Below are 576716 nucleotides of genomic sequence, written 5' to 3'. Positions count from 1 at the left end.
TGACCTTAGCTCCTGTGCAGTCGTACACATTTGGATCTTTTGCCTGCATGGCTCTGATGCAGAATTTTGTAAAGATCTGACAGCCCCGTGCTGCCTCAAACATGTCTCTGGATAGGCATCATACATATTTTCTAAATAAACAAATAATAAAATAAAGCATTGCTTTGTATTCTGGATGAGAGCTTGACGAATGGGCGAGCTCTTTCTGGCTTGGTTTATGTTTGCTGCTGTGGATAAGAGGTCCTGCTAAACTGGCTGATGCAAAACCAAGATTTTTTCCCTTTGTGAGTTTCTTATTAGTAAAACCTAGTCAATGGGATGATATATTGAGCTTTAAACCTTGATCACCTCTTCGGTAGTGGGATTTCTCTTTGTAGCAAAATATCCTTTCGGTGCAAGAAGTTCTTAAAAATTGTAAAGCCAGAGAGGAGGAAGGCCTGTTCCATTGACCTGCGATTCAGAAGTCGCATTTCTTTTTGCCAAAGAAATTGAATTTCCATGCAGCTTATGAGGCTCGTCTGCAGTCCGTTGACAGCTGTTCCTAGCTTGTTTTTGCAGCTCAGCACAGCAGATAAAATACTGCAGCCAAAACTCCATGTCACCTTCAAATCTGACATACTCAAATCTTAATCACCAATGGGATTGCAAACCTTTTATTGTTATATAATCTTTCTAAACGTGTAATTCCTTTAACTCACAACTTATCATTATATTAATAACATGTTTCAGCCATATAGTGTAGAGAGCTGATATGGTACATTGTAGCTGCAAAGAGTGTGAGCTAGAGGATAATCTTGTCTTGGCCATGAATATACTTAGTGACTGCTGGTTCACGGTTTTGTGGATTATAGAATTTAGTTTGTTCCAGAGGCCCCGACCTTCTTGATCCTGTGGACACTTTTGGAATTCTGACACAGGGTGGTTAGTACAGCTACAAAATGGCTGCCGCAAAATGGCTGTAACTCTAATGGTACATCTTCAACATTTCAGGCAGAAGCCCTGTTTATCAGGATAACTTTTAAAATGAACATATTGTTTAAAAATGTTTTCTTGCCTAACCACAGCTTACCTTCAGTCATGCAGTGAAAACCATTGTGCTGTGGTGGCAGATGTTGCCAAATCAACATTTAAAAAAAGAATCTCCACAACCAAAACAGATCTCCAGTGGCCACTTTGTTCAGCCCTGCTAAACTAAAGCTCCATCTGGTCATTTTCTAAAAACACATGATAGGTGCCAGGAAAGGTGTTGGCAGGTACAATGGCACGTGCAGGCACCATGTTGAGGACCCCTGGTCTATTCCTACCAGCCAAGATGGTTTCCCTCCTAGCATTCCTGCAATTTGGGCTCAAGGTAGCAAGAAGTTTATCATTAAAGAGGACAAACCTTAAAACCCTGCTTCTAATCCCATTAACCCTCTGCCCAAGGTTAGGCTGAGAAATGAAAGCATGGATGAGTTTGAAAGGGAGAGAGGTGGAGGAGAAGCTTGTAGCAGCAGGCAGGTAATCCCAATGAAGTAGGATTGGGCCAAGCGTTCTGTTCCTGCTTTGTGATGAGAATTTTTAATTGCCTCTAGAATGGCGGCTTGCCTGCTTTCTCCTTTCTGTCTGTAATTTGGAAGACATGATTGCATGGGTAGAATCTCTGAAGAGGTCATCTCAGTTGGATTGGGAACCGTTACTGTCAGATAATGTGTTTCCTGTTGAAAGCAATGAACAGAATAAAGAAAATGAGTATGCAATTCCAAGAGAAATCATAAAGAACAAAATGAACCAAAAACATACATAAATGTAATTTTGATGCATTCCCCGTTGGGGGGAAATGCTAGCGTATCTCAGATATATTGAGCAATCAGAATTGGGGCATGAAAGGTTCCTTAGTGGCTTATTCTGAATTTTTTGTTTAGTTCTGTCACTTCATGTATTGTTGAAATGTTTTGTCACTGTTTCCTTTATTTATTTAGTTCCTTTATTTACAGCTGTAGATCTCTGAATGGGAGCATAAAATCCCTGGTGTATAATTTAAATTATCCACTCACACATTCTGCACACTGATTTATTATTGAACTGAACTATTGCAATAGTCTTTTTAAAAAGTGCATTTTTAAAAAGGTTGAAGAGACTCTCCCAGAGGGGAGTAACTTTATTCATACTTTGAAATAAAAATTGAGTGTAGACCCACCTCATTCAGCTGCCTCAAGTCACAGCCCTCAAGCAAGCATAACCTACTGTCCAATCAAAGAAGAAAAACTCTCAAAATATCAGTGTTTCCGTTAAAATTTAAACAAATGTGTCATGAAACTTCTGCTTAAATCTTCCATAAGTCCATGAGCAATCATTGGTATTGTAAAAAAAAATGAGGAAAACCTGGGAAGCTTTACAATACTATAGCTGTGAAATTCTGCAGCTTAAGGGAATATCTTCCTCACTTGATATGACAGTACCAGCCATGGATTTATAGGAAAGATGACCTTCCAACCATGCAGGAAATGTACAGAAGCCTTGGCACTTCATAAATACACCTGTTTCTACCACACACAAGGATACAGGGCAAAAAATGTATACCACATTTTTAGTAATGGCAGATAACCAGTCAGGCAGGTGGTGGAAAGATGCTACCATTCGATAAGTTGATGGTCTGTTTGGGCTCAGTTCCTGTGGTGTATCTATACAGAGTTCAAATGTATACGAAATAAGTGCCATGACCAATGAAAGGCACATCTACAAAAGCTTGTTCCACAATAAATCTGTTCATCTTTTTTGGATTTGCTGTGAACAGACTCAGGTTCTGATCTGGAATAAATCCAGTGCAGTCTGAACCAGCCTTACTACTACCTGTGTATTTAATTTATTTATTTACTTTGGATTTCTATTCCGCCCTTCCCATGAAGGGCTCAGTACTTTGTGTCATGTAATCTGCCACAGTGTGAATCGGCCGTGATGATATTGTTTCATAATAAAATAATAATAATAACGTAATAACATTCAATTTATATACCGCCCTTCAGGACAACTTAATGCTCACTCAGAGCGGTTTGCAAAGTATGTTATTATTATCCCTACAACAGAACACCCTGTGAGGTGGGTGGGGCTGAGAGAGCTCCGAGAAGCTGTGACTGGCCCAAAGTCACCCCGCTGGCTTCAAGCGGAGAAGTGGGGAATCAAACCCGGCTCTCCAGATTAGAGTCCCTCACTCTTAACCACTACACCAAACTGCAGTGCAATCCTAAGAAGAGTTACTCCAGTCTAAGCCCATTGACTTCAGAGGGCTTAGACTGGAGTAACTCTGCATAGGATTGCACTGTTAGTATAACAGTTTGGGGTGTTTGAAGTTTCTCACAATGGACTCTTCTCAGTCAGGTCAGTATTATCCTCAGATTTTAAAGTCCTGCTTTGAATATATTTCTCTTGATCTGAAAGAGAAAACATTTTATTATTTATTTCCCCTCCACACATTTCCCTTTGGGAACTTGCAGAGGTTAAAGAGTGCAGGGAAAGGGAAGCTCCCCAAAGTTTCCATTTTTTCCCTTCCCCAAACCAGGACACACCCCAAACCATTTGTCTGGGAGCCAGACTATGTGACAGCAGCTGCGAGTCCATCCCGTGGCTGCCAGCACCATTTTAGAAGCATTTGTCGTTCTTTTTAAAATTGCTGTGACCACAGTCCAGGGAGCGCCTGTGGCAGGAGCTCTTATTTCCCACCTTCCTGCATCTTTTGGGGCGCCAGAGCAGCATGGGGGGGGGGGGCTGTTTCGGCACCTGAAAAGGCACAGGAGGGGAGAGCTACTTGGGCCTTGCAGCAATTTTAAAAGGACTACAAATACTTCTAAAATGGCATCAATATGGGATGGACCCACAACTGCTGTCCCTTGTAAGTTGGCTCGTGTCATGCCTCTCCGATTCCTGTTACTCTGAAGTGCAGTCTAACTGTACTAGCCTGACCTTTAATCTCCAGGAGGCCCTAGAAATGCCCTCCCCAAATTTAGAACACAAGACAAGAATTAAGTTTAGGAATATCATCTCTATAGAGAGTGGAATTCTTGATTTCCTAATGTTCTTGGGGACATGAGGGCTGGGGAGGGGGGGAAGAGCTAACACCTGCCAAGATGCCAATCCCAAACTGTGGCTTAGATCCAGTGGTGCGCATATAGAAACATGAATGGATATATAGCTATTCTCAGTGCTTTTCTCTGTATAGATTTCAAGACCCAGAAGTTAGTTGGGCAAGAAATTTTGTGAGCAGAAACACAAGTGGAGCTATAATAGGTTTGATTTAGTGCAAGTGGCTAGCGTGCTCTTTTCCTTGCATTTCCATTTGTTCAAGAGCTCGAATGCAACCAGAAATTTTGCCCCAGACGCAACCTTTATGTTTCCTCTCCTCCATTTTGGCCACAATTAATCCAAGCTCTCTGTCTTCTCCTCTTGCCCCATGCCTTGCTTAACCTTTCTGCTTACTGCCATACTAGCCTTCCTTCTAGGCTTGGATGTTTCTAGTCCACACCCTCCAAGCCACTTCAATGTCTTCAAAGATTTGAATGCAGTGGGACTAAGAGGTAAATATGTGCCCAGTGATTTTATACGATGTTGTCGAACACTCATGTACCAATGGTTTCCTAATTACAAGGGATTTTCTGGTGCTTCTCCATGGTAATTTATAAAAGATCTCTTTTGAGAGATCTTGTTTCCTTGAACAGATCACTGGAGAGGCAGCCTATACATTTTCTACTCAAATAGGTGGGTAGCATGTTAAAATATAGTTGGTGTGCACACAGATGCAATAAAGAGTTGCACTTCTTAAATATTAGACTCAAAGGATATGACCTTGTGTACATGAATCTTTCCCACCTTTCCAATGCATCTTGTGGCGCCTCTCCTTTTTCTACTTTCCCTCCAGCCTTCTTGTCCTTTCGGAATGCATATCTTGCATCCAGAGTTCACAGGCACCCTTGGTGGCCTCACTGCTCTGGATGTGAGGAATGGTGGGTGTGCTTGAGCGACATGAATACTATTACTTGAGTCATTCCTTATGGAATCTCATGATTCTATCTTAATGTGGCCTTTTCTAGCTGAGAAATCCATGCCAAGAAAAGCCTCAGCTCTTCTGCCGCTTGTGCAGTTGCAGAATGTTTTTACATGCACAAACCATACTTCACAGAGGCCTCATTGGGAAAAAGAGACTTGCATTTTTAGTAGAGGTTATAATTAAATCTGGAAATAAACTTAATATTTTTATTAAAGACTCAAAATTCTAACATGCTTACGTCTTATCTAATTAAAGCAGTGACGTTATAAGAATATATGCTTATTAAGTGAAATGGAAGTGTTGTCTGTTAGATGACACACACACTACTTTGCCCTTTCCCCACAATTGGTATTTCTGGTTCCACTGCTGGTGGGTATTGCTGCTATCTTCCTGCAAACATCCACATGTCTCTGGGGAATATTGTAACCCAGTATCTGGGCACAGGATGATGCTAGTAGAATGTGCCACACCAAAGAGAAACAAGGTTAACAAATGTTTTGTGCAGGTATACAGTCTTTGCAACCAGCTACTTCAAAAGCGTATCATAATTTAAGCTTTAGCATTTCTGCAAGAAAGATTCGTTTTACCTGTGGGATTCAAGAAACTGGATTTTCAGTGAGAAATGAATGATCTTATACTGAATTGCTGTTGGTTAGTCTATCATAAAAGAACAACAATGCATTGGGCACATGGGAATTCATATTTGAAATTTTCCATTGATTTCCTCTTTTGTTATGCAATGACCTGTTCAAAAGAACTATTTTATCACTGCTTTGATAACTGTCTTGTTAATTTATGTTTCCCTGGAAGCTAAGCGAAGCCAGTCTATCAGCAACTGTGCACATCTCTGTGAGGCTTTGCCTGCCACTAAAAGTGTCCCTCTTCTCCTTCATACTGTGAGCTCTCTCTTACCTGGTCTCTCTTACGCTTCTTATTCTCACACACTTTCAGGTATGATATTTAAAGCAGTCTTGTTTCTAAATATTCTGTTTTGTACTGTCTCTTACCTGCACAATTCTGAACAGCAACCTGTGTTTATAGCTCTATATTTTGGATGAAAATAGCAATGCTACACTCTCTAAGGAAGCATTTGATCTAAAATTCCAAATGCTGGAATCCCTCAAAGTTAGCTTTTCCAGAGGCTGTTTAGCTCAGCTGTACTTGTACCTTCCACACAGCATCAGTTCTCTTACTACTTTTAGGGTAGTTCATAACAGTACCTCTCCTCTCCCCCGCCCCATTGTAATGACTTGGGAATTGATTTTGTGGGCATTTTCCCCACAATACATTGGTAACTAGAAGAGTTCATGTGGCCTGATGACTGATGGACATTGCTAAAGGTGTTGCCACTGCAAGCCTAAAACAAAATAAGACTTGTCAGAAATGTGGCAACTGCTGAGTCTTGCATTCCTGGCCTGATGCAAATGTACTTCCATTGTATCCTTCACGTGTACCCACAGTGTTCTTGCAACATTTTTGCTATAGTTTGTTCAATAACTAGTTTTTAGTGTTACTTTGATATTATTCTCGAATATTGTGCTTACCAAAGCATAGTACAGTTCACAAAGTTCACTTATTTTGTGAGTGGCCTTAGAATCCCACAAAGCAAGCACCAGACTGTCCAGCAGCTGCTAGATCCAGGTATGTGGAGGTGGTTAGGAACATGGTCTGCATCTGCTCCTTTTTATTAGGCCACCTTTGCTGGTGAGGTGGAAAAAGAATTCTATTAGATTTTAACTCCACATCTTTAATTCCTGTAGATCGGATCAACACTTCAGTTCACAGGATGGTCACAAATCAACACAAGACTATTGCAGTAGGGATAACATCTCAAGGCTCTATTAGAGCCTACACTATTATAAAACAGCAAACTTAAAGGTAGACAGTAGGGGTGTGCACTGAAAAAAATCTGGCTGATTTGGGTTCGGTAATACTGAAGTGGGAAAAAAATTGGTATTCCCCAAATACCGAATTCATTCTCCAGTTCAGCTCAACAATAGAGAGCAGATTCTGTAAAATTTGGCCGTTATTTCCAATGAAACACGATTCGGGGCTCTCCAAGGGCCTGGGGGGGCATTTTTGGACCAAACTTTACCAGATTTGCTGGGGACTTACTGCTAACTGTCCTATAATGACCCCCAAGTTTCACAAAGATTGGACTTCATTTTATGTCCCCCCAAAGTAGGTGCCAAAGCCACCTCCAATCTCCATTATTCCCTATGGGGAAAACTATGGGGACTATTTTCTGGGGACATACTACTGTCCTCTAAAGACCTTCCAAGTTTCATGAAAATTTTATGGCCTCACCAAAGAAGGTGCCGTCAGCCCCCAGTCCCCTGCAAATTTGGGGGATTTTGCTTGCAAAATGCCACCCCACCCCACTAGATAACTCTCCTAGATAACTCCTCTAGTTTTCCCCGTAGGGAATAATGGAGATTGGAGGTAGCTGGGGGCAAACAAGTGGTAAGCAGTGATTCTTGCGGAATAAATTCGTTAAGCTTCAGAATTATCGAATCGCATCAGCAATACCAAATTGAGTTCAATAATACCGAATTTTACCAAATCTGATAAAATTCTGTATTTTTTTACTGAACCCCAAATCTGAATCACATGTCCCAAGTAGACAGTAGTTGCAAGTAATAGACCAAGCTAGAAAATGGAGATTACTCAGCGAAATCAAGAGAAGAGACCATCGCTTGCTTAACTTAAGAAGGACAAAGAAAAAGGATAGGGAGGGAAAAAAGACTTCACACTCAACCAGCATAATGACAGGAAACAGTGACCTTTATCAAGGTAGTGTGAAATAAAAGACCCATCTTCTTCAGGAAGTATTTGAAAGGGTGAAAGGAATTATTTGTTCTAATGTAAATTTTTCTGATCTTTCGATTTGTACTGGTCATAGACCAAATAAATCTGAATCTGAAATCTATTTGCTAAGTACTCTAAAATCTTAAGCACTTTCTTTATCCTCCAAAAATTCTTATGTTGCTCCATCTCCAAAAATACATGTCCTAGAGAGACAACAGAATTGCACTGATATTCAAAAATTAAAATATGGTCTGATCCAAACATCACTATGTGCCTTGCTCACCATGACCCCATGTCCCAGCAAAAATATAATTTCTCCTGTTGGGGGTCTTTACTGCTAAAATAGTGGATGCCTTCTCAGAGTACTGGGGCTGTAACTCTGGGAGGCTCTGGCACTGCAAACCACTAGATGTGACCTCAAGCTAAAAACACTGGGGGGTGAAGTTACGGGGGGAAAGAATCAGTCAAGATTCTTGATATTTCTTTGCAAGCATAATTATTAGGGGAGGGTTGTGTGTGAATAATATTAATGTGACTATTAAGCCAAAAGTAACGGCTTGGAAGAACAAATTGTCTTAAATGCTTTATAAATAACATAACTGTCTCCAAAATTTCGGTTGTGTTCTGCCCATCAGTGCTCTGTCTAGATTCTTGCCCTTCTCTCCTGTTGACCAGCACATGCTGATATACCAAAAAAATTGTTTTTTAAATGCGATTATAATTATACAGACTAAAGGAATAGATGTACTTCACAGCAGCTATTAAGCTACAATTTTGTATATATACAATTCCAAACTCCCCAATTTTTAGAAGAGTCAAACAGGATATTATGTTCAGGGCCGGATCTAGAGTTGCCAGCGCCCAGGGCAACCCAAGTCTGGCCCTTGCGCACATGTGCTCCTGGCGCTGCGTGATGACGTCACTTCCGTGATGTCATCTCACAGGGCGGAGCGTGCTGCCCGCGCAGCAAGCCGGGTGTCCTGGTGCACCACGGAGTTGGTGGAGGCAGTGTGGGGGGCTGGGAAGGCGCCTGCGCCATTCACCTGCCCCACAGGATAGGCAAATGACGTGGGCAGCCTCCCAGCCCCTTGCGCTGCCTTTTTCCTGCCCCGCAGGACAGGGGCCGCGCGGCAAGCCGGCCCCCCCCTGTCCTGCGGGGCAGGTGAAAGGCAGCGCGGGGGGCTGGGAGGCTGCCCATGCGCTCCCAGCGGCTAGCAGCTGCACCCAGCACCCCCTCCTTGGCGGTGCCGGGGGAAGACTACCCCCCTACCCCCCCTCAATCCGGCCCTGATTATGTTTAGTGGTCAGGTTGTGACGTTTTTGTCCAGTGGAGGTGGGGAGTATAACTTGCCAGGCAGGCATAGTGGCTTGGATGGAGTGTTACCCTTTCCCAGCATGCCACATTTCACAACAAATCATATCCCCTTCCTATCTCTTTGAGAAAGCAGGGGTTTCCTAGACTCAGATTTGCCTTCAGAAATATCTATTGGTTCAGAATGAAAGTTAATATTTGCTCTGTTTTCTCTGTTGATCAGTAAGAGGTGTACAGTGTGTTAATGATGTACATACGTTATGCCTTTATTAGTACTTAATGTGACCCTTTGTGGAGATTGTATATTGTTCTAAAATACTCTTGTGCTGATACCTGCAGAAGTAGAAGAGTATCAGCAGCCAGAATATGGAGCAGAAACTGAGTACCAGCAGCCAGAAGATTATGCAGGAACGGAATGCAACGGTCAATTTTTAGACCAGGAACAGTACTTAACTCGAAGCAGCAGCACCTCTGATGTTAGAGACCAGTACAATCCTGATATTTTCCAAGGTAACTTAGAAATAACAGGCACTGCTTTCCTGTGCATCCTATTTAAGTGCCTTTCAGAGGGAGAAACTTTTGTGCAATATGCAGATGTTCCCTGCTACAGTACTTACCACCAGGGCTTTTTTTCTGCCGGAACGCTCCAGAACGGCATTCCAGCAGTTCTCAAAACTGCCCCCCCTGCTCCTTGCCATTTTGGGCCTGAAACAGCCAGGATGGGGCCTGAATTGGCCTGGAACAGGCCACTGCTGGGCGGGGGGCCCGCCCAGCAGTGGCACAATCCTGGCTGTTTCAGGCCTGAATTGGGCTGAAACGGACGCAAAACGGCCAGGATCAGGCCTGAAATGGCCAGGATTGGGCCTGCCACGTTGGAGAGTGCTCTCCTGTGGGGCAGCAGCCTGTTCCAAGCCTTTTGGGGCCTGATCCTGGCCATTTTGGCCCAAATTGGGCTGTAATCGGCCTAGATAAGGCCCAAAATGGCCAGGATTGGGTTGTTGCCGGGTGGGGGAGTGCTTTTATGTGTGGCAGTAGTTCGTCCCAGACCGATTCGGGCCCGATCTTGGCCATTTCAGGCCCGTTTCAGCCCAATTTGGCCCCTAAATGGCCACCATCGGGCCTGAAACAGCCAGGATCAGGCTTCTGCCAGGCATGGGAGTGCTCTCCCATGCAGCTGCAGGCTGATTCAGGCCTGATTCGGGCTGCTTTAGCCCAGGATCAGGCCCGAAACAGCCAAGTTCGGGCTGCTGTCAGGCTGTTCCACATGTCAGCGACTGTTCCAGGCCAATTTGGGCCCAATCCGGGCATTTTTGGGCCCGATTCAGCCCAATTTGGGCCCAAAACGGCCTAGATTGGGCCGCTGCCAGGCGGGAGAGTGCTCTCTTGTGCCGCAGTGGCCCGTTCCGGGCCGATTTAGGCCCAATCTGGGCCAAATTCATCCTGATCCAGGCCGAATTGGGCCTCCTGTGGAGCATGGGAGCGCTCCCGGGGCAGCCACCACCTGCGTGATGATGTCACTCCCGGAAGTGATGTCATCGCACAGTCCCAGGAGTGCACGTGTGCTGTGCACGCATGCATGTAGTAACAGGGGTGCCACCTCCTCCCAGGAGTTGCCCCGGGTGAGAGTTTTCCCACCTCTTTCCCCACAAAGAAAGTCCTGCTTTCTAGTTGCTGTGTTTTTATTCATTTATCAATTTTTTCACTATGTGATAGAAGTTCTGTTGTGTTGTATGGTCTACAGTGCCATCCTAGTGGTAGATTTTTAATAGAGTAGAGATAAAGTGGGACTTGATGAGAGTTAATTTTAGGGCTCACCAAGATTGAGAAAAGTGCTTTTAGTGCTGTCAGTTCTTTATTTGTTAAAGATCTTTATATCTCGCTTTCCTCAAAGCAGCTTACATGGGTAAAAGGCATCACACTGTAACCTCTGCTCACAGAACACTCAAAGCACAATGGAAGAGCTCTGCTTTATGGAGCCTCCGACATTTAATTGTGGTTGGGACCTTCCACGCATTCATGGGAAACCACTAGAAAACACAAACTCAAGTAAAAACAGTTCTTGCTGACCTGTAGGGAGGTACTATTAATTCCTGATCCAAAGATCAGAGCTGCCTTGTGCACATATGGATGGATATAGTCCCATAGATATAAAGGTCTCAGGTCACGAAAGGTTTTAAAGATTAATACCAGCACCTTAAATTTGAGGTGCCTACATTGGGAAAAAGACTTGCATTTTACAACTTTACAAGATTCAGCAAAAAAATGTCCTAGAATCTAAGAGAGTGATTCTAAACAAATCTACTCCAAATCCTGCTCAGCCTTAATATGGGGGCTCTCTCCCAAAAAGTGTGCTTAGGAGTACGCTTTTTATTTAGCCTTGTTCTAAAACTGGGCATGTCATTTTAGGTGGCTCATATTTCAATAAATGGATACAGTTGTAGTAAAGTTAACATATTCCTGAAGCATTGAATCTTCGTTAAATAGATATATGGTACCTCAAATTATTATGCTAAACGTTTATCACATAAAAATATAATTCTATCATCAGTGTTTTACATAAGCCTGTCAGTAACAAAATACTAGATTGTCTTGTAAAATTTTTGCAAGGCCAATGAGATTTAATTCATTCTTCCACCACCATCAAATTAAGAAATGTAGTTACGTCTGGACTCAGCTTTTATACCAGTTTAAAGGCTTGCCACATAGTAGAGTTCCCTCTGTAAAATGAGTTCATAATTTACCAAATAATGTGATTGCTATGCATATTTGAGAAAGACAGGATGCATTTTAACAATTTTTCACTTTTCAAATTTCACTTTCATCTTCACAGTTAGAAAAACAGAAAGTTCCCAGAATTTAACTTCAGATTCCAAGTGTGTTCAAGAGGTTAAGGGGACAACGAATAAGGGCAGTCCCATCCAACAAGTAAGTGAAATTAATATACACTGTAATCATGATACCTTCAAAGAATATGTTATTTGTGCTTCATTGCATTTAAAAATTGCCTCGAATATGCTTAGAAAATTAAGTACTGTATACTGTGTGCCCTCAGATCCTTTTTATTGAGGAATTTTCTCCAATCTCTTCTACGATTCAAGGAATTTCCCTGTGCAACAAAGAAATTCCTCTGTGCATGTAGAGTGCGATCAGTTCTGATTATGGGAAAAAATGATACAGCTATTTCAGAGCTTTAATGCATGTCTGTCCATTGGAGTCTTATAACATTCTAGATTGTACTTAGAGGTTAAGGCCAAGATCCCAGGAACTACTTCAGGTAAGCCCAGGAGCCTGTAGGCACCTACTGGGATTTTACATCTTTAAACAACAGATCCCAGATTCTGTATCAAAATAAGCAATTCGCCATGCAGCGCTGGTGACTGGTGTTGAAGAAGCAGGATTTCAAAGCCTCTTCAGATTGCAAACTTGGATTCGGATTTAGAAAAAAAAAATAAAGATATGAATTCAGTGCTCATATCCACCATTGCAGATGTCTTAGTGCAGACTTGGAAACAGTCAAAGTGAGGCCTGGAGAGTGAGGGAAGGGTAATTTAAATAATAATAACAACATTCGATTTATATACCGCCCTTCAGGACAACTTAATGCCCACTCAGAGCAGTTTACAAAGTATGTCATTATTATCCCCACAACAACAAAACACCCTGTGAGGTAGGTGGGGCTGAGAGAGCTCCAGAGAGCTGTAACTGGCCCAAGGTCACCCAGCTGGCTTCAAGCGGAGGAGTGTGGAATCAAACCCGGCTCTCCAGATTAGAGTCCCGTGCTCTTAACCACTACACCAAACTGGCTGTATAAGGAGGATCCTCTAAGGAGGATCTATAGGCAGATTCCTTTTGTCTGCTATGTCTTTAGCTTCATCCTGGGTGGCCTGGGCTTTCTTCTTCAGAAAGCAAGTGCTTTCAGTTGTATGGGACAGAGACTGTCCCTCACCCCTTCTCTGACAGGGGAACATTCACAGAAGGGGTAATGGCCATTGTTATGAAATTAGCATTACCCCCTCTGGTGTCCAGATACATAATTTTCTGTTCCATAAATGGCAATTGTTTTGAACACGAAAACTCGTTACTTGAAGTAATGTACTTCCATTAATCTTGCAGCCTGCCATGTGCCAAACTTACTTTTTTTCTCTCCAGTGTTTTTAACTGAGAGATTCCATATTTTTAGCTGTTTTTTTAAAAAAAAACATTTAATTTTAATTATGAAAGTAGGACAGTACAGTAGGTATGGTAACACTATATTCAAAAGGAAGGCAACCTTGAATGTAAGACAACCTCATTAAAACTGTTATATGTGAACAGTGGACATAACTATAACTTGTATGCAAATGTAAGATGACCCCATCATTTTTATTTTTGGTGCCATACTTACGAAAAAACCTAGTCTTGCAATTGAATAAATACTAAGTATTATTTTTGCAGCTTAATTGTGCAGATAATTCATGGGTACGTTGTAGGCATGCTGCTGTACAGTAACATCTAGAAAAAAGTTTGTAAGACATTTCTCTGATACGGAGATGGAATGGAGTAAAGGCTGGATTTGCCGGATACGTGACCATTCTTTAGTTACATAGATTTGTGATCATCTTCTTGTCTGAGGACACACTTGTGAATATCATTTTAAGCAGCTTATTGTTGGTTTTATGCCATTTTCAGTGACTTTTTTGTTATTATATTATAGTTTTGGGCTGTCTTTGAAGAGGTGGCATATAAATTTTCTAAATAAATAAATTGGTAATAACATTGCAAATCATGCAGTAAGAGGAGATTTTCTGTCTTGAAATTTTGCACACAGGCAGGGGATGGTCCAGCTGAATTAGATCCCAAAGCTGACCTGCAGCATTTGCATGGAAGTCATAAGGAAAGAGAAAAGAGTGAGTGTCAATAAATCAGATATTATTTGTATCTGTGCTGGAGTAGATTGTAGAATGCAAAACTGTCATTAATTGTATCTTTTATTAGAACGCCAGTTTCTGTTTGAATAACTTCTGTCATGTTCTGAAGAATTACTTTTTCACAGGGTTATTTTCTCGTTACTTAATAACGGGTCATTTCATAGAAAAAGAGGAGGAGGAACTCATTAGCACAACTCATTAGCATATGCCACGCCCCTTGACAGCACCAGAAGTGTGTCATTAGCATAACTGATTTGCATATGCCACACACCCCTGACATCACCTATCCTGGCTGTTTTGAACCCAATCCTGGCCATTCAGGGCCAAAATTGGGCCCAAAATGGCAAAAAAAGGGTCTGAAAATGGTTGAAAAAGAGGCCCAAAATGGTCAGGATCGGGTCGCTGCTGAGCGGGAGAGTGATCCAGCACCCGTCAGAGGCCCTATCCGGGTTGTTTCGGCCCCAATCCAGGCCGAAACGGGCCCAAAATGGCTGAGAGTCCGGTGGACGGGGCCACCTGGCATGTGACCTCTTTGGGGAACTGCCAGAACTCCGTTCCTGTGCGTCCCCCCTCAAACAAGCCCTGCTTAATAATAATATATTTGGTTACATAGCTGAAAGCGTGAGCAGTGACACATCCATTGGATGCAACTGTGACGTAGACATCACTCTGGCTCCTTGGCAAGCTTGTGAAGAGGACCATGATGCCAACATACCAGCGGATATATCTGTTGATCCAGACGCGCGCCACTGGTTGCCCTTGAGTCCTTCGGATGGCACAAATTTAACAGGTATTTTTCTATTCAAGGAAGCACAGTATCTATGTAAGCATATAGAATGAGTTTGTGTGTGTGTGTATAAATAGTCAATGGGTTGTGTATGTGTGTACTAGTTCTAGATCTATCTTTTGTTGCACAAGAGTAGAATATAATCTAAACTTTGTAAAATGCATATTTGTTGTCAGACTCTTGAAGTAGGGATTTGTGCGCTTTGAGGCAATTTATACATTTTAATAGATAAATTATGTACTAAAGAAAGATAGCGCTCTGTAGTGAAATTTATGTAGAGAATGGACTAGTGAAAACGAAGCAGGCAGCTGAGACATTTTGGCTTTTGAGTTGGGAGGATGTGGGGGTTTGACAGTTAGGAAAGGGGTGGTTGATGAGTAGGTGGAGAGGAAAGAACATGACAGGTAAGAGGAACCCCTCAAATGAGCGGCGAAAGGACCAAAAAGAGATCAGACTTGGCACCATGCCCAGGAGAGTAGAGTGATTAACCAAGAGCTGTGTAAGGCAAAAGACAAATGGAAAGACTGTGCCAGAAGGGAGCCAGTCTGAGGTCAGCCGCTTGGGGCATGCAACTCCAGTGCTGCATCAATTGCACAGGTTGCCTATTTGGTTGGGGGCCCAGTTTAAAGTGCTAGTTTAAAGACCTTCGTAGCCTGGGGCCCTCATACATATCTAACCACATCAACTGGTGTACGTACTCCTTTGGTCAGCAACACTCTTCCGGCAGCCTTCTCCTAGTGATACCTTCTCCTGGAGTTATCCGTAGGGTGATAGGTCTGTTCCTCTGGATTGGCCTGCCAGAGTGGATGTGGAAGGCTGCCTTCACTTGCAGCACTTGGAAGGCGTTTAAGGTAGCTTTATTTCAGAGGGCATTTGGTGGATAAAAAAGTGCTTTGGCTCGGTCTTTTGAACTTGTGCCTTTGGGCTTTTGAACTACGTTGATGGACGGCTGCATTTTTGCATCATCGCAACTTTTGTTGCCTTCAATCTAAAAAGACAAGGTGGGATATAAATAGTTTAAATGAATAAATCTGGTCAAGAGTGATCAGTAGTGTGGGAGATTTCAGGAAATAAAGAATAACAGACAGAAGAATGTAAGTGCCAGAAGAACCAACTTGAAGTGAAGGTGCATTAATAATGCTCAATTCCACGTTCTTTATAAATCTATTTAAAACATTTCTGTGCCTCCTTTCCACCCAAATAGGGTCCCCATGGCAGTGAACTTTAAAACATTTCAACATTTCAACAGCATCTTGGAGAGATGTTTCTTCTGTAGCACTAGAGGGTGCTCAATGCTTATGAATCAGTCTCTGCATTTGAACAATTCTTTGACAAGCAGATTCATCAGTAGAGATGTGTGCAATTTAGAGCCTGCTGGCTTTCATGTTTTTCATCATTTCAGCAATTTTGTTTACCAGTGGTGAAATTTATTTTCATGCCCTTTTGATCTCTGTGGTACACATTCGTAATATGTGCCATGAGGCAACATAATTTGTTCTTGAGTCATATTCAGGGAGTTCATCCAAATTCCCAGATGTGAATTTAAGTGTTGGTAAGACTGGAGGAAATAGGTTCCTATTGAGACATCTTGAGAACTAATTATATAACGTTGTCTTTTATTAATGCTTTATTTTTGAATTGGGAACTGCTAAACACACTGAACAGGAAAAAACAGAAGAGAGTGAAGTTGGCTGTGCAAAACCTGCAAATACTGAATTGATTGTCAGTGCTAGATTTTCAGAAGAAAATGTCTCTAAATGAGGCAATTTGGGTAATTGTAACAAAATCCAATCACTATTTAAATAATAGAAAACTGTAAGTGGTGTTCTGTAAAGACTGTTTGCTTCATTTATAACATGCTGGAGTCTGAAAATATTTTTCTTACCTACCCCTCTACACACACAACCTTTCCTCCATTTGCACGAGCTACTCTCTTCTACTCCCATGAGAGGTTTGTGGAAATCTGTTGAGGAGGTTGCCCTGGGCTGGTATCTAATTCTTAATGTTTCAGTCTGGACAGTGTATTGAACATACGGGCGGCCACATGCATCCCTTTCCCCTGGGGCCATCCAATCACTGTATCGTATGGAGTGATTGAAACCTGCTGGTCTAAACTGCCTCTTAATTAGTTATGATGAAAACGATTCCCTGAAACCTGGTCTCAAGGCCTTCAGTCTGGGAGTCCTCTGCTCTTCTCATAGGAATTGTTCTAATAAAATGTACTATGGTTACTCTGCAGAATATTTTGTAACATTTTTTCTTTTGTATCCCCAGCTGTTGATCTTTTCATAAATAGATCAACATCTGTGTGGATTTAAATTCCAGTTCCCAACATTCTGTCCCAGTTCAGTGTGACCAAGAAACTGAACACAGGATGGGGCTGTGCCCATGCACGGTTCAGGCTTGATTCATAATGGCCTGCACCACCAGGGGCGACAACAGGTGTCCTTCCAAACCAGTTGTGTCTTCCTATGGGGCAGACTAAAAACACTGCACTGGAGAAACTGTAGTGAAAGCCTATCCTGCCCTCTATGTTTGACGCTGGGTGGCCAGCCCTCAGAGATGGGGAGACATCTGTGTACAGAGCAGACGTATGTACTTATGTGCCGTCAAGTTGCAACCAACTTATGGCAACTCCAGCAAGAGGCTTTCCAGGCAAGTGGTTTGCCATTGCCTTCCTCTACAGAGTATTTCTTGGTGGTCCCCCATCCAAGTTTTAACCCTGCTTAGCTTCCAAGATCTGATGAGATTGGGTTATAACATGCTGCCTCTCCTCCCTCAGAGTATGCTCAGATGCCCGTCCATGAACATCTTGTTAGTAATTAATAACAAATTGGTTTCTATCCTAGACAGCAGTGAATTCCTTGCTGATGACTGCAGTATAATTGCTGGTGGGAATCTCATCGGGTGGCATCCCGATTCTGCTGCCGTATTGTGGCGACGAATATTGGGAATTCTCGGAGACGTGAACAATGTTCAGTCTCCTAAAATACACGCCAGGATTTTTGAGTATCTTTATGTGCTGTGGTACAAATTGGCAAAGGTAAGGTGGAATAGAGTTTTATCAGATATAAAGCTAGTATAATCATGTTAGCAGCTCAAACAATAAATCAAGCAGCCCTGTTAACCATCTTTTCTACCCAAAAACCAATGAGTAACAACTTTTTAAGCTTTTGGTAAGTTACCTATTGGAGCTATCATTAAGATTTGATTGATTGATTGATTGATTGATTGATTGATTGATTGATTGATTGATTGATTGATTGATTGATTGATTGATTGAAACATTTGTACCTTGCCTTTCTTCTTGGCTCATGATGGCTAATCCTAAGGTAAACAAAGTGTTAGAGTGAAGTGTGTTTTAAATATATGAAATAAATTGATTATCTGCCTCCCTACTCTCATTTTTGAACGTGTTTTTTCAAAATTTCGTGATAACTGCAGTTATTCCTGTGTATCTAAGAGGGGGAAGAACAGTGCAATAGTGATCTCAAAATAATTGGATTACAGGTTTTTTTAAAGAATCCTACAAATGACCCATGGAAATAAGCAAAGAGGTGCTCCGTTCCATTGTATTCCATTGCAGATTGGTCATCTATTGGGATGCAGTCCATAAGAAAGAAGGAGCTTTTTAACACCATTTCAGTTACATGACCATATTCATCCCATGACAGCATTGAGAAAAAGGAGAATAATATGCAGCGAGTAGAAAATTTAACTGGCCTTACATTGATAACCTGTGTAGTGAAGGATGATGTGACAGGAAACTGGCTTGGATTCCACCCAGAATAAGGAGGGAATGACATTTGCTGATTTCCCCTCACGTCTCGTGTAGGAGACCTCTGATTTGCACCCAAGCTATTCCTAGGGGGTCACCCAGGAGCAGCCTTGAGGAAGGGCATTTGGTGCTACCATGGGAGAGAGGCATTGGTAAAAAGTGCCCCCCCTCCTTGTGCCAATGTAAATTATAGGTTATATCTAAGCCAGTGACTAGTACGGTCTACCTTGTGTCTCAGGTTCCAGCTCCTTTCCCTTTAATTTAAGAGCCCTGTTGAGCTTGGAATTTTCCAAAGTGGCAGTCCTAAACCAAAAACAAGGAAGCTATACTTTATATGTAAAAGGTAAGGAAGAAACATTGTATTTATTTTCTCTTGTTACGATTTTGAAAGCTTGACTAATTACTTGGGATTTATTTTATTTAGATAAGAGACAATCTCGCTATCAGTCTGGATAACCAATCAACTCCATCACCTCCCACTTTAATTCCACCACTCAGAATATTTGCATCATGGTTGTTTAAGGTAAGTTTGAAAAGTTTGAGATATATCAGGATGGTTAACAAAACATTTCATGCATATTGTTCTGGATTGAATTTATTTTTGTTTTTTCTATCTTTGTGTTGGCCTTATTAAAATCCCAAAACTGCAAAGTCTTACTATGCAAATTCTGCAGCTTCCTTGGTTGTCAGTAAACATAGCCATATTGGTTGTCCAAACCTGCATATATGTAATAACTGGACCTTTCAGATTCCTGTTCCATCCTAACTTCTCATTATGCATCAGTAAAATAAATACTGATACTCAGAGGTTGAGTTTATTAAAGAAAATCTCTGAGGGGTGGCAGCAGAAAGAAGAATAGGTGGTAGGGTGTATGAGAGAAGTGCAGCTGGCGTGTTCTGCCAAAGCAATACATGAAAAATGCTGGTTCTTTGCTACCTCTGTCTTCTTTTGGACAAATCCACAATGTTTTATTTACTTCATTTCTACATCAGTTCTTCCCATTGGGAACCCAAAGCAGCTTACGTTATTCTCCTTTCCTCTGTTTTCTTGAGTGTGTGACTGGCCCCAGGTCACCCAGTGGGCTTCCATGGCAGAGAGGGGATTCAAACCTGGATCTCACAGATCCTAATCCAGCACTCTAACCTCGTTCTACCACACCCACTTATACAACCACAGGGTCTAATCACATTGATATCATTTGAAAATATATTTAATGTTTAAAACGGTTTTCCATTAGTTTGCTGTCTTTGGACTAACCAACCAGATTGGAAGAAAATCTACTGTCTCTTCAAGTTACTGACCCCTTATTATTAAAATAGCCTGGTAGATTACTGTTAGCTTGAACTACAAACTACTTCCTTGGATAATTCCTGTGGTAGTGACAGTTTTATCAACAGTCTTCTTCCCTTGGTGAAGAAGGAATTGGCGCCATTTACATTCCAGCTGTCTTAACAACCTCTTAGCCTCTCTTAGCTCCTCCTTATACCATGGAGCCACTGAGGGTGAAGAAGGCATCAGGGAATAACTCTGTCAATGGCTGTCTGAAGACCCTCAGTAAGCTCAAGCAAGCTGCCAGCAGATCCAGAGAAATCCTGCAAAGCATTCTGGAATCCATTAGGATCCAGAAGTCTCCATGGCTGAGAACAAATCCGCTCGTTGCCCAAGCAGGAGGGAGTAGCTAACTTCAATCCCACCCTTATGAGGAAAAGATCTGACCATGGCACCGGTTCACAGACAGTCATGGACTCCAGAGCAACCCTTGAACAAAAGATGAAATCTAGCATGTGGCCAGCTTCATGCTTGGGAACCAACACAGCCTGGGAGAGACCCAGTGTTGCCATGGCAGCCATGGCAGCCTCTGCATGGATGTTCAAGCCTCCCAGGACCACTGGCCTGGGGAACCGCAGCACCCAATCAGTAACAGACTCAGCAGGGTGTCAGCGAGCTAGGCGGTTGGTACACCAGCAGAACACCCATTCTCTTCCCAGATTCCCACACCAGGCCCACACATTCAGTGCCAGAAGTCGTTGGTGCAGGGACACCTCAGAAGGGAAAAATAACTCAGAGAGGTATTCCTACCCCACACCGCCGCCTGACCTTCTGTTCGAGGTTGATGAAGGACCGAATAATCTGATGGTGTTAATTGTGTGAGTGGGACCACGCCCTCCTCACTCAGCCAGGTCTTGGTCACACAAACCAGGTCACAATTGTTCCTCCTAATAAGCTCCCAGAGGGTATCAATTTTGTTCTTCGCTGACCTGGTATTACACAACATTGAACTGGAAGAGAAGGGAACACACTGGCCTGACCACCATAATTCCGAGAGATGGGGACGGAGGTTAGAAGGGAACCGTGCATATCCATATCTCCTCCCACCGCCATACCTCCAAATTGCTGTGATACTCCGATCCCGGGGGCACATTCCAAGCCAGCAGGTCTGAGGTGTATACCGCTAGAACTAAAATCCAGCTGAGCAGCAAAATAAGCTAGTACCATGCAAAGCAGCTGATCTCTCTCAGCATATGCAGGAGTTCTCCCCCTCTCTCTGGCAGCATAGGCCCCTGGTGGCAGGCTTTCTTGTAGTGTCTCAAGCACAGAGGAGGGCAGAACCGTTGGCTTCTCTCTGCACAGGCAGGGGTTTGTTTGTTCTCCTCTCTGTCTCCCCTCCTTCTCACACAGCTTGGAGGCCTTCTGATTGATTGATTGATAGAATTGGATTAGTTCTAAACAAAGTGCCTGCTTTGTTTTAGCATATATTTCACATGTTGTGTTATGCCCCATCTTAGAAGAGGGATTCCGTCCTTGCGTGTGGGAGAGAAGGCAGAATGCCTCTTCTAAGACAGCACCTGCAGTGCCATCCAGGTTTCTCTTACGTTGCTTTAAATTGTTCCTAATACAAGGTTATTTTAAAAAATTCTGCTACTTGGTTCAAATTTGGAATTCTTTTATCAATTAAAATGTTTTATTGAATTGTATCTGATTAATTGACTGACAGCACAATTCTAAACTGGGTTCCAGCCTCCTAAGCCTGCTGTCATCAACAGACTTGGAAAGGTATAGCTCATCAGGATCGGACTGTAACTTTGGCCCTGGTTTCTATGAATTTGTGTTTGTTTTTAATAAATAGTCCATCAGAGTGTGTTGTTTTGCCCTGGGTTGGTCAAGTTTTATCAAACTACAAAGCCCTAAAGCAGCCTTTCATAACATGCTACTTTTCATACAGTATACATGTATGTATGTATTTTTGCAAGATTTTTACGCTGCCTGTCTGCCCTCATAGGGCCACCAAGGTGGCTAACAAATTTAAAGCATGCAAACTAAAACCTCATCTTAAAAGCTATTAAAACCAGCACAGAGTTAAGAGAAATAGGTTAGAAACCAGTTGAATAAATGAAGAAAAGACGGACTTTCGCTTTTCTCTCGACCTTTCCATGAAACTCGGCTCACTTGCATGTAAAGAAAAGAAAGGAGCAGAAAAGAAAGGCAGCAGCAACTCCCTGTGAGAGACTCCGCTGTGAAATCTGAGACTGTTTCCTGATCATTAAGCACCCTAACAAAGCAGCAGAGTGTGGTGTTGAAAATGTAATTTGAAATAACACCTCAGTGAAGTTAAATTGAACTTGCTACAGCTCCATGTGTTTTAATGTATATTAATATTCTGATTACTTATCAGTGAGACCATATTTATTGACTAAATAAACCCTTTTCTTTTTCAGGCTACAACTTTACCAGATGAATATAAGGAAGGGAAGCTACATGCATACAAGTTGGTATGTGCCATGATGACCAGGCGCCAAGATGTTGTGCCAAATCCTGACTTCCTGGTACATTTTTATCTGGTCATGCACATTGGCTTAACCAGTAAAGACCAGGTATGAGTACAGTCTTTCTGGTTTCTATTAATTTTCTGCACTTTCTAAATAATATAATTCAGGTTTTTCAAATGTATTGATTTTGGCTGGATTAAGACTGATCTGTACTTTGTCCTTTTTTCCTTCTCATGTGAACAAAATCCATTTGCCATTTGAAAATGGGTTCTGAGTACTTTTACCATTATCATTGTTGTTTTAACTTTTGTTTAGTCCCAACTGTGATGTTCTGGGAGAAGAGCAAGGGCCCTGACTCGGTAGGTGAAGGGAAAGGTGAGGGCTTCATAAGGTGAGAGCCAGTTTGGCGTGGTGGTTAATAGCAGCGGAACTCTAATCTGGAGAACCAGGTTTGATTCCCCCTTACCCCACTTGATGCCAGCTGGGTGACCTTGGGTCAGTCACAGCTTCTAGGAGCTCTCTCAGCCCTACTCACTTCACAAGATGATTGTTGTGGGTGTCATGTCTGACTGTGCCCATTCATTCATGCCAGTGATTTTGCTGTCAAGTATATGCTTCATTCTGTCAGGGGTAACTCCATTTTGTATGCCTGGAAGTATTCTTGTTGCTGACATTCCAACAAGCTCTCACCAGCTCCCAGGTGGCCGGGTGCTTACCAGTTTGAAGCTTTTTCCTGCTTGTGATATGTTTGTTCTCTCTGTAGCTTGATAACCCAAATATGCATACTGTTCCCACACAGATCAAACAGCCTTAAGTTGTTTGGGAGTTGGGAGGGGGGATGGAACGGAGGGTGGTAGAGGGATGTAATCTTCCTGTGTAGCCATTCTGGGTCAACTTTCTACTAGAACTGCTTATGTGCTTACCTTGCTCTTAAGTAGACCTTTGGCTCTGATTATGGAAAGAACTGATTTCTGAATAAAAGTCGTTTAATCAAGAACCAGTGTCTTGTTGCAATGGACCAGGGATCTGTCTGCTGTAATCTATCACCCAGAGTCTGACAGTGGGGATAATAATAACATACTTTGTAAACCACTCTGAGTGGGCGATATAAATTGAATGTAGTTGTTGTCGTTGTCATCGTCGTCGTAATGAGTACCAATAATTAGAACAGGGAGAAAATGATGTAGGAAAGGTGAAGAAATTGGGAACAGTGTTTATGGAGAAAGGTTTTTGAGAGATTTAAAGGAGTGGCAGGTAGTGCCATCTTGGATAGAGATAGTGGAACCAATCCTAGTATTGCCAAAGTCTGAAGTGGGAATGAAAGCAGGAAACCAAAGGCAAACTAAAACCTGAAGTAGAAAGAAGGCCTAACAACGTTAAAAGGGGGGCAGAGGGGGAAATGGCGGTGAATGGGTGTGAAAAGGGGCAAGAAGGTTGGGATGGGAGCTCTGAAGAGCTTGTCTGGGGTGCTGTAGAGAAAGAAAACGCAATTAACAACAGATGAGAAAAAGGGTCAGTGCAGAGAAGCAGGCAGATAATAGGCTAGTGATACAGAAGGTGAAGTTCTAACCAGTTCTAATTATGAGTAGAATATCGTCTTTCTTCATTCACTCTATCCCTGAATAATAAAAACAGTTCAGTATTTGTTCTTGTTGTTCTTGGGCAAAACTTTCTTTTTATGTTTTTCTCGGTTATGACACTTGGTGGCAGACCTGCTACAAGTTCTTTAGTGTGTTGATGCTGGATTCTGACAGAGCTTGGGGAGGTGGTTTTGTTAGCTTTTGAATGTACATGCAACATGGCCAATATAGCACATGTGCTTCATCTTCCTGAGCCAGAGAAATGAAGGGATAGGTGCTAGATCTCCCAGTTTAAAAACTGGTTATGGGATGGTTCTGAAATAATAGAATAAAACGTTTGATTCTACATGAATTTAATTTTTTTAATGCAATGGCAAACCTTTGTTCAAGTGGATTTGTTCAGACTGGGGCTGCTGAAATGGGGGGGGGATTTTTTACAAACTCTTTGATCAATGATGAAGTGTGCTTCTCACTTTCAGTAATCTTTATGGGTTGCTTCAAGAAGAATAAAAATGTTCATTTCTTAAGGAAATGTTGCTTGAAATAGGCTTTGTTTTTTATTGAGCAGCATGGGAAGTGTAACCTCACTCTAAATTGGCTTCATTTGCTCTTAGTGATGTTGGTGCATAGCAAGATGTAAATGTCTACGTAATGTTGCGATGTAATCACATCTAGCACATGATTCTCACTGACTAGTATTAGACTGAAATAAAAAGAAGGCCCAACAATGTTAAAAAGGGGGCTGCGGGGGAAATGGCAGTGAATAGGTGTGAAAAAGGAGGGCAAGAACGTTGGGATGGGGGCTCTGAAAGCCTTGCCTCAAAATAAGCAAACGCTCAGCACAGGTCTTCTTCAGACAAGCTTCTAGTCATTTTGAGGCTACCGACTCTGTATGAGCAAGATTGGGCCTCACCCTGTCCATTGTATCCCATCTCCGGATGGCCATGCATGGACATAACTTTTGCATGAAAAAATCTCAACACAAGTGATCAGAAAGTCTCACGTTGTATGTAAGATTTCAGTTGCTATGTTTGGGCCCACATAGGGTGCTGCTAATGCAATGTTACTACTCTCCGTGGCTGTCATTAAGCCCAGAGGCTGTTGAGGCCAAGTTGGTGGTTGGGGTGGGATGGTACAAACCTGTGTCTCTGACGTATGTAGTCTTGAGACTTTTAGGATTAACTAACAGTCCCCTAAGTTCTCAAAACTGTATTGCTGAACTATCGATCTCTATATAGGGTTGCCAGGTCCCCTTTCCCTCCTGGTGGGAGGGGTGACCCAGCAGTCATCTTGTTGTTCAGCCTCGTGCAAGCCCAAAGCGTGTGTGTGTGCTCTTGAGCTGGCGCAATGACGTCACTCCTGGGAGTGACATCATCGCACAGGGCTCATGAGCACTCTCCATTTGGGGCCCAAATCAGCCTGCTGCAAAATGCAAGAGTGCATCTGGGCCCTGCGCAATGACGTCATTCCTGGGAGTGATGTCGTCACGCCCCCTTGGGAGTGCACCTGGGAGGCCTGTTCCCCCTCCTTTCCCCCCACTAGTCAGGTGAGTAGTGGCGGGGGGTGGAGGGTGGGAGCAGGGGATCCCCTGCCCCACCAGGGGACCTAGGATCACTGTCTCTATAGTATAATAAAGAATAATTCCTTATAAAGTTGCTGTAAAGGAGACATGACATTGTGGTATTGTGTGGTCCAACTACAAAATCCAAATTCCCTCATTGTTCCCCTCCTTCAAACCATGGCCTCCCCACACACATAGACACATTCTTTATGGGCAAAAGTAATTGTGGACAATTACTCAGTTATAATCTATCAAATTTGAACTGTGTAAAATAAAACTTTGTCTTAAGGGTCAATACTATAAGATCTCCCTTTCTAAGATCCAAACTACAAGTGATGCCTGACACGAGGCTGACGGGAATGCGGGATGCTGGCGGGCGCCCAGCTGCTGCTCCGGACTTGCAACCAGGTTGACTGCGAGGGTGCCAACGCCTGTTGCTAGGCCAACCAGTGGCCTCCGGAGCTGATGAAGAAGCGGCGGTGGCAGTGGTGGAGAACACCGGTAGCTGCTGCAAAGCCATGGCTGAGCTGCCTCCTTTCGCTTCCTGACCTGCCCCACGCTTCACCCATCCCCATGCCTGCCCTCTTCCTTTAAGCGGGGGGCAAGAGCTCCAGGGCTGGGCAAAGCAGGTGCAGGGGTGGCTGAGGCGCAGGGCAGCTCAGGAAGCGAAAGAGGCAGCTTGGCCGCAGCTCCACAGCAGCTACCCGTGTTCTCCGCCACTGCTGCCGCCGCCTCCACCAGCTCCAAATGTTGCTGGCAGGCCCAACAGCAGGTGCGTCCGCCGCCGCCAGCACCTCTTCACCAGCTCCAGAAGCCACCACCGGGCCCAGCAGCAGGCGCTGGGCGCCCTTGCAGACGCCCTGGTTGCAAGTGCGGAGCAGCAGCTGGACGCCCGCCAGCACCCCACATTCCCCTCTCGGCAGCCCTTGGCTAGGCCCCAGCTGGGACTAGCCCCACTGCGCTCTGCCCGCTGGAGGGGGGGGTGGCCAAAGCGCCGATGCCTCCAGATTCCTGCACGGGCATCGGCAGGAGGAGGCTGGCAGGGGATCCCAGGGAAGCTCTCCTTCTCCACCGAGCAAGCACCCCATGCCTTCATGTTTCCCAAAATGGAGCAAATTGCAACTCTATGGAGCTTTTTTAAGACTGGGGAAATTATGCAGGGCTGAGCAGTCAAACCAGACGCCTACACTTCCCGTCAAAACTTGCGGGAAACTGACATTTGTCAGCCTCGTGTCAGGCGTCACTTGTAGCTTGGCTCTTAGGATAAAAGTTGATGTTGATGTGAATGAAAGAGACCATCCAGATGAATATTCCCATGGGAGTTAGTAGTACTGCATCCAATTTAATGTGACTGAGCAAATTTTCAATAGGGGAGAACCAGTTTTACTGGATCTCTTGAATTTATTTGAAATAACCTAAGAGTTTTGTTGCATCTTAAAATGAACTGATATGTCATGACAGAAGCACTAGTGAACCATGGCCCACTGTGTGACATCCAAGTGGGCTCCAGCTCCCAAATGTTTAAATTACAACAAATGTGTTTGTCTTCATGGAGCATCAAGACTCCTTCCTGCATAGCTACCTCTCCAAATTTCATTTGAATGGAATTTATGTTGGAATTTATGTTGTAGGTTGACCTTTGGATTAATTCTCAGTTTTGTGGAATTTTATTTTATTTAGTGTCTCTATAAACTACTTCATTACGAAATCTGTTCTGAGTGCTTTCTGTTCTTACTGAATTACCTTTTAAATTGGGACCAAAGGGTGGTGGGTGTGCACATGAGCTAGTGCACAGCATAGTGGAAATTTAAGGCTTTGTTAAATTGGACTACATAATTTTTGCATTTGTCCTTTGCAGTGTGACAGTGGAGTACTCATAAACCCCATGCTCCATAATTCTGATCAGAGTTGCCTCTTGCTAGTAAATTGTCTCTTAAGTCCTTTACAGACAACAGGCTTTTTTTAAAACACAGAAAGTCTGATGGCTGCTGCTGCTGCAGTCTTGCAAGTGATTCAGAGCCATTCAGACCCAATGTCCTTGCTTTCTTGCCTGCTTCCTTTTATTATTTTCCCCCTCTTACATGAGTTACTGGTGTTTTCTTCTTGCTAGCTCCTCTCTGAAAAGCCTTGTGTTTCACAGTTCAGAAAGTAAGACTATGCAATTGTTGCATCATTTCATTTTTTTTTAACTTGAGAAATTGCGTCATACAACTGATGTGAAAATTAATCAGAATTAGAGGCTCTGGGATGAATTCTGGGTTTCAAATGGCCAAATTCAGACATACTGAAAGCCACTGCAATTTGCAGGTTTCTTGCTATTTGCACAACTTGTTTGGTGAGGGAGTTTGTGCTTTTTAGTGTAGGAGGTTAAGGTCTTTTGACACACGGAAGAGGGAAATCAAATTATTGGGAGGGCCCCCAAAGCCATGACTACCCCTTCCTGCAAATTCTGTTTGCCTACTCACTACTATACCAAAGTGTATAGACAAAGTGTAAAAAGCTTACAGCTCAGGTGATCTGTACAAACACCCATACTGCACACTGAAGTGAAAAAAAAGAGGGATAGGAAGCCCAGCAGATATAACTTGGAGAAATGCCACACAAATAAATACGTTAGACAATCCATCCATTTTAATATTGCTTTGTAACAAATATTTCAAATATATATTTTAATATCTTAATTGCATGTGAGGGGTGTCCTATATTTTGACAAATGAGATTTCTTAATAATCTGAGATGTTGACCTACTTTGGCTACTCCTTTGTTCATTAAAGATTTTAATGCTTTACAAAGAACAACAAAACTTTTTTTGCTGTCTGGCTGTATTTTAAGTTGGTAAAGGTACTGTGGAAAGGAATACTAAAAATCCCACCCCAAAACCACAGCTGCCACTGAATTTAAATGTCCGTTTCCTTTTTAAAAGATGGTAAGCTCTTCAGTCACTGAAATGTTGTCCTGTTCTCCGTAATTAAGGGCAGGAATTAATCTGTGAAAATACCAGCTTGTTCTTAGCAGGAACAACCAAGAGTCTTTCGAAAGACAGATGGTAAGCTATCATGTTACATCAATAAATGGCTATAGTTTGAACAGTGATTGGAAAGGGGCATTTTTATAACTGGCCTCTCTGTGAACTTGAAGCAAGTATTTTTAAGTGCTGCAGTTTTTAATGCCAATACTTTTGACAGTGACAGAGACTATAACACGATAGAGTTAATCCTTTTTATTGTGGCAGAAGCTTGAGCTTTCCCCCTTCTGTTCTCCCATTTATAGCACCACAGTGCACAATTTTGAATTGCAGTAGTTTGTAATGGTTCTTTCTGCCCTTTTCCATAACAACATCAACACTAAATTATACTCCTGCAATTATGTAAACAATGGAAATGCTTCCAGAACAAATCCCTCATTTTAAATTTTCATTTTCTGTAATTGTTAAATGATTTGGAGCCCTAATCAACCAAAATTATTTTACACATTTATAGGTCAATTATGAAAGAAGGAAAGAAATACTGAATAAAAAAGTAAATCAATTTCTGTTGCCATCTCCACATGCTTTTCTTACGGCTTATGCTTTTTTCCAGTTGCTGTGTACCTAGCATTCAATTAAAATGATTGATTTACTAGGCTTTAAGCCACTGAATGCCGTTTACATTTATAGAGCTGCACATGGAAGGGATGGAAACAACCTGGTATATTTGAACTACCTGATTTTTTTTTTGCAAGATCACTGATATAAACCAGATGGTACTCTGCTGTTGCTTTCTCAGGAGGCAAAATTTCTTCCATAAATTGCCAGTTCATTTCATGACAGGTAGATTTTTATCATTAGGTATTTAATATTTTGCAAAAATAGTTTGTCAAAAATACTTGACAACCTTGATTCAATTCAAATTGATCACGATATAAAAACTGAGTCACAAGCTATTATCTTTGAAAAGGGTAAAAGAGAAGGTGAGATGAACATAACACACCTGCAGCCCTTGGAAGGAGTTAAGAACAAATCTGTAAACAGTCAGTGATCCAAAAGAAAGTGGAGGCATAGATGCTGAGGTTGCCAACTTTCAGGTAGGGCCTGGATATCTCCCTCAATTACAACTGAACTTCAGATTACAGTGATCAGTTCCCTTGTAGAAAATGGTTGCTTTATGACATTATACCTTGCCTTCCCCATGACCCCCCCCCCCCAAATCTCCAGAAATTTCCCAACCCACAGTTGGCAATCTGAGTAGCTGTCCCAAGGGCTTACCAAAATTCTGCTAAACACAGGCTGGTTTGGTACTGGCTTTCTCTCAGCCAGAGCATATTTGCAAGTCACTTTATCATCTAGATTGAGGTGAAAATGGATAAATCCAACATTGCCCCAAGATGTGTGTTTTGTGTAGCTTTAGTGAAATAAATATGATTGGGGTGGGTGGGTGAGTGTATTGACCTTTTAAAGGAATGTAAATTCTGCTTACCACCTTATTGTGTGTTTCTCTTCACCAGTGGTCCTGTGGGCGTGGGGCAGTCCGTATGTTTGTGACATTACCACCTCCTCTCTGAGGCAGGGTCAGTTGACTTGATTGATCCCAGAAGGGCAGGGGCTCATCCCATCGCACGCCAGTTTTTTCTGGCCCTGCCTCAGAGCAGGACGTCGACCATTTGCTCTGTTAGAGCAACAATCCCAGACTACAGATCAATACAACAGAAATCCTCTTCAGCTCACTGGGGGTAGAAAGGCATTGCTCCTTCCCTTCCCCCTTCACTGACTACGCAAAAGCGAGCAGCAGAGCCGACAGCCCTAGGTTTTTACCTAGATCCAGGGCATCTGCAGAGACTCCCGCGAGGCCTCTCATGCCCTTGGGCAAAGAGAGAACCCCACCCCACCTCCACTGGCTGACAATCGACAGGGGCGCAGTTGAGTCTAGAGGAGCTAGCATTCGCTACACTGGAGCCAGTGGGCTTTCAGTCAGCACGACCTGGCCACATACGGAGCTTCAAAGGGCAAACCAGCTGGATCGTGGTAAGCAAATCTGCCCAATAATTAACCCTTGAAGCACCCGATTAGAAGGATGGTTACGGGGAGAGTTTTCTTTTTCACCACTTGCTTTCACTTTCCCTAAGCTGACTGTGCGTATATTTGGCAGGAAAGGAGTTTTGGCGGGATGGCAGCCAAAGTGGGACTTAGCACAGCAGTGGGCACAGGGGGTGCTATATGTGATTTAGATCTACCTAGCTCCCCTACCTCCCCCCATGCCCAACCACCTTACCATAATAAAGGGAAAACTAATGATCTGGATCTCTCAGACCCAGAAGCCAAGTCTAACCTTTTAGCATGGCTAAGAACAGAGATTAGCAGAGAATTAAAAGAGGTTTTAAAAAAACACTGCCCCCAAAAGCCTCATGCTTAGCCGATAGACAAGGAAGGCAGTATGGCAGGGGTTCTAGCTGCAAAAGACCCAAACAGGCAGAATCCTCCCCCTATCCTCCCAAATTTTAAAAAAAAGCAAAGGGAGGACAATACTGTCAGCCAAAGTGATTATGAACCCCAGGGAGGTATGCACTCTAGACTGTTCTTCAAGTAACGAAGAGGGGGAACTATCAGAGGAAGAGGGGGAAGTTTCAACTCCATTACAAACAAAGTTGTTCCCTCAAGATGTTTATGCTAGACTTCTAACGAAGGTTCTCAGAGTACTGGAAATTTCTCAGACTCCCTTGGGAAAAGAGGAGACAGACCCAGCCTTTTCACTAGGCTCAGAGAGAACATTACCTAAGACGGGGCATTCAATCTGGAGTCCCCTTGCCCGCAGTCTTTTATGACTTAATGAGAGGTGAATGGGAGAATCCAGCAAGACCAAAGACTAACCAGTCCTTTTTTAACAAGTTTTAGTCACTGGTTCCTGAAGCAGCGAGAAAGATTAAGTTATCAGGGGAGGACGATCCAGTCTCCAGTCCAGCAACCAACTCGGTACTGCCCATGGATGCTGAAGGTCTACCCAAGGACCCCTGCGACAGGAAAATAGAACAGACATTGCGTAGGAATTTTGAAGCCTCATCAGCCTCTCCGAGCACCTCAGCAACAGGCTCATTATTTGCAAGAGCGGCGTTCTCCTGGGCTTTGGACCTGGTTGCAGCAGACAGCAGCATTCCTAAGGAGGACGAGGTGAAGTAGATAGCGCTGGCTACAGCCCTTGCTGCTGGTGCTTTTCTAGATGCTCTTCAAATGTCATCAAGGGCTATGTGCCTTAATGTTTCAGCCAGAAGGTACACCTGGCTAAGAAACTGGGATGTGGGCCCTGCGGCATGAGCTAAATTGGCAAGTATCCCCTTTACAGGGGGGAAACTGTTGGAGAAGCTCTAGAAAAATATTTGGTGGAGGATAAGGAAAAGAAAAAAAGTTTTTTACCATCAAAGAGGAAGAACACCAATATACCTCACGTTTGGAAATCAACAGAACCTCCCAAGGACGCTGGCAGACCAGGACCCAAACAGAGAACAGATCAACATCCTTCCCTAAGTCCATTCAGATAGGAGGACGAGTTCAAATTTTGCACCCTTATGGCAATAATCAATATCAGACAGATGGGTAATAGACACAGTGACTACGGGATACTCTCTAGAGTTCTTTTCTCTGCCACTAAGAAGATTTATACCATTGCCAAAGAATTCATCATAACAGAAACACCGGCAAATATCAAAAGCCATCCAACATCTGAGAGAAATAAGGGCAATAGAACCTGTGCCTGCAATATATAGACCTCAAGGAGTTTACTCAGTACTCTTTACTGTACCAAAAGAAAAGTGGAGGTGGTATCAGAGAAGAGACAAGGTGGAGGTGATGCTCCTAGAACATCTCCTAGGAATGATGGTGTCCTGTTAAGACACTTTACAGTGGACGAGATTCCACACACGGCCACTGTAGAGGTTTCTTCTGCAGTTCCAGGACATTATTGCACACACGTATCACAAAGTAACATGAATACCAGCATCCCTAAGACAAGAGATGAACTGGTGGATCAAACCTGCATGGTTCCAAGAGAGAGTACCACTCAGAGAACCAAAGAGAGTCATTATGATGGCAGGTGCCAGTTTCAGGGCCTGGGGTGCACACATGCAGGACAGGACGGCCCAAGGAACCTGGTCCAAAAAGAAGACAGAGCTAAACAGCATGAGCTTACTGGAGCTCAGGGCCATAAAAATGAGCCTACTCAGGTTCCAAGATGTGCGGGCAGGACAGCATGTAATGGTAAAATCCAACAACATGATGGCTAAAGCCTATGTAATAAAGCAAGGGGGGACCAAGTTCAAGACTCTGTACAAGGGAGCCAGTACAAATCTTCAATTGGGCAAAGAGCAATCTAAGGTCCTTGAAGGCAGTGCATGTGGCAGGAAGAGAAAATGTAATTGCAAACTTCCTAAGCAGGAAAACTGTGGACCAGACGGAATGAATGTTGAACAGAGAAGTCTTCCAACAGGTACGTGAGAGGTTTGGCAAGGCAGAAGTAGATCTGTTTGCAAACGGACAGAACCACCAAGCCCCAAAGTTCATGTCAAGAAGGAAGGAATCTCAGTCCATAGGGACAGATGCCCTGAACACTGAGTGGCCTCAACAACTGTTATACGCGTTCCCTCCATTTCAGTTAATTCACAGGGTGATTCAGAAGGTGATGGAACAAAAAGCGGAATTGATAATAATAGCACCCTTTTTTGGCCAAAAAGGCTGTGGTTCCAAGACCTGGTGAGTTTATCAGTTACACAACCATGGCATCTACCACTGAGAGGATTTACTGACACAAGGGGCATTAAAACATTAACAGCCAGCACTCCATCCTAAACCTTACAGCGTGTAGGTGAGTGGAACCAATAACAAAAGCTAGGTTATGCAGAGGGGGTAATTCATACCATACTAACATCTAGAAAAGATTCTACTAATAAAAGTTATAACAACACATGGCAGATCTTCCATAACTGGTGCAAGGACAGGGGGATTGATCCTCTAACAGCTAGGGTAAAGGAAATTCTCCTGTTCTTACAGGAAGGTTTAGACAAGGGGCTCGGTACTAGCACCCTCAAATGCCAAGTGTCAGCTATTTCCTCCATAAGGGGAGTTACCAAAGGAAAATCTTTCACACAACACCCACATGTGAAAGGTTCCTGAGAGGAACTATATTATTAAGTCCACCTCCAATTCACAGCTTCCCTACATGGAATCTTAATGTAGTTTTAAAGGCACTAACCAGAGAACCCTTCGAACCAATGCAGTCATGTCCTTTGAAGGAATTATTCTTTATAGCTATTTTTCTAGCAGGAGTAACATCAGCAAGAAGGGTATCAGAATTGAGAACATTATCTGTGGATAAGGAACTGTGCATCTTCCACAATGATAAGGTGGTATTGAGGCCTGACCCAGCATTTAGTCCAAACGTAAACTCCACTTTCCATAGAAGTGAGGAAATAATCTTGCCTTGGTTTGGTCAAAATCCAAAATATGAGAAAGAAGGAGAGTGGCACAGGCTACACGTATATAGAGCTCTGAGCTATTATATGGATAGGACAAAATTAATACGTAAGTCAAATAGTATGTTTGTGTCCTTTAGAAGAGTTACATTGGAATAAAGAGTATCTACCTCCACCCTAAGTAGGTGGATCAGGGGATGTATCATTGTAGCATACAGAAGGGACTTCAAGTTCCAAAAGGTACTACAGCCCACTCTCTTATGGGGGCAGCTACTTCAGCTGCACATAGAGGTTCCCTTCAATAGAAACAATAGGTTAAGCGGCAACAGGGAAATCTTCATACTCCTTTACAAGACATTATAGAGTAGCCAGGATAGTGTATGCCAAGGCTGCTTTTTTGGCAGAAGGGTTCTACATCATACCCTCTAATTCTAGGTAGCAGGTAAGCCTTCCAAGGAGCAAACTGCTTATATATATCCCAAACGTATGGACTGCCCCACTCCTATAGGACCACTGGAGAATGGAAGATTTGAATCTCACTTACCGTGAAACTTCCTTTCTTGGTGGTCCAGGAGTGGGGCAGTCCAACCCACCCTATTTGAGTCAGAGAAGAGGGTGTGCTGGTAGAACGCAGTGTAAAAGATCCAAAAGATTAACAACAGAGTTAGGAATTTGGATGTAAATAGTTGACCAAGTTCTGTTAATAATGTTATCATGTTAGTGTTTTAGATCAGTTTTTTGATAGGTGCACGAAATGATAGGGAGGGGAAAGAACTTCTTGTTCTAATGTGGTCACTCGCAAAGAGATGCATGGCTTGAAAACGAACTGACACGTGACGGGACGAGCCCCTCCCCTTCCGGAATCAATCAAGTCTGCCTCAGAGAGGAGGAGCTAACGTCCCAAATGTATGGACTGCCCCACTCCTGGACCACCGAGAAAGGAAACTTCACAGTAAGTGAGCTTCAAATCTTCCATTTTGTAGTCAGAAAAAGAACAGAGTGATTCTAATGTTGACTTCCTGTCTCGTATTGGAGAGCCAATGTGATGTAGTGGTTAGAATGTTGGGCTGGGATCTCAAAGATCCAAGATTGAATCTCCATTCTGCCATGAAATTTCACTGGGTGACCTTAGGTCAGTTCACTCTCGGCCTAACCTACCACACAGGGTTGTCATGAGAATAAAATGGAGGTGTGGTGAATGATGTATTTTATTTATTTATTTATTTATAGTCTGCCTTTCTCACTGAAACTCAAGGCGGATTACATAGTGTAAGTCAATATGATCAACAGCTGGGACATTCCATAAATACAATTTAGTTGTGCCGTTATATATTCTGAATATCTTACTATATAATTGAGAAAGCGTGTTTCAGACAACTCACTTTATACCCTGGTGCACCACCAGAGGGCGCTGCCACAGAGCAAAGCCCAGGTAACTCACCATATCGCTCCAGAAAACATGCTCCAGTGGGAAGCCCAAGCAGGGAACAGGAGCAGAGCCTTAACCCATGCCTTAACCCAGCTGATATTAGGAGCTGAGCAGGTAGCAATGCCCGCCCCCCCTTCAGCCAGCTGGTATTAGAAGTGGAACAGGTGGCAATGGCCACCACCACCTTAATCCAGATGGTATTAGGAGCGTAACAGGTGGCAATGCCCACCCCCACCTTAACCTAGCCAGTATTATAAGTGGAGAAGGTGGCAATGCCCATCCCGCACCTTAACACAGCGGATATTAGGAACGTAACAGGTGGCAATGCCCACCCCCACCCTAACCCAGCTGGTATTAGGAGTGGAGGAGGTGGCAATGTCCATCCTCACGTTAACCCAGGTGGTATTAGGAGTGAAGCAGGTGGCAATGCCCACCCCGCCTTATCATAACTGGCAGTAGGAGCGGAGCAGGTAGCAATGCCCACCCCTCTTCACCCAGCTGGGATCAGGAGTGGAGCAGGTGGCTGTGCCCACTCTCTGCCTTAACCCAGTTGGTGTTAGGAGTGGAGAAGGTGGCAATGCCCACCCCCCTTCTCCCAGGTGGGATCAGGAGCAGAGCAGATGGCAATGCCCACGTCCTTCCCCCAACTCAGATCAGGCATTGGCAGGTGCCAGTGCCTGCCCAGCACCTTCACCTGGGTGGGATCAGGCACAGAGCAGGAGGCAATTCCCTTCTTCCTTTCCCCCAGCTGGGACAAGAATTGGAGCAGTTCACAATGCCCGCCTCCTTCAACCTTCTGGAATAAGGCACAGAGCAGGCAGCAATGCCCACCCCATCTTCACCTTGTTGGAATCAGGCACCAAGCAGGCAGCAATCTCCACCCCCTTCAACCTGCTGGAATCAAGAGCAACTGGGATCAGGAGCAGGCAGCAATTCGTGCCCCCTCACCCAGCCATAATCAGGTGCAGAGCAGAAGGCAATGCCCGTTTTCCCTTCACCCGGCTGGGATCAGGAGTGGAGCAGGTGGCAAAGCCTGCCCTCCTTTACCCAGCCTGTATCAGATGTGCAGCAGGTAGCAAAGCCCACCACACCTTCATGTTGCTGAGATCAGGTCTGGATCAGGTGGCAATGCCCACCCCCCTCCTTCACCACCCGGGATCAGTGATGGAGGAGGAGGGAATGCCTGCATGCCCACTCTCCCCTTTCTAGAGCCCGTTGTATTTTTTCCCACAGTGGGCTTTGTTTCTAGTATATTTCTATTAGTTTAAATTAAATTCAAATGTAGTGCCTGTATAAGTTCCTATGCACTTTTTATTGTTATATCTTTTCTTTTTAAATAAAATCTTTACTTTAAAAAACAGTGCAAAGGGTATACATTGCAGAAATTTGAAAAGAAGCATAAATTTGAATACAAGAATGCAGAGGAGAAACAATGCTGAACAAAACACAAGTAATTTGATGTGACATATTAAACAATGTAGAAATTACCCAGTAGGAACACATCTACGTCAGTAAGTGTACCCAGTAGTATAATTTATCGTCTGTGTCCCTTTACCAGAGCATCTCTCTGAACCATTTACTTATAGCCTGAATAACTCAGTTTTGCATAGCTGCTTTGGGTCCCCATTAGGGAGAATGACAGGGCAAAATGAAGGATATAAATAAATTTCCTTCTTTGGAGGTTTTCAAGCAGAGGCTAGTTTGGCTTATGACAGCACTGCTGATTCTGTGAACCCAGGCAGCTCATGAGAGGGGGAGGGCAGGAAGGGTTACATCAGCACCTAGTTCCTGTGTCCCTTTCTTACATGACCGAAGTAATGCCAATCACCACTTTGGGGTCAAGAAGCAATTTTCTCCAAGCCAGCTTGACCAGGGATCGTGGAGGATTTTTGCCATCTTCTGGGCATGGAGCAGGGGGTCACTGGGGTTGTGGGGAGATGCTAGTTGTGAATTTTCTGCATTGTACAGGGGGTTGGACTAGATGACCCTGGAGGTCCCTTCCAACTCTGTGATTCTATGAAATCTCAGATTAGGCTCACGTGACTTAATGCCTCCCCCCAAATTGCCTTCACACAGAAAAACTAGTTGAGACAAAAAGGCCCTAGCCTAGAATTCTCCCTAACATGCTTGTTTTCTGTGTGTGAAAATATTATGTCAGTCCTTACTTGATGAAGTTGCAAGGTCACAGTCGAGTCAGTGTGGCCTAGTGGTTAGGGTTTTGACCTAGGATCTGGGAGGCCCAGGTATGAATGCTTACTCTGCCATGAAAGCTTGCTGGGTGAACTTGTGCCAGTTACACACACTCTGCCTAACTCTCCCTCACAGGATTGCTGTGAGAATAATATGGAGGAGAGATTGTTGTAAGCCGTTTGGGATTTCATTGAGGAGAAAAATAGGGTATAAATGAAGTAAGTAAGGCTAAGTTAAGTGACTAACAATACTGTCTTGGAATATAGCTAGATGGAAGTGAGTAATACAAAATAAAAACAGTAACACAAAATAGTCATCCATTTCAAATTAAGAGAAGGTAACAAGTGGCATTCCAGAGATGTCAACTGTAGCCACAGTTGATATGTTCACCATTTTCATTGATAATTTCAGGTATCTCTCCTCAGTTTTTGCCAATGGTAATAGGAGTAATTTCTTTTATGAGTATTATGGATTGCTAATTAGAGGATTCTCCATAGAAGGCCAAGAATGTTTGGGATGAGGAAAGTATTTTCCCTTTCCAGGTTTGATTTGCTTGCTTGCTTGCTTGGCCATTGTTTGAACAATTGGAGACTAGTTGTTTGCTGGTGCACTTGCTGACTGCTTAGACTCCTTCTGAGGGTGTGCAGGGTGTCCCTTGTGCTAAACTGATGAATGTAGAAATTTTATTTTCAGCTTAAAGCTGTCATCTGACCCTCGGATTTGCTTTGATCTTCTGTTTCCACAGAATGATATAAAATTTTCAAAAATCCACACCAACTCTGAGATCTTCCATTTTTTTTGTAGTAGTGGTTACAGAGTTGATAAAAAGAATGCCGTTCTGAGCACATGCTGCCACAGACAGGTGGGATGGACTTGTTAAAAAGGAGCAAAAGGAATAGAAGTGTCCTCTTCTGTCGAATGATAACAGAGTTGCACAACAAGAGCTCATACAGCCTGCTCTCCTTGTCATATTTAACTGGGATATTTTGTCCAGTTTAAGACACCAGATGTTACCCAGCAGGCAGGCAAACTGAAGAGGATTCAAAACCGTCAGCAAAGATGAGCCTGCACTTGGGAAGAGTATCATGTTTATCCTCGAGAAAAGATTAATGGTGACACTGGGCATTAAGGTACTTTCCAAACAGTTAAGTGATGTCAGAAACAAGCAGGGAATTTTTCTAGTTGTTCAAGGAAGATCCAGATCAAGGGCTTCTGGTAGCAACAGAACAGACAGGAACTGAAGGAAACAGCCCTGGTAGAACGGTAGAACAGATTGTCCAGAGACACTGCAGAGTCTTACGTTCTGGAAAGTATTTTTAAAGCTAGGTCAGCATATGTTTTGTACAATGTACATCAAAGGGAGTTGTGCAGTGCCAAACAATAAGATTATGCAGAGTTCCTTAATCTCTTTTACAGCCAGATCATATGAATCTGTTTACTCAGAATAAAGGACCACTGAGATCAGTCGGGATTATTCCCAGATAAGTGCGTATTGGCTTGCAAACTTAATCTTCTGTTTTGTGTGTATATATAAGAAGGGGTAAAAATACAAAATGGTGTGTATTCATGCTCCCCGACTTCACAAGATGGTAGACCTAGAAGTCTTCTACACAAGGAAAAGATTTTGTGGGTTTTGCTGCCACCACCCACCTCTCTCCCAGGCCATCTGGGCTATTGCAATTTTTTTAAAATCAGCATTAGTGTATAATTATATCAAATTAGCACCAAAATATTGTCATATTGATGTACCATTGTTACAATAAGTGTAGCAGATTCTCTTAAATTCCTAGCTTTCTATTTTAAAAAGTCTTTAGCCCCTTCCCTCACAGAAATCACTGCATGGAAAGAGGCTAGAGACTTACTTTTTAAAATGAAAGCCGGGAATTCAGAGAACCTGCTACGCCTATTGTAACAATGGTACATCAACATGACAATATGACAATATTGATGTGCTGTTTTTTTTTTAAAAAAATAAAAAGCCCTTTGATGGTGGGGGAAGGAAATGGCTGCTGTGAGGACAGAGTCAGGGAAAATGGCTGCCAGATGAGCTGAAAAGTCCAGATTTTCCCAGACACACAGAGTAGTCATGTCAGCTTTACTGCAATCTTCCCCACAACCCCAGAGCAAAGCAGGTTTGAGAAATATTGCAGAAACGCCAGGGAAATCCCCAGAGGTGCACCAAAGCTCTGCTTCCCAAGAGCATTAAACCTGTGGCAGATAACCCATATGAAAGGCACCATAGAATATAATTCTCATCATTCTGGAGTATGCGAAGTAATAGAATGTTTTCATTTATATTCCATCTTCTAAATTCTTACAATCCCATATATGCTGCTTTAAGAAATAGGGCTTTCATGTCAGAGGGAGCAGGTTCCAGGGAAGTGCATGTCTACTTATTTTATCTGTATCTCCTTTTTTTGAAATTTGCAGCCTTCCAAAATACGATTTTTAACTTCTTCTTACCCCCCCCCCCCCCCATCTCCATTCCCAGTACTTTGCTACTGGTCATGGTTGTGCTATGAAATCAAACATGGAACCATTCTTACACTTCTGTCCGTGCACTGTTTGGAATTAAAGAGCCTCTCCCCCTCCCGCCCCGCCCCTGCCCCTGCCATGTCTTGTGTTTCGACATCTCAGGTTACACTATAGATTGGATAATTTATCTGAAGATACACAGCAATAAATGTGTATCTAAGAGTGAAACTAGACAAGTTACCGGGAGTTCTGGATTCAGAGTGAATAGCAACTACATGAGGGGGCCTCATTTAGACTGGAATCATGAGGCAAGAGAGATTTTAACTTGAATACATCCCACACCATTCTTCTGATCTGAATCCATCTGGCAGAGTTGTTGTTCGCCTGATTGGGAAAAGATGCAGGCGATATCAGTGCCATCCTAAGATGAGTTTCAGTGGACAAATACTCTCAAATGCAGACTAGTTTTTTCCCCCAGATGTGCCATCCAAAAAAGAGGAGGAGTTATCTTGCATTCCCATAGAAGTTACAGTTATGTCCAGTAATAAATTTATTTTTGTGTTTGTTTATAATACTTTTAGGGGGGACAACTTACAGTCAGGTTCATCTTCCTTTTGAGTAAATATGGTAAAAGGGTGTAACTGCTTAGGGTAGCACTGTTAGAGTACTTCTTTTTTCGCCCCAGTGGTCACATAGTAACAGACTAGAGATGGGCACAAACTGGGGGGGGGGGGAAACGAACCGTGTGGTTTGTGGTTCGTTGCGTTTCACAAACCACAAACTTTCACAAACTGGTTCATTTGGCTTGCAAAAACGCCACTTCCGGTTCAGCAGAAGGTCACTTCTGGGTCAGCAGAAGGTCTGCAGAAAGCTAATCCCCTGTTGCCTAGGAAACTGATCAGTGCCAGGCTGTCTGCAGAGACGAACCCAAAAATGAAACAAATGAACCAGCCTAAAGTTCGTGGCAGTTCGTCAGAAATGGGCTCTGCCGGACCGCCAGTTCACGAACCACAAACCGACCCAGTTTGTGCCGAACTTTGGTTCATATTTCAGTTCGTTCCCATCTCTATAACAGACCATTGTAGGCAAGGGAAACAGTATGTGGGAGAGAAAGAGTTAAAGCCATCTTCCTCCATGCCACTGTAAAGACCCAAATTGGGTTCCTGTCTAGCTATTTACTAAGAAAAAATGTTGGGCTGCTTCATGCATGGAACTCCCAGCATCTCATCTTGCTTGATCCATACTATTTAGTGGCCCGGATGTTAGACACTTTTACAGTCTTGATTCTTAACATTAGGATTTTAAAAGAAAAGCTACAAAAGAAAAGATGTAAATAACTTAATACAAAGATTCTATCTTTTGAAATATACTTTGTGTTTGCAAATGTGCTCAGTATTATAATTGATGGGCACATATGGTGGCTATAGTCATATTTTTTCAGACATAGAATCACATTAACAAATTTCTTTTTTTGTCAAGTAACAACAGTATAGTCAGTCAGTGTGGTATAGTGGTGAGTGTTGGCCTAGAAGCTGGAATATCCCGACTCTTCTATGGAACTTGCCAGGTGTCCTTTAGCCAGTCATATTCTCTTGGCCTAACCTACCTCACAGGGTTGTTGTGAGGATAAAATGGGAAAGTGGAGAACTGTGTATGTCCCTTTGAGCCCTCGGAGGAATGATCGGAGGAAAATGTACTAAAAAGATAGATACAGATGGTGCATAGATATAGATGGTGCAGGCCTTTACCATGTTATTCATACCAGAGTTCAGTGTAGGGTACCCCTGGGAGCAATTAGGGAGGCAGAAACTTTTTAAAATGGCACAATGAGCTGCTATGACATCATTTCCCAATTTTAGACCTGGAAATGACCTTGTGATATAAGTGACACTCCCGAGTCTCTCTAGTTTTTACCATAGAGATTTGAGAAATTCTTAGTGTGTCATGTGACAGAATGGATGTCATGGCATCACGTTATTCTGTCTCTCCTCCCCCCATTTTGCTCCCACAGCTCCATCAAGTGGCAACAGGAGCACAAACCCTGAGGGAGGCGGCCCTAGTTTGGCCATCTTATTTATTGGCTTAACTTATATACCCCCTCTCCGCCATATTTATTGCTCGAGTGAGATTGCAGCATACCATTAAGATAATAGTGTGTGATTTGCAGTCCCATTTCCCATTCACTTCACAGGAACTTACACAGGAAAACTTCCTGGAGAACTTCCTTTGTGCCTTTGTCTCCTGGCTAAATAACCTTAGAAAACAAAGGCATCTGGGACGGGAAAACGGGTAGAGAGTTTGAGCCCAGCCCTTTCTCATTTTAGAGATGAAGCGCTAAGGTTTTTGAGCTTTCTGATACGTAAGTTCCACTTGTTCCTTTTCAATAATATTCCAGCATTATTTTTTTATTAGGATTCCAAAAGCAGTTAAGCATGCAGTTTTTCCTTGTGTGGGCCCATGGAATTGATACAAATGCAGCAAGGTTAATGGTTAGTACTTATTAATCTTTAAAAACACTTCTCTCTGCTGCCTTTCATGCCAGGATTCATGTGTCTTTTTATTGCAGCATATGTCAACAGAGATGCAGTCCCATCTGCTGCAGGAGAGCTTGTTCAGACACTGGGCGCGCAGCACAATGCTTACCTCTTTTATAATTACAGGTGTGTCATGAGGAGCCCAATGCATTAATCAGCCCCTTAATTATGGGAAAGGTGGATCTTTTGTTCTGTCTTCTGAGCAGGAGTTTACCAGCCACTTTATGAGCGCCTGCATCCATCTGCTCGTTCTTTCAGAATGTTTGCATTGACTGATACAGCCTTTAAAACGTATCATGGGAAGTGATTAAAACCCGTTTGAACATTAACCTGAGTGGTGTTTCAGAGGTGAAAAGGATGGCTGCTGCGATGCTAAAGCTTATTTGCCTTTTAAACCATATTTGTGTAAAAACATCCATCATGTTGGCTTGTGATAGGAAAAGATGAATGTTTGGAACTTTTGTGTCTCAGCAGTTTTCTGAAACTTCTGAAGATTAAAACTCCTATTTTGTTTTTAAAGCAAAACAACCAAACGCTCATAGATACACAATGGAAAATTTAATTTTTGTGAAAGAGACTTGAAGGTAGAAAGCTAAAATTTCCAGTCAGTTGACATGGAAGATACAATTTTGCTTGCAAAAGTGTGGTTTTCATGTGAGGTTTTGACTTTTATTTCCCTCTTTTATTAACACTTTCTCATATTGTTTTTTCCCCTCTTCCCCCCCTCCCTTGAAATGTATTGTTATGGCCCTTTAGCATAAAAAAAAATAAAATTGATTTTTTTAATCAAGGGAGGTCAAGTCATATAGGTTTATTCATTCTCCCATAAGTAAGAGTTCCTGTGGTTATTCCTAGACAACAAGAAGCAGAGTAAAATCAAAACTAATGCTTCTAAATTCCCCTTCAGTTTAATAGTATTGAGTCAGTTTCATGCTATTCCTGAGAGAATAATCCTGTAGAATATGCCTTGGAGTTCTTCTAGACCTAGAGAAAGTAACTTTTCTATTGATTATGCTTTCAAGTGAGCTTGTTTTTCTCAGCAAAGCCAATGGTTGCCTTGAGGATGGTCTAGGCAGAAAAGAGAAAAATAAATAGTGTCCACAGCTGCCCCATTCTCATACTCCCCCGGTGGAGACAGTCTTTCACATCCTCTTCCCTACCAACTGTAATACAAGAAACCAAAAATAGGCTTTGAAGGCAGAGTGGACAAAGTCCGTAGCCGGGCCAGGACAGTCCCCTGAAGGGATCCAAGCAGCAGTCTTTCCATCTGTTTCAGAGGTGAAGAGAAAAGGCAGGAGCTGGAAACACTGGTGGAACAGTCCATCTTATTGAGACTTCTCACATCTTTCTTTGAAGAGGGGGGACATGGGCCTGCCCCCTGGGGTGACACTGCAGAAATCCTTCCATCTCCCTTTCCAAAGATACATAGCTGGGCTAAAATTACTGTCGAAACCGAAATAATTCTGAGAGCTCACAGACTACACTCTCAGGCAAGAGTACATCTTTTCTCTGGTGGAGTAATCCCATTTCATTTTCATTCTTTGGATGAACTCATTGGGACCTAAGCAACAAGGGTGGATGAAGGACCTCGGGAAGATAGATTGCAGCCCTCCATGCTCTTCTCTCATTTCACACAAGCATTATGTCATGTATGCCTGCCTGCACTACATGCCATGTGTATGTTATATGCCACTTATTGATCCTCTGACACTAAGAAAAGTTCTGATTGTCTCTCCTTGCCTGTTCTTGGGAAATTAAGGGTGTTATCTCTACTTTGAACATAAACATTCTCCTGAAGAAGCAGAATATTTTTGCTTTTGAAGCAAGCAGCCTTGAGACCGGCTGCACCCAACACAAACGAGGCTTCTCCTGGGAACAGGGATGATTTCATGCTTACTCTGTAGATGTAGCCTAAACTGTGATAATTTTTGTCTCTGGCGTTCACGCCAGAATTTCAACGGACTTCTAACCTGGGGGTGGGGCATTACACTATATCTGACCCTGCTTTCCCTTAACACGTCACTTCTGCCAATTCCACTGTCTGAGCACCTTGAACTCTAATAAAAGTTACTTCAACCAATTCACCTGTATGATTGCTGTGGAGAACTTAGGGATTTACCTGCCAAGGACTGACACATTAGTCCATTGTAGGAGGTGATCCATGCATTGGGTTGGATCCTGTGGTTTTGTTCCATTGGCACTGATGCCAATGCCCCTCCAGTGCCTTCAGCACTAGGGGCCTGATGTATGATGCTGTTGCATTGGCGGAAGAGTGCTGTTTGTTGGCAGAGAGCTCCTTGGGACAAAGGAACACAATGGCTACAGTTGAATGAAATAGTAGGATCTAACCCACTTTTTTTTTTTAATCATCAGCAATAGATGGCAATTTGTTTGGCAATGGAGTAGCACAGAGTCAGGGCAGAGCAAAGGCTCCAGGTGAGCCCGCAAGACCAAGGTACATTCAGAAAAATGCATTGTGGCTTGGGTATTGAAGGGATCTGAACGTCTTTCTCCAGCTAACGCATCTGTTGTAGTTCAGCCTGTGTGTGCGGAATATGGTGAAATGAGTGTTATAGGGTGTATCGTAGCTCTCTCTGTGATGCCAGTGGTGATGAGTAAATCCCCTTCCTTCCTGCTTGCCATTTCCAAAGCATTATTTTATTTTATGTGCATTTTCTAACATCATATTGGAGTACCCTTGGTGGAATCACTGTGGCATGGGAGTTTTTATGTACCTTTTACAAAGAGACAAAAGTTCTGTCAAACACCATCAAATATGACTCCTGACATTTTGTGGATTTTTTCCCTCTTAAAAGAAGAAGGAGATTTTAGGCTGTGTGCTTCCTCTGCCCAGTGCAGGTATGCACACGTCCCCTTGTTTAGCAGGGCAAAAACCAACAAACAGGTGAGTTGTCTGCAACATATTTATCCCCCATATAACAAAGCTCCATCTCTCAGACTATAGCGTGGACAGAAGGGCACTGATGCTGCAGTCCTCTGGGAAACTTCTTGACATGTACAACTTATAGCCTCTTAACCAGATTAACACACTATAAAACTAAAAGCCTGCTTTTTTTCACGTTCCAGGATGTTTTAAATACTGTCATCAGGCACTGCCCGCCCTGCTTTTTCTTCTTGGGCTTACCTGGCTTCACATTGCTGATAGGAGACTTCATAACAGCTGCAACCAGAGTGCTGAGTACAAACATGTTGGAAGTAAGTATGGCAATGCTCACTGTCCATGTTCCCATGAGACCACACAGTTGTTAGTGAGGTTCAGATTTCTCTACTCTAACAGGTGTCAGCTCATTAGTGCAACGTGAAACTGGGCTCCGGGGGCAGACACCATGGCAGCTGAGGTGTGAAATTGTAGTATAAGATGACACGCTAGGACTGCAAAGGTGTTTCATCAAAAGGACAAAGTGTGAGAAATCATATCCTTGCTAATACTGCGGCACCATTTGCACAGTAGAAGCAAGACTTGAGTTTCAGAATATCGTTAGGGTTTTTTAAAAACGATATGAATATTGTAAATGAGTAGTGGCTGGCCACACAATTTTTCCTGCTACATTTGGAAGGCTTTGAGTGGAACAATGGCAAACAAGAAATCATATTTAAAAATCCGTAATTGTTACTGATTGTGCTGAATATATTATTGATCCAACTATAACACCTTGTGCAGCCGTCTAAACAAGGATGTGTTTATATCATTCATTTATGTCCAAGATGCACATAGAAGCTTGTTGGTGCAGACCGAGGAGGTTAATATGCAGGAATGTAAATTTAATAGCAATTTTGAGATAACTGGCCTTTATTTCTAAATTTATAAGTAGCATTCCTTGTTCTTTTTCCTATTGCCTTTGCCATTCCATGAATAGTATTGTGTTTCTTGAGCCTGATATCAGAAATTGAAAGGGAAACCAAGACAGAATAGCAAGATTTGAGTCCAGTAGCACCTTAAAGACCAACAAAATTTACAGGGTATAAGCTTTCGAGAATGAAAGTTGCCTTCATCAGACAACTTACGTAATATTTGGAGATTGGAGCTTTATACCCTGGAAATATTTTTGGTTTTTAAGACGCTAGTGGACTTAAATCTTGCCGTTCTCCTGTAGATCGACATGGCTGCCCACCTGAAAACCATCTTCAAGATAGGATATTTGAGACCTACATGAGTATGTTAGCCTTATTTGGGCAATATTTCATGCTCTCCTTACCGTGCTGTATAAAGGAAATCTCATGTTGACTGTAACCATGCGCCATTCATTCTGCCTCTGAATAGACTTGTGCATGAGCATCTTCATGTCACCTTTATTCCAGTGCTCCACAAGGGCACCTTTATACACTGCCTTACTAATATAGGTGATACTCTTCAGCATTGCAACCAGCTTGTCACATGAATGTCTGTGCTGTGTGCTTTAAAAATAACAGAATATAATCAAAATCATTAGAATTGGCGGGTGCAGGTCACATGAAGCAGTTCTCCATCTAGAAAACTCACATGACTAATATGGATTGCAGCGGTGGTTTTTCTTTTTCCAGCTTCTCTGTATTGACTTTGCTTGTTACCTCTCGTTTCCAGTTTAGATAGTCAGGGCCAGTAGTAATGAACCAAGGGAGACTTTTATTAGGCCGATTTAAACTGGACTTCCTTGGCCGCCTGACACTAGATAATTGCAAGTGACTGCTTAGTGCTACTTCACACAGTACAGGAAAAAGTCAGCTCTGCAATGCCATAGGGCATCAGTTGCATCTTTTCAACAGTCTGAAGGAGAATATATGCAAATAAATGGAAACCACATGGAAGAAGCATTACCAGTCACAGTTCCCAGGCCTGTGGTATCCAATACATTTGCATAGATGTGACTTCTGACTGCAGAGAAAAGTCCAGGCTGGTGTGCTGCAGAACCATGAACCTTCCTCTCTTCCCGTAATGTGTAAATAGTCCTCACATCTGTGCCCCTATGGCCCAGCATATGATGGATCGTGGGGAGAAACTGAGGTTGTCCCTGCAGAGCTAATCGTAGGAGCGCTGAACTGAAGGACGTTCTGAAACACTTGGGCCTGTTGTGAAATGAATCTTCTTTAGGGCAGTTTCTCATACTCCTTTGTGAAAGGGTGCAAAGCTGTTCGGGAGGAAGCAGTTGTCAGAGGAGAGATGTGTGGTAGACTGGCATGGTAGTACTAGAATTCTCGTAGAATGGAACTGGAAGGGCATCTTTATAATGGAACAGGATTATAGTCCTCTGCCGTGATGGTTGTGGGTATCTCCTGTTTCGACTGCCTTGTCCTATACTTTGTAATCCGCAATCTGTATTGTCTATAATATACATTGCTTTAGTTTGCATCGTTCTTTAATTCTGTAAACCTAGATCTGTTTACATTGTTCATTGGTTGTTGCAGACTTTCTGATTGCACTGTTTTTTATATCCTGTAACCACCTTCCGTCCCAGTGAGAAAGGCGAATTGCGAACAAAGAAAAAAATTTTTAAAAAAGGAACTCCATCTCTGTTACAGAGGCAATTAAATGCAGGTTGCATTGAAAGTAACAGAGTGCAGACAAACATCAGCAGCAATGCATGCTCTGTTGTGCATCAAAACATGTATACTACGGCCCCCCAGACTTACTGGGGGGAGCGGGTTGCAGCTACAGGGCAGCGGAGGGGCATTAGGCATGGCAGCCACCATGTTTGTGGGCTCGCCCAGGTTCCTGGGGCAAGCCCGCAGCCAATCATTTCAAACTTTCCGGCCATCCAATCAGGGATGGCCATGGGGTTGCAGGCAGGGCGGGGCCTGACGTCAGACCAGAGGGACACAGTTTTCTCTCTGGTCCGGCGACCGGGTACTTAATTTGCTGCCAGCCCTACCTCCCTGCACTTCACTTTCTGCCGGTGAAGTTGCTGGTTCCTCCAAAAAGCATTTATCCTGAACTTGGCATTGCTCAGTGCTCATAAGAAATTCATACACCGTACACACAGCCTCAGTCTGGATAATGTTTTGATATTTCTGTACCTCCGTAGCTGCCTTGACCCCAGTACCAGTTGCTGCCACAATGAATGCGCCCAGTATTATCTGTGAATACAGTGCGGATGGAGACATTGCTGGCCTTTGAGAATAACCAAAAACAATCCTAGAACACCAGTGTCAGATCAGCCCAACTAATTAAGAAATATTGTTCTAAGAAGGGGTTACGCCTTGTCATCATTATTTAAATGTTTCTGTTTATTGACAAGACTTAGGGTTTTTTTCCTGGTATGTTCCATTTACAGGCTCCACGCTTAGAAGCTCATACCATTCTTGGTTCTCTGGTTTGCTTTCCAAATCTCTATCGAGAAATCTCACTGTTGCAACCTGTTGCTGAAGCAGAAATCATCACAGGAACTGTTGATGTCAAAGTAAGCACTGGGTGATCCGTATCTTAACAATTTGAAAACTTGTGTTCATATTGAGTTCCCTCCCCACCCTGCAGCCACTAATTCAGGTGCTGATCCAGTCTCTAGTAGAGGCTTCCTTCTTCCTTCTCCTGTGGTCAGCAACAGGGAGCGGTACATAACTAGCACCAGTTCAAGAGCATCCTTTGGTGCTGAGAATACAGCCACTCTGAAAATCTGCAGAGCGTTACGGTGTTCAGACCTGGCTGGGATGTGATAAGATGATTGTCAGTTGCAGTTGAGAATTCCATGTGGTCATCTGGAACTCTGTTATTGGGGTTATGAATGAATTTGGTTGAGGTAGTAATTTCTGTCCCTCAAATTACTGTTATTATATTGAATTGCTACTGGATGTTGTATTGGGTTATTGTGTATTAACCAGTAGTATTATTAATTGCAGATTTGAAGTTGTGTTATGTATTATGCTGCAAATTAACTGGGGCAGTATTGGTATTTTTGCCTGATAAATTGAGGGTGGGGGGAAAGGAATTGATAGTATTTTAATAATCATAGTTATGGTTGATTGTGAGCTTTTTAGATTGCTGATACTGCCGTGTGTTAGATCATAGAGTGGAGAACGGGGAGGTCCATGAGTGTGACATTGGAGACCAGGGTGGAGCTGGGGATCCCAGTGCTCCAGGGTCAGGGGAGGTACAGTGGTGGGGTATGGGGCTGGAAAGGGAGACCACAGAAATGCGCTAGGGCTCGATGTCCTTCCAACCTACGCTCCATCCCAAAGTATGCTGGTTGTGGGGCTAGGAGGGTGAATTCCTCCAGCACTGCTGTTGTGCAATGCCTGGTCCATTAATAATAAGATCAAGACGCTGCAAGATTTATTTTGCAGGAAATAGTGTGGACCTGTTATGCATGGATGGCGAAATGGTTACCTTGAAAGAACTGCCCCCCTCCAGGGTTCTCAGTCCTTCATCAGTCCCAGACAGATGGTCGGGGGGTGGGGGGAGATCTCATATGAGAGTCTTTCTCCTTCAGGCCACTCCCCACACCAAAAATCACTGACATTGATTGTCTTGGCCTGACATGGGATACTGAGGAGAGGAGAGTTTGGCTGTCTGTCTTGTGCACTGAACGCCTAACGGGCCAGCAGTTACCCTGTCGAGCCTGTTGAAGGTGATGGCGGGGTGGGCCTTGGAGCATCCCAGGCTGTTAGTCCTGGGAGACTTCAGTGTCCACATCGATGATGCCACCTCTTTACAGGCTTCAGACCTGGTATCATCCATGTCAGCATTGGGACTCTCCCAATTTGTTTAGGTCCTCAAGCATCAAGCAGGCCACATGCTAGATTTGTTTTGGGGGATGGGGATTCAGGTGGGCCTTGATGCCGTTGAAGCAGCGCCATGGTCAGACTACTTTGTCCTGAAGGCTAGTTTGGAGTGCCAGCCCCCTCCTGCATAGGCGGCGAGCTAATTTATGCTCGCCCATGGAGATTAATGGATCCAATTGGTTTCCAGGATGCTCTGTGGGATCTGATTCCCCCTGGCAGTTCGTTAGATGAGCTGGTGGGGGACTGGCATGACCATCCCTCTGAAGCCATCAAAAAAAACCCTCCCCTCGTTGCCCTCTCCACTCCTGTACCAGACTGGTCTCCTGGTATACAAAGGAGCTACATTGGATGAAGCGGGAGCTGAAACGGCTTGAGCGAGCGTAGCAGCAGAGCCAGGACAAAGAGGCAAGATCATTTTATAGAGCATTTATGAAAACCTATGAGATGGCTGTGAAGGAGGCAAAGAAGAGTTTCTATGCAAATAAGGGTTTCTCGCGCCCAGCAAAATTGTTTCATATAGTTCAGTCCTTTGTCTCCCTCTCTCAGGGAGACCGCCAAAGTAGAAATTCGGCTATCAGCTGTGAGGCTTTTGGGAGGTTTTTTGCAGATAAAATCTTCTCTCTCCTTTGTGACATGCTGGCCACAGTTGATATAGTCAGGGAACTGGAGACCCCTTGGCCATCTTCTGGTCCTGTTTTAGATCACTTAGCTCGGTTTCCCAGGAGGAAGTTGACAGGATCTTGTGGCTGGTGAGACCCACCACGTGCTCCCTGGACCCCTGCCCTTCATGGCTGGTTAAGGCCAGTATGAATGGTTTGGAGGCCCAACTGGAGGCCATTATTAATCTGTCTTTGAGCTCCAGCGTTTTTCCTGGAGCGCTTAAGGAATCCGTGGTGAGGCCTCTTATGAAAAAGCTATTTCTGGACCCCATCGATCCGTCCAATTGCTGACCAGTCTCAAACCTCCTGTTCACTGTCCGTCTTCTGTGCAGCCCCACATGGGGACTGCGCCTGCGCAGGCCTGCCGACCGGATTTTTCTTTCTAGCAAACGTCCACTAGGGGGCGTCCGTCCGACCCAATGCGCATGCGCGGCCGTTTCCCGCCCGAGCGACATTGGGCGACGTCGCCCCCTTTCCCCTCAGTTTCTTCTTTGCCGCCGACCGGTAAAGATCTAGCTGTCCGCTTTTCTGAGGAAACTTTTCTGAGGAAATTTTTTTCTGATCGTGAAGATGTCTGAGAAGTCGCTTTTTAAGTGCTGTTCCACCTGCTCCACGAAGATGACGAGGACGGACGGTCACTCCGTGTGCCTCGAGTGCCTGGGAGAAGGGCACATCGTCGGGAAATGTGAGCACTGCCAACGGTTCACCCCGAAGGCGAGGGCTGAGAGGGTGAATAGGCTGAACGCCCTGCTGTGGAGAAGGGCGATGCGGGCGTCGGGGGCCCCGGGTACCCCGGGGGAACCGCCACCGGCTGGTGGGACGGCTGACAACCCCCCCTGAGATGGGATCTGTCCGAAGGGCCGCTTCCACTTCGCGTTCCCGCTCGCCGACACCCGACCCCGGATCCGAAGGAGGCTGCGAGTTCCGCGTCGGGTCGCAAGCACTCCACTCCGCAGTTGGATCCGACTCGGAAGCGGCACCGTTCCAGGTCCCCGTCGAGGTCGGAACCGACCGCCACACCGGCTCCGAAGGTGCCGAGGACTTCATCGGATCCGAACATCCCGGCTGGGTCGGTTCCCAAACCGTCGGATCCGACTCCGACTCCGACGGCATCGGCTCCGAAGCCCACTGAATCGGCTCGCGCTGGTCTTGGTTCGAGGACGAGCTCTCGATCGGAACCGAAGGCTTCGGATCCGTTACCCAAGTCACCGACCCCAGTTGACCGGAACCGAAGCTCCGATCCGACTTCAGCCTCCAAGGGCGAAAAGAAGTCGAAAAAGAAATCTAAACACCGACAGTCGATGTCGGTCCAGACGGATGAGGTCCTCTGGGAGAAGCCCTCGACCCCGTCACCGCACCTGTCCTCTCCGCTGCACCACTCCACTGATGACGATGGTGGTCTGCCCGACGCTCCACCTAGGGCTGCCGAGACGTGGCATGCCGATGACTATATGGGAAGGGAGGACCGGCCTTATTGCCTTCCTCGGAGTGGCTATGATAGAGAGGGCTCCCTGTATGCCAGTTCTCCTTCATTTGGCAGGGAGTATTGGGGTGACGCTCGCAGTGAGTTCTCCCACTATGGTTCCCCCAGGCATGTCTCGCCTTATCACCGTGTGGAACCTTCTCAGGGCCCAAGTCCCAGCCCACCATCTGACCCGTCGCCAGATGACATCATCATTGGGACTGGTCGTGTGTCACCCTCGGAGGACTACAGGCTCTACTCTGAGCAGATGGTCAGAATGGCCCATTCTCTCGACATTGAGATATCTGCTGTGGATCCTAAGCCAAAGGACAAGATTTTACAATATGTCCACTCCGGGAATCCTCCAACTATTGCTTTCCCATTCACCGAGGGCCTGGTGGAGATCGTTCACGACATCTGTGAGAAGCCGGCCTCTGTGTACCCAACATCCCGCAAACTGGAGGCCCTGTACAAGACACGGGATGACGGTTGTGCATACCTCTTTGCACACCCACCTCCTTCTTCCCTCATTACGGAGGAAATGCAGACCCGTCAACGCCAGGGGTCTTATGCGGTGCCCATTGACAAGGAAAGCAGGAAGCTCGATTCGTTGGGCAAGAAATTGTACTCCTCTGCTGCCTTGACGCTGAAGATCTCCAACTATTCAGCCATCATGTGAGCATATCAAATTTTCCTTTGGAACCGCATGGCGGCCTTTATGGAAAAGCTCCCTGCAGACCAGAGGGTGTTGGCAAAGGTGGTTCTTGATGAAGCCTTGCGCCTTTCTTGTCAACAGATAAATGCTGGCCGTGACACCGTTGACACCTCTGCCAGAACATTGGCCTCTTCCATCGTCCTCCGCAGGCATTCGTGGCTCCGCACGACTGCTCTACCCATCGAGACGCGGAATAAGGTGGAGAATCTGCCCTTTGAGGGTCAATCCCTGTTCTCATCCAAGACGGATGACTACCTCTCCCAAAAACGCAAAGATCGGTTGACAGCCCGTTCCTACGGCATTCTCCCGACCAGGCCATCCACTGAGAATCGTTTCCAGTATCGCTCGTCGCAGGGCTACCGTGGACGACAACAGCGGTACCAGCCGTATCCGCGTTATGGGTCCTACAGGCAATTCCAGCTGCCTGCAAGTTCCTTTCAGCGCCGGAGGCCTAGCTACCGCCCTCGTCGCGGTCAACAAGCCCACGATGCCAAAGAGTCAGCAACTCAGCCAAAGCAGTTCTGACTAGAATGCGAACAGTCTGTTGTGTTTGGGAACAGATTGGTTCAGTTTGCCTCTGCATGGGCAGAAATTACATCTGATAGTTGGGTTCTTAATATCGTTAAAGTTGGCTATAAAATTCAGTTTGATGTTTACCCAGTGTTGTCTCTTCCTGACCTCTCAGTGCAATCCTCTTCTGATAACTTACAGGCTGAGGTTGTGGCACTACTAGAGAAGGGGGCTGTGCGGGAGGTGCTCCCTCAGGACCCCCTCTTAGGTTTTTACTCCTGGTGGACAAAAGGGATGGAGGAGTGAGACCCATTTTGGACCTCCGGGAACTGAATAAATTCGTTCTTGTCAAGCGGTTCAGGATGCTTACCTTGAACACAGTCCTCCAGTTAATGCCCGAGGACATGTGGTTCGCTGTCCTGGACCTCAAGGACGCGTATTTCCATATTGCCATCCATCCTGACCATAGGAAGTACCTTCGGTTTCTGTGTAACAATAAAGCCTACCATTACCAGGTGCTTCCTTTTGGCCTCTCAACAGCCCCACGAGTTTTTTCCAAATGTATGGCTGTTGTAGTGGCTTATTTGAGGGAACAGGGTTGTACCATCTACCCCTATCTTGACGATTGGCTCCTAGCAGCACCCTCTGCTGCTGCGCTCCTGGCCCAGATCCATATGGTTATGTTCACCTGCTCCAAGTTAGGGCTGTTGGTTAACCTACAAAAGTCTGCCCTTACCCCGTCCAGACGAATACTGTTTATCGGTATGGAATTGGATGGTGATGTAAATAAAGGGTTTTTGCCCAGGGAACGTGCGTTAAGAATTGGCAGGATGGTGAACCTTTTTTCCAAGTGCAGGTTCCAATCCGTGACTGCGATCCAGAGGCTCCTGGGCCTCATGGCCTCTTCTACGGCTATCACCCCTATGGCCCGGTTGCACATGCGACCTCTCCAGCTGTGGTTCCTGTCGGTTCATGATTTTGAACACGAGTCCCAGAATAAACGTTATTCCATCCCCAGGGGGATTATCCGGGCCTTACGATGGTGGCTTGATGAGACTAACCTCCTTGGGGGTGTTGCGTTTGGATCCATCCAGACCGAGATCACAATCTCGACTGATGCCTCCACAGTAGGGTGGGGAGCCCAGTGTGGTGCCCTGAGGGCACATGGGGTTTGGTCAGAGCAGGAAAGGACAGATCATATTAACCTGCTAGAATTGAGAGCGGTCCGTTATGCCCTTATCGCGTTCGCAGACACGCTGCAGCAGAAAGCAGTTCAGGTGCTCACGGACAATTGCACCACGATGTTCTACCTGAACAAGCAGGGGGGCACTACTTTCAAGGCCCTCTGCGACGAGGCCGTTCGGATCTGGGAGTGGGCCGTGGACAGAGGCGTGTTCATTCAGGCGGTCCATATTCCCAGCACCACCAATGTCATCGCAGACAAACTGCGTCGGATGCGATTCGACAGCTACGAATGGACCGTAGCAGACAATTACCTGAACGCCATCTTTTTGGACTGGGGGTTCCCGGACGTAGACCTCTTTGCGGCAGAGGCCAACAAGAAGGCTCCGCAATTCTGTTCCAGGGGAGGGCTAGGTCACCGCTCCCTGGGGGACGCGTTCCAGATACGCTGGACAGGGCACCTGTTTTATGCCTTCCCTCCGTTCCCACTGCTGTCTCGGGTCGTCAGCAAAATCCAGAGGGATGGGCCGCACTTAATTCTGGTGGCCCCCTTCTGGCCCAGACAAGCATGGTTCCAACATGTCATGCAGCTTTCGCAGGGGTCATATTATCGGTTCGCACTGAACCCGGACCTTCTGTCCGACAAAGGGGTTTGGTATCACGACCTACCCAAACTCAACCTCACTGCTTGGCACATTCGGGGACGGAGGGGATGTCTGACAGGGTAGCTGAAATTTTGCTGAATGCCCGTAGGGACACCACTCGCAGGTCATACGCAGCTAAATGGAAGCGTTTTGAGGCCTGGGCTGCTGACACCGCAGTTAATGTTTGGGATTGCCAGTTGTCTTTCATTTTTGAGTTCCTCCTGTCCCTAAAGGATGGGGGACTCTCTAATTCCTCTATTAAAGTCTATTTGGCTGACATTTCAGCCTTCCACCCTAAAATAGATGGGAAGACAGTGTTCTCCCACAGTTTGTCGAAGTCTTTTTTGAAGGGATTGTATAATATGTTTCCACAAGTCAAGGAAATTGTTCCCCAATGGTCACTGCAAGTAGTGTTGGCGGGGCTCATGAAATCACCCTTCGAACCACTGGCTACCTGTGATTTAAAATGGTTATCCTGTAAAGTGGCCTTCCTGATTGCCATTACATCTGCCCGCAGGGTTAGCGAGCTTGCTGCCCTGAGGTGGGATGCTCCTTTTTTGAAGGTCCATCAAAATAAGGTGGTGCTGAGACCTGACCTTCGTTTTAGGCCCAAAGTGTCCACTCAATTTCACACCTCACAGGACATCGTCCTGCCTATCTTTTTTCCTGACCCTTCTGATAACTCTGAAAGGGCTTTACATTCCTTGGATGTGAGAAGGGCTATTTTATTTTACCTCCAACGTACGTCACAGTTTAGGAGTGCCAAACAACTGTTTGTGTGCTATTATGGGTCCAGGAAGGGAAAGGCTGCCACAGCCCAGTCAATTTCCCGTTGGGTCACTCAAACTATTAGAGCCTGCTACTCGCATGCTAAGTTACCTTGCCCTTTGGAAGTAAAAGCTCATTCCACCAGAGCGCAAGCTGCCTCTGCGGCCTTCCTTAGGGGCGTGCCCTTGCAAGACATCTGCAGGGCTGCGACGTGGTCGTCTTCTGACACGTTCGCTAAACATTACGCACTAGATGTGTGGGAAAGGAAAGAGGCTGCTGTTGGTAGTGCAGTGCTTCAGTCTCTTTTTCGGTGAGAACACATGCCCGCCTCCTGGGTAAGTGGCTTGTGAGTCTCCCATGTGGGGCTGCACAGAAGACGGACAGTGAAAACAGAGTTGCGCTTACCGTAACTACTGTTCATTGACGTCTTCTGTGCAGACACACAACCCTCCCTCCTACCCCGCTGTGTTCTTCCAGATAATGTGAAGGCATTCGGCGGCAAAGGAGAAACTGAGGGGAAAGGGGGCGACGTCGCCCAATGTCGCTTGGGCGGGAAACGGCCGCGCATGCGCATTGGGTCGGACGGACGCCCCCTAGTGGACGTTTGCTAGAAAGAAAAATCCGGTCGGCAGGCCTGCGCAGGCGCAGTCCCCATGTGTGTCTGCACAGAAGACGTCAATGAACAGTAGTTACGGTAAGCGCAACTCTGTTTTTCTGGGCAAGGTGATTGAGTGGGCGGTGTTAGAACAACTACAGGTTTTCCTGAAGGATTCCTGTATCCTGGACCCATTCCAGTCCAGCTTCCATTCAGGCCACGGGACAGAGACAGTCCTGGTCACCCTCATAGACGAACTTCGTAGGCACATGGACCAGGGCAGGTTGGTGCTGCTGATCTTCTAGGATCTTTCAGCAGTGTTCAACACAGCCGACTATGAACTGTTGACCCACCACCTCACTGATGTGGGGATCCGAGGGACTACCTTGCAGTGGCTGGTCTCTTTTCTCCACGGTCAGCAACAGAGGGTGGTGCTTGGGGAGAAGTTGTCCAGATGCCAAACATTGATGTGCAGTGTCCCACAAGGGGTGATACTCTCCCTGCTGTTATTCAATCTTTTCATGCGCCCCCTTGCTCAGTTGGTACGAAGTTTTAGACTGGGTTGTCACCAATATGTGGATGACACCCAGTTGTATCTGCTGATGGATGAATGGCCTGACTCTGCATCGAATGTCCTAGTGAGAGCTTTGGAGGCCATGTCTGGATGAGCAAAGCAAAGTGAGTGAAGATGAATCCAGCAAAGACGGAAGTCCTATACTGCTAGATTTGGAAATCCAGCTCTCGACCTTTGATGGGGCACCATTTGTGCCCGTTCTCCGATGGTCCTAGGAGTGGGGCAGTCCTTACTTTTGGGATATAGCTCCTCCTCTCCGAAGGCAGGGTCAGTCAGATGATTTTGATCCTGGAGGGGAGGGGCTTGTCCCTAGAATCACCAGTCTTTCTGACCCTGCCATCCGAGCAGGACATCTTCAGCAATGCTCTGCAGAGCACAGCGATCCCGGTGAAGAAGAAACTGCCAGAGATGAGCTAGGCATGGCGATGCGCGCCTGTAATCCCAGTAGTCAGGGAGGGCGAGGCCACAGGCAGTGCAGAGCTTGCAGGGGAAAGGTGGGCCCTACCGCCTACCCCACCTCCATTTCGCTCAGAGCGACAGCGAGCATTAGAGCCGACGGCCCTAGGTTGCTCCTAGGTTCCACGGCCACCACTGCAAAACTCCACCGAGGTTCCCCACCTTCGGGTTGGGAGGAAACCGCCCCTCCCAGATGGCCAGAGGGTGCGGTGTTTGAGTCCGTAGTAGCCTGTTGTAGAGACCAATATTATCGGGAACTCCTTCAGGCTTGAAAGGAGCAGCCTCCAGCAGCAGCAGAGGACCTGCTCCAACCCCGGCAGCCCCAACTGAACCCCAGTAAGACTGATCCTGCGGGTAACGGGGGCAGCGAAAGGAAGGAGGGAGGAGAAAAGAGTAGCAGAAGCCTCAAAGCCAGCTCGCCCTAAATAAAAAGGAGCCCTCCTTTGTTTCTCTTTCCTTTCAGCCAGGACTTGTGAGGTGCACTTTCATTTCTCCTTTTGGCGGGAAAATTTCTGTTGGTAGAATGTCAGCAAAGGCAGGCCTAGCCACCTTCCAGGCCTCAAAGAGCATATGCCTGCGACCTAGATTTTCCAAACTCACAGGCCTCAACCCCTTCTGGGCCTCTCAACAGGCCAGTGAAAGAGAAATGCCCAGGGTCTGGATGGCAGAATGTCAGGAAAGGCAGGCCTAGCCATCTCCCAGGCCTCTAAAAGTGCAGGCCTGCAGCCTAGACTTTCCAAACTCCCAGGCCTCAGCCTCTTCTAGGCCTCTCAATAAGCCAGTAAAAGAAAAAAAAGGCCAAGGGCCTGGACCCGTCAGGCAAGAATGCCTGGAAAATTTTCTGCTGGTGGTAGGTCAGCAAAGGCAGGCCTAGCCTCCTTCCAGGCCTCAGAGGGTGCAAGCCTGCGGCCTAGACTTGCCGAACTGCCAGGCCTTGGCCTACTCCCAGGCATCTCAAAAGAAGGTCTGGGGTTTGCATCCACCAGGCAAGGAAGCCTGAAATGAATTACTGTGATGTTGTGGTTAAGTGCTGGGCCATGAATCATTACCCTGCTGGTTCGAGTCCCATAATTACTTGAACTTGGTGGCTGACCTTGGGTAAACCAGTCTCAATTACCTAGCGGTTCTGGGGGGAAATGATGATTCTGACCTTATCACACCCCCTGATTGTGATATCACAGTCCAGATAAGTCAGATCTCATCAGATCTCAGTACTGCAGCAGGGTTGGCCTTGGTTAGCAATTGGATGGGAGACCTCCAAAAAAGACCAGTGTTGCAGAGGCAACTATGACTGGATGACATTTTCCACCAGTAACGGGAAAGAAATTACATGTCCCTTATTTACATAGTCACAGCCATAGTTACTATTTAACAAACGAACTGGCATGGCCCAGGATGGAAATAAGGAATTCAAAGAGGTCCTGAAGGCACACCAATAAATAGTCTAGCGGCTAGACTCTCAGATGGGCAAGAGAGGCATTCCAATGTGGGGGTCTGACTCCAGATAGGTAAAGGAGTGCCCACTCCCCAAATTAAAGAGGAGACAAGGGCCATTAAGAACGCATATCTCGGTTAAGCCTTCAACCTGAAGACCCTGAGCTATCAGTTTTCTCCCTCAGCCAAGAAGAAAGGGGAGCTGTTAAAAGAAGGGAAAATTCCCTAGCAGGTCTTCCTCAGGAGCCATATCCTAGAAAGCTCCCTAAGGTGATGAGGATCCTGGAGTCTTCTCCCTTAAGGACGAAGGGGCTGGAGAAAATCCTCCCTAGAATCAGGAATAACCACATCAGGGATTCCCTTCCAGTAGTCTCTCAAACTTGTAGAAGTCTAAGCGGGAAACTTTGGCAAAAATAACTACTCTTATTTCCTCCCCCCACCCCCCAAGTCTTATACATTAGTTCTAGGGGTTACTGAGAGCATCAAGCTGCCATTGGTGGATGATCTGGTAACCAGCCTGCCCGTTGACAAGGACGGAGTACCTAGGATTCCAGCATCAAGTGGTCTGAACTGGCTATGTGCAGAAAATTGCAAGTTTCCACTACATCTTTCAGAGCATTGGTGACACTCCTTCCTAGAGTCACATTCTCTCGGGTCTCAGACCTGGCTGCAGTGAGCAGTAAACTCCTGCCAAAGAGCAAAACTAAGAAAATAGCCCCAGCAATATGCTATGCTGTGGTCAACAAGGACCATGGTTTTCAGGCAACTAGGCACAACACAGCTTAGAAATTGGAACATGGACCATTTGCCCCAAAGCCAAAGTAACCGCGGTTCCTTTCAAAGATATCAACCTGTCTGGAGAAACTCTAAATAAAGGAAAGCAGACCAAACATCGAGAGGAGGGTAGTACCTTCTCCCTCAACAAATCCGATCAGAATACTAAAGGGCCAAAGAAGGGAACTCAATGTGTCTACACCAAGGCAGCAGGCGCGATGTTTGGCAAACCCTTGGCAGCTAATAATAAACAGGGTGGGTGTTGGATACTGTGATCAGTGGAGTTCAATTCTGTGCCACCTGGTCCCTTTTCCCCTAGATCCAAAGGAATTTGGTCAAATAAAATAGAAGCCTAGGAACAAGGTCGGAATGGAAAGGCTAAAATTTGTCATGACTGCCATTCAGAAGGGAGATTCTCTGGCTTCTATCCATCTCTCAGAGGCACTTACAACATTGGGCCCTTTCTGTCATGTCTGAGCCCCATCCAAGCCAATGATCCTTTTGTTCTGAACCAACGTATCCCTCTGTAACTCGATGTCATTTTACCAATGCCATAACTATTTCATCGTCTTCGTCCTTCTGTGCAGCCCCACATTGGGACTGCGCAGGCGCAGGCCAGCCGCGGAAAAGATTTTTCTAGCTTTTAGAGATGTGAAGGGGACGTTCGGATCCACCGCGCATGCGCGCCGGTGTTCCCCGCCAATTTTGAATGCATATATATCCGAACGTCCCCGGCATTCCCTCAGTTCCTTTTTCGCCGCCGTCGAAAAGGTTCTTCTTCTCTAGCGTTATTTGTCTCTCAGCGTCTCTTCGGAGTTTCTTGGTCTTTTTCCTGTGCTGTTCGGTATTTTCTTGTGTCCATCTGTCGGGGAATACCGTTCAAAATGTCTCAGACGTCCTTATTTAAAAAGTGTCTGAAGTGCGGAACGAAAATGACACACTCGGATGGCCATGAGCTCTGTCTCATCTGCCTGGGCGAGGGGCACGTCGTGGAGCGTTGTGCGGTGTGCATGTCTTTCACCCCGAAAGCGAGGAGCGATAGGAAGGCCAGGCTCCGTGCCTTCTTGTGGGATGCCAACCTTCTCCCCCCCAAGCCATCGGGCTCTTCGGGAGATAGGCCCCGCTCCGCCGCTCCGTCACCGGCGCCGTCTCGTAAGTCGCCAGAGCCACTTCCATCGGAACCGACGGGGCAACCCGTTCCGGAGGCCCGATCTGACTCCGGTTCCGGGGATCGTCCTTCGAGTCGGAAGGCCAAGAAACGTCCGTCATCCAAATCGAAGCCCTCGTCCAAAACTTCGGCCACAGAGGCTTCTTCGGAGCCCCCGCCTAAAAAGGCCAAGGCCAAGTCAAAGGCCAAGGGCCGCGCTCCGTCCCCGGCTCCAACTGTGCTTCCCGGTACTCCGCCCAGACCGGTCCTGATAGCTGACGATGTGGTGAGTCTCCACACCCCGTCACCTCCTTGCACGCCTCCTCCGTCGGTTCCGGAGGAATTCCTGTCCCCGCCTTTTTCGGAACCATATCAGCCATTCGAGCGTTCCCTGCCGTCTGCCCCGGCGCCTTCGGAATCCTCCGTTCCGATGCCGTCCGCCTCGTCGGTTCCGGCAACATTCCGCTGGCCTGCCCCGGTACCTGCTCCTCTACCTCCTTGCCAGTCTGTCCCAGGAGTGGGGAATATGGCCTCCTGGCAGGATTTTGTGGCCTGGTTCCAGCAGTCCGTGCCCTTCCTGCAGCATCCTTCGGTTCCGCAGCCTTCCGTTCTGGCTCAGCCGATTGTGCACCCTGCGCCTGCTCCTCCTGCGGCTAGCGTGCTGGTCCATTCCTCGGTTCCTATGCCTCGTCCTTCAGCCCCAGTTGATCGCCGGACTTCGGTTCCGACGCAAACGCCGGCAGAATTTTCAGATTCCGAGGATGAGGAGGGCCTGGCTTCCCCGTCAGAATACTCTTCGGATGCGGCTTCTGACCCTTCCCCGGATGACACCGTAGGTGGGTCCCGTTCGTCGTCCCCGAATGACGACTACAGGCTGTTCTCCGAGCAAATGATGCGGATGGCCGCCGCGCTGGAGATAGACGTCTCCTCCACGACCTCCAAGCCCAAGAGTAAGCTGCTGGAGGCACTGTATTCCGGGTCCCCCGCGTCGGTGGCGTTTCCCCCTGTGGAGGATTTCGTTGACAGCGCTCTCGCGCTCTGGCAAACACCGGCGTCCGTGTCCGCAACGGCAAAGAAGGTAGAGAGGTACTACCGTTTAAAGCAGGATGATTGCCCGTACCTCTTCAGTCATCCGAAACCCTCGTCCATCGTGGCTGAGGAAGGTCAGGCTCGGTTCCGTTCCGGTTCCTCGTCGGCCCCGGCGGACCGAGAAGGCAGAAAGCTGGATGGCATGGGCAGGAAAGTCTACTCGTCCGCGTCTTTGGGATTCCGTATTGCCAACTTCCAGGCCATAATGGGGTCCTACAATCTGTTCCTCTGGAAGCGGCTGTCCTCTTACCTTTCCGATCTCCCCGAGGATCGTCGCCACTTGGTGAAGGCCCTTCAGGCAGAAGCCATACGGCTGTCAAAACAGCAGATGACAGCGGGCAAGGATGCTGCCGATTCCGCGGCGCGCTCGATGGCGACTTCGGTGGTCCTGCGTCGACACGCCTGGCTCCGGTCCACTGCCCTGCCGCCAGAGAAGAAGGCGAAAGTGGAGGATTTCCCATTCGAGGGGCCCCAGCTCTTCTCGGAGAAGACGGATGAGTCCCTCTCCCTGATGAAAAAGAATCAGCAGACGGCCAAGTCCCTCGGAGTCGCCCCCTCAGCTCAGTCGTCGGGTCCGAGGTATCGTTATGGTCGGTTCCGGTCCTACCAGACCCCTTACCAGCCTTACCAGCAGCGTCAAGGGCGCTTCTTTTCGGGCCAGTCCTACGGTCACCGATCCTATTCAGCCCAGCAGCGTCACTCTTCCAGGCGCTCCGGCCGGTCCAAGGGCAGGCAACAGCCCTCTTCACCCAAGCCTTCGACCTCGGTGCAGAAGCCCTCGGTCTTCTGACTAAGCCTGAACGCTCCCCTGTTGGCCTCTGAGGACACTCCCTCCACTGCCCGATTCTTGGACAGGCTTCGGCCTTTTTTGCCCTGTTGGCAACTTGTTACATCTGACACTTGGGTCCTGTCTATTGTGGCCCATGGTTACAAATTGTTATTCGTTGATGCACCTCCCCTTTCTCTCCCTCCCCGTTGTTCTCCATGTTGTGATATTGTGTTACACAATAATGTTATAGAGTTGGTGAACAAAGGTGCTGTCCGACTGGTCAATGTCGCTACTTCCCCTTGGGGATTTTACTCGAGGTATTTCCTGGTGGATAAGAAGGATGGAGGTTCCCGGCCCATTTTGGACCTTAGGGGCCTCAACAGTTATTTGAGGGTTGAGAAATTTCGGATGTTGACCCTGGCACGGGTTATAGAGCTCCTGGAGGTTGGCGTTTGGTTAGCTATTCTAGACTTGAAAGACGCCTACTTCCACATCTCCATTTTCGAGGGCCACAGGAAGTACCTGCGGTTTGTCTATGGGGATTCTGTGTATGAATATACGGTGTTGCCCTTTGGGCTGGCCTCTGCACCCAGGGTCTTCACGAAGTGCATGGCCACCGTGGTGGCATACCTACGGTCCAGGGGATGCTTTATCTACCCATACCTGGATGACTGGCTCCTGGTGGGACCCTCAGCTGACTCTCTCCAGGCCCATATTGCCCTCACTTTGTCTGTACTGGCTAGGTTGGGCTTGGTGGTTAATGGGGATAAGTCCGTCCTTACTCCAGGCACGGCCATTAGGTTTATTGGGGTTCATCTCGACTCTCCCCGGGGCAGAGCCTTCCTGCCCCCCGATCGCCTGACCAGGCTTTCCTCCTTAGCCCGTCACTTCCTGCATAACCGTTTCCAGACTGCCCTTTTGATCCAAACGTTGTTGGGCCTTATGGCCTCCTCCACAGGGGTAGTTTTTTTTCGCATGCCTGCATATGAGGCCTCTGCAAAACTGGTTCGTCCGGAGGTACAACCCCCTCACTATGGGCCAGCATCAGAAATTCTCCATCCCCAGGGTGGTGCAGCGCTCCCTGGCCTGGTGGACTGTCCCTGAGAACCTGTCCGAAGGTTGTCCCTTTGGCCCTTTCCTGGCAGAGGTCACCGTCTTTACTGACGCCTCCAACTTGGGATGGGGAGGGCGCTGTGGGCAGCTCTCAGCCCAAGGTGTCTGGTCCCCAACTGAGGCATCCATGCACATAAACCTTTTGGAGCTTAGAGCGATCCATTACTCCCTTGCTTGTTTTGCAGATATCATTCGGAACAGGAGGGTTCAGGTCCTGTCGGACAATACCACAGCCTGCTATTACCTCAACAAGCAGGGAGGAACGGTCTCGCTCAAGCTCTGCAGGGAAGCAACGACTCTCTGGACGTGGGCCATGGTCAACAACGTCCTTCCCAGGGCCGTTCACATTGCCGGGGAGCTCAACACCGCAGCAGACACACTGAGCAGGGTGTTTCTACCTCAGCACGAGTGGTCCCTCAACAGGGTTTACCTCCACCAGGTCTTCCAATCATGGGGCACACCACTCATCGACCTCTTCGCCACGGCCCACAACAAGCAGGCCCCGCTGTTCTGCTCCCGGGCCGGAGTTGGCCGTCACTCCCTGGGGGATGCTTTTCAGATACCCTGGTCCCCGGGGCTCTTTTATGCCTTCCCGCCCTTTCCACTCCTGCACAAGGTCCTCTCCAGGATAAGGGCCTTCAACACCCACTGTATCCTGATTGCCCCACGGTGGCCCCGCCAGGATTGGTTCCCGCTCTTACTCTCCCTTTCACGGGGACGTTGCCTAGCACTTCCGCCGGCCCCGGACCTATTGACCAGGGACGGGGTCAGACACCACAATGTGGCAGTTCTGAGCCTGGCTGCCTGGCTCCTGTGCGCTCCGGAGTAGGCCTCTCCTCGGAGGTTCTTAAAGTCATTCTGAATGCCCGGAAGCCATCCACCAGGCTATCCTACCAGAGGAAGTGGTCACGTTTTTCCCAATGGCTGGCCTCAAAAGGGGTCTCTCCCTTTGATTGCCCTTTGCCTGTGATTCTCGACTACCTCCTATATTTGTGCTCACAGGGTCTTGCCTTCTCCAGCATTAAGGTCCACATGGCTGCGATCTCTGCTTTTCATGAGCAGATTGATGGAAAGACCGTTTTCACTCACTGGCTTTCCAAGCAGTTCCTAAAGGGCCTGTTTAAGACCTTCCCTCCTAGGGCCCCGCCGATTCCTCAGTGGAGTCTGTCCCTGGTACTCTCCCAACTGATGCTCCGGCCCTTCGAGCCCCTATCCACCTGTCCCCTGCCCTTGCTCACACAAAAGGTGGCCTTTCTGGTGGCGGTCACGTCCTCTAGGCGTGTTGGGGAGTTGTCTGCTCTGAGGTGTGACCCTCCCTTCCTGCAGTTTTTCCCTGGTACGGTCATGCTCCACACTAGCATGGAATTTCTGCCCAAAGTGGTCTCCAAATTTCACCTACAGCAAAAGGTGGTCCTCCCTTCCTTTTTTCCAACGCCCTCATCCCCAGGGGAACGAGCACTACACACATTGGATGTAAAGCGTGCTTTATTGTTTTATTTACATCGCACCAAATGCTTCAGGAAGTCTCCTGCCCTGTTTTTATGTTACTCTGGCCCTCGCAAGGGCTCACCTGCTTCTGCCCAGTCCATCTCTCGCTGGATTGTGTCTACGATTAAACTTTGCTATCAGCATGCTGGAGTCCAGTGTCCCTTGTTGGTTACCGCTCATTCCACTCGAGCGCAAGCTGCTTCTGCTGCCTTCCTGCGAGGAGTGCCGCTCCGGGACGTCTGCCAAGCTGCGACATGGTCCACTGCAGACACTTTCATCAAACACTATTCTGTGGACGTGAATGCACGGCGTGAATCAGCTGTTGGCACGGCTGTCCTGCATTCTTTGTTCCAGTAGACACTCACACCCGCCCCCATTGGTGAGATGCTAATTATTCTCCCAATGTGGGGCTGCACAGAAGGACGAAGACGATAAACAGGGTTTCTCACCTGTAACTGTTGATCGTCGAGTCTCTTCTGTGCAGACACACATTCCCTCCCACCTACCCCGCTGTGAGTGCTTGGTTTCTGAGTTTCTCCGGCGGCTCAGGTGAACTGAGGGAATGCCGGGGACGTTCGGATATATATGCATTCAAAATTGGCGGGAACACCGGCGCGCATGCGCGGTGGATCCGAACGTCCCCTTCACATCTCTAAAAGCTAGAAAAATCTTTTCCGCGGCTGGCCTGCGCCTGCGCAGTCCCAATGTGTGTCTGCACAGAAGAGACTCGACGATCAACAGTTACAGGTGAGAAACCCTGTTTTTTTACAGGCTTTCACACGTGTTTATCAGCTTCCAGGGTTTCTGACCATGTATGCTACTTCCTCTCAGACTTTGCTATGTCTTGTTTTCTAGAGACTCAACTTGATATTACAAATATGTGAAACGTTCTCACACAAGAAGACCACCAAAATCTTGTTTATGATTGGGAGGGGGGAAAGGAACAGACTTGAATGTTAAAAGAGAGGTCTCTCTCACATTATGTCATTCCTGTCAACTTTTACTCTTGCTACTTAGATGCTTACCTTGCTTCTGAGTAGTTCTGTGGACATATATATGGAAATGATCTGATTTCTGAATAAAAACCATTTAACCAAGAACCGTTGTCTTGCTGCAATGGTCCAGGGATCTGTCTACCATATCCTGTCATCCATAGCCTGACACTTTCCTTTGAGCTGAAAACACCACCTATGGTGTTCATCAGAATCCTAGTATCACTGATAGCATGGCTAGGCCACGAAGAGTGGCTCCTTTCCCATATCCAAACGACATCTTGATTTGTGCACTTCAGAAATGCCTGTTGCCATACCATGGGGAGTTAGATCACAAGAGGTCAAAGATAGTTGAATTGCCAGAGATCCTCTAACAGGAAAACAGCCAGTGGCTGTACCTCATTCAGTCCCACAATGGTGTCCCACTCAAGGAACCAGAGAGAACAGTGATGACCATGGACATGTCTTTGGGGATGGGGATTCCACACCCAAGGAAGAATGGCATAGGTCATCTGGCTGAAGGACAAATGATCAACAGGGTAAACCTTTTGGAACTCAGAGCCATCAGGCATGGTATGGTGAACTTCATCAGGAGAGCTTTAAACTGATGCCACAAGAGGAAGGGGGTGATCAATATGGCGATTTCAATGACGAGGGGAAAACAGTGGGGACCCACCTGGGTAGGACAGGTCAAACAAAGGTACAAGGCTACAAGTGTCTGTATACCAATGCCCAAAGTACGGGTAATAAGAAAGAAGAGCTTGAGCTTCTATTGCAAACAGAGGGCTACGATATAGTAGGAATTACTGAGACTTGGTGGGATGACTGCCATGACTGGAATGTGCTAGTGGATGGGTATGAGTTATTCAAGAAAAACCGGAAGGGTAGAAGAGGAGGTGAAGTGGCATTATATGTGAGGAGAGGGCTTGATTGTCAAGAAGTTATGGAGAATGGGGCGGACAGCCCGGTGGAAAGCATGGGTAGAAATAAGGGGAGGAAGGACAAAGGGTATTCTTGTTGGAGTCTGCTACAACCCACCTGACCAACAAGAAGAAACGGATGCTGCCCTCTTTGAACAGATTGGTAGAGTATCCGGACATCAGAACCTTGTAATTATGGGTGACTTCAACTTCCCCGATGTGTGCTGGGAGACAGGCTCAGCAAAGCGTCATGAATCACACAATTTCCTGACCTGCGTGGCCGATAACTTCCTTTTTCAAAAGGTGGAGGAAGCTACAAGGGGCTCGGCCATACTAGACTTAATATTAACCAACAGGGAAGAATTGGTAGATGAGATGAAGATGGTGAGGACCTTAGGGGGAAGTGACCATGTCCTCCTTGAATTCCAGTTGCTGTGGGGAGCCAAGGAAGTTCGTAGCCAGACTCGTAGGTTAGATTTTCGTAGGGCCAACTTTGATGAACTCAGAGGCTTGATGAGAGTCATTCCGTGGGGGAGTGTGCTGGAAGGGAAAGGAGTGAGTGGTGGGCCCTTCTCAAACACGAGCTTTTGCAAACTTAAGCTCTCCCTATCCCAGCAAGACGGAAACATGGTAATGTCTCCAAGAAACTGATGTGGATGTACAGAGAGCTCCAGAATAAGCTGAGAAAAAGGAAATGTTCAGGAAATGGAGAGAAGGACAGACCTCTAAAGAGGAGTATATGAGGGTTACTAGGTACTGCAGATCAGCCATCAGAGAGGCCAAAGCTCAGTACGAGCTGGGTCTGGCCAGGAGGGCTCGGTACAATAAGAAAAACTTCTACAGATATGTGAGAAGCAAACACAAGGTAAAAGAGGCAATTGGACCACTGTTGGGAGTAGATGGGAGAAACTCTGATGCAGGACAGAGAAAAAGCAGACAGGCTTAATGACTTTTTTGCCTCTGTTTTCTCCCTGAAGAACTCAGGCACATCTAGAGATAGTAGAAAATGTGGCAGGACACCTGAGTGGCTAATTGACATTGACAGAGAGGTAGTGGAGAGGCATCTGGCTGCACTGGATGAATACAAATCCCCTGAGCCGGATGGGGTGCACCCGAGTGCTGAAAGAACTTTCTAGAGAATTTGCAGAACACCTGTCCATCATCTTCAAGGCCTCCTGGAGGACTGGGGATGTGCCACAAGATTGAAGAAGAGCGAATGTTATCCCAATCTTTAAGAAAGGGAGGAAGGATGACCCGGGAAACTACAGGCCGGTCAGTCTGACTTCTGTCAGACTGAGTGTATAGAATTAATGCTAAATATGCCAAAACGAGGAAGGTCCTAAGGGATGTACTGATTTATTTTGTAAGAAGAATTATGCAGGAACAAATTTTACAACAACATTATATCACAAAATTAACAATTGGTGGTTCCCAGATTATTGTTTTGAAAGAAATTCCTACATGATTTTTGTGTAAATGCACGGATTATAGCTTCCTGGTGGGAAAACTAAAACAGAAGAACATTCGATGGGATACCCCAGAGGGTGTGATTTTTACAATGGACAAAGATTTAGGCTAACTTGGTACATAAAGCCAGAGACTTTCTGGAAAAACAGAGAAATTTGGATGGCATTTTGACAAAAAGTTTAACAGAAGTATCAACAGGGCAACAACTGGACCAGAGCAAGGAAGAGGAGGAAGTGGGGGTTCATATTTAATTATGTTTTTTCTACCATCCCATATATATTCCTCTGAATTTTTTTCTCCCATTTTATTAACTTTAAAAATCTTATGGCATGATGGATTACAAAACTTTAACATGGAACATTAATGGGGCAAATTCAGCCCCCAAAAGGAAGAAAATATTTCACTGTTTGAAGAACCTAAATCATGATTTGTTTGCAAGAAACTCATATTAGGAAAAAAGATATAAAATTTCTGACTTAGTTCTGGGTGAAAAATTTATAGCAGCAGATACGAAAAGGAAGAATGGAATGGCTTTGTATATTAAATCACACTTAAAGCCAAAATTGATATTGAGTGATGAGCATAGAAGACATACAGGGGTCAAAAATATTGGTGGTGGGACTCTATGCTCCAACTGAGAATAAAACTGGATTTTTTTAAAAAAAAAATGGGGAATGTTTAACAGCATATGAAAATTATTGCTTGATGGGGGATTGGAACGGAGTGATTGACCTGAAGATAGATAGATGTTCTGAGAAACATATTAAGACACTCCAGGGTAAATTGCCCAAAGCTTTCTTTGATTTAATGGACAATTTGGGTTTGATTGATTTGTGGAGACAGAAAAATGGCAATGCAAGAGTATACCTTTTTTCTGAAAGACATAGATCTTTCTCAAGGATATGATTTCAACATCAAGGGACATTGCCACTAGGGTGGTTAAAATAGAGGTCCTACCCAAGACCTTCTCAGATCATAATCCTGTATCTAGACTTATAGGGGGAAATGGGGTACCTTTAGATGGAGATTAAATGAAACTGTGTTACAAAATGGATTATTAAAGACTGTAAAAATAAACCAAAAGAATTTTTAAAGTAAATCTAAATAAAGGCACAGACATGAGAATGGTCTGAGATGCAAGTAAGGCATTTATTAGAGGTTATTTAATCCAACATAATGCTCAACTGAAGAAAAATCAAGAGAAAAAGCAACGTATTTTGGAGGAGATAAAGAGCAAAGAGGAAGAACTAAAGAGAGCTCCTAGAAATACAGACATATTGCGACATATCTTACAACAACAACTATCGATGTTAATGTCAAGAGAAATCAAAATAAAATTGAATTATGCCAAACAAAGAACGTTTGAATATGCAAATAAACCAGGGAAATGGTTGGCATATAAACTGAGAAAGGAGAAAGAAAAGAGAACGATATTGAAAATACAAGAGGTGGACGATTCGGTTTCATTTTCCCGGCCATGTTGGACGCTCCTCTCCGCAGGTCCGGGAGGAAGCGCCCGAGCAGCCTGACTGGGCGGTTGACCTGCGAGGGTTAACCCCCAGGACTCCCAGTGAGGGGGTCAGGGTCTGGAGCACGCCAGGAAGAGCCCCCTGAAGTCGATGCAGGGGGTAAATTGCCCGTTTGTTCCTACGGAGGCTAGCAGATTTGTGCAGCACATCGCGTGCTGCCGGGCCATGGAGAATGGCAAAAAGCAGATTTAAGGTGAAAACCTGTAAGTAGCGAATCCCTTCTGTCATTTCAAGCGTATGCGAAGGATTGGTGGGAGTTGAAGCTAAGAAGGTTCGGATATACAACAAGATATACAAAAGACATTCTATCAATATTATGCAAATCTTTATAAGAGTTGTGACGTATCAGTGGAAAAAATAGATGAATGTATTAATAAGCAGAAATCACCTAAGATCACAGAACAACAAAGACAAATTATGAATGGACCTATAACAGTAAGAGAAGTGGGAGACGCTATAAAAAAGAATAAATTGGGGAAAGCGCTTGGACCAGATGGACTCCCAAGTAGTTATCATAAGTGTTTTGAGGATGAACTCCTCCAGCCTTTACAAAAGACGATGAACTTTATCTCAGAAGGATGTAAAATGCCGGAGATGTGGAAGGAAGCCAACATAACACTTATACCAAAAAAAAGTCAAGACCAGACATTGACAAGAAATTACAGGCCAATATCATTATTAAACAATTACTATGAGCTGTTTGCCATGATTTTGGCGGGAAGACTTAAAAGTATCCTACAGGACATTATTTATGACGACCAAAGTAGATTTTTACCTAAGAGGCAACTGAAGGACAATTGGATATTTTGGAGTGGATAAGGGTAGGTTGGTTGGTAGACAGGAAGGAAGGAAAGAAGGAAGCAGGGACGGTAAGAGAAAATATTGTGGGAAAGGGGGATACAGGGGAGAAATTAGATAATTAACACAACAGTAACTGCAATTATATACCGCTCTTCTAGACGGATTAACTGTTCTGCCCCACTCAGAGTGCTGAACAAAGTCAACGTTGTTATTATCCCCACAATACAGCTGGGGAGCTGCTGGGGCTGAGAAGTGTGGCTTGCCCAAGGCCACTTGCAGAGTTTATAGCAATAGCGGTAGTCAAACCAACAGAGTGCTGATTTGCAACCCAACCACTTAACCATTCTGTGGGTTCCTCCATTTGTTTTCTGTAATTTTCATCTCCATGTCTCATCTTAGAGGAGTGGGGCAAATGAATAAAGGGAATATGGGGGAAGTATTCTAGTATTGGATATTTTGGAGTACTTGGAAAAACATAATGAAAGACAGTTGCTTTGATCTTCCTAGATGCCAAGAAGGCCTTTGAGAATTTAAATTGGACATTTTTGTTTAAGATCTTGGAAGATACGGGTTTTGGAGACAATTTTATAAAATGGACTAAGTCCCAGACAGCATGGATAGTCATTAATGGATAGTTATCCAAACTATGTGGAATACAAAGAAATACAAGACAAGGCTGCCCATTGTCACCGTTGTTATTTATACTGGTACTTGGAGTTCTGAACAGGGGCATAAGACAAAATGAAAGAATTCAAGGTTTAAAGGTGAAACAGGAGAATTGTAAGTTAAGAGCCTTTGCGGATGATTTAGTGTTGGTTTTGGAGGACGCTTTAAAGAGAATTGAACCCTTAATGACAAGATTAAAAGAATTTGGTGTAGTGGCGGGTTTCAAGGTTAATAAACAGAAGACCGAAGTGTTAACTAAAAATAAGAAAATACAGAGCAAAACAGGGTTTAAAATTGAGAAAAAGGTAAAATACTTGGGTATTACTCTGTCAAATATGAATTGTATGTTATTCCAAAATAATTATATTAAGACTTGGAATGAAATTAAAAGGGATATGTTAAGATGGGATAAGATTCAATTATCATTGTTGGGAAGAATAGCTACAGTTAAAATGAATGTTTTACCTAGAATGTTATTCCTATTTCAGACAAAATTCCAGTATTGAAAACTGAGACACGATTTAAGCAATGTGTCAGTTCTTGGCATGGTAGTTCCCTCAACCCCTCTCCAGTGAACACGCATTAATTCCAGTAGAAAAGCTTTTATTAGGATTATTAGTAAAAGAATGTATGATTAAATGGGCACAAAATTGTGGACTTGACATATTAATGGAGCAATGGGAAAATATGTGGACAAGGGGGTTGACATTTACATTAAGCTCTAGTATTAAAGAAAAATTTTATAACATGATGTATCGTTGGTATATGACTCCTAAAAAATGGCTAGAATGTATAAGGGTGCTTCAAATGTATGTTGGAAATGTGCTAAACAAGAAGGGACATTTTTTCATATGTGGCGGACATGTAAGAAAGCAAAGAGTTTCTGGTTACAGATACAATTATCGATTCAGAAGATTTTGAAGATTAAAATCCAGTTGAAACCAGAGACTTTTTTGTTGGGAATAATGGACAGCCAGTTGGAAAAAAGCTTTGGAACTTTGTTTTTATATTTGATTACGGTAGCAAGAGTACTGTATGCACAAAAGTAGAAAACTCCAACATTGCCTACAGTGGAAGAATGGTGGATAAAAGTATTGTAGTTTGCGTCAATGGCAAAACTTCCTTCACTGATTAGGGAAAAAGTTACATTTTTGACTGAATGGAAACAGTTTATAGACTTTTTTACATGAAATGGATAATAAGGATTTGATGACATCTAGATTTATGGATTATCCATGAACAATAGAAAAAAGAGGGCTTTTATGTTTAATTTAGAATAAGTGAGATTCTGAAAATGATCTATATTTGTCGCGGAGAGAATCAGAACTCAATCTGTAGTTTAGTTTAAGGGTTTCTTTTTCTTTTTTCTTCTTTCACTTGTCTGTATTATTAGTGTGTCTTCTTTTTAGAATGTATTTTATCCTTTATTTTTGTTGTCTACAGTTTTTATGTTATTGTTTATAGTTTAAATAAAGAAAAATTATAACTGTCATTTTAAAAAATCATCCCCTAAAGCCTTTAATATTTGGCACAAATGAAGTGGTTCATTTAAAGTGGGGCAGAGCTGAATGGCATGCATCACTGCATGTTCTAATGGAGATCAGCATGGAGCATCCGAGTAGTAAACTACCTGCCCCACCTGGTGATTGTTCGGGGGGGGAGGGGCTAATAAATAATGTGAAAATGTTCTCCTGGTCCTCCCCACCCTCATTCTGATTGGCCAGATCATGTAGCCAGTGAAATGAACTCTTAAAAAAAATGAGCATCCAAGATGATACTAAGCCAACAGTAGCAAACAAGTACAGAAAAGATAAAGTTTGGGGTGATCCATTAAGAACATTCCTGGGAAGAGAAACTGCTCTTTTCACACACTAACAGGTTGCTCATAAACATTCAGTCCAGCCATACATTATTTTCATAAGGTACGTTGCTGATCTTGTCCAATGTCTTTCAGCTCTTGGCTGTTTTAGTTTCCCTACTGGAAACTGAACCACGTCTGAAGGAAACAGAAGGGTTTTTAAATTAAAGTCAGACCTTTAATTCCAGTAGAAAGAATTGTATATGGATAGGAAAGAATGTTAGAAATTATGAATTTATCATATGAGGTGAGGTTCCCTTTTAGAATTGGGTGGGGGTTATTATGTATTAGAATTTAAATATTAAACATTTAATATAATGTTAGAACAACTGACAATTAATGAAGTTCCTAATAAGATTACTGAGAAATCCAAATAGCCCATCTTCTCCATATTAATTTGCACCTCTGGGTGGTGTGGAATTTTTCTACAATACGGTTATGAAGGAAAATGTTTATTTGTAATGATTTTTGTTGTTCTAGAGCTACCTCATAAATATTATTTTGAAGAACGCCACAGAGGAACCAAGTGAAGCTGCGAGGTAAAATGTTCACAGAAATTATCGGGAAATATACATATAAAATTTTTGTTTGGAAAGATAGTCTTTGGGGATAAACAGCATAATAATGGTCTGCGCTGTTTTCAGCAGAATGCAGCCTCTGACCTGGGAAGAATGGTACAGCCAGAAAGACCTCTTGGTTGCCACACAATGGAGAGAGTTCTTTATATCTGTATTTATACCCTGCTTGTTCTCCCCAGTGAGGATACACAGCTGCTTATAATCGTGTTCTGTCCCTCTCCATTTGATCCTCACAACAGCCCTGATCTCTTTTATAAAGAGAGCATATAAGATTTCTTTTATAAAAGACCCAGCAAACTTCCATGGCACAGCGAAGGTTTGAACTGGATCTCCCCAATCCTAGTCTGACATTCTGACCACTACACCACCCTGGGCAGACCCAGGGCCTTTTTTCGGCAGGAACGCGGTAGAAAGGAGTTCTGGAACCTCTTGAAAATGGTCACATGATCTCGAGACAGAGGGGAATTTAGATTGCCCTCTGCGCCGCCAAGCAGCGCAGAGGGCAATCTAAACTCCCCTCTGTCTTGAGATCAGGGGGCGGGGCCACCAGCCATGTGACCATTTTCTCCAAGGGCAACCCACTGGGTTCCACCACCTCTTTTCCCAGAAAAAAGCTCTGGGCAGACCTAATGGGAAGTATTGGCGCCGCACTGTCAAATGCAATTGTTACACCAGAATTATATCTGAGGTTAAAATTTAACACTGGCAAGAGAGTACAGACTGGAGAAAGCTTTTCATGGATCTGAGATGGTGTGGCTGACTAAATGATATTTTTCTTGTTTTTAAAGGTGCTTAGCTCTTTGCTGTCTTGGGCTTTGGATATGTGAAGAATTAATGCAATGTACAAATCACCCTCAAGTGAAGGATGCAATAAATGTTTTAGGTGTGACACTGAAGGTACTCTTATAGCATGAATCTGTGTAGTTTGACTACATGAAAAGAGTGTTTCAGATGCTTAGAATATTAGGAAGATGCTCAAGTATATATTGAGTGAATTTTAAGGCATTTATATTGGAACACTCAGTATTTACTGAAAGCAAAAAGAGAATTAAATTACCTAGTATTAGATAAATAATTTGTTTACATTATTCCTCAGTCTCCTTTTATGTTTTCTGGGTGCTTACTTGTAAAAGAATAATAGAAAAATCATATGTATTAAATATTTCCAATAATGTCTTTGCTGCTGATATGGAAGTTATTGCCTTGAGTTTTATACATAACTGATGCATGTCTTCACCCTTGCAGTTTTTTAACAAGCAGATTGCTCAGATAGCTTGTGATGTCTTTCAACTGCTGACATCTTACTGGGAAAAACTTCACAAATATGAACCTTCTCTGCCAAGAAAAATGATTGAAGTATGTTTATCTCGTAAAATATTTTTGTATTGTAATCAGTAACCCAAAATGTTGTATTTACTTATTCACTGAAATTTTATATATTATCCAAAATATATATTCTGCACTCTGTTTTTAAACGAGTGAAATAAGAATATCCTTTGAATAAGCTTGCAAACACAGCTAATATGCTTTATCAGCATTTAGGGGAACTAGTAGCTTCTTACATAGGGAGATTGTATACTTGCACTTAACTCATGAATGCTGCCACTGTACGTAAAATTCTGTTACAGTTAATGTGAGTAGATTTGCATAATATGTTTTCAACTTCAGTATTTTCCCTTTGGTTGTAAAATTTGGGACATTCTGGCAACTTTCGTTTTTTTTTTTCTCAGGGACTAGAGAGGTGGATGAGAAAGAAAATAAGACAGGTTGTTTGGAGAGTTGGTGGACTTATTGTTTATTACCAAACAGCTTAGAGACCTCTGGACTGCATTTCTTAGTTGATTTGGGGGCATAAAACATATTCCTGTAAATTTCTCATTCAGAAATGTTTTTTGTGCAGATCATTGTTGCCACGATTGCATTTCTGTTGCCTAGTGCAGAGTATTCCTCTGTGGAAAGTGATAAGAAGGTATGTGAAAAGAAACTACCATTGGTTTAGTCATGCCATTGGAGTGGGAATTTGTCTTATTGTAAAATGTGGAGTTAATGTTGAAATAGTTTAATCCCAGCAAAGTCTGTTAGGGAGGGTTTGGGAACATGCCTGCTGACATGATATCTGTGCATGTCTGGATCTGGACTTGGCCAACCAGAGCTTTAGACAAATTGTTTTTAATAGCTGCTGAACACAAGCCCTATTCACGTGTTCCAGTGAATGCACATATGTCCTGCATATATGTGCATATGTATGGTTTAAATTACAGGTCACATGTTCAGCTGTGTATGTGTTGAATATAACATGAGAATTACTCAACACACATATAAAGAAAGAAAGAAAAAAAGTGTATACTGTACACAGATTGTAGTTCATTCATTGTAACTTGTGGACAGGACTTCTGAGAAGTGAGGGGGCATTGAATTTGTTCCTTCAACCCCTAAAGAAAGTCTCAGTGGCTCTTAATCGATCATACTCGCAGCCCAGCTTCTGAATCAGGCTTTGCAGCCGAAAAAAATATGTGTACAGAAATATGTGTATGAACATCTGTCCCCTTTTGGATCAGAGTTTGGGCATTTTTCTCAGTAGACCTAATGTATGCATCTTTCTGTTTTTAGTTTATAGTTTCATTATTACTTTGCTTATTGGATTGGTGCATGACATTGCCACTCAAAATGCTGTTGGAGCCTGTATTTACATCTGGTCTTGAAGATCAAAACTTTTCTAATGCTCCACTGCTTGATTACATCTATAGGGTAAGTGTGAAGGATCGTCTCTAAATGGGAAAGTATTTTCATAGAATCATAGAGTTGGAAGGGGCCATACAGACCATCTAGTCCAACCCCCTGCCCAGTGCAGGATCAGCCTAAAGCATCTCTGACAAGTATTCATCCAGCCTCTTCTTGAAAACTGCCAGTGAAAGAGAGCTCACCACCTCCCTAGGCAGCTGATTCCACTTTTGAACTACTCTGACCGTGAAAAAGTTTTTCCTAATATCCAGTCGGTACCTTTGTGCATGTAGTTTTAGCCCATTGCTTCGCGTCCTACCCTCTGCTGCCAACTGGAACAGCTCTTTGCCCTCCTCCAAATGACAGCCTTTCAAATATTTAAAGAGAGCAATCATGTCCCCCCTCAATCTCCTCTTCTCCAAACTAAACATTCCCAAGGCCCTCAGCCTTTCCTCGTAGGGCTCAGTCTCCAGACCCCTGATCATTCTTGTCGCTCTCCTCTGCACCCTCTCGATTGTGTCTTTTGTGTCGATTGTGATTTTATCTTGCTTCAGTGAGTATGTAAGTAAGACTTTTTTAAAAAAGGTGTTCCAAATGTCAGAGGGCATAGCTCCCTCTCAAAACTTAATGAAAAATGTTAACTTTATGGACTGCGATTCAATAGTTCCAGTGACTCAAACAAGATGTTATTGTTGGAATGGAGGTGACTCAGCGTGCCTGGACTCTGGGATAGTGGGAACGTGGGTGACATTAGCCCATCCCACACTCTGGTCCTGAACCTGCCCAGTCAACAGTGCTACAGCTGGATCCGCTGAGGCAGGGCCAGAGCAGGGGAGAACCTCGAACCATGTTTCTTTCATCTAGATATGACCTGTCCAAGGGGAAATGGCTCCCTCACTGCTGGGTAACATGTTATATAAATGACATTTTCAAGCATGTCAGTGCCAGGCCTGACTCTTTCACCTTCACCTCATGACATTACTCTGCACTTGACCGCAAAGGTCAAAGACCATTTCATACATTACAGAGTGTCACGGACTCTCCTTTTTCAATTGGAAACTCCATGGCCTGAGGCTGGAATCCCATCAAATAAGCTACATCGGGGTATGCACATTGGCCACTGTGATTGGCAGAATGAAGTCTTTGGATTAGCCAGGCACGATATGAACGCTAGAAGCCCTGGACTCCACAACACACCAATGCTTCTGGCTTGCTTCAGTTCAGGCCCAGCTTCCAATTCCAGCTCCAGAAGCCAGCTCTAGTCCCAGTGGCTGACTTTGTGCTTTCTAGGCTGGAGAACACATCTCTCTTGTCCAGCCCAGCCCTGACAACAGGGGATTAAGTGTCCCAGAGAGCTGTAGTCAGTCACTAATAAGTATACCTGTCTAATGCATGTGTTTATGAACATATAGACCCTGACTGGGATAGCCCAGGTGAGCCTGATCAGCCTTGGTTAATAATTGAATGAGAGACCTCCAGTGAAGACCAGGCAGGCAATGGCAAACCGCCAATGTTAGTTTCTTGCCATGAAAACCCCACCAGGGGTCGCCATAATCAGCTGTGACTTGAGGGCAGTCTTCTCTCCATGGACATATATTTGTCATGTTCATACTTTACATTTTTTGTAATACACCTCAAAATGTGATGTTGGGTCAAACTAGTATTCCATCTCACTCAGTGTTCTGCTGGGCTTGATGATAGCCAATCTGCCCATGTCCATTATTTTTTAAAAAATGAAAAAGTGGCTGTAAATAAATACCAGAGTGAGAACCAGGGCAGCATCCAGACATAACCTCTGAAGACAGCCTGGAGATGTTCATGATGGTTCAAGACTTAGGGGCCAAAAGAAAGAGCTGTGACAGCCTTGGTTTGGCTGGTCACTCACCTGATGAAGGACAGTGTCTTTGTGGTATTTTCTGTTATGTAGCATTTGTTTCTAATATAACTTTCTGTTTTTCTTTCAGGTTCTCCACAGTTGTGTTCATGGCTCAAGCACATATACCCAGCAAAGCCATTATCTGTTAAGCCTCGCCGACCTTTCCAGTGACAATTATGATCCATTTTTGCCACTAGGAAATGTCAGGAATTCGGAACCCCTGCAGTTTCAGTCTTCTGCAGATTTGAGTAATTTGCTCACTGTTGCTGAAGGTAAGAAAGTATTTGGAAAGCAGCAATTAACTTTAACTTTGAATCTACTTGGAGCAGTGACACTTTTAGAGCTTTTCATATGTGCAAAACCCTCTTCAATAAAGTTACTCCCTTCTAAATCCATTGAAGTCGATGGACTTTAGAAGCACTCTTAAGATAGTACTTTTATTCAACTAAACAGTTGCTGTATTTATTCAATAGCCATAGCTAATTAAGCTGTCAATGTAAGTTTTAGAAATGACACCAAAGTAGTGATAGCTCAGAGTATCTTCAAGTAGGATGATACAAATGGCTAGGTTTCGGGTTCTCCGGTCTTTATGCATTGTATCTGTGCAAGCTCTCACCTCTGAAAGTAGCATAGAATGAGGGTATGTGAATTTATCCCCACGCTTCTGAATAAACTAAGGTGCAAAATGTAAGAGTATTCAAAGCAAGAAAAGGTTTGTTTAGGGCAAACAGAAGAAAACAACATAAAATCAGACAATATGAGAAGAAAATTAAGCTACAGAAAATACATTTTCACATTTTATGTACTGATTCCTCTCAAATTGACTCCTCAGCCAAGGAATATTTTAATCATAAAATTCAACATAAAATACAATAATAATTGTATTTGGTAATAAAATTGGTGAACAAATACCCTGAGCAAAACTGGTCTCAGTATAAACAGATATTTGGTCAGTTGAGCTGCTCTGAGCAAGGAATTCCATAACTAGGGCCCTATCTGATATACTAATAGCCAAGTGGCAAAAATCTGAGAATACTTAAATTTGGAGATTGGAGCCAGATCTTCCTACAGACCTAAAAAAATGCTCCAGGTTTGCAGAAAAATCTGAAATCTAAACCAAAAAAATACATTTTTTTTTAAATGATAAAATGAGTGCCTGCAGTCTTAACTAGATGCGCTCAGTAGCTGTTACTAAGCAACCATAGCAATTCAACCGGTATTCCAGACTAGATTTATGTCAGTAAAAGGCAGGAAGAGTGACCAAGGCACTTTCCAGGGCTGTTTTGGCCTTTAAGGGAGGACTCGTTTAGGCCAGGCCTAGAAGCAACCACTGGGCGACTTGATACCACCTGACTTGCATGAGTCATCCAGGCCTGGCTGTTTGCTACTGTTCGACAGCAGCCCCTCACCACAAAAGCCAGTGTAATGTAATAGTTAGAGTTTCAGAGCAGCATCTGGGAGAACCAGATTCAAATCACCACTCTGCTGTGGAAGCTCACTATGTGACTTTGATCCAATCGCACACTCTCAGCCTAACCAGCTTCACAGGGTTGTTGTGAAGATAATATGGAGGTAAGGACAATGATGTACACTGCTTTTGAGTTCCCACTGTGGAGAAAGGCAGTATATAAATGAAGTAAATTAAGAAATATAGGTGAAGATGGGAGGTAGATAAAAGGTAAGTTGTTTAGTGGGTTTGAAGGCAAGAAGGACATAGGGAAAGGTGAGCATATGGAGGCTGCCAGGAGGAGGGAAAGAGGAAATAGCATGGGAAGGGATACAGGGAAAAGTGAAGTACCCCCTACAAGTGCTTGGAGGTTCCTCACCATGCAACTGGACCAGCTTCACTGACACCATGCAACTGGGCCATAGGGGAGAGGCTGCCGGGGAGGAGAGGAGAAGGTGGGTGTAGACAAAAATGGGTGGGAAGGAGTGAAGGAAGCAGAAAAAGGGGAAGACACTATGAGAGGTAGGGAAGGGAAAGAAAAGAAAACATGATGGGGGAGTAGAAAATGAGATCCTTCCCACAAGTCCTTGTGGGTTCCTACTTGTCATATCTAATTCAAATCTACACAATGGGGCCAGGCACAGACAAGGTGATTTTTCTACAAACTGGAGGGAAGATCCAGTTTGCAGAAAAATCTGAAATCTAAAAAGACCCATGTTTTTTTCATTTTTAAAAAACCCAAATCATAGAAGAAATGTCTGTAGCTTTAAGAGATGAATGCCATCTGAGATCTCATTAGATTGTGTTCTGAGATTTCGGTGGCCGTTGCTAGGCAACCACAACAATATTGCCAAGCTTTCCAAGCGTTGGTTTCTGTCAGTCAAAGGCTGGCAGGAAGGGAAGTTGAAGAGGGAGTAAGGGAAAAGAAGAAGAAGCAGAAGAGTCAGAGAACAGGAAATGGGGAGAAATTTATGGGGGAGGGAAGAAGACAAAGATGAAGACTGGAGTGGATAAAGGTAGATTAGTTGGTAGACAGGAAGGAAGGAAACAAGGAAGCAGGGAAGATAAGATAAAATAGTGTGGGAAAGGGGGATACAGGGGAGAAATTAGATAATTAACACAACAATAACTGCAATTATATACCGCTCTTCGAGACAGATTAGCTCTTCTGCCCCACTCAGAGCGCTGAACAAAGTCAACGTTGTTATTATCCCCACAATACAGCTGGGGAGCTGCTGGGGCTGAGAAGTGCGGCTTGCCCAAGGCCACTTGCACAGTTCATATCAGTAGTGGGAGTCGAACCAACAGAGTGCTGATTTGCAACCCAACCACTTAATCATTATGTGGGTTCCTCCATTTGTTTTCCGTAATTTGTCTCCTCTTAGAGGAGTGGGGCAAATAAATAAAGGGAATATGGGGGAAGTATTCATTTGGGGAATTAGACCTTTTAGGGCCCCACATAGAGTGGATTGCAGTAGTCTAAGGAGTAATTTATACGAGGTAAACATTAGGGCAAGTATCTTAGAATCAAAGAATCATAGGATTGGAAGGGTCCTCCAGGGTCATCTAATGCAACCCCCTGCACAATGCAGGAAATCTACATACATACCACACACCCAGTGATCCTTGCTCCATGCACAGAACATGGCAAAACACCGTCAGGATCCCAAGCCAAACTGGGCCTGGGGAAAATTGCTTCCTGAACCCACAGTGGCAATCAGCGTTACCCTGGACATGTAAGAAGGAGCCACAAGAACTAAGCACTGATGTAACCCTTCCTGCCCTCCCTCTCACGATCTGCCTAAGTTCACAGAATAAGCATTGCTGGCAGATGGCCATCTAGCCTCTGCTTAAAAACCTCCAAAGAAGGAGATCCCACCACCTCCTGAGGAAGCCTGTTCCACTGAGGGATCGCTCTAACTGTCAGGAAGTTCATCCTAATGTTTAATCGAAAACTCTTGATTTAATTTCAACCCGTTGGTTCTCGTCCGACCTTCTGGGGAAATGGAAAACAGTTCCGTGCCATCCTCTATATGACAGCTCTTCAGATACTTGAAGATGGTTATCATATCACCTCTCAGTCGTCTCCTCCCCAGGCTAAACATACCAAGCCCCTTCAACCTTTCCTCATAGGACTTGGTCTCCAGACCCCTTGCCATCTTCGTTGCCCTCCTCTGGACGTTTTCCAGCTTGTCTATATTCTTTTTAAATTGTGGTGTCCAAAACTAAATACTGTACTCTAGGGCCTATTCCAGATGGCCCTCCGCATCCCGAAACGTCGCGCATCATCGCACGGAAAATGCGAAATATCGCGTTTTCTCACGCGAGTTTTGCACGAGGTTGCGCAAAACTCGCGTGAGAAAACGCGATATTTCGCATTTTCCGCGCGATGATGCGTGACGACGCGCGATGTTTCAGGATGCGGAAGGCCGTCTGGAATCGGCCTAGGTGAGGTCTAATCAGAGCAGAGTGATAGCATCACTTCAAGTGATCTGGACACTGTACTTCTGTTGATACAGCCAAAATCTTATTTAATAACTCCAAAGAAAGCATTCACCCATTTTTAAGCAGACATTATTATTTCCCTGAAAAGCTGGAGAATTTGGCCAATCTATTCCAACCAGGTGTCTCCCTAATGGCTGCTTTGTCAAGATCAAACCACACCTTTCATGTAGTGATCGCAGGAAGCAAAGTGGTGTCACACCACTTTTTCTCTCATTACCTTGCTGGCTCAACCATGTCATTTAGTGCATGTCTTGAAGTAAGTGGACAAGCCCTTTCAAATCTTGTTTGACCACATGAACATGGAAGACAATCACAATATAATCTTGGTTTTTGTTTATTGATGTCCTAACTATTGTTAAGCATACAAAACAGTACAATAATTGTCCATTTTTAGAAGATAACAGTCTAGTTCAAAATGCATATCATTAAACAGGGCTTCACCTTTTTTGAAATGGAGAGTTACAATTTCAAAAGAATAAAACTCCATACAAAGATTACCAGACACAGTGTGTTGAATATGTTTGGTGCATGTTTCAGTGAACTTACTTTGCTGATACTTGGTTTTGTTGGTCACTTTCAGAAAGGAGGCGGAGAAGTTTGGAGTTAATACCTTTAACTGCACGGATGATTATGGCACATCTAGTAAACCATTTGGGGCATTATCCCCTCAGTGGAGGACCTGCTGTTCTTCATAGCCTTCTCAGTGAAAATCACAACAACTCTTATGTGGAATCTTCTGAATTGTCTTCGGAAGTCTTCAGAAGCCCAAACTTGCAGCTCTTTGTATTTAATGATAGTACTCTTATATCTTACCTTCAGATTCCTTCAGAAAGGGTGGTAGATGACGAAACAGCAAGAATCTTCTCAGAAGTAAGAGTAATTGTTAGGGATATTTCAGGGAAGTACTCATGGGATGGAAGGCTAATGCATGGACCATTACCTGGTTATCTTCCATGTCAAAGTAAACAAAACTCCGCTACTGCTTGGCACAATCATAAACAGAAGTTTGAGTCTCCAACAGACTTCATTCAAATATATGAAGGAGAAGATGCACTTGATAAGTTACTGACAAGGATTGGTAACAGTAGCCCTGAGTGCCTTTTACATCCTCAGCTCAGACTAAATGAGCCTTCGCCGTCACCCTGCATCATGAGCCGTGACCAAGAGAATGAGATCTTAGAAGCAATAATGCAACAGAGTTGCATAGAAAGTGAACATGGGTGCACTTTGAATCTCAGGATGAAAGTGGAAAGTCAGGCGGCACCATGGCCTGCTCAGCCCCGAGCACCCTTTCACTTGTGTAGGCTCTTGCTAAATGATTTAGGAATGAACTCCTGGGATAAAAGGTAAGCTCTCTTGGTTGATCTCTCTGACTGCTCCTATTGGGGCATCACCCTCAGAAATGATGCTATTTTTATATTTGAGAAGGAAGGTCCCTAGCAGTGGCTAGAATCATGGCCACCTAAAGACCTATTTCATTCATTCATTCTTTTCATTCATTCACCTTTCTACATCGTTCAAGGCATAAAAATGATTTTTAAAACTCCAAATTAAAACCAAGATAAAAAATCTCTACCCCCGCCCTTAAAAGATGCCTGCCCTTCACACCCCTCAAAAGATCTGGCAAACAAGCCTAGCAGTACCTCCTGAGTATCTCCAAGGAGGGGGCTCCCCTCACCTCCTCCACAAGCCCATTGCACAGAGGAGGAGCCATGACGGAAAAGACCCGGGCTCTGGTGGATGCCAGATGAACAACCCAAATTGATGGGGTAGCCAATAAACGGCTGCCTGAGAATCGTAGTTGATGCACCAGGACGTAGTTGATGCACCAGCCTTTCAAATTGACTTCAGAAGTCCAGTTGACAAGAATGGGTTGGATCCTGCATTGCCCGAGCCCTTCCTGACCCCGGAAAAGTTTATGGCTGGGATTGCAGGGCTTGTGTGCACTAAGAGCAATGCAGGTTAGGCAGTTGCAGTGGGAAGGAGGAAGACTGAATTCCTTCCTTTCTTCCACGAGTGGGCACAGCTCCACTTATGCAAGAGGCAGAAAAGGTGAGGTGGTTCCTTTCCCCCTCCCCATTGCAGCCCCTGCTGGTGCAACTGCATGTGCAAGTCCCTTGACTCTGGGAAAACATTTTCCTGGCATCAGAAAGGGCTGGGAGGAAAAGTGAGGAAGACCACACACTGGCAATTCGAGGATCCAAGCCAATATACTTTAAATACATTTTTTGTCTTTTCTTCCAGTATCAATTAAGCTAAAAGAATTCTTTGCATAAAGACGTTATTTGTAGTGTGTGTGCATTTGCATGTGTTGTTAGGAAAACTCACTTCAGCTTTAGAACTTTTTCCTAATAAGAATTGCATGGGTTTGGATAAGTATCCTTGCTGGAAAAGTAAATATTTATATGGTTGTCTTGCCTAGGAGTGTGAGAGAGAATAAAAACTCACCAAAGTGCCCCCTCTCTCCCATGGTGCTCTTCCAGTTACTGCTAGATCAGATCAGTATGAATTTCATGAGCAATCCTATATAGTTATACTCAAAACAAGTCCTGTTGAATTCAGTTGGCTTACTCCCAAGTAAGAGTGCATTGGCTTGCAGAATGAGGAACGTTTTGGAAATACGGATATTTTCTGCTGCAGGAGATGGTGCATGAGTGCTAAATAGGCATTGTCATGCTGGGAATGGCCACAAAACAGTGCAGAGTAACCTGATACCCTATGAGTGTTTAAACTGAGTTCTCTGGAGCTTACTTCTAACAAAGCAGCTCTGTCACAAATCCTGATCCCCCAAGATATCTCCCTACATGATTCTCTCGGAGGCTTGAATAAATGGTTTCTCCCCTCCTTCCTTCTCAGCCGTGGTCAACATTCTGTGCTTCTAGAGCATACTAAGATCTCATCAAACTGATCTGATGTGTCCAAGGGAGGTGTCTTTCTCTTTAGGTTAATTTACAAGATCTTACATTTCTATGTACTTGGGGGGTCCCCTGCTTGGGCTGTTGGCAACATGATTTTGCTGCTTTTGTCCATAGCAGGGGGCGGGCGGTGGGGTGGGGGGGAGCTCACTATTAGATAACAGCAGTGGCTGAGTAGATGTAGATGCAACTGGTGGAAGTTGACATACTGAGCTTTCCAAAAATGGTATTATCAAAGTTACAAGAAGTAGTATGAAAAAATTGTGATTAAAAAATGTTTAATCATTTGAGAGATTTAAAGTTGAGGCTTTTCTGCTATAACTTCTGTGTTTTCTGTATGTATCTGTAGAAAAAGTTTTCATCTATTGAAGAAAAACTCAAAACTGTTGAGAGAGCTGAAAAATTTAGACTCCAGGCAATGGTGAGTTCAGTTTACTAACTCTTTAAATGGATCTGTTTACAGAAGAAGACACTATTATTAGTTTAATACCTAGGAAAAAGAAAATACTGTACTTTTCTAAAAAAAAATTAAATGCATGTGTTTCTGTGATTAAGGAAGGTTCATATTGAACTTGGTACAGTTTGGTACCTTTCACACTCGAGGATTAACGCGCCATTTCCAAGGAGTTGTCACGATTGCAACAGATTCAGCTCGGCACATGTGCATTTCACACTATCCAAGAAGTTTCAAATTGGCATCCTGCATTTTGTTTCACACTCACTTCGAAGCCCCGGTTTTGTTGCGGGCTATGTGATCTTTGGAATTCACGTCACTCTTTTTTAAAAAAGTTTGTGCATGCATTGTTCAAATGGTAACGTGACGTTACCATTTGAAACCCCACCCCTCCCTATGCACATTAGTACTGCATCTCTCTGCTGCCATTTTTGCACCCTAACTTTTCACGTTTGAAAATAGCGCCAAAGAGTGTTGAGAGCAAATTTTCTGGCCACCATTGGTCTTACGCAGTCACGTGAACCCTGAATGAGTGGGGTGAGGTGATCTTTTTGGAGAAAATACAGACTACCCATGCTTGTTTGAATGCCATTTTAAAGCCATCATTATCATTTATATTGAGTATTAAAAATCAAAAGGGAAACGTGTCCAATGTTCAAATGTACAGAAATGCTTCTTTGTGGAACCAGAAAGCATATCTACTGGTGGTGATTTCCCGCGGCACCTTTTTCCCAAACAGCAGTAATATAAGAGCGTTGCTTCCTATCCATTGATAAAAAAGATGCACAATGCTGAAATATTTTTGTCCTTTAGAAATAAAAAAAAAATTACAGAAAAAGTGGACAGGGTGCTGAGGAAGGTGGGTTTTATTAGATCCACACAGAATAATCAGCTCAAGGGAAAGGAGAGGGCAGTGTAGAGAAGCAAACAGCTCAAATGTGATGAAGAAGCTTAAAAGGAAGCCGTGACAGCAAGATGCAGGAGCGGGGGGGGGGGGCAAGGATGAGAGCCAGAAGAGAAGAGAGGCTGAGCAGAGGCCTTGCCAGAAGGAGAGTCCCCTGTACCCTTTGCTCATTCCTAGCCTTCTGCCCTCCTTCACTCCAGGCCACAGATCATCCTCAGTTCACAAACTTGCTGGGATTTGGCAAGAGCAGCTAAGCGAAGATCAAACTCGGCTCAGCCCCATACCTCGCATTGAGCACCTCGCACACTGCAAAGCCAAAGCGCCCCCCCCCCCAGGCTGGGGCTGCCCACTAAGCCAAGCCCGCGTTCTTTGGGGACGTCGCTCAGATGGAGGCACCGGGGCACAGAGGGCGAGCGCGCGCACTTGCACCCTGCAACCCCAGCCCTGCCCGCCTCCCTCCCGCCCTGTGCTCTGCTTTCTCTGCTCGGGCCAGGCCAGGCGGGTGCCCGGTTCCCTGCTGCCAGCCAACTGGGCGGGCTGGAGACGCTTTGTGGCACTACCACCAAATACTGAAACGTTAAAAAAAGGGGGCAGACAATGCGGTCAGGGAACTGAGGAGAGTGGGAGTGGTCAGATCTGCACAGCCTAATCAGCTCTCGAGGAAAAGGAGAAGGGGGAGAGAGAAGCAAAAAGGGGACCAAAGTGTTCATACTGGCATTAATCAGGTCAGCTGTGAGTCAGCAGCAGCTTCCAAATTAAAATTGCGGTATGTTCACGGGGGAAATTGGGGATACCGCGGACTAAGAGTGGCACTGTGTCCCATGACTAGCTTGCAAGTGTGAAACCTCTGCAAACATGGTTACCCGAAACAGGTATGGATATGCTTTAAAGTACGAGTGTGAAAGGTACCTTAGTTGAGATTTGGGTAAAAGCATAAACTGTGCGATCTGGGGTAATAAGTGTGGACTTAGAGGCCTATTTATCTAATAAATAGCATTGTAAACCTGTGCCCCCATTAACCAGCCATGGAAGAAGATCTATTATTTCCTCTACCCTACCAAACTGTCAGTCATTGGTTTCTTTTTTTCCCACCACAATCCAAATCTAAAACTCTGCTTTCCCTCTCTTGCCTCTTCCCTCTCACCCCCCACACATTCAAACACTGATTTCCACTTGTTCCACCTCCTTCTACATTTCTCCATCTCCGTCTCTCTTACATATTCTTTCCTATTCCCTGATGCTTGTGCTGTTGGAAACACATGGCAAGCACAATAGAAGATTCAGATAATGTCCTTGTGGTGGTATGAACCCACACATCCATTTCTACCATAAGGGATATGGATCTGAGCCAGACCCTCAATGAGTTCACCACTATAACCATGTCCCCCTAGCCTCCAACCAAAATGCAACTCTAGAGATGGTCATGAACTTGGAAAACAGCTGTTTGTTGCGGTTTGTGGATCATCGCATTTCACGAATCACAAACCGGCATGAAACTGCCCAGTTCACAACCCAGGTTCGTTTGGTTCATGAATACGTCACTTCTGGGGAAGCAGAAGGTCTGCAGAGAGCCCATCTCCCTCCCGTTGCCTAAGAAACTGATTGATTGGCACCAGGCTGTCTGCAGTGACGAACCGAAAAACAAACTTGTCAGGTCTTGCCAAATAAATCCCCCAAGCACTTCACTGCAGACACTCAGGTGTCAGAGTTAAAGTTATTTTATTCAAGAGATGTATCAGTATCAAGGTACTCAGACAGGGTCATTGGCAGAAGTGACGCAAGTTGGGTGAGCAGTGTTAATTATAGGGGAATGTTCCTGCCCCTGGGAAAGGGAGACCGTTAGAGTTTTGCCGCAAAGGGCCCAGGCCTGGGAGAGAAGGGAGCAGGGAGGAATGAGTTCATCAGAGTTCTCAGGGAGGACTTGCTCCGGCCGGCACTCCAAGGCCACGTTCTCAAGCCAGCCAGGAAAGTGAAAGCAAAACACCTGCAAGATAAGCAATTAACAGCCAAGTAGCAACTAAGTTCCCTTTACACATTCTCAGAGGATCAGAGTATTATGCATAGAAACAATCATGGCAGATATCCTGGGGTGTATCTGACATACTGCCCCCTCAAAGGTGCCTCCCCATAGCAAAACAGCCCTGGTTTCCCCAGGTAGGCTTTATGAAATCTGCGCACAAGCTTTGGGGCATTGACATCAGAGGCTTTCAATCACTCCACATTACTTTTATCAAAATGCACCCATTGAATCAAATAAAACAATTCTCCACGTTTCAGTTCAGAGTCCAAAATATCTTCAACTTCGTAGTGGGGCTGTCCATCCACCAGGAGAGGGGGGAATCCCCCAGTCCAGATGCCACTTGTCAGGGGTGGGGAACTTTCTTCAGGAGGCTGAAATGAAATACAGGATGAACATTTCTCAGATTTTTAGGGAGTTTCACTTCCACCGTCACCTCATTGATCACCCTTACCACTTTGAAAGGCCCTAAAATTCCCACCTGTTTTTTGCTCGGCTGCTCCCCTGCCCCTGGCAGGTTCTTGGTAGAGATGTACACATAATCTCCCACTTGCAATTTCCAGGGAGTGGAGTGCTTTTTATCAGTCTGCTTTTTATAATCCTCTTTAGCCTTGTCCTGGGTCTTCCTGATTACTTCCCACTGGTTCGTTAATTTGGACCACCACTCAAACCCCCTTTTTTGCTAATCTCTGAGTCTGAACAAACGGCTTTGCCTCCAAACCTCTGTGCCACCATGAATGGGGAAGCAGCAGTGGAACCGTGTACCGAGTTATTATAACAGTACTCTGCAAAAACCAAAAAATCCATCCAGTTGTCTTGTGGATAGTTAATGTAGCATCTTAAAAATTGCTCCAACACCTGATTAACTCTTTTGGTTTGTCCGTCGGTCTCAGGGTGATGGGCGGAGCTTAGCCCCTGTTCTATCCCCGCTACTTGAAGCAGCTCCTTCCAGAATTTAGCTACAAACTGTATCCCCCTGTCGGATATTACCTTCTCTGGGAAGGAGTTCAATCTGACCACGTGTTGTATGAATAACGTTGCCAATTTCTTAGCGGTCGGGATTTTAGAACAAGGAATGAAGTGAGCCTGCTTCGAAAACAGATCCACCACCACTAAAATCACAGTCTTTCCCTTGGAGGGGGGAAGGTCTGTAATAAAATCCATAGACACTGTGGCCCAGGGCTGGGAGGGATTTTCCAACAGTTGGAAAAGTCCGGGGGTTCCCCCCCCCCCTTTTCTTTCCCATCAAGCACACTTGGCAACTAGAGACGTACTGCGAAACGTCCCGTCTCATAGCTGGCCACCAAAATTGTCTCTGTGCTAGGTGCAGGGTTTTCAAATACCCAAAATATCCTGCCAGGTTTGTGTCATGGCAGCTTTTCAGCACTTCCCCTCTCAGGCTGGCCGGAATGTATAATTTCCCTTGTCGATACCAGCCACCATGCTCTCCTGGTTCTAGTTCATCCCTGTGCAGAGCATCTCCTTCCTTCCCCGCCTCCCCCTTTACTCTTACCTCCCATTCAGTGAGCTGAGGAGGTGGGACTGCCTGTTTTGCTTGTTGCCAGGTGACGACTGCCCCCCCATCTGAGTAGGTGAGAACATAGTGTTCGCCACCTCCTGTCTCTAGCTGTCATGTTGGGGGAGGTGCAAGAGGGCGGTTGCTAGGAAATTAGAATTACCCGAGAGATGTTTCAACATAAAATTGAATTTAGAGAAAAACTCCACCCACCGCAGTTGCTTGGCACCTAATTTGTGCGGGGTGTGTAATGCCTCCAAGTTCTTATGGTCTGCCCACACCTCAAATGGCATTTTAGCCCCCTCCAACCAATGTCTCCAGGTGCTTAAAGCCAGTTTGACTGTGGCCGCCTCCTTATCCCACACTGCCCAGTGGTGCTCCAAGTCTGAAAAAAAAATTGACACATAAACACAGGGGTGCAACTCCCCCTCATCGTCCTCCTGTAAAATCACCCCCTCCCATCGCCATGTCACTCTCATTCACTTGCACAATAAACTTGCAATTCTCATCAGGGTGTTGCAGGACCAGCTCTGAGGTGAATAACTGTTTTAGGTTTCAAAAGCTTCCTGGCACTCCCCAATCCACACTAGTTTAGCACTGGGTTTGACCCCTTGTGGCCTCTTACCCTTAGTTTTCAGCAAGTAAGTTAATGGCAAGGAGATTTGGGCAAAGTTCGTTATGAAGGGCCGATAAAAATTAGCAAATCCCAAGAACAATTGCAGCTGTCGTCTAGTTTTGGGAGCGTCCCATCCCACCACTGCTTGTACTTTAGCGGGGTACATTTTCAGCCCCTGACCTGAGATTCAATACCCCAGAAAATCCAACTCCTCTTGGTGAAACTCACATTTAGACAGGTTTACCAACAGCTGGTGGTCCCACAGGGATTTTAGTACCTCCCATACTAATTTCACATGTGACTCATAATTTTGAGAATACAATAAAACGTCATCAAGGTAATTCACCACCCCCTTGTACAGGTGTTTGTGTAGAACTTCATTAATTAGATTCATAAAAAACCCTGGAGCCCCTTGTAATTCGAAAGGCATGACCCGATACTCAAATAGCCCCACTAGGGTGTTGAAAGCAGTCTTCCATTCATCTCCTTTCTTTATTTTCTCTCGGAAGTACGCGTCCCTTAAGTCCAATTTAGAGAAAATCTTCCCTTGGGCCACCACACCCAACAGATTTCTGATGAGTGGGAGGGGATATGCATTGGGACATTGAAACCACATTAATCCCCCGATAATCCATACACAGTCTCAAACCCCCATCCTTTTTCTTCCGAAATAACACTGGTGCTACGTGGGGGGAGCTAGTGGGTCAGATGAAACCCTGGGCCAAATTTTTGTCCATAAACATCTGCAACTCTTCTTTCTCCTCCAAGCTCATACAGTATAATTTCCCCTTTGGCAGTTTCTGACCCAGGATCAGCTCAGTAGCACAGTCAGTAGCCCTGTGGGGGGGAAGCTCGTCAGCTTCCTTTTCGACAAACACCTGACTCAGGTCTCAATACTCGGGGGGGATCAGTTCTTTCCCCTTGTCCATTAGTAGCATAGTCTCTGGGAGGGAAGGGGCAGCAGTTCCCCACTCCCTGTTCCATACATGCTCTTGGCAATCCCCCCCAGTGAAACACAGCTCTCCCACTTTCCACCGCACATACGAGTCGTGGTCCCACAGCCACTGTATCCCCAGCACCAAGGAAATTTGGTGGCTGCACTAATTATGAAAGTTCTGGCTTCCCATTCCCATGGGGGTGAGTTCAGTCTCATAACTAGGAGGCGTCCCTCTCATTCGGGATCCGTCCATTTGCTCGAATACAATGGGATGGGCTATTTTGCACACGTTCAGTCCCAATTCCGTCACTAATGCGGGAGCAATTATATCTCTGGGGCAGCCAGAGTCAATTAAGTCTTGCACTCAGATGTGCGTCCCCCTCCTGGGGTTCATTAAGGTGACTGGCCCATATAACAGGGCCCCTTTTGGTCTCACCTCTTCAGGTGTTGGTTCCTTGGCGACCTGCTGGCAGGGCTTCCTTACTACAGGTCATCGTTACCCGCTGGCTGGTTGGGGTCCCCTTCCTCTCCTGATGGGTCTCTGCTGGATGGCTCCATCTCTTCCCCCAACTTTAGGCTAGTTGTGACCTTGGTCCTCGCCCATACTGGCTTTCGGGTCATCTTGGAGGATCCCGTGGCAGTTTTTTAAGCCTTACACCCTTTTCTTGGGGCTTCTCCCTTTGACCCGGGACAATCAGCAGTGAAGTGGCCTGATCCCCCACACTGCAGACAAAGGGCCTGTTTTAAGAGAAGGGCCCGTTCAGTCTCAGGGGAACGGACCTTGGGAGGTTTCCTGTCCCTCGCACTGGTTTCTGAGTGAGGTTTGCTGGGCCCCACTTGGTGCTGCATCTGCAGGAGCTTAACTCCCTGTTCTTGTTTTTCGACCTCGCAGGTTAGTTTTATCCACTCTAGTAGGGTTCTCGGGTCGTCTTGCACCAGCATCTTCACCACCAGGTCCAGGTTTAAGCTTGCCTGGAAGAACTCAATTTTTATCCCTTCAGTCCAGTCTCTCACTTTGGCCCTATATTTCCTGAACTCGGTGGCGTACTTGTGCACCATGTGGTTGCCTTGTCACATCCGTTTCAGTTTGGTTCTCGTCCACTCTTCCTCAAGTGGGTCTTCGAACTGCACTCTCAGGGCTCTCACAAATGCCTCTAGGTTTCTTAGTTCTGGGGCTCGAGCCCCATATGGGGTGACATATCACTTTGCTGCGGGTATCCCCAGATGCGAACATAGGTAGCTCACTTGTCTCTGCTCGTTGGGGAAAGTGTGACCTCACTCCTGGAAGAACTGCATTGCCTGAACCAAGAAAAAGCCCAGGTCTTTAGGGTCCTCCTCAAAACGGGCATCCAGCTTGTGCCATCCCTGGGGATGTAGTGCTGCAGGTTCATCTCAGGGTCCAGGGCTTGGTCCCAGTGCACCCATGTTGGGCGCTGGCCCAATAGGCTGTCCAGGCTGTGGTAGGCATTGCATCAGCTTCTGGACACTCCCCAATAGGTGTTACATTCCTTCTTTGATATTGTCCAATTCCCCCCAGATCGCTCGCACCTCTTCTTGAATCTCTTGGAGGGGTTTGGTCTTGTCATGTTCATCTGGCTCACCCTTGATCAAGTCCCCATCATCTCCTCCTGTCTCACCGCCTCCAGGGTTGGTCAGCATCTTCTCAGGAACTTCCACAGGATTGCTTAGGTTGGGGTCAAACAGCTTGCCCTTCCACCTCATCTTCTCCTCTTGGCTTCGGCGGCCATCCGGCCTCAGGAGTGCCCATTCGTGAGGGGTGGTAGTCAGCCAATTCAAGTGGATTGCCCCCAACTTGGGACAGGTCCCAAGTCCTTTTGGCCCCTCTCCCCAAGGGCCCTGCCGATGGCCAGGGCTGGTTGGTGGTCCCTCCGGTGTCTCATGAGATCTCTTCTCCATTTCGTCTGGCATGGTGCAGGTCACAAAGTTCGAGACTCTGGTTCTAGAGGGGTTCGGCAAGACTTCTGCCAAAATGGCAGGTCTTGCCAGATAAATCCCCCAAGCACTTCACTGCAGACACTCAGGTGTCAGAGTTAAAGTTACTTTATTAAAAAGATATATCAGAAACAAGGTACTCAGACAGGGTCATTGGCAGAAGTGACACAAGTTGGGTGAGCAGTGTTAATTATAGGGGAATGATCCCACCCCTGGGAAAGGGAGACCGTTAGAGTTTTGCCACAAAGAGCCCAGGCCTGGGAGAGAAGGGAACAGGGAGGAATGAGTTCATCACAGTTCTCAGGGAGGACTGGCTCCGGCTGGCACTCCAAGGCCACATTCTCAAGCCGGCCAGGAAAGTGAAAGAAAAACACCTGCAAGATAAGCAATTAACAGCCAAGTAGCAACTAAGTTCCCTTTACACATTCTCAGAGGATCAGAGTATTATGCATAGAAACAATCATGGCAGATATCCTGGGGTATATCTGAAATAACTAAAAAAACTGGCCTAAAAATCATCGCAGTTTGTCAGAAATGCCCTCTGACAGACTTCCAGTTCGCGAACCAAAAAACGACCCAATTCATGACAAACTTTGGTTCGACAATGTGTTTTTTTCAATAAACCTGTAACATGACATATAAGGAGAGATGGTTCCATTTTGGAAATATCCTTAGCGCTCAATATCTGTCAGTATAATCCTTTTGCACTCTCACTAGGTTTTAACATGACTATCACTATACTAGTAAGTTGTGCATGAATTTAGAGAGTGATGGTGGCAAAGATAGTATATCAGGATGCTCTTCTAATACTATATTTTACGGTATGAAAAAATGATCAGGTTTGAATTAAAAAAGCAACGACTGCCACCAGGCATGGCTTTTGATGGTCAAATATAGAGAATCATCCATACTGTGTTCATAGTTAGCTAATTAAGCAGTGCATAGCTTCTTACTACCTGTATTTTTTCCAGAGTAGCTTCTCATGCTGATATACAATCTAGTCTGATATTTTCATTTAAGATTAATTTGATTTTCCTTTCTTTTTTTCCTTGTTATATCCAATTGCAGCCGTGAAACTCACAAGATTGCAGTATTTTACATTGCTGAAGGACAAGAAGACAAATGTTCCATTTTGTCCAATCCAAGAGGAAGCCAAGCTTATGAAGATTTTGTTGCTGGGCTAGGTTGGGAGGTAACGTGTTATCCGAACATTAAGTTTAATAGCAGTAAGGTCAGCATATGTTTGTGGTTTAACTGATTGCCGTATTCTTGGGTGAAGGAGTAATTTCCTGCCAGTTCAGATAGACTATTTCTTTGTCTAATTCATTTATACCTCACCATTTTCCCCACTGGGGATCCAAAACAGCTTTACATCATTCTCCTCTCCTCCATTTTATCCTCACAATAACCCTGTGAGGTAGGCTAGACTGAAAGTTATGTGACTGACCCAAGACCACCCTGCAAGCTTCCTTGGCAGTGAACATTCAAACCTGGGTCTCTCAGATTCTAGTTCAGCATTCCAACTACTAAACCACACAGGCGTGCTGAGCAAGGCATGGAGGGAAGAGTATCTGCCCCTATACTGCATGGTTTGAATCCAATGAAGTATTTTTCGGTCTTCACATTCTTTGCTTGGGCTGTTTAGAGGGGGGGGGGCGATATGTGAGGGATCATGCTGTGTGCCTTGGGAAATACAGTTTTTAAAAATGTTCCTTAAAGTTTTGATTGCTGCATCCATATAGATTACTGTGCAGTGCAGCATAATCAACAGTACAGGTTCCTGACCTGAAGAGCTTTAAACTGAAGGTATAACTGTAGAGTAAGAGCTACTTGCCACATACTGTTTTACAGAAGGTTAGCCAGCTTTATTAACACAAATTATAAGATCTTAGCACAGGCAAATGCTTAACAAATGTTGTGGCATCATTTTTTTTATACAGCTCCGTGAAATATTAAGAAATTTTGGGGTGTTTGTTAAATGAAGGGACGCTAATTAAAATTTAAGGTTAAGAAGATGCAGCACTTCATTTTTAGTATTCCAACCATTATAAAATGTGAATTATATACCTGTTTGCATGGAAATAAGGCTCAGTAGTTTTAGTGGAACTTACTCCTGGGTAAATGTGCTCAGGATCACAGCTGGGAAGTAAATTTAATTCTCTCTCTCTCTCTCTCTCTCTCTCTCTCTCTCGCTCGCTCGCTCGCTTAATTAAGGTTGAACTTTCAACTCACTGTGGATTTATGGGTGGCCTTCAGCGCAACGGCAGCACGGGACAAACGGCACCTTATTACGCTAGTTCAACTGTGGAAGTGATTTTCCACGTGTGTACACGCATGCCCTCCGATTCTGATGATTCATTGACCAAAAAGGTAACGAGAAACAGAGAAGTCAAACTGTGCAATGGATATTGTTCCCCCTTAAATACATTTGTTCTTGAATGCCCAGCCGTTAAAAAAAAATCAGGAGGGGTTGGCTCTTGGATCACAGGGATTTAGTTTAAGGCTAAAATAAAACAGTGTACTCTGAAATGTGCAGAAAAATAAGAGGACAAAAGCTTCCTTTACAATCCACCAGTGACTCCCCTGAAAGAGTCACACTAAGGCTGGGATCCAAAACACTCCTTGGTTGCCTTCCAAAGACCTCCAAGGGACTTATAGTGCAATCCTATGCAGAGTTACTCCAGCCTAAGTCCATTGACTTCAATGGGCTAAGACCAGAGTAACGCTGCATAGGATTGCATTGTTAGATATGGACTCCAGCTGGTTTCCTGTCCAGGCAGCTTACAAGATCTGTTTAGCTTTGTAATGGCTCTTTTTAAATTCAGAATATACCACATGCAGTATGATATTTTTTACCCAAGTATATTTGAAAACTGAAGCCTATTTAGACAATTTCATTAAGCTTTTTAGCAATGTCTGCTTCTAACTGTCAGGTGTTTTAAGGTCTCCAACCAGTTCTGGGGCCCAGTTCTTTTCCTTTGCCAGTTTCCAAGCATGACAGGCAGAATGCTGAACTCCTTGCTCAGCTGACAAGCTTAATAGCGTGACAGAAGGTCATACCACCTGCTGGTCAGAAAAGCTGCCTCTAAATGTGACCATTCGGCAGCAGGCTGTGACCCACAGAATCAGACAGATGTCGTAGGAATACCTAATTATTAAATTCTATTTTAGTATGAAAATAGTTGAGCTCTCACATGCCTTATCTAAAATAACTAATAATAACTGTTGAGGAATGGTTGTATAATGTTACTATAGAATAAAGTAGTCAGAAACATTATTTCTTAATTATTCTGAGCAGCGTCTATATGGCTAAATGGAAATCACACTTTTTGTGATCGTTTAGCACTTTAAAATATGGATCACAATGAAGGTTTTCCTTAATGAAAGATTTTTCTTTTGGAATAGTAAGGTGCAGGGTGATACCTTTTGGAGCTCAAGGGTTTACCGCTGTGTAGTGTATTTGGGGAGCGGGGTCCCCCATCCAGACATTTTGCGGCCGTAATGGACATGAATAGAAGTAGCAACAACCTTAATAGTCCCTTGTCCAAATTGTGTGTAGCTTTTTTCAGCAAAAAATTACGGGCAAAGAGCTTCTTGGTTTGTAAATCCGGCTCCCACCCCCTACTGAACTCTTGTTCCTTTACTCAAGAAATTCATTAGTTCTAGCTAGATTAGATTTTTAGCAGCTAATCTTAACTGCTGTAGGGGTTTGCAAACTGGAGACAGGGGCTGTGCTATTGGATTTGTTCAATTCATTTGACTCCAGGACTATAATTGCACTTATGTCTTACAAGGCTTTTTATAGCCTCAGGCTGGCTGGCAGCAGAAAACAAATTGGCAGTGAATACAGTAAGAGTGAAAGGGAATGAAAGGCACACATTATCAGTCTCTAGGCAGCACTGTTCTGGCAGGAAGTTTCTTGGTTAATTTACAAATAAAACTTCGATTTTAGGATGCGCACTCTGTCAGGCAGACAATGGGGATGTCAGGGCTGGTCATTACTCAGGGAAAGTAGCAACCAGGCCTGCCCAAAAGCAGAAGTTCTTCAATCACACAGACAACTCCTTTCTGGAGCCAGCTGGCTCCATAATGCAATTAATAGGAAAAGGAGGTCAGGCTATTAGGTGTGTGTCCCAGGACCACTGTCAGCCATGGTGTGTTGCCTGGCAGGCAGGGAGCAGAATAGCCAATGCCAAGTGCCTTGAACACTATTGAATCAAGTGGCATATGCAGAATGACACACGACCAGGCCCGGAACACGCAATTGTTTTTGTACAGCTTGAAAAATAATAAATTGTCCTGTAACTGACAAATAGCTTCTGATGCACAGATTGCAGATGAGGAAATTAAGTCTGGGCATGATGGATAATAATGAAATTCAAATTCGACTCCATGTTGACCTTTGTCATGTGAACACGCTCTTTAATCTAACACTGATGCATTAAAAGCCTGCGGTTGTTTACATTTGGGGTTAAATATGTAAGTAGATGTCATTTGTGCTCTTAAATTCTGAACTGTGGATATTATTAATATTGTTCTATGAACAGACTGTAAAAATTATCAAATGGCAAAGGGCAATTACTGGCTAATTACTGCAATTTACACATCTACTGCTTTTGTTTTAAACACTGGTATCTCAGGTGTTTTGTTAATAATGACAATGGGTTTTTTTTAAATCAAAGGCCCAGTATTAAACATTAAAATAGGTTTGTGCTATGCTTAATCCTTAACAATTTTCTCATGAATTTCATTTATGATCTGATAGGGATAAAGATTCAACAATTTCCTGGGGCTAATTGCTCCTTTCCCTGCTATTTTTACATTTTGTAAAGTTTCCTTTCTGACATTGCCCCCTCAATCTTCTCTGCATAAGATTGAACTTGTTGGCTGTCCTAATCAACAGTTGCTCTCTTTTGTTTGGAAGACATCCATTTTGATATTTGTGAACCATCATGTACCTTTTAATGCTAAGCTCTAGCTCTACCATCCTATCCTCCATATGTTATCTTAAAAAGCATTTTTGTCCCTGTTTCCTAACCATTCCCATTTTTCTTTGTGCATTCCTTTAAATGTGGTAAATAAAGTGGGCGTTACACAATAGTTGTCATCAAGCATGAGAGTTACTGCAAATTCACAGGGCGTAGGGGCTTGGTCCCTCTGAGTCTGTTCCACTGGTGGAGGTTCTCTTGTCCATTGAAAGAAGACTTCCCCTGATACAAGATGCTCAGAAGAGCAGCGTAGATCAAGGAGAGGCTTCTTCTGCCAGAGGCAAGCTCCTCCACTAATAGAACATACCTGTCCTAACCTGACCTCTTACCACCTCCCCTATCTTTCAAAACCAGTGGATAATAATAAAATTCAAATTATTATAAGTCTTTGGACTTATAATAAGCCCAGCAGATGACCCATGTCAACAAGGACATGAATCGGGTTAGGTTGGAAGGCAGAGAGTTGCCTGAGACCTCAATGCAATCCTAAGCAGAGTTACACCTTTCTAAGCTCATTGGCTTCAGTGGCCTTAGAAGGGTGTAATTCTGCTCAGGGTTGCACTGCAAGTGAGCGGTTGGAGGATTTGAGCCAGGGCGACTGCCCTCTTCAAATTCAATTGCTTGTCCACTGCAGCGTTTTCACTCCGCTTAGACTGCTAGAAGACGTTGCAGTTATTCTGGCCAGGATCCCACAAATATCATGAAGGAAAAATAGGCTATTTCCTGCCAGCGTTACAATCCCATTTGCCAACCATCACTTCTCAAACTGTTTTGGTCATTCTGATTAATTGTGAGCCTGTTTGTCATTGCAGCTTCGTCACTTGGGAAATGATGAAGTTCACGTCATCTGGTCTGAACACACCAGGAATTATCGCAGAGGCATCATACCAACAAATTTTGGAGACGTTTTAATTGTTATTTATCCAATGAAGAATCACATGTTTTTCATAGAGATCATGAAGAAACCAGAGGTATGTTTTTGGTAACATCATTAGGTCTATCATAGCCAGTAGTTATAAGATAGTGAAGACGTGAAGGCACTCTGTTAATCGTGAACCATGAATTTTTTTTTTAGATCTTAATAAAAATTGGCCTCAATAGCCCAGGCAATAGGGTTGGCCTTGGTTAGTAATTGGATGGGAGACCTCCAACAAAGGCCAGGGTTGCAGAGGGAGGCCATGGCAAACCACCTCTGTTAGTTGTTTGCCATGAAAACCTCACCAGGGGTCGCTGTAAGTCAGCTATGACTTGACAGTACTCTTCACCATCATAGTAACAGTTGATATTGAACATTTATTTAAACCACTTTTATCCCACCCCTCAAAGTGTTCTCAGGGCAGCTTACAAAAATAGATCACAAAGCAGATCAATGTTATTCAAACCAATAAAACAGTGTTAAAACACTGTAATCTCTTCTTAATGGAAGAGAAGCAGTATAAAAATCTAATAAATAAAAGGCAAGCAACAAAAAACAACAACCCCCCCACCCCCGAAAACCAACGAAATAATAAAAGAGCAGCACACATACATCAACACTGATATACATATATACAGAAGCAAGAATACAGAAAGAGAGTCAGCAAATAATATAAAATCTGAAATCAACATGGCTTATAAAATCCAAACACTATATGCTCAGGACGAGGGGGAATGGAGGTCAACTAGAACCCGGGCCTGGACCAACAATATGTCTTCAGTTGGTGCTAATAGGACAGTGTTCCATATTTGGGTGCCACAACCAAGAAAGCTGTGTTCTTCACACCAATTAGTTGAAACTGTGATAAATCCAAGGCTGTACTGTAGAACTAGCATAGTCCAAGTTGTGGTAGATGCAAGCAGTGTTGTCCAGAAAATGCCTTCCAGAAATGTCACAGCAAACAACGGAATGCTTGGTCCTAAATCACCAGGAGCAGATGGAAAAAAAAACCCTTACCACCCAGAATGGCTCTGCCGCTTAGCTTACCACCACTGCATGAAGATGACTTCTGACTTGTTTTCAGTCATGCAGCTGATGAGATTTCCCCCCCCCCATTTGTACTCAAGCTGTCTCATTGCCTTTAACTCCTCAGTAAACTAGTGAAACTGAATTCTGCAGGAAAATTGTGTGAACTTCTCTGCCCATGTCCAAATTACAGGATTCAACAGGAATCTCACAGTTTAATTTTTCATTTTTCATCGTACTTGGATACTGATGTTTGTAACATTCTTTATAGTAATTAGATATTAGAGGAGGCTGTGCTTCCAGATCCTCAGTTTTCCTGTAGCTTGCAAAAGGAGAATTCATGGATGTTACTCCTGCTCAAACACCCACCTGTCGGCGGGTTCACCAGTTGCAAACAGGGACCTGTTTTTCAGTAACCTCTTCAGTAGTTCATCGGTCTGTTCATTAGTGTTTGACAGATTGTTTCGCTGTATTCCTTTCTAACCATATAGTACAGTCTAATTTGCTTTTTGCATATGTGCATTCTCTCACACCCCAATCTTCTACTACCCCCCATTCCTGCTGAGTAACTGCTCCAGTCAGCAGGCAGGTGTTTAAATAGAAAATTAAACCAGTCACAAATCATATAGATCATACTGACACAGGATGATAGTTGAAGCCTCAAATTTAACCATCTCTCTTGTAATGTGGGCAGACCAGACCTTTCCTTGCATCACCCCTTCCTTAGTCCTGGGTGCCTTTGATCATCCCCCACAATGCAAAGGGTGATGTGACATGCCCAGGTGAGCCTACTTTCCACTTGTTTAGCTGTTGTGGATTTTTTTTTAAAAAATGCAAGTTTTTGAGATGTCTTTATCACCATAGCCCTGTGCCCCTATTCTGGCAGGAGGCAGCTGCCGCTTGTGGTTGTAGATGATGGCAGACAGGCAAATCTCAGACAGACTCCAGTTCTTGCCATTGCCCTGAGGCAGAAGGACCCCATGAAAAAAGCAAATGTGAGATGGATTCAGAAGCAAATGACTTAGAGCTGACCAAAGGCAAACATAGAACAATGACAGCACTAAAAGTGTGAAATCTTCACACTTTGGTAGATTCAATTTTGCTTTCTGCATAGTTTCGTTAAAAGTAGTGTTTAGATTTACAAAGGTTCTTGCAGAGTGGATGACTTGAGAGGAGGAAAGCTTTTTTTTTCCCACTGATGCCACTATATTTTAAAACTATCCAAGCTGCAGAAAGAAAAATATCAAACTGGAAAATGTATCGTTAATCTTCCATTTAAAATGCAACCTTTTCAATGTAATAAAATTAATCTGGACATTTCCAGGGCAAAATGTGGCTGACCTTTCGTTCACCAGCTACTGACCTCCAAGTGAATGAAAGAGGCTTGTAGAGAGAAATGGCTGTTTGGCTTCAGTCCCTGGTATTTAAATCGCATTCCCTAATCAAATGAAAAAGCTGTCCCTTCTCTGTCAGGTTTCAGGATCCATGGTAACATTTGGCCTTTTATGTTCATGTTAGCCTTTTTTGTTTGCATCTGAGTAGAGACACCTGGAGCAATGTTAACATTAACCGATTTAGTATTAATAGCTTCATTATGTAAGAATCTCTGATCAGATAACTGTTACTTTTGTTATATTGCTACAGCTTGTATTGTGTTCAATTTTTTTTTATCCTTCTGCTTGGCAACGAGGCAACGATTTGCAAACTTTTTTGTCTTGATTAATTAACCAATATAATTATCGGGAACTGCAATGCAGTCTTTTGCTCAACAAAGCCGCCAAGAGGAAAACAATAGTAAGTCTGTTAGTCTGAATGCATTCCACGCGTCACAGATGCATTAAGATATTCCGAACAATGAGACAGAAAGCTGCCTGCAAAAGCGGACAAAGAGTGCCTTGCAGACTCGACACGCTGCACATACCGCCAGGGACATGCGGAGACTTCCCTGGGACCCAGATGCCTCGTTAGATTGCAGCTAGTCAGTGGAGATTTAATTCTCAACCATTTGGTACAATAATTTACTAATTCACCAGCTTTTAAAACTATATTGCTTAGTGGGGAAGATAAGTCTTTGTGCTCAAATGGCTTATTTAAATTTAACTGTAGCTTTTTTATTAAGTACAATGGCATTTTTTTTTTGCTTAATAATTGAAGTAGAGAGGAAGTGACAGTGTGAGGAATATTAATTGTTTCATGATAATGTTAGAATTTTTGAAGATCACTGGGGAGGCTTTGTCATTCCCTATATGTAGCTTTTATCAAGCAAATTTTTTTCTTAGATTGGTGTGTTTAATCTGACCACCTATTTTTCAAAAAGAAATCCCTTTTTGATCAAACAAAACCATATGTAATACTTTTAGGGCCCGGGACAGCGATGAAAGAGGCACTCTCCATCTGGAGTGGGGAGGGGGGAGTCTATCCAGGGAGGAGTTCTTCTGGAGCTGGATGGGGAATCGTTCTCCTGGGGATGGGGTGAACCTCCTGTGTTGTCCTCGCTGGCCCTCAGGCACAATCTGTTCTATTTAGATGTATAATCTAGGCTATCCAAAATTATTTCTGTGTACCGTATATGTCAAGGGAGGGGTGGGATCCGGCCAGTCAGTTTAAAACAGAGAGGCTTTTCTCAGTGTGTAATTCTAAATCTGGATATGAAATTGTCTTAATGGACAGTTACGGAGTTATTGTTTTATAAATGCTGAAACCCCAGCATAAATGCTTATAGTTTCAGCCTGGTCATACATGCTGCCACCTGCCGCCCTGGGCCCGTGATGATTCTGTGTGGGACTGTAATATAAGCGCAGCTGAAGGAGGGTTGTGGAGTCACAACTGCGCTGTTGCTGCTACCAGTTTTTAATTGTTTATATTGTATATAATGTTATAAATTTTTAATTGTTATTGTATATTGTATCGTTTTAATCTATATGTTATCCCCTCTGAGCCTGTTTCGCAGGGAGAGCAGACTACAAATCCAATAAATGAAAATGAATGGAATGAAATGCTGCAGGGCTACAGCAGAGCATAGGTGCTCGAGACCTTGCACTGTCCAGCGGGTCATCTTGTATTGTTGCTCTCACACTGGGGATTAGCCCTCGCCCTGCCGCACACAGGCAACAGCCGTAGCCTTCAGCGTTTCTCTGACAGCCTTGGAAAAAACCTGATTAATGGCTGTGGGTTTTTAGAGGCTTGGTGGGTGCCTGGGAAATGTAGGCTTGCAAGAAAAGTGAGACCAAAGTTCTTTTTGTGGAGGAAAGGCTGTGGCTGTGTGGGCCAGCAGGCAGCAGCGGTGGGCAAGAGCTGCTTCCCTCCTCCCCAGCCAAAGGCAAGGCTTCTGAGGACTGATCCATGATGGCACAGCAAAATGACAGTTGCACCGGAAAGATGAGATGGAAGGGCCAGTTCACACACACGTTCATCACTTGATGATTCAATTGTGTGAATGAGCTATCACAGATCAAGCAGCACAGATGTAGTGTTAATATTATCTCCCATCCCCACAGATTAAATGCTTTCCAGTGAAGGCAATTCACCCAATCATTTGAGAAGTCAGGCTGCTTTTTGTAAACCATTCCCCTGTGCACCCTCCCTTTTCAGCGGGGCTTCAGAAGAGAAGGAAGAGAACTGCTGTCTCTCTTGGTCCTTCTACTTCAGCCTATTCTGGCTGGCCCAACCACAGTTGACCACATCTGCCATCTGTTGCTGTATTTACTAAGCTGCTGGAGAAGCACTGGGGCTAGTACAAAATAGTAAAGAGTCCAGTAGCACGTTTAAGACTAACCAACTTTATTGTAACATAAGCTTTCGAGAAAGCTTATTCTACATATAAAAGTCTAAGCGTATCAAGACAACTAACTTCCTACCCTGATGCACCTCCAGAGGGCACTGCTCTGGAGGGAAGCCCAGATGAGGCAGCCAGACCTCCAGAGAGCATGCTACGGTGGGAAGCCCAAGCTGAGTTCAGGCACAGAGAAGGTGGCCAATGCCCATCTCCAGCCTTCACTCAACTGGGATCCAGAGCGAAACAGGTAGCAATGCCCACCCTCTGCCTTCATCCAGCTGGGATCAGGAGTGATACAGGTGGCAATTCCCGCCTGCCCTTCACACAGCTGGGATCAGGAGGGGAGCAGGTGGCAATGCCTGCTGCCCACCTTCTCCCAGCTGGGATCAGGAGTGAAGCAGGTGGCAATGCCCGCCCCCCGCCTTCACCCAGCTGGGATCAGGAGCAGAGCAGGTGGCACTTCCCACCTTCACTCAACTGGGATCAGAAGCAGAGCAGGTGGCAATGCCTACCCTCCCTTCACCCACCCCAGATCAGGTAGAGAGCAGCTGGCAGTACTCCACTACAATCAGGAGCGGAGCTGGTGGCAATGCGCACTGCCCACCTTCACCCAGCTGGGATGAGGCACGAAGCAGGAGGTAATGCCTGCCCCTCCCCTTCACCTGACTGGGATCAGGCGCAGAGCAGACGGCAATGCCCACCCTCCGTTCACTTGCCTAGGATCAGGCGTGGAGCAGGTGATATTGTTTGCACCCCCTCACCCAGCTGGAGTCGGCATGGAGCAGGTTGCAATGCCTGCCTCCCTCTTCACCTGGCCAGGATCAGACGCGGAGCAGGCGGCAATGCCAACCCCCGCATTCACCCAGCTAGGATCAGGAGCGGAGCAGGTGGTAATGCCTGCTCCCCTGCCTTCACCCAGCCGGGATCAGTCACGGAGGAGGCAATGCCCACCTGCCCAGCCTCTCCTTTCTAGAACCTGTTGTATTTTTCCCCACAATGGGCTTTACTAGTGCTACAATAAAGTTAGTTAGTCTTAAAGTTGCTACTGGACTCTACTATTTTGCAACTACAGACTGATGCGACTAACTCCTCTGGGACTAGTACGGAAGCCTTAAATATGTCTGGGAAAGCTGCACCAATTGGATTTCAACCTGGACATGTCCTTACAGATCACTGTTGAGCTGAAAGATCAAGGCAAAATGTGGGTGTGTGGAGTCTGATTTGGGAGCAACTGCAATGTATGGCATGGGCAAGGCAGGCATATGTGGAGTGGATTGGCCCATGCAGGAAACAGCTTCTGCAGCCAGCAACACTAGAGCTAAGCACGTTTGGAGCATCTGCCTCCACAATGCCATGTCTGCCCCCATACAGTAATGGGAACGTGCACAGAAAGGTTGCTCTGACTTGAATTAATATCGAATACACCTCATTCTCTCTCTCTCTCCTCTCATTGGCTCAGTTAATATTGTGTACTGCGATGTAGATGTGCCAGGTGATAGCCTGGGTGGATGGCGGGGGGAGGGGGACAGGCACACTAGCATCATTCAGGCACGTGATGTCAAGGACAACACTCTAGGATTCACTAAAACTCTATGGCTAAACTATAGAGGCTTGGGCAGTTCTTAAAGAGTCACCCCTGATGTCAAGACATCACTTTGCTGGAAGTGACATCACACATCACCAGTCTTTGAGGTACCCGCGGGTAACATTGGGACTTGCCAGGAGGTCTCCTGCCGTACTGGCACCCCTAAGCATAATTCTTGGACGTATCCCTCTGATTAAGCATTCACTCAAAAGCTTGGATAAAGGTGACTGTAAATTCATGCCATTTCTATTCATATTCCAGATGCTAGACGTAAGGGACCTTCATGGTAAATCCAAAAAGGAGGAGAGGAGAACTATGTAAGCTTCTTTGGAGTCCCCGTTGTAGAGAAAGGCAGGGTATAAATTAAGTAAATAAAAATAAATAAATAATCTGTTCAATAAGCCATTTCTTTTGTACTTATTTTGAATTCCTAGTTTGCCCCCTATTTCGAAGCATTTAGTACCGGTAAAGACTCTGTTTATGGTACCCTGAATGCAGTTTGTACAACTTTTATATTAAAAATAATACTCAAAATTGTTTACAAAAATTAAAATACAACTATAGCAATCAAACATAACATGCAGAAAAATAGCCTAAAACCATATTAAAACAACCTATAAAAGTCAAATCTTTTGAATTAAAATCAATCTGTGAAAACAAGTCAGTATGTAATATTGACAGGGTTTTTAATCCTTTAAGGACTCTTAAAGTGATGTTAAAAGTCTGGTGGAAAATGTAACCTCCAACTCGTCTTCTAGAAGATAGGCCTCTACAAGGAAGAGCCCAGTTTTCTTGATGATAATCTATTTGTAAATGTAAAAGTTGAGCCAGCCTTTGGGGGTCACAGAAAAATACATTGGGACTTGGGGCAGTCTGGGAAACCATGCGCATACGCCTGATGTTTAAAAGTGTGTGCATGTATATTTTATTTCAGTGCTTTACATGTTTGGTGCAGAAAACTCCCGTATCCTACTGATAGCTTCTTACAACAGTCAACATCTAGCACTTGACCTTAGGTCCTTCATTCAGTGATGTATATTTATCTCAGTTTGTAATTTTTGTTTTGACAGGTGCCATTTTTTGGTCCTTTATTTGATGGAGCTATAGTAACTGCAGAGTTGCTGCCAAATCTTATACGTGCCACTTGCATCAATGCCAGCAGAGCCGTGAAGTCTCTTATAACTCTCTTTCAGAGCTTGTATCCTTTTCTGATCGTTGTCCCAGTTGCTTAGAGTTCAGGATTGCCAATGTCATTTTTTCTTCTCTTTGAGGTAAGTGTCAGCAAGAACGCTGGGTTTTGTAAAAAATTGTCTGCGGTAGAAAGCATGAGATGGTTTCAGTTTTCCAGCATGTCATTGCTTAATTTTAAACTGATTGATTTTTATGTAAAGAACAACAGGGTGGATCCAGATTAGAGGTTTCCTCAGGTGCAAGGATTTCTGCCCATAGAGCATGGTTTTCTTGCCTCCTTGCACCTGGGGCAGCCCAAATACCCCCCCCCCCATCCAGTTGTTGGGGGAGAGCCAGGACCAGGATTTCAAGGGGCATTTTGGCATGCCATGGTGGGGGGTGTCGTGCTCCATGGGGGAAGCCCTTGCACCCATAGAAACATATAGTCTAGATCCAAACCAAGGTGTGTAATGATGCATTTAGGCATTGCATGATTTCTCTTTAAACGGCCGCTCGTGTGTGAACACTAGAAAAGGACAGCTTTCAAATTCTTCAAAACACAGATGTGGTTTAGTTTTGCAGTGGAGGGTGCAGTTGTTAGTATTAGGTTTTATTTAAGTTAAATTTGTCACTATTTGCTTCCTTGATGTACATGACTCTGATTAAGAGATCATAGCTCCAAACACATCTGGGACTGTTCAGTCAATGTTGTCTGCATCTCCTTGCATGTTATTTGGTGCAAGAAGCTGATTTCAGGAGCTTCCCTCTGGCCGTGCCAAATTTGATTCATATAGCCTTGTTTCCAAGGATTGCAGAGAGCAGAATAAACAGACTAGGGCATACTCTTGCACCCCCAGCTAGTGAAGAAAGAAGCTACTATTGGGTGTTATTGTCCTGAAATGGAGTACCTGTCAAGGTTCTGAGTAGAGTGACCAGGGTGGCACCACCATGTTTATTCCCCCCTCTCCCCCCGCCACCGGTCTTTGGTCATAATGCTCCCTTTTTGTGCAAAATGCCTTTTCTGTTGGTGCGTCCCTGTGTGTGTTCTGTGTGTGTCTAATATGGAGCTGAGGAGAAAGCCCTATGCTGCTTACCCTATCATTTGAGGTATTGTGGTGGAGAGTTCCCCCAAGTGATAACTGACTTACGGTGACCCCTGGTGGAGTTTTTATGGCAAGAGATTAGCAGAGGTGGTTTGTCATTGTCTGCCCCTATAACCTTCATCTTCATTGGATGTCTCCCATCCATTACTAACCAAGGCTGACCCTTCTTAGCTTCTGAGATCTGATGAGATCAGGCTCACCTGGGCTATCCAAGTTAGGGTCATTTGAGCTGTGAGTTTATATTGTAGTTCAAAGGGCTATGATTGACTGCAAACTCAGAGTCAAGCTACAAGTGGTGCCTGACACGAGTTGGACACATGTCAGTTTCCCCCAAGTTTTGATGGGAAATGTAGGTGTCCTGGTCTTGCAGCTTGGCTCTCTGTGAAGTTTGCAGAGCAGTCAAACACATTAGAGCTTTGCTCTAATGTGGTCCAGTTGGAATGAGAGGGAGGACATGCAGTCTGATGGGGAGTGCAGGCGTCGGGCTCTCACCAGGGGACCCTCCTTGCCCTCCGCTGAGTGTGAGGGGAGGGATTTCAGGGCCCCTCTCCTGCCCCCCAAACCACGGCCACATTCCTGGTGCTGCTGATGGTAGGGGGGTGAGTGCTTCCCCTTCCCCACTGCCTGCCTGAGCATGCGTGCCTGGCTGTTCCACGGCAGTATGGCAGCCAGCCAGATCGTTTGCCCCTTGCTCCCCCCTCCCTCCCCGCACTGTGGCTCTGGGCCCAGCTCGGCATGGCTGAGCAGGTGCACCTGACCACTCCGGGCTGCGCTGCGGCAGACAGGGCGGGCTGGAGCGTCGCTGCCTCCCCCCACCCAGCCTGGACCCCACAAAGCGACACGGCTTCAGGCCATGGCCCGGCCTGGCCGCATGTGCACCCGGGTCACTCCAGGCCTCGCTGCGGAGAACAGGGCGGGCTGGGGTGTCACCGCCTCCCCCTTCCCTGCCCAGCCTCTGCAGAGCAACGCAACTTCAGGCCGTGGCATGGCAGCACTCCCGGCGTCTCTTGGCCCAGCACGGCAAGGTGGCCACTGGGCTGTGGCCTGAAGCCGCACCATGCTGCGGAGACCAGATGTGGCCTATGCACGCAGCAGCCGGGCCAGGCCGCAGCACAGAGCTGGGCGAGCGGGGGAGGGATGAGGCAGCGACACTCCAGCCAGGCCGAACTGGGCTGGAACCACGGTGTGGGGAGGGAGGGATGGGAGCAAGGGGCAAATGCTCTAGCCAGCTGCTGCACTGCTCTGGCTCGGGGGCGGGGAGTGAATCCACACATGCATGCACACACCCGGTGGAGGGGAAGACAGGCACCCAGTGAGAGCCTGACGCCTGCACTCTCCTCCAGACCGCATATTCTCCCTCCCATTTTAGTTGGTCCACATTAGAGCAAAGCCACGATGCTTGCTGACATTGGGAGTGTGACCAGGGCTGGAGAGGCATGGGATGCCCTTCAGAGACAGGGTTTAGGATTAAAGTGTTAAATACATTTGTGACCTACAGTTCATATTGATTCAGAGATGGGAATGATATGGTGCACCAGGCAAGCCCAGTCTTGGAGCTAAGCAAGGTCTGTCTTGATTAGTAATTGGATGGGAGACTTCCAACGAAGACCAGGGTTGCAGAGGCAGGCTCCTCTGTTCATCTCTTGCATTGACAACCCCAGCAGGGGTTGCCATAAGTCAACTATGACATTATGGCACTTTCCATCATCATTGTTGGTTTACATTTTTAAAGTATACCAGTGAAGCTTAGGTATTTATACTTCTGTGTGAAATCAGTTATTTATACTTCGTTGAGAAATCTTTTTTTTTTTGGCAAGTTTTTCAAAAAATTTACATAACAGTACACAATAAATAGTAAACTATGTACAAACTGTAGAGTTTAGATACGTCTTAGAAGGAATAACAGAACATAAACTTGAAGTGTAACTATGACTATACAATATGTAAAAAAAAAACCCTACTTAGTCAAGTTATACTTAAAAAGCTATAAACAAATGGGTTAGTAGAATACAATTGTTTGGTATTGCTTATATGATTTTAAAAAGGCAGCCACTGTTCGAAAAATGTTGATTGGTATTGTGAGTGGTCAATAGATTGCAAACCTGTGAGAAATCTTCATGTAGTGATGACATTTCATGATCACTTTTTCCTGCACAATTTGTTTGACATGACATCTACTTTTTTGCCTACTCCAAAGATCACTTCAGACTTTGGCAAGAGGTGAAGGATATAACTTGTCGCCTATAGTTTCCAGCCATCCTGTTGTAGCCAGAAACTACTCATAATGTTGGGGTGTGAAACATTTTTTCTGCACATCCACACCAATCATTGCAGTGTCCTGATGAACATTACAGTAGCTCTAATAGATGGTGTGAAGGAGTCCTGACCTTCTTTTTGAAGTGTATTTTCCTTGCTGGAGTAGATCAATAGCTGGGCTGTCTGTCACTGCAGCTTGCCTTTCGTTCTCACACTAAGAACATTCTCCAGGCAGAAATCAATAGCTATAATCTGCTCCAGCCGGTAAGGACATGTGAGGCTTTTAGGGTGGGATTAATGTTGGATTTTTCTGTGTGCCATATATTTCCTAAAAATTATTACATTTCATACTGTAAAGGCCTGAATGTACACCTCAGGAGTGGACAGGCAATTCTGTGCTGCGCAAGTTCCTTGCTCCTGGTTTATATGCCATCCACTACAGCCTTTGGGATTTCATTTATTAATTGTACTAGCAACAAAGCCCGTTGTGGGGAAAAATACAGTGGGTTCTAGAAAGGTGAGGGCAGGCAGGCGGGAATTTACTCCTCCTCCGTCACTGATCCCGGCCAGATGAAGACGGGGGCGAGCATGGCCACCTTCTCCACACCTGATCCTGGCCAAGTGAAGGGGTGTGGGCATTGCCACCTACTCTGCGCCTGATCCCAGCTGGGTGAGGATGGTGGGCAGACATTGCCATCTGCTCCGCTCCTGATCCCAGCTGGGAGAAGGGGAGCCAGGCATTGCCACCTGCTCTCCTCCTGATCCCAGCTGGGTGAAGGCGGGAGGCGGGGATTGCCACCTGCTCTGCTCTGGATCCCAGCTGAGTTGAAGGCAGGGGTGGGCATTTCTGCTTGCTCCGTGCCTGATCCCAGCCTGGACTTTCAGCCATGGAGGTCTGGCGGCCTCATCTCGTCTTCCCTCCACAGTAGCACCCTCTGGAGGCGCACCAGGGTAGGAAGTGAGTGGTCTTGAATATGCTTAGTCTTTTATATAGTAGGATATATTGGGTTTAAAGCACACACTTCTCTGCCTTTACAGAATTTCATTTAAGATTTTTCCACTCACTTCTGTTGGCTTTGATCATCACACATGGTTTAGTGCTGCCTTCTTTCCAGATCATGCATATATTTTCTAAATTTTAAAATTCATGAAGCAAATATAATGGAAAGCAAAAACTTACCTACTAGATAAGATTGCTCTAATGCTCTTGGTCATGTGTATTTCTCTGTTGTTATTTCAACTTGTCTGCCCCACACCACTAAAGGTAACTTTAACTTGATGTTCAAATCTGTCTCCTGGTGGACCAATCTGTTATTTTCTTTAAACCTCCTTCTGCAGTTTAAGAAGTGGCTATTTATTTTGAAGCTTAGTAACCCATTAACACTGCAATGCTAAAAAGAGCTACAGCATTCTGAACCCACTGATTAAAAGGATATAACTGTTAGTCATTTTTCTAATTACATGCCTCAGTAATTCAAAAATATATTTAGGATTTGGATAAACAGACAGTTCAAAAGTAAAAATGCCTCAAAAAACGATTTTGAAAAAGAAAAGTGGGATTGTGGTGGTTGTATTACAATTTTGTTAGTTAAAACTTAGAGGAACTCATTCTGGGGCCATCCAAAAATTGGTCACATGTTCACCAGCAAGATTTTTCTGTTGATACATCAGTGTCTGCTGTGCTGTTTTGTTGTCTGGACCTTGTAATAATTCTTACTTCTGTGACAAACCATCGTATATATACTAGAGACAAAGCCTGTTGTGGGAAAAAGTACAACGGGCTCTAGAAAGGGGAAGGCGGGCAGGCAGGGATTCCCTCCTGCTCTGTCACTGATCCCGGCCAGTGAGTGGGGGGCATTGCCACCTTTCCATGCCTGATCTCAGCCACTTGAAGGCGTGGTGGGCTTTGCTACCTGCTCCCACACCTGATACAGTCTGGGAGAGGGGGGGAAAGCATTGCCGCCTTCTCTGCTCCTGATCCCAGCCAAGTGAAGGGGAAACGGGTCTTACCTCCTGCTCCGTGCCTAATTACAGCTGGGAGAAGGGGGGAAGTCATTGCCGCCTGCTCTGAGCCTGATCCCAGCTGGGTAAAGGGGGGTGGGCATTGCCACTTGCTCCCTGCTGGGTGAAGGGAGGAGCAGCATTGCTTCCTGCTCCGCGCCTGATCCCAACAAGTGAAGGTGGGCGGCAGGCTTTGCTACCTCCTCTGCTCCTTATCCCAGCTGGATGAAGGGGGTGTGGACAATGCCACCTGCTCTGCTTCTGATTCCAGCAACAGGCATTGCTAACTGTTTGGTGCCTGATTCTGGCAGGGTGAAAATGGGATGGGCATTGCCGCTTGCTCAGTGCCTTATTCCAGTAGGTTGAAGGGGGCAGGCATTGCCACGTGCACCACTCCTTGTCCTGGCTACATGAAGGGAAGAAGGGCATTGCCTCCTGCTCTGTGCCTGATCCTAGCCACGTGAAGGCATGCGGCAGGCATTGCGACCTGCTCCACTCCTGATCCCAGCTGGGTGAAGAGTGTAGGCATTATGACCTGCTCTGCTCCTAATAGCAGCTGGGTTAAGGCAGGAGGTGGGCATTGCCACCTTCTCCGCTCCAGATCCCACCTGTGTGAAGGCGCGGGTGGGCACCACCATCTGCTCAGTTCCTGATCCCAGCTGGGTGAACAGGTGGCAGGCATTGCCACCTCCTCCACTCTTAATACCATCTGTGTTAAGGCATGGGTGGGCATTGCCACCTGCTCAGCTCCTAATACCAGCTGGTTTAAGGCAAGGGGTGGGTATTGCCACCTGCTCCACTCCTAATACCAGCTGTGTTAAGGCAGGGCGGTGGCATAGCCACCTACTCCACTTCTAATACCAGCTGGGTTCAGGCAGGGGGTGGCCATTGCCACCTGCTCCACTCCTGATCCCAGCTGGCTGAAGGAGGGGCAGGCATTGCCACCTGCTCCGCTCCTAATACCAGCTGGGTTAAGGCAGGGTGTGGGCATTGCCACCTACTCCGCTTCTAATACCAGCTGGGTTAAGGCAAGTGGCGGGCATTGCCACCTGCTCTGCTCCTAATACCAGCTGGGTGAAGGCGGGGGTGGGTGGGCATTGCCACCTGCTCCGCTCCTAATACCAGCTGGGTGAAGATGTGGGGTGGGCATTGCCTCCTGCTCCTCTTCTAATACCAGCTGGGTGAAGGCAGGGGGCGGGCATTGCCACTTGCTCCCATCCTAAACATTCCCAAGGCCCTCAGCCTTTCCTTGTAGGGCTGTCTTCAGACCCCTGATCATTCTGGTCGCTCTCTTCTGCACCCTCTCAATGTTACCTTTTGTGCTGAATGTTAATGTTATCTTACTTGCTGAATTTTCAAGCATGCTGGTATGAGCAAAATGTCTGATATTGTTGGTCCCAAATTGCACTGTGTGTTCATGTTTATTCTCTCCACCTAGAGAGGCAGTTCCTAATGTGACAAAAATGCAGGAAACTGAAGCCAGTGAGGAACTGCTAGTTCCTCTCTGGCTTCAGTTTCCTGCATGTTTATTCCCTCAGCAGTCAGAAGGTGGAATTCCGCAGATCAGATTCAGACAGGACCTGATGATTGGCATTAATTCAGGAAGCCATGTTTTGACATAATGTTATTCCTTTGTTTTGTGAGCTTCTGTTCATCTTCAGTATTCAACTGAAAATTCTTTCTCATTTTTCAATCAAGATGGGTAGCTGTGTTTGTCTGTAGCAGTAGAAAAGAGCAAGAGTCTAGTAACACCTATGAGACAATAGCCGGTGAATGACAATAGCCGGTGAATGACAAAGGCAGGCATGATTGAATAGGGTGGGGTATGCTGAGGGGTAGCGGGTGTGGCTATTACCTTTTGGCTTCTGTAATCACTCCACTCTCTAAGATATAAGGACAGATGGACTCACGTTCAAGCTGTATCTGAAGAAGTGAGCTGTAACTCATGAAAGCTCATACCCTACCACAAATTTTGTTAGTCTTATAGGTGCTACTGGACTCTTGCATTTTTCAATTAGTTTATTCACTTGCACTTCCTCCTTTGTCTTTTGTCTTATGCTGCTGCTTCTGTCCCTTCTTCTGCTACTTGTCTCCTTGCTAAGCCACACCTCACCCTTCTGCTAGGGTTGCTAGCTCCAGGTTGGAAAATTCCAGGAGGTTTTAGGGGGTGAAGCCTCGAGATGGTGGAGTTTGGGGAAGGGAGGGACCTTAGCAGGATATAATACCACAGAGTCCACCCTCCAAAGCAGCCATTTTCTCCAGGGGAGCTGATCTCTATGGCCTGGAAATCAGTTGTAATTCTGGGAGATCTCCAGCTACCACCTGGAGGCTGGCAATCCTACCCTCTGCCTTTTTTCACTTTGTCACGTGCATACACATACGTGTCTCCTTTCTTTGTTTTGAATCCTTATATTTGGAACTCTCTTGCTACTGATACCTTTGGGCTGTTCTTGCATTCTTATGTTCTTATGATTTAGGAGGTTTTTTCCTCAACCTGTCTGGAATTGATCTTCTCTGGTTACCATATACTTTCCATTGTGCTTTTTAATGCCTTCTCCCTCTCTTTCCCTTTCTTTACTATAGAGTTTCAGGCAGGGCTTTTAATTTTTTTTTCAGTTGTAAAATGTTGAGAGCATTGTATGCATGTGTGTTATGTGCTGTCAAGTCACCTCCGACCTATGACGACCTCCAAAACATCCTATCATTAACAGTCTTGATGACATTTTGCGAACTGGAGGACGTGGCTTCCTTTATTGAGTCCAGCCATCTTGTTTTAGGTCTTCCTCTTTTCCTACTACCTTCCAGTTTTCCTAGCATTACTGACCTTTCCAGAGAATCTTGTCTTCTCATGATGTGACCAAAGTATGATGGCCTCAGTTTTGTCATTTTAGCTTCTATGGAGAATTCAGACTTGATTTGATCTAGTACCCACTTATTTGTCTTTTATTGTATGTGTATTACATATGTATTTATTGACATAAACACAAATGTCAGCATTTTAAATGCTGATTTTGATTCTTACATAGTATTTACTGTTGTTTATTTATATGGTGCCATTGATATGTGTGGCATTTTAAAGATTACATGGGGGCATATTCCCATGTATTGGGGCATATCCCGAGGAGTATACCATCTAAAATTTTACAGAAGGGAGATGATAGGTCATTCATTTGCCCATACTTAGGCTTAGTTTCAAGGCTGTATTCATGGAAAAGATGGGCTTTGAAGAGCAATCTGAGAAGTGGCATCAGGCAAGTGCCTCCCGATGTAGTTCCGAGCATAAGGAGCCGCATGAGAGAAAGGATGAGTTGTGTATGTTAGCAGAAAACCTTTGGATGGTTGAGGGCAGTGAGATGAGAAGAGCAAAGGTCAGGAGCAGGAGTGCATTGGGTTATAAGAAGAGAGAGATTTGAATGTTGGATGCGGAAGCAGGCAGGCACCAATGTAGGGATTTAAGGAGGATGTCTGTTCTATAAGACAGATGTTCTCAGTGTTTATAGAGAGGGGCGTGGTGAGGCCAAGGTCTGAAGTTTGGATTGTTGGGTTTGACGTGGTGATGAACCATCCAAGAAGAAATATGAGATGGGCAAGTGGAGATGCAGGATTAGAGGGAGGGTGTTCTCAGTTTATAGGTGGTACCAAAAACCATGGGATTTGATAAAGTCACCCAAAGACAAGGTCAAGGAAAGATCTCTGGCAGACCCAGCACATAGAGAGAAAGCAGAAAAGCTTCTCCCTGTGGCAGCATTGAATGAACAATTAGACAGGTATGAAATTAAATCAAAAGAGTTTTCGGCTAAACATTAGGAAGAACTTCCTGACAGAGTGGTCCCTCAGTGGAACAGGATTCCTCGGGAGGTGGTGGGCTCTCCGTCTTTGAAGGTTTTTAAGCAGAGGCTAGATGGCCATATGACAGCAATGCTGATTCTATGAACTTGGGCAGATTGTGAAGGGGAGGACAGAAAGGGTTACATCAGTGCTTAGTTCTCATGGCCCCTTCTTATATGCCCAAGATAATGCCAATCGCTGTCAGGCTATGGATGACAGGCTATGGCAGATAGACCCCTGTACCATCACAGCAAGAATCCAGGCTCTTGGTTAGAAGGTTTTATTCAGGAATCAGATCATTTCCACAGATATGTCCATAGGATTACTCAGAAGCAAGCTAAGCAACTAAGCAGTAAGAACAGGTTGACAGGAATGGCAACACGTGGGGAAACCCTTCCTCTTAACTCACACATTTACTCCTTCCCCCTCCCATCAGCAAAACAGGACTTTTGGTGCGAACCCCGTCCTGAGAACGTCTCACATATTTGCACTGTCAAGTCTAGACACTGAGAAAACAGGAGATCAAAGTTGAAACATAGCAGTGCATGGGAGTGAGCAGTGTACAAGGTCAAAAGTACTGAGTGCTTCTACAGTCCATTAGATAAGACACCTGCAATTTCAATAGGCCTGTGAAAGCAAAACAGTTATGGCATTGGCAATATAACATCAAGTTATAGCATGAAACATTGGTTCAGAATAACAGGTCAACATCAAGCATGGCATGGATGAGGCCCAGACATGACATTCTGCCTCCCCAAAGATGGCCCCTCCCTTCAAGGGCCAGGTTTATCAGGATAACGTTTGTGGAATTTTGAAACAAGTCTAGGAGCATTCGTATGGGATTGTTCCACCCATTCTCTAAAGTCCTTCCACCTGACTAGGTAGAAAAGCTTGTTGTGTTTCACTTTAGAATCTAGGATTTCCTCTACTTCATAATGAATATGTCCATCTACCAGCATTGGGTGTGGGCCCCCCCACCCCGTTCTGGATGCCACTGGTCAGGTGGGGGAGCCTTTTTCAGAAGGCTGAAGTGAAATACTGGGTGGATTTGTCTTAAATTCTTGGGGAGCTCAATTTCTACAGTTACTTTGTTGATTAATTTCTTTATAGGAAAAGGTCCTAAATATCTCCACCCAAATTTTTTGCTAGGTTGCTCTCTTTTAATGTTTTTGGTGAAAATATATACAAAGTCTCCTGGTTGCAGTTTCCATTGTTCAGAGCATTTTCTGTCAGCAAATTTCTTATAGTCCTCTTTTGCTTTGTCCAAAGTCTTTTGTATGATTCCCCATTGGGAAGTAAAATTACTCCACCATTCTTCTACATCTCCTGGCTGTTGGGATCCAGGGGTTGTAGCAAAAGGCAAGGTGTTTCCCTCATATCCATGTACTATTTTAAAAGGAGTAGCTCCTGTAGAGCTGTGTATTGAGCTGTTATATGCATATTTGGCAAAATCAAGAAAATCAATCCAATCATCTTGCTGATAGTTAATGTAGCATCTTAAAAACTGTTCCAGCACTTGATTTGTGCGTTCCGATTGCCTGTCGCTCTCAGGATGATAGGCGGAGCTAAGTCCTTGTTCAATTCCAGCAATTTTAAGAAGCTCCCGCCAGAAGTTGGTAATGAACTGTGGACCTCTGTTGGATATTAACTTATTAGGAAATTAGTGCAGTTTCACCACGTGTTTTATGAACAGGCTGTAGAGATTGTAGTACATGGAATAAAATGAGCCTATTTTGAAAACAAATCCACCATTACTAAAATGACTGTATATCCTTTTGAGGGGGGAAAGTCTGTGATAAAGTCCATTGAAATCACTGCCCATGATCTAGGAGGGGTTTCTAAGGTTGCAACAGTCCAGGGGGTTTCCCCCTCCTAGATTTTCCCATTATGCACACTGGGCATGAAGATACATATTGAGAAACATCTTTTCTCATAGCTGGCCACCAAAACTGTCTTTGTACTAAGTATAGGGTTTTTAAGTACCCAAAATGTCCAGCAGTTTTGGCATCATGGCATTGTTGCAAAATTTCTTTTCTTAGGCTGGCTGGAATGTATAATTTGCCCATTCATTACAAGTGGCCATCTCCCTCCTGTTTCAGATCGGCTTTGGGCACATTTTCCTCCTCCTTTTCCATTTCAGTTTTTATTCTCTCTTCCCATTCTGAGAGATCAGGTTTCGTGCTGCTTTGTGTTTTCGCAGCTTGGCTACGTGTCATCACCGCTTCTCTCAACTGAGCTGGTGAGAAAACTATATCAATTATCTCTTTCTTCTGGCTGTCATGTTGGGGCATGCGTGAAAGTGTGTCCACTAGGAAATTTGATCAGCCAAGGAGGTACTTCAACGTGAAGTTGAACTTACACTTCACTGTCCGTCTTCTGTGCAGCCCCACATGGGGACTGCGCCTGCGCAGGCCTGCCGACCGGATTTTTCTTTTCTAGCAAACGTCCACTAGGGGGCGCACGTTCGACCCAATGCGCATGCGCGGCCGTTTCCCGCCCGAGCGACATTGGGCGACGTCGCCCCCTTTCCCCTCAGTTTCTTCTTTGCCGCCGACCGGTAAAGAGCTAGCTGTCCGCTTTGTGAGGAGACCTTGTGAGGAAACTTCTTTGATCGTGGGAGAAATGTCGGAGAAGTCGCTGTTTAAGCGTTGCTCTACCTGCTCGACGAAGATGACGAGAACGGACGGTCATTCCGTTTGCCTCGAGTGCCTGGGCGAGGGGCACATCGTCGGGAAATGTGAGCACTGCCAACGGTTCACCCCGAAGGCTAGGGCTGAGAGGGCGAATAGGCTGAACGCCCTGCTGTGGAGAAGGGCGATGCGGGCGTCGGGGGCCCCGGGTACCCCGGGGGGGCCGCCACCGGCTGGTGGGACGGCTGACACCCCCCCTGAGATGGGATCTGTCCGGAGGACCGCTTCCACTTCGCGTTCCCGCTCTCCGGATCGCCGACAAGCCCAACACCCGACCCCGGATCCGAAGGAGGCTGCGAGTTCCGCGTCGGGTCGCAAGCACTCAACTCCGAAGCCGGATCCGACTCGGAAGCGGCACCGTTCCAGATCTCCGTCGAGGTCGGAACCGACCACCACACCGGCTCCGAAGGTGTCGAGGACCTCATCGGATCTGAACATCCCGGCTGGGTCGGTTCCCAAACCGTCGGATCCGACTCCGACGGCGTCGGCTCCGAAGCCCACTGGATCGGCTCGCACTGGTCTGGTTCCGAAGACGGGCTCTCGATCGGATCCGAAGATTTCAGATCCGTTGTCCATGTCACCGGCTCCGATTGATCGGAACCGAAGCTCCGATCCGACTTCAGCCTCCAAAGGCGTAAAGAAGTCGAAGAAAAAATCTAAGCACCAACAGTCGACGTCGGTCCAGACGGATGAGGTCCTCTGGGAGAAGCCCTCGACCCCGTCACCACACCTGTCACCTCCGTTACGCCACTCCACTGATGACGATGGTGATCTGCCCGACGCTCCACCTCGGGCTGCCGAGACGTGGCATGCCGATGATTATATGGGAAGGGAGGACCGGCCTTATCGCCTTCCTCGGAGTGGCTATGACAGAGAGGGCTCCCTGTATGCCAGCTCTCCATCGTTTGGAAGGGAGTATTGGGGTGACACTCGTAGTGAGTTCTCCCACTATGGTTCTCCCAGGCGCGTCTCACCTTACCAACATGCGGAGACTTATCAGTGCCCGAGTCCCAGCCCACCATCTGACCCGTCGCCAGATGACATCATTATTGGGACTGGTCGTGTGTCACCCTCTGAGGACTACCGGCTCTACTCTGAGCAGATGGTCAGAATGGCCCGTTCTCTCGACATCGAGATATCGGCTGTCGATCCTAAGCCGAAGGACAAAATTCTACAATATGTCCAGTCCGGTAACCCTCCAACTATCGCGTTCCCGTTCACCGAGGGCTTGGTGGAAATCATTCACGACATCTGTGAGAAGCCGGCCTCTGTGTACCCAACGTCCCGCAAGCTGGAGGCCCTGTACAAGACACGAGATGACGTTTGTGCATACCTCTTTGCACATCCGCCTCCGTCTTCCCTCATTACAGAGGAAATGCAGACCCGCCAACGCCAGGGGTCTTATGCGGTGCCCATTGACAAGGAGAGCAGGAAGCTGGATTCCTTGGGCAAGAAATTATATTCCTCTGTTGCCCTTACGCTGAAGATCTCTAACTATTCAGCCATCATGGGGGCGTACCAGATATTCCTTTGGAACCGCATGGCGGCCTTCATGGAAAAACTCCCGGCAGAGCAGAGAGTGTTGGCGAAGGTGATCCTCGATGAGGCCTTGCGGCTGTCTCGGCAACAAATAAATGCGGGCCGTGACACGGTGGATACCTCGGCGAGGGCATTAGCGTCCTCCGTCGTCCTCCGCAGGCACTCGTGGCTCCGCACAACTGCGTTGCCGGTCGAGACACGTAATAAAGTTGAAAATCTGCCCTTTGAGGGTCAATCCCTGTTTTCTGCCAAAACGGATGACTACTTGTCGCAGAAGCGCAAAGATCGGATGACAGCCCGTTCCTACGGCATTCTTCCGACCAGGCCATCCACCGAGAATCGGTTCCAGTATCGCCCTTCGCAGGGCTATCGTGGACGGCAACAGCGATACCAGCCGTATCCACGTTATGGGTCCTACAGGCAATTCCAGCCGCCTGCAAGTTCCTTTCAGCGCCGGAGGCCTAGCTACCGCCCTCGTCGCGGCCCACAAGCCCACGATGCCAAAGAGTCAGCAACGCAGCCTAAGCAGTTCTGACTAGGATTCGAACAGTCTGTCGTGTTTGGAAACAGATTGGTTCAGTTTGCCTCTGCATGGGCAGAAATTACTTCCGATACTTGGGTTCTTAAGATCGTTAATGTTGGATATAAAGTTCAGTTTGATGTTTACCCAGTGTTGTCTCTTCCTGACCACTCATTACATTCCTCTTCTGCTAACTTACAGGCTGAGGTTATGAGGCTACTGGAGAAGGGGGCTGTGAAGGAGGTACTCCCTCAGGACCCCCTCTTAGGTTTTTACTCCAGGATGTTTCTGGTAGACAAAAAGGATGGAGGTGTGCGACCCATCTTAGACCTACGGGAACTGAATAAATTCGTTCTCGTCAAGAGGTTCAGGATGCTTACCTTGCACACGGTCCTCCAGTTAATGCCCGAGGACATGTGGTTCGCTGTCCTGGACCTCAAGGATGCATATTTTCATATTGCCATCCATCCTGATCATAGGAAGTACCTTAGGTTTCTATGTAACAATAGAGTTTACCATTACCAGGTGCTTCCCTTTGGTCTCTCAACAGCCCCACGAGTTTTTTCTAAATGTATGGCTGTTGTAGTGGCTTATTTGAGGGAACAGGGTTGTACTATCTATCCCTACCTTGACGATTGGCTTCTAGCAGCACCCTCTGCTGACGCACTCCTGGCCCAGATTCATACGGTGATGCTCACCTGCTCCAGATTAGGACTTTTGGTTAACTTACAAAAGTCTAACCTTACCCCGTCCAGGAGAATACTGTTTATCGGTATGGAACTGGATGGTGACGTGAACAGAGGTTTTCTGCCCAGGGAGCGTGCTTTAAAGATTGGCAGGATGGTGAACCTTTTTTCTAAATGCAGGTTCCAGTCCGTAACAGCTATCCAGAGGCTATTGGGCCTCATGGCCTCTTCTACAGCTGTCACCCCTATGGCCCGGTTGCACATGCGACCTCTCCAGCTGTGGTTCCTGTCGGTTCATGATTTTGAACACGACTCCCAGAATAAACGATATTCCATCCCCAGAGGGATTATCCGGGCCTTACGGTGGTGGCTTGATGAGGCTAACCTTCTTGGGGGTATTGCTTTTGGGTCCATCCAAACCGAGATCACAATCTCGACTGATGCCTCCACGGTAGGATGGGGAGCCCAGTGTGGTGCCCTGAGGGCACATGGGGTTTGGTCGGAGCAGGAAAGAAAAGATCATATTAACCTGCTAGAATTGAGAGCGGTCCGTTATGCCCTTATCGCGTTCGCAGACACGCTGCAGCAGAAAGCAGTTCAGGTGCTCACGGACAATTGCACCGCGATGTTCTACCTGAACAAGCAAGGGGGCACTACGTCCAAGGCCCTCTGCGACGAGGCCGTTAGGATCTGGAACTGGGCCATGGACAGAGGCGTGTTCATTCAGGCGGTCCATATTCCTGGCACCACCAATGTCATCGCGGACACGCTGAGTCGGATGCGATTCGACAGCTACGAATGGACCGTAGCAGACAATTACCTGAACTCCATCTTTTCGGACTGGGGGTTTCCAGACGTAGACCTCTTTGCGTCGGAGACCAACAAGAAGGCCCCACGATTCTGCTCCAGGGGAGGGCTAGGTCGCCATTCCCTAGGGGACGCGTTCCAGATACGCTGGACAGGGCACCTGTTTTATGCCTTCCCTCCGTTCCCACTGCTGTCTCGGGTCGTCAGCAAAATCCAGAGGGATGGGCCGCACTTAATTCTGGTGGCCCCCTTCTGGCCCAGACAGGCATGGTTCCAACATGTCATGCAGCTTTCGCAGGGGTCATATTGTCGGTTCGCTCTGAACCCGGACCTTCTGTCCGACAAAGGGGTTTGGTATCACGACCTACCCAAACTCAACCTCACTGCTTGGCGCATTCGGGGACGGAGGGGATGTCTGACAGGGTAGCTGAAATTTTGTTGAATGCCCGTAGGGACACCACTCGCAGGTCATACGCAGCTAAATGGAAGCGTTTTGAGGCCTGGGCTGCTGACAACGAAGTTAATGTTTGGGATTGCCAGTTGTCTTCTGTGTTTGAGTTCCTCCTGTCCCTCAAGGATGGGGGACTCTCTAATTCTTCTATTAAAGTCTATTTGGCTGCCATCTCAGCCTTTCACCCTAAAATAGATGGGAAGACGGTGTTCTCCCACAGTTTGTCAAAGTCTTTTTTGAAAGGGTTGTATAATATGTTTCCACAAGTGAAGGAAATTGTTCCCCAATGGTCACTGCAGGTAGTGTTAGCAGGACTTATGAAATCACCCTTCGAACCACTGGCTACCTGTGATTTCAAATGGTTATCCTGTAAAGTGGCCTTCCTGATTGCCATTACATCTGCCCGCAGAGTTAGCGAGCTTGCTGCCCTGAGGTGGGATGCTCCCTTTTTGAAGGTCCATCAAAATAAGGTGGTGCTGAGACCTGACCTTCGTTTTAGACCCAAAGTGTCCACTCAATTTCACACCTCACAGGACATTGTCCTGCCTATCTTTTTTCCTGACCCTTCCAGTGGCCCTGACAGGGCCTTACATTCCTTGGATGTGAGAAGGGCTATTTTATTTTACCTCCAACGTACGTCACAGTTTAGGAGTGCCAAACAACTGTTTGTGTGCTACTATGGGCCCAGGAAGGGTAAGGCTGCTACAGCCCAGTCGATTTCTCGCTGGGTTACCCAGACTGTTAGGGCCTGCTACTCGCATGCTCAGTTACCTTGCCCTTTGGAAGTGAAGGCTCATTCTACCAGGGCACAGGCTGCTTCTGCAGCCTTCCTTAGGGGCGTACCCTTGCAAGACATCTGCAGGGCTGCAACGTGGTCGTCTTCTGACACGTTCGCTAAACATTACGCACTAGATGTGTGGGAAAGGAAAGAGGCTGCTGTTGGTAATGCTGTGCTTCAGTCTCTTTTTCGGTGAGAACACATGCCCGCCTCCTGGGTAAGTGGCTTGTGAGTCTCCCATGTGGGGCTGCACAGAAGACGGACAGTGAAAACAGAGTTGCGCTTACCGTAACTACTGTTCATTGACGTCTTCTGTGCAGACACACAACCCTCCCTCCTACCCTGCTGTGTTCTTCCAGATAATGTGAAGGCATTCGGCGGCAAAGGAGAAACTGAGGGGAAAGGGGGCGACGTCGCCCAATGTCGCTCGGGCGGGAAACGGCCGCGCATGCGCATTGGGTTGAACGTGCGCCCCCTAGTGGACGTTTGCTAGAAAAGAAAAATCCGGTCGGCAGGCCTGCGCAGGCGCAGTCCCCATGTGTGTCTGCACAGAAGACGTCAATGAACAGTAGTTACGGTAAGCGCAACTCTGTTTTCTAAGTTTTTATGATCAGTCCATACTTCAAAAGGAATGTTAGCCCCCTCTAACCAGTGTCACCAGGTGGTAAGTGCAGATTTCACCACAAAATCTTCTTTCTCCCATGCGCTCCAATTGCGTTCAGTTTCAGAATTTTTTTTAGAAACGTATGCACAGGGATACAATTTCCCCTCTTCATTCAGTTGTAGGAGGACCCCCCACTACAGCAGTGTCACTTGCATCGACCTGGATCACAAATTACTGGACTGTGCTATTATCTCCCTTATCTCCATTAGAAACAAATATCCCCAATCTAGAAAAAATTCCATGGCTTGTACTATAAAAAATCCCAAGTCCTCAGGTTTTCCATCAAATCTGGCTTCTAATTTGAACCATCCTTGCAGCAGTCCCGCCCTGGGAGCTCCTACTCCCTGGTACCCTGCCGGCTGCTGGATTGGGGCTGCTCTAGGGGATGGCTGGACATGTCTCTGTGCCATGAAGGATATTTGGTGTGCTCCATTTGCTCCATACACAACATGAGGAGCTTGAGTCACCACTCTGTGCTGTGGTTGAAAGTTTTGTGCTGGACTCCCCGATACTCTTTGAGGGGGGTATACTGTGGGACCTCCAGGCTACAGGTGGCTCATTTGTAATCTTGTCCCCATTGGGACAATGCTAAGAGCGCCCTGTGGTTGGCCAGTTCGGGGCCCCGTCATCCCTGTGGCAGCAACCGATGCCCCTGCGCTTGTTGCAGCAGGCAGAACACTCACTGGCTGTGTTCCCCCCTGTTGGGGCCCCACTCTTCCGTGGGGTGGTAAAGTGGGAACTGGCACTACTGTTGAGGGAGCTTGAACTTGTAGGTTCCTTGACACTCTCATCCCCGTTGTGGCAGTTGGCACCCCTGCACCACTCACGACCAGGGGAACGATCAAAGGTTGTGCTCCCCTAGATGGACCAACCTCTACTCCCCGGGATGGTATATTAGAGGCAGTCATTGTGGTGGGAGGTGGAACAGATCTCCCTCTCCCCACTCCTGTTACTGTTGGAAACTGTGTAGTCGGGAGAAGCACTTGGGCTCCCATGGACTGTGTAGGAGTGGAGCAGGTGGCAATGCCCATCCCCAGCCTTCATCCTGCTGGGATCAGGAGCGGACCAGGTGGCAATGCCAGTCCTCTGCCTTCGCCCAGCTGGGATCAGGAGTGGAGCAGGTGACAATGCCCATCCCCTGCCTTCACTCAGCTGGGATCCAGAGCAGGTGGCAATGCCTATCCTCTGCCTTCACCCAGCTGGGATCAAGAGTGGAGCAGGTGGCAATTCCCGGGCCCCACCTTCACCCAGCTGGAATCAGGAGTGGAGCAGGTGGCAATGCCCAACCTCTGCCTTCACCCAGCTGGGATCAGAAGTGGAGCAGGTGGCAATGCTCATCCCCAGCCTTCATCCAGCTGGGATCAGAAGCAGACCAGGTGGCAATGCCTGTCCTCTGCCTTCACCCAGCTGGGATCAGGAGTGGAGCAGGTGGCAATGCCCATCCCCTGCCTTCATCCAGCTGGGATGGTTTCATCCAGCGTGAGGTTTATTTGATCTGCGTCACCCTCCGGGTTCAGTGAAATAATGAGACTAGACATGGTGGTCCTTTACAGCCCCTGATGAAGTCCAAGTGATGAAATCTGCCGTTCAGCCGGCCTCAGCTAGGGCTACCACCTTGAAGGATCTCCAATTTGAAAAATAGGAAGATTCCTACAACAACAAGGAAGAGAAATATATTTGGAACATTTACATTATAGACTTACCTCATTTGAACTCGGAGCTATTTTCCCTGTTCCTAGAGTTGTCAGAACAGGGCTGTTAGAACTCTGGTACAGTTTTGAGAGACATTATTGTATGAACTACATTTTTGTAAATTGTATTTAATGTATTTATTGTGAGCATAACTGAATATGTTTACATAGAGCACTGTCACTTTAAACACCATTTAGTATCTTCAGTGAATACTCATATTGTTCTGTTAACCCCGAGTGGTCTTTCCATTCTGTCTTCCAGCCTTTACCAGGGATTGCCTTTGCTTCTTACATTCAGTTGGGATCAGGAGTGGAGTAGGTGGCAATGCCTGCCTGCCCTTCACCCAGCTGGGATCAGGAGCGGAGGAGGTGTAATGCCCACTCTCCATCTTCACCCAGCTGGGATCAGGAGCGGACCAGGTGGCAATGTCTGCTCCCCGCCTTCACCCAGCTGGGATCAGGAGCAGAGAAGGTGGCAATACCCACCCCTTGCCTTCACCCAGGTGGGATCAGGAGCAGAGCAGGTGGCAATGCCTGGCCCCGCTTCACCCAGCTGGGATCAGGCACAGAGCAGGTGGCAATGCCCACCCACCCTTTACCCAGCGGGGATCAGCCACAGAGCATGGGGCAATACTCACCCTCTACCTTCACCCAGCTGGGATCAGGCGCAGAGTAGGTGGCAATGCCCACACCCCTTCACTTGGCCAGGATCAGGTGTGGAGAAGGTGGCCATGCCCGCCCCCCACCTTCATCCAGCCAGGATCAGTGACGGAGAAGGGAATGCCCGCCTACCCACCTCCCCTTTCTAGAGCCTGTTGTATTTTTTCCCACAAAGGGCTGTGTTGCTGGTGTTAAATAATAGCTGCATTTGCTGATTCAGAAAAGTTATCCACAGGCTAATTTGCTGCTCAGCTAAGTAATAAATGGGGCACTGTGCAGAGTTTGATAAGTATATAGGTTGGTCCTGTAATGTGTTTGTGCTAACCAAAGCCTAAGGTTTTGTTAAAATGATACAGCTTGAGCAGTGCAAATTCTTGCTCCAGTCTTCTTTTCAGCAGCCATGGTTTTTGCCCCTTGGGAGCCAAAGCAAAACAGATTTCTCAGGTTTAATAATAAAGTGACAGCCTAGCAAATGTAATAAAAAGGTTTCCAATGAGGTTGTGTCAAATAAAACGTCTTCACATTTGGTCACAGATGTGTAGATTTAGGATGGAATTGAATGAATACCAAACGTCTCTGACTTTGTTTAAGCCTTGTCAGCAAATACAGCATTTTCTAGTTTGTTGCTGAAAAATTGATTGTGCTGCTCCTTTGTGTGTGTGTGTGGGGGGGGAGTTCTACAGTCATATTGGTCCACACAGAATCCAAAAACAAGAACAAAATCTGTGTAATACCCTTTTCACTAGGACCAACCACACAACTTTGTGCACAATGGTTTGTGTCAGTTTGATTGGTCCTAATCAAAGATATTACACAGGAATTTTATGCTGATTCTGCCATGCTAAAATGCAAATCGAATAATACATTGTTGGTTTGTTTACATCTATGAGTGTGTTTTGTAGCAACTTTCTTAGTTTTCATTTGCTTTTGCAGAAAAAAGAATGTTTCTCTTTTGATAGCAGCTCATATAGTCTTGAAACAAGCACGGAAGACGTCTGCTCCAGCCTAAATTTTGCTTAAGTATTCACTGGCTCAGGAATGTACCACTTTTAATAAAAAAGGAGAGTTAGAAGAAAGAAAGATGTCTCACAAGTAGGACTAGGGGGACAAAGCCTGAGTTCCTCAATCAATATTTACCAGTTCCTTAGTCATGTAAACTAATGCTGTGTCTTAATATTTCAAAAAGGAAAACACAAAATCTAAATGCTGAGCTTCATGCACAGGTAAAAATAAAGCGAATTTGATCTTTTCCCACTTGCCTTGTGATTTAGCTCACACATCCTCATTAACATTCTAGCTCTGTATTGCTCCTGCTTCTTGGTAGCTTACCAGCTGTTCCTGCTGCTAGTTACAATGTCTGATGTGTTCAGATCACTGGGTTCCTGTACTCACCACAGAGAAGAGACGGTCTTTCCATTGGGGATATCCACGTGTCTGCCTGTCAGCAATGGCACCGAATAAAGTAATAGGTCCTCGCATGGCATATGGTGTCTGGGTTCATACAAGATGCAAAACTATTCTGCCACTAATGCACAATGACTCATAGCATTGCTAATTTTTCTAACAAAAGCTCACTTCCACACCCACACTTTTAACCCCTCAGGCTAAAAAAGGCTTCTGCTTCAGTCACAGATCTTTGGAAATGTAAGTAGAGAGCTTCTTGGCTAAAATACGAATTAAACTGTGTACTTTTTGGCTATAAATCTGGCTGTGGCAATTTACTCCAAAGGAAAGTAATTACTTTCTGTTCTAAATCATATTCACATTTTAGCGATTTATTGTTGACATTCTGTTGTATCCAGATGAAGTCTGTCCAGGCCATTTATAGCACTTTTGAAATGAATTTTCCATAAAGGATCTTTAATAGTTGCATTGAAGAGGGAATTCAGGCGCATTAAGCTTTCAGCTGGCCACTATCTTCAGCAGCCTTTTAGATGGGCAGTTTGGGCTGCAATAGTAGAGACAAAGGTCATTTTTCTTGCAGCTAAGATGGTATAAAATGTCCAGGCTGGGAATGGAGAGGAGGTGCCCAGAGGCCTAGTCATTTAGTTTAATTTAATCTCAGAGATGGAAGGGACCACCAGGGTCATCTCGTCCAATTGCCTGCCAACGCAGGAACTACAACTGTAGTATCTCTGACAAATAGTTATCCAACTGATCCTTAAAAACCTCTGATGAAGAATCCACTACCTAACAAGGGAGACTGTTCCAGTGCCAAACACATCGCACCCTCAGGAAATCTTTCCTCAGATTTTACTGAAACGTCCTTTGCTGTAATTTATATCCATTAGTCCCAGTCCTGTCATCCAGCCCAACTGAGAACCTATCCACCCACATAGCAACCCTTTAGATATTGGAAGGTGGCAGTCATATCACTTCTCAAGCATCTCTTCTCCAATGTAAAGGTTCCCAGCTTCAGCTTCTCCTCATAGGACATAGTCTCTAAAACCCTCACCAGCTTTGTTGTCTTACCCTGGACTCGTTCAACATCCTGCCTAAACTGTGATATTTGGGTCCAGTAGCACCTTAAAGACCAGCTAGATTTATCTTTAAGGTTTTACCAGACCCAAATCTTGCTCTTCTACTACAGACCAACACACCTGAAAATTTCTTTCAAAACTGTTGTGCCCCAAGCTGAACACAGTACTCCAGGTAAGGCCTAACCGAGTCAGTGTACAGTGGCACCATTACCTTGTGTGACCTTGACACTACTACACTTCTGCTAACACAGTCTAAAATCATATGAGCTGATACTAAGCTTATGGTCTACTAGAATCCCCAAATCCTTTTCGCAGGTGGTACTATCCAGCCAGGTTTCACCCATCCGATATTTATACAACTTATTTTTACTACCTAAGCGCAACACTTTACGCTTGTCCCTATTAAACTTCATTTTATTTGCCTGGGTCCAATCCTTCATCGGTCCAAGTCCAGCTGCATCCTATTTTTGTTGACTGCCCCAGCCAGTTTAGTATCATCCGCAAACGTCATGAGCACATTCTATACGCCCTCATCTAAGTCATTTATAAAGCCATGAGGGTTGCCAGCCTTCAGGTGCAGCCTGACATTCTCCTGAAATTACAGTTGATCTCCAGATAACAGAGATCGGTTCTCCTGGAAGACACGGCACCTTCCAGTGGTGGACTCTGTGGGATCGCATCCCTACGGAGCCTCCTTCCCTCCCCAAACTTCACTCTCCCCAGGATCCAACACGGAGTTGCCACAAAAATAGGACTGGTGCCACTGTGATGGCAAAGATCCTGGGATTCCTGCCTCAGCTATGTGAGGATCATGAGGGGAAGAATCACTTCCTGATTTTTGGAGGAGACTCACAGGAGCACGTCAGAGCCAGGTGACACTCCCTGCAATCTGGGGGTGCAGATGAGAGCCACCTGGGTGCACAGACACATTTGTTAAAGAGGAAGAAGTACAGGCAATTATTCAAGACTTTTAAATTAAAAGAACATCCCCATCAAATTTGGATTAATGAGAACTTTTTATACTGCTCATGTTTTTTATCTAATTCCCTCAAATTCTGCCATGCAGCCTAGGGGGAGCACCGACGTGCCACGGTGTTGCACTGTTCTCAAGTCCAGAGCTAGATATGCAGATTCTCAATAGAATCTCAATAGGCTCTCAGTAGTCGGGGCAAGTAAATCTCTAGCCTCTTTCATTGAAGAGATATAGAAGGAAAGGCTTATATCTGGAACAGAATGGGTTAGAGACCTTTTTAAAAAATGAAGGAAGGGAATTTCAAAGGAACTGATACACAGATGGTTAATCATTCTAATGATATTCAATTGTTGATTTTTAAAAAATTAAAAGCCTTGACGGCAGGGAGGCATGGCTGTTGGTGGGGTATTGAGCCATAGAAACTACAGGAAAACTGCCCTGTGGAAGCCCTATTGCTGCTGTGCTGTATTGCCAGCCCCAGCAGCCACAGGGAAACTATGCAAGCCGGTGTCTGCATGGAAAACAGTTCAGAGATAGATGAATATGAAGCGACTAATCGTTGTTGTTTTTTTGGAGAAGCTGAAATGACAAAACTGAGGCTATCGTACTTGGATCGCATCATGAGAAGACAAGATTCTCTGGAAAAGTCAATAATGCTAGGGAAAGTGGAAGGCAGTAGGAAAAGAGGAAGACCTAAAATGAGATGGCTTAACTCAATAAAAGAAGCCACGTCCTCCAGTTTGCAAGATCTGAGTAAGTCTGTTTATGATAGGAAATTTTGGAGGTCTTTCATTCATAGGTTTGCCATAGGTCAGAGGTGACTTGACGGCACATAACACACATACACAGAAATAAAGATTTCAAAAATATTTATTTTAATTTGACAATATATTTTTTAGATAGAATAGTTTTAAATATCATATATACCCACATTACAGGCATACTTTTTAAATTTTAATAGCTAAATTGGAAGAGGTAAAACCTTTAGCAACCCAAGTAGCATAGACACTTTTAGCAGCCATTGCTCCTGTGGATCAGAGTGACCACTGTGTGCAAAAGCCCACCCCACTTGTCTGGAAAAAAAACCAAGTTCAAGACTTCATTAAAGATAGGCATCCAGGGCTGCTCTACTGGTGCTTTGAATGTGGAGTAAAAGACCATGCTTGGCACTAGAGGGAATGCACTTTCTGACAGTTAGATTTGTAACATTGCTTTCATGGCTGTACCCTGTACAACATATTTTAGAAGCCCAGTGCAAATGAGAGGAATTCCATTGTAATTTGTGTGCATCAGTATAACACCGAGCCTTCAAGCTTATCTTCAAATACCATTCAGTGTGTCCATAATTTTGATATAAACAAATCCCTTGTTTATTTGCAGGAGGATGCTGTGTGAGACAAGTTATGATTGTAGGAGTTTAGATGTCTTTTTCAAAACTAAAATAGTTGCAAACTGCCAAGTAGCCTGTGTGTGTAAACTTCAAATATCTGTTCTGTTTAAATCCTGATGCTTAAGCAGGAGATCCTTCTTGCAATATCTGATAAGAATTGTCTAGCCAAGGATGTGTTTTTAAATGTGGGAAGAGAAAGAGCTTGTTGCCCTCTTTCTCAAACCCATATGTTTTCACCTCACTATTTGGTGATTGTTAGGGTACCCAAAGTTCTTGTTCAGGGTGTGGTCTGGAGAGAGGGGAGGAGCCATGGCTGAGCAGTAGAACATCTGCTTTGTGTGCAGAAGTTCCCAAGTTCAATCCCTGGAATTTCCAGTTAAAAGGAGGTAATGTGAAAGACCTCCGCCAGAGACCCAGAGAGCCACTGCTAGCCTGAGCAGGCAATACTGGCCTTGATAGATGAAATATCTGATCATGGATGTTCATGCGTAAAATCTGATCATGGGTGTTCATGTGTTCATTCGACCAGGGGTCGAATTCAGTGGAAGGCAGATTCCTGTTTTCTTTGGAAGTAACCACCAGTAGGGTCCAGCTTTATGAGTGCAAAAAGTAACACCAGAGCCAAGCAGTGGTGTATGAATTTTGTCAGGCTCGATTCTGAGACCTAGTACCTTGCAAAGTCAGGTGGCAGGATTAGCCCCGTGTCTTGTTCATAGGGCTGGGCTTCAAAAAACCAAGAACATAGTCAATGTAGTAGAAAAGAGCAAGAGTCCAGTAGCACCTATAAGACTCACAAAATTCGTGGTAGGGTATGGGCTCAGCTGTGGCTCACGAAAGCTCAATACCCTACCACAAATTTTGTGAGTCTTATAGGTGCTACTGGACTCTTGCTCTTTTCTGCTGTTACAGACAGACTAACATGGCTGCCCATCTTGATCTATAGTCAATGTACTAATATAATATGGGAAGAAGAAAAGGCTGCCTTTTCTTGTCGCTCCTGCATCCAGTGACTTTCAGAGGCGCTTTGCTGAAATTGATCTGTTTGACATGAAGTGTAAGAAATTGTGTTAATACCTCAAACTGTGTGTGTTTGTGTGCGCTTTCTGGGATGAATTGTTTTATTCATAATTAGGTTATGAACTGCCTGTTGTTTTTTGTGTTGTCATGCTTGACATGTTACCCTGATTATGCAGCCCGTCTTATAGGTATCTCTAATTGTGATTGATGTGTAATCATTCATTTTATTGAGCTCATTAAGGTCTGCAAACCTATGTACATCTTACAATAATTAGAACCCAGATAGCCTTTCCATCTGTTCCACAAGCACTGTTTAATTAATGAACTCTTAATGTGTTCTGGGCCCTATAAACGCCATGTAGTGTTTTCCAATTGTTGAATAGGACTTGCATACCATCATTTGTACAGTTTTTAAAAAAAATATATTCCTGCTGTGGTAATTCCCTCCTGCTTTCCACTTCCCCTTCCATGCACAAAGCAATCTTTTTCAGGCAAGGAATGTCACATTATGTATTTACAGTAATAATTTGTTATAAACCATATGGCATTAGGTTGGCCATTTAAATGTCATTTCGGATGCTTTCATTTTTCTAATCTTTCTTATCATGTCTGCTAGTGAAAGTAAGTGAATGGAATTTTGAATTTGGGTTGCCACCCTCCAGGTGGGGACTAGAGAGCTCCTGGAATGACAACTGCTCTCCGGATTAGAGGCATCAGTTGCCCAGGAGACCCTGGTTGCTTTGGAGGGTGGACTCTGTGGCATTACACCCTGCTGAGGTCCTTCTCCTCCCCAAACCGCACCCTCTTCAGGCTCCACCCCCCAAAATCTCCAGGAGTTTCCCAGTCCAAATCAGTCCACCTTCTTTCGAATGCAGGTGGAATTCATTGAGAGTGACTCTGAATGGAGTCCCTGCTTCCAGTAGGTCAGTGTGCATTGGAGTGGGGGGGGGGGAACCCTACACGCAGCGACTGCCGTCCACATACACAGACCTGCCCTGTTAATGCAGAAGCACCTCTAAAACAGAGGGGAGGGGAGGGGACGACGGCCCCCTGTAGATCTCCTGAGTCCCTGGATCATGGCCATTAAATCTCAAGAACATGGCAGCTTCACACATTGTACATAACTAGCAATTATTTGGTTAGGTTTTTAGGATGAAAACTGAAATTTCCAATACTGTCGATTATAGTTTTAAAAAAATCAATTGCCAGTCTGGGTGAGTAGTTGAAAGATTGCAGAGCCATACCTCTCTGTGTGCTTGTTTTATTGTTGGCAAAGATGTCCTTGCGCTGTGCGTTACTCATTTGTGTGGAAAATAGAATTCAGCACAGTCCATGAATAGATTGTCTGAAAGATTAAAGTGTGCGCCGTGCTATTTTTTTTTTACACAAGAGTGCCTTTGATGTGCTAATGTTCATTTTCCCTCTTTTCATTCAAAAGTGCTGGTCATTGTTTTGCTCTGAAGATTGTCTATTCGTATAGGCTCATTCTACCAGCTTTGTAGTCAAATCTTGCTGGAGGAATATAAATAAGCAAGCCTAGTTAATCTTGGAATATGGTGACACCAAATAATGGCCAGCCCAAGAAGATACATATCAAAGAACATCTGAAGCTTTTGTTAAAGGTTGGAGCATTGCAGAGGCATCAAAATGTCAAGGAATCTAAAAATGTTATAAGCTGCAATGTAACATTCCTTTAATGCAATGCGAGGTAGTTACAGCAAATAATGGAATTCCGTTTGAAAAGGGGCTTCAAATTGTCTTTGATGCTAATAGCTGTACAAGAACTAAATTGTATTGCAGAGGAACTGAGCCGCTTTAATAGGCTATGGCTGATGATTTCCAAAACTGTGATGTCAAAGCGTTTTATTCCACAGAAATTCATTTCGAGAGAACGACTAGTCTCCATTTCAGCCATCACTAGCATGGGTTACAGCTTATGCTCTGCCCTTAAGCATCTGTTAAGAGTGAGAAGCTTTTCTGCCCTCCAGAGCTATAGGGATGGGGAGGCAGCTTAGGTATTTTGGAGCACCAGCTGAAATGGGTGTCTAGGAAAGTAGATGTCGTTGAGCTCATGTAAGCAGCACCCGGCACCTATGCAGGGCTGCAGCACACAAGAACGTTTTGCTTGTCACACAAGCCTGTTCCCTGCCCAAGGCAAGCCCCTAGGGCACAGGCAGCATAGGAGAAAGCAACACGCATGCTCCTCACCACCACCTAGATGCCCAGCCAGCTGGGAGCATCAATGGCCTTGTCTTATCTCAGTCACCCCCACGCACACGCACACCTGGCACATGAGCCTTTTTACAGGTTGTTATGGTTTTCAGCATTTTGGACAAAACCTTATTACAGAATGAGTTCTGATATTGCTATAACAGGCTTGTGAACGGAGCCAACTCCAGCCACATGAGCCAGACCACACTGGCTCAAATTGTTCTTGAACCTTTAGTGGGGCCTGGCATTCCAAGACCTGTGATCAGCTGGAATCGCGCAGGTGGTAAACAGTTCTCTCCCTTTCCACAAGTTTATTATCAGTCTTTCAGAAGATGGCCTCCAAAGTGTTGCGGACCATTTGATAGCTGATGAACACTATTCTCTTTTTCAAAGTGCCATTTCAAATCATGGACTTCCTTTTTATTTAATGTTTTTATTTGAAATTTCCTTAGACTCAAAGCAGCTCTTCTTTGCTATTAAATGTGTAGCTGCTTTTTTAAACCTACTACTAGTAGCAGGCTACTATCTGCCCGTGGTATGTAGCAAAACTTGGAGATGTCCTTTTACCATTTAATTTTGATTAAAATGTTAAACCTGCTTTTCACTATATCATATAATAAAAGCAGTCTGGACTGGAAACTCAACTGGGGTTTTTAATTCCCTTTGGGAAAATTTAAACAGTTCAGCATATGCAATCGATTGAGAAATTACTAAAGAACTAGGTCAGTTCTAAAACAGTGGCTGCTTGAAAACCTGTTGGATCAAAATAATTGTGGAACCAATATTAATAATGACTTATAAACAGAGGACAGTTGTCACTTCTGTCTGCACTTACCCTTGCAACAGCCTTCATGCTTGCAAGGAATATTTTAATTTAATGGATTAAATGTGAGCAAAAGTGTACAGCAATTAACAAAAGTCATACTGTGTTTAATGAATAAAAGATTTTTGTTGGGTACTTGTTAACTTTAGAATGACTAGCTAATGTAATTGAAGTGCAACCACCTGGTAGGGTGGTTTTACAGTCAGCTGCCAAAGAAGGCACAGAATCAAGAGGACCAGGTGTTCTGTTATGCCTTTCTGATTGTTTCAGTGGAGTAAACAGCATGGGGTCACAGTATGGCTATGAGGCTAGAAACTGGAAATTTAGCCCCAAAAGTAATTCTTCTCCAGTCTTTTGAATTTTTTTAGTGGACCCGAATCTTGCTCTTTTAGTATAAAAGTAATCCTGCTGTACTGTTCTTACAGCTTGTGGCCTTGAAAATATAGGTAAGGGAAGAGCAACACTGGGAAAGAAAACATATCAACAGAGCCAGTCACTCCAAATTATTCAAACAAGAGCCAGGTGTTCTAAGATAGCAGTAGGCAAACTTCTGTATTCTTGGAGGCTGTTTTTCCAGGCAATACTCTGGAGCTCATAGGTATATATAATTCTTACTTGTTTTTGAAAACTACATAAAGAAGAACTAAAGTTAGTGATCTTTCCTTTGTGCTGATGTCTGATAGTATTGCTTCCAAGACTGGATCTGACTTTCCCTGACCTGGTGCTTTAGGGTAATGGCCTTCATGCTTTCCAGACCTAGGACTGACATGTAGAGTCATGTGACAGGAAAAGGTGGGGCCAGAGTTGTGAGCTCAATGGTGTCAATACCGTGACCGGAAGAGCTAGGGACAGGGAAACAGAATACTAACATAGGGCTGCCATTTTCCCACTGAGGGTAGGGGATGCCAACACTTTGCAACTGGTGGGAGAAAAATAATCGTCAGGCAACGGTGTGATGTCATTTCAGAGAAAAAACAAAAGTGATGTCAGTCCACTCTAAGAATTGCTGGAGAGTCTGTGGGTTTATCATAGAATTTATGGCAATTCCTAGAGAAGTATGACATCACTTCTGGCTTTTCCTGGAAGTGATGTCACACTATCTCCAGCAGCCACCCCCATGTCCCCACTGTCACCTTAGTCTCCCACTGGTTGCCAGGCTATGCTATGCCTGGAAACCCTAATCTGTCCCTAACCCCCCCCCCCCAACTTTCAGCCTGAAGTTCCTTCATGATTTTGAGAGATGCCTCCCAACCGCACTTCACCTAACAGGCTGTGATAAATCACTGCTGATTCATGCCTGGCTCAGCCATGCCTCAGATATTTCCTAGACCTGTGGGGGATGGGGAAGGAGGAAGAGGGGCTCTGGTCACTTGGTGGTGGCTGCTGAGGCCCAACATGTTGCTACTGTTAAGCCATGTTGATGGTGGGTTCTGGCTGCAGGCCAAGCATTTCCAGAGCGGCCGCTCAGCAGCATCAGTTGGAGCTGAGAGAGACCTTGGCATGCCCCACAGCAAAGTAGCTCTCCCTCGTGTGGTGAAGAAGGAAAGAGCCGGCATTGTCCTTCACCTTATCCTAACGGTCACTGTTGGAATAGAATTTGCCCGTGCCGATTCTCCTCTTGCTGCCAGGATTATTTGGAAGTACACAGGGACGGTCATACTTCTGCTGTTCCTGTTGGTTCATTTCATTTGAAAGCACTGGCTTTCTCTGAATGCATGGGTTTCCCTCCAGTCTACCTCATGGTTGTGGCTGGCCCAGTCGGGTTGCCATCCTCCTGATGGAGCCCAAATTTCTCCCAGCATTATAACTGATCTCCAGACAACAGAGAGGAAATAGCCGCTTTGGAGGGTAGGCTCTGTGGATTCACATCCTTGCTGAGCTCCCTTCCCCTCCCTGCACTCACATTTCCAGGAATTTCCGAAGCCGAAGTTGGCAACCCTAATCACACTACTTTGGTTATCCACACAATGGGTTGTTTGACTAAGCATTCAATGCAGTGGTATTGGCTATAGACTGTTTAAAGGCACTTAAAGCTGAAAAGAAGCATAGTAACAAGATGGATCTCTTCCCTGTTGTATTTGTTGCGTGCCACAGCACTCTCCAAAGAATACATCTTTTCCATGAAAACATTTTCAGCTAACCTATGTCTCTGTTTAAAAAATGGCAATATTCCATGGTTTAGTATAAAGATGTGTGTATTGGCGGCGGTGGGGTGTGTGTGCGCGTGTGTGTGTGCATTCAGTTATTTCTGATCTAAAACTAAACAGGAGGTCTCGGGCACTGTTCTGTATCAGAAATGCACATCCCTAATGTGTTTTTTTCCTTCGGGATTCTCTTCATGAAAAATACCTTGATAGCATTCCAAGTTGCAACAGAACAGTTGTGCTAAATTCTGTTCTCTTTGCCCAACACTGCTATATGGTTAGTGATTTTCAGAATGAATACCTTTCCCCAAGATTTTGAACAATTCTAGCATGTTATCCAAGTTCAGGATTTTTTAAAATTCCACAGTGAGTGTGCTTGCCTTTGTAGGTCTTCCTCCTCTGTTTAACTGTCTTTCCGTGGTCACCTCGTTGTGTTGTAAGTTTTTTTTTAAAAATACCCTCTCTAATTGCAGAACATGACCCGCAGCAGCTGTACATGCTCTGATTTATCTCCAGTCTGCTTTCATTCTGGATCCTTGCAATGAAGTCGTGCAGCCTCTTTATGACAATAGGACCCTTTTCAGCCATGCTTGAGAATCAACACCTGCTATGCATTCTGGCAAAGATTACAGGTGCCCCAGCTCTCTTAGTCATTGTAAATCTGTGAAGTTACCATGGGAGGGGGGAACAGCAAACTTGCTACCTTGCTGAGAAACACCCTAAAGTCTGTGGCCGCTCTGTATGCTCATTCATTCCCTTTGCATCTTAGCAAAGTTTCATTTAACAAGCTGCCTGTTACAAGCTATCAGTGCAGACCAGATAAATCTCTACTGTGAAACTCAATGGGTGATCTTAGGCTGGTCACTCTCAGTTTAACCTACCTCACAGGGTTGTTGTGAGCATAAAAGAGGAGAGAATTGTGCATACAATCCTAAGCATGGGGCGGGGGGCAGGGGACCTCCGAATGACTTGAGTGTTTTGCTAGACAGCTTATGAAGATAAACTGGCAGGAATGATTTGCAGCAATTTGGAAGTTTGGGTGGTGACCGTAGGCCAGTAACACACTACTCCAAGCCTACCTCACAGGGTGGTGAAGATAAAATGAAGGAGGGAAGGCGGTAAGCCACTTTGGGTTCCTATTGTGGAGAAAATGAAGTGAATAAACAATTTTTTCCTTAATATATATCCTTACAAGCCAGAGGTGTAGTCTAAGCTTCTAATGCTCACATTTCTGGCAAATCAAGCCATGGACGCCTGTTTTCACTGTGATGATTAAGGAAGGCCTAACTGAGTTCAGGAAAGACCCTATATGTCCACCACATTTCATTGGGTTGTTTGATCCTCTGTTGGGAAATTTTCCATTCAAGAAAGCTGGCATCTCCTATTGTAACTATGTGTCTGTTTCCTTAGAAAAATACTAAGTCACAAAACTAGGTGGCAACAATTCTAAACATATTTGTAATACAATATGATTTTTCTTTCATACCTTTAGAATGTTAAATGGTTATATAGTACCCCTTGTTGTTCCCCTTGTCCTACTAGTAAGATATGGTTATTTGATGCACTGATCCACACTCTTGCAGAATTCCCCCAAAACTTTTCTGATGAAATTACACTGCAGCAGTATCTACTGGACCATAACCATTAATTAGCATACTTCCCATTTGCAGTTTCACATCTAAAACATCCATGCGAAGGTTTATCTTTAAGACTCTGACATCGCATGTTGGTTTGTAGTGCTTACTGTAACCTTTTAATAGCTATATAACATCATATTTCCACAGATAGTCCATTATCTTTTTGTTAAACGTTTGAAATGTTCAGTCATACTAAATTTTACAGGTTAATGCAATCCCTGCTGAGCATTTTACTATCCACAAGGCCAAGTGGATCTTTTGAAAGAAACATGTGATCAGCTTATATGTTTGTTAATGCCAGTATTCAGTATGCCAGAACTGTCACTGCCCATATTTCTGGACACAGTTCGGAGTGCTGATTCTTACCTTTAAACATCTCCTCCCATACTGTCCAGCCCACCAGTTAAGTTCTGCCTCACGAGCCCTGCTCTCTGTGCCCCCTGACATCAGAAGTGAAGCAGGTAGCAACCAGAGACAGGGCTTTTTTAGCTTGCTGGTGACCCTGACCTAAATAGCCCAGGAGAGCCCAATCTTGTCAGATCTCAGAAGCTGAGCAGGATCATCCTTGGTTAGTAATCAGAAGGGAGACCTCCAACAAAGACCAGGGTTGCAGAGGCAGGCAATGGCAACCACCTTTTGTTAGTCCCTTACCATGAAAACCCCACCAGGGGTCGCCACAAGCCAGCTATGACTTGAGGGCACTCTCCACCATCATCTTGCTTATGACATGCTGCTTGCATGACACCTACATTGTTCTCTTTTAGGCTAGGCCAAAACATTTTTATGAGGAGGCATAAATTGTGTCCAAATAAATACAGTCTGATACCTATATATGGAGTGTTCAGATTGTCCCACACTGCGTAACTCCCTTCTATTCCCTTCTTCCCATATTTCAAAAAAACCATAATTTTTTCTTCATGACACAAATACCCTTAAAGTATCATGCACTTCAGTGTAAAAATAACCAGTTCCAGTTCTTACAATTATTCCAGCTTTCACAGCCACCTGAAGCAAGTAGTGTTGGGAGTAGCATCAGCATTGTCCCTTTGAGGATTAACTGCTTTCCAGAAAATAGCAAAAAGTGACAATAGTGGAGCTTTGTAGATTCCTGTTTTGAGCATTATTATTATTGGCCTAACTTAATTCCCTAACCATGAATGACAAGGATGTGTTTGGATCTATTAGAGCAGGTGTAGCCATTTTTGTGGATGATATTTTAACTGATGCAAAAATAATGTTGAAAATGCTTTTAAAAATCATGTGACCAGGGTAGCAAACTAGCCAGGAGATTTAAAAGAGAGAAAAGCAGAAAGGAAATGTGCAGAATAGGAAAACAGCACAACAATTTAAATTGGAAGACCATTAAGGGTTTCCAGACTGATAAACCTACTATGTGATAAAACCAAGAAGCTCATCATGGAAAAATTCAGATCTAGGTGTGAAAAGTTGTGCCAATTAGAAATTCCTACAAAAGAGGCTCTTATAAGATAAAAGCCCCAGGTACCTCTCTCCCCTAAGAGAAAAATAAATGTTAGAACCTGCCAGGAACTAAAAATACACAACCCCTTAAAGCAAGATCCTGCAAAAAAAGTTCCCAAAATATTGGTTCCACACTGGCACCTGAATTCATAGAATCATAGAGTTGGAAGGGGCCATACAGACCATCTAGTCCAACCCCCTGCCCAGTGCAGGATCACCCTAGAGAATCTCTGACAAATATTCATCCAGCCTCTTCTTGAAAACTGTCAGTGAAGGGGAGCTCACCACCTCCCTAGGCAGCTGATTCCACTTTTGAACTACTCTGACTGTGAAAAAGTTTTTCCTAATATCCAGTCGGTACCTTTGTGCATGTAATTTAAGCCTGTTGCTTCGCGTCCTACCCTCTGCTGCCAACTGGAACAGCTCCTTGCCCTTCTCCAAATGACAGCCTTTCAAATATTTAAAGAGAGCAATCATGTCCTTCTCTTCTCCAAACTAAACATTCCCAAGGCCCTCAGCCTTTCCTCGTAGGGCTCAGTCTCCAGACTCCTGATCATCCTCGTCGCTCTCCTCTGCACCCTCTCGATTTTGGCCACATCCTTTTTGTAGTGAGGTCACCAGAACTGCACACAATACTCCAGGTGCGGCCTGACCAAGGCAGTATAGAGAGGGGCTATGACCTCCTGCGATTTCGACGCTGTGGCCCCTTTGATTCAAGTCCATCTGTGAACCATACCCCTCTTTTTCTTGTTGCTAAAAATGTTTGAAGGATCTGCAGCCATTAAAGGGTTACTGTCCTTACGTGAGCTATGGCTGGGCACACTCTATTGACAATGGAACCACCTCCGTGAGCCAATGGCAGCATGTCTATTGGAACCCCACACTTATTCACCAGTTTGACCTCACAAAATGGCTTCTAGTTGCTCCTTAAAATGGAGGGCATGTTTGGAGCCAGGCTTCCCCCATTCCTCCTGGGAACAAACTCATCCTTCTGCAATGATTTGCACTCCCTTGCTTCTTTAAAATTCACCAAGGCATCCCCGCGCCACTTCCTGCTCCTCCACTGCTTCATTTGTTGCTGCCACCACCGCTATTGCAAGCTCATCAGCACCAGCGCTCTTACTACGGTAGCTCTCATCTCTGCATTGCCTGAAAACACAGCCCCAAATGGTGCCGGGATCTGGCTAGCTGTCTCCTGATATCCTGGTGAGGTGGCTTAGAGAGAATACTGCTGAATTATCTCTGGTCTACATCTCCAGCCCCTCCCACAGTAGCAGGTGGCAAAAGAAGGTGAGGATGCCTCTCAGTGGAGGTGACCAAGTTTACAGCCACTGGGATACCCTTCTCTGCCTTGTTCTTCCCTGTCCATTTGGGACAATGGTGTCTGTTCATTTTGGCAAGTATGAAAGGAACAACTTTCTGGGAAAACCTTCAGAGAATCCAGGGCCGATTCCAGACGGCCCTCCCCATGCCGAATTGTCACGCGGAAAACGCGAAATACCGCGTTTTCCACGCGACGACGCGCAACGTTTCGGCATGGGGAGGGCCGTCTGGAATCGGCCCTGGTCTAAATTCTAGACTTCAGGTTACAATACCAAGCATCTCTGATCAACCAAGAGTTCTTTTGTTTGCTTTTCCACCCAACTACTTTGTACCACTTTTGTATATCTACTTTTTGCAGACTCAGGAGCCATCTGCACACTTGGGCATTTGCTTAGATGTCCAATCAGCTATCTGTGGCCCAGTCTTGCAACTTACCCTGCCGTCTCCTCTAACCATTCCCAAGAACTCTGCTTCAGATCTGGAGGCCCGTCATGGATGCAGCTGTAATCTTTATTATTTTTTTAAGGATACTTTTTCCTTGTGACCTGACCTGGATAGCCCAGGCAAGCCCAGTCTCATCAGATCTCAGAAGCTAAGTAGGGTTAGCCTTGGCTAGTGATTGGATGGGAGACCTCCAGCGAAGGCCGGCACTGTCCTCAGCAAAGTTACACTTTTAAGCCAGTTGACTTCAGTGGTTTTAGAAGGGTGTTACTCTGCTCAGAATGGCAGTGTGATACGTGGAGACCTTTGACCTGACCAGTAAAAGAAAAATATGCATTATAATTATACACAGAGCTGGATCTGTGATCATTGGTGGACTTCTTTTTCCTTGGACTCTGCCACAGGATTGATTTCAGGTATCCAAAATAATTTTCCTCTTTTTCTTTTTTATTATTTTAAGATCTTTCGATTATAAAACAATTTATTTCCTCCAACTGCCCCTATAAATACTTCAACAGATTTTAAATTCAGAGAGCCATGAATTCTTTCTCCCAGGGCTTTTTTTCAGGGGGAACGGAGTTCCGGCACCTCTTGAAAATACTTGGACTAGTGCATGAAAATAATATTATTTCAAAGAATCCCATGTGTTTCTTCCTCATTTCCCTCTTGAGAGTTCCGCCACCTCTTTTCCCAGAAAAAAAACCCTGCTTTCTCCTCTCTTCATTTTACCACTTCTTGACTTGAATTCTTTATCCTTTTTCATTTTACCACTTTTTGACTTGCATTTCAAATTAAAATGGGTTGATTCACCTCACTTTCATCAGCATTTCTAGGCTAGAATAGCCCAAACAAAAACTTTTTAAAGCAAGCCAAGAAAAAATTGGGGGGTGGGGTGAAAAGCTCTTGGTATTGCCATTCTTGCAACTTCCTACCTTTTGAGTATGCAGGACTCTTATGTTTAAATTATTCGTGTAACTGGAAAATCTCCCTATTTATATTTAAAGACTCTAATAAATACGTTAGATCTCCAGGTGTTAGCTGGTTTGCGTCTCCTGATTTCTGAATGTCCTTGGGAATGGACAGACGCCCCTCATCAATATTACGTGAACGTTGCCTCCATCTGAATGAGTAATACTCATTTCATCCTGAATTAACTTGCCAATCTGCCTAACTTAACATGCAGTGCTGAATGTGATGCGTACGAGTGCCTCCTCAGTTCATTAGGCTGTATACATGTGTTGGATGCTTTTTTCTATAGGATGTTATTAAGCACAGCATGAAAAGAATTTCCAGTTTATCTGCCTCGTTTGCACAGAGCTCCCAAACAGACTGCAGGCTGCGAGGGTGAGAGGGATTGAGAGTGGATGGCAGGCCCACAGAGGTCCACAGGCTCAGGTGGTTTTCAGCCATAAGTTTAGCTGAGCTCTTCCCGTAATTTGTCACGCCTTGGTCTGCTCCTGCTGCGCCCGCACGTGCCAGCTTAGTGTCAGAAAGTCTGTGCACCAGACGGCCACTCAGGCCTAACGTCCTGCTGTTCAGAACCAGCGGCTTGCTTTGTCAGTGTGGAACAGAGAGCCCTAGCAACGGCCGAGTGCTGTGCGGAATAAGCATGTTCATAATGAGATGTGAATGGCATCAGTCAGTCCCTTTAGAATAGGGCCGAGGCGTGTGCCTCCTCTCTTAGGAAGTTTGGCAGCCTGTTCATTAAACAAGAGTCGTCAGGAGTTCAGCCTCTGACAGGAAAGCGGCCTCAGACGCACTCGGCCTGTGCTTGTACCGTCAGAACCGGGTTTGGGGAGCGAAAGGGAAATAGAAACATCAGCAGGGATACTGTGTGAAATGCGGGGCTTTTAAAAAATTACTTCACTGTAATGAAAAAAGGAGATTTGTATTGGGAAGTTTTTTCACATTTGTCAGATTTGTCGGTGTGGTGAACTTGGAGTATTACTGTGGAAAAGGCCCAAAATAATCCACAACAAAGATGGCATTTAGCGCTTCATTGTGTAGCCTGCTCTGTGAAACATACTATGGTAGTATTGCTCAGAGGTGGCATTTTCTCCCATTTTCTATAGTTCCATGGAGCTAAACTGCCCTGCCGCATTTCAAAAACGCAAGGGAAACCTGCAAAACAGTGACAGGAAATGACATGTCACACTCACTGTTTGAGTGTTTAATTCACAATGTCGTATGTGAAATACTTTAATCCATTGTATATTTGTTCAAATGTTATCCTGTTATTTGAAGTGCATGATTCACCTTCAAAGAAAACAGAAGCTGCGCACAAAGAGGGAGATTTGCTCTCTCCACTGTGAAAAGCTGCCACAAGCAGGGGTCCTATTAAGACAGCTGGGAAGTTGCTTCAACTTGTTCCGCTTGTAAGTTTTATTGGCGACTGGTTTTTGATTATGCATTTGAATGGCGTGTGTTCCAGGTTGCCGGGTTTTAATTAAAAGGCAATACTGTTGGTTTTAGAAGCTTTGTCGTCTGCATAATTAAGACCAAAATATACACACATTCCATTTTTTGTTTTTTAATTGGGAAGCATCAAGAAATGAGACATTTCTAATTATATCAAGCAAATCTTCCAAAATCGATGTTAAACGTAAGCTTATCATACTTAGGACTTCGAAACAATGATTACATTTTCTTATTTTAAATAATTACTTTCATGTCTTCTTTTTGTTCCCACAGCCAGTATCTTTATTAACATTTTGAAAAAGTTACCATAATATGCATTCTTTGATATTCTGTGATACTTCTATCGAGTTCATTAGCTATAACGTAGTTACATCGTTATTTACATTTATTTCTTTCAGAGCTCTCTCAAGCATTTTTGGCAGTTAGCTGTTGGTTGACTTCACACAAACTATTTTCTGTGTAGCTCTCAGTGTACTAACAACAACGGAACAACCACACCGCAGTTTTCTACACTCTTTCCTTCCTCACCCCCCCCCCCAGATGACATGTCCCCCCACCACCACTGGAGGGCTTTTTAAAAAGGAATCCGTAATTGGTATATTGATATAGCATTATCTTCTTTCCTTTTCACAGCTTCTGTGATCAAATGATCTTGAGCAATGACTAATAGAATAATAAATTAATTTCTAAACGAAAATATGCTAGGCAGAAATTTAGCAACCAACAAGGTTATATTTGGATCACACTCTAGCATCAGATAGGGAAAAATCTCCTCATGAGAATTAACCAGAGTACAAGTTAAAAGAAGTAAAATCCAATGATTCCTAAAAACTAAAAAGCGGACATTCCAGTATGTTATGAGACAAACAGTGTGATCCTAAGTAGAATTACACCAGTCTAAACCCATTAAAATCATGTTCCATTGAATTCAATGGGCTTAGACTGGAGTCTAATTGGGCTTAGACTGGAATAACATTTTACCCTGACCACAAGAACAAAGTTGTTCTGAGTATAGAACATGATAAAATCTGCCATTCAGTACTTCAATGGGGTTAGCATTCAATCAAGCATGGGCAAATGCCTGAACAGAATGAAAAGCAGTTAAATTTCTCATGTAGGATGGTAAGGACATTGAGGTAAGATACCAAGAAATTGGGTCAAGCAAACTCTGCAAGCCCATATCACCGCATTATTTAGTCAAGGTCGATAAGACAATGCTTAACAGTGGATAGGACCTGGGCCTTACCCAGGATAAGAATGTCTTCAGCGGTGAGCCCCAGGTGTAACTTGTAACCTGGCGTCAACCATCTTCATCCAAGCAGAATAGTAAACCTCTTGTTTGAGAAAAAACAGCAAACCTACTGTTTCTAATGTCAAAGATGGTCTTTATTCTTAACTTAAAAGCACTGGGCCATACTCTAGCTTCCAGAGACTTTTGGCCTAATTCAGCCCTGAGAGGTACATTTGGGACTCATTGAGGAATCTCTAGTATCCTACTTATACACTGGCAAAAGGGATAATCAAAAGATTCTATAATCACCAAGATCCAAAAATGCCATAGAGTAACTGTTGGGTTTTTTTTTTTAATTAAACACCTGAATTGCACCTAGAATGTATCTTTTTCCCCTCCTCAAAAAAGAAGTGAGATATTGTTCCATAGGCTTAATCTTATTCAGTACAAACTTCTGCCAGGGAGAGCCAAGACAAGTTTGAGGAGAAAACGGTTCCCAAATAACAAAACCTTTCAACTTGCTCAATATCAGAACTTGCTACAGTCCATTTGGAGAGATCTAAGTTGCTATTTTTGGAGAAAACCATGATTTTAGATTAGTTGTAATTTACTTGCAAGGCCCCATCTAGGCAATAATTTGAAGAAATCTCCATAGTCTCTTCAGGCCGATCTTAGTTCAGGATATAAGGACTGAATCATCAGCATAGAGCAACATTGGTAATTCCTTTGATGCCAGTCTGCGGGCATGAAACTCTGCAGATGAAAGTTGCAACATCAGATCATTTAGATGTAGGTTGAAAAGAAACGGGGCAAGCAAACCACCTTGCCTAACTCCCCCTGTCAAAGCTAAAGCTTTCTGAAAGTTTCCCTTCTCCACTGCAGTGAACCTGTATGGTGGTATTACCTGGGCTTTTTTTCAGCAGGAACGCGGGGGAACAGAGTTCCAGAACCTCTTGAAAATGGTCACATGGCTGGTGGCCCCGCCCCCTGATCTCCAGACAGAGGGGAGTTTAGATTGCCCTCCGTGCCGCAATATTTTTAACCTCTAAAAAAAGGTGTGGTGGAGAAAATGATGGCCATGGGGCATATGGGCAAGACCTTTAAGAATGCATATCTTCCTTTCCATACATCATGCGAACATACTTAAATTATGAGCTTTATGGAAAAGTTATATCAAACCAACGCTTTCCTACACACTCAGCTTATTTCTGATTTTCTTAACAGTTAATCCCCAAACATTGGAATCGGATTGGGTATTGTTCTTCCGCATATCTGCCCTCCCTTTTCATTTTTGCAGTTGTGAAGCCAGTTAGTTTTGTTCTGCATGTGCCTTAAATAATCAGGGTTTTCAAGGGAGGGCACTGTCATTGGTGACATCACTGGTGACATCACAACACCCCCTTTTATTTTTTGTGTATGCTTATAACATTATGTCGCTATAAGGGCTGGATTTTTTTAAAGATCAAAAATGAACACATGGGGAAGTCTTTGTGTGGGGAACCCTAAAGGGGAGCAGCTCTGCCACCCACACCTAAGCCTCCCTCCCATGGTCCAAACCAGAGAGCCCTGCCCAGTCCGACCCAGAGGTCAGCACCAGCAAGGCAAACCAAACTCTCTTGGGATGGAGCCTGGCACAGCAGCAGCTTTGTGACTTTTAAATTGTGCTGTTTTTTCTGGCCCCAGAAGTGGCCCCCGTCCCCCATCCCCAAGCTTCCAGGGCTTTTTCCATTTTTTTTTTTTTTTAAAATCAGTATTTTAATAGCATATCGACCTGCCATTGTAATAGTACATGCAGGAGATTCTCTGAATTCCCAGCTTTCATTTTTTTAAAAAAGTCTCTAGCTCCTTCGGTTGCAGAGATATAAGGGAAAGGGCATATCTCCACAATGGACCAGGCTAGAGATTTTTTTTTAATGAAAGCTGAGAATTCAGAGAATCTGCTACATGTATTGTTATAACGATAGGTCAATGTAACGCTATGAAAATGACATTTAAAAAAGAAACAGGAGGGGGGAAAGGAAGTTGGGGGGAGGAGTGGCTCAATGATAATGATGATCATCCAGTCATCAAAAAGTGGGCTGGAGGTGGGTGGTAATGGGTGGGACAAACAAAACAAGAAAAAACAGTATAGATGAAGGGGGGGGGGGAATCCACTCAACATTGGCTTCCAGAAAAAGATTGGGATAAAACTGGCATCAGAAGAACTGGGGGTAGAAAACGGAAAACCAACAAACCCAAGGTGAAAACTAAAGGCAAAAAAAGTGTGTGGAAATCAAAGGGATAAGACAAAAGCAGTATGGGGCCAGAACCAACGGGGGAAAAACATGCAGAAAAACCCAAGTTTGAGTAAAATCGCAGCAAAACAGATGAAAACCTGGCAAGTGGATGACTAGAAAATATCGTGTGGAAGCTTCCAATGACAGCTCTCCAGTTTTGAAGTTAAGGCAGAGCAAAACATCCATGTGGACGCAGCCTTTCAAAGGGGGGAAAAAAAAGACTTTGCTGGAAAATGCTGCGTTCAGGTTCCTAATATCTCTGTTGAGTTACGTTGAATCTTGTGATTTTATGACTATGTTTTTTACAAAGTGATGGTTATCTTTGTAACTTTTATGGGCTGCATATGCTTCTGTGGTTGGGGGGTTCTGTAATGGTGTCCACGTCTGCATTTTTCTTAACCTGCATCCTGCAGTTATGAAGAAAGAGCTCTGTATCTTGAAGCAATAATCCAGAATCACAAAGAAGTAATGACGTTTGAGGATTTTGCTGCTCAGGTCTTCTCTCCCACTCCTACTTACTCCCTCAGCGGATGTGGTGAGTCTCTGCGTGCCTCCCCCCCCCCTTTCTGAACATATTAACCACTGAGAAGCTCTCTTGAGCAGCAGATGTACACCTGTTTTCCACTGATAAATGGTTGCAAATTTAAGAAGAGCATTCTTCCTCTGAATTAGCTAATGAATATCAAAAGGAACGATGACATTCATTTTAATTTGTTTTGCATCAGAGCTGTTCGCTCAGCTCCTTTCTTCAGCTATCCTGTTAACCCCTGAATCTAGCAAGGTTAATGAACTTTCTCTCACTAATGTGCTCTGGTTCATTCAGGAGTGTGGGCTTCTTGCTGAGCCGGGAATATGTTGTGCAAAAGCTGTTGTGAAGCAGTGCATACTTATAAAAAATACATATATAGTTCCTCACAGCAGAGGCCATTGCGGCTAATGCCAAATGGGGATTATGTTTCTGTGAAAATTAGGGCCTGGGATTAGCACAGGTCATGCGGTGATAGAGGAATATAAGGATGGTGCTTCATCAAAAAATTAACATGGCAGTGTGTCCGCAGACATTCTATATGTTAAAAGGGTTTTATTTTAACCATATAAATACCTGTATTTCTAAAAGAAATGTTTGTTATAAAATGCATCTTCGTGACTTAGCAAAGTCTCTTACAAGTATAACACAAAGCAACCCTGACAGATTTCTCAGCATAAGATTCCTTTATCCCCAGTTATGCCCAGTTTGTGAAACTGACTCTTCCTAATTATATTAGGGTGCTGTGTTGGATTGTTTGATAGATTATCTCAAACCCTGGTGAATATTTTGCAGCATCTGTTTTCTTTCTTTTACTCTGACCAAACTATCTGTATATCGGAGCTTTAAAAAAATAACAAATTAAATTTAGTGAAATGAATCACTTTACAAATAAAATCAGACAGACATCACTGTTTAACATGACTGGCTTAGGTCCTTGAGCTTTCTGAGCTTTGTTAAAAGATAAGAGGTATGTGCATGTACTTGTATTGGTCGCCAATAGCAGCAGGCAGGAGGCTTTGGAGATAAGCAAGCTGGCAGAAGTAAAGAGGAGCCTATGCTATTTACATAATCGCACCTCTGCTTCCTGGAGAGGCGTCAAGAGACAGAAATGGCCTCTATTGATCTTTGTTGAACTGGAATACTAAACAACATTAGAGAAGCTTATAACTAAAGCTTTGATTAATGTTTTCTCTATTAAAAACGTGGAACAGCTGTGAATTAAATTCTTTACATACTCTGCCAAAACTGTGAGAAAAAGATATTACCTATTTTATGAAAGTATATTTTTATACATTGGAAATAATGATAATGATAATAATATGATAAGTTATAGAACTGGCTACTTAATAGAAAATAATAACAGTGAGAACTTACAAAAATTTAAAGTGTTCTCTAATCTCATGTAATTATTTTACCTACTTTTGTTGCTTGTATATTTACCATATATATATATAGTAAATATATATACCATATATGTTAAAAAGTACCACTTATAAATACTGTATATATTAAATACGGTGTGTGTGTGTGTGTGTGTTTGTGTGTGTATACACACCATATATATTAAATTGTTGGAATAGATTGAACCTCTCACACCCACTGTTGGAAATGTGAGATTAAAATGTAGGATTGCTACAAGAGCACAGCTGTGTGTTCTGCACAATTCCTTTTCACCAACTTGAGGTTTGAGCAGAAGTTCTGGAAAGCGGGACCCAAATACCTCAATTATTCAGCAAATAAATTACCTAGATCTGTTGGGGGCCATGTTTGTTTTAGAGCCATAGAGTTTTTGCCAAGAGTTATTCAAATGCAGTTGGACCCTTCCAACATTTGGCTGTATTTAGATTGAAGGACAGTGGAGGCTACTGAATATTTAAGTGCAGTCCTTCATATTTTGCTGAACACATGTTGTCAAGGTGCAACAGTGAACTTCAGTTGCCCAGTTAAATATATAACCCTTCAAAATGTATTCCTAATAAAATGCCAGTCAAAGTGTGTATTTTTATCCATCTTCAGTATTTTCAGGATGTTCAAGTCATAAGTTTAGTCTACTAATTGCATTGCGGAGCCCATGTATGTCAAAAATGGGGACAGCATGAATGCATATGCAAAATGGGGGCTTTTGCATAGAGGCCTAAAAGTTTCCAGGGGACAGTTGCCAGCTTTTATACTTGATGCATTCTTTTCCACCCAACAGATTTCTATAAGAATAATCTGTATTTCCATTTTAAGTCATTGTTCTTGGATTGCCCTCTTCCAGCCCCGTTCCCAAACAAAAACACACACAATCAAGCAGCCAAAAAGCAAGATGAAAAGAGGAATCTCTGTTGATGATGCTGCCATCACCAGCACAGGAGAAGGTGCAAAATAGTATAGAGTCCAGTAGCACCTTTAAGACTAACCAACTTTACTGTAGCATAAGCTTTTCTCGAAAGCTTATACTACAGTAAAGTTGGTTAGTCTTAAAGGTGCTACTGGACTCTGCTGTTTTGCAACTACAGACTAACCCGGCTAACTCCTCTGGATCTATGAACAGGAGAAGGTGGCAAGTCAGACTACATCCTGTAGCCAGGTCCCAGACAAAGGGCTCCTGTGGTAGTAGCATTGTCACTGGGGCTCAGCAGAGTTTGGTCTGGCCACCAGCATTCCTCTAGAGTTGTAGTCCATCAGGAATTTCCCCTGGAAGTGAAAGGGCCCATGCACTCCCGGCACACTCTTTCCCCTTCATGGTTTACTTTTCTGTACATACGTGCTTTTTGTATATGGAGAACTACTGATCCGGTATGATGACCATTGAGTAATTAGATACAGGATCACAATCAGTAGCAGGTAAACAAATCAACAGGTAATGTAAATTTTACTCATATTTTCCCCATGTGAACTGAACACGTTATACTTCAGTTCTCAAGTGAACACCAGCCAAACCAGTTACCAAGTTTTTTATTGGCTGAGACCGGGGGGGGGGGGGGGGCAGAATAAGCTCCATCTATAACTTAATTTTATCAAAAAATTGGTGATTTCATTCCTTGGATGTTGGGGGAAGGTGTCATCCTTGCATTATGGCATAGACTTTCACAGCTAAAAAAACCCAAAACATGATAGAGTAGATATGGTACTCCACAGAGAGACTTCTACTAGCTTTATTATTACTCTTAGGACTATCAGATTGAAGAAATCTGAGTCACTTAGTCATATGAATGTTCATAAACTGATGAAATCTACGTAATTTGCAAGTTAATGAAACAGTTTCCAGGGGAGGGGAAATCATACTTTTTTTAGCACTGAGGGCGGGCACCATCTTAGGAGAGGCGCGTCCTGCAGTGTGGGAATTGTTGTGGAAAGCTTCCTCTTAAATGATGCCTGGTAACTGCAGTAATGACTCACTAATTGAAGTACTGATGGGAAAACAATGAACTTTTTTTTAAGTGTTGCCTGAAGAGTCGATCCAAAGGTTTTAATCAATTAAACTAATCATTTATCCTACTATATAAAAGACGAGCCGTGTTTCCGACAACTCATAGGCACAGGTGCAGTGCAGGCGGAAAGACGGCTGGCCTCCCAGCCCTTCCCTGCCATGATCCACTGGCTCCTCTACCCTCCCCAGCTCATCGCCGGGGAATTGGACAGCCTCCCTCCCCAGATGAACAGCTGGGGGAAGTGGTGACAGACAAGCCCACTGCCTCCCTCCCCAGCTCATCAGCCGCCCTGTGCTCCTCCCGCCCAGACGGGGCACAGGGGAGAGGGCCATGCCAGGCCTAGCCACCTTGCACCCCTCCCCTGCCCAGACGGGGTGTGGGGGAAGGTGGGCATGCCAGGCCTGGGTGCCCTGCATGGCTTCCACCCAGATCTGGACCCTGCGGAGGGGGCAATGCCTGCTCGGCTGCCCAGTCCTTCCCCTGCCCCAATCGGGCACTGTGGAGGGGACAATGCCTGGCCAGCCTGCCCTGCCCTTTCTAGAGCCTGTTGTGGTTTTTTTTCCTCATTGAGCTTTGTTGCTAGTTATTTATAAAACCCTAAATGCTTCAAAAATTTGAATATACTTTCCCTGCTCACAAACTTACAATCTAAAGTATTTGAGAATTGGGTAGCACTGGATATTGATAGCCTTTCTTGGCTATTGGTATACTGAAGAGTCTGCGCTACTTAGGAAAGTGCTGGAGAAACATTTCACTGTCCCCCAAGATTGCCTTTACTTTGATTGAAGTAGCAGGGTTCCAGGACCACTTTTTCTCGCTACTTGACTTTAAACGGCCCCGAGGATGCCATGGGGCAGGAATATTGCTGAAGGGATGCTGTGGCTCTTGATACTGGGCAGTTGGAAGAATTTTTATTGGATGGGTTTACAAACTTAAACATAATAATCATTATCATTTTCCACCCCATTGCATTTTCCCCATCCTTTCCCCCCTTACTTATGTAATGACTCCCAACAGTTTTCCATACCCAACTTAACCTAAAGAATATATACTATAAATTCTTAAAATCTATAATAATATATATAATATATATCTATATAATACATACTAATCTAGTCTATTTAGTTGTATTAACTATCTTAATATAATACTTAAATTAAGAGTATAAAATATATAAGTATATAATAGGTACATATACTAACAAATATATATATATATAATATACTAATCCTTAAATACCTATTATCTATATTATAAATCTATTGCTTCTATTACATCACTAAAATATTGTATATACTCCCTATTACCTATACAACCTTATTGTTCAACCTTATTACTTCCCATATGAATACGCTGTCTTACTCTTAACTTTATAATACTATAATACTATAACTCTATACTAATCCAATAAAATATAATAAAATATACCCCCTTTTAACCTTAAGTAAGTTTCTATCTCCCCCTTAACAACTATCCAAAGACCACAATTTCCCCTTCATGTCCCATTTTTTCTCCACATATTTCTTGAATTTTTCCCAGCTTAATGTATATTCCAATACTTCCTGATACTGGGCAGTTGGGCTCAAGACATGTGCTCAGTCTTATCAGGTGTATTTCCTGATTCCGGCCCTTGACATACCTTTTGCCTGCCATTATCATCCATATATCTGAATACCTAGGCGTAAAGATGCTTAGCTATGATTAAAAGGATTAGAAGTATGTGAGCCAGGAACCTGGGCCAAGAACTTGGAAAGGTTAAGCAGAACCAATGCAAGACTCTTACGCATGGCATATTATGGGTCTTCTTGGAGTAGAGAAGGGCAGTCTGCATTGCACATGTAGGGCCACCATTTCAGCAGCAAGCTTTTATGGAGTCCCTGCCCCACTTGTTCAGAGCTAAGTACTGATTTAGTTCCCTTGGTACAATGTTCTGTTTGTGCGGTAGGAGCTAATACATGCTGATAGAACTGGACTGGCAAAACCTATATTCTTGCTTAGTTGACAGAAGGGTAAAAACGTTCTGGAAAAGCAGACCAGTGTTTGGTCTTCAAGCCTGATGTATCTTGACATTGGGGTATAACCTTCGTCTAGGACATCCTCACCAGCTGTATCAGAAAGCACTCTTTTAATACTGAAGTAGGAGTTGGTCCTTCAATGGGTTAATCAAAATGGGCAGGCTTGACTGCGGAGAGGACTGAGCTAATCACAGCCATGGCCAAGTACATCTGTTCACCATGAGGTCATTCACAGGCATACAAATGAATTGGAAAAGAAAGAAGGATGCTCGGAAAAGAAAAAGTCAATGCAACGCCTTTTTCTGCTTGCACAAAAATAGATACATGCAAGTCACAGCATTTGAAATCCTTCACACTGTCACAGAGCTAAGAAGACACTATGAAATCTGCCGTACTGAAGAAAAATGGACAGCATATTATAGCATACTCAAGTGGTAGAGTTGTTACAGATTTATGGATGCCATTCTTAAGGACGCACAGCACATTCATCCACATTTTAAATTGGATTCCCAAGTTGTGCTTCGGATGTGTTCATAAATCTTTCACTACAACAATAATAAACCAAAGACAGAACAACCAATGTATCTGATCTTTTGAGACTTAAAAGTCAGTTACACGGCTTTTTAAAATACTAGAGCAGGTTTTGAATTTGATTTTTGTTTTCAATTAATTGTTTAAACTCTTCAAAGTTCTTTTGTTTACTTAGTGCTGTTCTTACCCCATTAGACAAATGTTAATTTAGCCGATGCAGATTCTCCAGTTGATTGGATGCTGCGCTCTTTTATTGACATTACTCTAGATTCTTAAGCCAGTTTTCTTAAATAGCATAAAGGCAACATGATAATGTCTAGTTTAGATGTAATATAAGCTTCCTTCTTTGTAGATCAGTAAGCTGATAATTTGTGATTTTGCTACAAAATACTTAATTGTGTGAATATACCAATGAACACAATATTACATGGAAACAATTATGTAGTACTACAATGCATAGGCTTGAATCCCACCTAGAATTTCCCCAAGGTCAAGGAGGGGGCGCCATTTTCGGCAGCTCTCTCCTTCTACAGGAGACCTCTGGTCCCCGCTGCAGCTATTCGTGAAGGTTCCCTGTCCCCCAAGAGTGGAAATTTGGAGGGTGATTTTTTGCATAGGAGAGCAGAATCAGATAACACACACACACCCTTCCTGGCCTTGCAGAAATTCTAGGTGGGATCCAAGCCGCAATGTATGCACAAGGTCATGTGCTTGTTCTAGATTTTAAAAAATTGTTTTCCTTCCAAGCAGCCTATGTGCTGGTTCATACTGTAAGCGGTCGACACTGGCCTTTGCCATATTTGATATACCTTTAATACAGGCCTGTGATATAAAAAGTCACAGGGCCCCTAGATTAATGTAGCACGGTCTGCATCAGGGGAAATTCCAAGCTGGCTAGGCAGAATGTTGCTGGACCCAGCCCAAGAGATTGAGGTATGCCTAGAATGTGCATGCAAATGCAAAGGACTAGGGTGATTGCGTTTACTATCTCCTCAGCAACTGGCTTGAGACCACGACATTAGCAGGCTGCGCTATGTCACCCCATTAGCACATTCCAATGCCCTCTTCCCGTAATTACATTTCCTACCCCAAGCTTGGGAGCAATCAATCAGCATCAATAAGTTAATTTCTATCTCTGGGAACCTATATTTTCTCATATCTAAATGCATCAACTCAGCTCTAGTAGATTCATTAGCACTGCACTGCTCCTTTTGTGCAGTTCCAAGAGAGACTTTGCATTTCCTTTTACACACCTCAGCAGCAAGTAATCAAGGTAATCAAACCTTTGTAATTCCCAGAGACTGACCGTTTTGGTCTTTGTCCCAATGGCTGAAGGGGCTCCCACAGCCTCAGGGCATGTTTTGCCCTATAAGAACCAGGGCTCTAGCCCCATTCAAGTGTGCGTGCTGTGCCTCCAGATCTGAGCGTCATACCCTTGGGTACTTCCCTGAGCCTCTCTCTCTCCTGGCCAAGAACACGGGACATTTGAAGCTACTCATTTCCTACATGAACCATGCTGCACCTCATTCTATTCCACCTTTTGCCTAGCTTCCTAGGATTTTGTGTGTGCACAACCATTTTATTATTTACTCCTGTGTGTGTGTTTTCCTCTTTTAATAAAAGATTGCTCTTTGAACTTAAAGCACTAGCCTCTTCTGCTATCTTGGGGAAAGGACCCCATAAACACTGGTGGAGATTTCCCACCATTACCCCTCTTGCATAGCCTTACTCCTTGCTGCTAATACCCCCACAATTCTCTTACTTGCAAGGAGACCAATTCAGGTAACAATATGTGCAGTTTATGATGTAGTACAATCCTCCTGTGCAATAGGACCATCTCAGAATGGGGGGGGGGGCAGATTTGGTTCTCCATCAGGATCTTTTTGGGGTTTTGAGCATGGAATGAATAACTATGGACCTTTGGCCAACAAAAAGCTGGCTCCCTTCCCCACAAACACTGGCCAGGTCCCATGGGCCATGTTTAGATACAACAATACCTACTGTACTCCCTTCCCAAGCCATTAGTATCATTATGGTATAAAGTATATTGCACTGGCTATAAAGACCTCTTTTCATACTAAGGCACAGTTGTGGCTCTGATGCTGAGCTTTCAGGGCAGGGATTGGCCCATGAGATATTTTTTAAAATATATATATATATATTTTGCCCTGTTCTAATCTTAGACTCTGTAAGTTTTGTCCATACTTTGAATTTGAAGTAAACAGATTTCACTAACTGAAGTGTATCTTTGCAAAACGACACAAACATAAATCCTTTATCCTAAATTTTATTTGGAATAGTAATGAGTAGGGTCAAAAACAGTAAAGTAACAAGGAGAATATTTTTAAAGGCTTCTCAGAAGAGGAGAGGTGATCAGTGGCACAGATGTGATTCCAATTCAATGGTCAACTGGATTGATAATTTAGGGATGTGCAACCCCAAAAGATTTGGGTTTCCTGCTTCTGGTTTACTCAGAGCAGGAAAAAAATTCGGGTAAACCCAAAACCCGAAGCGGCAAGCTACTTCAGGTGCAGGTATTTAAGCTGATTCGGGATTATTAGGGAAGATTTGGCCATTGTTTCCAATGGGAAATGCTGCTCCAGGCTATCCGGGGGCTGGGGGGCATTTTCTTCCCTAATATTTGCAGGGGACCCTCTCCCAACCCTCCTCTCATGGCCACCCAAGTTTCAGGGAGACTGGACTTCAGGAGGGCATGCTATGGCCCCCCAAAGAAGGCCCCCCCCCAGCCACCTATCTCCATTGTTTCCTATGGGAAAAATCGAGGGGAAGGTTCCCAGGAGGCTGGGGGTGGCATTTTAAAAGCAAAATGCACCAAACTTGCAAGCGACCCTCTCCCAACTCTCCTCCCACGGCCACCCAAGTTTCAGGGAGATTGGACTTCGGGGGGCAATATTATGCCCCCCCAAAGAAGGTCCCCCAGCCGCATTATTCCCTATGAGGACTAACTTCACATCAGAGAATCACAAGAAAAATTGATTAAAAATACACAACAAAACCATATGAAGCAAGTGAGTGAGCAACTAGAAGTGAACTAATGAACAACCTGGTGCCTATGAAGGGTGAGAACACAAGGGCTGTGGGCTCCTGGCCTGTGGCTCACAGCAGGATGTTTGATGAATGGGCTATTTCAGTGCACATGGGAGAGACGGGGGTGAGATTTTTCAAAGATGCCCAGTATCTGGCAAGAATTCTCTCTGCCTTTCTAATTTCTGTAGCATCTGGAGAGGTGACAATGCAAGGCCCCTCTTTCCCTCACCTTTTCTATACCAGATCAGTGAGGCACAAAACTGCATGACTCTCCAGGATGTTACAGAAAGAGGAAATTGATCTGGCTTACATAACAGAGAAACGGTTAGAAGAAAATGATGTAGTGTGTCTGTCCCAACTAACTCTGCCTGGTTATGCAGTCCTCCACCAACCCCACACAGGTGGCTGGGCAGGAAGGGCTGTCATTATCCTCCTTGAGTCCTTCAACTTCTGCAGACTCCTGGTACAAACTGTAGGTGGCATTGACTGTATGCTTCTTTTGTTGGGGGCTAATCGCTTCGGGTTGCTCTGCTTCGGGTTTCCCGAATCTGGCCAGCTCTGCTTGGGCCAATTCGGGAATCACAGATCAACCCGAATCGGGGTTGATTTGGGTTTGCTTCGGGTTTCTAAAACCCGAAGTGCACATCCCTAACTTAGATTACTTAGACCTGTCTGAACCCTGTAGCCAAACTAGAGTCTCCCCTGGCATGAGAGGCCCATGGGAACAAATTGTAACAAGTGGCAGGCCATTTTTTTTTAAAAAAAAATCTATCATGCTATAGAAGAGAGGTCACCCCAAAATATTTTGAGTCTCTTCTAATGGCTTCTGTCACAAACCCATGTCCAACTCTGGCTTGGGCTGACCTTCCCCTACCCTGAGGTAAAACGTCTCCTCTTTAAGCCTATGAAGCTGTATACTGGGTTGGTAAGCCTCTGGTAACGTGGTTGATGTGTAGCTTCAACTTTCTTTCTTGCCCCACCCTTATGGAATATTAAAAATGGTTACCCAGCCAAGTCTTAGTAGGGGACAGATCAGGGGTTTGCACTTCCCTTTAGCAGAAACTGGCACACAAGAATTGGGGAGGTTCAAAATATAACAGAAGGTTTATTTATAGTAGGTGAAGTCAGAAGGCAGGTAGGCAGGGGTTTGAACTTAAGTAACAGAAAGGTTTTTGTACAGCAACTTCACTGGTGTGAGGCACAAAACACTTGGTTTCTTTGAGAGGTTGGCACTGCTTCACAAATGTTTCACTTTTTACACACAAATACAGCATGACTTACCCTCCTCTCCAGACCTTAGGGTGCTCCACTGAGTCAAACCCTTGCTAGATTCTGGGCAGGCATTATAGTTGTAACAAAATGGTTGCCAAGGGTGAGATGAGTGCTGGTTGCAGTAAATCTGTTTTAAAAAGGAAAAAAAATGTTCCCCGTGAGGGTTAATGGGCTGAAGGGCCAGGGAGGGGCCTGCAGGAGTCTTGGTGTGGGACGCCCTTCTTCCTGGACTACAACTCCCAGCTGCCCCGGGGCCAAGAAAGTGCGGGAAAAAATATGGGGTGGAGCCTGAATAGATATACCCAGCCTATCCTGAGGGAAAGGTTAGTTGCCTTCTTGGTTGAAGGAGAGGCTCCTGCTGCTGGGTGAATCCTGGTTGCCTAGGCCCTAAGTGTGGAGGGCCTGGGAGGCAGCAGAAAGGGAATAAAGGGGGAACCTTCCCTGAGACCCCCACCACCCCCTTAAGGTAGAGTAGGGAACAGTGTGGTAGGGAAAGCAGACGGCGGTTCTCTTCTGTTTAATTTTCTGCCCTATGAGTTCTGAACGGTGGAGGGGGGGTCTACCCCTATGTGTTGTGCCTTTACCTGCTTGTATATAGTGCTCTGTATATAGTTAATAAATTATACTTTTTTAATATAAGGAACCTTGTGGTGCTCTGACTACGTAACCTCCCCCACTTGGCACGCTACAGGGAGGGAGGGAGCCCAGGAGAACTGATCAGGCCAGACCTTGGTGGGTTGCCAATTCTCCAGGGCCCAACCAAAGATTGGGTAATTCATTTCCCAGTAAGGAAATTCAGCCAGAGGGGTCTCACTGCCCCTCAGTCAGGCGGTGTACAAATCAGTGAGTGGTGGCAGCGATGAAAAGTGTGAACCACGCCCACCAGAGACAGTGGGAAGCGGATAGTGGGGCTAGCAGGCCATTGACGGCGGCTCAGTTGCCTGGACTGAGAGCCAGCACCCGTTCTGCCACAATAGTTATGAGCTATAACCCTTTTCCTGGTGCTGAAGAGGAGACTCCTTTCTACCCACTTCCTTGGCCCGCTATAATTCCCAGATCTCTCAAGTCTAACCAGGAGTTAGTGCTGGTTTTCCCCACTTCAGTCCAAAGACTAAAAGTGCTTCATAAACATTACTTCCTCTCACAGAGGAGTCTCTGGCTGACCCTCTCTGGTCAAAAGCCAGGCTCCAACTCCCTTTCACTCTGCAGTTTTCTTTCCAGCTGTCAGCCCCCTCAACATTCCATCCCCCAACTGCCATTTCCAGCTAGCCACATGTGGGGGGAACATGTCAATCATACTCTTACTGTCTAGCAATCTCAGCATCTGAAGCTGAGTCCGTCACAGCTTCAAATGGGAGCACTTGTCCCATTCTGTAACTTACTACTGTAGAACATTAATGTGTATATCCAACCTGAAGCAGACCACTTGTGATATTTGTGGGGTACCATCCCACAAACAGATTTTCCTCCTTCGGAGTTTTCTACTTTTCCCCCCTTGATTGGTGATGTGCTCTTTCCAACCTGCATTCGCGTTGCCCCTCCATAGAGTTGCACATTTTAGGTCAAATATATGTTCTTATTAAAGACTGCTTTTTAAAAAGCGGTTTTCAGAACCTGTGCAGGCCAGGAAGAAAGGGACTCTCATAGATCCATTGCACAAGGGGAAGTGCACCTTCCCCCAGAGAAAATCCACTACTAGTGCAAGGGAGCCAAGGAGCCCAGCTGGGAGAAAATGTGATCCAGCAAATTCTGACTGTTGGAGTTTCAGTGGCAAAAATAGTTCTAATATTCTTCTATCTTGTCCATTGTAGAGTCTAACATAGATGAATTAGATCAGCTCCTTAGCCTCCAAGGACAAGTGTTTCAAATGTTGAGCCCAATTCACTTGGAAACTGTCTTACACGATCCCTAATCAAATCTTCGGGTGCTGGACAAATCTAGTGGATTTTGTGCCTTCTTATATATACTTAAATTCCTGGTGTATTGAAACTTTCTGTTCCCAGGACTGGCACAAGGTATTATGGTGCCTGGGATAGAAAATTCAAATGTATCCCCACCATTTCAGCTGTTTCAAGTGGTGCTTACGGAGGAAAACCTCCTTGTAGATTAGGTGCATGGGTCATATCATATCTTTCGGTTTCTACCATCTATAATGGCACCCAAGATTTACCACCTGAGGTAGTCTGCCTGTACTCCTTATTTCCAGACCTTGTGTATAGATTGAACCAAATTCTCTCCATATGTTCTGCCATGTTTTATGCTCACAGGCAGGTAGGTCTTTATGGATTATATGGGTGTTCTTATTCCATGCATCAAATGTGAGAAAAGATATAAACCTGTTAACTATCCTTCAGGGAATCATCAGTCTTTTTTTAGATTACCACACTAAGCCAATATTAGTCCTGTGACCACTTTGTCATTCTAGCCTCAAGTTGCTTCAGTGCCACTGCGGTGCTTCCTGGAGCTGTCATAGTTCCAGATGCATTCGCAGAAGCAACGGTGGGTCTGCGTGGCATTTTTCCCACGTTGCTTCATTCAGCCCCTTCCTGCCACCACCATTCTTCCCCCCACCACCACCACCACATCCCATAGCACTGGAGGGCTTTGAGGGTCTTTTAAGAAAAAAACAGTAATTGACATACAGCTATAGCAGTAGGTGAATTGCTTTTGGTAATTAACATCGTCACTGCAGCTAATTTTGGTAATTGACTTCATATAGCTCAAAATCGGTAATGGATATATCACTGTCACCTAAAGTGGTATATCAATTACCATTTTTTTAAAGACTAAAAAAAATGTCCAGCAGGGGGGCAGGGGGGAGCTAGCTCAAGGGAAATGATACTGATATGGGCAAGACTTGCAAAAATAAGCACCATCTTGTCCACAGCCTACAAAGATGCTTTGGTCTTGTTATCAGACTAGGTTTGGGAAAGATCATGGCAAAGCAACGAAAAACAAGGTAGTGGAAGATTAGGGGACATCACTGGATAGAAGCTAAAAAAATCAACCCTGCTCCAGTTTGAATGCCTCACCAAAGCAAACCCTCCATGTGAAAGCAACCTGACTTTTTCATAACGATGTAACAAACCCAGCATATTATTAGCCTGTGTCAGTTGCTGTCCCACAAGTCTTCTACAAACACATAACCAGTCTTTCCAGCTACTGTATGAACATTTTGCTGAAGAAAATATTTTTACTGGATCAGATAGAAGATAACCCTGCCCCCCCCCCATGTTTTTTCTATTTGAATTGATTCTTTAGGATCTCTAAGTCAGATGCCATCACACACATATATATATACACACACAGAGCAATTCTTATTCCTCTCTCTTCTGGATCCTTAATGGTGAATGTATATTCTTTTCTATGGCAACAGACTAATAGAAACAGAATTGTGACTTCTCTAAAGGACTAAGCGACAGCAGCACAGAAGAGAAGAAAAATGCCTTGGGGCCTTTCCAGATGGAAAGCTCCGCAAGCTAAATGCTGAGTGAGGTGGGAGCCGCCCGTGCCAAGGGCCCTTTAAGACATGTTGCTGGACCTGAGAGGAACCTGCGCCTCCCAGATCCAGCGTCTGGCCCCACCCCCAGCCCAGCCAGCTCAGCAGGCCCTGTTTGGCTACCCAGGATTCAAATTTCCAGGGCGCAGGGCCAGCGCACAGGGGCCGTCAAGAGGAGACAACATGGCAGTTGCCATGCCTCCGCAACCCCCCCCCCCCCCGTGGCCTGCAACTTGGCCACCAGGTTAGTCTGGGGGCCTACATTTCTCTAAAGGACTAAGCAACAACAGCACAGAAGAGAAGAAAAATGCCTTGGGGCCTTTCCAAGTGATCCAAAACTAAGCAAAAGGACTGCAAAATGGCTTAAAGTCACAATTTATTGTGACTTTTGTGGACTGTATTGAACCTGAAGTCATAGTTTCCATCATATATAGGTACAAATGAAAAGGCAGAGGAAGGGGGAGTGAGAAGTAGTGACAAGTGTGTTTCCTTCCTGGCATTCAGCCTTCCCCCCTCATGCACATCTTTCTTACGTGCAGCTGCACACACCCCAAGGTTGCTGAATGTGCTTCGAGTGGCTGAGCAGTTCCACATCAGATACTTTTCTATGCATTTGCCAGCAGGCAAATTACAGGAAGCAGTTGCCATGATCAGTGTGCCTATATTGGAAGATATTCTTGTGCCCAGGGCTTTTTGTCTGGGAAAAGAGGTGGTGGAACTCAGTGGGTTGCCCTCGGAGAAAATGGTCACATGGCTGGTTGGCCCCGCCCCCTGATCTCCAGACAGAGGGGAGTTGAGATTGCCCTCTGCGTTGCCCTGTGGCACAGAGGGCAATCTCAACTCCCCTCTGTCTGGAGATCAGGGGGCGGGGCCACCAGCCATGTGACCATTTTCAAGAGGTTCTGGAACTCCGTTCCTCCGCGTTCCTGCTGAAAAAAAGCCCTGCCTGTGCCATTCTTTGTATAACATTAGCTGCATACTTCTGGTCCTCTTTCAAGGATAATTGTGTGTTTTCCCTTGGGCCTGATTTATAACTCATTTTAACAAGACTTTTTATGTTGCTTCCAGTTAAGTTGCATATACTAAATTAAAACCAAGGTTACAAATCAATTATAAGTTGGCTTATGCATTTATTTGTTTTTACCCATTGATCTGTGTTAAAAAGCAAAAAAATGTTTGTCCTTTGTGGTAGGGGAATTGCATCTTTTTCCTGTTTGGGGAACAAAAGTTTTTATAGCCTGGGAATCAATGTTTAGAACAAAAGCAATATATGATTTTTTTTATGAACTTTTACTTCTCCTAACTTTATTGCCTGCCCCTTTGTTTGTTTACTACATTAATGGTTGTCCTGGATTCAATCACATCAACGAGAATTTGCTATTTACTTAACCAGCATCTCTCCAACATTTTTAATCTGCTAAAGACACAAAATGGATGACTACATCACAGCTGCCACAGTGTTGTACAAAAAGTTATGTATGCAGGAATGTTCAGTACTTTTTCACCATCTTTTAGAAATTGCTTGCAAGAGAAGAGATAAAGTTCCTCATTTAGCTTTCCTTTAAATATAAAATTTCTGTGGATCTGTGCCAAAGTGGGGTGCAATATTAAAAAGATTAAAAACAAGTAAATAAATATTTACTTGTGGTCCCCGGCCCTAAGGAAGCCCGCCTCGCTTCAACCAGGGCCAGGGCTTTTTCAGTCCTGGCCCCAGCCTGGTGGAACGCTCTGTCAATGGAAACCCGGGCCCAGCGGGACATATTATCGTTCCGCCGGGCCTGTAAGACAGAGCTGTTCCGCCAGGCGTTTGGTGATTGAAGGGGGCGGTGCCATGTCGGCCTCCCACCTTTGGGGTGGGGAAGGTTCTCCCCACCACTGCACCTTGTTAATTTGTTTTATTATTTGTATATTGATTTTAGTTTCTGTTTTTATCAATTTTAACTGTTCACCGCCCAGAGCCCCTGGGATGGGCGGTATATAAATTGAATAAATAAAATAAATAAAAAGAAGTCTGGAGCTGGTTGAACGAGGTGGCCCTGGGCCGATTCCAGACGGCCGATTCCAGACGGCCCTCCCCATGCCGAAACGTTGCGCGTCATCGCGCGGAAAACACGAAATATCGCGTTTTCTCGCGCGAGTTTTGCGTGACGTTTCGGCATGGGGAGGGCCGTCTGGAATCAGCCCTTGTTGTGCATGTATGAAGATGTTGCTGCATGCTTCTAAAACGTAGACCAGACAAGTGAAAAGCATTGTGTTGATGGAGGGTATGATGTTAAGAGACCTTGGAGCTAGGGAGGAGTTTCTTGGTGTGATGTAAATGTTGTGGTAATATTTGCCATGGCAATATACAGGCCATACATATATGGATTGTGGGGGAAAGAACAGTTTTCCTCTCACGGTTTTCCACATCTGTGGCTAAGGGGGAGGGCATGTAATTTGCCACCAACATCCCACTTGGTAATGGTGCTGATCTTCATTAGTTCTGTTTCCAAATGATAGGTACTGGAGGTTTCGTTCACATTAACTCACACAACTTGTGTGAGAGTGGTTTGCCCCCCAGTAATAACTCTGTGTAAGCAATGTGTACAAGGCTGTCATTAAAGCAGCAGGTGCGTGATTCCCATATTTACATGATTTTATGTTCTTTCCCTTTAGATTAAAATATGTAAAGGTCTCATTACAGTAATTGAGAAAGGTAAGAGGTTGTTCACGCAGCGTCATGCTCCATTTACTAACCAGATTCCTTCTGTCGCTTGCACAAAGCTGGAATGGCGCACACTTAATCTGGGCTGCTCTCTTCCTTATGGGCCGGGTGCTGAGCTAGAAACAAGTGGCCCCTTGCTATGCCCACCCCATTCTGCAGCAAATTCTAAGAATCCTGCTGCTAGCATCTCTTTGCCCATGCATGTCTAAACTTCACTGGAAAGCATTTTTTTTTCTTTCTTCGGCTCCTGTTTGCTTCAGGCGGAATCTGACACCAACACCTGCCACAGTGGAAAATGTCTTTGTTGCTTTGCACTTTTGTTTGAATTGCTGCAGGAGAACCAATGAGCATTAAGTCTGCTTTTTTTTTTTTTTGCCTAAGCACCTCAGAATAGGATCTTGAGATGGTGCCGATAAGGAGTGGCACGTGCTGTGCTGGCCCTTTGCGTTAGCTCAGCTTAATAAGGGGCTCTTTTTCTGGGGAGGGCAGATTGCTGAGCTTGGGTGTATGAATGGAACAGCTGGGGGAGGAAAAAAAGAAACAAAAGAGGGAAAACACAGGCTGCCCTGAACCTGGCAATTGGGGCTATCGTTTCAGAGCCAGAGAGCAGGCTGGCCACACGCCAGGTGTGACCTTTGCAGTCTGCTTGGTTCTGCTTGTTTGGCTAATTTCCAGAGCAGGGCTGCAAAGGAAGGAAGGAAGCTGCCCAGCAGCAGAGCCGAGCTCAGGATCCATGACTGGATGGGTTGCTGAAGCACCAAATTAACTCTTACAAAGCTGCCTCCCAAAGAAGTGGAACCAAGGAGGCTTAAAGAATAACCTGTCAAGCGGCCAGCTCACCAGGTTGATGAATGATTCTCTGCTGCACCATACATCAACCGAATATTGCCCCAGCTTTGTAGGTGGTGTGTCAGGGTTAGATGATCTTTTCTTAAGCCTTTATGGCTAAGCGATATCCCGAAGGAGAGCAAAACATTTGTGTTTCAACAGCTAATATGCATTCATTAGCAATAGGTTTTAACCCTTTCGTACTCTAATCGTAAGCTCATTACTGTGAAATAGTTCCATTGCAATTGGTGGAATTTCCTTCCTAAGTGATAGGGTTTCTTTTCCTAAGACAGTAAGAGTCTCTCTACATGAGATCTTACACAAGAACGCTCAAGTGTAGAGAGATGCAGTGTTAGCCGGGAAGTGTAGATTAAAAAGACACAGCCAAAGGCAAAGATTGCTCCTCAAAGAGTTTGTTAATTTCCTTCCAGAGGCAAAGAGGAAACCCTCTGAGGAGTGATGTTTGCCTGCTCTGTAGAAAGGTGAAATTGACTGAACCTTTGGCTCTATATTTTTAAAATACGCTTCCCGGCTCACGTTGCTTCTCACTTACACTTGAGTGTCCTTGTGTAGAGAGACCCACGTGGAGAGACTCTAAGCCATGTTGTGATTTGAATGACCTGCAAGCCAAAGTATTCCTTTGAGAGCAGACGCTCAGGCATAAAAATCACCCATTTTATACTGGACGGAGAGCCCTTGCACTAACTCTGGTATATTCATGAGCTCTTCTTTGAAAGTGGGAGTGGGTGTTGCCCTTTTTCTATAATGGACTGGAATATGATGAAAGTTCCATGTTCCACAGCACAGAGAAACTCCAGTCTAGTAGGATCAGTGCCAGGCGGCTTGTCAGTGAAACTCTTTAGAGCATCTGTATTGGACTTTTATCTTTTAACAGTTCTTATTGGCTCTTTCTGCAGCTGATGCCTTCCCATCAATCAAGACCTGGTTAGAGGGAGGCGGGTTTTGTAGTTAAGCTCTTGGCAGGGGAAAGTTTTGACTGATGGAATGTGCAGCCTTGAAAGGCCTACTGGAATGTTGCCCTTACAAAAGGCCAGGTGTGGCTGGCTGCCCTTTGCTTGCATGTTTGCGCTGCACAGCTTTTTCATAGGCACCAGAGTGCTCTTGTCAGGGGCTTGCATGGGCAGAGTTGCTTGAGCCTTGCTCGTTTGTGGGAAATGGCATTATTTCGGCCATCTGTCAGTCCCTTCAGTTGCAGGAATGTAAAACGCAGAACCCTCCCTTTCTTTCTCTTAGGGGAAAGTGTAGCACCTTTCTAGTTCAAAGATCTACATATTTCACACAGACAATCGTCATGTTTGCTTGCTTTAATTTTTTTCCCTTCCAATAGTTCACTGAACACTGGTAAGTAAGTCTGAATCCCCACTTATTCAACAAATTCCTAAATGAGCAATTAACGAAACCCATTTTTTCATGAGATATTAACAGTACAAACCTGAACAGATAAACAACCTTCAAAGCCCATTGACTTCAATTTGCTTAAGAGGATGTGACTTTGCTTATGGGACTGCAATGTAGAGCTTTCTAAAATATTCATCGCTGGATGAATATTTGTCAGGGATGCTTTAGGCTGATCCCGCACTGGGCAGGGGGTTGGACTAGATGGTCTGTATGGCCCCTTCCAACTCTGTGATTCTATGATTCTACTGTGGCATAGTTGCCTGACTGACTTTATATGAGCTTCTCAGGAGCAACTCACATCCAGTGCATTTAAAATAAATATTTCTAATTCTCGGCATGGCCAAATCTGTGGATGCTTAAATCCAGAGACCAGAGCCATGGATAGACAAGACACATCTTCCTACAAACCTGAAAAATAGCCCAGGTTTGCAGAAAAATCTGAAGTCTAAATCAATCAGTCTGTACATACATACATTAGGGGTTTAAAAAACTATAATAATAGAAACAGTGCCTGTAGTTTTAAGAAACTAATGCCCTCAGTGGCCATTGCTGGGCAGCCACAAAAGTATTGCCAGCCCTCAAGCCTTGGTTTGTATGAGTAAAAGAGCAGGGAGCAGGGCCCTTTCCAGGGTTGTGTTGGTCTTTAAGGGAGGACTTACTGGGGTTGGGCCCAGCAGCAGTCACAGGGTGACTTGCCACCAAGCACCTTGCATGACTCACCCAAGAATGGCTGCTTGCAATTGTTCAACAGCTTCTATCCCCAGAGAGTGTTGTAGCACAGTGGTTAAGTGGTTCGGCTGCGAATCAGCACTCTGCTAGTTCAACTCCCCCTACGTCCGTGAACTCAGCAGGTGGCCTTGGGTGAGCCCCTCTTCTCAGCCCCAGCTCCCCAGCTGTATTGTGGGGATAATAATAACATTGACTTTGTTCACTGCTCTCAGAATGGCACTAATCTATTCAGAAGGGTGGTATGTTAGCGCACTGTTGTTGTTGTTATGAAAGCCAGTGTGGTTAGAGTTTCAGACTAGGCTCTGAGAGACCAGGTTTGAATCACTACTCTGCTGTGGAAGCTCACTGGTGACTTTAAACCAGTTGACATTCTCAAACTAACCTACTTCACAGGGTTGTTGAGAGGAAAAAATGGAGAATGATGTCAACTGCTTTGGGTCCCCATTGAGGAAAAATGCAGGGTATAAATTAAATAAATAATATGTATAGCTGAAGTTGGGGGTAGATAAAAGGTGTGTTGATTGATGGGTGGTGAAAAGTGAAGGAAGCAGGGAAAGGTGATGCTATAGGGGTCGGCAGGAGGTGAGAAAGAGGGAAGTTGGGAGAGGGTGATACAGGAGAAAGTGTGGTACCTCTTTGCTTTTCCCTACTGCACAACTGGGCCTGGCCTAATGGCTACACAGTTTCCCAGGAAAAGGCTGCCGGGGAAAGGAAAAAAAGAGCTAAAAACAGGAGCGGGGGGGGGGCAGATAAAAGGAGATTGACTGATGGGTGGGAAGGAAAGAAGGAAGCAGGAAATGGGAAGAGGCTATGCGGTCTGCCAGGGAAGGGAAAGAAGACCTGGTGAGGGAGGGGAAGAGGAGATGTGCTGCTCCCCACAAGTCCTTGTGGGTGCTTGTCAGAATAGCATTCCAAACCTGATTTCCGTGGAATTGGATCAGGACAGATTTCTAGCACAGCCTCGGGATTAGATTTGTAGGAGGACTTTGCAATATTGCTTCAACTGATCTGTCTGCCTTTTAAATTTACAGTTCGGTTGATGATTAAGTAACTTCCTTGTGAGGACTAAATTGCCTTTTTTTAGCTAAGTCCACAAGGAACAATAACGTCGCATGTTGCACTTGCTGCGCCTTAGGCAAAGCAGCACCAGTGAAGACTGTGACGGGGGCCCCTAAGCCCTGGGCATCCATTGGGTAACCTGCATGAGCGAGCCTTTTATTTTCTGAACATCGAAAAACCTGACACAGAACCCTCTGAGCAGCAGGCTGTTCCCTGAAAAACAAGATGGGGAGCAACCACTTAGAGTTAGGCCACAAAGGTACCTGTTCTCTTCCAAAGTGCTGGTTTGGAGCCCTTCTAGCCCACATGTATCTTAATAGTGCTTTGTCACAAAGAGTTGCTCAAGCCAAAGAACCCTTACTAACTAAAACGGCCTACGTGATCACAATATCAGACATTATGGAGAAATGGTGATCCTCTTTTAAATGGAACTCACCTTCCCCACAGCCCAACCCAGAACTGTGCCGACACGTTATTCAGGATCTATTACAAATGGCACTGTTCTTCCCAGAAAAAGAGCATGCCTTAAATCTCCCTGTTCATCAGCCTCAGAGAGCACTGAGGTTTATTCAAAGAATGAGACCACCTGTTTTAGAGTGGCCCTTTTCCGTTCCTGTTGTGCAAGCAGGGCTAGCTAATCCTAGCCGTGTGTCCAAAGAGCAGTGGTCCTAACGAACGTGGCACCCCAGAAAGTGGGCAGGGACATTGTAATCTGGGCTTGTTATTAGCTTCCCTCTTTCAGATCAATGAGTTTTCCATTCCCTCTTCAGGATATCCTTCTTTCCAGGAGGGTGAGGAGATATGTATTCCACCAGGCTCTGTCTCCTGAGGCAGCCAACACAAAGTGTGCTTCCATACTTTGTATGGAGCCAGTTCAGCCCATTTGGGGCCAAAATTGGACCCAGTGAAGTGCAGAAGCATGCCTGTGGCTGACATGATGGTGTCACTTCCCGGAAGTGACATCATCACGCCTTGTCGGGAGCACACATGCGTGAGAAGACAACTCCCATTCAGTCCCAGCCCCCCTTCCACTGAAGGGTGTATTGGCCTGGGAACCCTATTGAACCTGTAGGCACCTTTGGAAGCATGCCCGTGGCTGGTGCAATGACATCACTTTGGGAAGTGCCATCGTCATGCCCCTCCAAGAAGCGTGCCTTCTGTACACTTTTCCAGGTTGCCTGCCAGTGGCGCCGGGAATTGGCGGACAATGGGGGAAAGCCTCGGGAGATTGCCTGCCACCGGTGGGCAGCTAGGAAGCACGAAGGTTCAAAAACCGTTGCAGGCTGTGACATGAAGCAGAATTTTCTCCAAGGAGGGACAGAAAGGACTTTCCTTGTCCCAGAATGGGCTCAGTATTGCAGGAAGCTGAGGCAAGGAAGGGAGAACTAATTAGGCTGGGAATCCTAGTGTGAAAGTCCTGAGAGTTAAAATATGATATTCGGCCTTTTCATATATGAAAATACAAGAGGCAAACTTTCTGTATGTTTCCTCTCCGCCGAGGTAGAGCTCACCCAGCTTCACCCTCAATCTCAGCCCAACCTGCACCTCAGAGTAAGCTGGCATCATCATCACACAAGTGGGTAGTGTGCTGGTCCACAGATTGTGTAATTGTAGCATTTATTCAAGCTGTATGTAACACTGAAAAAAAATGTTTTGTAAATGGGGGAAGGCCATTGGCAACCTTTATTCGAGAGGTTTTATTTATTTTAGCATCCTGCTGTTGACAAGTTCCCTACAATCCTCATCCATTCTCAGAGGAGTTAGTATGAAGGACTTTGGTTCAGTAATAATAACAATATTGATATATGAAAGAGTTGCAGACAGATTGGCAGCATTGTTTAAAAGCTCTTTACTGGGAGTAAGCTGATGAAATGGCATTTGCATGTGCAGAGTTCTCCTGGGACCCCGAAGCCACAGTAGCAACAACTGCGTTCGATTGCAACATGCATTTTTCAATTCTTCGGAGCACTGATTATAATTGCACTAGGGGAAGGCAAGAGGTGCACACTCACTCTCTTGCGGATATACATCCTTACACTCTTTAAATGTGCTCTTTATCTTTTAAATAACCGGTTCCTCATCTCCTCTCATTGATGAGAGAGAGAGAGAGATTTAGCTCTGAATGTTAGACATAATTGCCTTTAGGGAAATGACTGATTGGGAACTTAGGTAAAATGGCAATATGTAAACAGACGCTGCCTTCATTATGTATTTCAGAGAATCAGAGCATAACATGAAGTTCTGAAAGGAGATGTGGGGAAGAGATTTATGCCCTCTCTTAGTGATGCTCTGTAAACAACCATGAGCCCCTGAATCCAAGACTGCATGATCATTTGCCCACAGGACAACAAGTTTCACCCCATCTGTCTCCCAACCTGAATTTATTTATATGAATGGAGGGGGAGGGCAGTCATCACTTAAGAAGAGAAAGGAAGCGCTTGTTTTGTCTTGAGATGAATGATTGTGTGAACCATACAACCGAAATCTTGGTCAATGTCATTGTAACAATAAAAATGAATGCCAGGAGCTTTCAGTGTTCTGCTTTATCTTGCATTCTGGCCATCTTCAGAGATGGGGGTGGAAAGCAGAGCACTCCCAGCATGGTTTTTGGAAACATTACTCCCTCCTTCCCCTCCCACCCAGTTTCCGCATGCCAAAGCACCTGTTTCACAGGGACCAGTGTCAGCTTACTGCTGTAAACTTGAAGGCAGACTTTGGGTGGTTTATGCAGAAGGAAAGAGGGATATCTGTATGGCTAACCATTCCACGGGATTAATTTCCTTGGTGAAGGTGGCGCATGCTGCTCTTCTAGGAATTGCATCATGTGGCAGAAGTTGAAGTTCCTCCCTGCTGAATTTTCTACAAGGCAACATGCAGTAATATCTGCTAACCACCCCGCTGCCACATCTACTTGCCAAGAATATCTTGAATACTAAGGGTTGTGCTCATGTTTGAGGGAGTATAGGAAAAAGACATAGTTGGTATATTCATTCCTCCTTCTTGGAGCAGTGCCCAAGACTGCATCCAGCCATTATGAGCAAACTGCAGTTTTTTTGGTGACATGAACAAGCCTCAGATCCTTGGGCCAGCAGGCACTCTCCCACAGATGGAAGTCAACAGCTTCTGGGTTAGTGACAACGTCTAGATCTGGCCGCCAGAATAAATAAGGGGTGAGAAGCCCAGTTACCAGGAAAGAAACTCCAGTTTGTTGAAACATCCCAGTTTGGATGGTGCAGCAAATTGGAGGTAGACCAAAGGCTAGGAAGCCTTCTTCGGCAGTCCCATGTGAAAAGTAATGGAATGTGCTTGCCTGACCAATGGAGGATTGTTGATGCTATGAACACATCGTGGTTTGTTTGTGACACCCAAATAGAGCCCAGGTTCCTCTAATAGATGGCTCAGAAGCCACCTCCTGAGGCCATGGCAGGAGCTGGCTGGAGGCAACTCACCCTCTCTGTTTTTTTAGACCAGGAGATTCTCTTTTCAGGTTCTCTTTCAGGAGCTTGAAAACAGAAGGAAGAGCCAGGGCAACAAAGGGCAGCATGTAAGCAAAGGGACCCAACACTACTCATAGAGAGGCCAAATCCTGGGCTTTTCTTGCAGTGATTCTGAGTCAAGGGCCCTCAGGAAAGGACCCCCTTCCCTCAGGACCCAAAGCTGCTGGACTTGGCTGGCCATGCTCTTTGTGACTGGCTTAGCAGAGAAGGCAGAAATGGGAGCCTGCCAAGACTTCTCAGGAAGACGCAAGGGATGGATGCCTGTTCTCATTCTGTCCCGCTTGTGACCACTCCCCCTTAATGCACCGAGGCTTCTCTTCCGGCATTCCGGCCTCCCTCTGCCTCTTCCCTCTCGGCTGGAGCTGCCTTCAAGCAAGCCAGTGAGTTGGCTTTTCACACACGCATACCCTCAGGCTGGGCAGTGGCTAAAATGGGTCTTTCAGAAGGTAGAGAATCTGCAGGTTGAGGCACACCGTGACCCCTGATCTGGTGACCAGATTAAAATCTGGCCTCGAGATTGGGGGATGTTGCGGTTGCAAGCCAGCGTCTCTCTGCTGCTGTTTAGCCTGAGACAAAAGATCTTCCCTGAGATCTGGGCTGCACTCCAGAGTGCTGCTGTCTGGGATCAAGCTGACTCCTTGAAGGGCGTTGGTGCCCTCCTCATTCTGCCCCAGACGTGCACCTGGGGACAGGCCCTGGCGACAGTGCCGGGAGGAACCATGCAAACAAGCTGAGTTGCACTTGGATCCCGTGGACTCACCCCAAATTACACGCCTTGTACAACTGTTAACCCGTGGCTATGTAAATGCAAATCCTTTTTTTCATTAAAAAGTCTTTTCTTTCCAACGATATTTTTGATTTTTCAGGCTGTCTCACTACAAGCTTGAGTGCTGATCTCACACCGGTGGTGGGGACGGAGCTGGCAGAGCCAATGTCGCCAACGCTACCAAGTGCTACAAAAAGCAGGCTGCCTGGGAAGTTGCGCCGCTCTGCCAGTGCGCTCAGCAAATCTGCAACTTAAAGCACTTTCAAGGCGGAAGACCATTTCCTTTCCAAGTCTCCCTTTATATTAACTCTATTAGTGTATGGATAGAACTGGTAACTGCATAATGAAGTACTTTTTGCTGTCAAATCATCATTCCTTAAATTTTCATGTTGATTTCCTGAAGAACGCAACATGTATTTAACTGGGAACTTCTGGTACAGAGACAATGAAGGCAAACTTAAGATTGTGATCAGCAAGTTCACTATTTAATTGTGATAAATTACTTTCCTTCTTGAGTTACTGTACTTGCAATTGCACATCACAGGAAAAGGATGTAGACTGAGACCCCACTTTCTAATTTCCTGACACTGATATTTATAATGCCATTATAATTAAAATGTAGTATCTGATGTTAGGTGAAAGCTTCACTTAAGAAAGGGAGGGCTCAATTTAGCAAAGTGAAACACTTTCCAAGTCCCACTAATGTCAGTGGGAGAGATAAGGGCATGCTTAATTTTCTTCTATTGAAATAAATGCAGTGTAAAAGTGCTTCACTTTGGGCAGATGCTGTCCCTGTTTTTTTTAAAGTACGAATGAAAAACGTACTCTTTTCAGTTCCTCGTCAAACATGTTATTTTTTCCCCATTCTTGTGTACGTAACTAATGCTTAAACATATGGGAACATGCAAATAGTTCCATTACACAACAAGAATTAGATTTGCTTGGTTAATTTTATTTTCTGTACAAAACATGCCTTACTATGTCAGGAAGAATGTCTCTCCATTTAAAATAAATATAGCCCATGCCGGCATATTAGAGGCCCAGCCTTGGAGCAACTCTTTGTCATTTGTTATGTTGTAAAAGCAAGTTTCTACCTAGTTAGCTGCTACAATCTGGTTTAATCATGCCTCTCAAGCACTTGTCACTTTTAATACATTTAGCATGACTACTCCGTTGAAACATGAAAAATATGAAACACATTAAAGCATTCAAAGAGCACTCAGGGATTATGACGAAAAGGCACAGATGCCCCTTCTTTTTTTAAGAGGAAGCATTGCACCAGTAAGAAGAGAAAATACACACACGCACGTGCTTCAGTTTCTCCACGCCCACAAGGGTGGGGAGGAGGCATGGGTGCAGGAGGCTGTCTTCCATGTGCAATTTGCTCCTGGAGCCATTTGAAAATCCGCCCCATGCATAACAGGGGCTGATTCAGTGACATCTGAAAGCGTGTTTTGTCTGTCTGCAACGGTGTGCCCAAAATTGCAGCCTCTTAGGAGTTTCTGAGCCCCCTCGCATGTTACCATAGCAGACTGGAATCTGCTTCGCTACAGCTTCTTCCTTCACTGCAGCGTTAATGTTCGAAAAGACTGAAATTATGGAGGTGGGATCCCTGTCACTTTGGTCATTCTCGGCTGACCGCTGGACAACTGAAAGGATCCATGCAGCTGACTCCACCACCCACAAGGCGTTCCAGGCTTCCAAGCACTCTTGCAGTGGCTTAGAAAGAAGCTAAGAAGAGCATCCCCCCCCCTTTTTTTTTTTGCAGATGTTTATACCAAGCTTGTCTGCTGTAGGTTGTGGTTTTCAGCCCAATTTCTAAAGCAATAAATTACGTTTTGTAACTGTTTTATAGTTGGAAACACTGTACCGTAGAAAGTACTTCCAAGTTAACAGAGGTTTGTTTGTTTGTTTGTTTTTGTAATTTGGAGTACTTGTTGGGAAAATCTAACAAGTACTGTGGTTTGATGAACAGCTGTAGCATGATTCCAATGACTACTTTTAACTATGTAGACACAGTATCCTTTGTGTGTATATATATTGAAGCCCTTGGGAAGTGTATTTATTATTGTTACCCTTTCGCAACATAAACATTACCCAAGTATTTTGCACACCCAAAACCACTCCAAAGGGGAAGATGGGTTTTATTTTTTTTTACAAACCACTGCCCAACAAAGATGCAAATATGGGTTGAAATTTGGCTTAAATGAGTAGCTTCCCCCCAGATCCTCCCCAGATGCCCAGAGGTGCATTATAATTTGATGCAATAAAAGCAACAATATTTCGGAACAACTATGTCAGGAAGTGGCAGTGTGAGAAATGTTTTTTTTAAGCCAAGGGTGGCTCCAGTGCCACCTACAGTAAACTCCCTAACACAGAACTGCATGCAACAGTTCTAATTCATGCTGCTAGGATACGCTCACGGCAAACTCACAGTCAGGGTCCCGTCTCATCATTAGCTATCCTCAGTCAACTGCTGCCAGTTCAACAGCTATGTCCTATCGAGTTATGTGTGGTGTCCTACTCCTGGGGCTAAACCTAAATTATGTGTTAAAAGTTTTGAGGCTTGAGCTGTAAGATTGATTTTCTTGGCAATTAACCGGGAAAGGGTAAAAATTTGCATCTTATTCCTGTGAAGTTTCTTTGGTCTCTCAGGTCTACTTAAAACAGCCACTGTGTCTGAAGTAGAATTTGTTGATTTTTTTCCTCATGATTTCTTTTTGAAAATGCAGTCTTAAATGGTAGTATGTGACGTTCATATGTGTATCCTAATTTGTAAGGATTCCTTTTCCTATATGCCCCAGTGGCAGCAACTGGTTTTTTAAAAAAATCTTAAACCCTGTGAATATAGTTAGTGACTATCTGTTTTCGTGTATGCAATTATTTATTTTTTGAAAGCTACTGATGGTAACATTTCTGAGTAGTTAATACACCAAATGGGTTGGGGGGGGGACGCACAGAACTGCAGGAGAGAGGAATAATTTGGGAATCTCCACTCCTCAAAATCCACCCCTTCTGGAATCTCTCTCGGCCCTGAATGAGCCCCCACCCCACCCGTTCCCCCCTTTTGACGGACTCTCAAGTGCTCTCAACATTCCGTGCTCCTAGATTGAGGGATTTCTTCGTCTTTTTCTTTTGGTGAACTTAATTTACAACGGTATATTTCCACACACCAAAATGCACAGAGACCCCTGTCAGGTCTGTGGGTGGCCAGTTTTTGCTTTTTTTGCACTTGGCACATAAGCCACCTGCTTCATTTATTAGACATAGCAATTAGTAATAAAATTAGCTTGCAACTAGAAAAAAGCAAATGTTTTGCCACCAAGGAATTTACTTTGTGAGCCATTGTCTGTCTAAATTAGAAACTCAGCCTTGGTCTGATCAGATGAAATTCATGTTTTTCCAGTGAGATGCAGGCAACCTGTGGCTGCTTGCCATTAGCCCTCTGATTTCTGTGTTCATTGTGACTTTCTGGTTGTGCCTTTATAGTGAATTAGGAAAGTAAACCATGTGTTCTGCATACCTTGTTGATGTGTATGATTTTTTTGTTCATTGCCTGGAAGGAGGAAGACTGGATTTAATGAGTAATAAAATCTGTCATTTATATGTTACAACGAAATGGCTCAGATTATTTGTCTCAATCATTTCTTTCCCTGTTTGTGTCTAATATGAAGATTTGGAATCGCTAAAGTGAAATTCATTTTATGCATTACAAGCAAATAGTACTTAAATTTGCTGATTTCAGTGGAACTGAAGGTTCACATGAGAATTTTCTTATTTACTGTTAGAAGGCAGTCATTGAGGAGGTAAAGCAGGAAAGGACATGTGGATTTAAAAAAAATTAATCCAGAGCAGCTGGAGTGTGTTCAGGGTAATTTGTCACCCCAAGCCAGGTACACCCATTTCTACCTGCGCTGCTGCTGCCTGGGCCTAAGCCAAGACCAGGGAGGGAGCATGGCTCAGTGACAGAGCTCCCGCTTGGCACGCAGAAGTCAATCTCTAGTGTCCCTAGATAAAAGCATCAAGTAGGCGAAGTTTAGATGTATACCCTGGAGAGCAGCTGCCAGTCTGAGCAGACAATACTGACCTTGATGAACCAATAGTCTGATTCCGCATAAGGCAGCGTCATGTGCTGAAGACCCTGTGGCATCAGTCACCGCCCTTGGTGCTGATGGTGATGGCTGGGCATGAACCCCAGAGCTGTGCCACCATCTTCTTCACTGGGCCACCCCAACCAGTTCTAACTTGGAGAGTTGGAGAAAACAGTTCTTGAGTCTGTTGCTCTTTTCATCTTTTCTAGAACTCTGAAAACTGCTTGGCCTGCTACATACCATTCTTCCCTGCTCTAGAAGACATTTGTCAAGAAATACTAGATTTAGGGAGGTGATGTCTTGGTAAGCAGAAATCAGCATGCACAGAATTTCAGCTCCAAAACAAGTTCTTCAAATAATAGATCAGAATTTTCCTTATAACTGACATTGTTTCAGCTCTCCTCTAACTGAGCTGATCATTGTAAAAGAATTTATAACTTTCTGTTGTTCAGCTTCACAACAGGCATGTATCATTTAGCCAGCAAACTACAGTTCAAGAGGTCCTCAACATGGTGCCCAGGGGCACCATTGCACGCACCAAGTATTTTTAGGAAGTGGGCAGGGCCAGGTGGGTCTTTTGCCCTGCAGGGCTTCTGCTTTGCCATTGGAGATCTGATAGGCTGGGCAGATTTTTTAAAAGTTGCTTCTGCAACAGCTGCCACCACAGCTCAAGTATATTTGCTGCATTACTGTGTGTATGAAGAAAATACTTTTAAACAATGTGTTCATTTAAAAAGGCATCCCATTAGCTTCTGTTTGAAATGTTGGAGAGTTAAGCATAATCTCACTCCCTGCATGTTGCGGTTGACCCACCTCCTGCAGCAGCCATTTTGTGGTTGCACGCACCTGTGTCAGAATTCCAAAGGTGTCCACACACAAAATAAAGGTTGGGGACCCCTGCAATGGTGCAATTCAGATGTATCCAACAGTTAATATGATCATAAACAGGACTATGGCGACCCACCTTTACACACCGCCACCCAATGTAAACCTCCCCTCTGTCTGGAGATCAGGGAGTGTGGCAAGGCCACCAGCCATGTGACCATTTTCAAGAGGTTCCAGAACTCCGTTCCACCTCATTCCAGCTGAAAAAAGCCCTGAGTGTATGTATAGAAGGTAATGAAAATTCTATACTCTTTATATATTCAATATACACCTTCACTTTGACTTTGTTTTTTTATTTATTTTTGCCATCCTACACGTGTGGTTTTCCACCTTGGAATAGGTTGTATTGGTTAGTAGGAGCCTCTCTGTATTTTTGTCTTAACCTCTATTTCTGGGCAAAGAACCCTGACCCAAATCAGGGGATTGGACTAGATGGTCTGTATGGCCCCTTCCAACTTTATGATTCTATGAAATCCTCTCAGGGTCCCATTTCTCCCAGAGGCTCCACTAGACAGGCAGCCCATTCCCTCTATTTATGTCTCCTCACCCAGCTACCCAACAGAGCTACTGGGGAAAGGGAACTTTGTGTTTAATTTCCCTATAGATGCTACCACCATTTACTTAAACTTGGCCCATTGAATGTGACCAGAGCATATGAGCTTCAGCAGAGTTCTTCCCCAAAACTTAGGCAAGAAACTAATTTATCCGGCTTTTGTAATAACAAAGAGCCACAGAGGGAAAAGCCTCTCTCGCTCAACCTAAAAATGCCAAACACTTTTTTTTTGTTTGGGGCTGTGGCAGAACGGGCGCTGGCTCTCAGTCTGGGCAACTGAGCCACCATCAATGGCCTGCTAGTCCCGCTATCCGCCTCCCACCGTCCCTGGTGGGCGTGGCTCACCTTCTTCGTCGCTGCCATCACTCACTGAATTGTACACCGCCTGACTGAGGGGCAGTGAGACCCCTCTGGCTGAATTTCCCCACTGGGAAGTGAATTCCCTGATCTTTGGGTGCACCCTGGAGAATTGGCAACCCACCCAGGTCTGGCCTGATCAGTTCTCCTGGGCCCCCTCCCTCCCTGTAGCGTGCCAAGTGGGGGAGTTTACGTAGTCAGAGCACCACAAGGTCCTTTATATTCCAAAAAAGTGTAATTTAATAACTATATACAGAGCACTACATACAAAGCAGGTAAAGGCACCACACATAGGGGTAGACCCCCCCCCCCCGTTCAGAACTCATAGGGCAGAAAATCAAACTGAAGAGAACCGCCGTCTGCTTTCCCTACCACACGGTTCCCTGCTCTACCTTAAGGGGGTGGTGGGGGTCTGAGGGAAGGGTCACCTTTTACTCCCTTTCTGCTGCCTCCCAGGCCCTCCACATTTAGGGCCCAGGCAACCGGGTCTCACCCAGCAGCAGGAGCCTCTCCTTCTTCAACCAAGAAGGCAACTGACTTCCCCTCAGGATGGGCTGGGTATTTCTTTTTATAGAGGCTGCTCCACCCCTTATTTTTCCCGCACTTTCTTGGCCCTGGGGCAGCTGGGAGTTGTAGTCCAGGAAGAAGGGCATCCCACACCAAGACTCCTGCAGGCCCCTCCCTGGCCCTACAGCCCATTAAACCTCATGGGGAACATTTTTTTTCTTTAAGACAGATTAACTGCTAGCAGCACTCATTTCACCCTTGATAACCATTTCGTTACAGGGACTCTCCAAGCTAAATTCATTGGGTGCCACCATCAAGCCTTCCCTCCTATATAATGTAGCTGCTAGATGCTAACTCCTAGAGTCTAGACCACAGGTGCCTAACACAGCACAGGAATGGGACTGGTACTATAGCTGGACAGGAGAGTCCATTAGCCTGGCTATTATAGTATGGCCTGCACTGTTGCCTCCTCATCCCTAAGAACAGAAATCTATACCAAAACATGAGGAGGGCAAGACAATTGTTTGGGCAGCTACTTAACTATTTTTAGGGTGTACTACAGTGGCACACCCTAAATGGAGAGACATACAGAGTCAACCTTGAGCCAGCTGTGTGAACCTGGCTTCCGCCAGGATCGAACTCTGGTCATGAGCAGAGGTTGGACTGCAGTACTGCAGCTCACCACTCTGTGCCACGGGGCTCTTACTACACATGGCTAATCAACTTTTTTTTTTTAACTTGTAACAGGAACTGCTCCTATGGGTCTCCTTCCTTTAATCTCCACCTTCTGGGTCCGTCACTAAACTTCTGTTGTACCAGTCCCTCCCCCCCCCGCCCAAAGTAACAGACCTTCAAAGATGACATCAACTCCTTCTCTAGCACCATGCTGATTTACCACATGCACGTAGATTCCATTACCAATAAAGACAAATTCTCAACTGACCTAAGTTCTACCAAGAACAGTTGAAATCCGTGTCTGTCTCCCTCCCTTAACTCCTCCTACTCCACAAATATGATTGCTAATTTCCAGAACAAGATATGTCTACCAAAAACAGTGCCTTATATTGAATATTGCTATTGGCCCATATGAAAAAAATGAAATTCTGCCCTCAAGTCATAGTTGACTTATGGCAACCACAGTGGGCAAGAGACTAACAGAGGCGGTTTGCCATTGCCTGCCTCTGCAACCCTGGTCTTCGTTGGAGGTTCCCCCATCCAATTACTAACCCAGGCTGACCCTACTTAGTTTCTGAGGTCTGATGAAATCAGGCTCACCAGGTCTGGGCGTTGGCCCATATACCCATTCAGTATTGTCTGTTCTAATTATCAGAAACTCTCCTAGGTCTAGAAATGCTTGGTAGAATATGTGCTTTATTGCACAGCTCCCTCGTGGTCAATCCATTCTAGCTCTTTCCTTAGAAACAAATGCATACGTTTCCACAGACATTTATCATCATATTGCTTATAAGGAAGCATGGGGATCTCTGTGCTGATAAGGGAGGGAGGAAAGCCAAAACAACGGGGGGAGGGCTAGAACAAGGCAGCATGCACCTTATTAATAATAGAATTTTACATAGCATTTTAGTGTGTTCAAAAGTGCTTCACGTATACCACAGGACAGTTGTTCTCCACTGCTATAATGCTTCGGTCACTCTGTTATTGCTCACAATCTAGATCAGAGATCACAGTGAGCTCCCCAACAAAATGGTTTCCAGGAGGGAGGGCCTGACCACAGAATGTTGGGTAGTTTTGAACGACCCCGTAATGATTATTTTTGTTTTTAAACCTTTTTTTCTTTGTAACATTTTTAAACCTTTGCCTTTAAACCTTTAATCCAGCTCCTCCTTACTTTACCTTAAACTTTTGTCTCAGGAGGGCTCTGGCCTCAACCGACACCCTTTTTATTTCCACTCACAGCTTCAGGTGTTCTCTATCTAGGGTTTTACCTCAAGAACACCTTCCTTTTCTTTGAGTGTATGAACTATTTATTGCTGCCTTCCTGACTCCCTCAAAAGGTTTTTGCTGCCACCAAAACTGCCTTAGACCTCCAGTTTATCTGGTAATACAGGAAGGCTTTTTATAGATGGTAGTTTGACTGAATGGTCAGCATGTGAGGGTTGTTGTGAGAGGAAAAGGAATCTTTCTTGCTTAAACAAAAGTAGAATTTATTTATAAGTACATAAGCTTGATGGTTACAGAGTTTTCATAAGTGTATTGGTTTCAGAATAGTTCTTAAGTTTGATAGTTTCAAAAATAATTATACCTTCTTTAACGTATATTCACAGACTCAGTCACATCTAATTTTCCACACAGATCTTCAGAAGCGGACTAAATTCTCTTCTCATCCAGACAGGCAGATTCTTTCAGGCTTTTGCACACAGCTTGCCTGACCTAGATAAGATATTCTCTTTCTCAGATATTTTCAGACTGACCTGGGCGCACACCCAGTTTGCCTGATTTGGCCAGAATCCTTTCTCTGAGACACTCAAAGACTGACTTAACCAGAATCTTCTGGCTGGTTAACTCTCAGAAAAATAGGGAGAGACTCTCTCAGGCTCCACGTAACTTGCCTGTTTTGACCAGAATGAATGTTTTTGTCTCTGCTGTCTCTCAAAACTGGTGTACAGCTACCATCCGATCAGAGCAGAATCCATTCCCCCATCGAGCCCCCTCCTCCTTTCCTCAGAGGCCTGCATATAAACTAACAGCAACAACTTTAAAAACTCCACATTAATAAGCAGAAACCAAATAAACTTAATAATATGCAAACATTACAGGGACCATATCACACCAGTCTTCTTCCATCTGCACTGGCTTCCAAACTGCTCCCAGGCCCAAGTCAAGGGGCTGGTATTGACTTTTAAAGCCCTGTACAGTCAGGGATCTGCATACGTTAGGGACGGTCTTTTCCCACGTAGCCTACCAGTCCATTGTCTTCAAGAGCCCTCATCCTCTGAGGCTAGATGAGTGGTAAACCCAGGAGGGGCCTTCTTTGATGTGACACCAAAATTCTAGAATTCCCTCCTTACAGAGATTCATCTAGCCCTCTTGATCACTCTTTTCCAACCACAGTAAAGACTTTTCTATATTGACCTGCCCACAGGTACTGCCCATCCATATTGCATTACAGGCTTTGCTTAGACAGGCTGTTGATAGGGGGATAAAGCAAGCTATCCCCTATAGTGTGGAACTATCTTGGTGGCCGACCTTCACTTGGAAGCAGAAAGGTAGCCTCTCAGAAGCACAAATAGGCCCTCATATAGATTGTCCCTATCATTTCAAAATCGAAGAGTCCAGTAGCACCTTTAAGACTAACCAACTTTACTGTAGCATAAGCTTTCAAGAATCACAGTTCTCTTCGTCAGATGCGTCAAGAGAACTGTGATTCTCGAAAGCTTATGCTACAGTAAAGTTGGTTAGTCTTAAAGGTACTACTGGACTCTTCGATTTTGCTACTACAGACTAACACCTATCATTTCAGTGAACCTATCATTTCAGTAATGGTTGCATCAGCCCTAGAAGAGTGACCACCATTATTGCCCCTACAATACAAAGCAAAGGGCAAATGCTGAGGTTGGCTTGTGGAGCCCTACCTGGTGGTTCATGGGACCCTCTAGAGCAGCCCCTTTCTGTTGCCATTGTGCATGCATGGACAGCAAGGGTGCCTCCATTTCCATGCACTTTGGAAGGAACAGCAACAGCACTAAAGTGAGCAGAGATCAACACACTGGTGGAGAGGATTCCTTTGTGCCTCTGACCCTCGGCTTGTTCTTTGCTACCAAACATCACCTGGTATTTGATTTGTGCTTCCCGTCTCTGGTTCTGTTTGTCTGTTGCCCACAATCTTGGCCTTGACAGTGGCAAAGTCATCACTCCAGCGCCCCTTTCTTTCTAGCACGTAAATCTAACGTCACATGACTTCTTAGCGCTTTTTGCAGCTCAGGATGTCCCCCCTTTGTGGGTGCCTATTCTGGAAAAGCTGAAGACCCACGACACTAACTACATTATCTTGGCATCTGCTTTGTGTCTGCTACATCAGTATATTTTTCATTCTCACAATAAATGTGCTAGTTATTGTCGCTTCCTTTATATTGATACCATCATTAATGTCATTTCAGCAATGTGATAAAGCTAAGTTTTCAAGAGAACAATCTAATATCTAAAACATAATTTGGTTTTATATACTTTGGTACTATATGTTCTAGCCATCATAGACATGTAGGTATTGCTGTGACTTGGGACTGTGGGTGAAGTGAATGGCAGAGCAGCCTGAGAGGGAATTAAACAAACATCACAAAACAGGGCAGAGTGCAGTACAGTCTTGGAAGCAAGACCCAGCATGATAATAGTATAATAATAATAATAATAACGTTCAATTTATATACCACCCATCAGGACAACTTAATGCCCACTCAGAGCAGTTTATGAAATGTAGTATTATTATCCTCACAACAATCACCCTGTGAGGTGGAGTGGGGCTGAGAGAGCGCCTAGAAGCTGTGACTGACCCAAGATCACCCAGCAGGCTTCAGGTGGAGGCGTGGGGAATCAAACCCGGTTCTCCAGATTAGAGTCCTGCCACTCATAATCACTACATTTGGAAATTAACTGGTCCTTTTTGACGCATTCTCAGAAGTTTTCAGCAAGACTTCCTGTACTCAGGTACCAATGACACAGCTTCTTGCCTTTTTCTCCCACAACTTGCTGTCCCTTATCCCTCTTCCATGAATCTCAGTGTCCACGTGTGAGTTATGTGCCATCAAGTCACTCCTGACTTACGGTGACCCTATGAATTAATGACCTCCAGAATGTCCTGTCATTGAAAACTTCTTTAATTGACTCAAGTCATCTCTTTTACCGCTGCCTTCCACCTTTCCAAGCATTATTGTCTTTTCCAAAGAGTCTTGTCTTCTCATGATGTGACCAAAGTACAATAGCCTCAGATGAGCTGTTTTAGCTTCTAGGGAGAATTCAGGCTTGAGCTACCCCCAGGCAAAAAAAAAAAAATTGAGATCATTTTTGGTCTCAGCTTTTTGTATTGGAACTTTCCACCATCACCAATGTGACACAAATGCATGAAGCTGCCCTCAAGGTCTGCCCTCAAGGCCTGCTCAGACTGACAGCGTCTCTCTGGGGTCTCAGGCCGAGGTCTTCCACATCACCTGCTGCCTGGTCCTTTCCACTGGAGATGCCGGGGACTGAACCTGGGGCCTTCTGCATGTCAGATGCTAGCACCTGTCACCCAAAGCAGCCTCATGACACTTCAATCTTTATGTGAAATCAGCCGTCTGTTTACTGAAGATTAATGGCCACCTGGCAAGCCTATTAGTATCTCCTGTTCCCACTATTATTCTAATTGTTCTTGCTTTAATCATCACATTAACTCATAAAGGAGATCAGTAATCAGGCCATAATAACTTTGTTTGGGTTTGTGGCGGAACGGGCGCTGGATCTCAGTCAGGGCAACTGAGCTGCCGTCAATGGCCTGCTAGCCCCGCTATCCACCTCCCACCGTCCCTGGTGGGCGTAGCTCACACTCTTCGCCGCTGCCACCACTCACTGAATTGTACACCGCCTGACTGAGGGGCAGTGAGACCCCTCTGGCTGAGGTTCCTTACTGGGAAGTGAATTCCCCAACCTTTGGGTGGGCCCTGGAGAATTGGCAACCCACCAAGGTCTGGCCTGATCAGTTCTCCTGGGCTCCCTCCCTCCCTGTAGCATGCCAAGTGGGGGAGCTTACGTAGTCAGAGCACCACAAGGTCCTTTATATTCCAAAAAAGTATAATTTAATAACTATATACAGAGCACTATATACAAAGCAGGTAAAGGTACAACACATAGGGGTAAACCCCCCCCCCCCCGTTCAGAACTCATAGGGCAGAAAATCAAACTGAGGAGAACCGCCGTCTGCTTTCCCTACCACACTGTTTCCTACTCTACCTTAAGGGGGTGGTGGGGGTCTCAGGGAAGGGTCACCTTTTATTTCCTTTCTGCTGCCTCCCAGGCCCTCCACATTTAGGGCCCAGGCACCCGGGTTTCACCCAGCAGCAGGAGCCTCCCCTTCTGCAACCAAGAAGGAAACTCCCTTTTATTTCCTTTCTGCTGCCTCCCAGGTCCTCCACATTTAGGGCCCAGGCACGCGGGTTTCACCCAGCAGCAGGAGCCTCTCCTTCTGCAACCAAGAAGGAGACTCCCTTTTATTCCCTTTCCGCTGCCTCCCAGGCCCTCCACATTTAGGGCCCAGGCACGCGGGTTTCACCCAGCAGCAGGAGCCTCCCCTTCTGCAACCAAGAAGGAGACTCCCTTTTATTTCCTTTTTGCTGCCTCCCAGGCCCTCCACATTTAAGGCCTAGGCACCCGGGTCTCACCCAGCAGCAGGAGCCTCCCCTTCTGCAACCAAGAAGGAGACTCCCTTTTATTTCCTTTTTGCTGCCTCCCAGGCCCTCCACATTTAAGGCCTAGGCACCCGGGTCTCACCCAGCAGCAGGAGCCTCCCCTTCTGCAACCAAGAAGGAAACTCCCTTTTATTTCCTTTCTGCTGCCTCCCAGGTCCTCCACATTTAGGGCCTAGGCACCCGGGTCTCACCCAGCAGCAGGAGCCTCTCCTTCTGCAACCAAGAAGGAGACTCCCTTTTATTCCCTTTCCGCTGCCTCCCAGGCCCTCCACATTTAGGGCCTAGGCACGCGGGTCTCACCCAGCAGCAGGAGCCTCCCCTTCTGCAACCAAGAAGGAGACTCCCTTTTATTTCCTTTTTGCTGCCTCCCAGGCCCTCCACATTTAAGGCCTAGGCACCCGGGTCTCACCCAGCAGCAGGAGCCTCCCCTTCTGCAACCAAGAAGGAGACTCCCTTTTATTCCCTTTCCGCTGCCTCCCAGGCCCTCCACATTTAGGGCCCAGGCACGCGGGTTTCACCCAGCAGCAGGAGCCTCCCCTTCTGCAACCAAGAAGGAGACTCCCTTTTATTTCCTTTTTGCTGCCTCCCAGGCCCTCCACATTTAAGGCCTAGGCACCCGGGTCTCACCCAGCAGCAGGAGCCTCCCCTTCTGCAACCAAGAAGGTGACTCCCTTTTATTTCCTTTTTGCTGCCTCCCAGGCCCTCCACATTTAAGGCCTAGGCACCCGGGTCTCACCCAGCAGCAGGAGCCTCCCCTTCTGCAACCAAGAAGGTGACTCCCTTTTATTTCCTTTTTGCTGCCTCCCAGGCCCTCCACATTTAGGGCCCAGGCACGCGGGTTTCACCCAGCAGCAGGAGCCTCCCCTTCTGCAACCAAGAAGGAGACTAACTGACTTTTTCCCCTCAGGATCGGCTGAGTCTCTCTATTCAGGCTCCACCCCTTTTTTTCCCCGCCCTTTCTTGGCCCAGGGCAGCTGGGAGTTGTAGTCCAGGGAGAAGGGCGTCCCACACCAAGACTCCTGCAGGCCTCTTCCTGGCCCCACAGCCCATCAGACCTCAGGGGGAACATTTCCTCCCCTTTCTTTAAAGACAGAATAACAGCAACTGGCACTCATTTCACCCCTGGTAACCATTTCGTTACAGGGTTTATTCTTGCAAAGTAATTTCTGATGCATATCCTCCCCTGTTCTTTCCCCCCTTTGGCCTACTAGTTCTTCTGCCCTGACCTGGATAGCCCAGGTAAGCCTGATCTTGTCAGATCTCAGAAACTAAGTAGGGTCTACTTTGGTTAGTAAGGGAAATGAAGACCAGGGTTGAAGAGGCAGGCAAAGCACCTCTGTTTGTCTCTTACCATGAAAATCCCACCAGGACTTGCCATAAGTCAGCTATGACTTGAGGTCACTCTCCACCACCACTAATTCCACTGCAGTAAAATTACTCATAAAATTTGTGGTTTAAAAACTCCACGGATTCATTTGAAGTCCACTTATGCATTTCTCCAGATGTTGCCCCATCCCTTTGGAATGGACTGTCAGAGGATTTAAGGAGAGAACTCTCCTTGCTAACTCTTCAGAGGATGCAAAACTGTGAGGGAGGGGCCACGATTCAGTGGTAAAACATCTGGAGAAGGCTCCAGGTTCAATCCCTGACATTTCACATGAACACACATGAAGCTGCCTTCTCCTGAATTAGAACCTTGAGGAACCTCAAGGTCAGTCTTGTCTACTCAGACTGGCAGTGGCTCTCCAGGATTTCAGGCAGAGAGCTACTGGAGATGTCGGGGTTCGGTCTTGGGACCTTCTGCATGCCAAGCAGATACTCTTGCACTGAGCCACAGCCCTGCCCTCTCCAGTTAAAAAGAGTGTCAGGTATTAGGTGATTGAAAGCCTCTGCCTGAGCCCTGGTCAGCTAAGACCAATCAGTGTAGACAATACTGACCTTGGTAGACCAAGAGTAAGGTAGCTTCATGTGTTCAAAACCATATTATTTCAGAGAGCTTCCTGCTGCTACACTCTACAGGTAGATGGTACAATCCAAGAACTTGATGTGCTGATGTTTCTCTTGTTGTGTGGTTGTGCTAGTAGTCAGCCCGACCTCCGCAATCTTTAATAGCTACTTATGATATAAAAATCGTAACCCCCTTGAATCTGATTCACCTTAATTCACATTAGAGAGCCAGCTGGCTGAGCAAAGCATTTCCAGATCCCACCCAGGAGAATGAATCATGAATGGCATGTGAATGCATGCTGAGTGATTGGGCATGATTGGCTCTTGCCTCCCCACACTGAGGAATGTGCTATCTTGACAATAAAGGTGCTCATGCATCACCACCCGAACATTCCAATCTCACCTCTTTCCATTGATTAAATTCTATCCTATGATCTAGGGCCATCAATCAGCTCTGATAAGTTTGTAACTCCTTCCTGGGAACATCTAATCAAAACTCTAAATTCATTAGCCAAGCTCTGGGAACATTCAATTAACGCCATTTCTTTGTGAAGCACTGGGAGTAACCAATCTGATTTGTTACACACTGGTAGCACCAATCAAAGGTACTCAAACCTTTGTCATTCCCAGGAGGTGACCTTTAGGGTCTTTGTCCTAATGGCCAAGGCACCTTCCCGTCCCAGGGCCTGATTTGCCCTATAAGAACCCAGGCTTTGCCCTCCTCAAATTGTACATGCTTCTCTGGATCCAAGTGCTGTGCCCTCAGAGTCTCCTTCTCGGACCCTCTCCTGGTCAAGAACACTGGCCGTTTGAAGCCCTGTCCCCCCGTGGACTACTCTGCTCTACAGAGAGTAAGTTATTATTGCCTGAAAAACCCTCAAATCTATTCCAATTTCACCACTGCTTTCCTAGAAGCCTTGTGTGTTTGTGAGTTACTTCTTGAATGTGTGAATTTTCCCCTTTAAATAGCAATTACTTCCATTTTTGAAGAACTCAACTCGTCAGTTTCCTTGGGGAGGGGACCCCCTCAGTTTCCTTGGGGAGGGGACCCCCTCTCTCATAGCCTTCTCCTTGCTGCTAATCCCCCCTACTCACAAGGAGACCCATCCTGGTTACAGTTGGATGTAGATTTTAAGTTTTCTGTTTCTTTCCTTTTCCAAACATTTTGTAAGTCACCCTGGGGCCCCAGTTTATTTATTTCCTTCATTTATACCCTCTTTTTCTCTCCAGTGTGGACCCAGAACAGTTTACAACATTCTCCCCTTCTCCATTTTATCCTCGCAACAACGGTGTGAGTTAGGCTGATCGTGTGTCCCTGGCCCCGGGTCACCCAGCCAGCTTCCACAGTCTCCCAGAACCCAGTCTGACACCCTAACCACTACACTGTTCTGGCTCCTGTGGACAGGAGATCTGGGAATTTCACTGGTGGGTGATTAGTTTTCACATCCAAACCAAGATGTTGCTGCTTACCTTTAACCACATACTCACCTCGTGCCCACCTACTTGAAAGACCTCCATGTTCCTGGGCAAAAACTTTGCTCTTTCCAGCAAGGTCTACTGTCCCTCCACTCTAAAACACATTTAGCAACAGTCACAAAGCCCACCATTCAGGGAGGCTCACAGTTTCTCTGTCTTCTAGTCCCTGTAGTGGCAGCTGCCAATCGCAAACCCTACTGGGCAATGGCTTTGCTCATTCTCCTGGAACATGGAGTATGTACTACATTGGGGAACAGTGTTTAGAAGAGGTACAAATGGTTCTCGAGTCACTCAGGACTGCTGATTTAAGCACCAGTTTGTCCATTTGCAGCATGTGAAAAAGGGACCATGTTATAACGCACAGATTTTACTATATCCAAAGATGGATGGCTGCAAAGGGTATTGTTGTTGGAGTCTGCTACAGACCACCTGACCAAGGAGAGGAAATGGATGCTGCCCTCCTTGAACAGATTGGTAGAGTATCCAGACATCAGAACCTTATAATTATGGGTGATTTCAACTTCCCCGATGTGTGCGGGGAGACGAGCTCAGCAAAGCAACAAGACTCACGCAACTTCCTGACCTGCCTGGACGATAACTTCCTTTTTCAAATGGGGGAGGAAGCTACAAGGGGCTCGGCCATACTAGACTTGATATTAACCAACAGGGGAGAATTGGTAGATGAGGTGAAGGGGTGGGGACCTTAGGGGGAAGTGAACATGTCCTCCTTGAATTCTAGTTGCTGTGGAGGGCCAAGGAAATTCATAGCCAGACTCGTAGGTTAGATGTTCGTAGGGCCAACTTCGATGAACTCAGGGGCTTGATGAGAGTCATTCCGTGGGGGAGTGTGCTGGAAGGGAAAGGAGCGAGTGAAGGGTGGGCTCTTCTCAAACATGAGCTTTTGCAAGCTCAAGCCCTCACTATCCCAGCAAGACGGAAACATGGTAAAGTCTCCAAGAAACTGATGTGGATGAACAGAGAGCTCCAGCATAAGCTAAGGGAGAAAAAGGAAATGTTCCAGAAATGGATAGAAGGACAGACCTCTAAAGAGGAGTATATGAGGGTTACTGGGTGTAACGAAATGGTTTCCAGGGGTGAAATGAGTGCCAGTTGCTGTTGATCTGTCTTCCCAGTAAGGAACCTCAGCCAGAGGGGTCTCACTGCCCCTCAGTCAGGCATGTACAATTCAGTGAGTAGTGGCAGCAACGAAGAGGGTGAGCCATGCCCACCAGGGACGGTGGGAGGCGGATAGCGGGGCTAGCAGGCCATTGACGGCGGCTCAGTTGCCCGGACTGAGAGCCAGCGCCCGTTCCGCCACACTGGGTACTGCAGATCAGCCATCAGAGAAGCCAAAGCTCAGTAGGAGCTGGGTCTGGCCAGGGGGGCTCACTACACTTCTGGGTAATAGTGTAAGGTCAAGGGGCTTCTACGCTCCTGGCTTTCCAGAGAGGCTGCAAAACAGACCTGGGCCGTTTCCAGATGGCTTACCTGAAGCCGCTCCATGCCGCAATGTTGTGGATACTGCCGGGGAAAACACGAAATATTTCGCGAGAAAACGCGCTCTGAAGAGCTTATGTGACAGAGGGAGCCTGGGCCAAGGGGAACTATCCTGCCGGTGAGGGCACAGGATGTTTTTAGAGTTTTTAAATATGTGCTTATATCTCTTGTGTTGATTTATCAAATTAGTTTTATCCTGTTGTTATCCATCTTGGGTTCTGAGATGTTCATGAGAAAAACAGGCATAAGAAACGTTTTAAATAAATAAACTAGGTTTTGAGTTTCTCAGGACTTCCTCAGACTCAGTGTTAAACAGAAGGAGGGAAAGTGGGGAGGAAGAATACTGTCAGTGTGGGGCATGGTAGAAGACTCACCAGCAGTCTGTTACCGTCATGATTTAGAGAGATCTTTTCAGACTAATCAGGTTAAAAAGATCTCAGGTTGCAGCAAAGCTTATTTCAACAAAGAAGGGGCCTTCTTTCCCTTTGAAAATCTAAATGCTGTAAGTTATTTAAGTGTCTCCAGCACTAACAGGAACTCATGGATCACTTGTGAGGCAGAGAGCAAAACTAAAGAGCATGGCCCGTTATATCAGCAAAGCCAGAAGTGAATGTTATGAGCCAAAGTCCCTCCACTCACACACATTACAGTACAAATGGCACTCAGAACAGTATATGAATGTCTATTCATAGATAAGTCTGAAAAAACAATAAAGGGATCATAAAGGGTCAAATAAGTCACTAGCAAAACAAGGATTAAATTACTGAAAATACTGTACTATACAGTATAATAATAGCAGAGCATGGGGAAATAGTCTGAAAAATGTCTGAGATAGAATGGCAATATAGGGTTCCTTTGATTGCTTTTTTTCCTATTGGGACAGCTAATTGGAGTTTATCATTTATGGTTGGGGGATTTTTTTTTTTTTTTGCTTTATAATTAAGCAACAGCTGTGTTGCTGTCTATTCGCTGGTCAGCAATACCAGCAGAAAGTGGATGGAAGAAAGTGGCATTATCATTACAAAAGCTCAATGAAGATGCGCTGCATTACATTCGACTGCAGGGAACAGTCAGTACAGGGAAAAAATTAAGGAGTAATTGTAGCCCCCTCAAATTCTTAGACTTTGGCTTGTCACATTCTTGGAACTGCTGGAAAAGGAACTAAGGACAATCCAATTCTGCTCATGTACTGTGAGATTTTGTCTGTAAGTCTACGTCCTGGGAAGAAATGTCTCAACAAATTAATTTGGTCATTGCCACTAAACCAGTATAGTACATCTTCTATACACCTGCCGGTAGGGGACCAGTGCAAAGGAAAAGGATGAGCAGGCAGAGTTGCATGGCTTGTGAAATAAATGGTCTTACCCAGCTAAGCCTTCACCTGTCAGAAGTTCCCAGACAGAGGAAATTTTGTTCCTTGAAAACCCTGAAAGAGTTGACTTCAGTTGACTAAAATGTCTAGAAAATGTCAAGCCACATCTTTTCTCTAAATCTTGAAATTTAAAAGGTTTTAAAGATGAAAAGATTATGGAGTGACTACAGATTTGGCTGTTTTTCTCGCCATACAATAGTAGCAACGTGTGCTGCTCTAGTTTGCGTGCCATGGTGGCCGCCTAGTTTCTCGTAATGTTTGGCAAGGTCCTGTTGCCAGTCCCCATTTCAAATCGCTTCTGACATTGGAGTATGAGAGGATTTTACACCAGGAGAAAAGAGAACATATGTGCAAGGACAATTGCTTCTTATGCATGTGTGTGGGAAAGATGTGCTACATCGCAGGACCATTCTCACAGCAGAGATGAACAGTACCCGTTATGCCCTTTTTGGCCAGCAGTGGCTATGCTTCTCCACATCCTCCCGCCACTCTGACAGTGCAATTCAAAGCAAGGCTACTGCAATCCTAAACAAAGTTACTGGAGGAACTCTGTTTAAGATTGCGCTGTGAGTGACTCAACTGCTGCAATTCTGTCATTGAGACCATATGAAGCCTCAATGATATGTCACGGACGCTGCTGAAATGGCACAGGTCAGGTGACCAGCTCCAGAGAAGACCTCAAGGGAGGCAGCTTTAAGGTGGTGCTAAACTAAAAACAACCTGTGCGAAATCTTTCTCAGAGATAATGGAGCTTGCACAACTGGATCCAATATTATTTCAGCAATTGCAACAAAGAGCATTGTGGGACTTCGTTGATTTCTTCCGCGCTCTCTCTCCGTAATGCGTCTTTTACCAATTTTTCCCTTTCCCCTAAATTTGTCTTTAAAGATGCACCTGTATTTAATTAATCTTTAATTAATTGGAATTAATCTTCCAATTAAGCACTGATTGAGTATTCCCTTCCTTGTAGTTTCTATTTTCTGATGGGGCAATGGAAAAAACCTTCCTATAGCCATTAACTAGGGTTCCTATCTTCCATGATTCCAGACGACTAAGCAGAAGGCGCTGCATGCCGCCATGTTCCGGATCGCGACGGGGAAAATGCATATCGCGTTTTCTCGCGCAAGTTTGGCGCGATGTCAAACATGATATTTCGCGTTTTCCCCGTCGCGATCCGGAACATGGCAGCATGCAGCACCTTCTGCTTAGTCGTCTGGAATCGGCCCTGGGCCTGGAGTTCTCCCAGAATTGTGTCTCATCTCCCGACTACAGAGATCCATTCCCCTGGAGAAAACAGCAGCTTCCAAGGGCAAACTCTGTGGTATACCATAATTTCTGGGTAAATCCCTCCCCAAATTCTTCCCTCCACATGCACTGCCCCCTAAATCTCCAGGAATTTTCCATACTAGAGATGACAACCCTACCTTTAACACTTGTGTTGCTGAAGGAAAAATTCCAACAGGAGCCGTTTTATCTGCAGGGGTGAAAAAAAGCTGCCCCACCAAACCCCCCTCTTTTGACAAAGGACTAGCGGCAGGATCCAGTTGCTCAGTTACAACAGAGGAAAGCATGGCCGAGACTGGAGGGCTCCTAGAACTGGGAAAGTAACTGGGCAAGTAACTGGGCAAGTAAGGAACATTCTCCGGGCAACCTGGAAAAGGTCAACTGGGGCATGAGGGGAAAACCAGGAGCAGCTGGAGTTGCCAACTTTGGACTGGGGAAATTCCTGGAGATTGGGGGGGAGGGTGCTGCCTGGGGAGGGTGAGGTTTGGGGAAAGGGAGTTCGGGGTGGGTGTGATGCCACACAGCCCACCCTCCGAAGCTGCCGCTGCCTCCCAGGGAAACAGCACTCTGGTGGTTCGACTCCCACCACTGCCAACAAAATGGTCCCAGACTGTGGCTTACCGGGATGGGGAGGGGCGCTAGTCAGCTGCGCTCCGGCCTTGTTGCCTGGGGCTGGGTGGCCAAGAACGGCGGGGGGGGGGGGACACACCAACTTTTCCCTGCCCCCACCCCTTTCCCTCCTCCTGCCCCTGAGCCCCCTGCTCCCGCTCCTTTTCTCTGCAACCGCGCAGCCCCGTCCGTGCCCCGGCAAGCTTTCGGCCGGTCCTGCTCGACGGCGACTGCGGGCCTTCGGCTTTCGGTTCGGGCTCCGGCTGGCCCCGGGAGAGCGGCGGCGAAAGTGCCCGGGGTCTGCCGGGGACGAAAAGGCGGCTGCCTCTCGCCCCCGGGCCGCTCTTTCTGCCCTCGGGAGCTCCTCGTCGCCCGCCCCCCCCCCGGGCCGGAGCGGCTCCCTGCGAGGGCCCACCTGGCAGGCGAGGGCAGCCCGCCCCGTCCCGGCCACGGAGCCCGTCAGGCTCCCCGGAGGGGCTGCCCGAGGCGCCGCCGCTCGTCTGCCTCGGAGCCCGCAGGCGGCGCCCCGCACTCGGGCCCCGGCGAGGAGGGGGGACCCGCCTCGGCTCCTCCGCAGCGCCCTCCGCGGCGCCGCCGCTCCGCTCCCCGCGGCGCAGCAAAGGGCGGCCCGAAGCAGCCGCTCTGCCCGGGCAGCGGGGAAGGGGCCGCCCTCCGGGACCCCAAAGCCGCTTGGCCGGGCCGAAGCCCCCCCCCCCGGGGCGCCCGGGAGCGAAGCAGGGGCAGCCCTGAGCCTGCGAAAGCGGGAGGGGGGCGGAAAACAAATGTAATAAATTAAATTAAATTAAAATCGGGGCGCGCTCGGGCGGGAGCCCTGCGAGGACCGGCAGGGAGGCTCGGCCCAGACCAGCGCGGGCGACGCGCGTCTGTGGCGCCTGCTCCGCACCGCAAGCCTCCCCTCCCCTCCCGGGAGAAGGGAGCTCAGCCCCGGCCCCCGCTTGCCCCGGCCCCGGCCTCTTTTGCGCCGCGACGGCAGACCAGCGGGGCTGCCCCTCTCGGGCGCTCTGCCTTTCCCGGCACGGGGTGCCGGGGGAGGGTCTCTTCCCCCGGCCCCTGGGAGCCCTTGCCCAGTGGGGGGGGGGGACAACCCGCTCGGCCCCTTCTCAGAATCGCTTCGCCCGCCCGGCGGGCCAAAGGCCAGCCTCGGCGCGGAAAGAGCTGCCGGTCCCCCGGGCGAACCTCGGGGCAGCCCATCAAAACCGGGCGAATTCATTCCGACCCACCTCTGTTCCCACCGTCGACCCAAGCAATGCCCTGCCCGGCCGCCACAGCAACCGTTAAGACCCTGCCCGTGGAGTAGAACTTACAAAGGAGAAGGTGGATTTGCATTTGAAAATATTTATTTTGAATAGTAAATAGTTATACAGTTAAAACAGTTCTATGAAGCATCCTATAAATAGCTAACAGTTAAGAAAATAATGTGTGTAGAAAAGAGATTGCATCTAAAAGTAAGCTGAGCTGTCTCAGAGCTCTCAAAGCGAGAATAAAGGAGTTGGAGTTGTATGTTTCTTCTAGGTATAAAAGTTAAAACCCTTTTGGACGGATCCCTTTAAAAAAGATTCCAAAATGCACAGTGAAATGGCGGGGAGAAAGGCAGAGGGGCGAGAGGCCGAGCACATCCGAACAATGAACACCATAATTATCAATAATAAATAACCAATAAATAACAATTACGCATAAATCAACATATACACATAAAGCGTCAACCTGTGGTTCTATATTGAAAAGGAATGTGAACAAAAACGTGGGCATGGCGTGGGGTTAAGGCAGCTTCTACAACACGTTTCCTTTCGGGAGAGCAACACTCGAGTCAAGGCATTTGTGGCTAGGCTAACCAAAGTGATACCTTCATAAGCAGTTTGATTTCGTTCACATACAAAATGAAATTACAAAAAAGGTAAAGCCAGATCAAGGCGGCTCACAAGCCATCGTAAAGCTAATGGACGGGGCCAAGCCCGAGAAACGCCGAGGCATCCGTCGCCCCTCCGCAGGGCCGACTCCGGGGCAGGGCGAAGGCACGGCGGCGGCGCTCCCTCTAGCAGGCGGGCCGGACGGGCACCTGGAGCAGGATGACCTGCCGGTTCTCCGACGGGTGGCACTTGTTGATGTGCCGGGTGAGGCCCGGCGAGCTGTAGAAGGTGGCCGGACAGTACTTGCAGGGGAAGGCCTGGGCGGCGTGCAGCAGGCGCAGGTGGCGCTCCTGGCCGCTCTTGCTGGGGAAGGGCTCGCCGCACACCGGGCACGGGTGGCCCTCCGGGGCCAGGCTCAGCGCCGCCGCCGCCGCGGGGCCCTCTTCGGCCGGGGCGGGCGCCGGGGGCGGCGGCTGGTGGACGGGCAGGTGCTTGCGCAGGGCGCTCTGGCGGCGGAAGCGCTTGGCGCAGCGCGGGCAGGCCAGCTCCTCGGGCGCCTCTCCGCTGCCGGGGCTCGGCGTGTCCCGCTCGCTGCCGCTGCCGCCGCCGCCGCCCGCGCCCTTGGCCGGCTCCTCCTTGGGCTTGGCGGGCGCGCTGGGCGGGCGCGGCTTGTGCCAGCGGCGGTGCGAGGCCAGGTTGGCCGGGCAGCTGAAGAGCTTGTCGCACTCGGGGCAGCGGTACTCGACGCGCACGATGCGCGAGCACTTGTGCTGCGCCAGGCCCAGCGGGTCCGGGTAGCGCTCCTTGCACAGCTGGCAGATGAACTCGCCCAGCCGCGCCGCGCCGCCCGCCCGCGGCCCCCCGCCCGGCCCGCCCGCCGGCGGGGCCTGCTGCTGCGGGGCCTGCTGCGGCGGCGGCGGCGGGGGCGAGGCGGGCTCGGGCGGGCCCTCCTTGATGCGCAGCCCCAGCACCGGCGACGTGGTCACCTCGTCCTCGAAGTGCAGCCGGCGCGCCGCCTTGGCCTTCCTGCCCTGCGGCCGCTTGGCGGCGGGGCTGCGCGCCGGCGCCGGGCCGCTAGCGAGGGCGGCGGCCCAGAGCTTCAGCTCGCCGCCGGGCCCCAGCAGCAGCGCGTCGGGCGCCGGGAAGGACTCGGCCGAGACGGGCGAGCCCAGGTGCAGGCTGCGCTCCTCGCTGACCGCCCGCGCCGGGCTGTGCAGGGCCGCCGGGGAGGCGGCAGCGGCCGAGGGGCCCTCGGGGGTGCCGAAGGGCGGCAGGGCCGGCACGGAGAGCGGCGCCGCCTCGGGGGGCTCGCAGCAGGCCGCGGCCGGCCCGGGGGGCTGCGGCGGCGGCTCCGGCTCCCCTCCCGCCGCCGGGCAGCAGCAGCGCGTCCGGTAGGAGATGGGCGTGGGGCGGCGGCTCCTCTTCACCAGGAAGCCGCGGGGCATCCTTGAGCGGCTCCGGGCGGTGCCGAGGCGCCCGCCTGCCTCCTCAGCCTCGTCGCTGCGGCGCCACCATCCGGGCCGTGTCCCTCGCCGGCTCCGAGCGGCGTCCCGGCCGCGGCTTCTCCTCCAGCCCGCTGGCTCGCTGGCTCGGCGCGCTGGCTGCAGCTCCCGGGGCGCCCCCGCCGCCGCCTCCTCCTCAGCCGCCGCGCTTTCCGGCCCCCCCGGCCGCCCAGCCCGGCCGCCCGCTTTTGAAGGGGGGAGGCCAGCATTGTTCGCGCCTCCTGCGCCGCCCGGAGCCAATCAGCGCTTCCCGCGGCCGCTCCCCGGGCTCTGAGGCGGGCCGCTTAGGTAGCGCCGCGGCGGAGGCACCTGAGGGCTCGCCGCCTCCCGCCCCGCCCCTTCCCCGCGGCCCCCGCTCGGGCCTCCCCGCCCCAGGCACACGCCCGGCGCCGCCCCTCTGGCAGGCGGCTGCTCGGCTCGGGCCAGGCGCACGTGCCTCGCCTTTGTGTCGCTCCTCCCGGGGGGCGCCGGACCGGCCAAATGGAAGCGGCCCTCAGCATGACAATGAGGGCGCCCGGGGCGAGCGGGGAGGGCCGCCGAGGAACTAGTGCGGGGCGCCGGGCGGGGGGCGGGCGGAGGCAACAAAGGCGCGGGAGAGGCCGGGCCGGCGGCCGCTGTGGGAGCGCCGAACGCCTGTCTGAGGCGAGCAGAGGCCTAACAGGGCGCGCGGACGCGCCGCCGGCTGCTCTCTGGGCGGCCCGGCCTGCTGGAAAGCGGCTCCGAGCTGCTGGTCGCTCGCCTCCTTGGCCCGCCAGCCCCCGTAAGGCGTCACACATTCCCGCCTGCAGAGCCGGGTTTGCCCCCCCCCCCGTCCCGCCAGCGGGAAGCAGCTTGTCGCTCGCCCCCTCCCCCCCTTGGGGCTCGAGCGGCGCCTCCGCCCGCCTCGTCTTTCCTCCCTGGGCCCGAAGGCGAGGCCAAGCGAGGCCAGCCCTCAGTGGGCGCATCTTTCCCGCGCGCCCGAGCCGCAGCCTGACTTCGGGCGCCCAGCGCGAAGCGTGCGGAGGGGCGGGAAGGAAGGGGCTGCCCGGAAGGCCCTCTGCCGCCCTGACCCGAAACGGCGCCCCCTGAGGAGGGGCTCCGGCACTGGGGCGGCCGGGCCGAGCAGCGCCTCCGCGCCTGGGGACCCGCGTCAGGTGCCGGCGCCTGGGTTTCATGCGTGTCAGGCGGGGCCCTGGGGGCTTCCTCTGGCGTCGAGGGACAGGCCTGGGCAGCTGCGAAAGGCCTGGCCGGACCGTCCCTGCCGGGGTGCCAACTAAACCGGGGGCACTTTCCACTGCACAGGGCTCGGGCAAGGCCCCGGCTGCTTCCAGGCTCTGCCGGCGTCGGCGGGTGGCGGGCTCGGCCCTTCTGGCCCCGGTTTGGGGGGCGCCGGCCATGCCCCCCTCCGGCGGCTGTGGGAGGGGCGGAGGGGCTCCTGCGTTTTAATCCCGCCCGCGCCCTCCGCCTGCCGTTTGACATCTGAGGCCACAGCCAGGCCCTAGTCACGGAGCCAGAAAGAAAGGCCCGCCCGCCCGCGCTCGGCGGCCTTTGTCAAGGAAATTAACCTCCGGCGAGGGAAAGTGACCCGCGGCCGACGGGGAGGGGCAGGAGGCGCGTGCTGCGCGGAGGCCGGCCCCGAGGCCTCCCCACCAGGCAGCAGCTGCCTTCGGGCACCCGCGGGCGGACCCGCCGCTCCGGACCCGCAGGAAGGGGTCCCTCCCAAGCCCGCCCGGCTTCTCTTGCCAGGGGAGGCGGGGCGGGGCAGGGCCCAGCGAGCTGCCTCCGCGGCCTGGCGGGCCGAGCGCTGTTTCTCTCCCTGGTGCTGAAGTTCGCGAGGAGGCCGAGCCGTGGGGGCGGCGGGGAGGGACGCCGCTGAGCGCCCTGCCCGGCCCGCGAGCGGCATTCCCGCAGCCCTCGGGACGCGGGAGGCTTCGGCCCTCTCGCCCACCTCCTCCGGAGGGGGAGCTCTTCTGCGGCTCCCCCCGGGGTGTGGCCAGGCGAAGGGAGCGGGAGGCAGCCGCTGCCCGGGAGACCTGGCCGTCGCTGCTCTCCGGGTCCTGGTGGACGAGGAAGGCTCGGGGAAGCGGGTCGGAGTCCCGCGGCGCCGCAGAGACCAGCCGGCGTTTCGGGCTTGGCTTTCCAGGGTCAGAGGCGACAGCCTGGCCATCCCAGCCATTCTGACTCGTGCTCCTGCTCGCGGAAGCTTAGCCTGAAACTCTCGCGGGTCTCCGAGGGGCCGCTGGACTCCAATCTTGGTGCTGTTCTGCAGACCAACACGGCTCCCCACCTGAAACTATCCTCAAAAAACCGGTGTAAACGTGCACTGAAACTCGGGTGTGGTGGTGAAGAGCGGCAGGACTCGAATCTGGAGAGTCGGGTTTCATTCCCCACTCCTCCGCTTGGCCAGCTGGGTGACCGTGGGTCAGTCACAGCTCTCTCAGAGCTCTCTCAGTGAGGATGACAACAACAGCAACAGCAACAACACACTTTGTAAACAGCTCTGAGTGGGCATTCAGGCGTCCTGAAGGGCGGTATAGAAACCCAGCGTTGTTGCTGCTGTTGTTAACAGGCTCCCTTGCCAGTCGCTCCAGCTCGCCTGATTCCCCTCCCAAATCTCGGCCAGCTTCCCTCCTTCCTAAATAGCGCTCCTCATCTGGGTTTAACAGACGCCGCCGCCGTCCCTGGCCCTTGAATCCGGGAGTTTCTGCCCGCCGCTCCGGGGCAGTTTTCATTGCGCAGCCCGCAAGCCGGAGGGCCGCCCGCTCTCAGCTCCGCGGCGCCGGCAGCCGCTCTCCTGCGGCCCACCCGCGCCACAAAGGAAGCTCTCCCCCGGCCTCCGCGGACGCCCCGGCGCCCCGAATGAAGCGAAGGGGCTCTGCGGGAGGGCGCCGAGGCCCCGGCCTGGCTTCGCAGGGCCCGCGTTTCCCCTCCCCGCGGCCGGGCCCGGGCGGGGGCCGGAGGGCGCGTTCAGGCGCATCCGCCCCAGAGGCATTGGAAGGGGAAGCTCCGAGTCGTCGCAGCTCATTCCCGCAACAAGAGGCCGAGGGGGCGGGGAGGAGAAGCCGCCGAGGAAGCCCCACGAGGAGGGCCCTCTCGCCAGCAGGTGCGCGGGGCGGCGGGGCCATCCAAGGAGCGGGGCCGGCTTGCGAGCCGCAGGCGGGACGGGAGAGACTCTTGAGCTGCGGCCTGCCTCGAGAGAGAGGGCGAGCCGGGCCAGCAAAGGACGCCCCCCCCCCGCCCGGTTAACTCCAGTCCAGAGTTCCACGGCCCAAAACGCAGCATCCGACCCCTGATCGCAAGGCTCCCCGATGCGGAATTCACACGTACACACCGACACGTGCCTTTGAAAGCGCCTCTCCGCTTCCCACCACCGCCTATTTGGCGCGGACTTTTCTGCAAGCCCACAGACTTGACGGCGCGCACGAAGTCCCCCTCACCCGGGTTGAAGCCGCCGTCGCCGCACGTGGTTCGCTCCCCACTCGAAACGCGGCGGGGCATTTGGCCCGACGTTGGCGCCGCAAAAGGGGCCGCTCCGGCCTCAGCGTGAGCGGCTGGGAGACCAGCCGGGGCCTGGCCGGGCGTCCGAGAAACACGGGCAAAGATCTGCCCGGGCCACGCGGGGCTCTTCGCCGGCTGGCCGGCCCTTCTGGGCGAGTGCAGCTCAAATCCCTCCGTACACGCGGGGGCTCCATTGCGGCTCTTGTTCTGCCCCGCGTCGTCCCTTCTGTGCCCCGTCACCTCCCACCCGCCCCAACTCTGGCCTGGGGGGCTTGAGGGGCTGCCCGAGCCCCCCCCTCCTGCAGCAGTCCGGGCCCCCGAGGCTCCCGCCTGCATCCCCGCCTGCGTCGCCTGGGCCTCTGCGGGTCTCGCGGGCAAATGCTGCCGGCCAGGCGCTCGCCTGCGGTCCGAGGGATCCCCCCGCCACACCCGGCGTTTCTGGGGCCCCCTCTTTGCCCTTGCAAGTGATTGCCTCTGCAGGGCTTGAAGGGGCTGGCCTTGCAGGCCCAAACACGCCGGGCAGCTGAGGCAGGCGCTGCGATGGGCCCAGGTTCCTCGACCAGGCGGAGCCCTCCTCTTTCCTCCATGAAGTTCGCAAGAGGAACAACCCCGAGTAAGAGCCGCAGAAAAGAAAGGAAAAGGCAACTGGCCACGAAAATGAAAGGCAGCGGCTGTCCCCGGGATCTTCCTTGAGCCTCGGAAAGGCGAGGAGGGCCTTCGCGTGGGTTGCCGCGGCTGCAAGAACGTGGCGCATAATTCCCAGCCGTTTCACACGTAAGGCTTAAACACGTGTAGCGCCCCCCTCCCCAATAAATGCGCGACACAGCTGCGATGGCCGGCAGCTCACTGGCGGTAGGAATGCCTCGCCTCTGCTTTCTGCTCCACGTGTACAACCCGTAGCCCGGAAGACAGTCGCTCACGTGTGAACACGGCACTGACTTCCTTCCCTGCGCCTGATCCCTGAGCGACCACGCGCCTTGCGGGCGGGAATCCCAAGAATGAAAGAAAAAGCTCCGAGTCTCCCTCGCGAAAAGGGGCTCGCGGGGGCTTCGACTGGGAAGAATCCTTCGAGGTCCCCCGCCCCGCCCCCCGGTTGCAATTTAAGCGACAACGCGGCCCTGGCTCGGAAGTATTCTCGGTTTGAAAACGGCGGTTTCCCTCATTCTCTCCAACATTCAGAGCCTTCCTTTGGTTTTCGTTCTCGAAACTTAAAAACCAAGTTGTGCTTCAGTTGTTCTGTGAGCTGATTGTGAATGGCTGGAACGGGGGGGGCGGGGGGAGGTCAGTTCTCGCTTGCACACGAGGAGCGAAGGCCAGACTCGGCCTTTCCCCGGCGCCTTCCTGTAAATCGCTTTTCCGACCGCTGGTTGAGCGGGTCTCTGACTTGCCTCCTCTACACGGGGTGACCCGCAAGGGGAAATGCTTGAGCTGACCGGGCGAAGAGAATTGCCCGCGTGCGATTTTGCACGGGCTCCGCGTTTCGTCGGAATGGAGCTGCCGCTAACCCGTGCAAAGCAGCAGGATTGGGCGCTCAGGCGCGGCTGCGCAAACTCGTTTCCCCTCGACCAAGGAGGCTGGAATGCGCGGCTGGGGACAGCTGCGGCGAGGCGATCCTGGCCGCGCAGGCCAAAGGGTTACGCGTCCCCCGGAAACCTTCCGCCGGCGCCAGCGCGCTTTAGGGCGCAGTCCCCTGGGCAGGCGCACGCGTCTCGCGGAAGCGGCGCCCGGCCCGACCCGGGCCAAGCCGGGTTTCCGCCGCCTGCGAGGCGCGCCTGCCGAGCCGCCTGCCTGGACGGGGCCCGCTTGTTGCGTGCCCGGCGGCGGCGAGGGCCGGCTCGCTGGCGGGCTTGGCCTGGGCGGGGGGCCTTTGTGTCCGCAGGAATTAGCGGCTGTTGTGCCTGCCCGAGGGGCACGCGCGAGGCACGCGCGGCCTCCGCCCCCCCCCCCGCGCTTTGTTCGGCCGATTAGCATAAAGCTGCCATGGATCTCCCGTTTAAAGAATTACGCACAAAAGAATGGAGGGCCATGAAAGAGCGCCCGCGAGGGCAAACAAAGAGCGCCGGGCCCAGCGCGAGACGCCGCTGCTCGCGGCCCTTCGCCCCCCGCGCGGGCAGACCGGGAGGGGCGCCTCCCCCCCCCCAGCGCAGCCCCTTGAATGGAGGTGGGGGCGGCTCTCCTTCGGCTTCCCGCCGCCATCTCAGCCCCAAGGGAGACGCTCCGGGGCGCCGAGCGGGGTAGGCCGACAGGGAGGCGTTTGCTGCGCCACCGTCACTGCAAGGCCGCGGGCCCAGAAGAACTGCCCGGCGGGCCGGGCTCCGCAGCTCCCTGTTGCCGGCCCAAAGGCGCAGGCATCCCTTCCCACGCCCCGGAACCCCCAGGCCGGCAGGGCCTGGGACCGGGGCAAGGGGCTTGGGGCGGGCCGAAGCCTCCCAGCGGCGCCCGCTCCATCGGGCCCTGCCGGCGGCCCCGAGACGAGAGCCCACCCAGGCCTGGCCGGCCCTGAAAGGCCTTTTGTGGGGCGGGCTGGTGGCGGCGCGCGCGTGTCCGGGCCGCAAAGGGCGCGCGTGGCCCACTTCCCCGGCCCGCGCGCGCTGCATGGGGAGGCCATTAGCATACAGCTGCCAGCGCCGCCGCCGCCTCTCCCCGGGCCAAGCCGCTTCCCCGCACCCTTCTCAGCGCGGCTCTCTAGCAGAACAACAATCGACAGCGCCTCACACATGACTGAGCCCCCTCGCAGCCCCCCGCCCCAGCCCCTTTCTGACACCCGCACGTCGGAATATTGAGCGGCTGGTTTTACATCCCCTCCAGATCCTTCCTTATTAGCTGCAAAGATAAAACAAAAACCCCAAAGGCGCGAGGGGCCTAAAGTGCCCGCAGCTATTCAGCGGCCCCGCTCAAAACAAGACAAAAGCCCGCCCCCAAGGAGCGCCGTCGCCAGGCCAGCCCCCCCTCCCTTTCCCGGGGGCAAGAGCATTTTCGTTTCCGCTTTGCAAAGGCAGCTGCCTGGTGGGGAAGAGTTGCAGCCGGCCAAGCTAGAGATGGTGGTACGTGGGCTGCTGCAGGCTGGCACGAGCGCCCTTGCGCTTCATCCCCTGCTGGCAGCAGGGAGAGAGAGAGCAGAGCCCCGCCAGCTGACCAGGCGGCCAGGAAAAGTGGCTGGCCTTGGAAGCCAGCCCCAATTTGATCCGGTGTTGAATTGGGCACCTCTGAGCCAGGGCCGGACAGGCCCTCTGGCTGGCTGAAAAAGCTCCTGGCCTGCAGGCTGGGCAGAGCTGCCCCAGCGGTGCCACCGGTACCAGCTCACCCCAGGGCATTTTCAGCAGCTCAGTCTGTTCCTGGTGTAAGCCCAGCTTTCAGCTGGTTAATTCTCCAGCAGGGCGGCTTGGGCAGGCAAAACAGCCTTGGAAAAGGCCCTGCCCTGGCCACCAGAAGGAGAGGCAGCTTGCTTGCTGTTGGGATTTTACAAGTGTCATTCTCTTCTGTCATGAAAGGGTTAATCTGTTTGTGTTTAGCCAAGCATAATTAGTTAAGTTCAGGCCAGTTAGGTGTCGAGTAACTGTTCCTGCCAGGGCAAAGGGGAGTTGCATGCCTAATGAACAAATCTAGGATTGATTATTGGCTGACCAGGTTTATTGGGGGCAATTAACATTCTTTCCTTTGTCCAGGACGTCATTGCTCTCTAGCCAGTTGTACCGTTATCTCCAGCATGTTAAGATGTAGAAGCTAAGTTAGCTCTTCTTTATTTTATCACCAATGTAACCTTTATTATTTTATCCTTTATGTAGTAAACATTATTTTAGAAGCTGAACAAGTCTCTGTGATTCTTTATCTGCTGTGCAATGCTCTACTCTGCTAAAACATTATCATTATCATAACCCAATACTTGCCCACCTGGTGAGCCAGGTCCTGACACCTCCCCCTTGCCCTAAGAGGTTCAGGCAGGCAAGCCAGGCGCTGGCCTCCCACCAGGCTGGCCAAGGTGGATGGGGAGGTCATTAGCCCACTGGGGGAAAAGTCCTGGTGGCCATCACGGCAGTCTGCCCCAGCTCCTTCCTTGCATTGGGCAAAAGGGGCCTGTATTTCCTCAAAGAAGTCTGTTCCTGGGCAGTAGCGTCTGGCTGGGGTCAGCGAGGTTAGGAACAGCCCAGAAATCTCACAAAGCTGGGAAAAGGCAAAGCTTCCCCGCATCATCTGTTTTGAGATCTGATCCAAAAGAAGTTCCCAGAAGTTCTTCTGCTCAAATCTCACCATTTTTTCTTTCTGGGGGCTCTAAATTACAAAAACTGGTTATACTTAGCAGCATGTCATGTGGAATTTATCTCCAAGTGCCCAAGAGACATTAAGCCCAAGTGAATCTTCAAGGAGAGGGAAGACCTTTCTGGATGTCCTCACGCTGTATGGAGCTTGGACAGGCAGCTCCATCCTAAAGAAAGCCAGTGTGGTGTAGTGGTTGAAGTGCCAGACTGTGATCTGGGAGGCCCAAGTCCCAGGTGACTTTGGGCCGAACACCCTGACTTCCAGGGTTTTTGTAAGGATAAAATGGAGGCATGGAGAAGGACGGAAGCTGCTTTGTGTCCTTGCTGGGGAGGAAGGGGAAGCATAAATGAAGCCCTTAAATGAATAAAGCTGTGTCATAACCGCTGCTGGTGCAATTCTTTTTCTTTATTCATTTATTAATAATCTGATAAGTAAATAAATTAGTCACCATTATGAGGCATTTACCATCTAAAATTTGAAGGGTGGGGAGAGACCAAAAAAGAGAAAAGGAAGAAAGAGGCAAAGGGGCAACGAGGAAGCCATGCCAACGAGGTTGCCCGAACTTCGTTTCAGTGGGGGAGAAGCCAAAGGGCTAAACTGCCCAGGATGTTGGAATGCTTTGATGGAAAAAGTAAGCTGGGATCAGGGCCACAAAAGGGGGGCTTAACTCTTATTTATTGGAAAATGTATCATGTTGCCTTGCAAACCTCCATACAGCCCCATGTACAGGGAGCGCTTACAAGTTTGAGCGGAGAGAGCGCCTGATACTAGAGACACGTTCGCATGAGACTACCTTCCGTTAAGTTCACTGGGACTGACATCCTGGTATGTGCATTCAGGACCTTTTGGGAAGGCAAGACGCTGGAGTCACATGTTCATTGTCATGTCTTCTGTGCAGACCCACCTGGGAACTGCACATGTGCAGGCCATGAGGGCCTGCACAGAAGAACGCTCAATGCACCACAGCTACAGGCAGGTGCAACCCTGTTTTTCTCCTGCCTTTGAACCAGGGCTGGTTCTCCAGTCAAGCCACCCCAAGGGACTGCTCGGACAGCCAAACGAAGCGGGTGCCATCAATGTGGTGCTGGTCAGCTCCCTCCCAGCCATTAGTGGCACCAGAAGTGACAGGTAGCCCTTCTGGATCCACACCACCCCAGCTGAGTCCAAGCCAAACCGCTGCTGCCACTTGTTGCATGACACTGTCAATTAAGGATCAGCAGTCCTTCCCTAGGAAGCTGGCAGGACTTCCACACAGGTCTGACACCCCCCCCCCCCGTTGCTTTTTATAGTATTTTTGAAAGTGATCCCCTGGCCCCTCCCTTGGTAACATTCTGAGTTCTTTTTTTAAAGTTGTTGACTTATGGCACCATTCTTAGGCTTGCCAACCTCCAGCTGGGGCTTGGAGATCTCTCCAAATTACAACTGATCTCCAGATTACAGAGACAATAATAAATATAATAATAACGTCTGATTTATATACTGCCCTTCAGGACAACGTAACTCCCACTTAGAGCGGTTTACAAACTGTGTTACTATTATCCCCACAACAACCTCCACCCTGTGAGGTGGGTGGGGCTGAGAGAGCTCTGAGAGAGCTGTGACTGACCCAAGGTCACCCAGCTGGCTTCAAGCAGAGGAGTGGGGAATCAAACCCGGCTCTCCAGATTAGAGTTCCCCGCTCTTAACCACTACACCAAACTGGCTCTGTTTTGTTCCCCTGGAGAAAAAGGCTGCTTTGGAGGAAGGATTCTATGGCATTACACCCCACCAAAGTCCCTCCTCTCCCCAAACTTTGCCCTCCCCAGGCTGCACCCCTAAATCTCCAGGAATTTCTCAACCTGGAGTTGACAACCCTCACCATCCTGCTCCAGACCAGTCCTGCTGGAGTAGATGGAAGCCCCCCAGGTTTCGTTTATCCAACACTTCACTTTGCTTTTCCACCTGGGATAATTTTTTCTTCCTTATTGGCTGAAACAGAAGCCAAGAGGCCTGGGCAGGCCCTACTGTAATTGGTCAGCTGGTTGCTGAGATGCCTCTAGCAAGGGAGTTAACCCCGCAGCTGCTGGGTCACTAGCCAGCACATTAGAGAATTGACCTCCCCCAGTACAATGTACCTTCTGTCTGGGAAGACAGAGAGATACAAAGTTCGCATTTGGAATGAACAATTTAAAAAGCTAAAATGCAATATGCAAATCTCCCCAGCCATCTGTCAGGTTCTGCTCGGGAGGGAGTCCCTGGCGCAGCAGCACAGCCGGGATGGCCACGGGGTTTAAAAGCAGCAGGGCTCAGAAGCTGAGTCACCGCTTTGCCATCAAGGGCCTCTGTGAAGCCTCCACTGGCCCACTGGAATGGAGGCCAACGGCGCTCAGTGAGATCCATCGGGCTGCACACTGTCGATTTGACAAAGATAGCTTTAATGGTCCTTTTTGAGGGTGCTTTACAATCTGTAGGAATTTGCCTGTCTATCGCTTAACAGCACAGCTTGGTTCTTTGTTGTTTTGAACTGCATCTTGCTGAATGGCAAACGCAGAGCTCTGCTCCACCTGCTGGGCTGTGGAAATAAGGCAGATTTCATCTTTCCCTGGACTGCTTTGAAAATTACCTCCCCAAAGGACTAATAATAATAATAAAGAACAATATGTAGTCAAACTCTACTGTAGTTTCAAGAAATGAAACGAGAGCCCTATTCGTCCAGCCCTACCTAAACAATCCCAGGCCAGGCAAACATCGGCAGGTGGTAATTGTTATAGTTCAGGTAATTGAGAATGCTTTTCTCTAGCAAATTTTTGTAGACCGTTTGCTTGTAGAATCGCTTGAGGTATGTCTTTGGCCTCTCCAGTAGAGCCAGCTCACCATCCACCACCTGCCGGACGAGTTCTTGCATCGAAGGGTGGTTTTCCTCCTGTAAGCAACACACGGGGTTAGAGAACTCAGAATGCCTGACGCACCCGGAGCGGCGAGGGCCACTGTCCTGTCCTCTGCCCCGTAATACACAAGAGGAGAGCTTGGGTTTCAGGGCAGCCTCCAGAGGGAAACGTTCAGCACGCAGGAAGTCACAATTGCACACAGATGGGCAAACGCGATACCAGAAAGGGGATTCAAATCTAAGGCAAAAGTCAAACTGAGATTTATTGTTTTGTGCCTTTAGCCAGAGGAGGTTAAAGCCTCCCTTCCCCCTTCTCTGATTCCCCGAAGGTCCCAAGAGCGAACACAGAGAGGCAGCTGTGTGCTGTGTTCCCTGAAAGGCCGGCCGGCTGATCCTCCAGCCTCTCCACTGGGGCATGCCCTGCTCATTTCCGCGGACTGGGTGCTGGCAGAGCCCCTCCCCTGTCAGAGGCCGAGGAGTTCTGGTGCCAGCGGAAGGGGGACAGTTATCAGGCACCGTTTGATTCATGGCCCAGTGAGAAAGGGTGTTTTCGTTCTACGGCTGTGGGAAACCCCCCTCTCCCCTTTCTCAGTAGCCCCCTTTTGCTGATGTTGCTTCGTAAAGCTCCATGTAGACCCCGTATTGATATATACAAAAAAGAAATCAGATGTGCACTTGTGATCTCTTCCACACTAACAGAATCCACACAGGCCTCGGATTACTGCCTAAGAAGCTTACGCATCGTATCAGTATTAAAACAGACTTGTGGCATTTTCTTCAAAGGCATCCTTTGGTCACATTTAAAAGAACTGTAGCTTCGAAGGCAATTTTATGTACATGTATCTAATTCATGCTGGCAGCTTATTGTACAGGACGTCCCATTTAGCAATAAAATGGACCACTTTATAGGACAGGTGGATCCAAACAGAGTTTGCTTCTATGGCAGCTGGCCTGCTCTGCCCCATTTGCCATTAAAATCTCCCCAAATCCCCTAGACTGCCCTAAAAACTGGGGCACAAAATCAGGTCCAGAGAGCTGGGGCTGGCTTACCCAAGGCCACTACACTACTGAGCTCATGACAGGGAATTGAAGCAGCAGACTGCTGATTTGCAGCCCAAACACTTAACCACTATGATACAGCAACTCTTGCGTGAATATATTATTAAACATTATTAAACAGATAGAACATTGGCTTACCGCATAGAAATCCATCTTATATAAGCATACATAGAATCAAAGAATCATAGAGTTGGAAGGGGCCTTTTAGGCCATCTAGTCCAACCCCCTGCCCAGTGCAGGAACAGCCTAAAGCATCCCTGACAAATATTCATCCAGCTGCTCCTTGAAGACTGCCAATGAGGGGGAACCAACCACATCCCGAGGCAGCTGATTCCACTGCACAAATCAGGAAGCTTTTCCTGATGTCCAGCTGGTATCTTCCCTCCTGTAGTTTAAACTCATTGTTTCAAGCCCTATCCTCTGTTGCCAACAAGAACATCTCTCTTCTCTCCCCTGACAGCCGAAAGAGAGCAATCATGTCTCCTCTCAATGTCATGTGCTTGTCATCGCCTGTCATACCCAGCCACACCCTGCTTTCATGACTGTACGCATGCTGTACGTTACGGTTAACTGCTGAGGTTATTCTGTGCTTGAACTGCAGATGTTATTTTATTTGTCTTTTGAACCTGCGATGTGAAGCTATGTGAAGGGAGGTGTTCATTCCCACTGTTCTCTGTGTGTTCTCTGTGCCCTCTTTCTTCCGCTGGGAAGGGGCGCCCAAATGGCGTTGGAAAGCTCCTACATCATCCCTGCTATTTTCTCACTTAGCTGACTGGCGGGGTGGGGGGTAGTAATTGCCCATGCTTTGAAAGCCTATGTGTGTTTGATGCCTGCATGTAACCATCATTCCGGGAAAAGATGGAGTGAGATCCTGATACTGGCAGCTTTTCAATAAAGTGCTTTTACTGCTACAGTGGAGTCCTTTGGAGAGTTGTTTGGCAGATCCTTATACTCAACCACCTCTTCTAGAAACTGAACATTCCCAGGTCCCGCAGTCTCTCCTCATAGGGCTTCATCTCCAGTCCCTGGATCATCCTGGTTGCACTCCTTTGCACCCATTCCAATTTGTCCATAACCTTTTTGAAGTGAAGCTTCCAGAACTGCACACAACACACCAGATGGGGCCCGACAATGTGGTATATCGTGGGACAATGACCTTCTGAGATTTGAATGTTATGCCTTTGTTGATACACCCCAAGATTGTGTTCGCCATTTTTGCTGCTGCATCACGCTGACTGCTCATATTTAGTTTCCCATCTCTTCATATCTCAAGATCTTGTGCATACACAGTGCTACCAAGAAGTCTATCCCTCATCAAGTATGCAGACTTTGCATTTTTGTTACCCTGCTGGAGAGCCTGGCACTTCTCCAGGTTAAATTGCATCTTATTCAAATCTGCCCACTTTCCCAATGTGTTCAGATCTTGTTGAATTCTATCCCTATCTTCAAGAGTGTCCGCTACTCTTCTCAGTTTGGTGAAATCTGCAAATTTAATGAGTAATTCCCTTCACATTCTCATCCAGATCATTTATAAAAATATTAAAAAGCACTGGGCCTAGAACTGAGCCCCGTGGCACTCCACGGGACGCTCCCCTCCAATCAGACATGATGCCCTTGACAACTACTCTTTGGGTACGTTTATTCAGCCAGTTCCCGATGCATCTAACCATCCTAGAATCCAATCTACAGTCCACCAATTTTTGTCATTCCTATTCTACCTAAGTTGACTTTAAGAAGAAAAGTTAAGTTTCAAAGTTTCTTACCAGACCTTTAACAAAAAAAGAAAAAAGCAGATTTCACTTAATTCCAAATCTGAGAGATCCAAAAGGTCAACTTATACAGGAGCCATTACATTACAAAGCTTAGGCTGGGATATATTTTGCTTAGTCTTTAAGGTGTCACAAAACTTCTGCTTTAATTTGCTGTTTCAGAGTAATATGGCTGGAATTATATTAATTAAAAACTTCTGGGGTTGAACTACAGAAGCTTGAACATCTTTATGTGCTCTCAAGTTCTCAGGTTTCCAGACTAAATATAAAATAAAAAGCTATATAAGGCAGCTGATTAAATATCAACTGTTACAGAGGATGTTCGCGCCTGCCTCCTGCTCCACCTAAGTCAGCTGGTTTTCTGGAGAAGGGGAATCAAACAGATTGTAGACTCTAGTCTATAGTTTGGTCAAGCTTTCGGAAAAGGATGCAGAGCGTTGCAGTCAAGCCAATCCTTTGCATACAAAGCAACCCCAATTTAATCTCCAGCCCCTCCATATAAAATGTTCTCAGGCGGCCACACTGAGAAAGGCCTCCTCTGCCACTGAGCCGAGAGAGCCACTGCCTATCAGAAGGCGATACTGGGTTAGATGTCTGCAAACTTCTGAATCCCAGCGCTGGAGGCAACATCAGGGGAAAGCATCGGCCTCAGAGGCATTTTGTTGGCCCCTGTAGGGCCACTGGTTGGCTGCTGTGTGAACTGGACGAGACAGACCACAGGTCTGATGCAGCGGGGCTCCTCTTATGTTCTTATGGACCAATGGTCTGATCCAGTCCGGAGCACCTTTGTGTGTCTGTAGATTGTCACCTTGCCCTGACCTGGATAGCCCAGGTGAGCCTGATCTCATCAGATCTCAGAAGCTAAGCAGGGTCAGCCTTGGTTAGGAATTGGATGGGAGACCTCCGAGGAAGACCAGGGTTGCAGAGGTGGGCAATGGCAAACCACCTCTGTGAGTCTCTTGCCATGAAAACCCCGCCAGGGGTCACCATAAGTCATATATGACTTGAGGGCACTCTCTACCACCACATGGTTACCTTAGAAACTGTGTGCCACTTACATTAGGAAGAAGGTGAACTGCTTAAAGAACTGCAGTTTGTGTGTGCGAACTGCTTAAAGAACAGCATAACAGGGTCTTGCTAAACAGGGAAGTCGGTGCTTGTGAGAAGGATGGGAAGTTCCTTTGACTGGGGCCGAGAAACGCGTCTTTCCCTTGCCGGCTGGACTCCAGGGGTGGGGTAGTTTCCCGCATGCCAAGAGCAGTTTGCTCAAGTCCTCTCAGTGTCACTTCTTTTGGCTGATAATTTGTCTTGTGGAGAAAACAAAGAACTATCTGTCTGTTGCACTTTGAATACTTTCCTTTTTTTAGAACAATGTTTCTGTAAAAGCGATACTCCAGTATAACGGTGACTCTTCTTAAATGAGAGGATGTAGGTATAGACCTGACCAACTGTTGGGCAGTTATGTTGGCGCAAAAGGATGGAAGGCTTTTTACATGGGTATCAATGTGACATCTGTACAGCGTAATTTTAAGGTCGTTGAAAGGATTTAAAAGTTATTCTGGTACAGACTAAACTAGCCGCACTGTAGAGTGATGAAGAGCTTCTTGTCTTGCATTATTGTAGCAGCTGAAGGACGGCACCCTTTGCTTGTGGGAAAGCGCCTGCTACTGAGTTGGGCCCTTGTATACTCATTCTGCCTCTGTAGGGGTTGGCGAGACAGAGAGAACCCTAAACTGCCTGTGGTAAGCCAACCGAGAAAGTCAGTTGAAACACACAAACTGCACGCAGGAACCACAAGGTGTGTGCCTCTCCATGCCTGAGTCCAACAAGCTGGCCAAGGAGGAGGGTTTCTTCTCAGTGGGCTCCCTGACATACTTGCATGTTAGTTTTTCCTGTCCCTGGAATCACAAACATGAGGTAAAAGCTAAAGAAGAGAAAAGAATAATGGAGAGAGCCATGCAGTCACCGTTCGTATACCTGCAATGTTTCTGACTCTTGTGTCCTCATAAGCTGGTTTGGGGGGCGGGGGGGGGGGGGCGGGGAAAGCTGCATTGAACAAGCATCAAGTGCTGGGCCAGCACATGATGGACATGTACCTCTTAGCTTTCAAGCCCTCTGGGTATGACCCGTGTCACTCGTGTGTTAGGTACGGCTTCTGCCTATGGCACAGTTGTGGAGGGGTGCTGCAGATCTACGGAGTTAAAATGGCATTAATGCGGCAGCACACAACGGCCTAGAAAGGCCGTATTGTTCAAGAACAGTATTGTCTGATCCATTAAAAGAAAGGAAAAAGAAAAAGCAGTGACCAGAGGATCAGGGTGCTGTGCAACAAAGCTAGCTAGGGATCGTATGCAAACACCGCACAAACATTCAAAACGGTTGAAAACAGTATCGTCAGGTCTATGTGCAAAAAGAAAGTGACTGGATACAGAAAATTATGCATAATTAAGACAGCTGTGGATAATCACATGCATTCTGTGGGAAATAATGAAATTGGTCTGTATTATCTGACATAAGAGTTATGTCTGTACTTTTCAATGGGGGCATGTTGCACGATTAATACAATGGTGGGTTATAATAAACATGTAAGAATGATTCAGATTTGCTCAGTACTGCTTGGACAGAGATTTGTACTTTTGAAGCGAGGTCATTATGTACAACTAAGGCTCCAAACAGATGTGGTGAAGGTTACGGGGTCCAGTTTGGTGTCCAAACTGGTGGAGACTGACCAAGAGAGAGATCTTGGAGTTGTGGTAGATAACTCACTGAAAATGTCGACACCGTGTGCAAAGGCAATAAAAAAGGCTAACACTATGCTGGGGATTATTAGGAAGGGAATTGAAAACAAATCAGCTAGTATCATAATGCGCTTGTATAAATCAATGGTACGGCCTCATTTGGAATACTGTGTACAATTCTGGTAACCACACCTCAAAAAAGAGATTATAGCACTGGAAAAAAGTGCAGAAAAGGGCAACTAGAATGATTAAAGGGATGGAACGCTTCCCCTATGAAGAAAGGTTAAAGCGCTTGAGGCTCTTTAGCTTGGATAAACAATGACTGAGGGATGACATGACAGAGGTTTACAAGATTATGCATGGGATAGAGAAGGTAGAGAAAAGCATTTTTCTCCCTTTCTCACAATACAAGAACTCGTGGGCACTCAATGAAATTGCTGAGCAGTCGGGTTAGAATGGATAAAAGGAAGTACTTCTTCACCCAAAGAGTAATTAACACATGGAATTCATTGCCACAGGAGGTGGCGGCAGCTTCAAGCATAGACAGCTTCAAGAGGGGATTGGATAAACACATGGAGCAGAGGTCCATCAGTGGCTATTAGCCACAAGGTATCGATGGAACTCTCTGTCTAGGGCAGTGATGCTCTGAATTCTTGGTGTCTGGGGGGCAATCAGTGGAAGGGCTTCTAGTGTCCCTTCCCCACTGGCAGAACTCCTAGTGACACCTGGTCTTTTGGCCACTGTGTGACACAGAGTGTTGGACTGGATGGGCCATTGGCCTGATCCAACATGCCTTCTCTTATGTTCTCGTGTTCTTATCTCTGCCCATCTTTAAAAAGCTGAACTGTACGCTCACAGGAATTCAGAATGGGACCACCTGGAGGAGAATAAAGAGGTTACCCTTCAGCCCCCACATAGATTAGCTAACCAACCCGCTGCTGCTGTTATTAGCACTTTCGCAGGGCAAAGACAGGCCCTTTCAGCCCTTGCCTTCTTTCAAAATGCTAACAGCATGGCTGGAGGAAAGGGCACGGCTTCATCCACGTGGAAGTTAAAACCCTTTCCCGCTTCCTGTGCAGCCCCGGTCTGAATTGGGGTCATGCGCGTAGGCAATTAAAGCCAACGGAGCTCCATTATCTGCATCGTGACTGATCTGACCATAAGCTGGTGGTGGAGAATTACTATGTCGTAATAAGTATTGTGCATCTGCGTTACGGAAGCCGCTTGCCAGCTTTTGCAGGGTGCCAGTGAAAATAAATGGACAGGTTTCGCATAGCCCTACTGTTCAAAAACTGTGAAATGGTTGCATCAGTAAGCTTTATAATTATAACTATTTTATAATCAGGTCCCCTACTGGTGAGCAGTTATTAAATACACTAGAATCTAATAAAGTAAGGTGTCCACAGAGCCAGATGCTAGAAATGAACAGGACTTCTAAATACAATTGTAGAGTATTCTTTCCAAAGTCCATAGCCGATGTCCTGGATCACGTTAAATTTTCACAAATAAAATACAGGAATAGGACATTTAAAGTGGAAGCTGAAAGCAAACTCCTCAAGCCACCCACGACAATAAATTCACATGGCATCCACATGATAAAATGCAGATGGTGGTCATTTCCTTTACCTGGATGGATACTAGGATCTCGCGCAGTTCTTTCCTCAGATCGATAAAGCGATCGTGATAGATGACCAAGGCCCAAGGCTCCTTCAAGTAGCTGATTAAAAAGAAGAAATTTAGTTACCCAGAGAGCTTCTCATTAACCACTAATAAAGTATTTACCTGCTTTTTTGCTCTTATAAATTACGGCTCGGGACCCATCAGGATAGTTTGTTCATAAAATGCGTCCCATAACAGCATGGTCAATCAATTCTTTTAATGGATGTTCCTGATGTACAGCCAGCTCCAGTAATTACATTTAAAGTGGCTTAATTCAGGGCTGTGGCAAGAGCCAGTGAAGAATCCTGATTTTATCAGAATTTAAAAGCCTGAAGACCTGTGAGGAACTGTGTCTCCATTATCTATCCTCATTTGTGAAAAGCAGATGGCAGGATTAACTGAACTCCTGCATAAACAAATTACATTTGTGTAGACAATGACACAAGTGTTGTTCATCATTAAGGTTTCTGGATTAATAAAGGGCAGAAAAACAGGCCACAACAATGTTGCAGTATGTTCCTTGCACTGAATGGGCTGAATCTGCTGTACAAGGAAGTCTTTGATGTTTATGTTCCTCTGCAAGAAAGAATATGATACATAGAAACTTATTTTTCTGTGCAAATCATGATTTGTGTAAGACACTCAAAATCTCAATGAGATAACTGGGATTAATTTTTTTCTTTAAAAAGTATATATCCCTAGAAATGTATAAAGATTTATTTTTAGAAGGAATTTAAGATATAACTAGGTAACATAATACCCTGACCTGGATAGCCCAGGTGAGCCTGATCTTGTCAGATGTCAGAAGTTAAGCAGGGCCAGCCTTGGTTAGTAATTGGATGGGAGACCTCCAACAAAGACCAGGGTTGCAGAGGCAGGCAATGGCAAACCACCTCTGTTAGTCTCTTGCCATGAAAACCCCACCAGGAGTTACCATAAGTCAGCTATGACTTGAGGGCACTCTCCACCACCAATAAATGGTATTGCCTTGACCTGAATAGCCCAGGTAAGCCTGATCTCATTAGATCTTGGAAATTAAGCAGGGTCAGCCTTGGTTAGTAATTGGATGGGAGCAGGGCTTTTTTTCTGGGGAAAGAGGTGGTGGGACTCAGGACTGCACAATGACATCACTTTGGGTCAGCTGGAACGAGGGGGGAGTTTTTTAAAGTTTAAATTGCCCTCGGTGAAAATAGCCACATGGCCGGTGGCTCCGCCCCCTGATCTCCAGACAGAGGGGAGTTTAGATTGCCCTCCACGCTGTGACCATTTTCAAGAGGTTCCAGAACTCTGTCCCACCGGATTCCCACTGAAAAAAAGCCCTGGATGGGAGACCTCCAAGAAGACCAGGGTTGCAGAGGCAGGCAATGGCAAACCACCTCTGTTAGTCTCTTGCCATGAAAACCCCACTGGGGTTGCCATAAATCAGCTATGACTTGAGGGCACTCTCCACCACCAAGTAGCATAATGCACCTTCTGTCAAATGGGTTACAGTGAAACCCGTGTGTCAGAAGCCTAATTCAAACAGCCCCACTACTATGGTTGCCATCCTCTAGGAGAGGCCTGGAGTTCCCCTGGGATTGCAACTGATCTCCAGATGACAGACATCAGTTTCAGCAGAGGACATGGCATCTCTGGAGAGTGGGCTCCTATGAGCTCCCTCCTCTCCCCAGACTATGCCCTTCCCAGGTTCCACCTCCAAATCTCCTGGAATTTCCCAGTCCGGAGTAGGCAACCCTTCCCACTACTCATGACTGGTCACCCTTTTCCCACAGAGTAAACTAAATACATTGCTAGAAGCAGAAAGCGCCGTTTCAAGATGCAGAACGAAACCCAATGAAGTGCTTTGGGCTTTGGTGTGAAAAACAGCAACTTTAGGTCACTGAATCGGAAGGTCTGTTTGCAATCTACCTAATCAGATCTAGACAGGACAAAATCAAAGCTGAATAACTCAGTTAGATTTCATTAAGGGACTGGTACCATGTCTTTCAGTATCATCCCAAACAGAGTTACACTCTTCTAAACCCATTTACTTTAAGTGTGTAATTCTGCTTAGAATGGCACTGTTTGTGTCTTTAGTTATTTATACCCATTTTTCTCCACAACAGGGACCCTACGGCACGCAACGGGAGATGGCAGTGAGTTGTAGGTTGGCATGCTTCCTTCCCACTCCTGAAAGCAGACCTTCTGTTGCATCTGCAACTCACACACCTACATTAACGGTGCAATCCTAAGCAGAATTACACCATTCTAAGCCCAAGACCTGGGACAGAGAGACTCAGACTTATCCAGCAGGCTTGCAAACCTTTTGTAGCATGTTAGCATGACTAACAAAAGTCCCTTGGCACTTTAAAGACTAACAACATTTGTTTCAGCGTGAGCTTCCATGGGTCACAGTCCACTTCTTCATAGGATGATGTAATGAAAAACTGTACTGGGGAATTGCAGGACTTGAGTCCAGTGGCACCTTCTGTTCTACTGCAGACCAACAGGACTACCCACCTAAAAACTGTACTGGAGAATGTTTGTGAGCAGGTGAAGGGGGAGGACACCAAGTCTTGACTCCTCCCACTTCCTCAGCCCCATTAAAATTCCCCAGTACAGGTTTCTATTACATATGTATCTGAAGAAGTGGCCTGTGACCCACAAAAGCTCACACTGAAATAAATGTATTTCAGGTGTCGCTAGATTTTTATTATGCTTATTGAGACTAGTGATTGAGTAGATGCTTGGTACCTGGAGCTGCAAGGAAAACCCACCCCCATCCCCTGACTACATCCTAGATCCCCCCCCCCCACAGAAAGAGAGGATTATCCTGAGGAATCTTTTGTTTCCACCTGGGAGGGACATGCCACGAGAAGGAGCACAGCACCGCTTTTAGCTTAGATGGAGACAATACAGCAAACATCTCCCCCAAAGGTTAATATTTCAAGAGTAACATGCAAGCCCAAGAATGTCTCCAATCCTGCAGAGTTTAGGAGAGGAGAATCCCTATCATCCCACAATCTATCAAGCCAAGACCACAAACTTCCCCACACAAGAAGCTGAAAAATTTTACTTATTTTTTCCTTCCCTTACATTTTTCTTAGAGCCAAGCTACAAGAGACGAATTACAAGAGGAGGAGCACGTGAAGGGAGTCACAATGTTAACCGGGAAGCTGTTTTAAAAGTGATCGGAAGGCTTTGTCAATTTCCCCTCTCTACAGAGCCAGGGAGATGGCTGCTCAACGGAGGCAAACAAGTCATTAAGCCTGTCTGCTTTTTCTCTGTCCTGCATCAGAGTTTCTCCATCTACTCCCAACAGCGGTCCAATTGCCTCTTTTACCTTGCGTTTGCTTCTCACATATCTGTAGAAGTTTTTCTTATTGTAGCGAGCCCTCCTGGCCAGACCCAGCTCGTACTGAGCTTTGGCCTCTCTGATGGCTGATCTGCAGTACCTAGTAACCCTCATATACTCCTCTTTAGAAGTCTGTCCTTCTCTCCATTTCCTGAACATTTCCTTTTTCTCCCTTAGCTTATTCTGGAGCTCTCTGTGCATCCACATCGGTTTCTTGGAGCCCTTACCATGTTTCCGTCTTGCTGGGATAGTGAGGGCTTGAGCTTGCAAAAGCTCATGTTTGAGAAGGGCCCACCCTTCACTCGCTCCTTTCCCGTCCAGCACACTTGACCACAGAATGACTCTCATCAAGCCTCTGAGTTCATCGGAGTTGGCCTACGAAAATCTAACCTACGAGTCTGGCTATGAACTTCCTTGGCTCCCCACAGCAACTGGAATTCAAGAAGGACATGGTCACTTCCCCCTAAGGTCCCCACCACCTTCATCTCATCTACCAATTCTTCCCTGTTGGTTAATATCAAGTCTAGTATGACCGAACCCCTTGTAGCTTCCTCCACCTTTTGAAAAAGGAAGTTAACGGCCAGGCAGGTCAGGAAATTGCATGATTCATGATGCTTTGCTGAGCCTGTCTCCCAGCACACATCGGGGAAGTTGAAGTCACCCATAATTACAAGGTTCTGATGTCTGGATACTCTGCCAATCTGTTCAAAGAGGGCAGCATCCATTTCTTCTCGCTGGTCAGGTGGTCTGTAGCAGACTCCAACAATAATACCCGTTGTCCTTCCTCCCCTTATTTCTACCCATATACTTTCCACCGGGCTGTCCGCCCCATTCTCCATAACTTCTTGACAATCAAGCCCTCTCCTCACATACAACGCCACTCCACCTCCTCTTCTACCCTTCCATTTTTTCTTGAACAACTCATACCCATCCACTAGCACATTCCAGTCATGGGAATCATCCCACCAAGTCTCAGTCATTCCTACTATATCATAGCCCTCTGTTTGCAATAGAAGCTCAAGCTCTTCTTTCTTTTTGCCCATACTTTGGGCATTGGTATATAGACACTTGTAGCCTTGTACCTTTGTTTGACCTTTCCTACCCAGGTGGGTCCCCACTGTGTTCACTTCGTCATTGAAGTTGCCATGTCGATCGTCCCCTGCCCCTTGCGGCATCAGTTTAAAGCTCTCCTGATGAAGTTCTCCAGGTTCGTTCCAAACGTTTTCTTCCCTGCCCTTGAGAGGTGAAGCCCATCATGTGCTAGAAGGCCGCCTCTGAGAAAACCTATCCCATGGTCCCAAAACCCAAAGCGCTCCTGCCGGCACCACCATCTCAGCCAGCGATTCACCTCAAGTATGGTCCGCTCCCTGTGTGCTCCTCTTCCTGTGACGAAGGATAGAAGAGAATGCCACCTGAGCCCCCTGGTTTCCTTCTTTGATCGAGTGACCAGCTTACTGGATTGGGGGAACTCTGTTGACGTGATTTATCTGGATTTCAATAAAGCTTTTGATAAGGTCCCCCATGACATTCTGATGGGCAAACTGGAAGACTGTGGAGTAGACTATAGGACAGTTCGGTGGATAGGGAACTGGTTGGATGACCGCACTCAGAGAGTGGTGGTCAACGGCGTTTCATCAGATTGGAGGGAGGTGTCCAGTGGGGTGCCGCAGGGCTCGGTTTTGGGCCCGGTACTTTTCAATATCTTTATCAATGATCTGGATGGAGTGGAAGGGCTGCTCATTAAATTTGCTGATGATACCAAATTGGGAGCGGTAGCAAACACCCAAGGAGATAGAATTAAAATTCAACAAGACCTGAATACTCTGGAGAAGTGGGCAGCTGTGAATAGGATGCAATTCAACAAAGACAAGTGCACAGTATTACATCTGGGCCACAAAAATGGGAAGCACAAATACTGGATGGGGGATACACTTCTGGGCAGTAGTATATGTGAAAGAGATCTTGGGGTAAGAGTGGACTGTAAACTAAATATGAGCAGTCAGTGTGATGTGGTGGCAAAAAAGGCTAATTCAATCTTGGGTTGTATCAAAGGGGCCATAGCATCGAAATCACAGGAGGTCATAGCCCCTCTCTATACTGCCTTGGTCAGGCGACACCTGGAGTATTGTGTGCAGTTCTGGAGGCCTCACTTCAAAAAGGATGTGGACAAAATCAAGAGGGTGCAGAGGAGAGTGACAAGAATGATCAGGGGTCTGGAGACTGAGCCCTACGAGGAAAGGCTGAGGGCCTTGGGAATGTTTAGTTTGGAGAAGAGGAGGTTGAGGGGGGACATGATTGCTCTCTTTAAATATTTGAAAGGCTGTCATTTGGAGGAGGGCAAAGAGCTGTTCCAGTTGGCAGCAGAGGGTAGGATGTGAAGCGATGGGCTAAAACTACATGCACAAAGGTACCGGCTGGATATTAGGAAAAACTTTTTCACGGTCAGAGTAGTTCAAAAGTGGAATCAGCTGCCTAGGGAGGTGGTGAGCTCCCCCTCACTGGCAGTTTTCAAGAAGAGGCTGGATGAATACTTGTCAGAGATGCTTTAGGCTGATCCTGCACTGGGCAGGGGGTTGGACTAGATGGTCTGTATGGACCCTTCCAACTCTATGATTCTATGATTCTAGAGGGGAATTTAACATTCTGGAGAAAATTACCAACCTACTTGCAGAGATAAAGATAGGTATTAACTAAGCCATTCAGAAAGTAGACTGTGCTATGGATCTCAGCATTACAACACAAAATGAAATACAAGCTTTGCAAAAAGAAAATAAGCAGATGCAAGACAGAATTTAAAACTTAGAACTCCTGTCTCAGCAACAGAACCTGAAATTTAGAGGTTTGTAGGAAGAAATAACAGCAAACAAAGATTTACCCACTTTTTTGATGAACTGGCTGGCGAGCTGCCTACAACTAGAGGAGAGAATTACGCTGATAATCTCTAAAACTTACTGAGTCAGCATCCCAAACCATCTCGAGAGAAAAGGACCAAGAGATATTCTGGCAATCTTCCCGGATTGGAGGACTTGAAGGAAGATCACAAGAAACCACAAGAAAACAAAACACTCTCTCCTTTAATGGTACACTTATCGCAGTATACCCTGATCTTCCCAACGAAATTTTGAAGAAGAGAACTTAAACCAATTGCAAACTCATTAAGACAGGCAAGAATTAGCTACAGATGGGCAAACCACACTAAACTTCAAGTGAAACACCAAGAAATGACGTACTATGCTGTGGATCATGAAACAGGTTTAAGCCTACTCCAAAATGTCAAGGTTACTGTCCCTATGGAATATGAAAATGTTTCTTACAAAAGGAAGATATCTCAACCACCAACACCCCAAAAGGGAAGTAAAATTCCTGTTAGAAACCATCAGTAACAGCTTTAGTAACTTTGTTTTCTCCTTTTTTGTCCATACGAAGCAGGAAAATAATTGGACCTTATAATGGGGTTATTTGCTTAATATAGAAATGTTTCTCAAGACTAAGAGGTTTGCAGGAAGGATAAGGGAATTATTACAGAAAACTAGCCCCTAATTTTGGAAAATTTTCAAATAACCCAAGAGTGGAATAACTATTTGAGTTATTGAGGGCTATATAAAACAATAGATAGATTTTTTATTTCTGTGCTTACAGTGTAATTATTATTTTTGTATATTTCATACTACAAGCTTGAATTCAAGTAGTATTTAAATAACCACAACCCCTCTGGTAATTGTGTTAGTTTGTATTTTTCCTATAACTTACGAGTAAAAGAGGAGGGTACTATTGTTTATTATAAATATTCAAGCTACAATATTAGAGTAAATTTATAGTTATTATAGAAGATGATCATGCAAAGTCTTATTGCAAACAAAATAAAACTTATAATTTAAACTAACTTCATAATACTACCTGAATTTATGCAAGGAAATATTGTAATTTTACTTTATGGTATCCCTTTTCTTTAGTATCATAGTAAACAAAAATGGTTACACAAAGAAGATAACAAGAACAGAATTGATGTGAACAGTTCAATAATGTTTAATGTTTATTGGTTAAGTCAACAAAAGATAAAAAATGTAACAATATGTTGGTATATCGGATTTTATAAATAATTTTTTTTCTACAAAAAAAAAGTTTGTCTTTCTAGGGTGTTATAGTTCAGCTTGACAAAACTATATGAGAGATTTTCCCAGAGGCCCTGTTCCCATTTCTATCTGGGAGGAATGCCTAGTAAGGAATCTAGTAAACACCAGACCTGAGTACGGGCGCCTCCACAAGAGATTATGAAGCTGAGCAAATATGTGTTGTAATAAAGCCCATCTCTTCCTGCGTGACGAAGGCTCTCACAATGGGCTCCACATTTTCTAAAAGATGAGAGGATCAACCTAGCAGTTGCCCTTATGAAGGGGGTGGGAAGGCAGGAAGATCTCAGCGTCACTCCTCACTGCTCCGAAGGCCCAGGAAGAGGGGCTCTTTTGTCATCCCCCCTCCCCAAGGACATTTTTAGCTGTCAAGGGTGCAGCACCCTAAAGTATCCTAGAAAGAGGTGGAGAAAATAAGCTTCGGAAATATGCAGCCCAAATTCTTCCATCAGCATAAGAAAGTGGGTGGTTTCCCTCTCCCCATTGCACAACTATTCCTATACCTTAGTGGTCAGCCCTCTGCAGCAACTGAACTACAGCAACAGGCCACTGGAGTTCAGAACCAGGAGAGCAGGAAGCTATTCATCGCAGCCCAAAGCACAGCAGTCTCATACTATTGTATGACGGGGGATACATTTCCCCAGTGCATATTCCCAGCACACCCAGGGGCAGGCTCTCAACTGGTCCAACATTTCCGAAATGTGTATGTATAGTATGTTCTGGTATGTCAGAATGACATTTTTGGCGAGAGTACCACAAATGGGCCATTATCAGCCCAGCTTAAAGAGGTGGATCCAGCCCCAATGATCAGTGACGTTGGAAGTCTTCCTCCAGGCTCGGAAACCTTCTTCCAACTGAAGTGCCCCTTCCGTGAGAGAGCCATTTAAGTTGGAGGAAGGCTCTTTAGGTGAGGAAGGCTTCTGATGTTGCTGAACGCAGTGGCTGCATCCACCCCTATATGCCTGCCAGGTGCATCAACCTGGCTTTATGATACAGCTGGTCTCCTTCTATTTTATTTATTTATTAAAAGATTTATACACTGCCTTTCCTCTTGGTTCAAGACAGCGACATAAACTGAAGATGGATGATATTCTATGGTTACCCACAGGCAAGTCCTAAAGCAGGGCTTTTAGGGGCCCACTTCAAGTTTGAAGTTTCCCTCCAGTCTCAGGAGCCTTCCTTTGTTGGAAGAGGCTCAGAAGAGTGGAAACATAGGACACAAGCCATACTTTCTAAATACAGGTCCAATCCAGCTACCGTTAAACACAATGCTGCACATTTTTATCAACATATTGAATTCTCAACATGGTCAAATTTGTGGATACTTAAATCTAGAGATTGGGACCATGAACAGACAAGACAGATCTTTCTATGAACCTATATAAAGCCCCATTTGCAGAGAAATCTGAAATCTTAAAAAAGGAGCATCTGTAGCTTTAAGAAACCTCAGCGACGACTGCTAGGCAACCACAACAGTATCATAAGCCTTCAAGACTTGTTTTCTGTAAGAAAAAGGGCAGGGAAAGGGGCAGGCCCCTGTCCAGAGGTGTTTTGGCCTTTGAAGGAGGACTCATCAGTGCTATGGCCACGAGCAGCCACTGGGCAACCGGTTACCAAGCGACCTTCATGACTCATCCAGGCATGGCTGCTTGTTTCGGTTCAACAACAGCCACCTCACAACAGTCAGTGTTGTTTAGTGGTTGCAGATTAGAATCTGAGAGATGCAGGTTAGAATCACTACTCTGCTGTAGAACCTCACTGGGCGATCTCAGATCAGTTACATATTCTCAGCCTAAATTACTTTGCAGTGTCCTTGTGAGGATAAAATGGAGGAAAGGAGAATGATGCAATGTGGAGAAAAGCAGGAAATGAATGAAGTGAATAAATAATAAATGTAGCTGTAGATGGAGGGCAGATAAAAGCTAGACTGGTGGGTGGGAAGCAGAGAAAGAAACACAAGGAAAGGTGAAGGTATGGGAGCTGCCAGGAAGAGGGAAAGAAACAGTGTGGGGGAGGGGATACAGAGGAAAGTGAGGGGACCAGGTCCCCCCCCCCTTCCGCACAAGTCCTTCCAAGTTCCCCACTGTGCGACTGGGTCTGGCTCAGCCAGCACCACTCAACTGGTGGAGGCAAAGCTGAAGATGGGCAGATAAAGCAAGGTTTCGCTGGTGGTTGGGAAGAAGAGAAGGAAGCAGGAAAACGGGCGAAGTTATGGGGGCTGCCAGGGAAGGGAAAGAGGAAACAGTGGGGGAGGGGGACATGTGACGCTCCTTGCGAGTGCTTGCAGTTCCCCTGCGTATGTATGTACGTGTGTGAGTATAATAGCAACATTATTCTATACAAAAATCTATAGAAACACGGCATATGTTAAAATATGGTTTCTTTCTCATACTTATACGTTGAGAATAAAGCATTTTTTTACTGGCTCCTTTTCTGACTCACTAATCTTACTTATTTTGAACAGCTTCCTTAATCAATACGAACGAGTACGCTTTCAGCATGAAGAAGCCATAGAGCAGCTTTTTAATTTTTAATCCTTGGATTTCTGGGTAGTCTAGCTGCTCATTAGGAGCTCAGTTATTCATTAAAAACCCAGTAATGTAATACATAAAATAAACCCAATGCCTCCCAGAACTGCTTGGGTATTTATATTGATCTATTCTCTGAGTATAGCTTTAATAATATGATTCAGGGTTAGCATTTAATTTTAGCAGAAAGGGAAAGCTGTTAAGGCTTTCATGTGTTCCTTCACCCTTATTCTGGCTTTCTTTTTCAAAAAATGCACACCTCTTTGCCTCTAATTAGACCACAAAATGTACAAAGTGGCATTAGGGTGCATTCAGCCACGCTCACGGCCTCTTTTTTTGACAGAAAGGAAAACCAACAGGAACCTTAAGGAAGCCTGAAGGGTGAAGTTGGAGTGTTAAGGTGGAATGTTTTTCAGCAACAACATGCCCTGGCGCTGCTTTTGAAGTGGTGGATTCTGCAGAGCAGCACACCATGTCCTGGTTTTGAGTAAACAAATCCTCTTGATGTTTTGAATGTCTGCTTGACATCTAATCTTCATATTCAACACCCACCGCTGGTTTAATATAATCCCTGAATTTCAATGAGAATCCTATCTGCATGTTATCAATATGTTAAAAAATAAAATGAAAACCATTCAGTGTATCTCCTCCCCCAACTAACGCCTTGTGGATTTCTTTGTAAAGTTTTGGTCTAAAGCAGTATAATTCTGCCAGTGAGATTTTACTTCCTATGATTCTGCGTGCCGTCTATAGGTACCATAGGGAAGAAACGCCATGTTTTAGCTGGCAATTTATTCAAAATCCTGGGGAAGGGGCTTGTTTCTACTTTTGATGACAGAGTCTCTCTACACAAGACATCTGACACGTGAAGAACACGTGTATGGAGATGCAATGGTACCCAGGAGGGGTAGTTTAAAAAGACAGCTGGCAGCATGGCAAAGGCTTTGCTATACACTGGAGCTGTGTGAATGGACTGTGAAATGCCAGAAGGGCAACTTCAGCCCATTATATGCTCTCCAGGTCGAAGCCCAGTTCTGAAAGGCAGCTCCAACCCATTTCTGTTCCTTGCTGCCCTCTGGTTGAGATCCCACACAGTTTTAGACTTGCAGAGGTGCAATTGACAAAGCTTTCCAGGAGGCAAAGATGAAATTAATGAAACCTTTGAGGTGTGATCTCCGCCGGCTCTGTCTTTTTAAACTATGCTTTCTGGCTAACATTGCATCTCCCTACACTTGGCGAACACATGCCCTGGCATCTTGTGCAGAGAGACTCAAAGAATGTAGCCTTAATGAACACACTAACATGTTTTAGGCACCTGTGCAATGAGAAAGTATGCTCATTGTTTTGGGGAAATAATCCTGTGCAGATTTACTCCAGTCTGAGCCCACTGAAATCACTGAAAGTTTTAGACAGTGCATTGTTTCCTTATATAAAGTAAAATGGAAGAATATGCAGACGAAGTAGTATTAGCTGTAACATTCTGTGTTAACTATGATTTGGTTAAGACTCTTCCATAGATTTTGATTGCAAGTATTATTTATTTATTGAAAACATTGGTATGCTACCCTTCCACACAAATAGGGTCCCCAAGATGGTGAACAACAGATATTAAAATATTTCAAACATTAAAATAACATTTAAAATGTAGATATTAATACAATTAAAATATATAGACATATAAACAAACATACAGACACACATAAACCAGGGATGAGGCCAATAAGACTTTGCTGGCGGTACACCAAACGAAATCAAAAAGGCTTTATCCCCTTTTTTGACAGAAGGAGACAAGTAAATCTCCCCGGGCAGGGAGTTCCTAAATTCTGGCACTGTGACTGAGAAGGCCCTTCTCAGGTTGCCTCTCATCTATTTATTATTGTTTTTTTATTTATTTTATTTACAACATTTATAGTTTATAACCACGTAGCCTCAGATGGTAGGGGCACCAGAAGCGAGGTCTCCAAAGATGACCAGGGCTGATGAGTAGGTTCATATGGGAGAACACAGTCCTTAAGTTATCCTGGTCCCAAGTCATATAGGGCTTTAAAGATCAATGCCAGCACCTTGAATTGGGCCAGGAAGCAAACTGGGAGCCAGTGTAGCTGGAACAAGTCTGGAGTGATATAGCCTGTATGATCTGCTCATATCAATATTCTGGCTGCAGCATTCTGTATCAATTGCAGCTGTCAGTCTTCTAGGATAGCCCCACACTGAGCACAATGCAGTAATCTAATCTAGATATTACTAAGAGCATGCACTACAGTGGCAAGATCTTTCCTGCTCAGGAAGGGCTGCAGCTGACTTACTAGCCAGAGCTGGTGGAAGGTACCCCTAGCCACCACTGCCACCTGTTTATCCAACAGGAGGTCTGCGTCCAGCAGTACCACCAATATAATGCATTGTATGTTTGTTAGATGACCTCTGCTTTTAACAGAGACAGCTGGGCTGAGGCAAGGAGAGCACGTGGTGAGCTGCTGCTAGAAGGTAAGGTTTTTGGGTTTTTTTTGGTATTTCTGCCTTTTAGCCTGTCGGCTCTGAAACTCTGCTCAGAGTACTCTTGGAATATACTTGGAAGGCGATGATGTCGACAGAAGGCCCCTTTCCAGTCACCTGCATGGAGTGTGCCATGTTTGTTTTCCTCCCGGAAGAGAAGATGGACTTCACTTGTCAGAAGTGTAAGCTGGTCAGGCTTTTGGAGAAGATCCAGAGCCTGGAGGAGAGGCTCACCACCCTTCAGGAAATCAAGGAAGGGGAGGATTTTATTGAGAAGAGCCTGGGGGCTCTGCACAAGCATGAAGAAGTAAGCCCAAGAGAAGAAGGAAGAGTCAATCTCCCTTCTGAGCCTCCTCTCAGTTCTGCAGAACAAACTGGAGCTCAAGAATCGTTTTGAGGTGCTTGAGATGGTGACGGAGACGAGAGTGGAAGGAGAACCACAAAAATCTGGAGGGGCCAGAATTAAGGATATTACAGACCGACTGCCGAAACTGATCAGACCAACGGATCAGTACCCATTTGTGCTAGTGCACATGGGAACGAATGACATGGCCGCAAATACCATCGCAAGAATTAAAGAGGACTATGAAGCTCTTGGAAGGCAGTTGAAGACAGTGGGGGCACAGGTGGTATTCTGTTCTATCTTTTCTGTCAAAGGAAGAGGAATACGAAGGGAACTGACAATACTCAAGATGAATTGTTGGCTGAGGTGGTGGTGCCAGCAAGAGCGCTTTGGGTTCTGGGACCACAGGATACGTTTTCTTGGAGAAGGCCTTCTAGCACATGATAGGCTTCATGTCATGTCTGCATACCATTCATCCATGCCATTCATATGTTCTCTGTTCCCTTGACTGATTTGATCATACTGTGTAACTATATGCTCTCTTATTATGCTCATGTACTGTAACCATTATTTTCATGCCATTTCGAGCTTGCCTAAAACCAAAAGTACTAACATTGGGACTGTTATCTATGAAGCCTGCTTGCTGACCTTGTACTAAACTGTAACTCTTCGCAAGAGACAGAGGGAGTTGAATTCCTTGTAATCTTCTGGCTTTCTCTGGCCAGACAAAGCTATTGTGTTTCTCATGAGAATTGGGACTTCTGTGCCTTATTGCTAACTGCCCCAGAGGAGCAGGAATCCTGCTCCTCATATCAAAGTGCATATGCTTGTATTCTCATTCCTGCCAACCTATTCATCTTTGAAGGTGCCTGTGAACTTAATGGATCTCTATAATAAAACCTTTTCAACCAAGACCCTGGAGTACTTGCTGTGAGGGGTTTGGGGGATCTATCTGTCATGGACTGCCATCCCTAGAACTGACACTTCATCTCTCAAAGTCAGGGAAGAAAATGTTTGGAAAGAACCTGGACAGCTTCATCAGGAGACCTTTAAACGGATTCCACAAGGGGAAGGGGATGATCGACAAGGGGATTTCAATGAAGAAATGATAACAGCGGGGGCCCACCTAGGTAGGACAGATCAAACAAAGGTACAAGGCTACAAGTGCCTATATACCAATGCCCAAAGTATGGGTAATAAGAAGGAAGAGCTTGAGCTTCTCTTGCAAACAGAGGACTACGATATAGTAGGAATGACTGAGACTTGGTGGGATGATTCCTATGACTGGAATGTGGTAGTGGATGGGTACAAGTTGTTCAAGAAAAAACAGAAGTGTAGAAGAGGAGGCAGAGTGGCATTGTATGTGAGGAGAGGGCTTAATTGTCAGCAAGTTCTGGAGAATGTGGTTGACAGCCTGGTGGAAAGTATATGGGTGGAAATACAAAGGGTATTGTTGTTCGAATCTGCTACAGACCGCCTGACCAGGAAGAGGAAATGGATTCTGCCCTCCTTGAACAGATTGGTAGAGTATCCAGACATCAGGACCTTATAATTATGGGTGACTTCAACTTCCCCAATATGTGCTGGGAGACGAGCTCAGGAAAGTGACAAGACTCGTGCAACTTCCTGACCCGCCTGGCCAATAATTTCCTTTTTCAAATGGTGGAGAAAGCTACAAGGGGCTCGGTCATACTAGACTTAATATTAACCAACAGGGAAGAATTAGTAGATGGGGTGAAGGTGATGGGGACCTTAGGGGGAAGTGACCATGTCTTCCTCGAATTCCAGTTGCTGTGGGGGGGGGGGGGGTCCAAGGAAGTTTGTAGCCAGACTTGTAGGTTAGATTTTCGTAGGGCCGACTTCAATGAACTCAGAGGCTTGATGAGAGCCATTCCAAGTGCTGGAAGGAAAAGGAGCGAGTGAAGGGTGGGCTCTTCTCAACCATGAGCTTTTGCAAGCTCAAGCCCTCACTATTCCAGCAAGACAGAAACATGGTAAGGGTTCCAAGAAACCGATGTGGATGAAAAGAGAGCTCCAGAATAAGCTAAGGGAGAAAATGTTCAGTAAATGGAGAGGAGGACAGACCTCTAAAGAGGAGTATATGAGGGTTACTAGGTACTGCTGATCAGCCATCAGAGAAGTCAACGCTCAGTATGAGCTGGGTCTGGCCAGGGGGGCTCGCTACAATAAGAAAAACTTCTACAGATATGTGAGAAGCAAACACAAGGTAAAAGTGGCAATTAGACGGCTGTTGGGAGGACAGAGAAAAAGCAGAGAGGCTTCATGACTTTTTTGCCTCTGTTTTCTCCCTGAAGAACTCGAGCCCATCCAGAACAAATGACAGGGCACCTGGCGAGCTAGTTGTGGAGAGGCACCTGGCTGCACTGCATGAATACAAATCCCCTGGGCCGGATGGTGTGCACGAGTGCTCAAAGAACTTTCTAGAGAACTTGCAGAGCTTCTGTCCATCATCTTCAAGGCCTCCTGGAGGACTGGGGATGTACCACAAGATTGGAGAAGAGCGAATGTTATCCCGATCTTTAAGAAAGGGAAGAAGGATGACCCGGGAAACTACAGGCTGGTCAGTCTGACTTTTGTTGCTGGGAAGATATTAGAGTAGATTTTAAAGGGATCAATCTGTAAGCATCTGAAGGACCACTTAGTGATCCAAGGAAGTCAACATGGTTTTGTCTTCAACAGATCTTGTCAGACCAACTTGGTTTTGATCGAGTGACGAGCTTACTGGATCGTGGAAACTCTGTTGACGTGATTTACCTGTATTTCAGTAAAGCTTTTGATAAGGTTCCCCATGACATTCTAATGGGTAAACTGGAAGACTGTGGACTGTACTATAGGACAGTTTGGTGGATAGGGAACTGGTTAGAAGGCTGCACCCAAAGAGTGGTGGTCAGTGGTGTTTCATCAGATTGGAAGGAGGTGTCCAGTGGGGTGCTGCAGGGCTCGGTTTTGGACCCGGTACTTTTCAATATTTTTATCAATGATCTGGATGTAGGGGTAAACAGGCCTTGGGAATGTTTAGTTTGGAGAAGAGGAGATTGAGGGGGGACATGATTGCTCTCTTTAAATATTTGAAAGGCTGTCATTTGGAGGAGGGCAAGGAGCTGTTCCATTTGGCAGCAGAGGATAGAACTCGAAGCAACTGGTTTAAATTACAGGCAGAAAGGTACTGGCTGGATATTAGGAAAAACTTTTTCATGATCAGAGTAGTTCAAAGGTGGAATCAGCTGCCTAGGGAGGTGGTGAGCTCCCCTTCACTGGCAGTTTTCAAGAAGAGGCTGGATGTTTTAGGCTCATCCTGCATTGGGCAGGGGGTTGGACTAGAAGGTCTGCATGGCCCCTTCCAACTCTGATTCTGTGAACATTGTGTTGAATGTTACTTGCCTAGCTTTGTTCTTCTGTTCTTGTGTTTTCTCCTTTGGTCTTTATTAATTTTTTAACAGAACAAATGACATGACATCTCAGAATCTTCAATTACGTGAATTAATTATTTGCAAACATTATTATATATGCATATAGTAGACTTGGAAATATCAATGTGTGTATACAAAGTAAGAATATTAGTGGATACTCTTTAGAAATATGGTTTAACTGCACTTTCCTTTGGGTGAGAAGAGCTGTTTTGAAAAAAAGTGTACCAGCCACATCAGTCCATACAAAATCCAAAGCAAAATCCAAGTGATACCTTTTTATTGCAGTGCAGTACTGTCATTAGCCATAGGCCACCACAAGATTTTTTTAAAAAACATGCTTCATATAAAAACAGTTACATCCAGCATCACAGGTAGAAAAATTAAAATAAATTGTACAAGGAATCATACCGATCCTAAGGACACCTCATTTGGAGAAACCCTGGCTCTGATCTTCCTGGCTGCTAATGAAATTGTGAAACTGTATAGAATACGTGACTGCCGCTGTCTGCTCACAGGAACACGGTTTTCTCAGTTTCTGAGTATGTGGCTGTGGCAGGCAAAATTCTGGCCAGAAATTTAATTCTGGGTGCATTATAGAGTGGGCAGTATAATAAATAATGAGGGAGGTTCCGCACTACAGATAGTCCACAAATCCAAACACGGTTTTCCTTGGGCGTCCGAGAGTAGCGGCTGGCCAAGAAGGCTGATTGCATGGACTGAAAGCGTGAGGCCGTAAAAGAGGCTCTAAGGTGGTGGTTAGAAATGCTGACTAGGTACGTGGATCTTGAGTGGTCAGACTTTATTAATTTATACCAGAGGGCTGCCCTAGATTTAGATATCGATACCCGATCGATTGCTGCATCTGAATTGCAGATCCAGTCCCTAAGTTGGGAGTTATCAGCTGAAGCCCCTAACAGGTCGTCAGGAATAGTATACCTTTGGCGGATGGCGCAATGAAAGCCAGAGAGCGTAAGATCTTTGGCTAAAAGGCAATTTCCAAATTGATGGCTTAGGGAATCAGAACTGGACGATTTAAACTTTTCCCAATACTTTAGAACTGCCAGATGTATCCGTGCCCTTATATACCAAAATGATTGGCCTATTAAAAGGTGTCACATGGATTTTGGTTTTTGTTAAAAATTTTAATGCCCATTTGAGAGGTCATAGGGAAAGACCACTGGAAAGGGTCTCTGTGCTGCATGGAGCAGGTGAGTCAGAGATTCACTAGAACAGGATTTTACTCTCAATTTAATTGAATGATGCCTTCTCTATCTGCATCAGTATCTAAATGTTGCCAGTAACTTTCCCAAGTTGCTGGTGCTCAGTCACAATCCGCCCAGGGGCATGTGGCCCTGAAAACATGCATTACTAAGATGTTTCAAAACTTATAGAATCATAGAATCATAGAGTTGGAAGGGGCCATACAGACCATCTAGTCCAACCCCCTGCCCAGTGCAGGATCAGCCTAAAGCATCTCTGAAGGGAAAAATCCATTTGACTAATTTGATAAATAAGTTACTTGAGTAACTAGTTGCTAAGGAGAGAGTTCATTATATTAGTAAATTTAATCCCGTTAATGCAAACCAAAGGCTATGTGAGACCATTTGTATTATACGAATGTGTGTCAATTTCATATTAAGGGCCAGAATGACCCAGGCCCTCATGGAAGATGAAAAAGATACAGGATCTGAGAATATAACAAATCATTTGAGAGTTATAACCCTATGCGGACATGAAGAAATGAGTACACTGAACTCATGTACGGGAGACCAGGATCATAGCTGAAGACCCCACCACAGCTGAATATCTGCAGCAAGTTCAGACATTCGGCTCAGAAATGCTGCAAAAAACATGGGTATATGCATGGAATCCAATGTAGGCATTCAGCTGAATGTGTGGACACTGGGAATGGAGCCAGGGAACGCAATCATCTTCCCTTCTACTCTCATGTCTATCTAGACCTACCCGTCACCAGAGGCCAGACCACAGCTCCCTCCAAGGGGCTTCCTCCTACTGGAAAGTTTCCTTGGCCTCTTTGAGTCTGATGTATAGAGGGGGTAGTTGGCCCCGCCCCCTATATAGCTGCCAGGGGACATACCTGGAGCCTGGAAGGTAGCCCTGTTTCAGCAGACCTTAGGAAATTAAGATCTTCAACTTGGGCTTTAGTTCTACTGAGAATTGCATTGAAGATGTATGATTTGCTGACATGCCCTATCATTGACTGATTGACGTGATTATGAATCTTGTCAGGGCTTGCAGATTACGTTGAAGTGTATTGATAGCTTTGCAAGTTTCCTTGTACGGTTATGATGTTTTATAGCTGGCATTTTATTGTTTTACTGATGTTTCTCCTGTTAGCTGCTTGGTACACAGAAGACCCAAGATAGAAAATTGTATTTATAAAATATAAATAGTACAGTGTGCATTAGGGTTGCCACTTGCCTGGCAGCACTCAATAAAGCAGTAAATCAGCAATCTTCCAATACTGCAATGTCATTTCCAACTGTGTAACCAGAAGTGATGCCACCACATCATGGGAATCACCCCAAATACTATGGTTTTTACCATGGAATTTTGGGTGAATCCTAGAGCGTCTCACAATGCAGTGATGCCACTTCTGGTTATGTGGCCAGAAGTCACAGCTTCTGAAGATCGCTAATGGAACAAGTCCTGCACCCACCAGTCTTCCAGGCTGGTAATTCCCATGTATATTCAAGTAGACAAACTTTTGCCTTGAATGCTACCCGCCCCTCCCCCCCCCAAATCACAATGTCAGCCTGTGAAGATATCGGTGTGTCGCAAACATAAAATGGAATGAGAATCAAGTGGTGTGTTTGGCCAGACACAACCTTAGCCCCAGCAGCACTGCCAGAGCCACATGAGGTTGTCTTGGACCTGGTGGAAAGCTGAGCAGATTCAGGAAATGAGAAGCCTCGACTGCCTGGTGAGCAAAATAATCTGGTGTGTCCTGTTTGGCAAGCATGCCAAGGGTTACTTATTTTTGGTGTCCATGTAGTTCTGGCATCTTTTGTGTGATGCTGTGGCTAAGATTGTTTCTGCATAGAATCATAGAGTTGGAAGGGGCCATACAGACCATCTAGTCCAACCCCCTGCCCAGTGCAGGATCAGCCTAAAGCATTTCATGGAGTTCTTGGCCTGCATTCCCCCCAAATTGCCACAGATTTAAGTTTGGTTTCTGCATGACATTGTCCTGCTTTCACCAACCTGCCAAGTTCTCAAACTGTTGGGACTCTCTTTCCCGGAAGACTGTACCAAAAGCGGGTTTGCAAAAGCGTGGCAGAGAACATGCAGATTTCTACACCTTCACATCTCTCCCAACCATTTCTCCCCACCACCATTTGATCAGATTCTTGCCAGCTTTTTAAAAATGATCAGTATGTATCAGTACATCATGACAGTATTAAAGCACTACAGCTACAAAACTGAGAATGAACATGAAAAATTTTAAACATGCCAAAAAAGTTATTACTATGCCTTCCATAATATTAAGAAGAGCAGAAAGCAGACACTGGAGAAAAAAATAATCGAATTCCTTCCCTTTTTCTTCTCGTGTGTTTTGAGAAAAAATGTCCAAAATGCCAGGCCACCAGCATTTCTTCCATGAGCTACATGAAGGAGCTGACCTACTTAGTCTAAAACTGGAGGAGGAAAAATGTGGCAAATGTTTCCCATTTCTCCTTCTACATGTACCAGAGCAGCAGGAAAAGGGATCAGGAAATGTCAGGCAGGCGTCTCCTGGCCTTTTAGAGCACTGCAGCCATAAGGAAAATAAGGAATATCTGGCAGGTGGGAATATTTGTAATGTACATGTCAAATTGTTTATGATAAAAAGATTTAGAAGAAAGCACAGACTTAAAAAAAAGAAAAAACTTACTCTGCAATTAAGAATCACTCTACACAAGACATTTTACACACTGATGCTCATGTGAAACATCTTACACTTCTTCTCCCACTGTGGATACACATGCACTGCTAGGGAGATAGAGTGCACTTGAATAGAAGACTGCACTGAAAGGAAGTCACTTGAAGTCCCTGTTTAAGATATCTTGTGTAGAGAAACTCTTAGAAGCAGGTTGGTAAGGACTGAAAGATCCATCGTTCCCAACACCTGCCAGCCTCCTCACCACATTGTTGCCACTATTTTGGGTCTGCGGCCCACCACGAGCAGAGGCAGCCAATCACTCTTCTCTCCTTGCTCCCCAGGTGTCTCAGTGGTGCCCCCAAGTTCTTGTCTCTTGTGAGGGTAGAAACAGAGAGAGGTGGGGGAGTGGCCAGGCAGATGGGGGTAGGGGAGAGGTGGCGGCAGCAAGGAATAGCAAGTGGGGGCAGTGGCCTTGGGCACCCCCTCTCATGGAGCTGCCAGCCACTGCTGCATCATCCCTCTTCCTGTCCAGCAGCGCCAGAGCCCATTTGCTGGGATACAGCTCAGTACACTTGACTGGCCACTGGCCACGAACCAATCTGTCTCCAGCCACTGAATGCTGTCTGGGTGAGTGTCAACAGCCAGTGTGGATGCTCCCTTTTCCTCTGCCCTTGAACAGACAGACTAGCAAGGCAGCTTTGCTGTTGTGGATGAGGTGCCCTTTTTCGAGAACATGTTGCATTTATCTTTGATGCTGTGATTAACTCAGTTCAGAGTTGATACTCTCCACCTGCCTCCAGTTTAACCAGACTCTGCCTTTGTTTGCTGGACCTTATCCCTGGTCCATTCCTGGTCAGTGGGCTATTTACCCCTGAACTTTGGAGAGGACCGGGGCAGTCCACATGATTTGCCTGTAGGCATCTGCCTTTGTACACAGTCCTTTTGGCCTTTTGGTTTACTGAGTTCAGGGCAGACAGAATAATGATGTAAAGCACCTACTGCCTCTGACCTAACGCAAGTCAGAGCATGACTGTGGCTCTGACGAAAGCCATGCATTTGTACTTCTCTGCCACCTTTGAGTCTAAGTAAAGCCAACTGGCTGAGTGTTTCCAAGGTCTGAGGTGCTTTAAATCTTACCACGGATTATGCAAACTTAGAGTATTTCTAAAGCTTGTTCTAACTTATTTGCTAGGCATTTCACAGACAAAATCACATTCACCTGCTATGTCTTTGGTTCCAGTGAGTCAGCAGATCAATCTCAAGATGTTACCAGAGTCCAGTTTTTTTTTTCATACCAACTCTAGCTCCTCGTTTTCCCTGTTGTGACCGGCATCAATTAGCTGGAATCGGGTGTGAGTTTGTCTAAGAAGCACAAATTCTATTCCTCAGCTATGCGTGGCTCATGTGGCCCAGTTGTCACTATTAATTCTGAAACTTAGCTAAACCATCACAACCATAAAATCCTCCTCCACAGGGTTAAAACTTTTAACCTGACAGATGCAAGGCAGTGAGAAAATTCATAGCTAGAAACTGCCTTGAATTAAAAAGACAATTTGCATGTCACAGAAGGACAAATTAACTCCCAGGTGACTGATGTTTCACTGAGTTCATTCCTTGGCAATTGCCAGGAAGAATCTAATCCAGTTACAAAAGGATTAAAGAGTAGCAGGAACTCTTCTGCCTTAGAGTGAAAAACTGCAAAAACCAGTAAATCATTACAATATTAAAGAAGAGTGCATTTCAAGCTTAATGCAGCTACAATAAATTTAACTGTACCACTAGCAAATGGCAATTTTTGCCAGATATTTAGAGGATGTATACCAGATATAGAGGCTTTGATTCATCCACCAAATGACATTCACTGTATTTTTTTCTTAAACAGTTGCTGCCAGTTCAAACCCTATAGAAAAGCAGGCAGCAGGAATCAAACAAAACAAAATGAACAAACAAAACATTATACCAACGTATCTTGTCCACCAAGATTTTTTTGATGAAATCTCTGAAGATAACAAAAAAAAATACCAATTACCAGTACAAAAGTCCTCCTTAGTATTTATGCAGTACGCACAAGGCATATGTGAGGATTCGGGGGGGGGGGGCGAAATCCTGTTCTGCCTTCCCCTCCTGGTCAGTGTGGCCCCTTCTGGGATCAGTCTCACCTCACTGGCCAGGTGATGCCCCCTGAAGCAGAGAGTGTGGTTGCTGTGCCCAGTCTGTTCAATCAGCTAGCTGCTGGTGGCAGGAGTGGGGTGGGAGTCTTGGAGCAGGAAGCATGCTTTCAGATCCAAGGCTCTCCATCATCACCCAGCTGACTAGGGGGTGGGGGTGGCTTAGAGTAGAAAGCATGCTGGGGGGCCCTTACCTAAGCCATCTTTTGTCAGGTTGTCCCTGAAATCTTGCCACACTGGCAAAATCTTGTTTTGAATTTTTTTTTGTTGACTGTTGTGCTTGTTAGTTTTTTCCTGAATTGATAGCTATAGGAAATGGGATTTTTTTAAAAAGACACATCAATTATTTTGCTCTATAAATAGATTTATCAACTCATAACTAACAACAGTTTAACATTTGATAGATTTTAAATTTGAATTAAATATGAACATTGATTATCATCGATGATTAGTTCTATATTTTCAAGCGGATTTAGACCGTAGTAGGGATGCTGTGAATTTTGCCATTAACAGAACTTGCCATATTTGAAGATGGTTATTATTATTGTTGTTTTTATTTAGTTAATTAATTGAATTTATAGTCCGCTCTCCCCGCGAACAGGCTCAGGGCAGATTACAACATACAAATAAATACAGATAAGTTACAATAAAAAGGCAATAAAATCATAAAGTTCACAAATCTAAGTTCAGCGGCATGAAACAAGCTCTACAATGTAACTTCTAATGTCCCACGACGGGATTCCATTCATCCTTCCTCACAACCCAAAGGAGGAGGAGAGGGGGTGGAGACGTGAGACTGATGTTCCAAATCACTACTTATACATGAGGGGGGCAATTGGTCATATGGCCCCCCATTGATAGGAGACCAGCAGGGAGGCTAATTCAGTAGATCTAAGTGCTGGCCTCAACCATACGCCTGGCAGAACATCTCTGTCTTTCAGGCCCGCTGAAAAGACTCAAGGCCCGAGTATCCTCTGACAGAGAGTTCCACCAGGTTGGGGACAGGATCAAAAATGCCCTGGCCCTGATCAAAGCTAATTGAGCCTCCCTGGGGCCCAGGACCACCAGCAGATGTTTTCCTACTGATCTAAGCGCTCTTCGGGGTACATATGGGGACAGGTGGTCCCTCAGGTATGTTGGTCCCAGTCCGTTTAGGGCTTTCTAGGTTAAAACCAGAACCTTGAACCTGATCTGGAACTCTACGAGGAGCCAGTGTAGCTGCTGCAGAATTGGAGTCACATGTGCCCTGTACGAGGTACCTGTCAGGACACGAGCAGCAGTGTTCTGGGCCTGCTGCAATTTCCAGGTCAGACCCAAAGGAAGCCCTGTGTAGAGCGAGTTACAGCAGTCCAATCTGGAGGTGACCGTCACATGGATCACTGTTGCTAGATCACACATTGAAAGACAGGGGGCAAGCTGGGCAGCATGGTGTAGTGGTTGAAAGGCAAGACTGGGCAACTGCCGTGACCTGGGCCTCCATTGATAAGGAAGAGTCCAGCGTCACGCCAAGACTCCTGACTGATGAGACAGGCACAAGCGGTGCCCCGCATCCACTGCCCTACGGCCCAAGTACAGGACCTCCGTCTTCATAGGGTTCAGCTTCAGTCTGCTCTGCCATACCCACCCAGACATGGCCTCCAAAGCTCTACCTAGGGCATCGGGAGCAGAGCCAGGCTGGCCGTCCATCAACAGATACAACTGGGTGTTATCCGCATACTGGTGACAACCCAGTCCAATATTAGCTATGAGACAATCAAATAGTCATTTTGGTTCTTGCCAAGTAGCTGCAAACACCTGCATGTGCCGTTTTCCCAAAACAGCACATGCATAGACCCTGCCGATTCAAACTGATCAACAGCCATTAGCTCCACTAAGGACTATGTAGATGAACACCAAAGATGAGATTTTACTGAAACACAACATAAATTGACAACTGAGTTATATGACTTGTGAGTGATTAAATTAATGAATCATTTAATTGTCTGCCTGCTCAGCAGAGCACTTATGCAGCAAGGATGGGGGGTGGTAGAACTCAATCAGGCTGGGGGAGAACACACGTGCAAAAAACCAATTGCGCGGTGCTATATGGTTAGTATGCCCTCACCTGGATGGCGACGACTAACCCAATCTTGTCAGCTCTCAGAAGCTAAGCAGGGTCAGCCCTGGTTAGTACTTGGATGAGAGACCACTATGGAAGTCCAGATGCAGGCAACCCACCTCTGTTCATCTCTTACCTTGAAAACCCTTCCAGGTAATTATAAGTTGGCCGCTACTTGATGGAACTTTACACACACATGGTTAGTAAGGAATACAATGAAACAACCTGCCTGTCGTACATGCCTCCTGCATATCTGCCATGAATGTATGTTGCCTCTGACTCTGGTCTCTGAGGGTATGGGAAGTTCTTTATTGCTGTAATACCAGTAGGTTATCTTGCAAATGTTTACTTTCTCTTTCGCGCTCCACTGAGCCAGTGTCCTTGGATGCCAGCTGAAACTGGCTCGAGATGTATCCTTCTTGAGAAGCAAAGATAAGTTCATCTTTCTCACTGTCTACTCTAAAACAATGTCTCACCCCAACCCCCCTCTTATTAACGGCCCTTTCCCCAAAGGCGGGAATATTCCCTATAACTAACACTGCTGGCCCCACATATGTCACTTCTGCCAATTGCACTGTCTGAGTACCTTGCACTGAATGGATCTCTAATAAAGCTTCTCCAACTGGAACACCTGTGCGTTAACTGTGGAGAATTTGGGGATCTAACTGCCAGGGACTGACACTGCCAAACACTGATGATAAACTATCAAACTAATTGTCAAAAATCAGGTCTCCTTTTTCAGCTGGAGAATGGGATGTGAGCTGAGCTGGTGGCTGTTCAAACACCCCTAGTATGTAGGAATAGAACAAAATATGAGTGCAGTAGCATCTTAAATGCCAACAAAATTTTCAAGGGTAAAAGCTGTCATGAATTAAAGTGTGCTTTGTCAGGTGCTTTCTGACATATCTGATGGAGTGAGTTTTTGACTCTCAAAAGCTAAGAAAATTTTACTGCTCTTTCAAATGCTGTCTCAAAATTTGTTCTATATTTATTCTTTATAAAACGTTCTTAGTTTCATAGGTAATATGGATGGCGATTATATTGTACATTAATACTCAGACAGTGATAAAATAATAATTTTATGCTATTTAATAGATGCCATAATGAGCCAACAATTACCTTTTACTATCTACATTGGACAAACAGGGCAGTCTCTGTGTGAGACTCAGTGAAATCTGATGTAAGAAATTGCAACATTCAGAAACCGTGGGCACACATTTTAAATTTCCTGTACCTCCTGTTGCAGATCTAAAAGTAATTGTACTATTCCCCCCCTCCCAAAAAAAACCCTTCAAAGGGATTATACAACCTGAAAGTGCTGAATTAGAACTCATCAAGAAATTAAACAGTATCTCTCATTCTGGCTTCTACAGAGACTTGGATTTCCATATTCAATATAATTTCTCATAACTCAACAGGAGTGACTTTTTAGAGAACTTAATTGGCTTTTCCTAGCATATTCTCCTAACCCCTTACTGATGTCAGTTAACTTGCTTATGCTTCAAATTTATTCTTCAATTCATTGCTGTTTACCCTTTTTAATTACAATTTTATTTATTTGCACCCCATGAGAGAGAGGTTAGAACCTCTGGCTTCTGTCATATACACACACATACACACACTAGAAACCGAAGCCCATTGTGGGAAAAAATACAATGGGCTCTAGAAGGGGGAGAGCGGACAGGCCGGCATCCCCTCCTCCTCTGTCATTGATCCTGGCTGGTGAAGGAGGGAGGTGGGCATTGCCACCTGCTCCACTTCTTGTCCCAGCTGGATGACGGGAAGAAGTGAATTGCCTCCTGCTCTGTGCCTGATTCCCACCCAGGTGAAGACGCTGGGCGGGCATTGGCACCTGCTCCACTCCTGTACTGATTCCAGCTGGGTGAAGGGGTTGGGCATTGCCATCTTCTCTGCTCCTGAATCCACCTGGGAGAAGGGGAGTGGGCATTGCCACCTGCTCCACTCCTAATACCACCTGAGTTAAGGTGGGGGTTGGGCATTGCAACCTGCTCCGCTCCTAATGACAGTTGTGATAAGGAGGGGGTGGGCATTGCCACCTGCTTCACTCCTAATACCAGCTGGGTTAAGGTGTGTGGGGGGGTAGGCATTGCTACCTGCTCCACTCCTAATACCAGCTGAGTTAAGGGGGAGATATGCATTGCCACTTGCTCCGCTCCTAATAACAGCTGTGTTAAGGCAGGGGTGGGCATTGCCACCTGCTCTACTCCTGATCCCAGCTGGCTTAAGGGTGGGGTGGGCATTGCCACCTGCTCTACTCCTAACACCAGCTGGGTTAAGGTGGGGGTGGGCATTGCCACGTGCCCCACTCCTAATACCAGCTGGGTTAAGGCGGGGGTGGGCATTGCCATCTGCTCCACTCCTAATGCCAGTTGTGATAAGGCTGGGGTGGGCATTGCGACATGCTTCGCTCTTAATACCAGCTGGGTTAAGGTGGGGAGTGGGCATTGCCACCAGCTCCGCTCCTAATACCAGCTGGGTTAAGGCAGGGGCGGACATTACCACTTGCTCCACTCCTCATTCCAGCTTGCTGAAGCGGGGGTGGATATTACCACCTGCTCCACTCCTAATACCACCTGGGTTAAGGTGGGTGTGTCATTGCCACCTCCTCTGCTCCTAATACCAGCTGGGTTAAGACAGGAGTGAGCATTGCCACCTGTAACACTCCTAATGCCCGCTGTGTTAAGCTGGGGGATGGGCATTGCCACCTGCTCCACTCCTAATATCAGCGGGGTTAAAGTGGGGGGTGGGAATTGCCACCTGCTCCCTCCTAATACCAACTGGCTGAAGGGGGGTGGGCATTGCCACCTGCTCCACTCCTAATACCAACTGTTTAAAGGGGAGCGGGCAGTGCCACCTGCTCCGCTCCTAATACCAGCTGGGTTAAGGCAGAGAGTGGGCATATCTACCTGCTCTGCTCCTGATCCCAGCTCGGTGAAGGAGGGGAGGGCATTGCCACCTTCTTTGCTCCTAATTCCAGCTGGGTTAAGACAGGGGCAGGCATTGCCACCTTTTCCACTCCTAATACCAGCTGGGTTACGGTGGGGGACAGGCATTGCCACCTGCTCCAGTACTAATACCAGCTAGGTTAAGGTGGCGGTGTACATTACCACCTGTTCCAGTCCTAATACCAGCTGGCTGAAGGGGGAGCGGGTATTGCCCCCTTCTCCGCTCCTAATATTAGCTGGGTTAAAGTGGGGGTGGGTGGGCATTACTACCTGCTCCGCACCTAATATCAGCTGGGTTAAGGCACGGGGAGGGCATTGCCACCTGCTCACCTCCAGTTCCCTGCCTGGGCTCTCCACCATAGCATATTTTCTGGAGCAATATGGTGAGTTACCTGGGCTTTCCTCTGTGGCAGCATCCTCTGGTGGTGCACCAGGGTATAAAACACACTTACTCAATTATATATATATATATATAATCAATTTCATTCCTTACACAGAGAATTAACTAGAAAAGTGTATGATGGGATCCACACCAAGTTTTCCTCTACCCCATGTCCTCCTCCCTCTCCATGCAGTAGTTTGAGTTCTAAATGAGTACAAAATGATTTCCTTCCAATACACATCTAAAGATGCGAGTTCTGACTCATGAAAGTTCATGCTGGAATAAATGTTATTAGTCCTTAAGGTGCCAACAGAATTCTGCTTTATTTTGCTATTACAAACTAATATGGTGTGAAAGCAACGGCTACCTCTTTGGGATTTCCATTTTCAATCAACAGGCAACAGCAGAGCCATTCAAAAGGGGCACAATACCTCTAAGGCTAAGTGAAAATCTATTTCCACATCCTGTACAACTACTGACATTGTCTTGACACCATAGTGCCCGATCAAATATTTAGACACTGTTACAGAACGTTATTATGCAATAGCCCCGTGACTGCCTTCCATAAATAATAGTATCTCTGAACAATATCATTTGGAAAAGCTCCCTGTATTAAAAAATCAAATCCCTCAGACATGGATCACCTGGCCCTGAAAATTAAGTGGAAGCACACAAACAGTTAAAGCTAAGAGGCAGGGACTGTAAGGTAGGAAGCCTGGAAAGCGGAGCAATGGAGAGGGGTCTTTTGGAGGCCAAGATGAAGTCAGGGGTCCCTTCATGCCTGATAACATCCACACCTCACACATTGTGAAGTAATTCCACCCAGAACAAACAGGCCACAAGAATATCACTACTTAAAATATTTTAAAGCAACCTTTCCACCCAACTTAGGGTCCCCAAGGTGGCAAAGAATAAAAAATATTAAAGCAAGCTGCAAAATACTTACATTTTGTTTTGTTTTGAATGTGTTTGTGTATAAATATTCCAATTAAAAACAAAACACATGGACACATGAACGGAAGAACATGAAGAGGGTCTGTTATAGAATTATGGAGAGCTGAGATGAGAGAGGCTCTCCTTCTAGGAGGAAAAGGGCCCTGGGGGCAGCATTCTGATCATCACTCAGTTTCATTACCTCTATTAGGCTGCTTCAAAGGGGGAGCCAATACATGCCTCCACCACGGCAGAAGCAGCATAAGAACGGGCAGGAACAAGTGTCCACACACCTACTTCATTCCCATGCCACTCATTATGGTGTCAGCCAGTGTGGTGTAGTGGTAAGAGTGCCAGACTAAGAACGAGCAGGTCCAAATCCCCACTCTGCCCGGGAAGCTCACTGGGAGGTCTTGGGCAGGTCAGACGCTCTCTGCCTAACTACCCCTCAGCGTTGTTTCGAGGATACAATGGAGGAGAGGAGAATGGTGTGTGCACTGCTTTAAGTCCCCACTGGGGGAAAAGGGGGCGCATCAATGAAGTAAATAATAAACAAACAAACAAACGACATTCAATTTCTACACTACCCTTCAGGACAACTTAACGCCCATTCAGAGCCGTTTACAAAGTGTGTATTCTAGAGCAGGAAATGCACAAAGAATACATAATATGATAAAATGCGAAACAATAACAGAATGTGGACAGAAAGCTTCCGGCGCAAACCAGAACTTATCCTACCTGTAAAGATCTGTGACCAGCCCCTCCCTCCAACGAGAGCAAAGGTTATTAAGGAGACGCTCGTGCTGTCCAAATAAAGTGATGTAGTTTGATACAGGAAGAGGATTCTTTGAAAAGCAGGTAATGGTTTCTATCAGACTGTACAGGTTGACATGTATCCTGAAGTAATTCCCTTTGATCGCATCTCCAGTTGTGATCGCCAAGCCCTGTAACAGACCAAGCAAACCATGACAGCAGATGGGGAAGAACAGAGCTAAAATAAACACGTTTAAAAACAGATGAGCCAAGTGTTTTAGAATGAATACTAAGCGCCTAGTTCTCTTGTGCAGTTGTGCACAAAGACCAGATATCATTATTACATGCAAAACTAGTTCTGATCTCGTTTCAAATGTCTCGGGATAAGGGCCAATTCCTTTTGGGGTCCAAGAAGAGCCCCTGTGGTTCTGCAGAGTATGTTACTTGAGGTGACAGATTTACATGCTTGTGATTTAATGGGAGAGAACACGTACAAGACAGCAGAATTGCAGGATCTGAGTCCGGTGGCACATTAGAAACCAACAAGATTTTCAGAGTAGAAGCTTTCAAGAGTGAGAACTCCTTTCTTCAGATACAGCACAGCTGTCTCATTGTACGGCATTTAATACTGGCATGACAGGTAGAGGCTCAACAGATAAAACCTTCCCCCATCACTGAAATACTTGTTGCTTTCTGCCCTCATCCATTAGTCACAGAAACGTTGCTAGAAAAAAAGGAGGCAAATCGAGTGCTTAACTTCCATGCTCTAAGACTGAAAACAATGAGGCAAACTATAACATGTTTGAGTTCATTAGAGATGCACTTCAATTGCTCCATCACAGGAGGCAAGTTGCCTCGCTTGCACGGGCCATGTGATCCCAATAAGCTCTCTAGCTCACAGAAAGCTGGAGAATCCAAGATACTTGCAAACCCAAATCCACATGCATGCTTTATGGAACTCATAGATTTTTAAATACTTACATAATTGGGCTGTGTTTCTTGTACATCCAAGCGAGCGGGAATTCCGGGTTTATAAATGTGCAGATAATTATATTTTCCAGGTAGGATACCACCTATTAGAAGCAATGTGTTATCGAACTCTGTGTAAAAGCAGGTAGCGTATATAACAAATAATCTTTTAAAACTACACAAGAATAATACATGACATGGCAGAATCTTGCCCAGATATGTCTGAGTGGATGGACAAAGTGTCTGAATATGCATCAATGGTTAAATTCACTTCTTATACATGTAACAGACCAATATCGGAATTCCAGGAGCAATGGAAAGATTTCTTTGTAGCTCAAAGTAGCTCAAAGTTAAGAAAAATTAAGGACAGCTAATATGGAAATAGATTAATTATAAAATAGAGACCTTTAAAATGTTGAGTATAAAATACGAAATAGATGACTGATTAAAGATTATCGATATGAAATTTTAAGTATAAGTAATTAAGGAGAGGGAGAGGAGAATCATTTCATACTTCAGCTGTTACCACATATTCTGAATATACTTTTCTGTTGTAGTTCAAGTTCAGCATTCTGCATCTTGTATAAGTTTCTATGCACTTTCTATTGCTATATGTATTTTTTCTTTTCAAATAAAATGTTAAAAATTGAAAAAAAGAATACATGATACAGCAACTGGGGGAAGAAAAGATGGTCCCTGGATGCTACCGGATAGATTATACAAGTTCCTCCCAGTTGCGCAGTTACTGTGAGGCAATTCTAGTGATTTCAACTGAACTTATCAAGAGGTGCAAAAAAGAAACCCACCGCCAGCCAAGTTCTTTATTTTCTATAAACAGCAGAAGCAGAAACAAATAACAGGGGCAGCCCACTTCTTCAGCAGAAGGAAGATGTTCCCACTTTTGCTCCGCCATGGGTGAACAGCAGGGCTTTTTTTCTGGGGAAAGGAGGTGGTGGAACTCAGTGGGTTGTCCTCGGAGAAAACGGTCACATGGCTGGTGGCCCCGCCCCCTGATCTCCAGACAGAGGGGAGTTGAGATTGCCCTCGCAGAGGGCAATCTCAACTCCCCTCTGTCTGGAGATCAGGGGGTGGGGCCACCAGCCATGTGACCATTTTCAAGAGGTTCCGGAACTCCGTTCCCCCGTGTTCCCCCTGAAAAAAAGCCCTGGTGAAAAGTATGCCGGTGACTCTAGCAGCCTTTTCACACATGTATTTTTAGGTGTACATGTAAGATATGAATGCGTAATCCTAAAAATGTAAAGCATTAATGTGGCAGAAAAGTGCGTAATAGAGAAAGCTCTCATGTTAGAGAGCTGCGACTGATTGCAGCTCACAAAGGAGTGTATATCCCATGGCAAACCTGGGTATGTTGCTCCTTAATCTGCACTATGGCCCAGTTTTCCTATATTTCTGTGTGAGCTGAAGTGTCTCATTTACATAAAGAGAAGCACCATGCGCATAATGGCTTGGAATGACAAATGACATGTTACATACATACACATGTATGAAAACCCCAAAACTATTCATTATTGAACTTGGAGTGGGAATGATTTGAAGTAGAGAAGCAGTGGTGGGAGGGTAGGATGCTTAAAAAATTTTTTAGCTGCCTGCATCTCCCCAACAAGCCACATTTCCCCAAACAGGCTTTGAGATACACATTTCGCCTCACCAGTATGTTTGGAATCTCACAGTTGGGGGAGTATATGTGAGCACCGGTGAAGTATAAAGGAGCAGAAAAGTGGTAAAGGAGCCCTCAGTGAGCTCCTCCCAATCCCCGCAGCTTCAAACAATCACTTCTCTAAACAGTTTCCCTCTGAAAGAGATGACTCTCAAGGTATTAATACACACACGTGTGTGTAACGGCATGTAATTGGGTTCCCAGTCTCTAGGGGCAGGAAAAATGCAAGAATATCCCCAAAGAAGAGAAATCAGGGTGATGGCTGATAATTCTCTTTTTAGCGTGATGAAAGTGGCCTTTGACTGATTGAAAGCGGCACCTCCAAACGGGCTTGTATGGACAGCCCATTTAGGACTCCTTTCAATCAAATCCTGGCTGTTAACATCCAGGATGGGAAATGTTAAGGGGCTTTTAGGAGCCCTCTCCTAGAATCTACGTGTGAGCACATTCATGCAAAAAAGACTCGCACACACTCCTCCCAGGCTTCTGAGATTAAACTACAGGTCAACTCGATCTTGCAGTGAAGCAAGGAAGTTCCTTTTAACTGTAAACATTTTCTCTTGTTTTCATTTCTCTTACTAAGATTTAGCCTTGAATGTGTTACTTCCCAGAAGCATTTCGAACCCATGACAAAAGTATGACTTCAGCAGTGAGGTGTTTATATTAAGTGAGATCTGATTGGCCTGACAATCAGGCTTGCTGGGTGCCATGTATCCTGGGAAATGTAATTCTGAAAAATTGTTTGTATTACCCTTCTGATAAACCGTGTCGCACTTACCTATAACTGTTGTTCATCGAGGTCTTCTGTGCAGGCACACATGGGACTGCACACATGCAGGCCTGCCGATTCAGAGATTATTTTTGCTAAAAGCCACTGGGGGTGCCCTTGTCTCTATCTGCACGTGCACGGCCGATATCCTGCTGAAATGGCCCCTATAGAGGTGGGGTGCCCCTGGATACCCTCATCCCTCTTTCGCCGCCATATTCTGAAGTAAGTAAAGGGGTCAAAGCAGGGAAGGAGGGAGGGTATGTGCGCCTACACGGAGGACCATGATGAACAACAGTTACAAGTAAGTGCAACATTGTTTTTCATTGTCTGGGATGTATAAATCGACTTAGTCCGTTTTATAAAATTGTCTCCAAAATCCAGATTTTCCAGGATCTTAAACAAAAATTTCCAATTTAAATTCTCAAAGGCCTTTCAGCATCTAGGAAGATCAAAGCAGCTTGTCTTTCATTATGTTTTTCCAAGTACTCCAAAATATCCAATACTATTCTTACATTGTCCTTCAGCTGCCTCTTAGGTAAAAATCCACTTTGGTCTTCGTGAATAATGTCCTGTAGGATACTTTTAAGTTTCCCCACCAAAATCATGGCAAACAGCTTATAGTCATTGTTTAATAATGATATTGGCCTGTAATTTCTTGTCAACGTCTGGTCTTCACCTTCTTTTGGTATAAGTGTTATGTTGGCTTCCTTCCACGTCTCCAGCATTTTACCTCCCTCTAAGATAGAGTTCATCGTCTTTTGTAAAGGCTGGAGGAGTTCATCCTCAAAACACTTATGATAACTATTTGGGAGTCCATCTGGTCCAGGCGCTTTTCCCAACTTACAGAAAAGCGCTCCTGCACTTTATACCTGGCCAATTTGGGCCCCAAACTGACCAAATCGGGTCTCTTTGGGGCCTAAATCAGTCTGGTGTGAAGGGCGCACCCGCTCCCGGGCCTGCACAATGACGCCACTTGCTGGAAGTGATGTTGTCGCGCAGGCTCAGAGGTGCATGTGCGCAAAGGTGAGTGCTAAGTGTCCCCCCCCCCATTGGAAGGTTAAGAGGATCTGGCAACCCTAATCCACCCTGAGAGTCCTACAATTTTGCTAACTATTTTGTAACTTTCTGGTTACTTAAAAGGGATTATCCTGTCAATGCCTTAAAAAAAATTCTAATGGAAACACGTGGCTGCAAAGATTTGGTCAATTAACAAAGCAAAATCATGAACTAGCCCCCCCCCCACCAAATCATCCATCCATCCATTCATTCATTGGTTTGTTACAGTCCTAAAACCAGCATACAGATTAATCTAACAAGGATACAATTAAAAGGAAAAAAGATCGGCTTTAAGAACTTTTAAGATACAATTCCTGTAATTTAAGAATTAATGCACAAAATTTAGTGACTTGACGTGTAATCCTAAAATTTTTATCAGATAAAAACCAGTGGAGTCTTGCATTATTGGTGTTACATGACCAGGGATCATATCAAGTAACAGGGTAATTAATCTGAGGCAAGTAGATTAAAGTAAATTTTGCTTGCAATTTCCCACTCAATGGACAAGGAGGTTAGGTGGCTTAACCGTTCTCGCCCCATTCAAGAACACCAGCTGTCTCTGATGAGAGCTAGATCCAACATGAGAAGGCTTGACACAGTCTGCAAGACCTGAGCAAGGCTGTCGATGGCAGGAAGTTTTGGAGGTTGTTAATTAATAGGGTCACCTTACACACACACACACACACACAGAGAGAGAGAGAGAGAGAGAGAGAGAGAGATCTTGCTGAAATTTCTTTCTGCTTCTGCCAGTCACTGACAGTGTGCAAAGAATCCATAGGGCTAAGCATACTTCACGGAACATTAGTTGCCACAGACTCTATATTGATTTTGTTCATCTGCTTCCTTAGTTACAGCATGGTTGCCTGACTGCAGAAAGGCCTTGTCTGATTTGAAATACTGGAGCATAGATTGATTTCTGTCAGCTTCTTTTTGTTCCCCTTCTTTTATCTCCTTACATTTCTGGCTGCTCAGTATGTATTTTAACCACCAGATATGGCAGCAGAGAGTGTGTGTGTTTGTGACTGTGACTGAATTAAGACACACATATTTGGGGCCTGCATATCCTACCAGAAGCAGCAGCAGCACTTGCTCCCACTGTCTTACGGTTCTGTGCTTTGCCCTTCCTTCCAAGTGTCCCTTCCTCTTGCCTGTGCAAAAGGCATTCTAGCATGTAGTTCTTCCTAGGATAGACCCTGGAGGCCCAGCAGTTCAGGATATTGCTTGAGTCTTCTGCTCTAACACTGCTTCTGATTGGCTTCAGCAAATCTCATGCAATAGTCAGACAATAGATACATAGATACAAGGAGATAAGATTCTATAAATTCCCTCTGGTATGATCTACAATTTATCCTCAATTTTTAAAAATGGGATTGCAGCCTAGGCTGGGCACCTCCTGACCTCTGGGCTGCAGAGGTCCGGAGGTGCCAAGAAGGGACCCTGCCCAGAGACCCTTAGGTCTCTTATTAGCATGGCAACCACAGCCCCTCCTAGATGCAACCATGAGGCTTAGGGCCAGGAAAAATTAACTTCTACCACATGGTCTTGCTTGGGCCTCCAAAAGATACTGTCCTCAGAGCCCTGTTCCATGTGTCCCCATCTTCTCAGGTTAGGTGGGTGATGCTCAGGCTGTTTTTTTGTGTAGTGATGACCCATCTTCAGAATTTCCTCCCCAGAAATGTTTGAATAACACTAAGCTTAATGTCTTTAGATGCCATGCAAATTCCTCCGTAGCGTTTTGACCATTGATTTCTTCTTTGCGGCTGCGTACTGCTTCTTGAATTATTTGATTTATTCAGGATATTTCTGCCTTTTCAAGTTAAGTTGCTCAAAGTGGTTTATTAATTTATTCATGTTATTTATAGTCTGTCTTTCTCACTGAGACTCAAGGCGGATTACATAGTGTGAGATATCATTTAGATAAAACAATTTCATAAAAATTGCTAAATAACATAAAACCATCTAAAACATCTCAAAGAATAAAACACAAATTACTACACCACCCTTATCTAATCTAATTAAAGCTAACTCAAAGGTGCTCAGTTTTGGCTAGGGTTATGCCCTGTTCTACAGTCTGCTTTGTTTTAATTGGTTGCAAAAGGCTCTTGAAGGCTTTCAAATGGTTGTGGAGATTTTGTTAGAGAAATAAATAAAAAATTGAAACAAGTAACTGTCTGCATTGCTCACCCCTCTGCTCTGAATTTCTTGCCAGACATATGTGGCCTTCCTCTTTTAGAAACGATTGTATGTCTTAAATAATAAATTAATAATAATAATACGTTTGCACCCTCTAATGTTACGTATTGGGGGGGGCATATCCTATATTCAAACAACCATGTGATCTCTCCCTATGGACGTTCACCACTTCCACAGGGGAGAAGAGGGAAAGGGTGGGAGGAAGAAACACATGGCACCGGTTCACATTCTCACATGCTCTCACCAGGGAGAATCCTGGGGAATTGTCATATGAAGAATTCCTGCGAGTGGACGAATATGGAAAATGAAGTACCAGCAGGGCTTTTTTTCAGCAGGAACGCAGTGAAACGGAGTTCCGGAACCTCTTGAAAATGGTCACATGGCTGGTGGCCCCGCCCCCTGATCTCCAGGCAGAGGGGAGTTTAGATCGCCCTCCGTGCCGCTGAGCAGCCATGTGACCATTTTCTCCGAGGGCAACCTACTGAGTTCCATCACCTCTTTTCCCAGAAAAAAAGCCCTGAGTACCAGTATAATCTCACAAAAAAGGGGGGAATCCTATGATTTACTGCAGGTAGCAATTCTCTTTTTCTATGCATGTGGTATTCAGAATGTGCATCAGGCATCTGTGCCGGCCATTCATGAAAGAAAAGTCAGTGGCTTGCTCAGCTCAGAAGGAATATCCTGTTTACAACAGTGCTTCCGCACAGGGATGACCACTGTGGTCTCAATGCCAGTGAAAAGGGCAACAAAGGTTGCATGTTCCAGAGATGCTCTGTGTTATCCCATCTCCCCTCCCTGCCAGAGCACTTTTTAAAAAATGTCGTAGGTGTATTGCTATAGTGTAATGAAGCTACAGCAATATATCTATGGTCAATTTTTAAAGAGCCTATAATAGACATTGGTGGTGGTAGTGGAGAATGTTGGGCGTGAGAGGAAATGATACCAAATGTGTGTGCATGTGGGTAGATCCCCCTACCCCATGTCCACTAGGATCCCAAACTTGGATCTTTAATAATCTTTCTGGAAAGATTGTACCAGAAAAATGCAGTGAAGCAGGAGAAAACCTGGAAGGTGGAAAGTATTAGCTACGAAAGCTGATGCCACCCTTCATTGCACTTCTATGGGGAACAAGAGTAACCCAAAAGTGGTATTTACCAATAGAAATAGATACACTTCTTTCACTTCATGCCAAGTCATGCTACAACAGAGTACAGTGTAGAGAGCATATAATTACCAGAGGGTGATAAAACAGTGCTTTGGCCCACCTTGAACTTTGCATCCCTTGTATAAAGGGATGAGTCTATCCATGTCTTCTGGGGGTTCAAAAACCGGCTCCAGAGTTGGATCAAAAAGATTCAGCATGGCAGCAGCAAGCTGGAAACCGACCTCCTTGGAGCTGAAATTGCTGTGTGTCCAGTTGTTGGCATAGTATATGTTTGAGAACTTAGTCAGCGGACCTGCAGCTCTGATGGCCACATCGTTGGTATGAAAATTGGTATCAATCACAAGCTTCCCGTCATAAACAAGACAGGCATCATTAACAGCCTTGAAGGTGTCGTAATCCACTCTCTTGTGGGTAAAGTTAAAAAAAGCCTAAAAATTACACAACATCATCCTGTTACAAAGCTTTTTTGGCCCAATCGCACAATCTATTTATTGGGCAAACCAGTATTTGAGTCTAACAGAAATTGATGCTGACATCTTGGAACCTAGATTTGTTAAATTTAAACACTGCAAAACTTTAACTTTCTGGCTGGCTACAGTTCTGTTCCAATAGCTGGATAATAATTTTAATCATTGAGCTCTAGAGTATTATATAATTTCCTGTAGCACTGAGAGCAGAAAAACAGGGTTGCACCTACCTGTAACTTGTTCATCGAGTGTTCTTCTGTGCAGGCACACATTAGAAAACACGGTTGCACTTACCTGTAACTGTTGTTCATCTAGATCTTTGTGCAGGCACACATTGGGACAGCGCTAGAGCAGGCCTGCCACTTGGAACAGGACTTTTCTAGCTCAAATGCTATTGGATAGGCGACCTCCCCCGCAACCACTCTGAGCCGGCTTTTCCCGCCAAAGCAGTCACATAGTCGGGGAGGTAACCCCTTCTGCCCCCTGTTCTCCAGTGCCACTGCAACCTCTTCAAAAACTGACAGAGTGTTCACTGAGGGGGGGGGGCTATGTGTGCCTGCACAAAGACCTAGATGAACAACAGTTACAGGTAAGTGAAACCCTGTTTTCATCTAAGGTCTTTGATGCAGTCTCACATTGGGAGAATAGCAAGCTACTCACCCGGTGGTGGGAAGGAACTCTCAGAGAAACTGCTTCGGTGGCAGTCAGACTGCAATTATTTCCGACTCACAATGGGCACAAATTTGGTCCTCAAAAATATGCTCCACTAATGCTATTAATATCAGAACAACCTTCAGAAAAATCATGCACAGGTGGTACCTAACCCCACTCAAGCTACACTACATAAATCCTTCATACAACCCACAATGCTGGCGTGGCTGCAAACAGGCTCTTTTTCCCACTGTTGGTGGAATTGCCCTTTGATTTCATATTACTGGAGCCTGATCTTCAACATGATTGGGAAAATAACTGGTTATGTCATTCAACCATGTCCTGATCTTGTTTTTCTTAATTTGTGGAGAAATGAGGACATCCCCATAATCCGAAAAGATCTGATTTCAATTATGATCAGTGCGACCAAAGCCATAATCACAAAATCATGGAAATCCAAAGTCCCACTCACAATACAGCCTTGGATTAATAAATTATGGGAATTTCTCACAATGGAGAAAATCAAAGACCGCATCTCAGCCACTGAGAACCAGAACTTCCAATCCAATTTCTATGAGAAATGGTGGCCTTTTCAGGACTATATGGAAAAGCGAAACAAATACTTGCAGTCAATACCTGACAATCTCAAAGTTATAGCAATTTATTAAATTTTATGTTCTTTCATTGTCTTTAATAATAACATAACATTTGATTTATATACCGCCCTTCAGGACAACTTAATGCCCACTCAGAGCAGTTTGCAAAGTATGCCATTATTATCCCCACAACAGAACACCCTGTGAGGTGGGTGGGGCTGAGAGAGCTCCAGAGAGCCCTGACTGGCCCAAGGTCACCCAGCTGGCTTCAAGTGGAGGAGTGGGGAATCAAACCCGGCTCTCCAGATTAGAGTCCCACGCTCTTTACCACGCCCTTTACCACATATATTGTAAATACTGCCAAGGCTATTGATACGCTGTTTCGAGCACATGTTTATATTCATACTGTTTATATAGTTATATGGTTATATATTTGGTTTTTTTACTATTGCATATTGTTAAAAAAATTCAAAAATTAAAATTTAAAAAAAGAGAAAGGGAGACTGCAGGACTGCCTGTCTCACTGCTGCTTCTCTCCTGGAATTGACATCCACAGCATAGTGTTTCACAAAGGTCTCTCCAGATGACCATGTAGCAGCATGGCAGATGTCAGCAATAGGAATTCCTCGCAGGGAAGCAGCTGACCCATCTAGAGATCATCTGTGATGATGCAGCCTTGCTTTTATTAAGACCCGAATGACAGACAAAGAATGTCAAATCTATATGGAAAGACTGAATCCTATCTTTGTAAAATAAAATAGCCTTACTAATGTCCAGTGCGTGTAGTATCCATTCCTGGGATGTGAAATGGTCAAGGAAAAATACTGGCAGAGTTATAACCTGCGACACATGGAATCTGGAAACCACTTTTGGTAAAAATTGAAGACCACTGCACATTACTGCCCTATCTGGGTATGCTCTCCAACCCTCCTGGCTGATGTAATCGCTAGTAGAAATGCCATCTTCACAGATAAAAGGGGCAGGGAACAAGTTGCCATTGGTTCAAACGGTTTCAGGATCAATTTAGCCAACATTAAGGATAACGACCATTGGGGAACTAAGGGTGCCCTGGAAGGGTAAAGATTGAACAAGCCCTTCAGGAACAGCTTTGATAGGTAGTGCGAAAACACTGTTTTTCCATCAGGCCAATATGGCTGCAAAATGAATTTTTACTGATGAAGACACCAGACCTGATGACTGTAGAGACTGTAGGGATACCAAATAGTCAAAGATGTCAGACAGAGAACATTTTTCTGGACTTACTGCCCTGGCGCTTGTCCACAAAACAAACCTATTCCACTTATAGGTGTATGATTTCCTGGTATATAACCTTGAGGCATTGAGTAGAACATTTGCCACTTTCCTTGAAAACTGCACAACCTGTACCATAGGAACCATGCTGTTAGGTGCAATTTGTTCAAATCACGGTGACGTGTCCATCCATAGGTGAGCAAATCCGGATTCAGTGGTAGTTGGGCGTAACGTCCCGTTACCAGGGCTGTCATGGCCAAAACGGGGCTATCAGCATGCAAGTAGTCTGGTCCTCCTGTACCTTGCAGTCCACTCTGTGAATCAACGGAATGGGAGGGAATGCATAAAACAGACCTCCCATCCATTTGATCTGAAAGGCATCCCCCAGGGAATTCCTGTCTCCCCCTCCCCTGGAGCAAAACCTGAGGGCCTCCGTGCTGTCCTGAGTTGCGAACAGATCTACTTGTGGAAACCCCCACTGAAGAAAGATTTGGTGTAGATACTTGTCTGTCAAGACCCACTCATGATGCAACTTTCCCAATCTGCTGAGAAAGTCTGCTCTCGTATTGTCTACTGCAATATGCAAGGCTGAAAGCGTAATGCCATGGGCAAAGTTTCCTTGAAATAGTTCCACTTTGCTTGTTTATATAATATACTGAGGTTGTGTTGTCCGATAGGACCTGAACTTTCTTGTCTGAAAGCATATCTGAGAGCGAGTTAACAGTATTGTAAACTGCTTGTAATTCCAAAAAATTAATATGCTTCCTTTTCTCTGACTCAGACCAGATCCCATTCACTGATAGATCCTCCCAGAGGCCTTCCCATACTTCTAGGGAAGCGCCTGTGGTAATCATGGTGTCATGACTATATGCACCAAATTCTACTCCCTTAGATAAATTGTTCAGGTCCAATCACCATCCGAAGGACTGCAGGACCCTCCTAGGAATTGATAATCTAGTATGATGGAACTGAACCCCTGGGTGGAATTGTCAAATAAACCAGAGTTGTAAGGCCCACATTTTTAAGCATGCCAAAGGAACCACTGCAGTAATGGAAGCCATCAGTCCTAGTAGGACTTGTATGGACTGAGTGGATTTAAACTTATTAGACTGAAAATGTTGGACCAGAGTGACCAAGCGGTTAAGTCTGTCTGGAGGTAAGTATGCCCTATTAGACAGTGAATCTAACACTGCTCCTATAAAGCGGAGAGCCAGTTTGGTGTAGTTGTTAAGAGCGCGGGACTCTAATCTGGAGAGCCAGGTTTGATTCCCCACTCCTCCACTTGAAGCCAGCTGGGTGACCTTGGGTCAGTCACAGCTTCTAGGAGCTCTCTCATCCCCACTCACCTCACAGGATGTTTTGTTGTGGGGATAATAATGACATAGTTTGTAAACCACTCTGAGTGGGTATTAAGTTGTCCTGAAGGGCGGTATATAAATCATATGTTGTTGCTGTTATACACTTTATGGTGCATTTAGGTACCAACTCTGAATTCTTCCAGTTAACAATGAGTCCTAACAATTCATATGTATGTAGAGTAATGTCTATGTGCTCTTCCAATTCCCTTAGCGAACTAGTAGTAATTAGCCAGTCGTCAAGGTAAGGGTAACTAGAATACCCCAAATGTCTTAAGTGAGCAACAACCACCACCACACACTTTGTAAAAACACGAGGTGCTGTAGCCAGGCCAAATGGGAGTACCAAATATTGGAAAACTTCCCCTTTGAACACAAACTTAGATATTTCCTGTGCTTTTGGTGTATTGAAATGTGGAAATAAGCATCTTGCAGTCCAAGACCGCAAACCAAGCATCAGAAGAAACCATGTTTATAAACTAAGGGAGTGTCACCATTCTAAACGTTGAGACCTTCAAATGGGCGTTTAAACCTCTGCGGTCTAATGTAGGTCTTTTCTCTCTGTCCTTCTTATCTACTAGGAAGAAACAGGAAAAGAAACCAAAGGGTGTTTCCCACTCAGGGACTTTTTGGAGGCCTCCTTTATGTAACAAAGTGTGAATCTCCTCCTGTAATTCAGGTAAGGTGTTATTAGGGACCTGTGATGGTAAAGAAGTAGGAGGCAAAGAATAGAATTCTTAACCATAACCTATTTTAATTATTGACAAAACCCTACAATCAGAAGTGACATCCCACCATGCCTGGAAGAACTTGAACAGCCTGTTCTTGAACGGGGTTGAAGCTAGTGGTTCCTGCACCTCTAGTCAGAACTGGCTTTTTTGACTATGCCCTTGTTATTTATTGGCTTGGTACTGATGCAAAGCCTTAGGGTGCCCAGACTATTTCCTTCTTGGCTGATTCTGGCCCATATATGGTGCTCTACAGGGATACTGCAGACGGTGTGGTTGCAACTGATAAGAGTGGAAATCACGCCTCTGGTTATAATCTTGCCTTCCTGACTGCCAAAATGTTGGACTTCCAGCTACCGCAGGTAGGACGCCATAGGATCTGGCTGTTTGTCTGTTCTTTTTCTTTTTAGACAGGTAGTCAGTCATTGGTCTTTTTGGCAAAGAGAGAAACACCCTCGAATGGCATATCTTCAATCTTTGTCCTCATCTCAAGGGGTAAGGCCATAGACCTTACCCCTTGAGCCAGGCATGTCTACGCAGTACCACTGCAGTGTTGTGAGCTCTTGTAGATGCATCCAGGATGTGCCTACTGGCACTGATCTGCTGTTTGGACATATCAGTGCCTAATCATAAATGAGATTCACAAGGGATCTTTTTTCCTCTGGTAAGCTCTCCATAAAAGCAGCTATCTTTTGCCATAAAAAAACTGGTATCCACTCATTATGGCAAGGTAATTTGGGATCTTGATGATTAGGGGTGACCCTGAATAGAACTTTCTGTCAACTGCATCCAGTTTTCTTCCTTCTTTATCCGCAGATGTCACCATACTACCCTGCCTGTGTTTGGATTGAAGCTGTTCAGCAATCATTGAGGATGCTGGAGGGTGTGTGAACAGGTAAGGGCATTTGTCCTGTTTAATCTTATACAGAGCCTCCACTTTCTTTGTAATTGCCAGTTGAAGCAGATTTCTGGAATAAACTGTCCATAACGTCCACAAAGCCTTCTATCATAGGGAAAGCCACTGTGTTTGGTGTGTCAGAGTAGATATGTTTGAGGATGCTATCCCTTGGCTTCTGCTGTAATGTCGAAACATCAATGTTCAATGACTCAGCCATACGGAGCACATCTGCTTAGAGTATAGTTTAAAATGAATATTGGGGGAGTTCCACTCCTAGTCCCCCACAATCCCTTCTGATGACGGATCCAAGGTGCCTGTCAGATTCCGTTCTAACCCTTCCGCCTCCGGCTCAGATTCCAAAACCAATCTCTGCTCCAAAATAAAGGCACGTGACTGATTGTACCAGTTCGGTTCTGATCAGCAAGGAGGCTTCGTTGGAACCATCTGTTCCGATGCTGATGACGCACATGGAAAAGGTGGGTACATGTCCCAATTTTAATAATATCCAGCTGGCTGATAAGGAGGGCACCAGGGTGGGCACTGGTGAGCCTGCCCTGCTTGGTCCCATGGTGGGTAGCTCTGACACTGGGAGCCAAGCTCCATCCTAATTTCTTCCCCAGATGAAGGTGACTGCAAACTCAATATACGTCGAAGGGTAAGTGGTTTATCTATGCATGGTTCTGGCGCAGATTCCGAAATGGATTTAGCACGGCTCTGAGACTTGTGATGCGGCTTCTTCAAGTGTTTCATTTTCTCTTTGCACTTTTTTGGTGGTGGGTCTGAAGAAGTCCCTTTAGGTCCTCTCAGCACCGGAGATCTGACCGTACCATCCGTTGCCCTCTGGAGGCTCTCCTTAATCAGAGCAATACTCGCAGTAGGTTGGACTAATGCAGAAGTCTCTCTAGACTGCGACTACTTTCACTGTCAACCTCGAGGTCGAGCGGTTGGGTCCAACAGGGAGTCTGGTCTCCGATCCCACATTGACGCCACTTCCCGAGTCGGTTTCGAAACAGCTCCAATCGTGCGGTCTACCGGGGCAGATACCTTCACTGCCGGGCTACTGGCGCTTGACATCGTCTTCTTCCACAGCATTGTTTTTAGTTGGGAGGCATGAACCCCTCTCGCCTTGAGGGTGAAAAGCTGACAATGCTTGCACCTCTCCACAGTGTGGCCTTCTTCTAGATACGTCAGGCCATCTTAGTGCCACATTGTACACACTACTTGAAAAGTGATTTGTCCGGCATTTCAAGCTTCCGGGAACTGGGATAAAGAAAAAGAAACTAGTGGGTGCGGCCAGGCAAAAAATGATACAACTCACTGCTTCCACAAGCTCTGTAATGTTCTCTCAGAACAAGGAACAATTTTTTAAAAAAACAAACCTTCTAACACTACAACTACTAACTACAAACTGACTAACTAACAACTATTTACAGCTACTAAGCAGAACGCACCAATAAAGGCTAAGAGAACTAACAAGACGTCCGTCTTGCAAAAAAAAAAACCCGGGGGGAGAAGGGGGCGACCTCCTCGACCTTTCAGTGGGAAAACCGGCTCGATGCAGTTGCGGGGGGAGGTTGCCCCCCCATAGCATTTGAGCTAAAAAAAGTCCTGTTCCGAGTGGCAGGCCTGCGCAAGTGCAGCTCCAATGTGGGACTGCATCAAAGACCATAGATGAACTGCGCATGCCCCGCACCTTTACGGAGGAGTGCTTGTTGTGATTACATTGTTATACTATGTAAGAGTCATTAACAGGCCAGTCACTTTCTTTTTAAAAGAGAGGGATTTATAACTTTGGCATGTGTATATTACTTCACTTGTTTACAACAATAGTTGCTCATTATGTAATACTAGTGCCAGAGCCCGTTGTGTCTTAATACAATGGGCTCTAGTAGAGAGTGCCCACCGGCTGAGCAGCAGGCTCCACAGGCTGCCTTGCCCACGGATCAGCTGAGCAGAGGGAAGGCGGTGGTTTGCCCATCTTCCTCTGCCTAGCTGAGCAGAGGGCTCCGCAGGCCCCCTTGACCACAGATCAGCTGGGCAGAGGGAAGATGGCGGTTTGCCTGCCTTCCCTCTGCTTAGCTGAGCAGCGGGCTCCACAGCCCACCTTACCAGCCTCAGGGAGCGTTGGGGAGCAACGCTGGAGGGGGTGGCATACCAGGCACCTTGGCAGGCTCCTGCACCCGGCAATGGCTGTTGCCGGCAAGGAGCGTGGGGGTACGGCACCAGGATCCTGCACCCGGCAGTGGTCAGATCAAGCCGCCACAGGTGAGGAGCAGGGTGGGGGTGGTGTCAGGCTTGAGAGCCTCTTGGGGCCAAACCAGCTGCTGCAGGCAGGGAGCGCTGCTGTCTCTCTGCTTATCCCCACTAGGGGTGCGCTACCGTGCCTGTGCTCTGGGATAAGAGATGAGTCATCGGAAATATGGTTTCCCTTTTATAGGTATAGACTAACAATAATGCCCATTGTTTGAGAAAATACAGAAGGCTGTAGCAGTGCTTCCCTCCCCTCCACCTCCCCCCATGGGGGAGTTGAGGGGGAGATCAGGGAAGAGATCACAGGATCCCCCCCTCCTCTGGCCCCTCAGCTGCTGCTCGACTTGCGCGCAGCCCTCACAAGGCCCCGCAGAAGCAGTGGGGAGCCCTGTCCCTGGCCGCTGCAGTACCTTGGGAGGGCCTTGCCGCCACGCTGAGCCTTTCTGGATCTCTGGAAGCCCCGAGGAGGAAGCGGGGAGGCTAACTGTTTTGCCCAGACTCACTTCTTATCCCTGCATACTGTGCCTGCATGGGGATAAGGAGTGAGTGGTCAGGAACATGGTTTGCCTTTTATATAGTAGGATTACCAAGGATTGCATTCCAATCCTATTCCTGCTTACCAAGAAGGAAACCCATTGGTGAAGCTCAAGATTTTGTCTGCCTTTAGTCACTGTAACAAAATGGTTACCAGGGGTGAAATGAGTGCCGGTTGCTGTTAATCTGTCTTTAAAGAAAGTGGAGAAAATGTTCCCCCTGAGGTCTGATGGGCTGTGGGGCCAGGGAGGGGCCTGCAGGAGTCTTGGTGTGGGACGCCCTTCTTCCTGGACTACAACTCCCAGCTGCCCCGGGCCAAGAAAGTATGGGGGGAAAAGAAGGGGTGGAGCCTGAATAGATATACCCAGCCTACGCTGAGGGAAAGGTTAGTCGCCTTCTTGGTTGCAGAAGGAGAGGTTCCTGCTGCTGGGTGAGACCCGGGTGCCTGGGCCCTAAGTGTGGAGGGCCTGGGAGGCAGCAGAAAGGGAATAAAAGGGTGACCCTTCCCTCAGACCCCCACCACCCCCTTAAGGTAGAGTAGGGAACAGTGTGGTAGGGAAAGCAGACAACGGTTCTCCTCAGTTTGATTTTCTGCCCTATGAGTTCTGAACGGGGGGGGGGGGTCTACCCCTATGTGTTGTGCCTTTACCTGCTTTGTATATAGTGCTCTGTATATAGTTGTTATACTTTTTTGAATATAAAGAACCTGGTGGTGCTCTGACTACGTAAGCTCCTCCACTTGGCACGCTACAGGGAGGGAGGGAGCCCAGGAGAACTGATCAGGCCAAACCTTGGTGGGTTGCCAATTCTCCAGGGCCCACCCGAAGATTGGGGAATTCACTTCCCAGTAAGGAACCTCAGCCAGAGGGGTCTCACTGCCCCTCAGTCAGGCGGTGTACAATTCAGTGAGTGGTGGCAGTGGCGAAGAGTGTGAGCCACGCCCACCAGGGATGGTGGGAGGCAGACAGCGGGGCTAGCAGGCCATTGATGGCGGCTCAGTTGCCCGGACTGAGAGCCAGCGCCTGTTCCGCCACAGTCACTATAGCTAGTAGCCAGATAGACCTCTCCTCCATGCCTCTGTCTAATCCCCTTGTACAACTGTCTATGCTTATGTCCTGTGGCTGACAGTGAATTCCACATCTTAATCACTTGTCAGGATGTTCCACTCCTGAAGGTGAATGGATCCAGGTGGCTTTTGGGGGGCCAATATGGTTTCTAGTGTTGCTAAAGTCCTTTACTCAACCCCTGGAATAGGGAAATTATTCAAGCAGCATTTAGGATGCTCATATGCTCTTCCAGCTTTCAAAGTTTTTAATGCTCCCCCGTTTATTGAGGAACTGGAAGCATTAAAGTGGTTGGGGAGATGACAAAACATCAGTGATGGAAAATTCATACAGAATCCAACCACATATGGGCCAGTTTTGAGCCCATTCCATGACAATGGTGAAGAAACAATACTTCACTGTGTAGAGAAATACCCTTCACCTAATAAGTAGGCTCAATAATTCAACCACTGGGACTTTATTCTTTCTATGTGTTGGAATTGGTCTGCAAGCTTTTAGCTGACAGAAAGGAAAGGTGTGTGGGGGTAAGCTCTAAGCACAGAGTACTTTAACACTTGCCGATGTAAATTATTATAGTCAAAGCAAGAACAAAAGATTTATCATCTCACAGCTTGCTAGAATGTCCCACCTAAAGGGACAGAGATGAGGAAAGCCAAATGGCTAGATGATATTTTCTTCCTTTTGAGGCAGAAAGATCAGAACTGACCCCAGAGGGAGATGAACTCTCAAAGGGACGATTACAAATTCTCTGGACAAGAGGAAGAAGCCTTTACACCTTTTGACTACAATTGCACAAGCTAAGGTTCATGAATACTTTGTGGTGTTGCAAATCCAGGAATTCTTGGATAACAGCAAACTTTGGGATCCTTTTCAATCTTTCTTCAGATCTTGTTTGGGAATGAAGTGCTTGCTCCTGTAGGCAACCTGCACTGGGAGCTGCACAAAAGCAGCACACCTCCATTGGTTCTGCTGGACTTTTGGGGAGCTTTCAACTCTATTAATCATAGTATCCTTCAGGGATGAGTTTAGGAAACCATGCTTCCATCTATAAGTTTGTGCTTCTCTCTCATTTCTGGTGCTATTAAAAGTCTATACGAAGCAGCTGAATAGAATTGTCCAGAGAGTGGAGTGAGAAGCCATCAATATTGACATGACATTTGATTCTCTCATCCATATGAATCTACAAGCATTGATTCTGAACCACTGCCTGGGGCCAGTGAAAGACTGGATGGATATGAATAAAATGAAGCTTAATGGTGATGAATAAAATGAAATTGGGTGTGTGCGTGCAGCTGATTATGGATTAGGTGTTTTGCAGGTTTGGGATGGGGTTGCACTGCCCCTGAATATGCAGTGTGGGAGAACTTACAAATCCAGACCGGCACCTGGACGTTCAGATACTCTGCTTGCTATCTGGTTTCCAGGCCCAATTCAAGGTGGTGATTTTGACCTTTCAAGTCTTAAACAGCATAGGACCAGTGTACCTTACAGACCACCTTCTCTAAATCTCACCATATACTTAAGTAACCTTCAGAGGTCTTGCTCCATCTGCCTCTATCCTTAGAAATACAGAGAGGTAGCACATCATAGGGTCTAGTTAGTGGTGGCTGACACCAAGACTGTAAATCATTGTGTCTTTATGTGCTTCCTAAAGCATTATCCTGTTTCAGCAAGTTTTTCAGCTTGCCTAAGCTTGTGTAGTAAGTGGTGAGAAAATGGTACTAAGGATATGTTTTAAAGCCTATTTTTTTAAAGCTTATTTGTTGATTGATCTGAATTTTATCCTGAAAAGCAGGATAAATGTTTAGCCAAGGTGCACTCTCACATTAGGAATGCTGAGAATTCTGTGAATGGAGCTCTCAGTATTTTTATCTCTAAAAATCAGACACATAGGGGCCCAATCTACATTAGAAATGTGGCATGGAAGGGATTGTTAATGGTACCTTGGATGTGAGATGTGTTAGTTGAGTTGGTTTCATTTTTTTTTGTAATTTTGATGGATGCTTTGATTTTACTGTATGTTTTTATCCTATTTGTTGTAACCTGTCTGAAGGCCTAAACATAGGGTGTGTGGGTTGCACAGGGTTGCCAACCACTTGGTGGGATCTGGAGATCTCCTGGAATTATAAATGATCTCCAGTCTACAGACATCAGTTCCCCTGGAGAAAATGGCTGCTTTGGAGGGTGGGCTCTATATCATCATACCCCTCTGAAGTGCCTCCCTTCCCCAAAACCTGCTCTCCCCAGGCTACACTCCCAAATTTACCAACCTGGAGTTGGGGAGCTTCAGAGAACTCAGACAAAAACAGGGACTGCATGGATCCTTTCTTCCGTGGATGCAGAAGTTCTCTGGGCCTACCCATAGTTCTCTGGATCTGCAAATACCTTCCCACAGGGATGTTATCTTAGCTGTGTCTGACCTGAGATTAACATTTAGGCCTTTGTTTTTTAAAACACTTCTTAAAGCACCAGTGTAGAGTCTTGTTTTACTTTACTAAAGAGAAACTTCTCAGGGAAACAACTGGCTTAATGAAACATCGAAGCATTCCAAAACAGGCAAATTTAGGCAACAACATTAATTAAGGCATTTAAAACCTTATTCTGTTAAGGAAACTTAAAATGTTTTTGGTTTGTACTTTAAGCAGTATGTCCAGCCAAAGGACAGACATCTTCGAAACGCAGTCAAGAAAATACAATCAAATATCCTGGCATCAATCCAATGGAAAGCTCTGGCAAAGCTCTCACTTATTTCAGGGGGCATGTGCCAAAGAACGCACACTGGATTGCACCTGATATTTCTTTCAGCCCTACCGTTCTGTCATCCTAAGCTGACCTTTGCATGAGCAGTCGACAGATTTAACATAGCAGAGGCGTATACTTACGGAGCACTGCAGTCTAAATGGCTTTGTGTTAGTAGTGAAAGACGCATGCACAATAGGATCCGGATGACTGCCATCGTTCCACTGAGCCAGCAGACTGTCATAATGCACAGATACGCCGGCATCGGAAAACACTTTCTCAACAGCCTTTTCTATGGCATTGTTATTAATAGCAGTAACATTCGATAGCAGTGGTGGATGCACAAGGCATATTCGGCTGCCACTAATTCCTAATGATAAGAGGGCTTCTACGGTGGTGTAAACGTCAATTGTATTCCCGTAGACAATAACATTCCCTGGGGAGAGGGAAAAAGAGAGGGAAAAATAATTTAAGACACATAATAAAACCTTATTAGTGTAACTCAGAAGATAATAATACTGAACTGATCTGTGACCCTCTTGTTGCTCTGATGCTATGAAGCAAACAATGTTACCTAGCAACAGTCACTAAGATAATTGAGTGAAGAATCTGTAGAATACATCCCAGAAAGTAGCAAGCACTTAACACAGAAGTAGGACATTTATTATGCCCCCAGAATTTGAAATCCTTTGGATTGAGAACCTCTAGACGAACTCTTTTATCATGTCCTCCCCCATTCCACCCACAGGTCCCCCATCTCTTTTGTCTGGTTAGAGCACTTTCAAATACAAATGAAAGAACCTGCAGAAGAGATGGAGGAAAATGGAAAGGGGGGGGGTAGCATAGCTACCAGAACTCACTCACAGAGATTTTACCTCATAATTTGAAAAGCAAGAAGAAAACTGTGTCCCTTCCATCTCTCTCTTCTCCCACCATGTTGCTTCCACCTCCCTCCCAGAAGATGTAGGGAAATCCAAAAAAGAACAGCAACTGCAACTAGGAACTAAGCTGCACCCTCTGCAGGAAAACCCCAAAGAAGCAAAAAGTCTGCCAAATATGCATAGATGGGTCACTGAGCTAAAGTTAAGCTGTTCAAACATTAATTTTTTCAGGTGGACATCTAAAAATGTGAAGTATGAATAGGACACATACAAACATGAAGCTGCCTGATACTAGACCACTGGTCCCTCAAGGTCAGTATTGCCTACTCAGACTGGCAGCGTCTTTCCAGGGTCCCAGGCCAAGGTTTTTCTCACCAGCTGCTACTGGGTCCTTACATCTGGAGATACTGGGGATTGAACCTGGGACCTTCTGCATGCCAAGCAGATGCTCTACCACGGAGCCATGGCCCTTCCCAGATGTATACCAGGCAGGTTAAATGAATGGGAAACTTGTCAAGGAAATAGAATCGGCTGCACCTCCCTGCCCAGTGTAAACTCAGGTAAACATGGGGGCATGAAAACATGCCGCTGTGACAGCAGCAGTGGCTACTGGATAAAGGCAGGAGTGGTTGTGTTCCATGCTGCTGCTGCTCTGACCCTTGCTTTTATTATTTTCTTTGTCACACTTGCACAGAAGTATAGACACAATAACATTTTTGGCAGGCCATCTGTGAACTAGAACCTCTCCTTTCCTTGCACTTTCCATTTCCCTACAAGGCCATGCTGTAAAGCTATGGCACAGCTCTGTGGGGAAAGGAGAAAAGGCCCTTTTAAAAGGCTAAAAGGAGATAAACAGGCCATTTTGAAAGTGGAGCTTAGCTCTTTTCTCTTCCCCATACTTTGTGGTTTCACCTGTGAGTTGCAAAAAATTAGGTTTTTTAACTTTCTCTGGCTCCATTATGAGTTGCATGATCAAACTGGGCAGAATGTCCTGTGGATGATTCCATTTACTGAAGAGATATCTCACTGCCCATGTGGGAGAAAATCCCCATGTGAATTCAGCTCCACAGTAAAACCCAAGCTTGATAATATGTGAATAGCCTTTAGGCTGCAATTCTAAGAACCGTTTTCTGGAAGTAAGCCCCATTGAATAACACGGGACTTACTTCTGAGCAGACTTGCTTAGGACTAATCCCTTAGCCTCACTGTTTTCCCTGGGATGGTTTTGCACATCTTTCTTATCTTTCATCTGTTTTCCTCTCAGAAAAGGCATTCCCATTTGTGCACGAGAGAAAGCAGAATGCCTCTTTTAAGTAATGGTACGAATAATTGCTAAAAAGCGTGTGACTGGCCCAAAGTCACCCAGCAAGCTTCCATGGCAGAGCAGGGAAGGGAACCTGGGTTGCTCACAGCCTAGTCAGTCATGCTGGTTCTCGATTTTGGCTTTGAACATTCCAAATAGAACACTGTCAGAAATTCACTTTTGGCAACGTATTTTGTGCTTCTAGAGGTAATGTCTATTTTGGTCATTTTCTTATGATTAGAATGCCCTTTTTAGGAAAATGAAATTTCATCATTATTTTTACTGGTGATGTCCTAACAAGAAGGATGATCTTGTCGAAGGCTTTCACGGCCGGAGAACGATGGTTGTTGTGGATTTTCCGGGCTGTATAGCCGTGACACCGAGAGATCTCTGTCTTTTGGTGCTACACCTCTGAAGATGCCAGCCACAGCTGCTGGTGAAATGTCAGGAACTACAATGCCAAGACCACGGCTATACAGCCCAGAAAATCCACAACAACCAAAGTAAGACGATCCTTTGGGATCGTATTATTCATTGCTGGTCATGCTGCACAAGTGTAGCAAAACAGACTTCCTACAAAATTTCATGGTCAGATGATCTAGACAGCTAGCAGCCATGCAATCAGGACCATTTTGTAAGAATGTAGATTAGGATAAATGCAAGGAAACATTCTAGAGCTTTGACCTCAGTCAAATCCCTCACTTTTCATGGGAAGTCCTGGATTGATCCTGCTTTGGAATTAGTACTTCTTGAACTGACTGCTGCATTATATTAATTCCTGTACATTCATAAATAACAGATTTTTTTTTAAAAAAATTACAAATTCTATACAAGTCTCTCTTCCTGAAGACATGGGCCGTTCAAAGATTGCCCTGAAGATTCTACCATTCAAAGGAGGATGTAGCAAACAACATAAACATATCCATACAATCCTCCTTCCATTAAGCAATGAGCGTGTGGAGTTTAAGCAAAGGCATTAACTTTCAACAGAAGTTACAGAGCAGATGAGATAGGTAGGAGGCAGCATAGTGAGGGCAGGCTCCAGATCAGCAGGACCAAGGAGAGCTCCCAGGGAACTCGGTGTTGGCAGGAGAAGGCTCCAAACCTTAGCCAAGCACACATCCTCAGGGAGGGCCAGAGGGCTGCCAGAGCTGACTTCGGCTCAGAACTGTGCTTGAATCTCCTCAGGTGGCGCTTTCTGCTTCCTCCAGTGAGGATTTCCCATTTCTCATCCTCATAGAGGGCTATGGGCCCTCATACTTGGGCATTAGGTAAAGTGGATTCTGGAATCTCTTCGGTAGATGAATACGGGCTGGGGTCATTATTGGTAGAGTTGCTGTCAGAGAAGTCCAGGTCAGAACACCTATCTTCTAGCACAATAAATGAAAGAGGTTTTAATTAAACAGGGTCTCTATAGGAACAAGGTGTTCTTACTAGATTCGTTTGACTTGTCTGAACCCAAAGTAAAAGTAATAATGGTGAAGAAACCACAGGAAAATTTCAGGACTGAAATGACTTGACATTAATAAGTTACTGTAGCACAAATTTAAAAGAGCAATATTGCCGTTAAAACACACACATACATACACTTCAACCCCACCTTTCCCCCTATGTTGATTTAAGGTAATTACAAAACCAATTTGAAAATAAATTATCACCATTCAGTTCTGATAAACAAATGACACTTACTAATAATCACTAATGTCAGCGCCTCCCCATACAGACTGTTCCTAAAATTAAATCAATCCATTAAAAGTACTCCTAAGCAAGTCTGCTGTGCGTACTTTCTTAAGCAAGGAGGACTTTTTTTTTGGCATCTCTGGGAAGCTGTTTTGTAATGTCATCACAGAAAAAGACCGAGCGCATTTGCAAATGTCCAAATGGCACCAGAGGGCCAACAAAACAGAAAACAGGGTTAGGACTGGAGGTGCTGCGCAGAAGAGATTCTCTTGCAAATATCTGTGTTCTATGCCATAAAGGGCTTTAAGGACAAGCACCTTGAACTGAATTCAGAAAGAAATGGGAAACCAATTAAAAGATCTTAAAATTAGTGTAGTATGTGTAAAATGGCTTACTCTGGATAAGAAATAAGCTGCATTTGTTATTTCTATGTCACCTCTTCAGAGATTATTTTGCATAAAATTTTTATGAGTTGTCTTCAAGGGCTGACCCATGTAGAACATGTTGCAGTAGCCCTGAGGTTTCTGTAGCATGGATCATAGTGGCCAATTTGGCTGCATCCAAAAAGAGAGCTGTTTGACGTTTGATAAACACATACAAAGAAACACACACAAAGCTAACCTTATGATGAATCAGATTTTTGGTCCACCAAGGTCAGTATTGTCTACTAAGACTGGCAGCATCTCTCCAGGGTCTCAGGGCAAGGTCCAGCTGCCTGGTCCTTTTAATTGGACATGCTGGGAATTGAACCTGGGACCATCTGCATGTGAAGCAGAGGTTCTTCCATTGTGCCAGTTTGTGCTCCAGTTTACACCTGTTTATCATGTATGAGAGCAGGGCCCATGAATATTCTAAGACCTGTAATTGAGTCCACATTTGTAATTTGCAAATTGTTTTATATGTACTGGTCACAGACTGCAATAATAAACTTGACTTGACTTGACTTGGGTCCAACATAGATGAATTAACCCCAATCAAGTAAGGATGTATGACAGCACCCACAAGGGCATCAACCTTATCAAGCAGCTTTATTGCTGCCTTGTTTGGATTCAATTCTAGCCCATCCTTCCCCCTCAGCCACCTGATTCCCATCTCCCAACAGACAAATGCTGCATCAGGCTGTTACCCAAATGGGGGTGGTCTCCTTGAGAGTTGGGGGAATTAGCGTGCAAGAAGAGGCAGCAAGAGGCGAGTAACTGGGATCTTCTCCACCAATGTACATGAAGATTGTCCCTTCTAGAGAACTCTTTTAATAATGAAGCAGATGTTTAATCAAAAGGAGCTTTTATTTAAAATAACAAGATCAATTGCACACAAAGCACACAAGACACACACAGAACTAACTAGAAAGCAGTGAGAAAAATTGGATAGAGTTGAGGGATTGCATGACAGTTGCCAGTCCTGAAGAGGGCATCTGTGAGAAGGAGCATTGAGCAACCAGTGCATCAATGTAGGAAGAGTGCTCAGATGGAAGTCTGAGGGTGGATGCTGGATCTGAGGGCATGGACACAACTATGGTGGAGGGGCAGTCCAATTATACCGTGAAACATACCCTGGGGCAAGATTATGTCTTCGGCCCCCAAAACAATAACTTAATAGTCATCTCTGGTTGAGACAACGAACTGGAAGGCTGTCTCTAGAGTGAGAGAATAAAACTGGGAAGGTGCGATAAAGCCTTCCTGAGCAAAACTAAAGTTATCAGTGATTACTGATGACCCACGATGGATGGGTTAATAAAGCTATCAGAGCCCTGAATCACCTGAAATGGGAGAGTAGACAAGGGAAGATTGGTAGAGTGTGTTAAGGTGATTAATTCAGGAACTCCAGGAAGACCCTCTTGTCTCAGGATCTTTGAACATCTACAGCGTGTGGGGACTGAAAGCTGGTCTTGCCTGGCATCTCACATGCTAGTAATTTCCCAGCTCCCATTCAGGATCTAGCATCCATTTTCTGCCTGGCCAGGCAGTGTTTCTGTGTATAAAACACCTACAGGGAAGGGCTTATGATACTGCCATACTCATAAGCCTTCTTAATATTGTGAGGGCAGATCTGATCACTAAAAATTCCAGCCCCTTCCAAAGGCTTAGATATAATTATGTGTCATCAGTACTTTCATGACTCCCAACTCCAAAGACACAGCCAATCTCATTTAAAGGTTCATGTAGATCTTAAAACATGGTTACCACATGGAACCCTATAGACTCTGCAGGATAAATCCCATGAAGCAGACTCATCAACCACAACCTTATGAACATGGGAGCTAATCAATAAACCACTCAAGCAATTTGCTCCTAATCATGACTCCCATGTCTAGGCACTTAATATTAAAACATCAACAGTGTTGAAAGCTACTGAGAGATCCAGCAGTATAATCAAAGTTTAGTATCTGTGAAAGGTCATTATGTCAAGATTAGTCCGATCTTGGAAGATCCTGGAAGCTAAATTGAGTTGGCTTTGGTTAGTACTTGGATGGGACACCACCAAAGAAGTTCATGGCTGCTATGCAGAGACAGGCAATGGCAAACCACCTCTAAATGTATCTTGACTTGAAAACCCAATGGGGTTGCCATAAATCAACTGCACCTTGATGGCACTATATACACACATCAGTGAATAATATTCCACAAAGGGAGATGAAATTAGCACATGCACTGTGAATTAGCAGAGGACCACAAAAGCCACAGATCTTAGCAAGCTTCCATGCCAGCAGCACACAGCTGCATTGCTGTATAGAAAAGGATAATGTTAGAAGGGTAAAAAGGCCATCAATTCAAATTCCTTGATGCAGCCTATTACCATGTTGGCATCCATGTAAGATCCGCTCTGGCCATGTCAAGCTCAGAGCTTCACAAGCAGGGTGTGCATGGGCTGCAGAACAAACGCCACCACTGCTTAAACTATCGAGCCAAGTAGAAAAGGGGAGGGGAAGCAATAGGAAAAGGATCCTTTCCTGACTGATATTTCATAAAGGAAATTTCATTTAAATGAATATCCATCTCACTGGACATTCATCTCTAATTATGACAGTTTCTGATACCAAAATGAGCGGGGGGGGGGGGGAGACTTTTAGGAAGAAGATATCCCTGTATTAATCCTCAATGGGCAGAACTGAGACACCAGACCAAAACTCTTTCCTCCAGGAAGAATTCCATCATCCTTTCTACGATGAGTATTCTAGCACCTTACAGTTCTAATAGGTACTGATGTTCAATCTGCATTTGTAGCCTATTTGTAGCCATCAATTCTTTTTTATTATGAAATTTTAATATAAATACATTGAAAGGAAACAATGTCAATCTCTTGGTATAATATATATCATAGATATCAGTAAGATAAGTGAATTATGAATGACTATTAATAACTATGCATACACTCATGGTTCAGTGAGGCAAATGGAATATAAATGTAGTATCACAAGAATAAATTCTGGAGTCTCTATAACTAATAGATTATCAGTTCTTGAACCAAAGTAAATCTTGCTTTTGCACCTATCTTTGGTTATTTATGGCACATTCAGAGTTACTTTATCTGACATCAAATGGAAAAAACATTAGATTAAGGGAAATAATGCTCTCTCTCTGACCTCAGGAAATCATGTTTTCAGTTTATTATAAATATTGCTATGTATGTCCACTCTTACAAAATAAGCTACATCAATCTGACAGATGCCTTGTAATTTCCAAATATACTTTAACGGCATGAAAATGTATTTGAGAGACACAATAGTATTATTCTGAGAAGTAACAGCAACTATAAATAAAACCCATTATAGTGGATTTATCATTTAATATTAGACACTCATGTCCCACTGCTGAGAATCCTCATTCATTTCCTCCAATTGGGAATATGAAACTTCGTGACCTCAGTATGACCTGAATTCTTAGCCTTACAAAAATCACATTATACAGAAAGCATATTAGACAGAGTGCAGTAGCCATGCCAGATTATTTATGCTCTGCAATTTCAAGGCTATAGCATTCCTACAAGCATGTTTTAAACAAGGCAGTAAGTTGCATTGGAGTAAACAATTGGAGGAGAATTGATCTGTCTCAGGCAGTTCAAGTATTTTTACTCCTTACATCCACTTGCTTCTTAGCTTCAAGCTAGCTAATGAGTTACAACTGATTGCAACTTACTATCTTGCCCAGTTCTGCTTTGGAAATTTAAAACAAATGGAAAAACACTGGCTTATATTATGGTCTGTTTCTGCCAACAGTAGGGCACTTCCATTGGAAGGGGGATTTCTGCCAAGTCCACCCTCTTGCAGCAGACTTTGCTCCCTATGCTATTTCACAACTCAGACCCCCAAGAACAAATATTTGGGCTGCAGTGGATGGGGAGGCAGAAAAATCCTGCTCCACGAGCTGTGCTCTGTCACGGATCTTGTATGGTACCACTCTCCAAATCGAGATTCTGTTATAGGGGCAGAAAGATTTTTCTGAGTCACAAACACAATGGCTTGGATTTTAAGTGCCTCGGGACAAACAGAATGGATTTCCATTTGTGCTTTGGGAGGAATAAATGGCTTCTGTTACTTTTATTTCATCCCCCCCCCCCCAGAGGTGCAGCCCAATCTCAAAGTGAGGCAGGCTGAGATGCTCCTGTTTAGTCCCTCTCAAGTGCCAAAATGGCTGTATGCGTGCACACACGCACTCTCTCCCTCCTCCCGGTGTTGCTGTTTCAGCACTTAAAAAGACATGGGAGAAACAAGTATGCTGCAGGCCTGACCAGGACTGGGCCTGTCCGGGGCCAGGGCCAGACTCACAGGCTTCCCCGGGGCCGCACACCCCATTCATGGCACCCCTGGCTTTCTTCGCCACCCCCAGCACTCACCCAACAGCAGAAGGGCAAGAAAGGAAGAAGGAGCCAAAGGCAGCCCGGGCAGCGGCTACATTGTTGGGGGCAGGGCTGGGGAATGGAAACTGGGAATGGTGAGGAGATAAAAGGGGAATCCATGCACAAGCTGGGGAGGAGTGGAAAGTGTCTGGCCAGGGAGTTCAGGGGCCAGAGCTTATCCAAGAGAGCAACAGAGGAGTCACAGGTGACGACAACCCACCTCTCTCTCTTTCTGAGGCTTGGGACCCCAACACGGCCCTTCCAGGGCCTCACTAGCGACGGTCGATGGCACCAGAGAGGCCCGGGTCAGTATGAGCCTCACAAGGCCCTCATAGCATTTTAAAATCATCTTTAAATGGTGGCAGCATCTTTGTGGCAGCCACGAGGACACTGTCATGTTTGGTTTGGCCCTAAGACATAAACTGCCTGCTACTCATGTATCGTGCGTGTATCCATCTAGATAATCCAGATTATCTTGTATAATCTTGACAGGCTGCAGCCAACAAGAAACAGCACTGGAGCAGAAAAAGAAGATTGGCAACATAGTTCTGACTCCAGCAGCCTCTTCCCTAGAATGGAGTCTGTAAAGCCTGGCAGATATTCTCTCACCCAAGAAACGGCACGAGAGATTTCTCTCTGCAGTGTAGGTGCTACGGCTGCCTAATCTTCATACATCAAATGCAAATACATCAGTAAATGCCAGGTTTGTGCCAAGTCCTTTTAGCCCTCTCCCACATCACTCTGTAAGGACCTGCCAGGTAACTCTCAAAAGACTTCACTGCATGAGTTAAAGGACTTTATTGATAAGCTGCCAGTATCTTACTCCATTTTTGATAGGAATGACATTTCCCTACAAGCAAAAGACATATATAGGATTCCAAGCATGGATAAATCCCCAAATCCCCACTCCCTTAAGGTAACAGCTACATTCAAAAGGAAGCATCTGGGTGGGAAAAAGGAGAGCTGAAAAGCGGAGTTGACGTATGAGAAGTCTCCAGGCTATGAGCGTCCAATGCAAACATCTCTTCCCAGGCTAAGGAGAGAGGAGGTTAAGAGAACATAGAGGTAACAGGAGAGACAGGCTCCCCTTACATACTTTCACATCACAGTCAAGAAATAGCTTCAGCCTGTAGTTATACCCATAACATTAGAGCACAAACAGTACCCAGGATCTTGTTGGTTATGACAGGTGACCACCTGACAACAGTGTGGCTTGCTTCTGTCTAGGTACCTCAGGGCCCTACAGATACAACATCCCCCTTCTTCTTCAGAACTGCTCCTTAAACATCACACACACAAATATGATGGCGTCCAGAAGTCAGGCCCGGGCTGATCTCAGAGTCTGGGATGAGACAAAGATGAGGAGATGGCCTAATTAATTTGATGTATTCTGGCTCGATTGACATTATGGTTCCCATTTAAAAACAAACAAAGCAAAACACACACCCCATCTTGGAGAGCCAGCAGAGCTGTCTTTACTATTTAGAATAGTTGTCTGTCACTGTGACAAGAAAAGCGGAGCTCTCCCCCTGCCTAGCCATTGCTTAATCAGCCTTAAGTGTGTTCGAATTGAATTTCCCACCTCCTGGCCAGCCGAACCCAGAGGTGATAATTCAATCTTCTGCCTCCTGCCCTCATCAGCATGTGGAGTGGGAAACCCTATTAGCATATGCATACCTGATTGGCTTCTCACAAGGGCAGCCTCAGATGTCGATTGATCCCCTCATCGCAGGGGGTGGGCAATCTATTCTTCTCCAATCTGAATGTTTGCTGTTTAAGACCGGGAGGGACCCTCCTGTTCTTTTTGGCTCTCTTCCTCCCCGAGGTCTGTGGGACGCATGCTGGGCTGGAGCCACTCCAGGGAAGATGTGGCCAGTGACATTTTGAAATAGCCAGAAACAAAGGCTCACACAACATGCCAGTCTTGACTCCAACCAGTAATCAACCCGTTAGCCAGGTAGAGCAGAAAGGCATCCACATCAACCTTGTCTATCTTTGTTTTGAAGCGTTTTTTCTAAAAAGGGAATCTGAACACACCTACATTTTATGAAAGAGTCTGCCTAGATAACTTATTTTATTCATTATTTATACCCAGTCTTTCTCCCCAATGGGAACCCAAAGCAGTTGACATCCTTCACTCACTGCCATTCTAATCTCATAACAACCCTGCAAGGTAGGTTAGGCTGAGAGTATGTGACAGGCCCAAGGTCACTCAGTGAGCTTCCATGGCAGAGGGGGGATTCAAACCTGGGTCTCCCAGATCCTAGTCTGACACTCTAACCACTACACAACACTGGCCCTCAGTTAGTTTACAGTTAAGTTACACACCTTCCAAAAAAGATCAATGGTTAGATTAACAAAGAGAATTTAGAAGTGTGAGGCAGATCGGCCTTTATAAACATTAGTTCATACCCATAAATTAAAATGTGTAGGTTTTGACTAAGAGTTTTATTCCCATGAAAGTGCAAAAGAGCGGGATGGGAGGGGGCGGGTCAAAGCAGTAAAGAGTAGATAACCCTGCCACGATGATCTAGTACAGGGCATCTATGGACACAGCGACTGGAGGCTCTTTGCAATTGTTCAGAGATTAGAAGTGGTGTACTGGGCAGTATACGCTTTCCCTCGGCTGCCTGTTATTGGACAAAAGCAGCAGTTCAATGTTTTAAATGAAATTTCAATTTTATATATCCTACTATATAAAAAGTGAAGCATATTCAAGACAACTCACTCCCTACCCTGGTGGGCCTCCAGAGGGCGCTGCTGTGGAGGGAAACCCAGATGAGGCAGCCAGACCTCCAGAGAGCACGCCATGGCGGGAAGCCCGGGCTGGGATCAGGCGCGGAGCAGGTGGCAATGCCCACCCCCGCCTTCACCCAGCTGGGATCAGGAGTGGAGAAGTTGGCAATGCCCACCTGCCCTTAACCCAGCTGGGATCAGGAGGGGAGCAGGTGGCAATGCCTGCCTCCCGCCTTCACCCAGCTGGGATCAGTAGCAATGCCCGCCCCCTTCACCTGGCCAGGATCAGGTGAGGAGAAGGTGACAATGTCCACCCCCTTCACCCGGCCAGGTTCAGGAGCAGCCAGCCAGGAAGAAGAAAAATCCCAACTGGGAGGAAGAACACTTATCACAATGAAATCAATTTATATATTTTAAAGTGCCCAAGTGCTCAGATATCAACATGGCAAATGAGATTCAGTGAACAGTGGGGAAGACAAATAATCTGTTGAGGATTATTAGGAATGAGACTGAAAATAAACCATCATCACGGTACTGCTGGAATACTTTGCATAGTTGTGGTTTCATCATATATCAAAAAAGGGTCTCTGGAAAAGGCATAAAAATGAGAAGCCAAAATTATCAAGGGATTGGAGAACCTTTCCTATGTGGAAAGGCTATGGGGATTTGGAACTTTAAAAGCTTAGACTAACTAAGCAGGGACACAATAGAAGTTTGTGAAACTCTACATGCGGTGGAGAAAATGGACCAGGAAAACCTTTCCAGTTCTTCCCAAACTCCAGAACTCTGGGCACCCAGTGAAATTTATGGGAAGACTCAGAACAGACAAAAGGACATGCTTCTTCACACAATGTATAGTTCATTTGTGAGACTCACAGACATGGTGTGCAGCACTAGTCACTAATATAAAAGGGGTTTTGGTATTAACTTATAAAGCCCTATGCGGACTGAGACCGGCGTATCTGCAGGACTGCCTCTCCCCATATGAACCCCAGAGGACTCTTTGTTCTACTGACAAACATCTGTTAAAGATCCCCAGGGAGGCCCGCCTGGCATTGACCAGGGCCAGGGCCTTTTCAGTCCTGGCCCCAGCCTGGTGGAATGCTCTGTCCAATGAGACCAGGGCCCGGTGGGATTTGTTATCTTTCCGCTGGACCTGTAAGATGGAGCTGTTCCGCCACGCATACGATCGGAGCTAGGCGGTGCCCCCCTGGCCGAGTGAGTAGAGTACATGCCCTCCCGACAAGTGACAATCTCCATCTCTCACATATTCCCTGCCTCAATGCTTTGGAGATTGTTAAAGGGTGGTCAGCTGGATCATTGTGCCGCTGTATGTATATGTATGTATATGTATTTTAGCTATGATATTTTGAATGTTTTATGGTTTTAAATTGTATCAAGTGTTTAATGTAATTTTAAATGGTAAGTTAGTTGTAATCCGCCCTGAGCCTGCTGGTGTGGGGAAGGCAGAATATAAATCGAATAAAATAAATTAAAAAATAAATAAAAATAATGTCGGATAGACTTATCAATGGTTATCACTCACAATGGCTAAAGCAGCCTTCATGTTCAGAGCAGTATATCCCAGGTGTGGTGGGCTTTGCCTCTGCGCTCCTGTTTGTGGGCCTTCTAGGACATCAGATTGGCCACTGAGGGAAACAGACTGGAGCAACGGTCTGATCCAGTCAGGCTCTTCAAAGGTGGTTATGATTCAGGAGAAGGGTTCCCAGGACAGAGCACACTGTCCCCACCCTCTGTCCTCAATACTGTATAGTTCGGGGGCACCCAATGAAGTTGATGGGCAAATAGGTTCAGGACAGACCAAAGGAAACACTTCTTTACTTAATGAGTCATTAAATTGTGGAATTCACTACCAGCGGGCTCAGTGATGACCACTAGTGTAGATGGCTTTAAGAGAGAATTAGACAGATTTACGGCCATTAATGGCGATTAGCTGTGAAGAGTAAAGGGAACTAATTTCGGTATCTCTGTAAAGGGAACTAATTTCGGCATCTCTGTAAAGGGAGCTAATTTCGGTATCCCTGAATTTACAGAATCCTAAATTTATCTGGCCGTTATTCTCTATGGGGAAAACTATTGAAGGGGGGGGGGGCGTGTTTTTCAAGCAAATGCCACTAAATTTGCAGAGAACCTACTCTCGGCTGCCCACTAAAGACCCACTAAGTTTCAAGGAGATTGGATCCTGGGTCCACGTCAATGGTCCCCTGAACAAGGTGCCCCCCCAGCCACTCTCCACTGTTTCCTATGGTGGGGAAAATTCCAATCTGGCTCTCAGGGGCAAGGCAGCCACTGACCAAAGACACAGTCCCAGGTGCCAGCTGAACTGAGAGAAAGCATCACCGAACCAAAGTGAAGCCAGAGGATCAGCAACAAACCAGAGAATCCTTCCTTGGAGGTTCAAAGGTGCAGTCAGCTGCCTAGGGAGGTGGTGAGCTCCCCTTCACTGGCAGTTTTCAAGAAGAGGCCGGATGAATATTTGTCAGGGATGCTTTAGGCTGATCCTGCACTGGGCAGGGGGTTGGGCTAGAAGGCTTGTATGGCCCCTTCCAACTCTGTGATTCATGGTCAGAGTAGTTCAAAGGTGGAATCTGCTGCCTAGGGAGGTGGTGAGCTCCCCTTCACTGGCAGTTTTCAAGAAGAGGCCGGATGAATATTTGTCAGGGATGCTTTAGGCTCCTCCTGCATTGGGCAGCGGGTTAGACTAGATGGTCTGCATCACCTTTTCCAGCTCTGTGACTCTGTGATTCTGTATAATATATGTTGTTAGCCACCCTGAGCCTGTTTGTCGGGAGGTCGGGGCATAAATTTGACTAAATAAATAAATGAATGAATGAATAAATAAATAAATAAAGTGGGGTCCCATTCTATGTGCACAGATTACAAAACCACAGACAGATTGCTCGGTCTTTTGCATATGGTAACTCATGTGTCATTCCGGAGTGCACATGTAATGAAGAAATTTAATGCAGATTGGCAGAGATTACTGAACAAGCTGGCAAAAACAGATTCAATGTTGAAGCATCGCAAAAAAGCCCATTTGCTGTTCTAGAATGGCAACGTGGGTGTTAATGGATGGGTGACTGCCTATCCACATCGACCTAATGTGCACAATGCTAGGTGCATATAATGCTTTGAGGGCAAGAGTATCTTTGGATTGAGCCCAAAGATTGTGTGTTTCTGTGTGTGTGTGTGCATGTGCGTGTGCCTATATGCCTGTGTGAGTTCACATGTGCTTTTTGCCACTGTTTTCCATTTCTGAAATTGTGTCTATAGTCATAAAAATACACTTAGCAATGAAATTATTATCTAATTTGTTAATTAATGATTGCAGCCAGACTCTGCTCTTAGGGCTTTCATTTATGTCATAAAATAATTATAGTTAATATCTCCAGCCTTTATTCTAAGGGAAAAGAAAGAGTCTCCAAAATTGACAGGGAGTTGCAAATTAATTTATAAAACAAATTTTGGCAAATAAAACATTTTGTGAGTATTAGACTATAATTATACACTGGAAATGGAGACAAACTGTGCCAAAAAAGACATCAAATTGCACCCTCCTCCTGTCCACCCAGTTAGTACAAAATGCCTACCTGGGAAACCAATAAGATTTTCTTTTACCCACTTCATTGCCAGTAAGCAGTCCTCCTCATCTGAAAGAACAAAAAGGTTGGAAGGGACAATGTCGGTATATTTCTCTTTACGGTTTTGGAAGACCTCCCTGTTGGTGAACAGTTTTCGGATATCTGCACCAGTGGGACATGGAACCTGTATTAATGAAGAGTGCCAGAGATTAATATGATTTATTTATTTTTATTTTATTAAATTTAAAACCCACTCTCCCTGCAAGCGGGCTCAGAACAGGTAACATCAATCAATAAAAATCACATTAAAATATATTAAATACATTAATCACATTAAAATACATTAAGACATAAGAATCGGTGCAAGAAGGCAGCATGTCTTCACACCGACCTATATTCCAAACTTGACCTAATACATCCCATGGGATGGGAGACGGCATACACACTGGGTAAGTCGGCCGACAATCGAGAGGATGGGGCTTCATTCCCCACTGGACAGGACGGAGACCGGCCAAAAAGGAGCTCACCCAAGCCCCAACCACAGCCATATGCCTGGCAGAACATCTCTGTTTTACAGGCTTGGAGGAAAGATAGTAAACCACTCCAGGGCCTGGTTTCCACGGACAGAGAGTTCCACCAGGTGAGCGCCAGGACCTAGAAGGCCAAGAGAGCAACCTTGGGACCAGGGACCACCAACAGTTGTTTATCAGCTGACCTAAGTACCCTCCAGGGAACATATGGTGAGAGGCAGTCCTGCAGATATGCTATAGCAGATCATTTAAACTGGTGGCATTTGCTGTAAGCCCACTCACCATGGAAATAAAGAACACTTAGCAAATACAGAGCAAGTTTCATGTGTTCAAAGCACCTCATGTACAACATCTTGCAGAGCTATTCTATATATGTTGGTGGAGATTAACATCAAGTCATAGCTGGCTTATGGTGACCACTGGTGGGGTTTTCATGGCAAGAGACTAACGGAGATGGTTTGCCTGCCATTGCTTGCCTCTGCCACCCTGGACTTCATTGGAGGTCTCCCATCCAATTACTAACCAAGGCCAACCCTGCTTAGCTTCTGAGATCAGACGAGATCAGGCTCACCTGGGCTATCCAGGTCACGGCATTCTATATATGTTCACTTGGAATTAAGTCCTGCTGAGTTCATGGAGCTTCCTTCCAAAACAGCACAGGAAAACAGTTCCAGAAATCCTTATAATGGGCAAAATTACTGGCCTCAAATTGCAGATGGGGACCTGAGGCCGAGAAAAGCGTAAGTATTCCAAGCAGGGGCTCTGGCTGCCAGATCCAAGTATCTTACCTCTCTGCATAGCTGAGGCTGCTTACCAGAGGAGGGAGATGCTAGCTTGCCCTCTACTCCACCTGGGCACCTCCAGTCTAAACCGTCAGAAGATTCTACTGGCTACTGATTTGGCAGGTGTCAGTGACAAAAGGAACAGTTGCAACTGGCCTGAAAAAGACTTTCCAGACTCAAAAGGAGAAACCTCCTAGTACAACCGTTGCTGGGAGAGCTGAAGCTCAAGGAGATTAAACTAGGGTTACAATGAAACACCCTGTAGAACAATTATAGGATGTAAATTTCAATATTCTATTTTACATAGTGAATTTCTTATTCCAATTTTGTTTACGTACAATAAATCACACAGTCCCATTCCCAATTGCATATATTGTGCAAAAATCCTTGTCTAGTCCTTGTCTTGTCCTTTCAAAATTCCCAAGATGCACAGAGTTGTAGGCATAGAATATACAGAAGCCGCTTGTCCTCCACCAGTGGGTAGAATCGAATGTGGCTCTTCAAAACAGCACTTTGAAGAGGATTTTTGCACAATATATGCAGTTGGGAACGGGACTGTGTGATTTATTGTACGTAAACAAAATTGGAATAAGAAATTCACTACGTAAAATAGAATATTGAAATTGACATCCTATAATTGTTCTACAGGGTGTTTCATTGTAACCCTAGTTTAATCTCCTTGAGCTTCGGCTCTCCCAGCAACGGCTGAGAAAGACTTTGACAGGAGCCTGGTTTCCGATATTAACTAAGTTAACTAAGAACACCAGCAACCCGAGCATAAGAGGGCTGCTGACTTTGTGCGGTGAGAATCACCCCAGTCACCAATCGTGAACAGGACACAGGCACTATGCATAATAGCCTGTGATAAGGTAAGTTGAGTCAGACGAGGCTCTTGGGGCCGTGGGTACTTTTTTTTGGATGCTGCAAACCCAGATCCCCAAGAAGAAAAATTACTTTTACCAGACCTGTCCAACAATGCAGAGGAGCTGCTGCAGTAAAGATCCTACTTCTAGCTGTCAAAAAGAGTCCAGTAGCACCTTTAAGACTAACCAATTTTATTGTAGCATAAGCTTTCGAGAATCAAGTTCTCTTCGTCAGATGCCTGATACAGAGACTGGTCAAATATAGAAGAGGAGGGAGGAGGAGGGGAGAAGAGAGAAGAGGCAATTAGGGGGGAGGGTGCAAACAAAACATTCCTTTGCTAGTAAATGTAAACATCTCCTTTTGGTGTTGGGGTCAGTTGGAGTTTGCCCTGTTAGTTTGTAGCAGCAAAACCAATTCCAATGCAGTATAAGCCTTCGATAACCACAGCTCTCCCCGCCAGATGCATCTGACAAAGAGAACTGTGGTCCCCGAAAGCCCACGCCAGGTGTCACTGGGCTCCCCCAGACCCAGCCTCTGTAAAGGAAATCTGTTACCTGTGATAATGTAATAACCATTCATAGTCCCTATTCAGTCCCAGCTTGACAGAGTCGAATTTGCATATGAATTCCAATTCAGCAGCCTCCCGTTGGATTTTGTTTTTGAAAGGTTTCTGTTGAACTACGGTGACCTTTAAGTCCTAGATGGAATGTCCTGGTAGATTGAAGTGTTCTCCCACTGGTTTCTGGACGTTTCCATTTCTAATGTCAGATTTGTGACCATTTATTCTTTTGCGTAGAGGTTGGCTGGTTTGTCCAATGTACAGAGCAGAAGGACATTGTTGGCACATGAGGGCATATATCAGATTGGAGGATGAGCAGCTGTAAGAGCCAGAGACAGTGTAGTTGATGCCATTGGGTCCTGTAATTGTATTCCCTGGGTAGATATAGGGGCAGAGGTGGCATCTGGGTCTGTTGCAGGGCCTGGTACCTGTGCTGGTGACTCTGCTGGCCAATTCATGATTGTGAGTGAGAAGTCGTTTAAGGTTGGGGGGCTGTCTGTAAGCAAGGAACTTCTAGCTGTATGTGTCTTAACCTCTTTTACAAACCACTTACAAAGGACTAGGCGACCCTGGGGGACCCTCTGATTCTATAAAGGCCAACCTGCCAAGGACCTGAAAGGACTTTGAATACACAACACTGCCTTATACTGTTTGTCTATCAAGGTCAGTACGGTCTACTCAGACCACCCATGGCTCTCAGGCAGAAGACTTCCATACCACTGACTACTTGATCCTTTTCCTTGGAGATGCCATGGCAGGGGTCCTGGGCAAGCCTTGGCCCAGCCTCCTCAGCTACAGGCAGGGACAGAATGGGGCAACCTCTCAAGCCTTAAAAATGCTCTGGGCTTTCGTAATGCACCCACTCCCAACTGTTTGGGGGCACCACTGGGAGATTAGGGAGCACTCCGGCATTCCTCCACCTTGCTTAGACGCTGCTCCAGCTGAGCCTCCCCCTCCCTCCAGCTTCCAACCACTACCATTGGGGTGAGTGGCAGCCGATCAGCCCTCCGTCATGCCTGGATTCGGCTCCCGCACGGAGTCTCTCCTTCCTCCATCTTCTATCAGTTGGAGCCCGCAGAGAGAGTAAGAAGCAGCCAGGGACCCCTTTCATTCTTCCTGGAACCACCTCCAGCCAAGAAAAACTTCTGGGAGGAAGTTAGGGTTAGGGTCCCCTTACCCTCCTGGTTGGGGGCGGGGCGGGGGGGGGGGAAACAGGGTTAACATACCTGTAACTTATGTTCATCGAGTTCTTCTGTGCTGACACACATGGGGACTGCGCAGGCGCAGGCCAGCCGCCGGAGAATTTTCTATAGCTTCTATGGCTCCGAAGGGGCCGTTTGTCGCGCGCCTCAGCGACCGTTTTCCCGCCCAAACGGTCACATGCTCCTCCAGCGACCAACGGCCCCCTTCCCTCAGTTCTCCTTGCCGCCGCTTGACCAATACACTTTAGCCATAACACCTTAAAAACACCAATTCCCGTTACAGCCATCACATTGTCGTGCATTGGAATTCACAGCGGGGTAGGAGGGAGGGTTGTGTGTCAGCACAGAAGAACTCGATGAACATAAGTTACAGGTATGTCAACCCTGTTTTCATCTTCGTTCTTCTGTGCCTCCACACATGGGAGTGTACCAAGCTTCACACAATAAGGAAGGTGGGGTGAAATCCAACACAATTTTATTAAAGAACAATAACAACAACACTATAGATATACATATATACATCTATACAACTGTGTAGTGATAAATAAATACTCAATATTTACATATATATACACATAAATATACATATATACACCCCTTTCACTCAAGGGTACCGCGCAGGTACGCAAAGAAACCTTTCCCATGACTCCCTTAGGAAAAAAGGGAGTGTAAGACAGCCTTGGCCACCGAAACATCCTGCTCCGCATTGACATCTATGGCATAATGCCTTACAAAGGTGTCTGCAGAGGACCATGTGGCCGCTTTGCAAATGTTAGCTAGAGGCACACCCCTGAGGAGTGCCGAGGAGGACGCCTGGGACCGCGTAGAATGGGCCCTGACATGAAGTGGGCAAGTCACCCCAGCTAGGGAATAGGCCTTGCTAATGGCCGTCACAATCCACCTAGACAGGGTCTGTGAAGAAGCCCTGTTACCCTTGTCCTTGGCCCCAAAGCACACAAACAGGTGAGGACTCGATCGGAAACCCTTCGTCCTATCCAGATAATAGGCTATGGCCCTCTTCAAGTCTAGGGAATGGAGGGCCTTCTCCCCCTTCGAGGAAGGGTGAGGGAAAAACGCAGGCAATGCAATATCCTGCGAGAGGTGGAAAGCGGACACCACCTTAGGCAGGAAACCTAGGCAGGGACGCAGGACCACCTTGTTTGGATGAAATACCAGGAAGGGCGGGTCAGATCGCAACGTAGACAGCTCACTGACCCTCCTAGCAGAAGTCACTGCCACCAAGAATGCCACCTTGTACGATAACATGTCCAAGGAGCAGGTTGCCAGGGGTTCGAATGGAGACAGCATAAGACGCGAAAGCACCAGGGACAGCGACCATTGAGGCACCAGTGCAGACATAGGTGGGTAAAGGTTGAACATGCCCTTAAGGAACTGACGGGATTTTGGGTGAGAAAAAACCGTACCACCCTCAACTCGGGTGTGAGCAGCAGAGATAGCTGCAAGGTGGACCTTGAGAGAGGAAACCTTCAAGCCCAGGTCCCTCAGGTGACACAAGTAATCGAATATAACCCCTAGGGGGCTGCTGGCAGGCACCACTCCTTTAGCAAATGCCCAAACCTCGAACCTGCACCACTTGGCCGCATAAGAGCGCCTAGTGGATGGTCTGCGAGCATTCAGGAGGACCCTCTGTACCTCCTCCGAAAAACCTACAGGGGAGGAGCGATCCGCCAAGCCGTCAAGTGCAGCTTCCTGGGGTCGTGGTGGACTAAGCTCCCGTTCAGGAGAAGGTCTTGCCAAGGGGGCAGACTCACATATGTCCGTTGGGACATCCGCAGGAGCTTTGGAAACCAAACCTGTCGTGGCCAAAAGGGGGCCACCAGGATGCAGTCCATCCCGTCCTCCTCTATCTTGCACAGGACCCTGGGAATCAAAGGGAACGGAGGAAACATATAATGCAAGCCCTGAGTCCACGTACACTGGAAGGCATCCCCAATAGAGAGGGGGTCGCTCCCTGCCCTGGAACAGAACGTTTGGGCCTTGGCATTCGCTGCTGTTGCGAACACATCTATATCTGGATGACCCCACATCCGAAAGATCGGCCCAACGCACTCTACGTTCAGTTCCCACTCGTGGTCCAGCATAAGGACCCTGCTCAGGGCATCCGCCCGGGCATTGTCTGACCCTGCCACGTGTATAGCACGAAGAGTCACGCCATTCCTGATTGCCCACTGCCAAGTGAGTGTGGCTTCCCTGCAGAGCGCCATGGACACTGTGCCCCCCTGTTGATTTATGTAGTACATGGCAGTCGTGTTGTCCGTCTGTACCAACACCTGGCGATCTTTCAAGAGTGCTGTAAGGGACACAAGTGAGAAACGAATGGCTCTTAATTCAAGCACATTAATATGGAGGGTCTTTTCCCTCTCAGACCAGACATCTTGCACACACACCTCACCACAATAAGCCCCCATCCCAGTAGAGAGGCATCAGTGGTAACCGTGACATCAGGATGCTGATACCCAAAAAAGGGTCCCTTTAAACAAATTTTCATCAGACAACCACCAGTCCAGGGAGGACAGGATGGCCCTTGGGATGGAGAGTTTGAGGGACGGAGGGTGCAGCATAGCATCGTACCTCCGCACAAACCAGTTTTGGAGAGGGCGCATATGCAGCCTAGCGAAGGGGACCACCGAGGTAGCCGCTGCCATATGACCTAATAAGCACTGGATAGTGCGCACGGATTGGAAACGGTTCCTCTTAAACATGGACACCAGACTCCTTAGGGACCTAGCTCTCTCCAAGGGGAGCAAAGCCTTGCCCTCCACGGAGTCCAACAGTGCACCAATGTAGGAAACCTTGCAGGTGGGCACCAGCTTGGATTTTTCAAAGTTTACCAAGAGCCCCAGGCGTTGACAAGTGCTAAGTACTAAGCCAATGTCCTGCACCAGCCTAGACTCCGACTCAGCCACGATAAGCCAGTCATCGAGGTATGGAAAGATGGTACAGCCCTCTTCCCGAAGGAAGGAGACCACAGGGGCCACACATTTCGTGAACACTCGTGGGGCAGTGGATAGGCCAAAGGGAAGCACCTTATACCGGAAAACCCTTCGCCGGTAAACGAAGCTCAGGTATTTTCTGTGCTCTTCCTGTATTCCCACGTGAAAATATGCGTCCTTCAAATCAAGGACCGCAAACCAATCCCCCTGTTTCAGCAAGGCGATCACAGTCGCCAATGTAACCATTTTAAATTTGGTCACCTTGAGGAAGGCATTAAGGCCCCTCAGATCTAAAATGGGACGTAAGCCACCATCTTTCTTGGGAACCAGGAAGAACCTAGAGAAGAAACCCGTCACAGAGTCTTCATAGGCCAACTCCTCCACAGCCCCCTTGGCCAAGAGCGACACGATTTCCGCATCCAGCTCGGCCATAGTGTTATTGACAGCTGTCAGGGGTGAACTGCACCCAGGCAGCTCAATGAATTCCAGCCCGTATCCCTTATCAACAATTGTAAAGACCCATGAGTCAGATGTTATTGACTCCCACTCCGAAAGGAGTGGACTCAGTCTGTCTGAGAAATTTGGGGATATGGCTGGTGCGACCCGTCAGTACTGCCTCCCGGCCCCCTGCTGATCTCGCTGCTGGGTCGGTGGCTGTGAGGGGCGAGGCTTGAAGGGCCTACGCCTCCTCTGTTGCTGTGCAGGAGGATAGGTCCGCTGCGGGTAGGCAGGATACTGCTGGTAGCCCGGCTGCTGCTGCTGGTATCTGCCTTGGTAGTGGTAAGGGCCGTACCGGGGAGCGTACCGTGGCTTGGAGGTGGGCTTGTCCGCAGGAGCCAGCCCCAAGGACCGCGCCGTCTGCCTGTCCTCCTTTTTCTTTTTTAGGGTCTCGTCGGTGGACTTGGAGAACAGCGAGTCCCCTTCAAAGGGCATGCTCTCCACCCTGGAACGCACCTCCTGAGACAGGGCGGTCGACCTCAACCAGGAGTGGCGCCGGAGGACCACCGCCGAAGCCATTCCCCGTGCAGCAGTGTCGGCAGCGTGGCTCCCCGCGTTCATCTGCTACTTGGACAGCCGCACAGCCTCAGTCTGCAGCAGGGATACCACCGCTTTCTTTTCAGGTGGGAGGTCTCCAACATAGGACGCCAACTTCTCCCAGAGATAGAGCTGGTAGCCAGCCATGATGGTCTGGTAGTTGGCGATCCTGAGACCCAGTGAAGCCACCGTGTATTGCCGTCTGCCAAGCGCGTCAAGCTTCCTGCTCTCCTTGTCAGCTGGCACAGAAGTGTGGCCTGAACGCCGGGGGTGGAACTCTTCCGTGACCAGTAAGGAGGGTGGAGGGTGTTTCACCAACGCTTGCCAGGTGCCCTGTTTGATTTTATAAAGCTGCTCAATCCTCTTGGATGTTGGAGGCTGGTCACAGGGCACCTTCCACACCCTATCCACGATCTCCTCAATACCCTCCAGCATGGGGAAGCCGATGGACGCCGGGTTGTCTCCGTAGATCCTTTTCAGGAGCTTGTCCTTGGTCTGGGGGGTCGCCGATGAGATGTCCATCTCCAGCGCCTGAGCCATCCGTGCCATCTGGTCTGAGTAGATTCTCAGGTCCTCGTATGGCGAGCCGGTACACGGCACCACGTCGTCGGCCGGCGAAGGCTCGGACCAGGACTCAGAATGGTAGTCCCCCAGGCTCTCCACTTCCCCCTCCTCGGAACCGTGCTGTGAGTCCTCACTCTGGATCGGTGGGGGGAACCACGCTTGCCTCGACGTCGAAGGCCTCAGTTCCGAGCCGGAGAAACCGGCGGGTGCCCCTTCCCACTGGCAATGGTACGGCGGGGGAAGATAGGAGGCCTGGCGGTGGCGGGATGCGACCGAGCGGTCGGAGCCGACACTCCCTCCAGACCGACGCCGCTCACGGCTGGCAGCAGAGGGAGAACGACGGGCAGGCGATGGTCGACTCCGACTTGGTCGTGGGCTCGGTTCCGGCCCCGGTGAAAACTTGGCCAGCACCACCTCGAACGCCGTCGGTTCCGGCACCAGCTCCGAGACCCCCTCCGGCTCCGGGGAACCCAGGTGGGGAGAAGGCGTGCGAGGGATTACGACGACGTCTTCCTGTGGCGCGGGACGCGGCGACCGGTGGCGATGCTTGGTCTTCTTCTTCTTGGCCGGTGGCTCCGAAGAAGACCTCGGAACCGACGGGCTCCTCGACCTCGCAACGGACCTCGGCTTCGACGTAGACCTCGGCTTCGACAGCTTCGCTCTGATCGGAATCGAGCCGGCCGTCGGTTCCGAACGGGGACTCGGCACCACGATCCTCGGTTCCGAAGCTGGTCTCGGATCCGACCGGGTAGAAGACGCGCTTCGGGGCGGCCTTGCCGATCCCTGCGCCGGTGAGGCTGCTTTCGACGCCGAGGCACTTGGGGGACGCGATTTCGACCCCGACCTCGCGGAAGCCACTGAGCCCGCTCTAGATTGCCGTCCGGCAGAGGGGCTAGGGCCGGCCTTGGGGGAAGGCAACGGAGTACCCTCGGACATGACCTTCTGCCACAGGGAGGAATTTAATCAGGCCTTGCGCTCCTGCCGGGCCTTGTTGGTAAAGCCCTGGCATACTTTACAGGCCAAAACATTGTGGGTCTCCCCGAAACAAAATAGGCACAGTTCATGGCCATCGGTCTTGGCCATTTTAGTGAGGTACTGGAGGCAATGCTTGAAGAGCGCCTTTGAGGCCATCTTCAGGGGCACGCTAGAGAGAGGTCAAACAGTCCGGGTCGTAATTACCGAGTCCAAGTCAAAGCCCGAATCAATAAGCAGAAGAATAGCCGAAGTCCGAAGTCCGAAGTCAAAAGCCAAAGATCAATCCAGAAGTTCAAGAAAAGCACAAAAGCACAGAGCAACGAAGCTCACGTTCTCTCCAAGCGGCGGCAAGAAGAGAACTGAGGGAAGGGGGCCGTTGGTCGCTGGAGGAGCATGTGACCATTTGGGTGGGAAAACGGTCGCTGAGGCGCGCGCCAAACGGCCCCTTCGGAGCCATAGAAGCTATAGAAAATTCTCCGGCGGCTGGCCTGCGCCTGCGCAGTCCCCATGTGTGGAGGCACAGAAGAACGAAGATGAACTTCATGAATTTCTCATGCAAGTGCTTTGCGTAATGCACACTCCCAGCAGGGCATGATGATGTCACTTCTGGAAGTGATGGCCTCATGACTGGCAGTGCGCATGCTCCAGCCCTTCAAAGGAATCACGGGAAGGGCAGAAGCATGCCCATCACTGGCCGTGATGACATCTATTCCAGGAGTGACATTGTTGTGGGCAGAGGGAGCCTGCTGGCCAGGGAAGTTTTTGCCTCCAGGGCCCATTCCCCAGGCCTTTCCCCCCTCTGGACAGATGAGTGGGGGGGGGGCAGAGGCTGGGATCAGAGAAGCCCCTGCCCCCATCAGCGAACCTGGCACCACCTATTTCCAGTGCTGATGCAGAACAAGGCTCTCAGTCCAAACAAGTCTATTTCTGGCAATGAACTTTTTTTTGCTCGTTTTTTCGGCTGACATGATTATGAAATGCGGGAAGTTTGAGGCCCAGTCTATGAGGAAGTCCTTCTTCACAAGTCCCACTGAAATTAAAGGAAGTTGTGCAGCAAACTGTGCGTTCATCTCAACAAGGCTTGCACAAGAGGACTTCCAAATGGCTCGTGAAGCCCTGGTTAGTACTTGGATGGGAGACCACCAAGGAATTCAAAGGATGTTATGCAGAGGCAGGCAATGGTACAATACGGCACATGATTTACTTTCCATTACTCTCCCAGTGTTCTCTTTTATTATTCCAGTTGTGAAATATACTTTTTCTTTCATTCATCAGTCTCACCTGATACTGCTGGCCAGTGCAAAGAATGAGATGATCGTATGGCACTTTCCTCTCCTCGGATACGATGACGTGCTTTGCAGATCTGTCTATGCCAGTCATTTTTCCAACCACAACATTAACCCAAGAACAGAGTGACATCAGTGCATAATCGTCATCATTAAAACTGTGGCTACGAAGAAAGAACAAGCGACATTTTAGCAGCTGACAGCAAAGTATTAATTAGACATCTGGCGACCTGGCTGGAGGCCTCTAGCAGATCAAGGCTCCGCCACGAAGAGGGCTAACCGAAGTCCACAGGGAGAGATTCTTTAGTATGAAAAAACCTTAAAACCAAGTGTTTTCTGTTAAAAATAATTTGCTTTTCACTGATCACAAGGTAAGTTCTAAACCTAAAATAGTAAAAATGCACCTGAAGGCTGATTCACACTTTATACAGCAAATACATTTCCTACAGGTATGACCAAGGTTTGCAGTGCAGGTTGTAATGAAGAGTGAATGTGAAAATTAAAAACCCAAAAGAGATGTGATGATTTTGTTTTGTAATATTTTATTTTATTGATTTTAAATGAATTCTACAGGGTAGTTTAACATGTAAGGGTGCAAAGTGGAGATACCAATCCAAGTCCCACAGCACCTTGAAGACCAACAAGATTTCCAGGGTTTATGCTTTCAAGCTCGAAGGGAGCTTTGACTCGTGAAAGTGTACACCCTGCTGGTCTTTAAAGTGCTACTGGACTCTAATCTTGCCCTTCTACTGCAGACCAACACAGCTATCCACCTAAAACTGTTGTAGACATGTGGAGCACCTATGCCAGGGAACTATAGGCAACTGGAACTGCAAGGTACAACAGACTTTATGTTGACACTTCATGCTATACAGAGTTTACTACCACCAAGATTTCTTTTAGACTCTTGCAAAAACTGCAAAAATATGTACATAGGTTTAGTGTTAACCTCAGATTTTACCCCCAAAATGCCTGTAAGACTAGTATTATTTTTTAATTATGGCTACTGTGATCCCAGTTGTAACAATTTATTCTAAAACCCCCAAAGGAATAACCTACAGTAAGTGACATCCCAGTATCAATATGATCTGAAGATCTTTAGTTTAACCTGACAAGTCTGCAGGGGATGGTGCCAACTTCACCGCTGGGGGCGGGCTGAAGGGTGAGTCGAATGGCAGCAGCTGGCAAGCCCCTCCTGCGGGTACCCTTCCCGCCAATGTACCCTCAGCGTACTGAGAATAACTTAAACATACCTGTTAATTAAAAATTGCTTTTGCTGTTTCTCCCACATATGCTTCCCAGGAAGTCCATGTGTTGAAATCAAGGTAAGGTTGTTAAATTTCAAGTGTGGACTACAGGAAGAAAAGAAAACAACAAAACCCCAAAATGTTATACACAAAATTGGCATACACATTCTTAGGCTTAGGCAAGGTTCATACTTAGCATGTACAAGTGACTGAATTTCCAACCCATTCACAAATTCTTCAAGCCTGCCCACCACCTGGGTCACAGGTCTTAGGCAGTCATGCAAAGGACAGAGACATATGCTTTACCTGAGTGGTCATAATAAATAATCCTGGATTTGAATTCAGTGGCACCTCTGAGACCAACAAGATTTCAGGGTGTAAGCTTTTGAGAGCCAAAGGTCTCTCCTTCAGTCAAAGCTCCCTTTTTCAGAAGAAGAGAGCTTTGACTCTCAAAAGCTTACACCCTGAAAATCTCTTCCAGATTTCTTTGCATAAATCTTTGCCAGAAATCTTTGCATAAATAGATGATTACAGCTCATTACACCTGTTTTACTCATTTGCTTTAGTGGTTCCCAAACCTTTTTGGTCCACTGCCCCCTTGGTTCCATGAACTCATTACTTGATCATAAATAAGTGACCAACACACTCGGAGGGTCCACCTCAAGACCCCCTGCCACCTCCTTGCCTCTTAGCACCACCCCCCAGGTAATCCCACCTTCTGGAGGTGGCACTGCCCACTTTAGGAACCATTCTATGGCTTCTTTCCTCACCGTTTCTCGAACAGAATATGTTGAACAGTGTGTGTATGTTTGAAATATCGGGTTCTTAACATGAGCATTCAGGTATTAAATATGAATGGTGATGGTTGTTGTGGGTTTTCCGGGCTGTATTGCCGTGGTCTTGGCATTGTAGTTCCTGACGTTTCGCCAGCAGCTGTGGCTGGCATCTTCAGAGGTGTAGCACCAAAAGACAGAGATCTCTCAGTGTCACAGTGTGGAAAAGATGTAGGTCATTTGTATCTACTCAGGAGGGGTGGGGTTGAGCTGAGTCATCCTGTAAGAGTTTCCCAGGGTGTGGAATGCTAATGGCGGGAGGCTTCACTGTATCCTGAGGAGGTTCTTTTGCATATGGATTGGTACTTGATGTGCTAATCTTCTCTGCAGGGCTATTGTCAAGGATAGAATGTTTTGTTAGCCTGGTGTTTTTCAGAACTGGCAACCATGCTCGGTTCATTCTTAAGGTTTCTTCTTTCCTGTTGAAGTTTTGCTTATGCTTGTGAATTTCAATGGCTTCCCTGTGCAGTCTGACAAAGTAGTTGGAAGTGTTGTCCAGTATTTTGGTGTCCTGGAATAAGATACTGTGCCCTGTTTGAGTTAGGCTATGTTCAGCCACTGCTGATTTTTCAGGTTGTCCAAGTCTGCAGTGTCTTTCATGTTCTTTTATTCTTGTCTGGATGCTACGCTTTGTGGTCCTGATGTAAACTTGTCCACAGCTGCAGGGTATACGGTATACTCCTGCAGAGGTTAGGGGGTCTCTACTGTCTTTTGCTGATCGTAGCATCTGTTGTATTTTTCGGGTGAGTCTGAATACTGCTTGAAGGTTATGCTTTTTCATAAGCTTTCCCATCTGATCAGTAATTCCTTTGATATATGGCAAAAACACTTTTCCTGTGGGAGACTGTTTTTCTTTGGTTGTTTGCTTCATCCTGGGTTTGATTGCTCTTCGGATTTCATTTCTGGAGTAGCCATTTGCCTGAAGTGCGTGGTTTAGATGATTAATTTCCTCATTTAGCAAGTGCGGCTCACATATCCGTCTTGCACGATCCACTAATGTTTTCATTATGCCTCTTTTCTGTCGGGGATGGTGATTGGAGTTTTTGTGTAGGTACCGATCAGTGTGAGTTGGTTTCCTGTAGACCTTGTGACCTAACTGAAAGTTTGCTTTACGGATGACCCAGGTATCCAGGAATGGGAGTTTTCCCTCGATTTCTTTCTCCATGGTGAATTGTATGTTCAGGTGGATGTTGTTGAGATGATTCAAAAACCCCATCAATTCTTCCTCCCCATGGCTCCAAATGATAAATGTATCATCCACAAACCGGAACCATACACTAGGTTTGTGGGGTGCTGATTCTAGAGCTGTTTTTTCAAAATGTTCCATGTAGAAGTTTGCTATAACTGGGCTGAGTGGGCTCCCCATGGCCACCCCATCCATCTGTTCATAGAATTCGTTGTCCCATTGGAAGTAACTGGTTGTCAGGCAATGGTGGAATAAGGCTGTTACATCCTCTGGGAAAATCTGATTAATAAGTGCAATAGTGTCTTTTACTGGAACCTTGGTAAACAGGGATACAACATCAAAACTGACAAGTATGTCTTGTGGATTGAGTTTCAGAGAACTGATTTTGTTGATGAAATCTGCTGAATCTTTGATGTAAGACGAGGTTTTCCCGATGTGGTCCTGCAGGAGATCTGCCAGATGTCTAGCTAATTCATATGTCGGTGAACCAATGGCACTCACAATGGGTCGGAGTGGGACTGAATCCTTATGTATTTTGGGGAGTCCATATAGTCTAGGTGGCTGTGCTTCAGTCTTGCATAGTTTTCTGTGCGTGTCGGGATGTAGTGAGGAATTCTTGATCAGCGCATTTGTTAGCCTGGTGATTTTGCAAGTGGGATCTCGTTTTAGTTTTTTGTAGGTGGAGGGGGCCAGGAGTTCCTTAATCTTCTTTTTGTATTCCTCTGTTTTCATGATCACTGTAGCATTGCCTTTATCAGCTGGTAGAATGATGATGTCTGGATCTGCATTGAGGGTCTTGATGGCATTTTTCTCTTTGCGTGTTATATTGCTGGTGGGAAGCTTTGCCGTTCGTAGAATGTATGGTTCCGGTTTGTGGATGATACATTTATCATTTGGAGCCATGGGGAGGAAGAATTGATGGGGTTTTTGAATCATTTAAAAGAAGTTAAATACTGTAGCAAAGCACGGGTATCAGGCTAGTGCATAAGTCCACCCTATGTTTTTCTGCTACAGTCATTGATCTGGATGTACACTTGATGGACAGGAAGCAACCTTAGAGCAGTGACTCATACAGACACAACTGGCAGCCTCCTCTGACGGTGCTAAGTCTTCTGTCTCTCTCTGCTGGGAACACCTAGAACATTCAATCATTCCTAATGCAGAGATGAAACAGCATTGCCAGTCTCCAACAGGAAAAGACTGGAAGGAAGCAAGACAAGAGATGCAATGGACAGCCTCCTTTTGTGGCAGATAGTTTGAGCTCCAGGAACTATTTCACAGGAAAATTATTTAATTTAATTTGGGTGGGGGGGGGGGACACTTGCGATACACTAATGTGCCCGATACACAGTTTGGGAATTTCTGTCATATCAATGCAATTGTTTTGTTTTGGGAATTAAATTCAGCACCATTGAAATAGTGATTCATGCATCCCAGCTCTCAATTTCTTGCCGTCCATCTAAAAGCAGGGCTCTGATCACAGCAAAGAGGGGGAAAAGAACTGCATACTGGCCTACAGAACTGCTTTCTGCCTTTAATGTTCATAAAGAATGGTGAACATGTGCTGATAAGCAAAGGGCTGGTTTTTAAAAAAAGACTTCAAGTTAAGAGCTCAACCCAATGAAGCATTAAATAAGTGCACCTGCATTATCGAAGCAAATAATTCCAGCCGGGATTCATGTTGCTGTGGATACAAAAGGGAAGAACAGCTCAAAGATACTTGTAAAGCAGGAGGGATTAGAGTATCTAGGGAAATAAGTAAAAGGTATTGGGTTTCATTGCGTAGTTCTAGAGGACAGCTACAAAGGAGGTCTCAGCATCCTTGTACTTGAAATAAAAAGGGTCATGTTGCCAGTTTGCTGGGGACATGATAAAAGAAACACAAGACTTTTTAAAGCATAATCTTTTATATGTTTCTCACTGTTGACAAATTCGTCAGATGTTAAGAATGATTTTTTTTTTAAAAAACGAATCCGTTGTAAAAGAACAAATACTCATTGTGTTAACATTATTCAATAACGTGCTGCTATAGAAATATTATAAGTGTTAACCTTGACAACAATTAGGAGACAAGTGGGAAAAGTCAGGCAGTTCTGACATTTACTGGTAGATCTGAAGGCTGAGCATCTGTGGGGTGGCACAGAAGGCCACAACCTCACACAAAATGGCATTCTGGTGTGCCATATATGGTGCATTTTTTGCACGTACGCAACTCTTGGCATCTGGAGGCAGGTGTAACATAACATGTACGCTTGGCATCCAGGGGATCTCCAAGCACAAAAAGCCTCAACATCCTGTCTTTCATGCACATGCATGGGGTGGGGGGGGGAGAACATCCCCCCCCATAATTAGTTTTCATCCTAATGTCCATGTATTCTCAAGCTGCATAAACTGAGCAACATCTTGTACCAGTTTCCCCAGTTGCTTGGGCGACAGGGCAGCTCTGCACATGCCAAAGTACACATGCCAAGAACGGCCTCCTCCACTGATGTGGATGCAGCACACGGGAGTTTTGTGGTACACAGAAAGACTCCGACTCAGAAGTATTTTGCTTATGGTTTACATCAGTCGTAATGGATTTTTAAATCTGAAACGGCAGCAGGTGTTAGAATGAAAAGTCCTGCCATAATATAAGTCTATGCTTCTATCTGGAGCCTTTTCCTCGGTCTCTTATCAGTCACAGACACCATCCACTGCAATTGTGATTTTCACAGTTTTCACAAGACAGAACATGCCCTATTTATCTTTGCCCCAACATTGATCGTCTCCATTTGTTCTAAACGACGCAAACTGACAGTGTCAGAACAACAATGCTCCTTCTGTGACACACAGCAACCCCACTAAATGGTTTCGCTTGGGTATTATTTTACTTCCACAGGCGGGGTGGGGGAGAAGAGGACATATATTTCAGCCAATTCATGTTGCAAAAGGCAGATAGCATAAAACAATAACAATTACTAAAACATTCATTACATGTTAGCCCTGTGATCAGCGAGTAAGCACTAACTATTTAATTAGTCGACTAATTAGCGGCAGGCAACATGGAAGGCTCATGACATTCTCAGACAAATGTAAAGATAAAAAGCCTAATTAAACAGCAAGCAGCATGCTCTCCAGTGCCAAACAGGACAGCTGTGCAGGATATTGTGTAATACTGGCCTACCAGATAACAGGACTTGTAGCTATTCTTTCACAAGTGGGGCTGGGGAAGCATGCAATTTTTTAGCCACTTTTAGACAGCTAAACAAGGCCAAAGGAAGGAAAGGGGAGAAACCAATCCTTCTAAACGGCAGTTTTTAAAATATATATATTAGCACAGAAAGTGCTGCCCACTGTGAATGGGGTATGCATACTTTTAACAGCCAGGCTTTGCTACAATAAACATGGAGTGAAAGCCCAGCCCTTTCTCAACTAATCATCAGCCCCACTGGTGGGGGCGGGGGGGCGGGATAGCTGGCAATTTAAATGTGCCTGCACCATTCATGATTGTTGGAGCAGCACTAATCCTTTGCTATTTTAACACACATACTGCTATTTTAACACACATACTTTTAATGCTTAAATTAGCCAAGTTTTATTTGTCTTTGTTGAAAGTAGACAGGATGTATCTACCCAGATGCCTTTTCCTGGAGAAGCTGCGCATCAGCTTCTTGTCCAGGCAGAAACACCTGGAATAAGCCGCATGGTGTTGCTTCTCCAAGCCGTGCAGTTTTGAAATTCAGGGCCACAGAGGCCGTATCAGCAATGGACCCATGTTTCAGAAGATACATGCTTTGCGTTTGCCAGTCTTCCATCCATAATCAGAGGTACACAAAGGGAAAATGAAGGCACAGTCTACAATATAATCCCATTGTCTGATCTATTAATACAACGCCTTGCTATTAAAAACTCCATTTCCACACCAAGGTGGTAAGATGAGCTATTCCTGTAGTTCACAAAGGTATCTGCCCCAAATGGAACTGCAACCAATGTTAACAACACCACAACATTAAAAAAGGGTACAAGGAAAAAAGATTTTCTTTCAACATTTCAAGTGTAAATCTTTTCAAAACTCTAATGATGGTAATTGGCATGCCAGAAAACAAATTATATTTGTTTGCTCCAGTGCTAACTGCTGATGCAAAATAATTAGGCAGGAAGAATAACGAGGAAAAACAACTTCCTCTTTAGAAGGTTTTAAAATTGTCTATTTTTAGTGTTTGTCTCTTCTCTAAGAAAAAAAACCAAGCTTCAGGTTATAAGTCACAAGTTTACTTACAACTGGTAAAGGAAGCATGGGAAAGATGAAGAACAAGATGTGGGTAGGCCTGGCATATGCTAAGGTGAACCTCAGATGGGTATGCTTTTCCAGAAATGACAAGATGGGATTAATTATTAGATCATGGAGAAAATACATTGCTCTGGTTGAGTTGGATCCAAAGATTCCCTTCCGTATGTGCATGGTGTCATCAATTCCTGGAAGGTCTGCTTTATATTTCATGATAGAGCAGGGATCCCCAGCCTTTTTGAGCCTGTGGGCACGTCTGGAATCCTGACACAGGGTTGTAGGCACACGCACGTGCGCGCGTGCACACACACACACCCGTGGCTGCTTGGAGGAGGCAGAGCCAACCATAAAAAACCAGGGACTGAGATGATGAATAACTCTACTAATAACTCTGCAACATTTCATGCAGAAGCTCTGTTTAATAGGACGCATTTTTAAATTAACGTATTGTTTTAAAATATTTTCTTGTATACACACAGCTTACCTTCAGCCTCACAGTTAAGATCCTTGTGCTGTGGCAGCAGCTGCTGTAGAAGCAGCATTTTAAAAACCTTTATAGCCAATCCAATCTCCAGTGTCCAGTTGAAAGCCTGCTGGGGGAAAGCCATATCTAGCCCTGCCCACTTTCCAGAAACACTCGGTGGGCACCATGGCACCCACCAGGGCCAGTTCCAGGTTTTGGGGGTTATCAAGTGCTCAGGGCCTGCCCATCCCCACTAACGGTACCTCCTTCTTGCCCTCCCACCCACATGCCCCCTCCTGCCGGTGGGTCCTTCCTTTGCCCATTTGCAAGCTCTGCCACCACCTGAAAGTTGCTGCCCAACTTTCTGCACACTCTTTCCTTGATGGTGCTGGGTGCAGCTAGAAGCCATGGCCGCCAGGAAGGTTGATACTTCATGCACTACCCACATGCCTTTCTACAGCAGCACGAGGCAGCACATGCAACTGGGAGCAGAGGTGACAAAGCGCTCACAAGCAGGCGGTGGAAGGGCGTGAGCGCAGGCATCACAGGAGATGCAGGAGAGTCAGCAGCAGTGGACCCCACCAGAAGCCACGGGCCCCGGCAGCCGTCCCACCTCGCCATGTGCTGGCACCAGCCCTGGCGCCCATGGGCACTACGTTGGGGACCCCTGCGCCACAGCACTCCCCAAAGAGAGGAACTAAATCCAAAGATGTTTTTCTGCTTGCATGAGGGCTCATAGAAGAACAAGAACTGCTACAGAGTCTCTCAATTATAGCACAGTACACTCTCTTCCTACAAGGGTTTTTTTCATTCCACTCCTAGTTTTTAAAAACTGAGTAAGTACTAAGAAAGACAACTCACAGGAAAGATATCGAAACAAAACTTTCTCAGAGGGAAAAAGGGGTCATAGAGAATTTATAAGCTAGGATGCAGGAAAGCTAGATTCATGCTTTTTACTGGCAGCACCCTCAAAAGTCCAAAACAAGACATACAACACAGAAGAAAAACTCACTAGTGCAGGGATCTGGAAGTATCACTGCTGGTTTTGCACCACAGTTGTTGAACCCTCTGTGCTGATCCTGCAAGTGAACTAAGAGTGCAATCCTCTGCACAAAAACCCCAGAGGGTAGTCAAATTAGTCTATTGTAGCAAACACAGAAAGGAGCCTTGCAGCATCTTAAAAGATTCTATGTGGACTAGAGCCCACTTCGTTAGATGTATGAAGTACATCCTCAGATGGCAGACACACCTACACCTCATTAGAGAGAGTGCACTTTATGCACTTTGGCGTGTTTCATGCCTTTTGACAATGGCTCTAGTTATTTGATGTGCATGAGCCAATTGAGGAGATGGAGCTTAGACTCAGTGGAAGACCTTCTTCTTTGCATGCAAGTGGCCCCAGGTCCAATCCCCAGCATCTCCAAATAAAAGACTCAAGTAGAAGAATAAGATTCAAGTCCAGGAGCACCTTAAAAGACCAACAAAAATGTGGGAAGGGTGTTGCAAAAGAAGGCAGTCAGGATGCAAAGGTACAAAGCAAAATGTAATCAACTTGATTAGAGCAGGGAGAAATGCTTAGGGGTGGGAAATGCAGAAAACTAGCATCTGTAGTGAGATAAGAATCCTATGTCCCTATTCAGTCCTGGGTGTCCACTGTTTTGAGTTTCTGAATGAACTCAAGTACAGCAGTCACGCATCTAAGGGAGATATCTCGACAGATCAATAGTATGACTTCGTATAAGGCAGTTCCATGTGCTGAGAGGATACACTTCATGCATTTGGTAGTCCATGAAGACATATGGCACAATACATTTATTAGGGTTGGATCTTATCAATTGTGAACACAAGGTGCTCTCCCTCCTCCCCAGTTAGCTCTGCCCGTGGCCCCGAAGTTGACAGCAAGGGTTTAGGCAGCCCCTTGTGGACAAAATTCAACTCAGCACGAGGAGGGGAAATTAGGCAAAACTGCCATCTCCCCTTCTGGAGTAAATGTAGAGATTCACTCAATCCTCCTAACCACCAACGCTAGATTTCCAGAGGTTCCAGGGGGCTGCTAAGGAATGGGAGAGGCAGGGAATATCTGTGTACATGAGTGCAAGTTGCTTGCATTTTCCCATATCCAACCACCTTGGGTGCCGAATTTGTTCAGGAGAAAGGCAGGCATATAAATACGGTAAATAAATAAATTAAACTAAGCCCTTAATCTTTATAAGGTGCCACAAGATACATTTTTTGTTTCTAATTAGATGCAAATTTACTTAGGAATGAGCCTCACTGGACTTAGCGGGATTTACTTCTGAATAACTATGCATAGAACTCGGCTGCAGAAGTCATCAGCCCAGCTGCAAAGTGTGCCTTTCTGTCAATGACAACATCCCCCATTCCTGGCCGATAAAATTATTTTCTCTTTAAAACTTTCTAGAACTCTGAAACTAAACAGCAAGCAAGGCAATGGAACAAACAGGATCTACATGATTATATTTGAGCTTCTTTACTATAAGCACAGCCTCATGCAGTAGTGGTGTATGCTGCAGCTTAATACGAATAAGAGGATAAAGCACAAGGTTAAAACAGTTAACTATACAATAATGCAAAAACTGCCCTAGCTTCTAGCCTTCCTGAACAGTATTGTACAGATAAAACCACATATGCAGAATGGATATTTAAAACCGCAGCTTTCCCTTCCATGGTTAGTTTTCAGCCTTTGTTCTGATTGTATTCATAACTGGACAGCTCCGATCTGATATTACAATAGGATTTGGTATTTTTAATAGCTCTGCATGGAGCTTCTGTAGAAATACACCTAAGACAGACACACTTAGAAAGCCACCCTGATTCCGGAGATTCCAGTGTGTACATGGGAGCTGCAACTGCGCATAGCACTCCACTTCAGAAGTTATGCATCAAACGGTAAAGGAAGTGGTGGCGACACGGTGGCACAACAGGGACCAAGTATTTGCAATCCATTCCCTTCTGCATTGCTATTGAATGTTCGAGCCATTGATCATATTGACTCACACTTTCTAATCAGTCTTGAGTCTGAGTGCCATAAATAATGCAAATAAATAAATATGTCAAAATGGGACAATGGACAACCTGGCAGAGACAGGATTTTTTAAAGACTAACTGTGCAATCCTAAGGGGAGGTGTACAGGGAGAGAACTAAGGCTTGCGTGGGTGTAAACGGCACTTATGAGGGCGTAATCCCCCCTTGCTCTGGGGGCCACCTGAGGCGCACTACTGCAGATGGGTCACTGCTGGCGGGCACACTTGGGGGCTGGACAGAGACCTCAGTGCGGTGCAAGGTCCTGTGCTGATGATGGAGGGGGTGGGGCGGAGGCCAGGCCGTGAGTTAGTTGGCTTCCAAAACCGCTCCAGGCCCAGGAAGGCCCCCTGCAGCGAAAGAAAGTTACACCGCAAAAAAAGGAGGTGTTGCCCATAGGTGCCCATTGAATGGGAAAACTCAGGCCATCCTCCCGGCAGCTGACCCCGCCCACACGGCCTGAACAAGGCATACATGAACTACCATGGGGCCCAATCCATGTGCACTTCTGTGGTGGGCAATCCCCCCTCCCCGCACCCAAGCAGCTGTCCACGCACCCTATATAACCTCCAGCTGCGCCGTTCATGAACTCAGGTAAGTGGGTGGCGGCCAGAGTCACTGCCCGGCAGCCTCCTGCTGCGGGGACTTCGTGTGCAAGGCAGGAGAGTGGGTACACATGGTGGCATGTCACAAGTGCACTGGGGGGACTTAGTGGAAAACTGGGAGCACTTTGCACTTGCTCAAGGGACGAAGAGCACAGTCCAGAATGTCTGACGAACAACAACCACCCAAGTCCCCTTGAAGGTTATCTGACTCTGGAGTCCCAGCTCCAGAAAAGGCGAGGGAGCACTGACGGGTAAGAAGGAGGTGGGGCGGCAGCTACCCCAGCTCGAAGATTTGTGCCAGCTGCACTCCTCACCTGAGCCCTCCTAAGCGCCAGCCTCTGCAGCTGAGACTTGCCGGTGGGGGGCTCGGCGGCAGCAGCTGCCTGCCCCAGAGAGAGGTGTCAAGTGGTGCCTTGGGGCCCCATCCAGCTTCCCTGCCCCCATCCCCCCTCAATGTATCTTTAGACGGTGGGATGGGAATTGAAGTGTGGCCCATGAACACCTGCTGGGGCAGGGGGGCACCATGGAGGACTTTCAATCTCTGACAGACAGAGCTGCTGGCATCTGATAAGCCTGGCAGATGATCGCTGCATGTGGGGGAAGGGGAAAATACACAGAATCCCAGAGTTGGAAGGGGCCATACAGACCTTCTAGCCCAACCCCCTGTCCAAGGCAGGATGAGCCTAAAACTGCGGGTGAGGGGGAGCTCACCACCTCCCTAGGCAGCTGATTCTACCTTAGAACTACTCTGACCGTGAAAAAGTGTTTCCTAATATCCAGCCAGTACCTTTTTGCATGTAATTTAAGCCCATTGCTTCGGGTCCTACCCTCTGCTACCTGTCAGGCTCTGGATGACAGGATATGGGAGACAGATCCCTGGATCATTATAGCAAGACACAGGCCTTTGGTTAAATGACTTTTATTCAGAAATCAGATCTTTTCCATAGTCAGGTTCATAGGTCTACTTATGAGCAAGGCAAGCATCTAAGCAGCTTAAGAAGAAGCTTGATAGGAATGACAACATGGGAAAAATACATTTCAATTCTACCCTGGTTTTCCTCCCCCTCCCAATTCCAAATAATCTTTTGCCTCTCCTTCTTGCTGAGAACATCTTACTATATAATTGAGTAAGTGTGTTTCAGACAACTCACTTTATACTCTGGTGCACCACCAGAGGGCGCTGCCACAGAGGAAAGCCCAGGTAACTCACCATATTTCTCCAGAAAACATGCCATGGTGGAAAGCCCAGGCACGGAACTGGAGGTGAGCAGGTGGCAATGCCCTCCCCGCGCCTTAACCCGGCTGATATTAGGTGCAGAGCAGGTGGCAATGCCCAACCCCCACTTTAACCCAGCTAATATTAGGAGGGGAGCAGGGAGCAATGCCCATCCCCCCTTTAACCCAGCTAATATTAGGAGCAGAGCAGGGGACTATACCCGCTCCCCCTTCAGCCAGCTGGTATTAGGAGTGAAACAGGGGGTAATGTCCCCCACCACCTTAACCCAGCTGGTATTAGTACTGAAGCAGGTGGCAATGCCCACCCCCACCTTAACCCAGCTGGTATTAGGAGCGGAGCAGGTGGCACTGCCCGCCCCCCTTCAGCCAGTTGGTATTAGGAGCAGAGCAAGTAGCAGTGCCGGCCCCCACCGTGACCCTGCTGATATTAGGAGTGAAGGTGGCAACGCCTCCACTTCACGCAGCTGGGATCAGGAGCAGAGCAGGTAAATATGCCCACTCTCCACCTTACCCCAGCCGGTATTAGGAGCGGAGCAGGTGGCAATGCCCGTCCCTGCCTTAAACCATCTGGTATTAGGAGCGGAGCTGGTGGCAATGCCCACCTCCACCTTAACCCAGTTGGTACTAAGAGTGAAGCAGGTGGCAATGCCCACCCCTGCCTTAACCCAAGTGGTGTTAGGAGTAGAGCAGGTTGCAATGCCCGCCCCACCCTTAAGCCAGCTGGGATCAGGAGCAGTGCAGGTGGCAATGTCCGCCCGTGCCTTCACCGAGCTGGGATCAGAAGCAGAGCAGGTAGATATGCCCACTCTCTGCCTTAACTCAGCTGGTATTAGGAGTGGAGCAGGTGGCAATGCCCACTCCCTCCTTATCACAACTGGCATTAGGAGCAGAGCAGGTTGCAATGCCCACCCCCACTTTAACCCAGTTGGTATTAGGAGTGGAGCAGGTGGCAATGCCCACCCCCTTCACCCAGCTGGAATCAGGAGTGGAGCAGGTGCCAATGCCCACCCAGCGTCTTCAACTGGGTGGGATCAGGCACAGAGCGGGAGGCAATTCCCTTTTTCCCTTCACCCAGCGGGGACAAGAAGTGGAGCAGGTGGCAATGCCCACCCCCTCCTTCACCGGCCGGGATCAGTGACCGAGGAGGAGCGGATGCCAGCCTGCCCGCTCTCCCCTTTCTAGAGCCCGTTGCATTTTTCCCCACAACGGGCTTTGTTTCTAGTTTTACATATTTGTGCTATCACGATTCGTTGGTAGGACGAAAGACATATCATAGTCTGAGAGGAAATGCAAGGTCATAAACATTGGAATCCAGCAGATAACCACCTGTGAAAGCCTGAGAAATAGTTAGAGCACTAACAACAGGAAATCAAGTCACCTTAAGATTCTGTTTACAATAACTAGACTAAGCTAAATTAGAATTAAACTTGGCATGGATGGGTACAGACATACATGACATTCTGCCTCCCTAAAGATGGCTCTCTTCCCTAAGGGCCAGGTTTGTCAGGATAGCGTTTATGGAAGTTAGAAGTCAGTCTAGGTGCATTCATACGGGATTTCTCTACCCACTCCTTGTACGAATCATCAAAGTCTTTCCACCTGACCAGGTAAAAGAGTTTGTTGTGTTTAATCTTAGAGTCAAGGATTTCTTCCACTTCATAGTGAATATGTCCATCTACTAACATTGGGTGAGGGGGCCCCTTTTCAGGATGCCACTGATCTCGTGGGGGAGCCCTCTTTAAAAGACTGAAGTGGAACACAGGATGGATTTGTTTTAAGTTCTTTGGAAGTTCAATTTCTACGGTCACATTATTAACTAATTTCTTTACAGGGAAAGGACCTATGTATTTCCATCCAAGTTTTTTAGTAGGTTGCTCCCCTTTTATGTTTTTGGTGGAGATGTATACAAAATCTCCTGGCTTCAGCTCCCATTGCTGAGAGTGGTTTTTATTCGCAAACTTTTTGTAATCCTCTTTGGCTTTGTCCAAAGCCTTTTGAATGATTCCCCATTGGGAAGTTAATTTAATCCACCATTCCTCCAGGTCTCCTCCCTGTGAGGATTCAGGGGCTGTAGCGAAAGGCAGATCGTTGCCTTCATATCCATGAAGTATTTTAAATGGTGTAGCTCCTGTTGAGGAATGTACTTAGTCGTTATATGCATATTTGGCAAAATCAAGAAAATCCAACCAATCATCTTGTTAGTAGTTTATGTAGCATCTTAGGAACTGTTCAAGCACCTCATTTGTGCGTTTGGATTGTCTGTCTGATTGTGGATGATAAGCGGAGCTAATCCCCTGTTCAATCCCTGCAAGTTGTAGGAGCTCCCACTAGAAGTTGGCAACAAACCGTGGACCCCTGTTGGAAATCACCTTAGTGAGGAACAAGTGTGTTTTCACTATGTGCTTCAGGAACAGGCTGGCTAATTTCCTAGCTGTAGGTACTGTAGTACAAGGAATAAAATGAGCCTGTTTTGAAAAGAGATCCAGCACTACTAGAATGACTTGTGTTCTTTGGAGGGGGGAAGATCAGTAATAACATCCATTGAAATTACAGCCTATGGTCTAGGGGGAGTTTCCAATGGTTGCAATAGTCCAGGGGGTTTCCCCCTCCTTGATTTCCCCATTATACATACTAGGCGGGAGGATATATGTTGAGATATGTCCTCTCTCATTGCTGGCCACCAAAACTGTCTTTGTACGAAGTGTAATGTTTTTAGATATCCAAAATGTCCAGCGGTTTTTGCATCATGGCACTGGTGCAAAATTTCTTTTCTTAAGCTGATTGGGATATAAAGTTTGTTTCCCCTGCACCAGTGGCCATCCTCCACCTGTTTCAATTCAGCTTTGGTCACATTCTCCCCCTCCTTTTCAGTTTCTACTTTTACTCTCTCTCCCCACTCGGAGAGATCAGGTTTCGGTTTTTTTGCATTTTTGCTGCCTGGCTACGTGTCATCACTGCTCCTCCCAACTGAGCTGGTGAGAAAACTGTATCAATTATCTCCTACCTCTGGCTGTCATGTTGGGGCATGTGTGACAAGGCATCCGCTAGGAAGTTCGATCGCCCAGGGAGGTATTTTAATGTGAAGTTGAATTTGGAGAATTCCGCCCATCTTAATTGTTTGGCATTTAGTCTCCGGGGGGTGCATAGTGCCTCTAAATTTTTATGATCAGTCCACACTTCAAAAGGCACTTTAGCCCCCTCCAGCCAATGCCACCAGGTTTCAAGGGCTAGTTTTACTGCAAAAGATTCTTTCTCCCACATGCTCCAATTGTGTTCAGTTTCAGAAAATTTCTTAGAAATGTAGGCGCAGGGATGTAGTTTCCCTTCATCATTGGGCTGTACGAGCACACACCTCACGGCCGTGTTGCTCACATCGACTTACACCATGAACTTTCTGTTCTCATCTGGATGCTGTAGCACTGGTTCAGAAGTGAACAGTTTTTTGAGGTTCTCAAAAGCCTCTTGGCATTCAGCTGTCCAGTTCAACTGGCACTAGGCTTTTTCCCTTGCAGCCCTTTCCCCTTCGTTTTTAACAAGTCTGTTAAGGGGAGGGCAATTTGAGCAAAGTTCTTTATGAAGGGTCTGTAAAAGTTAACAAACCCTAGAAACGACTGCAATTGTCTCCTTGTTTTGGGGGCCTCCCACCCCACCATGGCTTGGATTTTTGCCGGGTTCATTTTTTAGTCCTTGGTGAGAGTCTCGGTACCCCAAAATATCCAGTTCCTCTTTATGGAACTCACACTTAGACAATTTCACTGGCAGCTTGTGTTTCCTTAAAGTGGTCAGCACCTTCCTGACCAATTCCACATGGGATTCTTTATCAGCAGAATAAATCAGCACGTCATCTAGGTAAACAACAACACCTTTGTACAGGTACTCATGTAGTACTTCATTGATTAAGTTAATAAACACACCTGGCACCCCCTGTAATCCAAAAGGCATGACTGGCCGAGGGGCGTATTGAATGCCGTTTTCCATTCATCCTCCTCCCTTATTCTTACTTGGAAATAAGCATCTTTTAAGTCCAGTTTTGAAAAAATTCTCCCTTGCGCCACCACACTAAGTCTCTAATCAAGGGAATGGGTCCTGTTAAGAACCTGAGAAGAGGCCAGTTGATTAGGCTTGTTTCATCAATAATAATTTCATCAGGGATCCTCCGTCTGTTCTACCAGAGATCACCAGACACACTTGCAAGCTCTTGTATGTTTGTCCCCATGTCCACCCCAGCATGGGGTATATAGGTAGTATATATGAGTACACATTTAAAGCAACAGATAATATGTGTCAGGTCCTGGCAGGTAACTCCCCAAGCACTTCACTGCATCACCTCAGGTTATGAGTTAAAGATACTTTATTGATGAGATATACCAGTAGCAAAATATTCAGACAGGAGCATTGGCAGAAGTGACACAAAGTGGGCAAGTAAGGTTAATTATAGGGGAACGTTCCCGCCTCTGGGAAAGAGATTCCATTAGGATTTTGGCATGAAGTGTCCAGGATCCAGAGAGGAGGGAGAAGGGGGGGAATGAGCTCATCCCAGTTCTCAGGGAGGATGATATGGCTCTGATTGGAACTCCAAGGCCACATTCTCAAGCCGGCCGGGGAATAGAAAGCAAAACACCTGCATGATAAGCAGCTATGTTCCCTTTGCATAGCCAAGCAGCAGCTATGTTCCCTTTGCATATTCTCAGAGGTTCAGAACATTATGCAGAAAGATACTCATGGCAGATAAGCTGGGGCTTATCTGACAATATGTAAGGCAACATAATGGTGAAGTCTATGGTTCCTAACTCATTAGCAAAACATCTGGGACCTCTTTCCTACAATACTGCTCTCCTAGTTGGAATATATTCCTAGTTGGAATATATACCAACTTTCCATTTGAAGAAATGAAAAGATGATACTTATTCTACACAAACTTTAACATTACCATTAATAAAAAATTCCCCCTTTCCATCTAAAAATCCCTTCCTTCTCCCTAACTTTCAAAAGCATGTCATTAACATTCTTGTTCCATTTTGAGCAAAAAAATAAATAAAGAGGTTTCCATGTGATTAAGGATTTATCTAAAGTCTTTTCTCTAATCAAAGATATCATTTTCTCCAGCCATTGTTCTACTGTAGGTATCATCAAAGTTTTCCACTTTTGAGCATATAACAGTCTCACTGCTGTTGTATATACAGAAACAACTGTTTCTTATGTGCCAAGTTTTGGCTTAAACCCCTCCCCTGTGGTTAAGAGTATAAAAACCCAGTTTCCAACAATTACCTTAAAACTGGCATCAGGTTTACAACAATCAGGACATCAAATATCAGTTGCAAAACAGGGACCACCCCACTGTCACCAGGAGCTTTACAGACTGCGGGGGAACAAAATAGAGGGGTCAAGTTATAACCTAAAATAAAATGTATATAGGAAAGTATTTATTATAAACGTGCACAAATATAGATTAAAAACAAGTTTAAAACATAAGGCCTTTTTTATCCAAAGCTGCAACAAAAGAAGAAGGTGGCCGGGGGTGGAGAGAATTTTTTAATAAAATGTAGTCAACCATTATGTTTTAGAATTATTTTAGGTAAAATACTCAATCAAAATTTACCTCTAGTATTGTATGATGAAATACAATTGTGGCAGCAGACCCAGGACTGCACTCACACAACGTAATTGTACTCTATAGAAAAAATATACCAAATCAAGTAATTATTCCATTAGAAGGAAGGCCTTAGGGCCGAAATGCACCTGGTCGGTTTTTGTACTGTACCACATGGTCTGTTTGTATTGGTCATTGCACTGTACCATCATCTGTACATTGGGAATGTTCTAGCAAGTTCTAGTGTATGTGTGTAGCCCGCCATTCAGGCCTTAAGTTTTAAACTTGTTTTTAATCTATATCTGTGCACATTTATAATAAATATTTTCTATATACATTTTACTTTAGATTATAACTTGACCCCTCTATTTTGTTCCCTTGTTTGTTTGGGTTGAGTTTGTGGGGACCTTTCCCCACACCCCCTTTTTCTTCTTTGTTGTTGCTGTACAAACTGCAAAATAAGACGCCAGGCTTTGCCGTCAAAGTTACGATAGAAAAGATTCAGCACACAAGGGAAGGGGAGTTAAAGGAGGGCGGTCAGTGTGAGAATGCAAGAGTGAAATGGCGAGTTTTTAAAGAAATATTTCAATCCAGTTAAGGCCAAGCAGATCGGCCTCATGCTGGAAGGAAGCGTGTCTTTCCCTTGGCTCTTCAGCAGGCCCTTCCTCTTTCATCTACAGCTACAAGGGGCGGGGGGGGGGGGGAACAACCCCATCCAGAGCTTGTGGGAAAAAGTTTAGCCTCTTCGGACATTATAATTGTGCATACCAAAAGTGGAGCCAATTGCCCAGTTCAGGAGCATACACTACTATATCATCCTGATACGTAGAGTTGCCATGTTGCCTGAACGAGACAACCCTCGAATTTTGCCCACAGCTATAACCTCTGTACACACTACGGGGTTCATATTACTGAAGCTGAAAATCCATGAGTTGCCCCTTTCAGACAACATGGCAACCACATGTTCCAGGAGGATCCAAGGGTGGTTGCCAGTCTCCTGGTATGTACATCTGAAAAGGGCCTATGTTGTCCACAGTTTATGTTCGTGCAGAACTCTGTGGGTGATACTAGAGTGCCCACAGGGCTTTTTTTCAGCAGGAACGCTGGGGAAAGGAGTTCCGGAACCTCTTGAAAATGGTCACATGGCTGGTGGCCCCGCCCCCTGATCTCCAGACAGGAGATCAATCTCGACTCCCCTCTGTCTGGAGATCAGGCCACCAGCCATGTGACTATTTTCTCCAAGGGCAGCCCACTGAGTTCCATCACCTCTTTTCCCAGAAAAAAAGCCCTGAGTGCCCACCGGCTTTTGGCCCAAGAAAGTTAGAAAGATGGGGGAATCACACTCTGCAAACTGAAACAGATTAAAATGTAGTAACTGTAATACAATTTAAAAACTTACCAAAAAATCAGTGTTTCAAGAAAGGAAATGCCAACATTTGATGCCCCGACCACAACTATTCTAGCATTGACAGACACCTTAGGTTCCAGGGACAGCTTCCGATTGAAGTGGTTCAGCGCATACTTTGCCTGAAAGAGACTTTTTTTAAAATCCAAGATAAAATATTGAGAACTTGCCAACAATTTTCAAGAGCATTGGCCAGACGCACAAATTAAAAATAGCCTACTTGTCACATAAAACCTCAAACTCTAAATCCTTATCTAATGGACATGCTGCCCTATTGACGTGGTTGGTACCAAAGTCCCATAAGAAGCAATTGATTATACAGTTTACTCAATGATATAATCAACTGAATAGCAGAAGGAAAGAAAAAGTTCTTCAAAATGGTGAAACATTCCTGCAGCAGAACAATCTCCTGTCTCCACCAATGATCTAATGAGAAAACGTGAATCGTGAAAACTAAGAACCAACGGTAAAAAAAGTATATAACTAATAGTGATGTCTATTATGCAATAATCTATCATAGTAATCATCAGTCCACCAATAATTAGTCATAACAAAAATCAGATGCATTTCAAACCTCATTATTGCCTATGATATGTTTTCTGGCAAGAGTAATAATGTTCTTAGAAGATTATATTGGACCACAATCATACTTGCCAATTTTCCACATTCACTATAGACTGAAGCATCATATCAAAGATGGGAAGAAAAACAGGTATCAAAAACTCATAAAACAGCAACAAGTGATGTTTCCTTTTCATCTTCTAGAGGAGATTTGGTTGCTTTTGGACTGACTGTAATGCTGAATCTGACACACAGCACTGGGGACACCCAACTTTTGTTCACTGGAAAATATACCACTAGGTGTTTAGAAGAGGACATCTGACCAATGCTCCATTGGTCCTCAACCTTTTTGAGTTTACAGGCACTTTGGAATCTGAGAGAGGGTGGTGAATGCCAACCCAAAATGGCTGGCTCAGGAGATGGAGTCAAATGGAATACCTCCCTCCTCACACTTCCTGGGAATCAGGAAATCTCGAAGGAAAAAGGAAAGCCCAGGTGCTTACCTGCCCTCCTGATCTTCCATTGGAAATCTCTTTCATTTGAAAAAGGGCAGTCAGTAACAAACCCTAACTTACAATCGCCCTGCCTACCTTCTGAAAAGCTAAGTGAGTTCCAAGGGAATATATATATATATATATATTCCCTTGGAACTCACTTGTTTATGTATTGTGTGTCTTGTATTTTGAATGTTGTGTTTTTTCTTATCCTCTATGTTTATTTTATAGTTATTATGTTATATTCAGGGCCAGTGCGCCCATTGAGGCCAGGTAGGCGATGGCCTCAGGGCAAGAGGGCACCGGAGGGGCACCGGAGGGGGTGTCGGGGCGGAGGTGCGTGCCACGGAGCTGGTGTGGCTGGGCTGCAGCTGCTGCAGCCAGCCAGCCCCGTGCCACTGCCACTGCCGCTGCCACACGTCTCCAGCCAGGCACAGCAGCCATGAGCCGCTGCCAAGGCAGCGTGTGGAGTATGGAGCAGCCTCCGCCCGCCACCCCTGCCATCCGCCGGCCAATGCCCCTGGCTTGCACTGCGTGATGTCATTGCATGATGATGTCATCATGCAGTCCATGGCGCGTGCACGCGTGCAGGGTAGTTGCCGCAGGCGCCAGAAACCCTGGCACCAGCAGTGGTTATATTACTATGTTTTTAATAGTTTAAATAAAGAATTCTAGTAAAAAAAAGAGAACTTAGTTGTCAATCTTAATGGGAAACACACATCATTCCTATTTAAATGAAATAAATGAAACATTCAAATTACTCCTGAGATTTAGCATTTCATTCTGAACAGAGTACAAACAACAGCTACGTTTTATGCAGCTTTATATTTTATTGTTTTGTCTGTATCTGATTGAAAATATGCTTACATAGCAAAACCCAATAACAACAACAACAACAGTGTGCTTATAGACTGCCCTTCTGGACAGACTAGTGCCCACTAAGAGAAGTGAACAAAGTCAGTGTTATTGTTATCCCCACAATACAGCTGGAGAGCTGGGGCTGAGAGGAGTGGCTTACCCAAGGCCACCTGCTGAGCTCATGGCAGTAGTGGGAGTCGAACCAGCAGAGTGCTGATTCAGAGCCCAACAACTTCACCACTATGCTACAGCAGCCCTTAATCAATCATGTCTGTAAAAAATGACCCCCAAAATGCCTAGTTTGGCTCAGGACCATGCACACACACTTTGCATCTTTTGTAAATGAAAAAGACATCTTTGATTTTCATCGCATCCGCTTGAGCCTAAGAAGTCTACATCAGCATATAATGATTGATATTTTCAGCAATGCCAAACCGGCCAAGGCAACATCTTTCTTCAAACAAAATGGTCTTGTATCAGCTAAATTATACTGCAGGAACATGTAAAGGTGGCATTATTCTTTCTTCCTTTCAAAATGAAGCGTGTAGCTCCTTCGTCATATTGAAAAGAATGCAGGTGTGGGGCACTGTAGGCACAGAGAGAGGGATGAATGTTCTCATCACTTGTGATGTCATGGTTATTATCTAATAGTACCTGTGATGGCCACACACGTCCATCATAGCAGGATAGCTAGTCATGCTAACGGTAGCTATTTGGGGATGTTCTTGAAAGCATCCTACAGAACTGGTTTGACCAGAGACCATGGCAACAAAGTGGGGAGAGGAGGTAACATTTTATTGTTGCATCAGAAATGTATCTGCCTCCAAATACCTGAAAAATTACCCACCTAAAGGATACAGCTACCTATCTTGATATTGCGAGCTAAATATCTGCCAAGAAATATAGGAAGCAGCACATTTTAATGGGCCTGCAAGCAAAGCAAAACAAATTGTTCTGGCTTCTCTGTGAGATTTTTTTTTTTGCCTGCAGTGTTGAGAATACATTTTAAATTTCCTTGGACAGACTGATTTGATACTGCAGATACAGTAGTCATCTTAATATTTTGTATTTCTGCAAAAAAATTTTGATAATGCTTTAAGCTGAGGGTGGGTGGGAATGATTGCTAATGCTAAGCCTGAATGATGCCATCTGAACTCCACTCAAGCTTCTGCTTACACCATGACAACAACAAAAATCGTATCTCGTCTCTGGCATGTGGGGGGTTTCTGCTCCACTGCACTGTGCTTGCATTAGGGGGAAAAAAGGCAAAGTAGAGGGAGAGAGAACAGCGTTGTAGCAAAATCCTGCCTAGGAATCAGATCATCTGACTAGAAGTCCTGCTAGATGCATCAGGGATAGCGGTGCCTTCTCAATGGTAAAAGACAGGCAGTCTGCATGTACTTAAAACAGATAATCTGTTTTCTTTTTAGAATGTTTCGAGAGTTGGGTGACAGCAGAGAAAATACCCCCCTCATTAGACCTTCTCAAATGAAGCTTTGATGATACTGGCAGTAGGGGAACAGGCACAGTATGGCAGCCCTTAGGAGCGCGGGGCAAACATTCCTGCTTTATTCAGGATGTTAATGTGTTTCCCAAGCACTGTTTCATGGCTCTCTACCTCTAGCGAAGCATGTGGGATCACAGGATTCACACAGTCATTAAAATTGGTCTAATGGTCCAGATTTGCATTCAGAAATATATGAAACTTGCAAGGATCTTTGGACAGTAATGATTATTGTTGTTGTTGTTAAGGTTATTTATAGTCCACCTTTCTCACTGAGACTCACGGTGGATTACACAGTGTGAGATTAGAACAATCAGGATCAAGGACATTTCCATAAACAATGCCATAGGGTAAAAAAATACAAGTTTACAAAGACATAGCATTAGCAAGAATCCAATACAGAGCTGAAGAAATGCTGAAACAGAACATAATCACTTCTAGGACTGACATCAGACAACATGAAGCACAGGCAGCACATAGGAGCACATACTTAAAAACAACAGTACGTAACGCAACTTAGCAGTGAAGTATATGGTCCCTAACTCACTAGCAAAGCATCTGAGAATCCCTCCCAACAGTACAGCCCTCCTATCTGAGTAAAAAAGCCTTTTTGAATCATTCTGTTTTGCACCATTTGTGGAAAGCCAGGAGAGTGGGGGCTCTCCTGACCTCCTCAGGAAGGTTACTCCACAAGGCAGGGGCCACCACAGAGAATGACAGTGTATGGGCTGCTGCTGATTTTGCTCATGTGCAAGGTGGCACCTGCAGGACACCCTGTTCAGATGAGCAAAGCTGCCATGGAGGAGATCAGCAGTAAATTTTCAAGTAAAGTAGTAAGGTTCAAACCACTGCAACTGGCCATTCCCTGGTTTAATGTATGTTATAGCAAGCCCAGATAAATATCAATTAACTACATAAAATAGTATTTTTGATACACATACAACTGATTATTTTCCCCAGACTCTTTCTAAATACCCTTCTTAGAGTTTTAAAAATCAAACAGATGCCCAAGGTACATGAGATAACACACTGGGCTGATCCAGCACAGAATTTCCACAAGTGCAGAGACTTCCGCCCATGGAGCACAACTTTTGCAGTTTCCCCCTCCTGCAGCAGTACCAATGCTCCCTGAAATCTTACTTCTAGGGACAGGGGACGCCAGGAGCAGGATTTGGGGGGGGGGCATTCTGAACGACTACTGTAATGCACTGTACATAGGTCTCACTTCTAAGTTAACTCAGAGACTCCAGTTGGTGCGTGACCCAGCAGTTTGGTTATTACTGGGAGCTCAGAGAAGAAGGAATATTACTTCCGTTTGCAGTCACTCTACTGGCTACCAGGCTCAATTCAAGGTACTGGCTATCACATACATACCTCTTCATGGACTTGGTCTGGCATATCTACAGGACCGCCTCTCTCCCTATATTCCACCACAGCAGCTTTGCTCACCTGAACAGGGCCTTCTGGAGGTGCCACCTTGCACATGGGTAAAACGAACAGCGGCCTGTACGTGTGCATTCTCTCTGGTGGGTAACTGTTGCTGTAAACAACACAGTACTACTGGGTAGTTCTACGTTATTTAAATATAATAACATTTGATTTATATACCGCCCATCAGGACAACTTTTCATGTCCACTCAGAGCAGTCTACAAAGTATGTCATTATTATCCCCACAACAAACACCCTGTGAGGCGGGTGGGGCTGAAAGAGGTCCTAGAAGCTGTGACTTAACCAAGGTCACCCAGCTTGCTTCAAGTGGAGGAGTGGGGAATCAAACCCAGTTCCCCAGATTAGAGTCCCACGCTCATAACTACTACATCAGTCTTAGAATTGCTTGAGCTCTGTTTCAGCATTTCTTCAACTCAGTATTGGACTTCTGGGGTTCTGAATTTTGCAAATTTGCATTTATATACTCTATGTTTATTGAAATGTCTTTGGAACTGACTGTAATAACTTACACTGTGTAATCTCAGTGAGAAAGGCATATTATAAGTAAATAAAATAAAGAAAACAAAGAAGGAGATGTAAATAAAATAAATGAAGAATGAGAAATCTGAGAATCACATTCCACAGGCAGAAGTCCTTTTACTTGGGGAAACACTCAGTCCTCAGCAGAGAGAGAGAAAATTTGTGGGCTTAAAAGGCCATAAAACGCAATAATCTGTGGCATTTCTATAATAGTTAATGTGTTAGTCTTCAGAGGTGCCCCAGATTTAGTCTTTAAAAGGATGAAATAAAAGCAGTGCCAGACGCTTCCTTCGCTTTGGTCACACCAATATCATACAGGTGTTTCCCAGAGTAAAACGTGTTATTTGTGGACATCAAACATATATGTACGTTCTCAAAGCCAGATACATGTTAGGACATCCAACTTGCTGTAGGAAGGCCTGAGGCGTTACCCTCAGCAACCACAATGTGTGGAGCTGCTCTCAATTTTCAGAACAGCTTCCGTTGCCGATTCACCCCACAGGCCTCACTGAATGTTTCTTGAAGTGCTGATTTAAACACAAAAAACATAGCTCGGCACATAAAAGAATCAGCAACATTAAAAGGGCATTCTGATGTACGGTTCCTTCTTCCTTTCCTTCTTGTTGTTTCAACCCTCAGATATACGTCTTTCCTCTGATTGTGGTTTTGTAGTGCGATAATGACATCCAGTGGCCAACGTCAGATAAGATTAGTCAGAATTAAGTGGTATCCTTAAAATGTTCCAGGAAACATACCAAGACATTCTTGGAGGATTGCTTAAATCCACAGCACCTGATACCTGTATTACGTTTTTTAAAAAGGACATCTTTCTCCATTCTCATAACTGGAAGGAGTTTGCACGTTCGGGGCCACAATCCAGCAGGAAATTCTGCATAAGCCTCATTTACACGGATGGGAGTTTTAAGAGCACTGTTTCCACTCATCTTTTCAGCGGAATTTGTACAAGAGAATGTCCCAGACGACGGTGTCATTTTTCTCTCTTACAATATTAAACAATGCAGATTGGAACAACTTCCAGCAATATCATTGGCATTAAAATCAGATAGGAAGAAGACATTCAGGAAACCAAAGAGGGGCATGTAAAGCCATTCAAGAAGATACAAGTGCTTATGAAATCTTCCTCTGCCAAATATCTCCCTAGATGTGGAGGCTCCAAATTACTGGAAATATTTACCAGAGAGAATCTCATAACACTGTAAACTGAGCTTTTTCTGGAGTAGTATTTCCAGAATGCATATAATAAAAAAGAGTAAATGTGATTTTTAAAAAAATCCTGGTAAAGCATTTTTCTGTTCATTTTTATGTTGCCGAAGAGCTCACTTCAGCTATTCTACTAAAAAGGTTTTAAATTAAAAATATATCAATTTGTTCAAAATTCAATGAGTTAATTCTTAAAGGTTTTTCAAAAAAGGGAGAACAGTTATAATATCTTTGAGCCAGACCAGAGGGAGCTGCTCTTCTTTCTCTGTTCCTCTGCTAAGTATTTAGCCTGGGTGTGGCCAGGAGGAGGAGGAGGCACCAGCACCAAAAATAATTCAGTTGAATCCTGGTCTGGGTTCCAGGGATACAAAAAACAAACAAACTGTATTCATGAAATCTGGGTAAGATTCTCTAATTCGATTCAGCAAGATCAGAAAATTCTGCAAGATCAGTCATTCCCTTTGAGGAAAACTCCCTGGGGGACATTTTTCAAGCAAACTCCACCGTATTTGCAGGGAGCCCTCTCCATTTTGTCTACTAAAGCCTGAATTTCCCTGAATTTCAGGCTGGACCATGCAGTCCAATTTATGGGCCCCTGAACAGGGTTCCCAGAGCCACTCTCCACTGTTTCCTAGCTGGCTCTCAGGCAAAAACACACAGAAGCGAGGCAGCCACTGGCCAAAGGTACACTCCCAAATGCAAGCTGAACCAAGAGAAATCCCAATAGAACCCTTCCTCCCTGGCCCCCTCCCAGGAAGAAAGTTAACATTACACACAGCAATAACACAAGAGCATTCTCTCGCTTCAGTTGGGCGGTTTCTGTGGGTTTGCCTCTGCTTGTTTGTGGAACTGACATGGTGTGTTAAATTCAGGCACTTTTCCATCTCTCTCTGTCTGTTTTAGTGGCAGGAGAACAACATTTCTGCTGCTGCTTTTCTTGATTTTCTGCACAGATTTGCGCTAAGGTCCAAAAGTGTGCTGGCTAGGCTGGTGTTTTTTGGGTGGGTGGGGGACTCCAACTTGGAGTGAGGTGTGCCAGCTGGATCCTGCTGGTTTTCTACCTAAGTTTGACTTTGGAAAGAGCGCTTTCCCCCACCTCCCTGACATAGACTGACAGAGGATGACGGCACAAGGTGTGCTCACTTCACTCACTCTGAACGTCTACAGCTGGGAAACTGAAGAGTGACAAGTGGACCCTCTGGAAGACCAACTGCTCAACTCTCCAGGGGAGAGTCCAGTGCAGATTGACAATGTTGCCTGCATAAGAAAAGACACTTCACTCTGCGTGCTCATTGGAGCGCACGAGAGGAGCCTCTAAGCCGTGAGGTCTGGCCAGTCTGCTTCTTTCTTGGCCTGGTAGTTCCAAGGGCAGGTGGAAATCAACTTGCAGGGCTCCGCAAGGCAGTCCCTGACTACTGCCTCTGCCAAATTCTGGTCTGTATGCCTCACGTTCCCAGAGAGGCAAAGGGCATCCTAGATGGCCTCCATCTCCAGGGACATCCTGAGACTGGCTAAACTTGCGTATCTGATTAGAGAAAAGTCACTAGATAAATATATTGATATCTGAATGCCCTTTATTGACTTTTTGCAGGAAACAGAGAAAAATGAACTTATGGTTTGTGCATTTGAAGATTAAGAACTGAAGAAATACGTTTTAAAGGGAAGAAAGATCTAATCACTTTGGGCTAATTTGAGGTTAAGAGATATTATTGAGGGTAAAGGTAAATTTGAAGTTAGGATATAATTTGTAGTATTTATAACTCTTCACAGAGAAAATGGGTATTCCTAATTCTTATTGTTTCTTTTTTCTGTTTTTGTGATGTTTTTTATTAATCTTGGAATAATATTTTAATAAAAAGCTTATTAAAAAAAAAGAGTGGCCGTGGAGGGACCCTATTGAAAAGAGAAGGTCCCCCCTCCACCTGGCCCTCCTGGCCTGCATATGCCACACTCGCCAAGAGAGCTTGTCTCTCAAGCTGATAAGCCTTCCTCCCACTCAGCGATGCTGCCCTTCATGTGCAAATTGCACATGGTTGCCAACATTTACACCTTGTTCTCAGAATAATGTTCATTTACATTCATCCAAATTAAGCAACTAAAGCACCGAAGTAAAACATGAACAATAAACTATAGCATAATATTAAAAACACATGGTTTGAGACCTCAGAGAACCTAAAGCCATCTGGAGACCTTTTATGCATATGTCCCTTCCTTAGCTGACTATATCCCTTTCAAAACACCAGGCCAACCCCGCTCCCCCGAAAGATAAAAAAAAAAGAGTGAGTCTATAAAACTCTCAAACCAGGCAGGCAGCACAGGTCCTCAGGTCATCCCCCAGGCAGGCAGCAATCCAAAAGACCCAAGCAGGCAGTGAATCCAAGGCAGACAGCAGCCGGAAACTAAGCAATAGGCACTCACAGCAAAGTCCCTCCAGTCTGTGAGAGCCGCAGCTGAGAGCCATGGCTGCTTTTAATCTCTTTTGTAGAATTTGAAAGAGGCATCTCTCATCAGAGAATCCCAATTGGCCAGACAACCAAGCTCTCTCTCATCATTGGCCAAAAAAGCACAGGAAATGCTGGGAAAGAAGACAAAACTGAAGAAGACCCTACATTTGCTAGATTAAACTGAATTAACCCAGTTTAATTTGGCCCATCCTGATGCAGCTTCCTGGTTCTAATTCGGGATTCTCTGATGTGAAAGCTGGATTGCGCACCCCTAGGCAGAAGCCAAAGGGACTACAGCCCCAAGATTGCTTGGCCAGTGGATCCAAGACCAGCCCAGGAGTTAGACTCATACTGCTTAATTTTCTTCTCTATTTGTCTAAATTATATTTTACTACTTTTGTAAAATGCTTTGAGTTTGCAGTGGGGAAAGAAGTAGGATATAAATAAATAGATCCATTTTTTTTAAAAAAAATCTTGGTTTTATGTTGCACAGGAGTTTGGTTATGCTGTTGCATTTCTGTAGAAAAGTAACAAAAATAAAAAATAACACTTATTTCTTCAGGAAAGCAGTTTTGTTTGTGTGTTTCTGTTTATTTATCGTCTTCCTTTCTCACTGAGACTCAAAGCAGATCACACAGAATAAGTCAATGCAATCAAAAGGATGAGACATCCAATAAGCATGTAATGTATATTAAGTCTCAAAGGAGACTTGCAGAAAATCTGTTATCAACTTCCTGAAATTTGCCTTTTTTGCTGTAAAAAAGTGGGAATAAAACACAAGACGCAATGTAACCATTGAATAATAAAGGGGGAGGAATCAAGTCTCCCATTTTAATTAATTAATTTAAGGAATTTACATGCTGCCTCTGCAGAGACCTTCTGTCCCTAGAACATGCCCCCCCCTTCCCTATTTTTCCTGGTGTAGTTTTTCCCACTTGAGCTGGAAGGCCTCACCATTCCTAATATGTTTAATTAACAAACTATCTGACAAATATTTATTTATCATGTACACACGGTTTAGAAGGGTTACTTTCCTGGAACAGTTTGATTCAGGAGGCTGTGGCCGATTCCAGACGACTAACCTGAAGGCGCTGCATGCCGCCATGTTCCGGATCGCGACGGGGAAAACGCGAAATATCGCGTTTTCTCGCACGAGTTTGGAGCGACATCGCGCCAAACTCGCACGAGAAAATGCGATATTTTGCGTTTTCCCCGTCGCGATCCGGAACATGGCAGCATGCAGCACCTTCAGGTTAGTCATCTGGAATCGGCCACTGTCATGTTGGAAATGTTCCCGCTTCCAGGGGTGGAAAGAAATAACAAGGTACAAAGGGAGGGTATTTCATGGGATCACCACACAGCAAGTGCTGCTACACGTGATGCTAGGGAGGAGTTTTCTGTGGCCTCTCCAAGACAGGTGAATGTGTAGCTGTAGAGGCTCTCAGTCCTTAGAGACAAAAACAAAGTGCATTCCAAGCAACAGAACTACATGACTGCAAACAAAGAGAATATAAGGATGAGCTGAAGAAGACAAATGGAATATTTGTATTCACTTACGGTGAAGCTTCCTTTCTCGGTGGTCCAGGAGTGGGGCAGTCCTTACTTTTGGGATATAGCTCCTCCTCTCTGAAGGCAAGGTCAGTCAGCTGATTTTGATCCCGGAGGGGAGGGGCTTGTCCCTGGAATCATCTGTCTGTTCCCAAGCCCTGACTCCCCATCACGATACCAAGAGGGAAAATAATAACTCCCCTCAATTTAAAAAAAAAAATAAGTAGAAAGGTCCCTCCTTTGAATCCACTTGGTGGAAGACTATCGCCCTTGCTCTTCATCCAAATCCTAGAAGCCACCCTGCAAGAAACTTGGGTGGGCAGGACTGCCCCACTCCTGGACCACCGAGAAAGGAAGCTTCACGGTAAGTGCATACAAATCTTCCATTCTCTGGTGGTCCTAGGAGTGGGGCAGTCCTTACTTTTGGGACATAAAGAGCAGTGAACCCCAGGGTGGGTAGTCCAGCTTCCAGGCCTAGAGGGTGTGTAGTAGTACCCTCCTGCTAAAGGTTGTCTCTGGGGAAGACAACTTATCTATCCTATATTTCTTGATGAGAGAATATACTGATTTCCATGTGACCACCTTATTGATCGTTTCTAACAACTAAAGGATTTATAGGCTGCCTGTGTGGCTGTTTCCCATAGTGAGTGTGCCCTGACGTTTATGGGCATCCCCAGACCTCTGGCTTGACATGCCAGAATTATGTGCCCTCTGCTTTACCTACTTAGCCAAGAAAAGAACACTCTGTTTCCCAAGGAGGACTTCCTGCAAACACACAACTAGTGTCCCAGACTTCTGAAACTCTGTTTAGTCCTGCCCAAGTGGAATCTCTCTTATTGGCCTTCCAGGGAAACTGGTTGGTCACTGTGAGGCAGGATCCTGGGCTAGATGGAGAACTAGTCTGATAAAGCAGGCGTCTTATCTTCTAGAAGTGAAAAAACACACCCTGCTTATAACTGGCAACCTCCCCAACAAATAATTACCACCCCCTCCAAAAGGAAGATCCTGGGAGGTGGAGCCTATCTTCAATCTGTTGGCTCTCATTTCCTCTTTGCTCACCAATGTTCCCACCATCACTTTCTCTGTTCCCTAGAATTGTCAACAGGCCCGGAAAAAAGTGTCCTGCCCTCGAATACAGGCTGTGTGTGTGGAAATGGATAGCTGAAGCTTTTCATGGAATGAAAGTAAATAGCATCACTAGGTATATTACATCCCATTAAGCATCTCTTCCAAAGGAGGAAACATTTTTTCTTACAGCCAGTTTGTAAACCTCCCCTTCCCCAACCTGCTCATTGCCACCACATTCTGCCCCTTCCCTGGACCACTTCTTACATTATTATATATAAAATGTTTGGTTGTAGGGCAACCCCTTAATGCCAACTGTAATATCATTTGTTAGCATTTTTTAAGAAGCTGTGGTGTGTGCACAGATGCAAACACTGCTAATCCTTTGGGTGGGGTTAGCCCCTCTTTTTATTTTTGGGATTATTCTGCATCTCCCCTTTCTATACCTGGCAAAGTTCAAAATTAGATATGAGATGGGGAAGGAGATAGAATGAGAACCAAAGAACAAGAGCATGCCATTGATGTGAACAAAATCTGTCATATTTATCAAGCACAGGAATGCATCAGAGATACTGCAATATAAAAGCCACTGTGATTGTCTGACTCCAAGTCAGTGGGACAAAGGAGAGCGGCTCACCAGAATACATGCTGTCATTTCAACCCGCTCCAAGCAAAACGTGTGTTAGTGTGCGGCACGCGGGCTTCTCTGAGACACTGCGGATGCTTTGGCACATCCAGGAAAATGACAGGAGACATGGCCTGTGAGGAGGTAGGATATGGCACCAAATCTTTCCAAGTCTCTGCTGCTTCGTGCCAACTGGCTTCAGGATGGCAGCAGGAGGTCAATCCGCTGCAAAGCAAACTGTGCTGTGGAGAGGTAACCATGGAAACCTCACCACTGAGTCACTTTGCAGTTCTCTGGGTTGTGAAACGCACAAAAGATAGAGATAACAATGGCTGACTATCCTACACATACGTTTTCATATTAATCTTTATTTGCTGTACCAGTTTGTCTGAACAAGGCCTTTTGAAGATGCCACACTGCAGTTGGGGTAAATCAACAATGGCCCATACTTGTGCTTTCTCTGTGGTGGCCTCACCTTGTGGAAAGGCCTGCCTGAGATCAGGAAACCTTTCACTCGCCTGGCTTTCTGCAAACTATGCAAGACTGAATTATTCAGGAGGACTTTCTACCCTGATTATAAAGCTGTGTCATAATCAATAGCTCAAAAAGATACCTTGGTAGACTAGGCTATTGGATACTGACTATTGATGTAGATACACTTCTACTGGGTAGCTCGATGTTGCTAAAGATGTCATGTTAATTACTTATATTTTAATTCAGAAAAGTTTTGTCTATGTGTTCGGCTTTATGCAAGTTTTCAAATTTGCAGTTACTATACCCTATTGTATCTGTTTTCATTGGATGTCCCAACTATTGATCATATTGTATTTTTGCTCTGAATGTCCTAGTTTTTGATTATATTGTATTCATTTGCAGTATGTAATGTACCTTGGATTTCAGTGGATTTCAGTGATGAATATTCCTTGTTGAATGTACTGAGATTGTATGCTTGTATTATGATATATTGTATATGAACGGTTGTATAAAATTAGAACTTGGGCACTTTAACTTTGATGAACGATTCTCTTTGTAAACATTGCTGAGTAGTGCAATTACATTTCTTCTGGTAAGGTTTTCCTTTCCTGTTGCACACTGTGATCACCAGGAGAGCCACCTTGTTTTTGTTCTTTGTTCTGGGTTCAGGTAACCGGCTCAAGGTTGACTCAGCCTTCCATCCTTCTGAGGTCAGTAAAATGAGTACCCAGGTTCATGGGCGTAAAGTGTAGAGGACTGGGGAAGGCAATGGCAAACCACCTCGTAAAAAGTCTGCCAAGAAAACGTCGTGATGTGATGTCCCCCTCATGGTCAGTAATGACTCGGTGCTTGCACCCTTTACCCTTTTATGCTCATTTCAATAAAGTGTTCAATCTAAAGGGTAATTTCACAGTCCTTTTTTTAAAAATCAGAAACAATATGCCCTTTCCTATCAAAAAGGTTAGTCCTGAAACAGCCAATGGTCCAGCACGCTCAGGCTGAGGCAAATGCTTTGGAAATGGCTCTCTTTAGAAGGCAAACTGTCAAGGGATTGTTTGATGGATGTTTTTCCATTTGGGGAAAGCTTCTGCTCTGAGCCTAACCCAGGAAAAAACTCCATCTGGTTGCTGCAACTCCTAGAAGCAGTCTCAGCTGGTGCCCAGAATCTACTTGCTGGAATTTATTGTGCCACAAACTCAGCAGGTTGCCTGGCTTGTCAAGACGAGTGTTGTACCATGTGCTTTTGGCTGCTCCTGGCCTCTAGATTCTGCAACACGGCCACTTACAGAAGGAATAAAACTGTGTACTAGACAAAGGTCCCCATCTTCAAGCACCTAAATCCACAAATGATGCACGTGGCAATATAAACAAAATTAAAAACATGATGCCATTTCCCCTCAACCTGAGATGGCCTGAAATAGCAGGATGGATCAGATAAACTGCCCCGCTGACCTTTTCACGGCAACTGAGGAAAATGCCTGCACTAGCACAACAGAGGGATCCACCCCAACAAATCAATCTCCAGACGTTTCGTAGCTTTAATTTATACTGAAAACTAATTAATCACCACCACAAATCTGAGCAGTAATAGTGGGAAACACTTGTCATATTTAGTAATATTAGTATATTTAGTAATATTTTGGGGTAGTATCAAGTAGTAATATATTTGAGGAACAACATTAACATCCCCTTTCCAAGTAGCTCTCGCAGTCAGCATGATACCAACCTGAACAATTCTTGGTAAAAGGTTATAGGGAAACCGCACACGCACACACACACACACACACAGCTTTGTAGGTCAGAATGAATATTCTGTTGTACGGCAAACAACATTAACACCTGTATACTACTGACATCATGCTTTCAAAGCGAAGACAGGTCAGCTTACTTTTAATTTCACTCAGGCACATAAGTGGTAAACATTCAGAGCATTCCTGTTAATGATGCCATCTGGTGCCTCCCCATAATTGGGTAATGCTGCGGCTTCCAAACAAGATGTAATGGCAGCAACACACAAAACCCACTGACATTTACAGTGAGGAAACTTATCATCAGCTATCAGCTCAGAATAGATGTGTTTGCATGACGGCGAGTGCTATAAAGTCATCAACTATATGGGAGCAGGGACAGCAGAATAAATAACGGATTCTCACCCATGCATGTTCTACGCAGATCATTAACAATGGATGGCTTATGCACAACAGAACTTAGAGCAGCACTTCCTTTGGGGAAAATTTATCTCGACTCCTTTGTTACATTAAGCTATACATTGAGCGCATGCTGAATTCTACATGATCTCACGTGCAAAAATATATGATCGCCCCACCATCATTCTTCTCTTTGAGACATCAATCCTAGGCACAATTATTAGGGAGTAAATCCCACTGACTTACTTCTGAGTAAATGCAATAATCTTACTTCATTAATCTTTACGGGGGATCAGCCAAAATTACTTGCCGAATTTTGGGCTTGTTTTCGTGTTAAAAACCACCTCCTTTTGCCTGCAGTTTTTGACATGCCAACACATTCCTGCAGTTTCAAGGCTGTTCCTCTTGGCACCATTTGCTCGCTTCATCTTTGGCTGCAATGTCCAGGCCTCATTGCCTTTGCTGCCATTTACTCAAACTGGCTGTGGAGACCCATGTCATTTTCTCAGTGGCTTCAGAATAATGTATCTGATGTGATGATGTCAAGGATAGCCATTAAAAAACCCTCCCAGGGTCCTGGCATCAGTTAGCAGAACAAAATGGTGCAGAATAGCAGGTGAGCATTTCTCCCCACTAATTTGTTACACAGTATCGACGTGCTAATGTTAAGAAGAGTACCAACAAGAAAGAATATTCAGTGCACCCTTATATATAAATATTTTTGTATGAGTAACTTTAGAGAAACTCAGATAAACGCAGAGCCACATATCTATCTTGATCTCTATTTATGTGGCACAAAGAATGTGTGCAAGGCAGGCTCAGGTGAGGGCAGGCACACAGGTGAGTGGGCCTGCAATGAAAGCCTGGGCCACTGCTGCCACAGCTCCCAAGTCCTGTGGGGACTAGCCTGGCACATTCAAAGCACAGCGGCTCATGCTTGCACAGCAGTTGCTCCCATTAGAGAGCCATCTGGATGTGGATTGGAAAAAATATTGAAATCATTTTGCAGCCCCAAGATGGAAAAGAGGTGGTGTTCCTGCACAATGGCAAAGAGGAAAGGTTGTGCAGCCTGGTTCAGTAGAAAATGTTGAGTGAGGAGCCGCACTAGGGCAGGCACTGTGACTGGGGCAGCTGCAAAGCAGCACTAGCCGTGTCAGTTGGCAGGATGGGATGGTCGTAAAGAGCCTGGAAATAATGAGCAGGGCACATGGGCAGGTGGAGCAGGAAGCTTTGGGGCCAGCTGCCAGGACAGCCCCTGTCCCTTCGAAGCTGTAGGACCAGGCACCGCAAAGAGCTGCAGCCCCAGTGACATATCCAAAGTCTGCACTCCACAGATTCAGACTGTAACCTTCAGATGCTTGTAATGTCCACCTGCAATCTAAGGCAAATGCAACAGCTCTCACCACAGTCTTCTCTGGCTCAGATGCCTAAGAAGAATTTGTTCCTTCTCCTCTTCCTCCTGCTGCCTTCTTCAAATTGTCCACTGCCGCTGCTCGGCTGTGACAGCTAGCCAATCAGAAGGGACACCCTCTCTGCCCCAATGCCACCGCTGCTCCATCAGTGATTGGGGAGTCCAGTGCACACTGGAAAATGTCATTCCCAGGGTGCCTGATGTCAGAATGCTTGCTGTCCTGGGAAATGGGAACTTTCCATTATGCCCCGGGAGCCTCAGTTAATGATACAACAGTAATGCGTTAGGTCAGGGGTGTCCTGGCTGGCTGGCTCACCTGTCATCGCCATAGGACAGGAGGACAATTGCGCTAAGGCTGGGAATTACATGGTGTTTCCACTATATCATTGGTATAGGGTTCCAAGCTCTCATAATCAGGCTCAGAATTATTTGACATATATTGGAGTCTGATTACAGAGTGATCCCAGGTGGGTTGGCCCATCATTAGGTAACATGGTAGCCATCACTCACCCTCACAAAATTTCTCATGGGGACGGGCAGAGCAGCCCCATCACTGAGGCAACGAGGACTCCTCAAACAATCCTGGAAGACTGAAGGTGAGGGCAGGGGGTATGCATGGCCTAAAAGTTGTATAGGAAAGTGGACATACAAGAAGAGGCTCTAGGCGGGGGAACAAGCCAAAAGGGTTGCTGTTCCACAAAGACCCAACTTCTAGTCAACAGCACGACTACAATCAATGTTCTGCCTGATCTACAACGAAGCAATGCCAGCAGATCCCGGCATGAAGCCTTCTCCAGCCGAGCAAGCTTTCTACAGTATCTTCATAATTGATTTAGCCGTCTTTTTGTGAGCAGCAGGAGAAACGACAGCCCTGAAGTATGTAATAAAGCTGGACAGCTTGAGAGCAAGCAAGAAATAATAAAGCATGAATAATGGCTGGTCAGAAACAAGAAGTAATTCAACAGATGTATGGCATTTTTATTCTACTTCATGGAACAGTTATTCTTGTTAATTATATCACCTATTCTAGGCTTATATTCATAATTACATAATTACACAAAACAGATGGATAGCAGAATGCTCCCAGATGGTGAAAAAGTAAACAAGTTGATAATATATAAGCATTTAAGACATAATTATAAAAATAATTATAGTTTCCTGCTCTCAAGCTAATTATACATGCTACACAAAAACAACACTCTTGAAGATGCCCTGTGTAAATTATAGATTTTTTCCTATTAAATATATTAACTTTAAAATTAGAAGAGTTCAAAAGAGTTAATTTGCAGAAAATACCAAAGAGATCAATTAACAAACATGTATTTTTTAAGAGTTAAAAGTTAGCAGACACGTCATTTTTTTGTTCTCAGTGAGATTTTTGCTGATTCTGCACACGTTGGATAATGCACTTTTAAATGCACTTTATCAGTCGTTTGAGGTGGATTTTTTGTTCCGCACATGAAAAAATCTGTTCCAAATGATCTATAAAGAGGATTGGAAGTGCATTATCCAACATGTGTGGAATCACTGTTTGACTGATGGCACTGTAACATCAACAGGATTCCAGTACATTTTGCTTTCTTTAAAAATGTAAAACACAGCTAGCCAAAAAACAAAAGTTATGTAATACCTTCCATTGAGACCAACCAAAATTACATTAAAGTCGTAATAAAAAATATTACATGGCTTTTGTTTTTGGACTCTTGCTTTGGAAAAATGCATCTATCTGTAATCTCCTCCTACTCTGAGAACAGCTAGCTATTGTAGACTAATTCTGATAACTTCATCAGAAAGAAAGATTCATCAAAAGGCGTGCCGGACATATGGTGGAAGTAAGGAAGCAACTCCTAAAACAGAGGCAATTGTTTCTGTTAGGCATATCAACTCTGGGTTGAGAAGTCCTTTGGGATTTGGGAGTGGAGCCTGGGGAGGGCAGGGTTAGGGGAGCAGAGGAACCTCATTGGAGTCCACCCTCAGAAGGAGCCATTTTATCCAGGGGAATTGATCTCTGTAGTCTGGGAAGCAGCTGTAATTTTGGGAGATTTCCAAGCGTCACCTGCAGGTAGGCAACCCTAGTTTCTGTGCAGCCCATATGCAATTCTGGATACAGTTGCGGATGTTTATATTGGAACCACTTCAGTATATCCTATGTATCGCAGCAGTAAACAATTTTTAAAAACTTAAAAACAGACTGCGTATCTTCAACTGTACCACTGCAGAAGCAGCTCTGGAAACTTAGCAGCAGCAGCAGCTCTGGGCCTAAAAATTGGTGTTCAGCCCCCGTCCACCAAGACAGGGCATCAAATGATGGCACCCGCTAGAAAGAGAGGGGCAAACCCTTCTTGCTCAGTTCCTACTCCCCCTGGCTGAAAGCTTTCCCAGAGCGGAAAGAGCTAGGAGGCCATTAGCAGGACCAGGAAGGAAGGTTGTGCAGCTACAGCAGTGACAGGGTTACAACAACGTGATCAGGTGTTGCAATCGCAGTGAAGTTGCGCCATCGTATCTCCAAATCTCCAAGCAGGCCATGCTTTCTCCACTGTACATCCCTACATCCCTATCCTTTTATGGAAGATACTGCCTGTCAGAGTTCTGAGTAGACAGCTGTTAGCACTATGCTCTTCCTATGTGCACTATCACCCACAACAGTTTGTGAAAAGTGTCTTTTCTCTAGTGTTCCCATCACCAAAACTCTGACTCTGCGCTTTCAATGTCCCCCTCCCCTTGTAGCCATAGAGAGAGAGCCCCATGCTTGGGATGCTGTCACCAGAGACATGGATGTCTTGGCACAGGTTTATATACTATGGCAGATGAATTGTCATTGGCTGCAGAGATGGTTTGCCTCCAGTTTGGTGTAGTGGTTAAGAGCATGGGACTCTAATCTGGAGAACTGGGTTCGATTCCCTGCTCCTCTACTTGAAGCCAGCTGGGTGACCTTGGGCTAGTCATGGCTCTCTGGAGCTCTCTCAGCCCCACCCACCTCACAGGGTGTTTGTTGTGGGGATAATAATGATACTTTGTAAACCGCTCTGAGTGGGTGTTAAGTTGTCCTGAAGGGTGGTATATAAATTGAATGTTGTTGTTGTTGTTGTTATTGCTATGCAAGTGGGCGGGCACTTACACTTCAGTACATGCTCAGCCCCTCAACGGGGCTAACAACTCTCTGGGATCATCGTTTCAGACCATGATACGGTTTCTTATGGCCCACTCCAGTCAACACTCTGGCTCAGCATTCTGACCAATTACTGCTTTTGGACAGTCTTTCAGAGCAGCTCCACTCAGACTGCACTGCCGTAATCTCATCTAGATGCTACCAGGACCTGCACCACAGTGGCAAGAGCTCTTCTGCCCAAGAAATGCCTGAAATGGATGCACACCCACATTACACATTTGAGTCAACCTAATGAAGGCCATATCTGTTGGTAGAAGCTTTTTCCAGCTCTTCTATCACAATTGCCATTTTGAATATCGGGAAAAGACAATTTTCCTGAAAACAACAACAACATTCGATTTATATACCACCCTGCAGGACAACTTAACGCCCACTCAGAACAGTTTACAAAGTGTGTGTGCTGTGACTGACCCAAGGTTACCCAGCTGGTTTTAAGCGGAGGAGTGGGGAATCAAACCCGGCTCTCCAGATTAGAGTCCTGCTGCTCTTAACCACTACGCCAAGACTACTGGGGAAGACAGTAGAGTTCCCATAATGAACAAAAAGCCACTTACGATCATGAACAGTGCAATCAACTATACAAAAATACCCACTTTGTGCTCATCTAAGCATGAGTATGTGAATACTAGCCACTTTAAGAAGCTAGGACCACCATTTGCAGGGTTACCATAGCCCCAGTACATTTAGTGGTAACTGTGAGAGGGTCTCTCGAACATTGAGCCCTCTGAGATTAACAAGGAGAGCTCACTGAGCACAGAGGGTGGGGGATCCAAGTAGCTCAGTCCTTAGTGCCAAAATTCTCTCCAGCATACTGAGGGGTGTTTACTTTGAGGGTTTTCCTTTGTGGGCTCCTCCTGAAGTATGTATCATTTGTAGTAAAGGCAACAGCAACCTTATCAGTAACTGAATGACAAGAAGGAACTTGTCTCTACGTTCAACATTAAAAAAAAAACACTTTACATAGCTAGGATCCAAAGATGCAATTCAGAACATTCTGCCCCTAAAAAAGTTGCCTATCTACTTTTGTGGACAAGTATCCAACACATTCAAGATAACTTCCTGGTGAGGTAGAGACATTAGTGGAAAGAACTGTGGAAGTTTTGCATATACCTAGTAGTTATCACGCAAGAAGAACTTGTGAAATGTTAAGAACCAAGCTACTAAGAAAGAATACACTAAAGGATGGCATGTTGGAGGAATCCTTAAATAGTAAGAACAGTGCACAACAATAGTTCAAAGGCAGATTTAGAACCAAAGAAGATAATTTTTTCCCAGAATTCACAGGAATTCACTACCACAAATTCAGAGTACACAAAAGAATGCCATCCTGGCAACCCACCCTGAGACAGGTGTGGGGGCATGGTTTGCTGCAATGAGGAAGGGGAGCCAGCCCAGCCTGACACTGCCCACCCACCTTACATGCGGTACCAAATGCATAGGGGGAGGAATGATGGTGATGGCCCCACCTCCCCCCTTTGACCAGCAACAATGAAGGCACCAATCCAATTCAGAGTAAGGGCAAGGTGGTTGCCCATTGGGGGTCCCTAAAAGAAATCCTCACCCACCCAACCCAACATTGGCACCAAGCTTGGCACACAGAGATTCACCTTCTCTACTACTTTTTAATTTTTTCCCCAATTGACAATGGACATAACTCTACAGAGCGCATGTTCTTTAGCTGCCCATATTATAAGGAAGCATGTGATGAGATGCTCATACCAGTATTAGGTAAAATCTCTGGTCTCACTGATAAAATTACTCAATTATCTCCTATCTGATAAGAATGCCAAGATTACCCATCAAGCAGCCAGATATTGTTTGGTGATATTCAGGTCTTGGAAATATACTGTACTGTAACTAGATCCTAATTATAAATTGTTTTATTTGCTCCACTGTACGCCTTGAATTTCTTCAGTGTAAATATGTTATATGATTGGTCAAATGACCGTAAATAAATTGAAAGCAATCTGCCCTCCAGTGGCATGGGGAGGAAATGGCAGTCAGGAGGGGGTCTGGGGCAGGGGAAATGGTACCAGGAATAGCCCCTTCCTTTACTGTGATCTTTCAAAAAAAAAAAAAAAGATGTACCAAATCAGGCTTAGGAGAGATCACAACATAGCAAAGGAAGGTGCACAAATGCTCCACAATGCCATACATCTGATGAAGAGAGCTGTGGCTCTCGAAAGCTTATGCTACAATAAAGTTGGTTAGTCTTAAAGGTGCTACTGGACTCTTTGCTATTCTGCTGCTGCAGACTAACATGGCTAACCCCTCTGGATCTAATGCCACGGGGAAACCTTTTTTAAAAAAGTTGTACTTTAAGTAGATTGTGCTCTAAAGCAGTGGATCGTACTGGTGTTGTGTGGTGGTTGATCTAGGAAATTGGACTGGGGGGAAGGGATCTGGGAAGCAACAGATAAAAGACATGCGACGGGAAGGGGTAGGTGATTAGAACAGCAGATGGAACTCTGTGTTTGTGTTGTGAGGGAGGGGCTGCATGTTATTTTTATTTATAGTCTTAATCTGTGCCATTCCAAGGGGCCATGATGGGTATCAGCTCAATGAAGGAGTAGACTTAGATCGAAAAGAACATCAACTGAGCAAAAGAAAAAAAGGTAAAAAAAGAAACATGGGACAGGAGAGAGGAAATTGGAAATTATGTTAACTAAAGGCCAAACTGACATGATGACATCCATGGGTATGACATGTGGCTGCCACCACCATTTTAAAGGGATTTAAATATCTAATTTGACACTATATCAGGTCTTGACATATTTTCTTTGACTCCAGAAACCACCTCAAACATTTGTGAGCCATACTTCTTTTGAAGCCTTCACGGTTTTATATATTAATTAACATATTTTCTAGTTATTTCTACAGATGTAAAATTTCTGAAACTGTGGGAAAAGGTGTTTTTGCTGTTTTTTTTAGGAAAAACTAAATTTGGGGGGAAATGGAAACTTGTGCAATACTTACTAAAAAACTTAAACTTATTTTACTGCTCCAATCGAATAAGTGCTTAATTCACAACTTACTCGGAATATAAAACTACCGTTTGGCATATTTATGGAATTTAAAAGTATAAAGTATACTTTTATAAGCAAATCTGTAAATATAGCCAGTACTTCAGAGAGAGCAGCAACTACTTCAACATATGCGACCTTGGCACATATATCTAAATTTTTTCTATCTGAGAGTCAGGACACAATAAAAGTTGAAGGCAGAAAACAAAGTTTGTAGTAAGCAAAAGAAAGTGTATTACTTGGACAGAAACACTCTGATACTGTAGGGCTACCAGTATATTTAGATATCTAGTTTATAATATTGAAAACATTGTACTATTTTGATTCAAGACATTATAGCATATTATACTGTTGCCAAAATTAAGATTTAACCAATAAACATAATGTCAGGCCTGGCCAGAGGACTCTCTCAGACTCTCCACTACATTGGACACAGCTGCATAAGTAGGAATCCATACTAGTAAAGCACGGCACAGACTAATTGCCTGGAATGCCAAAGCCAAGTCTTCCTCGACAGGTCATACCTCCAGTCCCCTCCCCACAGTCCAAACAAGAGTCAGTTCGTTGAAGTTGGTGCAAAAGTCCTGAAAGAGATGCAGAGCTGAAATACCCAAGGTCTGTTCCCAGACACGCCGCTCCAGCTGCACTGATGACACCACTCGGCCCAAGCAAAGCAAGACACAGTGAAGGAGGAAGCACTCCCACTACCCATCCCCGAGTAGCAATACATTTACAGGTATGGCAGGCAGGCTGGCTTGCCTGCTTGACATATATCCTTTGAATATGTTGTATCAGCGTATGATTACAGTAAATATAGGAATTATTATTACCCAATACGGTAGATCATCTTAAATATTTTCACACCTTACATTCTGAATGAGTAAAACCTTGTCTCCCACAGCATATCACTCATTCTGAAAGAAAAATAATAATTCCTGGGAGGTTCTTTTCCCAGTGTTCCTTGAAACTTCTCAAAATTGAAAAAGTCCTCAGACAGTTTTCATGCTATACATTTTGAATGACTAAAACTTCATTTAAAAAACAGCATTCATTTGTTACAGAAGGACAAAAAACCTTATAGGATGTTTTTCCCCCAGTGGTCTCCAAAATTTCCCAATTTTCACATCCCCACACACAGTCAATTGAAAAAAGCATTAAAAGCTCCCTCCCCCCCACCGCAATTTTCTGGTTTTTAGGCCTTCACATCTTCTGGCTATTGTTACCATATAGTTTAATCCTAAAATCAGAATTTCTCATAATTTTATTAAAGCTATGACAAAAGTGTTGTAGCATTAGCATATAAATAAATATGCTGTAATCCTTGGTTGTCATCACCATACCAAAAAGCAAACTTTTAACTTAGGAAGAGCAGAGTGTTAACATATAAATAAGCAGGGCTTTTTTTCAGGGGGAACGCTGGGGAACAGAGTTCCGGAACCTCTTGAAAATGGTCACATGGCTGGTGGCCCCGCCCCCTGATCTCCAGACAGAGGGGAGTTGAGATTGCCCTCTGCACCACTCGGCTCTAAACTCCCCTCTGTCTGGAAATCAGGGGGCAGGGCCGCTCTAAACTCCCCTCTGTCTGGAGATCAGGGGGCAGGGCCACCAGCCATGTGACCATTTTCAAGAGGTTCCGGAACTCTGTTCCCCCGCGTTCCCCCTGAAAAAAAGCCCTGTAAATAAGTAATGACAACAAATTCACACGCATGCAAAATATTCTGCACGAATTGATAATTAGCTTTGTACTTGTACCGAGGATCACTGAGACTGCCTACAATAAAATACTGCTGAAAATACTAGGTGCCACAATGAAATTTCTAGGCGATACGGCAACCTGTCACTCAGGATTCATAGAATTACATAATACACATTTTTTAAAAACTGCAGGAGGTGCAATGGAGTACAAAAGTTGCTTTTATATAATGTAGAGGACTTCAGAAATGATGACAGTGGAAATATGAAAAGCAGGAAACTGTGCCAGCAAAATGTCAGACTGAGGAGTTATTTAAAAGATCAAGTGCATAGAGAGCAAGGAGAGATATGAAGAAGGCAAGTGAGTGGAGAGATAGTTAGGGATGGGACTTTAGGGAGCTGAGATTGAAGAGCAGGCCCCTGAGATAAAGGGGAGGCATTTAAAAATGCAGCCCATATGGTGGAGGAAAGCCCTGGAGCCTTTTAGCAAGTTCAGGATTGTGGAGCCAGGAATCTATAGAAAGGAACAATGCTAAGCTTTGTAATACATGCTCAATGTCAGACAACTGATAATGTATCAAAAAACAAATACAACATTAATTACGCATGGTTCTCCAAGCAATTTGCAAGGAGAAATATCTCATCAAAGACTGTATGTTTCTTTCTTTTGTTACTTCACAGACAAATGAACACATACACACCATCTGGTTTTTTTTTTTTTTTGGTTAGGATGTTGAACTGAAATGTATAAACTAATAGAGTGACTGAAATTGTTGTTGTTTTTGTTTATAGTCTGCCTCCCTCACTGAGATCCAAGGCAGATTACATACTGCAAGTGAATATAGGCCATTCACAGAGCAATATAAGCTAGGCCATTCACAGAGCAAAAATTCAATATGATCATCAGTTAGGACATTCAATGAAAACAGATACAATAGGGTATGGTAGAATCAAATGTGAAGACTAGTATAAAGCTGAACACATAGATAAAACATTTCAGAATTAAAGTGTAAGTAATTAACATGACATGTTTAGCAACGTTGAACTACCCAATAGGAGCATGTCTACATCAGCAGACAGGACCCTGTCCCTTATCAAGGTCTAGAGTCCCTGTCCCTTCCCAAGGTATCTCTTTGAGCTACTTCTTTATTGTTGTTGTTGTTGTTGTCATTTATAGTCCGCCTTTCTCACTGAGACTCAAGGCGGATTACACGAACCCCCTGGTGGGTGGTTCCATATGAGGTGATAGACCCGAGAGCTGTTGATAATGAGCAACAATGTTTAACGTACAAAGAAATAACTAAAACCGAAGCATCTAAACTTAGAATAAAGACGCAAGAGGAACTATCACCTAATTATGACTGGTTCCAGTATAGACAGATTAGAGACTTATACAATTCGGACTCTGTAAAGGGGGGCATACGAACAGAGAACTCGGAACTAGAGCAGACCCTTCTCAAAGAAGACAAGAAAAGAATATCCAAGGTATACCAAGTACTGTTGAAATGGTATACCGAGGACGAGACAGTTAAAACACAGATGGTGAAATGGGCTATAAATTTTAATAAAGAAATAACAATGGAGGCATGGGAATACTTGTGGAAAACTACAATGAAGACAACGACATGTACTAATATTAAAGAGAACATTTACAAAATGATTTATCGTTGGTACATGACACCAAAGAAGATTGCGCTAGGGAATTTGAACACTTCTAATAAATGCTGGAAATGTAAGAAGCATGAGGGCTCCCTCTATCATATGTGGTGGTCATGTGAGGTAGCCAGGCAGTACTGGGGGGAAATAATAAGAGAAATGAGTGAAATTTTACAGTTTCAAATAAATAAGAACCCAGAACTCCTGCTACTAAACTTGGGAATGGAGGGAATTCCAGCCCATCATAGGACGTTGATATTTTATATGACAGCAGCAGCCAGACTTTTGTATGCGCAAAAATGGAAAGTACAAGAAGTGCCAACTGTTGAAGATTGGATCTACAAATTGCTGTACATGGCAGAAATGGACAAGATGACAAGAAAACTGAGAAATCTGGACTCAGGGCAGTTTAACACAGATTGGGAGAAGCTGAAACAATATCTGGAGAAGAAATGGGAGGTGGGAGGAAAACTGTGGCAGTTTGAGAACTACTGAAGTATAATAAAATGTAGAGGGGGGTGACTTTACCGGGGGAGGAAGAGATAAATGTGAATTTATAAGCAGTTAGATTAACAGATTGATATATATATAGATATATATAGGTTAATAGATAGAACATTGATAGAAAATAACTAATGACAAGGTTTAAATATAAGGATTGAGTAACCAACAGTATTTTCTTTCTTTGTTAAGATTTATATAATGCACCAAACTGAATATACAGAAGAGTCAAATTGATTGACTATGTGATGAGCTATATAGAATTACCATAAAAAGATAGAATGAGTAATATATAGAGAATAAGTCAAATTGTTTGATTTGAATGTAAGATTTTTATGGTTTATGATATATAGGTTTATGATATGTAGAAATATTTAAAAATGGTTTATCTAAGATGGAAACAAGGACTTACAGTTTGGGTATATAATAAGAAAAGTAGTTAAGGAGGTACTGCTTAATATAATGGAGAATGTATATCTGTTTTAGATAGAGGAAATTAATAGAAGTAGGGGAAAAAAAAACAAAGGGTGGGAAAGCTGTTGGAAGTCAACAAAAGGGGGGGAAAGGGAGGGGGTTAGAAATGAAAAACTTGGGAAAAACTGAATGTAAATGTAAAATAACGGATTCTAACCCAATAAAAATTTTTCAAAAAAAAAAAGAGACTCAAGGCGGATTACACAGTGTGAGATTAGTACAATCAATATCAGGAACATTTCCATAAACATATAAATATAAAATAAATATAAAAATATAAAAAATACTGCTTCATACTGTCACAAATCCACTTTTCGGCCACCATTTGAGGGCGGACAAATCCTCACGCAGTAAGAGATTTCTATTTAGAAATCACCTACTTCACTTGTGCAGGATGGAAGCAACATAATCAGGCCCCCAGCAAGCCTGTGAAGAGTTTGACCTTTAAGAATCTACTAGTGCCACCCTAAACAGAATGACATCCTTCGAAACCCACTTCCTTCAATAGCTTTAGAAGGGTGTAGCTGTTCACAATTTCTCTGTATATGTACTGCAATAGACTATGCCACCAGCAGCATTCCCCGCCCCCCTCCCTGCCAACATGTGCACAACATCCCCTCTGCTGGAGAGGCAGGAACATGGTTTAGAGACCGTATTCTCCCTATTACAGACCACTCCGTTGACAGAGGAAAGGGCAGGGGAAAATCCCAAGGGCAGATCTGGATCCTGGAAAGGATCAAACTGCTGGAAAAAAATGTCCAATGAAGTATCTGTATTGTAAATCTGGCAATTTTAAATAACAACCTCCTTATCTTTAAAATACATTCTGAATAATTTAAAGGCTGTTGATGGCTATCCTCAGTGTGAAATGCAAGCTCAGAAAACGACACAGCTCAAGCTGACACTGGAAGGGCAGGAACATCAGGTTGAAGGTAATTAAGAAGCAGCCCACCAACATTAAGACTGTAATGTCATCCCATCTGCCAAATCCTACATTTAGCTGGAGCTTTGCCTTTTGCTTGCTGCTGCTGCTTCTGTTACCCACCTGATCCTTAGAGACCTGCTTTGATGGAGCATTTATGCCAAGTTTTTCCAGAGGATAGACAATCTGTCGTCTTGGTCGCACGGGAACCATGTAATGAAGGGCAGATGTCAGGGAATGGGCACAGGGATTCTGGAACTGAAAGACAAGCTATATTTTAGCGGAGAGAATGTCAGAAAAGTGCATCACAGATGTCTGCAGCCGCGCTCTGTGAAGACAAGAATTCTTTATCCCTTGATTAAATCCAAGAGAAATATCAGCAAAGAAGTAAACATGCTTAGAGCAGAGGAATGGATTGCAGCTAATTCCCGACACTAATGAAGATAATTATGAGAGTAATTACATTACTATCTCAGTGGGAATGACAGATAAACAAGTGGTTTGGTTTATGGGATTTTGCTGCGCAAGTAGCTCCCCTGGAGGATGTTTTCCTCCACTGCAATCATGAATCATCTTCATCCGACCTCATTAAGCAGCATTACATGCTCGCTGTTTGCCTCCTCTTGTTTGGCAAACAGGGGGTTAAACTTTATATCAAAAAAGCATATGCATAGTTGCTTTTATCCAAATGATGAATGTTCACGAACTGGCATAAACATGAAGGGGGCAGAATCCTTATATTTTCATCAACATATCATTAAAAACGCCTTTATCACACCACAAATTCAGCGAAACAACATAACATGGGATCAATCGGAAAAAGGGAGAGCAGTAATGCAAAACAAAGGGCACTGCAATGCTTCCAAAACTTGGTGCCACATTCAACCTGCTGTTAAAACAGAGATATCATGACATAAATCAAACCAAAATCATTTTCCTTTTGCGTACAGCCAGGCTTGCTAGAGCTTTCTTACTTCCTGTACGCTTTCCCCATTTCATTTGCATGTCAATTAATATTGCTATGGTAATATTTCATTTCATGAAAAGCAACCTGCTCAAATGAGGCTGAGTTCTCCAAAAAGGAACTGCAAAATGTTCACCACCCAAAAGACTCCACAGCTAGGATTTATCTTTGCATGGTATTTGGGGCATGAAGAGAGGACTGTTATGGCCTTTCTTGTCACAGTAGGCACTTAGGGGCTGAAGCACGGAAGGTGAAGCCAGCCAGGGTGGGTGAAATTTGCAAAGAAAAACCATCAGAGTGAGGAAACACTTCCCTTCAGTAGATGGCCTTTTTTAAAAAATCCAGATCTACACCTTCAGAGTTTAAACTACTTTCCTTTTAGTAAGAACACTTCAAGTCTTTTTACCTAGTCATGTTCAGCGAATCTGGGTCCCCATCCTATGTCAGATGTGACACCATTGCACATGAGTTTGTAGGTTCTCCCAATTATTGTGTGTGCAGAGCCTAGGACTGGAACCACGATGCACATGGCAAAGGGGCCTCAACCCCCTCCTCCCACTGTTTTCCTACCCCAAACAGTCCCAAGGTGGTGCTGTTGGACCTGGTGGGAATATGTGGGTTTCCCCAAACAGCATCCCAAACCTGGGGCTCTTTCAGGTTGGGGAAAATCATAATTTGTTCACTGCTTCTTGATTCCTTCAGGTCCCCAGGCTTACAAAACCCAATCAAACGAGTACATTTAAAAGGGAATAGGAATGTGTGCTTGTACAAAGTCCAAACTCAGTCACTTTGTGCGTGTGGGTGTACGAGAGAGAGAGAGGGAGGGAGGGAGAGAGGGCTGATTCATACAGCCACTGGAAAAAATTGTTAGACACATTTTTAAAAGTAATGTTGCAATGATCAGGTGATCATTGCATTATCAGGAATTTCCTAGCAACGATCATCAGGGCGACCATATTTTTGATAGAATATGCCACCATCTGGAAATCTGCACTGTTCTTTTATGCAAGTGATACTCCATGGTGTTATTATGGAGAAAAGTCGTTTACTTTTCATTAGGGTTTAGCACTCAACTAAAAGGCTTAAATATTTTCTGAAAGTGTATATCCTATACAAAAAGCTTTTCATAGCCATATTAAAAACTCTGTACATAAAGAAAGAGCTCAATATTCCTTCCTTTATTATAAGGGAAGGGGAAGAATGGGATGGATCTTAATATACAATTTGGTTTGAAGAAATAAAATGCCACTGGGTAGAAATGAAGGTTGGGCCTAAGAATTTTTTTTTTAAAGATTTTTTTAAAAAATAGAACCATGCATCTAATTTTCTTCCCTAGAGCTTTTAAAGAACAGTAGTATGCATTACACTCCTCTAATCCTTAATCAAAGGAGTATAATTCTTGTTCTTCTGCTGCCTTAAATGATGAGCCAATACTCGACCTGCCCGTTCTCCCCTTCCCCAGAATGACTGGCGCAAGCACTTCAAAGCATGTTCTGCTTTTTTTGACAATGCTAGCAACAAAGCCCATTGTGGGGAAAAATACACTGGGCTCCAGAAAGGGGAGGGTAGGTAGGTGGGCATTCTGTCCTCCTCCCTCACAGAGCCTGGCCAGATGAAGTGGGGGGGGGAAGCATTGCCACCTGCTCTGTTTCTGATCCCGGCCAGGTGAAAAGGGCGTGGGCATTGCCTCCTGCTCTGGCCTGATTCCAGACACATGAAAAGGGGCGGGCATTGTCACCGGCTTCACGCCTGATCCTGGCTGGGTAAAGGGGGGCAGGCCAGGGGAAGGCAGGGGGCGGGCATTGCCACCTGCTCCACTCTTGATCCCAGCTGGGTGAACGGGGTGGGGTGGATATTTCCACTGGCTCCGCTCCTGATCCCAGCTGGGTGATGGTGGAGGGCGGGCATTGCCACCCGCTCCAAGCCTGATCCCAGCTCGGTGAAGGCAGGGTGGGCATTTATTTATTTTTATTTATGTCATTTATAGTCCGCCTTTCTCACTGAGACTCAAGGAGGATTACACAGTATGAGATTAGTACAAGCAGTATCAAGTACATTTCAATACAGTATCAAGGACATTTCCATAAACAATGCCATAGGGCAAATAGATACAAGTTTAAAAGACATAGTAGTAGCAAGAATCCAGTACAGAGTAGAAAAAATAGTGAAGCAGAACATAATCACTTCTAGGACTAACATTAGACAACATGGAGCACTGGTGGTACATAGGAGTACATATTTAAAGCAGCAGATAATATGTAAGGCAATATAGTGATGAAGTCTATGGTCCCTCACTCATTAGCGAAGTATCTGAGACCCCATCCCTATGATTGCCACTCGCTCCGTGCCTGATACCAGCTGGGTGAAGGTGGTGGGTGGGCATTGCCACCTGCTTCGCTCCTGATCCCAGCTGGGTAAAGGCAGGAGGGCAGGCATTGCCACCTCTCTGCTCCTAATCCCAATTGGGGAATTTGGGGAGTGGGCATTGCCACCTGCTTCTGATCCTAGCTGGGTGAAGTTGGGAAGCAGGCATTGCCACTTGCTTTACTCCTGATCCCAGCTGGCTAAAGGCGTAGGGCGGTATTGCCACCTGCTCCGCTCCTGATCCCAGCTGGGTGAAGGCAGGGGGGCAGGCATTGCCGCCTGCTCTGCACCTGATCCCAGCCTGGGCTTCCCACCGCGGCACGCTCTCTGGAGATCTGGCTGCCTCATCTGTGTTTTGCTCCACAGCAGTGCCCTCTGGAGGTGCACCAGGGTAGGAAGTGAGTTGTCTTGTGCTTAGCTTTTTATATAGTAGGATGTTATTCGATACATATTTAACCTTTTGCAACTCTCGATAGAGATCTGGATTGGAAGATGTAGCAAACAGAGTTAATATTTCAAATTATTTTTCATATTCGTTTCTTCGCTTTCTCTAAGCTTCTTCTTGGGGAATTACACTTGCAACTGGGAATCGGACTTCCAGGTGGCAGGCGGCTGCTGCAGATGCTGTCCTGAAGCGCCGAGGTTTTTAAGGTTTTTTAACTACTTTGGTGACCTTTAAATGTTTTAAAAATGTTTTTCTCTTGTCTTATCTAAGATTGAACTTTAGCAACTCTTCACTTACAACATTTTAAGTCTAAGTGGATGTATTTCTGCCAGGAATTGCTAGTCTTCTGCCTCCTGTATACTCCGGAACCTCCCACCCTCAGTACTATTTACAATAGCAAGCTAATTAAGATAGCAGCGTCTATGTATCCTATGTATCCAACCTCATTCTCTCTCTGAACTAAGCTTCTTGTAAGATGCACATGCAACAATCCTTCTTCTGATAAAAAGGTTGCAAGTTTCCCACTCAACAGCACAACAGTACGAGTATTCACAGTTCCTTGGTTAATATTAAAATATTCTGCAAGCTCAGCTATCATCTGTGCTTTAACGGTTTCGCCACTGAGCAGAGAGACATTAAGTTGCCATAGGCTGAGTGGTCTAACCCAAGCAGGAAACTGGAGATCTAATGAAATAGGGACATGATCAGAAATACATCGATATCACATGCTTTACATGATTACATCTATATCACATGCTTTAATCTGAGGCATCAACACAGCTGAAACAAGGAAATTATCTAGCTGAAAACAGTTATGATGTAATGAAGAAGATATAGTCTCTGTCCTTTGGGTGTAACATGTGCCAAGAGTCAATCAAACCTAGTTCAGCCATACAGGCTTTAAGTATAGATCACACCAATGAATGCTCTTCAAATTTTATGATTCTGTACTGTCAGTGTGCTAAGAGATCCAGTGTGGTGTAGTAGTTAAGACTGTTGGACTAGGATCTGGGAGACCCAAGTTCGAATCCCCACTCTGCCATGGAAACTCACTGGATTCCTTTAGGCTGGCCACATGCTCACTCTCAGCCTAACCTGCCTCGCAGGGTTGTTGAGAGGACAAAATGGAGGAGAGGAGAAGGATGTAAGCCACTTTGGGTCCCCACTGGGGAGAAAGATGGGGTAGAAATGAACAAATAAATAATAATTAGCACCGGCTGTACTATAAATATAGCAGCCGCTCTGCTCTAAAAATACTGGCCCGTATCCATCCGTGTACAGAATGCAGTTTCTCCACCCCTCTTCCTTCCTATCCTGACTGCTAGGAAGGCCGTTCCTGGGGTTGCAGGTCCTGCCCAGAGGGACAGCAGATGTGAGGCAGAAGTCGAGGGTGAAATCGCTCCTCCCACATGCTCAGCTCTGCTATATGGAAGAAGTGAGTTTATCCCCATGTTCCTCCTCATTTCAGCCTCTTGACTCATACGGGCTGCTCTTTGCGCAAGTCCTGCAACCCCAGGAACAATCTTTGCAAGAATCAGAAGGGGCCCCAGGAATGGAGAGGAATGCAGGAGAACACCCCACCTATGAATGGTGAGGTCCGGGCCAGTATACCACGAAGAACAGGGTTAACATACCTGTAACTTATGTTCATCGAGTTCTTCTGTGCTGACACACATGGGGACTGCGCAGGCGCAGGCCAGCCGCCGGAGAATTTTCTAGAGCTTCCAAGGCTCCGAAGGGGCCGTCTGTCGCGCGCCTCAGCGACCGTCTTCCCGCCCAAACGGTCACGTGATCCTACAGCGACCAACGGCCCCTTCCCTCAGTTCTCCTTTGCCGCCGCTTGACCAACACACTTCAGCCATAACACCTTAAAAACACCAATATCCGTTACAGCCATCACAGTATTGTGCATTGGAGTTCACAGCGGGGTAGGAGGGAGGGTTGTGTGTCAGCACAGAAGAACTCGATGAACATAAGTTACAGGTATGTTAACCCTGTTTTCATCTTCGTTCTTCTGTGCCTCCACACATGGGAGTGTACCAAGCTTCACACAACAAGGAAGGCGGGGGTGAAGTCCAACACAATTTTATTGAACAAACAAGAACAACAATAAATAGATATGCATATATACATCTATGTAAAAAACTGTGTAAGGACACATAAATACTCAATATTTACATATATATACACCCCCAGGTACATATATACACTCTTTCACTCAAGGGTACCCAGCAGGTACGCCAAGAAAGTCATCCCAAAACTCCCTCAGGAAAAAAGGGAGTGTAAGACAGCCTTGGCCACAGATACATCCTGCTCCGCATTGACATCAACGGCGTAATGCCTGACAAAGGTGTCTGCAGAGGACCATGTGGCTGCTTTACAAATGTTAACCAGGGGCACCCCCCTGAGGAGTGCCGAAGAGGATGCTTGGGACCGCGTGGAGTGGGCTCTGACATGGAGCGGGCAAGCCACCCCTGCCAGGGAATAGGCCTTGCTAATGGCCGTCACAATCCACCTAGACAGGGTCTGCGAGGAAGCCCTGTTACCCTTGTCCTTGGCCCCAAAACATACAAACAGGTGAGGACAGGTGCGGAATCCCTTCGTCCTATCAAGGTAATAGGCTAGGGCCCTCTTCAAGTCTAGGGAATGGAGGGCCTTTTCCCCCTTAGAGGAAGGCTGAGGAAAGAATGCAGGCAGTGAAATATCCTGCGAGAGGTGGAAGGCGGACACCACCTTGGGCAGGAACCCAAGGCAGGGACGCAGGACCACCTTGTTGGGATGAAACACAAGAAAGGGAGGGTCAGACCGCAGTGCAGACAGCTCACTGACCCTTCTGGCCGATGTGACGGCCACCAAGAATGCTACCTTGTAGGATAGCATATCCAAGGGGCATGTAGCCATAGGTTCAAATGGAGGCAACATGAGACGTGAGAGCACCAAGGACAGCGACCACTGAGGCACTGGCGCTGATACAGGTGGGTAAAGATTGTACATGCCCTTAAGGAACTGGCGGGATTGTGGGTGAGAAAACACCGTAGCACCCTCAACTCGGGTGTGAGCAGCTGATATCGCTGCCAGGTGGACCTTGAGGGAGGAAGCCTTCAAGCCCAGGTCACGCAAGTGGCACAAATACTCGAACACAACCCCCAAGGGACTGTTGTCAGGCACCACTCCTCTGGCAAGTGCCCAGAGCTCAAACCTGCGCCACTTGGCCGCATAAGCGCGCCTAGTGGATGGCCGACGAGCATTCAGGAGGACCTTCTGTACCTCGTCAGTAAAGCCTATCGGGGAGGAACGATCCGCCAAGCCGTTAGGTGCAGCTTCCTGGGATCGTGGTGGACCAGGCTCCCGTTTAGGAGAAGGTCTTGCCGAGGGGGCAGACTCACATACGTCCGTTGGGACATCTGCAGGAGCTTCGGGAACCAAACCTGCCGTGGCCAGAAGGGGGCCACTAGGATGCAGTCCGTCCCGTCCTCCTCTATCTTGCACAGGACCCTGGGAATCAAGGGGAATGGAGGAAACATGTAGTGCAAGCCCTGCGTCCACGTAAACTGGAAGGCATCCCCAATAGAGAGGGGGTCGCTCCCTGCCCTGGAACAGAACGTGTGGGCCTTGGTGGTCGCCGCAGTGGCGAACACGTCTATCACTGGATGACCCCACATCCGGAAGATCGGCCCAATGCACTCTCCGTTCAGTTCCCACTCGTGGTCTAGTAAAGGGGCCCTGCTGAGGGCATCTGCCCGGGCATTGTCTGACCCAGCCACGTGTATAGCACGGAGCGACACGCCGTTCTTGATAGCCCACTGCCAAGTGAGTGTGGCTTCCCGGCACAGGGCCATGGACACTGTGCCCCCCTGCTGATTCACGTAGTACATGGCAGTCGTGTTGTCCGTCTGCACCAACACCTGACGATTTCTCAGCAGTGCTGTAAGAGACACAAGTGCGAAACGAATGGCCCTTAGTTCAAGCACATTGATATGGAGGGTCTTTTCCCTGTCAGACCAGACATCTTGCACCGACACATCACCACAGTAAGCCCCCCATCCCAACAGAGAGGCATCAGTGGTAACCGTGATGTCATGGTGTTGATACCCGAAAGGGGTCCCTCTAAACAAGTTGTCATCAGACAGCCACCAGTCCAAGGAGGAGAGGATGACCCTTGGGATAGAGAATTTGAGGGACGGAGGGTGCAGCAGAGCATCGTACCTCCGCACAAACCAGTTCTGGAGAGGGCGCATACGCAGCCTAGCAAAAGGCACCACAGAGGCGGCCGCTGCCATATGCCCTAGTAAGCACTGGATAGTGCGCACAGACTGGAATCGGTTCCTTTTAAACATGGACACTAGACCCCTTAGGGACCGAGCCCTCTCCAAAGGGAGCAGAGCCTTACCCTCCACAGAGTCTAAAAGTGCACCAATGTAGGACACTTTGCAGTTGGGCACCAGCTTGGATTTCTCCAAGTTCACCAGGAGCCCCAGGCGTTGGCAAGTGCTAAGTACCAAGCCAATGTCCTGCACCAGCCTAGACTCTGATTCAGCCACGATGAGCCAGTCATCGAGGTACGGAAAGATGGTACAGCCTTCTTCCCGTAGGAAGGAAACCACAGGGGCCACACATTTAGTGAACACTCGTGGGGCAGTGGACAGGCCAAAGGGGAGCACCTTATACCGGAAAACCCTATGCCGGTAAACAAAACTCAGGTACTTCCTGTGCTCCTCCCGTATGCCCACGTGAAAGTATGCGTCTTTTAAGTCAAGAACCGCAAACCAATCCCCTTGCTTCAGTAAGGCGATCACCGCCGCCAACGTAACCATTTTGAACTTGGTCACCTTGAGGAAGGCATTAAGGCCCCTCAGATCTAAAATGGGACGTAAACCCCCATCCTTCTTAGGGACCAGGAAGAACCTAGAGAAGAAACCCTTTACAGAGTCCTCATAGGGCAATTCTTCCACAGCACCCTTGGCCAAGAGCGACACGATCTCCGCATCCAGCTCGGCCATAGTGTTATTGACAGCTGTCAGGGGAGAACTGCATCTAGGCAGCTCAACGAACTCCAGCCCGTATCCCAGTTCAACAATAGTTAAGACCCATGAGTCAGATGTTATTGACTCCCACTCAGAGAGGAGTGGACTAAGTCTGTCCGAAAAGTTCGGGGATACGGCTGGCGCGACCCGTCAGTACTGCCTCCCGGCGCCCTGCTGATCTTTCTGCTGGGCCGGTTGCTGTGCCTGACGAGGCTTGAAGGGCCGACGCCTCCTCTGCTGTTGTGCGGGAGGGTAAGGCCGCTGCTGGTAGGCAGGATACTGATGGTAGCCCGGCCGCTGCTGTTGGTATCTGCCCTGGTAGTGGTAAGGGCCAGACCTGGGAGCGTACCGTGACCTGGAGGAGGGCTTGTCCGCTGGAGCCAGACCCAAAGACCGCGCCGTCTGCCGGTCCTCCTTCTTTTTCTTCAGGGTCGACTTGGAGAACAGCGAGTCCCCCTCAAATGGCATGCTCTCCACCCTGGAACGTACCTCTTGGGACAGGGCTGTAGACCGCAACCAGGAGTGGCGCCTGAGGACCACCGCCGACGCCATACCTCTAGCAGCAGTGTCAGCAGCGTGGCTCCCAGCGTTCATCTGCTGCTTAGACAGCCTCACAGCCTCTGTCTGCAGCAGGGACACCACAGCCTTCTGCTCAGGAGGGAGGTCTCGTGTATAGGATGCCAACTTCTCCCAGAGGTACAGCTGGTACCCTGCCATGATGGTCTGATAGTTGGCAATCCTCAGACCCAGGGAAGAAACAATGTACTGGCGCCTGCCCATGGCATCCAGCTTCTTGCCCTCCTTATCGGCAGGCACCGAGGAGTGACCCGATCGCCTGGGGTTGAACTCCTCTGTGACCAAGGAGGAAGGTGGAGGGTGTTTCACCAGCGCCGGCCAGGTACCCTGCTTGATTTTGTAGAGCTGCTCAATCCTCTTGGATGTTGGAGGCTGATCACAGGGCACCTGCCATACCTTCTCCACGATTTCCTCAATACCCTCGAGCATGGGGAAGCCAACGTACGCCGGGTTGTCTCCGTAAATGCGTTTGAGGAGCTTGTCCTTGGTCTGGGGAACTGCCGAGGAGATGTCCATCTCGAGAGCCTTGGCCATCCTTGCCATCTGGTCGGCGTAGATGCGGAGGTCCTCGAATGGCGAGTCCGCCGATGGCACTAGCTCCTCAGCCGGCGATGGTTCGGACCAGGACTCCGACTGGTAGCCACCAAAGCTCTCCACATCCTCCTCATCGGAACCGAGCTGGGATTCCGGAACCTGGAGCGGAGGGGGAGCCCACGCCGACCTCGATGTCGAAGGCCTCGGTTCCGACACGGAGAAGCCCGCAGGTGCCCCCTCCCATTGGCAACGGTATGGCGAGGGGAGGTAGGAAGCCTGCCGATGCCGGGACGCAGTGGACCGGACTGATCGGACACTGTCCCCGGAACCATGCCGCTCACGACCGACCGGAGGTGGAGACGGACGGGCAGGCGACGGACGGCTCCGACGAGGAGACGGGCTCGGTTCCAGCCTCGGCGACCGAAGGGGAAGCGATGGTCGGCTCCGACGGTGCGGGCTCGGCTCCGGCCCCGACGAGAACTCTGCGGGCACCGTCTCGAAGGCCATCGGATCCGGCACAGGAACGGTGATGTCTTCTGGCTCCGGGGAGCCCAGGTGAGGGGAAGGCGTATGAGGAAGCACGATGACCTCCTCCTGAGGAGCGGGACGCGGCGGCCGATGATGCTTGGTCTTCTTCTTCTTCTTCGCTGGTTCCGAAGAAGACCTCGGAACCGACGCGCTCCTCACCTCCGAAGGGGACCTCGGCTTCGACCTCTTAGGCTTCATCGGAACCGATCCGGACGTCGGTTCCGACCGGGGACTCGGTACCAGGATCCTCGGTTCCGACGTAGGTCTCGGATCCGACCTGGTAGATGACGCGCTACGGGGCGGCCGCACCGGTCCCTGCGCTGGAGAGGCCGCTCTCGACGCCGAGGTACTCGGGGGACGCGGTTTCGACCCCGACCTCGCGGAGGCCACTGAGCCAGCTCTGGAATGCCGTTCGGCAGAGGGGCTTGGGCCGGCCTTGGAGGAGGGCAACGGAGCGCCTCCGGACATGACCTTCTGCCACAGGGAGGAATTCAGTCGGGCCTTGCGCTCCTGCCGGGCCTTGCTGGTGAAACCCTGGCAAATTTTACAGGCCGTCACATTATGGGTCTCCCCCAAACAGAACAGGCACAGTTCATGGCCATCGGTCTTGGCCATTTTCGTGTGGCATTGGAGGCAATGCTTGAAGAGAGCCTTTGAGGCCATCTTCAGGGGCACGCGAAAGGAAGGTCAAAAACAGTCCGAGTCAAATTACCGAGTCCACAACAAAGTCCAAAACGAGATCCGAAGAATAGTCGAGGTCACGAAGTCCGAAGTCAAAAAGCCAAGCAATCAGTCAGAATAAAGCACGAAGCACAAAAAAGCACAGAGCAACGAAGCTCACGTTCTCTCCAAGCGGCGGCAAGAAGAGAACTGAGGGAAGGGGCCGTTGGTCGCTGTAGGATCACGTGACCGTTTGGGCGGGAAGACGGTCGCTGAGGCGCGCGACAGACGGCCCCTTCGGAGCCTTGGAAGCTCTAGAAAATTCTCCGGCGGCTGGCCTGCGCCTGCGCAGTCCCCATGTGTGGAGGCACAGAAGAACGAAGATGAAGCATACTTACTATCGAAGGGAATGTGGAAAATCTCCCTGAGCTGTCTTTGCATGGATGGTTGGACAGAAGCCAATGTTTTAGGGATGGTACAACTACCAGGTACTTATATACTCCAGTTCAACAGACCAAAATTCTGCACAGACAGCAGCTCAGTACTTTTACAGAGCTTTGTCAGGAAGGCCAGTGCTACCTCCATATGGCAGACTGGTGGGGGGGGGGGGGCGGGCGCTGAGGCTGAGAGTACTGTGGCTTGGCTAAGATTACTTAGGCCTACGTGGCTGAGTTTCTAACTAGAGAAAGTGCCAGGAGAGTGACCACTGGTCAGATCTTTCAAGGTGTTGTTATATATCAAGTGCATGGACCCCCAATTCACATTGGACTTGCCTGGCTTGCAGTTATTTGAAAAGTATACAGTATATATTTTGCAGGACTAGCTCTGCATGTTCTAAAGAAGAGGAACAAATCTAATAAAACTGAATATAGTATAGTCACTAGCAGGGTTTTTTTTCAGCTGGAATGTGGTGGAACGGAGTTCCGGAACCTCTTGATCTGCCCCCTGATCTCCAGAGGGGAGTTTAGATTGCCCTCCGTGCAGCTCAGCAGCGTGGAGGGCAATCTCAACTCCCCTCTGTCTGGAGATCAGGGGGTGGGGCCACCAGCCATGTGACCATTTTCTCCGAGGGCAACCCACTGAGTTCCACCACCTCTTTTCCCAGAAAAACAGCCCTGGTCACTAGCAATCAACTGGATTCCCGCCCCCCAGCGTCTCACTTAGTGAAGGCTTCAGGCAAGATCAGAAACAGAATTTCAATTCACAGCTCCTGCTGTTTTATCAAACCAACAATTTGTGTGATTCACTGCATTTTTCTGGGGATCCAGAGCTTTGTTTGATCTCAATTCTTACTTAATAACATTACAGAAACTTATATGCCAGAGGGTATCCCAAGAGGGAACTTTCTGGCACGCAGAGCTTGCCCTTTCCCAGTTTCACCCTGGCTCTATACGACCTCTTAGAGTATTACAGAAGGTGTTTGGTAAACTTCTGAAAAGTGACTCAGCACAAACGGCACTGGGAGGCTGCAGGATATTTATCCTTCTTTTCCTGTATGAGGCATGGATTGTTGGAGGTCTAAATGGAGACTGGCCCTTAATGAACATCTCCAAAATCAGATCAAGGGGCCACCCATCGAGTCCCTGTGTTTTTTCCATGTGACTAACTGAATTTCTGTGTCTTTTCTTTCAGCCATTATCCATATTGTTTAAATTACATTTCATCCGGGCCCGGCACGTCCATGGAGGTGGTGCCGGCAGCCGCCTCAAGCGCTGAACTCTGAAGGAGGAGCCGTGCAGGTCCCCGACGACCCCTCCAACCCAGAAGCGGGCTGTGTCCCCACTCGCCTCTCTGCCCCTTCACTGCTGCCGCCTGCCTTGGCTCAGCTCCCGGAGAGCTTGGCACCCATGCGGAGCGGCAGTGAGCGGAGAAGCGAGCAGGGAAGCAGGCCACCTCCCTGTCCCTTCGCTGATGCCGCCCTCCTCAGGTGAGGGGGACGCTCCTGTGCAATGGCATCACAAGTGACGTCATCGTGCAGGGCTGGAGCGCGTGCGCACAGGGCGAGGGGCACAAGTAGGTATCTTGCCTCAGGCGCCAGAAACCCTGGCACCAGCCCTGATTTCATCAATTATTCAATGGCCAAATCTTTCAAGGTGTTTTTATATACCAAGTGCAGGGATCCCCAGTACAGACTGGAGTTGCCTGGTTTGCGGTTATTTGAAATGTATACAGCATATACTTTGTGGGACTAGTACTGCGTACTCTAAGGAAGAGAAACAAAACTTAATAAAATTGAATGTCAGATAGTCACTGGCAATCAACTGGATGAACAATCAAGATATCCCCATTTCAAACCTTATCTTCTGCTAGGAAATCAGGCGGTGTCCTTAAAAGCAAGCCTCTCCCTTTCAGCTTCAGCCTCCCATCCCAAACAGCATAGTTACTGGGTTGGATTCAGCCAGAGTTTTGGGCTCAATCTTACCCAGTTATGATAGCCTCCCAGCCCCCTCTCCATGGCTTTTGTCCATAAAATTTCTTTGGTCCTCCTCAACATGGCCTCTCGACTGGTGAAAGAGGACTCCCTCCTCTCTTTTTCACCAGTAGAAAATCTGGTTGGATCTGACTCAGTGTAGGGATTACAGCAAACTGACAAAAGTAGTTTCATCGTGTTGGTCCAAGAAAAATCCAAAATAAAAGTTGCACAATACCTTTTATTAAGACTCGACAAAAATGATGGGTTGGATCCAAACACTGTTTTCTACTGTTGGAAGGACACTACCATTGGAGGAGAGAGTGGGGAGTGATTCTTCCCTCTCACTGCAGACCCTCCACTTTGCCTCAGTGCTGTATCTGTGGGTCCTCTTTACACTCAAGAGCAGAACTTGGTGTGGGGGACCAATAAGGAATTAACACGAGGGGAGAGGCAGGAAAGTTCTGCTTTCCTTGAGGTTTAATTTGTTTGTTGTTCACTCAATACAACCCATTGTGTGTGCAGCACTTTGAAAGTGCTATATAAAAGTTTTATACAATAAAGTATTAAAGGAAAAGAAACAGTTATACTGCTTTTACTTCTATGTTACCTTGCCTTCTCCAGTCTGCGGATGGATGGGGTAGTAGAGACAAGTTTTATAGGACAACCGAAGTATCTCCTTCATGAAATGTTTTGCATAGTGATGAAAAATTGGATTTAAAGCAAAATGGTAAATATGGCCATGATCTTCCTGCTGGTGATGGTTGAAATAAACGAAGTCTTCAATGTTGTAGTGTGAGCGAATATATTCAATATCCTGAAAAACATCACTGTTTGGTATAGTAATTTCATAAAAACTGCACTGGTGTATTTAAATTGCTAAAATGTGAAATCTGTGCCCTTTTGTTTTCGAGGAAAGATGCAACAGCATCGCAGGGCCGGATCAACCGGGGGGGGCAGGGGGGGTAGCCTGCCCCCGGCGCCGCCAAAGAGGGGGCGTCGGGCACAGTTGCCAGCCCTGCACAGCAAGCTGGCTGCCCCTTGTCCTGGGGAAAGGCAAAAGGCAGTGCGGGTGGCTGGGAGGCCGCCCACACCGTTCGCCTTTCCCCAGGACAAGGGGCGCGCCGCAAGCTGGCCGCCCCTTGTCCTGCGGGGCAGGTGAACGGCGCGGACAGCCTCCCAGCCACTAGCGCTGCCGCCAGCTCTGCAGCGCGCCGGGACAGCCAGCTTGCCACAGGGGCGGGGGGGGCGTGCCCCAGCATAATGTCATCGTGCAGCGCCACAGGAGTGACGTCATCACGCAGCGCCTGACTACGGTTGCTATGGGCACTGGCAACCGTAGATTGCCAGCACCCTGCAGCATCGTTAAAAAGACAATCAGTTGGGAAACATACCTACACCAACCCCATTTGTACAGGATAATTTCACTGGAAACTGCACTCTAAAACAAGACCATACAGGTAGCTAAGCTATTCAGATGAAACCGTATCAGCAGGTTCATTAGCAACATTTCTTCTGTTTATACAATAGTTTGAGCCCAAAGAGAAGCAAGTGGATCAAAGGCCAGGGAATGGAACTTTCCTGCCTTTCCTCTCCTGCTATAGCCTACTAAGCCCCCTGGAAATCTGTTGGTAGAAGGTCAGAGCTGGCAAAACCAATCCCCCTCCTCTACTGACAAAACTGGTGTTGTGCTAAAACAAGTGCTATTATACTGGTGGGAGAATCTACTAAGAACAAACATTACAAGGTCTAATTATTTAGTGACTATTAATTATAGATCCATGTTCATAACTAACTACTGAAACTCCAGACTTTGGAATCAATTAATGCAACTTTAAATTTGTTGCACTTGTATCATTCCAGGAACAAAACCAGATAACTTACTTCCTGATTAAAAATTAAGGCATTCCTGCCGACATGTATGTCAGTGTCCTACAAGGATCCTGCTTGCTCTTTCCAGGGGTAGAATCTTACTATTTGTTGTGCAACAGTAAGGGGAAGAAATGAATTTGTTAATTTTAAAAGAGAGCTGAAGTTTAAGTTGTATTTTATAAGCAGCTTTGGGTGTACATTCTTAGGTGGATAAGAAATATACATAAAACTAGTAACAAAGCCCGTTGTGGGAAAAAATACAATGGGCTCTTGAAAGGGGAGGGCAGGCAGGCGGGTATGGCCTCCTCCTCCATGACTGATCCCAGCTGGGTGAACGGGGGTGGGAATTGGCTCCTGCTCCACGTCTGATTCCGGCCAGGTGAAGGAGGGGCGGAGATTGCCCCCTGCTCCACTACTAATCTCAGCCAGGTGAACAGGGGTGGGCATTGCCCCCTGCTCCACTATGGATCCTGGTTGAGTGAAGGGGGGTGGGCATTGCCCCCTGATCTGCTACTAATCCCAGCCAGGAGAATAGAGATGTGCATTACCACCTGCTCCATGCTTGATTCCAGCCAGGTGAAAGGAGGTGGCGGGCATTGCTGCCTGCTCTGCAACAGATCCTGGCTGGGTGAAAGGGGGGGGGGCATTGCTGTCAGAATCTGTTTAACCTAGGTGAAGCCATGTTAATTATTGTAGTGTTTAGTCTGTTTTTTCCCTAGGCCTCAACACCTGTGGAAGCCGCTGCCATGGGAAAGGAATCTGCCTTATCAGCCTACCTGTCCTTGGCCAGCACATCGTGCCTCTGTGAAGCTTGCTATACGAAATGGGGAGGGGGGGAGGCTGGGCTAAGGAGCGTGAACTGTAACTGTTTTCTTTTCATGAGTTATTCTTGTCAATTCTATGGTCGGCCAGGATCTCTATCCTGGATTATGTATGCTCAGAGATGAATGCTGTCTTTCACAATAAATCCTTTAGAAATGGAAAGACTTGGTCTTCTTGCTGAAGGGACTGAACCAGACTATCAGTTCTGAAGTAGCATAGTCTGACAATTGCTGCCTGCTCCGCACCTCATCCTGGCTGGGTGATGGTAGGGAGTAGGCATTGCCACATGCTCCACTCTGTCATGTCTGTGTACAGTCATGCCATGATTGTCTGTATGTTGTAACTACAATGCTTATTACTAACCTGATGTATTCTCTCCATAGCCATATTCTCTTCATATTGTAAGTGTTGCTTTTTGAGATCCAGAATGGGCCTCTCCTGTTATCTTATAGAAATATGCACCTCTAAGCTAACACTAACCTTGGAGTGTCCAGACGCCAGCTTTTGCTACTTTGCCCAAACGCTGGGAATGTATTATTGTGTACTGGATATCTAGCCATAACTAAAAGGGGTTCTCACAGGACCTGTGTAGAATTGCGCGCCAAAATCTTAACAGTTATTTCAGCACAGGAAAATCAAGTATAACATAGAATTGCTTGCCTTGTCTTATCACTTCTACCAATCTCCGTGATGGAGTGCAGACCTGAACTGTAAAATCCTAAATAAAGCTTTTCTACTGGAACCAATACATGTTCACTGAAGAGGGGCTGAGGGATCTACCTGGCAGGAACTGATATGCTCCTGATCCTAGCTCAGCGAAGGTGGGCATTACCACCTGCTCCGCTCCTGATCCCAGCTGGGTGAAGGGGGGGCAGGCATTGCCACCTGCTCCTTCACCCAGCTGGGTGATGGCGGGGGTGGGGCATTGCTACCTTCTCTGCTCCTGATACCAGCTGGGTGAATGGTGTGTGTGGGCACTGCCCCCTGCTCTGCGCCTGATCCAAGCTGGGTGAAGGTGGCAGCAGGGGATTGCCACCTGCTACACTTCTGATCTCAGCTGGGTGAAGGGGAGACTGCCATTGCCATCTGATCCACATCTAATCCCAGCTGGATGAAGGCAGGAGAGGGCACTGCCACCTGCTCTGCACCTGATCCCAGCTGGGTGAAGGGGAGGCTAGCATTTCCACCTGCTCTGCATCTGATCCCAGCTGGGTGAAGGCAGAGGAGGGCATTGCCACCTGCTTCACTCCTGTTCCCATCTGGGTGAAGAGGGGGTTGGCATTGCCAGCTGCTCTGCTCCTGATCACAGCTGGGTGACAGCAGGGGGCTTGCATTGCCACCTGTCCCCCTCCTGATCCTAGCCGGGTGAAGGTGGGGGCGAGCATTGCCACCTCTTCCACTCCTGATCCCAGCTGGTTGAAGGCAGGGGAGCAGGCATTGCTGCCTGCTTCACACCTGAGCCCGGCCTGGGCTTCCCATCATGGTGTGCTCTCTGGAGGGATGGGCTGTCTCTTCTGGGCTTCCTTCCACGACAGCACCCTCTGGTGGTGCATCAGCATAGCAAGTGAGTTGTCTGGAACACATAGTATATCCTAGTAGGATATACTAAATGCTCTTATAAAAATACAGTTGTTAATCCATTAACTCATCATGTAAGGATATTCAGAGCTTGTTTGTTTTTTTAACTCCTCTGAGGATTGTTCGTATGTATATTTTCACCACCATCATCCCCAATTTTATCAGGAGTAGTCTGGTGGGTCATGCCACTCCTACTGTACTCCGCCATTCTTACTGCAAGAAGAAATGAATGACTAAAGTGGGAGGATTTAATACCTAATGTGAATTTAATTTGGTAACCATGGATCTGAAAAGGGAAAGGAGAATAACAAATATGAATATATACCATTTCATTCCTAATGATCGATATTCCAACTATCTGAGTCAAAACTTCTGCCACAAATGCCTGAACTGGTGTTCCATCCTGAAAAACAAAGCAAAATTATCTGTATATATTCTTTTATTCAGTAAGTCGGAACAGTAATTTCTGAACTACAGTTCTTATTTTCCTTAATCTCCCATCCCCCCCTCTCATATGTGCTTTTAAAAGGACCCGTATAAGTCACTTGCAACAGAAAATTACAAACAAGAACCAAAGCAACTTCAAAATTAACAAAATGATTGTCCTAACATCCCTTTCTCCCTTAGAAGCTCCTTGATACATAGCTCTTGAACAGTGGAGTTAAACAAGGGACATAAGGACTAATATATATTTTCTAACTGCCAGCAAACTTTAGAATCTCTATCACTCAATAAAAAGGGTACTACCTCAGACACAGGCAGTCGAGGTCAATCAGTTAAAAGAGGAGTAATATAACACAATAAAAAATCCTCATAAAAAGGACAGCGTAATAACATATGCACTAAAGAATCAATCGAACAAGAGGAACATGAACAAAGAACTCCCTGGCAACTCCCAGGCAATTCCAGCCAATCACAGGCTTCAGAGAACTGCCTTCTCTCTCTCCTCCTTTGTGGGGATTTCCCACTGAAAATAGAAAGCCTGGAGGAACCAGTGGCAGTAGAACTAGAACGCTTAGTCCAATTTGCTTGAAACTTGGGTGATATTCAGTGGGCAGGCAATAGTCACTCTGCTGCAATTTTGGTGTCATTTGGTTGAAAAACAACCCCCCAAGTCCCCCTCAGGGAATCATGAAAAAGCTCCCAATCTTCCTAACTTTGTTAAACAAACAGACCACAAGAAGGAAGCATGGCAAATGGAGAGTTTTCAGAAGGTGTAATTTTTTTTATTACCAATCAGTCACTGTAAGAATAGGAAAATGAAATGAATGAAGTTTTTTTTTAAATGCTGATGCCCGCATGGAGCTTTCCTGATAGGCTGCCACCATTTGAGTAATCAGCAGACAGAGAATGCAGCCACTCAGAGAGGGAGCTTCTTTGGGATCTGTAAAATCAACCCCCATGGTTCAATTTGCTTGAAACTTAGGGGGGGGGGGGTCTTTAGATTAGAGGGAGGCCTGCTTTCTGTGCATATTTGGTGCCATTATCTTTATAAACTGCTGCCCCAGATTCTTGAATAGATTCTCCATTAAAAATAATAGTCCTGAAGAAAAAACACACAAATTGGACTCTTGAACTGGTAATATCCTACATGAAAATAAGCAATCACGGTACACCCCCCCCCCCCCACACACACACATACCAGTCTGGATCAGAAATTACAGCGAACATTTTCTCAGTGTACACTCCTAGGTGCGTGTCTTTTTTGTTTGTTTTAATACTATATTGTTTTAATTGTAATGTCTGTGGACATATTAATTTTATTAGCCAACACTAACAGAATGAAGAATGTGTAAGGCCACATGTGGCATTTCATAGTGATACTATCTCTACTAACTAATGTTCCCACAGGCCACCCACATAACACTGAAATAATACAGCAACAACTGTTAATGTCCAAATTTTGGAAAGGGATTTCTTTCCCCCCGTTCATTATCACAAGTCCACAGAATGAAATTCAGCAGAAGCAATGTAAGGCACAGTGCAAAAACTTACTGGATCTCTCCGTGCTGATATATAGTTATTTAAGTCATCCAATATATTTCTGTTCAAGTCTAGGGTTTTGATTAGCTCTTCAACAGCAAGGATGTCACTAGATCTTGCTGCTCTTACAAGAAAAGACCTGTTAGAGGAAATAAATGTATATCTTGTGCATACAATGAACACTAAAAGTCTCAGATTCCTGGTTTAAATATGCAGGTGTGTTTGCATTCATGGCAGATAATCATGACTACCTCTGATGAAATTGTACAGTCTTGATGCAGAATTCTCATATCACAGCACTGTTTTACTATAAAAGCTCTTTATTATTATGGTTAAGTATCCTTTAGCAAACACAAGCTGCTGACTTGTACAACAACTGGATGCTTATTTGAATCAGGTTGAAAAAATATCTTATCGTTCAGGTTACAGTTATATCTATGCTATAAACTTACATCAGTTTTAAACCAGTAATACTAATGGCTTCCCCCAAAGAAGCTTGGGAATTGTAGTCTGACAAGGGGTCTGAGAATTCTGTTCAAGATTTCTATGTTGTCTCAGAGAACTACAATGTCCAGGGTTCCTAGTTAGAAGGGATACATCCACAAGCAATGGCAACTCCTTCTATTCCAATGTCAACCCCATCTGTGACACTGCAATCATCATCACATCATCACCAAATGCCCTCACAATTACCAGGGTGCAACCATTCTTACAATCACTCAAAGCCCTGCAAACCAGCCTTGAATTAACCTGTACTAGTTCACTGAGGGCAAATTGTGCCACCTGACTAACACCAGCTGATTCACCATTAGACACTGAATCCTGCACAGCATTGTTAAAATATTCATCTGCAGATTTGAGCACCATCTGGAGACTTCAAACAGTCTTTGTAAATCCGTGCGTGAACAGATGAATGGCCAGTTGCTCATCTCCAGAATACCCTCCAGGCAACTGTCTGGCCACTGTGGAACAGGATGCTAGACTCGATGGACTGATGGTCTGATCCAGCAGGGCTCTTCTTATGTTCTTAAGATTTAGCAAGGAAGCACAGTTAAACCAAAGTGGAAATTTTGTTCAATCATGACGATGGATATAGATTTGAAGAAAAGGATTTTATATATTACTTTTATATATCACTTATATGCCTTGCACTTTTTTCCTACGCTCAGGAGCCAATGTAGTACTTGTAATGCAACCTGTAAGAATATGACACTTGAAACAAGAAGATCAAGAGAAGTATGCTGAAACTCTGCAAGAACTGAGAACTAATAATATACTGCTTGTAGAGCTGCACTTACAAAATATTATGCATATGTTATATTATTCTATAAGATTCCAAAAGGAACCAGTACCAGAGAGTCTTTTGTAGAAAACTGATTTGATGCAGAAAGCTGGTTTTGGCCACCTGTGGCCGTATCTTCCTTAAGGCTGAGAAGAAACTGGGGGAAAGGGCACAGATGGAAAAAACATCCCTTCTTACCAACAGACTTCAGTTATCAGAGGGTATCAAGGTTGCCAGATTGAGACTCATTGGCGCTATTGAAAGTATTATGCCCAGAAGAAAGTAGGTGAGAGGTTAGAAGGTGTCCTTCCAAATTGAGGGCAAGATAAGGGGGTTGCAGGATTTGGAATTCCCCTTGTAGAAGAGCAAACCCAGAACTGCATCTTCAAATCAGAACTAACCCTAGATACTTTACGAGCCAATAAGATAACAGATATTAGAATATTGTAATATTGTTATGATTATCTGAAAGTATTAATTCCTCTACGCTTCTATTGTAAGGGGATGAGCTTTTACACACAAGGAGACCATCTACTTCTGTGTAAGAAAAAGGGGCTCATCCACTGGGTAAATAAAAACCATCTGTTTTGCTTCAATTCAAGAAGGACTCCTGGATTTTATTTTAATTTTTATTGTGGTTGGTCAGAAAAGGGAGAATGAACCACAAAGGTGCAAAATTTTGCATGTAACAATGAGATTGGGTGTCCAGAATTAAAAGAAGGCACTGCACATTTCATGTAAGTATGTGTAATAAGCACATGAGAACACATGAAGCTGCCTTATACTGAACCAAACCACTGGACTATCAAGGTCAGTATTGTCTACTGTAGCCAGCTGTGGCCCTCCACGTCCTTCATATCACCTGTCCCCTTCTACTGGAGCTGCCTGGGATGAGGCCTGGGACCTGGCCTGCAACACAGGCGCTCCACTGCCCAGTCACAGCATGGCCCTCATCATCCACTGGAGGCTTGTTCGTACCATCAAGCTTTCCCTAACAAAACAATCTTGTTCAACAGACTTCTTTGTCATACAACATGAAACACCCTGCACAGAAAAAAATAATTCAGAAGTGAACATATCAAGCTTTCCTGAGAGTTATGAGTTATTAGTGATTCACTTGTCAAGACAGCTCAAACAAATGGATAGGGAAAAAGCACTTAAAAGTATCATAAAAAAGAAAAACTAACTCCAGTATGCATAATTGTTTTTAGAGGACCCAACGCATTTCAACCTTGCCCGTCTCTTTCAAGGATATTTCCTTTTAGAACTCTTCTTGCAAAAAGCAGGTTCTCTAAAGCAGTGTTTTTCAACCTTTTTTGTGCAAAGGCACACTTTTTTCATGTAAAAAATCATGAGGCACACCACCATTAGAAAATGTTAAAAAAATTTAACTCTGTGCCTATATTGACTATATATAAAGTAATTCTCTTGAATAGGAATCAAATAAACACAAAGAAATTATTTTATAATTACTTTATTATGAAATAATAATATTTTATTTTATAATTGTTCATATTTCTGTTTACTTATTATCAAAATGAACACAAAAGAAATCAAATAAACACAAAGAAATTTTCTGATTACTTATTCAGTGCGAAACCTGGGCCTGTTTGGCTGAACACAAAGATGATATTCTGGCAGGAATCGAAGAAAGACACACACGTAGCTCTTCGTCAACAGCTCTCAGTCTCTCTCTGTCTTTAGTTTTCATAGCAATCAGGCTTGAAAAGCTCATCTCACACAGATATGTAGTGGAAAATGGGAGCAATGTCAAAATAGCTTTGTTTGCCAGAACGGGGAACTCCTTGGCAGTATCCAACCAAAAACTGTCCAAAGGTAGATCAGCAAATCTTAGCTTGAAACCACGATTTTGTCTCAGTTCAGTTAGTTCCTCCTGCTCCTGTAAAGTCATGTCCTTTCCACCAACTGATGCTGAGCTATAGGGGTCCCTAACCCAGTCAAGGTATTCAGTGGAGACTGAAGAGAAATAAAATGACAACTTCTCCTCGAGAGTTTTTAAATGTTTAACTATTATCTCACACAGTGCAGCAGTGTGAACACCTTGCCATTGCTTGGTGAGTGTGAACATTTCAAGATTGCCACTTTCCACGTGTTGATGCCAGAGTTGCACCTTTGAACGGAATCCATTTATTTTATCTGTACTTGTAAGCAGGTTTTCATTTCGGCCTTGCATTCGTGTGTTCAGTTCATTCAGATGATGAAAAATATCTGCCAGGTATGCCAGCCTTGCACACCACTCATCACTTGCAAGCAGCTTTGCATAATCTGACCTCTCATTTGTCAGAAACACTTTAACTTCCTCCCGCAGCTCATACACACGAACCAAGACCTTGCCACGCGACAACCACCGGACCTCTGTATGAAACAGCAAGGTTTTATGCTTCGCTCCCATCTCCTCACACAAAGCTGCAAACATGCGACTTTTCACGGGTCGTGACTTTACAGAGTTTACCATGCGCACAACATCATCCAACACAGGAACTAGGTCTGCTGGTAAAGTCTTGGCTACGAGGGCCTCACGGTGTAAAAAACAATGCGTAACAATCACATCTGGATTTCTTTCCTTCACTCTGCTCACAAAGCCTTTGGTGCGCCCGACCATGGCTGCAGCTCCATCGGTGCAGACACTTGTGCAGTTTTCCCACTTAAGTCCTCCTTGTTCAAGGTATTCTGATGTGACCCGAAAAATTTCTTCTCCTGTTGTTTTTTCTGGCAATGCCTTGCAAAAAAAGAAGTTTTCTCTAATTGCATCACCATCCACAAAACGCACATTGGCCAAGAGTTGAGCATGTCCACTGATATCAGTAGACTCGTCAAGTTGCAATGCAAATTTCTCACTGATACGGATCTTTTCCAAAACCACACTTTCGATGTCTGCAGACATGCCATTAATACGTCTGGAAATTGTGTTGTCTGAGAGAGGGACTTTGGCTATTTCCTTAGCTGCTTCAGGTCCGAGCATCTCCTCTACAATAGCTTTGCAGGCGGGAAGTATTAATTTCTCTGCCACAGTGTGCGACTTTTTTGACTTGGCTATAAGTTCAGCAACTTGATAGCTAGCTTTAAGAGCTCTTTCATTTACCTTTGTGGTTTTTCTCATGAAAGTTGCCTGTTTCTCCGTGTTTTCACGCAGGCGAACAAAAAAGTCCGCATTCTTGTTTTGAAGCAAAGGGTGTTTCGTTTGGAGATGGCGTTTAAGTTTACTTGGGACCATAGCACTGTTAGATAGCTTTTCACCACACACCACGCACCGTGTAGTTGGTTTCTTTGCATCTCCGGTGAAAGTAAATCCAAATGAAATATAGCTTTCGCTATATTGCCTTGTGCCAGAGAATTTGCTTGAGCTAACCATCTTTGCTTTCTTTTGATCTCCACTCATACTTGCTCCGAATTTTGTTCAGAGTCCAGTTCTTTCCTTTTCAAAAACTTGTCCATCACTGCAGTATCTGCTCCTGTCTCACTGTCACTCAGTACTTACTGCGCTTGTCTCCTCCAGATAGCCGCTGTCCATCACACTCAGCGCTCTTCTGCTCATGTCTCCTCCAGATCCATCAGTCAGCGCTCTTCTGCTCATGTCTCCTCCAGATCCATCACTCAGCACTCTTCTGTGCTGCGTCCGCGATAATCCTCCAGAGTCCAGATCCATCGGCGCTCTTCTGCGCATCGGCGATCTACTGCGATGTCTCCTCCTGTCTATTTGTGAGCCGAAGCCGCATGTTACGGATGAAATTGGAATTTTTCCCACGGCACACCAGACAATGTCTCACGGCACACTAGTGTGCTGCAGCACAGTGGTTGAAAAACGCTGCTCTAAAGTACCTGTTCTCTGCTAAAAGTGCTGAAAAAGGAAAATAAACTTGAAGAAGAGCACCAAGTTTAAAATACACTGGGTAATTTTCTAAAACTAAAACCAGCCTTAAAGCACCTTCAAATGTTTTCCTCTTATTTAAAAACTACAGTATCTGCTTCTACCTCCCAGGGGTATATTCACAACACACGGAGACCATCTATAGATGCAGTTTTGAAATGAGTAAAATAATACCTGCAAAATAGGAATCTACTTTTGACAAAACTAGACCCATTCGGAGGAAGAATCAATAGACAAGGGGGGAAATATCTTCAGCCTGCGTACGTTCGCTTTGCTACCAATGAGGAATTAACTCATTCTAGAAATCCAATTCACACAACCGTCCAGAAGCAAAGGTGCTTTTATTAGTACAGAATCAAAATGGAAGAAAAGGATCCATTCCAAACTACACCCTGCCCTCTTATTATTTTCTGTTCCTCCCTGTTAAGTAGCATTTGCCATCTTCTGGCTTTTGTGTAAGGATGTCTCCCATTCACGACCTCCTCTAATCAGTTTCTCATTCTGCATCTTTTGCCTTTATCTTTCCAACTCTGCACTTCCATGTCTCTTCAGTCCCCCCCTAATGCTAGCTTCCAACAAGCCAGCTTTTCATCCATTTCATGCAACTCAATTTCCATTCACCTGTCTTTTAAAACCTCACAGTTCAAAACAGCGAATTGAGATTTGCTTTTACATTTTTCCTCACTGGGAAAGGATTATTAGAGGCTTGACATCAGCTTTTATGTTCCACAAAATTATCCTGCTACTCCTTGGTTTTCAGTTCATGTTCACAAATTATATTTTAACATAAGAGTCATTGTAGAGAAATAGCTAGCCAAGCTATTTGCACCCACTCTAACTCTTGCCTGTAATGCCTTCACCTTTGTGCTTTTATGCAAAGGCGCATTTTCTATACAACTTCTCTCTGGAGGACACTGTCTCTGGGAGACAAGAGAACTGAGAGACAGTATCGTAAGGATTTTAACTGTGAGGCAAGTGAAGGATGTGGAAGAAAAGCAATGCTGATGAAGAACACAGATATGAGCATCCAAAGGAAGAGCATCGTAGAATCATAGAGTTGGAAGGGGCCATACAGACCATCTAGTCCAACCCCCTGCCAAGTGCATGATCAGCTTAAAGCATCTCTGACAAAGATTCATCCAGCCTCTTCTTGAAAACTGCCAGTGAAGGGGAGCTCACCACCTCCATAGGCAGCTGATTCCACCTTTGAACTACTCTGACCATGAAAAAGTTTTTCCTAATATCCAGTCGGTACCTTTGTGCATGCAATTTAAGCCCATTGCTTCGGCTCCTACCCTCTGCTGCCAAATGGAACAGCTCCTTGCCCTCCTCCAAATGAGAGCCTTTCAAATATTTAAAGAGAGCAATCATGTCCCCCCTCAATCTTCTCTTCTCCAAACTAAACATTCCCAAGGCCCTCAGCCTTTCCTCGTAGGGCTCAGTCTCCAGACCCCTGATCATTCTTGTCACTCTCCTCTGCACCCTCTCGATTTTGTCCACATCCTTTTTGAAGTGAGGCCTCCAGAACTGCACACAATACTCCAGGTGTGGCCTGACAAAGGCAATATAGAGAGGGGCTATGACCTCCTGCGATTTCGATGCTATGGCCCCTTTGATACAACCCAAGATGGAATTAGCCTTTTTTGCCACTGCATCACACTGACTGCTCATATTTAGTTTACTGTCCACTCTTACCCCAAGATCCCTTTCACATATGTGAAGTGTATCCCCCATCCAGTATTTGTGCTTCCCATTTTTGTGGCCCAGATGTAATACTGTGCACATCTGGGCCACAAAAATGGGAAGCACAAATACTGGAAAAATGGGAAGCCTCAAATCTAAAAATTCAAGACGGGACTGTTCAACTTGCGAAACCAAGTCCACTAATGACATAAGGCAGCCCACCAGTGACTAGATAAATATGCTGGCACTGAAAAGCAAGGGGGGTGCTATGCATCTTGCAAACTACAAGATTTGTATCAGGTGCTGCATTTGACTTAGTGGATATCTATAGGGTATCTGCTATAGGGCACATCTGACTGCAGATGCTGCAGATGCCTTCAGCCTGTTCTACTTCCCTTTGAAATCAGGTCTAACACTCTATAGACTCGGGATGCTTGGAAGGTACAGGATTCAGCCATTGGCTGAAGCTAAACAGGTACAGGTCAGGAAGCACTACCTGGGGAAAAAAAGGTTGCTCACCATGTAATGTGATTTGAATTGATTGTCTACTTAATTAATTTCAAATTAAAAGATTAGAACATAAAACTAAACAAGGTTGCATTATCTTTAACTGTCACTGAATGGTCTTCTGCACAGATGCACACTGGGGACTCGACATTCACAGGTCCAGTTTGGGACTGCACAGAAGCCACCAGGATGAACTATGACCCTCTGAGAACTGGCATTAAAGCATGTCACTAACTTGAGCAATCCAGAACGATAGAACACGTAAAGTTCTTGGTCCAGAGTACAACTACTAAAAGGAATAACCCGAACAAAGTTCTGGATCAGGTAAAATTCTGGTACCATGTGGGGCACTGTGATGATGCAAAAGTCTCTGTCCTGAAAAAAAAGAAACAACATACCACAGTCACTCCTAAAAACTATACATAAATTGTTTAAGGAAGCAGTTCATAAAGAGAACAATGATGTCGATTACATGAATGGAGAATTCAAATTTATATATACAAATTCTGTAAATTTATACTAAGCGGGTATTCCTTTTTATACGGCTACCCTTTTTATAAAATCATAGTAGAGGGGGTATCCCCTTTTTTACAGCTTCCTTTTTAATAAAGACTGAAAATGGTTGTGAAATAACAGTTGCTGCGATAAATCTGTTCGATACATCTGCTTAATATACTCTTATTTTTGGGCCTAATCCATAAACTGTACTGAAATGAACGGGGCACTTGCTAAAGAAAATTTATTTTTGCTGTGCTCTTGCACTGCTCACAATCATTCCAGTAGGGTCTGTGCCGTAGAACCGCCCACTATATCATGATCTAAGGTCTATTACAAGTTCTCAAACAGGTTAAAGGTGCAGAAGTATCTACATCTATCCAGAAATGGTCTCTCAGGACCCTATTTCCGTCCACACTGCAAGTTCAGAAGCTCCAGGACCATCCCAAGACAGAGGCACAGTGACACACCTCACCCCCTTACTCCTGGTTTAACTCCTTCTTTGCACCCCTGTCCTGTCTACCACAGAGCCCTCTAGGCTGCATTCCCCACCTTGCTCTAATGAGCCACTGTTTGAATGAGCAAGTGCACTTGAACATGTTCGATCAGAGAAGAAAGGATCAGCTGCCCTCTCCCTTTGCTTCCCCTTCTGTAAACATGGTTGAGACAGGTGTGGTTGTGGAGAACAGAAGTCACACTACTAGCATCCAAATTATTAAAGTTTATTAAATAATGATGTATACACACAAGATCTCTCCAGGCAGCAGAAATGAGTAAAGAAGGAAAACAAATTAGGAAAATGCATTCCGGCTCCCCTTCTTTTTACTTGGCCTTGAGGAGGGACAGCTAAGGACAGGTACTTATTTCTTGGCGTTACAAGCGTTCAGAAATATTCCCTTACCTCGATCGCATGGTTTGAGGAGGCCTATCTCTTTTGTCCAGTAGTAAGGAAGGATAGCTTGAGACAAAATGACTAAGAGCATCTCTCCAACTCCTTTGTGTCCCTAGAATTTATAACCTTCAGTTGCGGGGGGGGGGGGGGCACTTTCTTGTTGTTAGGCAAATCCTCTTGTTCACCCAGCAAAGTGACACTTCAACATTTGGTTCTCATGGCTCTGCTGCTTGAGGTGTTGCTTCTGCTCTCTCTCTTGTTGACATCACTAGAGGTTGGATGGCTCTTAAGTTGGGGGATGATTCCTTCCTTGCCTGCTTTACCTCTTAGGGAGTCAGTTCACTGCTGGTATGCATACCACTGGTGAGGAGAGATGGGCACGGAATGGAAAAAAAACCCAAACCGCTTGGTTCGTGGTTCGTTCATTTTCACAGAACACAAACCACGAATTTACGAACCTCAACCAGTTCCTGAACTGGTTCAAGGTTCGTCTGAGCCCAGGACGGCCCCCTTCACGCTCAGAAAGCCCAAACCCGCAGGGAATTTTCAGCAGGCTCTCCTCCAGCCACCCTCAAAGTTTCATGAAGATTGCAATACGGATCTCCAAGTTATAGAGCCCCAAAGCCAGTGCCCCCAGGAAAGTCCGATTCAATAGAATTGGAGCCATCAATGGCAATTGCCTTATGCCTCCATTTGAAGTGATGGACCCCCAGACGTGGCAGCTAGGTAGGGCGAGAGCCTGTGGACAATTTTCTGCAGAATCTGTCTCACTGAGCAAGTACATACATGTTGAACAAACCAGATTTCCTAAAGCAAATGTATTTTTATGTTACTATTTTGCGCATACTTACTGGGAAAAGCTTGAAAACAAATGTCAAGAAATCCAATGACCTGTAAATAGAAGCAAACGTTTTAAAGACGTTCTGGAATGCACAGTGCTTCTCAATCCTGCTACCTCTCACCTTCCTTCTTTCAAAGAAAGCCATTCACCATTTATCAGCTACGCTGGCAAAACCTAGTTTACAACTGTTCACAGTTTTCTTGATGAAAATGGTTATAGTAACATCAGTCTCTAACACATCTCCTGCCTCTCTAGACTTCCTCTCTTTCCTTATTTGGAGACTTTCTTAGATCCCAGGAATCCCCTCTGACACATGAGGAGTCAAATGAGGGGGAGGGGAATAAATGCAGAGAAGCCACATTCGCTTGTGTCTTGTTCTAAAGAAGAAAACCTTGGAAATAACAGAGGCTCCTTCTTTGGAGGTAGGCAAGACTTGGCTTTCCAAAAATCCTTTCAGTGTTCCATATGAACTCAACATTTGTCACCTACGTGAGACCCTGCATTCACTCAGGAATAGCATGAGGATCTTTTCGAGTGAACAGAATATGATTTATTTTGGAGCAAACGAACATAAATGAAGAAAACAGAGCAAGGGTCATCAACTTCACTAGATATATCCTATTTAAAAAAAGACCAATGGATGGATTTTGGATGGATTTTGATACTGGATGGATTTTGATACTCTGGAACTGTAACAAAACATTATTGTTGAGATTTAGCTGCACGTCATTGTAAACTCATAACAAGTGAGAGAGTTTCCGGCAATTGTAAACAATTTTTTTTGTTTTCATTCCATAGCTAAGATTTCAGCCTTGGAAGTGTTACTTCCCAGAAGTATTTCGAATTCATAACAAAAGTATGGCTCCAGCATACTTTTATAGCGAGATCTAACCTGTTACTCGAGCTTGTATGGTGACATGTATTCTGGGAAATATAATTCTGAAGAGATATTTGTATTAATCTTTTAGATCTTTTATTTGTAAACAATTAGTGCTAAGATATATATGATTTTCTGATGTAGCTGTTCTTTATGCATATAATAATAATAATAATAATAATAGTAATAACAACAACAACATCCGGTTTATATACCACCCTTCAGAACAACTTAACACCCACTTAGAGCAGTTTATAAAGTATGTTATTATTATATGAGCTAAAGTGATGATATGCATCTGACCTTTATTTGGAAATAACAAAACTCACATTTCTTTATAGATCACTGTTTGGTTTCTTAATCGATTGTGGGTACTGACTGAAAGGGAAAGTAAATTGGCAAGCAGAATACTTTGAAATAATTTTCCTTTCATTAAGGGCTGCTCATTAAATTTGCTGATGATACCAAATTGGGAGGAGTAGCAAACACCCAAGAAGATAGAGTTAAAATTCAACAAGATCTGAATACTCTGGAGAAGTGGGCAGCTGTGAATAGGATGCAATTCAACATAGATAAGTAAACAGTATTACAAAAATATGAAGCACAAATTCTGGATGGGGGATACACTTCTGGGTGGTAGTGCATGTGAAAGGAATCTTGGGGTAAGAGTGGACTGTAAACTAAATATGAGCCGTCAGTGTGATGCGGTGGCAAAAAAGGCAAACTCAGTCTTGGGTTGTATCAAAAGGGCCATAGCGTCGAAATCGCAGGAGGTCATAGCCCCTCTCTATACTGCCTTGGTCAGGCCACACCTGGAGTACTTTGTGCAGTTCTGGAGGCCTCACTTCAAAAAGGATGTGGACAAAATCGAGAGGGTGCAGAGGAGAGCCACGAGGATGATCAGGGGTCTAGAGATTGAGCCCTACGAGGAAAGGCTGAGGGCCTTGGGAATGTTTAGTTTGGAGAAGAGGAGATTGAGGGGGGACATGATTGCTCTCTTTAAATATTTGAAAGGCTGTCATTTGGAGGAGGGCAAGGAGCTGCTCCAGTTGGCAACAGAGAGTAGGACCTGAAGCAATGGGCTTAAATTAAATGCACAAAGGTACCGGCTGGATATTAGGAAAAACTTTTTCACGGTCAGAGTAGTTCAAAAGTGGAATCAGCTGCCTAGGGAGGTGGTGAGCTCCCTTCACTGACAGTTTTCAAGAAGAGGCTGGATGAATATTTGTCAGAGATGCTTTAGGCTGATCCTGCACTGAGCAGGGGGTTGGACTAGATGGTCTGTATGGCCCCTGCCAACTCTATGATTCTATGAAATACTGTGTGTAATTAACACAAGCTCTATCTAATAAACAAGGGTGAGCAACAGCTGCTAGAAAGGCCTAGGGATTACCGTACATGAAACCTATTTCCCAGTCTGCTGTCTCAGCCCACATAAAGCGGAAGGGATATGTATTGATTTTATTGACAAGTTTTAGACCCTGCCCGTTTGCCCTCATCAAGGCCACAAAGCCTCTCCCTGGGCAGAAGTACACTGGCACAAATACCTCATTTATACCCCACCACTCAAAGCAGCTTCCATTGTTCATCTCTCCTTCATATTAACCTCGCAACAACCGTATGAGGTAGGTTAGGCTGAGAGTGTGTGACTGGCTCAAGGTCATTCAGCAAATTCCCATGACAGAGGAGGCTTTCAAACATATGGCATATGGTTGAAGTTGGGGCATAGGGGAGCTCCTTTGCTGGTCTCCTGTTGAAGAGGGGAATGTAACCCCCTCTTCCCGGTTGTCTGCCGACTCACTTAATGTGTATACTATCTCCCACCCCACAGGATGTACCAGGTTGGGTTTGGTATATGGGCCGCTGTGTAGAGTTGCTGCTTTCTTGAGCTGTATTTTATGTTTTTAGTGTGTTTTAATGTGGCCTTTAGTACTTGAGGTTGCCCACTCTGAGCCCACTTGCATGGAGAGCAGGCTAGAAATCCAATGAACAAACAAACAAACCTGAGTCTCAGATCCTAGTTGAGCACTCTTATCTATACAATCAGATAAATGTAATTATTTTTTATGATTATTAACTTCATTTATACCCCACTTTTCTCTCCAATGGGGACCCACGGTGGCTTACACAATCCTCCCCTCCTCCATTGGGAGTGGTGAGGCTGTTTGTGCATGACTGGTCAAAAGTCGTCCATCAAGCTTCCATTGCAGAGAAGGGCTCGAACCCAGGGCCCTCCCAAATCTTAGTCTGACACTTTAACCACTTTGCAGCACTGTATATGTCTAGTTAGAACTCAAAGGAAACCAGAACATAAAAACAAAGCCCTTTTATCTTGCTTTGAAATGAAATGTTGAGGCTTTGCACTGCACTGACCTTGTTTCATGTTGCTCTTCGATACAAAAGAGTTGAATGCAGAAAGCACTGACTGCTCCTTTGTAGATGGGATGGAAAGCCTCTTTCTCCACACTCAGAGTCTCCATGGCTCTCAAAGCCTTGTCTTGCTCGCTGTCTAACAGTTGTTCTAGTGAAGGCACAGACAATACTGGCTCTGCCTGCAGTAAGCAGTAAACCAAAAGCCCTTGTAAATAAATAGCATCATACAGCAGAACACAGCAACAACGGTTTACATTTTTTGCTCTGGAAATGAAATTCAGTTTACATAACAAACAAAACACTTGTTTGGTTTAAAATGTTACTTGAGCCAAACTAGATGTTACAAATAGGGATTTGTGATCTGGCATTCATATACCAGTCTATTAATCAGATTTATGCTGATCTGGCAAAATCCGGCTATGCCAGTTCAAAATAGGATCCGGGAAAGCCAGATACTAATGCCTCGCTCTCCTGCCATGGAGCTTGCCACAGCAGAGCTTCAAGCCGCTTCGCGCTGCTGCCGCCCTCTCGCTCACTGCTGCTCCACCTCTGCTGCCGATGACTGCTTTTCTCTGCAAGGCGAGGGCCATGGATTCCCCGCCTACCTCCACACTTGCCCAAGCTCCAAAAGAGTCCTTCAAGCTGCTGCCAGCCGCCTTTTCAACTACAGAGCTTGTCCAGCAAGCTTCACCCCCACTTGCTTCAGTTTGGGATTCTTTGGTTTTCACATTGGGGTTCTCTGCTTTTATACTGGTTCCCTTGCCATAGTTTGGTTCTGTTGGGCTATGGTGGTTCAGGTTGCATTGGGAATGGGATTTGCATTGGGACTGGCTTTTGGCTAGGGGATGCCTTTGCTTAAGGAGTCTCTTTGCCTGGAAAGCCTTGAAAATGTTTCGTCCATAGGAAACAATGGTCAGTAGCCAGGTTTATCTTTTTCAGGGATGAACAGAACTGGGCCCTGGGGACCAATCTTCCTGAAAATTGGGGGGGGGGAGTTTTTAGTGGACAGGAAGGAGTAGCTTCCCTGAAAATTTGGTGGAGTTTGCTTTAAAAATGTTCTCCCCAGCCCCTGGATAGTTTTCCTCATAGAGATTAACAGCCTGATAAATTTAGGATTCTCTAATCCTACCAAACTGGATGAAATCTGACCTGGATTTCAGAGATACCAAATTATTATAGTAGCCCTGATGCCCCAATCCAGTTTGAGCTCATTTTTGTGTGTGTGCACACCCTTAGTTTCAAAGAGCTGTTTCCAGGCATTGTTGGTCTGCAGTGGAGCACCAGGATTAGTTCAGTGGCACCTTAGAGACATGAGGAGGGATTGTAAGCGGTCGGCCCGGCCTCTGCCATTTAAATAGCAGTTTTATCTATGGCTGCTTGTAATATTAAAAATGTTCAGGCCTCTGGAGTTAGAATAGCTGCTGTTTGGCCACCAGAGGACCTTCAGCGGTTGCTGAATCCCGCCCAGGAAAACACGGCATGAATGGAATGCCGCACAGGAATGCGGAGTGATTGAGAAGCGATTGGATTTACTATCTCTCCGGCCCCACCAGTGCAACAAAGGTCTCGCAGAGTCATCCCCACTTAACACATTCCTGTCCCTTCTTCCGTGATGAGATCTCCTGCCCTGACTGAGGAGCTAATCAAATGACATTCATAAGTATATACAGTTGTTCCTGGGAGGGAACAGTCCCTCCCTAAAAGTACTTAACTTAGCTCCGGTGGACTTCATCAGCAAACTGTCCTTTTTGTGCAGCACTAGAACTAGTTTTACATTTGTATTCACACACCCCGGCAGCTGCCAGTCAAGGTACTCGAGCCTTTTGTCTAACCCAGGAACTAACCGTTGGAGCCTTTGTTCTAACAGCTAGGTGGGCTCTTCTACCTCAGGGCACATTTTTACCTATAAAGGTAGAGCTCTGGCCCCATTCAAATGGTTCACGCTTCCGGATCCATAAGCATTATTTCCTTGAGGTTTGCCCAAGCCTCTTGCTCCCTTGGCCAAGGACGCTGGTGTTCAAAGCTACCCTCTTCTCCACGGACTGGACCCCTTCTCCAGGATAGGTAGATATTCTCTCTCTCTCTCTCTCTCTCTCTCTCTCTGTGTGTGTGTGTGTGTGTGTAATTATTTCCCCCCAAGTAACTTTGTGTATATGTGCATGAAGGTTTGTTCTTTAACAAAAGTTACTGCTTGACCTTAAGAACCAGCCTTGTTTGCTATTTTGGAAGGGACCTGGTACACACCGGTGATAGATCCCAGTTACCGGCCTCTCGTGTAGCTATCTTCCTTGCTTGCTAATTCCCCCACAAATCATATTTTTTTGAAAGGAGACCACTTCCAGTAACAGGATTTCTATAACAACTATGAAGCATTTAACTTCAGTTTGACTGTGACAAATGATAACATTATGCCAAGCTGGATCCCATACATTGGCACTACACAGACTGGAAAAAAATGACAGTTCAATGGCAAATTCATAGGAGAGTGAAGCTAAGATGAACACAAAATTCTGGCTCTGAAAAAGAAAAGATGCTGAACATGGTCATAGCAATGAACTGGCACCTTATTTGAAGCCAAGCCAGGCTTCCCCCCAGGTTTAATCCGATTATCTCACCAAATGCTCAAGGCAAGGCTCAGAAACGAATCCAGTGCAATCAGAACACTACAAAATATGTGCACAGTGCAGCCGACTCAAAGGCAATAAATGATAAATTATGTCCAATAAAGCAACTCAGCATACTGCCAGATATGAGAAGGACATGAGAGACATTACATGTGAAGAAATCCTAACCCTTAGTACGTTTGTGAACAGATGAGTCAAATTTTCATTTGTGAAGCTGAAAAACCAAAATGTTGCCAACAAATCTCCCCAAAAAACACAAAGCAAGACAGTGAGGAGAAGAAAAAGTACAAAAGAACAGTGTGGAACCGGTGTTTTGTTGCTTTCTTGTAAGAGAAATGGCAGATTTGGAAGAAACATGGAAAAGCATAAAGCAGGATTAAAAATTCCAGTCTTTTGGTTCCAAAAATGTCCTGTGTCCTGTTTTTTTACTGAATGAGCATGACAAAAGCCATATCAATTTAACCTGATTGGCACTATTCACAGCAACAGATGCCTCCGAAATCTGGTGGACCAAAGAAGGCCTTAACTCTTCTTCCACCTCTCTATAATACTATCTACTAACCAGGAATGAAGGTTTCTCCCTACTGCATTATTCTTAACTAGGGATAATTTTGATTTAGAAATCCACCGGCACAGAGAACATTGCAAAATTATAACATTAAGACAAGAATCACTGTAAAATCATGTAGTGCTCACCTCTGATATTCTAAAAAGACTACTTCCTGTTGCTGATAGAACTGTACCTGTGCTGGATTCTGAAGACTGAGAAATGAGGCTTCCAACTTTGCTAACATCCTATAGAAAAACATATAAAATAATACCAATATTCTGGCAAACACCATCTGTACATACATTTGCTCTGGAAGCATGAGAATCAGGCTCTTTTCTTTGTAAGAACTTAAATGCGCAGCTATGGTGCCATGTTGAAGGACACTAGGAGCAAAGGTGGATTTCTGGGTGGTTAAAAAATGGTTCAATTTAGCTCACGCTAACAGAACAAAATACGTACTTGACCTCATGCTGGCATGCAAAGAGCCTACGGTCTCTTGAAACTATGCTCTAGATTTTCTTGAAATCTTCACTCAGAAAAAGTATTACTATCGTTATAAAACAGGCAAATGTTTTACGTTGCCTGATGTTCTCTAGCATTTCAGTGGAAGCTGTTCACATATTCCACTGCAAGTCATCAAGAGATCAAGTAAGCCTGTTCACAAGTGACACTGAACAATCCATGCTGTTTTTATCTAAACATGTGTTGAATAATTCTCATGTTACGTTCAACACACGTGTAGCTGAATGTCTGATTGAAATCCCATACTTACTCAGGTACTGGTCCCCATTTTCATTTATAAAGTGAATACATGTTGGCTCTTTCTTACAAACAAGTAGCACACACTCATCCATGCAGGGCGTATGTGCATTCACTTTAACATTTGAACGGAGCTGTGACATTAGATGCCCCATCATTCTATAAAGTGGTTACCGTTTTTGTCTAAAATGAGAAGCAGCCCTTTGGGCCCCACTGATTTCAAAAGGAGAGTTTAGCAATTGTTGTAGATCTAGGACTGAACCAAGATGGTGGCAGCTGTTCCTGATTACTTTCATTCCTTGAAAAAACACCAGGCCACAAGGATTTTTTAAAAAATGGTCACAGGTCTTCTTCTCTCCCCAACACCCACTGAAATGGAGGGTGATGCCCCTTTGTGACATCGTGAAGTAGTTCACTTTCATAAACATGTGATGCTGTCTCATCCCAGTCAGAGCTCTGGTCATCGGGCTCAGTGTCAGCTACTCTGCAGCCCTCCAAAGTCTCAGGTGCAGACCTTGAACTGGAGATGCTGCAGCTTCAGCCTGGGGCTTTAAGCATGCAAAGCAAGCACTCTGCCACTGAGGCTCAGCTGCTCCCCTCTCTTTATCACTGATGTCAAATGATGTCATTCCATAGCCAAAGCTTATTAGCTATGTGGCATTCTCATTTCATTGCACTGGCAACGTGGACCCCGACTGGCTGGAATCAGGGCACTCACTAGCAGATGACTATACTTTGAAAAGGGAAAAAAGCTGACACAGATACCCAGAGGGGCAGCAAACAGGCACCAAAAAGCACATAAAAGACATTGGGGGTGGGTGGGGGGTGGGGGGGAGAGACTCGCACTGAAGTGTTTGCTTTGCAAACTGTCAACACAGGCTTTCCAAGAAAAAAAATCAGTGCTTTATTCCAAGGGCTTTTCCTTTGGTTGAACTATGCTCCTACTTTTGAATGGCCTAAAGAGACTACACTTTAAAGGCAATTTCTGTAAACATCTATTATTCCTGTAAAGGAATGCCCTCTAAATACATAAATTCTTCTCTTGTACATGTCATCATACACTGCACCGGAAGCCATGCAGTGTGCACTGTTAATTGGTTTACGTAGCACAATCTATCATCATCATTAAATTTATAGTATGCCCTCCCCACGAGAGGACTCAGGGCAGATTACAGCATATAAATAAATACAATAAATATTGTATCGACATGCATGACTCTTTACAGACCACAGGTCTTAGCAGTGAGGACCAGTGAGCTGTGACTCACGAAAGCTCATGCCCTACCACAAATCTTAAGAAGTGAGCTGTGACTCACGAAAGCTCATACCCTACCACAAATTTTGTTAGTTTTATAGGTGCTACTGGAATCTTGCTCTTCTCTATTCCCATCTAAAATCTGACATAAGGGAGAAAACGGGGGGGGGGGATAAAATGAGGACCAATGGGTGTTCAGTCCTGTTACATGCTCCCCATTCTTTAATTGGGAGAGTCCCACATTCTTTCTCATGCTTACCCTAAAGAATTTTAGGTATAGTTGTCATTCCCCTGACAAAATAGGCTCCCATGTCAGGGGGAATGTTCCATGCACTGAAGGGAAGTGCCACCAATAGCAGAATGGATCCACAAGATCCAGCCCAGCATTCATGAGTTTTGCATAAAAATATTAAAGGATTGAAGGATAATTACATTCTGTTTCTAAGTGTCCAATCTTGGGAAGCTTGTAAGAAGGGGCTTATATCCCACCCCTTTACCCAGTCCAGTTTAGATCTTTCCTCCTTAGGCAGAAGGCTCCCTGTCCAGAGAAGGCCTCATACCTGTCTGAAGAGAGTAGGAAGATGCAAGCCAGGGCATGATGGAAAGTCCCCTCTTCTGTTCGCCTCAGGTTCTGGCATTTATAAATACACTGTCTCTGACCAGGGAGGTTCCACTTAGCTACTGTGGCTAATCCATTCTAAACAAGTTAAGAGAGCACAGTTTTCTTTCCTTCCGGGTGTCCTAGAATCATAACTGGCTTTGTAGCAGCGGAGTTCAGCCTTTCTAGACCTGGGACCACTTTTAATCCTCAGTGGTAGCCTGCGACACACTGAGCTCTGAATACATGACAGAAAGTCATGCGACATCACAGTCACGTGGCAGAATAACATGACCAGAGAGAAGGAGCCAGAATTATGACCTGAGTTATGAGGAGAAGGTTTCCCCACTGCAAGCACATGCACAGCATTCAAAGACCAACTAGTGGAGGTAGACAGGTTGCGGGGGGAGGGGGGGCAGGAGAAGACAAGGGAGAGCTTTCATGAGGGGTGGGGGTAATCCGAAAATGTCAGTGCTAAAAAGGAGCTCCCTCCACCACTGAATGATGCCTGACTTTCTGCTTCACAGAATGGATACAAATTAGTTACATTTAAGCCCTTCCAGAGCCCATATTATCAGTGGGTGGTGGTGGTAGTCGAGAGTGCCCTCAAGTCAAAACTGACTTATGGCGACCCCTGGTGGAGTTTTCAAGGCAAGAGAGTAACAGAGGTGGTTTGCCATTGCCTGCCTCTGCAACCCTGATCTTCGCTGGAGGTCTCCCATCCAATTACTAACCAAGGCCAACCCTGCTTAGCTTCTGAGATCTGATTAGATCAGGCTCACCCGGGCTATTCAGAATCAGGGGAGGGGAGAGGTAAGTGGACATATAATTCTTTCTCCTTAAAATCAAATTCAAAAATGCCCTGTGTGAAACTGCCTTATACTGAATCAGACCACTGGTCCATCAAGGTCACTGTTGTCTACTTCAGCAGCCAGGCTGAAGTCGTTCACATCACCTCCTGCCTGAACCATTCAGCTGGAGGTGCCAGCACTCGAACCTGGGGCCTTCTACATGACAAACAAATGCTGTTATCATGGAGCCACACCCCCTCTCCAAACTGTACATAGCGCACTGGATCCAAACCCTGAGGTGGTATCCAAACATGCTCTGTCACTTACAAAGACCCTTTCCATTCATAAAAGAAATTCTTGGACTCAAGCCTATGGTTTGGATCCAATGGTGTATACCCTACCACAAATTTTGTTAGTCTTACAGCTGCTACTGGACTCTTGCTCTTTTCTAATAGTTTATATTGTTACAGTTCATTGTTTGTTTCAGTTGAAAAATAACATAAATTTTTGTTCAAAGCTGAAAACATCTTTTTCTTTTCAATCTAATGTTCCATAGTACCTTGGTTTCTGTATCTTGGGTGCCCAGGCTTTCTGATCTTTCTCTTGTCACGATGCTGCTGACTTCAGCTGAACAGAGAAAGTAACAGGAAAAAAGGCATCAAACAAAAGGGAATCAATAATGATTACCAACATTTAACACCTTATTTCATGGTTTGGGTTTATACTGATTTATTCATATACTAAAGTTTTGGGGGGAGTAGTTTATCCGGAAGCTTCTCTCCCCCTTCCCTCTCTCCACCCTCTGCATCCACAGCTATTAACACCAGACCTCCCCCCACAAAAATATACCATTTTTGAACTAGCACTTTGATTCTGAAGTCTAAATAAGACATTCCCCACAGTCCTTTCAACAACTGTCGAGGATTTTTTATCTGAATGTGGATCCTCACACCCAACAGAACCCCTATGGTCCACCCAATTCAGTAGTTTTGGCTCCCTACCTTGGGACACGATAACACTGTTGACAAAATCCCAATTCTGCACTGGAACAACCGCATTAAAGCGATGCCAGACTATGTTGTAAAGCTCTTTAGAGATCTATGAGAAAAGGTTATCTTTTGAGCCAAGTGGGCATCTGGTGGCCTGGTAAAGGGGTGAAGACACCACCAGTGCCATGGTCAGACCATTATCGGCTGACGGCATGGGTGTCTGCAGCTCTTCCTCCTTGCATGGGTGGCAGGCTGATCAAAATGGCCCACCCTTGGAAACCGATGGGTCTACTTGGATCCCAGAATGCTTGAAGGGATTCTGAGAGTTTAAATGGCTACTTTGCTGGAGCCTTGGGACAAGCCTAGAATGCTAGGCTCTCGAGGAGGGCTGCCCTCCATTGTCCTCTTCAACTCAAAGACAGAAAACTGGATCCACGGTTCACTGGGGACCTGGAAGAACTGAAGAGGGCTGGAAGACCTCCAGGGTCACTGGCGGAATTTCTGGGCCCAATCGGATATAATGCATTACAGAGAACACTGGAAAGCCTATGGGGTGGGGGTGAGAGTAGTGAAGAAGCAATACTTCTCTGCTACCTTTGCATCAGTTGAAGCACATCATTTAAGATAACACAGGATATGATTACTCTAAATGTAGAATCCCAGAATTCTGGAGCATTGGTTGCTAGCTGTGATATTTTTATGCGATTCTTGGCAGATAAAATCGCTCATCCTCTCCAGTGCTACTTTGAGAATAGAGGAACTTGAAGTACAGTCTGGTCCTTCCTTAGGGATAGTTTCTGTTTGATCTCTTTGACAGGATACTAGGAGCTCTGAAGGCCACCACAATGGAACTTAAGATTCTTGCCTGTCACAGCTGATAAAATTCTTGCAGAACTAAGGAGAAGGAGCTTCTTATGAGATTATTAATGTTTCCCTCATAGAGAGGGATTTCCCAAACCTGCTAAAACAAGCTGCTAACCACTCCCTCTGAGGAGGGCTCCATCACTGTTGGCTGCTACTAGGCTACTCTCTCCTCAGACCAGTAGAGAGGGAGGGTGTAGGAGCAGGTAAATGGAACATCTGTCTTATGACAGTCCAGACTCTGAGATGTATGGGGGAAGTGCTGTGCTGAGCTCCATCAGCTTGCCAGACCAGACCTGCTATATCACGGGGGCCTCTCAACTGTGGCACCACCTCTGTTGAACTCTCAACCGTATCTTTTTTAGCATTGGTGTACAATGTGAGTTGTAGAAAAGAGCAAGAGTCCAGTAGGATCGATAAGACTAACAAAATTTGTGGTAGGATATGAGCTTTCGTGAGTCACCGGTCACCTCTTCAGATACAGCTGTATCCGTACCTACCACAAATGTTGTTAGTCTTATAGGTGCTACTGAACTCTTGCTCTTTTCTACTGCTACAGACAGACTAACATGGGTACTCATCTTGATGTGAATTGTGTTTTAGGGATTTTAATTATTTTTTTTCATATTTATTGCAGCCTCAGAGTTTGTAAGATACAGGATGTAAATGTTTTAAATAAACCTAACAAAGCACAAAATGAAGGCACGGCTTTAGGATGTAAAGACGTTCAATATTTTCACCTATGACACTTGGCTCCTGCGGAAGCTTAAGTATGTCATCTGAGTGTGGTTTACAGAGTCCATGGAAAGGACCCAAGTCAAAGCAGTCATGAAGCAACTGTATGTTCACTTCAGAGCACACGCTCATGAAGCCCACCGCCTTGCCCTCATTCTGAAAGAAATCAAAATGAAAAGGTGGTCACTCTCTCACAAAAAGGGACTCTCAAAAGCTCACATTTAAAAGGGTAAACAGGGGTCTAAGGGCACCTTAAAGACTAAACAATTTTATTCCAGCGTAAGCTTTTATGGGCAAGAGCACAGTTCCTCTAAACTCCTGTTTATTCTTGCTGCAACAATATTAACACAGCTACCCCTGTGGATTAGTAAGAAGAGACCTCACAGGCCCAAGGCACCCTATCCTATGTAATATTCTTAAAGCATCTCTGACAGATAGCTGCCAAAAAGTATCATTATTTCTGGTAACCTGTGATTTCAACTGAAATCAATACAATTTACTTTCTGGTAAACGTGCTTAGGATTATAGCACTGCATTCCTTTGGCACATACAAAAACCACAGAAGTAGGAAGAACTGCCCAGGTTATTTAGCATTCATGTATACTGTCTTGAAAATAGTATTTTACAAAAACAGCTTCCTGAAGTTTCCTCATGATCTTAAAGTAATGTTTGTTAAAAAGCAGGCTGACACAGCTGCCTAGTAACTGCACCAGTAATAAAAATAATAATAAATACATATAGCCCCCCCCTCCCCGGCCCAGGCTGATTGTTTATTTGCTTAGCTGAACAAAGATGGAGCCCAGCAGTTGCCTGGTGCCAAGGCAGTTTGAGACCCAATGCTCAGCAAATCCTGATGGCACCACCTCTCTGCCATATGTGCAAAATAAGAAGTTGCCAGCTTCATTCTCTTGCCAGGCAAACGGACCTCTGTATTGGTCCACACGGCAGCGCTCTACCACTCAACAGCAGTGCTGATGGAGCGGAGACACAGCAGACTGCGTTTTCTAAGGACTGTGGAAACAACTGTCAGATAGGATCGAATATTTATAAGGGAAGCTATCTTTTAAAAAATGTGCTCTTGTGCTGACTGTTTCCAACTTTAAATAACATCACTCTGATTGGAAAAAAAACAAAGGAGCCTTGCCCAAACACTCTGCAGTGGCTTCTCTGCCGTTTTTGGATTATTGCCCTCCACTCCTTAAACAACAGAAAAGATTGCACCTCACCCAGTCTAGCATTTGAAAACATCAGGATTCCTCTGTCTTCAAACACAGGCAGTAATTTATCAATCCCACTGACCTGCCATCCCTTCACGGGCTAATATTTTAAACCTATGCATACACGAGGCAGTTTCTGATCTACACTTTCTTATACTGACAGATTTCATAACCTTATAGTGCTAGTTCATTAACCATTATGCTTTTTATTAATTACATGGTTCTTTCTACCTGTAGCAGCACAGTAAAACTTTAAAGCTTCATCACCAGTGAAATTCCATAACCAACTCCTCTTCTCAGGCCATTCTTAGAAAAGATGGAAAGGAGAAGTAATTTTTCCTTAACAAACCCTCATACAATTTCTACTGTGATTCTCCATGGTCATAGATTCAGAGGAGTTAGCCATGTTAGTCTGTAGTTTACAAAATAGTAAAGAGTCCAGTATCACCTTTAAAGACTAACCAACTTTATTGTAGCATAAGCTTTCAAGAACCACAGCTCTCTTCGTCAGATGCGAAGAGACGCATCTAATGAAGAGAGCTGTGGTTCTTGAAAGCTTATGCTACAATAAAGTTGGTTAGTCTTAAGGGTGCTACTGGACTCTTTACTATACTGTGACTCTAAAAGCAAAAAAGAGAATCTGGCAACTCTATCCACAAGCAGACAAGCCGAGCATATCCTACTTTGCTTGGGTACAGAAATGTTTTTGGTGTGATCCCCTGAAAATCATCCTGTGATGCGTGAACACACACACACACACACCCTAAAAGCATAACTAGGATTTTAGAAGCTATGAGCCAGGCTACTTGGTACCAATCACTCCCTGTGGTACAAAGTAAATAAATTATTCCAAAATTTTGCCTCTACTTAAATGCAGACACAGACTTTCCTTTCTTCTCTCAGGGAAAATCCATTATTTCAAAAATGTCGTCAGCACTGAAACTTCACTTACATAATTGTGTGTGTTTTCTCAAGTTCTTCTGGTATACTCAATATCCCATACAACAAAGCTAGGCAGCTGTGACCTCCTGCGGCCCAAGGGAGGACTTGGTAGTCCAACCTGGACAAGGGGCCTGGAGGGACCATATTCCCAGAAGCTCACAAAATCAGGCCCCCAGGCTCAGCTACTGCTGTTCTGAACATCATCATCTCTGTTCTCCAAAGCAGCCATGGCTGGGCCTGCAGGACTCATGGCAGTGGGGGTGCGAGGCTGCAGGCGTGGGGGATGCAGATATTACCAGGCTGCTGTTGCTTCAGGAGGGGGTGACACACGCAGACTTGGTTCATCAGCAGTGGAGAGCCCAGACTTGTGGCAGCTGCCACACAGTCCCCTCCAGGGGGGCTGGGCCACTACCCCACCTTGCCCTAGTGGCACTGTACCATTCACTGTCCAAGGAATCACTGCTCTACAATCAAAGCATCTATTTCCATACCACACGAGACAGCCAGGTTGTAGCAATCTAGAACTTCCAGGCACAAGAGTCAAGACACAAGCACAGAAAAAACTGCGCTCTGTCAAGTAACCACTACGGAAAATCTGGCAAAATCCAGATTACGGCAGAGGGTGTTTGTACAATCCCCAAGCACAGGTCCTCTAATTCAGCAGAAGAAGTGATGGCAGGAAGCCTCCTCGGTCCCAAGAGGAGTTGATCATTGCTGTTAGCAGTCCCTGAAATGTCAGGACTGAATCCAGGTCACTTCCTCCACCCCCAACTCACAGAGGTATCACGAGCCTGAGAAAAGCAAAACAGCATCAAGTTAGCCTTCATCCCTTCTCTCACCTCACAAACTACAGCAATGTTCTGATCATCTTGGGCTTCTATCAGTTCTGCAAGAAAGTATTCGCCGTAAGTATCTCTCAGAGTATCATTCTGACGTGTGAAGAGAGGGGCGAGGTCGTCATGGTCTTCTACCCTAACATAAAAACAAAACAGGTAATGCCTTTAAGATTAACAAGGTCTGAAACCAATCAACAGGTAAGATCCTGCGGATCCATTCCACTAGCGGAAGCACTCATATCGTAAGAGGAAGATTATGTCAACCACTTTGAGGGTCCCCATTGGGGAAAGGAGGGGTATAAATGAAGTAAATAAATAAACTTGTTAAACAGTAGGATAGAAAAGAGAGCAAGCCATCTCTGGCCTCTTTTGAAACCGCTCACAGGGAGTGAGTTAGAACCAAGCCCCACAGTTTTTCGTAGCAGGTTGGGGAAACTGCACACATGAGATCAGCATCTTCCACAAATCCAAAGCAAAGAGGATCTTTTGTGAGATGGCAGCCAATCCACCTATGCCTTGGCTGCTGAGGGGAGAAAGGTTAGGCCTCCCATCCTCACTCTCCCTGGAAATCTGCATCTTCTTTCCAGTACTGCACGTTGGGGCACTTTAAACTTGAGAGTTGCTGTGAGTGGATAACTACATTGCCCCAAGCCACTACTGGCGGGCGGGCTGTGTCTTCGTTGTCTTTAAGGAGCGTGTGCCAGTGAAATTTGGAACTGAACATACCCGCAGAAAGTAAAATGAAGAAACCTGAAGCTACTCTGAGTGAGGGATGGAGGTGGAGAGCCCACCTGGGGGCCACTTTGGGGGCTAAAGCTTGGAAGGAGTTTTTAAAGTCCATAAACACATTTCTGTTGAAGACAGAAATGCTTTCTGACTTTTTACTGATGCTTGGTTACTACTGTGCTTATCATTCGTGACTATTTTGACTAGTGGCTATTTGGGACATTTTAATGTTTACGGTTTATTACTGTTTTAAGAGCCACCTCAGAAACATTATTTATCTGTTTGATAAATAACATGTCCACATACACTAATCCCAACCAGAAGAAAGGACGTGTTGCATAGTGGTCAGAGTGGCAGATTTGGGATTTGGAGACTCCGGGTTCAAATACCCACACCACCATGGCAGTTTGCTGGAGACATAGGGCCAGTCTCACACTCTAGCAGTGCAATCCTAAACAGAGTTACTCCAGTCTAAGCCCACTGAAATCAATGAGCTTAGACTGGAGTAACTCTGTTTAGGATTGCACTGTTAGCCTAACCTATTTTACAAGGTTGTTGCAAGAACAAATGAAAGAGAAGAGAATGATGTAAAGCACCTTTAGACTTTAGAAAGGTGGGGTATTAATAAAGTAAATAATAATATGTTCCTCTCTCTCCCTCTCCAGTCAGTTCCTCTTGCAGTTATAAATAGGCATCCTCCACAATGAAGACCTAAGGTCCAGTTTATACATTCTGCTGAGTTGAGCTTTTCCTGGGCTGCACCACTTCAAACTCCTGGGCATTACATACGTGGACACTAATCACAAATAAAGCCTCCCTGCACACAACAAAACAGCACACCGTCGAGCTTCTCCCTGACATATAACTTTTCAACATTCAGATACTTCACGGAGGGCATTTCAACAGGAAACTTTTACGTGGGATTGGCACAGTGCCACTGGGGAAGGGGACTCTCTTGCACTACTGCAGCCGAACATCTACTTCTTACACTCGGATGCTCAAGTGAAGGTAGACGTAATGTTAGCCGGGACGTGCAGTTTAAAAAGGTAGGACAGAAGGCTCTGTTAATTTCCCCTCTCTACAGGAGGGTAGTTTAAAAAGAGAGTGGGCAAAGATGCTCCTCAGAAGGCTTGTTAATTAGATGAAATTAACAAACTCTTTGAGAAGCCTTTGGGCTCTATCTTTTTAAACTATCTCTGTTGAGAGAGGAACTGGACAGAGCCTTCGGCTTTTAAACTACGCCTCCTGGCTAACACTGCATCTTCCTTCACTTGAGCGTCCTAGTGTAAGAAGTATCGCGTAGAGAGACTCAAATGGAGAGGGGAAGTAAAAGGAGCAGAGTGGGTGTGGAAACACTGGAAGGAAGGATGGAAGGAAGGAGTACTGTGCGACCCAATCGCCAGCTTTGCCAATCAAATTGACATGTCATCAGCATAAGCGCGATTAAACTCAATACAGGTAAACAAGTCAAAAAAGAAAAACAACCGTGCTATCCGTGCAGTAAGCAGAATATTTCCGGTCATTCCTTAATCTCTCCCCCACCCCCGCCCATCATCATTAAAGAGATTTCTGTAAGCAACACAAGGTCTACGTTACAAGGTCTAGGGTGACCTCTGGTGGTCAAGTCTGAATATCCATTTACTGCTTGCCGACATACATAAACAGAATGCAATTCAACAAGTTAACCATTACACACATTTTTCAGAAAACAGACTCTGCAAAGTATCTCATTCCTTCAGAGTGCAATCTGAAACAGAGTTTAGGATGGCAGTGTTCGTCACTTTTGTGTTACTAAAGACATTTCTAATTGATGGGCATAAAGAGTTCTTTATGAAATAGATGAAATGTTAAGAACTGGTGTGGTAAACAGGATGGATATTAGAAATTTGTGCTTACACAAACTTCTAGAGGTATTTTTGAGTAGAAGTGGGCAGGTATATTTTTAAAATATATTTTGGTTATGCAGAATCCGCTATATTTCAGCCCCTTCATCCTGCATGACAAACTTGCATTTTTAAACATTTTGCAACTAGAACGATGATTTACACTTCTCTTGAACAAAATTTCTCAAGCTCAACCCTTCCACATCAGGGGTCCTTAACGTGATGCCTGTGGGTGCCGTGGCTTCTGCTTATACTTCTTTAGTGCCCGCCAAGTGTTTTTAGAAAGTGTGTGGGGTCAGGTGGGGCTTTTGCCCAGCAAGGCTTCTGACTCGCCACTGGACATCTAACTGGCTACGTAGATTTTTTCAAAGTTGATTTTGCAGTAGCTCCCACCATAGCACACAGATCTTCACTGCGAGTGAAGGTGTTTGCAGGAAAATATTTTTAAACACTGTTCACTTTAAAAGGCTTCCATCTGAAATGACGAAGTGTTACTATTAGAGTTATGCATGACTTAGCAACCTGAAATTTGTGGTTAGCTCTGCCTCTTGTGGATTAGCACTAATTGGAAATGGAAAGTGTTACTGTTGGTGTATCTATCTGGAAAGCGTGATTTTGACTCTTACGTACATCAGAGAGGAGGCCAAGATGAAGGGAAACCGAAACGAGCAACTCTACGCTGGCTGGCTCGTTGCCACCACTGGGAGATCCAGGGGGGATCCTGTCATGCTCTTCGGAATTGGCCGTTCTGAATATTTGCAGTTATCTTTACAGTTACTTTGAACTTGCCATCCTTTCGTCTTTGCTACACATACGGATCTTGTGTGCAGGACGAACACTAGTTTCAAGAATCACTGCTCCTCCAGTTATGTGTACAGGAGAGGATTTGGCTATATAAAGGAACTGCCATCTGCTATCTGCAGCAATTTTGGGACATGTGTGTATTTATATATATGTAATTGCATGAATTTTGTATTATTGAATGAATTTTTATATTATTGAATGAACTTTTGTATACCTTTTGTATTTACTTGGTGAGAATGATATCAATAACTAAATACTGTCTGATATAATTATTGAAGAGTAGTTGGGTTCCTGGGGTGTTACCCTCAGTGATTTAGAATGCCAAAAGCGCCTACAGGCTCAACGAGGCTGGGGACCCCTGCTCTACCTGCTTGGACACCAGAGCTACAGGCTTCATATCAGAGAAGAACAACTCAAATTTCCTGTTATGGTAGAAGGACAGGAAAACGATTCTGAGCCAACTTTACATGGGACTTACACCCTCATTCTTCTGATCAACTATGTCTTGTTTACAGAGTACAATCATATTAACTATGCGCATTATGGACTCGTGCATCTAAATGAGATGCACCGGCAATCACATGAAATTAAAGAGCAGTTCAGGAGGAAAACTTGGTTGTTAAGAGGCCTCAGAGTAAATGTAAGTAATTAACTCTTAACAGCAGACAAAAACGTTTAAATGCTGTTATCAAAAAGGAGGCGAAACCATTGGTATCGCCAAAACAAATTCTGCACTGAGCGGACTGGTACTACCATAGGATGAAATGTCAAGAATTACTTTTGACACATATTAATTGTTTGAGGCAGACTGTGACAGTTTCACAGACAATTAATCAACCACAGTAAGGAAGATCTGTGCTTCAAAGAATAAGGCACAACTTTGTCAAAATAAGACTTCTCATAACCGTAAATTCAAGTTTGATGCCACGATGAAGAATGGTGCCTTGACCTTCAAATCATGGTAGGCAATCAAAAGGAAGACAACTTCAAAGAAAGACAAGTTAATTGTTCCGAAGCTTTTGCCAGTATAAATTGACAGTAGGGGTGTGTGATTTGGTATAACTGAGCCGAAAATATACCTAAAAATTCCTTTTGAGTTTTTGGGGATATACTCAGGAGTCCAGAATAAATCCAGGAGTCTCTCACATTCTGGTACTGTGATTCCCGAATAAAACCGAAATTATTCAGGTTTATACAGGAACCACAGCACTGGCATTGAGTTGGCTTGGATACCCCCCTCTTTTGCACTGCTTCCCACACAAAAGAGGGGGGGAGTGAGGCACCTTTGTTTTCAAATAAATAGGACCATAGTTGTACTATAAAAAATAATTAGGATGCAGTGCTGACTTTGCTCTCGTTTTCAGCGAAGCAAGGTCACGTGGTTTAGAAACACAGTGTTTTTCGCTGACCTTTTAGTCTTCTGGGCTTCAAGAAGGGAGTTGCTTAATATTGGGGGGGGGGAATTAAGCTGCATTGTTAGTGCAGTTAGAAATTATAACTAACTAAAAAGGCTCTTATTATTATTATTTATAGTCCATTTTTCTCACTGAGATACAAGTTGGATTACACCTTGTTAAGTGAAATACGATATAATTAACAGCTAGGATATTCACTGAGCAAAAGCCATTTAATGAACAACAGTTAGGACATTCAGTGAAAGAGATACAACAGGATATATATCAAATGGGGAGTGTCATGCCTCAGGTGGGGTGAGCCCCCTTACGCTGCCACCACTCTGGGATTTAGGGTCCCTGGGGAAGGCCCAGAGTACCCTCCCAACCCTTCCAACCTCCATTGCTTGGCCAATAAACAGGCGTGAGGACCCAGCAGAGTAACAACAAACAAAAGGATTTATTTACAAGGAGGTCAGTTAATAACAAACAAGCAAGGTGCATTAGTAACAATAGAAAGCAAAATAAACAAAAGGCCCTAGCGCCACTGAACTCCCTGCCCCTCTGTCCGCCAGGCCTGTCTTCTCACCCTACCTGGATAAGAGCCTCTCTCCCTAGCAGAAACCTCCTCTGGGAGAAAGAACCCAGGTACCCAACCACTTCCCAGCCTTCCAAGGAGAAGCAGTGGGAGATTGGACACACTGATGGAGAGGAGGTCCATCAGTGACTACTAACCATGGAGAGTGTAAAGGGAACCTCCACATTCAGAAGCAGAAAGTCTCTGAATCCCAGTGCCAGGAGACAATATCAGGGGAAGGCCTTGATCTCTAAGCCCTGTTGCTGGCCCTCCAGAGAAAGTGGTTGGCCATTGTCTGAGAGAGGACGCTGGACTAGATAGACCGCTGCTCTGATCCAGCAGGGCTCTTATGGGCAAGCAGAAAACAGGACAATTGATCTCCACTGTTTCAACAGCAACCCCCCCCCCCCCTCACCGTTCTGGCTTTGTGTCAAACTAATATTACTCACTCACACACTTACAAAAACTGTAAAAAAAACCAAACAAAAACGTTGTTCAAAGCTTGAAATCTAAAATGCAACCAAAAAAAGCCTATTATACAGAGGAAGATATGGCACACAGCCCAGTTTTATTATTACCAGCTCTCCTGCCTCGCTGTGTCTTAACTAGATGCAACAATAGATCTTAAATTTTCTGGTTATAAAATAAATGTGCTTTGAGTGCTTGAGAGGCAATACAAGCCATAGCGTAACCTTGGGCAAGGTGATTTTGCAACAGAAACATCCAAGTAAACAAGAAACCTCTGTAAATCTATAGGATTTCTGATAGAGGCAACATGGTTGAAAATTTCTGCTTGAGGTAACTGTACCCGGGACAAAACCCCCTCCAGCAAAGGATGCTGTTTTGTGTCAAGAGATATCACAATCGAACAGCTGTGTTCAGACAGGTGAACAGCAGGCATCACACAATGCTGTAACCCAATACAATGGGCTGAAAGAATGACGGCGATGAGATGGTTATGAGTTTACCCTGCCTGCGCCTGAACCAAAGCTAACCGCAGCCTCATGTGACTGCAGAGGCAAAAAAAATTGTGTAAACAGAGAATGTTGAGTGAATATTCATGTTGTCAGGCAGGTGCACAGGCTTTCAAGGCACACGTTTTCATGACAAAGGCTATGAATGCTGCACACTGAATGCTCCTGTAAAACAGTGGATGTGCGGGAACCAGCAAACTTTCTGAGTAATTTGAATGATATTCTTGGATTCAGCCTTCAGGCTGCTGCTGCAGCTAGGGAGTGCTTTCTTTCAGCCACCTCTTGCTTATAAGCCAGCTCTTTATTTAGACTGTGTTGACCTTCTCACACTGATCCATGACACTATTACCATCCAGATCAGACTACAGTGTCCCATTCTATGCAGAGCTGCCCTGGAAGATGACTTGGAAGTTACACTTGGCACTGTCAAACATTGTCACTGTATTACAGTCTACGTGACGCTGCCTTTGAAAACGGTTTGGAAACGTCCATCAGTCCAAAATGTGACTGAAAAGGGCTGGTTCCACGTACAATCCAAAGTGCTGATTCTTACTTTAAGGCCTTAAATGGCTTGAGGCCAGGGAACCTGAAGGACTGTCTCTTCCCATACTATCCAGCCCATCAGTTAAGGCCCGCCTCTCAAGTCCTGCTCTCTTCGCCCCCTCGCCTTCAGAGGTGAGGTGTGTGGTGACTAGAGTCAGGGCCTTTTCTGTGGTGGCACCCTGCCTTTGGAATGCCCTCCCCTTTAAGGTTCACCTGGTGCCAACTTTACTTTCTTTTAGGCACCAAGCCAAAACACATCATTTTTACCCAGGCTTTTAATTATGAATTTTCTTTTATCAGCTTTGTAATGGTCTGCTTTTATGCTACTTTTCCCCAACAGCTTGTTTTCAAAGGCTTGTTTTTAATATTGTAATGTGGTTTTAAGCATAAACCAACTCGATCAGGACTTTGAAAAGACATGATAAAAATATCATAAATAAAATGTGGTGACGATGCTGTAATCTAGGGTCAGCCATTCACAGCCATACGTTTCAGGTGCTTCAACAACTGCACTGGTTACCTGTTCTTTATTTACTTCTTGACCAATGCAGAGAGCTGATTATCACCTTGAACACCCTCTATGGCCTGGGACCCTCCTACTTATTAACCAGATCTCCTGATATAGTCCCACCATGTGCAACGGCACTTATCATTATCAAATAAGAGGCATTTTCTGCTGCGTGGTTGGTATTATGGAACAGCCTACCCGAATGGATGGTACAGGTACCTTTGCTTTCTTTTAAGAAGGCATGCAAGAATGTTATCTTTCCTAGAGCTCTGTACGGAGAGAAGAGTTATTGTAAGAGAAAATTCTGTTCTAGTATAGGTTTTGGGTGCTAGTTTTTGTAGGTTGTTTCAGTTTTCTACTGCAAGTGGTTATTGGCTCATGAAAACCATCTTGAGTCCAAGGCGAAAGGCAGGATGCAAATATTTTAAATAAGTAAGAAAGTAATAGAAGTCATGAAAGGATGCAGAACTATTACCTGGCTTGGCGGATAAATAGCTGTGGACAATAACGACGCCTCTCACACATAAACAGACTGTATTCCATGTTCACATCTGCATTTGATACTTTCACCATTGGCTTAAAAGCAGCTGCTAAGTCCATACCTGGAGGACAATAAAACTATTTTGAAAACAGTACAAGACCTGCACTGAATCTCTTCTGCACTGAATCTCTTCTGCCATTAAAGTAAATGTGCTAAAATAAGAATTGCTTTTGCTTTCTGACACAAATCTTACTGCAGGGGCGGTGCCATGGTATAGCCCGCTCTCCAGATCTCAGAAGGTAGGCATGGATGGCCCCAATTAGAACCTGGATAGGAGGCCACCAGGGAAGACTGGGCTGCTTTGCAGAGGAAGGCACTGGCAAGCTACCTTTGCTTCTTCCTAGCCTTGAAAACCCCTTGCTGATCCAGTATAGAATTCTTAAGAAAGATTGGGGAAGGGAGGACAATGTACGTTGCCCTGAACGACTTAGAGGAGAAGCGGGATAAAACGTATAGGTACATAGGCCAGTATAGATGGTTAGCATCCACTACGCATTTTTAAGCCATCCTAAGATAAAATCCAGCAAACAAATGGATACCAATAGCAGTAGAGAAGAATTGAAATTTCAAGACTGAGCCAATACTTTGAACATTAACTTATAATTTCGATAATTTGTATTGTTTTGACAGCTACTCACAGATGAAACCATTTCTATTATATACTATACCTACTGTTGCCTTTTGATCATGATGTATTTCACACACACACCCAACACTGCTATAATATAAAACCATTAACTGTTTGGATACTTTGATCAACTTTTATATTTGGAATATAATTTGTAATCTATAATTCTGTCCTAATGAGCTTCATTTTACAACAATTTCTGATATTGTATTTCAAAAAACCTGCTGGTAGTTTAGATCTGTCTTAAGCAGACTTCTAGCATATTAACACTACCACGAACAAATGAGAACAATACTCATAGCCTGGTCATGTGTTACGAATTAGCAGGGCTTTTTTTCTGAGAAAAGAGGTAGTGGAACTCAGTGGGTTGCCCTCGGAGAAAATGGTCACATGGCTGGTGGCCCCACCCCCTGATCTCCAGACAGAGGGGAGTTTAGATTGCCCTCCGCGCCGCCAGTCTAAACTCCCCTCTGTCTGGAGATCAGGGGGCGGGGCCACCAGCCATGTGACCATTTTCAAGAGGTTCTGGAACTCCGCTCCACTGTGTTCCAGCTGAAAAAAAGCCCTGGGAATTAGTACAGAGCAGTGGCTAAGAATGTGAGTAATGAAATACCCAGTTAAAATTTCACTTCAACTATGAATTTATCTCTCAACCTCAGTTCCAAAACTGTTATATAGGGATAATGATAAAAAGATTATTGTAATGATTACAATAAGATAATATATGTGAAGCACTGTGTTCATATAGAAAGCATTATTAGAAGAGGAAACATGGAAGATCTCCTGCTTGGCATGCAGAAGGTGCCAAGTTCAATCCCCAACATCATTTGATGCCAAAAACCTCTACCAGAGATGATGAAGAGCCACTGCCAGTCAGAGTAGACAAGACTGATATACTGAGGTCAGTACTGTCCATTCAGACAGGCAGTGATTCTCCTGGGTCTCAGGCAGAGGTCTTAGATGGACTACCATCCTGATCCTTAACTGGCAATGCTGGAAACTGAGCTCCCCCACTGAATCACGGCCTCTCCCCACATTCCCTGACATTAATCAATCAATGGGCTGTCTCAGAATAAAGCAGTTTTGTGTCTCCATGCCTATTGTTATGCCATTACAAGGGGATCGCTGCTCTGGTTGCTTTAGAATTATGGTCCAAACTTATCACTGGAACTGGGAGAGACGGGGCAGCTGATGACTTCTTGTACAATCTAAGTATACCCTGGAGCAGCCCTGCCTCGAGTACCCTTATTCAAGTTTGCACTAGAAATTTCTAGAAATAAAAGGTATTAGGAACTTAAATGGTCAACAAATCTATTATTACCACCCCTCAAAAAACACTTACATGATATCTTTTCCTCACAAATAAGAAAACAGTTAGAAGAAGGAATGGATTTTGAGCAGCCTTACCTAAATGCTCTTGAGTTGGTATGAAGAGAAGTATGAAATGCAGTTCTGGTATGGTTCTAAAGACAGTCCTGAATTAAAATATTACATATCATTAGCTTCTCACAATCTTTTCCATTCCCAAATCTTCCCTTTCAAATCCACATAACCAGTAAGATAAACAGGCATTTTCACTATTAAAACTTCCAATTATCTTTCTTGACTCTATATTGTACATCAGCATTTATTATTAATAATAGTAAGTTTCTTAAAACTGGACAGAGGTGAAGAGGTGACAGATGAGGGCTTGAGGAAAACAGACATGGCCTCTGGATAAAGCAACCTGACTAACAAAAATGCATGTTTAGTCACATGTGACAAATCTACCACTTTCCAATTAAACAGGTGGTTATCCTTAGAAATAATGTAAATCATACATACCAAAGCTTACTTCTAGAACAAGGTCACCTGAATGCATCGCTTTTATTAAACAGATCTTCTGCATTCCATAGGAAACTGTTTCTCCTGCTCTATAGACTTTTTTTCAGGCTGCTTGGTGGCTGTTTTACGCTATTTTTACCACCTGGCTTGTTTTTAATGGCTTGTTTTTTATATTGGTAATTTATGTTGTTGTGGCATTGTTTTTACTTGCAGGCCACTTCAAGCACATGTCTGCAGAGATGGCATATGCATTCTCTTAAATAAATGTAACCCTTAATTCATCGAGAAGAGGCAGCGTTGTCAGGTATGTGCTTAATTCTATTAAAATCTTCCATGTGTGTGCTTAAGAGATAAACAAAGCTTACTATAGTTACATGAGGCTGCTGCAAATTGTACAAAATAATGAATCGTGGGATCTATATATTAACCAACTTTATACTTCCACTCTAAGAAATGTTTCCAGATTCCTGCAGATGTTTCCTGCAGTTCTCAAAACGTAAAAGTGACTATGTTATTTATTTGACAAATTCGTAATTATGGTATGAAAGGAGATTTGTTCAGATTGATTTAGGGCTTATTCCCACATTGTATTTTGAGCATATTTAAGATGAATTTCTATTCTAAGTTAAATTTGCATATACCAACTGGATACCCAAGTATAAAATAACAGCAATCCTACTGAAGTGAACAGCTCTCATACATAGAATTTGAACTGGGCTGGCAAAAATGCTATTCTGGTTCAAATCCAATCCTCCAAGAATAAGTGCTCAAACTTAGCCCATTTACTTGGAATCAGCAGCTACTTCACACAGCTCTTCTGGCCTGTTATTTGTTGGTTACCAAGCATGTGAGAATTAAATCAGAGTAAAGTAGTCTTGTGTTTGCACATTACTCTTTACTTGCTGAGTGCAAGAACTTGTAAGTATGAACTGAACCATACATTTGTTGCAATCCAGCAAGCAACGGACTTGAAAGGACCTGACGGACATATGCGGGTTTGCAGCCTTGGTTTTTCATTTTAAAATTCCCCTTTATCTACTCTCAGTTTCCCCAGAGATTACAATGTATTTGGTAACACATCAACTCACTTCATAATTTCGTGAGAACAGTGAACTGCATGTTCATCCGCTGCCACAAACAGATGCAGAAACAGCGTATTTAAAGGCTGCAAACAAAAGAGACGGAGACATTCAACACATCCATTTCAGAAAATAAAACTGCAATTGATTGTAGGTGCTGACCCTGTGAAAGCACAAATAAGCTTATTTATGTTTATGAATTCCAGACTCGGGATGTGTCTTGTCCTGTCTAAATCAAAGACCTGAAGACCAGAATTCCACAGGGACTCCAGTTGGAGTGGCGGGTTGTTCACTTCAGCACCAGGGACAGCTCATGGACATAAAGAACTGCAGGACAAGGGCATCGCTGGGGCAAACATGAGATTCCCAGTCCCCCGTCTACCTATGATGCACACAGTAACGCTGGGCTTTACATGACAGTAAAAGCAGGTGGAAAAGTTACGTACATTGAACCCTTTCACCTGCTGTTGAATACTGTCCACAGCCACTATTCTCCCTGCTTGACTGTGAGATCAGGTTCCCCACTCCTGTGGGAGGAAAAGCTACAGAAAGTGATTGCAAGAGAAAAACAACTAGCAGGGGAAAGGTTAAGTCTTACAAATCCCTCTGCCCATGTGCTGCATGTTGGAGGCAGTATCTACTTTGCCAGCAAACATGTAATTCTGCCCATCTAAATGGCATTTAAGAATGTTTTTTATAAATTCATAAAATATGTAGCACACGAAGGTAATATGAATTGCCTAGATGCATTCATGTTTTGTCATACGTCTGGAATAGTTTCAACACAAATATGCCTTCTCAGTACCCTGTCTGTGTTTTACATACATCTCTACAGACTGATTCAACTCCAGCGGCATCTTAGAGACCAACAAGACTTTCAGGGTATCATATATTTTATATAATAAGCTTTATACATGATATCTCAAAAGCTTATACCTGAAAATCTTGTTGGTCTTTAAGGTGCCACTAGATTTGAATCTTGCTGTTCTACTGCAGGCCAACACAGCTATCCATCTGAAATATCACTACAGACTGAGGCTGCATACAGCCAGTATAATGTAGTAGTTAGAGTGTCAGACTAGGTTTCAAGAGACCCATGTTTGAATCCCCAGTCTGCCATGAAGATTCACTGGGTGACCTTGGCCAGTCACACACTCTCAACCTAACCTACTTTATAGGGTTGTTGTAACAAGGATGTAGAGATGGGCACGAACCAGGAAAATAGCGGTTCATGGCAGTTCATGGTTCGTGAAAAGCGACGAATCATGAACCACCATGAATTTGCCCAGTTTGCGAACCAGTTCGTTTGTGGTTCATGACTTCCGGGGCCAGCAAAGCGGCACCAGCCACAGCACTTTTCTAGCTGTTTGCTAGAACTCCCTCCTCCCCTCCCCCTTCCTCTCAGCTGAAAAAAGCAGAGAACATTTGAAAGTAGCAACACTTTTTTTGCCACACAAGAAACGTGTTACTGCTTTCAAACACCCGCTGTTCTTTTCATCTGATGGGGGATCCTCTGCTCCTGGTCCTGGCCAGGTGAAGAGGAGTGGGCATTGATACCTGTTCCAAGCCTGATCCCAGCTGGGTGAAGGAGGGGGGGTAGCTATTGCCACTTGCTCCGCTCCTGAACCCAGCTGGGTGAAGGGGGGTGGGCACTGACACCTGCTCTGCTCCTGATCCCAGCTGGGTGATAGTGGGGGTGGGTATTGCCCTCTGCTCCACTTCTGATCCCGGCTGGGTGACGGCGGGGGGCAGGCATTGCTACCTGCACGGCTGCTGATCCCAGATGGGTGACGCTGGGGGGGGGGCCTTGCCACCTGCTCTGCTGCTGACCCAAGCTGGGTGAAGGCGGGAGGCAGGCATTGACACCTACACGGCTGCTGATCCCAGCTGAGTGATAGCGGGGGGTGGACATCACCCTCTGCTTTGTGCCTGATCTCAGCAGAGTGAAGGCGGAGGTTAGGCATCGCCACCAACTCCACATCTGATTCCAGCTGGGTGAAGGCGGGAGTGGGCATTGCCACCTGCTCCGCTCCTGATCCCAGCTGGAGGAAGACAGGTGGCAGGCATTTCCACCTACTCTGCATCTTGTCCCAGCTGGGGGAAGGCAGGGTGGGGGTGGGCATTGCCACCTGCTCCACTCCTGATCCCGCAAAATGGAAGAGGAAAAAATCCACAGGGAATACAATACTAATTTACAAAATTACAAAACTGTATTCAGAGTGCAAAGGCTACAAAATTTCATCATTGTATTCAAATAAATAAATAACAATCTCTTGATGCAATTTTCAGGCACACACATCAACAATACAATAATCTTTTACATAATCATACATGGCAAGTTGCAGTAGACACACACAATTCCCAACAGTCTTTTTGGAATAGTTATAACAATTCTTTCCAGGGCTCCCCTTGGCAGGTGAACGGTGAAGCCCAGCCGTGAAGCAAAGCTCCAACCCACGCTCAATCTGGGGCCGGCTATCTGTGGCAGATATCAGAATCCTTCATCAGGAGCGTGTGGAATGCTACAATAATTTTTTTTATTATTCAGCCTCTTTGGTCTACATAGAAATATTTCATGACCCAAACCACAAACACATACCTTTACTGCAGAAAGGGAAATTTCCAATGTGTTTAAATCTTACATGCCCAAAGCATAGCCTTGAAAATCTCTTATGCGTGTGTGGCTGAGGGAACCAAAAACACCTATATCAACAATCTCAGACTAATCATTAACAGGTGTCTTAAAGGGAACACGCATATATACACATTTATTCCATTAAATACAAATAGAAAACGTTTACTACAAAAAACAGTTAAGAGAAAGCTCATGGTTCAACCCAAAGGGGTGCATTGTGTTCAACTTATGAATCCAATGCACCTCCCGGCGTTGGAGGGGTACCTGCAAAGTAACAGAATGTTGTTTTCCTAACACCTCCAAAACCCCTACTCTCAGGTAGCCTTTGCACTCTGAATACAGTTTTGTAATTTTGTAAATTAGTATTGTATTCCCTGTGGATTTTTTCCTCTTCCATTTTGCTGTTTCACAAGGGAATAGCCATTTTGTTCTCCACTCCTGATCCCAGCTGGTTGAAGGCAGGAGCTGGCATTGATGCCTTCTCCGCGCCTGATCCCAGCCTGGGCTTCCCACTGCCGTGTGCTTTCAGAGGGATGGGCTGCCTCTTCTGGGCTTTCCTCCATGGCAGCACCCTCTAGAGGCTCACCAGGGTAGGAAATGAGTTGTCTAGAACACAGCCTTTTATATAGTAGGTTAGTTAAAAACCTTATTACTAGTGTTTTACTGTAAACAAGGTCCCGCCCTCACCAATAGCACGGCCTAAATTATTGCAAAGGGCTAGCCAATTTAGTTTGTCATAGCAAAATAAAAGTCCAGTGGCACCTTAGAGACGTTGTGCCTGTTACATACTGTCAAGTTGCTTCCGACTTATGGCGACCCTATGAATGAAAGGCCTCCAAAACAGACTTGCTCAGATCTTACAAACTGGAGGACCTTTGAGACTAGCAACATTTATTTCTATATGAGCTTTCACGAGTTGCAGCCCGCTGATGACTCATGGAATTTCATGTTGAAATAAATGTTGTTCATCTTTAAGGTGCCACTGGACTCATGTTTTATTTTGTCCCCCTAAAGCAACATCCCTTCTTGACTGCACTTAAATAGCTATCCAACTTTCAAAGCATGGAGCCTCCTCCCCTAGTGGCTTCTGGGGGAAATTACTTGTTCAGATGATCACAGACAAAAACATGGAATGCCAAAAGGTGACCAGTTGCATAACAAAGCACAAGTCATGTAATACCATTTACTAGGACCTACCAAAATGACACAAAATAGTGTGCAAGCTTTCAAGTTCTGCAGAATGTCTCATCAGGCTGGATATTACAAAATAAAAAGGGAAGGTAGGAGAGAAACAGATGTTTCGGGCCATGAAACAGCAGATATACATCAGTGCCTCTGATGTCAGGCTGCATCCTGGCTTCCTTTCCTTTCAACCAATAAAAGCTCTATGATACAAAGATCTTGAGCAGTAATAATTATTCTTATCATTTATTACTCAATAGACAAAAGGAGTAACAATTTTTTGAGACTGCTAAGATCTTTTTTGGATCCCTATCTGTGAGTAAAGACGTAATCTCATAAGGATATGAATTAGAACAAACTGGGAAACATGGTGAAATATAATGTCTCCTAAGATTAACATACAAATGGCACTCCAAATAAATGTGTGTACTAGTATCAATCTTACCTGAAGAACAGGTACAAATTCGTTCTGAATAAGATAAATGTGAAAACCTACCCCATATGGGGGCCAAAGAATGGGCATTTAGTCTGACCATGCAAAAGCTGTTAAAGGACCAGTGAAGAGGTCAACAAACAGGTATAAGGAGGAAGAGATCTCAGAGGAGGAGCGCCAAAGAACTGAGATGAACAGGCATGGTGTGCTGTAAGAGCAGAGCATCGGTGGTCAATTTCTCACCAAAGCAAATGATGCATGAAAACCTAATTCTTGAATAGTATTCAGAGTATGATCAACAGCCAGAAGTTTCTCATGAACAGTCTTGAACCAGACCTATAAGAATCCTCTCTTAAGTGCACCAAATAGCCCTTACTGCTTAAATGTAGCCTAATAAATAGTATAATGCTTGCAACCAAGCCCTTGCTTCAAGGCTGACCAAATTCAGAACAAAGAGCCACACCAGCTACATAATGGGGGATATTTAATAATTTCCTTAACAAGATAAAAGTAAATGGTCAATATTTTCACTAGCCAACACAATCCTTATGACTACTCCATAAAGGATAATGTGAATTACTTTTAAGTTAAAAAATTGAATAGCATCGGGAATATAATTCCTACTTTCATTTTGGAAAAAAATTAATATGCTGCTGACACAAATGTTTGCTTTATTTCTTATCAGTGACTGATGTGGTCCCCATTTCAGATTAGATGAAAATAGTATACCTAAATATGAGAATATCTTTTTCTTCACCATTCAACATCCACCAATGCACTGTAGGATTCCTTTTCTTTTTTGAGAAAACAACCGTTTTAAATTTCTGATAATTTATTCTCAGACCTTCCCTAGTAGAGTATTCCAAAATATTTTTAAAGATCTCTGAAGATAAGAAGACAGTATCATCAGCATTAAGCAAAACTGGAATACTGCAATTGGCCAGGCAAGTTGGATGACAAAACTCATTGAAACAGATCAAAAGGTCATTCACATATAGATTAAATTGAAACGGGGCCAAGAGGCATCCCTGCCTAACACCATTATTGAGGTTAAACGATTCAGTCAGCTCACCAAACCGAGACCACAGTGAACCTGTGCTGTGAAATCTGTACAAAGTTGCCACATAAGCCACAGCAGCCTTTTGACAATCGAAGTATGCTGCAGCTTTTCCCAGTCTTTTCTAGGCATGGTATCAAAATCCCCTTTCAAGTCAATAAAACCTGCATTGAGGAAACCATTCAGAAAATGAACATAATTTTCTATCAGGTAGTATATCACTAAACAATGGATACCCTGGTTTCCATGAGCAAGAACAATCCAATGGTGGCCCTCTATTGCGCAATAGCCCCCCTCTCTCTCTGTCTCATTCTATCTTTATTCTGTCAATCAAGATAACAAGATAACATGAGACATTTAGGAAGGGAAGGGCTGAGGCACAAGCACAAAAAATGAAACCTATTGAGTTTGGGAAAGAAAAACTACTTTTCTATATTCATCTTCATATAACACACCATTAACATTAATACATTCAAGAGTGGATGAGGATTTTCAAATGGTTTGCAATTTGGCCTTATGTTTATTTCCTGCAGTGAAAACACACTGTATCGAAACCACCTAATTAAACATTTTCAAGGGGAAAAAATGTTCCCTACTTACTGTGCACCTGCCCTCATTATAGTTTTCTTGTAAGAAGACTTCCCAGTAGGCCGGATCAACAGAATTCCAGTTGGGATAGTCCAGAAATACAGCATGGGCAACGGCTACATTTTCCTGGCTGATTAAGGTCACTGCAAGATTGGCTGTTTCTCTGTAAAACAGATGTTTTCATTTCATTCATTTTAGAACATTAACCAAAAAAAAATACATTCCTGGAGGGACTTCATCACAGCTGTTTTACTTACAAAAGATAAATGACATTAATCCTGCCAAACAATCTTTCTGTCATGAAGTTCATGTGATGGACGATAGTTGTAATATCATGGGATTCTGTTCTCCTGGCGGTGAACACATCAGAAGTCGCTGGAATTGATCTTATGGGCGGTGATTCTGAAGACATTGTATATACTACAGCAAAACAGAAAACATTTCCTACTCTTAATTTGAAATAACAGACATTGCTGAGAATACAAAAGAAAATGTGTACAAATATTTTTAAAAGCACAAGTATTCTTACAACTTAGTCCTAGCCACATTACTTGGGTATCAGTTGGATTGCTTTGAAGTACACTTGCTTAAAGTTAGGGATGTATAGAGTTTCAGTCAAAACGTTACTCATTAGTAAGGCTGTTTGGGATCAGATGGGTTATAACCTAAATGTTACATTTTCTAAACAAATATGCATTAACAATTGGAAAAGATCTATCACTGGTCTAGCTTGTATTTCAGAAAGTAGATTTTTACCAAGTTGTGTGTTATAGCTTCTTCCAAACAATTGTGGGTGTTGTAGTTTTGGGACAGTGCTAAGAATTGTATGCTAGATATCCCAGATCACTTTTACAAAACTTTTTTTTAAAATTTTTTTATTGGATTAGAAATCTCTATAATATCTATTACAATCAATTTCCTTTAAATATTCCAGTTCTAACCCCCTCCCTTTCCCCCCCCTTTTGTTGACTTCCAACAGTTTTCCAACCCCTTATCCATTTTTCCCCCTACTCATTTCAAACTTATTTTATTCGATTAAACATATATTTTCACTCTCTTCTAAGTTTCTATTATAACACAGTGCTATCTCTATTCCCTTACTTTTACAAAACTAAAGGGAGTGACTGTTGAATTAATTATGTAGTCTGACCATATGCATGTTTATGTAGAAGCAAGTCCCACCGTGTTCAGCACAGCTTACTTCCAACTGAGTATGCACTGGATTGCTGGTTTAGAAGCAAAATAACTAACTGATTTAGCCACAGGGCCTACAAAGCAGGTTTAAACTTAAATACAGACATACCCCAAGTGTGTTTAGCTAAATGCAAGAAACTAATTAACAACTGTAGAACCAAAGCATGTCACAAAACACTAACAAAGCAATCCTGGCTCCACCCTGGTGGAACTCTCTGTCTGATGAGACCAGGTCCCAGCAGGATGTACTATCCTTCCGCTGGGCCTGTAAGGCGGAGACGTTCCATCAGGTGTATGGTTGAGGTTGGGTTAGGGCTCCACCAGCCGAACAGAATAGAACAGAGGAGATCGGAGCCCTCTCCATTAGAGGCATCCACCATCTAACCTTTTAAAGTGGTAGTAAGCGGTCGATCGATTGCCTCCTATGGGTTGAGTGCTGCTATTTTTTAAATATGTATATTTGACTGTTTGCTATTGTTATTTTAAATTATTTTAAAGTGTAAATTATATTGTAATGTTTTTATTGAGTGTAATCCGCCCTGAGTCTGCCTGTGCAGAGAGAGTGGAATAAAAATCAAAAACAAATCCTATTCAAGACAATTCACTTCCTACCCTGGTGCACCTCCAGAGGGCGCTGCTGTGGAGGGAAACCTCGATGAGGCAGCCAGACCTCCAGAGAGTGTGCCGTGGTGGGAAGCCCAGGCCAAGATCAGGCACAGAGCAGGCAGCACTGCCTGCCCCCCGCCTTCCCTGAGCTAGGATCCAGAGCAGAGCAGGTGGCAATTCCCACCCCCACCTTCACCCAGCTGGGAACAGGAGCAGTGCAGGTGGCAATGCCCACCCTCCGCCTTCACCCAGCTGGGATCAGGAGTGAAGCAGGTGGCAATGCCTACCCATCTGCCGCCTTCACCCAGCTGGGATCAGGAGCAGAGTAGGTGGCAATGCCAGCCTGTCCTTCACCCAGCTGGGATAAGGAGGGGAGAAGGTGGCAATCCATCCCCCACCTTCACCCAGCTGGGATCAGGAACGGAGCAGGTGGCAATGCCCGCCCACCACCTTCACTCAGCTGGGATCAGGAGCGGAGCAGGTGGCAATGCCTGACCCCCTTTCACCAAGCTGGGATCAGGCGCAGAGCAGGTGGCAATGCCCACCCACCCTTTACCCAAGGGGGAATCAGTCATGGAGCAGGAGGCAATACCTGCCCTCCGCCTTCATCCGGCCAGGCAATGCCCAACCCCCCTTCACTTGGCCAGGATCACGTGCAGAGAAGGTGGCCATGCTCGCCCTGCCACCTTCATCTGGCCGGGATCAGTGACAGAGGAGGAGGGAATGCCCGCCTGCCCGTCCTCCCCTTTCTAGAGCCCATTGTATTTTTTTCCCACAACGGGATTTGTTGCTAGTAAATAAATAAAAAATAAATAAATCTTACCATTACAAACTTCAGGCAAGGAGTAAGTATATCATATTTCTGAATGCTCCTACTCATAAACAATTCCATGCATGTAATAACATAATCCTGGGACTACACTATAACTTCCTTCCTGATGGGCATGAAAAGAACTCAGCAGGAGAAATCTTTAAAAATGCCCAACACTTCCCCTCCCCCAGAATGAAGCAGGACACTTCCAAATTTTTACCATCTCACTGCAGTACACGGAATGGACATGAGGCAAAATCTATGGATAGAGCAGATGATATACTCTGAGATAGCAACAGAATGCACTGTAACTTTTCAGTGCAGGGAAGATTATATTTTTGAATGCTCTCCTATGTTTAAAAAAACCCTCCCTGCAAACAGAAAACTAGCTGAACAACGACCAAGCTTTCTCACAGATGTACTAATTTTCAATATACAGAGGGATTTTTCCTTTACATTAGGACACGGTTTTTAAAAATGGAATATATAAACTGCAGATGAGGCAATCACATTTCTATCCTGCCCACCCCCCTCGAAGCAGTTCAAGGGAGGGAAATTGTCCTCTCCTTTAATATTTGGTTATTACAATAACCCTGTAAGGTAGGTGAAGTCAAAAGGGAATGACTGGCCTAAGGTCACGCACTGAACTTCATAGTAGATTTGTACCTAACTCTTCTGAGTCATAACAACAACAACAACATTTGATTTATATACTGCCCTTCAGGACAACTTAGCACCACTCAGAGCAGTTTACAAAGTGTGTTATTATTATCCTCACGACAATCACCCTGTGAGGTGGGTGGGGCTGAGAGAACTTTGACTGACCCAGGGTCCCCCAGCTGGCTTCAAGTGGAGAAGTGGGGAATCAAACCCGGTTCTCCAGATTAGACTCCTACTGCTGTTAACCACTACACCAAACTGGTTCTCTTACCCTGACTACCACATTACAATGGCAGTCTCAAGTTATTCAGTGCATTCTAGCACCATAGGACTCCACTAACCTAGTCTGTAGCATGTGTAGAACTTTTATTTACAATAATCCTATTATGTAGGCCAGCTAACAAACATAGTAGCGATCAGGTATTTTTAATTACTTCTTTGGGTTACGGACTACATGAGAGTTAAAAGGAAACAAAGTCCACCAGTTTGTCTTAACCTCTTACCATTTGTAATGATACAGAAAAGAAGAGAAAGCATTAAGCGGAAGCTCTTTCCCACACAGAGGACCTATGTATCTGTCCATTTTTACCCCATCCCTCCTCCTAGGTTAGGGTGCTATATGTGGCTCTCCCCTCCCATTTATTTCCTACAACAACCCTGAGAGGTAGGTCAAGCTGAGCGAGGATGAATGTTCTATAGCCACCCAGTGAGTTTCATGGCTCAAACAAGGATTTTGAAGCTAGGTCAGCCAGGTTTTATTGCAATACCATAATCACAATACCACACTGGCATTCAGGATTAAACAGCAATAGAATGCCCCAGAATGGCAATTCGCAGGCTAGACCTCGAGAGGAACTCTCATTAGGTTTTTATGCATGCAAGAGGCATTATGCAAGAAAAACCTGCAGAGGTCCACACAAGAGATCATCTAATCTAACCCGGCAGCCTGTTTCCAAAAGAGGCCAGCCAGAGCACCCACAAAAATGGCAGCGGTTCTCTCCCTAGCCCCCTCATCTTTTTATAAGACCCAACCTCTGAAATGTCCAGGCTCTCATTGATTTATTTTAAATTTATATATTTAGAAAACATTTATGCCGCCTGTCCAGAGACCAGCCTGAGGAAACTTACAAAATAATAAAAACATTAAAATACTAATTAAAATGTCCAGTCACATCAGCTAAAGTTTTTTTCTGAAGAAAAAAGTTTTTTGTAAACGTTTGAATGACAAGCAGATAATCAAGGAAATGAGCTATTCCTGTTGCCCCAGGCAGAGGGCAGAGGGCACACACCATGGAAATTGTGTTTTTATTAAAAATTATTCATTTACACCCCATTTTCCTCAAAGTGGCTTACACTGTTCTCCTCGCCTCTCTTTTATCCTCACAACAACCCTATGAGGTAGGTTAGGCTGAGACTTCCAAGGCAGAGTGGGGATTCGAACCCAAGCCTCCCAGATCCTAATCCAAGTCTATAACTCTTACACCATGAATTTTCGTCTAGGCATGTGAAGTCACAAATTTTGTCCTTTTTAATTTCTTAAAATTTATTTAGATTATATAGATCATTTTCACGTCACTTCTTCAGGGAACCTTCCCAAAGCAACTTCCAAAATCAACGTAACCCTACAAATCTCTCTTAAGTCATTTCTTAAAATTCAGCATTAAAAACCAGGTAAGCGTAATTTTTTTAAAAAAATCACTCTTTCTGGACATCTGTAAATGGATCCTATTATTGCTCTCTTTTATTCTCCATAAAACAGCCCATAAAGCACAAGAGTTGTTGGAGTGACTCAGGCTGAGCCCGATACCAACAGGCACGTAGCCACTATAATTCCCAGGTACACTGCCTCTGAATATGGAGGTTCCACCGAGCCTTAAAACTCACCTTCCCCGGCAATCCCCCTTTTACACCTATCTTCGCGAGCAGCCCCCAGCCGGTCCACAAGACGACGGGCAGGACGCCCTGCTCTGTTCTCCTCCAGCCACCGCCTCTCTGTGCCGAAAGAGACCCACAGGACTGGAGGCCCGGGCGGCTGCGGCCGCGTCCCTGATGCGATTCGGCTCCGGGAGAGACGCGCCCGGCTGTTGCTATGGCGACCGCAAAGCCAGCCCGCCGCGCCGCGGAGCATGCCGGGAAGCTCGGAAGGTCACGTGTGAGAGGGGCCCTGAGCGGAAGGGGAGGCAAAATGGCGTCTACGGCGGCCGGGAAGCAGCGAATACCCAAAGTGGCGAAGGTAGGCGAGGCGGGGGCCGTGAAGGGTCGCAGAAAGGAACCGGGGACGAGCAGCTCCAGCGGGCCCGGCCGGCGCTCGCCCACTTCGGAGTCGGGCCCGTGGAATTCAGCTGGGCGGCTCTTCCGTGGGGACCCTGCTTAGCTCCCGAGATCTAACGAGATCACGCTTCCCGGGTCTGTCCAGGTTGGGACTTACTCGCGAGTAAAGGGGGTGTGTGAACATGTACAGGATCAGCGAGCAGCTCCTAGCTGTGTTCGCTCGTGTTCCCATTGAACTCAGTTGGACTTACTTCCGAGTAAACGTATGAATAGAGGAAAGGTGTTTTAGCAGGTGTCACACAAAGCATGAGAAAAACGGTGCCCGTGGGAATGCTCTGTCCAGCGCGGCCATTCAGAGGAGTCGACGGCATGCCTGGAAGGGGCAGCAGAAATAAAAACTGGACTTGGACTCTCTTGGTTGCCGCCTGATCATGAACTGCCCAACCATTTGCAGACTCAGTACCAGGGCAACAAAATTTATAATTTTTTTAATCCCCCCTTCAAAGAATCAGGATGGTGTTCGAGGCTGTCCCTTCTTTTGATTTGTCTTCAGAACAACCCTGTGAAGTACATAGACTGACTCGTGCAATCCTAAAAAGAGTTACTCCCGTCTAAGCCCACTGATTTCAGTAGGCTTACACAGGAGTAACTCTTAGGATTGCACTGCGAGTGGCCCAAAATCACAGAGTGCGTTTCATGATAGAGCTAGGATTTGAACTAGAATTTTTCATATTTGACTTATTGATCACTAGACCACATTGGCTCTCAAGCAGTACATCAGAAATGGCACAATTAAAATCTGGATATCGGGTCATGTTTCCCCCAGTTATTTTCCTTATCAAACACTGATGAAATATGGGTGAAAGTATGTACATTTGGTTGTGCAGTGATATCAGTTGCATTGGATCAGGAAACAATGTTCTGATTCCGTCTCTCCAAGCACTGTGTGTTGGAATTTGTCATTCATGTAAAGTTTACCCTTACGTATTAGGATTTTGTACCCAAGCTTGGGTACGGCGATCCTATGCCAACTCAATGACTCCAAAGCTGCTGCAGAGATTTCTGCCACCCTTCTTAGAGCGGGACCTCAAGGCTGGGAGGGAATCCTTTGCACAGAATCCCCCCTCAGCCGAGATCTACACACCCTCGGGGTCTCAAGTGCTCTTGCCTGCTCTCCACCTGAGAGCAGGGGGCCGTGGGCGATCTAGCACCCCACCAGCCCTGACAAACAGCAACTTGGACAGCTCAGCTCCCCGAGCTGCGTCAGACCTCCATGATTCCGAAGCCAGAATCTGTATCAGCAGGCTTGATGAGTTTCGGCAGTCAGTCGGTAATATCCTGAATTCTGGCCCCCGGCAAGTAACACATCTCTCAGAATAGGGGATCTGGCCCCAAGACATGGCGTTTCATACCCCTGAGCAGAGAGTCCCCAACGACCACCACCTTCTGTTTTTTTCCACTTCCATGTGGCCCCATATCCTCTACACACCCTCTTTCAGATCTTTGTGGTTCTCTTTCCACTCTCATCTCCGTCACCATCTCTATCACTTCAAAACGATTCTTGAGCTCAGGTGGACCAGAGCATCTTCTTCGTTGAAGTCTTTGGGTTTGTACCATAGATCTGAGAGGAGGCTCATTAGGGAAATCGACTCTTTCTTCTTCTCCATGACTTTCATCTTCTTGGCTGTGCTGAGCCCCCAGGCTCTTGTCAATAAAATCCTCTCCCTCCTTGATCTTCTGAAGGGTGGTGATCCTCTCCTCCAGGCTCTAAACCTTTTCTTCCAAAAGTCTGACCAGCTTACACTTCTGACAAGTGAACTCTGTCTTCTCTTCTGGGAGGAAAACAAACATGGCACACTCCATGCAGGTAACTGCGAAGGGGGCTTCAGTAGACATGATTGCCTTCCAAATATATACCCAGAGTACTCTCAGCAGAGTTTTGGGTCCCTCAGGCAGATCCCCAGGCTAAGAGCCACAGGCCAAGAGCCCTTTAGTTCTCGCCCTCTGGTGAGGAGGAGCCTTTTGTTTCATAATGTCACTTCCTGCCTAGCCCAGCAGAGCCCCAGGATAGTAGGGGGCGGGGCTTGTAACCAAACGCAACAGCAACCAGCAACAAACAACAGCAACTCACTCAGCCGCCAACAGCCCCACACAGAACTTAACCAGAACCACTCTCTAGCAAACTACACAAAACCCACTCACCCTCATCTTCTCACACAGTAGCTAGGAAAAACAAAAGGCAGAAAGACAAAAAACCCTTACCTTCTAGCAGCAGCTTACCACCATGTGCTCTTGCCTCAGCCCAGGTGATTTTGCAGGTGATATCAGTTGCATTGGATCAGGAAACAGTGTTCCGATTCCGTCTCTCCAAGCTCTGTGTGTCGGAATTCGTCATTCATGTAAAGTTTACCCTTACGTATTAGGATTTTGTGTCTTATGAGAACCAAATTAAAGCAACAAAAATGTATACAGTGTCTGTAAAAAGCTTTCTGCTTATGAACAGATCTCTCAAAATATGAATAAGCTATACAAATTATCAGCAGCGGGGCCGGTCAGTGACAAGAACTCGAAAACACAAACAATCAAGTTCAAGTAAATAGTTTAATTTCTTCCGGTCATTCTGGAAGGGAGAAAAAAGAAAAGGGTAAATCATATAGATCTCTTGTTATGTCTGTATAGACAGATATGTGATATTACTGATGAGCAAAGCCACAGCAAATCCATGCTAAGGCTTTGATTATAAGCACAGCTGAGCTTTGTTTCTGAAAGACTTAAGTGTTGTTATAGTTGTTTTATTTATAGTCCACTTTTCTCCCTGAGAGCCAAGACAGATCACATACTGCAAGTGAATATAATATAATCAATAGGACATTCACGGACCATAAATACAATATGATCAACAGTTGGTACATTCAATGAAAAACATACAATAGGATATAGCAGCTATTGAAACTATGAAAACTAGCATACATGTAGATGAAACCTTTCTGAATTAAAGCATAAGTAATTAACAAGACACCTTCTGTATGCCATTAAAGGTACTTGATTGATTGTTTGATTGATTGATTGATTGATTGATTGATTGATTGATTGATTGATTGATTGATTGATTGATTGATTGAAGACACCTTCAGCATTGCCGAACTACCTAATAGGAGCATATCTACATCAGCAGACAATACCCAGTAGCCTAGTCTACAGTCCCTGGGCATCTCTTTGACCTATTTCTTATGACACAGCCGTATAACCTGAGTAGAAAGCCCTCCTGAATAATTTAGTCGTGCATAGTTTGTGGAAAGCCAGGAGAGTGGGAACTTTCCTGACTAATACTTAGGGGTGGAGTGTGAGTCTGATCCACTAGGGACTGCAGTAATTTCAGATTGATCCAGAGTAAGAGAATGTTGTTCTGTCATTGGCAAAAGTAGGATTGCATGATGCTCAAGTTGTGCAAATACTTTATACTATTTTCAAAACTAAATGTATTAAATTACCATGGCTAACCAAGATATTTCATGTCTGCTTTCTGTGCTCCGTATGGCTGGAGAAACTGTGACAAGACAAAAAGATCCACCTTTTGATATTAAGTAACAGTCTCTGTTTTTTCCTCCTGGTGGGATAAATTGAGCTGGAGCCTGGCTTGCTAGATGAATATTTCATATTTCATGGACACATCTACACTGCAAAAGTCAACATTCCCGTGGAAGCCCTGTGAAGGGGGTTAATGATCTCTAAAAAATTCTCCACATCTTCACTGTTCCCAAAATTTGGAGGGGGGGGAGCAGTATGACAGTGAACCTAGTAAAGCTAAAATAAGTGTGTGATGTGAGTATGCTTATGTATTTTTCGTAACAGAGCACAAACCAATTTTTTTTAGCGATGGTATTGACTGAGTGACCCTGTATCAAACCTCAAAATATCTCATTTATCTGCCAATGTGTGTTGCCATCATCTTTATCCAAAAAGCAAAATATTCTTACTTGGATCCCTGAAAAGAGCAAGAGACCAGTAGCACCTATAAGACTAATAAAATTAGTGGTAGGGTATGAGTTTTCGTGAGCCTCAGCTCACTTCTTCAGATTCCTGTTTGGATCCCTGTTTTAATCTTTAAAATTTCTCTTCTGAAAAGTTAATTTATAGCTTCTTGCTTGTTTAACGTTTAATAATATTCACAGTAGCACTTATTTGCTGGTGATCAGTGTTCATAGTGCTTATAGACAAGTGAGAAGCTATTTTGAATATTGTCTTTTAGTTTGAAAGTTCATTTCAGATTGTCAGTGAAATGATTCCAAACTGTAGCCACCTTGGATATGTCCTCTCTCATTTGTATGGTTAGTAACTCTGATATGAAGTTTACACAAATGGTTTGTTCCCCTCCTTCCCCCAGGTGAAGAACAAAGCACCAGCAGAGGTTCAGATAACAGCTGAACAGCTCTTAAGAGAAGCCAAGGAAAGGGAGCTCGAACTTCTTCCCCCGCCCCCTCAACAGAAGATCACAGATGAAGAGGAGCTGAATGATTACAAACTTCGAAAAAGAAAAGTAAGCATAAATGTAATCGTCGGGTTATAATGGCCAACCTTTGCAAAGTATTTGTTATCATTTATCTGAACTTGTATTCTGGAGGCTCAGGATGTTTTTTAAAAAATCCTCCCCCGCTTGCTTACATCTGGCTGTCAGATGCTTTCCAAAATTTCTTGGGCTGGAGCCCATCCAGAGGAAAAGAGTTCTGTACCTTTGGCATTTACTACACAAAGCATCTCTCTCTGCACAGCTGGCACGTCTCAAGTTTCTTAAGGGAGATATACAGAAAAAGGTGTTCTCTAAGCCAGTGGTTCTCAGCTGGTGGAACACTACCAGTGGCTGAACACAGAAGGAGTGCAGGTGGGACGTAGGGTTTTCATAACAATTACTAAGAATTTGTTCTCCTTCAACCCCAGAACACAGTTCTCCGTTTGATTTAAAATCTTTACTTATAAGTTTTAACTTTTTCCTAGACTTTTGAAGATAATATACGAAAAAATCGGACTGTTATCAGCAACTGGATCAAGTACGCACAATGGGAAGAAAGCCTGAAAGAGGTACAAAGGTAATTAATCAAGCAGTGCCCCCCTCAAATGCTTTCAGTTTTGTGAACAATCGATTGTGCTTGCCACCCCGAGTTTGTGTCCGCACACATTAACTGGAATGATGTTTTGTTCTAAGGGCTCGTTCCATTTACGAGCGTGCTCTAGATGTGGACTATCGAAATGTCACCCTTTGGCTGAAGTATGCCGAGATGGAAATGAAGAACCGACAGGTAAATCATGCCCGAAATATCTGGGATCGCGCTATCACTACTTTACCAAGAGTCAACCAGTTCTGGTAAGCAGAGAATCTTTTACTGTTTCTAAAATAGTAGTTTAGTATGAGCAGACCAGAGTTTGTTTCTTTTGTTCGTGGATCTTTACACCTTTTTTTCCAAGCTCCTAATAGTTATCAGTTTATTTTTTGTTAATTCCATTGTTGAAAAGTTTATGAGTTCTTCTGTAGATAGTAATTTTCTGGAAAAGGGTCATGGCTTGATGATTGATTTTAAATTACCAAGTCTGTAAATGGATACAGCTATTTTTTTTGCAAGTGTAAAACAATGATATTCATTATCTGGATGACACAGTGTGAGTCTTTCTTGCATTGCTTTTCTTTGGAAGGTACAAATATACTTACATGGAAGAGATGCTGGGAAACGTTGCTGGAGCCCGCCAGGTGTTTGAACGCTGGATGGAATGGCAGCCCGAGGAACAATCATGGCATTCCTACATTAACTTTGAGCTGAGATACAAGGAGGTGGACAGAGCCCGTTCCATTTATGAGAGATATATCCTTTTCCGAACACTAACAGTTGGGCTGTGCTTTGCAACTTTTAGCTTAGTTTTGAAATTTTGTTTGTGAGCAATCTGTATACTAGCAAGTGTAGCAAGGGGACCCCATGTTAAAACACATGTTAAAAGCACATAGCGATACTCTGACAGGAGGGATGCTCCATGCATAGAAACAAGATTTACTTCCAGGTTTCCACATAACCCAGAACTGTCTGTGCTCTGTGGTGGTTAGAGCTTGGGAGACTTGTGTTCAAATTCTTACTCTGCTAATATGAATGACCTGAATGGCCAGTTGCACAGAACACCCCTTAAAGACTGTTGAGAAGATAAAACGAAAGAGAGAAGAAACATATACGTAGATTTGAGCTCTCTGGAGAAAGAACAGGATAAAATATATCTGTATAGATAGAAAAAGGTGGTGAGAAGGAACATGTTTTAGAAATTAAATACAGCTGTTTGTATTTACTACTGTTGCCATAATCTTTGTCCTGAAAATTTTCTGTGACTCCTTGTTGTGTGTAAAGACCTTGATATTATCTGTGTGGGGGGGGTCCAGTTTGCTGTGTCTGTGATTGGCACAGCAAACTGTGTTACTGTTAGACATAGTAATGATGAGTTAGTAGCTAGTTATTCTCAAAAGTACAAGACTGAAATGAAGTGCTTCATCATTTAGATTTCCTTAACATGTTCCACTTGTAATTGTACATCCTGATGTTAAGAACTGGATCAAGTATGCCCGTTTTGAAGAAAAGCACAGTTATTTCGCCCATGCCAGGAAAGTCTTCGAGAGGGCAGTGGAGTTTTTTGGAGAAGACCATATGGATGAGCATCTGTACGTAGCTTTTGCCAAATTTGAAGAGAACCAGAAAGAGGTAAATTTTTGTCCTTCGATAAATAGGTTTCTGACTGCTACCATAAATCCTACTTTGCCAAGGCTAGTGTACTTATAGCATATTAATTGTAAACAAAATTAGTCACTTTTAAAAAGCAGGTCCATGAAAATACGTTTTGTATGTCTACAGTATAAATAGAAATTATCCTTCTATAGATTATATTACTTTACATTCTGTATTACGTCCTGCAAATTGTATTACATTAAACTTTTCATACTATACATTTTGAGTGAGTAAAAACCTTGTCTTAAAAAGCATTTCAGTCATCTAAAGAAGAAAGGAAAATACTTCACAGAAGTTTTTTTTCAGAATTCCCCCCAAATTTCCCTTTTTTGTTGGCAGAATGCTAAAGTCCTCCAAATGAATTTGTTCCAAAATTTTTCCAGGCCTTCAGATTCTGACAGTTGTCTGAGTCTGTTGCCCTTTCAGACAAGTAGATTAGTTAGCCGCAAACTCTGATAAGTGACTGAGGGAATGGGTTTTGCTAGTGGTATATGAACAAACAGCACATACTGAATCAAAGAACTTGTCTTGATCTTGTGTCCGGTTCTCCGGAATTTCAAGCAGAGATCTTTTCCAGCATCTGCATTCTACCCTTTAGCTAGAGCCTCGGGGTGTGCATTTCGGGTTTCTGATTCAGGTTTTTAACCCGAATCAGGCCCAATTCGGGTAGATTCAGTATTCCCGAATTGGCCGCAGCATTGCTGAGCCAATCTGGACGTACCAAAGCAAAGCTTTCCAAAGCGCTTTGTAACGCTTCGGGTAGAGCAGCAGCAGCAGCTGCTCTCTTTTTCTTGCCATTTTCAGGAAAATGCTCACTACAACCCCCTTCTCCCCCTCCCATCAGGTAAAACCCCTGAATCTTTACAGAGCACACTGAAGCAGTTTAAATACCCGAAGCAGGAAACCCGAATCTTTTTCTGGTGCACACCCCTACTAGAGACAGCAGGGATTGAACTTGGGGTGCCTGCCTGCAAGCAGAAAGGCCGCTTCCTGAGAACTGAGCTGGATGCAGCAAAGAGGAAACGGGACATGAGTAAGACTGCAGATCCTCCTTGTTTTTTAAGCTCTTGCTTTTTGTTCAGTTTGAAAGGGTGAGGGTGATCTACAAATACGCGTTGGATCGAATCCCAAAGCACGAAGCCCAGGAGCTGTTCAAAAATTACACCATTTTTGAAAAAAAATTTGGGGACCGGAGAGGCATTGAGGACATCATTGTCAGCAAGAGGAGGTTCCAGTATGAAGAAGAAGTGAAGGTGAGAGTGCCTGGGGAGGTTGCCACAGTCCCGGATAATTTCAGCTGCCGTTTGTGATCCTCAGTGTTGTTATCCCTTTGCGTAATTGTCCTTCCAGCAAGAATCTCAGCGGCATTTACAGCAGCCTTGTGAGACAGGCAAGGCAAGACTGAGAGAGAGCAGCTGGCCTGAGCTTCCTGGCTGAGCGGGCAAAGAAAAGTTTTGTAGCCCGCCTGGCAGCAGGTTTTGACTTGTGTGGGCCAAACTCCTTCCTCCCACCAGAGCAAACAGTAAAATAATATGTGCTGTGGGGGAAAACAGTGTAGAAGAAAGGGAAGTTTAACCGATTTGCTCAGTTTCAAATGGGCGTCACTGAACTCAGCTTTTCTTGGGGCACAATTTGGTTTATCAAAGCACAGAACCTTAGTGTGTTCAACACACAGTATCTAAAATCCCAGTTACAGCTGTGCCAAGGTACTGTGAACAAGAAGATCTTGGCATTTGTTAGAACTCATGCCCTCTTAATGAAATCCGTGGCCGTCTAAAAGCTCGGTGTGGGGGTACCCAGGATACAGCAGCACCAGTTTTATTTTATTTTATTTATATTTCAGTTTGTATACCGGCCATCCCCAGGGGCTCTGGGCAGTGAACAGTTAAAATTGATAAAAACAAGAACTAAAATCAATATACAAACAATAAAACAAATTAACCAAGTGCAGTGGTGGGGAGAACCCTCCCCCACCCCAAAGGTGGGAGGCCGACATGGCACCGCCCCCTTCAACCACCGAACGCCTGGCGGAACAGCTCTGTCTTACAGGCCCAGCAGAACGATAATATGTCCCGCTGGGCCCGGGTTTCCATTGACAGAGCGTTCCACCAGGCTGGGGCCAGGACTGAAAAGGCCCTGGCCCTGGTTGAAGCGAGGCGGGCTTCCTTAGGGCCGGGGACCACAAGTAAACATTTATTCGCTGATCGAAGCGATCTCTGGGGAACGTACAGGGAGAGGCGGTCCCGAAGATATGCCAGTCCCAACCCGCTCAGGGCTTTAAAGGTAAGAACCAACACCTTGAACCTGATTCGGAATTCAACCGGAAGCCAGTGCAGCTGGCGCAGGACAGGTGTGATGTGTGACTGGTAAGGTATACCAGTCAGGACCCGCGCCGCTGCATTCTGGACCAGTTGTAGTTTCCGGATCAGGCCCAGGGGTAGCCCAGCGTAGAGTGAGTTACAGTAATCTAGCCTGGAGGTGACCGTTGCATGGATCACTGTAGCCATGTCCTGGGGCGTCAGGTAGGGGGCAAGTTGCCTGATCTGACGAAGATGGAAAAATGCAGACTTGGCAACCGCCGTGACCTGGGCCTCCATCGATAGGGAGGCATCCAGGAACACACCCAGACTTTTTACCACTGGCAAAGTTGCCAGTGGTGTCCCATCCAGGGCAGGGACCTGGATCCCAACATCTGGCAGCCCCGTCCCAGCTGCAGGACCTCCATCTTCACTGGGTTCAATTTCAGTTCTTCCAACAGAATGCCACAATCCAGAGGGAAAAGACCCAGAACCGTGCTGTGGTCATGCTTGGCGTTCCCCTCGTTTGAGAAGCGCAAGTGACACTCTGCTGCACTAACCTCACCTCTCTCCTTCCCAAAGGCCAATCCCCATAACTACGATGCCTGGTTTGATTACTTGCGGCTTGTGGAAAGCGACGCTGATCCTGATGCTGTGCGTGAAGTTTATGAAAGAGCCATTGCAAACGTTCCTCCAGTCCAAGAAAAGAGACACTGGAAGAGGTACATCTACCTGTGGATCAACTACGCGCTTTACGAAGAGTTAGAGGCGAAGGTAAAAGAGAGCAGTTCCTGAAAGTTGGGCGTGCTCTTGCTTTCTCTGATATTTGGGGTGACAAAGCGGGACTGTTAATTCTAGGAACTCCCATATCTTTCCAAGAGCTCTTTCGTCTGCAAGCGGTGGGTTCGGATTAAACTACATTTGTAGCTGCTGCTAACCTGGTACATGGTACCTGTTTGCATATTCATTCTCCAGTACCTGCCTGTATTACTCACTGTGTCCACATATGTGAGCAGTTGACTGTCACAGTTAGGGTAAAAGCCCAGCTAAGCTAGTTGTTCTATAGTAATGCAATGTCTGTTTCCCATGAACGGGGAAACCACCAGACAGCTTCACAATGTTCCTTGATCTGATGGGCTTTTGATTGTATACATCTGTTGCTAGAACAATTAATTTTTTATTCTAAATCTACTAATTAAAGCTTGGTCCCCTAAGATTTTTGTTTACCCAGAAGTCATGAATTATAAGCCCCTTTACCTGACAATTCCTGGTTTTTAAAATGGAAAACTGTTCAGTTTAAAGAAAGTTTTTTAACTCCTGTTGTGAAATCCAGAAGACTGCTCAACTTCTGTATGCCTGGAAGTGGGGCCAGCTTGGCAGATGAAAAAGGAGAAAGTTGTTCAGAAGCAAGAAACCCAATGGAAGAAAGTGCAAAGGGGGGCAATGGTGTAGGAATGCTCCAAGGGGAGGACTGAATTTGACTGGTGGGAGCAAAGAAGAAATGAGTGCAGGGAAACCCAGAGTGCGAATGTGTGGCTTTTGAAGCAGGAAGACACACGGAAGTTTAAGATGAAGGGGGCATAAAGAGCATTGGGTCACATCCCACGGGCCCATTTCACTAGTGGCGGCACCTCTGTCTGGTGCAAGGAGAAAGACAGTCTCATATCAGGAAAAGCTCCCTTCTGCTGGAGGAAAAGGCCTACACTAGCAGAATGGACAGCATTCATCCAGCTGGGAGATGATGGCACACTTTTTTCAGGGGGGTTCAATTTGTGCATTTCCAGAAGCTTCCAGTCTGACTGTGTAACCTCTGGTGTTTTGCCTCTCAGGATCCAGAGCGGACGAGGCAAGTGTATCAAGCCTGCATTGAACTCATTCCTCACAAAAAGGTGAGGCTTCTGTGTTGTGTGTAGGGCCACTGACAGAGGTACTTTCCCTTTTCAGTGTCCCAGTGGTAATCTGCCCACCCTTTTTCCTTCTGTTCTTCAAATGTGTAAGTCACGCTGGGGGTGTGCGCTCCCATCTGTCCCCCTCTCGCACACACAAACCCGCAGTGCAAGAGCTGCTTGCTTTCAGTCCAGTCCTGTTCCACGGGTGAGCGCATGTGAGCATTCTGACCGCATGGCTAGCCAGGATCAGTTGGGTCTCTCCTACGCCACACTCCCTGGAAAGGTGGAGGAGGGAATCTCGGGGTGAAGTCATCCAGGACTGTGACATTGCGAGCCCTACATCTTGTTTAAACCGCAATGTAGGAATGCACTACATTGTGGTAGTACATTCCTAGGCAGTCCTAAGCCCATTGACTTCGGTGGACCTAGAAGGGTCCAACTTTGTTCAGGATGGCACAGTTAGTTCAAATTAGCGCATGGAGGCAAGTCACATGCTAAGCCTGGGCTTTCCCTCCAGTAATATGGGCATAAAAAACACTGGCATAAATTACAGGGATAGTGAAGGAACACTCTATATAAAATATTTTTAGCACTTGGGAGGAGGAAAGAAAAATCAAAGAAGCGGGATACAAACAGCAAGAGCTCTTTGGGCACCGACTGCAGATATCATTGGTATATGATGTGAAAAACTACCAGTCTTGATGTACCCAAAGATTACTTAATCCTGTTACCTTCATGGCAGATTGGCACAGGGCTGTTATTCTGCAGCTGATGTAACAGTTGCAGTTTTGACCTTTTAAATTAAAAGGCAGGCAAGCTCTGCTGTCCATTTCAGTGGGATGTGCCAGAGACGAATTGTCCTGCAGTTAACTGTCTTTATGTCGAGACCCATTGGAACAAAGGGAGTGCTCCTCAGTGCTACAGGAGGGCTTTAGTACAGCTGCATTTCATTTCTGTGTGGCTTGCATAGAAGCCTGTTGAATGGTGCCAGGAGCCAAGAGAATTCAGCTCTTACAGCTACAACCAATGAACAAACTCTTTTACAGTCTGAATACAATATGAATGAAGCCCACTTCATTCCTTTAATACGTGCTTCCTCTAAAACGTGGGCTGAGAAACTGGGTTCTGTCTTCTGGAAATGGCCAGAGCCTGGGCATGAGTGAGTGGCAGTCACTGCAATGCAGTCTATATAGATTCAGTGAAATGCAGACATAGAGATGGATTCTGTCCTGATAGCAGATGTGCTATCTGCCAGTGGGAGGAGTCTTCCCCAGATGCATGATGCTCTTCTGCTAGGGGAACTGATCTGTGCGATCCAGTCCACATTGGTCCCAATCCAACTAAAGCCAGTTATGGTAAAAAGGCCCATTTATAGCACTGGAAAGTTTGTTGTAGCTGAAGTATCCAGTTACTTTCAGTAGGACTTGTAAACATGCACAGGATTGAAAGAAGCTCTGTTGGAAGCAGTGAGATTTGGTAGACACACCTGACAGTCACAACTAATTTCTCTGAAGTTGACACTCTTGCTTTTCGACTTAGCAAATCTAACTCTGACACAAAACCTTTATGCCGTTTCCTTTTTCAGTTTACGTTTGCCAAAATATGGCTGCTCTATGCTCAGTTTGAAATAAGGCAGAAGAATCTCCAGTTTGCCCGGAGAGCCTTGGTAAGTCAAAAGAAAGTGATTGTACCCTTGACCAAAGAACAGTATGCTTTTTCTGTCTGAGATGATCACCCTCTTCTACCAAGCACACACATTTTGGGGAGGGGGGCGCTTGTCTACCCAGCCAGATTGCCCTCAGATCCACATAAATGTTGTTGAGAACACAAGAGATTTCCAGGCAGGTAGATGGGGTGGAGGATCAAACAAATTGACTCCCAAGATCTTTCGTTTTTTGGGGTTTTTTTGCATCATAATAGAGCTTTTAAAAATGCTTATTGCTGTTTGTATACAGAGAAGTAGTTGAAGGTAACAGAGATTTTCTTGTTCCCATTACCACCATGGTTCCAGCCCTGTCGATGTATATGATTATAAGGCATTGCCACAGTTCTCTGTGGTTTGTCAAGAAGATGCTGATATGAGTGTGTTGCTAGCTGCCAGTGTTAAGATTAGGCACAACTCCATCTTTTCTAATGGCTTTAATACTCTTCTGCCTGGAGAGAATGTTGATGGATTCATAAGCTGCATGGAAACGGAATTTGCCTATTTGTTAGAAGAGAAATGCTCCGTTCTCATTCTCCTTTCTCTGTTCAGTAATGGAAAGGACCATTCAGGCCCAGTCAGCACTCGTGGGACTCCATTTTGAGTTGGCTTTTTCTTACAAGGCATTGTCTTTTTCACCACTGGGCCTGTGTCATACCCTTGAGTCCCACTTTTGATGCTTCCCTAGAGATTTTAGTTCTCTGCTGCCTCTGCATGCTTATGTCTGGGTCAGGTAGCTTTTTCTTGTTCTATTCCCAGCAGGCCAAGACTTCCCTCTTCTGTTTCCTGGTGTGGTGTGTCTCCTTTTCTCCCTGTGTGATAGCACTTAGGCTTCTTGGAGTAATTTTAAGGGTGGGGAGGAGATGAAGGGTCGACATCACCTAAAGCTGATAAAAAGTCGCTTTGTGGTGGGCAGCTCTGAGCAAGGGTTGCATTTTCTCTCGCCAGGGAGCCTCCATAGGCAAGTCTCCAAAGAACAAGCTCTTCAAAGGCTACATTGAGCTAGAGTTGCAACTACGGGAGTTTGATCGTTGCCGGAAGCTCTATGAGAAGTTTCTGGAGTTCACCCCTGAAAACTGCACCTCCTGGATCAAGTTTGCCGAGCTGGAAACCATTCTTGGCGACATTGACAGAGCCAGGGCAATATATGAATTGGCCATCGGCCAGCCACGACTGGACATGCCAGAGGTAAGAGAGGACCTCTGTACAGGGTGGCCCTGTGCATGCGGCACAAGAGATTTGGGTCTGACGTAGAAGGAATGTTATATTTTGCTGATACGGAGAATAAACATACAGGAAGTCAGCTCCTGGTGGAGCCGCCTTCTTCCGTCGCAGCTGACCTGTGCACAGAAACTGCCTTTTGTACGATCCAGCCATAACAAGTACTCATAACTAGCACTTTTCCTGATACTGTTTTGTATCTTAGAAACCAACTCGTCCCTTCATCTCCTAGGTTCTCTGGAAATCTTATATTGACTTTGAGATTGAACAGGAAGACTACGAGAACACAAGGAATCTTTATCGGCGATTGCTTCAAAGAACGCAGCATGTCAAGGTAATGGACCTCGAGGCAGAGCCAGGTTCTACTTGAGTTGTGGTGAGGGAAGCTTTCGTAAATTTAAACAGTTCCATGGAAACGCATAACAAGACCGTTACATGTCAGGCCTTAAGAGGGATTGTCATTTAACACAGGTTTGTTTGGCATATGAGTGGGGTGAAGGGCCACAGATACAAGTCGAATACAGTATCATTTTAAGGCCCTGAAGAGCAATGCAAGACACTTTTGAGGTCCTAAGGTGGACTCCAGCACTCTACATGTGCCTCAGGCCAACTGAGCCATCTTTGGAGCTAGGAACAAATACTCTTTGGTCAGCAAAGAAGCCATACTCTTTACATTCACTGTATATTTCCCCAGTTTTACATATAGGTGAAGTGGAATGGATGGTACTGGGTTCAAACGGTTTTCAGTGAATGAGTTGAACAGGGAATTAGGCCTTACGAGCTGTTTTGAGTTTGCCGTTTGTGGTATTGGCCCTGGCTAGTTTGGAGACCTGCCCCAAGAGTCCCGTTTAGTATACATCGGGCACTTGGATGCTTAACTTCAGCCCCCAGTTGGGAGGGCGATCAGAACTCTGTTCTGGGAAGCATCACAGGATGGAACTTTTTCTTCTTTATGTCTGTCTTTCCTTGCTTTGCACGTCTCAAAAAATGGCTGTTTCACAGGTGTTTTTGGAAGATCCACAGTTCGCGCTGCCTTGAGTTTCCTCTTCCCTTCTTAGCCTTTAAAAAATTATTTATTTTTTAATTTATATTCCACCTTTCTCACTGAGACTCAAGGCGGATTACATAGTGTGGGATTAGTGCAGTCAGTGGCAAGGACAAGGGCAGGCATTTCCATACAGTGTCAAGAACATTTCCATAAACAATGTCATGGGGTAAAAGAATGTTAAGTTTACAAAGATAAAGTATTAGGATCCAGTATGGGGTTGAGGAGTTGCTGAAACAGAACATAATCAATTCTAGGACTTACATTGAACAACATAAAGCACAGGTAGGATATAGGAGTACATATTTAAAGCAACAGATAATATGTAAGGCAACATAATGGTGAAATCTATGGTTTCTAATTCATTAGTGAAACATCTGGGATCCCTTTCCTATAATACCTCCCTCTTAGCTGAGAAAAAAGGCCTTTTTGAATAATTCAGTTTTGCATTGTTTGCGGCAAGCTAGGAGGGCTCTCCTGACCTCCTCAGGCAGGCCGTTCCATAGGGTAGGGACCTCCACAGAGAAAGCCCGTGTACGGGCTGCTGTTGATTTCACCCATGTACAGGCTGGCACCTGCAAGAGACCCTGTTTAGATGAGCGAAGCTGCCATGGAGGGACATGGGGGGAGAGGCGGTCCTGTAGGTATGCTGGACCAAGGCCGTGAAGGGCTTTGTATGTAATAACTAATACCTTGAACTGAGCAAGGTAACTGACAGGTAACCAGTGGCACGACTGTAGGATAGGAGTGAAGTTCATGCTCCTGCTTGCTCCTGATAACAATTGAGCTACAGCATTTTGCACTAATTGGAGCCTCCTAGTTAACTTAGATGGGAGACCTATGTATAGAGCATTACAATAGTCAAGCCTTGATGTTACCATAGCATGGATCCAGGTGGCCAGGTCAGCCATGTCAAGATAAGAAGCCATCTTCCAGGCTAGAGTGAGGTTGTAGAAAGCATTTTTGCCGCTGCCTTAACTTGTTCTTCTAGTAATAACGCTGGATCCAGTATAACCCCTAGGCTCTTAACTGAGTTTATAAGGGTCAGATGAACTCCTTCGAATGTGGGGAGTCCAATATCCTTCAAGATCTATGCCTTCCCAACAAGCATCACTTCAGTCTTGTCTGGGTTCAGTTTCAATTTGTTGTTTTTCTACTATTTCACCACGGCCGTCTGGCAGCTATCTAAGATTTCTACTGCATCCTGTGGGGACCTGGATAGCGAGATGTAGAGTTGGGTGTCATTAAGAGTGTTCTAGCTAACTGGCACCCACTGGCAAGTTGAGGGAGCGTACTGCTATTGTTTATTAAAAGGGACATTATGTAATTTTGCCCAGTGCTGCTTTTACAAAGATGTGGAAAAAATCCAAAACTGAAGTGTGTTCTGTTCTACATACATGAATTCAGTGGTCAAAATAAACTTGGATCCATCAAACAGTGGGACACATTTAGTTAATAGGTTTGCTTGTCTCACTTGCATAAAGATTTCCATTGATTATTGCTGTGAAAAACTTAGCACCGTGTGCCTTGCTTCTGAGCAGCCGGTACATATTTTATACATAGTGTTTCAAGAGAAAAGGCTTGAGAAAGAGGAGAACATTCCAGCTTTGGCCTCCTGCTTCCTTGGCTGTGGTTTGTGGCAATTGCTCTGTTTTGCTCTAGGTGTGGATCAGTTTTGCGCAGTTTGAGCTCTCAGCAGGGAAAGACGACAGCTTGCCACGATGCAGGCAGATCTATGAAGAGGCCAACAAAACCATGCGCAACTGTGAGGAGAAAGAGGAGCGGCTTATGCTGCTGGAATCCTGGAGGAACTTTGAAGAGGAATTTGGAACAGAATCCAGCAAAGAGCGGGTGGAGAAACTCATGCCAGAGAAAGTGAAGAAACGGAGGAAGCTTCAGGCTGAAGATGGGGTAAGAACACGCTGGAGAATTGGCCGTTTCTGGTGGGCAGCAGGTTTCCGGGAGTGCACAGTGGGATGTTATGAAACTGGAACTTGATCTGGTGCAAAGTCACAAAAGTGAGAAGGTGCCTGCATTTTCCCCACCAGTGGGTATTTGCACCTTCCACAGACTGAGCCGTAGGTCTATAAGCAGCACAAGTTAGCTACAGTTTTGGTGAAGCCTTGGCTTCTGACTTTTTTAGTTTTGCTCATCAGTTGTGTGGAAGAACAAAGACAACCACAGCACTGGCCCTGGGCTTGTTATGCAGCTGGGCGTATCCAGTAGTAAAACTCGTCTTCACTGAAACTCACAAAACTTCACGACACACAATTAACAGATGAAATTCTCTGTCCCAAGGGGTTATGATGACAATAAATTTGGAGAGCTTTGTAAAGGGAATCAAACCAATTAATGGTTGAAAAATCTGTCAGTGAATATTAGCCCTGATGACTGAGACCTCCATGTTCAGAGGCAGTGGACGACTCAAGTCCAGTTACCAGAGGGGCAGGGGGCGGGCTTTGGCTTCCGTGGCCTGACGGCAGGCTTTTCCTGGGCATCTACTGGGCCTCCATGCAAAACAAGAAACTGGGCTAGATGGACGGACACGGGTCTGATCCAGCACAGATGCTCTGAAATTCTTGGGCAGAATTCCTGTAGGGCTGCAGGTTGGAAGTGGCACATGTACACCCTCTGACATAATCATGACTTTAATTTGCGTTCTGTTGCATCGCTGACCTCTCAAAGTGGTTTCCCATAAGGAGTAAAAATCAATCATACCAAATCACGTCAGTATTGTAGCTCCTTGCACTGGAGAGAGAGAGTCAGCCCTCTTCTTGCCATGGTAGTTTTCCATCTTCTTTTTCTGCTACGGGGGCAGGAGGGGGCCCACAATCAAAGGTGCAATTCCCTAATCTGCAGCCCACAGTAGCAGTTAATTAGCTTGAGTTGTGTCCTCTGAATCCATCCTGCATTGAGGAAGGTGCATTTTTCCAGGGAAGGCTAATGGGACAGGTCCACAGGATTTATCTTATTATTTGAATACATCTTTTTCCAAATGACTCGTAAACACACCAGTTTGCTTGTGCAGTAAGAACCACGAAAATTCAGGAAAGGGATGCCAACAGGAGGGAAAGAAGTGCTGATGCTCCTTGTTCTCTCTCTCTCTCTCTAGTCTGATGCTGGCTGGGAAGAATATTACGATTACATTTTCCCCGAGGATGCTGCCAATCAGCCCAACCTCAAACTGCTTGCGATGGCTAAACTCTGGAAAAAGCAGCAAGAAGACGACAACCCAGAGAGGGATCCAGACAAGGACGCTGATGAAAGCAGCCCCTAACACTCTGTTGGAAATTCTACCATTTATTTTGTACAGTAGCTTTTGCAGAGGAATACAATAAATATTTACAAAAAATGAATGTAATTGGTCATGTTTGGAATGGGGGAGAGACCATGATACTAGCATGTGAGCAGAAAAGTTAGAACACGCTTTCCCCAGCCGCCTCCTTCATAAAACTTAGTGCCCGGCTGTTAGGGGTCAGGATTGATTCCTCCCAGTTGCATAGAGGTCGGGACAGGCCTCTCTAAAAATCACAAAGAAAATTTGAAAGTAAGAATAAACCACGTGAACTTGAAAGAAATCAGCCACTGGGCTATAGAGAATTTGTTTAAATAGGGTTAATCAATTGTCTTGGTTGTAGAGGAGGCACCCCTCTCTTCCAAAAATTAGCCAGTTTAAATATACTGACCAGTTGTCCAGCTTGGTTCCTAAAAGCCCTCTTCCCCCTGCGCTCTGCCTAACCCCAGCCAAGCCACAAACGTAAGTTCCTGAGAGTTCATCTCCCCCCTTGTTCACCCTACCGGAGAGTAGGCACAAGATTTTATCGGCTGGAGTGTGCCCCCCTGTCCCTGGGAACGGTCTATTTGTCTAGATCCAACTGCCAGGAGGAAAGCCAGCCTTGGTACATAGGTTTCGTTAAGGGCTCTGGAGCTGCCATTAAGCCAGAGCTGAACAAGCCATGCAGGGTAGGGAAGCGCTCTCGGGCCCGGGGAGTGCAGATCTCCCCTCCACCTAGATTCCTCTTGATGCAAAAAGATGCTTTTTATTACTAGAAGATGTTAAAGAAAAGTCCAAGTCTCAAAAGATTGGGAAGTGGTCATTTATAGGTAGAAGAAAAATGTAAAAGTGAAGTCCAAGGTTTGAACAACTCAAGAAGTGGACATGTAGCCAGGGAATGGAATCAAGTTCTTTACCCCTCTGATCTGACAAGTAGCTCAGTATGGCACCTTCTCTCTTTTCCCTCTTCCGCAATTCCATTGAGTTCGTATTCCCCCCTTGTAAGATTACAGGACAGTAACACCAAGGGTTAAAAACATCCCTGAGTGATTGTCGTTTGTCTAGGTCCGTGGGCCTCCTGGTCACGGTAGGGGATTTGTTAAGAACCCCAAGGGTTGAACACAGCCACGTAGAGGGAGTGGCAATAAGAACCCCTCCCGTCTAGACCTGTTTTTGAAATGTTCAGGCAGAGCCCAGCTTGAACACATCTGAGAAATGGATAGGGAAAATAAAATATATATATATATACGGAATAGGCTTTGGGGCTTGACAAAGCAAGCCCAGGAGCCAAAGAGGCTGCAAGCAGAAAGATGTGGTCTGTTTGTGGGCAAATGTGTTTCAATTAAGTTCACACCTGGCAGGCTGTAGAATTCCCTGGACAGGACCCCGCCTGGATTCCAGAATATCCAGCGCTTCCCAGTAACTCGATGGGCTGTAGAACCTCCCAGATGGTTTCTAATAACCCTCGATCTTAGAACATCTAGTGCAAAAGGTAAACTTTAAAAGGATAAGAAAGGCAGTAGCATGAAAGGAAATTTAAGGGAGGATCCTAGTGTAAGGAAGCCGAAGAAGTAAACTAGAAAAGAAAATATGAGATCCTCAGTATTTTAGAGCTCTTGGTCCCTTGAACACTTTAGAAGGAGAATTTCGGAAAGTAGTGTTTGAATTCTAAACCTAAAGGAAAACAGAAAGAACAAAAGAGGATTTTGTGTAAGGGATTTTTGTATTTGTGTGCATGAGGAACGGTAGGAAGTACCTTCTTGCCACCCAGCAGGGATAGCAGCTGCAATCTCTTCCCTCTGTTTGTGTGTGGGTGTGCAAACTGTGTGTCAGAAGGGCCCCTTGCTCCTCAAGGGACCCTGGGCTGCTTTAGGAGGGTGTATGTTGTGGGCATTTCCAGGCTGGGTGGTGGTCTGGCAGACGGCCCAGGACACAGTCTGTGGCCTGGTGTTAACCCCTGGTACTGGGGAAACAGCAGTAGCAGATGTGGCCTGTTTTGTTTGTGAAACGTGCACCGTACTTGAGTTATGCGCTGACTTGCCCCCTCTGCCTCCAACTTCTGACCAGTTCAGTAGCTGGGGAAGTTGCTTGGTGTGTTAGTGTGTGCATTTGGAGGTTGAATTTGATTGCGGTTAGGTGAAACAGCCCTTCTGCTAAGAGTTCATCCTGGCCCCCTCTTTTGCTAGGTCTCCCAGCAAGGGACCTCAGACCTAGTGGATGCAGGCAAAGGCTTAGTTGTTGTATTGTCCAGGGGACTGATTTTTCTGCTAAAACTCTGATTTGGAACATTAAAATGGCCACCCGAGATAGGATAAACGTGTTGCTAAAATTGAGTAAAAGGGATGATGGTTGAAGTTCGAAAAATATGATTTAGTTTTGGAGAAAGGAAGCCTCCAAACTAGAAATGGCCCGTTACTACAAAGGCCACCCATGATAGAGTATCTTCCCCCAAACAACAATTAAAGGAAGACAGGTAGCTGAATTTCTGGCTGCCCAAAAATTTATAGGCAGAGAGGTGGGGTAGTAGGAGAGATGCTGTGTTCTGTTAGAGAGTCGACGAAGTACTCTGGGTTAACATAGGGAGCTGATCACCTGTATTCATTCCAGTGGCTTTCCAGGACGCTGTCTCTTGACCTGCTTGTCTGTTGATTCCTTGGCCAAATACCACCATAATCCAGACTGTGTAAAATATACCCCTGTACCTCTAATTAAAAATAAAGTGATGGAAACACACTACAAATAGAGAAGCTCCCCAGAGAGGGGAAGTTGGAGAAACTGTGCATTGGCCTGCCACTGAAGCCAGGAAAAATTATCGGGACCAGTTGGGACCTCTTTTCCCAGGTGACTGTGACTTTCTGGTGGGGGGGGGCACTTCACAGGTGTAACTGACTGACTGCCGAAAGGGAGCCAGGAACTCAGCGAAATTCGAACAGAGTCTTTTAACCAGGGCCCTAAGAGATTGGTATGGGCAGAACTTAAGAGACATGGCTCACTTCTGTCCTCCTCAAGACCTCCTTAAGAGAGTCAAAAACAGCTGCCCCACCTTAAAGCCCAGGGGCTGTGTTAACCCTCTCTGCTCCTATTTGTCACAGCCATTGCTAGTGACCTTATTCTCCATAGCCCAGGAAGCTAAATTTGCCCAAACTTAAAAGGAGAAATGGGAAAGATCATATTTTGCACCCAGAACCCAGCACCAACGTTGCCAGAAACACCTAAGGAAAACCTGGCAGAGTTGCAAAATAAAGTCCAGGAACTCCTAAACATAAATAGGGAACAGAAAATATTTTATTAGTCAAGCAAGGCTTTATTGGCATATATAAAATATAAAATTTTAAATACAGAAACAAAGTGAGATTAAAATTACAGAAAGGAGCAGGGCAACAGTGCAGTAAAACCAGTATAAAATATTACTTGTCCAGGGCGTATAGCCATGGCGCTGTAGAGAAGCTTTGCTACTATTTCAGTTATTTCCCCATCTGGGTTGTCAAGTAGAAACTTAACCTTAAAAAGTAGAATCACGTGCTTAGCCCCACTAAAATAGAGCTGGCCATTGGAAAGTGTGCTTATGAAGGTTTTGATATGTGCAAAGATGGTTAGAGGTATTTTCGAGAACAGTTTGTGATGAAGGTATAGAGAATTAGTGTGTCCTTTTACTCCTGAGCAATTTGCCTTGAGGCTGACCTGCATAGCAGCAGGAAGTTTTCCCTTCTCCTTTCCTTTTTTGCCATACTATGGTTTGCTGTTTCCCTTTTCCAAATGCTGTTAGTATTCTTTTGATTTCTCTCACCCAGCGAGTGAGATGCCAACCTGCTCAGTTAGACCCTGAGCAATATAGCCCGCTGCGGTGCCTATGGCCACTGCTGCTCCCCCTTCTCCTTTTCTTCTTATCTTTTAAAACTGGTCAGGGTGACCAGCCCCCCCCTTTGCTACCTTGAGATATTTTTGGGGACACTGCCCCTTTAACCCAAGTTTCATTGGGCGCCAGAGGCTTCTGGACAGCCCCAATTGCTCCGCTTCACGCCCCAGGTGGCTGTGAAGCCCTGCTAATCTCTTTCAGTCTGTGCTCTAAAACAGGCAAGCCAGAAGCTGCAGCCCCACCACACGCTGTGCCCGAAGATCAGAAGCAGTGGCCTGCCACTCCAGTGATGCTGCCTGCCCCCAGATGCTTGGCCACGGTGCGCCAACCTCATGTAGCTAACGCCAGCCCTGCAGAACTGTGTGCCTGCTCCTGTCAGAGCCGATGTCTCTCCGAGGAGGATCCTTTCAAGCCTGCCGCTGGTCCAGCCCCGCTGGCTTTCCAAGCCTGCTGCTTTTCCAAAGCCCCAGTGCCTGTGTTCAAGCCCAGCAGCCTTTTCCAAGCCCAGATGTCTTCACCAAACCACTGCTGCCAACCAGACCATTGTCGCCAACTCTTTGCCTGAGCCTTTGCCCGAGCAAGTGCCTGCTCCACAGCCTCAGTGCCTTGGATCACTTGAAGACATTTGGACTCTCATTTTGCTTGCCTCCACCAGCCGCCCCTTCCACGCTTTTGGAATGGGGGGGGGGGCGGGTTTGAGCTGCCATGAATTGCGCTTGTCGTTTGAGCCAGCTGGCCCTCACGATCCTGCCGCTCGGACCACCAAGCCCTTAGACTTCTTTACTACCCAAATCACTGGACGCTGGTTTATTTCCAGTTACTGGGGTGGGGGGATGTAAAAGCTCTACCCTCCCCGACATGTACACGGTTGCAGATAGTCTGCCCGTCTCCATTTACTGTGAGTGCGTTCATTGACTGTTTTGCCATTGATTGCTTTGTTGCTTTACTTTGAAATTATTTCAGTTCCTGTTACACTGCATTTGATTTAATTCGAATTACTGCCTTAAGTTAAAATTGTTTCCATTTACTTAAGAGTTAGAATGTTTTGCTTTCAGTTTAGACCCCTGCTCTGTTGCACTCAGATTCAAGGCAGCAGAGGAGGAACACATTCTCAGCATTTGCCATCTCTTTCCTTTTAACTGGAACTCAGAACGGGACCACAAGTGACGCCTGACACAGGTTGGACACTTGTCAGCTTCCCTCAAGTTTTGATGGGAAATGTAGGCATCCTGGTCTTGCAGCTTGACTCTCTGACTGCTGTCGAATGGACTTTTCAACTGTCACTTGTCCAACATTCCGCCAAGCTGCCTACATTTCCCATCAAAACTTGAGGGAAGCTGGCAAGTGTCCAACCTGTGTCAGGCGTCACTTGTGGTCCCGCTCTCAGTCTTATTCAGCTACCAAAGGATTCTTGTATAATGTGGCTTTCCGAATTGTCCTTTTGTGCTTATAATGGCAGTTGATAGCTCTGCTCCTAATCCTCAGTCTTGCTCCCTCTCTCCTTGATATAGACCTGGCCAGAGCACCTAAAAGTTGCCCAGCAAAGTGGCGCAACTTTCAAGGGGGGGGGGTGGAATTGTAAGCAGTCAGCCCGGCCTCCGCCATCTTAACAGCAGTTTTTATATGGCTGGTTGTGATATTAACAGCGTACAGGCCTCTGGAGTTTAAAAATGGCTACTGTATTGCCACCAAAGAGCCTCTAACAGTTGCTACATCCTGCCCGGGAACATACGGCATGCATGGAATGCTGCACTGGAATGCAGAGTGATTGAGAAGCGATTGGATTTACTATCTATCCCAGCCCCCAAGGAGCACAGTGCAACAGTCTCGCAGAGTCATCCCCACTTAGCACATTCCTTTCCCTCCTTCCGTGATGAGTTCTCCTGTCCATGATTGAAGAAGAGCTAATCAAATGACATTCAAAAGTATATACAGTCGTTCCTGGAACAGTGCATTCCCCACCTAAATTCATTAACTTAGCTCCGGTGGACTTCTTCAGCAAACTGTCCCTTTTTGTGCAGCTCTAAAACTAGTTTTACATTTGTAAAACTATTCACACGCCCCGGCAGCTACCACTCAAGGCAATCATATCTTTTGTTAAACGCAGGAACTGACCGTTGTAGTCTTTGTTCTGACTGCTAGGTGGGTTCTCCCACCTCAGGGCACATTTTACCTATAAAGGCCGAGCCCTGGCCTCATTCAAATCGCGCAAGCCTTCTGGCTTCTCCCTTAGGGTCACTTCCCTAAGCCTCTTGCTCTCTTGGCTGAGGATGCTGGCATTCGAGGCTACTCTCTTCCCCCATGGACTGGATCCCTTCTCCAGGATAGGTAGATATATTTACTCCCTCTCTCTGTTCCCAATTTCTGGCTACATTTCCTAGGACTCTGTGTGTATAATTATTTTCCCCAGTAATTTGCATGTATGTGCATGAAGGTTTGTTCTTTAATAAAAGTTACTGCTTGACCTTAAGAACCAGCCTCGTTTGCTATTTTGGAAGGGACCTGGTACACACCGGTGATAGATCCCAGTTACCGGCCTCTCATATAGCTATCCTCCTTGCGCGCTAATTCCCCCCACAAATCATACTTATTGCAAGGAGACCACTTCCAGTAACAATTAGGCCTGCATGGCAAATATTAACTGGCAACTATGGAGGAGATTATGCAGCTCAGCCTGCCTGGATGCCCCTCAGTGCAAGCAAACAAGTTGGCCTTGTCTGCCGTCACAGGGAGAAGCAAGCCAACATCTGCCAGATCCTGCCTAACTTGCAGTGCTGCCTAACAATATTCCAACATCTGCAACTAAAATGTTTTTCCTATGCCTCGTGGGCAGAGGAGCCAAGAACCCAACAGCAACCCAACTGGATCCACAGCTTATTAAATCAAAGCCCAGGAAGCCAGCAATATGCCTGGGATAAAGGAATACGTTGGAAAAACATATGTATCAGGCACAAGCTTTCTTGATAGCAAGAGCTGCATACAACTCTGTTAGCAGCTGTTACGTATCTGCCACATTTCTTCCATAACTAATTTTTCAAGAGGCGTTAACTACAACTATATTTATGAACAGGGTTCAGTTCAAGTTTTGAGTACTACATAAACACATATCCCTACATGTCACAAAGGCCCAACTGCCTTCCTGAACCACCCCACATACTAGCCCCTGTCTATCCTCAAGAGAAGCAGGCAGTGGGAGGAAAGATTCTGAAATGTTCAAAAAGATTAATGACATCAGCCATGAACTGTCGACTGTGCACTTTGCTGTTTTTGTCAGAAACAGAGGAACAATGAAAAAAGCGAAACTCTGTATCACATCTAGTCATTTGATTGAAACTAGGGATTTATTGAATTCGCTTTTCAAGTTAACTGTTTGCAAGAAGAAGTTTTAATGCTCAATGTCCAAACAGGAAACAGGAAACGGAGAGAGAACAGCTGCAGGATTACTTGTATGAAGGAACTACAGAGGCAGGAGTATCTACGAAATGAAGGTATTTATAGGCACATAGGTTTGCATTTACAGGTTTTATTTTTTTCCATGTTCATTTTAAGACCCCAAGCCCTATAAGATGATGTGATACTTCATCAGAATTGGAAGTCTAGTAATAGTTCAAAACAACTGGGATCTGAAACAAAAGATTTAAGTCATAAGTCTGCTTTGCATCAGCATTAGAAGATTTTGCCAAACAGCCTAAAAACAAAAGTTCAAATCTGCATAGTCTCTCTTCATTGCTCCAAGACTCCTAATTACTTTTTTTTAAGTGATGCCGTGTCCTCTGAAATTATTTCCAGCTGTCTCCAATGTTATTTTCAGCACACTGAATAAATAACCAACCTCCACTTATTCAATGTCTTCCGGTCTGACAGGATGAGGTAATGGTATAATTGATTTCTTCTCTGTGTCTCGGGACAGGGCTTTCCTCATATCTGTGAACATGTGGAAACAAACGCAAGTATCAGTAAAATATTTTATGTTGCAAAACAAGCCAGTGGGAAATAATCCACAAAGCTAAGTTTAAACTGAAATAGCACAAGTAACTGGGGGAGGAAGGGGGTGGAGAAGAAACAGGCACTTCCTGCAGGAATAGACTGTAATTATTCCTCCACCTCTTGACGCCTTGAGACTGTTAGAGAGGACACTTTGCAGCACTTCTGCTCTGCCATGCCAGACTAGCACAAACTCCGCTGTCTAAGAGCCAAGCTACAAGTGATGCCTGACACAGGTTGGACATTTGTCAGCTTTGATGGGAAATGTAGGCATCCTGGTCTTACAGCTTGGCTCTCCATTTAAAGTTTACAACCCGCCCCCCCCCCACACACACCCAGCAGAAGGGAAGGGGGGCGCTCGGCAAGAGCCCGACGCCTGCACGCCCCTCCTGACCACATGTTCTCCCTCCCATAGACTGCCGCTCTGTAAACTTCAATTAAATGGAGAGCCAAGCTGCAAGACCAGGACGCCTACATTTCCCATCAAAACTTGAGGGAAGTTGACAAGCGTCCAACCTGTGTCAGGCGTCACTTGTAGCTTGGCCCTTACTCGGCAAGCCCCAGGCTTCCAATGAGGCAACCTGTGAATTTCTATTTCGACCAGCCAAACTGTCTTTACAATGCCTAATGCACTCATTATAAGAATAAATAAGAGCAGCACTGCTGAACCTTTATAATACTAAGTTTCAGGTGGGTGGTTGTGGTGCGTCCACCCAAATCTTGCTCTTTTATAATAGTAAGAAGGTCTTTCTCTACATCAGCCAGAAGAGATGATTCAGTTCCTGAAGTCCCTCTTGGTGCCTGAAATGTAACAATATTCACTAATGGGTCTACTCATGTGTTTTGGAGAGCTGTGCCCTGCAGGTTCCATTCTCTATTCATGGTTGGGCGAAAATCATGCTCAGCAGCAGAGTGTAAGATTCCTACAAACATTAACAGATGTCCTAGAGCCATGGTCAAGTTGCCATTGAGACCACCATTTCTTTGATGCTGTGTTTCCTTGGATAAGCTGAATGATGCTCTGGAGGTCTGTCTTGTGCCTCAGTAGCCCACTTACCCAGCAATAGCAACTGGGAATTCAAAAAATGACACTGCTAAAAGTAAATTCTTTAAGGGCTCATTTCTTTCACAGGGGCAGAGCTATGTTCATGCTTAAATAACTGCCACTAAGTAGACCCTTACAGTGCGTCCTTTAGACTAGATTTTGCCCTTATTCTAGAAAACACTGACATTAATCAGTTCCACACACATCTTTACGGCAAAGCACCAAGGGTTTCAAACCCCACAGACCCTCCCATTTGTCTGAAATGCAACTAGAACTCCAAACACTCACCATAAGCGTCTTCATCAGGTTCTCCATTGCTGGCAGAGTAATATTCTAGCACTGTTCTGTAAACACTGTAGCCTAGTTGTTTGTACATATTCACGGCAACTTGATTTGACACTCTTACAAAGAGGTCCACAAAAAATCCACCCTTTCTTCATTAGGAAAGAGAGAGAAAAAATAAGGCACTGAGGCAAAATAGCTTACAAGATCTGTAACAGTACTATGTAACATAAGAGGCTATATAAAAATCTATGGGAAGAAAGATGTCAACATTACACATACAACCTCTGTATCAATTCAAACATCATCCTAAGCATACAGAACGGTCTAAAGTCTAACTATGAACCATAGTTATGAACTATGAACACATCTTAATAACCTGGCTATTGGAACACTCCACTTCTTTACATGCACTAAAATAATATATGAATGTTTTGCTACATATTTTTGTATTAGTGATTATTTTTGAATACTTACACTTTAAATTGTTTTCAGGGTGGATAAAAATCAATGATTTTTTTAAAAAAATAAAAAAATCGGATTTTTTTTATTTAAATCGGATTTTTTTAAATTTAAATCAGATTTTTTAAAATAAAATGCTTTTTGAGGAAAATATATTACCATCCAAAGGTTATTCCATCATGAAATAAAGATTAGTTTTTAATTATGTAGAATAAGGCTGTATATGTTTAATTGTTTTGGTAAATAAATTCCATTAAGCCATTCACAATGTCATGCTCTTCCAGAGGTTTTTGTAAGATTATTGGGCAGTTTCTCTGCCTACAAGATATTATCACAGATGCTTGGTTTTGCAGTTCTCAAAACTGAATTTGTGTCAGCTCAGCAGAGATCACATGCCTCTTCTTCACAGCAAAAATGTTATAACATGAACAGAGTTGAGAAAAAGACCTTAATCCTATTGTTCTACAAACCTATGAAGACAGAATCAACCCCTCCAGTGCTAAGTTTCAAGAAGTTCAGTGAATAGAAACAATATTTTTCTGATTGTTTGGAGTGGAATAGATCTGCACAAGAAGAAACTAAGTGTGAGGAGGGAGGGGCAAGCAGTACAAAATGAAAGTGAAACTTTTTGAGCACAATACTGCACAAGTCTTTAGATCTTCTGTGCGTATGACCTGATTTAAATCAAATCCACCCTGATTGTTTTTGAATGTAATTCGTCAGCTAGTCACAGGTTTTTGGTTTGTTCTTGGCTTGTTCTACCATGACTCTCTCTGATTTTTTCTCATGAGGTCCAGGCTGACAAATCATAGTTATGGACTAAAGTCTCTGAAGCAGCCCCAGATGGAAAATGAAAGCAGGCTGGCGGCTCTAATCCATGTCTCGTCTGTCTTGCTTGGAACCTCAAACTATGATCGGGGTCCTAAACTACAGCTAGCACACAAAGCATGGTTTGGCATGTCGTCTGGATTGAGCCACTCTTGAGACAGCAAGTGGAACTGGTTTGGACAGGGCTGAGAGGCTTCATACCCTTTTAAATCAGACCCAACTCCTGCATGAGGAGTCAGAACCATGGGATTTGGTGAAGGGAGTCCTGCAGGAGTCAGCACTTTCGCCTATATGGCTTAGCATTATCAAGCCTGTGAATAAGATGGTGCGGAGCTTTGGATTTGGGCATCTTTAATACTCAGCTACACATTACAATGAACAAGCCAACAGATGCTGCCACCTCTGTTCTGTGCCAATGTCCAAATGCAGAAGCAGCCAAGCACAAAGTGCTGCAGTTGCATCCAAGTGAGAGAGATGAAGCTGGTTGGGCAAGACCACCGCCGGCACCAGGGTTTCTGGCACCTGCGGCGATCCCCACGCGTGCACGCAGAGCGCACGCACACACACACCCGGACTGTGTGATGACATCATCACACAGCAAAAGCCGGGCCCATTGGCCAGCGGGTGGCTAGGGCAGCACGCAGAGGCTGCCCGCGCTCCGCACATCACCCTGGCCGCCTGCTGTGCCTGGCCCGTGGCTGCTGCGCCCACCAGGGGCATGTGGCAGTGGTGGCGGCACGGGGCTGGCCGGGTGTAGCAGCCACGGGCCAGGCACACCAGCTCAGTGGCGCATGCCTCCGCCCCTGGCACCCCGTCCGGTGCCTCAGGCGCCCGCCTCACCGCCTCAATGGTGGCGCTGGCCCTGGGTGAGACTGCTGCCGTAGTGGGAATTTGGCTTCCAACTGCAGACAGAGCACAGCTCTCCTGAAAGGATGCCATGCTTAGGAACCCTGCAGGGCCCGGACATCCTAAGAACTCCTAAGCAAAGAATGTATTTTAGCAACTCCATCGGGCACAGAGGCGTGCCCCTTATCTGCAGACACAGGATCTGTCTTATGCTGATCCACAGTACGATAAATTCAAACTCTGGTTACAATAACACACTCTATGTAGGGCTATCCTTGAAGATAGCTTAGAAACTTCAAGTGGTGCAGAATCTGGCAGCCTGTTTACTATGCGGGGCCAGTTGTAAAGAAGAGATTATGGCAGTCTTACCTCCCTTCACTAGGTGCTAATTTGTTTCCAGATCCAAGTCTAGTTGCTACTGCTTACCTCTAAAGCCCCTCATGCCTTGAGACCCACATATCTGAAGGATGGCCTGCCCAATGTAGCAACTGTGCTCTGCTAACAGGGCCTTTGGGCTGCTCTGTCTCTGGCCAGGGTGTGTTCTGCTGCTACCCAGACATTTTTGGTTGCCTCCCTCTGCTCTGGAGAGACCTTCCAGAGGTAAAGCAGGCATCTACTTCCCTTGCCTTGAGGAGAGGGTGGAAGACTGTACCATCCAGTCTTGGTGTGGTCTAAGTAGCACATAATACTATGTTTCCTATTCAACAGAACACCCAGGAAATTTACCCAGAATTTCCACAGACTGATACATTACTGAACTGGCATGCTTGCTTACAGCTTAGTGATAAGATCTTTAGTAAACAGGACTCACCTTTCTGATATTTCCTCAAGGAGCTCCATTAGCTTAGCAGCCAAACCGAGCCGGCGAAATTCAGGAGCAACAGAGAGGGCTGTAACGTGGCCATGCCATTCCTCTCTGGCCACTGAACCTTCAGCTTTCCCCATAACTGCGCACAAAGTAGCATGAGTTAGCGCATATGAACAGCGGCTCTCCTGCTAACATCTCTAAAAGGGCAATGACTATTGCTGGTGCTAATTTACAAGCTCACAGTTGCAGCCTTTTTAGTATGCCACAATGCTAGAAAAAACGTTGCACTACAGAGCTAGGCTGATTCACTAGGCCTCATATTAGACCTAAAGGCCAGGGCTGTACAGATTCTGTGATTCCTCACACTACAGAAGTTGGCATTTGCCAAAAAATTCAAGATCCTGAGGTGCTAAGTTTTTATTTATATTTAAGAAAATGTTTCCAGTTGTCATGTGGACAACACTCAGAAGGGGGGCAAACATAGGTGGTTAAGTAGTGGAGCTTCTTTATTACCCTTGTAACAAAATGGTTGCCAAGGGTGAGATGAGTGCTGGTTGCAGTTAATCTGTTTTAAAAAGGAAAAAAATGTTCCCCATGAGGGTTAATGGGCTGTAGGGCCAGGGAGGGGCCTGCAGGAGTCTTGGTATGGGATGCCCTTCTTCCTGGACTACAACTCCCAGCTGCCCCGGGCCAAGAAAGTGCGGGAAAAATAAGGGGTGGAGCCTGAATAGATATACCCAGCCTATGCTGAGGGAAAGGTTAGTTGCCTTCTTGGTTGAAGAAGGAGAGGCTCCTGCTGCTGGGTGAGACCCGGTTGCCTGGGCCCTAAATGTGGAGGGCCTGGGAGGCAGCAGAAAGGGAATAAAGGGGGAACCTTCCCTGAGACCCCCACCACCCCCTTAAGGTAGAGCAGGGAACAGTGTGGTAGGGAAAGCAGACGGCTGTTCTCCTCAGTTTGATTTTCTGCCCTATGAGTTCTGAACGGGGGGGGGGGTCTACCCCTATGTGTTGTGCCTTTACCTGCTTTGTATGTAGTGCTCTGTATATAGTTAATAAATTACACTTTTTTGGAATATAAAGGACCTTGTGGTGCTGTGACCACGTAAGCTCCCCCACTTGGCACGCTACAGGAAGGGAGGGAGCCCGGGAGAACTGATCAGGCCAGACCTTGGTGGGTTGCCAATTCTCCAGGGCCCAACCGAAGATTGGGTAATTCATTTCCCAGTAAGGAAATTCAGCCAGAGGGGTCTCACTGCCCCTCAGTCAGGCGGTGTACAATTCAGTGAGTGGTGGCAGCGATGAAAAGTGTGAACCACGCCCACCAGAGACAGTGGGAAGCGGATAGCGGGGCTAGCAGGCCATTGACGGCGGCTCAGTTGCCCGGACTGAGAGCCAGCACCCATTCCGCCACCCCCCATCACTATCAGGTTACACAAAATTAGCAGATTCATGTAACTATGACCATAGATTCACAAACAACAGACTTCCTTGTTTAAAAAGCAAACAGGAAAATAACTAGGGGAGCAATCTATGCAGATCTATTCAGAAGTAAGTCTCATGGGAAGAAAGTCCCATGTAAGTCCAATGAGGCTTAGTTCCAGGCAGGGCTTTTTTTCTGGGAAAAGAGGTGGTGGAACTCAGTGGGTTGCCCTCGGAGAAAATGGTCACATGGCTGGTGGCCCCGCCCCCTGATCTCCAGTTGAGATTGAGTTGAGATTGTCCTCCACGCCACAGGCACAATCTCAACTCCCCTCTGTCTGGAGATCAGGGGGCGGGGCCACCAGCCATGTGACCATTTTCAAGAGGTGCCGGAACTCCGTTCCACCACGTTCCCGCTGAAAAAAAGCCCTGGTTCCAGGAAACTGTCCTTAGGATTGCAGCCAAAAGTTGCGATCATAAGCATATTTATTTGTGAGCAAATAACAATGAAATCAAATGAGGTTTACTTCCAGGTAGGGAATTTAAAGATGAGAGAAAGATTTACTCCCAGCAACAAAGGAAAAATTCTACTTACTGTAACCCATTAGTTCTCCACCAGGTGCTTCCGCAACAATAAAATACTCTGGCCAGTGCGCCAAGTACTGCAAGTAAAATGGAATTCCATACTACAAATATTCTAGGTTAAGAAAATTTTACCTCAACAAGCAAAATGTTTAAAATGCACAAAGTAAAGTACTGAAGTAACTGTTAATACTTAACTCCAAAGTTTTGTGCTGGCTAGGGAGTGTAACTCACCGAGACGCCACCTGCTGTGCATTCAGAAGATGGCGGGTTCAGTCCCTGGCATCTCCAACAGAAGGCTACTGGCAGCAGATACAAACAAAAACAAAAACCCAAACCACTTGAGACCATAGAGAGCTGCTGCCAGCCAGACAAGATAATACTGAATTAGCCTAGCTTAGAATAAAGCAGTTTCACACATACTGCTACCTGAGCGTGGAAGAGACTTCTGCTTGCACCTCACAGAAGAACACGAGTTGTATATCAGCACTGCTTTACAGCTTCAGAATTCACCTAAGCAATGATGTTGTTATTTTGACCTTACACAATGGTCCCAGGCGCTGAGCTGCAAATCCACGGCGATACTACTGATCAACACTACAAGACTCCTGCAAGCAGTTTGACCAACTGGAATGTGCTAGATCAATACTAAGTTATTATTATTTGTCTTCAAACTCCTAACATCCTTTATTACATCTCAAAAAATACTAAAAGACTGTCAGAACAAAATCTGGAACTACCTACTTATGCCTCTTTTAGCTTAGGATATTTGAAGAGACTACTGAACTATGCATCACAAAGCTCTCGGACTGAACTTCATCTCCGTCATGAGTTTACAAGTGAACCCTAAAAGCAAGCCTCCCTCTGTCTCCGTGCCCACAACTACAAATATAAATATAATAAATAGGGTACCGTAAAGACAATAATGTAAGTGAAATTATTTGATCATCCAGAAGTCCAATATATATGTTAATTCTGCTGTTGTTGTAAGTAGGGGGCTGGAAATTTATTTATATCTACTTTTCAACCCGATTGTCTCCAATATAATCTATAACAATATGCTATAGAAATAACAACAGGTGCCGCTGCTACTGAAGCATTATCATCAACTGATAAAAATTTTAGTGGCACTACAACAGCCTAGCGTTGATACAGAGCAGCCATTCCCATACTGCTCAGGGGGAAAGCAAGCATATAAATATCAATATTAAAATACAGACAAATAAACAAGGAATTTTTCAAGACTGCTCCATGCATTATACTTTTTAAAGGGCAACTGATGCAAATTTTTACAGATGCACACTGAGAACATGATGCGTGAACACACATACAGACACCAATATTTTTACAAACATGAGCCAATGTGGTATAGTGGTTTAAGAGACTAGGATATGGGAGACCCGGGTTCCAATCCCCACTTGGCCACAGGCGCTTGCTGTCATGGAAGCTTACTGGGTGACTATATACCAGTCACACAAACTCAGCTTAATGTACCTCACATGGTTGCTGTGAGGACAAGACTGAGGAGAGGAGAGCAACGCAAACTGCTTTGAGTTCCCACTGCTGAGAAGTAAAATGAAAATACAGATGAACTTGTTTGATGCTAGGACTGTCAGCAGCTGTCCAACAAAGTCAGCAGTATATGTGAGTTTGCGGTCATATAATGTATAAAAGCACCTCGCCCACCCATCCACCCGCCCATGACTGACACTCTTCAGTGTGAAAAGGATACGGTCTCTGTGAGAGGATCCAAGTTGCTGCAGGAAAACAAGGAGAACCAGTTAAAACATGGAGGAAAGGACAAGGTTGAAGCTGGGGATGAATATTGTTCCTCTTTTAGGCCTTGGGAAGAGGCATCCCTCTCATCCTGTCCAGACTTACACTCCCCCAATCAAACCACACTAACCTGTTCACATATTACAGTGAACCATGTACATCCCACCTAGAGATGCACAAATCTGTTAAAGAGATCCAACACTCATTTACTTTACAAACAAAACTGGATAAATGTGCAGTTTCCATCACACATTCAGCTGTACCTGCATTGAACATAACATGAGGATCTTTCAATGCACATAGAAAGAAAGATTCAGTATTTTTATTTATTTTTATTGATTGATTTGATTTTTAGCCCACCCTCCCTGCGAACAGGCTCAGGATGGGGTACAATAAAATGCTCAATAAATGTTTAAAACGTATGAATATATTTAAAAATCCAAAGAACCATGAATACATAGAACAACATCTCAGATGGTGGTCTCCTCCAATTTCCCAATCATAATGTAAACAAAAGGGGGTGGGAGCCCTCAATTAATAATATTCTAGTGATTGCACTCATAGGGGGGCAGATGATTTCGTCACCTCCCTAGCGGGAGACAGGTAGGGAGGCTCCTAAAACGATAAAAGAATGGCCTCAACCAGGACTTGAATTGTACATGCATTCATTGTAACTTGACAGCCATGGGAGGCCAATTCTACATGCTGAAAAGATCAAGATGGGCAGCCATGTTAGTCTGTCTATAGCAGTAGAAAAGAGCAAGAGTCCAGTAGCACCTATAAGGCGAACAAAATTTGTGGTAGTTGATGAGCTTTCGTGAGCCACAGCTCACTTCTTCAGATACTTCAGAGCTGTGGCTCATGAAAGCTCACGCCCGACCACAGATTTTGTTCGTCTGAGAAGAGAAAAGCAACAAAAGGAAGGGGGGGTGTGGCTGCCAAGTACGGCTGCCAGCTCCGGGGTGGGAAATTCCGGGAGATTCGGGGGGTGGAGCCTGGGAGGACGCAGTTTAGGGAGGAGAGGGGCCTCCAGTGGGGTATGATGCCACTGAGTCCACCCTCCAAAGCAGCCAGTTTCTCCAGGGAGCTGAGCTCTGCCACTTGGAGCTCAGCGGTAATTCCAGATCTCCAGCCAACACCTGGAGGTTGGCACCCGACAGCCAAGCGTTCACCGAGGCCCTACATTGAATTGACACCCCCCCCCCCACACACACACACACACACCAAGAAGCAGGAAACAAGTGCTTAGCGTCAATCAGGAAAAAGAGGAAAAGTCCGCCCTGGCCCAAGGTAAGCGGAGCGGCTTCGCCCGCGGCCTGGTGGCTGCTGCCGCGGGTCCCGCCCGTGACCCCCACAGCCAGCCCCGTCCCGTCCCAGCCTCACATATTGTTGAAGCGGAAGAGGTCGTTGCAGGTGAAAGCCCGCAGCGAAGTCATGGCTGCTTCCTCTCCTCTACAGGGGCGGCCGAACCGGCGCTGCAGAGGCAGGCTGCGGCCTACCCCGGCTCCAGCTGAGGAGGTTGCCGGGCAACCGCCCGGAAGGAGGGGGCGGGATGGTCGGCCAGCGCGAAGCTACTCCTCTTGGCGTCTGCGCGCTCAGATCTGGAAGGAGGGAGATAGAGCGTCTTCCCAGGGCCGAGTCGAAGCCGACAGCGCCCCCTAGCGCCTTTTTTCCCATCAGGGAGGACTCCATTTTACACAAATATCAGGCGTTAACAAGAGCTCAGGTTGCCAACTTCCAGGTGGTGGCTGAATATTTCCTAGAATCACAACTGATCTCCAGGTTACAGAGATCAATTGGACAGTGAAGAAAGCTGACAGGAAGAACACTGATTCATTTGAAATGTGCTGCTGCTACCATGGACGGCCAAAACGACAAAATCCAGCCTGAATACTCCCTAGAAGCTAAAATGACAAAATGAGGCTACTGTACCTTGGTCAGATCATGAGAAGACAAGACTCTCTGGAAAAGTCAATAATGCCAGAAAAAGTGGAAGTAGGGTTGCCAGCTCCAGGTTGAGAAATTCCTGGAGATTTGGGAGGTGAAGCCTGGAGAGGGCAGGGTTTGGGGAGGACAGGGACCTCAGCATGGTATAATGCCATAGAGTCCAACCTCCAAAGCAGCCATTTTCTCCAGGGGGACTGATCTCTGTGGCTAGGGTTGCCAGCTTCCAGGTGGTGGCTGGAGATCTCCCGGAATTACAACTCATCTCCACGTGACAGAGATCAGTTTCCCTGGAGAAAATGGCTGCTTTGGAGGGTGGACTCTATGGCATTATACCATGCTGAGGCCTCTCCTCTCCCCCAACTCTACCCTCTCCAGGCTCCACTCCCAAAATCTCCAGGAATTTCCCTACATGGACCTGGCAGCCCTCTCTATGGCCTGGAGATCAATTGTAATTCCAGATCTCCAGCCACCACCTGGAGGTTGGCAGCCCTAAGTGGAAGGCAGCAGGAAAAGAGGAAGACTTAAAACGAGATGGCTGGACTCAATAAAAGAAGCCACGTCCTCCAGTTTGCAGGATCTGAGCAAGTCTTTCCTCCTCCATTTTACCCTCCCAACAGCCCTGTGAGGTAGAGGAGCCTCAGAGTGTTTGAATCACCCAGCCAGCTTCCGTGGCAGAGTCGGGGTTTGAACCTGTTTCTCCCAGATCCTACTCCGTCCCTGTAACCGTTACACCACACTTACACTGCAAGTTGTGAACAGTGAAGCTAGTGAATTTTCCACTGTTATTGACAAGGTTTTGTTTTTGCACGGTAGCCTTTTTTGCCCTGCTTGGCCCCTCAACCCTGCTCTTTTTAAAATACTGCCTACGTAAAATGTCTGCATTGTGAGGATCGGCTCATAGCATCTGAAGAAGCAGGCACTAATCCACAACAATAATTCTGGGGAAATATTTTCTCTTGGATTCTAAGGTGCATGCCATTAAGTGGGCTCCAGTCCATAATTGCTTTTGCTGGAATAAAAATGAATTTTCAAGGTGCCCTGAGATTTTTTTCTTACTCCCCTGCAAACATGGCTTTTTAAACCTCTGGACTGATTAAAAGAGACACCAGAGGCCAGCAAATCCAATCCCTAAAGCACCCTTATATATAATACCTTACCTAGGGCTACCGACTTCCAGGTGAGAGATGACATTCTCCCAGAATTTCAACCCATCTCCAGCCAACAGAGAACAAACAGTTCCCCAGGGGGAAACGGCAGCTTCAGAGGGTGGTGCATATGTCATCATGTTCCCCACTGGACTTCTTCCTCTTTCCCAGACTACACCCTCTAGGGATCCCAGACCCCCCCCCGTGGGGGTGGGGGATCCCCCACCCCCCACCCCCCACCCCCGTTTACCTGAGCAGCAGGGGGCACGCACCTTCCTTGTGCGCTCCTGTGCACTGCAGCTACTGGGATCGGGCCCCTTTTGGGCCCGGATCGGGGCCGCTGTGGAGCGCTCCTGCACTCCTGCGCTCTGCAGCGCTCAAAACAGACCCGATCCACGGCAAACCGGGCCCATTTCAAGCAGTTGCAGCACCCCAAAACGGGCCCGTTTTGGCGTGGATCGGGCCCATTTTGAGGCGCTGCAGAGCACAGGAACGCTCCTGCACTCCACAGCGCCCAAAACGGGCCCGTTCTGCAGCGGATCGGGCCTGTTTTTTGAAGCACTGTGGAGCGCAGGAATGCTCCACAGTGCCCCAAAACGGGCCTGCCCAGGGGCCGTGCGATGACATCATCGCGCCTGTGGGGGGTGCGCGTGTGGCGCTCACCCCCTCTCCCCAAAGGTAAGTGACAGGCCCCTGTCCCCCGCCGGGAAGTTGAGAGGGCCTGGCAACCCTAACACCCAGGCACCACCCCTAAATCTCTAGGAATTTCCCAACCTGGAGTTGGCAACCCTAACACAACTGCCAGGAAAAAAAAATTCAAAGCAAGAAGAGGCAAAATAAATCAAGGCACCCAAGAATTTCTGTGTTAATCACAATCTTGTGGGCACTGCAAAGATTAATTAAGAGTCACACGAGACTCCCAATTATCCTGCTGGCTGTGGTGGAGTTGGATATCTGTGAACAGCAAGTAGTAGCTACTAGTAGCAGCTAGAAGTCGCTATCCAGCTCTGTTACAATCCAGTACAGGAACGTCCTAATACACAGCAGCTTTTTGAAGCGTGAAGATTGAGAAGTTTATTTTAAGATTGTCATAAACCTGTGAGGCAATCCACACACTCTCCTGCTAGGCCTGCCAACATTTGATATTCAGAAAAACTGGTGGAACCAGGGCAGAACCTCACTGGCCAGTTTCGGTCATTCCAAAGTCAGGGCAGAATCTGGACTGAGCTGCCTTTCCAAGCTACGCTAAAGGTTATCCGGAGGATCTGACCAAGACAGATAAACACTATCTGGCAGCTCGGTTTCCAGTCCCCAAACTGATCAGTGGAGAGGGTTGCCAACTGGAGCTTTGGAAACATTTCTGCAGATTGGGGAGGGGCACTTCTTATCAACTCCAGCTGTGATTCTTTCACACCCTTACAGACTTAATAATTATCATTCTTAACTTTTTAAAAAAATTCTGTCTCCCCCTAAAGACTATCCATGAATTGTTTGATCTTGCACTTTAGCAATCTTTTGCAGTGGGATTTCCCTACGGGACAAGACAATCCGGAAGATGAATTGTTTGCGTTAGCACAATATCCAATGGGCTTACTATTTAACTAGTTAAGGTGGGCATCCATGTGGGGAGCAGAAACGGCATTACCAGGGCTTTTTTTCTGGGAAAAGAGGTGGTGGAACTCAGTGGGTTGCCCTCGGAGAAAATGGTCACAATAAGATTTTCAGAGTGTAAGCTTTCGTCAGAAGTCCCCAGGGACTCTCTAAAGCTCACACTCTGAAAATCTTGTTGGCCTCTAAGGTGCCACTGGACTCAAATCCTGCTGTTCTGCCGCAGACCAACATGCCTGAACCTGAAACTATTGCCACTTGTTGACTCCAATGTAACTTTAATCTCCGAGGAACTGACACTGAGATGTGATGATTTGCAAAGTTCTTTGCTAAGAAAATCTCTCAAATATGCTGATTTGGATACAGCTGGAACACTAGAAACCCTCAAGACAGTATCTGGTTCCTTTGGATCATCAGGCAGAAGGAAGCTGACAGCAGCTGATATGGTGGATTCAGCTTTGAATATATTCTTTTACATAAAAATACCATGCAAGCAGAAAACTAGGGCAGCAGGCAGAAAGGCACTGTTTTTGCAGTCCTGGAGTATTCCAAGAAATGATCCTCCACATGTGGTCTGAAGAGCTACAGTCCACACTGTCGTCTCAGCATGTGTGTAAAAGTCAGCATATAGATGTTTTAAGGGTACAATTTTAAAAATATACCTCAGGGCCTTGTCACAAATCTTTGTAACTGCAGCACGTGTGAATAAATAATCACAGCTCAAAGCGGCAGACAGAACTGACAGTTTGGTGCAGTGGTTAAGAGCGGCAGGACTCTAACCTGGAGAACCGGGTTTGATTCCCTGTTCCTCTGCTTGAAGCCAGCTGGGTGACCTTGGGTCAGTCACAGCTCTCTCGGAGCTCTCTCAGCCCCACCAACCTCACAAGGGGATTGTTGTGAGGATAATAAAAACACGCTTTGTAAACCACTCTGAGTGGGTGTTAAGTTGTCCTGAAGGGTGGTATACAAATTGAATGTTGTAATCATCATCATCATCATGTGAACACACAATGTATTTCATAACAGGCAATTCACACATTTGACTGTGAGGACCCAAATAACGAGATCAAATTACAGACAGGCATGTATGAATCATTCCTAAATGTCATCTTACAGAAAGCCGCACAAAGTGGACTATACAATACTTCCAGAAAGTGCACGGCTAGGCCCCAGGGGGCAAGAAATAATATACTCCTTAAACACAATTCTCTCTCTCACACACACACACATACACACGCACAGAGTAAAGTATGACACTACAAGGTATTATGTACAAAACTACCTCTTTATCCTTTACAAAATGCAATACAACATAAAAAGTGGCAGATGTGTGGCAAATCAACATAACACATACACATTTTTACATACAGAACTTGCTTCCAGAGCCAGATACCAGTCTTCTTTGTAATATTAGTGTAGAGGTCCCCAACATGGTTCCTACAGGCGCCATGGTGCCCGCTGACACCTTTCCTAGTGCCCGGTAAGAGTTTTTAGAACGTAGGCAGGGCCAGGGGGGCTTTTGCCCCACAGGGCTTTGTTCTGATTGACCATTAGAGATCTGATTGGCTGTACAGATTTTTTTTTAAAGTTGCTTCAGCAGCAGCTGCAACCACAGCACAAGGATCTTGGCTGAAAGTACGCTGTATGACTGCAAGAAAACATTTTAAACCATAAGTTCATTTTAAAAGTCATTCTGTTAAAAAGAGCTTCTGCCTTAAATGTTGAAGAAATTCTCCCTATTAGAGTTATACATGGCCACACTCCCTGCCATTTTGCAGTTGGCTCTGCCTCTTGTAGCAGCCATTTTGTGCTCGGCTCCATCTCCTCAGGTGGCCATTTTGTAGTTGTGCCCGCTACCCTGTGCCAGAATTCCAAAGGCTCCCACAGGCTAAAAGAGACTGGGGACCCCTGTGTTAGTGTGTTAAGCTACAGCCACCCAAGAACTCAGCATACAAGAGCATTCATATGGTTTGGAAGACACTAGAACTATCCAGCTTGACAGGGTTCTTGAAAATTCTAGGTCTCAATAAGAGGATTAACCAAAATTAAGATTAAGATCTGCTGCTCGGATCAGGCCCCCTGATCCGAGCAGCACGGAGGGCAATATAAACTCCCCTCTGTCTGGAGATCAGGGGGCGGGGCCACCAGCCATGTGACCATTTTCAAGAGGTTCCAGAACACCGTTCCACCTGAAAAAAAGCCCTGGATTCTACCAAGATAGTGCTATTCAGCTGTCTAGACTGACCGATTTATCTAGTGGGATCCAGTGGTTCGGTGATCTGCTAGTGACAAGAAGAATTCCTCCTGCCTCATCTAAGATTTGTATTTCCTTTCCCCTAGGTGCCAGTGAACTGCCACAATTACACACTACAGGCTGGGATGAATTGATGGACTTTTTGAGAAGATCTCATCTGAAGTCACACCCAAAATTCCAAGCAGTCACCATATTTGAGGCTTTGTCCACATCATGGGATGACAATCATGTTTCGGCTTTCTGGGATTCTGAACTGTCCAGCATTCATGAAGTTCACATCCAAAAGCTATTGGGTATTCAGTGCACTGTCTAAAGTGCATGTTCAGGTTCCTATGGCCTTTGCTTATTCACAGGGAAGTCATCCTCAAGTGGGCTCTACCCCCAGGCAAGGGTACGTAGGACTGCAGTTTAACCCTTTGGTTTTCATGTGTCTTTAGATGAAAACACACTTTACGATTAGTATTTCAATACCTACTGGAAAAAAATCACTATCTTTTTAGCCACCATCAAATGCATTCACGAACACACTCATTTGTTTTCTGTTGTTCACAATACACGTGTCAAATCAATTTGCACACCTACGATAACAAACATCAAAAGTTCCTTCACAACCTCCTTCATGCACATTCTGCAAGCAGCCTGAACCAGCAGACCAGAGGTACCTTCAAGAGATCACTTTCTTTAAATTGGGAGCAATTGTGATCCAGTTTCTCTCCTCAAAAATGTTAAACGAGGAAGAAAAATCAGCATTCCACTCACACAAACACACAGTGAACCACAAGAAGGGAAAGCCCTCTAAGCTTTGACCCCAGTTCTGTGTAAAAGGATAGTTAATACATATTAAGGTGCAGCTACACTGCTGTGATTGTGAATATAACTACAATACATTTTAATCCCTAAACAGGTTCTTTGCATCATCTCCCTCTCTCGATTCTTTCAAATCCTTCATCTCTCCCTCCATCGGTTCATACACAATTGCAATAGATAGTCCATATACATGGTGCATCAGGTTTGTCAAAGGCTTTGGGCAGCCAACGTCCAAAATACAAATGGCTTTTACAAAATCAGTTTTTAAAAACAGAAGTTTGATATTTTTAAAAACCCAATAAATGGGTAAGCAAATAAAAAAACCCAGCCCCACAGAAATTTCAATGTAATACTCTAAAACCAGCAAGAGATTTATTTTGTATATTAAATGTTAAAAAAAAAATCACATGCATAATTATAGATTTTTATACTTTAAAAATATTTTAAGAACCAAGACAGTTTACCTGCAACTGCTATAAAATTTCTGTGAAATATATAAAGACAAGTCACCTTCAGTAAAATAATAATAATAAAAAAACTATTTTAGAGAAGGCCGTTACCATCCATATAGAATCAACTGATGCCCCGCATCGGACAGTATTGCATATGTACACTGGTGAAACTGACGGCAAATCAGCTGGCATACCAAAAGGTCTGGCCTATCATTGTATTTAACTGAAAAATTGTGCTTGGATTGAGAGTAAGAATAAAATGCAGTAAAGACCTGCAAATGGACATAGTGCAGTATATTTGAAAAGGTCTGTGACTGAGAAAACGAGGCTCCGTGGGTTCTACACCGTGGCACTATGAGCCTGCCTATGTTCTACATATCATCAGCAGTCACAGAGAGTGGCTGCTATTGACTCAGTGCGTGGTTTACAGCCCTGCAGATCCCACACTGACAAAAATAACTCCGTTGTGAAGCAGACATCTCCAGCAACTTGACACAACGAAAAGTATCTGCTTTATGACACGCGATCGTGGCTGTCGTTCTGAAAAACAGCCCCGTATGGGTCACTGTCGATGCGCTTATAGACAAAATGGAAGACCTGGGGCTGCGGGCGACTGTGGAGTTCAGCTTTAATTTTCTGAGGAAAGGTGTCTTCAGTCAGTTGCTGCCAGGTGTCATCAACGAAAAGGAAGAGGCTGTAGTCGTCAGGATTGTCCACTCTGAACTTCTCTGCACAGAGCCGACACACATCCTCTGTAGTAATATATGGTCTTACTAGCAGGGTCTTCCCTGTGCAGCCACTGTTTACTTCCTGGAATGCAACTCGAAGATAGTTCTGTAGAATGAAAAAAGGTGGGGGGGAAACAGAAACTCACAATGAAGACCCAACAAAGATAACTCCCATCCCCATGGCCAGACATCACATTCTTGAGAGCCAGTTTGGTGTAGTGGTTAAGAGCGTGGGACTCTAATCTGGAGAGCTGGGTTTGATTCCCCATGCCTCCGCCTGAAGCCAGCTGGGTGACCTTGGGTCAGTCACGGCTCTCTCAGAGCTCTCTCAGCCCTACCCACCTCACAGGGTGTTTTGTTGTGGGGATAATAATGGCATACTTTGTAAACCGCTCAGAGTGGGCATTAAGTTGTCCTGAAGGGCGGTACATAAATCGAATGTTGTTGTTGTTGTTGTTATTGAGCTCAGCAGTCTGAAATGCAATTACTCCTCTGGCCTCTAAGTCAGGGGCTTTCAAACTGAGATTCCCTAGAAGCTTATCTGTCTCAGGAAGATCTATTACGGTGGACACATTTTCCTGACAGATCAGTGATCTTCTCTTATGATGCACAAGCATGGGAAAGCATTGGTGCATTTGAAGGAACACTCTCAAGTTTTTAAGAACAACAACAACAACAACAACAACAACAACAACAACATGTGATTTATATATCGCCCTTCAGGACAATTTAACACCCACTCAGAGCAGTTTACAAAGTATGTTATTATTATCCTCACAACAATTACCCTGTGAGATGGGTGGGGCTGAGAGAGCTCCTAGAAGCTGTGACTGACCCAAGGTCCCCCAACTGACTTCAAGCAGAGGAGTGGGGAATCAAACCCAGTTCTCCAAATTAGAGTCCCGCGCTCTTAACCACTACACCAAACTGGCTCTCTACACCAATCTGTTGTTGTGAGAAAATGAGGCCTAGTCAGCCTGGCTGGTGCTGTGTGATCTCCCTATACCTTATACACACCAGAAGTGTGCAGATCACACACGTCTTCTGCCCAATATAATAACTAAAAGTGGTTAAGGAAAAGACATTTTAACTCCAATATTAAGAACAAAAGGGGAAATAGGAATCCTGCTGGCTGAGGAAAGATACGATTGGTGGTGGTGGGAGATTTAAGGAAGGGAAAAAAGGAAGGGGGTGGTAAGAGAAAGAAGAAAATAGAAATGAGGAAGGAAGGAAGGAGAAAGAGAGAATATGCATGTTAAAGCACTGATTGTCCTCAGACGATATGAATTGAGTCACAAGAGGGAGGGACTAGGTCAAATAGAGGCTAAAACACACTTTCAGGATGCAACAACCAAGAGCTTTGTTTATATCAGGAAATACATCCTACAAACTTATTTTTGCTGAGGTGTCCTCCAGTGTATTTGCAAAATTGCATCCCAAATGCTGGAGATTTCTTGCTAAGTTTATAATGCTCATATGCTCAGTTATATAAAAATCTACTGCATTGATTTATATGTTGGAGGGAAACAACAGAAACTCTATACTCAAACGAAAAGACTTCATTTGTCTTGCAAGTTTTATTCCCGATTTAGCCCCATAGAAGCCAAATATGCACACAGTTTATATCATTGGTGCAGGGGATCCCTAGCAGCTGTGATGTGCTTTTTTATGCAGGCTAAACCTGACAGAACGTCCCACCCTCCTGATGCTTTTCCTTGCATAATGCATGATGTAGACCGGCAGGCAGGCACCTTTCTAACAAACACCCCTTGTATACTGAAAGATCACAGGCAAAGCTCGGAATATAATGTTCTCTTTGCTCAAAAAGGGTGTGATGCCTTGTTTCCTGCATGTGTGAAAAGGCCACAAACAACAACCTGTTGCTGAGTATTGCAATATATTTAGAAATAGTAAACATCCCAAAATATTAAAAATGTATTCAATGTTAACTGATGTGAGATCCTAGAATTTTATATTGGGGAGGGGGATAATAGGGTGGAGTTACTTGGCATGTAGGTCCTGATAATTACAGTGAATCTTGAAGTGGAAAGATTCAGAAAGTCTGGGAACCACACATTCAACTGTAAAAGCAATGTGCAAGAGAGCAGCAGGCAAGATGTACATGTGTTACTTTTCATGCATCTGCCCTGTTCACATATGAAGTGGGGATGGGATGAGCCTAACAGGTGGAGTGGGGCATTGGAGTGGAGGCAGGTATTGGCTGCTCTAGCTTCATTTTTGGTCTTGGTGCTAAGCAAGGAGAAAAGTTTCTGGAACACTGGTAGGAAAGGCCCAGGAGAGGTGAAGGTTCTGCACTCTTCTGCCATGTACTCTTTATACCCCACCCTCCGCTTTTATTTGGATGGGACAGGCACATGAATAAAACCACCTATCAACAACATCACCCAGGGCTGTCCAGGTCTATCACTCACTCATGCACTGCCAATGACACCGTATCAGCTCGCTGTCCTGCACATAACCACAGCTGCAGCAGAAAAGTTGCCTTCTGGAAGATATGAATTGTACCTGAAAGTCATCCACAGACGGAATTGTTCTGTTGGTTGTCCTCCGCTTGTGCCATTGCCGGAGGGTATTTCGGGTTTCTGAACACAACAGGCGGGCTGCTTGTTCTTCTTGGAAGTTCTTAATTAAAGAAAGGGCTCCATAAGCACTTGTCAAGTAGTACCCCCCTATGAAGAAGGTCAAGAGAAGAATGTTACAAGAACAGTCATCGTAAGTTTGGTTACGCCACACAGGAACAAAAATGCCACGATCAGTATAGGACTTGCTGGCTGGTCTCCCACACCTCTCTACTCAGCCACACCTGGAGGCTTCCACCACCCCAAGCAGCCTTTCTCTGATGGATGAGGCACAAAGAAGGATTCGCACTCGACCCAGAGGAATGGTAGGCTACAAGGCAATGTTTCCATAACTTGCATAGACAAGAGAAAACCAGGTTGCTACCTTGTGTGAAGTACCTGTGGACACTGTCAATCCTTTAAGGAGCACCTGGCCCCCCTTTAATGATTTATCTAAGCAGCAGCTAAACCCACGTCTTTCAAATCACATTCCAGAAAAACCTGGAGTTCTTCGAAAGCTTGTCAGGATCTCCTTAGCATGAAAACCAGCCATGGTGACAAAACTTCCCCTGAATGCAGACTGTTCAGCTACAGAAGTGTCTTCTAGAGTGTTTTATTCTGGAGATGGGGAAGTTTGATGCAATTTGAAGGAGGACAGAATGTTTATTTTTAATTTATATCCTGCTTTCCCCCCAAAGCAGCCCAGGAAGTATCCACATCCAGCTGTTGTCCAGAAGCCTAGTCCTGTCTTTTTGTGTTTTGCTCTTGGGAAGGAAGGAAGGATCCTTGCCAGAATATATATATATATATTCTGCACTGGTTGCAACTGTTTAAATGTGGTCTAGTTTTTATATTTAAGTAGTCTGCTTAAAACAAGTAAGTTAAAAAGCAGTATGAGAGAGAGAGAGAGAGAGAGATCTCATATTGCTTTGTAACTTACTTGTTTTAAGCAGACTACTTAAATATAAAAACTAGACCACATTGAAACAGTTACGACCAGTGCATAAAATTTCGCAAGAGAAAGAGTGATAGGTCTACTACTATCTTTTAAAATGATGGTAAGACATTTAGTTGTGAAGATTTCATTTATGGGTTGCTTTCAGCTGTTGTGGGAGGGGAGGAACCTCTGGGAATCCTTCACGGTTCCAGGCTGAGGGTGAGCCAAAGATCTGCAGATGCAATGCAAGCTGAAGAGAAAGGCGATCGGGCCCTTTAGAACGGAAGACCAACCCCAGTCCCGGTTTTAAAGTCTGAAATGTTTTTGAAAGCATTATCCGAGGTGACGAGAAGTCCAAAGTTTCTATGAATGTCCTGATCCCTGTTCTACTTCACAATGCGTGTGCGGGGCAGGTGTGCTCTCTTTTGGGCTGTGCGAATATGACCGAGGAGCTGCTGCTTGTGTCCTTTTTCCAACACTTGCCTTATCAGACACACCCCTCAGGAAAAGTCAGATGAAATGCCTTTTAAGGTGGCTAAGGTGCTAGGAAGTACAGCGCAATGGTTAAAAGACAAAGCTGTGCAATGGAAGTCCTTACTGGAAGTCAGTTCCTGCTGTGAACTCACTACGTGGCCTTAGGAGCAGGGCTTTTTTTCAGCAGGAACACGGTGGAACGGAGTTCTGGCACCTCTTGAAAATGGTCACATGGCCGGTGGCCCCGCCCCCTGAGCTCCAGACAGAGGGGAGTTTAGATTGCCCTCCACACCGAATGGCACGGAGGGCAATCTCAACTCCCCTCTGTCTGGAGATCAGGGGGCGGGGCCACCAGCCATGTGACCATTTTCGCCAAGGGTGATTTAAACTTTAAAAAACTACCTCCTTGTTCCAGCTGACCCAAAGTGACGTCATTGTGCGGTCCTGAGTTCCACCACCTCTTTTCCCAGAAAAAAAGCCCTGCTTAGGAGAGTTTCTCTCTCTCAAATTTAGTCCTCCATCTTCACCCCAATCTTCAAATTTGGAGATGATAACATTAGCCAGGCAACAGCAACAAAGAACACAAAAGTTCTAAGATGCGATATAAACGCAAAGTGTGGCTAATTAGACACTTAAATGATTTTTTATGAGCTGTAGAACTGAGCTGAGAATCCTTGTATCACTGTATTTTTGATTTCTTATATTTTGCTATTAGAGTACGAAAGAAAAGTTCTAGATATGCCACATAAGCTAGTCTCCACTCAAACCAGGTCTCCACTCCAACTGGGTCTCTTCACTCTTTTTAAATGGAACGTTCTCAAATCCCATTAAAATACTTTCTAAAAACTCGAGCGTCTGAAAGATTTAATTGGCATTTACTGAATTCCGTGCAAACAACTCGCTTATTATTCCAGCAGACATTTCTGTTCGGTGTTTTTCAGTTCCACCCACTCTTCATTTTCCAAAATAAACTCTCCTGACCCACATACTAGAAGCAATCCTGCACTTAATTCCAGAGGATGGTTGAAAGGAGTGGTGCAGTCTCATATGAGCAGCACATACCAATGCAAGAGGGCATTAAACCGGGCGATGGTGTGGGAAAGCTGTTCACTGTCAGTTGTGCCAATCCTTCCACCTACAACTGACATGTAGGAGGCAGGCTGGTAAAGATTTGGGAGTATCCATTTACTAAATGCCAATATGAACCTGAAAGAAGACTTCTGCCTCAGACATGAGATATTCCTGAGGCCTGTAAAAGCCATTTATAAAAAACTAAAAGCTTTCCATATCGGCTGAAGCTGCGTATGCTGAGAAGCATTACCTGGCCTCACTATAAAGGGTACGCCGTGACCCTTCCCTCATTCAGAACCATGTGACTCAAGCCATACTGAATCCAAGCAATTGTTCAGCAACTACGGATAAACACCAAAAACATGTGCTGCACCAAGCCACATTCCCCCCCCCCTTCAAGGCTTCTGAGAAAGTGCCTCTGTTGATAGCAGATTGCTTCTCACAATCTCCGAACAGCCAGGGACGCTCTCTCGGCTTCTTATCTGTTTGGCTGGGGTTATCAGGATGTTTTGTTTGCCGGAATTGCTGGCTGGCAACAAGTTAGGCACTCCGGAATGCCTTGAACAGCTCCAGACTATCAGTGATGCGCATTCCTGGGGGCATCACCCTCAAAGCCTCAAGGACCTTCACCTTCTCCGTGCAGCAAGGAGGGGTCCAGCAGCTCCATCATGTACTCTATCTCAGCATCCAGCTCCAGCATGTCACACTGAGCTATGACATAGGTCAGCACTGGCAAAAAGTCATCGGCTCCGTACATTCTCCCTGCATGGGTTAGGGGAAGAAGAGAAGGAGAACGCAAAAGACGGTCACACCTCACTGCCAAACCTTTTCATCAGCTTCCCGTTTCTTAAAAAAGTTGTCCTTCATACTCTGAACAGAGTATTGCTGCAGTAAAGTGAGCTGAGGTTCATAAGGATTCAAGAGAGGATGGGACCTCAAACTTGATACGTTTACTGGATATGAGCATGTGTTTGCATGAGTGTAAATAGCCTATAGGCAGGATAAACAGCACGCCTTGCTGGTAGACTGGCCTAAGAGGGAAAGACCCCTAGAGTTAAAAGAAGCTCCATTCCCACTCTTGCCTCCATTAGTTGTGTCATAGTCTGTGGAAGTGGAGAGCTTTAAGAGACGGAATCTGGATGCAGCAGAATTAATGACTGGTCGTATGGGGAAGGGAAGACAGACTGACAGAGAGACAGCCTACCTGGTATTTTATTCTGGGCCCAGGACTCTACGGCAAGTAGAAGCTACACTGGCTTTTAGGGAACAGACCCTATGGATCGTCACCGTACTTTTCCAATATAGAATACATAAAGAGAAAGAATACCACCTGTTTTCACTGTTCTTTGCAAAGAGAAAATGCATTCTAAAAGGAGGGCCGATTGCAATTTTAGAAGCCTGGGTTTGATCCCAATCTTCCAAAGAATCAGAATCACACCCACCAGTGTCAATAAACTGATCACCCTCAAAAGATTTCACACCCATAAATGCTGCAACGTTCTGCAAAAGATTTCACACCCACAAATGCTGTGATATTCTTAAACAGCCCTAATGGACAACAGACATGATGCAAAGGCCTCATGGCTGCCCCAAGAACTTCAAATATTTCATACCATGGGAGTTCTCTGCCTCCCAGATGCACGCAAGCCCAAGGAGGTGAGGGGAGATGGCATTTGTATAAAAAAAATGGAATCAGAAGAAGGGTTCATCTTCACTCTCTCAGCATCAACCTTAATCCAAGTCTCCTCATTCTCATATCTGCATTTTAATGTTACAGACAATCTGAGATCTGAGCAGGGATCTCCCTCGTAATGCAAAGTTTGGTCATAAGGTTACCATTTATACCATTTATTTAAGAATAAAAACAACAACAACAACAACATATGATTTATATACCGCCCTTCAGGATAACTTAATGCCCACTCAGAGCGGTTTACAAAGTATGTTGTTATTATGCCCACAACAATAATCACCCTGTAAGGTGGGTGGGGCTGAGAGAGCTCTGAGACAGCTGTGACTGGCCCAAGGTCACCCAGCTGGCTTCAAGTGGAGGAATGGGGAATCAAACCCAGTTCTTCAGATTAGAGTCCTGCCACTCTTACACCAAACTGGCTACATGGGTGTGATCCAAACAGATCTAAGCCTATTCTAGCCCTGCCTAGTCCTCCAACATCACTCTCCATTTCATTGTTTTTACACTACACGCAATACTGCAGATGGTCATAGCTGCCCTGGACTGGGAGTGTCTGTCTTGTTTATCTCTGCAATACAAAAATGGAAGGCAGGACCCGATCCTTGCTATTTGACAATATGTGCACCATTCACAGGCAGCCTCACAGACATACTCTGTCATTTAAACACTGGGATTTACTTTAAATGCTAAAGTGTGAAACATCTCCAATCTGAGAAGCTGTTTTACCATCACTGTAAGCAATGTGTACACGTTGCTTGACTACATCCTTTTAACAACAGAATTGCCAATATTACTGCTTCCAGGGAGTATTTTAAAAAAAACAAAAACAGATTCCAAGGTCACCCGGGGCTTCTGACCGCTTCTTCCAAGCACATTCCTGCATCTAGTCCCAGTTTCCTAGAACTCTGTTATATTTGTAAGCCACTCCAGAAGCAGGAGGTGGCTGGAAACAAACTGAAGCAAGGTTGTTTCCACACAGATGTTTTGGCTTTTGTACAGCAGCGCTGTTTTCAGGAGCAGCCACATGACACCCTCTTCTACTTTTTCTGCTTCCGCGGTTTTCCCTGCTTTGTTGTGATCTTTCCCATATTTGGTTCACTACAATCTTTTTGAAAAGGCAACAGTCAAAGCACCTTTGGTCACGGTGTGGAAGGGAATGAGTGTATTTTTGCAAGACTTGCCATCATCAACACCATTTGCCTGGCCTCAGGGCTTGCATCCTCCAAGAGAACCTTTTCTGGGTTTAAAAAAATAAAATAGAATTGCTCAATTGCTACACCATTGTAGCAATCTATTGCCATGATCTACTAGCTTCTGCTTTCATTTTAAAAAACCTGTTAAGTTACTAGTTCTTCTTGTGCATCCAACAGGGCCAGAAACTTACATTTAATAAAAAGTGAAAGCTGGGAACTAATAGATTATTATGACAATAGTTTGTTGTGATGCCATAGCAAATTCCATTATAAAAAAGAATTCCAGGGGGGGGGGGATGAGTGTGTGTGTGTGTGTGTGTGTGTGTGTGTGTGTGTGTGTGTGTGTGTGTGTGTGTGTGTGAGAGAGAGAGAGAGAGAGAGAGAGAGAGAGAGAGAGAGAGAGAGAGAGAGAGAAATGGTGGATGCAGGTGGAGGGTGCTAAAACAAGGAAAGTACTGTGCACACTGCTGCATGAATCCCTCCAGATTATAAAATCCCAAAGACAAAGGAAGAGAAAGATGTTAAAGCTCTACTGGAGACAAAACATTTGCTGATTTTCTCTCCTTCCTGAAATGCAGGCCTGGCTCAAACAGCTCTGAGGGAGAAGAGCCAGTATTTATTTACCTGAATTGTTCTCCATCACAGTGTAAATCAGCTTGCAGACTCTGAGCAACAGCATCACTTTCTTTTCAGGCGAGTACATTTTCTGCATGGTCATGAATTTGACTTTAATCTTCTCGACGTCCACAAAGTCTGGTGTGGGGACAAACACGCCCAGCTCCTGAGGGTTCCTCTGCCGGACCAGCTGAAGGTTCTCTTTCAGCTGCTTCCAGGAGCCATCAGCCACGTGGAACTCTTTCAGCATTGCCTCAACGTGGCCCTTGAGGGGCTTCAGAATGCTTTTGTGCATGGCCTTCTCCAACACCACATCTGTAAAGAGACAGGCAAACCCAGTTCACTATCTGGCAAAGAGCAATCCGGAGGGATAAAAGGGAACGGAAATCATTTGCTCAAGCTGAAATACTCATTAAACAAGATTTTCAGAACGGCCAAAAGGATTTCCAGATGCATTTTTTTTTACAGGAAAAGAGGGAAGCTACAATCTGCATTTCACTTATATTCATATTATTTGAGCAAGAGGGAAATGTAAAAAAAAAAACTGCAGTCATGCAAACCAGAGCTGATTCCAAGAGCTTGATGAAAACCATTTTTATGGTCTTTGCATTTCCACTTTAAAAATTTTTTTCCACGTATGATGGATGTTTCAGAAGAGCATTTTTAAAATTAGAAATTAAATTTAAACTAAATTAAAATTAGATACACTCAGGGCTTTTTTTCTAGGAAAAGAGATGGTGAAACTCAGTGGGTTGCCAGCAACAGGAGGCAACTCTCGGCAGGAGGCGGTGCCCCTGGTACCACATACGCACGCACAAATTCCACGCACACTCCCAGGACCAATGACATCACTTTGGGTCAGCTGGAACAGGGGGGGGGTTTCAAAAGTTTAAATCACCCTCGGCGAAAATGGTCACATGGCTGGTGGCCCCGCCCCCTGATCTCCAGGAAGAGGGGAGTTTAGATTGCCCTCCGCGCCACCGCGCCAACAATATTGAAAACTGAGACCCCTCAATTATTTCAGTTCAAATACCTGCGGCTACAAGGAAAATTGAGATATTTGTGCATCATATCCACCAATCAATTCAAGTTATTACAGTCAAGAGACCAGCATTAAAAAATATCAACAGGAAACTGAAATGTTAAACAAATTTAAAAATAATTTAAAAGTCATAGAAATCAGACTGTGTGCACCTAAGGCCTTTTTTTAAAAAAACGCTAATTCAGAGTTCCCTCAGTCAGGCACTTCTGCTTCCTAATTGCTATCCTACCACATAGGGTAAGATTTCTGGGTATCTCCTAAAAGACATTTCCAAAGAATTTCAGTTCTAGAATTCATATAATGGTGCAATGGCTTGAATCTAGCAAGGAGCGGAATAATTAATCATATAAAATTCACATGAATATTTTTAAAGCTTTGTTTACTAAATATGCCAAATAAACATGCCAAATTGGGTTTATTTAAAGCAGAAATTTTTCCAATTCCTAATTTTTTGGAAACCACACTGATGGCCACTGGTGTGCATAGAGCAACATGAAAGTACCAAGAAATCCCAAAATCTTACTGCCTTTTGCTCAGACCATGGCAACTGCAGGGCAGTTCTCCATCGGATCCACACTTAGCGCAGGGGGCCCTCACCCTTTTCAGCATGCAAGCACTTCCTGAATTCTGACACAGAGTGGTGGGCACAATCACAAAATGGCTGCCACAGAAGGTGAGGCCAACCAAAAAATGGCTGCTGCAGGGGGCAGAGCCGCACACGGAGGAAACCCAAAAGCAGGGGAGAAAGGGGGTAATTTTAAAAATACACTGAGAAAGCAGAGCGAGAAGGAATGAAACCAACACTGCTGAAACGATGTTACTTTAATCTGCACAGCCAATTAGATCTCTAGTGGTGCACCACATGGCCCCACCTGCTTTCTAAAAACACTTGATAAGCAGCAGGAAAGGTGTTTGGTGGGTGCCATGGTGCCCATGGGCCCCATGTTGAGGACCCCTGGTTTAGAGCATCTCAGAGCGGGACCACAAGTGACGCCTGACACAGGTTGGACACTAGTCAGCTTCCCTCAAGTTTTGATGGGAAATGTAGGCATCCTGGTCTTGCAGCTTGGCTCTCCGACTGCTGTCCAATGGACTTTTCAACTGTCACTTGTCCAACATTTTGCCAAGCTGCCTACATTTCCCATCAAAACTTGAGGGAAGCTGGCAAGTGTCCAACCTGTGTCAGGTGTCACTTGTGGTCACGCTCTCCGCCACAATCCTAATCCCTTTGGGAAGCAGCGAGCAACCTAGTTCTCATTGGTAGCATCTACCACCACCATCTCTCCTGCACACCCCAGAGGCTGCAGATGTCTAAACAAAAGAGCAAAAAATACAGCCCTTAAATTTTAATGTCTAACTGGACATAGCTTTGTAACAAACAGCCATACGTGCACATGGATCTCAAGCTAGCAAAATCATTTCAGTAGAAGTTTTGGGTTGGATCCCATGGAAGATTTCTACAGCAGGAAGGGGCAATTTTGGGCTGATTCACCCCTCCCACTGCAGACCACCAACTCGGCAAGACCCCTGTCCCTCAGGAGCATCACTGATGGGACGTTTTGGGGTGCAGCAGGAGGCCGGAGGTAAGAAAGTTGTGCTCTGCAAACATCACCAGAAGTTCCCAGTGGATCCAAGAATCTGTGTTTGACAAGAGTCCTTTTGTTGGGATTAGGGGCATATTTGGTTTATTATTTTGGTGAAAATCATTAGCAGAATTTTTTTATTTTGTAAATGTAAATTTGCCCCATTCATGGAAGCATAGTTATGTGCTGTATTTAGCGCTGGAGCGGGCGGGGGGAGAGAGTGTTGTTACAGCACTACCAATAGCCAGTGCATGACTACAAAAGAGACGGCCATAAATATTCATTGCATCTTCATGTTTTAAGTTCCGCTTCTTTAAAAGAAATATGTATTGCATTTTCTAACTACTGAGAGTCAGTGTGTTGATCAAAAGTAGGGACATAAACAATTGTAAATGCAGTGTGCATCGGTACCTATGTACTGGTACTTTACACACTGACTGTTAAAAAGGTATCCCTAAAGGCGCATGAGTTTGAGAGTCATGAGCACATCTATCAGGAATGACAGCACTGCCCTCTTGTTTTGTTATTAGAGGGGGAAAAAAACATTATAAACTTTGGCTGGGTCTTGATAACAGGCTAAAATGCACACATTCCTCTCCTCTCCCACATACAAGCTGTCTCCATAACAAGCCAAGATCTGTGAAGCAAATGAAACTCTGTTTCATCAGTAGTAGACTACACACAATACACAGTCAATATTTGTAACCTTGAAGTCAGATTGGCATACCCCAGAGATAACTGGGGATGGGGCACTTTATCAGTTATGCACAGCCTGGCTTCCGTTAAGCAGCGCGCTTCACATTCCTTCCCCCAAATCCTGGCTCCATTTCGGTCATCATCTCCATGAAGAATTGGACATTCAGCCTCCTGGAAGACTCTGTCAAGCAGTGGGGGTTGTTAAAGCATCGGTTTGCCCTTTCAGCAGAGGATGTGAGGACTGAATTAGTGCGAGATAGAGGGGATGCTGAACTACTGATTTGTTTAGAAGACTTCTATGCCACCTCTTCAAAGTCCTGCTCAAGGCAGCTTACAATTAAAAACTACGAAGCTGAATTTGGTTCCCAGTTCCTTATTCGCAAAGACAAAGACAAATATTGTGGGGAAATTGAAAAGCCCTGAACCCCAAAATGAACTTTGCAGGGGTACATATTACACACCTCCAGATTCAGCAGACTCAGCCCTCTAAGTGGACCTATACTGGGTCATCCTACAAAACCCAGATCTTGAGTTAACAACTTCAAAATAGGATGACCCTAGAACAATTCAATAAGAAGGGGCAGTAGCTGCAGAAGAAAAAAACTTTGGATCACCCCAAATCACACAGCCCTGAACTCCAGAGACTGTCCCCTACAACAGCACATGTGCTGGTGCTGATCCAGTCTCTGGTTCCAGAGCTGATGTCATCTTTCTCCCAGAACCTTGTATTAGACATTGCATTGAATAAGGAGCTGGGAAACACAAGAGCCTTCTGCACCCCCAAATAATCTTTGGATTACTCTGAATCACACAGACCTGAACTCCAGAGACTGTCCCCTACAAGAGGACATGTGCTGGTTCTGATCCAGTCTCTACTTCTGGAGCTGAGGCCTAGTATTTCACCTTTCTCCCAGAACCTTGCATTAGACGTTGCTGTGAGTAAGGAACTCGGAAACATAAGAGCCCTCTGCTCCCCCAAATAATCTTTGGATCACCCCAAATCACACATCCCTGAACTCCAGAGACTGTCCCCTACGAAAGGACATGTGCTGGTTCTGATCCAGTCTCTGGTTCCTGAGTTGAGGCCTACTATTTCACCTTTCACCCAGAATCTTGTATTTTACATTGCTGTGAATAAGGAACTGGGAAATATAAGAGCCCTCTGCACCCCCCAAATAATCTTTGGATCACCCCAACTCACACAGACCTGAACTCCAGAGACTGCCCTCTGCAAGAGGACATGTGCTGGTGCTGATCCAGTCTCTGGTTCTGGAGCAAAGGCTTCCTATTTGGACTGCCCCCAAGAACTTTGTTTGAGAACAAATAAGGAACTGGGGAAAATAAAAGCCCTCTGAGCCCCAAAACATGCACTGAGGCAGAACTGCACCTTCTACTCATAAACAATGGCTTAATAGCTGTCTCTGGTGGAGACAAAGCCAAACTGTATTTGAGGTGGGACAATGATGTAGGAATGTTTGATTGTGCCTTCCTGTGAGGAACTACAGGTGTAAAAAGATTATCTGATGACCCGTGTTGTCTGGATGGGTGAGGCTATAGTAGGAAATGGGGTAAAGATAGATTTCGAAAGGTCTGTGAATAAATTCATTCAAGTTCTTCTGGAGACCTCCATTGTTCTATAGTTATGCATAAGTGCTAGAGATCCCAGACCCTGGTGGGGGCAGGGGATCCCCCGCCCCCGCTCCCCACACGCTGCCCTCAGCAAGGGGGGCGCACCTTCCTTGCGCGCTCGCCTGTGGCGCGGCGTGCTCCCATGCGCCACAGCCGCCGGGATCAGGCCCGTTTTGGCCCGAATCGGGGCCGCTGTGGAGTGCGGGAGCACTCCTGTGCTCTGCAGCGCTCAAAACAGGCCCGATCCACGGAAAACTGGGCCCGTTTTCAGCAGCTGCAGACTCCGCAGCACCCCAAAGCAGGCCTGTTCTGCTGCAGATCCGGCCCGTTTTGAGGTGCTGCAGAGTGCAGAAATGCTGTTGTGCTCCGCAGCGCCCAAAATGGGCCCGTTTTGGTATGGATTGGGCCCATTTTTGAGCCACTGCGGAGCGCCTCAAAAATGGGCCTGATCCACTGCAGAACGGCCCATTTCCAGTGCTGCAGAGTGCAGGAGTGCTCCGCAGTGCCCGAAAACGGGCCTGTCCAGGGGCCATGCGATGACGTCACTCCTGAAGTGACATCATCGCGCCTGTGGGAGCGGGCACGTACACTCTGGGCGCACGCACCCCCCTCTCCCCAAAGATAAGTGCCAGGCCCGTCCCCCGCCAGGAGGTTGAGGGGGCCTGGCAACCCTAATAAGTAAGCAGTGTGGGGCTCAGTTAGTCTGACCTCTCCGCTAACATCTCAAGTCTAGCAGAGCAGCTAGTCTGTGTTTTAAACACATAAGAGGGGCTTATGATATTGCCATATTCATAAGCCTTAACATCGTGAGGGCAAACGTGACCACTTATAATCAGGCACTCCAATGGGTAAGTTAACACTCTAGTCCAGGCTCCAATTCTCAGGAGGTCCAAGACCAGGCCTGTTTTGAGACAGAAGCTGTTCCCAATACAAGCTACAGGGAGGCAGCCCAAATAGGAGGTCATAGCACCAGAACCAATGTTTAGATCAGCCCCACCACATGCCTTCTTGTAGGGCAGAGTCTCTGGAGTGCGAAGCTGGGTGATTTGGAGTGATCCAAAGATTAGTTTTGGGCACAGAGGGCCTTTATTTTCCCCAGTTCCTTATTCATGGCAATGTCTAATAGATGGTTCTGGGAGGCAGTCCAAATAGGAGGCCTTAGCTCTGGAACCAGAGACTGGATCAGAACCAGGATATGTCCCCCTGTAGGGGGCAGTCTCTGGTGTTCAGAGTCGTGTGATTTGGGGTGATCCAATTTTTTTTTTCTGCTGCAGCTGCCGCCCCTTTCTTCTTATTGAATTGTTCTGGGGGCAACCTATTTTGAAGCTGTTAACTCAAGAACTGGACTTTGTAAGATGTCCCAGTATAGGCCCACTTAGAATGCTGTGTCTCCTGAATGTGAAGGTGTATAATATGTGCCCCTGCAAACTTCATTTTGGGGTTCAGAGCTTTTCAATTTCCCCACAATATTTGTCTTTGGCTTTGCGAATAAGGAACTAGGAACTGCAAATAAGGAACTGGGAACTGGGAACCAACTTCAGCTTCATTTAAAAACTACAGTATATTAAAAAAAAAACCCAAGCCATTAAAAACGACTCAGTCAGAAACAGGGGATAAGTACCACCAAGTCTGAAACATGTGTAAGCGCAAAGTTGCTCAGAATAAAACAATGCAAGTCTCATTTAATTTCAAAAGAGGAAAAATTCTAAAAGAGAAAGGATTCCTTTTTTAAAAGGAGATTTGGGAAGGTCTGATCTGTTCAGGGCTATTGGAGATTATCTAAAAATTACTATAATAGCTCTGTCGAAAAGGATTTCACAGAGTAGGAAAGCTACAAACAAGCCCCAGAGAATGCCTGAAGAGCAGAGGGAACTCTGGGCATAAAGCAGGGGTCAGTGAGAGAGGTGAGGGGTGGGGGGAAGACAGCTATGAATTTCCTGCATTGTGCAGGGGGCTGGACTAGATGACCCTTGGGAGTTCCTTCCAGCTCTATGTTTCTTACTTATAAAGATTTCCTTAGAAAAGGTCATAGATCCAGAAGAGTTAGCCGTGTTCGTCTGTAGTAACAAAATAGTAAAGAGTCCAGTAGCACCTTTAAGACTAACCAACTTTATTGTAGCATAAGCTTTCGAGAGCTACAGCTCTCTTCGTCAGATGCATCGTCAGCTTTCGAGAACCACAGCTTATGCTACAATAAAGTTGGTTAGTTTTAAAGGTGCTACTGGGCTCCTTAGAAAAGGTGGTGAATCTTGCCCAAAGAGGGGACCAAAAAGGAGCACATTGTGTGAAGCTGAGGAGTATCTTGCTAAAAGACATTAACACCAAGTACAAATTTTTCTTTAAAGACAACAAAGGCAGGAAATCAGCCCCAAAGCTTTTGAACTATTAGGCAAGAAAAGCATAAGAGAGATACCACTGAAAGGGTTGTTAGTTTCTCTGCAATTTCCCCCCCCCATCAGTCTTCACTGTGGATGCACAAGTTTCCAGGGGAGAGGGCATCTGAAGACCCAAATCAAACAAAGGTAACAAGAGATTACATTTCAGGGCCAACTGACAAAAACGCCTTCGGATTTCATGAAAAATGGAGGCGCATGAACACAATTTGATGCTGTGCTCACGTACTCGCCTCTCCCTCGCATGTGGACTGTAATTGAAAACTTCTGGGGTTTTGGAAGCTCTGAAACAAGCTCGAATTAGACATTATGTCAAAAGGCAGGCACTTGGGTGAACTGGAGTTAGTTTTCCTCTCTTCCACAATGTAGAATTCTAAACTAAGTTTAAACTGCATATAAGAGGAGGAGAAAGGGAAGAAAAACATGGGCAGTGTGGACCAGCTGTGCTTCCAAGCGTCACAGACAAACCTCTTGTCTGAATGCAGCCAAATTAAAAATTAACACATTGCCTGGTCCAAAAGGCATATGCCAAAGAACTCTTAAAATTGCAACTATTTCATATATGAGTTCTTTTAACAAACATAAACATGTTACTAAAATCAGCCTCCTTACTGGAGGACTTGAAAGTAACGAGTGTAACACCATATTTTAAACAATTATCTGGCTAGGGGGAAGAACAGGAGGGCACCAGGAAAATTATAGTGCTGCCTTTCATGGCTAAATTGACGGAAAGGAGGATTACAGCCAGAATTATTAAATGTACAGAAGAACAAGCATTGCTTGGGAAGAATCAGCATGGCTTCTGCAAAGGGAAGAACAAAAAGTTTCTGACCAAGTCCCTAAGCAAAGGTTCTTCGGACACAGGTTATCAAGACAAGTCTTCTTACAAATCTGTATCTGATAAAGCTGTCTCTTCAAACTCTATGAATGGGCAAAAAATGGCAAATGAGGTTCAATAAAGGTAATGTAAAATGATGCCTACTTGGATTAAAAAAAGAAAAGCCTAGCATCACTTATTATACTGATGAGACACAACTAACTTTGATTAACCAGGAAGGAGATCTTAGTGCGGTGCACAGTTCAGCATGCAAAACATCAACTGTGAGGCAACAGTGAAAGAGCCAAATTCTACACCAAGAATAATTAGGAAGGGGTTAGAAATAAATCTGACTGTGTCATAATGCCATCAACGAAGCCTATGATGCTGTTGCATCTGCAATACTCATTACTCCATGTCAAAAGACGTATTACAGGGTTGGAAAAGGTACAGAAAAGGAAAGCAAAATGATCAAAAGGTTAGAGCATCAAGAAAGTCAGTACGGTGTAGTAGTTAGAGAGGCTGGACGAATCCTTGTCAGGGATGTTTTAGGCTGTTCCTGAAGTGGGCAGGTGGTTGGACTAGACTGTCTGTAAGGCCCCTTCCAAGTCTAAGATTCTATGCCTTCTATGTTGACTAAAATCTGGAAGACCAAGATTCAGTGACCTTGGGCCAATCACACACACTCAGCCTACTCTACCTCACAGGGCTGTTGTGAAGATGAAATGAAGGAGAGGAGAACAACGTAAGCCACTACTGGGGAGAAAGGCGAGGTTTAAATGAAGTAAGTAAATCATCCCTAAAATGACTTACTTTTTTAAAAAAGTTTTTTTTTAAGTTTAGGGTTTTTTTTAAAGTTTAGAGGTGGGGGGGAAAGAGGGCAAAAGAGAAACAGGATAGATGATTCTATAAATAAACGGTGTGAAGAACATGGACAGAGAATTTTTCGTGATCAAGCCTGCCGATAAAGGGGGCAGCATTGTTATTTTGGACACGAGAGATTACCTTGCTGAAGTGCATCGCCAGTTGAATGACACCACGAGTTATTGTCGGATCAGTTCAGATCCCATCCCCCACATTATGAATATCATCAAAGTGGCAGTGGACGAAGCCCTTATTTTGGGAATCATTACCACAGACATCAGTAAGTTTTTGATTAATTCCCATCCCCGTGTACCTTGTTTTTATATATTACCCAAAATTCATAAAAGGGGTCATCCCCCTCCGGGCAGGCCTATTGTGTCCGAAAATAATTCGATTCTGGAGCCTCTCGCCCAATTTGTAGATCACTATTTACAACCTGCTGTGACCACTATGCCCACGTATATCAAAGACACACGGGAGTTTATCAAATTAATTGAAGGGAAAAAGTTACCCCCTGGGGCAATTATACTTACTATGGATGTGTTGTACACATCGATCCCCCATGGGGACATTGGGAACGTGGTGGAACTGGCATTACGTCACACAGACCTTCACAATGACCTTGTAGAATTTCTTTTATCCTTGGTAGATATTTTTGTTGAGAAGAATTACTTCCAATTCCAGAGTGACTTCTTTTACCAGGTTAAGGGAGTCGCAATGGGATGTGCGGCGGCACCTTCCATTGCCAACTTATTTATGGCCAAATTGGAGGGTGATTATATTTTGAATGCCAGGGTGAATCCTTTCCATTCCAAGACTGAACTATTTAAAAGGTACATTGACGACATATACTGTGTTTATCTTGATTGTACATCCATTGATGAATTTGTAGCATGGATGAATAGTATTGATTTGAATATCAAATTTACATCAACTAGCAGTACTGAGTGTGTCAGCTTTTTGGACACTGTCACCTTTAGAACAGAATCTAACACAATTGGCATTAACCCCTTTAAGAAGATAACAGACAGAAACTCTTACTTGCATTTTTCTTCTTACCACCCCCATCATCTTCGGCACAATTTGCCATATGGTCAGTATTTAAGGTTGAAAAGAAATGCCACCCATCCAGAGGACTTCTGCTCTGCCAAGGAGTCCTTAAGTAGAGATTTTCTCTTGAGAGGCTATCCAGTAGAGGTGGTCAGGAAGGCAGAACAGAGGGCAACTGTGCGGCACAGATCAGACTTGTTTAGTGACCAGAAGTTAAAGATGGATGCATCCCTGAGATGGGCAGTGGACTATACCCACTTGGCCAAGGGCATCAGCAATATCATAAAGAAACATTGGCACATTGTGAGCCATATACCAGGGTGTGCACAGTTACCGACCACAGGTTTTCGCCGCACGGCGAACCTTAGAGACAGGTTGGTTCATTCTCGTTTTGTCAACATTGAGGCTGATACTCAGAGACCAGTAGGACATCACCGGTGTGGAAGATGCAATGTATGCAACTTGGCAGCTGTAGGGTCTACTTTCAAGGTGACCTCCTCAGGTAGGGAAATTTCCCTTAGACATTTTTCCACATGCAGCACTAGTGGGGTGGTATATATTATTGAATGTACCTGTCCACATATTTACATTGGCAGTACCAGTAGACCTGTCAAAATACGCATTCAAGAACACATTTCTCGTATCAGAAACGACCAGAGGGAAGCACCTCTTACACCACATTTCCTTGAGCATCACAGGAATGAAAGGGAATTTAGATACTTGGTCCTGGAGGTACTTAAGACAGACAGATCTAAGGATCTAAATAAAGAACTCAGGAGAAGAGAAGCCTTTTAGACCTTTGAGTTGAATTGTTTAGGGCCATTAGGGCTCAATTCATGTATTGATTACTCAGGCTTTGTTTGAATTGTTTGCACATGCTAATGGGATAAGGACTACATGCTTATTGTGACTAAGGTGTTGGGGAGCTTTAAGACACCATTGCATAGGATCCTTAAATACTCAGTAATTAGGATACTTGTTAACAGCTGTTGACGAAGCAGGGAATGCAGTTGGGAACTTTTGTCAAGCTGTAAAGGAGTGAGTATCTTTGGGGGCCGGAATGCAATGGATGATGAGAATATAGAGATTGCTATATCATATATGTGATTTTTTGCAGTTAATTCCCGTGATCAAGAAACTTATGAAACAGGAAGATACCTGGAATCCTGTTGGGAAAATTACCAGCTTATTATCATCATCATATGGACTCTTTTCATATTCATGACCAGGAGTTACAGTGTATTATAAGCTCCGGTCTGGACTTCTTTAGCATCTATAGCAATCATTGTGTAGGCTCCAGTGTATTGTGAGGAGCCAATTATTTTGTCCAGCTCCTTTGTTCCTTATTGGTACTATTTTTGTTACATAATTATGGCCACCTAATTTCTTAGGCAGATAAATGGTGTATAAGCTGTGAACTTTTGCTATTGGTTCGATATATGGGGACGTTGGTCTGTTTTTTCTACTCTACCTCACAGGGCTGTTGTGAAGATGAAATGAAGGAGAGGAGAACAATGTAAGCCACTATTGGGGAGAAAGGCGAGGTTTAAATGAAGTAAGTCATCCCTAAAATGACTTACTTTTTTAAAAAAGTTTTTTTTTAAGTTTAGGGTTTTTAAAAAAAGTTTAGGGGGGGGAAGAGAGCAAAAGAGAAACAGGATAGATGATTCTATAAATAAACGGTGTGAAGAACATGGACAGAGAATTTTTTCCCTCTCTCGCTCATACTAGAATTCAGGATCATTCAATGAAAACAGATCAGTAGCGGAGTCAGCATTTCTTCATACAATGCTAAGTTAAACACATGGAATTTGCTGTCAGGACGGAGACATGGCCGATGCCCACTGGCTTTAAAGGGGGGGGCAGGCATGGAAGATAAATCTATCATTGGCTATTGGCCAAGGGAAATAAAGCAGGAACCCCCACATTCAGAAGCACTTCTGAATATCAGAGCACAAATGGGAGAAATCTATTACCTTCACACTCTGTTTGAGGACTTCCAGGAAGCCTCTGTCTAGTCAAACTTAGGTTAGCAGTGGAAGTGAGATGTCGAGTAGCTGGCAGCTCCATAGCTCAACAGTAAACATAACTGCAATCATGACAAAATGAATACATTTAAAAGTCAACACAACAATTGATGGGAGTGATAGTGGCACAGGTGTCTATACAGAAAGAGATTAAGCATAGTTCCATTCTTTGAAGTACCCATGGGCATTCGGGCACGCAGTGTTTTTGTTCTCCGTCACACATACTTACTCTCACCTAACCTTTATATACTACTCTCATAACAGAACATTCAAACAGTTGACCAACACTTGGAAGGTTCAAAAAGATACTCTAATTTCTCTGCAGTGGACAGAACAGCTTGGATCCTTCACGTCTGCTTCCTCATGCAGTAGGCGCTCTGGGATCATTGGAACGGCAAAGTGCCCAGGGCAAGAGGAAAGGCATCCGCCAATACCCAGAAACAGCAGCGCATGGAGAACAAAATTACAGAATCCAAGAATGATTTGGTAGCTCTCAAACACTGTAGCCTAAGTTTTTATTTTATCTGAATCTGAGGTTAAAATGGCAAAACCATTATTCAACACACCGCTCACTTGGGTATCTCATTTGTTTTTCAAATGTTTACTGCCTTAATAAGATTCTTTGCATTTTTTAAATTCTAGTCACAGCCCTGAAGTACTTTGAATCAGCGAACAATTCCCTTAAGCTTTACTAGAAAAAGTAAGTAGACAGGTAATAGTAGTCACCATAGATCATGTTTAATTAAGTCAAGTGACTCAATCATAACTCTTTATAGACCTATCATTAGCCAACTTGAAGTGGAAAGAGGAAGTGCTTTGATGGGGTGAGCAGTTTCCCTGTGACTTCTAGAATGTCCATCTGTATCCTGTCTTGAAACCTTGGTCAAATCCACATTACTCATTCTAAGTCGCATGTTCCCCGCATTCCCCACGCAATCCCGAGTGCCGGTCACATTACCTCATTAAACAGATGCATTTCATTCGCATTTCTCCCGAATATGTGGTCACAGGTTTTCAACGGGAGTTTCACGGTGGCCGTGAACGGGCCAATGTGCAATTTACGTGTTTTTTTTTAACCCCCCCCTTCCTGTCTCTCCGGCCGTTCCGAGAGTTCCTATTGGCTGATTCAACTTGCAAGTGCTCCGTAGTCTGCAAAAGACTGTTTTTGACTTCATAGCATTGGATTTATTGATTATGCTGTTTCTGAATCAAATCTGGTAGTTTGAAAAATCATTTTGGGGTGAATCCATCCTCAGAACGGACTCGCGAAACTTCCGTTTTAACTGTTTTTTATTTTTTTTATTTTATATTACTGTAATATCGAAATTACGAAATATCGAAATAATGACACTCCAAGGAAGTGAAACTTCAGTAAAATTCAGGCACTGAACTGTCCTGCATAGGAAATGCCCACGAAAGCTTCCCACATGCTTCCAAATTTCCAAAAAAGAAACGGGAGAGAGTCATCAGTGCTGTCAGTGGGGGAAAGAGAGGCATCATTATCTTCAATGATGTTTCTTTATAAGGCAAGATCGAAATAACGGAAAAGTGCGTTCAAAAAAATAAAAAAAATGGGCGGGGAAAAAAAGGTCCCGCCCAAAAAAGCGGTTTTCAAGCAGCCGTGTGACCGGAGGGACGCGCGAGAAAGACGGATTGGAAGCAGGAATGTGAACAAAGAGGAAAAAATCGCGGATTGGAGGCAAACGGAAGATATCCGATAAACATGCGGGTAATGGGTGAATGTGGATTCGACCCTTCTTTTGCTATCTTTTAAAGCAGTGCAACATTTAATCAGGAAAAAGTGACTGATTTGTGGGTCTCCTGTTTCTCCTGCCTGTCATACTTACTGGCAATACTATCAATCACTGCTTATTATATTTTGCTAAATGAAACTTTGCCCAAATGTACTATAGACTTTCATAGAATTACAGGATTCAAGGCTGTCTGGTCTCCCTGGTTTTGTAACATAAGGAAATTCCACCTATCTTGCAGAAAAGTGGTAAAAATTATAACCAGATAAATGTACACGAAGCATTCTGTACATTCAAAATTAGGGCCTGGCATCAGTAATCCATGTGATGGTCACCTCCAGGCTAGATTACTGTAACTCACTTAGGCTTGACCTGGAAGTTACAGCCCAGAAGTTACAGAATGCAGTGGCACACATCCGTTCTGGGATGCCATTTTGGGCACATATCCATCCTGTGCTGTGCCAGCTGCACTGGATCCCAATGCAGTTCCAGATCCAGGTCAAGGTGCCGGTTTTAGTGTTCAAAGCCCTTCATGGACTGGGACCTGCATACCTGTGGGACCGCCTCTCCCACTACGTCCCCCGCAGGGCCTTGCGCTCTGTGGATAAACAGCTCTTGGTGGTCCCCAATCCATGGGACATTTGTCTGGCCTCAACCAGGACCAAGACCTTTACGGCCCTGGCCCTGGCCTGGTGGAACGCGTTCCCGATTGAGATACGGGTCCTGCGGGACTTGTTACAGTTCCGCAGGGCTTATAAAATGGAGATGTTCCACTGAGAGCCAGTGAATTGCCTCCTGCCTGTCCCCCTCCTCCACATATTCCATCGTTGGCTGCCCCAGGTTTGTGCCACAGCTGTACCTATGTTTTTTAGATAATCTGATGTAGCCTGTATTGTTTAGGGTGCCAGTCTTGTACTCTGTATTGTACTGAGCTTTTAAATATTGTTTTTAGATAACTGTTTATGATTTTAATGCACAATGTTTTCCTTGTTGTTAGCCGTCCTGAGCCTGTTCGAGGGGGGGGGCGGGTTATAAACTTGATAGATAGATAAATAAATAAATACATACATACATACATACATACATACATACATACATACATACATAAAGAAATAAATCTTACTTTAATTTCTAAATATTACTACACAGTACTAAACTGCAGTACGTGTACATTTTTGTACTTGTCTGTTCTAGATGGGTCCGGTTCTCCCTTGAATTTTAAGACAGGCGAAGAAAATTAACTGAAAATAAGGTGAAAGCAGAACAGACTGAAAGAAGACAGAACTGAATACTACTGTCTTAAATGTTATGGTTAACGTACTGGCTAAGTGCTGTAATAATAAAGAGAATAAAGAGAATACTACTGGGACAAAGAGCTTCTCCTAGCTAAACCAAAGACTGGATCCTTGCAGTTTTGCCAACCTCCAAGCGGTGGATGGAGATCTCCCAGAATTACAACTGATCTCTAGACCACAGAGATCAGCACCCCTAAAGAAAATGACTGCTTTGGAGGATGGACTCCATGGCATTATAGTTGTTTCCTTCCCAAACCCTGCCCTCTCCAGGCTCCACCCCCAAATCTCTAGGAATTTCCAAACTTGGAGCTGGCAACCCTAGATCCTTGGTTTATTTCACATCATAGGACATCGATGGTGTGAACCAGCTGAGTAGACTTACCAAGTGCCCACTGGTAGCAGGCAAACTCCCAGCCATGCCTGCCTCTGCCTGTTGACTGGCAGAAGGAGTCAGCCCCAGAGAAGTGCCAGCATAGAAGGAAGCAGGTAGTGTAACGAGTGTGCTTGCGCGTGGCCCCTACCAACAACATCATTTCTGGCATGACCCTGGAAGCAATGGCATCAGGCCATTTTTAAAGAATCAGCAGTGGCATGCTGGCAAAGCACCAGAAATCGGGCCATGGGCATGCGCTTCAGGCACACATGGTAAATACCTGCACCCCACTCACCCTCCTCTGCTAGTTGCCAGGGGAATGTGGCAACCCTACTGAGCTGGGGGCCCTCTGAACTGGAAGCCATCTCTGTGCTTCGATTCCATTTTCCCACTATCATAGATCATGGATGCCAACCAACCCACCACAGACAGGCCCCAGTTCACCCTCAGCATCCAAGCTCACGACAAAGTCAAGTGCAAGTGAATGGCCCCGCCCCCTGCTGTAGTGGAAGTATATCATCTCAAGATGGCGTAATGATGGAAACAATCATCACAGCTAGTGCGGTAAAGTTGGATTTTCCAACTGAGGGGGAGGGGCCAGGCTATGGGACCCCTCCAGCCTTTGATACCTTTTTATCCCACTCTTCTGAAAAAGAAGAGCACCACGCAGGGCTTTTTTTCAGCAGGAACGCGGGGGAACGGAGTTCTGGAACCTCTTGAAAATGGTCGCACGGCTGGTGGCCCCGCCCCCTGATCTCCAGACAGAGGGGAGTTGAGATTGCCCTCCGCGGCAATCTCAACTCCCCTCTGTCTGGAGATCAGGGGGTGGGGCCACCAGCCGTGCGACCATTTTCTCTGAGGGCAACCCACTGAGTTCCACCACCTCTTTTCCCAGAAAAAAAGCCCTGGCACCACGTATGGTTTCCCTTTCCTCTGAGAGGTAGATTAGGCCAAGGAAGGGTGACTGAGTCAGGGTCCCCCAATTAGTTCTCCTGATTCTTAAGTCTGACACTCTAACCTTTACAACGGTACAGGGCTCTCCTTCTCCCTATGGGTCTTTCTAGCACAAAGGATTTAGAGGCAAAGGGACACCAACCAAATTTAAACACAAAGGAGGCAATTGGGGATTTTATGACAGGTTGATGCGGCCAAACAGCATTTAAGTCATGGGGGGAAAGGCAAAGGTTTGTTCAAGAACAGTACAATGGAAGCTGTAATGCTATAATCACTTATATTTAAAGCTCTGCTGTGTCAGAACTCTTGCCTATTTATTGAAATGTATAAATAGGGCAGCCTTGTTTTACCTCAGCAAGAAACCAATTTTCCTTGTGCCCTCTAGAATGAAAGCCTCCAAGCTTTCTGAACAGGTCATGTTGTTGCTTTGCACTGAACTGGTCCTGATCCGAGAAGAGCGGGAAAATACATTTTGCTCCTGCTGGCTGACTAATTTACATTTTATTTCATCCACACCCCATTATTACATTGTCAGCTGCCAATATGATTAGTTGAATTGGCATGGGCAGCCTGCTTGGGAAAGAACTGTAAACTGAAATTAAGCAGCTGGCCGTGAAGAAGACCATCAACTATTCACATGGCAGGCAGAAGTTGTTACTCACACTGGCAAGTATGTGTCTAACAAAAAGTATGTTCAACCCAGCCCCGGAGGGCCATTGATGCCACACTGTTTTACTTGCTATAAATTGTGGTGGACTGTTATCAGGCCGCACATGTACAGGTCATCAAGTCCATCAAAGCTTTGATTAGCAACTGGGATGTAATACAAAGCAGCTGCTGTAGCACAGTAGTTAAGTGGTTCGGTTGCAAATCAGCAGTCTGCTGGTTCAAATCCTACTATTTCCATGAGCTCAGCAGGTGGCCTTGGGTCAGCCACTCCCCTCAGCCCCAGCTCCCCAGCTGTATTGAGGGGATAATAATAACACTAACTTGTGCCACTATCTGTCTAAAAGAGCAATATGTAAGTGCAGTTGTCGTTGCTGTTGTTATTCAGTGGGTGAGAAAGGAGGAGAGCAGCAGAGCAGTTGGCTTTTCAACAACCAACCTGCAAGGAAGTGAGAAAAGGATGAATAGGGATAACCGGTGCTTTTTTTCTAAAAAAATGTTTAGGGGTACTCTCAGTTTGACTCAAGAAAATTACCATTTTATAGTTCAAATCGGGAAAAAAATTGCAGTCAATGGACAAAATTACCAAGAACATGCATTACCTCATATTACACTGCTCACAATAACTTCCAGGTTGGCATGAAACACTCGCTTCCATCTGAGACTCAGGAAACACCGTGAAAGGAAATGACGTCAGAAGACTGTTGGTGATGAGAATTATGGGTATCAATATTGCGAACCAAGCCCCTCTATAGTGACACGTGCACACAACCAAAGAGTTTCAGTATAAACAAACTCTTTGCACTCTTTGCGCAAAACGTACACAAATATACAAATTGGTCACCGCCATCGGGGGTAGCAACAAGACTGACCAATCACCATGCTAGATTCCAACTACCAGAGCTCCAAGTGGCTTAGAGAAGACTTGTTTGTATTTGTCTGCACCCTAACCGATTATGACAGCGATCTCGGTGGCGTGTTCGATGCTCAAAGATGTTCCATTTTTTGTAAGACGAACAGCGCTCCTAGTGAGTTTAAATATAACTAAACATCTTTGTTGCCAACATACGCTACATAAAACTTAACAAATCACATAAATATCCATAATAATACGTTTGGAGTTGGTTTAGCGGGAATTCCAACATTTTAAAATTTTTACTTTCTCCCATTAGATTCACAAAATGTTTAGGGGTACGCGTACCCCTGTGTACCCCCAGAAAAAAAGCACTGGGGATAGCACACAGAGATAAGAGGAGTTATGCCCCTTACTTTAGGGGCTCTGAATATAAACCTTAGCACTAATCTTCATTTTCAACACACCCCTATTTTAAAAAAAAATTGTTATGAAAAGAATGTCATCCTGCCACCTACTTTGCAATGTGGCTACTTCCCTTCCAAAGTGGCAAAATGGAACGAGGGAGGTCTCCTCCTTGCCACCTCAGGGAGGGGGGGATGACTGGGGGCAGCTGTGGCAGATATCCTAGGGACCCTCCTTTTCCTCCTCAACGTCCTGAATGGTGCTATAGCAGCACTGAAGATGTCTGGGAGATCAGATAATGTGGGCATTTTTTCTCCCCAAGATGTCCTGCACTTCGGGCCCCCTGGGGGAACAAGTACACTTAGAATTGTTGTTCCTGAGGGAATATGTACACACAACAGAGGTCAGAGTGACAAGGAAAGAGCTCCCTCCTCCTTTCTGAAGTTAATGGAGGTTGGGAGCTCCCAAGGAAGTCCTGGCTAGGAGAGATTTTAGGACTTCCAGGAAATAAGATCCCCATCAGAGTTCTTCAGTGTTCCTCATAAATTGCTGGGGAGAAATGGGTGAGGAGGAAGAAGAAAAACGGGTTGCAAGAAATCCTCTCCTCACTCCCAAATTCAGGTACCAGAAGCAGCACGCAAAGGCGCTTACAGCACAGGGAGTTTACAGGTGTGGTCTTGTGTGATTGAATGGTCCTCTCTATAAGGAAAATTTTCACACATAGAAAAGTAGCATGTCAAGGGACAGTCTAAGCTAGAACCTTTCTCCATGACACATTACAGAGGAGTGCCTGCTGCTCCATAAATTAAGCTGCGTTAAGCAGCTTTCTACCCTTAGGATGCCTGAAAATTCTGTTCAACATAAAAATCAAGACCAGTTGACCCATCCGTCTTACATTTGGCAGAGAGAAACTACCTCATGAGAGATGCAGTCCTGCCAAATTTCAGATCAAGCTGTTGCAAAATGGCAAAGTAAACACCAGCTTTAAAAAAATTATATTCAGGCAGGTGAGTAAGTAAGAGGTGGTTTCTTTTTATAATGCTTTCTTTTTATAATTTAAATTTCCAGATTTCATGCCTTTGGCTGGATGGAAATTGCCTGATAATATGAATGCATGAAACTACCTTATATTGGATCAGATTTCACATCACATACTGACCTCTTTAACTGGCATTGCTGGGGATTGAATCTGGGACCTTCTACAAGACAAGCAAAGGCTCTCCCAATCAGCCACAGTAAATCCTCAAAGACACAGCTCTCCAGCCTCCTTCTGCAATGGGGCCAGAACCTGCAGCCGCCTTCTCTGGAAACAGAGGGCCACCCAGGGACACGGGGAAGGGAAGGGAAATGCCAGGTATGAGAGTTAGAGGGTGGGAAGTTCCAATTATTAATTTGCATTGTGGACTTGGGCATGTGTGTTCTGCAGGAGCTCATTACCACCAGGGCTTTTTTTCGGCTGGAACGCAGTGGAACGGAGTTCCAGAACCTCTTGGAAATGGTCACATGGCTGGTGGCCCCGCCCCCTGATCGCCAGACAGAGGGGAGTTGAGATTGCCTTCCATGCCATGGCGCAGAAGGCAATCTCAACTCTGGGACAAAAATGTAATACAGCATGTATCCAGTATAAATATTATAAATGCCAACTTTAAAATTATGCAAAAGACAAAGTATATTTCTTTATGCCAAAGTGTCTATATGCAATAAATGCAAGTCAAACACATGAAACAGCTGTCTCGTTCACATCCTATACTCATAACCTAATGATCATATAAGTACATATAAATCCATATATTCTAGTATACAGTATAAATACTGAATGACCACAGGATTGAATGAACATTTTTGTGAGAGAAGGCGTGCTTACTGGCACTGGAATGGAGCCAGTGAGCACGCCTTCTCTCGAGACCCCGCGAGAAGAAAAAAAAGAAAATCAGTTTACAAATTGTTCATTCTGTGGTCATTCAGTATTTTTATTGTATATTAGAGTATGTGTGGATTTATATGTATTTATGTGATCATTAGATTATGCGTATAGGATGTGGACGAAACAGCTGTTTCATTCGTTTGACATATTTATTGCACACAGACACTTTAGCATAAAGAAACATACTTTGTCTTTTGCATAATTTTGAAGTTGGCATTTATAATATTTACATATTTTATTACGTTTTTGTCACAGAGGGCTTTGGGGCTCTCAGTTTTGGCGACAGCAGAAGGAAGATGGCAGAAAAACAGCAGTGTGGAAGCTCTGAAGCACTCAGAGAGAGAAACATACTCTGTGTGGTGGTGGAAAGTGCTGTCAATTTATAGCTAACTTATGGTGACCCCTGGTGGGGTTTTCAAGGCAAAAAGACTCACAGAGGTGATTTCTCATTGCCTGCCTCTGCAACCCAGGTCCTCGGTGGAGGTCCCCCATCCAAAGGCTGACCCTGCTTAGCTTCTGAGATCTGACAACAGCCCTGCCCAATCTACAATATGCAACCAATGGCACAGTGAGACCACAATATGGCCATTTCCACATGGCTTACCTTTTGCCGGGATGCAGCGCAAAATCATGTGATAACAGTGTGATCTCACACGAAATCGCGCAATAACAGCATCTTCCTGGTGCAATTTCACGCGTGAAGACGCTGTATCCCGACAAAAGGTAAGCCGTGTAGAAACGGCCTATGAGTTAAACATTGCCGAATTTTTGTAGCCCCACAGAAAACATCGCCTGAGCGCAATGTGAAGCAAAATGCTTTGGGTCCCTACTGAGATGAAAGATGGGGAATAAATAAATAAATTCAGGTGCCTGGATCCTAATTCCTACGCAGGGCAAAGAAAACCAGAAAGTATTCCTAAAGTGTGGAATCTGTTGCCACAAGACGCTGTAACAACAACTTGTTTTAGATATACAATTTCATGGAGGCAGTATCCTGCCGAATACCAGTTGTGAATATGGGGGGAGGCAACAGTGGGGAAAAGATGCATGGCGGCCCTTCACACTCTGCTTGTGGACCTCTTACTGGTGTCTGGCTAACCTGTTTAGCTAAACGGACTCTTGGGCAGGTCCAGCAGGGATTGTCTTACATACTTAAGCAAAGTAGACAGAATCACTGGGACTTAATAGTATAACAGAGCGCTCAGGAGAACAAGTGATGGAGAGCTGCAAGTTGAGAGACAGACTATTTATTTATTTCACGTTTCTATTCTGCCCTCCCCACAAGCCAGCCTTGCCTCACGTAGGCCAAGGACACAAAGGAAACTCCAGAGCTTCACCTAGAGTTTACTCAGGCGTAGAAGCTCCCAGCTTATTGGTAAAAAGCTGACAGGGCCTCACTGCCCACACTCTTCTCCAAGTAAGTTTTTAATTTAAGGCTTTAAAAAAACCCTCTACCCTTCTCCTAGAAAGGACTCGAGACACGCGAGACACGTTACAGTGATTTTTAAACCATGCCTCAAAACACTAATTAAAGAATTAATCGGAATAATAATTAACATCTACATATATAACAACTAGAAACAGATTCCAACAACCGGTGATCATCCTCAGAGTCACCACACATCAACTGGAAAGGCTGTTCTGACTAAGCCTTGCAGTAATGCTAGAATACTAGTAATGTGTGTCTGTGGGGGTTAATCCACCATGCAGAAGCCACCACTGACAAAGCTCTGGTAGAGTCTGGTGTTGATCTAATTTGTCTACATATTGGCACCCTAAGCAAGGGTCAGCCCAGTAAACAAACCTTCTGTATAGAAGAGTACTGGGAATGGCTGTCTTGAATATACGTGGGTCCCAGGCAATGAAGGACCTTAGAGATAGGTCGAATCCACATTACTCATTCTAAGTCGCATGTTCCCCGCATTCCCCACGCAATCCCGAGTGCCGGTCACATTACCTCATTAAACAGACGCATTTCATCCGCATTTCTCCCGAATATGTGGTCACAGGTTTTCAACGGGAGTTTCATGGTGGCCGTGAACGGGCCAATGCACAATTTACGTGGTTTTTTAAAAAACCACCCCCCTTCCTGTCTCTCCGGCCGTTCTGAGAGTTCCTATGGGCTGATTCAACTTGCAAGTGCTCCGTAGTCTGCAAAAGACTGTTTTTGACTTCATAGCATTGGATTTATTGATTATGCTGTTTCTGAATCAAATCTGGTAGTTTGAAAAATCATTTTGGGGTGAATCCATCCTCAGAACGGACTCGCGAAACTTCCGTTTTAACTGTTTTTTATTTTTTTTATTTTATATTACTGTAATATCGAAATTACGAAATATCGAAATAATGACACTCCAAGGAAGTGAAACTTCAGTAAAATTCAGGCACTGAACTGTCCTGCATAGGAAATGCCCACGAAAGCTTCCCACATGCTTCCAAATTTCCAAAAAAGAAACGGGAGAGAACCATCAGTGCTGTCAGTGGGGGAAAGAGAGGCATCATTATCTTCAATGATGTTTCTTTATAAGGCAAGATCGAAATAACGGAAAAGTGCGGTCAAAAAATTTTTTTAAAAATGGGCGGGAAAAAATGTTCCCGCCCCGAAAAGCGGTTTTCGAGTGGCTGTGTGACCGGAGGGACGCGCGAGAAAGACGGATTGGAAGCAGGAATGTGAACGAAGAGGAAAAAATCACGGATTGGAGGCAAACGGAAGATATCCAATAAACATGCGGGTAATGGGTGAATGTGGATTTGACCCTGATAACCAGTGACTTAAATTGGACTTGGAAACTAACAGGCAGCCAGTACAGTGTTCTTAGGACCAGCGCAATGTGTAAATTATGGTTAACATCAGATAAACACACTGAATCTGACACTAGCTCAATTTTTTGGGATCATCTTTGGGGCAGCTCCACATAAAGCACATGACATACAGCCTTCTGGTTACTGTTGCACAGACCAGCATGGCCAAGTCAGACGAGTCTAAACATGAGGCCAGTTTCCATGCCAGACTGAGATAAAGAAATGCACATTTGGCCACTGCATTGCTTCTCGGCCAGCACAGCAGGATCTAACACCACTCCTAGACTCGAAACAGAGCCAGAAACAGACAGCTGTATCTGTCCAAAAGTAGGGAACACAATACCTTCTGTCTTTTTCTGGATTTGTCTTCAACTTATTCACCCTTCGCCCCAGGACAGAAACAGCAGCTGGTTTAGACAAAGATGTCCAACTGAGTGTCATCATCAACATACTGACAAAACCATATTCTGAAACTATTCTCTCTTCCAATGGCGTCACATTGATATTTTTAAAAAGCATTGGGGGCCACATATATTACCACTAATCTCAGCAGGCCTATCCCTTAGGTTGTTATAAGGATTATTTATTTATTTTATTTTTAGTCTGCCTTTCTCACTGAAACTCAAGGTGGATTACACAGTGTGAGGAAGTACAGTTAATTTCAAGGACTTTTCGACAAATAATGCAACAGGGTATATATATGCAATTCTGCAAAGATTTAAAACCAGCAGAAATCCCATACAGAGTTGCTGAAATGCTGACACAGAGCATAAGATATCCTAAAACTGCCATATTAAATAACATACAAACTACTCAGTGGGAAAGCCACAAATGCAGAAGCTTTCTTGACCTCTTCAGGTAGGCTATTCCATAAGATGGGGGCCTCCAGAGGGAATGCACACGTACAGGCAGGGCCAGATCGAGCGGGGGCAGGGGGGGTAGTCTGCCCCCGGCGCCGCCAGGGAGGGGGCGCCAGAAGCAGCTGCCAGAGCGCGCAGGCAGCAGTGCAGGCAGCCTCGCAGCCCTCCGTGCTGCCTTTTGCCGCCCCGCGGGACAGGGGGCGGTCAGCTTGCCGCCCGCTCCCTGTCCTGCAGAGCAGGCAAAAGGCAGCGCAGCCCCAACGCCATTTACCTGCCCCGCAGGACTGGGGGCAGCCGTCCGCCCCCGGTCCTGCAGGGCAGGCGAATGGCGCGGGCGGCTTTCCAGCCTTGCGCGCTGCAGCTCCGCCCTGCGTGATGACGTCATCAAAATGACATCATCATGAAGCACCAGGAGCGTGCGCATGTGCAGTGCGCGCACGCGAAGGGTTGCACTAGGATTGTCCCGGGCACTAGCAACCCTAGTTCCGGCCCTGCGTACAGGCCGCTGTTCATTTTACTCATGTGCAAGGTGGGAACTCCAGAAGCCTCTGTTCAGGTGAGCAAAGCTGCTGTGGTGGAATATAGGGAGAGAGGCGGTCCTGTAGATATGAAGGACCAAGGCCACAAAGAGCTTTGTATGTGATAGTCAATAGAGGAGTGAAACTCACTCAGTGGCTTCAGAGCACTCACCCATTCTAAAAAAGTGGTCAAGGCCATTGTCTGGTGAGGCTTGTGGTTAGCAGGTGGTTCCCATCTTGAAACAGCCACCGGCTGAGGGACAGATAAAGCAATGAGCCCCCCTGCGGTGCAGGTGTCAAGGTAAGGATGGAAGTAAAGGGCTCATCCTTTCCTACAACTCCACCAGACACCCCTTCTTTGCAGTCTGCACTCTCATCCCAGCCACAGACAAGAAGGAGTAAAACCACCACCGCTACCACGGCAGCCACACAGGAAAAGAGCAAGCTGGCCACCACGTGATGGTGATTTCATTCCTCCTTCTCCATGGCCAGCTTGCTCTTCTCTGGATTCCTTGGCAATCTCACTCTCTCAGCTGAGCTGCTCTGTCTCATGTTGGTGGAGAGAGAGAAAGCAGAGAGGGAAGTAAAAAACAGTGGTGGAGAGAGAGAATGCTACTCTGTTAAATAAAAAGGTTATTGATGTATGTAAAAAGGTTATTGTTATGTAGTTAAGATTAATATATGCCACTTTACAAAATGTGTGCATCTGGGGTGGTGCACAGGGCATTCAGTCGTCATGTGGCTCTTTGGTGGTGGTAACTGCTCTGCAAAGTGAGTGCCACCAGGTTAGAGAATTCTTCTCCCTCTCTCATATGAACTTGGGAGTCAACTCAGTGAAATCAACTGGCAGTAAATCTGAGGAATACAAAATGCACTCCATTATTTTATTGTAATGGCCTGTTTTTAAATGATGTTGCAAGTTGCCTTGGATATCTGTTTTGGTAGAAAAGGATGATATAAAAATGTTTAAAATAAAACAAAATAATGACAGTTAAATAGAGCATCCATGTTCAGGGACCAGGCGATGTGAGTCAAACAGAAAGGAAGGCTTTCATGGACTGCTGAAGAACCTGGTTGGCTACTGTGTGAAACAGGTTGTTGCTGGACAAGATAGACTTCTGGTCTGATCCAGCAGCAGCACTCTCTTAAGTTCAAGGTAACATACGTGAAATCTAATCAGTCACTTCCGACACAACATAAATGCTCGTTATTAGTATCAGGTATCACATTCAGTCTGCAAATGTTAACAAAAAAGACCTCGCCATTTTCTCAACACCATCCAGAAATAATGAAGTGGAGGATTTTTAGACCCGGAGACATCACCATTCCATAAATCTGAATGCGGTAACTGGAAAATTAAATGATCACAGCCTGACCTAGAAAGAAAATCATGCAATTCTTTGCCAGGTTTAACTTTTGTTTGCTGTAAGGATGCAGAAGCGGCGAAGCAAAACATGTAGTAAAAAGATTAGACTAGCCTTTGTTCTATTGTCTGTGCAGAATGACTCAATCTGCCTGCACAGAGCTGTGCGTTTAAATTAGCAAACTTCTGATGTTCCTGCTCTGTTGTGGTTAGTTGCAAACCGCAAGATTGGTGAAGGCAGCAGAACTGCTCACAAAAAAGGAGGGATTTAGGTTGACTTAAACTGCCTCTCAGCATAACTGGAGACTGTTCATAAGCTAGCAATTGCTCAACTAAATTCAAAGAGCTAAAACATCCAGCCATTAACATATGAAAGTTACTATTTTAGCTTGTACCAACAGTTTCAACCACACCCATGTAATAAGCACCAGAAGGCAAACAAACTACAAGTAAAGCTGACCATTTCTTTGTGAAACAAACAAACAAAAAATGCCTGGATCCAAAAAGAAATGATGAGGAAATTGGAGGGTTCTGCAGTATCACACAGTAATTTCTCTCTCTCTCTCTCTCTTTCTGTTCTAATCACAGGATGTTACTTCTTGGCAATATATTCCCCGAGTACTGGATCAACAGTGAGTCAGCCATATGGAAACAGCTCTTTGATTCACAATCTGCCAACATTTCAATGCAAAAACATTTAACCATTCCCAGAGAAAGCTGTTATCGGCCAGAGTTGCATATAAATGCCTGCCCTGGACACCCAGCAAAATATGAGAACGTGGAGGCAAAGGGGAGAAAAACAGTGCAGCGAAATGAGCTCATGAAGAAAGTATTTGGCTCAGAGGGAAGTTTACTACGAACACAGCCTTTTTGAATCAGCGCTACTGAGACACAGAGACACCATCCTAAAGGGGTTAGCCCAATTTTTTGGCATACAGCCCTCTGCCATGGACAACCACATACACAAATTCCCTCCACAGGCACATAAACTGCTTACATAAGTGCAGAGAAGCAAACAAATCCTGAGGTAAATCGCTCCCTTCCCCCTTTCAGAAATCATCTCTGTCACACAGCCCCATATTGCTGCCCTGCGAACTGAAAGCAAAAACAAACAAAACCCCTACATGGGGGAAGACAAAACACACTGTGTAAATATCTGTTCCTATGAGATTACTCGTTTTGGTAACTGCAATATAGGTTTAAAAGTTCGGTGTCTCCAGGCATATGGCCTAATCCTAAATATGTTTACTGAAAAGAACATACCAAGGTTGCCAGCTCCAGGTTGGGAAATTCCTGGAGATTTGGGAAATGGAGCTGGGGAAGGGCAGGGTTGAGGAGAGGAGGGACTTCATCGGGTTATAATGCCATCAAATCCACCCTCCAAAGCAGTCATATTCTCCAGGGGAACTAATGTCTGTGGTCTGGTGATCAGTTGTGATGCCGGGAAATCTCCAGTCACCCCCTGGAGGCTGGCAACCCTACTGAATGTTATTACGTATACATAGGACTGAAGCCTAAATCCTCATTAGAGTTCTGTGTTTGTTCCTGGAATAAAAGCTAGGCATGTGTACCTCCAATGCATGCTTCCCTAACCCAGGCTCACTTCCTTCCCCTCTACACCCTTTTGAGCCCTTACACCTTTCTGTAAGACCTCCTACTTGTTTGTTTTTAGAACCTTGTATTTTTATAAACTTTCACCTCAGTAAAAAATTGATTTATATTTGGAAAAGAAGATGCTGTTTCAACTACTAACAAGAAAAACCTGGCCCTTTTAAACTAGCACAGAAATGGTAAGTGCAAGAGAGCTTGTCATTTCAGACAGGTGTGGCGAGGCGAAGGAACCACGCCCTCACTTACCTATTTGGTCTTCTGGAATCAGCGATTCAATGGGAGGATCCAGTTCAGAGCTCTGGGACAAGTAGCTCTTGACTTGAGTCATAAACTGCCGGATCGTCTGAAGCATGTCCGTGCTGGAAACGTGGCACTCCTTGTTCTCTTGCAAAAAGCTCACATAGTCTTGCACCAGGCACCCAAAATAGGTGCGCTTGTCTCGAGACATCTCTGCTATTCTCTTTATCATTCTCTTTTCGGGGGTCATGAAGGAGCTGAACACTCCACTCACTTTCCGCAGCTGGGATTTCACAATTTTGGGGAGCACAAACGAGCTGTTCCTTTTCTTCTTGGGCTTCAAGGGTGGCGCCATGCACTCCTGGTCGCTCTCGCCTTCGTACTCTTCCAGACTGCTGTTTGTATCTCCATCGTAGGCAAAGAGTGGCATGCTCCGGTCAAAATCCAGCGAGTCAGAGGAGGAGGTGGAAAGACTCATGTCGCTTAGTCGCTGCCTCCCTCCATTGAACAGCACTTGTGACTCAGAGTGTGCAACCAAACTCTTTTTGCTGTCTGCTAAATTTTGCTGAGGCGGGGCTCCACCTGGAATGCTCGCAGTTTCTGGCCCATGCACCGAGTTACAGCTTGGTCGAGTTCCTCCTGAATTCTTTGCACTGCTCTCTGCTTCTAAAGAAAGTGCCTTCTTCTTAAGGCGAGGTGGCGGGATCGGGGTTGGTTTCTTCTGCAGCTGATACAAGTTCCAGTGTTTGTTGTGATCATCAGTTTCTGGCAAGCTTGCCTGGTTTACAGTCCTGGACAGCTGAGGGCTGGCTAGGAGGCTATGAATAGAAGGTGGGGGAGGCCTGGGTGGGGGAGAGCGAGACCTCTCCAGGCCATTCACGTCTTGAGTCCTTACGCACAGCCTTTTCAGATTTCCACCAACATCCTGGCTATGCACTTTCAAGAAGAGAGGATTAATAAAACACAAGGCTCCGTTGGTCTGGCTGCACTCCAGCTCTGAAGGCGTTCTGGTTCTTATAGAATGAACCCCATTTATGAGGCAGAGCTGCTGAAAGCCTTTATGAATGCAGTCTGAGGGCAGAGGCTTCCGAGGGGGTGAAGGATTCTGCAGTCTGTCGTTAACCGGAGAGCTCCAAAAATCTGAAAGTCATTATATAGTTACCGTAAGAATGCAAATATTATGCAGCTGAGCACTCAACAACACCCACTCACAGAAAGAAATAGCCAGCCCAAGGCACTTTGGGGGCTGAGGTGGAAAATTCAAATTGTATTGCCCTCCCTTCCACAAATTAATATCAGACTAGTCCTCCCGGACAGGGGCAAGCTTCAGTTCATTTCTTAGGAGAAGCAGAACCTGGACCCAGTTTGTTAGGTTGGATAGCTTCTCCCTTTAACCCAGATCTGCCGGCCCCTGTCTGCTTTGGGGAGGAATGCCCGTGCTTGGAAAACGAAGGTTTTCAGAAGTGTACAAAAAAGCCCTAAGAAAATAGGTGTTTCTCCTGGATCTTCTAGCACCATATTCCCAGTCTGCGTGCTTATCTTGAAAGCATGTGGAGGCTGTATAAGATGTAGGCCTCTGCAATTTCTACTGAAAACTATTGCAGCGCTAAGACAGTAGTTTCTTTAACTGACACCCTTTTCCTCAAGTGGTTTAATTTCAGACATGACAAATAAGGGGAATGGGGATGTGTAAATAGCCATTACTATGATGGCACAATATTACTTCCACCACAAAACCGGAAAGTGACGCGTGGGGATGATGCTCTAGGGTTCTAGAGCACCACCCTAGCAAGATAACAGCACTTCCAGTTGGAGCAACTGTGAGTTCTCCCCCATCTTTACCCTGCTGACCTACTGAACGGGGGGGGGGGGGACCAGCTCTGCCAGGCAATTGGTCTCCCACTGTGGCAGAAATAGGGTTGCCGAGAGACGTGGCAACCTGTTGTTTTGCCAGTCAGCACCTGAAGCACTGGAGGGAGGGAGGGAGGGGACGATGAGTGGGGCATATGCCAGCGTCACAGCGGTATGTTGATGTCACTTCCAGTAAAACTGGAAGCGAACACTATGAACACTATGATTTGCAAAGACTCTATGACTGCTTCTACAGGTTGCAGCTGCAGGCTGGCCACCTTAGATGCAAGACCTGGCAGCCCTAATGCCAAACCAGGCTGGCCACAGTTTAAGCTTCCAAACAAGACATGCAAACAATGGTTTAGAGTGGCTTGCCCATTTTTATTTTCTATCTGTTCAGCATGGCAACATCTACATGCAGTGGCCTCTGGAAGACTTACAGTGCTATCCTAGGGTGAGTTACTCTAGTCTAAGCCTAATGAAGTCAATAGACTTAGACTGGAGTAACTCTCCATAGAATTTCCCCATTAGTTTGTCAATTCAGAGACCTTGCCAAACCACAGTCAATGCAAACCATTGTTTGCAATTCTACTCCAAGCCATGGTTTCTGATTTTCCAGCTGACTACAAACAAGTGCTTGTTGATTCAGACACAATGGTTAGTTTGTGAAACCAGGATTCACTTCACGGACAACCACTCAATTCTTGGTTTACTTTGACAAACCCTTGTTTTATCACCTTCACTTTGTAGCTGGCTGGACATAAGAACAGCCCCTGGAAACGAAGCAGGATTTCTGAGTTTGTAAGTCATGTAAAAGTAGCTGTGCTTAATAAACCAACTTCAAACTGTAGTTTCTGATCCTGGTAAGATGTAAACTAACCATCCACTATCAATGGAGCATCCTGCATTTCGATGATCACACTAACCAGTTACCATAATTAAACCACAGTTTTTGTTTCATCTGAACTGAATCATATAAGTTAAGCCTTCTTAACCATGGTTTGCCATGTTTGTCTGAATGCAGCCTCAGCGTTTAGATTATACTGTAGGATTATTCCCTAATACTTAAGGGCAGTAGCAAATCAGACAGCTTTTCTATCCAGGTTGATTCGGAAGCTGAACATGCTCCAGACATGGTAACAACCAGGGCTTTTTTTCTGGGAAAAGAGGCGGTGGAACTCAGTGGTGGAACTCAGGATCGCACAATGACGTCACTTTGGGTCAGCTGGAACAAGGGGGGAGTTTTTAAAAGTTTAAATCGCCCTCGGTGAAAATGGTCACATGGCTGGTGGCCCCGCCCCCTGATCTCGACAGAGGGGAGTTTAGATTGCCCTCCACACCAGCGGGGGCAGGGCCACCAGCCATGTGACCATTTTTAAGAGGTGCCAGAACTCCCTTCCACTGCGTTCCAGCTGAAAAAAAGTCCTGTTATTTGAGAACTTCCGAACTGATGGTTTTAGTATGAGGCCTCCAACATAACTGAAGGGTGGGTGGGTGGGTTGCATCTCTTCATTAATGAAACTCCTTTAATCAGTTCTTATCTTCAGACACACTAAAAAGGAACTTTCAAAAGTGAAAACACACACATGCACACGGTATTAATAGTGTGCTTGATTAAATCATACGCCTCAGTTAAATAAAAAAAACATATTCCTATGCCCTGTAAATTACCCAAAGCCTGAAAGCTCAAATGCCTTGCATCCAAGTCAAGAATGGGATGCCATAGGATGCTAAACATCTGGCAACCAGGCAGGGCACCAGTTCTCAACCGATTCCTTAAAAGCGCCTCACCCCACATTGCATACTCAAGTACACATACAACTTGCATTACCTTATACATGCACTCACTCTCTGAATTGCACACCTACCATATCACGGCATCTGTGATCTCTTATATATCATTTTCCTACTTCGCATCCAGATGACACATCTCCATGTGCATTCACATTCACACTCTTTGTTTAAGGGTCTGTGCGATTTCACCCAAATACACATACATTTAAAACCTTTCTGTAACTCAAGACACACTGTGAAAAATATATTTCAGGATGGATCACAAAATCATAATAATTCAAACCCAGCTGGTTGGAAAGCCCACCAGCATCCCTGCTCCATGTCAATATTCTCTTTCCTAGTTACTTGTTTATTCCGCCCTCATTGCTGGTGCTCTCCGTTCATCTAATATTGTGCTCATCTCATCCTATCTGATCCATAGGATTATTTCGCATGTTTTTTGTTATCCTCCCCCTCCATCTATCAGACAGCTTTAAAATAAATAAAAATCATGTCTGCTTGATTGCTATTGTATTATAACACTGTGGCGATCTAATACTTCCCAACTTTTTTTTTTCAAAAAAGAAAAGAAAAAAGCAAGTCTCTAGCTCTTTTTGTTGTGGAATTATAAGGGAAACTGAGCAACATGCCCTTTCTTCCTTATAACTCCACAAAGAAAAAGGGCAAGAGACCTGCCTTCAAAGGAATGCTGGGGGCTAGTAGATTGTGGAAATAGATTATCATAACATTATAATGATACAGCACTCTAGCAATTCTTATTTGGTTTTTTAAGTCAGCGGGGCCTGAGGTACAGAAAATGGCACTGATGAGGGAAGGACCTGGAAAAACACACAGCTCTTTACCCACGCAACACCCGAAGATGCTTTGACTGCAATCTTTCCCAAAAGATCATATCAAACCAGTTTGGGGAAATCTTGCAGCAAGGCAGGGTAGAAGGCAGAAGCAGGACTAACAGAGAATGGCACAAGGAGGCTTCTGGACACACTGCTACTATAAGGAAATCAAGGCCGTGTAAACCACCGATTTGGAAACAGCCTTACAGTATTTCCCCTGCTTTCCCCCCTGCTTTCCCCCTAGCAGCTTAAGGAAGGAGGGTGTTTTGAGGGACATAATAGCAGGTAAGCACAGTTCTGGAGTTAGCTCTCTTTCTGCAAGGTGTGCAATACGCACCAATCCACAGCAATACTTCCTTTCCAGCTCAGACACTGGAATGGTGGCGTGTTGTTCATGGAGGGGAGAGGAAAAACTGGGAGCCCAGTATCCAGAGAGGTCGCTGATAAAGGTGGCCAGGGCGGGGCAGGGTTTCTTGTCTAGCTCTTTGCCCTTCTCCAGTCCATAATAAATTATGTGACATAGTACAAACTGAAAAACTATGCACAAAAAAATTATGCAAATATCTTTGGTTGGGAAAATTTTAACATGTTGGAACTTTTCTTGCTGCACAACTGGCACTGCTAGGCTGCAGAACTGATTTTCTTTTAGTGTGCACGGTGCTGGACAAACCTAGAAGTGGACCTTTCCTGCACTCATGAGATGCTGTTTAGACAGAGCACAGCTGCTTCAGACCAATTCAAAGTCCTCTGTTTTTACTCTCTAGCCAGCATGCAAGAAACAGCAGCTCAGCTACCCATGCCCTTCTTTGGGAATTGGCTAGACCAGCATCTGAGCTCTCTAGGGAATGCCGGTTTTAAACTCAGATATAATTCCACGGATATTTAAACGTCCATCAACTGCCTGTTTGGTGGGTGCATAAATACTGTGCAAAAATACTCTACCAACTAAAATTATCTGGGCAAAAAAGCATTTATAACAATTGAAAAGCATCTATTTCTTGAAGGGACGAACAGAAAAAACAATCCGCTCAGATATCTCAAGAGAATCTGCCAGATCGAGATCAACTACTTCAGCACACACATGTACTCCCCCACCCTCCCTGTTCTGGAATCACCAAACTTATGAAAGTGCGAGTGTGATCGAGCCAAAGGCCTTGGAAGTCTATCCTTCCATCAGTATATGGAGGAATTTATGTCCTCCGACAATCTGCATAGTGAAGCAGACAGAATGTTCCACTTGTGCAGAGAGCAGAATACGAATCTCTGCTCAGGTGAATTTGGCGCAGGAACTGCATCACAGCCCAGTCTACCTCACAGGTTTGTTGTGAACGGGGGACATGGGATAACCCCATAAAACTACTCCAAGCTTGCTAGGGGAAAAAAGAAACAGTGGCTTTCTGGAGTTCGGAAGCTCAGCTGAGAATGTTGGGACAGCCAACCGGCTTCCAGCATTCCAGCCTAGAGGCACATAAAGCTTCATTTTGATCCTTCAAAGTGAACTGAAAGTGCCCTATACAAAACCAGACCATGGCTGCATCACCGCCCGTATTATCTACTCGGATGAGCAGTAGCTCTACAGGGTCTCCAGCAGAGGTCTTTCACATCACCAACTACCAGATCCTTTAAATGGAGATACAGGGGGATTGAACCTGGGGCCTTCCTCTACCACTGAGCCACAAAGGCAGGGGCCACTTGCGGCAACAGAACTTTATCAGATGCCAGGAGGTGGCAGAAAACGGACACGTGAGCAAAGGAAAGGGGCAGAAGCCCTCTCACAGCTGAGCTAGTTTTGTGTATGCATAGAGCATTTTTTGCGATGCAAAGAACATTCAAAGGTGAAATCTGCCGGTCTATTCTATCACCCTGGAGCTCTGACTCCTTGCTCTGCTGCTTACATGAGCCACGCTTTAGTTGCCTATCAGGGTTCTCCAATATGCATGTCCGCTAAAATGTGCTGTTTCAGCCCCTCTATGGCACTCTTGTAAAAGCATGCAAGGCTGCAGTCATCTTAGCATCCACTGAAGCACGGTTACATTTATTTATTTGTATATAGTCTGCCTTTCTCACTGAGATTCAAGGCGGATTACACAGTGTGGGTCAGTACAGTCCATTTCAAGACATTTCAATAACCATGTAATGCAGCATATACACGCAAATTTCCAAAGATTTAAAACCAGCAGAAATCCAATCCAGAGTTGGTAACAAAATAGAAAAGATGGTTGTTGTGGGTTTTCCGGGCTGTATTGCCGTGGTCTTGGCATTGTAGTTCCTGACGTTTCGCCAGCAGCTCTGGCTGGCATCTTCAGAGGTGTAGCACCAAAAGACTTTTGGTGCTACACCTCTGAAGATGCCAGCCACAGCTGCTGGCGAAACGTCAGGAACTACAATGCCAAGACCACGGCAATACAGCCCGGAAAACCCACAACAACCATCGTTCTCCGGCCGTGAAAGCCTTCGACAATACATAAAATAGAAAAGAGTCCAGTAGCACCTTTAAGACTAACCAACTTTACTGTAGCATAAGCTTTCGAGAATCACAGTTCTCTTTGTCAGAGGCAGAGTTGATAACGCTGAAACAGTGCATAAGCAATTTTAAGACTGACATGTTAAACAACATAGGAACCACCCAGCAGGATCATACTTAAAGCAGTAGTAGTAAAGTCTATAGTCTATCATACTTACAGCAATAGTTGTAGAGTCTATAGTTACTCCCTACCCACTGATGGATCTCTTTGCATTATACTACAGCCCTCCTATCTGAGCAAAAAGCCCTCTTGAATAAATCAGTTTTGCGTAGTTTGCAGAAAGCCAAGAGATCGGGCGCTTTCCTAACCTCAGCCTTATTCTAAAACTCCACTTTTGTTTGTGATTCCTCTCTGCCATGGATGGTAAGCTTCACAGCGGCCAAGCCAAGGAGCATACTCACTCAGTCCCTGCTGAGCCACCTCTTCAAGCTCAGCCTCCGTCGTTGCTGTGGTGATAGCATATGGCAACTTCAAAGTGAACGGCAAGACGTCCCTTGTTTTGGAAACAAAGAATTATTCTGATTAACTTGCTCTGCGCTTCCAGGCACAAAAAGCATTTATCCGCAAAAAATATGCAGTGATCACAGATACACAGTGATCGCATTTTGTTCAGAAGAAATGTGTTCTCGGCCACTTCCTTTATTTCAGTGCTAACTTCTCTATTGGCGAGCCCAGAGTACGTCTCTCTGAGCACTGAGATTTCTATTTTAACAGAAAACACGCAGTCCACTTGTAAGGAAACTTTTTTATAATGAAACTGCCATTCATGAAAGATCTTAACAACACACATTGTCCCAAACTCACTCCCTGGCATTTAAGTGTAGTGTAGTGGTTAGGGTCTTGGACTACGATCTGGGAGAACCAAGTTCAAATCCCCACACTGTCACGGAAGCTTCAGGCGACCCTGAGCCATCACATCCGCTCAGCCTAACCTACCTCACAGGGTTGTTGTGTGAATAAAATAGAGAAGGATGATGCAAGCTGCTTTGGGTGCCCATTGCGGAGAATAGTGGGGTGTCAATGAAGGAAATAAGTAATGAATCTCAGGCAGCTGAGGTGGAAAAGCCCTTTGAAATCTCAGGGAGCCACTGCTAATCATAGCAAGTGATACTGAGTTGGACGGATCAATAGTCTGCTTGTTGCTCATGTCATGACAAATTTTAATAACAGAAAAAGCAAACCTCTGATTTTTCAAGTCTCAGAAAAGGATTACACATTTTTAACCTGTTTTTGTTGAAGAACAGCAGCCCATATACTGGGAAGGATCTCCACTGGAAACCTTCCCAGATGCCAGTAAAATCCCCAAGAACTAGTTAGTTTAGCCAAGTCGGGGCAGAGTCAGCAAGTGGAAGCAGACTGTAAAGGGAGGGCCTCTTTTCCTGGGGAGCTGGATAAGCTTTTCTGGGCCTTTATTACCTTGTACTGGGAAATTATGTATGCGTAAAATAAATTAGCAAGGCAGGATTTAGTATACCCGGGACTGTTGCTGGTATCATATACTGCCTTTCAAGCTGCAGATGGCAGTCAGGTTACAGTACTGTCCAGATTGTAGGAACTGAATTCATTTCGAAACAGGAGTGGGTTGGAAGGGATTGGAGAAGACGCTGGCCTTGGCTCACCACGAAGTTTTGCAAACAAGAACTGGTTTCACGTTCCATTCCTGTTCTACCCATTTGCTCAGTCACATAAAAATCTGCTGCATTGATTTATATGGTGGAGGGAAACAACAGAAACTCTGTATAAGCACGGCTTTTTTTCAGGGGGAACGCAGGGGAACGGAGTTCCGGAACCTCTTGAAAATGGTCACATGGCTGGTGGCCCCGCCCTCTGATCTCCAGACAGAGGGGAGTTTAGATTGCCCTCCACGCCGCTCAGCTGAGCGGCGCGGAGGGCAATCTCAACTCCCCTCTGTCTGGAGATCAGGGGGCGGGGCCACCAGCCATGTGACCATTTTCTCCGAGGGCAACCCACTGAGTTCCGCCACCTCATTCCCCAGAAAAAAGCCCTGTGTATAAGTTAATTTGTCTTGCAAGTTTTATTCCCGATTTAGCCCCATAGAAGCCAGATATGCACAGAGTTTATATCAGTGGTGCAGGGGATCCGAAGCAGCTGTGATGTGCTTTTTTATGCAGGCTAAACCTGACAGAATTTCACACACCCCTGATGCTTTTCCTTGTATAATGCATCATGTAGGCTTACAAGCCTTTCTAACGTACACTGATTATACTCTTTTTTTAAAAGGTCCATCCCTATTAGCTCAGAGTACATTGATCAAAGGTAGTTTAAGTGTCAGGGATGCAAGACGTCTTGCAGAAGTGACATCTCTGGATGCAAGTCTGTTGACATATCTACCTCTGTATCCCGCTTCTCTTCAAAGAAGGTCACAGTGGAATATGCGGGATTATAATGACCCTGTGAGGCAAGTTCAGTTAAAACACGGTGACCGGCCCCATGCATTTCAGGCTTGAGTGAGGATTCATCTCCAAAGCCTGCACTCCAGTCCAAACTCAACTGACACTAGACCCACTGTGACTCTACAAGAAGCTCCAACCAGAAGAAGTTTGTAGATTTTCCATTTCCAGGGTACAGCTGTCTGCAACAAACTTGCCTAGGAAAGAACAGCTAAGAGCAAAATGTGCCCTTCAGGGAGGGAAGGTGTGATAGAATGCATTTAAAGAAGGTTTCCTAAGGGTTGCGCTCAGAGATGGAAGGGAAGGAGTTAACTGCCTAGAATGAGAGCTTGACTGACAGGCTGCTCCTTCCTCTATCTGATTGGCCAGTCAGACTCAACCCTCATGATGATAGTGGGTGCTGGCAGGATTGTGAGATAAGCTGGGAGTTTGGAGTTCAGTTGAGTGTGTGAGAAATCTGACAAGAAAGGTCAGGCTGATTCCCCTCTGAAGTGAGGATAAGGAAAATGTTTGCCCTAACTGTAACAACATTGTTTTAAGGAAGACTTTTAGCTAAGGATTCCAAGTATAAAAGCCAGCGCAAGTGGAAACCCATTTCCATAGCCAAGATAGAACTGGGGGGAGGGGGGGGTGTTGCTAGCAGAGTGAGTGGGTAGTAACTGGAGACTCCACTCAAGCCAAATGGATAGCGTTATGTCTTTTTAGGAGAAGAAGAATAATTCCTGCCAAGTGTCTAGAAGGGGGTTTGGCTCTGAGGAGGACCCTGGGTCTGTTGTAAACAGACACCTGAGTTGAAAAGAGAAATCTGTGAAGACACATTGTTGCTTTAACCACAGCATTAAACAAAACATCTCTCACTCTTAAGGATTGTAAACATTGAAACTAAGCTGCAATAAAATTATTTTTCCTTTTACTTTTAAAGTATTCTGTTTCACCAACAAATTTTACCTCAGCAATTTCCTCTCCTGACTGATCATATTCCATCCATGCCTGTTCAATAAAGTTGCTGTTTCTTTTATTCTGTCTCTAGTACCATTTCATACAAAGAAGAAGAGGGCTCCTGCTTTTCCCCTATCAAGTTTCTGGGCTGGGCTAAAAAGCCAAAAATTTAACTGCTTATCAGGGTGGATCAAAAAGAACTTTACAACCATAAATAGAGACATGCTACTTGGGGCTGCTCAGTCATAGCAGGCAAACTTGGATTTTGGTGGGAAAATCTGCCTCAGTGTGGGGGAGTGAAGGGGGGGGCCATTATAGAAGGCAACATTTTTTCCCCCAAGCCCTACTCACATTCAGTATTTTCCGAGCATTCTACTTGGTAAAGTAATAAAAAGATAAGAAACACTACATTTAATAAATAATAAAGTAATAAAAAGATAAGAAACAGCATTCTATGAAATGCTGTAGAACACATAACATAGGCAGGTCTCTACTAAAACGGCTTGCAGTCTAATCCGTGTGATTTAAAAGCATGAAAGGAAGAAAAGGGGGGGGGGGGAGAATCAGCCTTCCGGTACATCCACCAGGTAAACTGGCCAATGATGGAGTTTTTCTTGGAAAAGGAAAATCACACAGCCACTGGACCCACGGAGGTCAATGGAGAAAGCCTGCCAGTTTGAATGGCCCCTGCTGAACTCAAAGACTCCTGATGTTTGTACCTGTATTCGAAAGCTCTGTAAGAGCAACAATAAAGCTTAATTTTAGGGCTCATTTTATTGACACTATTTATAGTTCTTCTTTCTCACTAGGACTCAAGGTGGATTACACAGAGTAATTAAATACAATCAACAGGGTTGGACTTGCAAAAAACAATGGAATATTATTTGTAGAGTAGAAATTTGGAACCAACCAGAAATCTGAAAAAAAGATCTGAAGCCTTACCTGCTAATACAGTAGAAAGCAATCAGCCTGAATAAATCGGCAAAACTTATTCCGGATCCTTCCAAGGAAAAGGCTGAGAAGAAAACAAGCTCAGTTGCTTAATACGCATTCTCAGAAACATTATTAAACATGCTTTCTACGTAGTAATGAATCTACAAAACACAAATGAATGTAGATGAACATCTGGAATGGCTCAGCCAAAATTCTGTAGCAACAGGCCTGGCTTAACAAAAAAATATCTGAAGATGTCTTAATACTTCAGTAAACAGGTCACAAAATCTGAATTGCACAATTGTGAACAGAAAAAAAAAGATCAAAAACAGTTGGCACATCCACAATCTTCAGGTTAGCATGCATTAGCAACTTCTGCTGCTGAAATTAAGCTTCCACACCCCACAAAAATCCTTTCACGGTCACGGGTGTGCCTCAAGAGGAGCTTTCGGCATCTCCCTATATTTAGTAAAACACATTTTACAATTATTTTCTCATTAGTAATAATCTGTTTTCTAATAAAGGCTACTTAAATGGAAGGCAACAGATTAGAATCGACACAATCAGAACAAGCCCCAGATTGGCGGTATATTTGTCATCACAAATTTCAGGGGTCATTTCGTAAAAAAACAGCTGGAGGAACTCATTAGCATAAATCATCAGCATAACTGATTTGCATATGCCATGCCTCTTGACATCACCAGAAGTGTGTCATTAGCATAACTGATCTGCATATGCCACACACCCTGACATCACCTATCCTGGCTGTTTTAGACCCAATCCTGGCCATTCAGAGCTGCAATTGGGCCCAAAATGGCAAAAAGGGGCTGGAAATGGCCGAAAAGGGGCCCAAAATGGTTAGGATCAGGCCGCTGCTGAGTGGGAGAGTGATCCACCACCCGTCAGAGACCTGATCCGGGCCATTTTGGCCCCAATCCAGGCTGAAACGGGCCCAAAATGGCCGAGAGTCAGGTGGGTGGGGCCACCTGACACGTGACCTCTTTGAGGAACTGCCAGAACTGCGTTCCTGCGCATTCCCCCTCGAAATGAGCCCTGACAATTTTACAGAGGTGCAAACTGATTACTAGACTTGTCCAGCCCACGGCTTCAGACACCTTTGTCATCAATTCATAATCTTTACTTGATCTCATCAGAAGGAATGGCATGTGACAGCTGCTGAAAAAGGCAAATCGGCAAGAACCTCCAAAGAACGGGAAATCCAATTTTCCTTTCTACCCCGCCCACATAGCCAGTTCCCACTTCACTTTCCATTCTGGCACTCTCTACTACTGGCCAATTTTCAAATGCTATTATAAGTTGTCATAACTCCAAACGCCACCTGAACTTCAGTGGCTTGGTTTTGGCATCATCTTTGCTCATATAGATGACATTATTAGCCTTTTTTGGGACAGGTACCTATTTTTTTAAACTAAGATTTTTCTACAAGTGGGAGGGAGGGCAATCTCCCAGACTGTAGTCGTGGCTGGCAGATTGGGCTATCTGGTGGCTATCAGATAAAGCAGTTACTGAAACCTCTTTACATATATTTGAACTAAAATGTCTGACAGAAGCTCTGGATGGTGCATCAACTCCCAACAATGTATTGTCGAAGGCTTTCACGGCCGGAGAACGATGGTTGTTGTGGGCTTTCCGGGCTGTATTGCCGTGGTCTTGGCATTGTAGTTCCTGACGTTTCGCCAGCAGCTGTGGCTGGCATCTTCAGAGGTGTAGCACCAAAAGACAGAAATCTCTCAGTGTCACAGTGTGGAAAAGATGTAGGTCATTTGTATCTACTCAGGAGGGGTGGGGTTGAGCTGAGTCATCCTGTAAGCCTGGGGGATCAGCAGTGGCTGGGCATGGCCTAGCGCAGACAGGGCACAGTGTCTTGTTCCAGGACGCCAGAGTGCTGGACAACACTTCCAGCTACTTTGTCGGACTGCACAGGGAGGCCATTGAGGTTCACAAGCATGAGCAGAGCTTCAACAGGAAAGAAGAAACCTTAAGAATGAACAGAGCATGGTTTCCAGTTCTGAAAAACACCAGGCTAACAAAACACTCTATACTCGACAATAGCCCTGCAGAGAAGATTAGCACATCAAGCACCAATCCATATGCAAAAGAACCCCCTCAGGATACAGTGAAGCCTCCCGCCATTAGCATTCCACACCCTGGGAAACTCTTACAGGATGACTCAGCTCAACCCCACCCCTCCTGAGTAGATACAAATGACCTACATCTTTTCCACACTGTGACACTGAGAGATCTCTGTCTTTTGGTGCTACACCTCTGAAGATGCCAGCCACAGCTGCTGGCGAAACGTCAGGAACTACAATGCCAAGACCAGGGCAATACAGCCCGGAAAACCCACAACAACCAACTCCCAACAACTTTTCAGTTCAGTATCAATTACAATTCCTCAGTGATCCAGAGCCAGTCAGTGTCAAAGAGGGTTGACGTTTCCCATCCCCCACCTCCATGAAGCCATTCAGTGGATAAAGAAAAGCATGTCTCTCTGGAGTAATAAGAAAGCAACAATAAGACAGATAAAGAGAGAGAGATGCAACATGAAAAGTTCCAAATGTAAGCAATATTTCTTTCAGCGGGCTTTTTTCAACTGCACCATAAACACACTACCTGTACATTCTGGGGGAAAGAAAACTTTAAACAGTAAAAATCCCCAAAACGAGGTTAATGGCAGGTGTGAATCTTGAAAAACAATTTTACTTTTCCCTCTTTTTTAGTGTTCCTTATAGCCCTAAAATAGAGTCTGTAAATGGAAAGGGGGCATACCAAACATGCAAATGCTGCAAATAAACAAGAGGTTCATCTCTGGCAAAACCAACGAAACACCTTAATTTAAGAGGATTCAGGCATATTAGCTTTAGAGAGTGTCACTGTAAATGAGCCAGTGACACTCTCTAAAGCTAATATTTATTTATTTGTTTGATTTTTATCCCTCCCTCCCCGCGAATGGGCTCTATATATATAGATTTAAAATCCAGAAAACATAAATATATAAAACAACATTTCAGATGGCAACCCCCTCTAATTTCCCCAATCATAGCATAAAACCAACCAAAGGGAGTGGGTGGGGGCCATCGTTTCATAATATTCTGACAGTACCTGTGAGAAAAGGCGGTAAAAGGTGTTTTTTTTTTTAATTACTTACTATATGTGCTCTCTTTTATTGCAAATTCCTTGAGGCATGAACCAAAGTCACTTGGCAGACGTAGAGATAAGACCTTCTTCTGCATTTTTGTGGACTTTCTAACAAGGAAGGTCTATTAAAATAAAATTATACACAAAAGCAAGGTTGTAAATTGAGGTGTTAGCAATCTTCTGAAAAAATGTCATTGCAGTCCTTTTTCTGGGCTGAGTCAGTATGATTAATCACTGAGAAATTCCAAAAGATGGGCCTGAAACTTGGGAGTCCAGCACATGTTCGAGGTTAATGTTCTACTAGGTAAGCTGTCTAATAGTTAATTAAAACAAAAGGCCAGGGGCATCTTAAAGACTAATAACATTTCAATATGAGTTTTTTGAGTCACTGCCCACTTCTTCCGATACATATCTGAAAAAGCAGGCGTGATTCATGAAAGCTCCTACTGAAATAAATGTTGTCATTCTTAAGGTGCCACTGGACTTTAGTTTTATTTTGCTACAACAGATTAACACGATCCCTCTTTGCAATCACCAATGGTTAGTAACTCTCTTAACAATGTGTCAAGTTCTAATTTCAGCTTTTACAACTCAATCTTGTAAAATGTACATGCAAAGTGGGGGGGAAATCCAGGTATCAGCAAAGATTTTTATAATAACAACTGTGCTTATATACGGCTCTTCTAATCTTCTAGATCAGTGCCCACTTCAGAAAAGTGGACAAAGTCAGTGTTATTATTATCATCCCCACAATATAGCTGGAGAGCTGAGGCCGAGAGGAGTGGCTCACACAAGGCCACCTACTAGTTCATGGCAGTAGTGGGATTTGAACCAGCAGAGTGCTGATTCACAGCCCAACCATTTAACCCACTACGCTACAGCAGCTCTCATGAAAGCCTGTACCCTTTACCCTGGATTAGCTAACACTTCAAACACGGAGTTTGGTCCCCTTTACTCACAGTATCCTACCATTCTGCTCAGCAAAGTTTGAAGCCTTCCTTCAGCTTGAAGTGCTGGTGGAAGCCTCTGACAGTAAAACCACTTCCATTGAAGGAACACTTTGTAAGCTGTTACTTTGCTGAGCAGAGTGGAGGAGAGACACTCCTAAGCTTCATTTTAGTTGAGTAGCCATGTTGGTCTGCAGCAGAACAGCAGGATTTGAGTCCAGTGGCACCTTAGAGACCAACAAGGTTTTCAGAGTGTACGCTTTCAAGAGTCTGACTCTTGAAAGTTTACACTCTGGAAATTCTAAGCTGGTGTAGTGGTTAAGAGCCTGGGACTCTAATCTGGAGAGCTGGGTTTGATTCCCCTCTCCTCCACTTGAAGCCAGCTGGGTGACCTTGGGCTAGTCACAGCCTCTCAGAGCTCTCTCAGCCCCACCCACCTCACAGGGTGATTGTTGTGGTGGGCATAATAATAACATACTTTGTAAACCGCTCTGAGTGGGTGTTAAGTCATCCTGAAGGGCGGTATATAAATCGAATGTTATTATAATTATTATTAGGGACAGGGACCCTAATCTGTGATACAGCTTCTGCTTGGGATGCAGAAGGCCCCAGGTTCAATCCCCGGCATCTCCAGTTGAAAGGACTGGGTGGGCAGTGATGTGAAAGACCCTTGAGACCCTGGAGAGCAGGTAATACGGACTCTGACAGACCAATGGTGCGATTCAGTACAAGGAAGCCTTGAATGCTTATGTGAGTGGCAGGATACACATTGCTGAGGTACATTGATGTTGACACAGTTGTGGTAATTGCCCACCCGATCCTTACTAGAAGCCAGAATTATTGGGGGGGCGGGGGAGGGCATGAACATGAAACTGCCTTATACTGAACCAGACCACCGGTCCACCAAAGTTGGTATTGTCCACTCAGAGTGGCAGCGTTTCTCCAAGTTCTCAGGCCGAGGTCTTTCTCGTCACCTATAACCTGGTCCTTTCAACTGGAGATGCTGAGGGACTTGGGACCTTCTCAAAGTGAGTGCTGTTCCACTGAGCCCCAGCCCCAGACGGTCCCCGTTTCTCAGGCAGAGGGACCGAGAAAGCCCCCTGCCGAGTCTCCGGACAGCTACTGCCTTTCAGAGCAGATAATACTGGACAAGGCGGTCCAATTATCTGATGCAGCATAAAGACAACTTCAACTGGTGCGCGGGATGGGGTAGTGACCACCAACTTGATTAGTACTTCTCCAATATTAACATTTGTTAAAACTGAGGAATGATTTCTCAAGGAAAGGAATCTCCTCACTGAAGTGTGCTCATGTGTGAGTGCATGAGAGGGGATGTTTTCACAATGCTTACCGGCCAAAGAACATCGCGCCGAGCTCCCGGAACAACAGCGTCTTCCTGGCACGATTTTGCGAGAGAACTGCAAAATCGCGCCAGGAAGACACTGTCGTTCCGGGAGCTTGGCATGATGTTCCATGGCGAGCAGGGCTTTTTTTCTGGGAAAAGAGGTGGTGGAACTCAGTAGGTTGCCCTCGGAGAAAATGGTCACATGGGCAGTGGCCCCACCCCCTGATCTCCAGACAGAGAGGAGTTTAGATTGCCCTCTGCGCTGCTGGCGCGGGGGGCAATCTCAACTCCCCTCTGTCTGGAGATCAGGGGGCGGGGCCACCAGCCATGTGACCATTTTCAAGAGGTTCCGGAACTCCGTTCCACTGCGTTCCTGCTGGAAAAAAGCCCTGGTGGCCAGTAAGCAGTGTGAAAACAGCCTGGGAAAGAATCCTGAGCACAAGTTTGAAGGAGCTCTAGAAAACAGCACGTTCGGGACTATCAAAGAATCTGCTCCAATCAAGCATGCCTCTTGCTTTTCAAGCTAATAAGCAAGATGGTTCTTACTCCCGGGGGCTGAGCCTGCAGGACTTGCATTGCTTCCGCATCATTCAATCCAAGTTGTAACCAAACTGGGTGCGTGTGAAGAAGTTTATCGAGGATGCTGAGCTTATTGGGGAGGCTGTCGTATCCAGAATCTCGTGGGAAGCTTTTTAAATCCTTCTGATCCGGACACACATCGCTCATGTCTTTCTCCAAGCTACGAAGTAACAGAAAGAAAAGATATATTTAAAAGCCACTATTAACTCTCTCAAGACACCAGTACTTTCAAGACAAGCATATCCTGCCAACGTAAACAAGCATTATCAGGATGCTGGATGTGATCATAAATACAAACACACAATATGAAAACACAGCCAGTCTGCATATTTTCCTCCTCTTCCCTCCCCCCTTTACTGATGTTAGTTGTAAAATTCTCCATAGAATAATTATCCGCTTTACATGCAACTGAAAAAACGAGGCCTGACTCCAGGGGCAGTCTTAGTGATCCTGGGGCAAACTAAAGAATGGGCTCCAGAATCACTGAATGGGTGGCAACATGTGGTATAGCCCCTGCATCTTCCTGGCTGAGCTCACTGCAACCAGTAGTGCTGTGAGCTGGCATGAGCAGGGTGTGGCAGAGTCCTTCCCACTGCCTGACAGGTGACTGCCCATCTTTATGAGCCCTTTGCCACCCTGTGAGCCCTTTGCCACTCTCACCTGCTGTGGGTGGCTGGTGGTGAAGGGCTCCCAAACAGAGCAGCTCAGAGGTCGGGGGATGCCCAGCACGCCCCCTTTGGCCTGTGGCTAAGACAGCCTCTACCTGACTGACTGCCTTGAACTGCTTTTAGCTTGTCTTTCTCCCAAGGAAATCAGGGCAGCATTCGCGGTTCTCCTTTCTTCCATTTTATCTTTACAACAACCCTACTGAAGAGGAAATGGGATCACCCAGAGGTCTCTGGGTGACCTGGGTCTCTCCAGCTATAGCTTAACCACTACACAGCGCTGGGCTCTCTCTCTTAATTACAGCTTGCTTCCGGGCAGTCTTGTAAGGCCACATCCATTTCCAGGCAACTCTTATGCCCATTCACTTTTGTAAGGCAATCCTTGTGCAAACATAACCTATCTTTACCACTCTGACATCTACACACAATGCAATGAACGGCTGCTTCCAAAAGCTTATTTCGCCATAAACGAATTACGGTCTTAAGGAGGCCCAACACACACAGACACACAGATTCTCTTCTGTAACGCAACACAGCACAGATTGAGGCTAGACTTTCCAAAGGTACAAAGGCAAAATTTTCTCATCCATCTCTTTGGTATTCTTAAATAACCCCTACATAGTTTCTATGGGCCCTTTGCCTAGCCCAGTACGCGATGTTACTACCTCTGAGATGGATCAGCTGTTTCCTGCACTGAAAATACAGCCCATATGGGCAGCTGAGCAGATATTCTGAGCAACATCTACTTCGAAAATAAGGTCACCGTGCTTTTATAAGGATTATTCTACGACACTCAAATGCAGTATTTTTCTGGGGTATGGTACTGTTTATATAATGGCACAGACAAGTTAGAGTGGCACTTTCTAAATGCTCCCTATATCGCATTAACTCGTTTTGGGAAGAAAATGTTGTACAGTAAAGCTGCGGAGATAGAGCAGATGACTTGAACCCCAAAGTCTCACCTCAGCCATGAACTCACCTGGATGCTTTCGGCAAACCCGTATTCTTTCCACACCAGCCCCCAATGGGGATACCTACACTCAGCATAAAGGTAGGATTGGGTGGAAGGATGAAGTGGAAGTGCCAGAACAAGGCAGGGAGCACTTGACGCCATGCACCCCAATCACCAGGGAAGAGGTTTGGAGCAGAAAGCACATGTGTCATGCTTTCCTCCAGTGAAACACAAGAAATTACACATTCAGCTCTGCTTTATGGAAAACCTGGCAATGTTCAACTATGCTCCCAGTCTAAAGAAGACCCGCATTCGTTCCACAATCCACAGACTTTTAAACATGCCTTTCGGACCATTCCGCTTTCATTTCCTTACCTCCCGACTAAAAAGCATCCTGTAATTCACGTGTCAAATGCAGCTATTGCAGAACCAACCTAGTGTGGCAGAAATCGAGACGCTGAACAAGAAGCCTATGAGCTTTACAGGCATGTTGACAAGCTGCCCTTGAGATCACAAGTAAAGGTTATTCACAACCTAAGCTTGTATTTCCTGGTACCGCCTTCACAATAGGCACATTAAATGACTTCACAATGAAGGGCTGTGCAGCACTGCTCCGACGCTAGAATGGACAGAATTGTGTGACTCGCGGCTTATGCTGGCCAGGGACAGGAACGCAGTCACCGGAATTACACAGTGGATCAGTGCTTGGCCGCAGGAACTTATCTGCATTCTTGGGGAAAGTGAGCTATTTTGGAGTAGAAGAATACCACCAGCATCTACCTATGCTCAGAAAAAAAGTCTCATGCCCCAAAGACACCTATCCACCCAATGTGTTAGTTCACCCTTCTCAGCCAAATGATGATTCATAAATCCCTGGGCAGATCAGTCTGTGAGAAAGGGGTGGCACCTTAGATCTTCTGGGTAGTGTAGGCCCAGAAGAAAATTGGGGGAAAAATCTGCTCCCCAAGGCTCAGTTTGGAAAACACTGCCCTAAACATCTTGGGATGTGTGAGGGTTTTACCTGAAAGACTGCATTGTGCCCTACTGCCTGGTTGGTCAATTAATACTCTTGTCCTATACTCTGCTTTCTGTGCCCCCTCCCAGAGAGGTGAGACAGTCAGCAATTAAGAGGCAGGTGGCACCATAATGGTGGCATCTTGCCCATGGAACCCCCCACCCCCACTCACTTATGGCCTACCTACCTTATTGGGTTGTAGATGGCAGACAGTGTGGTATCTGGGTATTACACTAGGATCTGAGAGGTTTATTTTATTTATCATTTTATTTATTTATTTATTTAGTCGATTTATTACTCATTTTACTGCTGGTTTGATTTTGATGGATTTTATGCCTGTGTCGTACTTTTAAGAATTTATTGATGGAGTAGATTTACTTGTTAGCGGCCTTGAGTGGGTGTCTAAAAAGATGAAGAAAAAAGAAAGGGGAGGGGGGGGCATCCAAACTCAACCCGGATTGTCCTGAAGATGCTAGCAGGGTCAAGCTATATCAAATAAATATAATAAAAATAATTATTTATTATGCAGTATACACAATAATAAAATTAAAAACAAGGGACCTAAATGTCAGGCTGCATTAAGAGTCAGAGCAAGCTTTACATAAGCTGCAATATATTTCAAAAACAGCAGGTGGAACTGTCAGGTGCAATCACCAGTCATACCTGGGCCGTTTCCCTACGGCTTACCTTTGCTCGTTAACGACCCGTAAGATTGCACAAAAAACGCGGAAGATCGCGTTTTCTCGCACAAGAAAACATGAGAATCTTCCATGTTTTTTGCGCAATCTTACAGGTCGTTACGAGCAAAGGTAAGCCGTGTGGAAACGGCCCTGGTCTGCTTACTGTGTGCTTATGCTGCATGTTATGAATACATGTTGGAGCAAATGTTACTCGCATTCTCAATTGAACCTGGGGTGTGAAACTATGCCAAGGAGGAACACATTCCCACCATCATCTGTAAACGTCTCTGAATCCTCTCTGCTTTCCTGGGGAGAAGCGCCTAGACGACCTTGGAGACTACTACATTATCTCTGTTTCCCCCCCTGCTTGGCTGACAGTTAGAGAATTCATCCCTTATCTTTCTCCCCAGTGGAGATCCAAAGCAGCTTATATCATTTCCTCTCCTCCATTTTATCCTTTCAAACAACCCTGTGAAGTAGGTTAGGCTTCCAGTTTGGAGGTTAGGAATTTTCTCGCTTTGCTGATCACTGGGGAGAGGGGAGGAGGTTTGAAACTGCCCTCGCTGGGAAAGCTTATATATGTAGATACTTGCCTGCAACCATTACTCCCGACAAAGATGGCGTAAGCGTATGATACTGGCAGCTTATCAATAAAGAACTTTTAGTATAGTGAAGACTTCTGAGAGTTGCTTGGTATCCTTACAGGAACATGCCAAATGATCGACACAAGACCATACGCGTTTCAGACCCAGGGGCCTTCTTCAGTGTAGATTTTTATTTTAGCTACAGCTTGGCGACACGCACGTCCAGAAATACTGGCAACTTCTCACCAAATTATAACATCAACGAAGACCTTTGTGTTAGTGCAATTACCATGTGAAGAAATGCATGGCTTGTGCTATAAATTTACATCATGCTACATATGATATGAGATAACAACATTTGGCTAGAATTGGCATATACTAGTTTCTGAATGTGTGGGTTTGTTTTTTGTTTGTTTGTTTGTTTTTTTAATATTTTTATTTCAATTATTAACAAAACTGTTTACAATATGAAATATGGGTAAATTGTTAAAAACTACATAACAGAGAAAGGTAAAACATGGAAAGACAAATTCAAGTTGAATGATCTGATTTATTTTGGATTATAGATTCAGGATTGTTTTGTATATTTTATTGGGAGGATATAGATTTTCTTTAGAAATGTATTCAAAAAAAGGGAACCATTTTCCCATAAAATTTGTTGTTTGGGGGAAATTTTCAGCTTGATAGATTCCATCATTGATTTTTTCAAATAAAAAATGGTCCCATATTTTAGAATACCAACTGGTAATTGTCGGTACAGTATGTGATTTCCATTTTAAAGCAATTAAATTTTTTGCTGCCATTAAGAAGATATTGATGAGGTCTCGTCGAATTGGTGGGATCTCTATATCATCCCATTGATTCAGAAATATCAGCTCAGGTTTGTGTGGGTTTGTTTTTATGATTCTTTGTAAAAGTGTGTATTATTGACCCCTGAGGAAGGCCCCTGGGGCCAAAACTCATAAGGGCTTGGGTTGGTCTCTTGACCAACTCTTCATTAACTATGTTTGGAACACGTTACAGCTTAAGTCAAGCCTGCTCTGACTTTTAATGCAGCTTGACATTCAGACCCCTTGTTTTTAATTTTAAATAATTAATTTAATTTTAATTTAATACTACTATTGACGACAGCTCACTTTTTATCCTCACACAGGTGCGTTGCCGATGACTCTGGCCTCGAGGCTGCTGCAAAGCGCCCACTTGCCGCCAGGAGGGGCCAGCTGGTGGCCTAAGCACCCCTTTCTACGCTTCCCCTCAGCACCCTCCAGCTCTGGCCTCCAGGTTGCTGTGAAATGCCCGCTTGCCGGTGGGAGGGGGCCCGCCGAAGCAGTTTTCTAGAGCCCATTTTATTTATTCATATAATGGGCATTGTTGCTAGTTTTAAATAATTATTAAATAATTATTTTGCTTATATTTTATTTGATATTTCTCTAGAAAGATGGCCTAGAAAGATCCTAAACCAAGAAATAAATAAGAAATGGGAGTGGGGCCAAACAGAACAATAAGGCAGCAATCCTTAGTGTGGGAAAAGAGGTGTTGTTAGAAGTACATGGGTGCATTCATATTTTCATCTATGAAATGTTGGTGACATTTTCACACCTTAGCAACCTCCTGAGGCATTTACCACAACAAAGGTTTTACAGCAAGTAGGGTAACATTATTTGGCAGAATTAGCATCGTGCTTTCCCCTGTTTAACATAAAGATGGCCTAATAATTGCCTATTTAGGCCAGTACAGCTAAAAGCCTATTAATATGACACTACGAGGACAAAACTTTTCAGTTTGAAATCATTCAAGCTTGTTTTCAGAACACTAAAATTTCATGATCCTTTCTGAAATCAGAGTTGTTGAAATACAGGACCAAACTACACAATACAAAATGTGAATCTGTCACGGGGACTCCAAGATCCTGGCACAAACTCCATTAAAAAGTGATGGGGGACGGGTATACATTCAGATTGGGACTACAATATGGGGAGAGGAGGGTTTCCTTCCTCCCACCACCCCATGTCAGTGTCCCAATCTATACTGCCCCAACCTTGGCACTTGCCACTGCAATATGGTTGTGTGACTGAGTCTCCATGTCTGACTCATGTATGTTGTATCATGTAGTCTGGCCCACAAACTGTATATTAAAGCTGGGTTTAAACCAAAGCATACATTCAGGGCTGGTGCGCCAACTGAGGCCAGGTAGGCGGTGGCCTCAGGGAGCGGGGTGCCGGAGGAGGTGCAGGGGGCAGGAGCATGCGCCATGGAGCTGCAGCCTCCTAGCCCTGCTGCCCCGCGCCGCCGCCAGCACACGCCCCCGGCCAGGGTTAGCAGCCACGGGCAGGCGTCTGCGGTGGCACAGGGCAACTGAGCAGGAGAGCTCGGAGGCCACCCGCACGCCATCCCAGCCACAGCAATTGGGCTGGCAATTGCGCACGTGCCCGTGATGACATCACACGTGACATCATCACGCAAGCCAGTGCGTGTGTGCGTGCGGGCACTGAAAACCCTGGTGGTGCTGCTGCTGTATACATTCTATGTATAGTGGAATTTTTTTTCTCTTTAAACCCCATGATTTATTACTCATCAAAGCTTTAGTCCCATAGATAAGTAACCAGGACTGAAGTTAGACTGATCTCACATCCAATTCCTAAACAATACATGCTGTTAATTGTCTGATTTAAAGCAGTATTTTATGTATTTTGGAAAATCTCTATGCCACCTCTCCAGTAAACCTGCCTGAGTCAACTTACAAAACACAAGAAAAACATAAATAATCATAAAAATTATTTAAACTCACCAATCAAAATGCAGTGAAGCATAAACCAATGTGAAACATGAAGCAGCTTAAAACATTTCTTAGGCTAAAAACAAGACCATAAATTGATGGTGAAAAGGATCGGTCCTTTAGTTAAAAGCCTGGGTAAACAGAAACATTTTGTCCTGGCATCTAAACGAAAGTAACGCAGGTGCCAGGTGGACCTCCAGGGGGAAGGCATTTGATGGCTGAGGTGGCACATATCTGTGCCTCACTGATCCTTGTCTCAGAAAGCTGAGAGTACACACAAAAAACAAAAGATGGACACACTTGTTGTACACGAGTCCAGCTTCAGCCTCCAACACAAGAAAACTGCTTTAAAGCTTATAAAAGCACCAAATGCTTATTTCATAACCGCGGAACTAAAACGTAGTGAGCACAGAGGTGAAAATATCCCCTTCCTGACTAAAGCAGCATAACCGAATCCCAGACATTTCCAACAGGATGCTACAGACAGGTACTATCAAGACTCGCCTTTGTTTACTGGTGTGTCCATCTTCCAGCAGCAGATCCGTCTGTACCATTTCTTGTTTCAATTCTCCAATTTCTGATGCGATTGTGTCAATCAGCTAGAAGAGCAAAGACAGTATGATGTCAAAGCAGTGGAAGAGGCGTGGAAAGGGAAACACGGGCTGGATGAATCACTCAAGCTTACAATGCTTCTTACTCCGTCAGATTTGAGTTTCTCTTTTCTGGCTGGGAAGCGGGGCGGGGGGGGGGGGGGAATGAAAGGCAACTAATTTTTCTGCAACCAGGAGTTATACTAACTCTGAGTGCAGCCAAGTCATCAGGAAATGCCACTGTATTAATCATGTAATTACATCAAGAAATGTTCAGTATATTTCCTGCATTATCTAAAAAAACAATTTACATGCTTCCTTGCCGTCAAAAGCAATCACAACACACTAACATTTCATAAAGCCACAAGAGAGAAGAGCAAAGTTAAATAAGCAGAAAGCTGCAGGTTCATAAATTGCAAAGGCATGACTGAGCATGCAAAAGGTTGGATCCTGCAGGCGCTAGGGCTTTCCCCCTGGCTAAAGGAGTCTTTTCCTATGGCCAGAATCTCTTGCAACAGGGAAGTGCCAGGGAAAGGACCGCTGTCAGCAGAATCGATCCACAGGATCCAACCAAATTGGAAAAGTATAAACATCTGTTTAACTCTCTCACTGAAATCAATGAGACTTTCCACGGTCAATTTCGGCTGGATCATGTTCTTAACATTTATATTGCACAACTCAAGAACTTCAGTAATCCTTGTAACAACCCTGTAAGGCTGGCCATTGCTGCTATAGTTCTAGTCAGGGCTTTTTTTCTGGGAAAAGAGGTGGTGGAACTCAGTGGGTTGCCCTCAGAGAAAATGGTCACATGGCCGGTGGCCCCGCCCCCTGATCTCCAGACAGAGGGGAGTTTAGATTGCCCTCCGCGCTGCTTGGCCCTTGGAGAAAATGGTCACATGGCTGGTGGCCCTGCCCCCTGATCTCCAGACAGAGGGGAGTTTAGATTGCCCTCCGCGCTGCTTGGCCCTTGCAGAAAATGGTCACATGGCTGGTGGCCCCGCCCCCTGATCTCCAGACAGAGGGGAGTTGAGATTGCCCATCGCCGCTCCAGCTGCACACATGGCAATCTCAACTCCCCTCTGTCTGGAGATCAGGGGGCGGGGCCACCGGCCATGTGACCATTTTCAAGAGGTTCCGGAATTCCGTTCCACCGCGTTCCTGCTGAAAAAAAGCCCTGTTTGTAGTGTAGAAAGGGAAGGAGGGAGGCTTGGGTTGAGAGAACAGAGGCCACCTATTTGGGGTGAGGTGAAACAAGGGTCTTCTCAGACCAAGGCCTAGGCCATGCCAGTCTCTGATGGCTTTAATATAAAAGAGCAAACTTTTAACATACCACCATATCTTGCAGACTTCCTTCCAAAGGAGAAATCATCTTACACTAGGAAGGCCAAACATCTTGATTTTGGTACTATTTTTAACATATTAATTCATCAGGTAAAAAGGGTTTCTAAGTGTACCTAACCAAACCAGATTCTTCCTTCACCACTTGGCATCCCTCCGTGACATATTTGCTTCATACATCCTCATCCCAAGAATAAGCTTGGAACTGTGTTCATAACCACCACCACCACCACCCAATCCAGTAATCAAGTCAAAAACCAACTTTCTAAAACTACAAAAAGATCAAGATAAAAACCATATTTAACTATAGGTAAAAATTCTGGTCTAACTGAAAAAGTTAGACTTGATTACATTCTGTCTGATAAGAATGCCAAGATTATCAAGTAGCCAGATATTGTTTGGTGATATTCAGGTCTCAGAAATCATATTGTACTGTAACCTGGGCCGATTCTGCACGGCTTACCTGGAGCCGGGCGATTGCAGAACATGCCAGAAAAACGCGGAAGATCGTGTTTTCTAGCGCGAGAAAATACGATCTTCCGCATTTTTTCCAGCATGTTCCACAACGTTCCGGCTTCAGGTAAGCCGTGCGGAATTGGCCCAGGTCTTAACTCCAAATTGTTGTATTTGTGCTATCCTCTTTCTTTTAGCGCAATGGTGTTACATGATTAGGCAAATGACCATTAATAAAGAAATGAATGAATGAACGGACTGGCTCTTCCTGGCATAAACTGACAGACCATTCTATAGAGAAGGAGCTGCCACCTAAGACATTAGAACGGCAAGGTTGTTGGGCTAGTAACCTTTTTACTGGTTTTCAATCCTTAGCAAGCAGCTAAAATTGCCAGCTGCTATCTCAACCTAGTCCTGGTACAGTCCCTCTTTCACTATGGCTGGGAAAAAGTAAGGAAGACTGTGCTAAGTGGCTAGTAACCACTGAAGAAGATCTGGTTGAGTTTGTTTTCCTGTTTCCACAGATATTTAAGGCCTGAGCATTTCCAGAGGCACAAACCTATGAGCAAAATCAAAAAGAGTCCAGTAGCACCTTTAAGACTAACCAATTTTATTTTATTGTAGCATAAGCTTTCGAGAATCAAGTTCTCTTCATCAGATGCCTGATCTGAACTGGTCAAATACAGAAGAGGAGGGGAGGGGAAAGAACAGGACATATATCACAAGAAGACAGGATGCAACCTATGAGCAACAGCCAAATAATAACATAATAATAACATTCGATTTATATGCTGCCCTTCAGGGCAACAACACCCACTCAGAACAGTTTACAAATTATGCTATTATTATCCCCATCATGGCTCTTAGGACCCATCATGACATGGCATGCATTCCTAGGTTCACTTGGTGACATGCCACCATTTTAGGAAGTGAATTCCCAGCCAGTAACCCCTTCAAACGGTGTGTGTTCTCCTCCTCGAAACTGCAACAGGGGCACTATTTCCCTGCGTGGCCCCTGGTGCCGTTTCAGGGAGGAAAAACAGCAAGTGGAGGAAAGGCTTGCTCTCCTCCTCCCCCTTCACTGTGGTGGTTCCAACCAGAATCAGGGCCCCATGGCTCCATTTAAAGGAGCTCCCACCCGGGAACTCATTTTTTAAGATGGTGGCTTGTCCCTGGGAATGCTTATCGTGTCTAGATGGGCCCTTAGTCAGAGATCTGCTAGAAAAGAGAGAGAGAAAAGCCAAGTTCTTCAGAAGGCTTCTCCTCATCTTTCTCTTCTTCCTATTGTATTTTTAAAATATTGTACACCGCTTTGGGTTCTCAAAGGGAAGAAAAATGGGATGATGACAAATAGAACAGACGGGTTCAAGAGAATTAAAACAGGAGCACATTCAGTGTGTGTTAGGTACAGTCAAGTCATTTCCAACTTACGGTGACCCTATGAATGAATGATGTCCCAAACATCCTATCATGAACTGCCATTCTCAGGACTTGCAAAATGAAGGCTGTGGATTCCTTTATTGAGTCAATCCATCTCATGCTGGGTCTTCCGCTCTTCCTACTACCTTCCACTTTTCCTAGCATTGACTCTTCCAGAGAGTCTTGCCTTCTCATGATGTGACCAAAGTACAATAGCCTTATTTTTGTCATTTTAGCTTCTAGGGAGAATTCAGGTTGGATTTGATCTAGGCCGTTTCCAGACGGCTTACCTGCCTCCGGAACGTTGCGCCATCTTGTGGGGAAAACGCGAAATATCGCGTTTTCTCGCGCGAGTTTTGCGCGATGTCGCGCAAAACTCGCACAAGAAAACACGATATTTCGCGTTTTCCCCGCAAGATGGCGCAACGTTCCGGAGGCAGGTAAGCCGTCTGGAAACGGCCCTAGTATCCACTTATTTGTCTTTTTGGCAGTCCACGGTATCTCTGCCAGCACCCCACTTCAAATGAATCAGTTTTCTTCCTGTCAGCTCTCTTCATTGTCCAACTTTCACAGCCATACAGAGCAATGGGGAATACCACAGTACGAATTATCTTGGTCCCCAATTAACACTTGCTTACATTCCTTACATTCAGATAATTCAGTGGGATGTCTAACATCCTTCCTTGCCAACAGCTCTTCACACATCCAGAAACTAAAGGCATTACAAAATAGCTTATCTTAGATAACCAGATAGTGTTAACGCATACTACAGCTCTAATATCACACCAGCAATAAAACTGGATTATGCCTTCGCTTTGCTTACACAGCCCTCTGTGCTCAGTCGGCCCATGGACGGCAGAGCAATACTGAATGATCAATTACCACCCACTCCAGTTTAAGAAAGCTGTAGGTTTGTTTGTGGTGGTGCATCTGGTCAGTGACTGAAGAATGATTCACAATCATAGAGCCCTGTAATCAGGGCTTTTTTTCAGCGGGAACACGGGGGAACGGAGTTCCGGAACCTCTTGAAAATGGTCACATGGCTGGGGGCCCCGCCCCCTGATCTCCAGACAGAGGGAAGTTGAGATTGCCCTCTGCACCACCGAGCGGTGCGGAGGGCAATATAAACTCCCCTCTGCCTGGAGATCAGGGGGCGGGGCCACCAGCCATGTAACCATTTTCTCCGAGGGCAAACCACTAAGTTCCACCACCTCTTTTCCCAGAAAAAAAGCCCTGTCCTTAATCCACTTTCACTTCCGAGGGATGCTTTTCAAGACAAAGACACCCACAAATGACCACCCTCTCCCATTGGCCTGTCTATGTTCATAGTTTATCAGATGTTCCTGCTTTCACTTAAACAGCTGCTGAAAAGTTGACGTTCTTAAACTTCAAATTGCTACTGCAGCCTTGGGCAGGTCCCATCAGAGGCCCAGTCTACCAGCCTTTGAAGCCCCCGGACAGAATGAAAATGAAAAGAAAAGAAAAAACCCTTGAGGACAGGCAACAAAATGTGCAGACAAACACGTTAATTTTTTGGTATTTGGTAAGTTTCACAAGTACTTAAACTAGAAACCTGCATTGAGCTTGAGGTCCCTGCCAAATGGCCCTCCTGTCTCCCACCCTGACTGGTCCTGGGTTTAGGCCCTGCACCTAAGATTGCCATCCTCCAGGTGATAACCGGAGATCTCCCAGAATTACAACTGATCACCAGGCCACAAACATCAGTTCCCCTGGAGAAAATGGCTGCTTTGGAGGGGTAGACCCTATGGCATTACACCCCACTGAGGCCCCTCCACTCCCAAACGCCACTCTTTCCAGGCTCCACCCCCCAAATCTCCAGGAATTTCCCAACCTGGACCTGGCAACCCTTACTGCACCACCAGTAGACAGTTTCCAGAGGACTGGAAAACCCAGGGGTCTGCCAGTCGCTTTTGCAAAAGAAGTGCTGGGCTACTGGGGCCTTGGTCTGAACCCACAAAATCTTATAGTCTCCGTCCAAAGTACACATTAATATTGCTTACTTTGCACAGATGAATTCTGCCTCAACTACCAAGGGAGCCTGAGCATTCACTCTCACATGGCACATCTAACACCACAGGGATTTGGGGGGTGGGATGCAGACCTCTTGAAACGGAAGCATTACCACAGAGGGCAACTGTTTCTCTTACTGCTCAAACTTAGGAGACATTATTCTGGTTATATTTCAGCCATACACGCATAGAATCATAGAGTTGGAAGGGGCCATACAGACCATCTAGTCCACCCCCCCGCCCAGTGCAGGATCAGCCTAAAGCATCATTTGATAGTAAATGTATCAAAAGCCAAAGAGTCTTGAAGACAGAAAGGAAACCTTTCACACAGTTTTTTTAAATTGATTCATGTATACACCCAGGTTTTCCACTCAGTGAGGACCCAAAAGTGGCTCACAACCATTCTTCCCCTCTCCATTTTATCCTCACAACAAACCTGTGAGGCAGGCTAGAATGAGAAGGTGTGACAACGCTGACAACGGCTGCTGTCGCCCCCCCCCCCCTCTAAATTCCAGACCTATGCACTATGCATTTGTTCATCTGGGCCTTCCAGCGCTTGCATGCCCTCTGCTGGACACAAACACACACTGACCCGCAAGTTTAGAGTCCTGAAGCAACTAGATCGGCAAGCAAGTTGTTATGCTGGCAAGTGGGCCCGAGTCTCCTATGGCGAGGATGGGGGTGGTTCCCCGTTAGTGGGGGCCCTGCTGTTCTACTTTGCCTCCAAGTGTAAAGTTGTCCCCAAATGCTGTGATTTCTTTTCTCTTCTAGGACTGCATGAGAACCATGCAACTATATATAAAGAAAAGCGACCCAGAGAAGTCACGCTAAGAAAAGGAGTGGGTTAAATTCTTCTTCCTCTAATAAATCCAGTGCCTGGGATAAAGGCCACACTTTGATCTCTTAACTGTGTCCTGACGAAGAGAGCTGTGGCTCTCGAAAGCTGACGATGCATCTGACGAAGAGAGCTGTGGCTCTCAAAAGCTTCTGCTACAATAAAGTTGGTTAGTCTTAAAGGTGCTACTGGACTCTTTACTATTTTGCTACTACAGACTAACTCTGAAACAGGAGAGTGAGAGAATAAATTGGGTGATGGGGGGTTTCTATTAAGAAACCACCTTCTTACAAAACGGGAACAAGATTTATACAGGGGTACAGAATATCTAACCATAACATGCATTATTACCAAAAATTTACAGCTTAAAACTTTGGTACTCAGCTAAGCAGGGGCGAAGAAAACCTTTAGGATTCAACAGTTGCTATTTGTATTACCTGACATTTATGGCTACATATCCCCAGCTCTGGATTTTGTTCCTTGGCAGGGCAATAGCTTGTGACAGAATCTTTTTTTTTTTTATTTATGTTACGTTATTTATAGTCCGCCTTTCTCACTGAGCCCCAGAGGTATTACACACTGTGAATCTGTACTGTCAATTTGGAAGACATTTGGGCTTTTAAGAGTAAGATTCTCATATCTCTTTCAGCTAGAGGGATCCGCATCACGCATTAAATGCTTTTCAAACAAGATTTTTTCCCCAGGCGAACTCCCTCCTTAATGTTGTCCACATGTATAGTTTTCGAAGATTTATTTACATCTGCTTTGCAAGTGCATTTCCAAATTTTTAGATTGCCTCAAAATAAATTATACATTTCTATACATTAAGCAGCTGTGAGCACTGTCCAAGAGTAGAGTCACATATCCTTTCCCAGAAGAAGCTATTGAGCGCCCACTCAACACATATATTCTCTTCAGAAAAAAATGAATTTCTGCTAAGGGGCAGGTAAATTAGCCAGAAAGCGGGTTAGACAGGAGCAACCAAATGTTCCCTGGAAAGACAGTAAATTGATAAGGGAATGTGAGACTAGCAGGAATTAGAGCAGCAACTAAGGATGTGCAGCAAAAAATTTACGTGATTGTGGTCTGAGTTTCAAGCAGGGCTTTTTTTCAGGGGGAACGCTGTGGAATGGAGTTCCGGAACCTCTTGAAAAGGGTCACATGGCTGGTGGCCCCGCCCCCTGATCTCCAGACAGAGGGGAGGGCTCAGCGGCGAGGAGGGCCATCTCAACTCCCCTCTGTCTGGAGATCAGGGGGCGGGGCCACCAGCCATGTGACCATTTTCTCCAAGGGCAACCCACTGAGTTCCACCACCTCTTTTCCCAGAAAAAAAGCCCTGGTTTCAAGGATACCAAAAAAAAAATTCAGTTGAGTTATCCAGCCATTATTCCCTATAAGGAATAATGGGAGAAAATATCTAGGGGTTGGAAGGGGTCATTTTTCGAGTGAACTCCATCAAATTTGCAGGGAACCTATTCCTTCCTGTCCACTAAAGACTTCCCAAGTTTCAGGAATACTGGGCCCCAGGGTCCAATTCTATGAGACTCTGAAGAAGCTACCCCTAGCCATTCTCCATTGTCTCCTATGGGGGAAACATTTCCAAGGCATTCCAGGCAAAGGAATACCTTAAGTAAAGGCATCTGCTGGCCAAAAGCCAACCCCAATGCAAGTCCCACTCCCATGCAAGATGACCCAATAAAGCCCAACAGAACCAAAGCGAAGCAGGGGAACTTATGTCAAACCAGAGAATCTGAATGTCCAGAGAACTCCAATGTAAAATTAGAGAACCACACACTGAAGAAAGTCGGGGGGGGGGGCAAGCTTGCTGGAGCTGAGGATTTTAAAAGGCTTGAAGGGCTCTTCCGGAGCTCAGGCAGGATGGGATGGGAATCCACTCTGCCTGCTGTCTCCTGTCCCTGCCAGCCTCATGCCACTCTCCTGCCAAGCTGTGGCGCTTGTCTCCACTGCGTACCACTGCCTTCTCACTTATGCTGCTGCTCTGCCTCTGTTGTGGCTGCCTGCCCCAAATAAATCCAGCCCAGCAGAGCTCAACTCCCCAATCCAATTTGATTAGGCTGGATAGGCATAAATCCGACTATTTAGCCAGGTCACAAATCCTGGACTGCACAACCCTAACACCAATCTCACAACTGCTGAGCCACAACTTTACCTAAAGTAGGTCACAGCAGAAACACCACAGCTGCCTTTTGGAAGATAGACTAAGGGTGGGCATTGCCATGGAGAGGTCTGTTGCGGCCTTCCTCCTACCCCATCCCCTTTTTCTGAGTTTTCGGGGGGGGGGGGGCGTTAATCAAGCCACCTTGCAGAACCCCTTGCCTTGAAAGTGTGGCTTGGATTTTCCTCCCTTTCCATCCTATTCTTTGCTTTCCTGGCCCAGAAGAGAGGGGAGAGGGAGGTGCCTCTCAAAGGGGTAGCTACTGCACCGTTTGACCAATCCTATGACGATTCTCTCCAGAGTGATCCCAACAACCCCAATGTCATTTTCAGAAGTGACATCATTGTGCAGAGGCTTGTGCGCCAATTTGCCCAGCATGCCTGCCAGTGATGAGTGATCGCCAGGCAGCTTGCCACCTCCCGCTGAGGGGCAAACTGTAAGGAATCTGCCTGCCACTGGTGACCCTGAGGGCAAGGAGCTCTGCAAGGTGGGTTCTGCTGGGATTCTCTGGTTCTGTTGGGCGTTGTTAGTACTTTTGGGGAGGCTTTGTGACCGCAGTTGCTCTTCTGTGTTTGGGCAAGCCTTCTTTATCCTGGAGAAAACATGCAATCTACCCCTATAGGCTACAATGGAGAGTGGGTGGGAGGACCGTGTTCAGGCGCCCACAGAATCACTTGGAGGGTCTTTAAAGCACAAGCAGCATTCACCACGCTGCAATTCTGGTGCAGTTTGCTTTAAAAGCAGACCCTCTATAGCCCCTTGGAAATATTCTCCCATAGAGAATACTGGATCCAGTTAATTCTATACACACACAAACACAAACACATATATGAACACATTTGATTTATATACCACTCTTCAGGACAACTTAACACCCACTCAGAGCGGTTTACAAAGTGTGTTATTATTATCCCCACAACAATCACCCTGTGAGGTAGGTGATGAGAGAGCTCTGAGAGAGCTGTGGACTGACCCAAGGTCACCCAGCTGGCTTCAAGCAGAGGGGAATCAAACTCAGTTCTCCAGATTAGAGTACTGCCACTCTTAACCACTACACCAAACTGTGTGTGTTTGTAATCACTAAAATCACTAAAGATTTTCAATTCCTTGCCTCAATCAACCACCAAAAAGGAAAGCCATGAAGGAACTATAAAATATCATTAAGTGTAAGCATTTCTTGGAGCAATGGCTTCCAGTTTTGGAATATCTAACTAACAATGAATCCACAAACCAAACATCCCCCAAAATGGAATACCATCAAAGGCTGGTATATTTTTGACTATAATGTTAGAACACTGTATAGCTTGTACATCTGTAAAAAGTTTTTAAGTATTGTATACTACTCCACTGACATTGTTATATTTATGTTAAGGAGACAAGAACTACATTTTCAAACATTTTAAACCTGTTTAATGTTTGTCTATTTGTTTTTACTTGTTAACGATGGTAAAACTAAAAAATTACTGAATAAAATATAATTTTTTTAAAAAAATAAGTGAAGGAAATGTAGCTGGAGACCAAGATCAAGATACTTCATACTAATGGGTACTCCCATTTCTATGTATAGATGTAAAGTTGGACAATAAAGAAGTCTGACAGGAAGAAAACTGATTCATTTGAAATGTGGTAAAGTTTCACAGATACCTTGGACGGCCAAAAAGACAAATAAGGGTGTTTTTTTTTTTATCAAATTAAGACTGAATTCTCCCTAGAAGTTAAAATGACAAAACAGAGGCTACTGTACTTTGACAAGACTCACTGGAAAAGACAATAAATAATTCTAGGAAATGCTGATGACAGTAGGAAAAGAGGAAGACCTAACATGAGATGGCTTGACTCGAAAAAGGAAGCTGTGGCAAGACCTGAAATGATAGCATGTTTTGCAAATCAGCAATTCATAGGATGGCCATAAGTCAGAAGCAACTTGATGGCATATACCAAACACCCCTGCATACCTTGAGGATGCCCTCAACACAACATTTCTCTCTACAATCCTGGAGAAACAAGAGAAAGCAGATCTAACACAAAAGGAGTCCTGTGTTGTATCATGGGGTTGAAGTAGAGTGTCTTCATGAGTTTTGACAAAGCTACCCTAAGGAATTACTACATACCGCCTTCAGCTTTCCCAGACGCTAATTTAGAGCATAGCACTTGGTGGGAAGAAGCAGATGAAACGTACCAAATGTCTCTTTTGAACTCAAACACTTGCATGTTACACGCCTCTCTTGCCTCATCTTCCATCATGAAACCCAAAGGACATCTCCCCTCCAGGCACTGACCAGCCCCAGCCCTGCAAAGTGGCAGGTGGCACCATGTACTTTCCACCCATATGGTGGGACATGTACTTGCAAGAAGGCCTTGTAAAGAGCAGTTCCTTTGGTATTCTTAGATGTTGCAAGACATCTTTAATGCAGGACCAAATTATGCCTGTTTTTGCTTGTTTGTATTAGTCTTTCACTGTGATGGCAAAATCAGAACCCCTTTACTAAAACTACAGCACAGTCTACCTAGAAGGGTTTTTGATGACTTTAGATGAAACCCAGCCTTCTTGGGGTTCTACTTTGGAAGAACATTGAAGTGACGTCCTCTGTTTCTTATAAATGATGCCTTTTTCTCATAGTAGCAGGGTTTTCCTTTCTTCTTAGAAGTCCACATCCTCTCTGGCATCTTGGTTGTTTCCTTCCTATTTCAACAATTGAAGCACGCGGAGCCACAAAGGCAAAATTGTTTCAGGGTTTGGCAGACAGCCAATAATGGAAGCATATCTCTCATAACTTGCAGCTTCTATTTGTGGGGTTTCCTCAAACCGGTGTTGGCAGCAAGGTATTTTTTTTTAATACAGCAACACCCTACCATTGTTTTGGTGATGCAAATCAGAAATTTGTTTCTAGCATTATCTCATGCAAACACACAAGTTAAAATCTTATCAGGAAACAGGCAGAAAAGTAAGGGACCAATTTGAAGAAGTATGATCTGGCACATGAGAGCTTTTTTCAGAATTCAACATCACTCAGTGGCATTAAACCAATAAAACCCCTAAAAGAGCCAACAGATAAGCATCCAGATCCATTTCATGAAAGTGGGTAGAATACATTTGGCTAACACATAGACATCAGTCGCCATCACAGTGTCAAAAATGCGTCTCTGTCCAACCCTTTCATACAACAAATGTGCCTGGTGCATGTACATTAGTTGTGAACCAGTATTTCCTGAAGAAAATCTTCGGTCACAGCTGACACACACACCACATGTCTCAGGATCTTGGCCCAGTCTGGGTACTGTATCTATTCCACATTTTAGGTATGCTGCACAAAACATCACTGCAAGCAGGGCTTTTTTTCTGGGAAAAGAGGTGGTGGAACTCAGTGGGTTGCCCTCAGAGAAAATGGTCACATGGCCAGTGGCCCCGCCCCCTGATCTCCAGACAGAGGGGAGTTGAGATTGCCCTCCACGCCGCTCAGTGGAGCGGAGGGTGATCTAAACTCCCCTCTGTCTGGAGATCAGGGGGCGGGGCCACCGGCCATGTGACCATTTTCAAGAGGTTCTGGAACTCCATTCCCCCATGTTCCCCCTGAAAAAAAGCCCTGACTGCAAGACATGCAGAAAATACATTTGCTGAGTTAAGTATGAAGCTGCTTTTAAGATCTGAGCAACCTTCTTAGAGGTTCCTAAGAACTGCCCTGCTATCTCATCTCGCCTTCTCATCATAAAACAGTTTAAGAGACAGGGTTACATATTTTTTATTGTTACTCAGTAAGGTACCATGCACACTGACAGTGCGACACGCACAACAACAGAACACTTGAATGCAGCTGCAACTTTGACAAGCAATGCAAGAATCTTCCCAAGAGAATTTTTCGAAGTATAAGCCCATGCTTCCTATTTCTTTAAGGGTATATTTCTTAAATTGCATCCCTTCACTGTGGAGCAGAAAGGTTTTATTTATTTGCTTCATTTTTATACCTTGCTTTTCTCCCCTACAAGGACCTAAACCAGCCCCTGCATGCCTCCCAGATCCTAGTCTGACAGTCTAACCACTACAGCGCATTAGCTCTATTAAAGATCCGCATGGTGGCCCTAGGAGAGAACTCAGCACCAGCACTGATAAAGCAGGTGGTTTAATGCTGGGGGGGAGGGAGGGAGGGAGGGAAAGGATGAGAAGTGGGCCCAATTAATGATTCAGGCACAGTTCAAAAAGCCTGTTGCGTTTACTATCTTCAGCCTGTTTTGTTCTGTGAAAGAGGAATGATTCAAATGCTCAGACAGCTCTGCCCCACTTGACAAGCACAGAAGCCGGCTTCAGCTGTCACAGCATAAACGACTATTTCGCAGCTGAAACTAATTTCAAGAATTTGACTGTAAGCAAAAGCTGAAAAACTCAGTTTTTGGAAGACTTCTGATTTGGAGCAAAAACTGCAGCAGCAACTTGCAGGTCATATGTGTATGTTCTCAAAGCAAGATTATAAATGGCCTAAGTCAGAAAGGGTTTGCCAATGGAAATCCTCGCAGCTTGTTACTCATCTTCCAGCTTTAAACTACTGGCGCTTGTGGATGCAGTTAACACACAGGCATTCTGAACAAGAAGTAGAAAACAACATGCGAAGTATCTGCCTGCATAAGAACCACAGATTCAAACGCACACATACCACAAGAAAGTCATACAAAAAACCTCAGTAACATAGCAAGAGGCTTATAAGAGAACACAATATACTTGCTCCTTACTCAAATACATCCCTTTCTGCAGCATCAGGTGCAGATAAAGCACATGGCTTTGTTTATATCGTTCTGGTAAACTACAAATCCTTGACCTAGGAAAGTCAGATTCCGGCAGTTCAAAAAGCCAAGTTTTCTTAGGGTAGCTTTGTCAAACTTGGAGGTTCGAACATAACTAGCAACCGATTGGTGCTCATGCCAAAGCAACACATACCTTCCCCATCGCCCAAATAAGTAGGCAATTTTGCCCCTTACCTTAAAAAAGCTCCCTCTCTCATCGAGACACTGGGTTTCCATGGTTAAAACTGACATTTTCTCTGGGAAAAATCCAGTGAGCTCCTCCTAGAAGCAGAGATATTTTTAATGGTTAGTCCAGTCTGTAGGAAATTCCTTTCTAAGCCACAGAAACAGTCACAACAACAGTTTTGCCAAGACTTTCCTCCCCCCACTGTCAACAACTCAGTGCCAGTTATTTCCTACCAGAGCCTTTAACATACTCTTTCAGTCTATTATTTCCTGTGAACTGCATTTAAAGACACTGCTGCTGGCATTTCCCGTTCTTCCCAAACAATTTCACAAGTTGCTGGGGGGGGGGGGGCTTAAACAGGCTCATTTTCAAAAGGACACAAAAAAGCATAATACTTGCTTTGTTTGCTTAACCTCAGTCTAAAGTGCACACAAAGGAAGTATTAGCAGGGTCACCGCAAACCTCTATTGCAGATTACCGATCTAAGGCGTTATCACGGGGAAAAAATGCTCCAGGAAAGTAGCACCAAACAGGTCACTCGAAGGATATGGGAGAGGGAAATCCTTCCCTAAGTATGGTGCAATTACAGAAAAGTACGCTAAACCCAAAACTCAGTTTCAACATCAAGGCTCATCAGCTCCTTAAAAGACAGAGTTTCTGGGCATGTACAGAATGTCTTTCATCTGCTCTTTTATCAGCCATGATCAGCATCCACAAGTGTAGGTTCACAGTTGTAAAGAGTGATGCATACAGTCCTCTCGTCCGCTTCCAAACTGAAAAAGCTGTGTTAGGGTGGCTGTGTCAGGTCCGCCTATAAAATGCAAACTGCAGGTTCAGGCAGCCTCAGTTTGCATTAGGGCCATGCAGATAATGGAGAGGAATTTAACCCTTCAAACTCCACTCAGTATCCCTAACCAAAACTTCTCCCTGTTTTAACATTAGCACTTTAAAGGGATGTGTGTGTGTCAGGTTTGTAAAAAGAAACCATCCCACACTTTAAACGCTAACAGGGTGGAAGGAACTAGTTTTGATCCGCAAAACCAAGCAGAGGTTGAAGGGTTAAACCCCTATCTCTTTTCCCCACACAGTCCAAGGGAAAGTGAGGCAGTATGAGCCTGCCATTTACTCTTTACAGATAAACAGAGATGTACCACCTTGGGACTGACAGAAACAGAGTTGTACATACTGCGAAAATCTTGTCAATTCCCCTCATTATTACATCCCCCATCTCACATGCCTTTTGCTCATGCTGGACCCAAGATCCCCACCCTTTTGGGGAGGACAACTGATACTCTCTTCCCCCTTTTCTCCTGTGAAAATGTTGTTGGATCTCACTCAGATCTCCAGAGAGGCATCTCAGTTTACGTGTAACCAAGGCTTTTTTTCTGGGAAAAGAGGTAGTGGAACCCAGTGGGTTGCCCTCGGAGAAAACGGTCACATGGCTGGTGGCCCCGCCCCCTGATCTCCAGACAGAGGGGAGTTGAGATTGCCCTCCGCGCCACTCAGTGGCGCAGAGGGCAATCTACACTCCCATCTGTCTGGAGAGCAGGGGGCGGGGCCACCAGCCATGTGACCATTTTCAAGAGGTGCCGGAACTCCGTTCCCCCGCATTCCTGCTGAAAAAAAGCCCTGCGTGTAACACTAAAATGCCCTCAACTGCTACAGTTACATGCAGCTTTAGAAACCAGACCCTCTTCTACTGTTGTTAAACGGGTCACTCAGAAGGAAGACATTTAAGCAATATTAAAAAAGGACTGGGTAATTAACAGGCCTTCAACGCTTCAATAGTGATGGTCACAGATCTGCCCTTTCTTCACTTTCTCCATATGGAAATATAGAGGAAGAGCATTCACACACTTGCAGCTCAATCTTAACAAGGCTGGCACATCACTGAACACCAGTGCAGAACCTATATTCTATGCTCCCTCCGCAGAGAACAGGGGGGGAAAGTCTTAACTTCAAGGGGCCAAGAGCAGATAAAAGCAACTGCGACGGAGTCCACGGCAATATCTCCGCCCTACCTATCACGGAGTGGCATGCTAATGATGCTGCCATGTCAGTGAGATATGGAAGCAACTGACCAATGCGCAGAGACTCCAGCACACCTCCTTGCTATCTAGGGTTGCCAACTCTGGGTTGGAAAATTCTCAGAAATTTGAGGGTGAGGTCTGGGGAGGACAGGGGCCGTTTTCACACTGCTTACTGGCCACGGAACATCATGCCAGGAAGACGCTGTCGTTCCGGGAGCTTGGCACGATGTTCTGTGGCTGGTAAGCAGAGCGAAAACAGCCAGGATCTGGGGAGGGGAGGGACCTCGGCAGCGTATAATGCCATACAGCCCAGCCTCCAAAGCAACCATTCACTTCAGGGAACTGATATCTACAGGGCTCTTTTTCAGGAGGAACGCGGGGGAACGGAGTTCTGGAACCTCTTGAAAATGGTCACATGGCCAGTGGCCCCGCCCCCTAATCTCCAGACAAGAGGGGAGTTGAGATTGCCCTCTGCACCACTGGTGGCGCGGAAGGCAATCTAAACTCCCCTCTGTCTGGAGATCAGGGGGCGGGGCCACTGGCCATGTGACCATTTTTGCCGAGGGCAACCCACTGAGTTCCACCACCTCTTTTCCCAGAAAAAAAGCCCTGAATATCTATCATTTAGAGATGAACTGTAATTCTGGGAGATCTCCATGCCCCAGATGTAGGTTGGTAACCCTACTGACATCCCCCTCCCCACATCTACCCACACAAGGAAAAGGCAACATAGCACCATTAGCTGTACAGGAACATTTGGTTTGCTACGTTCCTGGAAACACTGCAAATGGGGAGTTCAGGTTTGTTTGTTTATGTCATTTATAGTTTGTATTTCTCACTGAGACTCAAGGTGGATTACACCGTGTGAGATTAGTACAATCGGTATCAAGGAGATTTCCATACAGTGTCAGGGACATTGCCACGAAAAATGCCACAGGGTAAATAAATACAAGTTTACAAAGATGTAGCATTAGCGAGAATCCAATACAGAGTTCAAGAAATGCTGAAACAGAACATAGTCAATTCTAGGACTGACATTAGACAACATGAAGGACAGGTAGTACAAAGGAGTACATATTTCAAGCAACAAATAATATGTAAGGCAATATAGTGGTGAAGTCTACGGTCCCTAACGCAAATCCATGGCTCACTTGGCAGAGGAAACCCCCAAATGAAAGCTAAATGAATTTGGCTAAACATGCACCCAGCTAGCAACACGGGAAAAAGGTATCAATTCCCCATTGTCCCTGCTGTCAAAACCCAGCCATCTATACCAGAGCAGGAAAGTCTAATGAGAAAGGCACAGAGCTGTGGGACAGCAGAGGCTTAGCACACTCGATGTCCCCAGTTCACACCCAACGTGGCGCAGCCACAAGACAGGCACAACTATGATTCTGTACAAAGACCCATTCGCACAGGCTGATTGGCTTCCCCAGACTTTCATCATTTTCTTTAGTTCCTTTCTGCCTAGCCATCCCTCTGCGGCATTCATAAAGTTCGTTATCATGGCCAGTTACTGTTCATCCCAGCTCTCCCTCTTCCCTTACTCTCGCGCCATCATGCAGCTGATTTGGTTTATCATCACACACCAGCAGAGATCTGGGGACTGTGAAGTGGGAGGTATCCTGCCCCTCCTCCTTGCTAGAGAACAACTGTGCAGATACTGGGGGGCTGGCTCAGCCTCTCCCATCCTGAGTCCCACGATAAAGACCTTACCAATGAATGGGGGATGGGCACAGTTCTCTGCCTCCCAAATCCCATTAATTCAAGGCCAAACCAGACGGCACCCTTGTGCCTTCCACAGGGATGCCACTATCATTTTAAAGTGGTTTTAAAATGCCATGAAGGCTGTTGGGGCCCTCTTGCCTCCCCCCGCACCTTTTCCAGTGCTGAACAGACTCCCCACACAGTTGTTTCAGCAACTGAAAAGGCATGGAGGGAGAGAACCATAGCACCTCAGCCCACCACACTGCAGTAGGGTTGCCAGGTCCCTCTCACCTCTTGCCAGGAGGGTAGGGATACCTGGCACTTACCTTGTGCTGTCCATGAGGATCCTCTTCATGTGTGCGCACCCCAGGGCTGACGCGGTGACATCACTTCCGGAACTGATGTCACCACGCGTGCTGCGTGAGCGTTCCCATGCTCTGCACAGGGCTGATTCGGCCTGTTTGGGCCCCAAATCGGCCCCAAACAAAGCATGGGAATGCTCCTGCGGTTGGCATGAGGACATCACTTCTGGAAGTAAAGTTGCCGTGCTCCCAGGGAGCATGCGCATGGCACATGTTCCCTGGGTGCCTGCCAGTGGCGGGAAACCTCCAGGGGCTTGCCACCTTCCACAGATTGCTGGGCGATTGGCAGACGAGGGGGCAAACCCTCGGGGAGTTTGCCTGCCAGCAGAGGGCACCTGGGAACTCTGCACAGCATTTTTACATCACTTTAAAATGGTGGCAGCTTCCATGCGGATGACACAAGGATGCTGGCCCCCAGACAGACAGCTCAAAAGTAACCCACATTCCCACTATATACCACGTTGGTCAAGTTCTACCTGGAGTATTATGTGCAGCTCTGGAGGCCTCACTTCAACAAGGATGTGGACAAATTGGAATGGGTACAGAGGAGAGCAACCAGGATAATCAGGGGCCTGGAGACCAAGCCCTACGAGGAGAGACTGCGGGAGCTGGGCATGTCCAGTTTGGAGAAGAGGAGGTGGAGAAGAGGACATGATTCCTCTTAAAGAGAGGAATCATGTCTCCCCTCCATTTAAAAGGATGTCACTTGAGGGAGGGAAGGCACTGTTCCTGTTGACAGAAGGGGACAGGACTCGAAACAATGGATTTCCAGCTGGAACCTTCGCAACAGAAGGGAAGGGACCTTATTAAGGCAACTTCACATATGTTCATATATGTTGTTTGAGGGTACTGATACTGGCCTATCTTGTAGGTCTTTTTTGAGGGTTACTAAGATGTATATGAGCAACATTAATATTTTTATGGTTGAACCCCAAGCAAAAAGTAAGTCCTCTATTCCGAATTACCTTAATACCATCCAGGTATAGTAAGAAATATTTATATCAGCTGACAGAACTGCATTGCCGTGTCAGAAAGCCTGGGTTCTATATCTAGTCCACAAATCCTTGGACTGGATAAATAGCTTTTTTTAAAAAAAAAATCTGGACCTTGGCAAATTGTTTTCCTTTCGCAATTATTTCCTTTTCAAAGGTCAGCTGAGAACCTAGTTCAAGCAGTCCACTGATACGGCTAAACACAGGATTACATTGAAATGTAGGGTCCAAAATAAAGGAACCGTTGCTGGTGCCAGTACTTAACACAGACAGACTTCTTAATTCAAATGTTGCGTTGTGTTACTCCAGCTGTAACCACAAACAAAGTACGGGATTTGTATTGGGGGGGGGGTAGAGGAAAAAGCCCCAACTTCCGTAAGTAGCACAGAAAGAGATTTTGTTCATTCTCACAGGGTGGAACAGGACAGTACGTCCAAGCCTGATGGAAGCCAAGCACAGCCCGGAGCGACACAGTGGCAGTCCTCTGCTCACATGGTTTTGCATGTATTTTATAGGTTTCTCTTGGAACAGATTTTAAAAAGAGATTCGACAAGGAGAAAAAATGCCGGATGCATGAATATTATCACGCTATCCAGCTGTTCAGGTTCTCTTTGTATTATTTCAGTCTATGACTTCAGGCGCGGCATCAGCACGGTCAAGAACCGAGACTTAAGGCCTGGCAAGTGGCCTCCATCCACTGGAGACATCAAGAAGGACTTGTAAGAGAGAGTCAATGGCTGTTTTCACACTGCTTACCGGCCACAGAACATCGCACCAAGCTTCCGGAACGACAGCGTCTTCCGTTCTCGCGCAAAATCACACCAGGAAGACGCTGTCATTCCGGGAGCTTGGCGCGATGTTCCGTGGCCGGTAAGCAGTGTGAAAACAGCCAATGATGAGTAGAATTCAAACACAGAATTTCAAACATGCCTGTTAGTAAGACCACTCCAAACAACAGTAGGCAGACCATAAGCTTTCAAATGCTCTGGAAATATGTGCCAAACTGAATGTTAAAAGCAGGGTGAGAACAAGAGTGGGAGGGGAAACACCCTCTCCGCTCATGATCTTAAAGTGTGTTCATCAGCACCTTGTATAGAATGCTTTGTTGGCTTCCATGATCACAGTTGTGGCTAGTCTCCGTCTGCCCCCTTGGCAGGCTGGGGGAGGGGAGAGAAGCTATCCAGTTGATAACACAGTAAGATTTCCAAGGCTTCTAGATGCCCCGCCCTTTGCACCATTTGAGGGAGTGCAGGGCAAGCTCGCATTTCTCACTGGGGAGCACCAGGCCGCCCCCCCCCCCCGCCACCATGCCTACCTCTGTAAATTTCAAGTGGCCAGCAGGGTTCCCTGCTTGTGAGGGGCTGTGGATGGGGGATAGCAGGCATCACACCAGTTCTTTAGAAGAGGATGAGGAGGGGCTGCTCAGATCTTTACTCTACTGGATTTAATAGGCTACTGGTCGTATTTGTAATGTTTTTTGCTCTCGCCGAGGGAGGGCTGGAGTGAGACAGTGCAATGAAGGGGGCCTTGGAGGTCTTTTGCACTGGCCAGTGAAGCCCTGGAATGTCTCTCCACCAGGGACCCCTAACAGCAAGGAATTCGCACCTGTGTGACCCAACTATAAGCACTCTTCAAGAGCAAATCTGGTTGGAAGAAAGATGGGCTTGATGGTGCTATCACTTTTTAAATCCTCAGTACAGTATTTCTCTAGTATATAGTACCTGGGATTACAACTGAAAAACACTTGGTTTTCATTCTCAGGTGCCAGGGCAATGGAAGTTTGGAATTATGAGAAAATGGCAGCAAAGGGATTTTTGAGAAGCACAAGTGAGGGCCATTTTTTTTTTTTAGCCAGATGTCTGAATTGAACTATGATCTCCACAGACGATACCAACTCTGGGTTGCTCTTACATACCTACAGCAGATAAACCACGGTTTAGTAGCGCTCCTTGGATTTTCTTTCTGCTCAAGTGGCTCTCCAAGTCTCTAGGTTCATTGTAGTTCAAAACTATAGGATGGCCTAGTTTATATTTCCTCCTAGGTGTTCTCCCCTTCCCTTCACTTTTCCCAAACAGTCATGGTTGAAGAACAGGATGTAGCTTTCTGGGCAGTACTGATGCTTTTGAGACTCCTTGTACATGGCAGCTGTAGAGAGCAGGGTGCAACCTACATCTGTGGATTAACCGTTCATGTTGCAACTCCATGGCTTGATTTTTCAAGGCACTCTTTGACCCTTCTTGCATGGTGTGGTGGAGAGGGGAGGACACTTAACCTCAAATACCCTTGGCGAAGATGTGTCATCACCCAAAAAAGTTCAATTTGACTTCCACTTCCTTTTGCACACTGTGTTTAGAAGGGGCAGAGTAATCTTGACAATACAAAATCAAGACACGTTCCCATGAATATTCTCTCACTTTAGCCCCTCCTCACCCCCCAATATTTTATGACAATGTCACTGCAGTTGGTCTCCTCTTCTCTGCTTGTCACTGGTGGGATGCACCACCATTTTACATGGGAAAAACAAAACATCTTCTTTGAGAGGCGCACAATTTAAGAACTGCTTTATGAAGAAGACCTGACTCCATGTTACAGGATGCATGCGCCTGAACGCTCCAAGAATACATTCACTGGAAGCATTTTAAATACGAACCCAGAGGCTAGAAGGAGAGGAGGGGCTTAAAGTACCAGCTCTCACCAAGAACCACTCCAGTGGTAGTTAAGAGAGGCAGGACTCTAATCTGGAAAACCAGGTTTGATTCCCCACTCCGCTTGAAGCCAGGTGGGTGACATTTGGGTACGTTACAGTTCTCTCAGAGCTCTCTCAGCCCCACCCACATCACAGGGTGATTCTCATGAGGATAATAATAACACACTTTGTAAATTGCTCTGAGTGGGCATTAAGTTGTTTTGAAGGGGAGTATATAAATCGAATGTTGTTGTTGTTGTTGTTGTTGTTGTTATTATCAGTAACATGACTTCAGATGTACTACGTGTTCCATTTTCCATTCACATCCACAACACATCCTCAACTGTTTCAAGCATTATCAAAGTACAACCTGCTCTGAAAAGTTAAAGAAGATGGAAGTGAATGTAGATGCTGTAGATGCTGTAGCATCTGATTCTTTCAGCTCGCTAGCATCACTAGTTCATGTAGGGTTGCCAGCTCCAAGTTGGGAAATTCCTGGAGATCTGGGGGGTGAAACCTGGAGAAAGTGGGGTTTGGGGAGGGAAAGGACCTTGGCATGGCATAATTCCATAGAGTCCACCCCAAAAGTAGCCATTTTCTCCAGGTGAACTGATCTCCGTGGCCTGGAGATCAGTTGTAATTCCGGGAGATCTCCAGCCACTACCTGGGGACTGGCAACCCTAATTTCATGCCCCTACTAGTTAACATTTATGGCGTCAAGCATTTAAAAAATGTTTCAGCTAAGGGCTTGTCCCTTTTTTGGCACTTCAAGTTCATACATATGCACACACTCTTGCCAAATGCACACTACAAAATGGCAATAGTAAGCTCCATGCACTTTTCTGTAAGAGGGAGAGGAGACATTACCACATGTAATACAACAAACAGCCCCTAAACTCAACATACAACTACTACTCCTGTACACCCAGTGCTAGAACAACTCTACTATCTGCATTAAGTTTTTTTCAAGACATCATTGCAATGAGGGGAGGGGTTTGCACCATCCAATTTTGACAATATAAGCTGGAAAGATATAACTGATTACATGGCAACTCTTCCTTATAAGCTCAGCTTGGACAATAAGACCAAACCAGGGTCAAGGAAGCTTACCTATGGTTCAGAGTGAGGTCTAACTTGACAAATCATAGCTACAGCTTTTGCTCTGCCTCTGGAGTCTCCTGCAGTTGAAGACAGGACTGCTGAGCAAAGAACTTATCCAAGAAACTTAACCCTGTTCGTGGGGAAGTTCAAATCACATTTTGAGTTCTAGACTATGTCTGCTGTAGGGCCCAGTGTGGCATCATGCCCAAATTGTGCCAAGCTCAGCCCAATTTACATTTTAAAAAACATCCTTCATTAGGATAGACCAAATTCCTGTTTATCAACGTTTTGTTTCCCACCATTTTCACTTTATTTCGAGCCGCCACACTTGCAAAAACCTGGAGGTTGGCCTAATCTTGACAACAGTAAACTCAAGCTTAATCTGCTTCAACAAGATCAGGGTTAGACCCAGCCCGAGATTCTTTAAATATACCAATAGTTTTGACATTTCTACACATGAAAGGCAGCAATCCACCCCCAAATATATTACTGTTTGCATTTCAGGAAACCATGTAAAGCAGGGCTTTTTTCCCCAGTAGGAACGCAGTGGAATGGAGTTCCGGCACCTCCTGAAAATGGTCACATGGCTGGTGGCCCCGCCCCCTGCTCTCCAGACAGAGGGGAGTTCAGATTGCCCTCTGCGCTGCTCAGCGGCACGGAGGACAATCTAAACTCCCCTCTGTCTGGAGAGCAGGGAGCTAGGCCACCAGCCATGTGACCATTTTCACCAAGGGCGATTTAAACTTTAAAAAACTTCCCCTTTGTTCCAGCTGACCCAAAGTGACATCATTGTGTGGTCCTGGGAGCATGCGTGCACTTTGCGCACATGCATGTGGTACCGGGGGTACTACCTCCCGCCAAGAGTTGCCCCCTGTGCTGGCAACCCACTGAGTTCCACCACCTCTTTTCCCAGAAAAAAAAGCCCTGATGTAAAGTAATTAGAAAATGCAACTTATTTAAACCATACCAATTCCCCCCTGTTCCATGTAGTCTGATTATTTTCTTTTGGTTGCAGATTTAGCTAGACTTGCATATAAGCCACACAAAGAATCAAATCAGCCTTCACTGGGTAGTTGTGAGTCACAAGCCACGGCAACTTTGTTATAAACTAAGTGCACGTACACAGCAACATCCTGTTCATATGCCTAAGCAGTAAGACAATGATGACTAATTAAGGCCAGTAAAAAACAATTAAATACAGATAATACAGATACAAAGATATCAGAGAGTTCAATATAAAACACCAAGTGTCCATAGACAGAGGGTTTTTTAAAAAAATGTAGTCTCATGAAATGCTGTGCAATATCTCAGCAAAAACTAATGTTTCTTGAGAATCCAGAGGACAAAAGCCTCGTGCAAATGTTCACAAAATGTAGAAATGACTGCAAGTTTGGGATCCTGTATTTGGGGAGTTTTGCAATTTCATTTCACCTCCCTAGAAAGGTAGTTCTAAGACTGGAGAGAGAGGATTTTCCTGAGATAGCTGGGTATTGCCTATTTAAGGTTAGGATATGGCTCTTGAGCCTCAAGTTCCTCTTAGCACAGAGGCCTATGCATGATCCATGGCACAACAAATGGGGGAGAGGGTTATGCCACTATGCAAGCAGAACCTTAAATGTGCAGCTGTCATCTCCCCTCTCCTCTCTGTGCATTCACTTCTGCATTTCATAGCTACAGAGGTACTGAAGCACAGCTTCAGGAAAACTACAGAGAATTCTTGTGCTACTGACTGAGTAGGTTAACGGAACAATGTCATGAAATTATTGCACAATATAGCCTTTAAAACACTATTAACCACCATCACCATAAGTCAACTCTGACTTGAGGGCACTTTCCACCACCAACCACAGTTAGTCTCAACCATGGTTTTGTGTAAGGGTCAAATGCAGACACCCAGGTTTAATCCTGGCTTGTTCTTTGGTGCGTTTCACACACAAGTCAGGCTCAAAATCAAAACCTCTTTCCAATTATTCTAATCACAGTTCATTTAAACAACCCACAGTTTCATATTATGTCTGAACTGAACCATTATCACAGCTTGAGAGTTTAAAATATCCTGCATTAAATGATATCTATTCCTCAAGAGCATACAGTTTTTATAAAATTGGATCACAGTTCCATTCCACATTCCACAAAAGTTAAAGCGTAAGAGCTAGAAAGCACCATAAACAATAAAAGATTCTTGGCACTGGATACATTTGTGAGGAAGAATATAGCACTACTGGGACTTGCTTTTCATAACCTTTCCCATTTCTGTTAAGCAACAGAGCTGGTATGGGTGTTGTAATAAAAGCCTAAGCATTATATCTGTTACACTGGAGTCTACTTTTAAGTTGGCAAAGCCATATGCAGTCTATCATTACACAAGAAAATGTATTCAGAAGCAGAAAAACAGTGCTTTGAAAAATAGGATGTGAATCGAACCACCAGATCGGCCCAGCAAGCTTTGGCACCTGGGGCAGAAAATGCAAAGCGGCGTTTCCCCACTTTACAGTGAAGCCCCCCCCCCCAAATCTGGTACCAACTAGGAGCTAAGCATTGGCTGAGAATCAGGGATTCTCTCTTTAGACTTTGCCTCTGCTTTGAACTCAGTGGGTGGCCTAAGCAAGCCATTCTCTTTCCATCTCAGCCCCTCTGGCGATAAAATGAAAACATTTTATTATGACAAGGCCGCTTACAATATTAAAATCCAAACAAAACATGTAAAGCAGATAAAAGCTGTTAAAAACCTACAGGGATCAGGAGCAGATTTAATTCAAAAACTGGAGAGTTTATATGAAATATGCTACTTTGCATCTAAAAAGGTATTATTTTAAAAAACGGCATTATTAAAAACAGTGAAAACCAAATCCAAAGTGCTTTTGTAACCCCTATGAGGTAAGTGGTTTAGCCCAGAAGGGCGGAATCGGTATTTAGAGCCAGGCAGCTGAGGAAGAAGCGGGTTGCTGGGGAGCTGAATAATAACTAAAATGCTCTTACCACCTTGAATAAGGTAATCAGAAATGTTGTATGTGAACAATATGACTTAAAGTGGTGTTGGTGTATTGTGTTTGGTTGGGGTTACTGGGATTGTATTATTTTTGCAGGACTGTAATTCCCCTAGAAGAGGACAGAAGCCCGGGCTCCAGCTGCTTCAAACTGGATTGATTGTGAAAAAGGACTCTCTCACTTGGTGGAATCCAACAAGTCGAACTGTTTACCTTTTCAAAGACATCATTGGCTGAAAGTTTCTGTATGGCTGCACTTACGAACTTAGTTAAAGGAAAAAATAGTTTTTAACATTTTTTCTTAACTTAAAATTGTGTAAAGGTTTGCTTCCTAAGCTCCATAGAACCTAAACAAAGAGAAGTTACACATTATTTCACAGAATCACAGAGTTGAATTGCATCCTGTTCACAACCGCCCACTTCTCCAGAGTATTCAGGTCTTGTTGAATTTTAACTCTATCTTCTTGGATGTTTGCCACTCCTCCCAATTTGGTATCATCAGCAAATTTAATGAGTAGCCCATTTACCCCTTCATCCAGATCATTGATAAAAATATTGAAATGTACTGGGCCCAAAACCGAGCCCTGTGGCACCCCACTGGACACCTCCCTCCAATCTGATGAAACGCCATTGACCACCACTCTTTGGGTGTGGTCCTCTAACCAGTTCCCTATCCACTGAACTGTCCTATAGTCCAGGCCACAGTCTTCCAGTTTACCCATCAGAATGTCATGGGGAACCTCATCAAAAGCTTTACTGAAATCCAGGTAAATCACGTCGACAGAGTTCCTACGATCAAGTAACCTCGTCACTCGATCAAAGAAGGAAACCAAGTTGGTCTGACAAGATCTGTTGGGGACAAAACAATGTTGACTTCCCCAGATCACTAAGCAGTCCTTCAGATGCTTACAGATCAATCCCTTTAAAACCTGCTCTAATATCTTCCCAGCAACAGAAGTCAGATTGACTGGCCTGTAGTTTCCTGGGTCATGCTTCTTCCCTTTCTTGGAGATTGGGATAACATTCGCTCTTCTCCAATCTTGTGGAACATTCCCAATCCTCCAGGAGGCCTTGAAGATGATGGACAGAGGCTCTGCAAGTTCTCTAGAAAGTTCTTTGAGCACTCTTGGGTGCACCCCATCCGGCCCAGGGGATTTGTATTCATCCAGTGCAGCCAGATGCCTCTCCACAACCTCTCTGTCAATGTAAACTAGCCCTCCAGGTGTCCTGTCATGTCTACTGCCATCTCTAGATGGGCTTGAGTTCTTCAGGGAGAAAACAGAGGCAAAAGAGTCATTAAGCCTGTCTGCTTTTCTCTGTCATCCATCAGAGTTTCTCCTTCCACTCCTGACAGCGGTCCGATTGCCTTTTTTACCTTGCATTTGCTTCTCACATATCTGTGGAAGTTTTTCTTATTGTAGCAAGCCCCCCTGGCCAGACCCAGCTCATACAGAGCTTTGGCCTTTCTGATGGCTGATCGCAGTACCTAGTAACCCTCATATACTCCTCTTTAGAGGTCTGCCCTTCTCTCCATTTCCTGAATATTTCCTTTTTCTCCCTTAGCTTATTCTGGAGCTCTCTGTGCATCCATATCGGTTTCTTGGAGACTTTACCATGTTTCTGTCTTGCTGGAATAGTGAGGGCTTGAGCTTGCAAAAGCTCATGTTTGAGAAGGGCCCACCCTTCACTCGCTCCTTTCCCTTCCAGCACACCCCCCCACGGAATGACTCTCGTCAAGCCTCTGAGTTCATTGAAGTTGGCCCTACGAAAATCTAACCTACGAGTCTAGCTATGAACTTCCTTGCCCCCCCCCACAGCAATTGGAATGCATTATCAGCTTTTGAGAACCACAGCTCTTTTCATCAGATGCATTGTCAACTTTCGAGAACCACAGCTCTCTTTGAAAGCTGACGATGCATCTGATGAAGAGAGTTGGTGTAAACAGAGCTGCAACCAGCTTTTAAAAGATAAAGCAAAATCACTTGAGCAAAGAACTTGTAAAGAGTAGACATAGATACTTTAAATGGTACACAATCAGGGCTTGTTTAAAGTTCCCATCCAGCCATGACCTTCCATAAACAAAGAACCAGGAAGTAGAGACAAAACAGTTCAGCAGTGCATGGTGGGATAGCTAGGACTGATGTCTTCCCACCATAGCAACAGAATGAGTCAGTAACTGAGACAGAGCAATGGTCTCCATGGAATACTGCAATACTGCAAAACCATCCACAATCATCGGTATTGTAGCATTTTAGCGCACGTCCAGAAAGGAAGCAGACTTCTCCACTTTTTTCCATATGATAAGCTGGTTGTTTGTATGCACCTTTTCTTCCCTCTGGCTTTCCAGTTCTCTGTCTTTGTTAGGTACTCAGAAATAGCCCTGCTATGACGGCAGCAGATTACTGTTTATCCCTCTTCATGCCACAGTGCAATGACGGAATCCTGTCTAAAAATTAATTCCACCTAGGCCGTTTCCAGACGGCTTACCTGCCTCCGGAACGTCGCACCATCTTGCGGGGAAAACGCGATATTTCGCATTTTCCCCACAAGATGGCATGACGTTCCGGAGGCAGGTAAGCCGTCTGGAAACAGCCCTACTTGTGGCATATGAACAGAGATATGTGAATCCTTGTTTTGGGAGAGGGCTAACTCTGGCTAACCTATACAATTGCATTTGTATGTGACAAATATTTGGAGCATGTTTTAAAGTATAATTGCGCTCCATGAAAGAAGAAATGAGTGAGGAACCTGTGTGACCATGGCAATAAGGCAAATTTCTGCATGTTCATGGTTTATGCAAGTTCAACACAATGTCTGAATGCAGCCACAGTTTTTTATCCCCTCTCAATTTCTGTAAAAACAAAAAACAGGAGCAAAATCTCAATTCCTTTATCTCAACGTACTATAGCACTATGGTCTATGATTTTTCCAGACCCCAGGACCCACTGAGCCACAAGCACATGACAGAAAGTCACATGACACGGGTCATGTGACAGAAGATGGGGAGCTAGCATTATGAACACACTGGCATCAAAGCCAGGATTTTGAGCAAACTTCTATTCCCATTCCTTCTTGGTCACATCATATACTATTCCTATGATCAATCGATTGATCGATCAATCAATCTTTATTAAAATGGTCCTAGACCAGCATAAAACATAACAGCAGTCATAAAATCCAGGAGCTCAAAAGTTAAAATTATTATAATACTTGAGACTAAAAAATACCATGTTGGCATTTTGTCAGTTATTTTTATACCTTCCTTAACTGGAGGATTTTATAGGCTGCTGAGAAAAACTTCACACTGCATGCTGTAACCATTGACTTTACATCCATGCGACTATTCCTCTGAACAAATATTTTCCCCTACCTGCAAAGCAGTGTTTCCCCACTTTGCAGTGAGACCCTGAATTCTCTGTCTAGCTGTGGCATCCACTGTTCAAGTACTGAAAAGATATTTTTCTTGGTACTGAATTGGGCTCCATATTCATGTGTGCGCTCTTATGTGCCTCTAGTTGGTGATCCAGTACCTGGGAAGAGGGGCATACCTTAAGATTCCACCCATATGTCAACTCTTCTTTATGGAAATCTTTTTCCTATGATGTTTTAAAAGGGCAGTAAAATTATACCCCTTTGCCCTCTAAAATGGCATTGTATTAATATAAATACGGCCTATGGAAAAGTAGGTCCCTCCAGAACTGGGAATCCATTGATTAAAGTGACTGATAACCAGACAAGTATTTCTAGCTTTCAAGAATACTTAAGTGATTTCAAACTAGCCTCCTGTATAATACTGATGGCTAATAGCATTAACATCATGAACTAGTATAAATTAAGTTCTCCATGTTCACCACCCATTTAGCCAAACCTGAAACCAATTTCAACATTTCATCTATTTGAATATGCAGTTCACGATTGTATGTATTTTGCTGCTTGTTTTCCAAAGTTATAGTACAGTTCTTTCAGAGATACACTGAATACAGACAAAGACTCCTTATCTTAAGCCGCAGCCCACATCTATCAACCACCTACAGTAACTGAAGATATGAATGAATAGTGTTCTCAATTTATGTTCTGCTGTGTTATATAAGGGGATTGTTTTCAATGTGCTGATCTCTTACAGTGTGAGAATATGCAGGCTTTTGATTGACCCCCAAATTCAATTAAGTAGATTCTGACTTCACAGGCATGGGACAGATGCTCCCACCTCCTTTAAAAGATGCCCTACAACTTCACAGGTATGTTAAGTTTTCCAGAAATTTTGAAGGCATGGGAGAGAGAGATTTTTCCCTGGGAAAAACAGAAACAACAACAACAACAACATTCGATTTATATACCGCCCTTCAGGACAACTTAATGCCCACTCAGAGCGGTTTACAAAGTGTTATTATTACCCCACAACAATCACCCTGTGAGGTGGGTGGAGCTGAGAGAGCTCCAGAGAACTGTGACTTGCCCAAGGTCACCCAGCTGGCTTCGTGGAGGAGTGGGGAATCAAACCCGGCTCTCCAGATTAGAGTCCCGTGCTCTTAATCACTACACCAAACTGGTAAAATGTATTTTACTGATTTAACACCATCAAATGTATCATTTATAACTTACAACTTGGGTGGTGGAGAGCACCATCAAGTCATAGCTGACTTATGGCGACCCCTGCTGGGGTTTTCATGGCAAGAGATTAACAAAAGTGGTTTGCTTTTTCCTGCCTCTGCAACCCTGGTCTTTGTTGGAGGTCTACTAACCAAGGCTGACTCCGTTTAGCTTCTGAGATCTGATGAGATTGGGTTTGCCTGGGCTATCCAGGTCAGGGCAACTTTACAACTTAACTGGCCTATAAAAATGACAGATTTTTGAGCAGGGCGCATGCAATTTACAGCATAAGAGGCCTCACCAATTACTGCTGTTTTAAGTTCTGGTCACAGGAGGATGCTTATGTCCCAAATTGCCACCCTATGGATTGTGTTTAGTGCAATGTTCCTGTGGGTGCAAGCAGGACTTTTGCCACCCTCTCCTCTGTGGCAGCCCAAAATGCTTCCCTAAAATCTGTAGGATTTCAAGAGAGCATTTGGGCTGTCACAGGAGTTGGGAGGGAATAGTAAAAGTCACACTCAACCGGTAACGTTTCTTGTAACTACAGAGACAGTGGGCAGGATCCAGCACAACGTCTGAATGGCCATTCTGAGAACGTGGCTGACATCTTGGGATTGGACCCAGAGTCCTATGCAGTTTTACAGAAAGGGAATTGTCAAGGTAAACATAGTAAAGCTAAACAGTGCACAGTTCAGCCTATCATAGTATCAACAAGCAGATGTGCCCAAAATCGTTATTCCGTATTGGGAAGAAGGAAAGAGAATGTTTGTTGGAGACCATGAACTAAATACTCCGAACTGAGTATGTTTAAATACGGTTAATTATTCATCAAAAACCATTTGCCAACCTCAGTGTGCCAACTGGTGGTCAGCACTTTTTGTGAGGCAGAATTAAACAGTAAACAGGCTTTCCTCCTCTCCTGTGAAAGGTCCTTTGAGCAGTTTCTGAGAATTGCCATTGAAGAGAAAGCACAGCTCAAGAAATTCAGTGTCCTCGTTTTATCTCATTCTCACTTATGTGTGTGCCATCAGGTCGTAACCAACTTATGGCAGCTCTAGCGAGGGGCTTTCAAAGAAAATGAGGAGCTGAGATGGTTCACCATCGCTTTCCTCTGCAAAGCCACCCCAGCCTGCCTTAGTAGTCTCCTATCCAAGTACTGACTGGGGCAGACCCAGCTAAACTTCTCCAATCTGAAAAGATCGAACTATACCATGCTGCCTTCCCACCCTCGCTCTCTTACATACTCAATTTTATACCAATAGCACAAGTCGACAGTTTCATTTTACTACTCCCATTGGAGTCCTAGAAACAGCTGTTGTCTGTTAGCCTGTATTCAGCCCATCAAGGAAATATCACCATAATGCATTTACTTCAGACAAACAGTAACCCTACCTGACCATGGACCTTCTGAGGCAAGTACAAGATCGTACCTCCAGTAAGAGAAGCAGAGAAGGACAGGGTACCAGTAACCAATCAGGCCAGAAAGGAAGATGGAGATGAATTTTAGAAAGACAATGTATGTCAGGATCTGCCATGTGGGGAGAATGTAACCTGTGTAACGCCATATTAATTTCTGTAGTTGTTTCGTCTCTCTCCCCTCTAGGTCCCTCCAAGTGCGTTTCCATGGGAGAGGATGCTGTGTCTTATCTGTTTCTTCCTAAGACGACCTTGATGAACCAGCGTTCCCACAGAGAAGCTGCCTGCTATGTGAACTCTTGGGGGGAGGCTGGGATCTGAGACTTTGAAGTGTACCAACTTTCATTTTGTAACTCATTCCTAACAAAGCTTTGCTCAGCCAGGATCTGCTTGGTCCTGGAATGTGGACATCTGGGCCTGAATGCTGTCTTTCTAATAAAACCTTTTGAAATCAAAAGACCTTGTCTTCTTGCAGAAGGGAGGAAGGCAGACTCTAGCCAACTGGAATGCCATAGCTTGACAATGTAATGGAATTACAATCTGAAATTTGCTGGATGAGTCACAAAAACAACTCGATTTCTCCAAGGGCAAGCTTGTCAAGTTTGATCACCACCCAAAGGAGGGTGCTGAGATTCTTAAGGGCTGTTTCCTATGTCCAAAGTGACAAAGGGAGACAGCAGTTTCTGTCCTTACTTCCAGCATTATCTGAGAAGCTGGATCCACAGATACCATGGACTTCGGAAGCTCGAGTATTTCTCCCCTCGAGGAAACTGGCATGCCCTGGCTTTCATACGCTACTGAAAATGACAGGAAAAATTCCGTGAGTTCTTCGCTTGCACACTGCACAGTTCTCATGAGAGGACGGCTTGTGTAAATACATATAAAGAGAATAAATGTCAAAGGTATCAAACAGCTGTCCTGCCATGGCCACTTATCCTTCTCATATTTACATCCTTTCAAAGACCACCTTTCTCATCTTGATATTCATATTCGCAATTTGCAACACAACTATCTCCTTTGTTAATACACATTTTTCTTATGTCCATGACTGTTTTCCAAATGCATTTGTAAACCTTTAATTTTCTTTACTATTGGACTGATTATACAATATTTCATACAATGAACGTACCATTACGAGACTGCTTCCGTAATGGGTTTGTCTCAGGGCCAGCTCCTCTCGGTGTGCCATTAAGGCTGGTAAACAGGTTTCCGCCCACAACTATAACCAAAGGTAGGCAAGCCATCAGGAGAAGTAGGACCACACCAAATCCAATAACTACTTACTAGAGAAAATGAAACTGATTACACCCAGTGTCTGGCTATCAGATTGGTCATTAAGGTCACTCCATGATTAACTAATGAGACTTTAGAATGCAAGAAGAACCTGTTGCATTAGCATTCGCCAAAGAAAGGTGCCCCTGCCTTAGGCATACTGTCTCACTGATGCAATTTCAGCTACAACCACCAAAGCCTCAGTTTCTGGGTCAAACCTAGACAGCTTTCACCCCTTTCATCTTACATGGATCGATCCCTAGTACCTTGGGCTATGCTCACACTTACTACACACCCCAGCCTCCCCCACATCACACCCCTTCTCTTTCAAAGCTTGGAAAGATAATTGCTTGCCCTATAACAGGAGCCAAAATCTGACTCCTGAGTATACTCCGAATTTGCTTACTCTGCCTGGCTTCCAGCAACTTGAATTTGTGCAGCAGCTGCTCAAGCCCTCATCTACCGCAATGACATGTAAACTGGCTTTTTACTGGATTACTGGATTATTTGCTGTGTGCATCCTTTGACCCGCAAGCCTTGGAATGCAGGCCTATGCTTGTGCACACTCAAATGAATAGCTACAGTCACCTTTACTTTTGGTCTTGAACTCTCTCTGGCTTCCCTCTTGAATGAAGTAACTTGCATACTGTTTGTATCTTTGAAATGACTGGCTCTCCATGGAGCTTTCATGCATTAAGTGCTTGATATTGCTTTTGACTGCCCAGGAAGGAGTTGCTGATTCAGCAGCCCAGATTTTGTAGTCATCTCCACAGTGAACTTTGTTTCCAGTTTCAGTTTGTCCAGACCACTGTGTTCCTTCCAAGCCTGTAGCAGCACTTCACCATTCGGTCAAAGATACTTGCTGCTCCTCGTCAAAGCAGTTGGTCCCAGTCTATAAGCACCGCTGACATCAATATAAGCATTCCCGTTCCCTCAGAAATACATACTGAATAGTGTGGAGACCAATCAAATAGACCAGAATTTGAAGACCAAACACTTCAGGAAACTTCATCTAATGAGGATGCAGTTTGCTAAGCCAACTGATGCTCACTGCCACCAATTTGTACAAGACGCTCTAATAAGATGACCAGTGCTTCAGAAATCGGTATTAGATGTCAAGAGCCCCACCAGGAAATGATTCACATTAATAATTCTAAGAGAATGGACCCTTGCTTTAGGAAAACCAAAGAGATCCCTTCTAGGCCATCTAACTTAGAAGTCCCATTTAAAGAGCCAGGCTCACAGTTTTTAGTGGGTGAACAGATTAATTCTCCTGGACCTTGTAATACCCCAGGCTCAGCATCTAGTGTCCTTGAGGCTGAGGCAGGGTTTCGTATGACCCCTTCACCAGCTGAGGAGTCTCTCCCTTCGCAAAGATCCGCAGCTGAATGAGTAGCTCACACACCAGTGATTAATTTTAAAAGTTTAATGTGCTGGGAGACACATTCCCTCACTGCATATTCGTATATCTCAGAACAGTCTGGTAGATGATGTTCTATGGCGGAATGTAGCAGCAGGAACTTCAGGTTCTGCTCTCTTGTGCCCTGGTAGTCTTCCACTCCAGAGCCAGGATTTCTGTATGTCGGTACGTGTGTATTATAGCTAGGCTGCACATGATGTTCTAAGCAGTTAACAAGTGTTATAATGATAGTACAGTGTCTTTGAACATCTCTAATATAACAAACTGATCATTAATTTAACCCGATTGTCTATTTGTTGGAAATCTTTGATACTGTTTCCATACTGTTATTAATTTCTTACTTTGTGATGAATGTTTGCTTTTTGAAAGAAAGAAAGAAAGAAAGAAAGAAAGAAAGAAAGAAAGAAAGAAAGAAAGAAAGAAAGAAAGAAAGAAAGAAAGAAAGAAAGAAAGAAAGAAAGTTGCTGCCTTTGGAGTGGGTATGGGATATATAAAAAGATGTACCAAAGAGAAGGAAAGGCAAAGCTCCCTTAGAAGCAAAACTCTCTTAAATTTGTCCGTCTTCTTGGCTGAGCAACAAGAAAGCCTACCTGTTTTTATAGCATCAACAGCTGACCCACCCACAGTTCTTGCAATTAATTCTTGCAAGAAGCCTCACCTTTTCCTCTGAGCAATTGTCACTGAGAAGTGCCTCCCTTTTCTTCTAGCTCCCAGTATAATTCATGTACAAGAAAGCACACCAATCTGCTTTTTGGGCACACAAAACACAGCCATAATAGCCTCTTGGAGGTCCAGAGGAAAGTGGTTCCAGAAGGGGCATCCCTAGGGAATGCCAAGAATTTACCCATCTGCAGAGAAGCAGTCCAGCCTCTTGAAATGGTAACAGCAGATGGACAAACTCAAACGTTCTTACAATGCCTTGTGACTAGCTCTATATCCATTCAATCTGATGGAGGAGGAACAGCTCCAGCCCCTTCCCATTCCAATGCCACAGCCCCTTGGTCTATGTCAATGTCCTACTTCCTTTATCCTCCCCCGCCATGTCTCCTTTCCCCTCCTTTTCTGGGTCTGGAGAGACCTGATGTTGGTCAAATTTACGATGCACTGGCTCTCCTGAAGGTGAACGTGAAGGTTGTGTTTGTGGGGGACTTAGATGGTACGGAGCACAGGGTCCAGCACACACACAAGATCTCTGAGAGGGCTCGGTTACTCTCATTATAATGTTATCCCCAAGTGCAATAATTTACTTTTTCCCACAGAGCGAACAGCAGCCATTCCTGGGCTAAGTTTCTTAGTCACTCTATAGTGCGATAAGCTTCTGTTTCTATTAGATGCCCCCCAGAGTGCCTCCCTCCCTCCCTTCCTCCCCTCCCACAAAGTCACTGTTGAGAAGGAAAGAAAGCCGCAGGTGCCAAGGTCATCTTGGACGGCTACAAGTTATGCCCTGATCGCCAAAGGCGCTCTTTGTTTACTTTGATTACAGTGACAAGGAAAGTACACAAATGCTTCCAGAATCTGGCCTCTGAAAGAACCTGCTCAACAATGGAAACAAAGGAACTGAAACTCTGGTGCTTATTATGCAGACAAAACTAATGGTGAATTCAACTACGCAGTCAACCAGAAGTCCACCGCTTTCAATAAACCATCATGACGCAACCATCTCTGATCCTATAGTGGGATCCTATACTGGTGCAGTGCCAGGGCAGCCTGCAAGCTAGTGGATCTTTAAACCCAAATACTCCAGATGTACTAGTTTCCAGCCTGCCAACTCCTTTATCCAGCTCTGAAGAGGTCATTTAAAGACAGTTTAAGAGAGAGCTTTTTCCTACCTGAGATACACATTCAACCAATGATAACTTCTTTTGTCATTTATTTGTTACATTTTTATCCTGCCCTCCCATCAAGGGACTCCTGGCAATATACATTATGAGAGCTTGACCCAGGGTCACCCAGTGAGCAGGGATTAGAACTCATGCTTCCCTGGTTGAAGTCTGATAGTATCCACCACTACGCAATCCAAGCTCACAAAATGTGCAGGTCTTAAAATGCATCATTTATACCGTGCCACTCTTCCTAATGGTAACCCAAAGTAATGTATATTGTTCTCCTCTCCTTCCTTTTTTTCCTCACAACAACCCTGTGAGGTAGGTGAAGGTGAGTGTGCAAGACTGGCCAAAGGTAAACCAGTAAGCTTCCAAGGCAGATGGGCATTTGAACCTTGGTTTCCCAGATCCTTGTCTGACTCTTTAACCACTTGACCTCACTGGTTCTCTACATCTACAAAGAGTAACGTAGAAAGACTGTAAAGATTTATAGCTCAGCAGGGCTTTTTTTCAGGGGGAACGCGGGGGAATGGAGTTCCAGAACCTCTTGAAAATGTTCACATGGCTGGTGGCCCCACCCCGATCTCCGCTGAGCGGTGCGGAGGGCAATCTCAACTCCCCTCTGTCTGGAGATCAGGGGGCGGGGCCACCAGCCATGTGACCATTTTCTCAAAGGGCAACCCACTGAGTTCCACCACCTCTTTTCCCAGAAAAAAAGCCCTGTAGCTCGGTAAAATGTCTGCTTTTCATTTTGAAACCTACAGTATCACAGTGGATTGGATGCTTTGAAATCTTGGCCCCTGTCACATAAGAAAATGCCAGGAGTTACTGACAGATTAGACTAAACAAGAGTTCAGGACCTCAAAGCTAAACATTAAAAAGTCAAAGGAAAAAGTCAGTGTTCATTAGAAGCAAAGAAGTGTCCTGCATTGCCCAGGTGGTCAAATCACAAGTCTCACCCAGGATTCGTCTTCTCTTTCCATGGATCTCAGTCAAAAGATAATAGTACAGAAAGAAAGTTATTACTATTAGCAGGGATTTTTATGTAGTATTTTTATATAGGACTGGCATTAGGACTAGAGGTTCTAAAAGTTAGGACTTTATTTATTTCCTATCCATAGTTTGTGATTACTAGTAACCAGGGTCAGTTCAAGGCATTTTGACACTCCAAAGCAAGGTACAATTTTGCCCACCCATCCCCATAAGTCCCTTAACAGCATAACATGGATTCATGGAAAATATCCCAGGAAAATGTAGGTTGTAATTTTATTTAATATTTAGGCTTGCCAGGCACCCACCAGTACAAGCAATATATATGAGGGCAACACAGTGAAAGAATAGTATAAAGGGTTATTGAAAAAGTAACAACAAATGTATAGTCAATTAAAGTGCAACATGCTACAGTACCATAGTAATACAATCAGAACAGGCAGCGGCGACCAATACAACCAACCCACCAGTGGCAGAAAAACTCTGCCCCTGCCTGCCAACCACAGGCAATTGGGAGGAGGTGGCAAGCCGCCTGGCGATTGCCTGCCACTGGCAGGCAACCTGGACAAACGAGCAGCACGCACACTCCCAGCCAACGCATGATGATGTCAGTTCCAGAAGTGACATCATCAGCGCTTTTTTTCAGGGGGAACGCGGGGGAACGGAGTTCTGGAACCCCTTGAAAATGGTCACATGGCTGGTGGCCCCGCCCCCTGATCTCCAGACAGAGGGGAGTTAAGATTGCCCTCCGCGCCGGTGGCGCGGAGGGCAATCTCAACTCCCCTCTGTCTGGAGATCAGGGGGCGGGGCTACCAGCCATGTGACCGTTTTCTCCGAGGGCAACCCACTGAGTTCCGCCACCTCTTTTCCCAGAAAGAAAGCCCTGGACACATCATGTGTCGACTGGGAGCATGCACGAACACTGAACCCAGTGAGGACCAGCAACCCCCCCCCCCCCCACTGAGATCTGGCAACCCTATTTATACTGAACACATAAAGACCAATTTATCTGTTGCTATAGCACATGTAATTGCAATAAAATTAAGCAGGGTGATAAATTAATCAGGAGTGGAGAAGAGGCAATGCATTTGTCACCACTACCAATGTTAAACTAGCATAACTCAACTAGGGAAACTTTTAAAATCACCTAATATGAATGCTCCAATAGGTCCCGCCATGCTTTTATTGTATTTCTGAGTTTTGCCTAAAAATGACCAGCTTGTGCCTTTTTCATTTCATGATCTAATCACATTAGATCATTTCATGATCTAATCACAGTTTCTTAAGTGATGAGCCCACAACGTGGTTTCCCCCCAAAAATGTACCTAATTTACATTTAAGACTGCAGCTTTTGAGAAGGAAGAGAAGGAAAAAAACAGCTTGTTCTTTTATAAGTTTGCTTGCCAGCTTCTTTGTACACTTCAGAAACGGAATAGTTATGTACTCAATAACTGCAAAGGGAAGAGGAGGGCAGTTGTCACCGTAACTAGCACAGCTTCAAATTACAAGGGCATATAGAAAACTTTGGAAATAAAACTTTCAAGGAGGCTGGGACTGAGCTGTTGCATTCATTATGCTAGATGTTTACATAACTTCCTACACAAAAAAGAGGGGGAAGAGAAGGACCTGGTATTGAAAAAACAGGACATATGGAAGGTGGATTTCTCCCAAGACCACTGCGCGATGAAGAGTCCTCCTGCACTGGCTAGACTGCCAGTTCATAAAGGATTGTAGAATAACAGGAATAATGATAGAAATAACAGCAGAATTGCTTTGTTCATTCAAGACCAGGGCCGTATTAACCCATGGCCGGGCCCCTAGGCTTTCAGGTATTTCACCCCCCCTCAGGCACTTCAGTCTTTCACCCCACTACAGCTGACAGCCTGACCCTGGTACGATAAGGTACAAGACCGCAGTACATAGCCCTGGTTCCATTCCGAGGGTCTCCTGAAGAATTCTATTCACAATTTTTTTATATTTTTATTCTGTGAGTAGAACTCTTCAGGAAAGCACATTTTGCGGGTATAATTGTTCAATACTGTAATATTTTAAAGTGAATAAAATGTTTATTATTTATTAAAAATACATAATTTATGGATAACTGTTTTAATGTAAGAGTCAATTTGTTTCACTTCAATAAGGAAGTAGTTATCTTATTAATACAGGTTATATAAGAGAATCAATTGTAATTTATGTGGGGGTGTGCCTCAGCAAAAAAAAAATTGATGGACCCCTAGTCCCTACAGGGCCCCTAGGCTTCGGCCTACTCAGCCTTAGGAATAATACAGCCCTGATCAAGACGTTGCCCATTTGCCTTCCCCATAAGCTGCTTCTTATGGTTTTGTGTTAGAGTCCCTAGGCATAGCCTGGCAACCAGCAGTAGACCTGGGGGAGGCAGCTGTCAGCCCTACTCTTAAGGGTCCATGTCCCCCCCAGTTCCTGCTACATGGCAGGGCCAGGAAACTTTCATGCTGGCTGTTCACCTCACTGTTTAGCCAGCGCGTCATACTTCCACACGACGAAGAAATGGAACCAAGAACAGGGAGAAACATAGACTTTATTTTGGGAGGGGGGTCATGAGGGGAATGGAAAATCTTTAATCTCCCCCCTCTGTAATGCCCCTGACAAAAGACGTAGGCTGCCTTTCTGGCCCAGATGCCTAAATCCCCGTAGCTTCCACTTGTTAAGATGCTGGTGTGTCAGCAAACAAGATGGCGGTGGCAAGCTGTAGATGCTCGGAGACTGGGAGAAAGCAAGCCCCAGCAGCTGCCAGCCCCTTGGATCAAGAACTTGTCCTGTGAGACAGTTGGGCAAGCCGCTGTTTGCAGTTGCCTAATTCTGTCCTCAGAGCATCTCTTTACCTTCCACCACAAATGAATATTTACAAACCACTCCTCTGGGGGCCCAGCAGTATTCACAGACTCTCCACCCACCACAATAAAAAAATTAGTAAAAAAATAACTTGGCAAGTATGGAATATTTGACCAGTCTACTGGCTGGCATCCCAACCCTAAATTCACAGCCAATCCTTTTTACTAACCTCTTATCACTACTTAAGGCAACCAAGCTGGCCACAAAGGACAGGAACACTCTCCAGTACAGCATTTTCTTACCCATTTGCAGAGATTTTCTCACTTCTTGGTGTCTGCACTTCACTGATGTTTCTGTCACTGAACCAGACCGCATCAAATTCAGCAGGAGGACTAATGCAAGTGTCCAGCTCCAGGTAAATATGTGGTGTGTGTGTGTGGGGGGGGGGGGGAATATGAGCACAAGACTCAACAGTGCCACAAGGGAGCGGATCAGGACCCACTGGCATATCTTACTCATTAGGAAACTCAAAACTTGCCACTGAGTAAAAGACTGAAAATGGTTTGGGTAATGTTGATAGCTCTGAAAGGAACAGAGGAGTACAGACGAACCCAGTGCTCCGGAAGCCAGCGATGTCCCAGAAGAAGGCCATGCCCTTTCGGAGGATAGAGCACTCCCTGTGCCAACATGCAAAGTGCCACAAGAACCGGTACAACAACCTGCTGTTGTGGAACAATCCGTTCCATCCGTGGATCATGGGCAGTCAACCCATTAGCCTCTGGAGTAGACATGAACACGGCTTGTGTTTTGGCTTACTCCGTGTGGAGCTGCAGGGGGGACAAGGATGGGGACAGCTTGGGTAAAAGGACCAAAAAACCTTGCTGTTAAAATGGTTCCATGCCAACCTATCACTTCTGAAGAGGATCAGACACCTCCTTTCTGATGTTTCACAAGTTTGCAGCTTCCTCCCCTTTACTCCACCTCCCAGGGCTCAGCTTTAGATTGTTGCTCTTTAAAGCATAATATTAAAAAGGTAAGGTAGTCCCCTGTGCAAGCACTGAGTCATTACTGGCCCATGGGGGGACGTCGCATCACGACGTTTTCTTGGCAGACTTTTGTTACGGGTGGTTTCCAGGCAGCTCAAGACTAGAATGGAAGACGGCCTCCTATCTTGGCACAGCTTATCTGGATTCACACCTCAGTAACTAGACTACTGTAATGCACTCTACATAGGTCTCCCCTCAAAGTCAACTCAGAGACGCTAGCTAGTGAGGAATACTGCAGCTCATTTACTATCAGCGGTGAGATGGAGCATGCATACTATTCCCATTCTGCAGTCACTTCACTGGCTACCTATCAGTTACTGGGCTCAATTTGAGGTTTTGGCTATCACATATAAAGCCCTTCATGTCCTTGGCCCCTCGCAGAACCATCTCTCCCCTATGGTCCACCATAGCAGCTTTGCTTATCTAAACAGGGCCTTCTGCAGATAGCACTCTGCACTTCGGCTAAATCGACAGCTGCCCATACATGCAGTTTCTCTGTGGCAGTCCCCACCTTATGGAATGGCCTGCCTGAGGAGGTCAGGAAAGCACTCACTCTCCTGGCTTTCCACAAACTATGCAAAACTGAATTTTTCAGGAGGGCTTTTTAACTCAGGTAACAGGGCTGTGCTGTAAGAAATGGCTCAGAGAGATGGCTTGCTAAAGAGACAGGGACTGTAGACTATTCTGCTGGGTACTGTCGGTTGATGTAGATTTGCTCCTACTAGGTAGTTTCTGCATTGTTAAAGATGTCATGTTTAATTATATATGCTTTGGCCCAGCAAAGTTTCATCTCTGTGTTTGTATTTATGCTATTTTTCAAATATCTACAACCCATACGCTATTGTATTTGTTCAGTGACTGTCCTAGCTGTTGATCTTATTGACTTGCACCGTGTAATCTGCCTTAGGTCTCAGTGACAAAGGTGGACGATAGATAAACGTATATAAATACATTTAGTATGATTGCAAACAAATTTTGAAGAGTCAAGATGTGTCCTTTTTTCAACCAGTAAAGCTGTCGAGGACCTCATTGCCTTTAAGAATGCAGCATCTACTTGTGATTATTGCACTACTGAAATATTATTACAATGCATGTTATACTAAATCAGAGGATGGTTCAGTGGACTGGAAGGAGTGCCCCGCCCCCCACATACACTTACAAGGATTTATTTTTTTGCAAGGATTAAGAATAGCGACCATCTGCCAACCTGACAGAAATAAAGGGGTCATTGCAGAAAACCACCATAGCAAATACCAAACCTGTCCTTGCTGATCAGTGGGAGAAGCAAGATTTCCTCCTTCCATTTTATCTTGTTTACTTTGCCCAATGGAAGCAGTGGGAAGCAGACAATCCCTATCTGTGTAGCCCCATCTATTAATCTGGATTCCATTTCTTTGCACGGCAACAGTGTGAAATAATCTTGGGTTCCATTACCACTGGCAACGCACTGCACACATCTTAACTGACCAGTCCTTCTGACAGTCTTTAAGGGTCCAACTGCCAGTGACAGAGGCCATGGGTCCATCCCATGACCAACATCATTTTAAAAGCAGTTGGGTAGTTCTTTGAAAACTGATGCCAGGCCCCAATCCCAATTGTGTGCATGGCGGCTTGAGGAGCTTGCTCCCCCTCGAGCTTTTTCAGGTTCAAAAACAGCTCCTCACCATTGCGGTTTCAGCATCTGAAAAGGTGTAGGGGGACCAAGAGGTCCTGGAGCTGCCGCTCCACGCCCATGATCCGGACTTGGAGCCCCACGGCAATTTTTACAGAACTACAACCGCTTTTAAAATGGAGTTGGCAGCTATGGGATGGGCCTGTGCAGGGCTTTTTTTCTGGGAAAAGAGGTGGTGGATCTCAGTGGGTTGCCCTCGGTGAAAATGGTCACATGGCCGGTGGCCCCGCCCCCTGATCTCCAGACAGAGGGGAGTTGAGGGGCAATCTCCGTGGAGGGCAATCTCAACTCCTCTCTGTCTGGAGATCAGGGGGTGGGGCCACCGGCCATGTGACCATTTTCAAGAGGTTCCAGAACTCCGGAACCTGAGCCTGTGGCTGCTACCACTCAGTCTGGCCCACACTAGAATATTTAGCTCCTAAATATAAAGTAAAAAATTGTCCTCTAGAGTTCCGAAATTCTTGAAAAGCTTCCTTCAACCTGCGATGAAAAGACGCTTTTTTGCTGACTGGGCAGATTCCTGAAGCTTTCCAAAGCTGCCAATAACTTGTGCTGTTCATTGAAACTGTTTCATCTCTTACGCCTGCATTAGAATCCGAACTGGTACTTTGCTGTAGAGTTAACTGAAAGCAGCACCGTGGCGTTTGCAAGTTCACAACATGCTGGAGGATCTCCAAGTTCCTGGATGACTGCCATGCCACCAGAGAGGACTGACCCATTGATGGGGGGAAGACTGACCTCGGACACTGGCTGTTTTCCAGTCCTGCTTGAGATGGTCATCTTTAGCTTTGGACAGAAGATGATCAAGCAAAGGTAACGTGATGACTTTTTAACCAAAAAATATTAGCCAAGATGGAAGCGCTTGCCAACGGCAAAATGAAAACACATTCCCTTTTTGACCTGAAACTGGAAGTCAAAAGACAGTATCTTGTCGCAACAAATAATCTCTTAATTGCCACCATTATTCACTCCTTTCTTCTGTTTAACGACTGAATATTTGCACATTTTACCTGTTAATGAGGTAAAAGCTAACAACAGTCCAACCAGTTCACTGGGGCAATTTTACCATTCTCAAGAACAAAACAAAATTATTCCTGATCTCACATCTACAAAGGGAACCTGGATGGAAATCTCAGTGATTTTTAAAACTGTGTCCCTGTAAATCTAGGGATTCCTCAAACACTTACCAGAGGTTCTGTTACGACCCTTTCTTTCTCTTGGGTAAATTTTGCCTTTAATCTTTCTCTTACACCCTCTGGGTAGATTGCTGCCACCAGGATTATTATATTCCAAGATATTTTATTTAAATTTCCCCTTTAGTAACGTGCCCAAGCATCAGGTTCCTTCATGGTACTATGTGGCCCAGAGGATAGGAATGGGATATAGGAATGACAGATATACTCCGGGATATAAAAAAAACAAAGTAAACTTTTATTTTTATAAGAAGCGTATCGGTTTCATATTATTTCTTAAGCTTGATGGTTTCGTAGAGTGTTATTGGTTCTTAAAGTTTCTTTTCACAGACATGGTCACACAGATCTTCTCTCAGGCGCACACACAGTTTGCCTGCTTCAAATAGTATGAATATATAGTCTCACAGTTCAGGCTTCCACACAGGTTGCCTTTCTCTCACAAATACAGGGACCCTCTCAGGCTGCACACAGCTTGCCTGCTTTGCTCAGACTGAATCTTTTCTCTCTGCTTCCTAACTAAAAACTGCAGTTCACTCCGCCCACACTCGCAGTCATCATCAGCCAATCATCTCACTCACTCACCCCTCTCTTTCACCCCTACACTTCATCTGTACCACACCAAGCATTTAAAGACACACACAGACACACTTAAAATCATTACAGGTTCCTACAAGATTTGCATTGAGGGCTCCTGGAAGCTTGCTTACCCACTATTTCGTATCAAGGAGGAACTGAAGAGAATCCATAACAAATCTTCACTTGCCTTGAGCTGCATTTCCATCCATTATGATAGAAGTTAACTGGCATAGTTAAGCCCTGATCAGCACCCCAAACTGTTGCAACAGCACCCCAAACTGTTGCGCCCCAAACTAATGTGCAAATTTTCATAATGAAACTAAATTGTTTTCACAAAAAAAGTCAATCAACAGGAGTGCTGTTTTTTAAAAAAGCAAACCTTAAATCCTTCTATCGCTGCTCCTCAAATTCTTCACATCTGCATGTCAGAACCATGGAGAATGGGAAAGATACCACAAGGCTATTCAAGCCTGATTTTTCTTGATTACTTCCACTTCGTCTAATGTTTACATCTCCAGGAAACAACATAGTATCGAGTGTTAGCACACAAAAGGTCTCCTATTGCAGTAAGATGTCAAACCCCATGTCCCCCCCCCCCCGCTGCCCCCACTCACCTGTTCCTTCTCTCCCTCCAGTCATCCTATTTGGGAGCGTACCAAAATCTTGCGTCCTACTCTAGAGCTCCTGGTAACTGGGGTGGGAGGAGGGGAAGGAGTACACAAGGCCATGGACAGATTAAATGTCCTTGAAAAACCAGTTCAAGGATACAGAAACTTAAGAGTTTGGCAGGCATCATGCATTAAAAACAAACATTAAGGTTAGGGAAGGCTACAGAGGCTAAATGATCAGGTCCCCTGACACATCAGCAAAAAGGAGGTAATGCAAGGATTGGCAAGTTTTAAAATCCCATCATTATTCCACTGCAGAGCACATGTAAGAGTCCTAACATTATTGTGAATGTGGTCAAGAAACCCCTTTTCATATGAACAGTCTACCTTAGAGGCGGGAAAAGATGAGAATGACACAGATCCTGGACTTCTGGTAAGATGTGAAAGGCACCATAATGCTCTTGGGTGCAAAGTATTTTATACATTTGAAGTTACAGAGGAAAAATCAACTGAATTTTAGATAGAAGTACTGAAAAGAATTGTGATTCTATGCAGTCCACACCAAAGGACGAATACTTAACCGTTTCTACAAATGCAAAATTTAAATGCATGTGGCATTAAAGTTACCAATCTAGGCAATAACTTTGTGTAAACATTGCATGTCTTAGCTCTAAAATGTAAGATTTTAAGATTGCTCGCTGCCTCATAGACTGTCCATAGACAGAAGGGCTTTTAAACAATTTTTTGGTACATGTTATACACACACTGGTTTAATCCAAATGCTTCTGTTAATCATTTCATTACATTTTGGCCCCGCATTAGAGAAACTCTGTGAAAGTTATTACCGTTTCCAGAATTTAGGGCCGACTGTAAAAATCAGCTGGTGGTCTGTATTTTTAAATGTGCCTTGACAAAATAAGGAACAGGAAATGTTAGAGAAAAGTTCAGTCCAAGGTCCCAAACCAGCAAAGAATAATACCTCCTCCCACTGATGGAAGGAACACTGCACATTTTCCTAGGCAATTATAACTTCTTACTATGCAACAAGATGAGGCAGCCACCTCTGGCAGCAAATGTGGGGGGCTATTAAGAGGGGCAGATGGATGTCAGCCACAGACTCAATGCTTTCCTACACATACCTCAACCCAATTAATGCGAGCTGCACAAGAGCATGATTACATCTGCCAATCGACACAAACCAAAGAATCAGACACGCACTGGGCTATTTCAGCAGCACCACTTCTTCGTTCACTGGATTTACAATGAGTCTTAACAGTCAACTCATAGTTCGGGGTGGGTGTCCCATCAGGCATGCCTAAATGCAGGACGGGAATTGCGCTGCAAGGTGTTTTTAAGTATAAAAGCATCAACAAGGTGTTTGCAAACATATATACCCACACAGGCAGAATCGCTGGGGAACCAAGACCGACTTCCACTGTATGTTAAGCATGCGGTGAATGGCAAACCTGGGCTTGCTTCCTCAGATGGTTGTGGAAGAGTCCTCCAAAGTTCAAACCTCTGTTCACACTGCACACTTGTGCAAGACCCTTTTTCTCCAGTCCTGCATACAGAACATGACAGCAAGTCTGCCACGGGGCCTCTTTAATTACCTTCTTCCTCCATTCATACAACATTATTATTATTATTTTAATTCAGGCACTCCACACACAGATTATGCTCAATGCCTTTTTTCAAGTTTGGGAAGATCTGAGAATGTTTAAAGGGAAGGTGGCCAACTGGTGGGTTGAAGAAAGGGGGGCGTTAAACCCTGCGTGTTTTTCACTGCTTATTCCCATGAACACGTGAAGCTGAATCAGACCCTCAAGGTCAGCCTTGCATACTCAGATGGCAGCAACTTGCGGGGACTCTGACAGGGGTCTTTCACAACCTGACCCTTCCAGTGGGGAATGCCGGGTATTGAACTTGGGATTTTCTGCAGGCCAACTTGGCAGAGGGTCTCCCACTGCCCTTCCCCTACTCGAAAGGAAGGAGTCTCTGAACTTGAGACCATCCTCCTAAAACAATATTATTAGCACACAAAAGTTTTTTCTTTATAATAAAGAGCCCAGTAGCACCTTTAAGACTAACCAACTTTATTGTAGCATAAGCTTTCGGGAACCTCAGCTCTCTTCGAGCTTTCGAGAACCAAAGAAGAGAGCTGTGGCTCTCGAAAGCTTATGCTACAATAAAGTTGGTTAGTCTTAAAGGTGCTACTGGACTCTTTAGTATTTTACCACTACAGACTAACAGGGCTCGCTCCTCTGGAAGTTGCGGCATCCCTGGGCAGAAACCTCGCCTGCATTGTTGTAAATACTGTAACACGCGACAGCCGAGACCGCGGGCGAGCGCTCGAAGGAGCCCTTCGCGGCATTCCTTTCCGGAGCCGCTGGTCGCTCCTTTCCCAGCTTGCAGAGGCTTCGCCGGCCTCGACCGAAGTTACTGGGGGGCGGAGGAAGGGAGCTGCCGGAGAAGCAGCCCCGGCCCCCTTCGCCAAGCGGCCTCTGCCCCTCCGGAGCGTGCCCGGCCCGGCCCGGCCCGGCCCTTGTGCCTTACCTCGCGGAGCGCCGGGGCGGCCGCCCAGTCCGGCCAGCCTTTGTCTCGGCCTCGGCCAGCCGCCTGCCCCCGCGGGGCTGACCTCCGGAGGCAGCCGCGCCGCGCCGCCCGGTCCGCGCCGTCGGGGTCTGCGGCGGCCGAGAGGAAGAGGAAGTCGCGCTCCGGCCCGGGGAGGAAAGCGGGCAGGCGGGGGGCGCCTTGCTCGGCGCAGGGCAGGCTCCAGGTGCGCGCCCGCCTCGCAGCCTGCAGGCCGGCCCGGCTCAGCCCCCGCGCGCGAGCGGGCGGAGGGGCGCGGCGCGCTGGCTTCGCCGGGCCGCCCTGGAGACGGAGCCTGGGGCGCGCCGGCCCATGGCTGGCTTGGCAGCTGCGCCGCGCCGGCAGGGCTTCGGAGGACGCGCCCGCCCCGCTCCGCCTCGCAGCCGCCTCCCCGCGGGCGGAAAGGGGGGGCTGGAGCGGCTTTTGGCTGCCGGCCGCGGTTGGCGAGGCGAGGCGAGCCGCCGCCGCCGCCGCCGCCCCCCCCCCCGGTGGGAAACGGAGGGCTCGAAGGGAGGCGCAGCTTGGCGCGCGATCCCAAAGGCCTGCGGCGGCGGACAGGTCTGGAAACCACTGAGAGGAGAACGGAAAGGTCCCGTCGTCGAGGCGGCCCGACTCCGGTTGTGGATCCGTTTTAATCAAGCAGGGCGCATGGATTCCATTGATGCGGTCCACTCCTCTTTAAGCGTTACGCTCAGAGCCAGTTTGGTGTAGGGGTTAAGAGCTGCAGGGCTCTAATCTGGAGAGCCGGTTTGATTCCCCATTCCTCCACTTGAAGCCAGTGGGGTGACCCTGGGTCAGTCACAGCTCTCTCAGAGCTCTCTCAGCCCCACCTCCCTCACAGGGTGATTGTCATGAGGATAATAGTAACACACTTTGTAGACTGCTGATAGGAAAGCACAGACTCGCCTTCTGATATCTGCGCCATCTCCCATTATTTAAAATAGTGTAAAGCAGACATGGACAGGAGAGGCAGTGGTGTGTAGTGGTTAGTGTCAGACTGGAGAACTCCTCACTCTGCCATGGAAGCTGGCTGGGTAACCTCGGGCCACTCCCACACTGTGCTTGCAGGGAGGGCAGACTAGAAATTGAATAATAAAATAAATAAAAAATAAACCTACCTTACAGGGCTATATAGAGGAGAGGAGAATGATGTAAGCTGCTCTGGTCCCCATGTGGGAGAAATGCTGGGTAAAAATAAATAGTAAGTCTGAGGTCCTTTACTTGGGAATGTGTATGGGAATTCAGTGAGGTTTACTTCCGAGTGAACATGCACAGGACCGGGGCTTCAAAAATTCCATACAGTGCCAGTACACCGCTAATCGGCTTCAAAATTACCATTTTGCAGAACACCAGATAGACAAATGATACTTGGTGTTGATTTAATTATAGTGCTAGGTGAAAAAGGCAAAACAGTCAACTCTTAATTTGATGAAGCGCTATCCGACTGGGTTTGTGTTTATGGCAGAATTTAGTTATCACCTTTGCAACTCCATCCTAACAACTGCTATTTAAAAGAAACTTCAAAGAGGTGTTTTACTATTCTGGAATTTCAGGAATGTGAAAGTGCTGTTAGAGGTGGATGTTTACTTATAAGCAGAACTCAACAAGGTCTGTATTTCCATTAAAGTGTATCTAGGACAGCTGCTTTAAAGGGCAAAATTTTTACCAGCAGATCCAAAGTCTCTGTGGAGTAACTTGCTTATCATGGCTGAAACCAGATCATGTTTTCAGTATACTGCCACATCCAGCAGTATTGAAGAGACGGAGTTTCTAGTTGCAGAGGAGTTAGCCGTGTTAGTCTGTGGTAGCAAAATCAAAAAGAGTCCAGTAGCACCTTTAAGACTAACCATAACCAATTTTATTGTAGCATAAGCTTTCGAGAATCAAGTTCTCTTCGTCAGATGCATGGTACAGAAACTGGTCAAATACAGAAGAGGAGGGGAGGAGAGAGAAGATGCAGTTGGGAGGGAGAGGGATGTAACCAAAACATTCCTTTGCTAGTAAATGTAAACCTCTCCTCTTGGTATGGAGATTAATTGGCTTGTGTGAGGCTTCAGAGGAGTTTGCCGTGTTGGTTTGTAGCAGCAAAACAACCAGACCATCCAATTCCAATGTAGTATAAGCCTTCGATAACCACAGCTCTACACTTCTATCAGTTTCTAGTGTTTCTAGTGTCTTCATTCTACTCAACTGTCTTCTTGCATTTTCCATTGGAGGATGCTGTGCTATCCGAGGAATGCTAGTAAACAAAGACCTGATGGACACAGAAGGAATTCGAGGTTACATCTTTTTGGAACTGAATCATTGGAACAGTCCATTGTGTTCAGTACTAGATAATAATTTTATTTTTTTGACATTGTCTAAAACCTTTCACTAGCCCAATAACAGTGTGTCATTCATCCACTTAGATTATATGAACATCTAAATGCCTCCCTAACTCTGCCATTCTTTAGAAATTCTTAAGGCTAGAGGACACAATCTGCAACTCTTAGGGGCATTCAGGACTTTGGGAGAGGTGTGGCTTCTGAAAGCTGGTTGTTTTATGTGGCAAGATGGGTAGCCGTGTTAGTCTGTCTGTAGCAGTAGAAAAGAGCAAGAGTCCAGTAGCACCTATAAGACTGACAAAATTTGTGGTAGGGTATGAGCTTTCGTGAGCCACAGCTCACTTCTTCAGATACAGCTAGAATATTTTATATGCTTACCCTGCCCTGAGGATAAAATCCCAGATCCCCCAGGCCCTTAAAAAAGTGACACACCCAGCAAACAGGAATCAGAACTGACTTTAAGGAGTTGACTGGTGGCCCTCAGGTGCAAGGTCTCAAATGGATGCCTGAGAGCTGAGTGTCCTATGCATATGATATAAACAAAACAAAATTGCCTTGTCTGGGGAGCTGTTTTGTGGCCTAATTTTTCACTCGTAGCTGGGGATGGGGGCAGGTATTGTGTATTTGGTGAGAGGTTGGGAACCACTGAATGAGCAGATCGCATTTCCACTGCTTTCGTTGTAAATCCCATACTACCCCACTGCTAAATAAATCAAAGTTTTTATATCCTACGATATAAAAGGAAAGCTGTATTGGCGATGACTCACTTTCTTTCCCCGTGCAGGCACACTCACAGGCCCCTCCACAGGGATAAAAAGTGAGTCGTTGGCAACACAGCTTGCCTTCCTGCCACCACAGTGGCCTCCTTGAGGTCTCTGGAGGGCTTGCGCAGCAGTGGGAAGGCCCAGCCTGGCATCCTGACCCTCTGGAGGCCCAGGAAGACTGGGGCAGCGGCAGGAAGGCCCAGCATGGTGGCTCGGTCCTCCAAAGGCCTGTGAAGGCCTGCCACAGCAGCGCAACCCTCAGTTGCTATTATATAATAAAAGTACAGTCCTTAAAAATTAAAATACTGTTAGAAGTCATTAGGAGTTCCATTGCAGCTGTCCTCAAAGCAGAACTGCCACAGGAAGCTTTTTACTTTGGCCCTGCACACACTGTACCGACACACCAGCAGTGCACAAAGACCACGTCCCCATTCTTTCCCCAATCTGCTGCAAAAACATGCTCCGTGGATGAGCTGTGCAAAGAATAGGGGCAGGGCAGCAGACTGCCTTCTTCCTGCCAAGACAGGACATGCAGCTGTGGGGCTTTTTTGCTCTGCTCATTTATTGTATTTTAAAGCACTATTGGGTGTGGCATATTTCAGACATGTGTGAGTCACACACCCTCGCAAAAGGGACACTTCCTGCAGTAAATTGCATAGTAGTGTGAAAGTAGTACAGTGGTCTCCAACTTTTTAGGGCCTGTGGGCAACTTTAGAATTTTGACATAGGGTGGTGGATGGAACTACAAAAATGGTTGCCACAGGAGGTGGAGCCAACCACAAAATGGCTGCCACGGGAGGTGGAGCCAACCACAAAATGTCAGGGAGTATGGTCCTGCAATGAGTGAAGTTCTCAGCATTTCAGTCACAAGTTCTGCATTAAAATAAACATATTGTTTAAAAATATTTCCTTGCATACACACAGCTTACCTTCAGTCACTCAGTGAAGATCCTTGTTCTGTGGTGGCAGCTGCTGCAGCAGCGAATTTTTAAAAATCTGGACCACCAAACAGGTTTCCAGTGGCCAATCAGAAGCCATATTGGGCAAAACCCTCAGCTGGCCACACCAACTTTCTAAAAACACTGGATGGGGGCAGGAAAAGCATTGATGGACATCACAGTGGAGACCAGTGTAGTAGTTAGCCTGTTGGACTAGGGTCAAGGAGTCCAGGGTCCAGGCCCCTATTCCATTACGATGCTTTGAGTCAGTCACTGTATTGAAGGATGTGTTTTAACTGTTAAAGAATGTCGCTATCTGAGGAAATTGATAGAAGTGTAGATGGTATAATACACCTAGCCAGAGATCTAAGATGTTTGAGAGAACATCTAATTTCTGTTGGAGAAGTAAGATCTAAATAGGATCTTTTTTGCAGATGTAGTAGGAGTCCCACATTGTTAGACAATACTGGAATCAAATCCATAAATGAATTGGAGAAAGATTTAAGTTTTCAACTGGATATGAATATGGTGATTGATCTGCTACAAAGCACAACACTGTCTTTTTGAGACAGTTCATTGTAACTGCTAGAATGCTGCTAGCTCAAAATTGCCAAAAACAATTTTTGTTGAAAGTAGAGTTGTGGTTATGTCAAACACAGTATATCATGTTAATGGATAAGATAAAGAGAATGAAAACAAACATGCAGGTTCTTTATGTACAGTGTTAGTTACTATTTACTGAGTACTTGAACATTAAATTCCCTGAGGAAGACATTTTTTAAAAAGTATTTGAGTTGATACAGATTAAATACAACTTAAAGGAAACATTTTTATATTGTACATAAATTGTATAGCAATGGTGTAATACGATATTTATTGATGTATAAGAGATACTCATGCTTCTTTTTAACTTTTCTAATAAAGAAAATTGAATACATTTGTTGCTTTCAATCTGCCTTGAATTTTGGAGCTTTGTTACCTTCTGTTCTTTAAATCTTATTCTTTATGATCCAAACATGGGTCTGTGGGCACTGTGGTTATACACTGATGTTTCATGTTGCTCAGTTGCTTCTTCCCCAAAACAAAGAACCATTCCACTGCTCTGGAGCAGGATGTGGTTCAGAAGATCCCAGGAGGCATCACTATTGAGTCTTCAGGGAGTGTTCATTCAGAAATAGCAGCCCCCACCATAATAAGATGTTTGGTTTCAGACAGACCTCCCAGATTTTTGTAATTGCCCCTTATGGTAGCCATTTTGTGAATGACCCTTTCACCCATGGCAGCCATTTTGTGACTGATTCTGTCTCCCATAGCAGCCATTTTGTTGTGGCATCCATTACCCATTCATGAAATTCTAAAAGTGCCCATGGGCTCAACAAGGTTGGTGGCCTCTAATGTAGAAGATTGTGGGATATTCATTTCTTTCAAAAGATGGATATATTAATTTCAGGGTAGCGGAAACTCCTCTGGGTGATTATTCTGGACCAGTGGTGTAGCAATTGGGGGGTCAGAGGGGAGGTTGCCCTGGGTGCAAAATTCGTAGGGGCAAAAGAGATTACACTGCACCCCTGGGGAGGCTGTCCACACCGCCTGTGCATTGACTGGGTGGCCGGCTCACAGGGCAACAAACCAGCCTTCCTGCAGTGGGCCGAGCTCGCTGCAACAGTGCAGGCAGCTACGCCAGAGCAGAGACTGTGCTGTGCCCTTGGGGAGGCCGTCCACACTGCCTGTGTGCTGATGGGGCAGCTGGCTCACTGGGCACTGAGCCAGCCTTCCTGCAGCGCCCCAGCTGGCTGTGGCGGGGTAGGCAGCTGCTGCGGAGGTGGACAGCCACGTCCTGTGCGATGATGTCACTGGGAGTGACGTCTCATGCAGCCCAGGAACACGTGTGCGCTTTGCGTGTGCGTGAGGGAGATCAAAAAAGAAAAGGCAGGATACTTGCCTTGCCCTGAGCGCTCTTAACCTACGCTACGCCACTACTCTGAACTACCTTTTAACTCCTCAGTCAGGAGCTGGATTCTCAGATTTAAAACTCTGGGAATGTATGCCAGCCCAGTTACTGAAGTGGGTAAGAATTCCTGGGATTTCCCAAGTAACACCATTGCAGGTCTTGTTAACACCTGTCTTGTTAAGGGTAGGTGACTTCCCACTACTGTTTAAAGCCCCTCTGTTAAACATCATGTTCCTTGAAAACCCTATAAACTGTTGTTGGAGGCAACCTTAAAAAGAATAGAAAAGATTCTGGCGTGGCTAAAATTTTGAAGGACCCAGTTGCACAAAGCAAGTGTTAGGAATGCAGGACAATGACATTTAATAATATAATAACAGGAAACACTCCAGTCATTGCACTGACTTAGCTTTACAGGTACATAAACACTGAGGCTGATTTCAGAGTTAGATTGGCGCAAAAGTATCACTTAATGATCTGCATTCACAGATCTGGCAGAGGAAATGTGAAGAAACAAAGAGTGGAAACCCGAAGCTTCTCAATATACATTACAGGAACAAAGAATAGCTGACTGAGGGGTCCTCCATCTTTGACCCTGTATAGGTTTCCTTTCGAATGGCTGTTTTTACAGGCAGAATGCCACAATGAGAAAAGACAGAGAGGAATATTTAAATGTTTGGTGCAATGAACACAAGGAGGAATAATTAAAAATGAAGAATAATTAAAATAATAATAAAATAATAATTGAAAATAATAAATAACAATAAAATGAAGGATAATTAAAAATGAAGAGCACTGAGCACAACAAGGAATAATTAAAAATGAAGAGCACTAAGCGCTGAAGAACAAAAGGTGGACACATCCAAGGTAAACATCCATGTGCAAGAGTCTTGTGTATCATAACCCTTCTTTGGAGGGCAACTTCACTGGTCTCGTGCACTCATAAATTAATGATCATACATGTATGATGTGGCTCATACACATACACGTGTGAAGAAGATGCTGTGAGTTGTGCCTCCCTGCTTCTTAAACATATGGTGGTAAACACAGATTGTTCACTTTGTTATAAGACACGTCAAGTTCATGACATGTCTTCCAAACACAACTCCCATGACAGGACTCCCCAAGAGTCAGAGTCCAGGGACTGATCTCAGCAAGACTCCCAGTGGCACCTTGAAGACCAACTAGTTTATTGTGGCAGAAGCTTTCACAAGCCATACTGCTAATATATGTGGTCTCTGGCTCAAAAAATCTTATACCTCAATAAATGGTGTAGTCTTCAGGGTACCACAGAACTCTCTGTTGCTTTCCCAGTGCAGTGAATATGAGGCCCATCTCTTCAGCTTCTGCAAAGTTTGACAGGATCCAAGGAACTAGCATAGCTTATGACAGCAGTCTTCACTGGAGCAGATCCATAAAAAACTGTGAAGTGAAACTTGTGTAGAGCCATCTCCAAACATCTTCCTTTCTTCCAACTCTTTGAACATATCTCAGCACACATCAAACAGATATTAGAAATAACATGTTTATAGCTTCAGCAGATATGTAATAAAATAATTAGCTATCAAATAAGGAAAACAATAGGACAATCTGTTCGCCTTTTGGCAGAGTTCCACAGTAAATATTAAAAGTTCACACAAACTTATCTTTGTTGCTAAAGCAATGTATTTCTTGTACATCATGGTGAAGCTGTGCATGCTTTGTGTTAAAAAAAAAACAGTAACAAGGTAACCCAGTTTTGCAATTTATACTAACTATGTGAATTAAGCAGTTTTTCATGGTTTCTCTTATTTTGGCTCATTTATCTCCATTTTTGGATGGTAGTAGTTTACCAAATTTAGGGAGCAGTCCTTAGTGGGACTACTAAGAAGTAACTCCCATGTTATTCAATGGGGCTGACTTCCAGAAAAATGTTCTTAGGATAGCAACCTTACACTACAAATAGAGCCAGCTTGGTATAGTGGTTAAGAGTGGCAGGACTCTAATCTGGAGAGCTGGGTTTGATTCCCCACTCCTCTGCTTGAAACCAGCTGGGTGACCTTTGGGTAAGTTACAGCTCTCCAGAGCTCTCTCAGATTTTCATGAGGATAATAATAACACGCTTTGTAAACTGCTCTGAGAGGGTGTTAAGTTGTCCTGAAGCGTGGTATATAGATCGAATGTTGTTGTTGTTAATAAGCAGGTCTACTCAATGTCAGTTCTAGGGATGGCAGTCCATGGCAGATAGACCACCCAAACCCCTCAAAGCAAGTACTCCAGTGTATTGGTTGAAAGGATTTTTATTTAGAGATCCATTAAGTTCATGGGTACATCCATAGATGAGAAAGGTTGGCAGGAATTAGTATACAAGCAAAGGCACAATTGATATAGGGAGTACTATTCCCCCCCCCTTTGAGCAGTTTGCATTTAGGCGCGGAAATCTAAGAAGTTGTGTGAGAACACAATAGTTTAGTCTGGATAGAAACAGCATAAGATTACAAAGAAAGCAAAGTCTTTCTCTCTCTCCTGGGAAACAGTTACATTGTTGGTTCCAGCTGGAAGGCCAGTGCCACATATTTTCAGAGATAACAAGCTGGTTACTTTCTCTGTGAAATCAGCATTAGTACTTCTGTTTTCAGGTGAGCCAAGAATGGCATGACATGTGGCTACCTTACAAAGCACCAAGTGAGCATGGCATAAAATCATACAGTAGATCAATACTGTAAGCAGATCAGATCAATGTATCAGTTCAGAGAATACATCAATGGCATGGGTGTGTGCACCCATGACACTCAATGGGGCTTATTCTTAGCAAAATCTTCATAGCATCGCACTATTCACTAAGGGAAAGTTGCTATGCACAGCACTGAAACTCCACTATTGGTAGCTCTTTTGCTTTCTTCCATTTCCCTAGCCTTGCCCACATTCAAGGATAGCTTCACATCTCTAGGGCTGGAAAGTTGTTGTTTTTTTTAAAAAAGCAAAAGCAGAAATCTTCAGAAGTGGTGGAAACTTTTCGGCACGCCTGTAGAATCCCAGGGCAGACATAGCCCTGACATATCTTTCAACAGTCACAATAGTTTCCCCTTGGCTTGAGATTCAAGAGGTATTCCTACCAGCAGGTCTAATGTGCCCTTGCAGAACACATTCAATGGTATCTGAGTTTAGGAGTGTTGCCTGAACTTCCCAATAGCATATCCTTCAGAAAAGGATTTTCCTCTTCCAATAGGTGACAAGCGTCTAGCAGATAACTGCACCACTCATATATGCTATCAAGAATTCCTGCATTGCTTTTAGTATTTGCCGCCCTATAATAACTTGGCACTCACGGCCAAGAATGCCAGTTCACAGCTGAAGGATGTGCTTTCTTTTCCACACTGAATGCTAACTCTGTCTTACTTTCAGCAGCTGTCAGGGAAGTGGGTTAGAAGACTCATCCTTCTCAAAGGAAGAATGCTTATTTATCAGGCCCCCCCCTGCCAGTGGTTTGCCAGAATGGTTTACTTTACATTTTGCTTGTGGGATGCATTTTGGGGACTGGATCCTGCCAGTGCAATACTGGGGCCCAGTCCAGGGCTCAGATCTTGTCACAGCCACCACACTTACTGGGTCCATAAGTACCTTTGACCCAGTACCTTTCACTTTAACCTTCACAGCAGAATTGGTTCAGGTAGGTAGCTGTGTTGGTCTGTAGGAGAAGAGTAAGATTCAGGTCTAAGGCTAAAGGGGGTATGGGGACCATGTACACTGCCTCAATATCCTTGGAGGAAGCGTGGGATAAATATTTAATAAACAAACAGCCCTCTTGGGTAAATTTTCTTCCTAACTCCACTTCAGTGCTGAAGAGTTGATGGTTAGCTAGTAGTTGCCTTGTGGCTCTGCCAAACCCTTACAGGGTACAAATAAAGGGGAATAATTTATGTTGCATTCCCTTAAACGCAACTCACAAACTCACAAATGGCTAGCTAAGAATGGATAATGTGCAGCATGTGTGTCAGTGCCACTCTACAACCACCACCCTGGCCCAGTTCCTTGGACTGCAGAGGTGTCTTCTCCAAAGATATCTATGAAAACTTGACCTTGAAGGTGTCCAAATGTTTCTCCAAGATGGGAGCGTAAGGAGTCAGACTTGACATATGGCAGATATAGATGAGCATTCTTGAGCAAATAATTCACAGTCCCAAGATTCTTCCAAGCAATAATTCCAAGTGACAAGTTCCTGAAATAACATTTCAAAGTGCAACAGGTAGCATCAAACCAGGAAGTCTGACCAGGGCCGTTTTCACACTGCTTACCAGCTACGGAACATCACGCCAAGCGCCCGGAACGGCAGCGTCTTCCTGGCGCGATTTCACGCGAGGACTACTGTTCTCGCACAACAGGAGCTCTTCTAGCCCCACCCACTTCACAGGGTGATTATTGTGGGGATAATAATAACACACTTTGTAAACTGCTGTGAGTGGGCATTAAGTTGTCCCGAAGGGCGGTATATAAATCGAATGTTGTTGTTATTGTTATTATTATTAATCCAGTGACAGGAAAGAACAGACTGAGGTCCATTGTATGCCAGAGCACTACAAGTTTTAACAGAGCAAATCGTTCCTTTTACACAGCAGGTAAACTTCTGAGGCCTGCAAATATCTAAATTAGGGATAGGTAACAGGGAGCCCAATTTGACCTCTGATTTAAGGGCTCCTGCGACAGACTGTCCCAGGGAGAACAGCCCCTCGGCTGTTTTACCCCCTGAGCCTATGGGAGTGCTGCCCCAGTTTCCAGACACTTTTCAAAAGGGTGATGGAAGGTTAGAGGGAAATGCAGCAACAGTCCATTTTAGGGCTGCCTCAGAAAAAGAGAAGACAGGATTATGGTTGGCTCTGCCTGGCAGTGTGGCAGAATGGGTTAGCTCTACAGCTGGGAGAGGACAAAGTACTCTGTTGTGAGGCCTGTCTCTGGTGATGAACAGCCCTCATGAATTTGGTGTGTGTGTGAATGGCTCCAACCTGGTGGCTAGTCGGAGAAAGCGTGTTTGTACTTGAAAGCTTTGTGTGTGTGCATGTGCCATCAAGTCACAATCAATTTATGGCAAGCCCAGCCAGGGGCTGTCAAGGCAAGCAAGAAGCAGAGGTAGTTTGCCACTGTCTTCCTCTGCAAAGTCTTCCGCGACGGCCCCACATCCAAGTACTGATCCTGCTTAGATTCCAGGATCTGACAAGATCAGGCTATGCCCTGCTGCCGTCTCTCCCTTGAAAGCATTTAAGGGAATTAAAACCACAATCGAAGCCATAAATTCATGTGCCCCAGCTGTTCAGTGTGGGTTGCTGGTCTGTTCTTTACAAACAACTTGTACATAAAATAAATCTTCTTTGTAAGTTTTATAAATCTCCTGCTTCAGGGATCTCTGGTCTTTTCCACACGGGGCTTTTTCATTGGTTCTGGTCCCATACTGCATCGATTTCTCTTCAGAGTTCTGTACACATGTTCTGCACAGAGAAAGGCTGCATCTGCTGCAGAACTGATCTTTCACCGGCTTTTCTGCGGCTTCTCTCCCTGTGCATGTACATCAATGGTTTTTTTCTTCCCAGCAAAGTCAAATCACGGCTTTTTTGAAGTGCAGAATGCTTTCTTCGGTGTGAGCCCTGGCTCTGGCTCTTGCCTTTTACCTGCCCCTTTATTCCCTTGCATTCTGACTGGTTGAACAGCAACCAATCCAATATTTTTTCTGATTAAAAAAAAAATAGAGCAATGTTGCAACATTCGTGCATTAAAGAAAAAAAACCTTGCAACTTCCAGGAAGGGTGGGGGGAACTCTGCAATATGACAAACACAAAAACTCTTCAGAAAGCCCAGAATTCCACTTGATATTTTAAAGTTTTCACCTGTGTTTCCTGTACTTTTCGGTCCATTCTTTTTTGGCTTTTTAAAAAAAAAATGTAAACAGCAACATGTCGGTGTGATTAAAAAAAACAAAAAACCCTTGTAAGTTTCCTCAACAGTCAGCTAAGGAAACTGACACATCCTCAGCCAATCAGCTAACAAAAGTGACATGTCCTCAGCCAATCAGCTGAAGAAACTGACGTGTTTCCCCAGAAAGCCCACAGCAGAAATGAGGCATTTTTTTCTAGTGCAGAAATGAAAAAACAGATACCACTTCGGTTTGACTCCTTCAAAGTGTAGAATTAAAGAATTGAAGCAGTATAGAGCCAAAACCAATGACTAAAGCAGATCCAGCCCTCATGGACTGGATACACAGAAAGCCAGATTGTAAAGTTCACCATGGAGAAGAGGCCTCTGAGTTCTTCTTGGTCTCCCAGCGGAGAATGCAAAGCCTTTACACTTGCTACCATAAGAACATCTAGTAACTGAGGGGAAGGTTTACATTTCAAAACAAACCTAGCTCCCAAAATCATAGGAGACTGTGTGGGTTCCCTCTGTTGGAAGAAAAGGCCCCCTTTAAGTGCCAGAGCCCGGAAGGTCTTCCTTCCTGGTGTGACACTTTCGCTTGAAAGGGTTGTAACCTTAAGCCACTGGCTGCACACATCAAAACATAGGAAAGAAATAAGAACAATTTTACCTTTGGAAGCCTGTGTTGCTGCAGTCTTGCCACACCTTCCAAAATCTCATCCAGGTGTGTTTTATTCAAACTAGTTTTTGGTGGCTAGGGAGGGCAGAATGATTAATCCCTTGTTACCTGTCCCCAAACTCTTGAGGCTGGGCTGGCTATCAGGGGAGAACACCTGGGAAGGAGAGCTCGGGTTCTGGTGGACCTCACCATGCCTTGCTGAGTCCAAAATTTGGCTCCTCCACAAAATTTATTGCTGATCTGTCAATTTATATCCTTTCATCACTTTGAAATCTCATATTCTGAAAATGACATGGCCCATTGTTTCTTGGGTATCCCATAATACAAGGATTGATAGTATGTGGAAGTCCTGCTTCCTGTCTATCTGCATTGCCAAAGTAGTAAGCAGAGAAAAGTGTTTATTCATAAACACAGTATTGTCATAGTCAGATACATCACGAAATCAAATGACAGAACACTGAAAGCGATTCATAATAATTCTTTTTTTCCTGATATGTTCAGAGACAATTATGCTGTCACGTGTTTATAGTTATATAACACTTTTAAAAACACAGGTATACAGACTTCTGATTTCATATTACCAGCAAACAGAAAAATGCATGCTGTCGTACCTTACACCAGGAAGTGGAACAGCAATGCAAAACTAGAAACACCCTACCATAAACTGTAAAAACAGACATACAAAAAAACACCCCCAGAACTGATAAATACTTGTACAAGAATGACAAAAAGTATTGAAACTTATCTTTGAAAAATCTATTAAATATTTTAATCTGCAACTCCACCAGTTGAACGTTTCAAAGCCTTTTTAGGAAAGGGTATATAGAATAAAACTGTTATTGATTGCAAACATTTTGAGTATTTGTTTCGGCTGGACAGTGCCGGCTGGTTTACGTTAACAGTTAGGTTAAATCCCGTGTGCCCTGTTCAGGTCTATGCTTGGTTTGATCTACATATTCTCCCCTATAGCATGAAACATCGACTGAGTTTTCAGTTGCTTAGTAAAAAGCTCACATAGGAAGAAAGTTACTTGATTTCAAAGATGCTCCAGTGTATCATATTTATTGCTCTGTTTATTGAAGTGTTGTGGCAAGGAGCAAAGCAGTATCAAGGAGGGAAGGAATTAAGCACATTTACATAGTTTTGTTTTTTTAAAAAAACCAACCCTCTCTACAGTTTTGGATTGGTTATTTGAGAATGGAATTAAAAGTGGAGAAACTGCATTCAATAGTATGAAACCAGGAGATGATCAGCATGCAACCCATCAAAGCAACTGTGCTGGAAAAAACGGAGGGGGTTGGCAAACCCCACTTAGGGGGCCACCCCATACATGTCAGGTATTCATGGTCTGGGTGATGCCTGGAGACCTCCTGGAATTCCAATTAATCTCCAGACCTCCGAGATCAGTTCTCCTGGAGAAAATGGCTGCTTTGGAAGGTGGACTCTATGGCATTATACTCTTCTGAGCTCCCTCCCTTCCTCAAGCCCTGCCCTCCTCAAGCTCCACCCCCAAATCTCCAGGAATTTCCCAACCCAGGGTTGGCAAACCTAAGTAGATAGGCTCAGATTGGTCTGATGGGTTCCAAGTTGCCTGCGCCTGGGATGAACTTCTCCATTCACAGAAGCCCTTTCCTGAACACCGGTCCCTTTCAGCCCACAACTGGATTTTGATGGAGCTCTAACATGCGTTAGTGACCAATTGCCAGAGCCAACTGTAGCAATGGGAAGATTCCTGTTGATTGCAAGAGGCTGCACAGATCTCTGTGAGGTGAATGTTCCTGAGGATCTTTACAAATTCACCCCTGAATGCAAGTATTGCCTGTGGCTAAGAGACAGACAGGAAGGAGTGCGACCTTTGTAAGGGACTGGGGGTGGGGGGCATGTTACTGGCCTTCCACAGTGCATGGAGAATCTCATGTCTCAACACCTAATCCATACATGTGCTTCGAAACTCCTCTGCCCCAAGAGAACCCCAATACACATATGAGCTGTGGAAGTATACCTTCTGGTAAAAAACCCCCAGTAATTCCACTATTCCTAGTCCATATGGCCAAGACAAAATATACGCTCCATTTTGAGAACATTCTAATACCCAGCTGGGACGCTTTGTGGAGACACACAGGGAAGTAGAGGCATATCAACGTCTAAACATCTGGTCCGTCTGGAGGCCACCTCCTGTAGTAAATCACAGTTATCCAGAACAGGGAGGTGGTGAGCTCCCCTTCACTGGCAGTTTTCAAAAAAAGGCTGGATGAATATTTGTCAGGGATGCTTTAGGCTCATCCTGCATTGGGCAGGGGGTTGGACTAGAAAGTCTGTATGGCCCAACTCTGTGATTCTGTAGAACATCCTCATATTTCACACTAATTAAAATGCTGACTCTGCAAGGCTATTACAATCTAGGTGAAAGGAAGGACACAGGGAGGGAGTCCGCTCAGTCTCATCCCATCATGCTTTGGGACAAACCAAAGTTTCTAGCATGAATACTGCTACTAAAGCCACAAGGCTTGAAATCCCTTAACATCAGCCAAATGCATTTGCAAGCTCACAAGCAAGCTATGAAGATGGGGACTAAAACATTACCGGTTCTAGTCCGTACCTGTATGCCGCATCTGGCGGTATTCTGCTCGTGCTCAGTTTAACTGTCATGGCTTGTACCTGCTAATAGACTTATCCCACACACCTCTGTTGAAGGCCTTCTAAAACCTAGTGGCCATCAACACATTTTGTGGTAACAATGAATTCCATTCTGTAAGTTCAAGATGGGAAATCAAATCAGAGTAAGGCTGGGATCCTTTCCACACTTACTGGGGGAGCAAGTGCCTTTTAGCAGAGTGAAATTTACTTCTGAGTAAATATTCTAGGACTGCGCTATATGATTATTTGAAAACACCAACAGCAACGATGATCAAAACAAAATGGCGATTTCTTGGCTTACCAGAGCAGACTGCCTCTTGTCAGCAGGCCCCATTCTTCCTTCTAACAGTATCCTTTGACAGTGTTCTTAAAATGCCATCCTATGCAGAGCGACACCCTTCCAAGCCCACTGAAGGCAATGGGCCTACAGAGTGGTGATTCTCTTCCGGGTGGCACTCTCCAAATGGACTCAGGCTCCATGGAAAACAATCTTAAACCTCTTTCTGTTGCCTTCCTGTGGCAAGGAGGAGCAGACCTTGCTTTCTTTTCCATAAAGTGGAACCTGTTCTGCTCCTTGGACTTCAGTATCAAGGACTGAGACGGGTCCATTTTGTCTACCATTCAGGGGAAGTTAGGCATGCTCAAAAAACCAGCAATGACTGTGACGCATGGAGCGTGAGAGTCCCCTGTGCATGACCCACTGAGATGGCGAAAAAGCATTTTCTTGCTCTAGCAGATCTCCCATTCATTTCAATAAAACTTATCTATGAAAACATCCTAACAGAATATACTCCTTACTTCTAATTCCTTGTCCCTCTTGATCCCATAATCAAATAAAGAATTTACTACAAAGCGGGAGGGGCATGCTAATTCACAACAGATGAGGACTGTAAAGTACTATAAAGATAAAACATTATTTTAAGAGAAATCACTACAGCTCCCGTCATGGAGAAATTGCTGACACAAATCACAAGCCACCTTTTCAGTATAAAAGATTGTTTCATTCATTCATCCTCACTCTGTTTCCACTTGTATTGTACAAAACGTACACGTTTCTATACTTGAAGACAGGGCTTTTTTTCTGGGAAAAGAGGTGGGCCGAATCCACACTACCGTTGTTCTTGCGGCAGTTTTTCACTTCTGCAGCGCCATTCCTTCATCTGTTCACATGCATCGTCTCCAAAGCCGTCATTAATTCGCCATGGCGTCGCCACAGCCCATTGCACTTTTGCCGCGGGTTATCTTTTGATGAATAACTGCCCTCCGTTGAATTCCAAGCCTCTTTTGACCCGCCTCCCAATTAAGGAGTAATTCTCTGCCTTTGTCCCCACCCCTTTTTTAAAAAAATAAGAGTACCGTGTCGATATGGCGACATCTCATCATATTAATCTCATTTTAAAAAAGCGGGCAGACCTCAAATATCAGAGGAACAATTTCATATGTTAATTCAATTTATATATTGGGGGGGGGGGCATCCACACGATACTGAAATCATGGCTCATGTTACGCCCCGACACGGACTGTGCCGACAAGTTAGGCACAGATTTCAATTTTCCAAAGACAAAATGAAGCTCTGCTGTGGGATGCTGCTGTAGGTGATCGTGACTGCTCACCCATTCCCGGATGATTTCAACCAGCATGCAGGCTGTGATGTTCCGAGCGCTCATCGTAAGTGTCTCGGGTGATTTTTTAAAATATATTATCTTAATGGTGTCGTTGCACTATTGAACCAGGATGCTTACTCGTCGATATAGCGTCAATTTGTCCTTTTTTAAAAAAAAAAAAAACGCGGAGCCGTTCGGGTTTTTCCCGCCCCTTTACCCGTCTTTTTGAAAGGGGATGTGATCAACGGATTGCGCAGGAGAAGCGCTATTCAAAGGGTGATGTGGACAAACAAGCGAAGAATGCGCAATAACAGATGGAGCAATCATTGCACAAGAAAAGCGGGAGCTAAGGTAGTGTGGAATCGGCCGTGGTGGAACTCAGTGGGTTGCCCTCAGAGAAGATGGTCACATGGCTGGTGGCCCCGCCCCCTGATCTCCAGACAGAGGGGAGTTGAGATTGCCCTGTGCACCGCCGAGCAGTGCGCAGGGCCATCTCAACTCCCCTCTGTCTGGAGATCAGGGGGCGGGGCCACCAGCCATGTGACCATTTTCAAGAGGTTCCGGAACTCCATTCCCTTGCGTTCCTGCTGAAAAAAGCTCTGCTTGCAGATAAATTACAAACTTCAGCCCAAAGCTCTGGGAGCAGTTTGACACACAGAGACCCAGCACACACACGGACTTGCCCATTCAGTTCAACAGAGGAGACAGCAATACAAATTCCAACCGCAAGGAGCTGCCACCATCAAGGAAGTGAATAGGGGAGATGCTGCAGGGGAAGGAAATCTGTGTGCAAAAGCTTTATGCGGGGGAGGAAGCTAATGCGGGCTGACTCAATTTTCTCAGTAAACATGCAGGCCAAGGTAAGGGAACTAAAATCCTCTGCCTATGACTGCGAGGGAGCATGAGGAAGGGGCTTCCCCTGCTGTTACAGTCCAACCTGGACAATGGCAAAGAAGTGGTATCTACTCCTAGCTCTGCTCCTTTCTGCTCCTAGCTCACGTAGCACCCAGGGCAGAGGTCTCCAATGTGGTACCCGTAGGTGCTGTGGCACCCGCCATCATCTTTCCTGGCTCCTGCCAAGTGCTTTTTAGAAAGTGGGTGGGGCCAGGTAGGGCTTTTGTCCAGCACAGATTTGATTGTACAGGTTTTTAAAAATGTTGCTTTGGCAGCAGCTGCCGCTATGGCGCTAGGATCTTCAATGTGTGACTGAAAGTAAGCTCTGGTAGCCAATTTGTGGCTGGCTCCATCTGTTACAGCAGCCATTTTGTGGCAGCCATTTTGTGACTTCACCCACCAG

The 576716-nt window shown here is 45.3% G+C and overlaps 7 protein-coding genes across 10 annotated transcripts in view; 3 read left to right on the top strand and 4 right to left on the bottom strand.

Moving 5' to 3' along the window:
• Positions 1-178243, top strand: part of RALGAPA2 (Ral GTPase activating protein catalytic subunit alpha 2) — a 236345-nt gene extending 58102 nt beyond the window's left edge. For 2 of the 4 annotated variants that reach the window (XM_054984495.1, XM_054984499.1), the window contains 23 exons: positions 9480-9650; positions 11971-12065; positions 13948-14026; positions 14661-14837; positions 17684-17877; positions 19037-19135; positions 22330-22485; positions 45670-45798; positions 48852-48977; positions 74388-74446; positions 75274-75382; positions 75731-75841; positions 76386-76454; positions 77096-77233; positions 79171-79354; positions 83615-84380; positions 86299-86370; positions 95415-95538; positions 96561-96716; positions 100147-100305; positions 107707-107834; positions 149737-149858; positions 174736-178243. In XM_054984495.1, coding sequence (XP_054840470.1) covers positions 9480-9650; positions 11971-12065; positions 13948-14026; positions 14661-14837; positions 17684-17877; positions 19037-19135; positions 22330-22485; positions 45670-45798; positions 48852-48977; positions 74388-74446; positions 75274-75382; positions 75731-75841; positions 76386-76454; positions 77096-77233; positions 79171-79354; positions 83615-84380; positions 86299-86370; positions 95415-95538; positions 96561-96716; positions 100147-100305; positions 107707-107834; positions 149737-149858; positions 174736-174890 — 3578 coding nt within the window. In that variant the 3' untranslated portion in view covers positions 174891-178243. Of the gene's footprint in view, positions 1-9479; positions 9651-11970; positions 12066-13947; positions 14027-14660; positions 14838-17683; positions 17878-19036; positions 19136-22329; positions 22486-45669; positions 45799-48851; positions 48978-74387; positions 74447-75273; positions 75383-75730; positions 75842-76385; positions 76455-77095; positions 77234-79170; positions 79355-83614; positions 84381-86298; positions 86371-95414; positions 95539-96560; positions 96717-100146; positions 100306-107706; positions 107835-149736; positions 149859-166288; positions 166329-172589 lie in introns of all 4 variants that reach the window. The other 2 variants (XM_054984496.1, XM_054984497.1) reach the window with 2 other exon arrangements.
• Positions 178244-195284: 17041 nt separating this feature from the next.
• Positions 195285-196358, top strand: LOC129333321 (collagen alpha-1(I) chain-like). The gene is made up of 2 exons (XM_054984874.1): positions 195285-195319; positions 195791-196358. The coding sequence occupies exons 1-2, from the start codon at positions 195285-195287 to the stop codon at positions 196356-196358; spliced, it is 603 nt and encodes a 200-aa protein (XP_054840849.1).
• Positions 196359-197656: 1298 nt separating this feature from the next.
• On the bottom strand, positions 197657-198921 carry INSM1 (INSM transcriptional repressor 1). Its single transcript, XM_054985790.1, has one exon. The coding sequence runs from the start codon at positions 198919-198921 to the stop codon at positions 197662-197664; it is 1260 nt and encodes a 419-aa protein (XP_054841765.1). The 3' UTR covers positions 197657-197661.
• A 10219-nt stretch (positions 198922-209140) lies between these two features.
• Positions 209141-407345, bottom strand: CFAP61 (cilia and flagella associated protein 61). The gene is made up of 27 exons (XM_054984388.1): positions 407315-407345; positions 402417-402579; positions 402172-402322; positions 396274-396350; positions 394769-394836; positions 392668-392794; positions 384790-384922; positions 381797-381947; positions 379766-379833; positions 375950-376048; positions 372630-372808; positions 369390-369429; positions 367387-367526; positions 359803-359929; positions 358133-358210; positions 354146-354352; positions 340154-340288; positions 312267-312394; positions 293651-293749; positions 292393-292561; positions 281656-281830; positions 266752-267044; positions 254176-254503; positions 247227-247318; positions 246231-246436; positions 216771-216861; positions 209141-209614 (listed from the first exon to the last, which is right to left on the bottom strand). Exons 2-27 carry the CDS (start codon positions 402569-402571, stop codon positions 209414-209416), a joined length of 3717 nt encoding a protein of 1238 aa, XP_054840363.1. The 5' UTR covers positions 402572-402579; positions 407315-407345; the 3' UTR covers positions 209141-209413.
• A 254-nt stretch (positions 407346-407599) lies between these two features.
• CRNKL1 (crooked neck pre-mRNA splicing factor 1) lies at positions 407600-425963 on the top strand. The gene is made up of 14 exons (XM_054984977.1): positions 407600-407663; positions 412086-412238; positions 412694-412785; positions 412902-413060; positions 413387-413553; positions 414251-414429; positions 415536-415706; positions 417333-417524; positions 418580-418639; positions 420225-420305; positions 421290-421529; positions 421795-421896; positions 424270-424518; positions 425720-425963. The coding sequence occupies exons 1-14, from the start codon at positions 407616-407618 to the stop codon at positions 425882-425884; spliced, it is 2058 nt and encodes a 685-aa protein (XP_054840952.1). The 5' UTR covers positions 407600-407615; the 3' UTR covers positions 425885-425963.
• A 7246-nt stretch (positions 425964-433209) lies between these two features.
• NAA20 (N-alpha-acetyltransferase 20, NatB catalytic subunit) lies at positions 433210-443331 on the bottom strand. Its single transcript, XM_054984599.1, has 6 exons — positions 443153-443331; positions 441726-441750; positions 440007-440097; positions 437996-438131; positions 435055-435200; positions 433210-433661 (listed from the first exon to the last, which is right to left on the bottom strand). The coding sequence occupies exons 1-6, from the start codon at positions 443203-443205 to the stop codon at positions 433576-433578; spliced, it is 537 nt and encodes a 178-aa protein (XP_054840574.1). The 5' UTR covers positions 443206-443331; the 3' UTR covers positions 433210-433575.
• Positions 443332-447735: 4404 nt separating this feature from the next.
• RIN2 (Ras and Rab interactor 2) lies at positions 447736-561939 on the bottom strand. Its single transcript, XM_054984870.1, has 13 exons — positions 561812-561939; positions 558610-559321; positions 524783-524869; positions 511478-511572; positions 504269-504461; positions 501441-501552; positions 498281-498353; positions 494390-494481; positions 486995-488125; positions 459282-459587; positions 456402-456533; positions 453237-453400; positions 447736-450816 (listed from the first exon to the last, which is right to left on the bottom strand). Exons 1-13 carry the CDS (start codon positions 561937-561939, stop codon positions 450496-450498), a joined length of 3546 nt encoding a protein of 1181 aa, XP_054840845.1. The 3' UTR covers positions 447736-450495.
• Between the last annotated feature and the right edge of the window lie 14777 nt (positions 561940-576716).

Source organism: Eublepharis macularius, chromosome 7 (assembly GCF_028583425.1).
Source record: "Eublepharis macularius isolate TG4126 chromosome 7, MPM_Emac_v1.0, whole genome shotgun sequence".
Taxonomy (NCBI): domain Eukaryota; kingdom Metazoa; phylum Chordata; class Lepidosauria; order Squamata; family Eublepharidae; genus Eublepharis; species Eublepharis macularius.
Note: the sequence above shows the minus strand (reverse complement) of the source record. Positions and strands in the feature narration are given on the sequence as shown.

Bases quoted from the DNA above. Each gene is read 5' to 3' on its own strand.
- LOC129333321 (XM_054984874.1), top strand. From the start codon at position 195,285: ATGGCCGAGACTGGAGGGCTCCTAGAACTGGGAAA. The intron at 195,320-195,790 runs GTAACTGGGCAA...GCAACCGCGCAG, and splicing joins GGGCTCCTAGAACTGGGAAA to CCCCGTCCGTGCCCCGGCAA.
- INSM1 (XM_054985790.1), bottom strand. From the start codon at position 198,921: ATGCCCCGCGGCTTCCTGGTGAAGAGGAGCCGCCGCCCCACGCCCATC.
- CFAP61 (XM_054984388.1), bottom strand. From the start codon at position 402,571: ATGTCTTCAGAATCACCGCCCATAAGATCAATTCCAGCGACTTCTGAT. The intron at 384,923-392,667 runs GTAATAGTTCTG...TTTTTATGTTAG, and splicing joins CTATTTATCCGCCAAGCCAG to GGTAGAAGACCATGACGACC. The intron at 379,834-381,796 runs GTGAAAATATTG...TTCTCTGTTCAG, and splicing joins GCAGGAGCCAAGTGTCATAG to CTGAAGTCAGCAGCATCGTG.
- CRNKL1 (XM_054984977.1), top strand. From the start codon at position 407,616: ATGGCGTCTACGGCGGCCGGGAAGCAGCGAATACCCAAAGTGGCGAAG. The intron at 421,530-421,794 runs GTAAGAGAGGAC...TTCATCTCCTAG, and splicing joins CACGACTGGACATGCCAGAG to GTTCTCTGGAAATCTTATAT. The intron at 421,897-424,269 runs GTAATGGACCTC...GTTTTGCTCTAG, and splicing joins AAAGAACGCAGCATGTCAAG to GTGTGGATCAGTTTTGCGCA.
- NAA20 (XM_054984599.1), bottom strand. From the start codon at position 443,205: ATGACTTCGCTGCGGGCTTTCACCTGCAACGACCTCTTCCGCTTCAAC. The intron at 441,751-443,152 runs GTGAGGCTGGGA...GTTTTCCTGCAG, and splicing joins CTCTTCCGCTTCAACAATAT to CAACTTGGATCCTCTCACAG. The intron at 438,132-440,006 runs GTAAGTAGAATT...CTTTGTGCGCAG, and splicing joins TGGAGAACTAATGGGTTACA to TTATGGGGAAAGCTGAAGGT.
- RIN2 (XM_054984870.1), bottom strand. From the start codon at position 561,939: ATGCTGGGCCTTCCTGCCGCTGCCCCAGTCTTCCTGGGCCTCCAGAGG. The intron at 494,482-498,280 runs GTAAGGCTTCAG...TTCCAAAACAAG, and splicing joins GCTTTCTACTGTATTAGCAG to GGACGTCTTGCCGTTCACTT. The intron at 459,588-486,994 runs GTAAGTGAGGGC...GTCTCTTTACAG, and splicing joins GATTCCAGAAGACCAAATAG to ATGTGGTGTTGGAGAAGGCC.